Source organism: Aureobasidium namibiae (genome assembly GCF_000721765.1).
Source record: "Aureobasidium namibiae CBS 147.97 unplaced genomic scaffold scaffold_11, whole genome shotgun sequence".
Taxonomy (NCBI): Eukaryota; Fungi; Ascomycota; class Dothideomycetes; order Dothideales; family Saccotheciaceae; genus Aureobasidium; species Aureobasidium namibiae.
This window is the reverse complement of record NW_013581198.1, coordinates 1-438,550: the sequence shown is the minus strand read 5'-3', so window position 1 is coordinate 438,550 and position 438,550 is coordinate 1. Positions and strand designations below refer to the sequence as shown.

The following is a 438,550-nucleotide window of genomic DNA, read 5'->3' as shown; positions in this document are numbered from 1 at the left end:
AGGTCTGCCTCTAGCCCAGGGAAGGGTATCCGCGCAAATATTGACATACGAAACAAAAATGTAAGCCGACCATTTTGAATGCCCGACCATGTCAAAAAGAAAAAGAAACACCATGATTGTCCGTCCAATCAATGCCTAAAAACGTTGTGATGCTGATGAGGTTTTGCGCCATGAGAAACAAGATTCGCTCGAACGCCGCAGATGATAAACAAAGGATGATTGTGATGCAATCCAGCCGGAACGCCATGCATGGAAAGAGATTGTGAACATCAAAGGAAAGCGATGATGGAAGAGAGATGGTAGAAGTGCTTTAGTATGAAGCAAGACGGCGGACGAGGTTGTGGCTCAGAGGAGAGTTGTCTGGGCTGGCGTCGAAGATGCCGATAGCGCTGAGACTGCGTTGACCCATGCGGTTGCCGGAGGTAGGACTGTCCTCCATAATGCACTGCTGACCAAAGGCGAAGGTCTGGGCACGGTTGAGCTTTGCGCGCTGCTTGAGCTTACCCATGCCCTTTTCGCACTCTTGCTCGTGGTCCTTGTGGTGCATCTCGACGTAGTTTTGAGGGAAGCACTTGGTGCGGTGGCTGGCAAAGAACTTGCTGTAGCCGCCTTCGAGGATGTACATCTCAGGGAAGGTGAGCTTGGGGTATTGGAAGTCGTTGACGGCACGATCGCGGTTGCGGACGAACTTGGCCATGCGAGGGGCACGGAGTTCGGAGTATTCACAGTGAAGGATGAGGAGAGTGTTGGGAGTGACACCGCCGTGCTCGAACAGATCCTTGGTCAACTGGTCCTTGTCGTTGTAGTTGACGGCACCGTTGATGTGGCCACCGTTGTACTCGTACTCGAAGCGGCAGTCAACGATCAGGACCTTGTCGTAGTGAGAGCTGTAGTCGCCATTGAGGACATTGATGAGAGTGTCCTGCTTGACGCGGGGGAGGCTGTCGGGCTCTTCCTCATTGAAGAAGTGGGGAAGCTTTTGCTTGTAGGGCTCGTCGAGGTCCATGGAGACGGAAGGAGACGAGTTGATGTGCGAGTAGTCGTCCTGTTGGCCATTGATGACATCGTCGGGGTGCTGAAACATGCTAAGCGAACGGCGCACCTGCTTCCTAGGAGGAGGGCGGACGGCGCCTGACTTGCGCACTTGCGAACCCAGGGGAGAGCCGTTGTTGCGGCAGAGAGAGGTGCGACGCGAGGGAGGGATGAGGTATGACTTGGAAGGCGATGATTCGCAGTCGGAAGAAGGGCTCGAGGTGCAGCCGAGGCCGGCACCGCCGAACTTGAATGTGGGGAGCTTGTGTTCTTGTGTGGGGATTGCGGTGGTCGAGTATGAGTGTCCCTTTGTTCTAGTCAGGGAAGGTCTGAGGAAGGCCGACTTCTTGCGCTCGGGGAGAGGCATGGCCGAGGGCTTCTCGGGCATGGGGAGAGAAAGAGCCTCCTGGCACGAGAGCATGTCATCGTCATCGTCGTTCTCGACCTCGGGTGAAGGCGAGGGAAGAGTGACGTGAGCGACGAAGCAGGGCTGCTTGTGAGGGAGGGGCGAGATGTCCATCATGTCACCGGGCGACGACATGGGGACGGGAGGGGTGCAGAGACCGTCGTACTCGATGAGCGGTGGGGTTGCGAGCTGCTCGGAGCGGTCACGGGGTAGGAAGAGGTTTTGGTTGAACAATGAGCGTCTGGGTGTAGGAATCTGAGGGCTGTGGATTGTAAGCTTCGGTCTGGACCGATGTGGAATGTGCTCCTCATGCATACCTCTGATCAATGTGGAAGTTGGACGACAGGTCTGCTGCGAGACTAGCCGTAGGCGACGAGCCACGGGCCGGACGCAATGTGAAGTAATCGGGAGTGGACTTCTTCATGCTCAGCTCCTTGAAGTTGAAGCTGTTAGATCCAACTGTCTGAGACTGGTACATGTTTCTCGACGCAGGCAGGTCGCGGCGGTTGCCCCATGGCGGGCACGGCGGTGGGTGCATGGCAGCTAGGGGTGATGAGAATTCCATCATGGTGGACATTGTGATAGATATGAGTAGTGAGGGTGGTGGTCGGTTAAGATATCTCCAGGTGGTGGTGAGAGTCACTGCTGGCCGGATGATGGATTATGTGACGGGAGGCGAGTCTGCATAGATATGGCTGCTGGAAGGTCGAGTGATGCTGATGCTATCTGATGGTGATGGTCCGAGTAGGAGCTGATGGAATTGATCGATGGTATAGCTATATTCAATGGTGGATAGTCGACTGGATTGATTGGCGGATGGTGATTGGCCGAGAGTCGGATGGGAGTGGTTGTGAATAAGGTGAAGCGGCTTGGAGGTGTGAAGAAGAGTCTTCCTTTTGATGCTTCACGTTCAGATGCACGACAATCCTAGTACGGGTGGAATGACTACGGCTCAACTGCCTTCTCTGAGAGAGCAGAGGGAGCTTGGAGCGGGCGCGGCTTGATAAAAGAAGGCTCACGGCAAGGAAGAGCGTTGGCATGGAGATTGCACCCTCGCAGCAAGCTCAGGCAGGCCAGGCCAAGAATCCAACCAAGGCAAGGAAACGCACGACCAGCAACAGCACCGGACCAGCACCAGCGACCGCTGGACCCAGTGCCAGCATGGACAGCCCCACGAACTCTGAGCACTCGCCCTGTCACACTCGTCCACCCGGGCCCCAGTTTAGCGAGACTGAATCCATCACCCATGCCCTAGTCCATCCGAACGCCATGACAAGCGCGCTGAGCAACGGCCCTCCCGTTGGACAAATCATATGCCGCTGCCGCCGTCCACCAGCCAGCTGATCATGCATAGCATTTGCAAACTCTATGTGAATCGTGGGCATCGTCGATACTTGACATTTTGACCTCAGAGCTGTGCCTTGTCGAGCCTTGTCTGCCACGATCTCCGGTGCTGCTCGATCAAGCCCACATTTTTTGATCCTCTCTTGTCCCGTCTTCTCTGAAGAAGCCGCATGCATCACCAGAGAGGGGTAAAGTCCTCAACATGTGCACAAATATCAGAGTTGCCCTGGTTGCAGCTCTCGTACCGCCGTTCCACGCTTTCCTATCCACATACCCACCGCACTGATGCACACGCTGCGTCCAGACGGACGCCAAAAACCAACACGACACCGCGCAACGCAGATTATTGTCTCGTTGCTCGGTAGATTGTCAAAGGTTTGCTCGACGCTGACAAGGGCCGCCGCCCGCCGAAGCCGTCCGTCCCACAGACCAAGCACCATCCGTCGCAGGTCCACCCGGTCGGGAATGGATGCTGCTGCTGCTATTTTGTGTCACCATTTGCTTCACAGGGCATCTGCATCTCTGTCAATCAATCCATTGATCCTCGCATCCTGCTGGGCCACTCACCCGCAGCTCCTCCTTGCCGCAGCATACGAACATCAAACTCAAAGGAACAATCCCATCGTCGTTTCGTCTGTCCTTACTCAACGCCCTGCCATGGCCAGCTTTTTGGCCATCGTCTGCCTTGATATCTTATCGTCAAGTTGCAGATACGTCAACATCACGCCTTGGTTCCCGACATATCATTGTGTAGACCCTTTCCTTCATATAAATCATCCACCTGGCGTCATGGGCGCTTCTCCGCAAGGAACAAGACAATTACGTGCGGATGACTTCTCATTGGCTAAGTACGATCAGGCTAGACGATCCTCTGGCGTCCGCCTTTGGCCTATCCTTCTTTCTGGTTGAAACCGGTACTCGCACGGCCGCCCGCCTTTAACGGCGTTTCGTAGACAACCAAAAGTGGGTTTCGAGCTGCCATTTGCGTGCTGCTCTCGCGTGGCTTCGCAAGCTTCCTCTCGACTCCGACGTGTGCATCACTCGTCTCCAATAGCAGATTCTCCGCGAACTGTGCGATTGCTGTTCATGCATGCGACGTCACTCTTCGTGCCGTCAGATCATATCTTAACCTGCCTGCTGCATGCCTACTCCGCCCGCCTGATGTTTATGGGATTTGGTTGCCATCTTATTTGACTACCAGTAAACACAGCACGACATGTTTAGATGATGATTTTCTCACTGCAAATTCTGCTTTAATATCCTGAAGCACATTATCGCGACTAATGACACTGGTCTCCGTTGCAACGATGCGTTTGGCAAGCACCGACGAACGCCCTGAAGCACACTGACATGCGGCCTTGCCGTAGACCGTCGCTGAGCCAAAGACTTTTCTGACTAGACCCACGGATTTTCCATGTCGCGGGCGTGGTCCCCGAGCTTCAGTCCCTCGCAAAGAAAATAGCTTTGATGGCTTGTTCAGCTGCAGCTCAATCGTCGTGTCACCTCTTGACTATTTCCTTGGACTCGGGTATGGCTTGATCGCGTATCCACTCCATACGCGCGCTACAGGCTGTACACAGATTTGTGGAGGCCAGGGTTGGTCGCCGTGTGCGGGATAAACAAAGTTAGTGACAGATCCGTGAGTGCGGATGCTGGCTAATACTCGATATGCCAATGCACGTGATATGCTATTCTTACTTTATCTCTGTATAGGGCTGCTGTTTCTATCCATCCCATATACATATCGCCCGTTTGCAGCGATGATATTGAGTCGTTCTTTTTGCTCGTCCAACCTCTGCCCATATTCTTCGATTCTCGTTCATTGGCGTTTCCTAGCGAACAGCCACTGCTTTTGCTTTGTTCGCTTGCCTTTGCCTTTGCTTCCGCTGCTTACTCGACGCCGGCCCGCGTAAGTTTTTTCTTCGCTCAGCAGATGGTGATCTGTCTTCGACGACCCATGTTTGCTCCGCACCAAGACCGTCGTACCACAATCGTCTAGATTGCAGTAGTAGCCACTCGGCAGTGAACAGACCTTCCTCAATATTGGAAAAAGAAAAAGGAAGCATGTGGGTCAGATGGAGCAGAGAGTAAGTGAAACTGATGGTGCTGACCCGCAGGGTTCCCTGCGATTGATTTGGCAACGGCTTTTCTGAACTCAAAGTATGCCAGATGCATTGTAGGTCGTTGTACCGGTCATTATAATAGCACTTCCCCAGCTTAAAAGTAGCATGCAACTTGCACTCCTTTCACATCAACGTCTATCGCAGCCAAATTTCACATATCACGCATCGATGAACGGTCACGTCTCTGCACACAAAAAAATGTCACCACCATCGCGCCATTGATTGACAGGCTCAACAATTGATACGATCAACACCGCTATCGATTCCACATCACGATACCTATCTGCACTCCTGCGCCAAACCATGAAACCCTCGACTCACATCCTCTGCACCATTCGTCATGGTCGTTGAGGTTCTTCGACAGAAATACCAAGGTAGACGTTGTTCAGCACATCCATCCAGCCGGATGGCACGGCGACGACAGAGACACCAATGCATGTATTGCTTCTCCCCGGTCGTAACGAGCATCAAAGCATCATGCGCGGACGCCCGTACCCTGACTATAGTTATTTGGTTGATGGTGTGAGTGGAGAAGAAGATGCCATGGCACCCGATTTTCTAGCATCAATGTTTCACTCAAAGGCCGAAGGGGGAACAAGCAGAATTTCGCTAGTCGTCACGCTGCATGCGGAAGATCGTGACTCGCAGGGTTCCAGATATCGGGGCTCGTGGATTAGCGGTTGGGTCGAGTGCGCCGTGCGATGCGTTTACGAGGACGACGCATACAGCTGTGTGGTAGCTCTCTCGACCGTGTGTTACAAGCTCAAGCCTGGCTTGCAACTTGCATCTCACGCGTCTGATCTCCAGGGGGCAACGTTTTGCGTGATTCGCGTTGGCTTGTTTATTTGAAATACGGACTTGTCATGCAGTGTGGGCACAATCGCGCCAGAATTCTCGTGAGTCAATCTTTGTGTGCTGTACAAGTTACATAGATGGATGCGTGGGAAATGTCAAAAAATAAGCTCGCTGTGCTCCAGCTTTGCGGCTTGCATCCGACGATGTTCAGGGTCTTGTGCTAGTGCTGCCCTTACGACTTACGACGATTGATACCAACGACCTCAAGCTGTAAAGTACACAGTCTATTCAAAATTATAGATATAGTCGTTACGAGCTATTCACGCAAGCCATATCAATCGATACTGCATCTTAGTCTCCGAGTATTGTGCATTTGGATAGCTTCACTTGACAGCCCTCACACATCGAATTCTCACGTGGAAGCTTCTAAGCCTTTCCCCGCAAAAGGGGCCATTCGAAAATTTGCGCCATGTCTTTTGCGGTTGCTCTGCCATCGCATATACCGTGACACATCCTCATCAAACACACTCCACCATGGCTGGAAAGCGTCGCCGAAATTCGAACGGAGAAGATGAGACGGTCCATGATACGACCCATCCCTCTCGCAAGCGACGTGTTGAATTTGGTGTGGTCGACGCTAAATTGGCTGCTCTCTACAACGATTTATCCGAAGATGTAAAAGCAACCAGATTGAGGGCTGCCGCAGACCTGATACGCACCCTTGCCGACGCGGATCAAGAAGCCCTGGACAAGTCCCTGACTAGACTGATCAGAGGTCTTTGCAGCAGCCGTAAATCCGCGAGATCTGGATTTTCTGTGGCTTTGATAGAGATATTGAAGTTGACATCCAAATCTCCGGCCACGGGTGTTGAGGGTGTGGACTTGACTCTTCCGGCTATCATTGACAAGATTGTCTCAATCACGCAGCCCGAAGAGACGAGCAACAACAAGGTACGGCATGGTTACGTTGTTCGCGCATCACACATTGCTGACTGCTTTGGTAGGAAAGAAGAGATCATCTTACAGGTCGCTGCTTTGGTTTCAAGTCTCTCATTCAGAGTCAACTTCTCTTTGCAAAGGGTGTTTCTGTAGCTCAATGGGAAAAGGTTCTTGATCACATCTTCAAGCTTGCCACAGAGACTACCTGGTTGCGAAGAGAATGCGGCGTGACTCTCTACGAGACATTGGCTACACTAACTCAAATCAAAGACCTTGACCTTGATTATGTCAATTTGCTTGTACAGAGACTTGAGCCCTTCAAGCTCAGTAAGACCCCTGAAGGTCTTGCCATCTGGCTGACCGCGTCCACACTGTTCCCTGATGCCAAGCTACCCAAGGGAGTATGGAACCACAACGACCCTCTTTCGTCGAAAGACAGAGGCACCGTGGCGAAGATTCTTCGTGATAATGGTGCTCAAACCGAGGATGGCTCTGCAGGCAACAGCACCGGAGCCGCGCAAAGCTCGCCTTCGTTTGCCTGGTCCATCATTCTCGCTCACCTCTACAAACGCCACAAGCCTAGCAAGAAGTCAGATGAGAAGGTTTCCGACTTTGAGAAATTCTGGCTTGAAGCTGTAGACCGTAAGCTATCCACATTCGGACTCTTGTCCTATGTTCAACGACCGAGCTAACCAGTTGACAGAGGGACTGTTTGCCGCATCTGCCAGTACCGAACGCAAGTCTTTGGGTCTTCAGGTCGTCTCTATGGGAATCTCAACCGCACCCGTTCAGCTGCTCCATGCTGTTTTCAGCCCAAACGCTATGCGCTGCATTATCAACCAACGTGCCGGACAAGACCGATACCTTCACGAAGCAGCCAAGGGTCCACTTGCACAAATGGTCACTCGCTCAAAGTCTGATCAAGAGAGTATCCCAGTGATGCTGAAGTGTTTGTTATCAGGCAACGGCGCTGTGGATTTCGACCGTTTGACAAAGTCCAAAACGGCCGAAGACCTCTTCGCTCGTGCAAAGGACGAGAGCGCAGCTGACGCTCTGACCATTCTGCAACAGCTCTCAGCTAAGCCCAATGCCGAGGATCAACCGCAGGCTGATACCAGGCGCCGTCTCCTTGCTGATATGATGCTGAACATGGCTCGCAAGCAACAAGCTGAGGAAGGTAAGGATAACGAGAATATTGCTTCTCTTGTCTTGTCTATGGTGCCCTTCGGCTATGCCGACGCCACTGCTGGTGCTCTCAAAGCATCCCCTCCGTTGTCCGAAGCGAGCCAAGAGATGTTCCGCTCGCGTCTTATGTCCTGTCTTAACCACATTTTGTCCGCTCGTATGGACACAGAATTCACAATCCTCGAGAAGGTTGTCGAAGAGGTCAAGGCGACCGATGCTGCCTCCAAGACCGGTCTGCGAACCAAGGCCGACCAAGAGATTATGGAGAATCTGGAAAAGGTCCACAAGACCTTGAAAGCTTTGAAGAAGCTCGAGCAAAAGCAGAAGGACAGCAAGAAAGCACCTCTACGTGCTTTCAAGGCTTTGTATGCCCTGTCCATCTTACTTGTCTACAATGGTGAGGCCGATGTCGTCCCTGTATTGGAAGACCTGGAGCTGTGCTACCAGTCGTGGAAAAAGAGTGAAGATGCCTCTGTCATGCTTGTTGAGATCCTACTCAGCTTCATTTCAAAGCCTTCTGCTGTCTACCGCAAAATCGCCCAGCAAGTATTCGAAGCATTTTCTTCCCAGCTTGATGCTGAAGGCTTGCAATCAATGCTTGACATTCTTGACAAGTCAGAGAACCTCAGCGGTCAGCAAGAGCTATTCGAGCAAGCCGACGACGCCGAGGAAGAGGGTGAGTCAGGATCCGATGAGGATGCTTCTGACGTAGAGATGATCGATGGCGAGGACGACAGCGACGTTGAGGTTGACAGCGATGTTGAAGTCGTTGAAGATGCCGAGTCTGGCGCCTCTGATGACGAGTCGGATGATGAAGCTGATGCTGAAGATGCTGATCTCGAAGACTTTGAGAACAAACTTGCACTTGCACTGAAGACACAGAAGCCTACAGAGGACGACTCGGACTTTGACGAGTCCGATATGGACGACGAGCAAATGATGGCTCTAGAGGGTCATCTCACAACCATCTTCACAGAGCGCAAGAAGAACACGAGCAACAAGAAGAAGGACAACAAGGACGCCAAAGAGAACATTGTCAACTTCAAGAACCGTGTTCTCGACCTTCTAACTATCTTTGCTAAACAGGAACACACCAACAGACTGACTCTGGATCTGGTTCTACCGATGATTACGCTGATCAGAACGACCACCAGCAAGCAGATCTCGGATAAGGCTTTCGGCTTGTTGCAACAATTCTTCGGAGCTTGCAACAAGACAAAGGAGTTCCCCGAAGCCGACGAAGCATCCGAAGTTCTCGCCCTGCTCAAGTCGGTCCACGAAGAAATCCGAGCCAACGCTTCAAAGTTGCACAGCAACGCCTGCAGTCGTTCGAGTCTGTTCCTCGCTAAGATTTTGGTCAATCTGGACGCTAAGCATTACTCGGATGTTGCCGACTGTTACAGCAACCTCCAGAAGGAATGGTACACCGACCCGAAGTCGCAAATCCAACCCAGTGTTTTTACCGAATGGACCTCGTGGAGCATCACCACAAAGAAGCACAACAACTGATCTCGGGACGGACCGATATTAGAGAACCTCTGCACAGTCGTGACAGGAACAGACCTTTTTTCCGAAGATGGAAGGAATGCAAAGCTTGGACTTTTGGGGGTTCTGACTTCGAAAGTAGGCGTCCAAAGGCCTGAATTGCGCAAACGATTCGAACATGTCCTTGCACATGTCGTCTTCGGAATGACAGACCGCCTCGACTAAAGAGGTCCTTCATTGACGTCAACTGTTTTTGACTTTTTGTCTTCTCATACGGCGTGCCCTCGTTCCTGTCATATCTGGGTCTAGGCGCCTTTGAGATTGTGTATACTCTAATAGAAGCGCAACTACCGAAGAGGGTGCTTGTTTCCCTCTCGACGTCAGGCCCAATCTCGCTTGTATTGCATAGACTCCTTTCATATCGCAACCACAATCATAACACTACGTCGTTGATAGTGACAATGCCGTTCATATCTCCCTTTTTCATTTCGGCATACCGTTCAGGCTATCGATCCCTTAACGTGAATCCCTTCAGATCCGTATCTCAAGTAGTCAAAAGTCGTGGTAGACTGTACAAACCGTTTCGCAGACCAAAAAGGCGTTCACCTGTAGCATGAACGTAAAGCCTCAATTTGCCTTCGCGCGTTTCCCCTCCATAAGGATGTGGTTTTTAGGAGAGCTTCTGGAAGCCGTTTTGGCACCGTTTCATGCGCTCCCGCCCCTGTATACAAACCTCACCTCTTTCCCTATTGTTCAGGATGGGCGTCCAGGCGGGAGCTGCTTAATCGCTTCGACTGCCGTGAATTGTTCCTATGAAAAAGGGAGCAACTGCCATAGCCGGCGCAGAGTATTGAAACTCTAAGCTTCGCACGTGGTTCCTGGCGTTCTAGAGCCGTGTGTTTACAGGAGGATATTATCTTCCAGGAGTTTCCATCTTATTTCTCCCTTTTCACTTAACTCAAAAGACAATAGGAGTTGGTCCCGAAAATTACGACATAAACAACTGATCGTGGTGTATCTACATCTACAAACCCTGCATGCCATCGTACTGCGATGTGTATTCGTCACAACGGTATTCATGGTACAGATCGTGAATTGCTATCCATTATCTATCCACGACATCATAGATGATCCTTTGATGGTACCTTCCTTGCTGCCCAAGCAATTGCAAGCTTTTTTTCTTCTCGATATACAGCTTTACTCTGATCGATTTCCAGATCTGCGACGTCATGCCACCGATGGATTCCATCAAAAGCACCGTGCACCACCATGTTTGATGTGCTAATTTCCAAGAACAGGAACCAACTGTCAAGAGGCTCTTTCTCTGTCTCTTTGCACAGTCGGAAATCAAGGAATTGCTAAACCCTTGATTCCTTTCTGCATCGCACCCGTCTGGATCGAGCCCTCTTTCGCAAAAGTGACAGAAGAGGCGTCTGCCACCTTTGTTGCTAAAAAAAAATTATCGCATTATCTCATGAGGCGTCCCGATGGGATCTGTGGCCCTTGGAGTGACTCAGGTTCTTTTGCTGGCATGGCACTTGGTGTTTGCTTTCCCGCTGGTTTTGTGATCCATGGCAGAGTCGACGCCACGCTATGGTCTTTCTCAATGACTCTTAGAAGGGACAGGGTGTGCTTGGGCCTGCTGCGAGCATCGTGCTGCCCGAGGTGGCAGAACCACGTTTATGTGCCACATGGGTGTTCCTGAAGATCATGGAAAGCACAGAAGGTCATTGAACCATGGTACGGCACATGGCGTGGTTATTCGCACGAATCTTTCCTCTATGCGTTGGTTCTTGTAGACTGTGCTTGTACCATTCTTTAGTTACTCTTATCTGCGAGTCGTTGAATGTTCCTTTCTTTTTCTTCTTTTCCTTCTAAGGACAAATTGCAATATTATGAAGAATTTTTGAACTATCATTGTTGCTTTGCATTTGCCTTTGCCTTTGCTGGATGACAAACTTCCTTTTCTGTTCTTTGCGCTCCCGCTTTGCTCCCTTGCCAGTCAGTGTCGACGTTGAGCAGACAAGGCAGTGCAAAAAGACGGTAGAACATATCACAGATCTCATTAGGTATATGCACAAATTTCCCCAGTTTCTTTAGGAAAGAGAAAGCAAGTGTGAAGATGAGCAAAAACGTGTAGCCGTTAAGGAGCCGCACATCGTGGTGGATCGAACAAGATATGAGATTGGAGGAAAGAAGAGTCATCTAATGACGACATGAGCAATCACATCGTACTCCTTCAATTACGATTTCATCGATCGGACAATTAGGGGAAGAGGTTATGTTTGTATTGTTATAGGCATTTTTGATGTTTTGTACACAAGCACTCTGAAACACAATAAGCAAATATGATAACATGCATCTGCTGATATAAGAAAGACTCGAAACATATCAAGATTCCCCTGCTTTTCTTGCCTCTTGCGACTTAACAACTCCGGATAGCTTCTCTGCAGCAATGCTATATGTACGACTAGAGCATATCCACAAGGCTAGAGAAAGAGATCCACCAGGACTCTCTTTGCTTCCACCATAACCCGGATGCTGGAAACACAGCCTTTTTGCCAATCCAATCCAATCAATATAACCCCGCATTTCCCTCCATGCAGTCCATCGAGATCTATCTTTCTCTTGGATCTTTGCCATCACTCCCGGTATCCACACGTTTTGTCTTTTGACTCTGACTATGACTTTCGGACGGGAGACACATAACACAGCCGCCATGCGTAGTAAGCGCGTTGCGCGCGGCACAGAGAGGATCCACCTGGAATCGATCAACACTCAGCAGCTTCGTGTCTGCTACAATCACACAATTGGGGTGTTGCATGAAACAATAGACGCAGCGGGTGCGGCATGGCAAAGATCCCATGCAAAGAATACGGTAATCCGTCCCTGCAAAGACAAGAGACACGAAAAAGTCATGCTGGTCAGTTTCAAACAGGGTCCGGTTCTTTTGATGCCGCTGTCCCGCGATGAGATGGCCGCCGCACCTTCACTCCAGCTCTACAGCTTTACTCCAGGACGCCTGAAAACCCCGTCATGCAAGCCAACACTCTTTTGGAGGAACTGGTGGTTTACTCTCCCCAGCAACTCGTGAAACTGGCTCGATACGAAAAAGACACAAAAAGGTTGTGAAACATACGCCATGGCCGGGTCTCGGCAAGTCTTTGGAGCACAAGGAACGACTTCTTGGTACTTTCGTACGAGATGTTCCAGAGCCTTTGCAGCTCTCGTGTGTCAAAGAACGAGGTACACTCTGGCTTGCATGTATCTTGGCTGTACGACTTGACGACTTCCAGAAGACCAACATGCCGCTTCTTCCACGAATCAATTCACACACGCGGCTTCCAATCGCCCAGGAACTCCGATTACGAACCTGAGCATGCATCCGACGACACCAAGCATATCCACATCTCGTATGTATACCAAGACTGAGAGATCAACCTCAACAAACCTACAACGGCCAGTATGCAGAGAAACAGACAAGCAAATACGCGTTTACGGGTTTCCATCCCCATCCGGAGTATGCGGAGTTCCGTGCCTTGATGCTTGCTTGCCCTTTTTTAGCTCTGTAGATTGCAGCGACACTACTGCACGTCTATATGTATCCCTGATTCCCTGGGAACCTTGCATGCATGAGTTCAAGGAGTTTGTTGCATAGTGGTTATCACTTGCATGGTTCTCGCTTCTCTCGGATAGCTCTGCGGGTTGATCTGTGCAGCTGGAGAGGCGAAACAAGAGGTCAAGTGTACCGACTTATATCCCTGTCTTCGGATACATATCTGCTGAATGGCGGTAGAAGCGGGTTGATGATTGCTGAAAGATAGCATCAGCACTGCACTTACCCGGAGAGAGAACGAAAACAAGTGTCTCTCTTTATTCGGTTGAATTCTTTCCCATGCTGGCTTCTGGCTTCTGGATCACAGCATGCAGCCAGATATCAGCTCCCTATGCAAGCCTGCAGTTATCAGCTTCTCATGCAAGGCCTCAAGCTGCAGGTTACTGAAACACAAAAAAGAATATGCCGATAAGTGGTGAGATACACCTCTCTCAAGACATGAAACCAGTTCCTGAGTATCGTGACACACTGGTGGTCGACTTCAAAGGTTACTATAGCATGTCTTCGCCAGATGTTTCATTTACAGTAAGGTCTGCTTTTGGCTTTTTGAGGCCTTCGAGTGGTTGTTTCTTTGCTGCTTTGCACTGCCTTGCGGCAGTATTGCAAACATTCTAAATCTTCTGTCAGAAACAAGAAAACTTCGAGTCAACGATTCGTACATCCTACACATGGCGAACAGCAAAGACTGAGCGGGCCCAATTGTCCAGGACGTGGCTGTGGCCAATGTCCTAAATCCTTCCACTTTTCCACATGCATCTCGCAGTCTGCACAAAGCTCTCAACTTTGTTTACAACAAAACTCCCACAAGTCTATGGAAAACCTTTGTGACGACTCTCAGAGCAAGATCCAGCAACGGAAAGTCCTGATAACTCGGAATCTTCGATTGCAGAGTGCACGTATCCAATCTCATTGCCACCAAACACTGTCAAAGTCACACATCGCTGGAAAAGAACACCCTGGGCTCCAAACTTATCTACAAGGATCAAGTCTTGATACTCGTGCCCTTCAGAGTCCGATTTCCCAATATGCAGAAACCACCAAACCTCGATACTCTACTTTTGAAGCCTTTCCAAGCATATCTCCCGATTAATGCCAACGTCAAAACAGTCAAGGTAAAGGACTGGACTCATCAAGGGCTAAGCCATCTTGCAATTTCTCACAATTCCTCTTCCATCATTGTTGCCCTCTGTTTCTTCTCATGACAATAGAAAATGTTCTTGGGCACTGTCAAAAGCACTCGATGCGTTCACCTTGTTTCCTTAGTCCTGAATCTTGAACCATCTCTGCAAGACTGTCTGGTTGTATTACCTAGCTATCAAATTGAAAGAGATGACTGGTATACCCGTCTTTTGTTTCACAAACACTCCTACTCAAGTAGGATCCACAGATGCAGCATGTTTCTACAATCACTCACCATCTCTTCTAGTCATAGTGACATTATGGCAAGGCAGAAGAAGAAGTCACCCGGACCAGAAGCTACACAGTCTACGTCAAGTCTTTTCTTTCTCTCCCTTGGTGATGAGAGGTGAAATAGATGCAGAAAGACTGTTGTACTTCAAATCTTGGACAGCAGCTACAGAATCATCACGAATTGTCGAGGATAAACTGTCGTTGTAGCTCTCTCTAGACTACATCTAAATCAAACTGCATTTTCCGATAATACATGCACCCGTCAAAAACCAAATGATCCGGCAAGCAAAAAAAGCCAAAAAAACAAAGAAAACGGATATGTGTAGACAAGAGCCTATCGTATAAATCATACCTCTCTGCAGCATAGATAGCTGCAAAAAAAAGGCCCTGATATAAACTGCATTTCTACAAACTTGGCCATAAGAAGCAAGTCCCCCTTCGACCTACCACAACACCAGGCTTATCCCGTTTCAAACAGCGCGCAAGATGTTAGCTAGAAGAAAGATACAATCCTCGACTTTCTAATTTCCCGACTCTCTCCTTGCCTAGGCTCGACATAACCAAAGCCTCTTCCTCTGGTAGAGTCAGAATCTATTGACCTCCTTGATCAGTAGGGAGAACGCATCCAAAAAGCCTTGCAAGTATCAACACGAGACGCAGACCAGATATCAAGAAGAAAGAAACAGAGTCTGGAAACAATGGGAAATCAAAATGCTTGTTATGCTCAAAATACTCCTGTTCCTATGAACTCTTCCTTACTATCAAACAAATGCCTAGCCTACCTCCTCAGATGTCCTTTTCTCGCCCTCTACCGACCAAAATCCCCACCGGGAGCAAGGTTCTAATTACCCTCATTGGCAGTACCACTAGCACCACCAGCAGCAGCCAATCTAGCATCAACCATAGCCTTATGCTTCCTGTTTTTGATATGCAATTCGAATTTGCCAACCGTGTCTTCTCGGGCTGCGTTATACAGTCTGCCAGGACAATCATCACAGCGGATACGTGGTTGCCACATCCACTTGACTTCTTGTTTCTCTCCGGTGGCAGGATTGGTGAAGTTGGCTGGGGGTGGTGAGCCGGCAGGCAATGAGGTGTGGTCGATGGTAACGGATTTGTCGGTGAGGGCATCAATGGCAGAGAAGCGCATGAGGCCTGAGAAGCGAGATGTTGGGTAGAGGCGATGCATTTCAGCGAGTGCTTCTTCTAGCCAGGGTGGAATGTCGGGCTGAGAGGGAGACAGCGTATTAGATACTTTGTTGGTAGATGCCGCTGAGGACGGATGTATTTTCAAGAGGGGCGACTTACTGTTGCGCTATCTGGTAGGGGTGTGGTGTTAGCTTCGACTCGTCCTTGCGAATCGTACTCGACGTCCTTTGTGATTTTGGTAGGCGTTGGAGCAGGGAGCTTGGTCGTTGGTGTCGGCGCTTGCGTTTGAGCTTGACGAGCAGGAGTAACTGTAGCCACTGGGAGAGGTCGGTTCTGCATTGACGGTGTTGATGGACCAGCTGCTTGCTTGGCCGGTGTAGCAACGGGCCTAGCAGGCGGCATGGTGAAAGACGTGGGGAAGCCTGATAGAGGAGGTGCCGCACTGCGGCCGAACTTCCTTCTGTTCATCCATTGCTTGTATTTGGGAGGGCTGATACGAAGCTTGACGATCAGTGATGTTGGTTCTGCTGTGTCCTCGCGGGCTGTTGTGTCCTGAACACGCCTGGACGCTCTGGTCGATTCTGGCTGTGAGAGCATAGCAATGTCAGGGGTAGCCGATCTGCCGTAAGTCTGACGCATGGCAATTTGTGCAGCACTGGCAGCGCCTCTCATACCCCGAGTTCTCGTTGTGCCGCTTGTTGTTGGTAGCTGAGAGGGTGCGGGAGATTCGGCTCCAGAATCCTCTTCTTCCAACTCATCGGAATCGCTTCCGTCATTCATACGGGCACCAGGTCTACGGCCTCTTCCAGTTGCGGTACGGCGAATCTTATAGATACCGCTGGCTTCCATAGTTTCCGCAGCGCCCGGAATGACAGTCGACACAACCAAAGATCGTACAGTCCTTTGACGCTCCTTGAGATCAGGCAGAGCGGGGCCACCCCGTCTGTTGAGCTGACGTTTCTGAGCTCTTTGTTCACGCAACATGGACAATTCGGTCTTCTCCAGCTCGGTCTCAGTGAGTTCGTACATGTAGGGGGTCCAATCTTTCTGACTCTGTTGCTGCCTGAAGACATGGGGCACAGGTGAAGCAAGCATGTTCTCACGGATGTCAGGGTCTTCTATCGGTCGTCCATCAAACTCGTAATTCGTAACAAACAAGCTCTTGGTGTAGAGCTGGCATTGTTCGCGAATTGAGTGTGCGATTGCTGTGGTGAATTCACCAGAGAGCGACAAATCCAAAGACATTTGTCTGGCGAATTCCTCAGGTGAGTTGAGAGAGTTGTTGATGTCCCATTCGAATTGGTCTACGAGTGTGATGTGTCCAATAGTAATATTGAGCTTGACAGTGATGCGCATGTCATCGTTCTTGTGCGCATTGTACAGAGTTTCGGGCTCTGCAGGTTGGCCAGCAGGATAAACGTGGGGATAGTAATTGTTTAGCTGGTCGAGCAACTCCTTGTGGACTTCACGGATGAGCACTTGGCTTTGGTCGGCAGGCATCTTGAGGTCCTCTATGAGGTTTTGGGCGAAGAGCTCTGGAGATACCAGGCGATCATTGAGGTTCCAGGTGAAAGTGTCGCGCAGTTTCAGCTTGTCAAGCTCAAGATCCAATCGCACGGGCACGAGCTCCTCCAGGTATTCGGCTTGCTGTCCGGCATCTTTCCTGGGAATGCGCAGTTCGCGCGTTCTTCTGTTACCCGCTCTGCGGCGCGTGGCCGGATACTCCAGGCGGGTCCTGTCGTCGGTTCGGCCATTGCCATAACCAGCATATCCATATCCAAACACGGCTCCAGGGTGTTGTTGTCGCTGCTGTCTTCCCTCGTGAAGATACCATTCCTTCTCCTGCTCCTTGAGCCTCAGAAGCTTGCGCGACTTGTCGGCCTGGTCGTTCAAAGCAGCAGCATATAACGAGTCGCGTTGAACATAGCGTTCAAGAAGGACTTCATCGTGCGGAGGGTTATTCGGCGATCGGGGACGCGCGGGAATGCGCGAGCCAGAGCGCGAACGTTTCCTAGACTTGGAGACTCCATTGGATGATTGTGAGGGCGACGAGGTCACGTCGATGCCTGATGCGGCCATGATGTCTTTGGCGCGCTGCTTTCCGTCACGAATGGCATCACCAGCGTCCGAAGATGGATTCGTAGGCGGGTCGGCCGAGGGATTGGCGGGGGCAGCAGCAGTAGCGGCACTTCTACGACCTAGCGGAGGCTGAGTGAGGTTGAAGGGCTGGCCGCTGTTCGGGAAGGGTGAGGCGGCGGGATTGGTCGAGGGCGATTGCATGGTTCAACGAGGGTTTATCGCGAAGTGACTGGTTGGGGGGTTAGCAGGCGCGTGCGTGGTCGCGTCGAGCGGAGGTCAAAGGTGGACGGGGTAGCCATAGTCGAGGCCTCAGAGGGCGCGTCGAACTCGACCGGATTTGGGAAGAGATGGTGAAGTCAAAAAGAGACAGAGTCAGGAAGGGCATACCTTTGGTCGAACATGCCCCTCCAAGGGCAGTTGGTCTGGCCGAACGGGAAAGGACGGTCGTGCCTGAACCAAGCCGAGCGCGGCTCCGAGGGCAGTACAAGAGCTTTGTTTCACGCCTTGTCAGCGCCGAGGTCTTCACTGAGTATTGCGCGCCGATGATTGGTGTGCAGCAAATGGCTATTTCGTTAAATCATGCACATTCCCAATGAAGGCCAGCTCTCTCCACGCGCGTCTCTCGCTGTCGAACTCCAACTTGGTGCACGGGCCGTCTGGCAAGAGGTATCCCCATTCGCCATCAACAGCCGCGCCGTCTCCAGCCAACAAGCATTCATCGCTTTAGCCATTACTTGTTTCAATGCAGATGAACCAATGAACTGTGTGCCGGGTGTTACCACATTCATCAACATGATGCTCGTCGTTTGCATTTTCTTCAACTCCCGCTGCTCGCTGCTGCTGCTACAATAAAACGCCTCGTCAGAATGTAATCGCTTTGCTGCCCTTTGGTATCCCTTTGCTGTCCCCAATCGTGCATCCGAAAGTCCTCTAAAGTAGCGAATCCAATCTCGTAAATACGCTCAGGCAAGCCGCCACCACCTGTGTCGAGTCAGCATATCATTCTGTTGCAACGCTTCATCATCCAAACACATACCTCAAGTTGCAGTTCCTTGTCCTTTGCGTTATTGACCTCATCCATAATCACTTGTCCGAGGTTGGCTCCGATACTGCCAGGTCCTCCTGTCCTTCGAGCAAAGGGATATTGTGAGTACTCGGCCAGCAGCTCGTCCACCTGTGCGAATGCTCTCTCGCGTGCCTCGTGTTGCAGGGTTGTCAAAGCGTTCTCCAGCACGTTAGCTGCGTATGCTCCACAGACCATGGCGATGGTTCGCAGATATCTGAATTCCATGTTTTCTGGCAGATATTCCGTAGGCGGCAGCACGACAGTACGGTTTGTCAGGAGGTTGCGGACACGACGGCGAATCTCGTCCTTTGCACCGCCATCAGCCACGGGGTGAGTTGCCATGTCGAATAGTAGGAAGTTGCGCTTCTCGGTGCGTAGGATACCCTTGTCGACAAGGCCCTTTGCCAATCGCTCTCTGACTTGCTTGAGCTGGTATCCAATCTTCATGAGGTTCCATGTCTCGCCTTTGCACATGTGTTAGCTATGCGACCTGACAATCGTTCATGTTGGACCGGGAGAGATGTACCACTCATGAGGTCTATCCACGAGCTCACGCTCATCTTCTCGCTGCTTTTCATCATCTTGAGTGCCTCGTCGAGCAGAACCTCGCCCGTCAGCGAATCGTCAATGACCTCGATAACTCTGTCGGTTAGAGGGAAGCGTCTTCTGTTGGAGTCTTTCTGCATGCTGATTCGTCCACGGAAAGCCAGTTCGATAACGATACAGCCTCTGAGCGCATACGAGATGTTGTCGTTCCAGAAGGAAAGATAGCCCTGTGTAGACAGCCGTTACTAGCAGTCCGAGATGTGGTCAAGTTATAGGGCGCGTAGCTACCTGTTTGTCTTTGAGACCCATAAGTAGGATCTCCTCCATCAAGGTCAACTTGGGCTGCTTGAGTCTTTCGGCGCTTTCACTGATGTCGCGAGGATCAAAAGCAATCTTGTGTCCATTCTCTCCGCTTTCGTATGATGTCTCGAGACCTCCGGCCCTGTTCTCATCGTTGCGCTTGTTGCCAGGGACAGGAGAGCTGACACGACTTCCGTCTTCGCTCTCGAAGCCAGCGGCAGGACCAGCACCACCTCTTCTTCTCGTCAAGCCTGAGCTAGAGGCCATATTGGAGTTGCACAATGATGTCGTGTGTTTGGTGAATTGCGAGAGGCTAGGGGTGCTTCGCGGCCGTTAGACGCGGGCAGCTGTATGGAGGGAGACGCGGCGGGCGGCAGTCTGCCAGGAATAGCGAAGTCGGCGGGACGTAGCAACCCTGGGGTTCAAGTCGAGATCGAGGGTCAAATACAAGAGGGAGAATCAGGCGGCACAAGGTGAATCTAATCAGGCCAATTGTTGTCGCATGTTTGGAGGATCAACCTTCCCCACCTGCCACCTGCCACCTGGTAGCGCGCGTCCTCCCTTGAACATTGAATCTTGGCACTCTATTGCTACATATCAATTTCACTTCATTTCGCAAAGTCAGGCTTCAATTTCGCGCCGTGTCTTGACCAAAAGAAAATTTCATAGTACAGCGGCGCAGGACCTAATGGCTAAATACCTCTACATTGGCATGTGTAGCAGTCGGGATTTCTTAAAAACATTGCATTCCATGCACTTTTAGGCGGCGCATCTAGTGGGCTATGTACAAGTCAGAGGCGGGTCAACATATCATCTACACGAGGGGACTTACCATCGGGCTGGCTGAGGATGTACTCAACAGCTTGGTTCACTATCAATCAAGTCAGCAACAGTCCGGATAGCATAGGGCCTCAAGGCAGCATACCGCTGTGGATGGCATCGGCCTCCTTGTCGGGGATCTCAATGCTGAACTCCTGTAGTTGGTGTGAGTCTGTGTGCTTGGTTGTACGGTACGGCGCATGTGACGAACCTCCTCGATGGCCATGACGACCTCGACAGTGTCCAAAGAGTCAAGACCGAGGTCGTTGGTGAAGTGTGACTGGGCCGAGAGCTGTGACAAATGGTGAGCAGGACGTTCGGAAGCTGGATTTGTAGTGAATTGGTCGTACCTTGGAGGCGTCCGAGACCTGGTATAAAGGATTAGTACGTGATGCGGCGAATTGTAGGCTTCTTTTGATTGCGCACCTTGTCGAAGTTCTTCAGGAGGTCGAGGATACGGCCCTGAACCTCATCTTTTGAGAGACCAGCGTGTGCCGAGTAGCATCTGACGGCGGAAACAAAGGTCGAGGGAGCGGCGGTGGTCGAAGGCAAGAAGGATGAGGGAGCGACGCGGCGGGTGATGGGGGCCTGAACTCTAGGAGCAGCCTGAGCAAGGCATCTGGCGGATCTGGCGACGGCGAGGCGGAACATTGTGAAGGGTGGAGTGGTGATGGGCGAGTGGTATGGAATGTCTGGTGCAGCTCGGCTGGTCGATGTTGGAAATCGTCACTGACGATTCGAAGCTGCGACGGCCGGAAAGAAGCTTGGCAGCAGACAGAGCGCCGTCCAATCGCGAAAGACTGGGGTCAGCGTGACCAAAGTACTTGCGTCTGCGTTGCTTGCTTGTACCTGCTCCAGGACCGCCACTACTAGCACTTAATACTCCCTTCGCCTCTCCCCTCCTCATCCACGCACATAGCTATCATGGCAAACACAAGGACCATGGCCGCAGCCGTCCTGCGCAACTCGGCTCGCCCTCTCGTCGCCTCGCCCCGTCTCTTCACACCCGCCTCGACCGCGCTCTTCTCGACATCCGTCGCTCGCCTCGCCTCTGGCTCTGGTGCCCCCGCCGCTGGCTACCGTATGCCCGCCCCTGCACGATGGGACCAACAGAAGGAGAGCACCGCCGACAGACTCGGCAACTACTTCCTGCTTACCGAGATGATGCGCGGCATGTACGTCGTACTCGAGCAGTTCTTCAGACCTCCGTGAGTCGACCCGCCGGATTCAAATACACTAGTTCAATTGTTGACAACCATTCAAGTTACACCATCTACTACCCCTTCGAGAAGGGTCCCATCAGTCCCCGTTTCCGTGGCGAGCACGCCCTCCGCCGCTACCCTACTGGTGAAGAGCGATGCATTGCCTGCAAGCTGTGCGAGGCCATTTGCCCCGCCCAGGCCATTACCATCGAGGCTGAGGAGCGTGAGGATGGAAGCAGAAGAACTACCCGCTACGATATCGACATGACCAAGTGCATCTACTGCGGTTTCTGCCAGGAGTCCTGCCCCGTTGATGCCATTGTCGAGTCACCAAACGCCGAATACGCCACAGAGAGTACGTTTCGTCTTCAATCGACCAGGAAGAGAATCATGCTAACTGTATCACAGCCCGTGAGGAGTTGCTTTACAACAAGGAGAAGCTGTTGATGAAGTGAGTCTTGGACAATTGATCTCAGGAGTAAAAACACGTACTGACTCTCATCTAGCGGTGACAAGTGGGAGCCCGAATTGGCCGCCGTCGCCAGAGCTGACGCACCTTACCGATAAACGGTTCTACTTACGAAGATACCCTCGCGCATACACCAAGGCTGTGCTGGTTCTTGCGGCCATGACAAGCAGGTACCAAGGGCGACCGCTCAGCTGCCGATTCCAATCTGCATGTACTCAGTACGGGTCGTGACCATCGACATGGTCGCTGGCGATTACTCTTTGATAACCCCCAGCAGAGGTTAATGTATACCTGCTTGCACTGTACAGTTTACGCTTTTTACCTTTCTCTTTCTTTTCTTCAGCATCAAAATCGGAGCAGTCTTTTCCTTTGGTCTCTTTTGCCATATTATCCATGTGTCAAGACAAATCATCCTTATCCGTCCTAAGCAGGCGAGCTCAGAAGTTGCATGATTTTGCCAGGCTGAAAGTGACGCACGGTGAGAGCGAGTAGCTGGAACACTAAAAGTAAGTACATTACTGCCAACGAAGCACAATAGATGCAAGCCTTGCAATATCAAACAACTCGTATACAGCGCATCCTGCAAGCCACATTACAACTCGGCCGTAGAGGATGCAGATAAGCATCGCCGAGGCACGTGTCCGGATGACAGCATGCAAGGCAACAGCATGTAAGGCAGCAACTTGTACTCAAGTATATCGATTCGTTTGCTTGTGGTGCTTATATCAACCTCTTCCCCTCACCACAACCACAACCACATATTCACATCAAATACGTACCACAATCATGGCCGAGCAGTTGCCTGATTCATCTAAGGTCGCTGACGCCTCTTCTTCCCACGTTAAGTGCGAAGTCAAAACATGGCATCTGCTTCAAAAAGAAGATGGCACCGAGGAAAAGACCGCTGTCGAAGGCTTCGGCCATGTCGAACCTTCAACGGATCACTTCGCCTTGGTCGTGACCAGAAAGATGGACAAGAACCACAAACTTGAGTCGACCACTCTTGACATCAACTCCCATCACATACTCAAAGCCTTCCGAGATGTCATCAAATCACACCCGACCATCCCTTCGGACTTCTCGTCGTCGGTGTCCATCCCAATCCCCTCGGAAATGCTGTTTCACCACTGGGACGACTTGCAAAACCATAGTTCAGACATGAAAGACGACACTGCTCGTTCACATCTGAATCTCTTGTTAAGATTCATGGACTTTGACATGGGCGCCGCAAGGAAAAGCTACACTACGCAAGTACGCAGCGGTGTTGTCGAATTCGACAATCTCGGCATCCTCTTTCGCCCTGGCGATCGAGTGGTCACTTACGTCAAATCCCACCCCTGGCTTTTGAACGTCGTCAAAACCGCCTACGAGAAAAACGACAAGAGAGGTAGGTACTGCGAAATCCAATGTTCGTATTCCGACTACGACGGCGAGAAATACGGTGTTTCCAAACACATGTTCCGTATCTATCAAAAGGAAGACTTTGGCTCTGATCATCCCTCGAAAATTTTGGATCTCAAAGTATTTCCATGGGCTTGTGCACCCGATGATGTTGATCTTGAGAAAAGCCTCCGCGAACGAGGAGAACTGTTTTTATCCATCACTGGCGTGTTGGTACGTCAATACGATGGCGCTGCTCAATACCTCAAAACCCCTCCTTTGTCCTTCTTCCACCCCGACGAAGACGATTGGCCTCAACTCTGGATGCCGTTTACAGAAACCGGACGCATCATCATCGATCGCAAGACCTTCGAGCAAGACCACCCCAGCGGCATCATTTCCAAACGCTCTTTATCCTCTCTGGACACTGCTTTGTGTCCTCCCTTCGTGCTCGGCTTTTCCTGCGCACGCAAAGACTGGTGCCGCTACTACGTTACCAATCTCGCTCCCGTGCCCTGGAAACCCGATGCCTTTGACTCGTTGATCTTACCTGCGAGTCAATTGCGTCTGATCCGCGCTCTGGTGACTTCGCACACCTTTCCCACGTCTGCGCGCGACGAAGATCAGCAAAAGGGAAAAGGGTTGGTGTGTTTATTGCATGGTCCCCCTGGATCTGGCAAAACGCTTACGGCTGAGTGTGCGGCTGAAACGACTCAGAAAGCACTCATCCGCGCTTCCATCTCCGAACTCAATAAACACGATTCACCCTGGTTTTTCGAACACGAGTTGACCAGAGTCTTGCGGCTAGCAACTACTTGGAAAGCGATCGTGTTGCTTGACGAAGCAGATGTGTTTTTGGAAGCCAGAGGTGATGATGCACACGATGCAGCCAATAGAAACGCATTGGTCGCTGTGTTTTTGAGGCATTTGGAATATTTTTCTGGGATCTGCTTTTTGACTACTAATCGCATTCAAGTCTTCGATGCGGCGATGAAGTCACGCGTGCATTTGGCTCTGGGGTACAAAGAACCAGATAGTACTGCTCGCTTGCGCATCTGGATACAAAGCCTTGCCATCAAGAACGTGGTTTCCCTTGAAGATGACCAGGGGGAGCAACTTGCAGTGCAAGCAGCAGCAGAAAAGCTGTGCGAGGAGCAATTGAATGGAAGAGAGATAAGCAATGCTATCCACACGGCTGGTACTTTGGCCAGGTATGCAGAGGAGAAGCTGGCGATGAAGCATATCGAGGAGGTTTTGGGCGTGAGGAGGGATTTCGAGGAGACGTTGCAGAAGATGCGGGATCATGCAACGATCGTGGCAAGGGGTAATTCGGTCGTTGGATGAGAAAGAGGCATAGAAGATGGGGAGAATTTGCAAGAGTATCTGTGTTTTCGTACTTTCATCTCCTTTGCTGTTTTCCATCTCCTAAAGGGTTACGTCTTCTCCGTGTATAAAGGTTTGTCAACGCGTATAACGATGAAAATGCAATGGCTCTCAAGATCTAGATCGTGTACATCGAGATGTGGTGTTCTTCGCGCTCTCTTTGGATACGTCACTGTCCGGGGCACCGCTGTGCCTTTAGATAGTGAGTGCTACGCTTTATAACTTCGTGGGAGAAAGCAGTGTAGGAGACTGGGAGTTACGAACTCTAGCACACGGGGGAGGATTGGAAAGAAGAAAGAAGATTTGAGAAAACTCATCATGCACGAAGACATCAGCCAATAACTTTTTCCCACCATTCATTGCAATTCTACACCCTTTCTTTCTACATTTCCTCTACAGCTCATCATGACCTTTACCCTTCTCCTTCTTCTCATTTTCCTCCTTCTGCTTTTTAGCATCTTGTTCCTGCATCTCGGCCTGAATCCCCACACCACCAGCACTTCCAGCAATAGGACTTTTGCCCTCGCCAACCTTGCGTTGAGCCAAGGCCGCAATCTCATCATCGTAGATAGTCCACTCAGGAACCTGTCTTCTCGCTCTCTCTAGCTTGGGTTCTTTGGTCTGAGGGTTATTGCACAAGTCAATAGTGCGCGCGACACCGAGGGTCTCGTCACTGCACCAAGTCTCGCACCAAAGCCATTCCTGGGGTAGACTGTGGATGGGCAAGACGTGTTGCATGTGATTGGGCAGATCCTGATCGAGGTTGGAGAGGGAATTTGGGTCGGCGGAGAGTTGATGGTATTGTTGACGCAAGCGATCGCCAGCGGCCATTTGGCGGAAACGCACCAAGTCGACTACGTAAAGAGCAGAGATATGGTAGGGCAAGCCGCGGAGGAAGTTTTTCCAATATCCTTGTTTCCAGAAGCGGAAGCCTTCCATGGAGGTGCGTGAGTCGCACATGGGGGTGAAGCCATAGGGAGCGCCTTGTAAGTCATAGGTGACGAGATCGTACATGTCTGTGCGGACAATCTGGTCGGCGTCGACGAAGATGACTTTGTCGAGATCGAGGGGGAAGAGGACGTCCAGGAAGAGAATCTTGTAGCCCCAGATTTCACGCTGCTTTTCCTTCTGACCACGAAGCCAGTGTGGCCATTTGTAGGTTACCATCTCGTAGCGGAAGTTGTATTCTTCGGCCATGATGGGGAGGAAGGCTTTGAAGGAGGGAGACAGGAATTGTTCGATGAACCAGAACTTGACAGTGTGGGTGGTGTGTTTGGTGACGGAGAGCATCATGATGTTCAGCATACGCTCGTAAAGGTGACCAGAGGCGACAGAGAAAATGTTGATGTCGGCGTGAGGGAGAGTCGAGATGTCGGTGGTTGATCCAGTTGTTCCAGATAGCAGGCCAGACCCGAACTTCTGAGCTTTGGAGAGAACTTCGCTGGACTTTACACTACCAAGGCCAACCTTTGCGAGGATCTTGTCAGCTTTGTCAGTGATGTGATCAGCAGTCGTCTTTGCGCTTTCCAGTACATCTTCATCCTCCGTGCCAGCTCTGCGAGAGAGACGAGGGAAGATGGTGGCACCTTGGAAACTGGTAAGAGCAATCTCGGTCGTCTCATCGCCTGTTTGAGGACTGTAGCCCAAGGTTCCAGCACTATCAATCTTGAAAATCTCCTCGCTTCTTCCCTTTTGTAAGGTCAGGTTGTAGAAACCCGGCTTTGCCTTGAATTGGAAGTAGCCTAGATTCGCCATGATAATAGTATCGGCAAAGTGCTCTTTGTTGGTACCTAGGACAAGCTGGGCTCCTCTGGGTGCAGTGCCGAGAGTGACATCTCTGGAGTGACCTTCGATCAAGATACTTTCGAGCTCATAGGTCGCCTCGATATCTTTGCCCTGAGTCGAGCTCAACTTGATATTGTCAAGATCGTGGACACTGTCCTTTGGTGCAACGAGCCATGCAGGCGGCATGTCCATAGCCATCGTAAGAAGAGCATCTGCTGGAAGACCTTCAAAGTGAGCCAGTGTGCCCTCAAGAGAGCCTTGCTCATCAAATCTAGGCTTTGACTCCAACACATGTCGGTAGAATCGCTTTACAGGCAGTTCATCCAACCTTTCCTTAGGATTCAAGTATAGGCGAAGATGAACGCCAGAAAGCTCAGAAAGGACTCTCAGGATGGGTACCCAGCGTTGAGCGGTCTCGGATGCCGGGTCCACAGCAGCGACGATCTGTATAGCTGCAGTCTCGGCATCGCCTCGCTCGATGAGAGTGTGCGAACCGGCCCAGCCGCTGAAAACGTCTGCTCGAGCAGGAGGAACAGAATCAAACATGCCCTCAGGAACATCTGACTTAGATGACAACGCAATCAAGTTCGACAACTTGGAGAACGACAAGGCAGTATTGGCCTTGTCCGCAATGTTGACTCCTTTTATAGCTGCCGCTGCTGGCATCAAGCGCTTCATGCGTTCGTACGACAGAAGTGTCTCAAAGTCATCGCGTCCGAATTGTGCAAAAGATGGCATGGGACCAACCACCCTACCTGCCAACAAAATTCCTTGCTCGCCGCTACCAAAACCAACATCATCGAGGAACCTGTCAGCTGATGACCAGAAGGTCTGAGCTGCAACAACGTCCTCGTCAGCAATCTTGGTGTTGGAATTGTCCCTTGACAGTAATGCTTCCAGGGCCTCCAAAGAAACGACAGGGCCCAGCATCATCGTTTTGAACAATTGGACCGCAAAGCTTGAGGTTGATAGTGGCTTAGCAGAGTTGTGGACCAACAAGATCTCGACTTGATCATATTCTTCCTTACGCAAGGTGACAAGTTCAGAAAGCATTTGCTGAGAAACTCCTGAATCGAAGTCTGCAATGACGACAAGGTGGACAAGGTCATTTGAAACGGTATCCTTGTTGGCTGGCAGACTAGGAATTGACCCTATTGCGCCTTCGGCCAGATCAGAAAGCGATGCCAGATTGACTTGTCGAATACTATTCTCGTCTTCAGGGATGATCCACGGGTTGCGACGTGCGGATGCGCGAGACAAGAAAACTTCAGGTATATAGCTCTCATCATCGAGTTGTTCCTCGAATATTGCCTTCTGGACAGTACGCAAATCGGTGCTCACGCGCTGGCTCATCTCTTGGAGCCACTCATCAGACATGGGCAGAGGAATGCCGTTGACAAAGAAAGGCGGAGTGGGGCCGGATGCACCTAGACGGGCAAGATACGTGTGTGCAGATGTTACACGAGCATCGATGACGGTGTCCTTCAATAACTCTTGCAAAGGTGCCGAAACCCGGTCCTTACGGAGTTTACGACCCTTGGTAGCGGTCTCGAAGATGGACTGCACTGGACCGGCCAGTTTGCGCCCCTGACTAGACGAAAGCTGGGTTGCTTAGTTGACATTCAAGCATATTTTACAGAGTCTGTGACCAACCTTTTGGAGATACTCTAGAGCAACACCAAGACCGTAAGTGTCGAGCAAGTGGTAAACCGCCTTTGCTTGTTCGGTGGATGCAGGACCAGATACTTTGGGCACGAGACCAAATCGAATCGGGACCTTTCTCTTCACGAAGCTTTGCAAGCTTTCAACGACCAACTCCACGTCCTTGTAATTGGCAAAGTCGATTGGAAGAATAAGATTATGAATCTCTTTGCGAACTGGAGGAAGTTGTCCAGGGTATGTTCGTTGCAACAGCTTTGAACGTTAGTGACGATCGTGTAGTGATTGAGATTACGACTTACTGCTCTAACTTGGGTTGGCCACTCAGCATAACGTCTGTCATTCTCGATGTCGTTCATCCAAATGATTACTTTACCACCTTCAAGCTCGTCTCTCCAGTCGTAGCGCTGTGGCTCTTGAGCTGAGGCAGCTTCCGAAATCGAGGAGTGTGAGAGGAGTCGCACAGCTTCTTTCCCACTCAAGCCAAGCTCGCCAGCACTGTTGACTAACTTACGCTCACGGCGCAAATGCTCGAGCATAGCATAAGCATCAAAGTCACGAGCCAGAATCTGGAGACCGTTGATCCAAATGACGTTGTACCCCGATGGCAAAAACACCTCACGGTTGGCCAAGTGCTCTTTTCTAAATGCCTCAGATACTTCGTGGTTAGACATGGCTGCAGAGTGCTTTGGGAAGTCTTGAATCAGTTTCAGCAAGGTATTGAATGGATCCGCACTGTCCATGACGAAGCTGGACGCTTTCATGTCCAACCTCAGCAACTCTTTGGAGGATAGTGGCTTGAGATCGGCCACGTCCTCGTCTGTCAACTTGGCACTAGAAGCATCGTTGTTCGTATCGTCCGATTCATCGGCCTTGCGGTCATCAATGACAATGTAATCGGTCCTCTTCAGATCGAGCGCTATGCCGTAACCACTGACAGCAAGAGGAAAGCCTGGAATGCTTAAAGAGGGTCTGTATCTCACTCTGTATGATGTCTTTCCAGACTTGGCAGTCTGACGGACCGTCTTGTGGAACTGGCGGAAAGAAGGAGACATGAGGTCTGCGTAGAGGATAGCAGGTGTCTTGCTCTGCTTGTCGCCCATGATGCGATCAAAGGGAAGGTCTAGTATGCGTCTAGAGAAGGTCAGCATCCTGACAAGTATGCGAACATGGAGTTTGAGACGCACTCTTGGTCCACCGAGTTTGCTGTTGAGCTTGACAAGTCGGCATCACAGTACTGTTGGCCATTGAAGTGTAACAATGTCTCGCAGTTCAAATCCAACCGGCTCTTGAGTGTAGGTTCTATTGTAGTGTTGTAGAACTGATAGTGTGCCTCAATCCTAGGTGCAGCGGCATGTATAGACAAAGCGTATTCAAACGAAGAAATGTCTTCTGCCTTGGAGAGGTGTCCTTCTTCTTGTAGCGTCTTTTTGAATAGGTAGTACAGGTCTCGGTCTGTCGAGGCATGGTCGAAGCGTCCTTCAGCGATGTGGTCGAGCAATGGGAAGTAAGCGGTGGCATTTTCATCGGCAGCTGTCTCTCTGTTCCGAGTTAGCTATGGTCTAGCTAGCTTGCTTGCCTAGGTGACTTACAATAGTTCTACTAGATAGGGAGCCGAATTGAACGAAGTTTTTAGCCCTACGTTCACAGAAGGAGCTGCAGTGGTGCCGAACACTTGCAGTCCAAGGAATAAGGCAGTCTTGACTGCCAGGTGCTGATATCGCACCATTCTTTTTTTCTGGTTACGAAGCAATGGGTGCTAAGTGGAATGCCGTTTAGTTGGAAAGTTTAGTGTTCAAGACGTTCACTAGAGGGACGACCAATCTGACACTCTTTCACGAATCGTCTGCTTGAGAAGCACTGCGAACCAGTTACAAGCAATCAAGAAGTCTGGTCTAACGAAGACACGCTCGGCATCTGCCCGTGAGTTGTAGGGCCTCTTCGAAACAAGAGTATAGCCACATGTCATTACAAGATGGTTGTTTGCCTTGTTTGCACCTGGGGGAAGCTCCTTCCGAGTGCTGCGGCCGGCTAATCATGCCCTCCGTCTCTCGATAGGCGGCCATCACGGTGCATGAGGATGCTGGAACCAGTTGGATCTGATAGTGGGTGCTTAACAGCGTCAAATTTAGAACATCCGCCGTGATATGATGTTATGATCATGGTAATATGCAATATATTCGGAAAACGATTTGTCTGTATCATTTGGGTATCTGATGGTCGCGCCTGCCTCAATATCTGCAACTGCCTCGGTCACGGGGTTGCGCGCGTGTGCAACGCCACCCTGACACGTTCTCCAGGCACCCTGATGCTCATTCTTTTGACAAAACCCCGACCATTCCTCGACGACGGTAAGTGGCGACCAGACCAGATAACAGCCATTCATAATGTACGTTTCTCCTTTTTGATACCTTCAATTGAACCGTCCTGACAATGCTTTGCAGGATCACCGTCATTGAGAAAGAGAATGTCGCTCCGACGCCACTGCCCACCCAAAAGCGTGCTCGCATGTATGGTGGCACCCCTATCACCGCCGACCGATTGATGAAGCCTTTCAAATGCCCTGGATCAGCAACACCTACAAGAGCCTCGGAGAAACCAACTCGCAAGCGACGAAAGGTCAATTACTCTGGTGCCGATGGCGAAGCAGATGATGCCGACAAGCCCTACAGCAACGAGGACCGACTTGCCCTTGCAACTCGAGATGTGAACCGTTTTCCCGTATTCAAACCTAAAGACAAAGACCAGTCGATGCGAGCACGCTTCTCGGTGCCCTTCCTTAACAAAGATCCCGCCGCATACAATTCGTCTCGCCCGCCACCTCTCCTTGGTCTACGACAGGGTGCAGTCTTCGTTGCCAAACCACTTCACGATCCCAGCGGGGAGTTTGCCATCGTTCTCTACGATCCCACAGTCGACGACAAACCTGTAAAAGTGACAGAAGATGGGTCTGAGGCAAAACCAGAAGAGCCCAAGGAGAAGGTTGACGAACCGATCATGCACAAGAGTTTGGCGGAAATCCTAGGCTTGAAGAAAAAGGTTGTCGAAGAGCGTCCTCGCGTACCTGTTGTCATCGACCCAAGACTGGCCAAAGTGTTACGTCCTCATCAAGTTGAGGGTGTCAAGGTATGCTTTTCAATATTATGCCCTTTGGCTGGACACTAACTCTATTCACAGTTCTTATATCGTGCTACTACTGGACTCATCGACGAGAAGGCTCAAGGATGCATCATGGCTGACGAGATGGGGCTCGGCAAAACGTTACAATGTATCGCCCTCATGTGGACTCTTTTGAAGCAATCGCCAGATGCTGGCAAGCCGACAATCAACAAGGCCATTATCGTTTGTCCCTCGAGTTTGGTCCGCAACTGGGCCAACGAGTTGGTCAAATGGTTGGGCAAAGATGCCATCAACCCTTTTGCTATCGATGGCAAAGCTACCAAGGAAGAGCTAATACAGCAAATTCGTCAATGGTCGATTGCTTCAGGTCGCGCCATCATCCGTCCTGTCATCATTGTATCTTACGACACACTGCGACTCTACGTGGACGAGTTTAGAGAAACGCCCATTGGACTCTTGCTCTGTGACGAAGGCCACAAGTTGAAGAATGCCGACAGTCAGACTTTCATGGCTTTGAATGGACTCAACGTACAGAAGCGCGTCATCTTGTCCGGCACGCCCATTCAGAACGATCTCACTGAATACTTCTCGCTGCTCAACTTTGCAAATCCCAATTACCTTGGTACGAGAATGGACTTCCGAAAGAAGTTCGAACTTCCCATTTTGCGTGGTCGCGATGCAGGTGGTTCTGACGCCGACCGCAAGAAGGGTGACGAACGGTTGAGCGAGCTCTTGACGTTGGTCAACAAGTTCATCATCCGCCGTACCAACGACATCTTGTCCAAGTATCTGCCAGTCAAGTACGAGCATGTCGTCTTCTGCAATATGGCACCTTTCCAGAAGGATCTATACAACCATTTCTTGCAGTCTCCCGACATCAAGAGTCTATTGAAGGGCAAAGGCAGTCAACCTCTCAAGGCCATTGGCTTGCTCAAGAAACTGTGCAATCATCCCGATCTGCTAAATCTTCCGGAAGACTTGCCTGGTTGTGAAAACACATTCCCTGCAGACTTTGTGCCCAAGGATGCTCGTGGTCGTGACAGAGATGTTAAGTCATGGTACTCTGGTAAAATGCAAGTGCTCGATCGTATGCTTGCTCGCATCAGAACCGAGACCAACGACAAGATTGTCTTGATCTCGAACTACACTCAGACTCTCGATGTCTTCGAGAAGCTCTGTCGTGCCAGAAATTACGGCAGTCTGAGACTTGACGGTACTATGACAGTCAACAAGCGTGCAAAGCTAGTAGACAAGTTCAACGACCCTGAAGGCAACGAATTTGTCTTCCTCCTGTCTTCGAAGGCAGGTGGATGTGGTCTCAACTTGATTGGTGCCAACCGACTTGTGTTGTTCGATCCTGATTGGAACCCAGCAGCAGATCAGCAAGCACTTGCGCGTGTCTGGCGTGACGGACAGAAGAAGGACTGCTTCGTTTACCGCTTCATTGCCACTGGAACGATCGAAGAGAAGATCTTCCAGAGACAATCTCACAAGCAGTCTTTGTCATCATGTGTCGTGGATTCGGCAGAAGACGTGGAACGCCATTTCTCGCTGGACAGTCTGCGTGAGCTCTTCCAATACAGACCCGACACGACAAGTGACACACACGACACGATCAAGTGTAAGCGATGCAAGGAAGGCAGGCAGTTCATCAAGGCGCCTGCAATGCTTTACGGTGACACCAGCACATGGAATCACTTTACGAACGAAGGCGAGAACGGACCAATGGGCAAGATTCAAGATCTACTGCTCAGGCAGGAGTGTTCAGAGGATGCAGTCAGTGCTGTGTTCCAGTACATCAGCCACTAGTTGGCGGAAGCTTCTCTTTGGGGATATGGGATTATGGCTTGAAGTGTTTAACGATTATGCATGGTATGGAGCATTGAGCGTGGCTAGATAGCATTTGATGGAATGAATGAATTGTAAAGCGAGAATTATGGCTGTTGCATACAAAAATGTCTGTCCAATGTTTATAAGCAAGATAGAAGGGAAGATGATTGGTGTCGGAAATAGCAAGCGTAAGCGCGGGGATAGACTCGAGGATTGGGGCAAGTCGAAGCGAGGAGTTGGGGGAGGACAGGGTTTTCCGAGCAAACGCGACTGCCACATTTATTTCTTCCATGGGAAATACATCGTCGCAGTTAGGAACTCAACACACTGCCGTCGAACCGCAGAGTCCTTCCTCGAGCCCACCTAGAGAAGCCGACCGAGGTACTTTTGCACCGCCTTCAGTCGCTAGCCATAGCGCGCCTTGCTCAACTAACGACGCGTCACAGTGATCACAACTACCCTCAACATGGAGTCTCCCCAAGCCGATACGGCCGCCGTCCAAACACCAAGCACTACTAAGACTAAGGCTGGCAAGCTGAAGACTTACGCCAAACAACGCGCCAGCTCGGCCTCCAAGCCAATGAGGAGCAGCGCGCGCATTCGCGCAGCTTCCGAGGAGATTGGAGAGCAGCACACTCCTGCCCGACCAGACATTCCGCAAACCATTGACGAGACGACCCCTGTCCAAGCAAAGGCTGCTAGAAAGACTCGCAAGCGCAAGGCCGATCCTGCCGCATCTGCCGATGAAGAAGCCATGGCCGAGGACGCCGCCGTCGAGGAGCCTGCTGAGAAGCCCGCCAAAACCCGCAAGCGTCGCTCGAAGAAGCAGTCTATCCAGCCTGAGGAAGAACAGGGGGTCGAAGTACCCGAGACACAGGAGCCCGCACAAGAGCAAGTCGACGAGAACCTCGAGGACCCCGCAGCCGAGCCCGAGCAATTGCCTGAGGATGCCGCTGAAGACGAACCCGAGGCTGAGGCTGGAGCTTTGGACGCAGAACCCGAGGATCCTCTGGACAACACCGAAGGCGACGTCAGCCAATTCGAAGTTCCCGCGGACTCGGACAACGACGACGAGGAGCAGCCCCAATCATCTTCGGCAAAGCCCAAGACGAAACGCAAGAGACAGTCGGTCGAGAATGGCTCGCCTGCGCCAGCAGTCAAGCGCGTCAAGCGTTCTTCAATGCCACGATCATCTGTTGGCGACTACCCTGAACAGGGTCCTTTCACGCCCGTCGAATGTGACCTGATCGAATCTCACATGGTCGACTTCTGTCGTCACAATGAACTGTCGCGCGATCAACTCATTGCCATGATCCAAGCATCATCACGCGAAATGAGCAAAGTCTACGTCGACCTCGCTACCGAAGTCCTACCTCACCGCAACCGCCGCGCCGTTCAGCGTTACTGCCGCCGCCACTACAACAACTTTCAACGTGGACGCTGGACCGATGAGCAAGACGAGCTGCTGCGTACCGCATACGCCGAAACTCCCAACAAATGGGTCAAGATTGGCGAACGCGTAGGCCGCATGCCAGAGGACTGCCGCGATCGCTGGCGCAACCACGTCTCGCTCGACCAGCGCCACACTGATGTCTGGACTCAAGACGAAGAGCACCGCCTGGCTGCCGCGGTGAGCGAGTGCCTGCGCGCCGTCCAAGCAAACATGGAAACAACCTTCGACCGCGACCAAGAAGACGACTTCATCGCCTGGAATGTGGTCGTGCAAAAGATGAACGGCTCCCGCAACCGCCTCCAATGCAGCATGAAATGGCGCAAAATAAAAGCCCGCGTCCTTCGTGAAGAAGCCGCCCAACGCGAACGCGCTGCCGCCATCGAAAGGGGAGAAATCGTCCGTGATGAGGAGGATATGCACAGTGATGGCATGACCTCCCCTCACACCACCACACGCTGGAAAGCCGAAGCTCAGCGCCGCTTTGACGAAATGACTGTCGGCGACATGCTAGATGTCACCCGTGAAACCCTCTACGGTGCACAAATGGGCGCTTTCTCATCCAAAAACACCTTTTGGGCTGTGGTGACGCGCTTGCACGGTGGCTCCCCCTGGACAACCGCGGACCGCAAAGTCGTGTACAGGAGACTCAAAGACAGCGTTGGTGACCTCCAGGACTTCAAGACCAATCTCGAAGCCCAGGTCGATTGGCTCGAAAACAGTTTCTCGGCCGAAGCACTTGCCGTGCGTTCGGCGCCCAAGCACAGGCCTTCGCAAGGCGGCAGGAGAAGCACGGGTACCTTCCGTAGTGAGGAGAAGGTGCAGGAGTCTGATGACGAGGGCGAGTTGACCATGCCCTCATTGGGAGTTGAGCAGCAGATTGATGCCGAGATGGCGGAGGCTGTTGCGCATGCCGGTGCTGCTGAGCAGGAGATGGAGTTGAACAATGGTAATGGTAATGGATATACTGGAGAGCAGGAGGAAGATGAAGATGTTGAGGAGCAGGGAGAGCCTGAAGTGCCTGAGTCTGAGCACGAGGAGGCCGACTATGAGTGATGGGATCGATCAGTGTGAAAAAGACTGCGGAAGTTGCTGTTTCATTGCTAGAATGGGAGAGAAGCTGGAGGAGACGAGAAAGATGGCGTTCAGCCTATTTTGCAAAACAGGCGTAATGCAACCTCTTTTATGGCGTCCTTGAACCGAAAGGGCGTGGTCTTGATCATTTGCTTGCTTTTTGTTTTGTACGTTTTCTTGCTTTGGCTTCCAAGGCCCGTGTTTAATGATATTCTGATCTTCAGAGTCATGCAACAAGTGTAAAGACTCACAATGACCGCCGTTGTTGTTCTCTGTGTGGCTGCTCAAGTCGCCAGCAAAAGCAATGTGCAGTTTTGCAGACAATGAGGGAATGTTTATGACCATCTGCGCCTCTGGTCAACTTGCTCTTTTCAATAAGAGCCTCGAGGCCTCAGCATCTGTATCTTTTCAATACCTCTATACACCTCATCCTTCCTGTATTCCCATGTTCGATTTCTGGTTCATGGGTTTTGGGTCCAGAATCACAGCACCTCCACTTTGAACCCAACGCCGCCTTCTTTGCCACCGATCCAATTCTTCTTCTTGCCAACCTTTTCCACTTTCTCTGCTTCCTCCTCTACCACTGAGCGCAACGAAGCTCCTTTTCCATCACTCGTCTTCAACACCATCATTCTCTCTCCCTTTTTCTTTGAAAAACTCCACGTAGCGCTCAAAGTCATGCTCTCGTCTCCTCTGCCAGACGGATACACGGCACCGATCAGAGCAGCCACGCAACCGAGATAACGACACCACCATGCCGTGCTAGGACTGAGGAGAGATTGGAGGGAGGAGAAGAAGGAGGCGTCGGTGGCAGCAAGGTCTTTAGCTCCTCCCCAACGGTGACAAAGCAGCAGAGCCAAACAAGTGCGTTCGTGATGCGAGAGACCATGGCAAGAAGCCAAAAGACCGGTGGTTGTGGATCTCAGCGCAGCCGCAGCGCGGATGTCCTTAGGATGCGATGAATAATGCGGAGAAAGATTTGCGAGTGCGGTTATGAGAGGGATGGAAAGGCCTGTGCTGGGTAGAGTGGCAGGAGGGATGGCAGAAGCAAGTAGAGCAGCATGGTGGGGAGATCCGGGTGTTGCGTGAGCGGCAGTGGCTACGACTACTGGCGATTGCTTGCGTGTTTCAGAGGGGAGGCTGGAGAAGAGGAAGCCTTCTCTCACACCGCCTTGACAGAATCTGACTTCATTGATGTGAGGTAGAGCTTCCGAAAGCGCAGTGACGAGGAAAGCTACGGCGGGCACTTGAGTAGCTCTGCGTTGCGAAATGCGGAAAATGGCTGTTTCGTCTTCGGAGTCGAGGTGGGAGGTTGCTGCATTGGTGACGAGGTCGGTATCCAAGAAAGAGCGTCGAGAAGCGCAAAAGCCATTGATGAGAGAGATTGGGTAGGGAGATATGGCATGTTGGCTCATCAGCACAAAGCCCCAGCCTCTGAATCCTCCACCAGAGAGGTACAAAGCATATCCACCTTGTTGTTTAGCCAGATCCTGGAGCTCCTTGGGTATACTCAAGCTTTGGTATGCATTGGTGATGGCTTGCTTGATTTCTCCTGCCAGCGCCTTCTTCGCATCTGCCCCTCTCTTCTCAGCCTCTTCAAGGCGTCTGGATAGTGCAGCAGCGCCAAAAGGCATACTCACTGCCCCTTGCTCTGGCATCTTGACTTCACCAGTCTCAGTATCACTCACCAACCAAGTCAGCTGCGTGCTCCCACCCCCGAGATCCATGACTAAACCTTTGACTTCTCCCAAAGAGGTAGCGACACCCAAAGCACCCACTCTACCTTCATCTTCTTTTTTCAGCATTTGCACTTCCCATCCAGTCTCCTGTTTCACCCTTCCTCTGAACTCTTCAGAGTTTAGAGCAGTGCGTGTGGCTTCTGTAGCCAACACTGTGATGTTGCTTTCAGGAACATCAAAGTCGGAGCAGGTGCGTTTGAAGTGGATAAGTTTATCAATCACTTTGTTGATTGTTGAGTCAGGGATGGGTATACGAGATCCAGTGGACGAGTATTGTGCATCGTAAAGAGAAATGCCAGCACGGGAGGTATAGAGCGTAGGCAAGATCCTGGTGGTTGGTGGTGAGAGGTCGGTGATGGAGAAGCGGATGCCGTTGCTGTGATTGATGAATTGTTAGTTTGAGTGTTAGGTTGCTGGTTGTCCCTCTCGTCAAAGGCATGCGAGTGGTTCTTAAAGTTTCTCGAGTTCTTTAGATTTTGTTTTGATGGTTTGATGGTTTGATCTTTTGGTGTTTTAATGTGACAGTGAGAGGGAAAGAAAAGTAGAGATAGCATTACCTTCCCATATCCACCAAGCCGTGGAGGTGCTCGGCGTTGGGTGTATTCAACGCCATGGTGGTTGCGGAATGTTCGTGTAAACAAAATGTCGAGTGGTCGATTCAGTTCTCAGCGAGGATCCTCTGTCTTGTCCGGAGAGACAATTCGCATGTAAGAAGTTTCTCAATCAAAGTCGTAAAAATAATTGAGGCTTGCTTACCAGCCACCAAAACTGTTCACGATGACGTCGTCGCATAGATAGATTGCTGCCTTACAGTGACATTCAGACCAACAATGAACGAAATCAAGTGATAAGAAATGCTATGACAATTGTGCTTGCTATTGACTACCACCATATACTCCGAATTACAATAAAGTTCGTCCTGTTGATTCTCGTGGCTCATTTTTCCTGATTGCGTTCGAACTTTCCGTCTCATCCGAAAGCATGCCCTTTATAAGTCATCAGTGTCGCGCGTCAACGATCTAAACAGCCAACAAGCTGAAGACATCGTTTCTCCAACCCCTGACTTCGGATCCATCCTCGATTCTCTCCTCGGCATGGGCGGCCTCTTCGTTCCAAAGCTTGACGACACTTCCGGGTGCGTACTTGCCCTTGAAGACTCCCTTGCCAGGCTGAGCAACACCAACGCGAGTGTAGAGGTCTGGGTCCTCCTCGGGTTGCAGGCGTGCAGCGATAGCCTTGAAGAAGGTGACGAGGTCGTTGGGATCGGCAATACGAGTGGCACGCAGGCGCTCGCGTGCGTAGAGCAGTTCGCGGTTGGCTGTGTGCAGAGCGTCTGCGATAGCAGTAGCGATCTGCTTCTCCATGACCTTTCGCACGATAGGGCGGAGGATAGGCTTGACGAGCCACGCGAGCCAGGAGAACTTGCTCTTGCGCAAGGTGTAGTCGAGCTTGTGAACATTGACACGAACAGCCTTGAGACTGAGCATCGACTCCATTCTGTCCTTGGCAATCTCCACGTCAAGGTGAATGTCCAGACCCTTCTCGTCGAGAGCGAACGATGTGATACCCTCGTCCGCCAGTCTGAACAGACCAGAGTGGGCGCGCATCCAGAAGCCAACTTCCTCAGCGCGAGCAGAGATACCGTCAATCTTGATAGTCACAAAGTGAGAAGAGGTAGAGGTGGTACGGAATCTGGCCTTGCGGATTTCAAAGTCGTTGTAGGTCTCTACACGGAGCTTGTAAGGCAAGAAAGAGGAGTGATTGACCGTCCTACCAGGTTCGATGATAAGGTTTTCGAGCAAGAGATCAATATCGGGATTGCTGATCTCCAGACGAGGGATGGGAATGTATTGGATAGCGGCAATCATCAAAGGAATGAAGATGTTGATGGCATCATGGATGAGCTCTGGGTTCGAAGTGTTGTGCAGAGGCGACAGGATACGGAAGATTTTGAGACTGTGCTGCATGAGTTTGGCCACGTCTTCGTCGTTCAGAACCGAGACCAAGGTCTCCTGGAGCTGTCCAAGGAAGTTGTCGATATCGGTACGAAGATCAGACTCTGAGCCAACTTTGCGAGACTTTTCACGCAGCTCATCAAACTTCTCACGAGCGGTGTCGAAGAAGTTAGGGTCGGTGAGAAGAGTCTGGAGTGAATTTCCGATGTCGTTCATGAGGTTCTCGAAGTCGGGATCCTTCTCAGAGTGCGAAACGACCTTCTTGAATGTTTCCTCAAGCTTCTTCCAGGCCTCGGGGTCACCGAAAGACGAGAGCAAGGACCAGAAGTTCTTTCCGGCCTTGTCCATAGCGGCATTCTCGTGAACATCCTCTTCAAGAGCAACGACAGTCTCTTCGACCGAACGCGAGTAAGCAACAGCATAACGCTTGAGCAGAGTCGAGATAGTCGAGACGGATTCGTTATAATCAGGACGTTTTCTGAGTTGCGTGACTGCCTGCTTCAAGCGGTTCATCATGACCTGACCTTCATCACCAGAAAGCTTCTCCTCGGCGCTTTGCTCCGTGTCTTGAGCGACCTGAGCAACTCCATTGGCTACAACCTTGGTGACATCTGCAACGTCGTTTCCAAGATCCTTGCCTGAGGGTGGGGGTCCGGAGTCGGCACCCGGCTTGGTCAATTTGGCTTGTTCTTGTTGGGATGGCTCAATCTTCTTGCCTGCTTCTTCTGCGACGTTTGACAACGAGAAGGCAGCATCCTTGAAGACCTCACGGCCGACAGTGTTCAAATCTGAGAGGAAGATGCGGAAATCGGAGTTGGTAAGAAGGAGGGATCCAACGGTTTGCAAGCTTTGGTAAGCTATGCGGTGTCAGCATGACTTGTATACGCATTCACTTGTAGTGTTACTCACCAGCAGCGGTCTTGGCTTTTGATTGGGCCTTGTAGGCTCTCTGTGCGAGGTCCTCAACATCAACCTTCACTCTGGATTGCGTCAATGACCAGATGAAGTCCTGGATCTGATCTTCGCTGTTCTTGTGTACGAGCAACTCGATGAAATCCTTGAGCCACTGTTTCGAGAACTTGGCCAGACGTCTTCCCGAGTCACTGAGGTTTGGGTCGCTAGGGTTCAAAACATCTGAGGAGAGCAGAGATCGGAGGTTGATAACGAGCTGTTCGTTTGAGGGCATGTATCCATCAGCCAGAGCTCTGACCATCTGATACGAGTGCAGCTTCTGGTGAAGCTCACGCTGGAGGACCGTGTCATCGCGATACACTGGCAGCAAGGGCTCTGTATCGTCAGACTTTGACTTGCGGAACCCAAGGCAGGACGACATGGTGACTGCAGGGATGACCGGAAGGGAGTTGATTGCAAGGTATGGAGTTTGATCAATTGAGAGTGGACAGGTCAAGACTATGAGAGATTGTATTGAGTAGCAAGCGGCAGGCAGCTGCGAAGCGTGAGCGCAAACAACGTATAAAAGTCGTCATGACCTCGTCGTCATTGCGGGGAAAGCATGTGAGAACAGGCTTGCGTGAACACAGCGGCAGAGCTTAAAGGATGCCAACCTGCAACGGCTGGAATGGTTTGCTCAGCATGGCCAACTGGAACATGGCGCTTCGCGATGGCATTCTTGGTTCGCGAGCGCCGACCGAGGCAGCAAGTATAAACTTCGAAGATGGACTGGATGACGGAGATCAGGGGAAAACAGGTCACGTGAATACATGGCGAGAAGGCCGACCGAAGCGACCGAAGAACGGAGATGGATCAAATTATCGGTCAGCGCACAATGCAGTGACTGCACCGCCAGCGGAAAAAATCGGAGGCGTGGGGGTTGCTGCTACGGTTGCGCACGGCTTTGCAACTTCGGAAAACAGATAGCGGCAATTAACACGCGTAACATGTCGATTTTTGAATCGAGACAGAAGACTGATCAAAACAAAGTGTCCAAAACCATTCATAAACTTGAATAGAAGTCGCGGACGAGAATTCGAATGAGGCGGTTGCTGGGCGATTTGGGAAGGAGATCAAGCTGGGCTCTCGGTAGGGCAGTCGCGACCGGGCCGAAAGAAGTTGTGTGGGGTGCCGATGTGGGATGGTATACTTTTGGCGGAGCTTTATTGTCTAGAATGCAACTGTCCGACGTGCTGTGAGGCTCGCGTTTTCGTAGGGCCTCATATGCCGAAGCACCCCTCTTCCGACATATGGCGACCTTTTCTTCAGTTTCAGCAGAGATTATAAATTGCTGACCGCTGGCTGCTTTAGCCTGAATTCTTTCTCTATGTCTCTATCCTCGTCTCGCGTGCTCTCCTACCTACTTAAACGCCCTCTTGCCTCGACCTCTGCCCGACGAGCACCTGCCTTCTTTCACACTTCATCCACCATGTCTTCCTCAGCATCAATCGCCCCTGCTCCCGCAGCAAACATCGTTCAAAGCAACCCTCCTGCTGTCTCATCAAGGCAATCGTGAGTAGCTTCCTCTCTACCAGCCATTGAAGCGTCCCTGACTCTGATCCTTCCTCAGAAGCGCCGACTACGACACCGCATACCCCATCGAGGTCCGCAAGTACCTCCGCACATACGGCCTGACTCCTCCCGCCGTCGAGAGCTTCGAGACACAAGAAAAGAGATGCCTCCAGCTCCTCGAGAACAAGCAAAATCCCATTGACAAGTACCAATACCTCACCCACCTGAGAAACACAAACGTCAACCTCTTCTACCGTCTCTTGTCCGGCAACGTCAAGGAGATCACTCCCGTCATCTACACTCCCACCGTCGGTGAGGCCTGCCAGAGATGGTCAGAACTCTACACCCAGCCCGAAGGTACGCCCTCCTGTCTGTCCAATGCAATTGCTCCTTTCTGACTCATTCCAGGCATGTACCTCTCCTTCTCGGACAAGGGCAACCTCCACTCCATCATCCAGAACTGGCCCCACAACGTCGAGATCACCGTCGTCACTGACGGCTCTCGTATCCTTGGTCTTGGTGACCTTGGTATCAACGGCATGGGTATCCCTGTCGGCAAGCTTGCTCTCTACACTGCCTGCGCTGGTATCAGACCCGATGCTACTCTCCCCCTGACCCTCGACTTGGGCACCAGCAACGAGCAGCTCCGCAACGACCCTCTCTACATGGGCAGCAGACGCGACAAGGTCACCGCCGATGAGGAGCGTGAGTTCCTTGACGAGCTCATGGCTGCCCTCACCGAGCGCTGGCCCGGCATCGTCATCCAGTACGAGGACTTCAAGAACCCCTTCCCTTCGCTCGAGCGCTACCAGAACACCTACACCATGTTCAACGACGACATCCAGGGCACCGGTGCTGTCATCCTCGGTGGCTTCATCAACGGTGTCAAGCAGTCCAAGGTTGCCGCCGCTGACCAGCGTGCTGTCTTCTTCGGTGCTGGCTCTGCCGGTGTTGGTGTTGCCAAGCAGCTCGTCGAGTTCTTCATGAACGAGGGTCTCACCGAGGACCGAGCCAGAAAGTGCTTCTGGTTGGTCGACTCCAAGGGTCTCATCACCAACGACCGTGGCGACAAGCTTGCCGAGCACAAGCTCTACTTCTCTCGTGACGACAACGAGGGCCAGCAGTACAAGACCCTCGAGGACGTCATCGAGTACGTTAAGCCCACCATTCTTATGGGTCTCTCCACCATCGGCGGTGCTTTCACTCCTGAGATCATCAAGCGTATGGCTGAGTTGAACAAGATGCCCGTCATCTTCCCTCTGTCCAACCCCAGCAGCAAGTCTGAGTGCACCTTCGAGGACGCCATCAAGTACACTGAGGGCCGTGTCCTCTTCGCTTCTGGCTCGCCCTTCCCTGCTCTTGAGTACAACGGTCAGACTCTTGAGCCCGGCCAAGGTAACAACATGTACGTCTTCCCCGGCATTGGACTCGGTGCCATCCTGTCCAAGGCTGTCAACGTCACTCAGTCCATGATCTACGCCTCTGGTAAGGCCCTCTCGGAGTCTCTTCTCCCCGAGGAGATCGAGAAGAACTGGATGTACCCTGACATCCGCCGCATCCGCGAGGTCAGCGTTGTCGTTACCTGCGGTGTCATCCGCGCTGCCCAGAAGGCTGGCGTTGACCGCGAGCTCGGTCTCCGCAACATGGACGACAAGGCCTTGACCGAGTACGTCCAGAAGCGCATGTACGACCCCTTCGCCGAGGGCAAGAAGGTCCAGGATGAGGTCAAGGAGCTTGCTTCCCACCTTTCCAAGCTTTAAACGGCCATTGTCACACCAAAAGTCATTTGATCGTTTTGCCCTTCTAGGGCAATTGCATATACATTGGCCGGGTTAGGCCAAGGTTGTTGGACATAGATGCCACTGAACAGGATGTTCGTGGCGCGACAGCAGGACACGAGAACGTTTTGAGTTGATCACGTCCGCAAAAAAAGGGTGCCGACCCTCGGCGCTGGGGTCTGGCGAGCATTTGTTACTTTACGACCAGCGAAGGAGTTCATCGTCTTTTTTGTTTGGGCATCACCATTGAACCTAATGAATACATGTTTATCACTTTCTACTTTTTTGACCTCTCAAAGTTCTTTCGTCTAGAAGTGCGACCCCAACAGCGCTTAACGACCCCAACTTGCGACTCCAATTTTTGACTGGGGTCACTCGCATGATTGATATTAGAAGAGCTTTTCACTCTTCAAGTCAAGCAAAGCGGTACCAAAACTAACAACATTTGTTCGTGAAAATCAAAGGAAGCTTTGGTAATGGCCAGAGCGGATGTTACATGGAATCGGTGGAATTTCGGCTCCATGCCATGCCATGCCACTACTTCTAGCTAACATGCCATTCCATGTCAATTATCTAGTGGAATAATGCCAATGCCAACCCCATCGTCGTCATCATAGTGACCCTGTCCTTCTAATGTGTCACCCTGTCCTTCTTGGTCCTCCTAGTCCTCCTAGTTCTCCTTACCGTCCTCCTCTCCTTCGTTAATAGGTAGATTAACCTCCTCGAGGCAGAGGTTCTTCTGCCAGTTCTTAAGACACTTAATGTAGCTAAGATTGGCAGTAGAGAGACATGCTCGGTCCTACGACAGCGTCCTTCTACAGCCACTAAACACCCTCTCTGACTTAGCAGACATTAGATTGATTAAGAGGATATTAATAGCCATCTAAGCGAGGTTTAGGTAGTTAAGTTGCTGCGTCGGTTTAAGCCACTACTGTATAGCGTCATTAATAAGCACTAGCATGCTCTTAGTAAAGTGGACGAACTCCTCGGGTATATAAACTAAGCTTATATGCCTTAAAGAAGCCTTCCATTAAGCAAGCTTATTTGGCTCCTCCTCTTTTGATGATAACACTACTTGCATAGCCTTAGTCTTATTCTTATACTTATCATTCCATAGAGCACGTATAGTAGCGATGGCTAGTGTTCGCCATGACGAAGGCTACTACTTGTTAATGTAGGCTTCGCGATAAGTTAGATGGAGGAGGAGTATAGCGGCATAGGCAGGGGTGTAGCTATTAATAGCTTACCATTTATCGAGCGCAAATCGGCTAGTGTGTATAGCGGCGGCAAGCACTGGATTTAAAGTAGCATACTTAGTTGCAGACTTCTCGTAATGCTTACGTAAGAAGTCCATAGAAATTAGTACTTAATTAAGTGTAGCATTATCACCTTTACATAACTTCGTCACCTCCTATAGTGGTTCTATAAACTTAACGAGCTGCTTAAGAAACAGCTAGTAACGCCGCTAGAGGGTGGTTTGCTCTATATGCTCGTAAGCATGCTAAATCGTACGTATAGCTAATCGGGATTAAAGCCCTCGCTTGATCATAGATAGCTAGCTATTCCACCTTATAGTATTGTTAAGCATAGCAGATACACTAGCAGCTACCTTAAATTTACGACGACGGCGAGCTAACTTTATAATCCACTTAAAGAACTAACGGAGGTAGTCGACAGCTTCGTAATTAGCAAGGCTAGCATCTTAACTAAGCATTAAGATCGCTTCTAAGGGGTCTTAACTTTAGGCAAGCGTAGTAGTAACAGCTTCTTTTAAGCTTGCTAACATAAGTGCTTAACTAGCAAGGTTAATCTAATAGCCAAAACAACGAGTTCGATGCTATATAGGGTCCCAATTAATAGAAAGGCGCTCGCTAAATAGAGTAGTAAGGTGGCTTATTATAGTGTCGTTACAGGTAGCGTTGTTAGAAGTGATGTATCTAACTTTCTGCTTAATGCCATATTTAACAATAGTCTCGAAGAAGAGAGGGGCATACTAAGCACTAGCATAGCCAGACGGTAGCTTATAGAGAGCAAGTAGTGCCTTACTTAGCTTACTATCTGACGTAATGAATCGAGCTGTAATACTAAGTAGCTTATGGCTACTATAGTTAGCTGTCTAAGCATTATAGGTAAAGTGGATTAAGGATCGAGATGTTGTAAGAAGACCTTTAAGCTGCTCTTAATAGAAGTCATACTCCTTCTTAACGTGTTTAGCAACGGTATAATAAGTCTTAATTAGGAGCTTAGATGCGCTAAGAAGCACCTCGTCGAGTAGAGCATAAAGCTTATTATTGCCGGCGATACGGAAGGGGATATTGCTTAAGGTGATTAAGTTAATTAGACGTCTGTTTAAGCGAGCTTTGTCGATATTAGTAATAGTACGAGACTAAGAGGGTGTTGCTCTTGCTATAATCCTTAGAAGTGTACTAGTTGCCTGCCTCTAGCCATGTTTATTTATTAAGTGCGATCTAATGTTGTCGTAGTTAGTAGTAGAGTAGTTGCGAGGACAGTCTTTATTACTATAGAAGTAGTACTAGATCTTCTTCTTACGCTTACGGTCGCGCTTATAATGACGGCGAGCTCTAGTATAAGACTAGAGCTCTTTAGAGTCGCCACGGGTAGAAGTAGCCCTCCGACGAGGTTATATTAGTGTTACGTTAGACTTATTAATAACATTACTTAAGGTAAATAGTGTTAGTCGCTATCGCTTCGAAGGAGGAAGTAACGGCTAATTAACATTAGAGGCGCTAGCGTTAGACTTAACGCTACTGCCTTTAACATAGATACTATATATGCGATCCACTAAGCCTTAGACTAGAAGGAAGGCCTTCTCTTTTAGAGTGTTAAAGGCGAATTTAAAGAGAGTGCTCTATATAGAGGCGCGTAGCGGCTAGCCCTAAGGAGTTCGAGAGTTTAATTGGCTTTGCGACTGTATATTAGTAGGTAAATATATAATATGAAGGTCGAGTTAAGTATAGTGTAGTATGCTGACTAAGACAGGAAAACAGCTAGGAGCTTAGCTCTAATATGCAGCAAGAAGTGGTTAGAAGAGTAGTAGTTAGAGTGTTAAATGTATGAATTAGGAGCAATTAATACGCGTCGAAAAGGACGCGTAAGAGATCGCGTGGCTAAAGCCTAAGTCGACCAATTAAAGCGCTAGATCTAATCTCCGAGATAAGATCTAGCCAATTAGAGGCCTTAGATATGCTACTAATCGAAATACGCGTAATAGCGAGCTTTTCCATGAAATCTGCTATGCCTAAGCGCTATACGCGCCAACTTCGAGCTTGCTACCTATCTAACCATCGACATTAGCTATATTAAGAGGTGGAATAGTGGAATATTCTACTAGAATTGGCGATTCTATTCCATGCTAACTAGGTAGAATATTCTACTGAAAATCAGTGGCATATGCCAATATTCTACTTATTCCATGCCATGTAACATCCACACTGGTAATGGCTTTAAAGACTGTTGTATGTGGTATCACCCTGACCCTTTTGTACAACTAAATCCAATTGCTATCTACCACCTTTATTCTCCTTATTGTCTATTCTACCTAACCTAGTAGAATATATAGTAGAATATGCTTTCGCTTCCAAAACCCTTACCATAAAAAACTTAGCATACTTGTTCATCTACGTCAAGTCTAGTAATGCGTGATAGTGGGTGAGTTCAGCAGCGGTAGTCATTAGCTATGATTTTGCATTTGTAATGCGCTTTTACATCACCTATCGGAAATGCTAAATACTGCTCTTCTATTTTGTAATGTAGAAGGGAGATTGTAACGCTGGATAAGTTGTAGAAGGAAGCGGGTTCAGTTTACAAAGAGAAGTCAGGAGGGTTTGATTGAAAGGAGCCAGCCGCATGGAGAATGCAAAAGAGAGATAGGCGTAGAGCGCGACGACAATAAGGAAAGGATGCAATTTCTTTCGCGAGTAAGATCGTATCTTTGATTGTACGTTTTCGAGCTAATCATGTCTTTCAGACGTCATGTCTCGAGTAAAGAGAAAAGCCGTTGTAAGATACCATGTCTTCTCCATCCACCTTCAATATATCCCTAGCAATATGAAGAACCCATCAATCCATGTATAGCTATAATTTTGCAGTGGAAAGCAATCGAGAATAGCACATCCTTTTGTGTCATCGTCGTAGTCGTCATAGATCGTGGTAGCCATTCATCATCATCATTGTATCGTGTAGCTCGTATGTTGCACGCGTAAGCGTAGGCTTGTCGAGCAGTTGTGGGAGGTCAAAGGAAGGAGCTTCAACGAAGGCCCTGCTGAGTGTGTCTGTTGAAGTTGCGGAGGGCCTTAGCGCCCTCACCTTGTGCGTGATCGGCCAGGCCACCAGGGAGAATGAGCTTGATACTGTTGAATGAAGAGTCAGCAAGATGGATCTAGAAGACTAGTATGTAACACAGTGTAGAGCGAGAGTAAAGGACAAGGATGAGGTAGACAGGGCAAGGAGGAACAAAGGGCCGTCACATACGCTGTCTGTATCTCATGAGCCTGGAGGGTGGCTTTCTTGAGCTTCTTGCACAGATCACAAGCAAGCTCGGCGATACGAGTAAACAGATCTTGCATTGCATGTCAGTCATGCCCTTGAGTAAAGACATAGTTGATATCACTTACCCTTGATAAAGTCATTCATGATCTGCATGGCATTCTTCGAAATGCCATTTTCAGCGTGAATCTGTTTGAGAACTACAAGAGCAAAAGTCAGTATTTGATACACGCAGATGCCATGGTACCGATAGAAAATCAAACCTCTGAAGATGTAGATTGAGAAGTTCGAGAAGTCTGTCTTGCGACGGCGCTTCTTCTTGCCTTCACCATCCTTGGTGCCGGTAGTGGCAGCGACTTTCTTGCCGGCAGGTTTTTTTCCAGCAGGGTTGTTGTTCTCGGCCTCATCGGCAGAAGTATGAGTAGTGTCAACAGCGGAAGCAGCAGCACCATCAGCAGTGGAATCCAGAGCATCGTTGACAGTGTTGCTGTTGGCACTGCTGGAAGGAACATCGTCATCGACTTGAGTATCGGCGTCGGCTTGGATCTCTGCAGTAGGCTCGGCTTGCGTGTTTGCGATGGCCTGCTTGATCTGAGAGTTGGTACCCTTCTTTGCGATCTTAGGAGGCATGATTGAGTGCGGAAGTGGGTGCAGTGAGTCAAAACACGTAGAAAAAGAGTGTAATGGACAAGTAGAGACAACAAACACGTAGAATGAACGTGTCAGAAGGAAGGAAATGAAGGTGTGTGATGATGAGAGGAAGTTGTTGATGCGAGAGAAGTGTTTGAAGGCGAGAGCATGCCGAGTCTTTCGAGGCGGTCCACGCTTCCTAGGCACCACTTCTCAACCCAAAGAGGAAAGAACTACCCCGTAATGAGCTCTCGGCGACGAGGTGTACCTTCCTCGAAACGAGGTGCGTTGAGTATTTGATGAGTCCAGAGAACGATATGTGTGGCTGGATGAGGAGGAAGTAAGTTCACATCTGCACGGAGTCTACATCGAGTCTGTGATGAGATAGATCAATTCAAATCGTCGTTAATGCTTGCATCCAAGACCTTGCTAATGCTACATGGCCTGCCACCGCCTAGGTGAATGAAGCATGAGGTTCCTGCTAAAAGTACAGTAGAAACCATTCTTTGTCCTTGAAAAACACCAAATGCATACGTACCGTGGGTATACCCATATTTTATCATCATCTCTGCAGTTCTCTGAGTGCTCTCCTCATGCTCTCAAGCCTAGCCTTTTCTTTCACAACCATACCCTTGGCTAGGTCCTTCAACATACGCTTGCCGAAGTTGACGTGCTGTTCTTGCCAACCAGCCAACTCAGCAGCCACAGTCTGTTGTGTATAGCGGAGCTCGCTACCTAGAGAGTCAAGCTCGCCTTGAGCCTTTGTCGCTTTCTCTTCGGCTTCAGCTGCAATGGAGCGCCGTGTCTCGTCAAACAGACCTATATTTGGTGTCCAGCGAGACTGTCTGCTTAGCGAACCGATGGCTCGTTCAATGTTTCTCTTGGCTTGATTCATACTGCCGATTAGGCTTGTTGGTCGCCCAAGAGCAACAAGAACCGCTGTTGAAGAGTTTGCAATCGAGTGTAGAGAATAGTAAAAGCTTGCCAGAGGATCTGATTCTGAGGGCGTCAGAGCCTTTGTGTATATGCCGAATGCTGTAAGGTATTTCTTGGGGAGGAACTGAAGAGTTGCGACGCCGGTATTGTTGAGCATACGCGCATCATACAAGTCGGAGTTCAGCATGCGTTGAGCATTTGTACGCCTGATAAGAGACTTGACCGCATGAGAGACTCCACGGAGTTGGTCTTTAGCATGTGATACAAAGGATTCGACCTCGCGTGTATCCGTGATTGGATCGTAGTCGTCCCGAACGTTTTCGACTCGGATCTCTGCCTTGTGCTTCGCGCGCTCGGCCAGCATAGCAGGATCTATATCGGGAACGAGGAAGAACTCCCACACCATCTCATGTGTAGAGAAAGTAGAGTGTGTTAGGAGGCACTGTAAGAATGCATCAAGACGGAGTTGTATGTCACGTAACACAGCTCTCGATGGTTTTGATGGTATCAAGAACGGAGACGTCAAGTTGAAGTGTGTCGGGATCCAGGATGCGGGTTGCTCGATGGAAAGCCACTTTGCGAGATGCTCAAAGTCGGCAACAGAGCGACGACAGGTGGTAACTGTGATGGTTCCGTTTGGATTCGGTCCCCCAGATTTCAGGACTAGCCGGACAGTGGCATCCTCAACGAAGAACGACCGGACAACAGAAGTGATCCTCCCATCCGCTGCAGGCAACGTAGAGAGCAAGACCAGATCGTCAATCCGGTTTCTGACTTCATCATCCTTGGCCAGCTCAACGGCTGTCAAGCCTCGGATGTCTTTGATTTGCAGATCCACTCGAGCGTCACCGAAGAATGTTCGAACCAAGTCGAGTCTACCGTATTTGCTTGCCATCATCAGCGGTGTAAAACGCTTGTCATTCGCCGCATTCACGTCTGAGTCGCAATGACGAAGGAGCCACGCCGTTACATGAGGATCGTTGACGATATGTAGTAGAGTGTTGCCTTTGTTGTCTATGTGATCAGCAAGATGAAGTGGCTCTTTGTCTGGTTGGGTGTCTGTGGCAAGAGTCAATGCAGTTTCGACCATCCATCGATATTCCTGATGATCATAGGACCTGCATAGAGCAAATAATGGTGTTTGGCCATTCTTGTCCTTGAGCCGCCAGGGCAGCATCTCTCCAACCGTTTCCATTAGATGTGGTTGATTGAAAAGGTAGTGGGCAAACGTTCTTCCTTTGCTGTCTTGACGAACAAAATAAGATCGTAAGGTGTTATCGGAAGGCGCGTTTCGGATAATGTGATTGAGTAAGGAGTTCGTCAAGTTCTTGTCATCGCCCTGGACAGCAGCGACCAGTAAAGTTACTCCCTCATTGTTGCAATCTTCCAGAATGAATTCGATAGGAAAGAACTGGTCCAAGCTTAATAGATACTCCAGAGATGCAAGCTGCCCATTCTCAATAGCCATCATCAAGATTGAGTCCCCACCAAGTCCTTGTGATTGTGAGATTTTGTCGAGGGAGCTATCGCCTGCCGACGCAGTGCTCACTGTAGAATCGATACTTTTAGATCTGGATCGGGTTGGAGATGAATACCCAGATGATACAGAGGCACTACGGAAACTGGCCATAGTTACGCGCTTCCGCTTTGGTTGACTGACTTCCGGCGGAGGTGTCAGCGGTTTTTGGAAGGGGAAAACGTGAGCTAATGATCCACCCACGGCAGCAAAGTTACCGTCAGCCATCGATGCCTGATTTTGACGTTCAATGTTTACGTTTGTTAGCCTTGAGCTCAGACTCGATACATCCGGATCTCTGAAGCTGTCGTCGAACGATGGTGCTTCTTCTATAACCTGATTGCCTGGAATCCAAGGAGCGTCAGGTTGAAGCATGTTCCGTAGTTCCGATGTGTTTCCGTTTCTCGTTGCCTTCCACAATCGCGCATTCTTCCTCGCAGCAATTCGTAGGGCATCTGAGTCCCGTGATAAATATACCAGTACAGCTTCAAAAGTACTTAGCACGTAGCCCATCTCTCCACTGTCCACATCGTCGATGAAGACAAAATGCCTCATGTAGGACAATCTGGCGTGCATATAGCGAACAGAGCTTCTGATAACAACGATCAGGAGCATAGAGACCAGCACGTCTGCATTGATAGCCATGGCTATGTTTGGTTTCTCCGATGAACCGTCCGGCCGCGTCCCTGGCCTGTCTGTGTTGTTGGATGTGGTCGCAGTGACAGTCTTTGTTGTTTCTAGCAGGATTTCGATCATCTCTTGCGGACTACTGGCAACGCCCATCTTCTTGAAAACACCTACAGCCCTATCGATCCGGATCGCCATATCTCGCTTTCCTCTCATACCGTCCTCGATGGGTATGCCGACTTGAGCAATGTCGATGTTGGCCATTTTCCGTAGACGATGTTCGAGCTCGAGGTCTTCTGATCGCCGGATGTTGCATATTCGAGGGAAGAGGATTTGTTCATGTAGCTGCTCAGCAACGTGGCGTTCAATCATGCGCTCGACCACCGGACCTGACAGGTCGGTCGTAGCACCAAGAAGAGACAGTTGCTGCCTGTCGACTCCTTGGAAAAGATCAATAGCCGCTGTAGTCGCACTCTCCAGCGCAAAGCGCATAGAGTCCTCTTCCGGTTCAATGGTCAATGACGAAAGACGGATACTGCTATCGCTTCCAGACACCGAGGATCTGAGCGAGGCTAGTGAATTCTCCAACGATGTAGAAGAGTAATCGGATCTTTGTGAGCTGACCGAGGGCGCTCGCGACGACTTGTTGGGCACAGGACCTTCAAACTGAGCTGCAAATTCCTTGAGAGTTCTGTCTAGGCCATTCTGCAGCTGTCGAGCGATCAAGGGAAATGCGGTCAGAAGTTCTGTAAACGAAGCAATGTCTTTCTTCTTGACGTCCGAGGCCGAGGGAATGGCAGGCTTCGGTTTGTCTGCGGCGCGTTGTGCGGCGGTCCTGATAGTTGCTGGTATGATGCGAACCGAATCGTACGAACCTACCAGAGGTCTCGAAATGTAGTAGACGAGCCATTGTTGGGCTTCGGGCATGTCGGGGCAAAATAAAGCGTCGGTCAATAGTTGAGCTTGGGTCAAGCTCTTGAAGCCTTTGCTGTCGTGTCAGCGGAGTGGGCGGACAGTATGCGACAATGCGAACCTTTGTTACTGTAGACGTAGGTATCCTTGACAACTACAGTCCTGCCGTTGAGTGTGTTATACTGCTTGGCCTTGTTCTTGGATTCTCGAATGTTTCCTCCATCTTTCGAGGTGCTTCCAGGAGGCACACCCCCGGGTATGCGAATGACATGGCTGGAGAGAAATTCTTCTGACACGGCAAGGTCGGCATAGGGCGCGGTTGTCTCGCGGTCGCGGCCCTGGAAGAGCGATTCCGTCGTAGGCACAAGGAGGATGTGGTGGTTTACGGGCAGACACTGCGAGGGGAGGGTGCTTCTGAAGAAGGCCCGCAGGAAGGGGTTTAGAGGGTGCATTCAATCGGTCGTCGCTGGATCATGGCAGAGTCGGATGCGCGGGATGCGGAATGCGCCCACAAGTTTCGTCGTCGAGCTTGGTCAGATGCTGCCGCCGTGTAACGAGGTCTGATTCGGCCAACTCTCTCGCTGGTGTCGTGTGTTGTTGTCTGCTGTCAGAGCCTGTCTCGGGTGCTCGGAAACGTCGTGAACCTACAAGTCAGACTTCAGACTTGCATGCCTAGGCCTCCGCCTCGATGAGGGCTGTTTCAACATGTGACTGTCTCCGCCGCACACGTCACCGCCCGCCGGAATCTGCTTCCTTCCGCCAAGCTCTAACATCTAACCATACCGCTCGCAGGGCTGGCTGAAGGACGCGCATGCCTTTTCACATATACCTCAGGGCTTGCTGGATACTTTTCGAATACAGACGTGTGCATATGTGGCGTGCTGATGAATCCTCAGAATCCGTCATCAACTTACAAATCAGCATAGCGTGAGGCATTTTGCATTCGCCATCACATTCTTGAGATGAGGAGCTTGAAGTGTATTCATCATGTTAAAGTCATTTACTTTTCATTATCAAACATGTGCTAACGGGGCATGAGGCGAGTCTGCAACATATATCGAGCTGCCCCGTCCATATGTGCTGGCCATAAAGGCCGGGTATCAACTCTTCGCAGCAAGCTGCTTCGGCGCCGACTTGTTCAGTCAGCGTCAGATACTTTTTACTGTCGACCAGTAAAGGGGAAACAGGAAGCCTGCGAGAGTGACCATAACAGTCAAACTCGTCATCCATCCATACATACACGACGAGCATTCCAGCATCGACGCATCAACAATTCAATGCTTTAAGCCTTGGCGGCACCAGCCTTGATGAGGATGATGTCTCCGTCCTCGACAACGTAGTCCTTGCCCTTGGTCATGATCTTTCCTTGGGCCTTGACCTCGGCTTCGGTCTTCAACTCCTTAAGGAGGTTGAAGTTGTAAACAATGCACTGAATGAAGGTCTTCTCGAAGTCTCCGTGAATGACACCAGCAGCTTGAGGAGCCTTGGTACCGTTACGGACAGTCCATTGACGGACCTCGTCGGTACCAGTGGTGAAGAAGGAGCCAAGGTTAAGGGCCTTGCGCATGGTAACGATAGCCTTGGGCAGAGCAGACTTGCCGCCAATCTTTTTGCACTCCTCCTCAACCTCGGCATCGGTCTCGAAGCGAGAAAGACGCTCCTCGAGGGAGATGGAAATGGGAAGGATGGGCTCTCCAGGAGAGTTGGTCTTGATCCACTCGACAACCTTGGGCAAGTGCTTGTTCTTCTGGCGAAGGTAGTCCTTCTCGCTGAGGTTGGTCAGGTAGACGACAGGCTTGGCAGTCAGAAGGAAGAGAGGGTTGATGACCTCGACCTGTTAGAATTTTGTTAGCCATGAACTCGAGAGATCAGGTTAATAACAAAGTGTAGAAATTGGTGTGTGTTTCAGAAGGGACTTGACAGCAAAAGAGTTCTGGATCCAGCTCCCTGTTGGGTCCAATCCCAACAGGTTAAGCCTTTCTCCGATGAACCGTTATTCTGAGAGCTGGGTATAAAAGTTGGATCATCATTGCAAGGGGAGCGGTGTGTGGTGGTGGGTTCAAAAGCAGAGTAACGTACCTCCTTGGGGCTCCAGTGCTGGTGACGAATGTCCTTGCCGTCCTGAAGGAGGGCAAGAATCTTCTCGACGGTGGCTTCCTCCTCCTTGAGCTTCTTCATCTCAAGAGACTGACCACCACGGCGGGTCTGCTTCTTCAGGTTCTCGAGGGCCTTCTCGACGAACTCGATATCCTTGATGCGGAGCTCCTCGCTGATAATCTCGAGATCACGGACGGGGTCGACATCGCCCTCGACGTGAATAATCTCGGCATCATCGAAACATCTGACGACCTGGAAGATGGCATCGACGGCACGGATGTGAGACAAGAAGGCGTTACCAAGACCGGCACCAGTGGAGGCACCACGGGTCAGACCAGCAATGTCGTAAATGGTTTGGTGAGCGGGCACTCTTGACTTGGGGTTGTAGTGCTCGCACAGCCACTCGTAACGCTCATCGGGGACAATGACACGAGACTCCTCGGGGTCAATGGTGGCGTAGGGGAAGTTCTGTGGACAGTCAGTGGAAGAAGCATTGAGGTGAAAGTGGTGAGACGTACAGCAGGGTTACCAAGAGAACATTTGGTGATAGCCTGGAAGAGAGTGGATTTGCCGACGTTAGCCAGACCAACCTGCGGTTGTTATTAGCAACAGCTTTGTGGCCTCGTTGGCAGACTAATCCCTACATACGATACCACTCTTCAGGTTGTTGCCAGGACGACCCAAAATGATCTTCTCCTCCTTGACGACCTTCTTGGGAGGCATTCTTCCTCTGGCGTAGGTGCGGACTAAGGTAAAGGTGTGAGGTTTGGTGGTCACCAACGAGCAGATGCGCAAGTGAGCAGTTGCAAACGCAGGGCCTGCTGCGGATACTCGAGAAAGGAAGGAGAGAGGAGCGAGTGCGGAGGAAATGGTCGCAGTTGTGCAGGAGTGGGCTGTGACTGGCCGACCCCGAAAAATGTAGTATATGAGAGAGAGCAAGAAGATCGGAAGAGGGTGGTGGGATGTTCGACATACGCTGGCGTTTGGGCGTCTCATTTTTTCTGCTGTGAGCTGCGCGGAACAAGCCGACTAGTTACCTAATCCGGAAGGAAGCTGAAGCACCGTGCTTTGGTATACCACAGAGACTCGACATATCTACTAATTGTAATGACATGTGTTCATGGGTCAATAGCACGGAAACTGTTGCTATAGCAGACATAGGATATCATTCGGATTAGGTCGAAAGGCTATATAGAGCGAGATTTCATAGCCCTAAGCCCGATGAACTATTACCATCTGTATAGATGATGCTACTGATCTGACATGTATTGCTGCAAGCTGTACTAGCGTAGAGGAGCAGTGATAACCTTGCTGCCAAGGAAAATCTAGTGATGTGTGGTAGCAACTCCCGCAGCGTCGGCCTGGGCTGTAATCCTGCGCTTGTAATCGTTCACATCACCGTCAAAGTGCTCAACACCGCCCTGATCGCAGACCCATAGCGATGTACACGTAGCACTCAATATGGTTACGTCGTGACTGAATAAAGCGGCGGGTTAGTATACAGGAAAAGTCAGAAGGGGGTTGGTGGAAGGGAAAAACTTACGAAACCATCAAGACACCACCACCGAAGTTCTTCAGAGCATCTGCCAAGGCGTCCATGGCTTCAATATCCAAGTGGTTAGAAGGCTCATCGAGAACCAGGATGTGAGGGTTCTGCAGAGACAAAATGGCAAAGGCGACACGAGATTTTTGACCTCCGGACAAAATTTCCATCTTCTGGAGACCAGTCATACCGGTAATACCGAAGGCACCAAGGTGCCTACGGTACTCTTCATCAGTCTTACCAGGATACATCTTGGACATGAAGCCGACGGCACTCGTGTTCAGATCAAGAGCATCGACGTGATGTTGGGCGAAGTAGCCGATACGCAGACGAGGGTTCTGAGAAATGAGACCAGTAGTCGGCTGCAGCGCACCGATGAGAAGCTTGAGCACTGTTGTTTTACCAGCACCGTTGGGTCCAACGATACCAATACGTGAGTCGAGTTGAACGTCAAGATCAACATTCTTGAGCAACGGCTTGTCGGGTGTGTAACCAAAAGAAACGCCAGTCATTTGAATGATAGGAGGCGACATCTTCTCCACGTCGGGGAATGTGAACTTGACCGTGTACTCGCTCTCGGGTGCTTCCAGGATAGGCATCTTCTCCAACTTCTTGATACGCGATTGTGCTTCGGACGACTTGGCTGCATTGTAACGGAACTTGTCGATGAAGGCTTGCAGATGCGCACGTTCGCCCATTTGCTTCTCGTACTCTCTCTTAGCAGTCTTCCTTCTCTCCTCCTTGGTGTTGTAGAAGGACTGGAAATTGGCGCCCTTGTAGTAATCGAGACGTTCGGAGTGTTGGTGGATGATGTCTGTAGCGACCTCGTCGAGGAAGGCTCTGTCGTGAGAAACAACCAAGAGAGTGCTAGGGTAGGATTGCAGGTAGTTGGACAAGAAGGTAATCGATGGCACATCCAACATGTTGGAAGGTTCATCGAGCATGAGAAGATCAGGCTCGCAGAACAGAGCACGTGCAAGTGCCAATCTCATACGCCAACCACCAGAGAATGTCTTTGTGGCGAATTGTTGTCTCTCATGCGAGAAACCAAGACCGGCAAGGATACTGGCAGCACGAGACTCGGCCTTGTCAGAGTCCATCTCGGCGAGCTTAGATTGGACGTCACTGAGCGTGATGTCAAGACCCTCTCGTTGAGTATCAAGCTTAGCAGCATCTGTCGATGTGTCTGCCATCTGGGATCTGGTAGCCTCCAGCTCGGCCAGCTCCTTGATGATCTTGTCTTGCTCCTTCAGCAAATGCTTACGCCATACATCGGCGTCCAAGACGGCCTGAAGAGCAGGTGTGTCATCTCCCATAATCTAGAAAGGTCAGCCGCGGATCAAACTACATCTCGGAGGGAAGACTCACCTCTTGTTCAACGTGAAGAATGGAAATATGGGTGGGAATAGCAACTTCTCTCTTACTCAAAGCTCTGAGCAAAGTAGATTTACCAATACCGTTCTGACCGACCAGACCATATCTACGACCGAAGGCCAGAGTCAAGTTGGTATCACTCAAGATTCTCTTGCCACCAATAGTGATATCAATGCCATCAACCTTGATGTCTTTACTCTTGCCGATGTTGTCTGAGCCAAGTTGCAGAGGGTTGACCTTCATGAAGAATTCTTCGTAGGATGCAGCATCGTCGGGCTGGTCCAAAAGTCTAGAGGTTTCATACTCGACGTTCTTGAATTCCTTCCTGTCTTGCTTTGCACGGAGCTTCTTTTCGGCCTTCTCGAGCTTCTTCTTGTCAACACGAGACTCGATCTGTCTGCCAGTATGCTCCAAGTTGACGCCACCAGTCAAGCCAAGAGTGGTTGAGATGTTTCTCGCAGATCCGACTTGGATAGTCTGATCCAACTTTCTGGCAGAAGGTGCCTGCTGGCGCTTTTCACCATCAAGACCAGACTGTGCCGAAAGTTTGGAGACAAACTTCTCAACCAGGTTCTGAATTGTCAATTCATTCTGGTTAGACAGGTCACCGGAAGCGGATAGCAGCAGAGCTGTCACAGCAGCAGCGGCATCAGACAGTGGGTCGCCTTCCGCGCTGTATGCCTGCGAAGCGTGGTTGAGATATCCAACGGAATACTCGGACACGACAGGGTCGATTCCAGGGATCTGAGCTCTGATCTCGGACTCCATCTTGGTATCACAAGAAAAGATTGGCGATGTGAAGTTTTGCGTCTTTGGTTAGAGTGGCGGCTGTTGGCGACTTTCACCGCTACGTCCGTCCTGTGGATCTTCGAATCCTTCGTAGGAGAAAAACAGAATTCACGCTTCTACGGAATAGGCGTTGTTGTTCGGTGATCCGATGCCCTTGCGTAGTTTTCCAGCTCTTGTCCGTCAACCCAGTGAGGGGCGTTACGGAAGAGAAGCGGATGAGAAATCTTGGACGTGCAGCTTAGATACCGAACGTCTCTGTAGCGGCAAAGAACGGCGTTTCTAGCCCCGATCCGACCACCGCATGCCAACCTCGAAGCACATGATGGCTCTTGACAGCAGTAATACACATGTCAGAGACTACCAATGAGAATTTCCAGATTCCGGACAACCGAAAAAGGGTCTCGCAACTACAGTAGCTCATACTCCCCGATTACAGAACGCACGATGTATCTGCGATGGATCACGGAGAGGCCTACTTGGCGTACGCCATATAACATACTTGCTGTGCCTCTTACCAGATCTTCACAGACCAGCTGCACGAGATTTGAGCACTGCCAGCCGAGGGTCGATTCCTTGTCCATTCTCGCAAAAGGTCAAGCTCAACTTCCAAGCCATCACCGTACTATTCCCAAGTAGTGACCAATCAACCGCGGAGAAACGGCGTTCACTCAAATCGGACATCATTGTTCTTCAGACGGTCACGAATAGCCTGTACTACCTGAGTAAAAGGTGCGGAAAGCCAAAATATGATTGGGCGGATCAGCGAAGTGCATTTGCTGCTTAAAGTGGGATGAGTTGGATTCCGGGTTGAGCAGAGCATCAGTGCATGTTGCTGCCCGAGCAACCTCCAGTAAGGTGATCAATCATGTTGAAACCGGATCACTATTTCTGTAAGGCATATAAACTTTGAGCCAGGTGGAGGAGGAGCATGGACATGATTGCGTTCTTCTCCAGTATTCTTTGATCGACAAAACATCCTTGTACAGGTATACGCATACGCAGAATACTGAGTGACATTATTCAACCATTTTATCCCCGTCGTCTGAACGAAGCTGATGGGCTCCGCCAAGCGGTGTCAGTCTTCGTCATGTTCGGATTGGGCTTGAGCACGAGGCCAAGAGGACCGTGCCGTTTCATAAAGGTAAGCCACGCTACAAGAACAGAAGTGGAAGGTTACTGTGCAGTACCAAACACTCGGGCCTGACGAAATAGATTGGCGATCGCCTCTTCCCCCAACCTCCCTCGAGCCGTCGGCCGGCATTGCGTGAGACCAAAGGCCAGCCGTGATCTTCTTTGGGTCTGGCAGCTTTCAAGGGATGATGGTTTAGTCCCTGCTTGTAGGTCGAGGGCCATATTGTGTAACTTTGGGAATTTGACGTGTTGGAGGATGTACACCAGCCCTTCTTCTTCCCGCTGCTGCACGCGGCTGGTGACTTACGCGACATCCTGGCTGTCGTCTTTAACTCCACAGCTCAGGCGGACCGAGTCGATCCAGACGACATTTCAGCGGATGATCCGTCTGCCATGCTTGTTAGCGTTTCAGGTTGCTTGCTGAATGAATCCTGAATATGTCATGTTTTGGTGCATCGTTGCATGGCTTTTCTGGGAGTCACCTCTCGCACGCAGGCACGCGTTAGGTGCATGTAAGTCAGGCTGTGTTTCATTCTATACACGTCCGAATCGTGTGAATACATGTGTACCGTCATGCCAGATCTCAGATGGGCTCGACGCACGGCGGTTCGAAAGCGACAGAACTCCAAGATGATCCAAGCGCTTGCGTGGAACGCCTTAGGAAAAGCCGCCGCCCCTACGAGTTACAACATTGTCCGGCACCAGAGGAACCGACAAGACGACGCTAAACACCCTGCAGCTGGTACAAAGCAGCATGCAGCTGCTTTAGTGGTGGATATTTCGGTTGTTGACTTTTGGCTGGACCCACGGTTTCTGCTGGCCGAAGAACGAATTGTGGAATTCGTCGACTTTGACAATGCTTGGAGGGCTCAGCATTCTACTCTAGGGCTAAGCAGATGTTCACGTCGGGTTTCACGGCAAGTGGTCAAAAGGTTAGTCGATCGAGCAATGGCATAACACAGGTACATGGATGTGGAAACGGCATTGCAGGCCGAGGCGTATGGTATGTGCCGTAAGGATTGATTGCTATTTGCAGGGATGGTCATCAGTAGTCGGCGGCGAGTGGACGAGTCGCACAGCGTTTTGACGGTTGAGGGCGCTGTGCAAGGAGAGAGATTTGACAACAGACTGCAGAACAAGATGAAACAGAGCGAGGTGCGTGGAGCCATGTATGGCAGATAGAGGCGCTGAACGCGGAACTCGTGCAGGTCTGAGGAAGCGATGGGATTGTGAGATGGGCACAAGAAACCTCGAGGGCGGCGGCATTCCTTCTCGAATGCCTTTGTGATGTCGCGGGAGCATTGCAATGAACGTTTGGCGCGCCGTTGAAGTCTGATCTCTTGTTGCATGAACGTTCAGCGGACTCGTGGTGGCGTCCGAGCTGAGGGGTAGTGTAGGCGCTTGAAACGCAGGTCAGCGCTCTTGATAATCCCATTCATAACAAAAAACCGGGCATCCTGAAGTTTAGGCGACGCCGAGTGCTCGCCGTCCGCCGTCTTGACCAGCCTTTCGCTGCCTGCTCCGTGTCTGTGCCTTGTTTGTGGGGCTTTGCGCAGCGGCCTTGACTCTGTCTTCCTGTTCAGTAGAGCGAGTGGCCTGCTCCACTATGAAGACGACTAGCAGGGCGGGATACACGTTGAGCAGCCAGTCCAATTGCACCCTCCCTCCGCCGTCCTCGAGTTGCGTGTTCAGTTGATGGGCGCATGGCATCGGCCAAAGCATGAAAACGATCCCCACGGTAAGCTGCACCCAAAGACCCGCTTTCACTATAATGCCCCCAGCCGCTGCGCTGCGCTGCCTTCCTCCCGCCATGCTTGATATGCCATTGCCCTGCCCCTCGCTATCCTGTCTACGGCCCTGACTGCACCTGTCTGTACCTCCCCCTGTCGCCCGCTCTCTGTGAAGCCTAATCATCTTCGCAAAGCGGCTGCACTCTCCGTTATGCAGCATTGACCGTCTCTCTCTCGCGCTCCCCTTGCAGTCAAGATTGCTCAACCTCCCGACTGACCACCAAACCCTCTACAGCTCTGTGCAACGAGCACCGGCATTGGCGTGTCTGCCCTGGGCTTTGTGCTTGCTCGTCCCGACCACGACGCACGCAAACACCGTCAACATTGTCCTCCCGCCAACACCACCCGTCGCTCCGACTCGCATAGATCCTCTACCTTCCTCCACCCTCTTTCTGTCCCTTCTTCACAAGACCCGGTCTGTCCTCGACCGCGGTCCAACTCTCGAGCACCCTCGCTCGTTCCACCCACGAGTGACATGACATCGACGGCAACCTGCACGGTACAGACCGTCGACACCTACGCGACCTCGACCACCTTTTGTCCTCCCTTTGCCTTTTCGGCTCGCCAGGCCCTCCGCTCTGCGAGCACCCAACATCCCACTGCTCCCCCGACGAGGAATGCGCCGGACCATGCAAGAACGGTGCTAAGGAAAAGAGACGGCCACACAATGCCTCGCGGCGCGACCCCGTCCTTTCGACCCGGTCCAGAGGCCTCACCTCCCATATCTCCCACATTCGCTTCTCACCAGACGCCGTCATGGCTCAAGAGGTTTTCGTTTTCTTCACGCGACTCGACGCAATCGTCAAACTCTCGCCCAAATTCTTCCGTCATTTCTGTCGCTCCTTCAGCCTCGGGATCCACTACCCCGATGATCCCCAGCCACACTCCACCCATCCACACAGCCCCGAACAAACTCGTCAAACGCTCCACCTCGGTGAGCAAAGTGCCCACATCCGCCTCGTACGGCGGCTCAACTACAAAGATTCCCATTCCGACATTGAAACGCCCAGCAACCAGCCACAAACGAAGTGCCACTCTACAAGAAAGACGCACTCCCAAAATTCCCAAAGCCGAAGACGCTTTCAGAAACTCCCTTTATGGTTCTCCATCAGATTCCATGCCCGAGGACATTCAATGGCGTAACTATTTTGCTCCTAGACAGGCTGTAGGTCCTCCGGAAACGGTGCGGCGTCGCAGCTCGACCAGCATCCCCAATCCTATCAAAAGGGTGTATGCGGATAGGAAGTATCGCCCCGTCTTGGTGTCCGCTAGAGAGAACATCAACGCTGCTCCAATTGAGTTTGACAATGATATCGATGATCTTAAACCTGTATTCGATCCGAATGTGGTGTCAAATGTCCCGGCAGCCGACCGTTTTTATTCCTCATCTCATCAGCAGCCCCTTGCGTCAAATCGACTTTCGCAAGCAACTGTTGATTTTCAAACTTCTTCATTCGATTCAAGGATAGATGAGCGAAAAAGCATTGAAGACGCCTTAGACAGGCAAGATCTTGCCGAAATGTCTAGAATCGAGTCGGCCTCGAGCTCCTTCTCTGCCAGCGACATTCTTCCCGCAGATCCTCAAATCTGGAAGGAGCCACCTCCTATCAAAGCAGCACCCGTCGCCAAATACCGCCGACCGGGTGCGCGAGCTCGGTCCAATACGCCCTCAAGCATGGGCAACAGACAAAGCCTTTCTCATGATGAGCCATCCGAAACCCAAGCGAGACATCACGACTTGGATGACGTTACACAGACTACGACGCCGCCATTTCTCAGCAGCCCTATCACTGAGATAGATCTTAGACTACCATCCCAACAGACGCAATCCGCTTCAGATGTATTACTCAAGTTCGCCGACCTCCCCTCAAACCCCCAGAGCGACGACAGTGTTTATTTCGACACACTACCTTCACCGTCACGGCTTCCCCAACAAGCGTCGAAGCACGTCGACACTACATCACATCTGGCTGGTTCAGACAGCGATATCAGGTCAGAGGATGACGAGGGCCTTGACTCACAAAGCGAAACCGTCTACGACTCTGTCCGGACCAGGGCGCCAAAGTCGAGTCCGGGTCGCCGAGGACCTTCAATAGAATCCATTTTTGGCGATTCACCGCCGTTTCACATTCATGGCAGGCACACCCTGCTCAAAGATTATCTCCAAACAGGACCTGAACAGGGATATTCACTCAAGCCACGACACAGCATTATACATGAGGAAGACGCCATTTCTACTCCAGCCCGCTCTGCTCGAAACCAGTCCTTGGGCAGTTCGCCAATGCTTCACATGAAGCCTTCATCTGCTCAGGCTAGCATTTCATCATCGCCGCCTGCTAGGCCGTCTCTTTCTGAGCTTCGCCAGCACGCCGAACATTTCCCCGACCTCGCGGATGCTGATGATGACGAAGAAAGCTCTTGGTCTTTTGCCGAAGACGATGATGACGAGCCTGTCGTCACGCACAAGAATCGTTTTGCCCACCTTGGTATCACCCCGGATCTTTTGTCGCCCCACGGACATGCTTCAAGTTCTGCCAACACGACTCCGCAACGCCCAACTATCAGAAGCACGGATAGAGACACGCGCAGTAGTATTTTCGATTGGTCCGAGCAACAACCGATGGAGAAAAGCCCAAACAACCGTTCTCCCCCACGTCCCAAGACTGTGCATGGTAAGAAGGATGCCGAAACTCGTGGTAGCAGGTCGGTTGGCAGAAGAGCTCCTAGTGGGCTACACACCCGCAGCCAAAGTGTTCCAACAGCACAGGACGGCGATGGGAAACGAACAGGGACCAACAAATTCGGCACCTGGGGCATTGGCAGCAAAGGTGTCACAGAGGACTGGAATGAAGACTTCGATTTCGAGGATGAAAGCGTTCCAGCAGAAAAGAGACTCGACAGTGGCGTTTCGATGATTGTACCCAAAACCATCCGGGATCAGCAGACCAACGTGCTCGCCAATATTGGGCTTCTTCGAGATTGGGGACTCTTGATTGAGGAGCTGAAGGAACACAAAATGCGGGCTGTCTTGCTAGAAGTGCTTGATGGGGTTAATGAAAAGATGTGGAGCGAGGTTGATGCCATGATTGATCTCGCAGACCAGGAATCTGACGAACAGACACTTGCTCCTCGGTTTTCGCCTTCCTCGTCGCCATCGTTCAACTACGATGATTTCGACGAGCCACTTTCAGCAATCCCAACAGCGGAACATCTCATGCCACCACCTTTGTTTGGCCTTCCTGAGTCTCCAGCAGAAGGCGAATTCAATTTCTACGATGAGGAGGCGACCATCTCTCCGACCAGGACCGACAACGGCATCTTCGTTACACCAGCAACGCCTCGAAGACCGCGAAAGAACTCGGAAGCTGTCGCTCGCTCGGTAATAGAAGCGTTGCAAAAGAAGCGACTCTCCAACGCCGGTTTTGATCTCGAAGGGCGGGATAAGGTTCATTTCGACACGGCAACATTGAAGCGCATCATTCCCTACGTCCAAGAGCTACGAGATAGAGTCAAAAAAGTTATCAGGGACGCAGAAGATCTACTCCCCAGCCCGAAGAGTCTCAAAGGTAGTATCGGTTCGCATGGAAGTCGATCCGTACGCCGAAGGAAACGCGAGGTCCCTGAATCGCCGACCGTCCATCGCCGAAGTCGACGCTCCACAGGTGCTTTGGACCGGAACTCTTCAGACGATGGAATAACCACTCCAACCGAGGAGCTGAACTCCCGATTACGCCTCATGGCCATGACCTAAAAACATAAGCGGTCTATTATTTTCTGGTCACCCACTACACAGCTTCTTGATCAATCACATTACAGGATCATTTTCATTGTATTCAAGAGACGACGTATGCGAAGAAAGGCTGGCAATGATTTTTCCACTTTGTACCACTAATGTCTCTCTTCCTTGTCACGCACGATTGATTCATACCACACACATTTCTGCGACCACGTCTTTTCATTCCGGTTCAGCGAACGGCCTTCTTTTTACTCCTTTCTGACTTTTTTTTTTTGAGCAAAGCGGTTTTGAGCGGATGAGCGGACTTTGAATCTGTCGCATATCACCATTTTGTCTTTTTCCTCTTTCTTCCCTGTTGTATTCTATCTCTTTTGATGGTTTGTGAGGACAGGTTGCACAGGGGGTGATTGGACAACAAAAAAGACAAGAACTACTGCACTGTTCTTCGCTTTTTCTTACTGTTGCGCAAGCATTCAGAGTGAGGCACACCATTCAAAAAAAGCGTTTTTGTATCACTTCACACTTTTGTAGTTTCCTTTCTTTTTCTTTCTTCTTCGATTAGCCAGCCAGCCAGCCACACTGCATAGACATTTGTTCTCCCTACTATCCGTCATTGACATTCCACTTCCTGAGTCTCGGTTCCTGGTCTGTGATTTTCTTGTACCGTATATCATCCATTCTGTGCTTGAGCCCCTCCTCTCTGATGAATCATCTACCGCTTGTGACAAGTATTACTGCGTGCGTACCTAGTTTCTTCACACTACCATTGCTGTGCTCGGCTCCTTTGATCTCGGACGAACTCCAATTGTTGTAGTGTCGCCAGCTCGTAGCAATATTCTTCGGTTTCAACAGATGGGCTCGTCACTTTCCTTACTGAGCATCATAACGCTCTCTCCCACAAGCAAGATTGGCGTAAGCAGTTTGTCAATGCAAACATCACTGTGCACTAATCACTTGCCCCTATATTTATCGAAAAATTTCCTTTCCGCCAACCCCCTTCTGACTTTTCTTGTATACTGACCCGTCGCTTTCTTTAGTCATGACGTTACCATCTTGGAAGCTTTGTATCCTTCCCTTATGGTCTATGATCAGGGCGGTGTTGAGCACTTTAACACTGATGTGGACGATTACAAGCGTAGGATTACAGCCCAGGCCGACGCTGCTGGAGTTGCTACCATGCATCACTAGATTTCTCTCGATGCCAGACAGACATGGTCGAATGATGATCGCACTTTCGACCTCTCATCTATCTTCGTCATGTACATGTCTTTTTGTGATCCGAAATGCTACTTTCTCAACCTGTGCTTTTGATTACGAGACTCTCAAACAGAGAGAGGGTCATGGATGAACAAGAGTGTTGGGAGGAAAAGAGCGTGTCAGAAGAGAGTGTATCTTGGTCTTCTCCTACAGACAAGAGAAGCCATACATTTATTCGTCTCCCTTCGTTCTTTCTTTGTGAAGCAAGAGAATGTAAAGGCTAGCTAGCCGTCACGACCAACTGCCTCGTGTTTCCTTGTTATTTTGATCTCTCTCCCATGCCTCCTTCCATTCTAACATTCCCTCGCTCTTGGCTTCTTGTCACTCCCACCAAAATTTCACTGGTCCAATCCCTCAAACTTATCTCTGATATCCTCGGCAGCGATCCGGCGTCCAGTCATGCCGAAAAACGCAGCACTGACTCTTTGCCACATGCCTTGCATGTCTTTGCCAATCAACTCTGACAAAGCTTGCAGTTCGCCAAAGCTGAAGAGGTCGTCTTCGGTCAGGGAGGGTGTTGTGGCGAGGGTGTATGCTGTACGTGAGGAAGCGGCGGTGGAAGGAGGAGCAGGCGGGTGAGAAGGTTTAGGTCGGGATGTGAGCTTCGTGTCGCGAGTGCGTGGGGCTTCTTTGGTGCGGCGAGGATGGGTGTCGTTAGATGAGCGATGGGGTTGGGTATCTTGGTTGTGGATGTGGTGATGGACTTCGTGGCGGTGAGCATGTGCGTGCTTGACTTCACCGGCTACGAGCAGTGCAGCTGACAATGCCTTCTCGTTCTTGTGCTTGTCGATGGCAGCGGACTTGCTCTTGCGCTCCTCGACTTGCTTGTCTTGCTTCCCCATCTTTGCGACTTGTTTGTCGTTTTGGTCGTTCTTTTCGTCGGAAACTCCGGCCTTGTCGATGCCGTGTTTACCTCCCTTTTGCGGCTTCCAGTCGCTAGGTCTGATCTCGCCAAATCGTCTGGTAGTTTGCTTCTTGGTCTTGTTGATGGCGGCGGCGATTTCTGGCCAGGGTTTACCTTCGCTTTTGAGGAGAAGGAGTTTTGCGTCTTCTTCGGGGGTGAAGACAGGGGTCTGGGCGTTGGCTTGGGGTTTGTCGCCGTTGGTTTTGGGTTCTTCGGCTGTCTTGTTCGCGCCTACGGCTTTGTCGTTATTGGCCGCTTTCTCGCTGGTGGGCTTTGCGTTGGGTTTGCTGTCGTCCTTTTTGCTGCCGTGCTTGGAGCCTGATGCCGTGGCGCGATTGTTGCTGCCTTGAGCGCTGGCAGCTTTGGCTTCTTGACCGCCGCTTTCCTTTGCAAGACTGGCGCGTCTAGATGGACGTACTAGAACGAGCTCGGTCTTTCCGGGTGTCTGTAGGAAGGGCAGCTGTGTGAGTCAGCATTCTCAGATGATGGAGGGAGAGATGCGTCGTGTTTACTCCTGGTGGGCCGGTGGGTCTGCGGATGGTGCGACCAGAGCCGAGGAAGATGTCGATGAGAGAGATAGGAAGTTCTGGCGACTTTGAGCCTGCCATTGTGGTACGGAGGGACGGAAGCGCCGAGATGCTGGATGAGAGTGGAGTGTGCGTAGATGCTCAGGATGAAGTCTTTGATCGCACTTCAAGGGTAGTGATGAAGAAAAGCAGATGGAGTCATTGGCGCCATGGACGGGTGCTTGTGAAGTGTTGAAACGATGAAAGTAGATAAACAGGAGTAGTAGAAAGCGAAAGAATAAAGAAGTGCGAAAGGTGTTGGCCTCGTGGCGGATTGAACACTGGCTATGACAAGCGCGCGTATTGATGCAGGTAAACAAAGTGTTCAACTCCGTGTATCTTACGACCAGCTCTTTTTGCACAAACAACACCTTTCCCTATACCAATCCCATAGAGGCATGTTACAGTAGGAAAAAGAAGTGAAAAAGAAATACCAAGAAGCAAAAAAGGAGCGGATATGCCTTGCGGCGCGGACATGGCTTACTGTGGCCCTAACTGCCTCCCGAAGGGCAGCCCCCCAAGCATACCGCAAGGTTGCTCAGTTTAGTACGGGTTAACCACTCACACTATCCTTCCCGCCCACTGGGTGAAAGTGACCCAACTTTTTTCAATTATATAGTCTCCTCTGACTGTGACCTCCTCCACACAAACAAATCAAGCACACTGTGACTCTGCATTGCAACAGTGAACCATTACATGCTATTCATCAGAGTGGTCGCCTTACCGTTTGTAGAGACATGTCGCCCTACAATTTTCGTACCACCGACGGCGTTGCTTCGACCACACATGATGATTGCAGATCCGGGTCTACTGCTGCATAGTCATCGCTGCAACGCTATAGCATCAACAACACTGACGCAGAGACATCACTACCAGCACCATCGGAGGTTATAGCGATGCCATCATGTCGCGAGCGCAACGCGACGCGATTCCCAGATGTCGAAACACACAGGCACCATCTCCTGTGAGATAAGTAATATACCTCGTCCAGCTTGTGTGAGTCTGAGCACCAGTCGACCAGTTCCAGACGGGCTTGTTTCGCCCATCGTCATTGTCAACCAAGCATGACGGCGTCGAAAGCACTAAGGGAGCATGAAGATCCTTACGCCACTGTTCCGGCGACTGATGACCATCTGGAGACCTGGTCCAGATTTGCTGTGCCTTCCCGGATACCTTGGCAGCTGCGATGTGTTATCCTGAACCAAATCGAGGAACCCGTTTAGTATGTTTTCCAGGCTTACGAAGCAAATGGCTCGATCAAGGTGAGCTTGAACTGTCACGACCAGTTGCAATCAGCGAGACATCGCCTTTCCAATCCTGCGTTAGTATGTCCTGTCCAGTCTGATTCCCTGTGTCATCTTGACACAGAGATATGCATCAGATGTACCCTGGTATTTGCATCTTGCATTTGGTCAGTTGGATTACAATCCGACTTCGACAGTAAGTATCCTCGACGTTTCCAAGACCAGCAGCATAATTTTTCTCGTCTTCCAGAAAGCGTTGAAGCCAGTACAGATAGATATCAGGTCCAGTGGTCCATGAGTATGTAGCCGATGGGGAAGGTTACCCTGTGTCCTGGCGCTCCTTCCGGATGATCCTTACCACTGACATGATCCAAGGATGAGTTCGCACAGATAGTCAGTCAGCATACATGTGCATGATATAACATGAAAGAACGAGCAGAGGTATGGCATAGGATGAAGTTGGAAAAGCGTGCCCGGGCCACAGAACTTGGCGAGCAGCAAGCTTCAAGAATGGGAAGGTGTACCGAAGGGAACAGCCAACAAGCTGTCTTGAACATAACCGATGACAGCTAATCACGGACTCTAGAGACTGAGAATAAAGATCAGACCGACTCCTTAGATAGCTGTATAGACATATACGGGTGCATGTAATCCAAGGACTGTCTTTTGGATCAAGCCTGCAAAGTCCAAGAAACCGTTCGTGTCTGGATAGGGGGCTGCAAGAGCTCAGGGGACCGTGCACCTCCATATTCAAGGGACAGCGCAACATATCGAACAAACAATTGTTGTCGTGCATCGCTCCATAGCTTTCTTGTTTGTCACAACTCTCGACAGACAGCAAACATGCTCGTCCTCGCCTTCCTCTATGCAGCTCTCTGCGGTCTCTTCGCCGTCAGCTCGGCACACAACATCCAGCTGAAGGCACATTCGCGCGAATGCTTCCACGAGGAGTTGCACTCGGACGACAGAATGACCGTCACCTTCCAGGTTGGCGATCGCGAGTTTGGTGGCAGTGGAAACCTCGACATTGACTTCTGGGTATACCATTCTTCCCGTGTGCGATTGCGACACATGCTGACCAGATTCGCAGATCCAAAACCCAGCCAACGCATACCAAGTCCACGAGCGCTCCGTCAGCAGCGGCGACCACAGCTTCACCGCACACATGGATGGCCGCTACCTCTACTGCTTCAGCAACGAACACTGGTCGGCCAACACAAAGGAGGTCAGCTTCAACGTCCACGGCATCGTCTACGTCCCCGAGAGCGAGGCTCCCCAGGATCCTCTGGAGAAGGAAGTGCGCATTCTCGGCGAGATGCTCGCACAGGTCAAAGATGAGCAGGGTTACATTGTCGTCCGCGAACGCACCCACCGCAACACTGCCGAGAGCACCAATGCCAGAGTCAAGTGGTGGAGCATCTTCCAGCTTGGTGTCTTGATTGGCGAGGGCATCTTCCAGGTCTGGTGGCTCAAGCGTTTCTTCGAGGTACGCTCATAGCCCTGTTTTCTTGATTCATCTTCTCGACTTCAGGCGCTGATTTTGACGTCTTTTGTACAGGTCAAGCATGTTGTTTAAATGTCCTTGTTCAATCATCCTCAAAAACTTTCATATACCCAGACAGACCCTTTCTACGTTTCCAATGAGAACATGTTCTGACATCGCATTTCTTCCTCGTGGCACCATCATGTTGGTACGTTGACAGCTGTCTTCTTCGTGCTCGTATGAATTGAACACCAGAACGTTACGGATGAGTTTGAGGATCCAATGGAGAGAACTTGATGATTCAAACCACCCATCAGTCGTCAGGAGGTGTGATGATATATTTGTGGATCTGTTTAGAGAAAGGTGCACCTGTGAGGCTGGCAGGTCTGAGAGTTGCAGTACTGGCAGGGCACATTATCGTAGGTCGTCAGGATGTAGCATTGGAGCCAGAAAGCGTCCTCGTAGGATGCTCAAGACAAGATGATCATCCGAGAAGACTTACGACGGGCCTTTCCTAAGCAGGGACCTGCGAACATCTATGATGATCGACCCTTTGATGATCCATAAATTCGATGTTTGGCAGATGCAGATCTCTAAACCGCATAAGGGTCCTTCCTTGTTCTCCAACCACTTCACCCTGTTCCAGCAAGCTCGTCCCTCACACATCGTCTCGCCAACTTCTCCTATCACCTTACCGCCTTCCCATCTCACTCAATCTTCCAGCTGCTATTCCCAAGAAGGATGCCATTCTCGTAGTCAACAACTGTCATTGAACGCCAACTCGTGGATTCCTCGTGGTCTACAACACATAGCAGATCACAGCCTACCATCTAGCTGAATCTGCTCAACAACGAGAGCCATCGGATATCGCGGCTTAGAAGCACAGCATATGCTGACTGCTACGTACGCCCAGCCGACAATCTTGTTCTCAACTGACCTATGCTCCTCATAAGGGCGAATCAATATGTCGAATATTCGGTCACCATCCACAGTTCAGATATCGACCGTCAAGTTCGACTCACGCAACCTGGATGACACATATTGCTTGGGCCGGCTCTATATAAAGCGATGGTCCTCGTTGCAGAACTGAAGACGACTACGAGTACACCAATCTACTGGAAGGATGTTGCAGGAAGACAACACTCAACCTGACGCTCGAAGCATACTCGCGTACAGAATGTCACGAATGCGCAACGTGCGATATAACATGCCAACATTATAGAACAAGCCAAGATGTTGTCGCCGGTCTCATTCCGAGTTCGACAACAGCGTACGAGGTCATGGCTTTGTTGAATGCGATCGCAGACGCCTCGGCGAAGTCGTTATTCACACATTCATGTCAACTGCGCGTCTCACATGCAACAGTTGCCTTGAAAATGGCAGGCAGCAGGGCAGACGTCCCCAACCAATCCGGGGTTGGATGTCCTACGAAGGGCGCAGGACTAGCGGCTCGCGGCAAGATAAGCAGGATGCCGAGATCGGACAATTGTGCTTCTTGGACACTTTCTGAACACCACTGTATGGCAGAAGGTAGGTCGATTTGGGTGCTCTCAATGATGCTAAAGTGCGCAGAGTCGAAGGATTCATTCGAGGGAGTTTACAGGACCGAAGTTCAAGGAAAACGCATCGTTGGCGATGGGTATGTCTGAACGAGCGGGATTAAAGTTTGGTGACTCACAGCTGGTGCACCGTGCATTATTAGACCCACCCACACGGGGTCAGTCTGAGAGAGTGTCAGCGTATCAAAAGGACGACTTCCCCAAGGCCCTCTTGCACTTCATTTTCCTCCTTACAAAACACGCTTTCTCAATACACATACTCATTCCAGGTTTACGCATTCAAGATGGCTGCATAAACCCCCCCATACCGTCGCCCAGCATACCAGCATTAAGACAACTTCGTCCACTACTTCCAAAACACTCTCAAGAGCATTCGCCCTTGAGTTTCGCCAACACCTCGTCGTCGTCTTCGGACCTCCAGCAACAGAACTCACAGCCAATCACGGCCCTCACACCACAACCATGTCTTCCTCAATTGAACTCCCCCAGGCATACGCCCCGACAACTAGCCCTCAACAAGGACTTTACCCTCTCCGCAGTCCACACGAAATCTGCTCAAACTCCGTGTGTGCAAGATTCGACGCATCAGCTTACGCATAAGCCGCGTGCAAGCTCCCAGGCAGCACTTCTGAACGATTTCTCTTTATCTGCGCACTGCGAGAATTTCTTAAATTCGGCTTCCGTCTTTCCCATCTGCTTCTCTTCGCAATCCTCGAACACATACCAGAACCGAAGTTCCCACCCTCAACCACTCCAAACCAAATCTTCAAAACACACATCTTCAGAACATACTCCCAATATGTCTGCTTACAACACCAACTTCATGGGTCAGAGCAACGTTGCCTATGACGGCACAATCTCTGACCTCAGCTCGAACGTGTACAGCAGCTTCGTTCCTCAAGGATCTGACATGCAGCTGTACGGCGAGCCCGAGAAGCCTCAAAAGCGCGTGTCCTTTGCACCGCTCTCTTCTTACCAGAACAACGCCAACGGCGGAACCGTCTGTATGCAGCAGATCGAGAACACACCCTCGTCTGGAACAGAGTGGGCTCCCTTGGCCACTGACATCCCTGCCTTGAACTTCGACAGTGATTTCTCGCCCACATTCACCAACGAGACTTCCGGCTCCACTGATCCATCGCCTACGCTCAGTGTCGAGGCACTTGAGTATGAAGGAGAGTTCTCTAATCTCTTCCACGGGCTCTCAGACTTCAACTCTGCCGATCCATCGCCTGTCATTCTCGATGACTTGGCAATTGATGATCAGAACATGCCCTCTCTCTTCGAGGCCCCCAAGCAATTCTCTGTAGCTCCTCGCGCAGTCTCTCTCGCAGGCTATGAATGTTCACCCGTGTCCGCTGCACTCGCTTCACCCAAGCCTGCTGTACTCGGCGCTGTCTCCTCTGGAGTCCGTAAGAACAAGAGGGCCGCCAAGGTCTTGCCTGAGATCAACCCCGATCTCATCGAAGACCCTGTCGAGAGAAAGAGGGCCAAGAACACCGCCGCCGCTCGCAAGTCCCGCCAGAAGAAGGTCGACAACGAGGCGGAGCTCGGAGCCCAGATCAAGCAGCTTCAACTCGAGAAGCAGGAGCTCCGTATGGCGCTCGTGGCCATGCACAAGCAGCTCAACATTGCTCGTGGTTTGCCCGCTAATGCAGGCATTGCCGAAACCTACGGTACTGCCTTCCAGTCCTAGAGGGACCTCAGACTCTTCACTCTCGCAAACAGTCAAGGTAGAATTGCAAGAGTCTTTCTTTCTTGCATCAGGAGTGGTGCCCCCATTGAGAGTTGCGGAACGCCCTCTCTTTGGCACTCTTTGATGTACGATGATCACTCTTCTCATCTCTTCCTCACTGCTTTGCAAACCGCCCCATCTCCCATCCTGCCATCACGCCATCAAAAGTCTTTCCCTTCCCATACCCCACTACGCATCCAGCGTCTATTTGCTTTTTTACTTTCCTTACTCCCGGAATTTACGGCCAGTTCACGAAGTCCGAGTCGTCTAATGCTTGTTGACTCGAGGGCCTTTTTCCTCTTCTGCTTTTTTTTTTACTACAAGAAGAACACTCTCTTCTAATCAACAAAAAAAAACAAAGCTGCTTTTCAGTCGTTCTCTTTTTGAAAATTGCTTTTTTTCCCTTGGGAGAACAGGGCAGTGATGAGAGATGTTTCTTGAAGAGGTTTTTTACTGTTGAATTCTGATGTTTTTACAAGGAATACAAAAAAATTTGCTATATCAAAACTATTTGATGCCAATTGTGACTGTGATTGTGAGACTCGTAGATGTGAATTTTGATGTTTACTGTTCGATGGTATAGACCTTGCTGTCGCTGTTTGGATGGAGTCTTTTGACATACATCAGGGTGGATTTTAATTTCTCGAGTCTTTTGTGTGTGGGATATCGCTTGTCGCGTGGTTGTGGCATGGGTTTTTCGTCTATGTGTAAAGTTTACTTTCATCATGGATACAGTACTGCTTCTCAAAGCAGGGCATCCGAGTATCTCGACCGCCTTTCATATCGCTGGTTCGTCGCTGTAAAGAAGGAGGAAGGTATGATATCCAGATGTCAAGTATATAAGGCCACCCTGTCCTCACCATGGCGTCATCAACAATCTTCCTCCTCCTCTACCTAGGTACCTACCTCTTCTACATCTTCTCAACACACTAACCCGCTTCTCTTTCCTCCCTCCAAAGATACCTACCTACCTACTCTCTCCTCTACTCCCTTCTTCCCCCGCCCCATCTGCCCTCAATACCAGAGTCGTTGAATGAAAAAACTATAAACCTAGACGACTCAGTCCCCGATCTCGGCATGTCGACATTTACACCACCGAGCTTTTCCGCCCAGAAAATAACGACCCTCCCTCCATATTCAAAGAGACGGAACTTTTGTTACGGCAACAAAATTAGTCACAGAGTGAGAGCAGCGATATCAACCATTGACTATACATGCTGATGACGATTGTTGTTGCTCGGCGATGCGGTGGCTTGTCGGTGTGATGGGGTAGGCATCGAAGAAGTCTTGCCGTGGGAAGCCAGTCAGGGAATGAGAGAATCGAGGTACTGGTAGGGAGGTGAGATTTTAGTAGGTAATAAGAAATATCTGGTATGGTATGTATAGTATGACTTTGAGTAGAATTACTGTGCTTTTATCATGGTAGACACAAATGGATCTACTGTATCCGAAAAGGTTGCATCATGGACGCAACCGTCTATCTAAAAGACTTGTCTTTGTTATAGACAACGAAAACTACCTGATTAGACCATCGGTCCTTCATCAGGCATCTCAACATCACCGACTGCAGCCTCTTGCGCAGCCTCGGGCAAATCGCCACCGGCCTTGACCTTGCCTTGCTCATCATACGTGACTCGTCTCCATCCCTCCTTCTCTTCCGGGTCCTTCAAGAACTCGATGGTAGGGAAGTAATGTTCGTTCTTCTTCATAGTGGCAACCCACGGTTGGTTGTCAAAAGTCATGATCTTCAGGCGGAAGTATGTGTTATCGGGGATCTTGTTGGTCTCTTCAACAAACTTGTCGAGATCGGGCGTGGATACGCCGTTGACATGTGTGATAAAGTTTGTGGGTGCGAGGCCGTACATGTATGCTGGCGAACCTGCAATGCGCAGGGAGATGTAGACATCCGAGTGCACCTTCTTGATTTGTTGGCGCACAGCGTGGTGAGGGCGGTGCAGAACGGCACCGCAGAAGACAACGGCTCTGTCAGTCTCAAACTCGTGTGTGGGTACGGTCGAGACCTTGAGCTTGATCTCTTCCCTCTTGCGGAGGATGACAGCATCCAGGTATTCGTTCCTATACATGACATCAAAGTCTGTGACGCGAGTGACGAGGCGGTCGTTGAGAGTGAGGATAATATCACCCTCCATTAGGCCACCGAGATGGTCAGAATCAACCTTGCGAACGATGAAAAGTTGATGTCTCTCGGGATCCTCCTTCTCGACTCTGTCTATCCACTCCTGCGAAAGGCCGTGGATGCGAGCCTCACTCATCTGCATAATATGTGTTTCGAGGTTGAGGATACGCAATTGAGGTCGGTCGCCGTTCCTGATATCATCAACAACGGCGTGTAGCGCAGAGGTAGACATGCCCAGGTGGTACGACTGATCGCGTCCTTGGGGTGTGCGCTCGCCAAGGTAAGTCATCCACAGAGCTTGCACGGTACCGTCCTCAGCAACAAGCACACCGCTTCCGCAACGTTCTGACAGGCTGGTGTCTACCGTGATTGCGTCCAAGTTGACTGCACGGTATCTGGGAGTCGTTGTGCTTGCTGGAATGGCAACTGAAGTGATATCAGTGACAGTTGTCTTAGCGACTACTGGTCTCTGGTTCTGGTTAAAGCCAAAGAAAATAGTGCTCTCTCCTTGCTTCATAGGTGTGGTTGCGAGTTTAGCTGACTTGACAGGAGCTTGTACCAGGCTGGCGTCGTATTGCAAGATGGCATAGTTTTGCAGAGGGTGCATGAAGACAACCTTTCCAGTAACGATGATCGAATCAGCTACAGTGATGGTGATATCGCACATGTCGTATGGCAAGATTGCTCGTGAAACGATGACGAGACCCTTTTCAGCATCAATGACTAGACCAAAGCCAATTTTTCTGCCCTTAGGGAATCCATCCAGACGAAGCGGTAGGCTGACTGAGACTCTAACAAAGCTTCGCACGATGTCGACAGCAGCAGGATGTTGTGCGCCGGCCATCTGAATAAAGTTTGCCTTTTGTGGCTGAGGGTCGGCGGGAGGAAGTTGCTTGGCAAGAGTGGTGGTGTCCCAAAGGCCGGTCTTATCATTTCTGACGTGGAGCGACATCTTTCTGTGCCAATGTCTATCAACAGTAATAACAGAGGTGTTGAGAGTGTGCATGTCTCTAAGATGCTTGTAAGTGACGACGACACGGGCGCGATCAGGAATAGCTTTCATCACTTCAACAAAGGCATCGAGGTTAGGCGTGGGCTGGTTGTTGATGGACTGAACTAGCCAGCCAGACTCGCAACCTTCGAACCTGAAGGAACCACCAGATTCACAGCAGTACACACCGTTGTCTTTGAGGGTGACAGCATAGAAGCGGGCTTGTTGGTAGGAGAGCTCGTGGAAAAGGGCACCAGCAGCCGAGACGTAGCGATCCGGAGTGATCGCGTGCAAGTCTCCAACATCAATGGTGGCTTCGAACTCTTCGCCTCCTCTTTGTACAAGGAACTTGACTTGGCCTCCAACGCTCGAATCCAAAATGTCGTCCAAGCGGACAAATTGTGTAAGGAGCTCGTTGTTGACCTTGATCAAAACATCACCCTCTTCAATCTTGCTGTCGGCAGGACCCTTGGGCAGAACAACCTCAGCAACCAGCATACCAGTCTCCTTGGGGAATTTGGCGCGGACTTCGGCTTCACGCTCGGAAGTCAAACCAAGTCGGCGGCACTCATCAAACGGCTTGATGAGGAATTGTGTTTGAATGCTTCCTCTTGAGACGTGTTCTCCTTTTCTGACGAGTTCCAACGCTCTCAGCGGTCGGTCCAGTGGTAAAAAGTAGTCGGTCGCGGCACCATCTTGTCTTCCTCCTGCTTGCAAAGCGACAGCATAACCCTCGACGTTGACGACAGGACTGCCCGAACTTCCTCCACTGGCAGCAGCGGCAGCCTGAATGTAGTTTGTGTTGAAATCGCAGTATCCCTCAGAGTATTCGGGGGCGTTTCTGTCCAATCTTGAAATGACACCAGACAGAATACTGAGCTTCTCTCCAGCATCGTTACCAACCACTCTGATTTCAGCACCAATGCGCGCAAGGTCGGGGCGGAGTTCGATGGGTGCGAGCTTCATGTACTTGATGGCTTTGGGATCGAATTTGAGGAAACCGAAGTCGTGGACAGGATCGCGGTAGACAGGGTAGACGTCGCATTCTTCGTGATTGTCGAAGATACAGTATCCCCAGAAGGGGCCGGAACCAACAACGTGCTGTACTCTATTAGCTCGTGGGTATGTCGTGTGTTCAAGACCGACTTACTCTATTCGTCAAAATATAGCCGTTCTCAGCATCAACGACGAAACCTGTTGCTTCGCTTGAGAGGGCCGGGTCGGTATCGAATGCGCTCGTCTGGCAGAAATGGATAGAGACGACTTTTGAGACGACAGTTTCGATGGTACGCTGCCACTCGACCGAGTCTGTGGTTGCGGCATGCATCACGGGTTGAACATCGACTTCATCGTCATGTTCGAAGCCATTGGCAGGCTCATCTGCGGTAGCATCTGATCTGAGCTGTTTCAGAGGTCTGTCCTGAGAAGAGCTTGGGTGTTGTTTACGCTTGACGCGACTCTCTCCATTCTGCTGGCCGTCCATGCTGCTGAGTGTAGATGTGAGGCGCTGCGCTCGAGCTAGTAATGCGATTGGCAAAATGCGGGCGGTATGCGATTGGAAGGGTAGCAATGCCGAGGGCGACGAGTTGACCGAGGGGCGATGGGCCGGTGTGGTTGTGTGGAAGAGTCGAGGAAGGTGCGAAGAAGGAAATTCTCTCAAGAAGGAACGGAAGCCTCTTTGCATTCAGATGCGCGCAAGCAGTTCAAGCATGCGCTTTATATCAAAACAAAGAAAAGGCGATGGCCGGTAACTTTATTGGTCCTTTGGTTAAAAATTCTGGCTTCTTGTTCGTTCGATGACTTGCCATCACCTTGATCATCGTCACCCCCGAAACAGGGAGGTCTGCCGACTGTTTCACTCCTGCACTGCAGCGCTTCCTGTCTCATGCAACATCTTTCCCTTCCATCTTTCCATCTCACACGCCTGCTTGCAAACATGTCTCGGACATTGTCCACTTCGGCGGCTGTGAGTCAGTGTCTTACCAAGTCCTTTGGAAACTCCTTTGTCTCTCCAACACGCATGCAGTCGCAAGCTTCAGACTTTCATTTGAAATTATGCACGACTTGTGCAGATCTTCCCATAACACCTTGATGTGAGGATACTGGTAGGTTCATCTGCGAGGTATTGTGAACGTCGCTAGACAACAGACACTCTTCACTGTATTCCTTACCGCGATCTCACTCGGTCTCGGTCCCTGCTGGTGCCCGCCTCACTCTCACTCTTGATCAACTCTCCGTTCTTCTCCGTTTCCTTCTCTCCTTCTCTCTTGCAAATCCCTTCTTCACCCTCATCTGATCTCTCTTCCCCTTTTCTCCTGTCACTCTTCTCCATCTTTCTCCTTCTTCGTCGACCTCTCTCTCTGATATATCTCTTCCTTCTCACACCTTGTTCTGTCCTCAACATCTCATCCAATCATCGACGAGTCGACAACCTTTTGGACCACTTACACCTAGAATTCCTTCCGCCGTACACTGGACTCTAGCAGGTAGTACTTCTCTTGTCCTGACCTGTGACTTTGATTGCCTTGCTCTTCACAACCTCCGTCTATCAACTTGGATTTTCACCTTTGCACCACACTCCAAGATCTTCTCCTTGACATCACGATCTCCGCCGCATCTCATCTGCCTTCTGACCCTTACAACATCTGCACATCTATCTTGCGTATCTGACTCTAATCCCTCCACAGTATGAACGATCAGAACCGCCGCGATCCCAGATCTCAGGGCAATATGGCGCCTCATCAGCCCGGCACTTTCGATCACCACGACCCAAGATATCAACAGCGCACCACTGGTAGATCTGGTACGGTGAACGCTCAGCAGCCTCCTACCTCGCCACAGCCATACACCGCATCCTCCTGGTTTAACCCTGCATACGCTGCGCAGTATTACGGATACTCTCCCGTTGCCGAAGATCCTTACCCCAACAACACCCCATTCATGCCCGCTCATCAGAACGCGCAGTCGTTGCCTCCTATCTCTTACGGTGGTGATTCCGGTAATCCAAGCTATCAGTCGCCCTTCAATCCTGCATCGCAAATGCTCCAGAACTGGACTGTGGCTCAGTCTGATCTTGGCCCAGGCATGCAATATGCTGGGCAGCAGTACTCCATACAGCAGATGCCTCACCAGCAGACCGCTTACCAACAAAGTCCTGCTCAGCAAGTTCCAATGCAATCACAAACCCACATCAAGCAGGACCCGGAGTCCAACGATATGTACTCTGGCAACTACAATGACTCCCGCGGCGCATACTCTGGTGACTACGACATTCATACCGATCCATACGCTGGCAACTACACTGCCGATTATGCTGCTGAAGATGACCCCAGTGCGCAGCTCATGCAGGAGTTGACACAGCATGCTCGTGACACCCAGACTGTTTCTCCGGCCTCGGACGCAAGTGACAGCAAATACGAAGATACCAACCAAGGTTGGGGAGACTCCACAGTCGGTGTGACTCAGTCTTCATCGAACAACTCAATGCTCTATACTCCTCACGAGATCCAGAACGCTCATCAAACTTTCAGCCGCTTCGAACATCAGAACCCTATCAGCGCGGCAGACCAGGCAGAACACGATGAGCTCCAACACCAGGTCGACCAAGTCCTTGCAGGCTTAGATGAGGACATGCAAGACGCCATTTCAGAGGAACAGGCTCCCATTCCCCACACGTAAGTTTGATCTTGAGTCTTAGTTCTGGACATTACTGACCATCTCGGTGCAGGCCACTCGTCCACGAGCGCTACGATATTTACCTGGAGGATAGCGAGAGTGAATACTCGGGCCCTATTGACGCTACAAAACAACATGAAGATGCTACTGCTGGAAATGTCGAAATCTCCAGCGACACTGCTAACACCGATGTCGATGAAGACAGTGCCATGCAACACGAAGAGCATGCAGTTGGCGACGATCACGATGATGATGAGGTCTCTCGTCGCGATCCCGAACAGGAAGAATCTGATGAAGACACCATGGAGGACGATGTCGCCGAAGAGGTGGAGGTCAATACCTCTGACGAAGACACAATGGTGGACGATGCCGACGTTTCTGACGCTCAGGAAGCACATGACTCTGGTGTCGAGGACTTTCCTCAAGTCGAATTCGAGGGCTACATGCTCACCGAAAGCCCCCTCAAGACCATCAAGAAGACTATCTCAAAGGAAGACAAGGAACTTCACCACAAAGCTTGGAAGTTGCAGCCTCATCATCTGCCCGCTCACCGCTACTGGATGGTTATTCTCATGCACACCGTGCAGCCTTCGAAGGCCAAAGTCGAGAAGGACTTTGTCTGGCTCAAAGGTTCCAGAGTAAGTGCAACAACGATTGTCTAACCAGCATACTGACTCTCCGATAGATCAACACAGTCGAGACGATGTGGAACAAGTACCGCGAGGTCACCACCGAGGAACAACACCAGATCTTGTTCTGCGGTCGAGTCCCACAGTTCACTGATACCGTTGAGGCACTGGACACATTCGGCGACAAGCTGATCGTCTTCCGCGCTGCCAAGCAGGAGGTCATCGTCCTTGATTGAAGCAGAGATACAGGAGATCTTTGCAGCAGACAGAAGTGTCAACACTTTGGTTAGGAGGAGATTCGAGGCGTCTTGCAAGGCGCCATCACGATTTACGAACTACGACTTTCGCACGAGCGAACCCAGTTTTGACGAATGGAGGAGCCACGAGGCTCGAGCATTGAAGCAGAGGGGAGACATTTCTTTTGTCAATGAGGCGAGCGCCTTCTACACATAGCCAAGCTGCTGGCTTTTCATTCTTGAACGTAGCGGAAGGCCATAACGATGGGAGTATTTACCATCTCTGCCTGAAACAGGCCTCAAATATATATATACCACGCTGATATGCTCTCAATACACTTCTTTGGTGCAAAAACTCCTTGAACTCCAGTTCTCCCATGGTATCAGAAATGCTTGTAAACCGACGTCCGCACACCGACTACTCAAGTTTGTCCAAATGCTCCAACCTCGTCAACACGACCTGTTTACTCGTCTCTTCAATCTCTCCGGCCAGGAACACTTCATCAAGGATAGCGTAAACCTATTCCACATTCCCGCGTCAGCACTCCATTCATCCATTGACCGCTGTATGCTCTTGCTCTTGCTTTGCTTACCTTGTAAAAGTTAAACACCAAGTCCAACTCACACACGTTCCCAAAGAACTGATCCAGCACTTCGACGAAGAAATGTATGGCTTCCAGGTATGCTAATTCATTGTCGTTTGCGTCAACGCAGGCGCAAAAGAAGAGACCGGCGTAGCGGCGGTAGACGATTTTGGAGGAGCCACGGAATTCGACAAAGTTGGATTGGTGTTTCTGGTCGCGGGGGGCGACGAGGCGGTGGATCTGAGGAGAGATGGTGGTGTTAGAAGGTGTAGTTGCGAGGGAGGTTGCGAGAGGATGGGTTGACGAGACGAATGGTGGGATGATAGGCGGATGGAGTAGGTGATGCGTACCTCGCCTTTTAGCTTTACTTTCTCTTCGTCCTGAAATGCTTGTTAGTGGGCTGCGAGACGTGAGTCACAATGGAGGATGCTTACACTGTACGGCGCATACCATTTGGCCAGGCGCGTCTTTCCCCTGGAGCTTTCTTAGCTTGTGTGCTAGGATTCCAAGTCCAGAGTGACTTACTGCCGGTTCTGTATCAAGATGAAGGAGAGGACCATCGTGCCTGATTTGCTGGACTGTCAGGCCGACGAGAAGAGCACCTTGATCACTGGTCTGGTTGCTGCCATCCAACCTCCACCCCCACGCTTGTCTTGGCGTTTGCGGATGCGGAGTTGGCGGCCGGGAGTCTCTCGCTTTTGTGGAAAGAGCCCTCGATCTTCTTCACGAACATCACAATCAGGGAGCATTCAACGGTTGAAACATTGACCTAGGTCCGAAGAAAGACGCGTGATTGTGTGTCGGTCTTTCGATGCTCTAGACTCACAACCAATACCAGGTAGCTGATTCTCTTTTTCTTGACGCGTCCTCGTTCAGATCCAACATCTGAGCGTCCTTCTCACACTGCGCGAGCTGTTTCTTCGCCGCTTTGTTATCACACATTGAGGAGCACCGTCATCACTTGGAAGTTTTGACGTGTCCATCGAGAGATATTCTCCCACCCGAAATTCAAGCCTATCGTCATGGTCTGGGATAAATACAATCGCCAGAATGGCGGTGTTACCATCGACTTCTATCCCAACACACTCGACAATATCTTCTGGTCAAAAGAAGGCATCATTGCAGTTGGCGGTAGCGACCACGTCAGCCTCTTCGTGGGTCCTACCTTCCTCGATTTTGACTACTACTGACAACCTCAGGTCCCACGACTCAAAGCAATTGCATCAGATGAGAGAAAATGGGACAAGATAAACCTCAAAACAAGTTTCTTCACTCTCGACGACATTCAACTTCAACTCCCCTTGAGCTGGAAGAACTTTTCCATTGGCGAGGAAATGTCAGAGTCCTTCGTCCACGCCCTTGACTGGTCTCCTCCTGGACTCGGTAAACACAAGCGAAGTGTCCTGGCCGTCCTGACTTCCAACCACGTGCTATCGATCTGGGAGTGCGTTGGAAAGCCAGAGATTGCGACAGACTGGGTCAGAGCCTGTGTCATCAACCACGCTCTTCAAGCACACTACAAAGAAAAGGACGTTCGGAGTCCGGAAGAGAGTGAGAATGACCACTTCGAAAGACTGAGGGCAAAGCAACGTATTAGAGCTTTTGCGTGGAGTCCAGCATTACCAGACCCTTCGTTGTCAGGCGCCCCTGGAGACTGTACAACAAAACACCCGTATCTGGCTGTTTCGAACGATCGTGGACAAGTCTTGATCATTAAGATCCAAACCCCTCACGACATATTGATGCCAGAGGCAACACAATGGAGTCTGTCTGTGGCGGCTTCTTTCGGGGTCGAAGTTCCTGATACCAAGAAATCGGCTCTCAGCGCGTGTATGCCAGTGACCTTCGAATGGAGAAGCTCGTTTGTCGATCAATTAGCTTGGAGTCCTTGGGATCTGGACTCTACTAACACGTTGACGTCAGTATTGGCCTTCACTTCTCAATCGTCTTTGCAGTGCACGAGTGTAAAGGTTGACGACGAGAAACATCACGCTAATGTGAACATTGGTCCTGTTGTATCGCTGATGGACGAAATACCCGACACTCAAGCTACCGGGTGTCTCAGATGGACGTCGAAGCTGAATAGTGCAAAAGAAGCATTTCTCGTCTACCCAACACGCAGCTCTTTCTATTGTCTGCAAGCTCAACCAGGTCTTGGTCTTGACTTTAACATCTCGGCACATGACATCAACACTCCTTGGGACGAGATCGCAGGTGTGTCATAGAAGATGGTCTGTATTCTTCACCTTTCTGACTAAGCAACAGGGATGACCTTCGTTCAAGATGACAATGAGAACGTTTCTGTACAGATCGCATATCACCTCGGCTCAGGGACTGATCGTATCACAAGTTTGGCTTTACCATTCACAGCACATTCGGCCCTTGGCTCTACTAACTGGCAGCATGATTTGCTTAGAGGCCAGAGACGGTTCAGCGACGAATGGAATCTTGCAGGCAATGTCATGGCTAGAGCTTACGGGTTGTGTACATCTCCGTTCGGCGATATAGTTGCTGTGAATGTCAGCTTTCACCCGAGCGACGGAGTCGAGTACACAACAAATTCTGATGAGGTCTGCTATCTCATCACGAGCCAGTGTAACGACGACTTGCAGTTTGCTCTCGCCGGGTCTCCTTCAAATGCTTACGGTATGTCTTGCTAGGTCTCTCATTATATTCGCAATACTGACGTTTGACAGAATTGACTGCCGAAGCTTTGCTGTTTAGCTTGCAGAGTCTTGCCGCACGTGAACCCGAAGCTTTTGCTGAAGATGCCGTCGTTGTCGAGCAAGTCATGCAAGCACTCGACCTTACAGAGTTGCCGCCTTCAATCAATCCCAATCAAGGACAGATTACAGAAGACACACCTGTCGAGCTGATCGTCCGTCAAGTGAGGCAAAACATCTTGTTCAACAGTGACAGCGTCAAGAGCAGGATTTCGCAACTACTGAAATACGTCAGAGCGGACATTCCCAAGACCCCGCCGCTTGATGCCACGGTCGTGCTCAAGATTGTCACTGAAATATCCCGTCTGCCGCATTTCGTTGCAGATGCAAGCATCTTGAGTAACTCGATCATGCAGATCCACTGCTTGATACTGGCGAAGCTGCAAGCACGAACTGGCAATGCTGATGCAGACACTTCGCATTCAGAGGAAGAAGAGATTGAGAGGTGCGAGATTTGCCATAGCAATATTCCGTTCGAGAGTCTTCGATGGGCAAAGTGTGTCAATAATCATCAATACCGTAAGTCTTTGAGATTATATGGACACAATGCTGAATACTGACCGCTTATCAGCTCGCTGCACGCTTTCCTTCCTCGCTATCCAAACTCCAGGTACTTCCAAAGCATGCTCTATATGTAACGCTCAGTACATCAATGAGTTTATAATGCCCGGCTTCAAGGCACAAGACAGTAAAGATGCAGGTACAGATGGAGATGAGGTGATGCAAGGGACTTCAGATCAGGAACCTCCGCTATCTTTGGCACGCATTCTTTTCGCGGCATGCGATAGATGTGTCTGTTGCGGAGGCAAATTTACCGGCTAATTTTAGTATGTAACTACCCGCATTCCTCACCACAATGGTGTGTTTACCACTCGATTCTAGTCTTAGACGATACGGCAACACGGACTGTCTCGGCACTATTGCAGAACATCGACAAGATGTATCCAGTCTCATAGCTATCGAAAATAACCAAACCCAAGTCCTCTTGTCGCGCACGACCTTCTGAAGATGGACCCAACGCATGAGATTCGTATGTCAGCCTCGCCTGGCAGAGCATCACAAGTCATACATCAGCACGAAGTAGGCAGTCCAGTACGAAGCGTACGACCAGAGTTCCTGCTCGAGTCCATCAACAGCCAGGCAGAATTTGGACCGCGAACATTTCTAGACAATCCATCACCCGACGAAGAGATACACGTTCCGAATATACCAGACACACATACTTCCCCTCAAGCCGAAGGTGCTCAAGCCGAATCGCTATTCTCCAAACAACGGCGATCGGGTCACTACTTGGGTGGCACCACAGAGCAGTTTCAATCGAACTGTACTCCGGAGCGAAGAATGTCGATGACACCCTCGCCTCGCTCTCCTGTCGAACCTACAGACTTTGAAAGATATCAGCAGCTGACGCGTGAGGCTTGCAAGAGTGGATTCGACAGCGATGAAGATTCGTATATCGGGTCTGTTGAGGAGATGACGCCTGTCAGACCAGCGAGGAGGAGCAATATGCTTGTTGACGGTCTGTTTCACCACAACTCTCCGCGTGCCTTGGAAGAGGAGAGTCCGATCCTACCAAAAGCCCAGGATCTAGCCATGGCGCGTCAGATCAAGGAAGTGCATCACCTCACCATGCAAGCTCTGACAGGTATCTCTGGTTCTTCAAACCCACCACCCACACCTCCGCCGATACCGACGCGTGACTCGCGATACCAGGAATGGCGAAACTCTAGATATCGATCAGTCTCGGCACCAGCGAAGAAGGTCACTGTGGCGCCTCCACCTATCGACACATCTCGGATGGCTATACAACCGCCACATGTCAAAACACCATATCCTTTCCGTGCTATTCACCGCAAAGAGTTTGGCCGTCAGTTCTCAGCCTCAGAACCTACATTGCGCAGCCCTCGTGTGCACGACAGCATCCTCACCCTCAGCATTCGTCGCAGCAACCCGAATAGTCGGCTACGTCTCTCCACTCTTACCATCCCAGCCAATAGTGAATTCAGCGCAGTCAAGAATCGCCGTTCCACTTCCGGAGGGAAAGAATACACACCCCAAGATTTCGATGACGCAGAACTGTTCCGACAACTTCGACGCCACTACAAGAACCTGCTGGGTCCCTGGCGCTACTTCTCAGCCCGAAGCCTGACTATGATATGCGTAAGCGGCGATGCAAGCAAACAAGCAGACTCAGGCTACGGCTGGCTACTCACACCACGCTCCCCTCGCACCCTAGCCCACAAAGGTCTCAACGACACCTTCAGCGAAGAAAAACTGCTCCGCTTCTTCCACGATCCCAGTGCAGCGGGGAAAAGCAGGTATGCGTGGGTGAGCTGGGCGCATAGATTAGCCGATACTCCTGCCATCAGCACACCATTGCCCTTGCCTTCTGAATTGCCTTCTGCAGTGCCGGATAGTGCGCGCACGCCTATCTCTGCTGCTACTACTTCGACAGTCAATAATCGCTTTTCGATGATCAGACGTGCGGAACAGCATGAAGGGCTTGAATTTGTGGTTTCGTGGTCTGTACGGAGGATACTCTTGGCTTTGACACTGGTGCTGGTGGCAAGTTTGGCGGCGACATTGCTTTGGGTGTTTCTGGGGAAGAATTCGCATGGGGATGGTGGTTCGTCTGGGTTCATGAGTGCTGGGGATAGGGTTGTTGGTGGAGTGGTCATGGGGATTTGTGTTTTGTTGATTGGATGTTTTGGGATCGGTGGGTGGATTGGGGTTAGTTGGTTGGTTTTGTAGAGGGGAGGTGCGGTGGGATTTCCTTTTGTCTCTTTCTTTTTTCTCGTTTTTTGTTTCTTTTCAGCAGCATATTTCGTATTGTCTCAGCCCCCCTTTTTAAATCTTCTTCATACTGTTGTGTGTCATGTTAATCGTTGGTGGTTAGATCGAAGGAGAACGACCACCATCTTTAGAAACAATTCCGTTTGAGCTACGATGATTTGTTGTTCACTCACTCTGCTATCAGTTGACTGGTCTCCAGCTGAAAGAAAAGTAAAATATCTACATAGGATGTCGGACTAGAATGATAATACCTCTTGAATAAATACCACTAAATTGACCAAAAGACGCGAACACGGCGCGCCGCGACACGTCATCCCCCACATCCGAAAAAGGCATTCTTGGACCTCCACCATCAATCGAAACACCAATCTGACCACCATCATATCAATTCATCAATCTAACCATCAAAAATCGAAACCGTCGCCAAACTAAACCACCAATCTCCAAACTTCCCCTACACAATCGCCAGCAAACTCACCCAGTTGCTCAAAGAAAAAACAAATTACAGACCACAAATCCAACTAAAGAGCGACACACAAAAAAACTACACTGCGATAAACCCACTGAAAGAAACACGATGAATATCGACGACATCCTCGCTTCAGTGTCAAACAACGAACGAATCCCACAACGAGCTTCTGACCTACAAGCTTTGACGCGAGCTTGGGTGGCAGAGAGATGTGCGCCAGAACTGTTGCCGTATCCGGAAGAATTGGTTGATAGGGTTATGGAGAGGATAAAGACGCAGGTGAGCGAACTCTCTTTTCTTTATTCTTTCATCTTTTTGAACCCATGAAAAGAAAAAAAAAACAATCTTTCAAAGGAGTTTCAATCGCTCTGGGGTGTGTTTTGGAAGAGAGAGAGAGAGATGGAATGTGTAGAGGAACTGAGTCTTTTCGAGAGTCAAGAGTCAGGGGGTGCTTTTTTGAGATTTGTGAAGCCAAAGGCATCAAAGATGACTAAAGAAAGAGGGAACCTTTGAAGAAAGTCACAAGTGTGCAGCAGGAAAAAAAGAAGGCTCTACATGAAGGAAGCAAAGAACCGCTGCCCCAAACACACGGAAAAGGAGAGAAGGAGAAAAACAAAACTCGACAAAAACACACGCCCCCAAATAACAAACTACAAAATAACCAGCCACAAGCCAAGCATAACAACTAACCAACCCTGTGTTGAAAAAAATTTAGATCGAAACCGTAGAAGACATGACGGGAACCATGGACCCATCCGCAAACTTCAACCTCATCATCATACAAACAGAACTCGAACGCTTCAAATTCCTCATCAGATCCTTTTTGCGAGCGAGGATAGCAAAGGTATATTTTCTCCCCTTTCTCTCTCTCTCTATACCTTTCCCCCTATAACCTTTACCCCTTTCTACATCACCACCGCCTTTCCTCCAACCCGAGTCTTTTCCATCCGCTAAACGCATCAAACAACAAACAGCTAGACAAATACCCCCACCACCACCTCCCCTCCGCACACCTCAGCGCCACGGAATCCCAATACCTGACTCACCGCTGCACACTCCTGACCCACCACTTTTCGACTTCATTCCTCTCTTCTTTTCCCGCTCAGTTGCAAAAACTGGATGATCGTGCTGGAGGGATTTCAATGGTGGATGCGCCGGATGTGGACGCAGCGGTTTTCGTGAGGGTATTGAGGGATGCGGGTCATGTGGAGGTGCAGGGGGAGGGAGGGGTGGGTGTGGTGGAGTTGAGGAGGGGGGATGTGTGGTGTGTGAGGTGGAGTGCGGTTAGAGAGGCGTGTTTGAGGGGGGATGTGGAGATGGTGTGAGCAACCGAAGGAAAAAGAGGGCCTGCTGTGGGACAAGTCGAAGTTCGTGGGTTGCCGAGAGAGCAAAAATGCGAGAAGATCGAGGGGCTTATAGACGAGATTTGCATGTTGGGGTGCACAGTCGTAGCGTCGCGAGAATGGGAAGTTTGCCTTGCAAAAAAAGATTGTCGTCATTGGTATCATGGTTTGCTAAGTCTGCAAAGAAACGACAGGAGAACTGATAGAGGAAAAACAATGTGCGAGCCATCGGGCAGTGATGACCAATGCTTAGTGTGCCTTGAGCCATTCAAGCACAACCTCAAAGGCCTGCTTCTGGGCTTGCTTGATGGCTTCATCTTGGTACTCTCCGACGACAGCAAAGCCTGTGATTCGAACATCAGTCAATAGCCCTTGTAGTTCTGTACGAGTCAAACTCACCATGCGGCACTCCAGGATAAGTCCATTCCTGGACCTCGACACCCTTTTCCTTCAAGCTCTTGACGCCAGCCTCGCGCACCTCATCGCTGAACAGCGCATCCTCATCCACACTCAACAAAGCAATGGGGCTCTTGACACCAGTAAAGTCTTCGCGCTCAATGGTAGCACCGTGAAGAATCACAGCAGCCTTGACAGCAGGACCCCTTCTGACCATACCTTCCTCGACTTTGCCAGCGGCCTCTTCACTGACCTCCTTTTGACCTTCGAACACATCTGCTCCCAGTTCGCTGGCAAGCAACAGTGCTTGTCTACCTCCCACACTGACACCCACACAATACACACCACCACCGGCTTGCACCGCATCCGCAAACTCATCCTTGACGGCGTCCAACACCTTGATCAATCGCGGCAACACGCTGCTCGGCGTGTGTCTCGCCAACCACATGTCCAATCTAAAGCTCTTTGCCACCTCTGCAGCTCTGAGTTTCAACGACTCGAGGAAACTGGTCTTGTCGTCGCCAGCAGAGAAGACAGAGTTCGGTGCTGGGTCGTTGCTGAATTGGTCGGGCATGATGACCAAGTAGCCTTGCTCGGCGTAGGCATCGGCTTGGAGTTTGTTGGCGGGGGCATGGATACCGGTGCCTCCTGTGAGGAAGAGGAGGAGTTTGCAGGGTGCGTGAGGGTAGTCGGCGGGTTTGGTGATGTAGCAGTCTACGTCGTTGTATTTGGAGATTTGGCCGGTAGGGGTTTGGGAGGTGGAGAGTGGTTCTGTGGAGACTTGTTGGTGGGGAGTTGTGTGTGAGGCAGTGGAGTTTACTTACGTCCTGCTTGGTGGACTTGGGCTTCTTGGTTCTGTGTTGCTTTGCGGTCAGCTTTGGTTGCTTGCGACGGCTACCCATCACGCGTTGAAGCTGGCGAGACTCACTCCTAGACTGGGTCCTTGATCGACGGCCGAGTCGCCGGGAATGGCACTCTGCTCGGCCAAGTCGCTTTCAGGTGCTCTGGTTGCTAGTTCGTCGTCTGCCATGTTTGCTTGATGTGATGTCCGGAGGGGGTTTGCGTTTCGTGCTTGACTTGGAGCAATCGAGAGGGAGACTTTATCCCCACAGATTCGAGACTCGCTGACGTCGCAGGGTCTTTTCACAACTGTGCAACTGTTATGCAAGCTTGCTTCTGTCACGACCCTGGCCTGAATATTGCATTCATGTTAAGCCATCAGTCCTTCGTCTATCGCTCTTGTAGACATTGATCTTTGTATCAGATGGCATCGCTTTTGTGTCCATGATTTGGTGTGTGTCAACTTCACTCGAATTTTTGACATTTGCACTAGTGTTCAATGTTCTGGACATCTGCAAGTTTGCAGCCCTGAGTGAATCCTCTCCATTGTCTGATATCCTGACAAAAACCATGTTGTATTACAAAGATGCACGCTGCTAGTCCAGATGGATAGGCAAGGCCATCTAATCAGAATCGCTCAGCATATCCTCGCTACCATCATCACGCGCAACATGCGTCGTCAACGCTTCGATGGCAGCTGCGCAGCCGTCCTTCACCGCCTTACGCTCCTTTTTGCCAGTCGCGATCTCGGCCTTTCTGACAACCTTTTGAAGGAAGTATCGCAATCCTTGCACCATATCCGGTACTTCTTGGGCTTTGGAGAACACCTCGTTGACCGAAAGCTCCCACTTGCTACCCTTGGAGTTCTTCATCATCTTGATCAAGATCCTGGTCAACAAGACTTCGGTAAATGTGTTTGTCTTGGGTTGCAGGTAGGCAAAGTTGAGTGTCTTGAGCGCTGTGATCGGGAAACCACCTTCAGTGATGAGGTCTGCGTAGAAGCGGGCGAGGTTGACAATCTTGCGAGTGCTCATGTTCTCATCCTCGTCATCATCGAACGCGTCATCTTCATCATCCGCTGTCATTGCCTTTTCACCCATGCGCTTGAAGATGTCCCAAAGTCCGAACTGGAAGGCCTTGAGCATGCGCTTCTCACCGCAAAGCTTCTTGGCGATGAGAGTATAGTAAGGGTTGTAGGTAGCTTCAGCGCCCGCGCAGTGAACCAGCACGCGAGGGATCTCAAGCTCCTGAGCCTTCTTGAAACCAAGCTTGAGAAGACGAAGGTGTGCATCTTGGTAGTCTGAAGCTGACATGATGGTGACGAAGATGGCACGACGGATGTCCGTGTTCATGCCTTGTTGACGTGCAAGTTGTATCAGATCGACACTGCCATCGTCTGCAGAGACTGTCGTCGAATCGTTCTTCGAAGCCTTGACAACAGGCGCATCGGCATCGTTCTCATCCTTGGCCTGCTTTCCTGGGTCCAGCCAACTTGCACCAACAAGCCACCATTTACCCTTCTTTTCCGTGTCGCGGATATCTGCCAGTCCGATGCGGAGAGGCTCGCTTGCTTTGAGAGACGATCTGTTGTTGAGAGAACCCAAAGTCTTCCTCATTCTTGTTGTATGTTCCGACACGATGGCAGAAGCCACAGCACCAGTCTTGACACGGTTGTTCTTGAGGTTGTTGATAGTCTCAATCATGAACTTTGTTCTGACCGACAAGTTCGCTTCTCCAATCCGAGTGACTTCCTTCTGCACCAAGATGACAATATCCTTCAGAGCAGAAGGATCGTCTGCGCGAAGTTGAGGTCCAGAATTACGGATGATCTTCAACAAGAGTTCTGTGTTCGCTTCGTTGAGCTCTGTGAGGAACAACCGGATGTAGTCAAATACAAGGTTGCAGCCGACGAGTTGGAAGTTGTAGAGTTCGGAAACCAGGGACATCAAGTTTGAAGTCTCCTTGCCTGCTGTGGTGCCTCCAGTGTAGTGTCTGTCAAAGTCATTGACAATACGCTCGATAACCTGAGCACCGAAGTCTGTTCCGATAACCTTGTAGAGGGCGGCCATGAAACCTGCATGGAGGATAAGGAAAGTGTCTTGTAAAGTAGTACGGTCGCAAATGAGTCCAAGCAGAAGATCGATAAGGGTTGTGGTGACATATTGCCGAGGGTTGTTCTGGTAAATCTCTTCGATGGTTTGCAGGATTGACAGAAGGTTCGCTTCGGAAAGACGATTGAGCTGACCCTGGATCTGACGACGGAGACGAGCCAGAGCTTCAGTGTCTGATGAGGGAGCACCTCGCAATGAAGGTGGAATGTACTTCTGGACCGGAGCAGCGCCAGCGGGTACAGGAGCAACGTAGGGATTCTCGCGCACTCTTGGTGCAGGAGCTTCCTCTTCGCTCTCCTCGTCGTCCTCGTCAAAGTCCTCGAACTTCTCGTCGTCCATATCATTATCGCCATCTTCGTCCAGTTCGTCGTCTTCATCCTCGTCCAGATCTTCTTCATCGTCATCTTCCAGTCCATCCAGGTCGCCGTCTTCGTCGCTTTCACCCAAACCGTCCATGATATCATCAAGACCGTCGGTCTCGTCTTCGTCGCCGCTCATCTCCTCATCCTCATCCTCCTCCTCTTCGTCTGAAGGCTCCTGTTCGACAGCAGCAGCTTGACTGACCTTCCTCCTCTTTTGTCGCAACCAATCGTCGTCGTCAGAACGCTTTCTCTTGGGACCGTCTTCATCTTCCTCATCGTCCAGACCTTCCAGCAGGTCGTCCAGTCCATCATCTGCAAAAGCCTTTGATCTCTTAGTCGACTTGATTCCCAGCTTCTTCTCCAGAGCAGCAATTTCGGCATCGTCTTGAGCCAGTCTATCCTTGACGGCTCTCGAGACGTGTGCAGCCGGTGGTGGTGAACCATCCCGAGACTTTGATTTCGGAGGGTCTTGCTTCTTGGTCGTCTTCAAGATTGACTTGGGCCTGTCCTCCTTCGCAGGCTTCGAATTTGGCTTGGGGGCAGGCGGCGGTGTAGGCTCGTCATCGCTCTCGTCGAATTCGTCTCGTTGTGGCTGAGGTTGAGGACGTCTCTGAGGTTGAGGTCTCTGTGGCGGTGGGCGTGACCTTGATTGCTGGTGAGACTGTTTTTTCTGAGTTCTCTCATTCTTGCGGCGCTCCTTCCGTGTCGTGGCGTTCTTCTTGTTGTTGGTGATGTCGCCGCCGATTTGATCCAGCAGCGCTTTGGGAAGCTTCGGCTTGATAAATGAATCGTTCGGACGCATGGCGAATGTGTTTGTTGAAGACTAAAATGGCAAGAGCATAAAATAATTATCTTGCCCGAGAGCTTGGCGGCATGTGAAGTTCCCCACAATCTCGGAGGTGCAGGCAAGCCGCCGCGACTCGTTACAGAACGTACCTGCCGTCGACTGGTGGTTAAGTCAACGGCGTTGGTCAGTAGCGACTTCCTCATCCCACGTCGCTGCCCGCAACGACGCTTGACCAGGTGCTACTGCCCTGTCTTGCATACCACAACCACAATCATGTCATCACATCTCAGCAACGACGAGGTACCCATGCTCGCAATCTGACTATGAGATACCAACCCTAACTTGGAGACAGTTCTTCACCAAATTGACGTCTCTCCTCGAGACGCGCCAACAAAAAGGTCGCGGCAGCATCTTCCTGACACAGAAGCGACGTGCGCAAACATTCTTCCCGTACTCTCGCTCCAGACTGACTCGTCCAAGTGACCTTCGATGACTCTTCTGTCTCCAAACCCACCGACTCTCCTCTCGCCGATCTCGAACCTCCATCAGCACCTCTACCTATCCTCATTCGCGCAACAGATGGCAACTCTCAGACAAAGGACCGCAAAAAGTCGGAAAAGATCAAGCTGAGCACAGTCGTACAACCCGATGATCTGGAAACTTTCTATACCCGCTACGCAGAGGTCTGCAAGCAGGGCATGCAGGCATTGAAGAAGAGAGATCGCAGCAAGAGAAAGAAGCAGAAGCAAGGCAAGAAAAAGGCCCAGGACGACAAGAAATGAGTCAGCTACATCTTCTAGATGTTAACGAGTAATGACGCCTGTTGCACCCGAGAGATGGTCACGTCGGCACCAACTGCGCACCTGGGGACAACGCATCACTCAGAGTCTCTGTACAGCTACAGTGACCAGTGTTCTGTCTATGGTCGATGGTCGGGTTGCACGATACGGACCGTGAAGGATGCCTGAATCCAGACGCTGCAGCAAACGCGGATTGGCAAACCCGCCAGAATGTCTGTACTCTGCGCGTCCATAGGAAATGATTCTGAAGGACGAAATAATCTTCAAGACTACGCTTCGATACCAGCTTGTTCGCACAGCTTTTCACTTTCCACCAATATCCTCGTTCCATGTCTTCACAGCACTATTTGTGAATGTAACCGCACCAGCGAAGGCATTTTGCATTTCTCTCATCAACCACAAATTTCCATCATCACTCCCTCTTTCTGTCCCTAACTCTAAGCACGCGTAACTATCGCCACGCAAACGTTTTCACAAGACAACTCCAGTCAGTCAAACAGCCATCTACGAACAGTAAGATGCAATATCGAATTTGACTGCATCGCAGCTGACCACCACTTTACAGATATGGATCAAAAACCACCCACTCCCAAGAGAGCTACGCATCATGCACCAGCTGATCTTACTCCCTACTACACGCTCAACCCAGAATCTGTGGGAAGCAAGAGGTTGCGCACTGTCAAGACGAACGCCGAGAAATTGGCCGACGACTTGATCAAGGACAACAAGTTCGGACAGCTTATCGAGATTTTGATTGAAGCCCAGCTCGAGGGACACAAGCTCCAGCACAACTCTGCTAGTCCTGAAACACTTGCTGCTCTAAGCATCCAAAGCTAAAGCTGAACTGGAAGTCACAGCATTGATGTCAAAGACTCGTTGGTATATTTGGTGGTCTTGGAAAAGAAAAGACCGGTTGATGGAATTGATAGGTTTCATAGCTTGGCTGATGGACTTGCTGGTCCCTGGGAGAACTGGTTGATGGGCTTGAAGGTCTTCGCAAAGACTGCTTGATGGAGACGACAACTTTCGTAGAAACCGGTCGACGGACTCGATGAAGTCGCGGATCAGAGACTTGACAGCCTGTTGGAAGCGGAGGGTAGCTATCCGAGTCGTGACTTTCAAATCTTGGTTCGGCTTTTCGCTGCGCTACCTGCAACAAACACAAAAGTCGAGAAAAGATCGCGTCCATGGTGGTATAGTTGACATATGTCAAAGACGGCATCTGAGGAGACTGATAGAGATATTGGGTGAGAGACAGGCGAAGGGGTTCTAGGAATCCACTTGGAAAACAGTATAGGAGAGGTTGCGACTGGGGAGGTATAGAAGCACGATCAACGGGAACGTTTCCTGGACAATTTTGAGATACTATGGACATGCACAACAATTCTAGGGATCTCCAAAGCGCTCATGGAGATAGATGAAAGTTCTCTTTGGAAGCGGCTTTAGTCAAAAGAAGATTGTGCATTGAGTCAAATTCAAGGGAGGAACGCGCCTTCCCTGATTCTCTCGACTTCTGCACGCTGTTTTGTCCCCGGTGACAACCCACGCATTTCCCTTCCATCATCCGTTTTCCCGAACGACAGTCAAATCGCAATCATCCACCATGGCACTCGCGCACCTCGACCGCTTGAGAGATTTCTTGAAGGACTTCGAAAATTTCCCAGAGAAGCTCGCGGACCTCGAAGCCGCCACGAAGCGCCTTGACGAAGAGCACAAGAAAATGCAGCAGGACTTCGTCCCCATCGCGAAGTTCCATGCGCTCGAGAGAAAGTTGGACGAAACCCAGCGCATCTTGGCCAAGACCATTGACCAGCAACAACTCAACGACACCACAAACGAGATCGAAACAAAGTTCAATGAGGACGAAATGGACGAATGTCTGTCGGATGCCGAACTTGTCGCCGAGGACAAGGAGATGGGTGACGTGGAGGGCTGCGCGATCTGGCTTGACAACAATGGGGATTTGCAGATCGACCCTCTGATCCTGGATGACACGTTTGATAAGCTTGAAGAGACTTGGGCAGTTCAGAAGGCGAAATTGGAGGAAAGGTGGAACAAAAACAATGGCACAGAGCTCGAGTGGGTTCCAAACGATACCGATACGTCCGATGCGAAGTGCTTATGGAGCATGGTCTTTGGCAGAACACATTTCTGGACCACCGCAGAGTCTGGCAACTTTGCGTGCAGAGCATGCGCGTACAATCAAGCCATTTGTTTCGGCAATACCCAGGGCCGCTGGGAGGCACTGCCTCTGCCAAACGAACTGACGGGTGAAGCGTCTGGAATCACCACGATGTTCGTCTCACCAAAAGCTAGAGTCACCAAGTCGCGCCAAGCACGTGGACTCTGGCCTGCGGGATAAGGGATGAGGGATGAGGGATGATGAATGATGAAGGACGGATGGGGGATGAGGGTTGATGGGGGCTCGGTAGTGTGTCCGTTTGAGCTTACAAACATAGCTTCAGTGGAAGAGACTAAACAGCACTTATCAGAGGTATCAGACTCGGTAGCCTCAGCGGCAGCGGGTTCAGACTTGTTGGCTTCGGTGGCCGGAGGGCTCGGACTTGGTGTCCTTGGAGCTGGTGGGCTTCGAGTGGGTGGCCTTGGTGCTGGTGGGGGTCTGGGTGCGAATGTCTCTGATGGACAGTGTTATGAAAGAAGGAGGGACAGTTTAAAGAAAGCGGGAGGTGAAAGCAGGGACTGCAGGAGGGTTTAAGTAAACACAGTTGACCTGTACTCTAGGCAGCACCAACAATATTGAAGGATGGCTTCTATTGTCGAATTATCCGCACAGCGGCAGCGGCAGCTACAGATAGATGGAAGGTAGGAGAAGCACGGAAAAAGGGTCAAGGGGAACGATAGGAAGGGAGGTTCGTCCGGGGTCTTGATACACGCAAGGCCGATTGTGTTGCGCAAGGCAATCCAATAGATGTCTTTCTTGTGGTCATTATTCTTCTGTTTCTAAACAAAGATGAATGAGATATCAAGAAAGGACTGAATAGCACTCAGAAGTGGTTCATCGGAAATGCTCGTCTACCATACTTTCCTTCCGACTTGAGTCGAGGGTAAAGTTGATATCCACTCAAGATAATTCGTTACTATTGCCTATGAGCAGAATCATCATTAACTTGGCAGTAAAAGATGTTTGCGTAGCATGAGAGTCAAGATATGTCTCCAAAAACGTGAGATGTCGTCAAGAAAAAAGTGGCCGTGCGTCTATTCTCGCATTCAGAAGTCGTGGCAATTCGCCAACCTCAACTTCGAACTTGATGCTCTGAGCAGTTAATCACGCGTCAACTAGCACTATATACTCATCAATATACTCAATTACTTTGTTATACACATCAGGAAGACCGATCCAGAGCTGCTAAAGCGTTACTCGAAGTAGCAGTGAGCTCTGGCCCTTATACGCGTTCGCAAAGCAGAACTCGCGACTTAAGCCTCTTAGAACCACCTCTCTCGCCAGCACCACCTATGTAGTACTAAGGTCAGCCGTCGGTAGAAAAGCACGATCTAGTGCATGATGAGTAGCTCTCTCGAGATGCAGAGTCCACTGCTCCTTATACAACGGAAGTTCCATGCCGTCCCCTTGAGGCGCAAGATCCCGATGCTTTCAAAGCCATTGTTTCAAGGAATACCGAGCACGAGCAGATCTCTGAATAGCATGGCGAGCTGACGGTTGAACTGCAAGCAAATCTCGCAAAATCACATGCAGGATGATGACTCGAGCCTGCAACTCTGCGCTACATGTAAGATGTGATGGTCACGCTCTATGTCCGATAAATCACCAAGATTATTCCAAAACTGCCATAATTCTCTGATCAGCTTTGGGATGCCTGCTCTGCGCTTCTCTCTAGTCTGATTACCTCATACTACTAATGTGCTGCACATCAAGAACATTTTCGTCTCTCTCAAACCTTCCAGGGAAAGGAGCATGATGTTGAGGTGCAGCACAGACTACTTCCGTTGCTACTCTTCCAATCCTCCACCCACTTTACTGATCGTCCACCTCTCACTCTTTCTCTCTCTCCACATGACAAAACTGGCCGTCCGCTCTCTCTCCCTTGCTTTCTTCCGACCACAATACTTTTTTTTTATTCAACACATTCATCCAACATCAAGATATATCAATCAAGCCCTTCTCAGATCTTCATACACGACACACCAAGTTCTCAGACCTTAAGCATATACGCCGAAGTCCTTGAAGATCTCCTTACACAAGCTTCGTCACACTGTAACACCGATGCAAAATCCACCAAGTACTTCGATACTCAATCCCCTTGCACCGAAACGCCAGTTGGCTAACAATACTTCCCTGGTCTTAAGTAGCCAAATTGACGTCTCTGTTTCCTTAACAAAACTTGTACTCCGTCAAGCAATGTTACTAATCCAGATTTTCGTTCGCCCAGGGGACATATACGCAGCTTTCTAATGACCGGGCAGAATCCACGGAAATGATCAAGGGTGTAACAGTAAGTCAGGCGATATTGGGTGCGCGGAAACATACGAGGTTTGCTGGCTGTATCTAACTCCCCATTCCCAAGATTGTTTGCTGAACCAAGTCGATGCGTGGTCATCAAGCACTTCTATCAAGCTGTGACAACCAAGCCACAGCCGGCAAGCTTCCTTGATCAAAAGCAGGATAGTCCCCGGGAGACATACCCAGCAGCATCACACGTCTACCATCACCACAAGAACCAGCAACAAGCATCCACCATCTACACCAAGAAACAAGAAGGATCCCCAAACAATAATTTCTACGATGCGCACCTACAAAATCCAAGACTACCTCCTCATCACCCAACACAAACCCACAGAAACAAAAACCACCATCCGCAAAAACACTCACTTCACCGTCATGTCTTCAGCCCCTCGCAACCACACCTCTCCACGCTGGGAGAATCAGCAAACATTCCGCAACATCGTCACCCACGAGGAGCAAGAACGTGCCCGCAGACAAGGCCGCGAAGTCCCATTTCTGGAGAGCAGGCTTGAGATGCTGAACAGGCATCTGTTGGACACGAATCATCAGTTGAGGGCGAAGCTTGATGAGTTGCATGTGTTGCAGAGAAGGTATGAGGAGTTAAGGAGGGTGAACGGGGAGTTGATGACCACGCGTAGGAGGTTGGAGAGGAGGAATGGGGAGTTGAGTTTGGAGAATGACATGTTGAGGGGGCTAAGTAGGGGGGGAAGGCGTTGAGTGTGCTGAATCAACTTGAAGTGTGAGCGATGAGGCTTACAGTGATCGGGAGTAACGGGGTCAGCAATATGGCATCGGGATCGAGAGAGATGCAGGAGACCGATGATTCTCTGGCGGTATGGTATTGGAGTTGTGGGAGATGAGGAGATGATTGCCGTTGTCTAGTGATATGGAAGCTTGCAGATTTGTGTGAAAATCAAGAAAGATGCAGTAAGCTGTCAATTGCTGCTCACAAGGTTCTAGGAGTGGTATGCAGGAAGCCGTCCATTATCACATGATCGAAAAATATGGACCAAGAATGTGAGACATGATCCGATTGCACTGTTTGGCAGTCAGCCATGTAGTTGAGTCCCAATGATGATTGAGCTTTGCAAGAGCTCATTTTACTGGACGATATCTGAGCGGTTCTCGATCTTTCTTCGTGGCACGGGCACTATCATCAGGACTATGGACAACATGGATGCAGAAGCAGCAAAGGAAGTCCTGGATCTGGTTCAGAACCAGATCAGCTCCATCCTCATACGCAAACGCCAGAGGGAGGAGGCCGCTCTCGAGCACGAGAACGAACAGCTCAAGCTTGAACAAAGACAGTTACAAGACGAGAACGATCAACTCAAGCGAGAGAACAATCTTCTCAAGGGTGACAACCGTTCTCTCAAGGACGAGGATCAACACCTCAAACAGCGTCTGACATGCTCGATCCAAAGATGCTTCCAGGCCAACCAAAGACTGGAGAAACTCAAGCAAAGCAACAAGGAGCTGGATGAAGAGGTCTTGCGCTTAGAAAACGACAAGAAGCAGCGACATGAGGCGTGGCTCGATCTCAACTGTGCCCAGAGATCGTTGAACGAAGAGGCCAAGAGACACGCACAAACTATCAAGACACTTGAAGAACAAGTCCACAAGCTTAATCGAGAAAAGCAGAGTCTCCAACACAGACTAGAGCAAGTGGAACAGTACGAGGTTGCTTGCAAGAAAACAGTGTCCAAGTTGAAGATGAAGCTGAGTCTGGCACTCGAAGACCTCTCTGAGTTTGACAGCAATCTCGGCAACGATACGCTCCTCGTAAGTCACTTCATGGACTACATCTTCCGATTCGAAGAGAGGAGATGCTTCTCGTCTAATAGTGCAGTAGGAAGTCGTAAGATACATCAACAAAGAAGGAGACCATTCTGTGATCGAGATAGATTCAGACTGAAGTTTCTTGATACGAGGGCAGGAGATGGGGAGAAGTGAACGAGACATAGCGAGCAAGATTGTCATTGCCACGAGCCGTATGTCAGAGCGATGGATGGAGACATCTAGAAGATATGATATGTATGATATTAGGATTGCGGAGCTGTGGTCTTTGGGCCGTAAAGAAGCTTGCAGATCTGGATGCAGGTCAGGAAGACGCGTATATGTCTGCTCCTATCTCAAATCGTTCTCACTTCTCTCTTCCTACTGTATCGTTCCGGTGTCGGTATTGTTGCTATTCACTTATGCTCCAAGCAATCCGATGCGTCAGAACCCGTGCTGTCACGTGGTCAGAAATTTCGACGGCTTACATGACCTCAAGGCTCTTGATGTGATAACTTACAAGGCGGTTGAATTCGGCATCGATCGCTAGGCGCAGCTTCTCTCGTGAATTCGAGACAGCCTTCTTAGAGGCAACCTTATACTGTTGCAGCTTGTCTACTTCGTTTTGAAGCCCCTGATTCTTGACTGCGAGCAGACGATTTTCTTCTGCGTGAGCATTCATGGCTTCTGTTTGCTTTGTGGCTCCCTCCTCTGAAATCTCTTTACAGTGCTCAAGGAAGTCCACCAACAAAGTTTGCTCCGCCCGCTCATTCTTCAGTCGTTTGTTATCTGTATCAAGCTCGTCATTCCGTCGCTTGATTTCTGTCAATTCCATGTAGGCCTGGGTGCATTTTTGAGCGGAGGATGTCAAACGCTGCCTGAGCGGTCTGAGCATCTCTTTGGTTGTGCGGTAGTCGCTCTCAAGCTGCTCAATTGTGGTTCTGAGCTTCTGATCCTCGTCCTTGAGTTGTTCGTTCTCGTGCTCCAAAGTGGCCTCTCTCTTGCGTTTACGGGTTACAAGATCTTTCAGGGTGTTCTGGAGGTCTTCGACTTCTTTTGCAGTGTCTTCATCCATGGTGGCAATATGAGAAGATCGTGGTGGTGTCGAGGCCGAATGTAGAGCGTCCGGATGTGTAGTAGCTCTATGGTGAGTGTAGGTACTTGCGTCTGAGAGACAGTCTCGGCAAAGGAAGCCAAGGTGGGACAGAGCGAGAAGATCTGAATTAGGAAGGAATACCAGTAGGGAGTGAGTACAAGGATGAGTATATATTGACCGCTGTAATCCTTCAACATCGCTTATCACCGCCACGACCTCACTTGGCCTACTACTGGAGTCAGTTTCCATCTCAACCGATCAACTACTGGCTCAGTAACTCTACAAAGAACCACAACCTCACTGACGCGTAGATCTTCAGAACTACCGCCTCCAATCAGAAACCATACCTTTGCTTCTCAGACTTTACTCACAACACCACCATCAACATCACACGTACACGGCACTAACGGAATCATAATACGGCATCTCCGTCACAATGGACAAAGACACCGCAAAGGAGATCCAGAATGCTCAGGATCAGTCGACACCTCGCTCCACTCGCAAGCGTAAGAGAGAGGATGTCGATCTGGAGGACGGCATCAAGTCTCCCAAGGAATTTCTGACGCCTTCAAACAAGAAACGTCTCAAGGCAACCCCGAAAAGCGTCCAGAAATGCAAGAAGTGCTCCGCACTGTCCAAGAAGAACGACCAGCTCCAGGAAGAGCTCAAGCAGCTCGAAGTTGAGAAGAAGCAGCTGGAGGACGCAACCATGGAGCACAAAACATCACTCAGGAAGTTGTACGACGTATACGACAAGATGGAACAAGAGAACGAGGTCCTCAAGACCAAGTTGAAGAAGCTCGAGAAGTAGGAGACTGTCTCTAAAAGCGATCTTGGTCACCAAAAGAAGTCCAACCTGGCACTTGAAGTCAAACGCAGAGTCAAAACTGGCGTCGACTACAAGGCTTTCTTTTGCAGGTTGGCAGTATCGATAATATGTTGTGATCAAAACAAACACAGGATCTAACGACATCCCAGGAACAACATCAAACCATTTGTTACCACACTCAGGAAAATCTCATAGCGGAGGAATCAGATACGTCGAAGAGACAGAGTGGGTCAGCGAAGGAGACTTGGGGAAAGGTACTCAAGCCGAGGGCTATAGTGGATTCACATTCACTCTGGGAGCTCTTTTCGAATTCACCTAATGTTATAATTTCACTGAGATCACTTGGCCTTGCCCTCGCTTATTTATCTCACACTCCATATGTTATCAAGAATTGTCGCAACTTTCACCGTCCCGTACACCAACAGAGAACACAAGAAGTATACCTCAGACTATCCACCATGGTTACTCCCGCCGATCTCATCAGAGAACTCACTCTCACCAACAAACATCTCACCAAGAAGAACGAGAATCTCAGAATGGAAAATCACAACCTCAAAGTCACAAACGACATGCTCAAGAACAAAGCCGCCACCGATCAAGCCGTCATGAATGCCGCCATCGCAATCAAGAACCTCGAGACCTACAACCAAGCCCTTGAAGACGAGAACCAGCATCTGAGGCAGCAGCTTGAGCATTGCGCTGAGAGAAAGAGAATCGATGATGAGTTGAAGGTGTTCAGAATGGAAGTTGAGAGCATTGACGAGGAACTGGAGAAACGTTTCAAGGAGATGGAGATAATTGAGGAGCTGAACGAGCAGATGAAGATGTTGAGAAACGTGGATGTTCAAGAAACTTCTCAGGAAGTTAATCAGGAAGCTGCTCAAGGATGTATCAAAAAAGTCGCTCAGGAGGATGCTCAGGAAGACTTCCAGCCAGTCACCGAGCATACTCAAAAAGATCAGAACGTTGTGGAGGACAAAGAGTGATTCAGGGGTAAGTTTGTTTGCTACTCGGGTATGACAAAGGCTGACTGATTGTTCTCAGTACTGGCAACCGACTACTCTAAGCTTCTAATAGCATCTTCTAGATGTTGTAGCTACGGGATGATGTTGTAGTGCTGTGCTGTCAGTGCAAGAGTCGGCTCAATCATAGACACCTTCCATAAAGTCCCCCTCTAGACTATAGTAAACAACTAGGCTGTCCACAGTTCTCCGAGAATGATCAGAACCCTCCTGCACATGTCCGTAGATTCTTCCAGATCTCCTTTGTTATGATAGCGAGACTTCCACGGCTCCTTCCCCCTAGCACAATCGTCGAGACGACCAAAGCCGAGACAAACACCGCACGCTGCTTGTGCGAACGCATATATAAGACCAAATCTGTTCACTGTCATCATTCTTCCAACCATTCTCCCGATCTTCGCTACCCTAACAACCTGCCTTGATCGACTACTCTCTCTCTCTCTCTCTCTCTCTCTCTCTCTATCAACACCATCAGAACACGAAGGAAATAGTAGGATCCCAAAAGCATATACCGAAGTATCAACAACCTGTAAATGCAACAAGGTACGCTCAAGCTGAGATCGAAATCTATAGACAACCCTTCTGATACCAAGCAGTCACCCGCTCAAGATGACTGACGAGGAAGGAGACATGACGGCCAGAATGAATCACCTCTCCCTCGTCATGGCCGAGAACAAACTGCTCAGAACCATGAACACCGAATTGAGAAGCAAGCACACCAGAGATGTCGAGAAGATCTCGGATCTTGAGAACCAGATCGCTTCGTTTGAACCATCAGCCAAGAATGCCAGGGACGCCGACAAGATCTTCAATCTCAAGCAGGAGCTTGATGCTCTCTTCCAAGCCAAGGAAGCATCGGACAACCTGCTCGAGATCGCCAAGGCGAAGCTCAAGGAGAGCGAGAAGAAGAACAAGGAACAGGGTCAGGAGCTCAGGATGTACACCGAAATCGAGGCATCCAAGAAGAGGGTGGTGGAGATGCATCTTAAGAAAGTCGAACGAGCAAACAAGGATCAGAAGTAGGAGCACGAAGATCTTGGGGAGGTTTAGTCACTAGAAATTGGCAGTGCTGAATGCAGCTGTAAACGTACATGACTTCTATCAAAGTGCACAAAGCACACTGGTCACACTTGCATATCCGATGAAAGCCCCCTGACGAAGCAGCCTATCTGGGGCTCTCACTGGACTTCCTCTGATTCCGCAAAAGGCTGTGCATTCCTACACTGCCGTATCTGCCTATACGCTCGATATGAGACACTGAAACTCTCGTCACCAGCGGTGGATAAATTTGAACCTACAAAGATGCATAGAAAAGACTTTGTTACCGTGCATGACCATTGAGAGCCCCTCCAAGAAGTAATGTTTGAAACCCGAATCTTCCGCTCTGGCTCTATTTGGTACCTTCTGCCGATACAAACACACTCTTTCTTTATCTGCATCGCTCTTTCGCGCCCAACTACTCATCAGCTCTCGTTCAAGCACTCCACTACTTCTTCACCATGATTCCTCGCGTCAATATGCTCACACGTCTACTGAAGACTCCAACCATACAGGAACGCGCTCAGACAAGCATCACAGCTACTATCACTTCCGCTACGGTCCAGAAGTTTAAGCATACTGTAGAAGAGAACGAGAAACTCCGTGGTGAGAATAAGGGTCTCTGTACCGACATCGAAGACCTTCGCGGCGAGAACAAGGATCTTTGTGTCGAGAACGAAAATCTGCGCGTCAGAAACTACGAACTCAGCAGAGAGCTGGAAGACGCATACAGAAAGCTCTGGGACCGCAAGATCAACCACAAGTGAGGTTAGCACAAACAATCTCGGGACGTGCGTTGGCTCATCCAAATCACTTCCATTGTGTTTGAACAAAGCTGACATGTTCTGGTGGGTTCTATACAGATCGTCTCGTTACTGTGTTTACAACAAACACAACACTTCCACTTCGCCCACGCTCTTCTGTTTTCCTTTTCCGATACTTTCGTCTTTATCGACCTTCCCAATCGCACCACGAAACAAAAACACATCATCATACCATCATCATGGAAGCCGCTACCGAAACACACAACGATCTGGTCAACCTGCTCAACGAGAAGAACATCGCTATCACTGGACACAAAGCTGAAGCCGCCCAGAGCGCTGAATCTGTTAACAAGATTATTGAAGAGAACTGCCAGCTCAAGGCTGAAGTTGAGCGTCTTCAAGCTGAGATCAGGGAGCTCAGAATCAAGCTGTGGGATGCAACTGAGGAGGAACGCAAGATGAACGCTGGACGTCTGCGTGATGTGAAGGTTCTCTAATCACCTCATGATTACTGGAGGTGTTTTCAGGCAGACGAGATATGGATAGAGGCGATATGACAAGGCGAGGTTGCTGCCTGATGCGGATTCGTGAAATTCAGGGGTAAGTCGCCATGCACGAAATCATGGGCTCACAGGGACTAATACTCTACACAGACCACTCCACTTCTCCGGCACTCTGTAAATCCATCCAACACTATCATGCTCTTCCTGAGAATGTCCAATGCAACAAAGTTATTCAGATTGAATAACTTTTTCTTTTTCATTCTCTCGATAAATGCCCCTGCTTAAAGCCAGACTTCGGAAAATTGAACTTCTTTGCGTCATTCTTCAACCGTACTTCTTGCATGAACCCATCAATCTCTGTATGACTGGAGTAGTGTTCAGCGTTAACAAAACTATGAGAAGTCACACCTCGCTGAGTGCATTATCATCAAAAGACGTGATACGAGAATGGCCAATGGCCTAACAAACTTCGGCAGATAGTTCGGACACCTCAGAGAGTTGCGGAACCCACTACTCTCTTGTATCTACCTCAGTATCCTGGTAAAGATCAAATGACCGAGTAGGTTCGAGGAAAGGAGACCTTTGCAAGACCATATGGATGAAATTCCTTCACTGACTTCTTTATGCATATTTACCACTTCTTCCACCTCACATGGAAGTTACCAAAGCGATGTTCTGCTTTCCTGGAACCTGAGTCAGTTGCTACTTGAATCTTCACTGCCACCTCTGCGAGCGAAGGTATAGCTCAAACTCTCAAGCTTCCCAACACAACACGACACACCACAACCTCAGCCTCAAGATCTTCCTAAATGGCGACACCAGTGCGTAGACTATCTTTCAGCCTGATTGCGTATCCCCTCAGATCCATGGCGCTGATAGAAAATCTTCCACAGGAATACGGTCGAATGCTGAAACGGCAGAACACAATTCTCAAACAGAACCTCCAAGCCTTGGAGGAGGAGAACAAGAACCACATTGTCGCTATGGAGAAGATGAAGCAGCAAATCGAACAACAGAGAGTCACCATCGAGAGACTGGAGCCTCAGATTGAAGGGACTGGATATCGCATCGAACACCTTGAGGAGGTGGCCGAACAAGACTTCCAGACGATCTGTGAACAACAAACCAAGAATAATCAACAGCAAAACAAGATCGAGAAACTGGTAAAGAGGATTGCCCGGATGAAAGGCTCTGAAAAGATTCAAGGAGAAATTCTTGCGCTCAAGGCTAAGCATGTTGAGACGGAGCAAAGAATACAGGAGGAAATTCGTGCTCTCGAGGCTGCGCGTGCAAAAGCTAACGAGGAACTCGAAGAACGCGAGGAAGAGCTCGAAATGGCAGAACAGGAAAGTGAGGATGACCAGTGAGGAGTGAGGAAATACAAGGCCAACTTCACTACGAATTACACTCTCACTATCACACCAAGGGAGTGTTCAATATAACATCCTCCACGAGTTCAGGAGAATCCAAACACAACTTGAAACCAAAACACCATTCCCCTCTCACACACACCTCGCAATGGACTGGTCGTGGAAATACGAACAGGTTCTTCTGGTATGCAACAAGTCTCTTAGATTGACAATACACATAACGGGGCATGAGGCTAACGATTTAGGTTAGGAGGACGCTAGAAGAGCCCCAGAGGAGACCAGAGCACTCAGAAACGAAGTACAAGATCTCAAGACGAAGATCAGGGCTCTGGAACTCCAGAATGAAGAGTACAAGCGCCACGTCGACCACTGGAAGCAAACGAGTCATCAGAACCTCTAGGTTGCTCGCAACCAGAAGGTCACCATTGTGCAACTCGAGAAGAAGGATGTCGAGATCGCTCGCGAACAGAAGACCATTGTTGAGAAACTTGACAAGAAGATTGCCAAGATGAAGGGCACAGGAAGAATCAAGGAGGAGATCCGCAACTACACGACCAAGCGTGCTGATGCCGCGAAAGAGACTGAGGACGCTGTTCTTAGACTCAAAGCTGAGCAGGAGAGGGCCAGCAAGGAGTTCGAGGAGAAGATCAAGCAGTGCGAGAGAGAGCTCAAAATGGCTGCAGAGGACGACGACAAGGAATCTTAGATGGAACAGCTCTTCATCTCACAACTTTGGTCGGGCGGCCGCGACTATCGGAGGTTCATGTCTCGACACCATCAAGTGAGGCCTGCTCTCAGCTCTCACCTTCACATTATGAGCGGCAGTCACTACGATATTCTACCGTATCTTCACTTCACACTCAGGTAGCGAGAATCAATCTCTGTGCCTTCTGCTTTCTCTTCATCTTGTCTTCCTCCATCTACGTCTCCATATTCATCGCCAGGGCGACTACTGTCGTCTGCTATACCAAATCCTTGTTCACGTTGATACGTTCAAGTCCACTACCACCATTACACATCTTATATCGCAACCATGCATTTCACCGAGGATCAATTGGAAAACGACCCAGAGCTGCGTCCCAGAACCTGGAAGTCAGACAAAGCCTTCGAGCGAGAACGCCTCTTTCTCCTCAACTGCCTAGCCACCAACTTGCGCGCCGCAACCGAGAATCCATCTTCCAATCCCTCCACCACCACTATGGCCTCATCCAGCACCACATCTCTGATCTCAACAACCTCAGAAGTCAGCGCAGTCGACCCTGACCAGACTCCTTGCTCCAACTGCTCAATCTTCCCATGCAGTCTGATTCCAAGCATGCCTTCTACACCTCGCTCGATGTCGTCCTTCTTCTCCAATTCCTTTGGCTCTATCTCCCGCACCTCAATCGCCAGCTCTGATTCGGCTTTCATGCCTCACACACCCATCGTTTTCGACTCGCCTCAGAGCAGCTCTTTCAGCTTCGAGACTGCACACCCAAGTCCTTTGAAGGTTGACTCGGTCATGGGAAGTCCATTGAAACTACTCCGTAGTCCCAGTGTCTTCAAGCGCAAGAACAAGAAGACCGAGAAGAAGGACAGCGATGGCGAAGGTAGTGCTACTGATGTCATCAAGGACGAAGGAATGCTCGACTTCTTCAAGCACGCTGCAGAGGACGATCAGCCCACAGACACCGACCACCCTGACGACAGCGAGACGGTCAAGGACTTTGTCAGAACCGAGAGTGATGGTAGCTTGGACAGCCAGGGCAAGGAGTATGTCGTTGACCGTCTTGGTCTTGGTGTCGTTGTTGCGGAGCCTCAGCCTGTTGAGCACCAGTACCGCTTTGTCAAGAGGCAGATTGAGAAGGCCAAAAAGAAGGTTCTCCGTTGCAAACATGTGATGGGAGGTCTGTGAAGAGGGTGTTGCATCAAGCTGTCAGATCCTGCACTGGTGGTCAGATTGGTCAGTGAGGCAAGAGCGTTTATGTGCCAATGGAGACAATGAAATGGAGGGAAAGAAAGGAGAGAAAAGTGGTTGAGTGATGCATGGTCACATACATCTGATATATCTCTTTGCTTGTGGATTTTTCTCTGTTCGCTTGCTTTACTTACAGTAACAGTCAATATCAGAGAAATACAACCTGTTCTCGAAAGTCATTGTGTGTAGCCCCAGTCCACGTATCCCTATCGTTCCATAAACCATTCCCGGGTATTCCAATCGACCAATGCTTCGCAAGCACGAGAACTCCAGCAATGCATAACTCCAATAAGCACCCACACACCATCATCACTTCCTACCAAACCGGCCTCTGCCATTCGCCTTCGAGTTCTTGTTCTTGATGTTGAGCCTTCTGAAATTGGCGTGGGCAGTAGCGCTGATCTTCTTTGCTGCCTTCTTGACGATGCCATCGCCCTTGGAACTCTTCGAGGCATCCTCTTTGTCTACTGTAGTAGTCTTGGCAAGTTGTCGTTTACGCTTCGCTTCCGTATCGCTATACGCTGCGTCTGACTCTGCATCCGAGTCGATATCGTCAAGAGTGTCAGGAAGTTGAGTTTCGGCAACGTTGCCTTCGTTGTCAGAAGTCGGTTCAGACTGGTCAGCCTGAGCTGGAGCTTTAGACTTTGGTGCAGGTCGCACTGAGAATGGTCAGTACGGCTCACAATATGTCGGTGTTCCGGATCAGACTTACTTATGACACGCTTGGTTTGACGCTTCAAGCCCTTCTTCTTCCAGGGTTTTCTAAAGACGCCCGTATCTCTTTCTTCCTCTTCTGATTCTTCACTCTCTATGCCTTGGTCAGGACCCAGTGGCATGACAACCTGGCTGTCTTCGACTTGAACAGTAGGCTTGGCTGAAGCTTGATCGTCATCAGCGTCTTCCATCTCACGCATCATCTCCAGCTCTTCATCAAGTTTGTCATCTTCTTGCTTCCTCAAGCCCTGAATGATACTGCTCAGACTACGAACAATACCACGCTTCTTGAAGGGTGGTTGGCGCATCCTGCCCATGTTCAAACTCTTGATCTCTTGATCGTCTTGGGCTTCCTCGACCAGAGTATCCATGATGAGCATATTTGATGTCCTTCGCAAGAAGGCGGGTGTCGAAAGACCCTTTGAACTCGAGGGCGTAGCATGGGCAGGTTCTTCATCCTCGCGCTTTCTCTTCAGGGGTGTAGTCGAGACGAAGGAATCGAGAAGGAAGCGTTTACTGCTCGAAGCAGGAGTACGGTCATGTACATTCTCAGGTGGCGATTCGTTCTCGGCGAAGAGGAGTTGTGATGGTTTACTCGGAGTAAAGTTGGCATTCACTTCTATCGATGCGAGGGCAGTACGTGAAGGCTTGGAAGCAGTCGATGATAGGTCGTCAAAGAGACTCAGGATTTGGCCGTCCTTTTGTGGCGTGGGTCCGAGGTGCATTCGTACAGCAGCAGGAGTTGGTTCAAGTTCTGCTTCCTCCTCTTGTAGCGCTAGGATGTTCGGGACCAAGAATTGCGAGTTGGGCTTCTGTGGTGTTGCTGCTGGAGCGGCTTTCTTGGGTGTTGCATGATGTGGCTTTACTGAAACAATGTGTTGTGACTCGATCTTCTGTGTCGTTGGCCGTCTGAGTTTGTCGTACTCTCTGTACTTTGTAGCTGCATCGTTCATCAGTATGGAGATTGGGACTCGAGGTCTCGTGCTTGAATACCAATCTCGACATTGTTCTTGATGTCCTCACGACTCGGCCGCTTTCCACCATGTTGTGCAGAGAACTGCTTTTCCCATGATTTCAACTCTACACGAAGGGCTTGTATCCGCTCTTCTGCCATTGTCTGACACGAACGTGTTGTATCGACTTGCAACAAAAGGAGGCTCAAAGCATTCTGGAAGTCGCGACTCGGACGCGCCTGCTTCGTGATTTTGACCAATGATGACGTGCATCAATTTCGGGTTTCGTCTTTTCCTTTTGCAACATCAACAACAAACTGCAACCGCTTTTTATTACCCTTTGACATGTATCTGTTGTGACTAATGGCTAGGCTGTCGTTTCAGACAGTGCGGTGATACAAAGATATCTCTAGATTACAGAGCAATCGCGCAATTCTGCTCCGAAGCTCGCAAAGCACAAGTGCGCTTCAATTCCGATGGGTTTGTAATTCGCCCTGTCGGCCATCCCAAACGGCATATCTGTTTGTATATACATACAGGTATCCAAGACACTGCTTGTATCTTTTCCTGATCGACAGCCTGAAACTCTTGAACTGTTCGGGCTTCTCAAAGAGAGCTCACCGCTTTGCTCGCCCTTTGTTCTTTTAGCGAGTTTTCATTTACCCGACCAACATGTCAGATCCATCGATTTACACATATCCTTCTCCTTTGGAAGGATATGTGGGCCTTCCGCCTCTCTCAGAGTATGTCTCAACTGCGTTCCGTACAGTCAACCACATTTTAGACGGTTGCTCAGCGAGGATCAAGCTCTAACCCCGGCATAGTGAGAAGAACGCCGATGGCAAGTCATACGTGAACCCGCCAGCAGACAAGCCAAGTCAGTCGTACGACACTTTCGTCCACCCCATTACAAACGATGAGCGTGGCGGTTTCGATGTCCACGTCTACTTCCAGCAAAACGTTGAGTCCGAGGTCAAGTTTGCAACTGAGCTGTGGGAGCGTATTCGAAGAGAGTGTAAGTTGACTATCTTCGTTTTGAAAGAGTCACACTAATTCTAGATTCACAGTCCCTGAGCTGCGCGTATACAAAATATGGGATAAGCCCATTGGCCCACATCCTATTGCCATGTTCGAAGTCAACTTGTTTACACCTGCTCAATTTGGCGCCTTCATTCCGTGGCTGGTCATCAACCGCGGACCCCTGTCGGCATTGTTACATCCAAACACTGGCGATGATATTCGAGATCACTCGCAACGTGCTACCTGGCTTGGACAGCCATTCCCGCTTCAGATTGGTCTGCTCAGACGATTGCTGGAGAAGAGGGCTGAAGCAGCCCAGAACAACCAGTAGGCGGACTTAGGTAGACAGAATATTCTTATTCGATGGCAACAGAGACGTGGAGCCGCCTTTCTTCTCCATACGTTCCGGCTTCTTGTTCAACAGCGTATTTGGATGCCTACTTCATGCATATTCTGAATACACAGCCTGGATCGTTGCCGGCAATGAGATCTTCCGCTCCGGGTGCACGCTTTCAAACCTTGATATTTTATTGTTGCTTGTGTTCTTATTCCATCCGTACTTCGCTCCCGAAGTCTGACCGCTGTGTGAATTGTATTTTTTTTGACATCCACCTCGTATGATGCGAAGTTGCCTAAGAAGCACACTAAGCATGCCAGGAAAGCGATGTAAAAGCACAACTTTATTTGACGAGGAACTGGAATATCATAGATTTGGGAAGCAGAGCAGACGAAGCAACAATGAAGCTCTTGGACTTGATCTGGAACGAGAAACATGATTTGCGCAGATGCAGGGCACATGCCAATACTTCTTACCTTGCGAAACTTTAATGTGTGGTTCGGTTCACCTTCTGAATAGAGACATGCCGACTCACGGGTAACACATACTCATCGATTGCAGATCTGAGAGATAAAGACCGCCTGTGTGCGATCTGACGGTCTGCTCTGCAGGATTCGGCCAAGCAGGATCGCAGGAGTTGTGCTTGATACGTTTATGGTAACAGGTGACAGCACAAAAGTCCGAGTAGAGGAGGTGCAAGCGTTCAGCATGTTAGGCGCCCTATGGCGTAGATTTATGGCACGTGAGATGTCGTACAAGCAATATTCATCGCTCTTGTGCGAGTCGTATGAGCTGCGCCTTCGAAGCTGTACAACACGGTCTATTTGCCTGTCGGGCTCACAGGGCCTAGTAGACAGACGTCTTTGAAACGGGAGATGTTCCACTCAAATGATACAGCGAGCGGATGCTGCGGGTACGGTAGCCCGGCACGCCGAGACCGTTGCCGTGTCTGTGAGAAAGTCGGCTGTGCACACGCGCATCATCCTCGCACTTTTGCGAGTGAAACCAGTTCACATGCTCCCGAGTTCCGGTCCAATTCGCGAGAGATGCCCGTCTCGGTATAGATCGGGAACGGCGCTCGAGTCTTCCTCCCATGTTTGTATGCGCGCGTACCCGTTTCCAATCTAGAATGCCCCAGACGGAGAGGCCGCAAGTGATGGAGCTGGCCCGCGGCCTCTTTCCGTCTACTGGTATGGCTTGATGAGACTGGGACTCATGTGGGAGCATGCGGAGATCAAGCCGTGTGGTTCGTGAGCAGCATGGCGATCTCCTTGTTGCTGTGATGACCTCGAGAAGTTCTTCGCATCTGTCAGCGTACCCATGAGCCGCTGGACCGACGATCGGAAGGGAGTGACACGTCGGCGAATCACCAGGGCAGTCTAACGAGGGTAAGTTCGCGCCATCCCTGAAAGGCCCATAGCGCGGACGTGGAGGTTCTGCTTGGCAGGCGGTTTGTCACCGTGCAGCAGAAGAAGTTCGTGGAGTCTCCACACCGTGGGGCTGGTGGATCATGGGGGAGGAGAATTGAAGGCTGATTAACCAAAAATGAATTGGTGGCCGCTGGGTAGATTGCATACAAAGGTAAGCAGCTCCCCCACGACCTCCCGCGCGAGCGCTTTGCATATCCCCTGACCATCGACCATACATCATGTCGGACTCATCTGTCAATGGCGACCTATTGGCCCCGGCCAGACCCTCGAGCTCTCCCAACTCGAAACGGAAAGCCAGCGACGCCGGCCTGCCTACTACCGGCACCAGGATCCACAAGAGTGTCAAGAGACGTGCTTCAAAGGCCTGCCAGTCGTGCAGAGCTCGCAAAGTACGATGCAATGTCGTTGAGCAGAGTCCCTGTACCAATTGCAGGCTCGACGAGGTCGAATGCATAGTCTCTGAGAGCAAGCGCAAGAAGTCAGTGCCTGATCTGAATCGTGTCCTCGACCATTCTTGCTAACTGATTGTGTAAAGGAAGTGGACAAAAGGAGACGAAGAGGGAAACGCAGCAGGAGATTGCTCTCCACCTGCTCCTGCCTCGATACCACAGAATCTCAGCTTCCATGACTCACCGGGTCACTTGCCTCATTCATTATGTTCGTCACCTCCATTTGAAGCCTTCAAACAGCAGACTGATTCTCGTGTCTAGATCAAGACCTTAATCCTCAATCCTTCGACTCTGCTCGTCGTCAGAGCCTAGCAAGATCGATCTCCATACCCCAGGATCCGACGGACAGCATCTCTCTTTCAGGACTTGATCCCATCTCTTTGTTTGGCCTAGAAGCTCGTACTTCATCTCCCCATCAGCAACTTCCTGGCTTTATCAGAACTTTCCCTTCGACCTTCGGCCCGGATGATCTGTCGTATTTGGCAAGGAAGGGCGCCCTCACAATACCACCGCCCGCCTTGCGCGCTGCTCTATTACGATGCTTCGTAGAAAACATCCACCCATACATGCCATTGCTAGACGTCCACGAGCTCATCCATACTGTGGACACCAACGATTCCACCTCAGCCGTCAGTCTACTATTGTTCCAGGCAATCATGTTCGCAGGTGTCGCTTCGGTAGACATGGCATATCTTCAAACTGCTGGATACACGAATAGAAGGGCCGCTAGACGAGAGTTCTTCCAAAAGACTAGGGTAAGTGATAAACGCTTTGCATCACTAAACTGAAAACTTATCATCAAATGCAGCTTTTATATGACTTTGACTACGAATCCGATCGTATCTCTCTGATCCAATCGCTACTTCTCATGACATTCTGGTATGAGACACCAGATGACCAAAAAGATAGTCACCACTGGATGGGTATCGCCGTTTCTCTTTCTCATACGATCGGCCTCCACCGCAATCCGGAACGCTCCAATATGGATCCCAAACAAAGACGCCTTTGGAAACGTATCTGGTGGGCGACCTATATGCGTGACCGTATGATTGCCTTGGGAATGCGTCGTCCGACAAGGATAAAGAACGAGGATTTCGACGTACCGATGCTGACAGTAGACGACTTCGACTTCAACGTGCTGACCAGCCAGTCATCCTGCATACCACCCAGCTGCAAGATCATGCAAGATACCACCATGCAAAGGGACCTGGCCATCATGTGTATCGAAAAGGCAAAGTTGTGCATCTGTATCAGTCATGTCTTGTCGACACAATACTCGGTCTTGCACAACAATCATGGCGTACAGAGTCATGAGGGAACCACACGCACCACCATGATGCTCGTAGCGCGTAAAGACGACCCAGAAAACTGCTCTGTAAAGGCTTGTGACGAGGAGCTTAAACAATGGAAAGCCTCGATCGCACCTGAGGCCAAGTACAAGCCTTCTTCATTATTCGATCTTACAGCTGGCAAGGGAACAATTGCGCTACATCGCTCCCTTTTGCATATGGTCTATCTGGCTACGCTCTCGGCTCTACACAGACCGCAAGTTCTTCCCTCGACAGCTGCGCCATCGCGTAAGATGGCCTCCGAGGTCTTGGACACTTCGCGCAGGACCGTTCGATTCGCAGCCAACAGACTTACTGCCGTTGCTCAAAACTTGAACGAGCTTGACCTCATTCGCTGCTTACCCACCTCTGGTATCACCGTCCTATTGCCGGCAATCATCATCCATCTCCTCGATATCAAGGCACCAGATGAGACCACCCGACGCGCCAGTCTCCAAGGCTTCTGCCAGTGCATGCAAATTCTCAACAAGCTCCGCGACATCTACGCAGCCGCAGACTTCTCGACCGCTTTCCTGGAAGCAGCGATCCGCAAAGCAGAAATCACACTACCTCCTCCCAAGATGGGCCCACCACCACGACCCACACACGTGGCCAACATTTCCCACGTAATGAAGGCAGCAAGACTGGGCCACGCGAACGTGAGCCGCCTGACACCGCCTCCAGAACTTGCCGCAGCCACCACCAACGACACCAAGTCACGCCAACAGCAAACCGAGCAGATGGAACCACAAGTCTCAGAAAACGACTTGGCTCAACACCTAAATAACTTCCTCGCCTCCACACCTCCAGGATCCGAGCACACCACCGACAGTCAAATTGACGACACTACAGCAGCTGCGTTCAACATCCCTGCTCTAGATGCCGATTTCGACACCCTGATCAATCTAGATGCAGCTGGAGAGTCGTTTACCTTTGACGATGGCACTTTCCCCACCATGCCTGCTTTTGACTCGACGGATGGTGGGTTCATGGATATGGACTGGATGAGGCATATGAACTGTAATGATGATATCTCTTTTGGCATTTAAACGAGCGGGGTTTGTGTGGGATTTTCTTGATAGACACGGCATACAGCACGGCTTTGGTTTTCTTCTTTTCTGCTTTGATGTTGTATTCTTGGATATTTTTGTGCCTCTGCAAGCTTTTTCTCATACTCACTTGTTGTAACCATTGTTTTGTAGACTGTACATCAAAAGTTTGTCTTGCCCAAAACACTTTCAGGCTCATTTTCTCTATATGTTGATTCTGTGAGCGTCTCGTTGCATGTCTGTCGTCGATCTGGACTCCATCTTGTTGCTGTGCTCTGTACGTTTCTTGTCCATCATACTTTGTTTGACTTGCATCGTTCTTTCAAAGAATTCTGCATCCATATGTCTATGGTAGCTGTCCGCCGTCGTCACAGATGCTCCAGTGCTTTTGTCCTATGCGATATCAGACTATCAGTCTGTGATTGCTGTTGGCCGTAACACCCTGGTCGATAACTTGATACTCGACATCACCATTGCAAGTCGGCGTGTGCAGCAGCACCTCTGAACACTGACCCAATGGCATAAAGAGCATAGAAGATGGCATCAACATTGTGGCTCCAATCAGTCACGCGTGACATTACTGGAATTGACAAAGCATAGTAATAAAATCACACAGCACAAGGGGAGAATACATGAAAGGGTTTGGAAACGAGAATGCTTTTGATTATACCTAGTCACTACCAAACACCCATTACGTCCTGTACACCGCAGAGTCATCAATTTCATGGCCATCATTTTTCTCTTGTATGCAGTTTTGAAGCATACGTTTCAAACATCGAGTTAGCCCACGACCTTAATTGCTCAAAAGGTCTTGCACACTCATACCACGACCGGACTTGTCCTTGTAGACCCTCCTGTCCGAGTTCAACATTAGCAGAGCGGCCATGGCCTCGCGATCCAAGTCCTTTTCTCTGCGTTCACGAACATTGATATCCTCACCCATGGTATTTGGCTTGGGACGCAGGGATGAGTCCTGCGCCCTCAATGCAGGACTTGTGAGTGCGAAGGGGGCAGGCTCATGTTGACCTGCGGTTGGAGCGAAAAAGGGCGATGCTTGTTGTGAGTGGATGTAAGGAGAGAAAGATGGGGCAGAGGTAGAAGAGATACTGTAGTGTCGAGAAGAGGAAGCGTCGGAAGGTGCAATGGCAGGTGATTTGTATCCGAAATGAGACATGGAAGGCAGAGAGGCCAGAGATGGGATGGACTCGCGGGAATGTACGTGGGAGAGGAGGGGACCGTTGGGTGTTGAAGCACCGGTTGAGTGGTTTGTGTCGGACATTTCTTGGTCTTCGTCTTCTTCAGGCTCCATGGGTTGATCGACAACAGTGGCAGGTTGTGGGACAGGCGGAGCAGGGAGGACAGGCTGTGATATTGAGCCCTGTCTCACAGCTGTGTTGTCGGCTTTGAGGTCGGTGATGCAACGCTCGAGGTATCGAAGGTATTCAATGCTTGCCTTGAGGAGAGTCAGTAGGCTATTCTGTTTAGAGACTGTTCGTGGTGACTGACCTGCAGGATGGCCAACTTGTGCATTTCTTGACCCTGACAAGCTGGAATCATATCCTTGAGCACACCAAACTCCTCGTTCATCTTGGAGCGTCGTCGTCTTTCAATCAAGCTGTGTGCAGTCTTGCGAGCGACCTTACGGCTAGCAGCCGTACTGCTTGCATTGGCACCCTTCTTTCTACCACCAGTGGCCTTTGCTGGAGCTGCTTCAACCTCGGATTCTGGTTGCTTCTCACCAGCTGCAGGCTTCGGCTTCATCTGGATAATCTTACGGTTGCGAGTTGGCGGTGGAGGAAGAGCGAATGTGTCGTCTGCCTTGGCCAAGCTCGACTGAGCAGCGCTGGACTTACGTCTCGCATTGTTCAGGGACACGGGTGAATGAGGGTGGTACGATGAGTCGGAACCATGACTTGAGAGAGGTGATGAGGTAGCTCTATCACTGCCTTCTGCGTATGCCGAGGGTGGAAGATTGAAAGCAGGAGCAAGAGGCACCAGCTTCTCCTTGCCCCGGATATCCGTCGATGAGGCCGGAGTGGGAGGCAGATGTGATGAAGCCATTTGTGTGTGTGTGAGAGAGGTATGACAAAAGCCTCACCTTGATGGTATCACAGGCTACAGAGTATGAAGTATGATGTAGCAGAAAAGGGTTTTTGTACAGGCAAGGGAATGGACAGGAATGAGGAAACAAATGAGAAACCTAGGCTTGCAGAAGGCGACATATTTGTCGCAGGCGCGAATGCACGCATAGAGGCACTTTCCCTATCAAAAGGCGCACGAGGGGCACGACTGTGTCGTGTGCCTCAACTGTAGAGTTGAGAGTCGACGGCCTGCCCTCGTGCGCTCTGTTCGCGACGTTCATTGGCTGCTTCTCAACCGCCTATGGTCGTCGAGCCTACCACATCCTCCCAGAGACCTTCGACGCAGCACGTGCTCGGTCCAGTGAGAAACTGACTTTCTTCTCCTCTAGATCTGGTTGAGCCATGGTCTCCTGAATGTCTCCATGTGTTTCGGTCTCTTCAACACAGTTGGCGTCTTGCGATAGGATACGCGCGAAACGAGTCCCACTTGGACTGAGCGAATTAGTGACACAGGGCACAATTCGACGAGGGAATTAAACACAGAAACCTCTCATCGATTGTCATTTCCGAGATTCCAGCGAATTCGCGTTCCGGGCATGACCTACAGCAGAGGATTGTGGTGTAGTTGATGAAGCAGGCGAAGGGTTCAATAATTTGATCACACTGGAACCTACGAAAAGCGCAAAAGTGACTGTCATCCAGATCGAAGATAGTTCGTTCTCATCAGCGGAGATCCAACAAGAGAGATAGGTGACCAAAAATCGATGCCGCTTCTGTGGATCGAACACAGTGCCTCCAGAATACTCTTGCGATCCAAGAGGGACAGAAGTGGACTTCAGTCTGGCGCTCTCCCAGATGAGCTAAAGCGGCGAAGCATGAGTTATTGATTGCTCAGGGTCAATATATAACCCGATCTCGTACGGGCAACCTATGTGAGCATCTCGAAACAACCGAGCAGCGACCTGTGTCGATAAAATCACAAGACTGAGATTAAAACTGTATGAGCGATTACAACTCAGTATATCTCGAGATGTTCGGATCACATCAAAACCCGCTGCCTGGGAAACACGAGGCTTGAGCGAGTGATGCATGTGTTGGAGCACTTGAAGCTTGGGGTTTGAGATCCAGCTCGGTGTTTACATGTCTTCCAACACTCACATAACCCCGTCATCCTTTCTGCCATCACTACGAAAGCAACTTGAGTACATTTATTCCGCTGTCTCTCCATCTCCGTGTCAGAGAACATACAATCTCAAATTACGCCCGCAGTCATGGACGCCGTACAAGGTGAGGCACACGATCACATGCGAATACCATCACCACTAACAAACATACCACGCAGACTGGGCCAGCTACCTCTTCCGCCATGGCTACCTGACTCCTAACCTCTTCGGCCCTCTCTCAACCCTCAACAATATCTTCCACAACTACCTCCTCCCCACCTTCCAGTCCTTGCTCGAGAAGCCCGACTTGACCAAGATCGCCCTCATGCTCGTCATCCTCTACATCTCACTCAAACTCGTCAACATGCTGGTCCAAAGCGTGCTCTTCTGGGTGCGACTGGCTTTCAACATCGCCTTCTGGGGTGGCCTTGTGGTGCTTGCTTTCTGGCTGTCGCAAAGAGGTGTTGATGGCGCGGCTGAGGATGTGGGTTATTGGTATAGGATGTGGAAGGGAGAGCTGAACTATTACAAGAGCCAGGCGGAGCAGATTGCTGAACAGCACAGTCATGGATATGGCGCCAAGTCAGGCTACGGTGGTGGCTATGGTGGTGGCTACAAGCCTGTCGCTTCCAAGAAGCAGTGGCCCTTTTGAAGAGATGGATGCGACATGGCAAATCATAACAGCATTCCGGGAGTTTTACGGCTGGGAGACATGTGTTTACGAAACAGCATCAGGATAGGAAGACAGACTACCTCAGCATTGTGGCCGGCGTAGAAGATAGGCTTCACTGCACACGCGTCGAGCACAATGGAGTCCAGCATGCTTTCCATTGCTCCTTTGCCATCTACACTGCCCACATCATACGATCGACTCCTGATGAACGTTACTGGATGCTAGATCAAGTTTTGCTGCCTCAAGTCCTTCTCAGATATCAGACCCACGCGTTCTCGTGCAAACGAAACATCATAGTCACACTTGAATGGTCCAGTCCACACCTTGGACAACCACAGTTGGAACATTACCGGAACGGAAGAACCCATAATCTACCATTCGGACATCGTTCCGGTTGCAGATCAAGCTCTTCATGCTCAAAAGCAAGCGATGTAGGCATTTAGGCTCAAGAAGGAGATATTGATATGGAAACCTTCATTTCAAAAAGTCGAACCTCGGTCGGAAAAATTCATTAAATGCATCCAATCATGAATAATCGATAAAGGTAGCCCGTCATGTCCGAGAGAAAAGAAGCAGCAGTTTGCGGGGCCGGGTGGCTGTGAGAGAGCCTCAAAGCGGCAACCTACCGAATTAAGCAAATAGAAGATCAAATGGTCTTACCAATCATCAGCTCTCGGCTACCCCGATGGCTTGAAGATGTAGATAGTATCCCTATTCGACACAGGCAAAAGCGCTTCTGTTGCCTCGAAGCAACCAGCCGCCGGGTTAAAGATTCGAAGCTGCAATGACCTGTTTCGGCTCGAACGTTTATTCTTCCGTGCACTGAAAGAGGCCGAGAACGAGATGGCGATGGGAGGTGGCTCCATCGTAGAAGACGAGCCAACGCATGGTAGAGTAGTACGCGTCATGCACGCGATCTTCGCGCGTTAGGTGCAGATTTCTTGGGGTTTCATGACCAGCTCGGAGCTCAGGTGCGTGGCTGCAGGAGCGTTAACCAAGCCTCGTTTGTCGACATCAGGCTTGGTCAGCTAAGTGCTGGTCGTCGTCGATTGAAAGCGACGCGTGCACAAAGTCTTCAACAACAAGAAGACTTGTGGTCCGATCATTACTGTAAGAGGACTTTCTCTGTGACAGCAAGGCTCATGGCGTCCTGAGGAAAGCGGAGGAACACATGGCACTGCGCAACCTGGGCTTACGTCGAGCCACGCAGAGAGCGCAGCGGACACCTGCAGCAGATCTCGATGGAGACGCTGAAGACTTGAGGTAACTCAGGGTGTTGGAAGTGGAGGAGGAGGAAGTGATAGCCTTAGGACAGCGGTATAATAAGAGATCGGAAGGATTTCCTTATGAAATGACAAGAAGCGAGACGGAGATTGAGGAGATTCCTAGCTGCAAACTAGGGGATTGAAGGATCGGAGTTGGCGATGCGAATATAAAAAGACTTACGAGGCCGGTGGATACGCGCGGTTACCGGCGCTGCTCATGACATGGCAAGGAAGACAAGTCGAATTGAACAAAGCATGTCGGGGACAGAGCGAGATGGTGGAATTAGTGTTTATATGTCACTTGTCGAGCGCGTGACGGGACAAAGTAGTCGGTGGACGACTTCCGCGGACCGCATTCTCGGGAGGAAGCAAAAGGCCGATGCGGACTTTGGCTGAAAGGTGCAGGTAGAGAAGGCACATGACGTGAGGCGAGCGGCGGCGGCGGCGGCAAGAAGCTGGTTGGTCGGGCATAACTGCGATCGCCCTTGGACACGACTTTGTCGCTTCATGACGGGCGCATCTGATCCTTAAGACTCGTTTCCGATCTCTCCCCTGCGCGTCTTTGCGGTTGTTGCTTTTTGGACAAGACTCTGTGCTACGCGTTGTCCCAGTGTTTCGTCGATTGCCAGTTGAGCTGCTACCCAGGTACTGCTGCCCCGGTCGCCATCCCTTGCCTCGAGCTGACATACATTCCAAGGCGAAACGAAAAAAAGTGAGTTTAACGCTGTTTTATTGGCTGCACTGGCGAGAGTGGCGACGCGGCATTGATGAGGCAGCGTCTTGTCTCGCGTTTGTTTCCTGTGCTTTTGCCAAAGGTCCGAGTCTTTGCTGGACGCTGACTGGAACGCTTTTCTGTAGCCGACAAAAGCTCGAGCCAAGTCTTCAGACTGGGATCGAATGCGCTCGCCCAGCACGTCCGACATCCTCATCCATCACCCTACGTCTGCTAGCACCAGCACACTCAAACACGCGTCGCGCCCTTGCCTCCAACTCTCCACCCGCCGCTGCATCTTGGTCCGCAGCACCGACACGCAGGATCCGACAAGCAAGCTTATCTGGAATCCCTGCGCTCAAGCGACTCCGCCGACCCGTTTCGCGCCGCCAATGAGTCTGTAATTCTGCACATCGAGTAACACGGCCTTGTTTGCATTCACCGCTCCTGCGCCAGTCCGCAACCCCAGAGCACCCCCAGTCCAGACCTTGGGTTATGCTACCGTACCATGGACGGTCATGGCACAATCAACCCTGCTGCGCTGAACTCAAGTACGTCGCCGCGTCCGCCCAAGTTGCGCGACAGCCCTATACCATTCCCATGCTTGACCCTTCCCACTGACACCCTCGTCCAGCCCTCGACAACTCGGCATATAACAATCGAGGCCTGAAGCGCAGCCGTTCCCCGGCCGAACCCGCCGACACCGGTACGTCCGCTGTCAACGTTTCTTCCCAGCTTGCGCGTTCAAGTGCTGACGTGTTAGACGACTTCAAACCACGGAAGCGCGGTCGCCCTCCCAAGCAAAAGACTGCCGATAGTCCACAGATGGCATCCCACCCTGTCCACCTGTCGTCGCCGCTTGCCGTACAGACTCCCCAGATTAAGCAAGGCGGGAACCAGTCCTCACCTTCGCAGGCTTCACCCCAAAGACAAACGCCCGCTTCAGGTCAAAAGACAACTGTCGTCAAGGCTTTGCCTACCGTCAGAGACCACACCACAGACCAGCTCGGCGCTGAAGGCGATGAATACATCCCACGCGAGATCGACGAAGCTGGCGAGAAGAAGGTGTCGAGCAATGGCTACCCGCTCGAAGGTCGCGAATACCGCATCCGAACATTCACTGTGCCCAACAGAGGCGAGAAGCTTTTTATGCTCGCCACCGAATGCGCGCGCGCGTTAGGCTACCGTGACTCGTACCTGCTCTTCAATAAGAACCGATCGCTGTACAAGATCATCGCCAACCAACCGGAGAAGGACAATCTCATTCAACAAGAGATTCTGCCATACTCGTACCGTTCTAGGCAAATCGCCATTGTAACGGCAAGGTCCATGTTCCGCCAGTTTGGAAGTCGCGTCGTTACCAACGGAAGACGAGTTCGCGACGATTACTGGGAATCCAAAGCGAGAAGCCAGGGCTTTACCGAAGAAGATGCAGCTGGAGAAAAGCGACCTGGTGCTGCCAAGCAGAGAGAAGCAGCGGCTGCCGAAGCGAGCACCAACACGACTACCTTGACTGCCATGCCGCACACCGACATTATATATACCAACGGTCCTGGCATCGACCAACCCACCGTTCCGGCTGGCATTCACCCCGTCACGCTTGCGCCTCTCAGCATGATTAACATGCCTTCTGATGACCCTAGAGTCGCCGATTTCCGTGGCATTGCTCGCCCAAGACAGGAGCTTAATGGACCTGCCTACCAAGATCGCACTCAGCCTAGCAACCCTCAAGACGTCTTCACACAAGCAAACCAGGCCGCTGAGTTTAATAAATCTCTGACTCAACAGCGTGTTGTGCGCAGCCAATACTACGAGGACTACTGGAAGCGCCCCCATGAGCCCCCGACCCCTCCTCCGCAGCCGCTTCTGCCCGACACCACAGACTTGGGAACTGTTGCTCCTCATAGTCTACAGTCGCCTCAAAGCCGTCTGCCATCTCTTTCGCAGCCCTCAATGATGACCCATCAGCAAGCAGCCGCCCACATGATGCCCTCTCAGTTCCACCAGCCGAACCAACAGAACCCCATGCAGTCGCCCGTCCGCTCCATGCACCAGCAGCTTCCCTCGTCGCAGATGCACCAGACTTCGCCCGCTATGGCCATGGCTTCCATGCGCCAGCAAACTCCCTCGTACGGCTACCAGCAGGGTCAAATGTGGCCGCCTTCGCAACCTCAGCCTTCTCCCTTGTCACAGGCCCACAACATGGCTCAGTTCCAGCAGCCACCACAGCAGTCGCCCATGCATCCTCCCCAGATGGCCGCCATGGGTGGCTACCCTTCCATGAACCACCATATGGGTGCAGCTGGTGCCTTTGCTGGTATGAACCGCAACATGTATCAAGCTAGTCCAAGCCCACAGCAATTTGCCATGCAGCAGCAGCAACAGCAGGGTACACCTGGTCAACCTCAGCAGCAGATGCATGGATGGGCACCCCCATCTACCAACCCAGCTGCGGGCATGACACCTCAAGACTGGCAACGCTACCAATAGAATTCTCAACGCTTGCCTCCAGAGCACAGGAACTTGCTTTATGGCTCAATATCTATCGTCGACGATTCTCAGCTTTAGTCTTGTCTAAGAAATCACGTGGCTATACCTTACGACAATCCGCCTTCGGAGAGGAATCTGCTTAGGCTGAAGGTCATACAAGAGCTGCAACGTCGCCTGCTTTGGGTGACATCGGACGAAACAGCGCCTACTTCTGTTGAGAACAGTCCTGGATAGAGGAGTCCGTCATCGAAACTCGGCCGGCTTGGTGTGTTGCTCTCCTACACCCTTTTCCTTATCTGTTTCGTTGTTGTTCCCATTACTCCTGGATTCCCCCTCGATGCATCACTGCATTCGCCCTGCACCTATTACCCAGTACCCTGTTTGTTTACTCACTCCATGAACCCCACCTCAACTCATCACTTCCCCTGCACTGGCGTTTGTCTTTTTTTCAGATCACTCTTGTTCTTCACCCCGCTTTATACCTTTCCATTCTTGCTTTTTTTCCTATTATCTTTTCATCTTCTGTCCCCTCTCTCTCTCTGGTTGTTCTTGGGCTTGATTACACCAAAGACACACATCACCACTATGAGGATTGCGTTTGGTCTAAAAACATGGCTGGCCTGGTTGGGGTCTGACTACTGCTACTACTACTACTATCGGCGGCTTCTGATGAACTCTGGAACAATACCCCTTTTTGCTGTTTTTGACTCTTCCTCTGGATATCTATTTAAACCTTTTCTGTACTGTTGCGTAACTTTTTATTTCTCTTCAGACCACTTTTTTTTGAAACTCTTCTCTGTTGTTACCATTTGATCCGAATCATCACTTTGTTCGTTGCTTCCTCGATATCGATGATACGGGCGTCTCCTGTGATGTATGATCCACGTCACTACACAGGGGACGGCGATTGAAGAGAACGTCTTTGACAGAAAAGGCAGTCACACCCTGAAAGAGAGGGTTGGACGAACAACGGTTACCCGATAGACTGTTCAAGCAGACGAGTCCCGGCGATCTGGCAGCTAGCCCCCTCGCGACGAGAAGGAGAAACACTCCCTCTGGTAAACGACCCGAGCAAAATTGCTTCCAAGTGTATTGTGTACAAAGTAGCAAGCAAGGAACGAAAGAGCGCGGCCTTCACATGACATGGCAACGTTGGAGGTCTTGCCACCAACTTTGCCTCCTGTGACGACTGAAGGTACGGAAACGGGCGCTTTCAGGAAACATGAAAAAACTGGATGAGCGAGAAGAAAAAAGAATATCAAAGGAGGGTTAATCATAGCATTTGTATAGGCATTTGGACCTGCATGACTTACCATCCCAAGCGAATATGTAACCACGGCTAACCCAGGAAAACAGCACCCGACCTTTATCCAAATGCATGAACCTGTGGGTTTTCTCCCATCTCTTTGGAGCGTTTCGGAATCAATGCAAGCAGTTATGCAGGATGCTCCTTTTGGGCAGAGAGATCCGCCATTCTTTTCTATGCGATGGCAGCAGTGATGCCGCATTTCTTTAACGTCTCCCTTGCTGTCGTGACTTTGAGACCGACCCTGTGAGAACGATAGAATTAGCATCAATAGTTACCGACGGACCAAGCAATCTTTAAAGATACAACAAGGTAGGCCTGGGTGGCAGCGAGACCAGGTGCTCGGGTACCAACATCAAGAAGTGGTGACGAAGGAAAGTGATGGTGGGGTGTATGTGCAGGGGTATACCAAAAAGCAACAAAAGCCAGGTAAGGGAGGGAGAAAGGAGGAAGAGAAGCGAAAAGAAAAAAAAAACCCACCTAGCATCCAAATCATACGCCTCCCACCTCGCAGCCTTCTCCACCCACCTCGAGCAAGCGTCCAACTGCTGCTTGCTGCCTCTCTCACCGCCAGCTTCGATCCACTCGATGACAGACATTTCGTAATGCGCCACCGGCAAAGACCAGTTATCTTTATTTCCTCCCTTGAGTTCACTGCTATCGTGATTCAACACTTGCGTCTCTAGGATGTTGCGAGCAGTGTGTGTGTCGCCTAGCCAGCGTGTTACGGTTGCTCGCAGCAGAGACAGAGTAGCCAGTTCATCGACGGCATTATCGTGACATTTGTGTTGTTCGCTCCAGTCCAATCGCTGCAAAGAGTGCAACAGATGCTCTTTTCTCATCCTCTTGAAGCCAGCCCAAAAGTATATGATTTCCTCGACTGGAGCGATGCCTACGGCGTCGATGAAAGGGATACCACGAGCTTTGGCTCGTTCTTCCCATTTTGAAATCTTGCGAGTCACAAACGTGTCAAAGGGGAGTTGGCGCGCCATGAAGCGTTTTTTGCCTGCGTGGATGGGGACTTTGCGGAGGAGTTCTGTGGCGCGAGAGGCGTATTTGTCTGCTCGGCCTGAGTCCACGGATTTTGCTTCGCGGTAGAGTTCGACGTAGCAGGCGCCTGCTATGTAGTAGTATAGGCCGTGAGACCAGTTGTTGAGTTCGACACACTATTTTTGTCATGTCAGCTGGATCTTTTGCAAGTCATAATATAGGCAAAGACTTACGGTCAAGAATGAAGTAGCACATTCTTCGTATCTGTGCAGGTACATGCAATTCAGACTCTTCTCGAACCACTGCAATGCCTCGACTTGCTTGAGGGGACTCTTTTCATGGGTGCCACACATGGTAACAGCATCTTCCAGCTGTTTGTCAGCAGCCAGCATTCTTGCCTCTTCGAGTCTCCAAAGACGAGATTGGGGATAACGCTTGCGCATCTGAACCAGCAGATTCGTCAAGCGTTCCTTTGGGTAAGCATCCGAGGTGACGATGTCGCAGAAGCCAACAGTGAGGTTGTAATATCCTAATGTGATCAGGCCTGCCATGGCGCCGTTGACATTTGTGTATCGGGTAGCTCGCCATAACATCTGGATACCGAGCTCGCGGTCACCTTTGAAGCCAATGATGTAGAGGAGTTTTGAGAAGGCTGGTGGTATCAAGGATAGCATTAGTTGCAGAAGACCGAAGCAGAGGTTGGAGCCGGAATGAATGAAAAGATCAACAGGGTGATTGCTAAAATCACTAAAGTCATCTTCTTCTACGACAGGCGGCGCAGGAGTCATCGTGGATGACGAGCCAGGACGAATGGACAGATTTCCTAGTTTTGACTCCAGTTCCTTAGACTCCAAATGACCTTGGTATGTTGTGGGTGTCGCAGGAGCAGTAAAACTCTCATCGGCGTCCACAAAGTCATCGTCGTCGTCTTCATCCTGGGCGACCAGAGTCTGACCTCCTATCGAGGGAGCTGTGGAAGCTATCGAAGGAGCCGGGTTGACGGTTGACCTTGTGCTTGTACTGGCCACAGAAGTCGAGCTTCTCTTCTTCATATATCTCTTCTCAGCATCTGCTATCTCTTGCAAAGCCACATAGGCCTTCCTCATCTTGTAGAAACCCTTGATACTCTCGGAGAGACTCTCGTTCAGAACCGCGACGACAGCACTCATAAGCTGAGCTTCGGCAAGACAAAGGGCGTACTCGCTTCCAGGCGGGTATATCTTTGATTGGTAGGCGTTCTTGTCGGCATGGCGTTGATGGTCGTAGGCGGCAGTCTCGGCTTGTCCTAGTCTTTCAGAGGCTTCTCGCATGATGTCTTGCTCGAAACCGAGGGCGGCTCGCAAGAAGGATACAACACCTTGACCCAACTACTTGATATGCAGTAAGCCGTCTGCTCAGCCGGATGGGGAATCTATATATCAGGCGTACCTTGTGGAAGGGCGAGTTGCCTTTGGACAACTCTGACTCTGCCGTCTCGACATCTGGACAGTGGTGAGTTTGGATCTTGGTAGCTGATACGCAGTGGAACAGTAGTTACCATCGTTAAGTATATATGACACAGCAGCCATGGCATCCTCGACTAAGCATGTTTATCAGCCCACGTGCCTTGGATGCTACGGATCAAGTTACATACGTGCCTGAGGCTCATCAAGAGCACTCAACGAGTGAGTCGAGCTCGAGGTACTGAGCTTTGCAGCTCCCAAAAACCTCTTCATGTTTGATACGTGCAGAGTGGGTTTTTGGACAGGAATGTCAACCTGACCTAACCACCCAAACCGTGATATCATCGCTGCTCGTATAGCCATCGTATACGGAATTTGCGGAGACGAGAGCTTCGTGTTTGCTCTGTTTGGCCGCCCATGATGGCAACAGCCCAAGTGAGAGACCAACACCATCACGACTACCTGGTAGCTATCACTTACCGCCGCTCGTCAATACCATCGTCGCCTCGCAACCTCATCGCACACACGACCTTTCACATCCGCATATACGCACACACATACCGCAACCATGTCCGGCGCAGCACAAGCAGACGCTACCACCACAAAGGCCGTCGTCTCAGACCGCAAGGACGACTCGCAACCACTAGCCCCTCAGAAGCAGGCCGCACAGCTGGAGGAAGATGACGAGTTCGAAGACTTTCCTGTAGAAGGTGCGTTTGAGTTTGCCATTGCTCTACTCTCAAAGAAGGCCATGGAATTAATCATTTGCGACAAACAGACTGGCCCGCAGAGGAGGAACTCGCTTCGTCCGGCGCCGGCGCAGGAACCACACATCTCTGGGAGGAGAGCTGGGATGACGATGACACAAGCGACGAGTTCTCGGTTCAGCTCCAGTATGTGTCTACATCACAACCACACCCGCCCCAACCGCATACTAACCCCATGACCAGGAAAGAGCTCAACAAGATGGAAAAGCGCGGTTGAACCCACATCGCCTCGCGAACCAAAGCAATCAGCCCGTCAATGATATTCACCACTTCGAAGAGTGACTCAAATCGAGGGTTTGACACGGAAACGGCATGGCACGGCGTCACGGAGTACTGAATACACACCATTATCGAGAAGAGAACGGAGAAAGGCACGAACAAGCAAACCAAGCTCATTCCCACAAACCCACTCATGACAAAGGAAAAGAGAAACACGGTCATAGATGAATCATAACATAAATGCATTTCGGACGTATTCTTAGAGACTCGCTCTGCTTGCCTTGCCCGTGGTATAAATCAGATCCCGGATATCTCCCATTTGCGACTTAAGAAAACACTCTTTTCGGAAGAATTTACTTACTCGAGAGAGCAGTAACACCAGGGAGCTCCTTGCCCTCGAGCAGCTCGAGCGAAGCACCACCACCGGTCGAGACGTGGCTGAGCTTGTCCTCGACACCGTACTTGGCGGCGACGGTGGCAGTGTCACCACCACCGATGATGACAACCTTGCCAGACTGGGCAGCGGCGACAGCGTTATCCAGAGTGGCCTTGGTGCCGCGGGCGAACTTCTCGAACTCGAAGACACCGGCGGGGCCGTTCCACAGGATGGTCTTGGCCTCGTCGATGGTCTCCTTGAAGAGCTTGATCGACTCTTCGCCGCAGTCGAGACCCATCCAGCCGTCGGGGATACCCTCCTTGTCGGTGGCCTTGCCAGTGTTGGCGTCCTTGTCGAACTTGTCGGCGGTGATGAAGTCAACGGGGAGGACAATCTTGACGTTGTTCTTCTTGGCCTTCTCAACAAGGTCCTTGACAGTCTTGCTGCCAGCCTCGTCGAAGAGCGAGTCACCGATCTTCATGTCCTCGAGGGTCTTCTTGAAGGTGAAGGCCATACCACCGCAAACGATAAGGCTGTCGACCTTGCCGAGAAGGTTGTCAATGAGCTGAATCTTGTCCGAGACCTTGGCACCACCGAGGATGGCAAGGAAAGGACGCTTGGGCTCCTCGAGAGCCTGGGCGAAGTAGTCGAGCTCCTTCTTGACGAGGAAGCCGGAAGCCTTCTGGGGGAGGTCGACACCGACCATGGAGCTGTGAGCGCGGTGAGCGGTACCGAAAGCGTCGTCTAGAAGGTCTTGTCAGTATGCGTAGCTTAGTCGAGGCGCAGAGAACGTGTAACTCACTGATGTAGACGTCACCAAGAGCGGTCAGGCCCTTGCGGAACTCCTCAACCTTTGCCTTGTCGGCCTTGACCTTCTTGCCCTCAGAGTCCTTGCTGCTGCCCTCCTCCTCGGCGTGGAAACGCAGGTTCTCAAGGAGAATGATACCGCCGTCCTTGGTGTCGTTGACGGTCTTCTCGACCTCGGAGCCGACACAGTCGTTGGTGAAGGTGACCTTCTTGCCGACGAGCTTCTCGAGCTCAGCAACAACGGGCTTCAACGAGTACTTCTCGTTGACCTTGCCGTCGGGACGACCGAGGTGGGACATGAGGATAACGGCCTTGGCGCCATTGTCGACGGCGTATTTGATGGTAGGGACGGCACCGGCAATACGCTGGTTGTTGGTGATGTTCTTGTTGGAGTCGAGAGGGACGTTGAAGTCGACCTGTATATGGTCAGCAGGGGTTTGGAATGGTAGCTTGGTGCCCAATGGAAACATACACGGATCAAGACACGCTTGCCCTTGAGGTCGACGTCGGAGATGGAAAGCTTGTTGGAGAGCGACATTGTGACTGAATTGAGATGTTAGACGGTTTGGTGTGAGAGACAGCAGCAGGGAACGGCGCACAGAGTAATATATACAACGATGCTTGGTGGAGAGTTGTGGTGTGAGGGGCTTGAATCTTTCCCCAACAGCTTTCGGCCGGCACGAGGGGCAGCTCTTCAAAAGTCTGCGTCACCTCCGATGTGCTTCCGACATTCTCACTACCATGCCCTCTACATCTTGCGACCACTCCACCAGCAGATATCAACCTTCTCCATGTCAAAACCACCATCCTATCACCTGCTCACTTCACGTAGCGTCACATGTAACCCCTTCCAGACCAAGCATCTTCGTAATCGGTGTATTTTTCAAAATGTTAATGCACTAATCGACCTGTCTATCGATCGGCCCGTAGACGCGCCAGAACGCCTACCCATCCCGCTCTGTAATGCTTGAAGATAATCAACATATTCTCCCAGCCCGTTCTCTAAAGAGGACCTTCTAAGCTTCCTCTGCCGAGTTGGACAGGGAAAGGTAAGCAGTCCATGCAATACCAACAGTAGACACAAAGGGCTGCAACTCGTTAGCCATCACTCTTTGCTTCGGATGATCGACTACCACTTACAATTTGGAACTGGCGCGGCATCAGTCTGAAGTTGATCAACTGCACAGCAGGCCAGACCAAGTAGTTGGCCTTGAGCGAGGGGATGTAGATATCCTGGAACTTCTTCTGGATCTCGGTGCGACCACCTCCCTCTGCCACCGTCATGAAGGTGAAGAAGGCTCCGAGACCGACGGGTGCGAAGAGAAGTTGATCAAAGGCCGTTCTCTTTGCTGCTGCACTGGTACCAGCTCCCTTGGCCAAGGGGAAGATACGGTTGAGGAAGCCGAACCACTTGTGCTGAATGGGAGCCATGATAAAACCGTATGCCATGAATCTCGTCAATCTGTCCGCTGTATCAGCACTCTTGATCCTTTGCGTCTTGCTCTTGATTTCTTGTACCTCTCAAAGTCGAATGGTGGAGGCAGAGCCTTGGAGTCGGGGATGAGCTCCTCCTCAGAGATTCTGCGGTCCACCTCGTGGATCTCGATAGCCAATCGGTCGGACCTGGGGTCGGGGCCACCAGGTTTGCGAACGGCGCGTTCCCTGACTGCTGTGATAGACTGAGCGACAGTGTCGGCTACACCACCAAGAATCTGAAGGAGACGTCAGGGATATGTCATAGAGTCTGATCGTGGATGGGCTTACGGCGTTGGTGACCATGGTCGTGAGAACTAGAGTCAATGGTCAGCGCGTATTCGCTAGACTTGTCGCAATTGATCAATCGTACCTGGTCTCGCAGCATAGTAGCTGTTGAATTTTGACACCAGGAAGGAAACCATGATTAACTCGGTGATGAATACTAAGGTGTGTAGGAGAGGCTGTCGCGGACACAATTGGGTCAGCTTCAAAAGGCCATGTGAGTGAGGCTACCACCAAGTGAAACTCACATAGCGTCCGTAAATATATCTCGAGTTCAAATTCCACAGGACCTGCCTGCGTATGCTTTTGAAAGAAGGCATTATTCGAATGGAGGAAAATGTGAATGACGCCCGCACTCTTCTCGGGGGCTCTGACGTCGATTGGGGTCCGAGTCGATCGGAATCAGGCCCAGCTGCGGCGGGGCTCTCACGCGAATGGACGTCTTATCGTCAGAAATGTTCACAGCGCTTTGTGTCAGTACTGCGATGCTCAACAAATGCTGTTAACCAACGAGGCTGGAAATGTTATGGCTATTAACGAGACTGACCGTGTTGAAGGAGGGGTCTAGGTCTGCCTCCAGCCAGCCGTGATCAGTCGCCATCGATCAGCACCCTACGTTTCCGCGCCTCTTTTGGTCGCCGGCCGTGGCATCCGAGAGGACGAGATGCCGCGAAGCTTTTGGATCTTCGAACTGTTTGTCGGCAACCAATGGCCGCCTCGTCTTCAAGGAGTTTCATCCATGCTCTTGTACCACGAATTGTATGTCGTATCTTCAAGTGACGAACACGCATGTTGAGACTAGTAATTCTTTTCATTATTTGTATATCTCCGAGCCAATACTAAACATATGGCTTCTCCTTTTCTCAGAACTCCGTGTGGCACGCTTTCGGCGAGCGGTAATGCACAAGAAAGGCAATAGCGAATGTAGCAACATAACTCCTGTTGGCCAGCCCATGCTGAGATTTTGTCCCTTCGACCCATTGTCGATTCGTAACGCCTGTCGCAAAAAGAACAGCTTCAATAATCCAATGCTCCCCACCGATACTCATAGTACCGTTCAATGCATGTATCGTTGCAACTTCGAAAATCATGCTTCTCGACACTTAGTCGTCCACAGAATGCGTTTCATCCTTCTGTTTCGTAATCATATGTGTTGCTCAATCACGACTTTGGATACAGGTCCAGGTTTAGGTCGCCTTGTTGGCGGCTGCGATCTTTTCATACAGAGTTCGGAGCTTCTGACCTGACGTGCGTTTGTCGACGTTCTTAGCCTGCGGCCACCACGTCTCGGCAAGATAGTCCCTGTTGTTTGTTAGCATTTATAGTCGAACAAAGTGTCAGACCAGAGCGTACCATAGTTTGTCCTCGACCGTCTTCCCCTTCTCAGCCGCCTTCTGTTTAAAGAACTTGCCAGCTGTTTGCAGTGATTCTTTCAAACTGTTTGCACGCTCTTTATCGTCCGGAATGTGACTCTTTGTGGCCTTTCTAATGCGGCCCAAACAGTCACGAATAGGCTCAACAATACGCCTCATGTGGTCTTCAGATGCTGGACGATCTCCATTAGAGACAGCCAGAGGAGAACCAGCATGACGTGGCAGCTTCCTGGATTCAGAATCGCGGTGGTGTCTGTTTCTGTCGATACGCTCAGCTCCACCAGGCGATGCTCTGTGGCCAACGTTGTTAGATGACTGGCGACGGTCGGATGAGCCACGGTGGTCATTGTGAAGGCGCGAGCGGTACGAATCCTCGCGGTTCATCTTACGAGCCGCACCAGGAGCCGGACTTGCAGACACACTTCCAGCTTGACGATTGCCAGAGGCGAGAGCCTTCTTGTTGTTACGGTGGTGGTTTTCAAGCGCCCTCTTGGCTGCAAGATTGGTGCCGTTGCTTGTCTTGTCTTTGAGAACGCTGAGAAGGTAGTTTGCGCGTCTTACAAGATGCACGGCTCCCGGCGACTTTGCATTCTTCTCGTCGCCTTTGGTTCGCTCTTCCTTGATGCCCACACGATGTTCCTCCAGGTAGAACTTGTCACCCATGCCAAGATCAGGATCGTCACGAATGGCCACCCAAGCACCATAACCGTGTTTGGCGATACCAATGCACAGCATGCCATCCTCACGAGCTCCCCAGGGACAAGTGTAGTGAGCAGGCTTGGATGCTTCTGGAATGCGGAAAGTGCGCCAGTTTTCACCGAGCTGCTTCTCGACGTCCCGAAGCATACGCATCTCCAGAGGACGCTCGGTCAAGGTCTCAGCGTTCAAGCGTTTCACGCCCTTGAAATCGAACAGAACCGCCTTCTTGTCTTTCTTGGTAATGGGCTTGTTAGTCTCACGCTCGAGGGTCAAGACGCGGTCTTGCTCGTCCTGGAGGAGTTTCTTGCTGATGCCTACAACCTCCTCGAGAGTAGCCTTGAGAAGGTCGATGTTACGGCCAACAAGTCTGGCTTCCTTGATGATTTCAGTTTGGCGTTCCTCAATCGAACCATACTTCTCGTAAGCACGGATCAAGTTACGGATGTCCTTTTCGCTCATTGGACGCTCAGGATCTGCGCCAGCGTTGGAGTCATTGTCAGACTCGATGTCAGCGGCTGCTTGAGCAGCCAGATCTCGAGCTCTCTTCTTGGCCGCTCGCTGTTCCCGGGCATCGTCTTCTCTGGACTTTCGCTTTGCGTTTCTGGGCTGGTTCTCTTCGATGACGGATTCGAGGTATTGCGCTTCGTCCTTGGCTTTCTCTTCAGCCTTGATGGCCTCGAGATGCTCCTTAGGAATGATCTCATCCCATTCGAGATCAAGCTTGACGTCGGTATACTCGAAACTCTTCAAGAAGTCTGCACCTCCACTTGCTGTGATGCCACCGCCTGCCTGTTCAGTTTGATGGATTTCGGCGTTCTCGAGGACGGCATCGATATCGAGTTCCTCAAGCTTCTTCTGGTTGCCGGACTGCTCGAACATCTTTTGTCCACGACGCTTAAGGATGCGAGAGAGATCGTCATGTGCTACGGGTTCAGCAGTGGAGACGCCAGCAGAATCAAGCTTGGATCTGAGCGCCTTGGCTTCCTTCTCTGTCATTGCTTGATGGATGGTGATGTGTTCCAAGATGAGCTTGTTACGGGCGCGCTCCAAGACTTCTTCCTCAACCGTGTCTTTCGACACGAAGCGGTAGATTGTGACAGGATTCTTCTGTCCAATACGGTGAGCACGCGCCATGGCTTGAAGATCCGCTTGAGGGTTCCAATCGGAATCAAAGAGAATGACTGTGTCGGCGGTCATAAGGTTGATACCGAGACCACCAGCACGTGTAGAGAGGATGAAACAGAAGTCCTTGCTGTCAGGAGCGTTGAAGTGGTCGATGGCCTGACGTCTTGGGCCTGCTGCGATGGTACCATCAAGACGTTGATATTGGTGTCCGCGAAGATGCAGATAATCACCAACAATGTCAAGCATCTTGACCATCTGACTGAAAATAAGCACACGATGGCCATCAGCCTTCAGTCTGGTGAGAAGACGGTCGAGAAGCATCATCTTTCCACTGCTCGTTACGAGAGCCTTCAGTTGATCTTCTCTGCCGGTCTTGCCCTCAAGAATGCGATCCTCTGCGTTGGGGAACATGAAGGGGTGGTTACTGGCTTTCTTGAGTTCCATCATGATGTTGAGTAGCGACTGCTTTTGTCCTTTTGTGCCAGAGTTCAGAGCGGCGTAGTTGCGGGTGAGGATGTTCTTGTAGTACTCCAGTTGAACGTCTGACAATTCGACTCGGATGATCTTCTCAGTCTTGCCCGGCAGATCACTGGTAACATTCTCTTTCACGCGGCGAATCATGTAGGGAGAGATGGCCTTCATCAAGTCGTCGAGAGCTTGCCTGGTAGCTTCGGAGTCGTCAATCGGAATGTCGTCGTTGATATTGATCAAGCCTGGCATGAGGAAGTCCATAAGGGCAGACAGCTCCTTGAGCTCGTTCTGCAGAGGCGTACCCGTGATGAGCAGACGACTCGGGGCACCAAAGTCCATGAGCTTGACATAAAGCTGCGAATCTCGGTTCTTCAACCGATGTGCCTCGTCTACAGCCATGAACTGCCACTTCATCTGGGACAAGAAGGCAGAGTCGAGTAGGATATATTCATAAGTCGTGAGCATGACGTTGAATTTTGTCTTTCTCGGGTTGCCATCAACGAGGAGTTCATGTTCGCGAAGAATTTTGCGAGAAGCCTCGTTGCCGTTGTATACAATGTAGTTGATGTCCGGCGTCCAGTTGTTAAATGTATCGGCCCAAGCAGGCATGGTGGACAGTGGCACGACAACCAAGAAAGGACCCTCTTGACGACGGTCATGAATCAGCCAACTCATGAAAGAGACTGACTGAACCGTCTTTCCCAGACCCATCTCGTCTGCAAGAATGACATTGTTGCCCTTGCACCAATTGTGTGCGAGGAAGTTGATGCCTGCCAGTTGGAAATCTCTGAGCTGACCGAATTTGATGTAGTCGGGTTGCGTACGGAAGGGCTTGTAAGGTGAGCGGGTGGATAAACTCGATTCGCGCTTGTCAGAAGTAGGCAGGCGGGATGAGCGATCAAGGTAGCGATCAATCTCGTTCTGAGCCAACTCGCTGACAAGAGACTCTGGTTCCCACGTGCAAGAGTCGTAGGGAAGAGACTTCCACTTGACATAGTATTCTCTGCCGTCATTGCCGACTTGTTCTCCGATGACTCTTTCAACCTTCATGTAGTCGTCGAGAGCATCAAGGTACGTCTCGCGGTCGAGTGTGTATTTTTCGCGCTCTTCAGGTGCTACATCGGGATCTTGAGCCAAGAAGTGTTCGGCCTCGACGACCTTGCGGTAGTAGTTTTCAAGACGACGGAAACCGCGGACTGAACTAAGCTCGGTCCAGGGCTCCCATGTAGCGTGGTAATGTGCCTTGCCCTGCCATTTGATCTGCAACGATGTTAGCGGGGGTAAGCGATGATCAATGGAATGTACTGACAAAGAACTCGTAGTCGTTCTTCTCGGGATACTCGGTATCTACAGAGCAGGATTGTCAGCGCATAGTTGAAAAGGACCAGGGTATGGAAGAACAAACCTTTGCCTTCGCCAACTCTGTGGTTGAGGACGATATCTATGGCTGGAGAGTTGTCCTCAGCAGCAATCCAGTAGTTGGGTGTCATGTTCTCCGTGTCCTCTTCGCTAAAGTCGTCGCCATCTTCCTCGTTGTATGTCGTGACTTTGCCAGCTTGTCTTGTAGAGAAGCGAAGGTCACCTGCAAGGCCCGAGGCAGAGCGAGATGAGGCTCCTTGCAGCCTGCGGCGGTGCTTTTTTGCGAACTCTCGGCCGCGTGCACCACCATAAGTATCGCTGTCTGACACAGATTCGGAGTCGGATCGACGGACTGAGGCTACAAGCACGTCTTGGTCAGTAATTGAAGGAGATAGGTGTCAAGGATAGAGGTACCATGGCGCGAGGTGGCCGGCCGTAAGCGTTTGCGGGCGCGGCCGGGATTGACATCTGAGCCAGAGTCGTTGTTGTCTTGTTCTTCGTCACTGCTCTCGATCTACGTGTGGGAGTTAGTAACAGACGCGCTAGAAGAATGTATAGTAAGACACACGATTCGACGAGTTGGACGAGCACGACCCTAAGACTTGTCAGCGAGAAGAAGACGAGCAGTACAGCAGGCTGACTCACACTTCGACGAAGGCCATATAACTCTGGGTTTTCTTGCATGTATTGGTCATCGTCTACATCGGGCTCGGCGGCCTTGCGCTTGCGGGGCACCGACGAGGCATCCGAGGAGACGCTGCTATGGCGAGAGTCGACGCTGGCTCTGGAGGGGGGTGACGGGGCGTCATAATCGCCATCGTCAGAGCCATCGGCATCTTCATCTTCATCCGATCGAGGACTTGCGACATCGTTCATGACATGGTCGATGGACTCGGTGACAGCTTGGTCGGGTATATCATTGACATCTGAAAGTTCGCTTTCGCTACGAGATGGTTTGTGGTCCAGAGTCGCGTAAGTCGGCTCAGCAGGCGACGACAAATGGCCGTTCTCAAAAGACATGGTGGAGGGAGATAGGTGGGTAGGTAGCAGAGATGTCTGGCCGGCTGGATAGAGTGAGCAGTCAGCAAGATTGCTCGAGACAGGTGGGTCGGACGGAGCGGTGAGTTGACGAGGGTGAGCGCCTGGTCTAGGCGACCGGTTTCCCCCCAAAGACAGTGCGGCAGGTCTCGTAGATGGGTTCGAAATGGTATCGAGATGGAATCTTGATGGAATAGATCGAGGGTGGACGCGAGTCTTGGATGGTCGGTTGACGCGATGTAGGGCGGACGATGAGCAGCAAAGGTGTTACGGACGTGAAATGGCGGCGACAGAAGGCGGACAAAGCAGACCGAAGGCGATTTAGGCGATACAGCCGACGGTAGACTCGCGATATCGAATGGTATAGGCGATCGGCTCCAGAGACAAAAGAAATGCCAAGACCAGGCTCACTCGTGTAGGGCACAGGGAAAGCGACAGGAAATAGAAGACGAGCTTACCGGCCATGTGAGACCATGTCCAGACGGTGCGTAGAGTATTTTTGGTCTTGTGGGTGGTATGGTGCAGGTGAGAGAGGTGGGTGACATCTTGAGATTGAACGACGCTCCGACGGAGACGAGTTGCGGGCAGAGCCAAGCCAGCCAATAGGAAGTCACGAAATCAGCTTGGGCGCAACTCATTGTTCCGTCGTTCCTGCCCACTTCGCGTCACCCAAGTGTCTTCACTCGCCGTTTGACGACCTCGTTTGACACTCACTGTCCCGCGGTTTCTTGTCAGCTCCTGCGACGCTATACAATCGCCCAACATGTCGGACAAGTTGACTCGGTATGTACTTGCACCTGCTGCTGCCGCCGGCTGAGAGAATTTTCTGGGATTCCTTTTTCTGACCCTGCTGTCTGCAGTATTGCCATTGTCAACAGCGACAAGGTAAGTTTGCCGCTCCCTCTGCTTCACAATCTGCTTACTGACAACCTCTGCAGTGCAAGCCCAAGGTACGATCAAACGCCTCATGCGACCAGCCACAAGAACACGCTCTAACCACCCGCAAAGAAATGTCGTCAAGAGTGCAAGAAATCTTGCCCCGTCGTCCGTACTGGAAAGCTCTGTATTGAGGTCGACAACACCTCCAAGATCGCCTTCATCTCCGAGCGTCTCTGTATTGGTTGCGGTATCTGTCCCAAGAAATGTCCTTTCGATGCCATCAACATTATCAACTTGCCCACCAACCTCGAGTCGCAAGTCACCCACCGTTACTCGGCCAACAGCTTCAAGCTCCACAGACTGCCCATGCCCAGACCTGGTCAAGTCCTGGGTCTTGTTGGTGGTAACGGTACCGGAAAGAGTACTGCACTGAAGATTCTGAGCGGCAAGCTGAAGCCCAACCTCGGCCGCTACGACAACCCCCCTGACTGGGAGGAGATCCTCAAGTACTTCCGTGGTTCCGAGCTGCAAAACTACTTCACCAAGGTTCTCGAAGACAATCTCAAGGCCGTCGTCAAGCCCCAATACGTCGACCAGATCCCCAGAGCCGTCAAGGGCGACAACAGAACCGTCGGCTTCCTCGTCAAGCAGCGTGCTGAAGTCGATGAGGCTAGAGTCGACGAGATCATCAAGACACTGGGTATGTGGCAAGACAGACATGGCCAAGTTTCTGGGCTCCAGCTAACGCAATAAACAGAACTCGACGCCATTCTTGACCGTGACATCGATCTCCTCTCCGGTGGTGAGTTGCAACGTTTCGCCATCGCCATCGTCTGTGTGCAAAAAGCCGATGTCTACATGTTCGACGAGCCTTCATCCTTCTTGGATGTCAAGCAGCGTCTGGCCGCTGGTCGTCTGATCCGCAGTCTGCTCGGCCCTACTTCATACGTCATTGTCGTCGAGCACGATTTGTCCATTCTCGACTACCTGTCCGACTTCATCTGCTTGCTCTACGGTAAGCCCGCCGTCTACGGTGTCGTCACTCTGCCTTCCTCGGTCCGTGAAGGTATCAACATTTTCCTCGACGGTCACATTCCCAGCGAGAACTTGCGTTTCAGAGAGGAATCTCTGCAGTTCCGTATCGGTGAAGCTGGAGAAGAGTTCATTGTCGATCAGTCTCGCCAATACGGCTATCCTGCCATGAACAAGACACAGCCCGCCTCTGGTTTCAAGCTGAAGATTGAGCCTGGTGAGTTCACCGACTCGGAGATTCTCGTCATGATGGGCGAGAACGGTACCGGAAAGACTACCTTCTGTAGAATGCTCGCTGGTGCCGAGAAGCCCGATGGTACCAAGAGTGTTCCCCCTATGAACATCTCCATGAAGCCTCAGAAGATTACCCCCAAATTCAAGGGTACCGTCCGTCAACTCTTCTTCAAGAAGATCAAGGCCGCCTTCCTTAACCCTCAGTTCCAGACTGATGTCTACAAGCCCCTGAAGATGGATGATTTCATCGACCAGGAAGTCCAGAACTTGTCCGGTGGTGAATTGCAGCGTGTCGCCATCGTCTTGGCCCTCGGTATCCCCGCCGACATCTACCTGATCGATGAGCCTAGTGCCTACCTCGATTCCGAGCAGCGTATCATTGCTGCCCGCGTCATCAAGCGTTTCATCATGCACTCCAAGAAGACTGCCTTCATCGTCGAGCACGATTTCATCATGGCCACCTACCTTGCCGACCGTGTCATTGTCTTCGACGGTATCCCGTCCGTTGATGCTCGTGCCAACAAGCCCGAGTCTCTCCTGACTGGTTGCAACAAGTTCTTGAAGAACTTGGACGTCACCTTTAGACGTGATCCCAACTCATACCGTCCCCGTATCAACAAGCTCGACTCCCAGCTTGACCAGGAACAGAAGAACGGTGGAAACTACGTAAGTTCCTCTCTTTCCTCGACTTTAATATTTTGCAGTATACTGACAACAATCACAGTTCTTCATGGAAGAAGAGTCTTGAAGGGAGTTTTCCTAGACTCACAACACTGGCCCCCTTGGCGCCCGGCGAAAGGTTCCTCACGCGCCGCTCTGCTCCGACGCAACCGCTCCTATCGCCGCCGCATGCAGTGCTCGCGCTCTGGTGCGGATGAGGAGATAGAACACGCAGGAGCGGGTGATCAGGATGAGGACGCGGACGGCTTCTGAGCAACACATGGCGCTCTGGTTGATCGCTCCCATTCGACTATTGTCGGACAATATCTTGGGCAATTAATTCACAAGCTGTGCACATGCAGCTGAGCAACAAGCAAGGTGCGGCACAAGGGAACCATGGAGCGCCATTTATAATACATGACATTTTGATGAACCAAGCTACGGCATGAGGAGCACAAAAGAGTAGAAACAAGGAATCACAAAAGTTTGACCGTTTCACATGGGAATTTGTTTTATATTCATCTTGATACATGAGACTGTCGTTAGGAAGAGCAGCGGTGTTGCACGTAGAACGCACCTGTGGCATTGACAAAAAGGGTCTTCTGGTTGAAAATCTGCCTTGGAACTAGTAGGTCATCCTTTGAGGAAGAAGAACGTACCGCATGCAAATGCTTTTATCTTTCCAATCCACGCCGTCTGACGATTTCAGCCAAGATGGCTTCCTAGACCTCTTCAATCTCGCCCTCTTCACTGCCAGACTGCAGCGCGGGTTCGTCGTCTTTTCCTGCGGCCGAGAGAGCGGGAGTAACAGAACCACCATTGCGGGAAGAGTGCTCACCGACACGAGGGCGCTTGGCCTGCCTCTTTGCATCGCCGTCGCCATTGCTGGCCGCTGCAGATCTCTTGTTGCTGCTGCTATTGTTGCCGCCCGAAGTGCTCTCGGGCTTGGGGCTGTCTCCGCCGTCGCCGTAGTCGAGTTCGCTGGCCTTGGTGCGTGGGTCGGCACGACTAATGTACGACCTCTCGCGTTCGGCTTCGCGTTCTCTTCTCTCGCGATCGTATATGGATAGACTGACTTGTCTTTCTCTTCTCGGGTCGCCTACGTCTCTCTCGTAGCGATCGTCGCGGGCTCTTGGACGTTCACGCGGTGGTGGGGACAGCCCGCTGATGCTCGAGTGGCGGTACTGGCGCTCACGTTCGGAGGCAGCGCGGCGGCGATCGGCTTCGTAAGCATCAACCTCGCGAGAGGGAGGAGAGCGGCTACGACGGCGGTCGCGGTCCCGGCGTCTATCACGGTCTCTTTCGCGTTCTCTATCATGGCGGCGGAGACGTTCTCGCTCGGCGGCATCTTCCTTAAGCCTATTCATGAATTTGTCATAGGCGAGTTGGCGGTCCTCGTCACTGGTCACGGCCTTGTACTCTTCGCTGCGCTCAACACGCGGACGCACCTGCTCCCATGTGTCTCCGATCAAAACGGGGGGTTCTAGATGCTTGATGCGAGAACGCAATGCGTCGACTGCCTTGCGCTGTTGGCGTTTGGCATCACGCTCGATGTCTTCTTCCCTGTCGAGGGCGTTTCTGTGCAGTCTCTTGTACACCTCTTCCAAGAGATGGGGGTTCATCGCCGAAATGCGTCTGTCGTGTCTAATGGCTTGCAGGAACTCTTCCAGAGTGGTCGAAGGGACGAAACGGAAATGCTCTTCCTTGAGAGTGGCTTCAACTGCAGGGCGAATGTCGTGAACCTCCTTGTCAAAGTCATCTAGGAAGTCGAAGAAGATATCCTGAGGAGTGGAACCGTCGGTGATACGGTCCTTGTGACCTAGATTGTCCATCAACTTGATGTAGCGAGGCTCGTTCTCAATCAATGGGTAAACCTCTTTCCACATAGTACCGGGCTTGATTGTCTCTGCTTCTCTGAGTTCGGCCAGCAGAGCAGCGAAACCTTCTCTGGCCTTGCGCTGCTCGCGAGCCTTGAGCTGAGCCGCACGTTGCTTCTCGTTGTGTGCGTCGTTCCATAGTCTACGCATGTAGCGGTCGAATATCTGCAAGGGCTCAGAAGGTGACAAGATCTTGTACTTGGGGTCTTCCTGGAATGTTGGATGCGAATGCAGCTGTTCACGTGTTTCCATCCACTGCGATTTGGCATTGAGCTGGAGATTTTGCAAAATGTCTGCGACGCCCGTCATGGCTGCATCGTAGTCGTGCTGGCGCTTGTCCTCAGCAGCCTTCTTGAGATCGACGAGGTAATCGTCGAACATGCGGCGCTTCTCGTCTTCGTTGTCGGTAGCGCGGAAGATGGCCTCATTCTCCAGCATGGGACGGGCGGTCTTCCAGCGTGTGTAGTGCTTGATCTCGGGATGTGTCTGCAACATGGAGCGGAAGTCTGAGCGCAACTTCTTGATACGCTCCTTCTCGCGCTCTTGATCTTCGCGCACAACATCGTCTAGGTATTTCTCGAAGGCGGCTTTTCTCTCGCTGGGTTCCTTGATTGCGCGGTATTGAGGATCCTGGATAGTGGCACGCATGGCGCGCTCCCATGACCATCCAGGCTGGACGCCAGACTTCCTCAGCAGTTTGGTGAAAGCAGCCTCGGCTTCTTCGCGAGAACCATACTCAGGACCAGTAGCGGCAACGGCGATAGGGCCCCGGTAGTTAGATTCGTCGCGACGATCGTGGAAAGGTCTGCTCTCTCGGGGAGCTCTCTGTTCGCGAGCCGGAGGGTGGGCCTGGAAGCTAGATGACACGAATTGCGGAGCCTCTGGGGCAGGAGCGGCAGGAGTTTCCCAGCCGGGTGGAGGAGTCCAGGATGTCTTTGTCTTGTCGTCCTTGCGGAAGAAGTAGACTCTACCTCCATCGGCTGTGGTTTGCGACCATCCTGTAGCTTTCTGTACGCGATTCTGTCAGTTTCAGTGTTATTAGAAAACAAGGGCAGCATCTCTCACCTGCGCCGGAGTCAAAAGATCATCGGGCACTGTGTATGTGTTGATGTTGGCGGAGCGATTGTAATAATACGGCTTGTTTGTGTTTTTGTCGAGCAGAACCTGCCACGCTGGATGGCTAAGAAGGGCGCTCATGGTGGACGGTGGTCAATTGGGTCGATCAACTTGTCTTTGTTCTTTCTTTCTCCAACAAAGCGCGACTGGAAAGTCCAGGGCTCGGTCGGCTCTTGCCGCTTTCGGTCTCCGACTCCTATCACTGCAGCTCATGGTCCATCAACATTCACTAAATGCCTGTAATTCTGTGATTATTCGAGCATTGACTTCGCGAGTCTTTTCGGATTCAGAGGACTGGACGAATGGTACATGGAGGTTCAATGACAACGACTACCGACGCTGTAGCACAGCCAGCGCTGTCCTTTCCCGATGCTTCCTCTCTAGATCTCCTAATCCCACACTCGTCAGATTTTGATATTGAAGCACATCTGAAATCTGGCTCGCAATTTGTATCTAGGGATACTCTGCTTTTTGGTATGCAACTGTTTGTCTGTTCGGACTTTTGATCTTCTTGTTAATGTCTATCAGAGGAATTGCTGCCTGTATATCTTGTCCTTCGCAGCTCATTGCCTTCCTCTCAACATGCCTTGCAGAATCTTGACTTGTACATAACTGCATATGCCACTCAACCCTCACCGCCTCCTCGTCTGCAGCCAGGCGGTGCTCCAGCTCCTCCGCAGCAACCTGTGAAACTGGCCTTGGACTCGGTCACCATCACGCCTGAGATGAAACCACTATTGACTGGTCTTATTGATAATGGTAATTCATCATATTCTGTCTGGAAGACTACTCTTTATCTTCGCTATCCACCTCAAAAACTTCATCGACCCTCCATCCATCTTACCGCGTCAGCCGTTTCCAAGACTGTTAAAGCTTCGTTGATATCCAGGACGACCTCTGAAGACGAGTACATGACTAGTGCATTACCGACCTCTGAAAATCTGCTCCAGTCTCTACAGCACAGCTCACAGAGTGCTTCGAGTCAACCGTATCTCCCGTCCTCTCGCATCCATAAGGTGGCACCTCGAGCAGCTCCTGCCACCCAAGAGGCTCGTCCTCTCAGGACATCGTCGAAACTCTTTTCTGTCTCTCCAGCTTTGGCGCTCAAAGTACACATTACTCCCGAGCAGGTCTCGGATATACTTATTTGTCTTGATCTAGAGTCCGCACGGCATACCGGACATGGAGAGATACAAGTAGATGATATCAAGGCAGAAGGGCACAATATCAACGTGGAACCATTCTCTGCTGATTTAGCTGTCTTGGGTCTGCCAGCGACACTACAAACTGGAGACAGAAGCACTTTCCTGTACAAACTGACGCTCCCCAAAGACACGACTGAGGCTTCCTCTCACCATCCAACTAGGCCAAGCAGTGTCACATTCCAGATTCGCGCTGTCGCTCAGATCAGCGACACATGCAGTGCGCAGATCCAGGCTCGCTGGCACGGAAACGTGAACTTTCCTGCGCCTCGGCCAATCAAGATCGTACCGCTTCGACCACAAAGTGTAGCATCCAATGTGGGACCCTCAGATCTACACTCACGACCATTGAGCAAACGAATGAGCACAGCCACAACTCGGCCATTGAGTGGCATGACCCAAGCCGACTCTGCAGGCGTCACATTTGCATTCACCGCACCGGAAACCGTCAACGAAGGCGAGACATTCCATCTCGATGTATTCGTGGTAAACCGCAGTACGAGGAAAAAGAGGCTTGCAATTGTCGCTATTCCTAAACCTGCCAAATCCGCACAGTCGCAGCACGCCTTGCGCTTCCCCAATATCTCGCGACAGGACAGTCATCACACTGCTGATGCAGTATTGGATGATCGCATTGTATACAATATGCAAGATCAACGCGAGGCTCGAATGGCAGAAGTCGTGTGTCTGAACGCAGATGTGCGAGTCGGGTAGGTTTGGCCTCTTCTTCTTCTTCCAAACATCCACTGACAACATTTTCTAGTCCTCTACCACCAGGAGCTTGTCACAATGTACAGCTAGAATTCCTGACACTCTCGACAGGTTTGGTTGGCCTTGCTGCAGTACACATGGTGGATTTGGACTCGCGGGAGACCACCCAAATCACTGAATTACCCGACATCATGGTCTCCAGATAGAGAATGTCGGTTATGACAGAACAAGTAATGGTTCATTGGGCTATTCCTCTGTGAAATACAGAATAAATATTAAGAAACTCATGGCTCAAGCAAAAACTAGTGTCAGTTCCATGTATCATGCTTGACCATTTAAACTTCGAGACTTTAGGAACGTTCAAAACGACTGGCCTCCACCCAGTGACACTGACCGCACTTCCAAAAGCCTATCAATACGAAAGGGTAAGTCTTGAGATACGCCAGCTAGAGCTGAAAGATCATAGCAATCAAGATGGATGTGTAAATGTCGTTTTCAAGCAAAAAGTGGTTGTTAGGGGTACGACCCTGACATAACTACGATCTTCCCCAGCCAATGGATTAGTGATACGCACACGGCTCTTGTTCTCTAGTATCGAATCGACATCCATAACGTGACACAGCTGGCCGTTGTAATTGTCATACAGGCAATGACTTACTCCTCACGCCATCTAATGGACCAGTCTCCCTTGGCATAGGAAGGCTCGACGACAGCACCATGCATCACCGCCTCACACATCCTTCTTCCCTCCTGCTTGGCCTCTCCATCCTCATCGTCCTTGCCCTTCTTTCCCTTTTTGCCTTGTACAGCAAGTACTCTGCTGCTCTCCAGACCAAACACCACAGCTCTCCTAGCAGCGCACTTGACCATTTCCTTTTCCTCTGCTCTTCTCTGTCCCTCTCTTCGTTTCTGCAGCATTTCGGGTGTTTCGACGATTTTCTCCGCCCAGCCCTTTTCTCCGCCTACCGAGCCATTGACATCGGATTCTGATTGAGGAGGTCGCACGCGCCCCTTGATCTTGACCACATCTGCTTCTGCATCACCCTCGAGGGCTTCGGCAAGAGGCACACCTCTGTTGTCCATGACCTTGGTGCTGCGGGTATCGATGGCATCTTCGTCTGCAGAAACAGTTTCTGCAGTCCCAGCGTCGGTATCGGTATCCGAGTCCACCATGTCGATACTCTTCCACACATCGCCATCCGCAACACCACGTCTAGCTCTATTCTTCTTGCGGCCAAACGTCTTCTCTGGGTCCTCGCGGGAACCATAGATCAAAGTCTCCACCTCGCTACACGAAACCAAGATACGAGGATCGCCTTTGACTTTTTGCTGCTTCTTCTTACCGTTGCTCTTGCTGTAATCATACTTGTCGTGTGGTTTCTCACCACTGTCTTGGTTAGATACAGTTTTGGTGATTTCGGCTTCTGCTCCAGGTCCAGATGGTGGTGTATGTTCTTGCACGGCGGCGAATTTGGAAGCATCCTGGCCGTCCAAGAGGGCGGCAAAGGCGGCTTCGATGCGTTTGTCCGCCGGTCGGAGTTTGTGTCTTTTACATCTGTCTGAGCAGAACTTTACTTCTGTGGCTGCTGTTTTTGCCGAGTTTGATTTTCTGGAGCCTGGGTTGTGTTCTGTTAGTTCTTTGTTGTGATCTGACTATATGAGTTATGAGTGATTGGGTGTTTGGCGCCATAAAAGGAGCATGATCTGGGCTCGTGGTGCTTCACCAGGGCATTTGTGATATACAGCCCAACCTCTGCTACCGTTTATCGATTGTGTAGAGTCGGAGGCGTTATAGAGAGCGGCTCCAGGCAAGATAACATACCAATAACTCTGCCACAGGTATGGCAGTAGCGTACCTGATCCGAGGTCAGATATAGTGGGGGAGGTGTAGCGGCATTCTTCTTCGGCCGTGACCCTAGGTGCTGGTTAGCATCATCACTTTCTACCACATAGAGTAAGCTACGAACAAGAGTCCATCCACGACATGATAGCTTGAGAGACCGAAAACTGAGATCTGCTGATGAAAAAGTTGTGGTTCGTGTATTGAGTTGCACGAGAAGAGGTGGTCGTCGTCGTGGTCGTGGAATTGAACAACAAATGGCTAATTACGTCACCGATATGCCTCGCAAAAAGAAGCAATGCCAGCCGACCAGCAGCACAACACATGCGAGAATTGAAACACTTTCAAATGGGTATCATTATTTATCTCTACAAATGTATCTTCTCTAAGAAGTATGCAATATATCCCAAAACCCATCAAAACTCTTCTTCAATGTCATCAGGGTCTACCGTGTTCACGAATGCTCGCCTGACGAATGTGTACCATGGCTTGTTATCCTTGGGCGACTTCTTCTTCTTCTTCTTCTTGTCGCCCTTCTTCTTATGCTTCTTCTTAGTGATGTCTAGATCACCCCGATCTTCGTCATCGTCGACGAAAGTCTCATCTACTTCGACCTCGTCAAGTTCTGCATCCAATGTCTGCACATCGCTCTTCCTAGGCTTGACTCCAGCAATGCGTTGTGCTAAACGGAGGTAGCTTCTGGTTGTGAGATCTTCTAGCTGATACACCTTGTCGCTACGGGTGTCGTAAAGCACTTCGTAGGTGAGGTTCTTTGGGTTGGGTTTGTGGTCGTCGCCGTGAGGATTCTTGCCATGATGCTTGTGGTCCTTCCATCCTTGTTGTTCTGTATCGTCTTGGAAGAAATCGTTGTTGATGCGAGTCAAGTTGGCGTAGTATTGAACAAATCCCAATAGCGTCAGTGACTGGGGGGAGTATGCTGGTCCTGGAGGTGCAGACTTTGAGGGTGGGTTGGGCACGGTGAACCTGTGCTTCCTGGGCTTCTTCTTCTTTTTCTTGCGTTCAGCTTCCAGGTCTTCATCTCCGGCTGCTACATCTTGCTCTAGATTCTCCTCGTCGAACTGCTCGGAATCTTCTGCTGCGCTCATGTCATTTTGCTCAAACATATCCTCGAATGAGCGTGATAATTTCCTATCAAGTCCAGTAATGTTGTACTCGTAGACACGAATAGTAGGGAAGTAGTTGGGAACAACGCTTGGCGAGACGTGAGAGACGCTGAACCTCTCAGCATAACGGCCTCCGATCTCAGAGTCGTAATCATCTGGATCATGTGGCTTCTTGCCCTTGTGCTTCTTCCCCTTCCTGAGAGCTTCTGAATACTCGTTTGCTTGAGGCTTTGGTAGTTTCGTCCAGCTCTCTCTCAAATCCTTAAGATAGTTTGTAGCAGACTGAATGCCAAATTTTTGTTCAGCGGCTGCGACCATGCCCCGCTTGTTGACCTTGTTGAGGATTGCGTAGCCGTCAACAACGCTGTCATCTACTTCCTCAAAGTCCTGGACGATAAAGTGATCGGTGTTCATGTGGCCATAGAGTGTCGCAGCGATGACATCTCTGTACTGATGCATCCACAATGTGTATTTCTGCCAACAGGTTTCATCCCAATTACTCTTGTTGGCTGTGCGAGCAGGAGGAACGTGGCCGGTGATGATGGCTTTCATGTTGCGGTCGCGCAGGTATTGCAATTGAATACGGAGCCAGTCAAGTTGGCGATAACCAGGCTCTGCCTTGGCGGCACATCCATCGACGGCCGAGTTTGAATTGAAGAAGTAGCTGTGGTGGCTGAGTCAGCATGGAGCCTATGCGGGTAGGCAAGAGAAGACGTACAGAGAATTGAGCGAGACAACGGCGAGGTGGCCGGGAATGGCTTCGACGTAGAACCAACCGCCCTGATCGAAAGAGTGTTTCTGCACTTCGGGGATGAAATTGCGCCAGATATCGAGGTATCGACGTGTCCAGAGGTTTGGCCCTCTTTCGAAGATGTTGTGCGGCAAGATGTCGTTGTTGCCAAAGGTGGGAATGACTGGAATGACAAGGTCGTTTGTCGGGTCGTCATCAGGCTCCTGCTGGTCCTTTCCAAAGACTTCGTAGAACTTGTCCACGAGTAGTTTGTTGAGCTGGGTGACTTGTTGGACATTTCGGGGTATCTTTTCGTCATTGTCATGACGCGCGGAATCGCCAGTCCAGATGACAAAGTCGATCGAGTCCTTGAGCTCGTCGCGGATCCAGTCGAAGGTGGCATTGATGAGCGAGATTGGCGAGTCGCAGTCGGACGTCTCGGCACCATAGTAGCCCGCTGGACCATGGCCTCTATGGCACACGCCGTCTTCATCTACCGACGAGTAGACCTTGTAGAAAGGGTCCGGGTGGAAGTCTGCAGCACGACAGGAGGTCAGTCGGTGACATGCCGAGTGGAGCAGTCTGGATATTAACACGCACCCGTCACCTGCAGGAAGCGGCCGTGCAATTGCCGTCTCTTTGTTACGTCGACCAGAGGCTCTTGTGATGCTGCTCTGACAGGCTCGAGAGCGGCCAGAAGCAACGCTGACACAACCGAAGCACGCCAGCTGAACATGGTGTATACCAGTTGTCTTGCAGGCCTCACATGCAGAAGTTTGACGGACCAACTTGTCGACCTCAAAGCCTCACGTCGACGAAATTGCCGATTGCAACGGGCCTGCCGATCTTTTGTCGCGCTCTACGTCACCGCGGGAAAAATGCTGGGGTATATGGACAGGGTTGGCGAAAAACAGATGGCCTCGTGCTCGACTGCCTCTTTTCGTTGCAAATCAAATAACTTGTCCTGCTTCTAGGCAGCGGGAGGAACGGTGCTTGTATGCTGGGACAGAGCCTCTCATTTTGGTGATACGTGATCTACTTTTTACGCCCATCAAGGTACGTCGACCATATCCACCCAATCAGAGCGTGAATACCCAAGGCGTGGCCCGCTCGCTTCCACGAGACTCCTCCGCAACTAAATCACGCGCCAACCGCCCATCCTCATGACACGAACAACGCTAGGTACATTCTCAAAGATCTGCTGTCCTATCCTCGCTCTCTTTGATCCACTTGTCCAGCTGCTGCCTGTCGCGTACGCGGAGTCCGACCTTGAACGGCTTTGGTTCCATCTGTAACACCGTCAGTTGCCAGTATCAGACGCGACAAGGATTGCACTTACTGTAAGACTCGTGGGAAGAGCATTCGCACCCAACGCATCCAGAATAGGCCTATCTTTGGAATCATTCGGTGCAACGAAGTGGAATGCCGTGATGAGCCTCAAAAAGGCAGTATACAGCTCACGGTTACCCAAATGGCTGCCCACGCACATGCGGCTGCCTGCTCCATAGCCGAAATGTTCAATACCCGTCATCTCCTTGTCCAGGTATCGTTCGGGCTCGAACTTATAGGGATCCTTGAAATGCGACTCATCGTAGTTGGCTGCGTACGCATTCATATAAAATGTAGTGCCAGAAGGAATCACAGCGCCTTGCCATTCGATATCCTTGATGCTTACTCGTGGCAAGCAGATCGGTATCACTGACCAGAATCTCAGAGTCTCCTTGACGAGAGCTGTGATGTATGGAACCTTTTCCTCGCTCAGGCATTTCTCCCAAGCGTCACCGTCTGGATAGACCCTGTTGATCTCGTCCAAAGCTTTCTGCTGGATCTTCTGGCCATGCTCGGATGACAGATATGCCAAACACATGACGAGGTTACCTGGGACAGTATCCAGACCGGCCGAGACCATTGTCAGGCAGATGGACATGATCTCGGCGTCGTTCAGCTTGGCTTCAGGATCCTTCAGGATATTGCCAGTGATGCATGGTCTGTCGGTACCAGCCTTGATCTTTTCCTTGAGCATGTTCAACAGCTTGGTCATGTATGCTGTTCTGCGTTTCTTGTACTCGAGTGGCTTCACGTTGTTCGTTGGCCACAGTCGCATGAGCGGGATGTAATCCTGCCAGTTGTTCGATGTGGATCTGAAGTTACTGATCTCACGTTCTACGTGGGTGATTTCCTTGAGCATCTCGTTGTCGATGCTGCCTTCGATCTTGACACCGTAATTGAGGGTAAGACTGGTGCTCAAGGCGTATCGTTGGAAATAAGGATTTGGGTCGACGTCAATGGTCCCGTTTTTCGAGTCTGCAAGCATCTCTTTGATTGATCTTGTGGCTTCAAAGTCGATGAAGGGCATGTAGCTTTGCACCGCTGGACGATTGAGAGCTGTTGCTGCTGCCTTTCTTCGCTCTTTACACGAAGGATCCCACGGAGAGGTACCGATTGTGAATCCGCTGGATGACGAGACCACCGTGTGGAAAGTGTGCAAGGTTGGTCGAGAGATCATTGCTGACTGGTTTGTGACCCACAAGTGCTTAACGGAATCGAATGTGTTGGCGAACACAATGCGCTGATGTGAGTCTTAGTATACTCCTGGCTATACTCTCATCTTCAATGTACTTACCTTGTTTCCGAGACGAGTCTGGAACACTGGTCCATACTGCTTCGCCCATTTCTGAGCAACGGTAGCATGATCTGTACCTAATTGAAGCAGGTTGCCAAAAAGAGGAACACCAGGGATCTCCGGGAGATTCTTGATCTTGGGAGCGTCAGACGAATTAAGGTATCGAATAACGAAGAAGACGAGAAGAGCAGCTACACCGAGCACTACCGGCGATGCCATATTGAAGAACGAGAAAGATGAGGATGCTGGCAAGAAGTTGCTAGGAAACAAAACGAGACCAACTTTCCCGCACCTTCTTACCAAGTCTTATGCTGTTACTGGCTCAGCAAGGACCAAGCCTTTCACACTCCGCGCCCCTGCGGAATTGATACTTAGCTCCTATACACGGTCAAACCTGTTCTCCACCTTTGGTCCTTGGTGTAGGTTTCCCCGCCTTTAGCTTGGTATGGCAAAGGGTGTTCGGATGACGATCCGAGCGGAGTACGGAACGCGGCCCGTATCATCGCGGAATTCATCCATTAGAAAGAGTTCATGTGACGTACTGCGAATGGCATGGATGTTTTGGCCAGGTGGGTGTATGATGAGAGTAGGCACCAAGTACGAGCGTGTACGTTGTACGGGGTGGAAGCCTCATGATCGACCTCGACGACTGGCAAAGCACCAATGTTGTTGGCTCATCGTCTAGCAACAGGGTAGTACGATCAAGAGTCAAAATGACAGCAGAATTTCTTCGATGATTGAGCTGACCGCTACACTTCCTGCACGGAGTAGTTATATCTTTACAGCAGGAACGATCTTTCCTGTGCACTCTCCAAAGCCAACTCTCGATCCATCCTCTCCTATGCAGACACCGGTGATTGTGACTTCATCGCCGTCTTCTAGGAACACACGCTGCTCACCACCCTCGAGTTTGATGACGGTTTTGCTGTTTCTGTTCTGTTCCAGAAGACTGCCACGCTCGGAGGCTTCCTTCCCTGAGATCGTACCAGATCCGAGCATATCTCCTATCCGCATGGGACAGCCAGTGATAGAGTGGTGAGTCAGCATCTGGTTGAAGGAAAACAACAGGTTTTTTCCTGACGTGCGAGAAAGTGTAGTGGTAGAACCCGAGGAGGCTAGAATTGTATGTGATTAGTACGCTGACTGAATTGATGGATACGGTGTCTTACTCTTGAGTGCAACCTCCAGCTTAATGTCGTAAACATTGTTCTTGTTCTTTTCTTTGAGATAATCCAAGACCTCCACGTCACTGTCTAGACCACTAGTACGATAAGGCTCAAGCGCATCGCTCAAAACAACCCAAGGGCTGATAGAAGATGCAAAGTTCTTCGCAGTGAAAGGCCCTAGAGGTACATACTCCCAGGCCTGGATATCACGGGCGGACCAATCGTTGAGCAGAACGACACCAAAGATGTAGTCTTCAGCTTGGTCGATGGGAATTGGCTCACCCATTGCATTATTCTTGCAGATAAAAGCGCCGAGTTCGAGTTCCATGTCAAGTTTTCTGCAAGCAGATAGAGTGGGCTTCTTGACGTCGGCCGAGGGGTCCTCCAGTATCTGTCCAAGAGGTCGACGGACAGGAGTTCCAGATACGACGATACTTGAGGCTCTGCCATGATAGCCTACCGGTAGATGCTTGTAGTTGGGTTGCAGAGCATTCGCTGCTCCTCGGAAGAGCTCGCCCACAGTGAAGGCATGATTCAAGCCTGCGTAGAAGTCTGTGTAATCTCCTATTTGCATAGGCACGTGGTTCTTGACGTCCTTCAGAGGGATGAGACAAGCTTCCTGGACCGAGGCATTGGTCTTCAAGACGTCAGGGAAGGGGGTCGACTCCAAGAATACAGACTGGAGATACTTCCTGACGGCTGTGTGCAGTGGTCTTCCGAGTTCGGCAAAGGCATTCAAGGTGGTGCTTGAGAAGACATGCTGATGCGGCTGTATCAAAGACAGAGCCGAGAAACCATTGTGGGTTGCGAAGAGATCCAAGTCAAGAGCATATTCACCAATAGCCACCGCAGGCCTGGGTGTAGGTCTTTGTCGTGTGCTGATAATACCGAATGGGATGTTTGAGATTGAGAAGTGGCAGTCAGCAGCAATAGAGATCCAGCTCTTGAGAGACATGACAGCGAAAGTATCAAGTCGGCGGTGTGAAGAGTTGGATTGAAAGCTTGAGGAGTACCGATCCGGTCTTGATCAATAGCAATCTTCAGTGATAGTTGCGGAAACGCACGATCACTCGTGTGCGTGATTTGGTCAACACAGACCTGAATGCTGCCAGATGAAGATGGTGGATAGTGCGGGTGGATTCCGCGGTAGCTCGACCCACCTCCCCCTCGAAAGAGCTACCCCTCATAGCAGCGCGCCGGTTCCGTGTGGAACTGCGGCATGGTGCTCTAGCTGTCCATGCGCCGCCGACTATTACAATACATCATCGCCGAACAGTATCCATCATTTTTGTTGATCGGTATTTGACTCAACTTCCTATCGTATAGGTCCTCATATTGCCAGCTCGCAAAATGCCAGTCACACAGTTCAACGTCAAAGAAAAGTACAAATATCAGAATGGCTTTTCTAGTTACCATGAGTAAGATTTCATGCCGACATGTACAAGAGGAAGTGCTGACACTCTATAGATCACAAGCAATTGAAGGCGCATTGCCCATAGGGACAAACTCACCGCAGAAACCGCCTTTTGGACTTTACGCAGAGAAACTTAGCGGCACGAGCTTCACAGCCCCAAGACATGAGAACCAACAAACCTGGCTGTACCGCATACTGCCTGCCTCAGCCCACTCGAGCTTTGAACCTAGAGAACACGCTACCTTCAACACAAACCCAGAGAACCAGCCAGGTCAGAAGATCCATCAGATCCCCAATCAGCTCAGATGGGATCCATTCGATCTGGACGAGACGGTAGATTGGATTCATGGCCTCCATCTGGTCGCTGGAGCTGGAGACCCAAGCATGAAAACAGGTGTGGGCATTTACATATACGCAGCCGGAAAGAACATGGACGATCATGAAGCCTTCTACAGTGCAGACGGCGACTTCCTGATCGTCCCCCAGCATGGATCGTTGGATATCAGGACCGAGCTCGGCAGACTCCTCGTGCGGCCAAATGAGATCTGCGTCATCCCAAGAGGAATCAGATACCGCGTCGAACTACCAGAGGGTCCGGTTCGGGGTTACATCCTTGAATTGTATCAAGGACACTTTACCCTCCCCGAACTCGGGCCAATAGGTTCCAACTGTCTGGCTAACGCGCGAGACTTCCAAGCACCTGTAGCCGACTTTGACGAAGACACAGATTCGCAGTGGACGTTGACGACCAAATTTGCTGGCCACCTGTTCGCTGCTAAGCAGAATCACACGCCTTTCGATGTGGTGGCGTGGCATGGCTTGTATTATCCTTACAAGTATGATTTGGGTCGATTTTCCACCATTGGTTCGATCAGCTTCGATCATCCGGACCCGTCCATATTCACAGTGCTCACGGCACCGAGCGACCACCCTGGCACTGCAGCGGCGGACTTTGTCATCTTCCCTCCTCGATGGTTGGTACAAGAGGTAGGAAGAAGCCTGAAGAATTGGACCGATGTGCACAAGCTGACATTTTGCAGGACACTTTCAGACCGCCTTGGTACCACCGCAACACGATGAGTGAGTTCATGGGGTTGATCCACGGACAGTATGACGCAAAGACAGGAGGAGGATTCCAGCCAGCAGGAGCATCGCTCCACAATGTCATGGCAGCTCATGGCCCAGACGCCAGCACTCACGAGAAGGCATCAAACGCGGAGTTGAAGCCGATGAAGGTAGGAGAGGGGTCAATGGCGTTCATGTTTGAGAGCTGCTACATGGTGGGGGTAACAGAGTGGGGACTCAAGAAGTGCGCCAAAGTGCAGGAAGACTACAACGAGGAGAGCTGGACACCACTCAAACCACATTTCAAGCGACCACAGAAGGCGGTGGGAGAGATTAAGAACGGAGGTGAAAGTGGCGATGGACCGATTGAAAGCACGAAGCAGGTTCCTCACTGGACATGATGAAGCGAGAGATTTCAGATAGTGCGTGATAATGCAAAAGTCGCAAGCATACGGAGCGCAGTCAGTGAAACGTTTTCGGAAGGTGGATGAGGAATGTTTGATTCGGGGTGGCTGGCACGCGAGGAAGAAGCATGGTGACGGCGCCGAGCGAAACATGAGTGTCCAAGCTTCGAGGCTCCGCAAAGCGACTCATGCTTCTCCAACAATTGATGATAAAAGAAAGCACCTGTCCCTCGCGCAATCCACCCGTCACGTCACCGATCGCGTCTCACCACTCGACAGCTTCCTGGACATCTTTGATCCACCCTCGCCATCACCGCGCCGAAAGCACCCAACTCCAATCCTTCGCTGTCATTCGACCAAAACCAACAGAGGCCCAGCCGACCAAACGAGAAGCACCCAAGACGACGCGCCATGCCCGTGGCCTAAACCGCTCCTACACCAATGCGCATCATCACTCCCGAGAACCTGCACTATCCCATCACCGTCACGAGGCTTCTCCGGAACCCTCAAGACCAGATCGACTACAATGCTCCTCTGTTCACCTACCAGTACAAGACCAAAGTCCTCGAGGGTGATGAAGAGACGCGCGAGAACAAGCTGGTCGACCGCATCATGCCCTCGACCTTTGAGAGCTCTGCAGAAGGCACCTTGACCGAATGGCACGTCTCCCAAGGACGCGTTATCAGCAGGCCTGGGTGAGCATACCCGTCTCTATCTTGTCCTCGCCATCAACTAATCCACCATGTAGCGTGCCCATCGCCGACGTCGAAGAAGCCTGCAAACACGAGGTGCAGTTCGGAAATCTATGCGCCGACTGCGGCAAGGACATGACTACCGTCACTTACAACACCGCCACACGCGACACGGCCAGAGCTACTGTCAATGCCGTCCACGGCCACACCTCGCTACTCGTCTCGCGCGCAGAGGCTTCCAAATCAGACGAAGAAGCAAAGCGCCGCCTGCTGTCATCGCGCAAGCTCTCCCTTGTCGTCGATCTCGACCAGACCATCATCCAGGCTACCGTCGACCCTACCGTCGCCGAATGGCAGAGAGACCCCCAGAACCCAAACTACCCCGCTGTCAAGGACGTTCGCGCTTTCCAGCTCGTAGACGACGGTCCTGGTGCAAGAGCTTGCTGGTACTACATCAAGTTGCGTCCTGGTCTCGAAGAATTCTTGTCTACCATCTCAAAGTACTATGAATTGCACATTTACACGATGGGTACTCGTACTTATGCTCAGAACATTGCCAAAATCGTCGATCCTGACCGCAAGATCTTCGCCGATCGTATTCTCAGCAGAGACGAAAGCGGAAGTTTGACTGTCAAGAATCTTAAGCGTCTGTTTCCCGTCGACACCAAGATGGTTGTCATCATCGACGACAGAGGCGATGTTTGGCACTGGTGCCACAACCTCGTAAAGGTCACTCCTTACGATTTCTTTGTCGGCATTGGCGATATCAACTCCAGTTTCCTTCCCAAGAGGCCAGGCTTGGACCCGAGCCCTTCAAAATCCATCACTCCTAGTGCACCCACTTCAGCACCTGACGCGCAAACAAACCCGCTCACCGACACGACCGGAAATAAGGTCTCTGCCATTGATCAATTAGTGTCAATGGGTGGTGGCAACGATCCGACCAAGCTTAAGGAGCAGACATCTGAGCAGGGAGAAGCTATAACAGCCCAACTCACTGACCGCCCTCTGCTGCAGAAGCAGAAAATCCTAGATGCTGCAGACGACGACAGCAATGGCGCAACCGAAGCAACATCCGAAAATGATGCAGCTTCCGCACCTGAGGCACCCGTCGATACCCACAACAAATACCGTCATAATCTCCTACAAGACAACGACACTGAGCTCCGCTACCTTCAGCGCAGTCTTCAATCGGTACACTCGGCCTTCTTCGAAGAGTATGACAGGAGGACTTCTGGCCCCAAAGACGGCCGTGTTGCCGAATTGCGTACTGGTCGCGATGTCAACATCACATCAGACAAACTCGACAGTCTTCCGGACGTCACGAGCATCATGGCTGCCATGAAGTTGAAGGTCCTTAAAGGTGTACATGTAGTGTTCTCCGGAGTGATGCCGTTAGGAGTTCAGGTTCAAAAGTAAGTATATGACGGGTGACCATCTAGTAAGCTGAGCTAACATCTGTCATAGCCATGATTTTGCCATCTGGGCCAAGAGCTTCGGAGCGACGGTGTCTGAGAATATTACCAAACGTACTACACATGTGGTATCCTCGCCATTGCGCAAGACTGCCAAAGTCCGACAAGCCGCCAAAAAGGCCGACAAAATCAAGATCGTGTCTCAGGATTGGCTGTTTGCCTGTTTGACGCAATGGCGAAAGGTGGACGAAACTCCTTTCCGCCTACACGCTGATCTAGAGAACGAGCCTATTGATCCAGCCACTAACGGCCAAGGCTCGCCGTTCGACGGTCCGGACCAGAATACCCCGCTGTCTTCATCTGATGAGGAGGCCGCCGTTACCGAAGACGAAGACGCTGCTGAGACGGACGGTACTGGTAACGATACCGATGCCCAAGAGCAGGCCGAACTCGAGCGTTACATGCCCAGTTTACCACGCGAAGCAAGCTCTATGGAAACCTCTGCTGACATTGCCGACTGGGATGCCGAGCTTGCGGATTTCTTGGGCGACGAGGTCGACAGCGAAAGCGATGCAGGCACCAATCATTCGGACACTGATGACACCGATTCCGTGCCCTCTAGTGACAAGAAGAGAAAGAGAGGCGAGGAGGGCCAGTCTACAGATGACGAGAGCGACTCAAGTCAGATTGGCACTAGCAGACTCGAACGTAGAAAGCGGAAGGCACTTGCCAGAACGACGAGTCTTGCTAGCGTCTCCGCAGTCGATGATGCTCAGAGGACCAAGGCTGAGGCTCAGACCAGCGCTCCGCAGCAAGACACTCCCGCGGGCACCAAGAACGACACTGTCGACGATGAGGACGATCTGGACCTTGAAGCTCAGATGGAGGCAGAAATGCTGAGACAAGCCGAGGAAGAGGGATACGCATGATCGAAGAGGGTCTTCTTCTTTTTTGGGATTTGCTCGAAATACTACAAGGCATAGCAAGGCGTTTTTGGGCGAATATCCTGGAAATGCATAGGAAAGGGGCTTTTGGCGCATGTAAAGAATGTTTTCCTCTTCTCAGGCAGAATATTAGGTCACGCACACAACATTTGTTACATGTTCTACAATGATGGGCATGTCAGTAGATTAGCGAATCGAACCTTGTTTTGAAAATGTGGATAGAGTGTCTGACTTAGGTGTTGCCAGTGAAGAATTTGGTTGGAGCGAGCGAGTATTAACGGAGAGCAGGTTGAGACTTACCTGTACTGCTCGTGTGCGCAGCGAGAGAATCTTTGACGGGATCAACGTTATTGTGAATCGTGTTGAGAGTGCAAGTCGAGAGCCACGACGTGATGCTACGAGATGTCGCGCTTTTGACCTTGTACAAATCGAAGTGTTTTGGTTCACTTCTGAAGACGACATGTCCGTCGTCACTCTCCTCGAGCATAATCTCCCATGTCCATCAGATGAAACAATTCAAGTCGCTGTTGGCTGCACGTGTAGTCAATGCGGCCGATGCCGGGTCCAAGGAGTACACCCACCCTGGGTCCGGATCCCAAGTCCATGCGCCTTGCGCTCACCCGAGCCATTGGCCAGGTCAACAACCCTCGAGATCGCCGAGGGCAATCTCTAGACCCGTAGATGGATATCGTCATGTGTGCAGTGGCTTTAGCTATCTCTTGAAGCGTGAATCTATGTACTGTCGAATTGCACAATGATTCACAAGGCAAGACAAGATTCACAGGGAAAGGTCAAATATGCGGTGTTTCTGAGAATTCTGATTTGCGTTGGAAAACATCGTGCATCCCTATAGCTGAGCATCTTAATCTCCAGCGATAGAGATATATTTCTTGTGTCGTGAGAGAGATCCAAGCGTCACGTATCAGGAGAGAAGATCAGGTGTGTGGGCCAACCGTCGCGCTTCAGGTCAACAACAGAGTATTCCTGTCTATCCCTTTCGTGTATCTCGCATTTGTTCTGATGTTCATTCCGTTTCGCGATGATATGGGATCCGTATCGGGATTGTTGACCTCTTGACTTTGGCTCTCTTGTTGGACCCGGGTCGGAGCTATGAATGTCCTTGCACATATCGTTATGTGTGTAGTTCAAAGAACTTACATTTTTGAATGAGGGCCCTGTCGGTATTTTGATCACACTCATCGGTGGAAAAACGTGTCGCTGGCCAATAAAAGTCGAGGCAGACGATGAGGTGCGATATCTGCAGTTCAGCAGTATTCATAGATAGGGGATAAACAGTGTAGGGATCGAAACAGAACTCAGGTACGTGATCGCTCGAGATACCATGACCGTAGAATAAAACATAGAGCAAGATATTGACAAAAAAAAAGAATCAAGTTGAGCACCATGGGCTGGATTCGAACCAACGACCTCCCGACCCTCGAGAGAGAGAATTAGGATCTTAGGTAAGCGAGCGTAGGAAGCGAGCGTATTAGGATACCAGGTCGGGTGTGCTGACCACTGCACCACCACGGCTTTTTTCTTGGTGGGGGGATTCTAACATTTCTTGAATATAAGGGTTGAGAAAGTTCGCGGTGGCAGCGAAGCTCGGGAGGAAACTCGATTGCGGGAAGCAGCTGACATGTCCCCTGAGTCTGATCACTCAGTTGCGACATAGAGTATGTGTCGCGAAGAGCTTTCGATGAGGGCGAGCGTGGAAGCAATACAAGGTCTCGAGTTGTTGGGTATCTCTCGAGGTTCATGAGGACAAAGCAAAGAGGAAGATGTCGCCCCTGAATTCCGAACTTCGCCTTCCTTGGCTGAACAAGAACGCTGGCGATGTCGAGTTTGATGTGAAGATCTTTCTTGAGTCGAACGTATTTGATACTGCTTGGCTGTTGATGATATTTTTGATGGTATTGTCGGTTGCAGTGAATCAGCTGGAGTCAGGGGCTGCGAACTTCCTTCGTCGTGCTACCTGTGATACAAAATCGGGTTGATCGATCTGGCAAGAATACATAGGGTGTAAATTCGAGACGAGTCGAGATACTTGACCACAGAGCAGGCTCGTTACAGAGCACCTCGTCATGGTGAGGAGAAGGTGATAAATTAGTGATTCTGATGAGGAACCAGAAGCAGTACCACTTACCTGGGCGTCAAGCAGGCATGTCATCTCTCCTTCCAGTGCACTCACCTTCACTTGTCTCCTGTCCCTCATAGTCCAGCGAAACTCAGCATCTCTCAGCGAACGGTAAGTTGGCTCAATTGGGAACCACACTTTGCGATAAAACTCCGTAGGAGTTTCCGTGGACTGAAGTTCATCTGTTCGAGCTTCATGGCAGGCGGAAACGACTTATGCTCTGACTTGCTAAGGTAGAACACTTTCCAAGCGGGTAGGGGTTTTCCCAAGTCGCGCAACAGCGGCTTGGTTTTTTGCTTCTCTTAGTGGGAATGCTGGTATCACTCGACTCTATCGATCGTCAGTAGACCTTGACGTTGACAGGCACAAGGACAAAAGAAAGAAACAGCATCGAATGTACAAGTTTTGGTATTTTTTGCTTTATCAACTGCCTTTGACTTTGACCGTGACCCATTTCTTGGGCTTGACGATCCACTCAAGCCCGGTCAAATTGCTGGTGTCAAGTTCTCGGGCGACCTCCCAAGCGCTTCTGATGCAGTCATTGACACCGACACCTCTGACCCAGTTGCCAGCAACACGTAGGCGGCCAGAGTAACGAGACTGGAGTTCATCGTGGAATCTCTTTACTCTGTCCTCAAAGCCTACAGTGTACTGAGGAATGCAGTTGTAGTTGAGGTTGACCGAGTGTGCAGCAGGTTTTTCTGTGACGCCGAGGTGCCTTCCAATGACAGATTGTGCCATCGCCAGGCCTTCTTCTTTGGTAGGGTGAGATGACCAGCCGTCCCAGTAATGACCTCCCAGCATGACTGTGACCTTGGTGCCACGCTTTGACACAGTGTCCTGCACGGGACCCCTGAAGTTCTTGTCGTCCGGACTTGAAGCAGAGTAAGCAGTATCGAATGTGATTCCGAGAGCACGCTCGGGATTTTGATCGATTGGAATACCAAGAGGAATCAAGTAACCGAAGCCAGGCGGGTTGAGGTCTGGCGTGCGATAGTAGAGATTTACAGTCATGACTGTTGGTGTCGGGCAGACGGGCAAGGTAAGGAAATCGCGGTTCATCGACGAGGCGACCTTTGATGTCGTGTCTGGTGATAGAGTAGAGATTACGTGTGTGTGCTTGTGTTGCGAGAGTTTCTTTGTAGTCAGATGCTTAGATTCGAGCTCCACATTATGTTCGGTATTCTTGATGTCAGTGATTTCCTGATTTGTTTGGAAGACCACGTTCGATTGTTTCTTTAGGGACTCTTCCAACTTATCGACCAACTGTTGGAGACCATAACGGAAAGTGAAAACGTTGGACCTTCGGAAGTTCTTTCGGAAGTCGGAACCAAATGGATAGGGTTGTTTCATGGCGTTGATGAAGTCGATCTCATTGGCAGGGACTTTCGCTCCTTCGGCCATATTGTGTACCAGACCTGCAAGAACACTGCCATGTTCTTCTTCCAATCTCCAGATGCTAGGGAACAAACTCTTCATGCTCAGTTGGTAGATGTCACCAGCATAGATGCCGTGAACAACGGCAGACATGACTTGATCCACCAGCCTGCGACCAATACGGCGGACGAAGAAGTCACCAACAGACTCATCGGTCACGCTTGAATCTCTAGCGTGGATCGAAGGCTCGAGCAAGACGCGTGAAAGGATACCCTTGAAGGCTGGTTCGAACGCCAGAGCATAGGCAAAGGCATGCGCGTTCGCCAAGAAGCCTTTTTGAGGATCTGGTGCTGGCACACGAACAAGGTGATCCGGGTAGTAGATGTAGCGATTTGTTGCAGCAGGAGCGGTCTTCATGGTGAAAATGGTATCGTCCTCAAGACCGAGCTGATTGACTAGACGAGCGACGAGAGCACCGTTGCCAGCTGGACGGAGCGTTCTTGGGCCTTTCTCAAAAAGAATGTGTCCATCATCTATTTCGACCTTTTCTGTGTGCAACCAGCCTCCAAGCCGCGGTGAGCTTTCGTAGATGGTGACTCTGCGATTGGGGTTCGATCGTGCAAGGTAGTGTGCGGTAGCGAGACCAGTGATACCTCCTCCGAGGACAGCAACATCGTTCGGTTCGGCTGGCTGACTGTAACACCTACGCGACATAGTGAGCTCCTGCCTCCACCATGGTCGCATTGAACCGCACTTACCTTGTCGCCGCAAATCTGGAAGGAGCTATCGAGCGACACGAAGCCGCTCTGGCAATTCTGTTCAGCCCATGGCGCCTGGTCAGCATCTCTTGGTGACTCTTGCTTGTCTGGCTGTAACCAATTGGTACAGCGAGGCTGGTTGGACTGGAGTATGTCGACACCGATGTGGTCTGAGACTCACCAAGCACGAACCAATCATCGCATCGTCATCTCACCCCACGTCAACGTGAGCGACACCACTTTACCGAGTCTGCTCCTTCTTCCACAATCTCCACTGAGCGACATCATACAGCTGGGCAGGAGACCCAGAATCTCTTCAATGGCTGTCTGTTCGATTCGCCGTTCCAATGTACGTCTTTCGGTCATGTCCGACATATCCTTGGCCGAATCACAAGGGTTGGCACGGCTTCAACGCCTGGCACCTTCTGGGTATCAAGACTCAACATATTATGCTATACGGTCGTGGCTATCTGGTAGTAAATGCGGACATGTGTCACCGCCGTCTTACTAGGTAAGCAGAATGCTACGTGTGCTGGCAATGTGTTTTGTATGAGTATGTCTGATGGCTTGTGCATCTCCGCCGTTGAACTGAGACTTCGAATCGTCCAGCCAGGAGAAACCGTTGCAATCGTCCAGGTATACACGAGCTGAGCTGGAGATATAACGGTTTTGTTGCTACCCTTAATGGGTAAAAGAGAAAATCGCGGTCATGTCCATTCTACCTTTTGTCGAATGTTCTCCGTCTTCCGGTCCCACAGGACTGCTTTTTGACAAACTGACCGTGTTTGAGGAGAAACCATGAAGGTGAATAACTTCGTATGGTGGCTCTCATGGTCTAGTTTGGTGATCGCCTCGCCCTTGGAAGAGCGAGCAGCCAGCTCTTTTGTGTGCAACAATGCCCAAGTCAAGGCTTTACGATCGAGCAATGCCAACTGCTATTGCTCTTCGTATCTTCAGATTCCAGTTTCGACTGTCACAAAACTCACGACTCTAACATCAACGATACGAACGACAACCACGAAGAAACAAATCTCGACCAAGTTGGTATTGATGCCGCCAATATCGGATCCTTCTAACGCTTCACAGAACATCAACCACTAATGTCAGATCTACCGTAACGACGCAAACTGTCCTGTACAGAGCAATGCCCAGTTACGTATATGTAACAATAACTCGGACCGTAACGCCTCAAGCATCACAAGCACTATCAATGCGCAAGCGGAGACACCTAGATCATCATACAGAACTGGCCAAGAGAGCCGCTTCCTCGATTTGCGCGACGCCGACAATGTTCAAGAGCATGAACAAAGCGGCTATATCAAGTGCTTGCAAATGCTTGTCTATAGCGCCTTCCAGACTCACTACGACCAAGACCGTCACAACACGTATCACCCAGATTTCAACAAAGACTACGAGCTCTACTGCTCTCCGAGGAACGACTATCAAACAGAGTCTCACTGCATCAACGACAGTCACAGTAGTGCCTCCCAGAGTGGTCACCATAACAAGGATAGTTGAAGTGACTGCTAAGCCTACTTCGACCAGGCTCAGTAGCACTCCTACAAGCTCTTTACGAAACGAAGGTGTCTCAAAGTCTACACCAAAGTCTTCCAGTCGGTCAGCGAGCAGTCTGTCCACAACTCAATCGACAAGACGTTCAATTTCTGGCAGCCAAGTACCTAGCAGCAAGTCTTCAATCTCTACATCGAGCAATAGGCCGGCTGCATCGTCGACAGCTCAGTCTGCGAGTAGTATTTCGTCAAGCGCTCGACCCGTCAGCGCTATCAGATCGACCAGTACTTCAAGCGATAGACCAGTTAGCTTTCCGAGCAGCAGTCGGCTAGTAAGCACGTCGTCTGACCGGTCATCGAGTGTTATCACAAGCACGTCCTTGAAAACATCTTCGAGCACATTCTCAAGCCGGGCCTTAGCTATATCATCTAGCAAACTATCGAGCATTTCAACAAGCAAGCCATCGAGTATCCTCACGAGCAAATCATCTAGCACCTCAACGAGCAAGCCATCTAGCATTTATACGACCAAATCCTCCACAAATTCAATTAGCACTGGTTCAAGCAAAACTTCGAGCAAGGTCTCCACTACGTCAACGAGCAAATCATCCATGATCCCGAGCAGTAGTCAAAAAACGACGACCAAAGCTCTAGAGACAGCATCGACTAGAGCATATCCATCGCAAGGACCGCTGTACACACCAAACACAAACGCATGTGCCTCAAGAACTGTCAGGTCTTCGGTCAGTACGATTACTCGATCTAAGTCATCGACAATGTCCACCTCGAGCAAATTTGTCACTGTATCAACCTCATCGTCCACAACAAGCAAAGCATCGACATCCAGCTCGAGCAAGCTATCCACCATACCAATCTCGTCGTCAACGACGAGCAAGTTCACAACCTTGAGCTCAACTCGAAGCAGTGAGACACCCAAGTTCACGTTCCCCTCCAACAGCACAATCTCAGCGTCCATAACAACAAGCCAATCATCAAGCTCTGCTGTCCCAGCAGTCAACCAGAAACTCATCTTCGACGACCTCTCCACCAACACCACGACCAACACCAACGGCACCACAACCGACCCACCTTTCTTCGCCGCCAACTCGACATCCATGAACATCAGCACCTTTTCCCCTAATAACCCCTTCCATCTGCAGTCAATGTGTACGTCCGGTCTCGACATCAGTGGTTTGTACGCAGTCCTCATCTCCACAAGTGGTAATCCCACGTTGCAATTTACTTCCTCTGCTTCTCTTGCCTCAGCATTCTACCTCTCAACCTCTGGATATCTATATGTTTTGCCCTCTACCACAACGCCATGGGCATCATATTCAGACGAAAAGTTGATAGCGAATATCGATAAAGGGGTCTCAGAGATGGATTTGTTCTTTGGTGAAGAGGGAGAAATCGCAGACGATGGTGCGGAAAGAGCAGTATGCAATGTTGATGCAGAAGGATTGTTGCAGTGTAAGACTAGCGGCACTGAAGAGGTGTTGTATTGTGCAAGCGAGGGAACGATAAGATTGGCGAGTTGTGTTCTGGAAGGGTGCGATGCTGCTGAGTTGGGGGTTGTATATATCTAATCTGGACTTGTTCGCAAAGTGGGCAAGCACATCAATATAGAAGCTATAGAAATCGGGTATAACGTTATCAAAAAAGTCAAGACATCCAAAGGAGATCAGACAGCTTTCCACTACCTCACTGACTAACGATTCCATCCCAGGAAAGAACTCTGCATATTCTACAGCACGCTCGAAAACCTGTGGCCAGAGCAGGGAATCTTGTATCTCCTTTATACCCGAGCGGAAAATGACCTCCAAAAGCCATAATGTATAGCTATCTCATCAGACGTTTTACCAATGCTGCTGTTTCACCACAGTCTACAAAGACAATATATGCATTTAGGCCTAGAGATGGACAAACAACCAGTCTACATTCACCCGCACAAACATTTGACAAAAAAAAAACGACAAATTTTACCATTCGCATGTCTAACATAGCACTCCCTTAAACTAACCAGAACAAAGCACAGCAACATCACCTTACAAACAATGACCTACAACCATCAAGACTCTGTTGAAAAGACCTGCGTACTCTCCTCTGCTTTCGGCCCGCCGACGACGAAACAACAAGGTTAGTCCTCGTGTGCTCATCATTGCAAGATCCCGCTGCTTTGCTGGTGTCTCATGTGTACTCGCTGACGAGGAACAGGGCGGTCCAACAGATTTCTGCCACGAAGACACGCACCAAGATGATACCTCGAGTGCATCCATCAGCGTCGATCGCTGCTCCTTCTTCTTTCCTTCATGATGCAGAGAACAGGATCGGAAAGTGCGCAGAAAAGGGAAGTACAACCGTGTTCTCTATTCAATCCGTCTATTCTTTTCCAAAGGCCGATGAGCAGTACTGCAATAGTTTATGACTCTATGCAGCACATGACTTCAATCAATCTTCAACGACCCATAGATCCTATACACAAACGCCCACGTGGCAACAAAGCCAATAGTGCCAGTCAACACAAACCACAACGCGCTAATCAGCGCAGAGTACCCCAAATACAAGACTCCACTCGTCCAAGACGTAAAGCTCAGCGTCCGCACCCAATAAAGCATAGCATACAAAAACACATAGATGGCCGACGCGCCAGACGTGAAAAACGCTCTCCACTGCCAATGGTAGTTTTCCGCGCAGAGAGCAAAGTACACCATAAGGATAGTGACGGCAGCAGAAGTGACTATCATGAGGCCATAGCAGAGGAACAGGAAGCCGAACATGTAGTAGATACGGCTGAACCAGATACTGCTGATGATAAAGTACAGCTCGAGGAATATGGCGCCGAAAGGCAAAATGCCGACGAGGAACATGGACGGCAAGGGACGCAGATATCCTGTTGAAGGTGGGATCTGGCGAGGAATCTGGTTGGTGCGGACAGGAGGTGTGGACTCAGGCGCGCGGAACCCGAGCCATGAGCCACCGACGGAAAGAGGCACGGAAATGAGGAACCAGATGCTGATGAGTGCGAGCATGGTGGTGAATGGTACAGCTCCGGAAGACTGGCGCGCCCAGACGAATAGATTCATGAGGAAGAACACACCGAATACAGTGCCTGGGATGAGCAGGGGTGTGTAGGCGATATTCTGCTTCCAAGCGTCGCCGTGGAAGAACTTGTACACACGTGCAGAGACATAACCTCCCACTGCGCCGAAGAAGGTGTACAGCATGACCATGACGGTAGTCAGGGATCCGCGATTTGAAGGAGACAGAAAGCCGAGCAGCGCAAAAGCAATGGTGAAACCGGTCATCATGAAGAGCTGGGCGCCGTTACCGACCAGAATAGACAAGACCATGGGGTGTCTCGGTGGGCGGAAGACATCGCCGTGCACCAACTTCCAGCCTGAATCTTCTTGTACACTGTCGTCCAGACCGCTACCGCCAAAGTCATCAAGAGCCAGATCATCGAGGCGGTTGTAGCGGGCAATGTCCTTGCGTAGGGTTCGGAGAAGAATGGTAGATACCATGCCGACAAGAGCGACGACAATCATGGCAGAGATGGTCAGCGAGACCCAGTGGATGCGCGGATCGTAGACATGGAGATATTTGTCCCAGCGTGTAGCGAATGAAGTAGGTGAGGGTACCCAGTAAACGCTATATGTCCAGACGATGTCGGTAGCATCCTTGTCAGAAAGCACAACGGGATGAGCAATGTCACCACACTGGACCTTGCCATCGTCCAGCAGCTTGGAGTCGATGGAAGAAGCTGGCTCAACCAGAACCCCAACGACGCGGTACTGATCCTGGGCAGCCTGGTGGTATTCAACAAAGATGTTGTAGTGGTTGTTGAGGACCGGGGTCTGAGTGTTGGCCTGTACCTGGCCAAGAGAAAAGCCAGGGCTGTAGAAGATGGCATCGTTGGCATCGATCATCTTCTGAGCAGCAGGCAGGCCGTCAATGTTCCAGTTGACATTGTAGTTCTGCAAGATGCGAGCATTGACAAATTTGGCGTCGCGAGGCTGGAAGGTCTGCTTGCCGCATACAGCCTTGCAAGACTCATTCTTGCCCATGTATAGCTCTAGCGGTGAAGTCTGAATGCGGTCTCCAAACAGGATGCTTCCCAAACTCTCGCTCTTTTGCTGTGGGCCGCCTTCAGGCTCGCAGTGGTGGAAGGCATGGTGGTAGTAGTCGAAGGCAAAGACAGATCGGACTTGAGCGTCTTGTTCGGATTGCGAGGGCGTTAGGCGGTTGACGGTGAGCGGTACTCGATCTCCGGTTTGATAATTCGTAGGTGCGACTCCTGGAAGATAGAAGGATGCTACACTGGAAGGACCTGCCACCAGAATCGCACAAAGCGACAAGGTTAATTCTGAGAGACGCATTATGCCACCTATTCGAGAGCGATCATCTGCTTGCGCCGGACCTTCGGGTTATCGTCCTCGTTTCACTACAAGATTGGAATGTCGTGTGATAAAATGTCGCGCAAGACGGTCGAACAGTACAATCGCTTCTAAGAAATGCTACAGAGACAAAAGGGCAGCGGTTGAATACGGGACAAAGGAGTCGCTCTCCTGAACACTCAGCACATGTGCCATGATCTGGGTCTGGGGAGAACTCCACTGTCATTGTGCCGACGCTTGGGCCAAACATATGACGAAGCTGCGCGTATGCTCATTAAGGTAATTATCACAATCTTGTACAACTTTCTCAAACACACGCAAAGGCTAGGGAGTATAAAAAGTCATGTCCTCGTTTATTAGAGGTGTATGCTGTGCTGCTGCTTCTGCAATGCGCCGGGGAATATCGTAGGTAACCGCATGCTTGCCCCAAAGAAGGTCTAAGGAAAAGGAAGGAGAAATGCCCATCAACAACCTCTCTACACCAGTCCATCGTAGAGAGACAGCGCCGAGACGATTGTCTCATCGCGCTTGGATCCCTCCTTGAACTCAGCCATGTCCAGACTGCCGTTCTCGTCCTTGTCCATCATGCGGAAGATCTTGCGCACTCTCTTCTCTGGTGTGTCTTCGTCTTCGGGCAGCTTGACCATTGATCCGACCTGGCAGAGCGTGTTAGCATATCTCACTACTCTGAGCATTCCCTTCTTTCTTACCATCTTGTAGATAGCCTCAACGATTGACAGCATCTCGTTGTAACTGATTTGTCCGTCTCCATCAATGTCGTACAGTTGGAATGCCCAATCCAGCTTGTCCTCCATCTTGCCCCTGCTCGTTACGCTCAGAGCGCAGATGAACTCTTTGAAGTCGATTGAGCCGGACTTGTCTGCGTCAAACACGTTGAAGACATAGTCGGCGAATGATGACGGATCTCCGAATGGGAAGAACTGCTTATAGATCTTCTGGAACTCCTCCTTGGTGAGCATGCCCGAGGGACAGTCCTTGAGGAAGCCTGCGTTGCCGTCAGCGTCGCGTCCTGCACCATCTGACTTTGAGCATTGTCTTACCCTTGTACCATTGCTGTAATTCCTTCTTGTCGAAGTGAGTGGCCTTCTGGAGATCGCTAAGCTCCTGTGCCGACAACTTGCTCTGACTGTTGTGGGGATGTAGTGTCAGCGTGTGTATCCTCAGTGAAATGTGTGATATTGGGCTGTGTGTTCCAAGCTCTTGCTCCAGGTGGTGAATGGCTGTACGAAGTGCTGTGTCGCGGTTGACTGCATAGTCCAGATAGTCATCGGAAGTGTGACGCGGGATGTGCTTGGGTCGCGACCTGGCATGGTTCGAGGTAGCGAGGACGCATGTAGTGTCACCGGCTGTCGGAGAGGTAGAGGGTTTGTCGTGTTCTTGGTCGATTGGCTGCATTGTGTTGTGGAGCTGATCTGGTTGACGAGTGACGATTGGAGTCGACGGAAGCTCGCCGAGGCATTGGTCGAGCAGGAGAGGACATGGATCGAAGTGGCAACGAACGAGCCATGGCCAGAGGATGAAGCAAATACGACGAGACAAGACAAAGGAGGGAGGGGCTGTTACTCACGACTTCCCCATATTGCGCCTTCGGAATGCTGATCGTTTGTCTGTCGCTGTTTCTCCTGAAAGGATTCTGGAAGCTGCAACCCCTGGCTCACGGAATCGGTCTGCTTGTGTTTAGGACGGTGATGTTGTAGCAAAGAAGGGTTGGAAAGCGCGCACTATCAGGCCTGCTGCGTGGGGCTTAGGTGGTGGCTGTGAAGCAGCCGCCATGACCAAACAAGTCCCCGCCCCCATCCGTTTGACCACTACGCATCCACCACACTGCTGTCACTGCTTAACCGCACATGTGCTCTCGCCTGCAGAGAGCCTGTCCTTGACATCGGCCCTCGTGGCTCGTAACACAGAGCCAATCACACTATGTCCCGAATGCCGACACCGATTAAGTAACTTTCTGAAAGCAACCGTGAAATCATCGCCTCTAGGTTGAACCCGAGTCGGACACGAGCCAGAAACAAGCCCTTTCGTTGTTTGCGTATCACAGTGTATAACACAGACAGCGGTCACATGCACAATGATGCCGAGAAGCGATCCACTCTGTCTTGAGAACTATTGTGCGTCTCTACAATCGACAGTACTGATCTTCACTACAATGAGGGGATGCGCCACCGTGATGACAGGAGCCTTGGGAGTCACAGATTCCGAAGAAGGGAGTGGAAAAGTGAGGAGGTTTAGAAAGTGAAGTAATGAAGACAAAGGCTTATCTACGTGAATTCGAGTATAGACAGAAGAAAAGAAACTATTCGCTTGCAAAGGGAAACGGGAAAGAAACAGATGAAAACACATAATGCTCAATAACCCAATCATGCAGACGATACTCGCTCAATGCTGATGGCGGAAGTCAAACTGTCCCAGCTCGATCTCAGGCAACCTGGGCTCTCTTGCCGCAGGGCTGTTGCTTCGGTCTCTACCGCCCATGCTGGCTGCACCTGACATGAGGTTTTGTTGACTCTCGTCCCGCGAGAATCCTGGTCTTGCACTGTAGATTCCGTCTGATTTCTTCGACATAGGATCGTATGCGATCTTGCTCTTTGTTGTGCTGTTGAGCGAGGGTGACACAAGAGGTGCCTTCTTGTATTCCGATACTTGTGAGCCTGCGCCCTTGTATTCGGTAAGTTGTGTTGGATCCATGAGGAGAGAGTTACGAGCGTCCAGGGGAGTGAGATCATCAAGGTCGCGGTTGAGCTTTTCGGCATCCTTTCTTCTCTTGCGGTGAGGGTTGGCGCGGACACAGGTGACGATAGCATTGACGGCGATAAGGATAGCCAGAACACCGGTGAGAACGGATTGCACAACAATCAGAACAAGACCAGTGACGGTCTTGGTTGTCTGACTGATACCTAGCTCTTCAACAAAGACGAGCACACAGATGACCGAAAGAACGCGGACGACCTGAATGGTGATGTTGATGACATTGCCACTCTTCAGTGAGTAGGGTCTTGACCAGATGAGCAGGATGAGCATGACACACTCGATGGCGATTTGACCAATAGTCTGAACCAGGCCGTGTCCGTTGGCTCCAGCGATAAGGGCGTTTTTGGCGAATGCGTAGACAATTGTAGGGATGAACAACCACCAGTATCCCTTCTTGAAGTTTTCGTAGAGGAAAGAGTATCTGACCCAAGTCTCCTTGTGCTCAAACAGCATGCTTGCATCTCCATCCATCTTCTTGTATGTGTTGGCTTTGTGCCAGATCGTGAAAGCAAAGAATCCGAGAATACAGGTGAAAATAGCCCAAGTGACACCAGCGAGAACCTTGGCCGCCCATGAGTCGCCGTTGGTGAATTGGTACACACAGTAAAGAGTCCAGACACCATAAGCAAGCATGACCAGATTGGTGATGGTCTTTGCGAGACGCCACCAGTAACGCTTGCGGAAACTGTTCATGGACTTGGGAAGGTTGCCCATGAGAGCCAGGGCTTCGAGAATAACCTTAGTGAGCAGAATTCCAACAGTGATTACAGCAATAACAATTGCGAAGAAGAGCAAGATGGTCATGAAAGTGTTTCCTTGGGGAATAGAGAGCTTCTCCACGTAAGCCTGGATGCCATGAACGTAGTGCATGGGTTTGCTTTCGGTCGCTGTGCCGTTGCCAGAAGTCGTGGAGTTGTTGCTGACAACGTCAGTACCATTGACACTGGCGGTGAAGTCTCTGGCGTAGAGGAACATGGAGTCGATGCTGCGCTTGGTGAGGTTGCTGCTGTAGCTACCATCAACGATGGTGACATTTTGCAAGTAGTTCCAGCTGTCTGTCGATAGATCTCCACCTGTTTTTTCGCGGAAGCTGTCGATTGTGGTCTGCATGCTACCCCAAGGAATAAGACCAGTGCTGAAACCAAAGTTCTTGGAGAAACTGCTGTAGATGGAAGGGTATGAGACACTGAGCATGCCGGTTGTTGCGATGCTTTGGAACCAGCCAAAGGTTTCTCCAAATGTAGGACTGGGCGAAGCTCCACCAACGTGGAATCCACCAGCCACAGCACCGAGAGCGGATATACCCAGAGCAGCGCCTGCCATACCAGCGGCAACATAGGTGACTGCCTGAACATTCATCGACTTTCCGTTGCTGACTGTTGACTGGACACAGGCAAGATCTTTGGTTTCATCGTTGTCGGAGAACAATTCGAGCTTGGCGATTCCGTCCAGGTCGGGTACGTTGAAAGCGATCGCAGGGATTTGGCTGGCGTATTCGGCAGGAATCTTTTGGCTACCTTGTGCAGCGAAGCTTCCGGCCGGGACTGTAGATTGAAGGTCAGCTATGGACGAGACAGATGATCAAAGACGAGTATACATACCTGGACAAAGTTGCTCGACGTATGTGCCAGACTCGCAAGGGTTGAAGGCTTTCTGGTATACCTGTTTTCCATATGCAGTGACGACGATGTTGGCTCTGACGTTCTGTGACTCTGAACTGCTTCCTGCAACATTGAAGACTACCATGCCCGTTGTTCGGTCGTATTGAATATCCAAGGCTTCGACCTTGATTGTGGGGTCGGTCGAACACAAACTGTATCCTTGAGTAGAGAGAACATCACCACCCAACACTCTGGCCGGCAGAGCGCTGAGCAGTACAAGTGGCAAAGTCCACGAGACGCCCGAAGACCACATGGTGGGATTTTTTGGTGTAGAAGCAGGGCCTCTATATACGATATCAAATTTCCAGACTTTTAAGCTTTCAGGGGTTCGAGGCCGGGGTACGAGTCGCGATCAAGCTGGATGTGTTGTATGTGTCCAGCGATGATATCGGTAGATGTGGGTAACGAGTGTGTGTGTGAAGTCAGAGACGACACAGATGGATAATCAAGAAGTGTTTTGGGCCAGTGGCCGAGCAAAAGACGTTCGCGGTGTGAGTCGGCGGCGTAATCAGGGGGTGCGGGCAGTTGAAACGTGCTAAACGCGGGAGCAGGACGTTGTGCGTGTTTTGGAAAAAGACACGAGCAAGACGGAAAATTCAGGCGTGAAATGTGCGACAGAAGAAAGAAGACAGCAGAACGTAGGAGCGATGGACAAAACGAAATAAAAAGAGTGATAGGAAAGTGCAAGTGCGCAGATGCAGAAGAGCGAGCGAATGAGGTGAGATGAAGACAACCAATTGCTAGTCGGCACGCACCTACCTACTTGCATGCGCGCACGGGACTTTGTGGCATTCGAGGCCTGACCCATGCGATTCGGTTGTTCCTCGACATCTTGGAGTGCCTGCTGTTTTGCGTGCATCGCCGCCTACCTTTGCTCTATCGTCATGCCATCATTGGCTTGCGGTTGTCATGTTACCAGCTCGACTTCGTTGGAGGTATGTCTATGTTTACATGCACAAACGGCCTTGTTGCATCCACAACGACGCTGCGCCTTAAGCCACAACTGCCTGCCATCATCCTGCGAGCTGCAAGGTCTAAGCGCCCTGACACGAGCGAGGTCTTCTTCTGCTGCTGCTTCCGATCCATCAGGAGCCGGTCGTACTTTGATAGATTGAATGCTCCATTCGCCGCCGCGGTCTCAAACACCCGTAAGGACTCGTCACCTATCTATCGATAAACCACTGCATCATAGCAATCGTGCCTCAATCACATCTTGGCGAACAGTATTTAGACACAAAGCAATCTTGTTTGGCAGGATACGCAATCGTTATCCGCTTTGGATTGGCTGATCATTAGTTGTTTCTAAAAATTGACATGAGCAACCATCTTTATTTTTCCTCGCCCAAAGGAATGCTTGTTTACTTGTCAGAAACATTGCCTCTATCGTCCAACGTAATCTGACAGCCTGTTGAAAGTGAAATGTCGTCCTGAATCCTGGATCCTGATGGTCCTGGTCGATGAAGTTGGTCGATCACACGTGCACTGTACCTTTCATCAGCGATGGATTTAATTGCAGGATCATCGTGTCGACTGGCCTCAGACAGAACATTCCAGGCTTGAAGATCAGACCTCGATCGCAATATCTCCGTGACATGTTGATCAATCTTGTCCATCTTTCTATTTTTCTTACAGTTGAGCTGTTATGTCACTAATTAGTGCTGATGAAAGTTGCGGCTCAAGTACTTCGACAACTGAAGTTCGTTATGTGAGTTAAATTTATTCGAAATATCCGGCCTCTCTAAAGTTGAGGTCTTTCCCGAATCATACGCCCGCTCCCAGTAACCAGACATGATCGAACGCTTACAAGATGCCCCAGAAAATGGTAGCAGCGACAAGACCACTCCAGCCGGCAAACTTGGCGACAGTGCTGGCATCACCCTTGGGGATGGCGCCAGTGGAAGCCTTGTTGAGGTACCAAGCACCAATGTCGGTGAGCTTGCCCTTCTCGGTCAAGAAAGCGGCATTGGGTCCAACCTGAAGGTGAGTGTTAGCGATATATCGTGGACAACAGAGAACTCCCAAGACTTACGTTAGAGACAGACGAACGGAAAGCACCAAAGTAAGAGTATGATCCAATGTAACTGAGGCGGTCAAGGTACTCAAAGCTCTGGTTGGCAAAAGTCTGGCTGTCCTCAAGAGAGCAGCCGGCACACGCGAACTCGGTGACCCAAGTCTCACTAATGTTCTGGTATGTGCCGTTGATCTGACCCAAATGACTAGCCAAACCACCGAAGTTGCCGTACCAATGGGCAGGGATAAAGTCAACTTCGCAAGAAGTCGTGTTGGACGCACTGTCGGAGGAGCTAGCAACCAGAGCAGCACATTCAGTGAACCAGTTCTGAAGCCAGTTGAATCCAGTGGTGGCACCAGTGACTGCAGGGGCACCGAGCTTGACGCCGAAATCGCGCTTCAAGGGCTCCATCTGTTTCTTCCAGATCTGGGCTGCAGTAGCGGCACTAACACAGGAGCCACCGTAACCTTGGCCACAACCATCGGGTTCGTTGAATCCGAGAACGTGTGTAATGTTTGATCCTCCCTTGATGAGGTTGCTGACAGTGTTGTAGAAAGTCATGTCATTCGCCGGGTCCTCGGGTGCTCCCCAGAGCATAGGAACGAAGTTGAGCTTGCCCGTGTAGTCGGATGTGGGAACGGCGGCGTAGTTGTAGTACCATGTCCTGGTCTGGTCAGTTCGGGTTCTACCAAGCGTGTCGCGATGCCGAGTATCTTACAGGTCGGTGTCATTTGTCCAGATTGTGTCGTCCTGTGTTGTCGAGGTGGATACAACGCAGAGACCACGCTTGCTGGAAGCAGTGGCAGCCACAAGAGGAGCAGCCACGAGAAGTGCTGAAGTAGTGTAACGCATGGCGGTATATGTTATAAATTATAGATGGCGGTATGTATATGTAGTCCGGGGGTATCGTATGGGCGTAAAAGATCCGGGTATCGCAGATGGGTGTTCAAGGTCAACAAGCGCGTCAGAGGCGGTTTTTAATATGTTTTGAGCGAATGAATGGGAGCGACTCGAGCGAAGTTGGCAGAAGCAGGCTTCTGCAGGTGTGAATATTGCGAGGACTGAGGAAAGAACGAAAAGAGCGAAACGAGAGAAGATGCAGGAGAGAGCAAGGAGAAAAATGCCCACCCAGATCTCAGACAATACTTTCCTTCAGCTATCCAAGAACGTTGGCGAGCCCATGCTAGAGCGCTTCTGGGCTGCGTGGGAGAGTCAAAAACGGATTGACTCTCAACGTTATCAAGCCCCGTCCACTCCCGGAGCTGCAGCCTCCCGTTAAAGAACCTATTTGTGGACTAGAAGGACTTGGCTCTCTCAAATCGTTCTTCGTCGTCCTAACGGAGAAGGATATGACACCTAGCGCCAGGTTGCCGCGGACTCGTTTTTCTTGATTGTGATCGCATTCTGCAAGGTACGACTGGGTGTTCGGCGCCAATGCTTGTCTTTGTTGAGTGACGGGCTGTAGTTCAGTATGTATACCGGGTGAGCCGCAAGTTTCTCTGCAATCAGCGCCTTCGGTCGAACTTTGGTGCGGCAGTCGGCATTTCCGCTTAACTTCCGTCAATAGAAAATGGGCTTATGCAGGTCCTTCTTCTCGAACCACTGCGCAAGCCACTTCTTGGAAGGAGATTTGGAGCTGAAGGACGGAGGCGAAAGGCATACGAAAACACATGTTTTAGCTATCGAACCCCGTTGAACGCAGTGGATTGAGATATTCGAACTTTGAGGACGAAGGGCGACAGCTTTAAAGTGATATGTTAAATCCGGACATGCTTTCAGTAGCACCCTGTCAATCAGTTGATTCTTGGAAACCCGGCAATAACAATCAGAGCACGCTTCCGTACTTGTGCAATCAATATATCGCGCTTCTGGGAGCTTATAGGAGGTTTCGTATGTCTTGACACTGGCGGTAGATAAAATAAAGACGCGTTTGGTGACTCATGTCGCGTTTCTGAGTTTATATCCGGATAGCCTTTTCGCATGTCTTGCCGATGCATCCGCTTCGATCTTTCCGAGTGCTGTAATTCGTGGATCCCAGCATATCTTATCAGAAGACAGGGCGTGTGTTCGCCAGGGAAAGTCGTGAAGATTACCAAATTAGAGCCCATTCCAAAGAGAGCCCATAATCTCTTGCCTCTCCATGACACTCTCATCATTCTCGAAAGTATTGTGCATTACTACAGCTACACATGCGGTGTGCTTCTGTACGTGGGAGGGTTAACTCGGAGGGACAACGTATTCTCTGTTGCCCTCGGTGCTGAACAAGATAACCACTGCATAAGGATCTTTTTGCAACAAACCTCGCTTGTGCAGTTTCCTGAAAGCTGCCAACGGAGCTGCTCCGCACGGCCCAGCATTGACACCATGGTCTTGTAGATATTGAACACTTTGATGTGCCTCCAAATCGTCGACGATCACTGAAGCATAAACGCCTGATCGTAGGGACGGCCAGCAATTGGTGGAGACAGTCCCACAGTTCATGCCTGTATGCTCTAGTTAGCTTACGACAGCATCGACTGGCTAGCTTCTTACCATCCATGATAGTCTTGCCAGTCTCCACTGGAACAACACGTCCGACGTGAAGGCTCTCCATCAGACATGGTGCCGCTTCTGACTCGACTGTTATAACCTTTGTATCTAAGTCGGGACCTGTGTAATGAGAGACGACTGACTGTGCCCAAGAGCCAACACCGACTGAGGCGATGCATAGCGATGGTCGTTTTCCGCATGACTCCTCAAGCTGGCGATCTACTTCCGCGTGCATGGTGGCATATCCTTCGACCACCCAGTGCGGTATCCGAGAATACCCGTCCCAGCTAGTGTCCATCACGAGCATAGCTTCTGAGCTTTCGGCCTCCGCCATGGTGGCAGCGATACTGTCATCATAACTGCCATCAACCACATTGACTGTAGCGCCCTCACCACGTAGTTTATCCTGAGTTGCTTCGTCCATGGTCCTGGGAACAAATATCGTGGCCTTGATGCCTAAGTATCTCGCAGTGCGCGCGACTGCTCTACCCCAATTCCCATCGGTACACGAGACCAGCTTGATACCTGCATCGCGAGCTGCATGTCCAGCTTCCTCAAGCGATGCGGAAGAGGATAGACCTGTTTTCTCACAGATGGCTCTGAAGACTCCCCAGGATGCGCCCAAGATCTTGAACGACGGCAGGCCAAATCGAAGACTCTCGTCTTTCACATAGACATGGCCAACGCCCAATTCTTTAGCCACTTCAGGCAGCTGTATCAGAGGAGTAATCTTCGATTCTGGGAAAGATTGATGGAAAGCAATGAGATCAGGATCAATCAACGTCTCTGCAGAAAGACTCGCCGTTAGTCCTGGATTAACGAAGATGTCCGGTCTCTCGAAGACATCGTCGCATCCAAGGTGCTTGACCTTGAGAGTGTTAGTGTTTGACATGACGCCAGATTTCGCTGCTTGGATCACGAAGACCGTATGATGTTGTCGAAGGTGAAGTTGGCAGCGTATCCGTTACGACCAAGTAGAGGCAGTGCTCTTGGCCTGCATGACAATCTCTCGAGTGCGGAGAAGACTTGTTGCGATCAGCCTCAATCTATCAACACTCCAAGATTTGGAAGCGCGATATGGACACCATCAAGATGCACGGTATTGTTTGGTACAGGAAGGATGTCCAGGGAGAGCCGTTGATATGGTATCTCTCGTCGGGACCGCTCGGCTGCTTCAAAGTCACTGTGCAAAGTTATAGCTACCTTGCACCTCTGACAGAGTTTTGGGAGGAGGCTTCTCTCCACATATCTAAAGTCTGTTCAACTGCGATTTGGTCAGGTGGATGTCATCACGATTTGAGCTCGCAAAAGCGAAAGGTTCGTTCGCGCGTTTGGTCGGTGATTTCAACAGTCGCAAGGATGCGATGAACGAGACGGGATGAACGCGGCCGTAACAAAGTGCCTATTTCAGGCAGGATCTTCTCTTTCGTAAAGCCACAGCACATGCAACGGGTCATGTGTGGAGTTGAGAGCCGCAATTTGAGAAATCGAGAGCAGCATCGACTGGCTGGAGGTTGGACTCGACAGGCTTCCAGGTGCTTTCTTCTGTACAGATTCTATCGCAGATAGCAGTGTTTATTTGGCAAGAGCAAGAACGAGCAATGCTTGTCCCCTTCGAGTAGAGATCTTAGCAGGGATGCATGTGATGGAGCGTGGCTAGACTGCGGATCGGTGCAAAGTGGACCCCCTAACGATACGGGGAAGAGAGCGCGGTGCACCAGCCAGGGCCCAGGGGAAAGATGCAAAAGCAACAGACATCATACATCATCGCCATCCACTTCTTTGTTCCCTGCCATTTTGTCGTCTTGTCATCATTGTCGCCCAATCCCTGAATAAACAGACAATGCTGGTCTAATACTTTGTCACAAGTACCCTGTCATTCGGAGCTTTTCACACATCAACAAGCTTATGGTGGCTTGCCCTCCACACGTGCTCACACCTACATCTGCCATCCGACCAAATCAACACACTCCTTCTCTCACACATAGGCGCATCCGATCATGGACTCAGAAAGCTCGCAGGCGGGCTCGACGAGGCGACGAGGCTCGTCACTCGTCCAACAAATCATCAATGAAGAACGCATCGGCATCAGGAGAGCCAGTCCGAGGAGAATGCCTTCCGACATTCCCGAAGCCGCCCACGCCGAGTCACCGCACAGCTACGACGACGAGGAAACCAATCCAGTGTCATCAGGCTCGGACTGGGAGATGGATGATATTCGATCCGACGAAGGTCTCGAAGATGATGAAGAGACGGGCTTGACAAAACAGGATCGCCAGAAGAGAACGAGACGGAAGAGGCGGAATACGCTGGCCGACGAGCGAATTGTTCCTGACGGCGACATATCCAAGGAAGAGGAACGTCTGGCCTCTGCCAGCTTCATGCGCGATGCAATCATAAACTGTATACTCATAGGACTGTGGTACACCTTCTCAATATCCATCTCGGTCGTAAGTCGCACAGCCCACTCCAAGTTCTGTTGTTTTCCGCAACAGCAAACAAGTCGAAAGTATACTGACTTGCTTCTAGTACAACAAATGGATGTTCTCAAAAGGCAACCTCGACTTCCACTTCCCTCTTTTCACCACCTGCGTACACATGCTCGTACAATTTTTCCTTTCTTCGCTCGTCCTATACTTCATCCCCAACCTACGACCGAAACATAAACCCGCCGAATACGCGCCTGTTGCCCAGTCCGCAGATGGAGAAACAATCGAAGCACCTCGCAAGCCGCTCATGACTGGCTGGTTCTACTTGACCCGCATCGGTCCTTGCGGTGCAGCCACTGGCCTGGACATCGGCCTCGGAAACATGTCGCTCAAATTCATTTCTTTGACTTTCTATACCATGTGCAAATCGTCCGTGCTGGGCTTCGTGCTTGTCTTCGCCCTGGCCTTCCGCCTCGAGAAACCGTCGCTCAAGGTTGGAGCTATCATTTTGACCATGATGGCTGGAGTCGTCATGATGGTCGCCGGAGAGACGGCTTTCAGCGTTCTGGGCTTTATACTGGTTATGAGCGCAGCTTTCTTTTCTGGTTTCCGCTGGAGTTTAACCCAGATTCTACTTCTTCGCAGCCCAGCTACCAGCAACCCCTTCTCATCTATCTTCTTCCTGGCACCTGTCATGTTCGCAGCACTACTCGTCATCGCATTGCCCGTCGAGGGCCCAATCGAGCTTGCTGGTGGTTTGCGTGACCTGGCCGATTCCAGAGGTGTCGCTGGATCCGTCGGCATCATTCTTTTCCCTGGTGTACTCGCCTTCTTGATGACTGCATCAGAGTTTGCTCTTCTCAAGCGCACCAGCGCAGTGACATTGAGCGTATGCGGCATCTTCAAAGAAGTGTTGACCATTTCAGCTGCTGGAATCATATTCGGCGACAAACTCACACCGATCAATATCTCTGGACTGGTAGTAACTATCGCCAGTATCGCAGCATACAATGTCATGAAGATGCGAACCATGAGAGACGACTCAAAAAGAGAGGCGCATGAGCAGATAGTGGCAGCGGAATCGAGGCGGTCGATTGAGGAGAACAGCGGCAAGATCAGCAAGGAACACCCGCGGAAGACAAGCACAGCAGGGGCGATGATCAGAAACAGTCTTAGTCTCAACATTGCTCCATTGCTGGAACAAAACACAAAAGACAGAGCCAGCCCAGTCAAGAGACCTGAGGACCACGATTAGCCTATCTATCTGGATATAGCAGCCGCACAGGCTTATAAATATGTCTCATTTGTCCAAGTAAACATGGTGTCAGCTTGTCTTGTTTGTGAGTGAATGACTCTAACAAGTGAATAGTTCTATTGGTAGGTAGAGCCACAATGAAGACAATGAAAGGCATGACGGAGTTTGGCGCGCACGCCAAGAAAGTCGCGGTTCGGCGCCGGTTGCGTCTGCGAGCATCACTTTCCCTTTCTTTTCTTGCAGCCAACCACTGGAAGCTAGACAAGACAATTATTGTTACGCATTCGCTTGAGACAAATCACCCATCTACCCAAAATATAATCTTTTGTCGACATTCGAGAATCATCGCACGGAAAGATACAAGGTCAAACGACGCACCCGCTTGCCACGCAGAGCATCGCCATTATCACAGGAAAACACAAGACAGACATCATGTCGGTTGAAGTGCTGGCAGGAACACCACTGGCTGAAGCCCTTCAAAATGCCGTGCAACCCAAGCTCGCCGAGGTCGGATGGAGCACCGGCGCCGCAGACGACTCAGCTCTCGCCGAGTACATCATCCTCATGCTGGTCAACGGCAAGACCCAAAGTCAGATCGCCTCTGAGCTCTCGAACGACCTGCTAGGCCTCGGTCCCGATGATCCCAGCGCCAACCAGTTTGCAACATGGTTGTTCGAACAAGTCCACTCGCTTAACGGACAGCTCAATGGCGCTCAAGATGCGAACATGGAGTCGGCGCAACCTGCGGATGGCACAACTGCTCAGCCGGAACAAGACCAGACTATGGGTGATGGAGGCGACTCGCTACCTGAAGGCGCAATGTATGTTGGCCCACGCCATGCTCGCGAGACTCATATGCTAACCATACCCAGTCCTACCGGACCCAAGTCGATGCGCAACGGTAACGGCAAGCAGCAGACCGGCAGAGACCGTCGCATGCTCGGTCAAATGAACAAGGCTCTCGACCGCACAAACGATGCCGCGCTACACAGAGTCAGAGGTGGAGGAGGTGTCGGCAAAATAAACACTCACAACAACCGCGAGCCTCCGAAGGGTCCTCGCAACATGGCCAACCGCATGCAAAACATGAGCCAGATGAATTCGCCCATGACTCAGAACGCCATTATGGGAGCCAACCCTCAGCAACAGATGCAACTCTTCAAAATGCTAGAAGAGCAATCGCGCATGATGGCTCAGATCCTCGGTCCTGGCCAGCAATTCCCCAATGCTCCCGCCATCAATCCAGCATTCTTCAACGGTCAGCAGCAGCAGCAGGGCCAGCAAGGCAAGTCACTGTTCGACCGCGTCGAGAAGCCGAGGAAAAACAGCAACTTCAAGAACAACCAGCGACCCAATGCAGGAGGAGCAGATGCCATGGACACAGACAACGCTGAGAACGCCGACTCGGAGCAAAAGGAACCCTCAACCATCCCTTGCCGTTTCCAGCTCTCTTGCACGAACCCTTCATGTCACTTCGGCCATCAATCTCCTGCTGCACCACCTGGCATCGCCTTAGATCTCACCGACACATGTCCTTACGGCGCCGCCTGCACAAACAAGAAGTGTGTCGCTTCTCACCCCTCGCCAGCACAAAAACGCGCCCACCTCTCCACCCAAGTCGACTGCAAATTCTACCCCAACTGCACCAACCCGAACTGCCCCTTCAAACACCCCACCACACCGCCTTGCAGGAACGGCGCTGATTGCCCTGAACGCGACTCTGGCTGCCAGTACTCACACAGCGATATCATGTGCCGCTACACACCCTGTCTCAACCCCAACTGCCCTTACCGCCACACCGACGGACAGAAGCGAAGTGCGAACTGGACAAACCCTAACGCCAAACACGTCAGCGATCGCACTTTCGTTACAGATGCGGACGGCGATGAAGAGTTGATTATACCCGGTCAGAACGGTGGTGAGCAAGCGCAGGAAGGTCAACAGCAGCAAGAGCAGGTGCAGAAGGCCAATGCAGATGTGATTGCTTAGGGAGCAGATGTCCATTGGCCTACTCCTTCGCCTTAGCTGCGCGAAGACTCAGTTCTGGGAAAGCAACATTTGAACTTGGAGGGTGGAGGTGGTCATAGTGCAAGAGATGGGACTGGCAAACTGCTTTGCGATGCCATCAAGCGCTCGTATATCGAAGCCTGGTTGTGGTCGATCAGAGAAGGGGAGCTCAGAGATCCGTTCAGATGGTGATGATGCTCTGTAGCAGTTGCATCTTGGAACAGAAGGCAGAGAAGTGGTTAGATGGGAAGAGTCACTGGACAGTATTTAGTATTTTTTGAATCAAGACCTCAAGAAAAGAAGGTCGTTTTGGGTGGATGCGCCATTGAGCATCCATTTATCAGCTATACTTGGATCCATTCTTCTCACCTCGTGCAGTGTTGATGGTGACTCGGGAACCTGTGCAGGCGTCCAATCGTTTGGGATAATGTCATGTACTGAGGCAATATGAATGAACAGATTGAGCTTCGATTCTATCAATCTCTTCTTAGCTCAGTTGGTTTAGAGCGTCTGACTGTAATTGTTCGATTGTCATCAGAAGGTCCTTTGTTCGACTCAGAGAGAGGAGATTCTTTTGCAACTTTTTCTTTGCTGCTCACCGTCCTCTCAATCTCTCAACAGCGCTTGTCACTACTTTTGATCTCTTCTTCCCTCAACCATTCATCTTGTCTACAAGTGAGCCCCATGTTTGCGTGTGTTGAAACATACATCTATGTGTGGTAGAGATCATAAGTACTACGTTCCTCCCTCCTGCGAAGGTATTGAGCACTATACATACCATAGAAATCTACGGGTGTTTTCAGATCGAGAGTTTGACTATAGAGAGCCTAGAACATATCGTTATCTAGATGGACACTATCTTCTTCGTCGAAACTGTTGTGTGTTTCAGCGGCCATCTACACTACACGCAGAGCCATGTGAGGAAGTCAGAAGTAAGCAGCAGAGTGTGAAATATCGATTATATCATCCATTGCAAATCATACATTCTTGCGAACATTAAAGTCATAGTTGTGTTTCAAACAACAAGAACTAACACTTAGTCTAGTGAAGAAGATCAAAGAGGTGGAGGAGGAGCTGTTGACCTTTTCTACTTGAATTTGATTTCGTGATATAACAACGCTACCATGCTTCGATTGTGTGACTCTTCTCTCAGCTAAACATGGTTCCTCGACTCATCTCCTCCTAGATGAATACTTTGCTGAGTGATATGTATCGGAAATGTCTCTTTCGCATTCTTTCTTGTACCGACCTCCCAGACCCCATCACTTGTACTTTCCTGGGAAGAATAACTTCTCATATTCCTTCCAGAGGCCGTTGTCGATCTCTCTTGGGCCTATCTCCAGAGCATACGCATGGTCTTGCAGAATATCAGCCGCTTTGAGGTACCACATTGTTGACAACCCGTTCGGGAGGGGCCGCGTACGTTCCCCCAGTCTGTGGAGCCTCACTCGTCTCAAGTTGGGCAATTGGCCTCGCACACGGTTGGCGAATGATCGCCAGATCACCCTCGAGACCCAGGATTCTGGAGTGATCCTCAACTCCTGCAGTGTGTCTGATTGACGCAGCAGGAATTGGACCAAATCATTCTCATCAAGTCCCAGAAAATCCAGACTGCAGGCTCGAAGGTTATGCAGCACAGATCCGCCAAACAATGATTGGAACGAACACAAATCCTCACTGTATGTGCCAATCATGCCGATACTTTGGAGCTCTGCAGCGCGAATCGTTATAGACGCCAAAGATTTGGAAGGATCACCACAGTATCGGAGGTGCTTCAATCTGTGGAAGATCGTGGTAGTGGGCATGGTCCAGTCTTGAGGAGATGTGATGCACGGGTTAAGCAGTACCAAGGATTCCAGCATGCGGCCGGCATCATGAACTGGCTTCAACAAGTCCCATATGCAGTATTCCGTGGACGTCAAACACAATTGAAAGCAACTCGTTGGTATTTCATGTGCTTGAATGTCGTAATAGAAACGGGACGTCTTCTGAAGCAGTCCGGGGGTAGTGTTTGAACTGAGGCACTCGATGATGAGGTTGCTCAATTTGGGGCATTTCTCGAAAGCAAGCGAAATACTTTCCAGCATAGACTTTGTTGAACTACGTTGGGCCAGAACCCTTTCCTGATATTTCATCCATCTTGCTCTGGATTGGTTAGTTACTGGTTGATTCCGTGCTTGAGGCACCACTCACCGATTTCTGTCACGACGTAGGGATCTTTGTGTACGAGCATCGACTTGATTTGTCGAGGTAGATCTGTCATGTTCAAAGTAACGGGCCCAGTCTTGATACTTCGGAAGGGAACGTAGACAGGATGTGTCAACAACCAAGGTAGTGACTGAGTGTCTCAAATCAGGATGATTGGTGATATCCTGGATCTCTTGAAAGCTGTCGGGGTGGTTGAACAAGAAGATGCGCGGCAAGAGGTAGCGGTCGGTGGCGGCAACGTAGTCTCTGGAAGTCAACCTGAGCGATTTCAGATCTTTGGGCGTGAGATAGCTGCAGACGCGCTGCTTGAGCTCGAGTGGTAGATCGTCCATGTTGGTGGAGTGATGCGTGTTCGAGCAGAGATCAAACAGGCTTGCATGAGTGGTTGGTTGATGAAAAGTTCTGTGGTGAAGGGTTGTGGGGCGAAGGGTTGTGTGATGAGGTGTTGGTTGATGAGAGTAGAAGAGTGGTGAGTTAACAAGGAGTCGACTTGATTTGCAGAAAGGCACTTCGAGTCACGCCGTGCAGCGGATCTCGCAGTCTTGGTCACTAGAGGTAACGAGGCGAATTGCGTATTGTGTCGGACGCACTGGATGGAAGTGATCAAGGTAGAGGGTGAGAAGAGGAAAGTGTGAAAAGAAGTAAGATGAACCAAGGCAGCAGTAGTGGGTTCGTGCTTGATGCAGAGTCAAGTGAAAAAGAAGGCGCGGTGTTGGTCCTTCCTCGAGTGGTAAAGCCAAAGGTCAATGCTGGCAATCACTTCACTCGAAGTCTCAATCAAGAGAAACCGTGATGCGTGCGCCAGCCACATGTGGCGAAATTCTGTCACTTCCTCTTATAAACAGAGAGCGCCATCTGAATGAAGGAAATGCACAGTCATCTCGAGACCAGAGTTGCATTCCTAGAGAGACAACAGAACATTATCGCTCTCGGTGGATATGGCTCTGCTCCAAACTACTGTGCATTGCGCCAGGTCGAGTATTGAGGGTAATAAACATTTTTACTTTTTTTCCCATCATTATATCCGTAGAGCTGACGTTAGACTACATGCCTAGGTCCAAGGCACCTCAAAGTGGAAGTTTCTTGTGCTTCCACTGTCTACTGCCACCTGCTCCGTACATGGCAGCACCCTGTCCAGATCCCTTGATTCTGTACTCGTGGATGCAAAGGCCTTCCAGACCAACAGGACCTCTAGCGTGTACTTTGTTTGTACTGATACCGACCTCTGTGCCAAAGCCAAAGCGCATGCCATCTGACATTCTGGTACTGCAGTTCCAGAACTTGCATGCACTGTCGACTCCATTGCAGAAGCGATCGGCGATTTGTTCTGAGGATGTGAGGATGGCGTCTGTGTGGTGTGAGCCGTGCATGTTGATGTGTTCGACAGCCGCATCGACGGCTTCTAGCGGATCTTGGGTTCTGGGGATAGTCTTGATGGCAAGAATGAGGTCGAGGAATTCGGTGTCAAAGTCTGATTCGCCGGCGTCCTGCAGCATGGCTGCTTCATCCTTGTTCAGTGTCTCGGAAAGTGCGGCCTTTGAGGCAGGATCGCAAAGCAATGATACACCCTTGGCAAGCAGAGCTGATGCTACACCAGGCAAGATAGTCTTCAATGCATCTTCGTTGACCAGCAGAGATTCGAGGGAGTTGCAAGCTGCTGGGTAATCTGTCTTTGAGTCCACGATAACGCTTGCAGCCATCTCGGGCTCGACATCCGGGTGGATGTAATAGTGACATAGACCATCAGCGTGGCCGAGAACAGGCATATGGGCCATACGCTGGCAGTGGCGGACAAGTTCGTTGGATCCGCGGGGAATAACAAGATCGATGTACTGGCTGAGTTGAAGCAGAGGATCCACTGCATCTCTGGTTGTGACGAGCTGAATCGAGTCGTTGGGGACCTTTGTGCTCTCGAGTGCCTTGGAGATAACTGTTGCGATGGTTTTGAACGATTCTGTCGACTCCTTGCCACCTGTTCATGCTGTTAGTTTCAAGATTTCTAACGACGTCTGACCAGTACACACCCTTCAAGATAGCAGCGTTCGCAGACTTGATGGCCAGAGAAGCGATGTTGGCAATGACCTCGGGACGAGCCTCGAAGATGATCAGGAGCACACCAATTGGACACGACTGGCGTTGCAGTATAAGACCGTCATCCAACTCTGTACGCATATCGACCTTTCCAACTACAATATTAATCAGCAATCACACCCATATCGCACAATACACAATCAAAAAAAACATACCAGGATCGTCCAATCCCTTCACATCCAGAATACCCTTCAACATATCCTCAAATTTGCCAGGTCTAGAAAGATCCAATCGTTTCAAGATACTCTGACTCAACTCGCCATCAGCAGCAGACTTTGTCGCAATTTCCAGATCACGGGCATTTGCGTTCAAGATGTCAGACTTTGCTGCAGACAGTGCATCGTGGATTGATTGCAAAGCAGAGTTTCTGTCTTCAGTTGAGAGGATGGCGAGGGTGCGCGATGAGAGCTTGGCTGCTCTTGCGGCTTCTGAAGGAGAGCCGTTTGTGAGAGACATGATTTCGATATCGTGTCAATTGTGGTCAATGATAAAAGAAAAGATTCAATTGCTGTGTTTCAGTATCGAATACCGATGGTCGACATTCGAGTCACAGCGTGCCAAGCATCTCGACTTTCACTTGTGCTTTTGGTGAGGCATCTGGTCAAAAATCTTGACGGCCAGACGCAAATTATGTCCAGAGCGCCTGCAACCCCATCTTCAACACCGTCTTCAAACAAAAAAGATGGGATGGCACAAAACATACAGCAGCAGGGATTCCCACGTGGTCACCCACCGTAGTACTAATCTGCCGTTCAACTGCTTATGTATGGCAGAGCGGACGGGATGCCCAGTTTTCAGCTGACTGTGGCCGTATGTGCTTGATTAGAAATGTTTATCGTCCATATCAGGTTGGTTTGTCTACCATCACAGGCAGCAACCCTCATCTACATCATCGTCAAGTTTCACTTCCATCATCGCGCGTACAGCAGGCTTCCACGAATATCAGTTCATGACATCCAGCTCTGTAGCATCTATCCCCCTGCAAGTACAAACCGATAACAAGCTCTCTTACAATAATGCACCTTTACAGATACGAAGCAACTATATTCATCAGCTCAACTCGCCCAAGAAGATGACAACGCCCACATCAAACACCAATTCCAACAGTTGTATGAATCAAGCCGTCCAAACCGTCAGACCAACATGACGAACCTCCAACATCAAATGGAGAACCACACCACGGGAATTTCGCCAACATCTATGACAGTTTGGCGATTCGAGCTGTCATATAAAGGGAAAATCACCAGATACGCAAGCCAAGAGACTGTACGAGAAAGGAGCCCCCACACCCTCACCCAAAGCTGCAAATCAGGAGTCAACTAGCGAGTTTTGGTCAAGAGAGCCAGCGGGGAGCAAAAGTGGAGCGCCGGACATATGTCGCGGGAACCTCAGATATCCTCTACTTAGTACTCGAGTACACTGTTCCTTTCTTGCCATTCCCTCTATTCGCAACCACAAGTCCCTTACGAACAAATACTGCTCTCACCCTCTCCAAAAAATGAAATCTGGAATCGGATCAAGTGCTGTCTCTCTAACCTCGAATAGCGGGTTCATCGCTGAACATGATCGCACACTCGGCCTTCGCTGTCACGATCGACACTTCCGCGATGCTGTCGTCTACGACGAAAGTGGAACCAAAATCTTCAATCTCAATGCCAAAGACATGGGGACTTCGTGGACACTACGTCGTGGTCTTTTTGATAGCGAGGGTCGCCATGTTCTAGATCTGCGTCACACCAAAATGGGCTTGAAAACCTGGGTCCTGGAGGACCACAATGGCAACGAATTCTGCAAGATCAAAGATGTCACAAGCACATCCGGCTTTACAGCAGTTGATGTAGAAGTCCTGGCCGATGGAAGCGATACATCCTCTATCCAGATACGGTCTTTTGACAAAGCTGGAAGTCGAACCACTTTTCAGGTAGATGGAGCTACTATAGTCGAGATGACTCTAACGGATAACAACGATGCGTCGTTTCTGCACAAGCGTGGATTGGATCGAACAACTTGGAAACTCCAAGTGGTCAGAGGTGTGGATATTGCTTTGGTTGTGGCGCTGGCATTCGCTCGCGTCGAGATTATGCACGCCTGGCGTCGTTAAAAAAAAAAACCGAATGCCTGCATTGGATATCATCCAAGTCATATCAAGTGGAGAAGAGATGCTGGTAACCCATATCCAAATCGAGGACGGTTGCTTCTTGCACAGAAGGAGTTTAAGTGTCTGGTAGCCTGTTGTCCAAGTGCTACAAGTCAACACCATGCAACTTGTCGCTAGGTTTCTTGGACGCCATTCATCCTCTAAATCCAACCTTGCTGATTCATCCTTGTTGACTTTGGCAAACTTGGAGGTTTTAAACAACAATTTGTGACGGGTTTTCAGTTCTTGGAGCCATTTCACTTCGATAATCTGTTTCCAATTGCCACGTATGAGAATCAGCGAATTCGAGATGTCCTCGAGGCGCTCGGCTTCCATGAACTAGTGAACTGGCCAAAACTGCTAGGTATGTCTCATCAATCAGTCTCCAGCAATGTTCGAGTGGGATATAATTCTGGCAGTCATCAGTATCGAGTTCGTTGCAATGGCAGTCCTGAACAGTTTTAGTCTATTAGTATGTTATAGTGTAGACTTATAAAAGAAGGAATTAGCTTAAAGATTAGAGTACACTTATATATAGTTATGATTATAACATAAATTACTTTTGATAGGGTCCGTTAGACTTGCTAATTGTATCGTTTACTCTGAAAGCTACACGTATGATAATGCTCGGCAAGGACATATCGAGACACGGGTGGTATGTAATTACAGTCGTCATTACTAAAGAATTATCTAGAGTGAAAGAAAAGAGAAGTATAGGATGTGTGTTTTGCTTCAAAACCCCCGAGTTGCATCGTACCGTGCCTCAATGGATAACAATCGATGATGTCTCCCAACATGAACCTTGAGACCTCGTAGACTCGCTGTCCGCATGCTCCCACAGATCCGGCATCGGAAATCCGTCCATAATTTGTCCCGATGGTGTTCTTTCACATGGGCGAAGAGTAGCGGGGCAATCCAAAGTCTTCTGCTGGGACAGAAGGGGCAAAGTGCTGGTTCCGTGTGCGCAGGTGTTATTTGGTGGCTCAACAGTGATCCGCTGCTCGTGAAGACTCTGTGGCATAGATCGCCATCAAGACGGTTTCTGCCACACCTGTAGGTTGCGGAGGTTTGCACAGATGCAGAAGTTACATTCGTTACCTCTTCAGCTTCGCTGAACCTCGAATCAATGGGCCTGGAGCGCAACGTCCTGGGTGGCGATGCCTTGTGAAGTTTTGCAATGGTACACTCCACGTCTTGCGCACCAGAATCAGCTTCGTCGCGATGTGATGTGTTGGAAGGCTCGCAGAAAGACAGATTCTGTGTATTCTCGCCATCTAAGTGAGAATTGCCTTGCACGTCGAGATCTTGTTCATCGAGATTTGGTGTGTTGACGAGGTCTGGAACGGACAGGTTGTATGTATCCACGCCATACAAGCGGGAGTTCGTATCTTCGATGTCTAGTACAGTTGGATCCTGTCCGTCCGAAAGTGGTATCATCGCGAGCTCTGAAAGAAACAGATTGCTTGGGTCTACAGCATTCGAGTCAAAGCTTCTAACCTCGGTGTCTTGTGCATCTGAATCCGGATCTGGATGGTCGAGATGTGATGTGCTGACAGGTACCGAGACAGTCAGATGACGTGGGTCCACGCAATTCGGGTAAGAGTCGATGTTCTCGACGTCTTGTGCATTGAGAGCTGGTTCGTCGAAAGGTAGTATGCCGAAGGGCTCTGAGATGAATAATTTGCGTGGGTCCGCACCAACCACGTGAAAGTTTGTATCCTCGATATCGGGTATATATGGTGCTAGTTCGTCGAGATGTGGTGTGCTGGACAGCTCTGAGGCGGACAGATTGCGCGGATCCATGCCATTCGGATGTGGGCTCGTCTTCTAAGAGGACCCTCCCGGAGCAAGGATATCATCCAGTACACCAAATAGTGCGTCTCTATCAGCAGAAGTTGCGCCTTCCCAGCCCAGATCGTTGTCGTCAGTCATGACAGCATCACCGTCTACTTCTTTGTCCATTGAGTCGTGGTGGTCGCCGTTAGTGAGCGCCATAGGTGTGTCGACCATGTCCATTTCCACACTGTCCATGATTTCTTGGGACAGGAAAGGATCAAGACGATGCCGTGTGTCATCTAGACGCATTGACATGCGTATCTCGTCCATGCTAAGCGGCTCCCTTCGGGCAAGAGCTTCTTGCTCGATTGGCAAGTAGCCTGCAGCACTCCTGCTGAGCTGACCTCGATCGACGGCATCTTCCTCTCTACGCATCTGGGCGCGGAACTTTGCTGTTGTTGGACCCAAGTCTCCAGGAGCATTGCTGCGTGTTGTGGAGAAGAAATTTGTCAGCTTCTCCTTGATATATGTTTCAGTGGCGACCTCGACAAGCTCTGCTATGGCCTGTAGAGCGGCCGATGTCATGGGTACTGCGGATAAGCCTACGCCTTCTTCGAAACAGATGGGCTCAATGCGGGCTTGGATGTCTGCACGTGATGGGAAGTCTAGCGTCTCAGAAGCTAGCGGTACAGCATATCGCCTGCGAATCTCGAGGTCCCAGTTGGTCTTGCTAAGAGATGTGGCAGTGGTTGGTATGGCGTCAGGTATCTGGGAAGAGGTGACAGGAACAGTGAGGGCTGTTGCATATGTCGCATTCTCGCGCAAAGGACCTGATGGAGGCACAGCAGGAAGGTTGTCCTTGGCACTCTTTATCCTTCTCCTGTCGCGAGCAGATAGAGCCATGACTTCTCGTTTTAGCCTTTCTTCGGCCTTGTCACCACCACCTTGTGAAACGAGTTTGTTCGCGCTGGCCGAGGCCGGAGCATCGGTAGCTAGCACCCATGATGCAACGGGTTCCGGTGGAGGATCGCGGTATATGTTGGAGTGTATAGCACCAAAGATTTTGTTGTGTAGATGGACAGTTGAGACCAGAGCACCGCTGTACGAGACGCTCGGTGCGTACGAGAGGAGTCGATCCGTTACTTGGGACAATTCGGCCTGGTTGAGGTTTCCTATGGCAGTCAGCGCTTGCGTGGTACGAGTAGAAACAGCGAATGAAGCAGTACCTAAGAAGAAGGAGCTCAAAGTGGTCTTGTACTCTGGCCAGCTCTCGCCTATAGCGGCTTTGAGGGCAGTAAAGAGAGGTTCGACGTCGATACGTGGCACGCCCATGCGCATCGTCGACGGCGTCTGCATCTTGGACGAGTCGAGCGACTCGACGCGTCCAAGCTCCGGTCCGTCCATGGTTGCTGTGTGCCTGGGTGATGTGGTCCTCGTGTGCAGTTAGGGTGACGCGCCGGTCGCTATGGTGCGAGTTGGTGGCCGTGACTCAGTACAGGAATCCACTCATAATCAGTGTCGTTGGAATCGGGATGAGTTCGCGACAATAGAAATACTGGCAATACAATGTCGATGACCTGATGTCGTGGGTCAATAACTGCCTCCTTTTACCTCATTCTCCACGAACTGAAGTCCGGGAAAGAGCGATCGCGGCCGAGGCCTGGGGATGCTGCCTCAGGCTGCCTTGAGCCTCATCAAGTCCGTCACGCACGCATAGCTAACTGCCAATATACTGCACAACAGTCTCTGCAAATAGACCGACATCGTACAATGTAATCAATACCAAAGACATCAGAGGTCGATTGCTCAACACTGCTAGCTAACTAGGAAACTACTCGAGTACATCAAGTCCAACACATGGCTTTGAGCCAGTCCCACTTCTTGTCCCAAACACGTAACAAATCTCATCATACACCTCCATAATCCCATTTCCAAGTGTATGCTTTGCCCAAACCCTGTGAAATAACACTAAAACAGAATCCATCCCATCCATACAGAGAAAGAGTTGGAAAAGCAAAGATCCACCCTCCCATTCGCTCAAAAATGCTAATAAAGGTCTTGAAGGTCATAAATTCTTGAAGGAGCGTCGAAAACGCTTCGAAGCGTTGAGACGAGGAGCAGCTACTGCAGCTCTGTCGTGAACGCCTCGATGCTCTCCAAATCGTCAACATCTATCCATTGCCAATCCTCGCTGTGATCCACCTCTTCCAAGCGCATGCGTCCGTGACTGTCTATCGGATCCTCGGGGTGTACTATGACACTGGCGCCGATGGCTGCTGTTTCGCGTCGATTGCTCATAGGCAGTTGGTATCTGAGTACTCCACGGAGGATGAGCTCGAACGGGTACTGAAGTACTCTCTCCCAACGCTCTGATCCGCCACTTTCGGTTTTATTGCCAGGATAGCCAAGACGCAGCTCGCCCAGTGAATAGTGCGTGTGCCGTTTGATCGGGGAACCTTCGAAGCACAGCGCTTGATCGAAGTGGAGGATCCTGCCGAGAAGCATTGTCTGCGAGTCGCCTTCGATCGGATCCGTGCCTTTATCAACACCAGAACCAGCATGCCAGTGACCATGCTTGTCTTGCCATGGGGTACCGCCAGCCTCACTGCTAGCTTCCAGACGTCTTCGTTGGGCTGTTGCAAGCAGAGCGCCGTCGTCTCTGCCAATCGGGTTGACATACTTGCTCTTCGCGAATATGTTAACATCCATGTCCGTTACGGTCACACTCAGGATATTCGGGTTAACAGCTCCAACCAGAAGGTCCAGCATAATCTCCTGCTCGCTTGCCAAGACGTTCTGGATCTTATCCACGTGAAAATTGGTCAAGGGCTTGTTGAACATAACCAGCAAACCAACAGCACCCATTGTCACCATCATGACGACCAGAAGGCCAAGGATAAATCCCCCAACTCTGCTGAAGCGTGATCGTGGTTCTCTGACGCCGTAGTAATCGATCGAGCGCATGCTGTTGTCGCTGTTAAATCGTCTGCCGTAGTTTCGCTGGCTATTCCTTGGTGTTCTGACGCTACCCAGCATGGGTGTACGCTCGTCATCAGCTGCTCCTCCTTCAAAGTCGTATTGTGAGTTGTCGTTCTTTTTGCCAAACAAGCCAGAAGGTCGATGTTGGCCGCTCGCCGTGCTACGTGGTGTACCAGGGCGCGAAGGTGCTCGCTCAGAGACAGACAATGTAGTGCTGCGAAGCTTTGAAGCTTGAGTAAAAGGCGAGTCTTGGTCATAGAGAGAAGCGCGGCTGCTGCCACCGGGACGGCCAAACCTGCCGATGTGCCTAGCATGGTGAGCCCGAACGGTACCGTCACCCAGAGCTTCGGGGCTGTCCAGGACGCTGTAAGGATTGTTAGAGAACTTCATACTCCGCTTGCCTGCAATACGGTGATCGCCGTAAGGTCGCATGGCGTGGCGGAAGTCGCTCTGGCTGTGGAGGGATGCTCCACTAGGTGTACGCGAGTGATGTCGACTGGCTCTGTGCTGTTGCTCAGGCGGATTCGATTCGTACACGAACGTCTCGTCCGAGTCTGACGAGTTGGCCTCGTCGACGGCGTTTGCAACCCTGGCTTCGAATATATCGGCCTTGGAAGAGGCTGAACGAATAGATGCGTTAGTATTGTGCGATGGAACATATGTCAGAGCAGCGCGACGGAAAGCAGAAACGCGACGGGGCGAACGAGCAATAGACGAATCTGAACGCGTGTCTTCATAATCATCGGTGGAATCAATCGGGGGTTGAGCTTCACCAGAAGAAGTGGGTATGTTTCTGCGACGGGAAGAAAACGAAGCAACAGACGAACGATGGTGCAAATGCAATGGGGGGTTAAACACACCCGTTCCGTTGTTAATCGAGGGCGCCTTGCGCGTCGCCCGCTTTCTCTCCTTTCTTGGTCGTATCGTCTCAGTGCTGGGCTTCATACGTAGGGAGCCTCCTAAGTCGGGTCTGCCCAGGGTGGAGCGATCCATGGTGGCAATCTGTGATTGTGGAATTGAGCTGACGGTTTCTGTCTCGACTGTCATGTTTCGAGTTCCCTCGGAAGCGCGTGATTTGCTAGAGCCGAGACCAGGATATACCGATTTGATGGCGGCAAGGTTTTTGGGACGAATAGTCGAACTCTGACTGGCCCTGCGGCCGCGACCATCACTCATGTTAGCGTCACTCTCGCTTTCTGCGAGTTTGGAAGAGGTATCTCCATTGTTATCTTTTGGTTTACCGCGAACGGTCGGAGGCCCGTCGTCGTCAGAATGCGCCTCAATCCTGCATACCACGTCAGCTTATGTGCTACCATGCTTGTTATAACAATCTGAGGATACCCTTTCGAGTCTGTGCTACCGCTGGGCGCTATATTTTCGACAACTGTTTCGAGGACAGGTCTCGGGCCGCTAGGACCTCGAGACGTAACCTTCGGAGGTGGTGGGGGTTGCAATTGGATAGGTTCTTCTCTGAGGCCGTCGTTCAAGATAGAATGTTCTGATGGAGTTGAGGAGGGTTCGACGACGATAGCAGGAGGAGCAGGCTTTTGACTTTGTGGCTGGGTCGAGTTCCTACGAGAGCGAGCGGTTGCAGGAGGTGGAGATTTGAGTCGCGGTGACGGGGGTACAAAGGTAGGGGTGCTTTCGCCAGAGGCACTGGCAAGAGGGCGTTTCTGGGCAGTGAGTCGAGATACGGCATCCGTGACCGAGTTGGGGGATTGAGACTGTTGGGACTGCTGGAGTTGTGGGATGGTTGCTGCGGATAGAGCACGTTGGATGGCAGCGGCCGAAGGCACCGAGGTGGGCGTAGACAAGGCCGGTGTACGGTGGGGGCTGGTGTCGTGGCTGCTCTGACGGGACCTCAAGGCGCCGGCTCTGCCCTGGACGGCCGAGGCTGGAGGAGTGCCGTGTTGGCGCATGGCGGCGCGCACCGGCGAGGGGTTTCTCGAGGAGCGGGGGCTCTCCGAGGGAGCAAAGGTGGCCGAGGGCTGTTTCCGGAGGGTAGGGATCGAGGATATGGACGTGGACGAGGCGTGTCGCACCGTGACGGGGCTGCTGTCTCTGCTGGACACGCTCCGGGGCGCTTCGTGGGCGTCGGCCATGGCCATGTGGGAATTTGGACTTTGATCAAGGCTTCTTGGACGTGAGTCAGGCCGTTTGGGGCATCTGCATGTTGTGTTGTGTTTGCGACAGTCGGTGTGTAGCGTGCTAGCGACAGACACGGTCAAGTGGGGGAGCGAGAGCGACAGCAAAAGCAAAGAGGCTAGCCAGATCCAAGTGCAAGAGCTGCCAGGGGGGTGCGCGAGGCCTGAGAGCAATCAAGGCCGTCGCCATGTCATGATGCCGTCGAATCGACTGTGCCAAGCTGCAGCCAGGAAGCCACCGCCCGACTCTTCCATCCGCCCTTCGACCAATTTTCTGGAACAATTCAATCTTGCTTTAGCGCTGCTTTGCACAAAACTATATCCATTCTTCTCGTATAACCACAATATCTCTGCATTAGCGGCGCCCCGAGTCCAATCCAGCCTCATCCAACTCTTCCCCAAATCTCGCTCGACATGGCGAAACAAAGCCAGCAGCAGCCTCCAGTCGCTAAGCTTACAACAACAATCATCACCCAGTCGACACAGGCACAGTGCACAAGCCAAGTTTCATTGCCATGTCAGAAAATCCATGAATTGTCGCCATAATAGCTGCGCGCCTAATAATCGTCCCCTTGCCGAAGCCTTCCAAGAATGCTGTCTGGAAAACTACCCGACATGTGCTCCTGTGACACTAGAAACGCCTGCGCAACGTGGCCGCCAACCACGCGCTCGCTATGAAACCAAAAGAGAAAGGAAGCCCATGTATCCCATGATCAACGCCATTTGGTATTTTGCCGTCCCATGAGCCGAAATCACATAGACCAACCGCCGAGCAATGTTGAATAAAGGAATAGAAGCAACAAAAAAACATAACAAAAATGCCTGAAACTGCCATCCTCCTTGAAGCGATGTGCATCCATCGTAAACCAAATAAAGATAGAGAGCAGCAAGAAAGACAGAAGAAGAGAAAAGGAAAGAAGGCATGTGGAAGATGGAATCCTCTGGTTCCTGGGAATCAATCGTGCTGTCGTTACTGATACAAGTTTGATGTTGCGTGATAGTTTGTGCATGCCCAAGAATCGGGTTGCCGCTTGGACAGCGCCGTTGCGTGTAAATCGCTGGCCGTGGAAGTTCGTTTGAAGGTGAAACTCCTCATCGCCACGTATGTCCTGTTGGCCATGTTTGTTGTAAGGGGGTCTGTTACCCTTGGTCAAGACATCAATATTCCTTAAATGTCAACCATGTCGATGTCGTGACCAGCATTAAGAACGTCGTCTGCTGGTCCCCAGTTGCCCTCGTAGACGGTGGCACCAGCACGTCTTCGTTGTTCGACCCATTGTACTCCACCGCAGCTGAGGAGTTCATCAATCACCGGTCTTTGTTCGGGTGATGGGTGAATCATCCACTCGACTACCTTGTCTAGTGCCTCGCTGTCGTTGGGATCGATCATGAAATTGGGTGGTTGGGCCAGTTCTCTCCTTCGATGGCCAGCTGTGGGAGGCTGGTTGCCCAAATCCATGTCGTCGTCGAATCGAATAGTCTCCTCGTTGTCATCGACCATAGGCTCGCCAGACTCATACCTAGGGAGGCTGTTCTCGGAACTCCATGTGAGGCTCGGGACATCGCTGAGGTCGCCGCTACGGAGTCTTTGCCAGTGCAAGCCGTTGTCAGGGAGGACAATGTTTCCAGCAATCTCAAGCATGATCATGCCCAGGGAGAACATGTCGGCAGGCTTGTCGAACTTGCCGGAGAGCACCTCAGGACCGATGTACTCGCGGTCTCCCTCGCCCTCAATGTGTCTAGGTGCAGGCCATGTTGTGGCCATGCCAAAGTCGGCAATCTTCAACACACCTTCCCAGTCGATCAACACATTGGCTGGTTTGAGATCGAGGTGGATGAATCCAGCATCATGGATGCACTTGACGCCCTATAGCAATGAATTAATATAAATCACGGGAATAGTGGGTAATGCCTGTACATACCTGAGACATCTCGAGCAAGATCTTCCAGATGCGGAAATCATCCAAGCGGCCCTTGAATCCAGTTTGGGTGAGGAAGTCCTTGAGGTTGCCGTTTTCACAGAACTCAGTCTGGATATAGAGGTGGTTCTTCGACTCCCACGAGTCGCAGAGATCGAGGATGTGTTCGTTGCCACGGAGAGCCTGGAGAACATGGACTTCCCTCATCTTGTTATCACGATCCTTGACACCAAGATATGGCTTCTTCGACTTTTTCACAGCCCAGACATTGCCGACCTTGCGTGCAAACCCAGCTGCTGGGCTGCCAACAACAGGCTTCGAAACGCGGTAAACTTGAGAAAATTCTCCGACACCAACTGCCTGAACACTCTCAAAGCGCGATGTCAGTGCGGTGTCGACATCGTTTGCAAAGAAGCCCGAGACCGATGCTCCGAATGCACCAGGTCTGATACTTCCACCAAAGTTCATGCCCGAATCTCTCGGTCCAGTGGGAGTAGCGGGTGGGAAACTGTTTGAGCTTTGCAGACCGCTCATACCGAACAAGACTGGTCCACGATGCTCACCAGAGATAGACAGGCCGCTAGGATCTGGTGGGGTGAAGCTCTCTTGTGGAGTCTTTGGCGGCAGGTTCGAGTCTGTAAAACTCGAGCGGCTAGATGGTGTGACTGCTAATAGTTGCTTTGCTTCAGCATCTCCTGCAGATGAGGTAGAAGAAGAAGAGAAGGAAGGAAATTCCCGGCACCGAAGAGTAAGAGGAGATGGGCAAGATTTGCGATGAGTCTGCCTAAGGCTCATGGCTTGTTCAAAAGAAGGAGAAGATGGCGAGCCACATGGTGTAATAGTAAGAGATGGAGTCGAAGTTTCACTCTTCTTTGACTCCGAAGAAGGAGTAGTTGAGGAAATATACTTACAGTCATTTGCTGGCTGCTGGTCCTCAAAGTTTGGAGCTGTGAAAGTGTCGGGTGCAATTGATGATCTGCGTCCGAATAAGGAGCTTCGCAAGCTGTTTCCTTTACCCTTTGACGTTGGTCGAATAGTTGTAGATCCAGAAGAGGCGGCTTTGGTGGGGGTTGGTGGCATCTCATCACCACTGGCTTGTACATCCATGTGGCCGAGGGGTGACTTGGTCAGGTCTTCGTCGGCAATGCTCAGGAAGCTGCTGCGTCGGTTTGACTTGCCGGAAGCACAGCCAACACCGAAAATGTTCACGCCCTTTCCGAACGACTCGGGCGATGCTTGAACGGGGTGCGGGCTCCATGGGGTCGTAGGAGAGCCAAATTCGTGCAGTGGGCGAGAGAATTTGCCAAAGTTAGCTGCTGGTGCAGGAGTGCCACCACCAAGGTGAGGCAGAATGGTCTTTTTCGAAGGTGTGTCGGGCATGTTCATGCTGCTACCAAATGAAGACTGAGGGAGGTCGACATTTCGATTACGCTTAGAGATCAAGCCGGTCGACATGAAAGCCTGTGGCAATGGCTTTGCCATTTTGTAGGCTTCGGGCGTCTCGAACGAATCGCTCGAGTCACTGGAGTCGGTGTGTGGCTTTGGTCTGAGCGCCCCGATGGGCAGACTCTTGGAAAAGCCGGGGTAGGGTCCAGAGAATTGTGGCTTTTTGGGCGATAGTCGTGGCGTGTCATCACCGAGACTCGATGCCGAGGATGAGGGGCTCAGTGCCTTGGAGAGAGGGTGGGGCTTCGGTGCTGAGCGAGAAATGGTCTTTTGCTCTGGGGGTGGGAGATGAAACGAGGGCTCGAGTCCACGGAGAGGTAGCGAGCCATCAAGAGACATTCTGGCTCTTGCCTTTGAGTGACCACTGGGAGACTCGCTCAAGTCTGAATGAGGCCTGGCGCGAGGTGCACCAATCACTCGTTGCTGGAGAGTGGTTCTTCTGAGACTGAAAGGCTTGGTGCGCTGAGGAGATCGCTGACGCACCGGTGACACAGGTGTAAGTTCATCGTCGCTGAAGCCATTGTTCGCACTCTCAAAAGCCTGTTCAAAGACGTCGAAGTCGATGCCGAGAGAGGCGCTGTGCAAACTACGTCTCTTAGCTCTGGGACTACCGAGGTTGACCTGGTCAAGGTTCATAACACCATCACTGCGTTTGAGAGGGCTGGACTTTGCCGGAGTTCCACTCATGGCCACTGATAAGCTGTTGCGTCCTTTGAGGAAGTCGAACTTGATGGGCTCATCGTCGACTTCGAAGCGAGCATCGCGAGGCACTTCCAGGTGCCTCGAGGTAGGTGAAGTCAGATACGAGTTTTCCTGGTCACCGGGAGTAGGTTGTTGAGTAAGTTCCATGGTTACAGTGTTTGCTTGGCTGCTGGCGTCACTCAAGGCGCGTCTCAAAGTGTTCGGCGTTTCCTTGCGCGCATTGGCGCGAACAGGCGCGTTCCGTCGTAGTAATAGCTTGTTTTTGAGTGAAGAATCGGCGCCAGTGTTTGCACTCAATGCACGCGACAGACCAGAGCGTGGAGGAGACTTCTTGGGAGACCTTGAGACCAGATGGTAACGCGACGGCTTCGAGGGAGAACGCGACAGAGAGCGGCGAATTTGCTTGATGGAGGGAAACGCGTCGATGGAGTATTGAGGGTGTGTGGGTGAGAGCATGTGCAGAGTGCCTCCGGCTGAACGGTGGGGAGAGTACTCGAAGTCCATGGCCAGGATGAAGGTTGGTCGTCTGGAAGGACTAGGCGGCGCGAAGAGCGTTTGTCGAGGGTGCCGGGAGTATCTATGTCGAACGGAGAGCTTGTATCGCGAAGCGAGACGACTGGCAAAGCTAGGTGGCCATCAACACGCTCCACTATTGTTGGATGAAGGCGTGTGCAGGACGGATGCGACAGATGCGATGCGGCAGTCAGGTGTACTACGACAGCTAGAGGGTTGTTGGATATACGATAGAAGCGTGGAAGCTGACAGAACGGCGAGCGCAGGAATCGAGTATTGATGGAAATTAGCGACGTTGGGTGTACTGAGGTCGCGGCGATGATCGAAAATGTAAACAGAGGTATGCGACGGCGCGGCGCGTGTGGATGAGCGGGGATGAGGCTGATTGAGCGGCTTTGTTGATGTTGGAGGGTCGATCGATCTGACAGCCAGGTGTCGAGGTTGAGAGACGGGCTTGACGAGACAGGACAATCAGGCAGGCGGCGATTCGGGCGGCAGAAGAATGGCGAGAAAGTCGATAGATGGGTGAGTAAAGGAAGGCGCCAGCGGCGGCGGAGGGCAACAGCGATGGGCATTGATCGCGACAAGCGCACAGACCGCACTGGCCACATTGACCAAGCCGCAAGCCGTTCAAAGTCCAAACCTCAATCATAAACATCATGCAAAACCCACATCTGATGCCGCCCATCCATCTGCATAACGAACACGATGACGACCAAATCTCTTTTGACACCGCCCAAATTTGGTCCGTCTGCTTCACCCACGTCAACTCCACCGCCTTCTGATGTCGAGGCGTGCTCAGACTTGGATCAGCCGAGAGCTGTGTGGTCCCTGCACGGTATAAACAAACAAACCGAATAACAATCAATGCAAAAAGCATTTTTCACATATGACTACATTCTCTTGCACATCTTCTCCTTGCACAATGCTAGCAGCTAGCACTGCACCGGCTCACTATTCACTAGCCACTTTGTTCCTCTACCGTCCACTACAGCTGAGCGCTGCATTGCCGTTAGCCCCTCATTATACCTTGCCCTGTCCTCTCGAAGCTCAAGCTTGCTCTTTGACCGCTGTAAATATTCGAGGGGTCAGTAGATCGAGATGTGCGATAATTAGCGCCAGACCTCACATGATAAGGCTGCTGGAACTAGCTAAGCAGTATTCCAAGTCAACCTGTGTTTCACCGCCCTGGACAAGACCTTCCGTTGCCCGCTTGTGAGATTGGAGTTGCAAGACTCTCGCATCTTATTCAACCTTCACCATTGTCCGATTATCTATTAATACAAACGGAGCTCTCTGAAACCAGGAGCTTGCTTTTGGACAAACGGTCACGAAAGGGTGGAGGCTACTGCCGTACCGTCCGCGAGATATACGTACCTACATACAACGTTGTACCCGACACCCTGGGATGGTTCGAACCCCTTCGACTTGATTTTGACTCGACAAAGTATCTTGATTTATACAACGGGTCTAGCTATGTAGCTGCATAGTTGGCGTGCAATCGAACCCGGGCAACCAAGATTGGAAAAGGGGAGCTCTGCGGGACTCAATGCCGTGCACATTTGAATATCTCCTCAATACTCTTGACCGCTGACTCGCAATCCACATATTGCGCTTGATGACTTTCTCAACGTTTGTTCACAATCTCTACTCACGACTCGAGAAAGCCACTTGACATGTTCATCCAGCCAGCAACATGGTAGCCTACTCTTATTTCCGATTGTCCGATAGTAGTGGCCGACGACCACCCTCGTGGAAAGGAAGAGAGCCAAAAAAAAGTTCAAGGCGCGAACGCCCACTCCCGGCGCGCCTAAAGCAAGAAAAGGTCAAGTCTACGAATCCACTTCCCACCCCCAGGCCGCACCGTGCGCCTCCTGTCACTCTCTCCTTTGTCTTCACCGCCGGCCGGCTCCTCGCTGCACTGCTGCAGGTCCCAAGGGAGACCTGCAGCCGATCTCTGAAGGTCAAGCCCTCTAGGCTCTTGATACTTTGTGACCCTTGGCCTGGTCGGCCTTACTACACTGCCCGCTCTCGACCATCAAATGCTCAAGAAATGAGAGACCAAGCCACGTTTCCTTCGACCGAGATTCCAGACATCTGGATATGTAGAGACGTTGGTGGTGCGGTGTTCCTCTGCATCTCGAAAGTCTCAATGTGTTTGTTTACTTTTTACGGCGACTACTCCGCTGTTCCTCCTCCGCTTTGATCATCCTCTGACAAAAAGTCAAACCGCGCGCAGATGTATAATGTCAAAGAAACATAAACTCTATCTTGTGCTTGCTGGTCAACCGACACCAACTAGTAATACCCGAGAGCTTAGATGCTTGTGGGGGAGATGGCGTGGCAGTACTACTCGACAGCAGGTACGAGCTTTCTCACATTAGGCGTCAAGGCAAGCATGGCAACCAAATGCTCAGCGAACCCACTCAAAGGGCGGTGCAAGAAGATGAGCATTGCTGAAAGGAGAGACGATTGTCTGTTCTGTTGCCCCAGCATCCAACAACTACGGTCTCCACATAAGGGGTCAGACTTTGAAGATCGAAAATTGTTACAAAGAGGTGGAGGTTGAGTGAATGCCTTGAAACCCAGCACTGTGGATGCGTGTACCAATCGCCCACCGCCTTCTCTCCCCAGCCTATACATGTTGCTAGGAGACTAAAACCAACTATCAGCTATAGCAGTGCAAGAAGTAGACCCAATGAGGAAAGACGCCACCGAGGTCAACACTTAGAACCAAGATCTTTGTGAATCAAGCGAGCTCGTGCTTTTCTACAGCTAAACATTGACATTGACACTGCCGCACGTTTGTAGACAGATCGCGAACTCGGTCGGTATGAACTGCCATTTGGCGACTATGTGCTGACTTCTATCTCGATGGTGGAGGTCAATGCCCCCTTTGTTCAAGGCCTTAACGTATTCTCTGACCGTCAGCTGCAGATCGCATGATCCTCCAAGCCACTCCAGATCCTCTTCATTTCGATCTGAGCGGATGCACCGTCCTTTTCATGCACTCGGATTCTTCAGCTTGCGCAATCTTAAAATTGCACATGAACTCATTTCTCCATCATCTTCGTTGCCAGTGAATATGGTCGTTCGGTACGGACCGAGCATCCTCCGCCCATGTGAGCTGTTATATTTGTGACAATCAAACGCAGCCCTACATCTTCACCCGCCATGCATGTCATGGCATACCGAACCCTAAGACTGCATGGCTGCATTGGTACATACGTTTGCATCTGGAGGGCGCCTTTTCCGTCCCCCGATATTTGGATTTCCACGATACCACGAGTCCGGTCGGTACACATGACTTGAGCATACCACAGATAAGACCCAAGTACGTTCCGTGGATCCGTATACCAACGCTTCTCGGTGAATAACCTCATTCGTGCGATCGTAATCGTAATCGTAATACGCAGAGCCTCAGCTGAGCAAGGTTGAGATGCGATCAAACGTCGCTCTTCTTCTTGCCTTCTTTGCGAAGCCTAGCCTTGCGAATGCCTTCCTCAACTTTGTCCTTGCGCCAGCCGCACACTTCGGCAAACTCACACATTCGACATTTGAAAGCCTCTTCGATCTCTACGCCGTTCGGCATCCGCTCGCCGTTCCACCAAGCCATAGTCTTTTTCAGGTAGGCGTCTAGGACATCTGAATCGTAGACAAAGCTCTTCGATCCTATCACGGAACCACTACCAGATGCTCTGTATTCGGCCATGAGAATATCCCCGATGGGAGATGGCGTTGATGGTTTAGTGGAGAATGGTATTGCGAGCTGAAATTCCGAGATCATTAGCGTCCAGAGTTTCTCGAGGCTATTGTGAGCAAGCAACTCATCGATCGGGTCTTCAGCAGGCATCTCTGCTTGCTCAGCTGCTTCGGCGCCATGTTCAGATTCAATACTGCCGAGCTGAGCGAGGAACATGTCGCTGAAAGCAGCATTGCTATCAAGGGCATAACGAGCGAAGACTTGCTCAGCTGGTACCGAGTTCGAAGCGAGCAGTGAAAGCATCCGATGATACATCATCAGCTGCATCGATGTGGGGCGGAAAGACGCTTCGCCTTTGGGCATGCTTTTCGAACCACGAGTCTTCACATCCTTGATGTATATCCTGCGATTGGCATGAGGAACGCCTAGCCACGATTTCTCATGGTCTTTGGCTGTTTGAGAGCCGCTGAAGAAAGTGTCCAGGTTCGGTTGGTTCTCAGGAGCGACCTTCTGCTTCTTTGGTCTACCTCTTTTGGGCTTTGTTTCCTGTTGTTGAGCCACATCTGCCTCAAGATGCTCATCAGGACATTCGTAGCTGAGCTCGTCAATTATACCATTAACAACTTGGCCTTCGATAACCGCCCATGTTTCGAATTCGCGAGCCTGTCCGGTGGCCCTTAGAGTTCGTAGGTTCTGTATGATGTTCCAGATCTTCAAACCGAAAGCATCTTCTTTGGTCTCAACTTCTACAGAGACAGCCTTTTGTACCTGTGCGCCAGTGACTTTGTGTGCTGCCTCGCTCACGGTATTGACGGCGACAGGCTCGAGTTTGCCCTTCTCTAAGACTTGATGTACCAAGCCTCCAACAACATCCAAAGGCACAGCGGTGCGTTTCTCTTGTTCGAGGGCCTTTTGTACAACCGAGTTTACCGTCTCGACAGGCACGACGGCCTTCAATTGTTCCTGTAAGATCCTCTCGACCAGTAGGCGTATCGTGTCGATAGGTAGGGTCGTCGCGGCTTGTTCTTCCAGAACCTTGTGTACCGAAGAGCCCTGCTTCATGGCTGCGGTGCGGCGAACCCTGCCATACTTGGTCAAGCTGTACCAGTACTGAAGTTCGCACCAGGCAGGCGATACTATGTCGGTGACCGAGAGGGGCTTCTTCGGAGGCGTGCGAAATCGTTCAATTGGTGATCGCGTGTCCAAGGGATCTGGTTGTTCTGGTTCGGCGTTTGCTTCGCGTGATGTTACAGACAATCGAACGGCGTCAGGGCGAGCTGCAAAGCGCTGTTGTCAGCGGTCAGCCCAACAATCAACTGGCGGTAGCATTAGGACGTACGGGAGAAAGAGAGGCGGTTGTGCTCGTCATATTCAATCTCAATTGAGGCTTCGCCGACAGGACTATCGCGTGAGACCATCTCGAAGGTAATGCCCTCGTCGTCGACATATTTGCGCCGCGTGCCTCTGGCAAATGGCGACAACGAGGAAGTGTCCGGCAAGATTGAAGCATGGTCGCTTATCGACGTCGAAGGCTGCGAGGCAGCTGTGAGGAGGACTGAGAGCGTTGCTTCGTCGTCTGTTCCAAACTCTGATCCATAATCGCTTTCGTTGCCGTCGTCTGGTGTGACGTCTTGTCCATTCATGATGTGCTCGTCATCATTATCGGTGGCAATGGTATGCGTCTTAGTGTTGAAGACTCGGCCCTTGATAGGCTGTCGCGTAACGAGCCGTCGCCGTGTCTAATTACCTGCACCTACACGGATGTGAATCTTGGATGAGCGATCGTGTTTTGTTTCAATAATGATTGTTGCTCTTTATGACCCAAAGCTTGATATAATAGTGAACGTAGGTACTTTCTTGTACGACACAATTCTTCTCAGGAAGCAACCTCAGTATAGACAATGTAGACAAGGCCTAGAGCTGCTCGGAACAAGACGAATAAACAGCTCTTGGATCAGGTCAATCTCACTATTGTCAATCTTGCAGTTGAAGTTGATCAGGCATGCTCGGTAACTGGCAACAACGAATGAAGTCCCGATGGGGAAGCTGCATGTGTTCTCCAAGAGGTGTCGCTGCGTTCTAAAGCAAGTCTCGGCTCCATGACATCGACGCGTTTGTGCACGTCTCCCAGCTCACGTCTTTCCATCTTGCATGTTTCCTTAAACCATCTCAATTATGCCTCCCAAATCTAAGAAGCGTGCCAGCAAGGCCGATGACTACGATTCCGATGGCGGTTTCGTCGAAGACGCTCCCCAGTCCAAGCGTGCCAAAACGGCAATCTCTAAAGACAAGCAAGTTGATGATGATGGAAATCCTTATTGGGAGGTGAGGCTCTTGAAATACTTGAAATGTTCTACGCGCTGACAATCGCTTAGCTCTCTGGAAAGCGTCGTGTGACCTTGTCAGAGTACAAGAAAATCCATCTAGTGAGTCGACATCTTGGAAGCACCTCGAAGTATCTGAGTTCTTATGCAAGATTGCAGATCAACATTCGCGAGTATTACGAGAAAGATGGCAAGACACTTCCGGGAAAGAAGGTGGGTCGATGCTTATCTTCCAGATATCGTGTCACATACTGAATTGTTCAGGGCATCTCGCTTTCTCTCGAACAGTTCTCAGCTTTCCTGGGAATCCTGCCTGAGGTCGAAGAAGCTTTGAAGTCACAAGGCCAAGAACTTCCTCGTCCAAACTATACCCAAGACGAAATCGTCCAGACTTCATCAGCCAGAATTCCCAAGTCAGAGCCAGATGAATCCGAGCCTGAGCCAGCTGATTACGAACCAGAGACCGACGCCGCTGCTACTACTACGAGCAAGCTCGACAGGTTCAAGTACGAGAAAAAGAACCATGAGGCCACCAGTGACGAGGAGGATTGAATAAGGAACGTCCCCGTCAACTTCCCACCATTAACAAGGACCGGCGAGATTTATGGCTTGCCTGTTCACACTACCACATGACATGTTGAGAAACACACATGGTCTATGACATGATTACGACCTTGCTTTTTTATCCAAGATACCCCTTCTACAATTGCATTCGCTAACGCACTACTTCTTTCCATGCTGAGCCCTACATTTCGTTAGTCGGTAGTTCATGATTGCGGGCTCCATGGTCGTTGGGATTGCTCTCAAGCCAAACAGTTCAACAGGGCACCTTCCGAGGCACTCCACAAGGACCGAGTTGGAGTAAGGGTGTTAAGCATCTTCCCTACGTGCCAAACTCTGTCACTCCCATTCCGCTCTCGCGACAACATGCAGGCGGAGCCGAAGCCATCAAAATGCACAGTCCTTTCACGACGGTACCGATGACCGCAGAGAGCCGATTGAATTGCGACTCTCGATGGATACCTCCTGTCTACTAAAGAGACAATGCTTCCTATAGACCCTTGTGACATAACTTTGCGTATGAGGAAGGAAGTATGGATCCGATGCAAGTGCTGGTAACTAAACTATCGAAAGACAACGATCAGACTTGACCAAATGCATTATCGTCAAGTCCGAGCTGAGCCGAGCTGACCGATGACTAGCTACAGTCTGCATACCTACCTACAGGCATCTTCGTGCCTAGTTTTGGTACGGAGCCGGATCCTTGAACAGTCCGAGCGAGATGCGACCCCACGATATCGTACCCCACGCCGTGCGGGGTCTCCTCACGACAATCATTGCACATCATCTGGAGTGGAAATAATTCCGTCGAACCGTCTATTTTCGATACAACTTGTGAGGTACTACATCGTTTGGCCACTTGAGCCGCACACCGAGGCATCCTGCAACATATGTATGCCGGTATCAACGATTCCAGCGAATCCCTACCGTTCCCCCTCTTTCCACCTACGCGCAAGCCATGTCGCCGTTGTATCAAGCTTAGCCGGATACAGACATGTCGGCGCTCTTGACAGTCAAGCCTGATGCTTGTCATGGTCTCTTGATGAGCTTGTTTCCATAATCACCTTGTGATTCTTATACAAACTCAAACCACTCAAGAGGATTGGCGCGACACGCGACAAACCATACTCGCACATGTTGTGATTCTTTAGCCATGCTTTCCAATACACGTATATGTACCGCGGATCCGGTATCGTGTCATCCAACCCTAACGGCAGATACTTGAGTGTCGATCTGGAGACCCCGGAAAAGGACATCTCGAGCCGCGCTATTCGTTCGTGCAGGAGGTAGTTGATCCTGGCGAGGCGAACGCGGCAGGCAGGCATCCGTCAGATCCGTCTAGCATGTCTCGTTCAACTCGAGGGCGTCGAGCACTTCTTTCCGTGGTGGCTAGTCGACGATGAAGCAATTATCAGACGCCAGTAACCTCGGTAAGGGCGAGGTATATGAGGCTATGCATCCCTCCGTTGCAGATACCATCGATCCTCTGAACATCTACCAATTTTCTCTCCGCAATCATGTCTGACCCCATGCAGAGACTCCACACGAACGATCTTGAGCTGGGTGCAACAGAGGTATGTCATGTTTCTTGCTCTGATCTCGATCGCTTCTGACTTGTCCCCAAAGGCCATACAAAAGCACTACGAGCGTCATGTCGTCTCGACCAAGCCTGTCTCTCAGCGTAAACTTGATTTTGAGCGGGCAAGGCCGAGATGGCTTCGTGAGATGATGGCCGAGGCGTACGTAACCATACTCACCGCGACCCATACGAATGTCTCGGTGCTGACCTGCCATATAGCACTGGTGTATTCTTCTATGTGTATCCTGGCATTGCTGCAACAGCTTCCTTTACTCTGGGCGCAGAAAACGCTGCGTTTGGAAGTCTGCTTCAGGTCGGTCTTGCATTTGGCTTTGGTATTGCCTTTGCCATCATCACTTGTGGTTCAACATCAGGAGGGTAAGTCTGATCATAAAGGCTTCAGCATAGACCGTTGCCTAATATCCCTGCAGTCACTTTAACCCTGCCATGACAATATGCTTCGCTACTTGGCAAGGATTTCCCTGGAAGAAAGTCCCCTACTACATCTTCTCCCAAATTTTCGGTGCCTTCATGGCCGGCCTCTTCGTCTACGGCCAATACCACGTCCAAATCGCCGAGTATGCAGCGACCACCATCGCCGCCGGCAAAGGCACAGTATTCAGCGGCGGACCCGCCAGCATCTTCTGCTCCTTCCCAGGCCCTGCACAAACCAACCTCGGCTACCTCTTCTTCATCGAGTTCTTCGTCGACTCCTACATCGGTATCGTACTCTGGGCCTGCCTCGACCCCGCCAACCCATTCATCTCTCCTCAAGTAGCTCCCTGGGCAATCGGTCTGGTCTACTCAACAATGGTATGGGGCTTCGCCGACATTACAATCAGCACGAACCTAGCTCGTGACCTCGGCACCCGCATCGTAGCCGCCATCTTCTTCGGCCGCGAGGCCTTTGCCTACCACTCCTACTCCTGGATCGCCATCCTCGTCAACGTGCCCGCTACTCTGTTCGCCACCGCATACTATGAAATGCTCATGCGCGACTCGTTGCAGAAGATTGGCAAGGGAGCTGCGTTCCACGAGGATGGAGAGGAAGGATTGAATTTGCATCTTGTGAAGAGCAATATCAGCAGGCAGAGCCCCATGAGCCCGAATATGCAAAAGGTGTTTAGTCTTGGGTCGAACGGGTCGACGTTGAATGGTGGTGCGGGCAAAATGGAGACGGGATTCAGTCTGGCGGCGGAGACCGGAAATCACTGAGGATGTTGCGGAAGGGTGGTCTCGAGATCCACGATCGTCAATGAATAGAGCAAAACAGAGCACGAGTATCAGTAACGCAATGCGAATCACCTTTATCAACCATCAAATTGCAATTTGCTCGTTGGGGCTGTGTAAGTTCTTCTGGCGATACTGTAGTCGAGGAGTTGATCTTGATTTGACTCCGCGGCGAAGATAACGATATGCAAGCAGTCTTGATGCGAGAAGACAATAACTGCTATAAAGTGTGTTGCAGAAGCCATGACAGCAACAAGGACCAGAAGCAAAACCGACAAGCATTGAACTATCTGCCAACACGCATCACAAAAAAAACACGAGATGAGAAATAGTTGTGGAATAGCGTGAGGAAGAGCGCATGTCATGTTGTGCACCTTTCAATGATCATATTACTAGCTATAGTACAACCGTTTTGTTGTCCCCTTGTTCGCCTAACCATCCATGCCGCAAGAATGTGAAAAGAAGAATAAGCTGTTAGCACTGTCCTGGAAGTGAGATAGAAGTCCTGCAAGCAAGACACATCATACGAACGAGCTTGATGGCAAGAGAAAATTATCTCCAGAAGCTCCTACTAGTGTTTTGTCGCTTGCTCACAAAGGGTCGCGGCCGAGTTGCCCCTTGTCCGGAACCAACGAAGTGTTGTTCTCCATGCTCGTGAATAGACTGTCAACAATAGAACAATGGGTGTTTGCTCAGAATATGGACCGATCACTGATCTGGCAAGGTAGCAAGCTTTCGTGCGATGAGCATCTGAAGTAGCTCCAGACTCTTGCGCTGTTGTGCTACGCTTTGCTCTGTATGCTGGTCTGATGCCGGAGGCGAGGGTGGACCCGTTGTGTCAGAGGACGATTTGGCCGCCTTTTCCGCTTCAATCATCTGCTCAACCACATCGGCTGGCGCTTCGGCCTGCAGAACACAGTCAATTACACACGTCTAAAAGTAATCAAAAACAGTGGAGCTTACAATGAGAGTAGTGAGCAAGCTGCTGACTTGATCTCCGTTGAAGTCAAGGTCGGCTTGCTGATTGGCAAGACCAACCAAATCGAGTGCAGTGCGCTGCTCTGCAAAAGAGCGACGGAAGAAGCTGTCCTTTTCGTTGTGGTCTTCGACCTTGATTCTCTTGCTGGGAGGGGGGTATGTCTGGCGATCATTGTAGTACTGTTCGGCGGCTCGAGTTCTACAAGACTGTTAGAGAAAGTGTTTGACATCGGATGGACATGTGCTTACCGTCTGACTCTGTCAATGAAATCGAGCTTGATGCCCTTCTCAGGAAGACGATACACAGTACTAGCGACTTCGATCTCCTCGAACTCAGACTCGTCCTCGCTTGAGTCATTGGCTATTTCGATCACGCCATCGTTAATGAAGCCGCGGCTGAGAGCAGTTTCAACGACCTTTGCAGCACGAGGTCTGCGCATGTTCACTCTTCGCTCTCTTTGGAATTGTCTGTCAGCCAGACGAGGCACTTCCATCTGGCGAAGCACATGATCAGCGTGAAGGGGGCAGAGCCAGTCGCGAATCTTTCTGCCAGTATGGTCACGATAGGGAGCATTCGCAAGAGGCGGGTCGAGACAGTCGAGGTGCCAATGAGCGCTACACTGATCGCAAGTGATGATCTCACGCCGACCAAGAGACGAGAGCGAACAGTTGTAGCATAGGATAGCTTGCCCTTTGGCATCCTTTGTCTTGAAATGATCAGGCAGCTCTTCGTATCCGACTCCTCTTCTGTTGAGCGTGTCAGTCAGTATTCTGTGTTGCGTGGCTGATTCGTAGAGTCCACTCGAGAAGCACGTGTGGGGGTGCGGCTCTGGTGCGCATGTAAATAGACTTACCGAGTCTTTGTGGCAAGTTGCTCTACGAACTTGCCGTCTTTAGCAGTTGCGACACCATCAAAGTATTCGCGAATGTCCTGAGGGAGCATAAAGTTTGATGGATTACGCTTTTCAAGGTTGAGAAGCAATGCAGCGAAGAGACCACGGGACTGCCTCTGGGGCTGCGCGCGCTTTGCGGTACAGCCGAAACAATACCAAGCCTCGTTCAACTCAGGTGCATTTTGGCTTAGAGGAGGATCAAGACAGTGCAGATGGAACGAACTGTCGCAGCCGTCACAGCAAAGGAGAAACCCGCTGGTGTTGCAAGCTGTGCAGAAGTCGTTGTTGTCAGACTGGAATGTGGGTGTCAGTGGGAATTGTTCGCAGAGCGATTTCATGATGCATGTAAATCAGATGCAATCAGCAAAGGCATCTCTTTGCATGAGCAAAGAACGATGATTCCGAGTGCGATGGGAAGAAATGATAGCAAGGAGTTCGTACCTCTTCGTTCACATCAGGACCGCTGGGGCTGGTTCTCCGGCTTATTCCGTCCTCGTCAGGACTTTGCCCAGGCACTTGCTTTTTGACAGGCCTGTGTGCACAGCAGCAGTCAGCATTGTATATTCATATTTACTAGTGGTGGGCACTCATTTGTCTACTGCGCGCATTCTATCAGGGGTTGTCACTTACGAGTGCTTAGTTTTGGCCCTCTTTTTCATCATCTTGGCAGGCATAGAAGCTCTCTTGGGTGTATTGTCGCGAGATGCAGACGAGAGCGATGAAGACATGTCGGTTAGAGGCGATACCCCACCAGTTGGAACATCTCTGTTGTGAGCGCCATTCGCGGTGAGTCGCACGGGCGGCACAATCGGATTCTGGTGCGCGCTGGACATGGCCAGGAGATCTGGTCGTATGTGGCTCTCTTCTGTGGGAGCATCGCGATTGACTGTTTGGTCGAGTCTCTGTTTCTTTGCTTGGAACTCCTGATCCTTTTCGTCATTTCCAGCTTCCATTGAAGAGCGCTTGACGCCGTTTGTCTCTGGAGGAGCCGCAAGCATGGCTGGAGTAGCTACAGGCGCCGAGGATAGCAATGGTTCAGCAAGGGGCATTTCTTCCTCGATGCTAGTGAGTGAAGATAAAGACGAAGAGCTAGAAACACTCGAGGTGCGCGGCTTGGTTATGGGTTGGGAAAGGGATGGCGTCTCGGCTGGCTTGGTGACGCTCTGCGTTGCTTTCTTGCCTGAGTTCTTCAGTGAAATCTTGAGTTTTCGCGGAACCGCTTGAGTCTCAATAGAAGGGTGCGGAACCATTTCAGGGGCCAGTGAGGGATCTTTTTTGGCTTCACTTGTAACCTTCTTCTTTTTTACAGCAGTTTCTCGAGCCTTGATTTTCTTTTTGGCCTGGGAGATGTGTTCTCTGAAAACTGCAATCTCTTGTGGAGATGAGGTTTGGTCGAGAATGCCCTGTAGCAAATCTACCAACCACGGTTTGGAGAAACTTTCGAGATAGACCTCCTGAATAGCGAGACCGAGATACTTATTTCCAACCTCGATAGATTTTCTGACAGCAGCTTTCACAACATTAAATAGATTTAGTTGTCCAGATGTCGATGGCAGTGGAATGACCTGATCAAACAATTCGAGCTGTCTAACGATCTCAGCTTCTCGAGCCATCTGGACAGGACTCTTAGGCTTAGGGGCAGCAGTCGGTGTGGCCGAGGCGGCGGGGGTAGCAACGGAAGAAGGCACGGGAGTCTCAGAGGTTGCAATCGAAGGTGTGGTGGGTTTTGGTGATGCAGTGGCCTTGACGGTATTGGCAGCTGAGCGTGAGAGACGAGCTTTGGCGGGCTTTTTGGAGGGGCGTGGCGTGTAATCATCATCACGCTCATCGTCAACAATGACCAGAGGTTGTTCGGGCAGGGGTTCCATGGGTGCAGGGGTTGGCTCTGGCGTGGCCTGGTTGGATGCAGTGGCGGCGGGATTGGCGAGAGATTTGCCCAGAGCGCTTTTCTTAGGAGCGTCTGGCTTCACTCTGCCTCTGACCTTTGCTGTCGGTCGACTGCCCAGGGCCTGCATGTCCTCGAGGACTCCGTAGGGACCTCCTCCATGGTCTTCAAAACTCGGGATGGGAGATGCGAGCGGCGGTTCGATCCAGTCCTGAGTGGAGCCATTCAGAGCAGGAGGCTGGGTGACGGTGCGATTTTGGGTCGACGCTGGGGGCACACGGGGGCTGCGGTTTCTGCTTCTCGTCGATGGCGTCGAATCCATCTTATTGTTGATAGCTCTTTCTGGGCAACAAGTGCCTCTCGTCTGCAATATGGGTGCGTAGGGATCCGCCTGGCGGCCGTTGCGGTGTTGAGTAGGGAGGCAGGTGCGTCGAATCTTGAGCGTGGAAAGCTGAAGCCGCGACGGACGCCTATGACTTTTTTTTGGTCGTACAATAGCTCCCTTTCCAGAGGCAGTAGGTTACTCGTTCCTCTTGGGCCAGTCCTTCGCGTCGACTTGCGCTCTCTCTCTCTCAACTTCGAGGCCCCGGCAAGGTGTGTTTGACGTGTCGAGGTGTGCGGCTTCAAGGAATCTCGTCGGCGTGCCAAGGGTGGAAGGTGACCAAACACCAGCCCCTTGAACAGTCAACCATCATCATCACTTTCACTTGCAATTCATTCACTTTCCCGTTTAATCTGCCAAGTTATCTCTGACGTGATGCGTAATATTGCTTTGAGCTGAGTATGGGCACTCGTATCTGACTACCATCTGCTTTCGACTAGTGCCTGGCATGCCTTTCCTGTCTCTCCCCCTTGACTTTCTCACCGTAAGCAGTTCCGACTCGTGTCTTCTTCTGCTGTTCATGCCGTCATATGCCATCCTGATGCGTCTCCACAACTGGGCGTCTTCCAGTATGGCTGCTCAGCTTTCATCACAAGCTCTGTCCACAATCGGTCTGTGTCTGAGCGAGTACCTATGCCTCGGTGGTCTCAGCCTGCTTGGTGGCGCTCTTCTTCTTCTTGTTCTTGTTCTTCGACTCCTTGGCAAGAGGCTGCTCAAGGATCTTGAGGATCTCCTCGTCGGTGATCTTCTTGTCGGTCTTGAACTTGCTAAGGTCAGGAGTAGGGGGAGCACTGAAACGGGTGATACCGTTCTTGGTGACGGCTGTTGTCACAGTCAGGAAGTGCTGGCTTTATGAAAAATACAACGCAAACTTACCAACAGTGGTGAACAGACGGCACACAGCCTCGTTGTCCTTGTCACCGATAACCTCGTACTGGCGGAGAACACCACCACGAACACACTCGACGACACCGACCTTGCCGGCGCGCTCGTCCTCCAGCTGGCGAATAGAGAAGGGGAAAGTACCGAACTTCTTGACAACCTCGGACAGGGTAGCTCTCGAGCTGGGTCTCTTCAGGCCGTAGGTGGTGGTGGTGCGGCGGTGGAGAGTGGCACGGTTGCCGAGCGACTTGACCTTACCGGTGCCCAAACTGACACCCATCTCGACACCCCAGGCCTCGCCGACCTCGGGGAGACCGTCACCTCTGACACCCTCACCGGGAGCCAAGATGATCTTCTTCTTGCCCTCAATCTCGTTTCTCTCGAATTGCCAGCAGGTGGTGTTCTCGACAAGGTTGCAGTCGTAGCTCTTGACGAGCTTCTCAAGGAGCTGGGTGATCTTGCCCTGAGTGTAAGGCTTCTGTGCACGTGCCTTGGCAATCTCCTCCTCGGAGCCGGAGGCGAGAAGTCCGGAAGGCAGCATAGTTCTCAGAAGGAGCTCATTGGCGTAGTAAGTGGCGAGAACAAGGTCAGCCTGGCGGCCCTCGAGTTCACCGTTGGCGTTGGCCTCGGAAGAAGGAACAATGATCGAGTCGCAGACGATGGAAGCGAAACCGTCAATCTGAGCACCGAGCTGGATCTTGATGCACTCGGCAGCCTTGAGCTCGACGGCGGCCTCCTCAGCATCGGACTTGAGGGGGGTGTAGGGAGTGACGAAAGCGCTGGGCGAAACGGTGGTAGGGTGAGCGACACCCTTTGCGATCTTCTTGCCCTTGTAGACCTTGGCAATCTCCTCTTCGAGGAGCTTGTCGCCCTTCTCGCAGATCTCGACAATCTTGGCGCCCTCAGTGCACCATCCTTCAACACATGTCAGTCGTCGGTCTTTTTGCGCTTTCGTCACGCCATGTACCTGTCACAGCCTCGAGGACCTTCTGGGAGATCTGGGCGGCAGTCTTGTACTTGGTGAGGCTAATCTCGAGGTCAGTCTGGGTCGTTCAATGCGAAGTCGAGGTTTGGCCGTACGTGTCGGGGTTGTTAAGACTGTAGTCTGCTCGCGAAGGCAATTAGCTTCTGAATTTTCGTGGCTTCAGGGACACGGTAGAATTGGACATACCAATCTCGGCGGGGGGAGCGGTGGAAGCCATGTTGAAGATCTAGATTGAATTCAAGCTGATCTGGGAAGTGTATAGCGATGTGGAAAGAGTTTTGATGCGGTCGCAGAAGACTTCGGTGGGTTGCATGTCGTGCACAGCCAGCTGCCCGCACCAATTTCGGCGCCTCGATTTGTGCGGGGCATCGAGCTTTGCTTCACCGATGACGATGACCTTTCGATTGCGACCCAAGAGCCCCTCGTCTTTGGTCTTGGGCGGATTCACACTGCGAAATTCATTCACAGTGTACAGCTCGAGGGTGGACTAGGCTGAGACATTGGTCCCCTATCATGCTCATTACCATCAGGGCGACCATGTCCATCTCTTGACTGTGTTCACTGATCCCCTGTAGCTGTCGAGAGCATGACCTTGGCCAATATTGTTCACTCGAGCTTTCCTTCACAGACAAACAGCTTTCACCTTCACCATCTGCAGAATGAATGTTTACGAACGGCGAGTATCTATCAAATCTCTTTGGATGCGTGTCTACTTCGGAAACAATCGTGTATCTCTACAGGGGAGATCATGCTTTATAACTCTGTGGGAGAAGTGTACGGATTACGAACTTTAGCACACGGGGAGGTAGCAAGGCTGGGTGTGTACCCTGCAGGTTATCCTTGACCCGCGGCCACTATCCAGTGCTTTTCAAAAGGGAATAGATTGACAGGGGCACAAGCCTGATTCTTTGGGACGGAGTGATGTCCATTTAAGCTATCGAGCACAGAAAGTGTTTGAGACTTGGTCCGATGAGCCTCCAAACGGAGAGACGACCGTAGAGCTACAAGCAGACGAAACACATTTCATCGGAGCCGGAACCTGCTGGCCCTTGTGCTAGCCACTTGTAGAAGATGCAAGCATATGTTTTGATGAAGTATTTGGCTTTTGAAGTAATATAGCAAGCCTACTCGAATACGACGAAGCAAACTTGATCTCTATCAAGGCAGCCAGAGCTAGACTCAACAACTATGCTCTCCACCTGAAAATAGCCCGGTCAGAAAGTGAGAGCAGTGTTTCATTACGACAGGATGACTGCCAACTTGTTTGTTGAGCAGCCAACCAATCCGAGCGGGACAAACGTCGGTGCGCACGCCCTCTCACGCGTTGGGCTCGACGTCACATGCGCCAGGTACTTGTAGAATCTTCTAATCTGGTGTTGACAAAACCTGTTCACTTACACGATAAAATCATCAATAGTATGGGCCAATCGATGCAATTTTGACTTTGAGATATCCCGCAACTATACAGCTCCTTCGAAAACGCCGGCGCAGACGACAGAAAACAGCTTGAAGTGTGATCTCAACACCTGATAGCACCAGTGGTATGTACAGCCTCTCTCCATGCCACTCCCCTATTGGTAGCGGGGACCTGCGCCCTGGTTTCTTGAAGCCTTTACACAGCTACAACAAGCTGAATACCCCCACGATCACTCGGTGCAGCACTGTCAGAAGCAACACGCATGCTCAACATTCACCATGCGAAAGTCACGATGAGGCATGCTGACCAACTGTCCAGTCATTATCAACCTCCTGCCATCAGGAAGTAATGGCTAACCGTCCTCCAAACCCTCGACTTGGCTCGATCAACCCTGTCTTTGATCCCAAGAACACCGAGATTCCTGTCACCCCGGCTGTGGATGTTACTGGCCGCACCTCTTTCTTTCAACACCATAAGATCTCTTCGCCTGAGGTCGACACCCCTGAAGGTATTGAGAACGTGATTAGTGTCTGATTGGGACTGAACTGACTTGACTGAAGATCAGAACGATGGTGCTGGAGAAGACGTGCTTCGTCGCCTAAGTCTGAAGGGACATCAGCAAACCACTGACCAAGCTGATGCCGACCCCAAGGCCGCTCACCCGAGCTTGAACCTCAGCGGCCAAGTCATCAGCGCCTTCTTTACTGTACCTCACAAGATCGGCTATGCTTCAGGATCGGATTGGGACCTCCAGAGTCGCAGAGGCACATCTGCACTGTTCGACTCGTTTGCTCATCTGTCATCGCACGATTCTCCCTGGAACCACACCCTTGTGGGCTGGACTGGAGAAATTCAGCCAAAGACTCGCAATGGCGTTTTCATGGACGAAAACAACGTGTCCTCGATGAACGTAGCACCTCTCAACAAGGCCTCCGCGCCCATTCCTGTGGATTCGAATGTTCCTGCACCCGAACCTGGCTCAACCGAAGGTATGCGGATTAGCAAGGACGATCGCCAGAAACTGGAGAGAATCCTCGACCGTGATCCGCAAGGCAGAACCATCCCTGTATGGCTGGCCGATGAGATGGATGGCGATGTTGCTGTCATGAAGGACCAAGCCAGATGGCGCCGTTATGCGGAGCACGAGCTCTACACTCTGTTCCACTACAAGCAGAACGAGCCCACTGATGGTCGCTCCATTCGTAAAGCCTGGGCCGATTACTTCCGCTTGAACAAGGCTTTCGCTGACACCATCCTCTCGACATACAAGCCCGGAGACATTGTACTGATCCACGACTACCACTTGCTTTTGCTCCCAGGCCTTCTCCGCCAACGTATACCTAACATCTATATCGGTTTCTACCTTCACGTGCCATTCCCAAGTAGCGAGTTCTACCGCTGCTTGAGCAGAAGAAAGGATATTCTCGAGGGTGTTCTTGGAGCCAATATGGTCGGCTTCCAAGCCTTCAGCTACTCTCGTCACTTTTCTTCCTGCTGTACAAGAGTCCTTGGGTTCGATTCTTCAGCAAATGGAGTCGACGCCTACGGAGCCCACGTTGCTGTTGAAGTGCTTCCAATTGGTATCAACGCAGCCAAGACTCACGAAATGGCATTCAATGATGCTGCGGTCGACGAGAAGATTGCCGGCATTAGAGAGTTGTATGCCGGTAAGAAGATCATTGTTGGTCGTGATCGTCTGGACTCTGTTCGTGGTGTTGCTCAGAAATTGCAAGCCTACGAGATCTTCTTGGAGCGCCACCCCGAGTGGCACGATAAGGTTGTCCTGATCCAGGTGACTAGTCCCACAAGTGTCGAAGACAAGGAAGAAGGTACGGATAGGACCGCCAACAAGATCTCCGACTTGGTTGCAAGAATCAACGGCACTTACGGATCTTTGAGCTTCACCCCCGTTCAGCATTATCCTCAATACCTGTCGAGAGAAGAGTACTTTGCGCTCCTCCGCATCGCCGATGTTGGACTGATCACGAGTGTCCGTGATGGTATGAACACTACTGCTCTCGAATATGTCATCTGCCAAAAGGACAACCACGGACCCCTGATCATCTCCGAGTTCTCTGGAACCGCTGGCAGCTTGGGCAATGCCACCCACATCAACCCCTGGGATCTGGGAGGCACCGCAGACGAGATTCACCAAGCCTTGGTCATGGACCCCAGGCAAAAATACCAAATGCACAAGAAGTTGTACAGAAGCGTCACAACCAACACTGTGCAGACATGGACAAATAACTACGTCAAGCGTTTGCTTACCAACCTCACCTCGTTCAACCAAGCAATTGCCACGCCTGCCTTGGATAAGACCAAGCTCCTCACTCAGTACCGCCAGTCGGAGAAGCGCTTGTTCATGTTTGACTACGATGGTACCTTGACCCCGATTGTAAAGGATCCTCAAGCAGCTATTCCCTCCGATCGTGTCATTCGTACTCTCAAGACGCTGGCCTCCGATCCTCGCAACGCTGTCTGGATCATCAGTGGCCGTGATCAGGCTTTCCTGGACGAGTGGATGGGTCACATCTCGGAACTCGGTCTCAGTGCCGAGCACGGTAGTTTCCTACGTAAGCCCAAGAGCGAGCACTGGGAGAACTTGACCGAGAAGGAGGATATGTCTTGGCAACAAAAGGTCATCGACACCTTCCAGCACTACACCGAGCGCACTCAAGGCAGTTTCATCGAACGCAAGAAGATTGCTCTGACCTGGCATTACCGTCGTGCAGACCCAGACTGGGGCGTGCACCAGGCTAATGAATGCCGTAAGCTGTTGGAGAATACTGTCGCTAAGGAGTTTGATGTCGAGGTCATGCCAGGCAAGGCTAACTTAGAGGTCCGCCCCAAGTTCGTCAACAAGGGTGAAATCGCCAAGCGTCTGGTCGAAGCGTACGGTCACGAGAAGGGCCAGGCACCTGAGTTTGTCCTGTGTCTGGGAGATGACTTTACTGATGAAGGTATGAATAACTTACATCGTCCGGAGTATAACATGAAAGCTAACATCAACTTTTGCAGATATGTTCAGATCTCTCAGCAACTCGAGACTGCCCAAGGAGCACGTCTTCTCAGTCACGGTGGGCGCAAGCTCAAAGCAGACTCTTGCCAGCTGGCACTTGCTTGAGCCATCGGATGTCATCTCGGCCGTTGCTATGCTCAACGGCTCTGTTGATGCACCCAATGTTGGACCAGTTGCTGTAGTAGAGGGAAGTGTTCCCGAGCCTCGCGGCGCATAGAGAGTGGGAAGAAGGATTCGAAAGATTTTCCTTGATGCATTCGGCGTAGAGGTAGAAGTTCAAAGGCATGTGCGGGTTGGGCTTCCATGAGCAAGGTAATCGACAGACATTACAATCAATACATTTCTAAACATTGCAGTGTCATAAAAAAGCACTCGAATGGCAGATATGTCGGCAGTAGGCGATAACTGATAACGATGCCGGATGTTTCACGCGCCGTTGAAACGTTGGTAACAAAGTGCTCTCTCCTGGTGGCTTGCCAAGACTCTGACCGAGGTTTTGCTCAAGGATGCAGCAATTGCAGCCAGAGTAAGGTCTAAAGGATGCGAGAGAAATCTAGGGATCTAGAACTCTGCTGTTAAACGACGCAGAATGACATGTCAAACATGTCGGAACAAAAAAGAAGGACGGCAGAAGGACACATGCCCCACACGTGGCCGGGTGAAACCCCTCGTTTGAGCTGACTTCGGCTGACTCGTTGGCGAGAAGCAAAGCTCGCTCTGCGCATCAAAAGGCCCAAGCGGGTGGAGACGGACCATAGCCCTATCTGGACCAGCGACGATCAAAGGTTGAACCCTTTATGCCATGTCCTCTTTGCTCTTTCCCCTTCCTCGTGCCTTCTTTCTGTCTTTCCCAAATCTCTCTTTTCCTGCATACAGTTCGCATCTAACTCTCTTTTACGTCCGACCAATCTGAAACAGACCACTCTACGGTCCCTGGATCTTTTGCTGCATTGCCCGTCACTCGTTTCACCATTGGCCTTGTCATAGCAACCTTGCACATGTGCCCTGCTTGATCCTCTTTACGACAACATCTTGCCTTAAACAACAACTCGACATCAAAACCCCAGGCCCAAACCCAACAAGACATATTCCGTCCAAGTCAACTACATCGACCACCGCATCGACAACCCTACCAACCCACCACCAACTCTCGCTACAAACCCCACAACAAGAGAAACACACTCCCTCACACAACAGCAAACATGGGCTTCATGGATACCATCCGCGCAAAAGTCGAACTCTACCGTCTCGAACAACGCTACGCCCGCAGAGACAAACGCACAACCTTCACAACCGGCGCCCGCTACGTCGACGGCGAATACATCTTTGCTGAATCATCGCCTGGTAGCCCTACAGGCAGCACTGGGTCATGGCAACACAGTACCGTGTCGTCGTCCTCGAAGCGTGGCACTGCGGTCAAGGTCAAGGAGTTGATGAGTAGGAGTGTGCGATGAGCCGTCTCTTTTTCGCTTGTCCGACTCTTTTCTTTTGCTACAGGATGATTTTATGTTGGTGCTCTGACTTGTCCATGGTATCGCCCTTCGGGTTTTGGGTGTTTGTGCTTCCTCTCAAAAGTGCAATTGGAGTTTTTCGTCTTGCTTTTCTTTGATGCTTGCCATGCATGCGTTGCACGTTTTTCTGGACCCTTTTCTTCTTTCCATGCATCACGAGCATTGTTTCTTTTTTTCCTTTCTTGTCTCTCCTTTATTTTCTTCTTCTCACACGATTCTCGGAGCTGGCCTTTTTTTCCCCCTTCGTTTCTTCCTTCTCTCGATTGCAGGACAGCAGAACCTCTTGATCCTCGTGGCTCTCGGAGGGGCTGCTCATTGTTAAATTTTATGATCGTCATTGTACATGTGTCCTTTGGCAACCAGACCTACGACCTTTACACAAACCCAAATACTTCCAATCTGTCCATTGTTCGACGTGATAGACATGCATTCTCCACCACTCTCGAAATGTGTCTTTATTGTAAACCCGATGAATAATAGATCCCGCTCTACACAAGAATGCAAGAAGACGTCTCAGTCTGGTTGTACACACTGTACAACAAGGGAAGCAGCACGGTATACTTTGTTCACGAGAGGTATGATTCAATGTTGATTCAACACATGAGATCGTCCAAAGAAACGATTCACCTTTGGACAACGACACTGGCATTCTGCACGCAGCAAGCCCGAGCAGAAATGCTGGGTGGAAAGATGGCGTAGAGAACTACAAAGAAAAATCCAACCCAACTCGCTTCCGAAAAAAACAACATGACGCAAAACATCAACGATACAGATAACCATTCGAAAACCGGTTCCCGTAGTAATCAGCCCACACCTCATCGTCCTCAGACCTAGGATCCGTATTTTTGACCCCTCTGACAACTTTGATATTGCCATCCCAATAGCCCGGCACGTCGACTTCTTTCTCTCCCTGTTGTTGTCGTTGTTGATATGCAGACTTAGTCGCCTTTCGAAACTTGGAGAGTTCAGCTATGACATCGACTTGGGGCGCCGACGATGTTTCGTTGATGTGATTCTTGGGTGGATGGTTGGATGATGTAGATGGACCATGGCCGACATAAACCTCCATGCCAGACATGATTTTGAGTGGTACATGTGATTCGAGATATGTATCTAGACTGTTTGTCTCGCCCTCGCCGAAAAAGGAAAAGTCGGTTTGAGAGGCTGCCCACAAGGCCTCACTGTCTTGATCTTGAGTTACGGATTTTGTGCCACGGTGTCTCCATGCGCTTGCTGCTTCTGCCTTTTTCTCAGCGAGACTGCAGGGTGCGACTTCGAGGATGAGCTGCTCGAGAGCAAATGATCTGCGTACGAGCTCCTTCTGGTACGAGGAACTTGTTCTGCGGCCGGGTGGAAGCGTCCAGTCTAGTTGTGCTTGTAGTTTTGCTAGAGTTGTCTCTTCGGCGCAGGTCTGTACGAATGAGATCAGTTTGTTCGGCGTGTCTAGGGTTGGTGAGGACGGCGGGACTTCAGTCAGGACTAAGGTGGTCAGATGAGGCAGGAGACCCGGTTGGAAGCCCTTGCCCTGTATCAGGCATGACTGTAATCGACTCTTGCGTTCTTTGACAACAGACGAGTAGCTACGACCAAGACCGCGGGTAGCAAGGCTTGAGTTTGGTGTCAGAGTCCTTGACACATTGTTTTCTTCCTCAAGCAGGGTCACATGTAGACCATCTTCATTTGCTCCTTCTATTCGGGTAGGTATCGGAAGCTCTTGGCTCCTTCTTCGTGCTTGCTGTGTGTGTTTTGTGGGCTTCTCGACGTCTATAGGTACCGCCGCACCGTGAATAGCGTCACCAGAGATCTCAATCGGAAAAGAGGTGTCACCCATCATCTCACAGACTCCTGTATCGTGGTCCAGCTCAGCAACTCCAGTTGGGTAGTCAGAGGTGTCTGCAAGCTCGCAATATCCAGGTATCGGCTCTTTCGCAATTTCTTGCATCGTTGGCGACTCTCCAGTCACCAGACTGTGGTCGATCCTCAGATGTGTTAGACTGTGGCTTGCCGACTCAGCTAAGACTGGAGCCAGCTTGGCTAGACTGGGAAAGTCCATTTTGAATGAGCCATCTTGTGAAGCCATCGCAGGCAAAAGACTCCCGACATCGAGTACGTGCAACCTCCCTGATCTAATTAGTCCAGAGAGCCCTTCAACAGTAAGCTGATTGTCCGAGAGGTAGAGATGGGTGGTGCCACTCTCCGGAGCTTCCTCGATAGCCAAACGACCGACGAATTTGCCTGTAAATTCATTCCTCAGGAAGGCTTCGAAGTTGACTCCTCGATAAATGGCTAGCATCTCAGCACCTAGATAGGGCAGTAACGACGGAGACATGACTCGACCATTGTTGTCCCTTCGTGGGGGTGGAGTAAAGCACTGATCGAGTAAGACACGCACACTCCGATCAGTCAATTGATTGTCCCGAAGATCCAAGCTCCGGACTCGGGTTTTGATCGCGTTTGCCAGTATGAGCACATCGTCGTCTTTAAGCGAGATACCTCGGAGCTTTAGAACCTGTAGACCCCGAAACTGGCTAAGGCTTCGAAGGACTTCAGGACTTTTGGCAGGATAAGTCCAAGAAAGGTCGAGATAGAGTAAAGAGTCGAAGCGTCTGAGGGCTTGCTGCAGACCTGTCGCAGTCACGTTGCTACAACGAGACGCGTCCAGCAATCGTAAGCCGAACGGAGTCTGAGCAGGGCCCAGTTGGTTTCTGTTACCGGACAGTCGAGTATACCGGAGAGCGTTAAGAGCTGCATGATCGAAGAAAGGCAAACCGCGAACAATCAACGATTGCAGATTTGGAAGACCTTCAAGCACCTCCCTCAGCCAGTCTGCATGTGGGCCGTTGTAGATTTCAGCATGCGCTGGAGGAAGATGGAGCGTATGTGTCAAGGATCGAACGCTACGTCTAGCCCAAGGAAGTGTACGGATGAATCGAGTCAGAGCGACTGTATGGACACATGTCAGTCCATCAATACATGCCGAAACGATATCGCGAGTTATCTCAAACTCTCGGGTGTTTTCAAGCTACTCACCATATACCCTGTCATTTTCATCGCCAAAATGAGAGGCAGGGTTGCCCCAAAGATGGGGAGCGAATGTTGCGTGCCATTGCTGGCAGACCAGGGCGGCAGAGCAGAGGTCAGAGGAAGGGATATAATCGGCCACGAGATCCCACGCGTTCACTGTGGTGGCTTGTCCATAAGATGGAGGGTTGGCTTCCATGACCGGAGCATCGTGTCATTAGGCAAGGACGAAGGAAGAGCATTTCCTTCATATTGATCCTCGGATGGACATGGCGGCAAGGCGATGGTCATGCGCTTCGCTCGCCAAGCATCATTCGGTGGATGAAGTTTGTCACATTTCCAGGGGTGGGCAAGCGCATCGTGGTGACAAACTTTAGCATGCTTGGAGTCGAAGGATTTCGCCCGATCGAAAACTAGGCAATCTTGAAGATCACATTGATGTGGCATTTTCAGGCATCTAGTTTACAATATGTACATGGACGTAGCATCGTAGGTCCTCATGAGTAGATCTACAGCTTCTTCTTGTCCTGCTTCTTCTTCTCTTCAGACTTCTCTTGCTCTTCGTCAATGAAAAGCATCTCCTGTGCACTCCATAACTCAGAGTATACACCTCCACTATCAACAAGACGTTCGTGTGTACCTTGCTCCGCTACGACACCATCCTTCAAGACGATGATGATATCCGAATCGTAGATAGTGCGAAGTCTGTGAGCGACAAAGATACTGGTTCGTGCTTTCTCCTTAAGAATGCTGTTGATATTTCCCAGAAGTGCTTGCTCTGTATGTGTGTCGAGGGCCGAGGTTGCTTCATCGAAGAAGAGGAATGGTGGATCTTTCAAAAGCAGACGTGCAATAGCCAAACGTTGCTTCTCGCCTCCAGAGATCATCATACCACGCTCGCCAACCATCGTGGCGTACTTGTCGGGGAACTTTTGGATAATGTCGTGAACCTTTGCACGCTTGGCAGCCGCTTCGACCTTCTCGGGAGAAGCCTCAAGATCACCGTACTTGAGGTTGTGCTCAATGGTGTCGTTGAACAGGGGTGTGTCCTGAGGGACAACGCCAATGGCCTTGCGAAGACTCTCGATTTGGACGTCGCGGATATCCTGTCCGTCAATCAAGATTCTGCCGCCTTGAACATCGTAGGAGCGGAACAGTAGACGAAGGATGGTAGATTTACCACATCCACTGGGGCCGACGATGGCAATCTTCTTGCCAGCAGGAATCTCAAGGTTGAGGTTGCGCAAAATTGGTCTGTCAGGGCGGTAACCAAACGAGACGTTCTCGAATTTGATACCGCCACCTGCTAGCTGTAGAGGCTTGGCGTTTTCGGGCTCCTTGATGGCCACGTTGACCTTCTGAAGATTGAACAATGTCTCCATGTCAAGTAGACTCTGTCTGAGTTCACGATAAACGGAGCCGAGGAAGTTGAGAGGCACCGAAAGCTGGAAGACCAGCTGGTTGATCATGACAAGATCACCGACAGTCAATTGACCAGTTGCGACACCATCAGCGCCGTAGTACATCATGGCAGTCAGGGCGCTAGAGAAGATCAAGTTTTGTCCGCTGTTAAGGAAGGCCAGCGACGTGGCGACTTTGATAGACGCATCCTGGTAGTTCTTGAGAGCGGCGTCATATCGGCCCACTTCATAGCGCTCGTTGTTGAAGTACTAGAGAGGGTCAGATAGGGTCTCGAACGAGTACTAAAATGGACCAACCTTGACAGTCTCGTAGTTGATCAGGGAGTCCACTGCAACGGTGGCACCCTTGTTGTCAGCGGCGTTGGCAGCCTTGCGGAATTTGGTCCTCCATGATGTCGTGAGGATGGTGAATGCGGAGTATCCGACCATGGTCGCGGCTGTGATGAGAGCGAACTTGAAGCCATATTGCCATGTCTGAAGAATGTGAGAGGTGCACGCCAATGGAACCAGAGAACAAGCTTACAAGGATACCGCAGACCAACGAGATTTCGAGGGCTGTAGGGATGATATGGAAGACCATGGACTGCAAAAGGAAACTAATACCTTTTGTTCCTCGATCGATAGCTCTTGTCAGACCACCAGTCTGTCTCGATAGATGGAAGTTCAGATCCAGCTTTAGCAGATGGTCGAATACAGTGGCAGCGACACGGCGAATAGCCTTTTGTGCAACACTTGCGAAGACGGCGTTACGGATCTCCTGAAATACAGCAGCACCTATCCTTGTGGCACCGTCTGAGGGAGGATTAGGAGAAGAAACAACAAGGGAGGGGCACGGTCTTACATGCGAAAATAGTAGCACCGGCAACGGTGACAGCGGTGCCACCAACAGCAGCAAAATCTATGTTCATAGAATCTACAATGGACTTGAAATAGAAGGGAACTTGAACGTTCAGAACCTTGGATGCCATTAACGCGACAGCCCACGACATGAGGAAGATGATCAATTACCTTTGCGCCTACAAGGAGAGCAACAGACAGACCGACTCTAAAACGAGTACCGAAATCATCTTTGGGCCATAGATAGTGGGCCATGTCTTTGATGATGGCCCAATCGGCCTTGCGCTGTTCCTTGTTGGAAACGGTTTGTTCTGCTAGGAGGGGATCGACAGCCATCTCTTTCTTCACAGCGGGAGTCTTGGTAGGCTCTGCAGCTGCAACCTTGGTCTCTGGCGTGACAGGTTTCAGGCGAGTATCGTCCTTGCAGCGCCATGGTGAGGTAGTGAAGACGCGAACGGTGGGACGGATACTTTGTTGGCAGGTCGAGATACGGGAGAAGGCGAGAGAAGGACGGGCCAGTCTATGGCAGGAATAGAGGCCCCTCGGGGCATAGGTGGCGGACATGATGTAGGGCGATATGCGAGGATAAGTTGGGTAAGGATTCTATGCTCGAGAGCTCAAAACACCATGATGGCCAGCTTCTCGTATGGAGAAGGAGTGATGCAAGCAGGATACAGGTCGGCAAGACAAACAGGGCTGGTCGCCGAGACGAAGCAAACACAGGCAGACAGAGTGCCCTGGCGACGAACAAGAAGGACAATGGATTGCTAGAGACGAAGAAGGTGGGATGGAAGCATTTTGGCACGGAGGCTTCATGACTCTCCGAGGACGGGAAGCACGTCACTTTGCTGCTCGGCTTCGGGAACAGCGCACGCGCGCGTCGCCGGACTGGCAGCTGCGTGAGAGTGTAGAGAGCTTATAGGTAGGCAGTTCTAGTACTTTTCATCATCGCCCGTCGCGCAATGTCCTCTGCAATGCGCTACCGTGCGCAACAACTGCTCGGTCGCAGTCGCCCATACCGTGCCTTGGGCCTGCCGCCGCGACGCTTCGTCCAGATTGCGGCCACCCCGTCGTCGACCAATCCCACCGTCGCCTCTGCTGCCGCAGACAGCACTGCTCCTGGTATCCTACTCTTCGTTGCGCATACCTGCCTCTCGCTTTTCTGACACAATCATGCAGATGCCCAATTCGAGGTCTTGGGCAGCCCTTTTTCTCTTCTCTCGGCCTCCATCTCGGCTTCGCAGAACCTTTATACCCGCAAGGGCTCGCTGCTTGGCTTCCACGGCAATGCTGAGAGCGTGAGCACCCTTGCCCTACTTCAGCCTGTCCACCAATACTCATGATCAATCTTAGACCGTGTCCTCGCTCTCCGTCCTCGAACCCTTCCGCCGTGCCGCATTTGGCATTCCTTTCCTCTACCAAAAAGTCACCTCGACCGCTCCCTACACAGCCTTGATCTCGTCCAAGTCTCCTCTCACCACCTTCTCTGTTATTCACCTTGATGGTCGCCTCGACTGGATGATCGCTCAGAGGAACGCTCTTCTTGCCTGGACCGGTCACACCCTTTCCATCAAGCCTCAGATCAACACTTCCTTGAGTCTCGCCCACTGGGGAAGTTCTCGCGTTACTGGCCGTGGACTTCTATGCTTGTCGGGCAAGGGCCAGGTCTACCAGCTTGCCCTCAAGTCTGGCGAGGAGTACATTGTCCACCCCAGCAATGTCATTGCTTATAGTATCATGCAACACGCTCCTCAGCCCTACCGCTTCAAGTCTTCCAACTTGCGCCTGCAGATCCCCAACGCCTTCTCCTACCTGCCCGACACCAGGTTCTTCAAGGTCGTCCGTCAATCGACTGTCTGGCGCACCGTCGCCAACACTTTGTTCACCATTCGCACCTGGGCCCGTCGCTCAATATGGGGAGACAGAATGTTCCTTCGCTTCCAGGGACCTGCCAACATCCTTGTGCAATCCAGAGGCGCAAAGCTGTCCGATGCTTTTACTGCTCGCGATGTCAATGAGGCCGCAGACACCCCCGCAGGCGTGCTCCAGGCTGGCAAACCTGCCACACCTGCCAGCACCGACTCGTCTCCTTCAGCACCAGTTGCACCGACTAAGCTGAGCTATGCAACAGTGGAAGGCGATGGCAAGGTCACCATCACCAAGTCGTAATGATTCGCTCCTTTTCTCCGAGAGAACCCTTTGTACATTTATCTTTGGATGACCATATCTCCGCCTTTCAGCATCCGGATTCTCCGACCCCTTAAATATCGACCAAACATCACGTCGATCTGAGGTCCTTGTAAAAGAAGACCTCATCAACCAATCTCCCATCCTTGGGAGACACACCATATCTCGGGATTTCGCCGAGCCGAGTGTATCCAAGTCGAGGGTAGATGCCCTTTGCAGGACTGCCAGCCTCGGTATCGAGAGTCTTGTGCGTAGTCAGTTTTAGCTAGACCATCGAAAAGCACTCATCAGTTTCTTACTAGCAACGTAGTTCCTCTCACTCGTGCCACCTCCTCCAGCTTGGACATGAGACGTCTTGCTATGCCTCTTCTCCTGTACCGTGGACTGACCAGAAGCTTCTCCACACTGCCTCTGAACGGTCCAGTCTCAGCAGCCTGGCTCGCGAGAACGACATAACCTGCCAGTTCCTCTTGACCACTCTCGGAAACTGCCATCTGCATCAAAATGACTTTGGTGTCTTCAGCAGCTCTAGCAACATTGTTCTTCCAGTACTCGAGAACTCTTGGATCAGGGGTCTCGGGATCTTTGTGTTGAAATGGAGGTTGGAATGTTGCTAGAGTATAGTCTGTTTCAACGACTGCTTCGTGGATGAATGCAAGAGCAGGTATGAGATGGTCATGCTTGCCAGGCTCGAAAATCGTCACCGGTGGGAGTGCCATGCTGTTTTGTTGTGGAATATTCAATTCTTCGGAAGAGATGCCCGGGTTTTGGTATACGCGTTTACTTGCAGGCAGCAGTACAGTCGGGAGGATTTTCGCTTGGCACTTTGCGCGCCGCCCCCTGAGGCTCTCATCTCGATGCTGCCTAGAGCATCCTTTTCTCTGCAAGTTCTAGGCGTTCTTCTGGTGAGAAGGCGTACCTAGTTTGCGCTCTTCATGAACACGAAGGAGTGAAAGGGGTTGTATCTTTCTATAGCACGTGTCATGCAGTCTAGATCTGTCTGCAAGGTTCCTTTGTCGGTCGGAGTAATTATGTACAGTGAGTACATCATCTTGACGATGCACAAGGACGACAACGTCTTTAGATCTGTAGAAAGTAGCAAAGTAGCCGACATCCGCTCGATCCAAGTTTCAGATTCCACAATTCAAGATTCTCGATGCCAAACAGGCTGCTCCCTCCGCGGGCACGGGACGCACAGGTTTTGTTGGTGGTGATGTGCGAAATCTGCTCAACGTCATCCGGCTCGGGGCAAATCCCTGATTATCTTACGGGGCGGGCTGAGGGGGCTTGTTTATAAGGATATACAACGCCAAAACGCCAACTTCCAGCCTTTTTGGATCGTCGCTTCAGCTCCTGGCTCTTGTCGTGTGTCTGTCTGAACGGTTTTCGACTGCTTATACTTACAAACCTACTGTCGCTTCTCCTACATACAGCCTTTTCGTCGACGCGTCCGCCCTGAACACAAGCAAGGCCAAGCTTCATTAGCGTCCGCGGCAACCATGCGTTCTTCTTTGGCTTACGGAGCCCTGCTCCAAGCATCGCTATACAGCGTCGCAAGTGCTTCGCCGGCACCAACACCTCGTCGCGTCTTCCAAGCTGAGCCTCTGGCAGCTCAGGTCACCGGCTCGCCCGTCGAGAACTCCCCGTCACGCACTGAGCAGCTCCGTCGTGATCTCATTGGCGACGTCAAGTCGGACATTGGTTCGGTTCTCGGTGGACTTGGCTCAGACCTTCCTTCATGGGTCGCATCCGGCGTTCCCAACTTCTTCCAGGGCTTCCCTACTGGAGACGCTGTTGTCTCGTCACTCGGTCTCAACGACGCCCAGGTCTCTGCACTGCCCACCCAGGTCCTCAACCTTGACCCCTACGCCAACTGGACCGAGTCTGGCTGGAACGTGAGATTCCACGGAAACGTCTACAAGCAGCCCAACACCTCTACCGCCGACCTCAACCGCCTGGCCAACATCTTCCTCGTTGACACCTCGGTTGAGGATCTTCCTCAGGATCAGGCTGACAGAGCCCGTAATGTGACCGCCTCCATCTTCGTCATCCAGCAAGGAGACGTAGCCGTTGCACCTATTCACCTCGACCCTGCTGCGTCGCAAGGCTCTTCGGGCGAGCCAGGTGGTGGTGGTGCCGTCACTCCTAGCGGCGGAAACCAGACCATCACTCTTCCCTACAACACCACCGTCGAGGGCGACTTTGATGTCTTTGTCCCTATTAACGGCAATGGTCTCATGAACGGAAACGAGACCGATCAGGTCCAGCGTTTGAACACACACGTCGAGGGCGCATCTATCGGCAACTCGACTGCATACCTTGTACCTACCACAGGACTCACTGTCGTTTCGGATATTGATGACATTTTACGCGTGACAAAAATCTACGAGCCTTCTCAAGGTCTGCTCAACTCCTTCGCGAAGGAGTACGTCCCCTGGGAGAACATGCCCGACATCTACGCCAACTGGAGCAAGAGCCTGCCCAACATGCACTTCCACTACCTGACAACTACCCCCGAGCAAGTTACCAGAGCTTACATGAACTTCACCTACTCCCACTACCCCGGTGGTTCATTCGATACCCGCCCTCTTAACTTCTCCGACGTCTCTGCCACTCTTTCCATCCGCAAGTTCCTCTTGACCAAGATCTTTGAGACCTTCCCTGAGAGAAAGTTCATCCTTGTTGCCGATACCTCAAACAGCGATGTTATGAAGGATTACCCCCTGATGGCTACCACCTATCCCGATCAAGTGCAGTGCATCTTCCTGCGCAACACTACCGCTACAGACTCTGGTGACAGATTCCCTTACGACACCAGCGGTTTCAAGGATCTCAACCAGGAGAAGTACATGTTCTTCTTGAACCCCGATGATCTTAGCGGTCTCGACATTGCCAACGGACAGTGCTACAACCAGTCGATTGCCCAGAACCTGACCTTTGGGTACCAGGGACTGCCCCTGGGCCTTGGCGACAGTCCGACTGCCACCAACGCCTCTGCCACTGGCTCTGCCAACAAGACTGGCAAGAGTGGAGCATCTGCATTCAAGAGCAAGGACGTTGTTGGCGCACAGAGCTCCTTGGCTCTTGTCGCAGCACTTGGTGCCGCCATGTTCATGTTCCTTTAGAATTTCCCCCTCTCTATCACGATCCTCAAGATACTAGTAAACACTGTACGATTGTAGTAATAATGACAAAGTCTGTTCGATTTCTGAGTATTTTGGTCCTTCCCGTGTCAAAGTTCGTTGATAATTTTGAGTTGCGTCATTTCCATGGGTTTCGGCGTATTTTTTTTGCAGTTGTCAAGCCAAGATCAGCAGATATGCAGGGAAAGGGGACGGTTTTTCGAACCCGACTATGAGGAAATCACTCTGCGACCCAAGATGGGTTCGCATCAGCTGAAGCAGGCCAGGGGTCAGGTTAGAGCGAGAACGAGCGGCACAGTTATTGGCTTGGAAACAAGACGCGGAGGAGCTCATTATAAGCACGGTCTTTCAGCCAAGGCACAGTGACGATCTATGGCGGCATCACTCTAAAGCTGCCGCGCTGGCTCAAGCTCTAGAGTCTTTCATGTCTTGATGGAGGGCAGTCATAACAGCACCGGACGACTGTCTAAATAGAGGCACGGAAGAGCAGAAGAGTGTTGGTGAAATCAATATGACAGACAGCTATATAGCACCAAACAGGAATGGCTTGAGATCGGAATGCACATAAGCTTTGGATGAGTTGGCTCAAGCGGCGGCTACGTAAAGGGCGGTTTTGAACAGCCTTGTGGAGACAGATGGTCGACTTGTCGCATTGTCAAACTTGGTTGTCGGTCGTCCTGCTTGTCAAACAGAGTGCTCCTGCCAGTCACGACTTGATCTAGTCCATTGCCACTCGTAGACCTCCAATCCTTGACTCCTTCCATGCGTGCATAGACGGTTACGACGGCCACAATCAGGCCAGAGAAGACAGACCCCTTGAACATGATGGAGGCCAGAGTCAAGGCCGACCTGGACACGCAGTTTCTGGTCGCCCGCCTGTTCGAGAGACTACGAACCGAGGCTCCTGCCTATGACTGGGTTGACAATATCGCTCCTTTCCACTCTGTATGACATTGCTTTGTTGAAGAGACGCGCCAGCTTGCTGACTCGGAGTACAGTCCTATGATAACTGGCACGTTCATGGATACCGCCGTGCTTCGCAACCCATCGATCGCAAGTCGAGCAAACCCTCTAGTAGATCCACCAGCAAGGATCGCCGAAAGGACCGCGAAACGTTAGAGAAGAACAGAGATAAAGAGAGCGAACGGAGCGTGTCCGATGCACAACAGGGCTACGATGTCGTCGCGCGCATCTCCCGCCACACGACCCGTCTGGAGCGCGAGTTTGGCCTGGCAAAGAGGCTGAAAGCAGAAGATGATCCGGAATGTCTACATTTCATCGACCCTGTCGAGTTTCGCAGACTCCCAGCGCGCCAGCCTGGAGAAGTCACTCTTGTTGCTTTCATTGCGCGAGCCCCCGACAGTGGCGGCGACTACATGAAAGAGCTGGTTGAGTTTGGTCCAAATCTACGTCAACCCGAGCTGCCTACCTCGCCAATCAGTCCGCACGCACATCATGAACCTGATCATCTCCCTCTCTCCGAACCTCTGCCCGTTGGCCTCTTCCTCGACTTCGCTATTGGCGCCACTGAATGTTGTGAGATCCTGCATCACAGCAGAGAGTTGGTCCATGGAGAGCTTCGCGGCGATGCCTTCCACTTTAGCAAAGAGAGTCGAACCGTGCGCTTGATAAACTTCGGTTCTGGTGCTCGCTCTTTCGAGAACGGCCTAACATCTGCTGGTTGGAGTTCGCTAACCTCTGAAGCTGGTGTGGAGACCCGTCTCCAATTCATAGCCCCGGAGCAAACTGGTCGCATGCCTGCTGAACCCGATACAAGGACTGACATATACTCGCTCGGCATTCTGTTCTGGACCATGCTGACTGGCGTGCCCGCTTATCGTGGAGGTAATCCTCTGGAGATTATGCAGAACCTGCTATCTCGTCGGGTTCCTGCAGTCGATAGCATACGCACTGATGTGCCCCAAATCATCTCGAATGTCATACAGAGGATGACACAGAAGAAAATGGGCTCTCGCTACCAATCGAGCTCTGGATTGAAATATGATCTGCTCGAGATAAAGAGACTACTATCCGAAGGTGATGTCGACGCACTACAGTCGTTCGAACTTGGTTCTAAAGACGTTTCCTGCTTCTTCAACTTGCCCAACTCGCAGATCGGACGCGACGAGCAACGAAAACTGATCCTCGATGTCATAGAGAATTCTGCTTTACGTGTTTCCCAAGCCATCTCAACTTCTAAGAAAAGCCTACATACGTTGAGTTCGCACTCTTCGACCTCGGTCTCGACGCCTACGGGGCATGAACGTCATGAAAGCGGCCTTTTGGACGATATCATGTCCCAGAGCACAGATTCGGGTACTGGTGTTGAGCATGAACTCAAGCTCTCCGTCTCGGTAGACAGAACTGAGCATTCGAAACTGCAGCATGAACTAAGTTCGCAAGAGAGCATCGTGGCCTACAATGGTGCCGAACTGGAGCATAAGCCATCATTGGAGAGTAGACCTTCGGTGTACAACCTTGACAGCAGTCAAAGATCCACCGTGTCGAACTCTGTGGCAGGTCAATCTGATGGATCAACTCTTCGCGCCGCACAGCGACTCAAGCAGATTGGCCGCACTGAAGTTTTGTGCCTTAGCGGTGCTGCAGGTCTTGGAAAGAGCTCTCTATTGCATGACGTGCAAAACATGTCAAGGAAATATGGGTATTACGCATCAGCCAAATTCGATCAGGTCAAACGGGCACCTTTCGAGCCAGTGGTGCGCGTCATGTCCTCTCTTTTCCGTCAGATCTTTTCCGAAGGAGATGTTTCAACCCCGTTCCACGACAATATTCGCACATACATCAAGCCTTATTGGGGCTTCCTTTCTGGCTTCCTCGATCTTCCGCCTTGGCTGCTATCTCAATTCCCTACTCATCAGTCCTCATTGAGTTCAGACTCTGCTTCGCTACGACTGCCTCGTGAGAAGTGTGGCAGCAATGGAGACACAGCTTCTGATTGGCTACGTGCTGGAGGCAGCAATTCAAGCAAGTCAAATCGTTTTGTTCGCACCTTCCTTGATGTCTTGCGTCTGCTAGCACTGCAGAAATTTATTTGCTTGACACTTGATGATTTGCAGTTCGCAGACGAAGAGAGTATCGAACTTCTAACGAGTATTGTTCAGGTCAAGATACCTTTGGTGCTTGTGCTTACTTACCGCGATGAAGAAGCTCTGCCTGCCAAACTCCAACCTCTACTTGAGAAAGCTACAAAGATCAACCTCAAGCCTTTCAGTGAAGAGGAGACGTCTCAATACGTAGCCATTACCCTGCATCGTTCACCCGAGTACGTTCTACCCCTAGCCGCTGTCATTCAGCAAGCGACTCATGGCAATCCATTCTTCGTTCGAGAGATGCTTGATTCCTGCTATCGCAAGCATTGTATATACTACTCATGGCGGTCTTCACAATGGGAGTTCGACCTTGACAAGACCTTTGACGAATTTGCTTCGCCAGATGCTGATCAATTCTCGACGAACAACTACCTCGTAAAACGGCTCGAGGATCTCTCGGATGACTGCAAATCTGTGTTGTCTTGGGCTAGCTTCATTGGAAACACGTTTTCGTTTACTCTTGTGAAGCGTGTAATGAGCTGCGACTGTTCCAAGCAGTCTAAGGACGAATACTTACCGCCCAAAAAGGACCCGGTGACTGGCTTGCAAGATGCTATTAGCTCCTATATTATCGTTGCCACAGAGGATGAGGACAAGTTCAGGTTCTCACACGACAGATATATGGCTGCTGCTGAGCTACTGGCCAAGGATTGTCGCAAGGAGGAGATGCACTTTATTATTTCGGCATCACTGATGTACCATGATCCTTACGACAGCGCTACTAAACCCACCCAGCTCTTGTTCGACCAAGCCAGACACATCTGCAATGCTGTAGAGGCCATTCAAGCTCGGTCCAGCATTGGTAATGGCCCGTTCAGAGACCTGCTCTACCAAGCAGCCGAGACCACTCGAGAGCAGGGAGCAAGGTCAATCTCTCTCTACTTCTTCCAGCATTGCTTGATGTTACTTCCTGATGATCCATGGAGAGATAATTCACCCGAGGGCTCTTACCAGGAGACACTGACTCTCATGACCAAGGCGGCCGCGTCTTACTGGTATCTCGGATTTTTCGAGGAGGCCGAGATCATACTCAAGGAAATCATGTCAAATGCTAAAGCCGCTGCTGATAAGACACCAGCATTTATAATTCAAAGCCGAATGCATGCACAGAAAGGAGATACGCACATCGCTTTCCTTGGCATGAAGCGAGCTCTGGCAGATCTCGGTGCTGAGATTCACGACACAACTTACGAGGAGTGTGACAAGGAGTTCAACGAACTTATCAATCTTGTTGATGTCCCGGATCGACAGCTGTTCGAAGCAAGAGATGTGCCGATTGACCGAGATCTATTTACCACTGCGGCTGTCATGATTGAGCTTCTTAGCGCTGGATTCTGGACCGACTCCTTATTATTCTACTATCTGACCTTGAAGATGATGCGATTGTTTATCGACAAGGGCCTCTTTCCACAGGCTGCCGTGGGCTTCGTTCATCTGGCATCTATTGCCATCGGCCGCTTCGAAATGATTGAAAAGGGTGTCGAGCTTGGAAACACAGCCCTGAAGCTTTTTGATCTCTTTGATACCGACTCTTACACGATTGGGCGTGGAGTCACACTGCACAGCCTTTTCCTTGGACACTTTGTTTCGGATATCGCTGATCAAGTGCCGGCATTAGAAAGGGGCATGGAGGCAACTGTCCTCGCTGGAGATAAACTGGTTCACCTTCTGAACGTTGGCGTCATGTGTGCGTACAAGTTGTGGAGCTCTCACAATTTCGAAGAAGTGAGCGCCTACATTCAGTACCAGAACGAGGTATTCCCGGAGTGGCCCACCGACCTTCGTGGAGGTGTTTTCCTTGTTTCGGTGCGTCAGTTTATCCAAGCGCTACAGGGCAGGACCGACTGGCGCAACGCCCAACATATTTTCGATGACGATTTCCATCAATCGCAACAATACGTCGACTTCTTGCAGTCTCACTCCACTGCTGCCGTCCGACCTCTCTTCTTCTACAACAGCTACAGAATTGCAATCTTGTACAGGTTCGGGTACTGGCGCGAGGCCCTCGAACTCGGCGACTCTGTTCTAGAGTCTATCTCTAGTGTTTGGTCCATACGACATGCTTACTACTGCTACTTTTACATCTCAATGGCAATGATTGCCAAGCTGCGTGAAGAGCCAAATTGCGCGGATCGCGAAGATGTTCTCAAAAACATTTACAAGTTCAAGGCCAAGATCGAGACGGCCAGTCGTATCAATGAATCGAACTTTGCTGTTTGGTTGCACCTTCTGCGCGCGGAAATCGGTGACATCGAGAATCGATCTGATGTAGCCACATTATCTTACGAGGCCGCCATCGACCATACAATGGTCCATGGACTCCTCTCAGATGAAGCTTTGTGCTACGAGCTATACGGCGAATTCATGGTCCGAAGAGGAGCCACCCGTCCTGCACGCGCGATGATTCGGGATGCAATCGCTGGGTATCGCCGTATATCTGCTACAGCAAAGGCGGAACATTGTCGTGAGAGGCATGAGTTCTTGCTTATCGGCTCAAGAACCTTCGGAAATGCAGATGCGGGTACACAGACGGTCGAGAACGAGAACATTTCGTTCTCCATGGTCCAGAACGAAACGCCTCAAGCGTCTGGTGATAGAACGCATGAATGGTTGACTCCAAGTGCAAACACGATCCCTCATCAGCATGAAACACAACATGACCTGCAGGGTGGATTCTCTGCCGTCGGTCTCGATATGATTGACCTTGCCAGTATCCTGGAATCCTCACAATTGCTGTCCTCGGAACTCAGGGTCGACAAACTGCTTGCAAAGTTGACCAACATCATCGTAGACAGTACAGGAGCCGCTTTATGTGGTCTTGTTGTCAATGATGATGAAATCGGTTGGAATGTTGCTGCTGTGGGAGGACCGGACATCTCTTACCAAGACAACGTCGGCCAACCAATCAGCGAAATTGACGATCCACTGTCAAAGCAAATCACCTTCTACGTTCTGCGGTTCAAAGAGGAGCTTTTCCTACGCAACGTACTCGATGACGAGCGATTTGCAAACATGCCTGCATCCTGGAGACAAAAGTATCCTGAAGGTAAGGCTGTGATTGCCTTGCCCATTCTGCACGGCGACGATACTCTCCTCGGCTCAATATACATTGAAGGACCTCCCAACTCGCTGTCACAGCGCAATATCACCGTTCTGCGCCTGCTTGTCAACCAAATTTCGATTTCGATCGCAAACGCGTTGCTCTTCAAGAAAGTTCAGAAGGTCTCGGCAAGCAACTCTTCAATGCTTGAAGTGCAGAAGCAGGCTCTCGAGCAAGCACGCGAAGCTGAGCGAAAAGCCAAGGTCGCAGAAGCCAAAGCCATGGAGATGGTCAAGCTCAAAGAAGAAGCTGCGAAAGCGAAGAGCATGTTCTTGGCGAACGTCTCCCACGAGTTGCGCACTCCTCTCAACGGAGTCATTGGCATGTCCGAGCTGCTCAAGGGTAGCAATCTCAACACCGAGCAAGAAGGCTATGCCGACAGCATCCGTGTTTGTGCCGACACTTTGCTTTCTGTCATCAACGATATCCTCGATTTCAGCAAACTCGAGGCCGATAAGATGGCTGTGTATTCCGTGCAGCTGTCTTTGACTCAAACTATCTCTGAAGTTGTCAGAGCTCTTTCTTACACCAATCTGGAAAGAGGGCTGCAGACTGTCGAGAAGCTCGAGATGCCGTCGAGTCTGCTCGTCATGAGTGATCCCGTACGCTTGCACCAAATTCTTATGAACTTACTCAGCAACGCATACAAGTTTACTGCTAAGGGCACAGTCACCATCAGGGCATTCATCGAGCACGAAACTGAGGATACCGTCCAAGTAACCTGCAGCGTAACAGACACTGGTATCGGCATTACCGAAGAACAATGCAAGAAACTCTTCCAGCCATTCAGTCAAGCAGACGACAGCACAGCGCGTAGTTACGGTGGCACGGGTCTCGGTCTTTCGATCTGTAAAGCCATCATCGAAAAGGTGCTCCACGGCAGAATTTGGCTCGAATCCACAATCGGCGTAGGTACAACCGTATCCTTCTCCTTGCCCTTCCAGAAGATCAGACCTGGCGCCGAATTGGGTGCAGCTCCGCCGGCCGATCCCATGGCAGCAATGTACAAGCCCAGCGAAGCCGAGATGAAGAAAACGTCGTATACCAGTCTCGCTCACATCCCTCGCGACAAACTCCGGATTTGTATAGTAAGTCAATGCCATTCCGTCAAGTTGAACCATGCTAACTTCCCCTCCGGCTGAGGACAACCCAATCAATCAAAAGATCGCCGTCAACTTCGTAAAGAAGCTAGGATTCAAGTGCGAGGCGTACGGGGATGGCCAACAAGCCGTGGACGCCCTCGCCGCAGCCAGCAAAACAGGCGTACCCTTCCACCTTGTCCTCATGGACGTCCAAATGCCCGTTCTGGACGGTTACAACGCCACTCGCGCCATACGTGCCCACGATGACCCCGTCGTCCGCGAAGTACTCGTTATCGCCATGACTGCCTCGGCCATCCGCGGCGACAAGGAAAAGTGCCTTGAGGCCGGCATGAACAATTACTTGGCTAAACCAGTTAGGGCGCATGTGTTGAAGCAGATGTTGGAAGGGTACTTGAATCAAGTGCCAAAGACAATGATGAATTTGCAACAACAGGCGAACATGTTGAGTCAAGAGGTGCTCGATGAAGCGAGTATGTACAAGCCGCCGCCGACAATGGATGCCGGTGTTGACGGGGAGAAAGATGGGCAGCAGACTCCCACGCCTGCGACTGTCAACTCGGGCGCTGTTGCTCTTCCGACGAGGGAGAAGTAGTCGTTGCAGGGTAGGAGCATCACGCTCCGTTCTTTCTGTCTTTTCGTTTTGGGTCTCGGTTCCAGGGAAGGAAAGGGGTAGGGTATGCGGGTGTTCTTTCTTCTTTGGTTCATCGAAATGGTTTGTTTCGCAGCAGCAGCGTGTTTTTCTGGTCGCGGTGTTTTATGATGGGAAATCTCAGTAGCCCTTTCTTTGTTTGCTGTCTTCTTGTAGATTTAGAAATTCGCCAATTTCGCAATGATACCTTTTTCTGCTCTCTTGCTTGTTGCTTCCTTTTTATTCTTTTCTTTGTTTTCTTTTTCAAGTCGAAGCTGTAGGCAGTATCACCCTGTCTGTGATATCGCAGCCTTTTTATCGGTCTCAACTGTGCCTACAATGTCCAGTACCATGTACATCTGATCAATTTCTCTACTACACTGTCACCCGTCGAATCAAAGTATGGTATCTTGTTTGATTCCCCATGTTAGTGCCTCGAAAATCTCGCCAACCCTCATGTGGGCGAAATTTCGGACCAATACCACACATTGACCACATCATTCTACCGAACATCCACGATCTGCTCAACGATCAGATTTGAGCACCTACAATCCGTTCCACTCCGTCCACTGAATGATCATGTCAAAGAGTTAGTCCAAGAATGCCATCACTTTCTCAAGCATATCAAACCCCCTCCCCGACCAAAAGAGTCCAGAAAGAAAAACACAGTCCCGTGACCCTTGATTCACTATTTCCTTACACCTGAGTGTTTAATCCAGCAAAAGAGAAACAGGCAAAAGCACTTGCAGAAACGAACAATGGAACTACACATCACAACGGCATTCGATCACCATCAAGCAAAGCACAAGAACAAAGTGAAGGGAATGAACAAAAGTATTATGTTTGTGACTTGACTGAACCAAGCAAACGAAAACTAGCTAAGCAACAAAAAAGAAGACAGCAAACAGCAAATCTTCCAGCCACAGAAAAACAGGAGATCAGCCTGTATGTAGAAGAAGAGAGAAAGGGCAGGAAACAGAAAATCAGAAAAAACAGCAACGCAATTCGTGTGTCTCGTCAAAGAGCAAATTGAGGGAATGGGGGCATGTGTGTGCAAATAACATGGGCGACGACAAGGGCAAGCAAAAAATCGCAGAAAAGGAGAAACAATGGGAAAAATGTGCAAAAGGGGGTATCAACGTCTCTTCTTCGAAGCACCGTCGCCGAGGAAATCACCAGTGAGTCGTTTGAAAATGCCTCCAGCGAGACCTTTGCCACTGAGCAAGTCTTCAATCTTGTCGGCCAGTGGGTCTTCGCCTCGTTCCGGTACCTTGCGGCCTTCTTGATCAAAACGTGGTGGTAGTTCGACTGTTTCGCTGGAGCTGATGCTGTCTGGCGAGCCTGTGCGTCGTTGTGCTAAAGGGTCGCGGGATCTGCGGCGTCTACGGCGGCGATGCTGGGTATTGTTGTGACTGCCGTCACGCTCATGTTGGTCAATGTCTTCGTCGTTGTAGCGGCGGCGCCTGCGTCTTCTGCGCTTGTGCTCTGTTTCTGTAGTGCCGTCGCTGCTCAATTCGCTTCTCGTTCTGATTCTGTCGTCGTGTCCGTCGCTTTCTGAGTAGTCCATATCTTGATCTGCCTGTCGAGTGTTGCCTTTCCTTTGCGCATCTGGCGAACTCATGCCTTCGCTGGGCGGTACATTGAATTGCACACTCTTCTTGTTTACGCCATCTAGATGTGATGTTAGCGTCGATTCAAAATCAAAAGACTGGTGACTTAATCGAACCACCCACCGGAAGAGTCGTGTGGATCAGAATAAGAACCGGAAGGAGCGTTGGAACTCACATGGTCTCGACCCGGCCTGCCGCGATCATCACCGGCGTAGCGCGCGTCACCAGCAAACGTTTCGTTGGCAGGAGGATAGCCCAGATTCGGTTCGGGACTGGGATAGCGTTCATCATGTCGGCCACGAGTAGCACCGCCTGCTGCAGGAGGTGGAGGGTAATCGGCAGGATTGTAAGGCTGGTACGGATAGTCGGCCTGGTGTCCGTAGTTGTCGGTTGGCGGAGGAGGGAATGAGTTGGTGGCAGGGTAGAATTCATGGCTCTGGGGTGTCGGAGGGTACGCAGCGTTGGCACCCATTGGTGGTGGAGAGTATGGTCTGTCATGTGCGTACATTTCATCCTCTTCCTCACGGCCTGCAATAAGTTGTTAGAGAACCATCAACAGTACATGCACCAAGAAACTCACGTCTACGCTCTCGGTCTCGGTCACGGTCTGATCTCCTACGCTCATTCTGTTTACCCAGTTCGTGAGCAGCAATGGCAGCGACGCCAGCAGCAGCAGCACCCTCAGCCAAACCTCTAGTTCGGCTACGGCTTCTCGACCTTGAACGACTCGATCTGTCGTGTCTGCGTCTGTCAGGGCTCAACGAGGCAGAACTGCCTCTGCGCCTGCGACGGTATTCAGCTGGTGGTTCCTCGTAACGTCGGTTCGGGTAGATTGGATCGTCGCCATATTCTATAAGCGCGGGATCACTCGAAGCTCTACGCAAGCGAGGCTCATCATCCGGGTAAGGAACAGATCGGCTACGGGACCGGGATCTGGATCTAGGACGTCTGGGTTCGGAAGCGTCGTCTCTGACAGCTTCTTTGCGAGCCTTACTCCGCTCATACAAGCCGGCAAGAGCAGCACCGCCCAATCCAGCAGCAGCGATTGGTACACCTGTACGGGTCCTGCTCTTTGAACGGGACTTCTTGCCGCCCCGTGAACGACTACGCACACGATCCAGAATACCGGCAGCTGCAGCAGTTGCGAGACCAGCCTGAGCGATACGACGGTTGCGATGCTCGGGATCGCGATGCTTGCTTTCGCTCCTGCTTCTGTTTCGGGCGTCCAACGGAGGGGGTGCACTACCAACAGAGGAACGGCGTCTTCTAGACCTGCTGCGACGTGGTGGTGGGAGCTCGTTGTTAACGATTACCGTTTCCTTGTTACCTCTGTTTCGAAGGGCATATGCTGCGAGAGCTCCAACGGCGGCAACTGTACCGACTTTGGCTAAAGTACGCGCACGAGAGCGACTCCTACTTCGGCTCTTGCTGCGGTGACGGCGACGTCTTTCACGCCGGCTGGAACGTTTCGAGCGGTTACTGGAGCTTGATCTCGAGCGGGAGCTCCGCATATGACTCCTGGCACGGCTCAGGGCTTCGGCACCGACAGCGCCCAGTGCAGCACCGCCCAAAAGTTGACGACCACGGTGACCACCTTCCTCTCCTTGTTTTCGACGATGCTGGCGAAGGATTTCGGCGGCTCCAAGACCGGCTATGGCACCTTCAGCTAGATGACGGCGGTGGTGAGGCGAGTGGTCGCGCGAGCCGCCGTTTCGTTCTGTGCGAGTGATAATGATATCCTCGTCGCTGCTGTATCGGTCGTCGGCGTAGTTGGAAGCTGAGTCTCGCGGGTCAACACGGCGTTCATAACCACGCTCATCATAGAAGTCCTCACCACCGCCACCTCCACGACGCGGACCTCGATCGACTTCACGGGTGGTCCGTTCGTAATAGTAGTCATCGTCATCCCTCCTTCTTTGCGTATCGTCACGCTCGATGAGTTCATACTGTGGCTCCTCTCGCTGAAGGATGACGGGCTGTCGAGGGGCTTCCTTGATGATAATTGGTTGTGGTTGTTGGCGTATGACGATGGGTTGTGGTTGGTAGTACTCGGTGGAGCGAGTGTACCTCTCCAGATCCCATTGGTCGTGACGAGGTGGCTCGCGCTCTACCTCTCGTTCATAGCGAAATTCGCGGACTCGATCTGGAGGGGAAGGCGCACGCTCGACATTTCGTTCGTAGCGGATGACTTCTCTCGGAGCGTCTCGCTCGCGGGTGCGGTACTCGAGCTCGCGGTCATATCGTGGAGGCTGTTCGCGGTCGCGCTTGATGACGATCTGTTTCTCGTAGGTATCCTCTTCTTCGAATGTTGTTCGGTCTGGTACTCGGTAGCGGCGGACAGTCGTGTATGTGCGCGGTTCGTCGCGGTCCTTGTAAATGACAGACATGATGACGGCGCGGGACCAGAGACGACGGCAGTTTGGTACTGGCCGTTAGGATCCGCCGACGACAAAACGGGTGGAGCAGATGGCCGAAGTGGAGAGTTCGTGGGGAAACAAGTCGGCGAGCAACTGCAAATGAATGAAACCGCAGCGGGAGTGAGGCCAAGCAGGTCGGACGGTGAGATTGCGCAGAGCCAGGCAACAAGGCGCAGTTTAAAGACTGCCGAATGTGGTGGCTGGTCACTCGTTCCTGCTGCACGCTGCTTCCTTCCTTCACTCGAGAGAGCGGTGACGTGCGCTTCCACGTGCATTTACAAACCAGCATCGATTTTAAAAGTCCCTTCTTTGCTTCTCGCTCTGTTGCTGCCCAAACACCACAAGGTTTGACAGGAACAAGCTCGTCTCATCATCCGCTCGAACAAAGATCGTCAGGACTCTGCCTGTCAGAGCCAAAGCCTGTTTTCATGCCCCTCCATCTCAAAATCCTGCTCCTGCTCCTTCAGTCATCCGCCCAGTCAAATGCATGCTGACGTCTTTGTTTTCCTGCCGCTGTTTCCATCTCGTCGACTTGCATTCTGCACATGTGACACGCCAAGTGTGTCCACAAACATCTTTGAGAATCATTCTTCGTAGATATACATCTATGTACAGGAACCATGCTCTGGCTCAAGTTTATGGCTCAACTTCCCTATCGATCTTGAACTCTGGCAGCTGGGTAAGCTCCGAGACGCGTGTGCCTATATCCTCCAAAGCCGCCCAGATTTCTGGGTACCTTTCTTTGGCCCAGGTCTCTATGATGCCCTTCTTGACCTGCCCAGGAGCGGCGTTATACACCGATCCAATTCTGTCAACACGTTAGTCCTTGTCCTTGATATTCTATGTATTGTCAAACTTACACAAGAGTGTCCATGTCGAGTCCTTGTTCGACATGTGCTTCCTCTAGCGCGTTGATAGCGCTGTCTATGTTTCCATTACCTACGAGGGCAGCGGCGTAGCTGGCCCAGAGATCTTGGTCGAGCTCGATACCAGTGCGATTGAGCTTGGCCCATATCTTGCGCGCCTTCTCGTCCCCCCAAGGAGCGTCCTCACATGCTCTCAATGCAAGGTGAATGCTGTTGATGTTTGGGCCTTCGCGGCTTGTTGCAATATCGTCCCAGAAGCCCAGTGCTGTCCTGGGAGATTCGCAGTTTGTGTATGCTTTCATCAGGGCGTTGTAGAGGAGTGTGTTCGGCTCGACGTTGAAATCCAGCTTGAGCTGGTTGTACACAACCTCGAGACTTTCTTCGTCCTTTGTCTTGCCAATCCCGGATAGACACGCCACATATGTCTCGACAGTGGGAATGGTGTCTTGACGAGTGTGCGCTCGCATATGGTTGAAGACGTGTACTGCCATATCTGGACGTTGGCGTCCGAAAAACTCGTTCATGATCTTAACACGCTGCTCGCGAGCAGTCTCATCGAAGACCTGCTTCACAATGATGTAGGTATCCCATGCCTGAGCTGTCGTAGTCGAAGGTCTGAGACAGTAGTCGATCAGTGTGTTCCGTACTGATTCACGGCCAGCTATGTCAAAATTATGGACATGAGTATTAAGAAGATCAATCACATCGTGTACCTCGTCACGCGAAAGATGCAACACTGATAATGCTGACACGGTCTCAGGGTCGAAGCGTGCTTGTCGATCCGAGAGATCCGCAGCGACATTCATGATGCTGTCAAAATCTTGTCGTCCAGATGCGCACATCGTCTGAATGAGCTCGTTGACAACAGAAACGTCTTCGTCTCTTGAAAGGTCATGAGACTGCAAATGTTTGTAAACATTCAAAGCACCATCCACATCCTTGACGGCTAGGCGGTACTGCATCTGGTAAATGAGTGTCTGGACATCCGGTTGAATGTTTCTTGCCTTGCCGACAGCTAAGAGACGTTCGGCAAGATACGGGTCTTTGTGATCGACTGCCACCTTGACTAGTATATTCAATGTTCGTGGGTCAGGAACTCGCCATTGCTTCTCGGGAAGGGATTGGTTCGCTCGTTCCATGATCCCGATCATGCGATCGATCTCATCGGCTCCCTTGCCTGTCGCTGCAGCCCATTCCAAGATCATGTCCCACTGAAACTTTGTCGGAGTTCCTGCTGTCATGTCCCGGATGAGGAGTTGCCCAAGCTTCATGTTTGATGTGCTCATAGCGAACTTAAGTAATATCCGTTGCAAACGCTGGAAGTCTCGCATATCTACAACATCTTGCCCTTTGGCCTTGTTGTACCATTGGAATGCTTTGTCAATGTTACCTTGGAAGGCATAGAACCGTGTCATTGTGTCGTAGACCACCTGTCTAGACCCTTGAGCAGCATATTCGTCTATGTCCTTGAGAGTATGAAGAAGTTCCTGCTCGTTCATTTCTCTCAAGAAGCCCTGCATGATGACTCCCCAGATGAAGACAGAATCATAGGACGAGTCATCAGGGTGCGCCGTAGTGTATCTGATGACTTCGTCCCTGGCTATCGCTGTACCTCCTGTGGCGCACATTGCTCGGACGTAAGCACGGAGATCGAGGTACTCCAGGGGCTTGCCCTGCTGCGACTTGTTCTGAGAGAGTGCACGGTATAGAACTTCGACAATCTTTTGATGTGTGGTTAAATTCTTATGCAACTGGTGGTCGAAGATGTTAATCCATCGAGCGAGAAGACCTGGACTAAGGGTGGACAGAATGAGGTGTCGATCTAGGTAGTTTAGACAGCGAAGAAGGTGTTGGGCATGAACATCGGGAACAGCCTTGTCGCTGTTCTGAATCGGGGCGTCCCGCTTGTACTTGAGATAGTCGGTAATGGCCCTAAGAACATCGGCAGGCGGTGGCAGTCTGGCACTAAGTCTTTCCATTTTTGAATATTCCATCATCTTTTCCAGGCCAGGAGCCATCCTCGGTTCCGAAGTCGCACGCTGGGGCTTCTTGAAGATGTTCATGAAGGCACGGCGCTGAGCCCTTGGGAGAGCTGGCATATGAGACAAACATGGTGATATGGTTTGATTCAGACGAAGGCAACCGCGGTGTGCTATGGGTTCGCTGGCCAGAAGTTTGCGAAAGACGACGCGATTGAGGTGAGAGCGCATGCCGGCTCTCGAAAGCGTTGCGATCGTGCCACAGAGGGAGCAAGAAAAGAATACACAAAGAAAGAAAGTCCAGTCCCAGGAGCAGAAAAAAGAAAGTACTAGAGCGGTATCAATGGCGTAGAAGAATAGTTGGAGGCTGTCGCACGGCGTAGCTGCTGCTGCTGCTCTCCACGTCCGACTGTCACATTCAGAAAGTCTTCGGTTTTTCCCGTCGGACCTGCAATTGCGGCCAATTCGAGACCCCCGAGCCATTCAACCAGGTCGGCGACGCTGTATTCGACTGCCTATAGCACCGCACCATGTCTTTCATGCGCCCCTTCTCACGGGTAGCCGCTCGTACCGGATCCTCATGCCCATCCTGCGTGCGCACCTTTGCCTCGTCGACACCACGCGCCGATGAGCCCAAGCGATCCGATGTTTTCGGAGGTATCTAGCGCAGAATCCGACACGCCTGATATACATGTACTGATCTGCTCCAGGTCTGCTAGAATCACTCAAGGCCACGAGCGATAGAGCCCGCCCTAGAGCTGCTCCATACCAAAGAACAACCACACGCACCCTTCCATTTAACTCACAAGAATCGGGCGTCGCCAGGAACGATCCCCACAAGCTTTTGGAGCAGACGGCGAGAGATCTTAGGAGAAACAGACAGGATGAGGCCGCAATGACAGCCGCACAGGAGACTGTCGAGTACGAAAGACAGATGACACGCAGGTGGAGGGACGGTGATGTCTATGCCCCTCACGACCTGAGCGGTGTCGAGATGGCCAAGTGGAGCAAAGGTCAACCAAAGGGCAGGCCAAAGAAGGACGTCTTTGACATGTTGAAGATCAATCCTCTGAACCATTATTGGGTATGTTTTGGTCAATTCAAAAATTCTGGGTGTCCACTGACAATCTCCAGAACTTTGCCATGATGTCCGAGTTCATGACCGAGCTGGGCAAGATCAAGCACTCCAAGGACACAGGATTGAGACCGGTCAACCAAAGGAAGGTGGCCAAGGCTGTCAGAAGAGCAATTGGCCTTGGTCTGATGCCCAGTGTGCACAGGCATCCTGAGATCCTACAACCGAGAAACTCTCTGGGTCGATAGATGTTGCTTGTAGATATTTGTACAATTACTTGTAAATTCTAAGCAGAACCCTGCTAGTCGAATGATCATCCAACATGTTGCATTGTGGTAGGTACTCAAGTCTAAGAAGTGATGGATCGTAGGGTAAAACGGCGGCTTATGATTGGCCGAGATGCTGACCGATGCGCGACGCTGGAATCCGACTCTTGACGACTTCGATGACCTCGATCGCATCTGCGTCCAATTCCCATACCACAATCCTCTACCGACATAATGGCCTCCAAGCTCGCCCCTATGGCCTTCAGAAGCAGCAGCAGAGCTCTGCGCGTCCTTGCCAGACAACAACCCCGCCGCTCGTTCGCCGTCTCTTCCGTTTCTCGCAGCGACACCCTCTTCGTCGTATGTTCATTTGCCTCTCCGAACACCACCTTGCATCCTCTAATTGTCATCTTATTAGCACCGCGACACGCCAGAGAACAACCTCGACGTTCCCTTCACATTCAATGCCCAAAATGAGAAGCTCATTGAGGAAGTCCTCAGCCGATACCCTTCGCAATACAAGAAGGCCGCCGTCATGCCCCTGCTCGACCTCGGCCAGCGCCAACACGGTTTCTGCAGCATCAGCGTCATGAACGAGGTCGCCCGCAGACTGGAAATGCCCCCTATGCGTGTCTACGAGGTTGCCACCTTCTACACCATGTACAACAGAGACCCCGTAGGCCGTTACCACGTTCAATGCTGTACTACCGTACGTCCGCCTCCTCGAGACTCTTGTCGAAGTCCGGAACGCTAACATCCAGCAGACTCCCTGCCAACTTAGAGGATCGGACGGTGTCATGAAGGCTATCGAGGAGGAGCTCCAGATTCACCACGGCGAGACCACCGAGGACAAGCTTTTCACCTTCACCGAAGTTGAATGTCTGGGCGCATGCGCCAACGCCCCTATGGTCCAGATTAACGACGACTATTACGAGGATTTGACTCCCGAGACAACAAAATCGCTGCTCAAGGCTCTTAGGGAAGCTGCACAAAAGGCCGGCGCAAGTGGACAGGCTTCCGGTCTTGCTGGCGAGGCTGGAAAGGCAGAGGGTTCTGGCGGCTCCGGCACCACAATCTCTGAGCAAGGAAGAGGCTACGCTGCACAGGGTGTCAAGCTCCCCTCTCCTGGTCCTCTCAGCGGCCGCCAGTCCTGCGAGCCTGCCAAGGGCCTGACCAGCTTGAACAGTGAGATGTGGGGCAACGAGAAGCTCAGAACCGATGGTGCTCTCGACTAGATGCTCTTAGAATGTACAGTATGTTTCTACCGTTATTTTGGCTCCCAAGGCGTTGTAATACCAAGCCTGTCTTTTTTCTTCCACTGTCGAGAATACGCATCACACTTCCCCAAAAAGATAGTCAACCACTTCTGAACCTAAAAAATGTACGAGCGACCGTGTCTACGTCTGGTCTCTCTAACGTCTCTATAAGACAAATGAACAGTGTGAACAGATCATGGGTTCGCTCGCTCTTCATGCTGCACCTCCTCGACTCACATTGGTCAACTGGTGTTCAACTAGATGTTGCAGGCATCTGGAGGCACTCAAGATCTACGAGATCCACGAGCTCACATCAATATTGCCATGAGTATGCCTAATGCTGTCTGACTGCAACGATCGGCCTCTCCGTAGCATTTATCTAATGTAACGATATTGCCGAAATGCACAAACTTGTCTGCAGCAAGGTCAAACTTCTGGGAAGTGCTCAGCCAGGGAAGGCGCGACTGCGCTGCTTCACTTTCTTTCCAAACAATCACGCTGACATCGGCCACGCACAAACTTTCTCTATTTACTCTCTCTTCTCTTCCAACTACCACACTCCTTGGATCACATCAACATGAAGTTCATCACTGTCGCTATCGTCTGCCTTGTTGCTGGCCTTACTCAAGGCGCCGCCTTGAGCGAGCAGGTCCTTGGTACGCCGACTTGACCTGTATCACCTATCCTATGCTAACGATCTGTAGCCAGCGCTCACTCGCAGATCTTGGGCAACGCCTCTTCGATCCTCGGCTGGCAGGTTGCTGGCTCTCTGCAGAGTCTGGCTCCTATCACTCAGGGTTGCCAGAACATCACCTCCTACGGCCACGGTCGCTGGGCTACCCTCGGTCTCAAGCCTGCCGTCATTGAGCGTAAGCATTCCTTCCACCAGTGTTGCTCCCATTTGGTACTAATAAATGTTGATAGAGGCTTTCTGTGTTGCCACTGTCAGAGCATCCAACTCCTCTGCTCTCGCACTCAATCAGATCAAGCTTGCTGCCACCGACATGTTCATTACTCAGCTCCTCCATGTCTTTGGCGATGACCCTCAGCCCAGCTTCAAGTGGTTGTGCAACAACTTCAACTACACTGCTATCAACGATGAGCTGGCCCTTGACTCCGGTCGTATCGGCCAGGCTTTCTGTGCCAACCGTCCTTACGCCACCGCTTGGAGTGACCCTTCGCACGAAGTCCTCATCATTGCCGACCCTTCTACCTACAACATGGCCTCCAGTCTCTTCGCTCTCCTGTACAGCTTCAGCGCCTCTACTCCTACCGAGCGTTGGATAATGTGCGAGCAGTACCACTACATGTCTCAGGCTCAGCTCCAGGAGGGCATCAACTCGACCATCGTCCGCAGCCGTCTGTGTGTTGATCACGACGTGCCTCTCATGCCCGCTGGAAATTCTCAGTTGCTCATGACCTACTGGTTTGGTAGTATCTTCGCTCGCCAGCTTTCGCTCGCTGTCAATGCTGTCGACGATGAGGAGAAGAGGGCTTGGCTGTGCGAGAACATTCAGCACGGCGATCTTGGTCTGCTGGGTATGATGCCTGGCAACATGTTCTGCGCATAGACATGATGCAATTGCTGATGGTCTTTCCCGACTCGCATCCTTTGCTTCGGTTGTGTGAACACATACATGTCAAAAATTCGAGAGTCCAGAAGGGCGAAGCCAAATTCGCTGACGACGAGAATGAACACTCAACAGATGGGGATGTTGTTTCTCGGTTTGTAGCCGCTTCTCTCACTTCTTACACTAAATATGTAGAACTAGTCTATCACAGATGGATCATGCATCGAGCAGATGAACAAGTTGTTACACTGGATCATTCCATGTCTGAATCTGCTCAAAACTGGCCCATCGCCTTCACTAGAATCAACTTTTCCATAACCTTTCTCCATCCAATTCCTCCCCCTCCTTCCCCTACCCATCCTTTCCACCTCTCAAGCCTCAGCAACAACCTCCAACTCCACCAACGCCCCTTCCTTGGCCAACCCAGCAACCTGCACACACGTACTCACTGGAAACGGCTCTTCAAAATACTCTGCCCATATCCTGTCCACCTCTCTAAAATCCTTCATATCCATAATGTATATTCTTCGCCTTACCACTTTTGAAAGTGAGGATCCAGCGGCTGAGAGACAGGCGGATATGTTGGCGATTGCTTGGTGGGTTTGGGGTGTTATGCCGCCGGGGACGATGAGAGAGGTCAAGGGGTCGTCGCCCATCCAGCCGGCTGTGGGAAAGGTGTTAGAGGTGGGAGATTTGGGTGAGGCACTTGGGTAGAGGGCTTTGGGTTGAGTGAAATTGCTCGGTAGAGGATGAGAGATAGGTTGATTTAGAGGTGAAGAGATAGAGGATAGTGTGTAGGACTTACCGACGTGTAGGGTGCTGCCTTGACGGACTACATGAGAGTAATTGCCGTTGGGCTTTGGGGCCGAAGGAGCGTGGATGGCATCTCTTTGGTAAGGCATGATTTGGTGTTCAGGATATCTTTGTTAGGTTCCAAGTATGGATTACACAGAACAGGAAGTGAAGTGCTATAGGTAAGCAATGTACAGATCTGTAGAACGTCATCTGACGTCACGAAGATCTCCTTGAGAAACGAACATAAAGCAGACCTCTGTATGGATGAACTTGTAGGATAGCAGAGGTAAGAGAATTGAGGGACTGATGCGCAGTACCTTGACACTTGAGAGGGCCGAGGCCAGAGCAGAGAGCAGATGATCCAAAGCTGCCTGATTAGAACATTTCCACCAGAGGAACGTATACGAGTGCCAGTCTCTGGATCTCGTTCTGAAGTGCTTTCATTATCCTTGTGCGAAGCTGCCATGTTTTCGGCGTATGCTTGGAAGAACGAGTAAAGATGCGATCTGCCGTCAGTTGACCAAAGGTAGGAGACAGAGAGAGATGAGCATAGTGTAAATGTTTGTCATTACTATATGCTTCTTGCGTATGGTCGCGTATTTCGTGTATAGGGCATAATACATAGCATTTAACCGAGGACCTTGTCGACGACCGAGACTGCAATGAAATTAGTTGCTGTTCTCTGCTATAGAAAAGGCACACAACTCACCACTCATGCCGGTGTTGTCGGGCTCAACGTGGGCCTCCTTGACCTTGCCGTCCTCAATGACTAGGGCGTAGCGCTTGCTGCGGTGGTTGCCGAGGACGGGAGTGGCATCGAAGTCGAGGTCGAGAGCCTTGGTGAACTTGCAGTCAGGGTCGGCAAGGAAGCGGATCTAATGCATGAATATCAGTATGATCGAGTGAGCAGCAGCAAGATAAACAACTTACGCCGCTCTTCTTGTCAGCGTCAAGGTCGTGGGCCCATGCCTTCATGCTGAATTACATGTCAGTATTTCGATCCAAACCAGCTCTGCGTTGTTGCTGGCTCTTACACAAAGGCGTCGTTGACCGAGACGACAAAGACGTCGCCAGCATCCTTGAGGTTCTCGTAGTTGATGTAACCGGGAATGTGGGACTCGGAGCACGAAGGGCCTGCAAGGGGTTGGGATGTTAGCCGGACCTTCGTTTCTTGGTGTTTGCATTTCGATTCATTCTGTAAGAGACAAGAAGCAGCACGAGCCGTGCGAGCCATGAAACTCTTGGGGTGTGAATTGATACACGGCAATGCACTGGTAGTAGCTGGTGCGCAAACAATTCCTCGGAGAGAACTCCGTGAACAGCCAGCGATTGCCCAAGCACTAGACTTGTTGCCGACATCGAAGACGCATGCGCATTAGGCTCGCGGCGCAGGGGGAAACGGTGAGGCAGAGGATACTAAAAAGAGAGAGCAATCTTACTGAAGGCAGCAGGGACACCAATGATCAGACCCTTGCCCTTGAGGACCTTGGGGATGGAGACCTTGTTGCCAGGAGAGTCCTCCTGCAACTCAATGTCTGGGATGGAGTCGCCGACCTTGACCATGATTGGAGCTGTAGCGTGGAATGGACGGTTAACTAGAGGAGTGCGGGCAGAGCGGAGAGTCGAGGAAAGAGCAGTTCTTGCACGAGCGGTGAACATGATTGCGAGCTGGGGACAGATGGTGTTTTAATTGACAGTTACCGAGTGGCAGATGAGGGGTAGCTTGTGAAGATGGATGATTTGGAAGAGGCCAGAATATCGAGGCTCTGAGCTTAAGCTGGAGATAACAACCAAGCTTTTGTTCTCAACATTTGATTGGTGCTTTCTCTACCATACGACCGGTTACGCGAACGCTTCCATACAAGGACAGACGATGAAGATCGAAGTGCATTGTACGTATGTGAATAAAGCCCTGACAGGCCGCTGCTCGGAGCACGACGGCGGAAACAACTGCTCCTGACAGACGACTACCCATCCACTGTCGCCAACGCTGTAGCAAGACGTTTGCTGTGAGTCTCAATTTTCGAACTGTTTTGGAATCGTAAGCCACGATGCGTTCAGCCTTTTGACCCGAATGGCTTGAGAAAGGCTGCATTGGCGGAGCCGTTTGACGCCATTTTGACTATTAGATCCAAGCTTTAGCTAACCGCAAGAGTCGTCGGCTCTCCTGTGACCTGCAGAAGTGGACCATGGACATGCTGCGGATGTTTTGAACGGGAAACAGGGACGCTCGTGCAAAGACGGCGGCCGGCAGAAAGCATGGTATAGAGGATTGAAATGTGGTGATGACGAGGCCGCGTGCATTCCACAGCTGAGCAACGGAAAGTCTGAAGAGAGCGTGCCAGTAGTAATGGCGCCGATCTTGACTCTCTCTGCTATCCAGTGCTATCGAATCCAACCATCGACATCAGCCAAGCCGCATTTGTTTCCTTTTTCCCTTCCGACTCGAGCGATAGACAAGGAGGGCAGATCCACTTTACGCTACGCCCGGGCGTTGACCTTTTGCACTGCACAGAGCCTCGGGTCCGTTTCTAGCTCATACTTGCACCCTGCTTTTCGAGCTTTCTTCCTTCCAGTCTCGTCGAAGTCCGGACTGTTTCTTGTCGACTGTCCCTCGAAGCCCTTTTCTGTCGCATACCCTGCGCTCATCCACCACCAGAAGCTTCATCCAGCCAGCGCCGCCGCTCCCGAGCGCTCCCTCGCAACTCGCGTCGAAGCCTGTTACATCACCCGCTCCGCCATCTACCCAATCGCTCGCATTCCAACCCCGCTCCCATCGCGTCAAAGTCGCCAGCATAAAAAAGACTGCCGTCTCGACCCGTGCAAATTCTTTGCGCATCGCATGAGCTAGCCACACAGAACAGGATACGTCATTGTACCCAGCACACCCCGTCGCAGCCATGGACAGTCAGGGTAGTGGAAACACATCAAGCGACTTTGTAAGTGGAGCACGCTCTCGTCTGGAGGCGAAGGCGCAATCGCTCGGCTGCAATGGCTAACGTGTATTTTCCCGCGTTGGCAGGTTCGCAAGTTGTACAAGTAGGTCACCGTGCTGCGCGCGAGCGCGTCGAGTTCGAATGGCGTCATCTAATTGGCTCGTGATAGGATGTTGGAGAGTCCGCAGGACGAGAGTGTAGTACGATGGGGCAATGAAGGCGACAGCTTTGTTGTTCTCGAGGTGCGCATATCGATCATCTCCTCACGCCTAGGCTTCGCTAACAAGACGACCTGCAGAACGAGAAGTTCACAAAGCACATCCTACCCAAGCACTTCAAGCACAGCAACTTTGCCAGTTTCGTCCGCCAACTCAACAAATATGACTTCCACAAAGTCCGGCATAACAATGAAGAGGGCGGCGTGTCTCCCTACGGCGCAGGTGTATGTCGCTTCCTGCTTCCATTGCAATGAAGAGGATGGCAAGACTGACAGATTGATAGGCGTGGGAATTCAAGCACCCTGACTTCAAGGCCAACAACAAGGATGCCTTGGACAACATTCGGAGAAAAGCACCCGCACCGCGCAAGCCCAATGCCATGATGGACGATATGATGCCTACTCAGCAGATGGACCTCTTCAACACACAACTGGTCGCAACTCAGCAGCAGCTGCAACAGTTGCAGGAGCGTTACAACGAGCTCAGCATGCATCACTCGATGCTCCTGCAAGAACTCATCGGCGTGCAGAAGACAGTTGTCAATCACGAGCACGTCATGCAATACGTTATGAATTTCCTGCAGTCGGTTGATGGCCAACGACGAAGAGAAAGTCGTGTGGCCAATCCTTTTGCACCACCACTTGCCGATGCTGCCAACGGCAAGCAAGCACCTCCGGCACCAATCCCCGAGGATGAACCTGCATCGCCGCTGCAACATGCCGCAAAACTGCTCTCAGAGACCAACGCCGACCATATCTTGAACACGCGCAACCTCGAACACATGAACGAGATGTCTCTGAGGATGAACTCGGCCCTTACCACACCTCCTCCGGATATGTCTCTTCGTACCAACGCCAGGGCCGCGAGAGGTGGTACCCACGGTCCACACTCTGCCGCATCGTCCACCTCCATGTCATACGGAGAACTCGACAATCTTGTTTACCCCGTTGGTCAGACAAATGGTATCGATCCCATGTTCAGCGAGCACATCCACAACATTCCTTATGCAATGCCGACCAAGGCTCCCGAGCCTGCACCCGCACCTCCTGTAGCCGATGGAAGAAAGAAGAGCATGCAATACGACCCTGGCTGGATCAGACAACCTCAGGTACTGCTTGTCGAGGATGACAAGACTTGCAGAAGGATAGGCGGCAAGTTCTTGTACGCTTTCCACTGTGCAGTTGACAGCGCTGTAAGTTTGGGACAATCTCTGTCTTTTCGCTCTCTGTACTGATATGATCCTAGCTTGACGGTCTGGAAGCAGTCAACAAGATGAATGCCGGTGCAAAGTACGATCTTGTGCTGATGGATATCATCATGCCCAACCTTGATGGTGTTTCCGCTTGCCACTTGATCAGACAGTTCGACAACACACCAATTATTGCCATGACCTCGAACATTCGCAGTGATGATATTGCAATGTACTTCCAGCACGGTATGTACAATGCAAATCTTCTTCTCTATGGCTGTTGTGCTAACCTCTCGGCAGGCATGAACGATGTGCTTCCCAAGCCTTTCACGAAAGAAGGCTTGTTAAGCATGCTGGAGAAACATCTCGGTCACCTCAAGAAGTCACCCTCACAGATCGACGGAGTCCCAACGGGACCGCCACCACCTCTTGTTCAAGTCGCCGGAAAAAATGTATTGAAAGCCGAAGAGTCACCTGCCACATCACCAGCTACTATCAGCAACTGGACGTCGCCCGGAACCGGCCTAGGTATGTCGCCAGCGGCAAGCGACGCCGCTGGAAACGAATATGGTATGGGAGTTGCTGGTCACCCACCAGCGCCCTACCATATGCAGACAGGCATGCCTCCACCGGGCATGCCCTCGCAACTTAGTTATGGTGGTTCGCCTCGTGGTATGGCACCTGGTCTCGGGCCACAGCCCAGTGGTCCTCACAGACGCCAAATATCCGACATCTCGGGCGGGCCCGGTGACGTTGGAAACGATGTCAAGAGACAACAAATGTTTGGTCCCGGACCTCAACATATGCCGCCGCATATGGGACCTGGTGTGCCGATGGGACAACCGCTACAGAATCCGCTCAACCCAATGCATAGAAGACCGGGTTGAGTGCGATTTTAATATCTAGAAGCATGGTTTCATGGATCGCGAGAGATCGCACAGCACATGGTTCCTAATCAAGAGTTCTTCTTCTCTCCGGCAGACAGTCAGATTGGTTGCATCAACCTGTACATCAGTGTCTAGCATTGCGATCAATCTGGCTGTTTGGTTTACATGTTTTCATAGTACGAAGCATTTGATTGGCGTTTTTTCTTGTTGTTAGATTAATTCTTGAAGATGTTTGAATGCAAGCCCAGCAATCAGAGGTTTGTACAGAAGGAAATCAGTCCCTGCTCTCTCACGTCTCTTGTCTGTCTGTGCATAGTTTGAGCGCCGCTGGGTCATTCTATCGTCTTCAAACGGCATGCGACACGAGAAAGCAAGTCATGGAAGCTCTAGTGATATCACTGGCTGGCAGTGAGTTTCCAATACTGGTCGGGGTGCTATACTGACATGACAACAACCTTGGTGCTGTTTGGACCGCACAGTAGAGACTGAATCTGATTGAGCAAGTTGTTTCGCTGAACATTGCGGAGGGATATATTCGATCTTGAGAAAAACTTGGCACCACAAAAAGCTGAGTGGCGCAGCGGAAGGTTCGTAACATTCACCACCATCGTTTCACCACAACACCATAACTAACTCCATACAGCGCGCCGGGCTCATAACCCGGAGGACCTCGGATCGAAACCGAGCTTAGCTATCTCTTTTTGCCCGTGTCTTGCACTGTGGTAGGGGGAGTGGTGTTGGGAGCTGGGGGAAAGATTTTTGTTTACAAAGTGGGGGTTGAGCGGGTCCACAATGATTTCTCATCTGAAGAACAGGGGTGAGAGATCGAATCGCTGTGCGAGCGGTTCTTTTTGCTTGCATTGGAGTGGGAGTGGAGGTAGTTTGTGGTACACATGGTGTCTTGCTTCGCTTGTTGGACATACGTCGCTTGCGGTTTGTCCGTGGGGTGAAAGCTTGACAGAACTGTTACTCATCTTGTGAATGATTTTGTCAAACGTGGAGATCTGTGTGTTTGGTATGTCTTTCGATGTGTAAGTGGTTCTCAACCAGGTTACACACGATAGCGTCTCTTCGTTTGCGAAGACATGCCGCGTAACAACTATCATGACGCACAGTCTTCTCAGCAGATGACAAGCATCTGCCGAGAGCCCTGATCTCGCCAGCTCTCTCTAGACTTGCATATCGTCCACAAAGAACTGTGCATTTTGATGGTATCTCAAAAGCACCACGAGAGGAGGAGACAAAACCAGGGCGCTCAAACCTGTATCTCCTACTAACTTTTCCATGGTCTACACACTATCAAAATGCACAGTGACTTCCAGATCAGAGGTCCATCCAAAGAAAGCAGAGAGAAATCTGCTTCTCAATGGATACTGTCCTGTTTCTCCAAAGTACTGTGCACTTCTATAGTGGTGTATGTGACATGCTTTTGGACATGGGCGACAGATCCATGTCGATATGTGAATGTAGCAAAATACAGTGAATGGAGGAGGTGGATAGTCTGTCACGTTTTGTGTGAAAGGTTCATTTCCTATTGTTTCTGCTTTGTTCCCTCATTTTACTCTTTCCTTCACTACCATTCCTTCACCATCGCTCCTTCCTCTCACTTCTATCAAAAGGAGCAACATCCCACTTAAAGCCTCCGATCGCTCAACCTTCACTTCCACAATCCCTTGAACACACCCTTGTTGCTCATATTTCCCTCCTCAGCAACAAACCAACCCAAGCCAAATTCCTCACCTCTGACTTCTTCAGGCAGAGGCAAAGCCTCCAATCTTTCACTTTTCTTGTTGTACCTCAGGCACACTCTTTGAGTGTTGAAGCATCTCTTGCAGCAGAACTCGCCAGGTGAATCGACAGTCCACGGGGTACTCTGCTTAGCCACGACACCGCGGACGCAATTGGTGGGGTGAGTGAGGGAGGGCCATTGAGGGTTAAGGCCAGTGAGATAGGTGCGAGTGTTGGTGAAGGCGGTGAGGAGTGAGGTCCAGGATACAGTGAGGAGGTGAGCAGGGGCGTTGGTGCGCAAGGTGCCGTTCTCGTACCAGACGGCGTAGTCGGCGTCTTGGGCAGTGGTAGTCGGTGAAGGTGCGGTTTCCCGGCGAGGAGGCGCATCGATCTGCCCAGGAGACTCATCGACGACTTCCTGTCCTCCAGAATCCCCCATTGGTTCTTCAGCCCATGTGATAGATCCCTCTCTGGCCTGATGTTCTGCCGGCCAGCTGCTCCAGAAGAGCATCATCTAGTGTTTCTTCCATCATTTCATCACCTGCATCACTAGCATCCAAGTCCACTGACTCTGGAATGGTTGATCTTCTTTCGGGTGTTCTGAAAGCTTGGTTTTCTGCTTCCAAAGCACGAACGCGTTGTTCGAGGGCATGGTTTTGCTCTTCGAGGGCTTGAACTCGTGTGTGGAGGTCTAGGTTACGGAATAAACCTGCAGAATCCTCCTCTCTTGTAGGGCGAGGTGCAGCCATTGTCCTTGAGTCTGGCAGTACGTTTGTTAGAGGTATGAGGAGCAATGTTGGAGGTTCGATATGATATACTCAATGGTTTGTTCTTGTACGGTGGGCCGGTAAGAAGCGAAATGGTTTGTTGTGACAGAAGCAGGAGTAAGGGTGCGTCGCATCAACAGGTAGATAGAAGATGCGTGCGCTTTTGTTGTCATGTTAGATGGTCTCGGCATTCGTAGATCTCGAATGTGTGTGGGTGCTACGACGATACTGCTCGATGAGGATCACCTACTTGATATGGCCTACTAGACTTGACAACTACCCAAGACAGCGATCACTTTGCCGCTATAGTATTCAGAGGACGTCGTGGTAATAGAAGCAGAGGCTTATGTAACCTGATCTAGTACTTTGGCTTGAACGGAATAGTCTTCATCTGATCCACCGGATTGGCCTGAATACCAAAGAGCTTGTAGATCCACTTGAGGATAACAAAAAAACTCTCTGGCTCGCCCATGTGCTTGATGCCAGGGATAAACCTCGCCTCTTTGGGAGCTCCGTGCAGCAAACAAAGGTAATAGTCATCGATGGGGAAGATTTCATCTTCTGTGCCATTGACAAGCAGTAGCCTTGCACATTCGGGCTTATCCAAGGTACCGTCCTCAAGTAGAGAGAACTTCTTGGCTTCCTTCTTGAACTTTTCGAAATCGTCACCGTAGCCGTATTTGTAGCAGAGAGTTGTGGCAAGATCGAAGGGATATTCCAGGTTGTTCACATTGTTGAGCCATTCTTCGTCAAACATGTGATGTACGCCACCACCTAGAGCGACCACACCAGCAAGACGAGTCGGATGTGTGTGTGCAAGGCGAATGGCATAGTAACCACCAGTCGAGAAAGCCCAGACGCAGACTTTGTCCTTTGCAATGGCGGGTTGAGTCTCTATCCAATCCAACAGACTGCTCCATTGTCGGTCGGGAGATGTTGGGTCAGAGGCTAGGGCTGGAGAGTCACCGGTGCCTGGAATTTCGACGACGATGCTGCCGACGCCGTTTTGACGCCATCCTTCCATCCAGACGGCGAGTTCTGTGCGGTAGCCGTCCAGTCCGGTCATGATGAGGACGACAGGGGCGGGGTTTGATTCGCTGGCTCCTGATGGGAGGAGGTGGTAGATGGGGATGTTCTTGCCTTCTCCTTCGATGCCGTGGGTGTGTGGGACTTCGATCTCGTGGACGGGGTGTTCGCGGAGTCTGTAACATATAGTCAGCAGTGTTCTTCCGAAGGACATGGTGGGTATGCTTACCCTAAACCCTTGATACAGGCTTTCTTGCCTTCCTGCCAGGCGTATCTCTGCTTTTCTGAACGTGGAGCAGGGAACCTCGAGATACGGTAGACAGCACTTGCTCGCCTGTATTGGATCAGCATGATTCCCCATGATTCAATCATGTCTCAAACTCACAAGTAGAGCTCAGAAGCCTTGTCCTTGTCTCCCTCTTGCTCAGCTTTCTGTGCCTCAGAGACCAGCTCCTCAGCTTTGGGGAAGTAGACTTGCGCGTAGTCGTCCCAATCGTATGGCTCTTTGTAGTCACCCTGATGCCTCGTGAGTAAGGGTCGTCTCAACATTAGTATGCTCAATATACCGCCACAAGCTTCTCGACTATCGGTTCAAAGTCTTTGACTGCAGAGAACATGAAAGGATAGACGCCCATCTCGCACTAGAGTATGGTACAGTCAGTCCGATAACTCGACACCACACTTCTAGCTCTCATGCTTACAGGCTTCTTCCACTTGGTCTCCCAGAGCTGCTTGTAGCTTTCATGGTGAGGAGCTGTCTTATATAGCTTATCCTGAATGAAGAATCCTCCGTTGGGAGCAGCCATTTTGTCTTAGAATGTCTGATTGTCGTTCTTCTTGAAGCGAAAGCAAACGAACGAGAAGGGCATCAAAGAAAAAAGGCAGCAGCGATGACTTTAATACCAGCGGGCAAGAAGGTCGGCTCCTCCACAAGTGGACCCCACTTACCTGCCGGATGATCGTGTTACATCGCTGCGATTCTTACTATTTTGTGGTCTTGAGTGTTTGAAATGTCCGAATGTGTTGCGTAGACGGACATAAATAGAGGGTAGAGCATTAAGCTATAGAACAATGACAGCTTGTTTCCGGAACGCTCACTGCCATCTGTGTCGAGCGGACATGGTTAGAGCGTCACTTTGCGTTCTATAACTCAGTCCCGGACTTGGTGGGGATAGAGTTGATAATTCTCCGAAGGTACCTTACGCCATACCCATTCGGTCTGATAATAGCATATGAAGAGACATACGTCAGTAGTTTACGAGAAAGCTGATGACATTAGTTGGTCAAATCATGGTTGGGTCACTTCGAAGAACATTGTGTGATTTATTGCCATTGTTTTCCATTCGAGATATAATGATGCAGAAACTGTCCAACCTATCAAATTGGGCATGGGGGTTGCAATCAATGCCTATATAGATCATGCAAGACGACGACTGAAGAGAGGTTCCGGTATCGCTGAGTTACGCAGAGTCTGGAATGTCGTCCAATCTGCGTTCTCGTCGTTGTGATCTTCGAGCCCCTGACTCCGATAATCAACCCATTGCTTACGCTTCTGATCACCTGTACTTGGGACATCGGCGGCAACGATGAGTTTCCGAAGCTTCGGCGCCTGGTTTTTGATAGTTGAAATGCTGCAGTTCTGCGTTACATTGTTGAGCCACAATTCTGTAAGTGAGTTCCAGTGCCTCGTCAAGTGTATCGCTCGATGCCCATCTTCTGCAACGAACGGGTTTGGACCTGCAGTACCGAGCCATGACAACTCGAGTTGGACCAGTGTTTGACTGAAGCTCTGCAAGTAGTCCACGAAGATCTTCCCGAACAGCCGTTCCTGACACTCAGATAGTCGACCCTCGGTGTAAGGACTGAGAATCCCTAGCTTCAACACCTTCAACCTAGACCAAACAGGATCTCTTGAAGCACAAGCTTCTCCATATGCACCAGCTCCTGCCCAGCGAAGATGCATGATACCCATAGCATGGATCGGAGATAGACACACCGTGTGTAGATGCTCAGGATTGATACGTTCGAGGGCGATGCGCAAGATGATGAGTGCGGACTCGATATCGGTACAGCCAGGCCAGGCAGGATCACCATTACAGGTGATGTGAACAGTTTCCACATTCGGTAATAGCTTGAGAATTTCGCACCACTGTTCAAGCAAGTCTTGGTCGATCACACCTGGCTTTTTCTGCACAACAAACTTCCAAGCAACGGGCGGTTCGGCGTATGGACAGTATGCGTCGAGATTGTCAGATATTGTATCACTCCCCCTTCTAGAGCGCGGAGCAGAAGGGTTTGTGCTGCGAGATGATGTCCTTGGTGAATAGCATGCTTTGAGAGGATACGCGATCCTGACTACGAGGTGTCGGCAGCACGACCCGACCCTAATTAGTGCATCCGTGTGTTGACTCCTTCCAGACGGCACCGGCGTGTGGATGTAGATAGTCTCGAGCGCCATCTCATTGAGCTCAATGACTTCATGCAATGCACGAGAAGTCAATCTCAGATGCAACATGTCCTGGGTAGCAAGATACAGCTTGAGGAAGTGCCCAAGACTGGGTCCTTTGGATAGGGTCTGAAGACGAAGAAGCGCTCGTTCTAGCGGCGAAGATATGGTGAGAGTCAGAAGGTGTTAGTGAGGCTTGTCGGAGTTGTCTGAGAGGCTGCCATGGTTGCTCATATATACGAGGCAAAGCGTATGCCTAAGATCCTTGTGGCAGGTAAAGCACGCCATAGTGATGCGTCACCGCTGCAGCTACAATTCACCGCAAGCTTTTACGCATGATATGCACGTCGAGGTGTCACAGGTAAACTCAAGCCAGCTGCTAGCACAGCGATGGTATGATCATGCGATACGCTCATAGGCAGAGTCGCTGAGGTAGTCTTTCTGCGGTCCTTTGACCTTGTATCGCAAGCCCCATCTCTTCATGTTGTCCTCCAGTCTAAAGTCGTAGAAGGCCCAGTACATGTCCTTATCGCACAGGTGATCACCCTTGGCAATCCAGCGTTGGTCAAGAAAAGAAAATTCTAGTTCGTGGAACAGGTAGTCGACCTCTTCGTCGGTCTCAGGTGCTGGCTCCTTGACGAACCAGATTGCGATCTTCTCGTCATCAGGGCTGAAGCGGTATACGTATTTCCGGTTGGCTAGAAGCTTGTAGCCCTGCTCTGTCACAAGCTCTCCTTGTTCGTGGTAGAGCAGGGATTTGCCATCGAATGCGCTGTGAGGCTTGAAAGTGGCAGTACCGGTGAATTCTCCAGAAGGAAAGCCAGGTAGGGCGCTGGTGAGTGAGCGGCGGAGCTTCCATGTGCCAGAAAAGCTCTTGAAGATGGACTCCAGCGGCGGCATCGGTGGTTCGAGGAGAGGCATGCTGTGAACGTGGTCTATTGACTTGGCATCTCTTGCTCGTCTCTCAAGGAAGTTCAGCGTTGAGCATGCAATATGGCCCGTGCACCCAGTATACCAAACACATGTATCATCGCCAGGTGAAGAGCTACATAGATCTGGTCGCACCGTAGCAGCTCGTCCATCTCCTTGTTACTGTCTCGCGGCATTCTCTTCTTGACAGATCACATGCTCTGTTGAACGTGTAAGCGTGTTGGAAGGACTGCCACAGCATAGGACAGCTACACTGACGACGAAACAATGAATTCGGAAGGTTGGAAACAGGCTTCGCTGATTAAGTTGTTATGATACAAGAAAGGGTAAAAGTAGGATCCTCCGTCATGCTGCAGTGTAACTCGCATAAATCGTATGCATTGTGGTCGTTGATGTGTTGTACAGGTGGGCATCAGATTTACTTCTTGTCGGCCTTGTCAAGGTCGGCCTTGTCCTTTGCGAGCTGGGCCTCGCCCTTCTTGACCTTCTCTCTCAGAGCCTGGAGCTTCTCGGCCTCTTGACGCTTGACGTAGAGGTTCTCTGCAGCTTCCTCGCGCTTCGTGAAGGCATCGCCCGAGGCAGCACCGCCGGATCTGGGCGAACCGGAATCACCAGCAGCCATCATACGGGGAGCAATCGAGAAGCGGGCCACCTGGGGGTTGGCGACGAGAGGGCGGGCAACGCGAGCGATTCTGAGTGCGGAAGACATGGTGTTCTGGGAGGGGATCAGTATGAGGATAGCTTGTGGTAGTAGTAAGGTGTGACTGACTGTGTGGTTGAGGGTGGTGGATGAGATTGAAATGGGTAGTACAGAGTGATTTGTTTGTGTATGAGTTTGTGAGGGAAGTGTAAGAGAAGAAGAGGAAGGAGCTACTGGCAGAAGCTCAGGTGATGAGCCAATGGGCGTGCACCTTGTTTTGGAAAGAGGCTACGTCACAGCCATCGGTCATCGGCCCGGAGCTGAGAAGCTCAGGGCTGAAGCGGAGTGAGAGCACCACCATTACACAAAAACCTTCTCAACCAAACCTCGGGCGCCTACCACTTGTACATTCCATTGCATTGTCCTTGTAAGTTGCATCTCGTGTCGAACTCCGCCCGTTCTTCCCTACTCTCCATCTCGGCCGGCCAACGTCAGCTCATCGAGCTTCCCCCACATGTTCATGGATTGTTGAATTGAGGGGCTCTCAATGAGGGGCGCGTCACATCGCAGCAGTCGCGTTGCAACCACGCCCACGATCGTCAAAAGTTGCATCTATACTTGTTGCGTCGATATGCTGAGGATTCGATGGGCGAAGCCTCAAGGCTCATTCCGCTCTGAGCCAATCCCATGGTCATACCGCACTTCACCGCTCGAGAAACACACTTTCTGCTCATGCCTATCGTCACTGCTACCTGTTCTCGTTCTCTATCGTCACTTCGGCTCAGCAACCCACCATGTCATTGACCATTGCTGACATACGTCACTCTCAGTCTTCGTCCACCATCTCAATCCCACAAGCGTGCATCTGACGCCTGTCACTCTATAAACCACCACATAAACAACTCAACACACATCCGTCAGTATGGTCGGTCTCGGTCCTCGCAGACCCCCTTCGAGAAAGGGTCAGTCACACTTTGTAAAGAGCTAGATACAAACCCGATTTTGACAGCCCACCAGGTTCCATGGCCGATGTGCCCAAGGATCTCCTTGCCCAGATCAAGCACCTTGAAGAGATCTTCACTGTCCCCAAAGAGACACTCGACAAGATTGTCACAAAGTTCGTCAAGGAACTCGAGAAGGGTCTTGCCAAGGAGGGCTCCACAATCGTCAGTATCCACCTATCCATGCTTCACTGACGAGGTAGCTGACACTTGATAGCCCATGAACCCTACATGGTGTATGGGCTTCCCTACTGGTCACGAGACTGGTACATTCCTCGCCCTCGACATGGGCGGCACCAACCTCCGTGTCTGTGAGATCCACCTGCCCGAGGAGAAGGGAGAGTTCGACATCATCCAGTCCAAGTACCGCATGCCCGAGGAGCTCAAGACCGGTACCGCCGACGAGCTTTGGGGCTACATCGCCGATTGTTTGCAGCAATTCATCGAATACCACCACGAGGGCGAGAAGCTCGACAAGCTTCCTCTCGGGTTCACCTTCTCCTACCCTGCCACCCAGCACTACATCGACCACGGTATTCTGCAAAGATGGACCAAGGGCTTCGACATCGATGGTGTTGAGGGTGAGGACGTTGTTCCTCCCTTCGAGAAGGCTTTGGCCGAGCGCGGTGTCCCCATCAAGCTCACTGCTTTGATCAACGACACCACCGGTACTCTGATCGCCTCCGCCTACACCGACACTGAGATGAAGATCGGATGTATCTTCGGTACTGGATGTAACGCTGCCTACATGGAGAACTGCGGTTCTATCCCCAAGCTGGCTCACATGAACCTCGATCCCGAGCTCCCTATTGCCATCAACTGCGAGTACGGCGCTTTCGACAACGAGCACGAGGTTCTTCCTCTCACCAAGTACGACCACCAAATCGACGAGGAATCCCCTCGCCCTGGCCAACAGGCCTTCGAGAAGATGATTGCTGGTCTGTACCTCGGTGAGATTTTCCGTCTCGTCCTGCTCGACATGCACGAGGGAAAGCACATGTTCGAGGGCCAGAGCGTCGACAAGCTCAAGAAGCCTTACAACATTGACGCCTCTGTCCTTGCCGCTATCGAGGAAGATCCTTTCGAGAACTTGTCCGAGACCGCTGAGTTGATGCGCACTCAGTTCAACCTCCAGTGCAACAAGCCCGAGCTTGAGCTGGTTCGCCGTCTTGCCGAGCTGATCGGAACTCGTGCTGCACGTCTGTCAGCCTGTGGTGTCGCTGCCATCTGCAAGAAGAAGGGTTACAAGACTGCTCACGTTGGTGCCGACGGTTCGGTGTTTAACAAGTACCCTCACTTCAAGGCCCGTGGTGCCCAGGCCCTCCGCGAGATGCTGGACTGGCCAGAGAAGAAGAGCAAGCGTGATGCCGACCCCGTCGAGATCATGACTGCCGAGGATGGAAGTGGTGTTGGTGCCGCTTTGATCGCTGCCCTTACGCTCAAGAGAGTCAAGGAGGGCCAGCTTGCTGGTATCAAGGATGCCAAGTCCATGCTCGACTTCTAAGCGTGTTGAATATCATGATGGACAGTGGTTAATTCTTGAGCTCTTTTTTTGCTAGAGGCGCTTCCTCTCAGTAGCTGCACATTGCACAAAATGAAACGAATCTTCTTTAATGATCGTGAGTTCAATGGTATATGCTGTTCTTACATGACACCAAGGACTGAAGGACGCATACCTTCTCAACACTGTTCAACTCACGCAAATATTACTTGTCGTCTCGCGAGCTGATGAAGGACGAATGTCGAGAAAGCTATACTACGACTGCTATTACCAACATCTACATAATCGTGAAGCGACCGCAATCCACATGTTCATGAACTTCTGTTCCAGCCAAATCCCAATCGTTGCAAACAATATCGATGCTTCAACACTCGACACTCTTTTACTTTGAAGCAACAGCACAAGCTCCCATATCGAGCTTCTGAATAGCAGCCTCCGGTCTGATATCAAAGTCAAAAATATCGATAGGAAGACCCAGAGTAGTGCAAGCATTGGGGATCTGCAAAAAAAATAGTCAGCAAGCATTCTACCAAAATCAGACCGAAGAAGAAAGAGCAAAATACTCACATCAACAATACCAGCAATATGCCCTTGCACAGGCGCACAACTCAACAACAAATAAATCTGCTGATCGGAATACCCATACCTCCTCAAATACTCAATACACCTCAACACGGTCTGTCGATACGCAACCGTGGTATCCAAATAATGCTGTTTGCCCTCCGAATCCACCGAAAAGCCCTCAAAGTAGATGTGTCTGCCAGGACCAAAGTTTGGCTCCACGGCACCAGGAATGTAGATGGGGGATTTCAGACTCAAGTGGTTGACGCCATCTTTCATGACTGAAAACTTTATGGTGATGACGCCGGCCATTTCGATGGCGCCGCAAAAGGAGATTTCGCCGTCGCCCTGGGAGAAGTGCAGGTCGCCTACGCTGAACTTGGCGCCGGGGACGTGGACGGGGAGGTAGACCTTGCTGCCGCGAGAGAGGTTTTTGATGTCGCAGTTTCCGCCGTGTTCGGGCCTGCCGGGGATGGTTCTTGCTCCCTCTTCGCCGACTCTTTTTGTGAGGGTGTCATCTGCAGCACCGGCGTGGACGTTGGTGGGGTTGGGTGGTTGGGCTACGTCGCGGGCCATGTGGGAGCATTCGGAGATCAGTTGGCCTTCGCGGCGGTTCCATTCTGCGAGGATCTCGGCGGAGGGTGCGCAGCCGAGGATACCAGGGTGGATGAGGCCAGGGAAGCGGACGTGGGGGATGTGGCGGGAGGAGCAGAAGATGCCTTCGAAGTCCCAGATGGCTTTTGATCTGTCGTCTTGCTCGTCAGTCTTTCTTTTCCCTCCCTCCTACTTGGTATTTCTTCAGCTGGAGAAGCAACTCACGCATCAGGATACAACTCATCCAAAAATCCACCTCCATTCTCCTTTGCAAAAATACCCGTGAAACCCCAGGGTTGGTCTTGCAAGGGTTGCACATCCTGAATCTCCACAACCAATACATCTCCAGGCTCTGCGTTTTCGATCTCAAAAGGACCGCTGAGGTAATGGATTTTGGTCAGGTCGACATTCTTGACGTCGTCGGCTGAATCGTCGTTTTTGATCTGGCCGCCTGTCCAGTCTACGCACTCGATTTTTACCACTTCGCCGTCGGCGATTTTGCCGGCTGAGGGGACTGCAAGGAGAGGTTAGTGAGATTGGGAAGGAAGGAAAGGGGAAAGGAAGTGGTACTATCGGGGTGCCAGCGGTTCTGAGAAGTGTTAGTCGAGCTTGTAATGTGGTATTATAGAGTATGAGATATTACATGAAGCTGAGGCTGAGAGGCAGCATCCTTCTCCAAGTCGACTTTGGCAGCATATCTGATCTCTGATTTGCCCATCTTGGCGAGTTGAGGTAGAATAAATGTTTATTGATAGCAATCGAAGCTTGGAATATAGAGGAGAGAGGAAAGCTTCAAGGAGGGGTAAGAGTTCACATATTATATATTAGAGCTCGATCAGTCATGAGGAGTAGTCAACCTTCATCCCGGCCGGCCTCTGGTGGATTGGCAAGAGATAAGCAATTGACCGCAGACAGGAGCGGCAGGTGTACAGATATCGTCACGAAACAAACCAAGATGTGGGGTAGCTTGCTCCATAGAGGGGTATTTACACACAGTGCACGGATGGGCGGACCGATACCGCTGGATATAACTCGGAGCTATGTACTGATGACACGGGGTTTGTATTGCGATTGTTCTGTGTCATGTTGTTGCATTCGATCGTGAGTGCTACTTTTTGGGCTGTACTTGTAATCCGGTCATGTCTAGGTAAACTGACGGCCCTTGATCGTCGTCGTATCAGGTTTCTCACCCTCCTTGGTCGATATGATGTTCAGTGCATCTAGCTTGTCCAGGGGGAGCTTCAAAAACTCATGCTTGTTGCGCCAATGGGCTTGCGTTTCGGCAAAGTTGGTCCATTGTTCGGGTTGCGGAGGTGGATCCGTGACCTTTGTGATCAGGAAGGCAGTCGAAGCTTCAGCAATACCATAGATGAGGACACCGAGAAGAGGGATTTTCAGGAAGACGAAGAAGCCAACTCCAAATCCGAAAAGCACGCCTTCGCGGTCGTGGAACCAGATCTTCTTTTGCTGAGGGGTGAAGCGGATGCGCGAAAAGTAGGGCTCGAGCTGTGTTGTCTGTAAGGATTCAAGTCTATCGTGAAAACGGAATCGAACGTACCAATTCTCTCATCAAACTCCTGGAAGCAAAGTAGCTTTGGAGGAATTGAACCAGGTATCGCTTGGGCAGGAAGACGGAACTGCCAAAGATGAGGATGGCAGGCTGCAGACCGACTTGCTTGTTGAAGGTGTAGAAGGACGCAGCGGGGAGCACAAAACGACCGACATATGGCAGCAGTGAGAGCACGTAGACGGCTAAGGAGATGCCAGCCTTGCGACCGTAACGCATCAAGAACTTGATGGCGGCTTGCTTGGGAGCGTTCTGCGAGGGCTTGTCTCCTGCAGCAGGAGCAGGACCATGGTGGGTGTATTGGCGCATGTTGGGATAGTACATGGCACGGAGCGAGTCTGGATCCTCGCCCTTGTGCTTTTGGACGTAGGTCTCGTCGACCCATCTGAGCGATTCCATGAACCTGGTACAATCAGTACGGGCCCTCTTGAGCCGGACGATCTCGAGGGCTTACATGTTGTCCAGAGAGGGACTGATGTATCTCATGAAACTCATGAGGAAGAAGGGCAACTGTAGCACAGAATGCTCGAGGAACTCGAGGCCATCCATGATTTCCTCATCCCATCCTGAGCTTTTTAGATCGGTGAACAGTCCGAGGAAGGCAATCAGCACACGAACTCCAACAGCCTAATACGATGAGTTAGATGATTGCCTTGGTGGGTCATGGAAAAGGACGAGGTGGGAGGCGTACGGGGATGGCGACGAGGACACGAATGGCAATGCCGGCTGCAACAGCAAGAGCAGCCTGTCTGTAGTGCTCAGAGGTAAAGAGCTTGGGGTTCTGCAATGCTCGGTAGGCTTGGATGTGTCAGTCAAGCTGTACAGGCACGCGACAGTGGACTAGACTTTCTTACCACCAACTACGGTGAGCTGCGCACCACGAAGGATGGCATTTGGGTCAAAGTTCGACATGGCCCTTCTGTTATCCTGTGATTTGGATGCAGCAAGGACAAGATGGTGTCGTTCAATTCAACATTTTGCTTGGACTTGCAGGCTGCAAGCTCATCATTGACGCGTCTGCCGACGTCATGGTGGTGGAACGGCGTCCGCCAAAGGCCGATGTCCCGACTGAACCATCCAGGGGTTTGCTGTTGAGGGGACGGCCCTGACGGTTATCATGCCAGACGTTGATATTGTCATGATAAGCATACTACATTATCTATATGTTTATACAGATGCTCATGCTGTTTTCAGACGGGAGAGAAGATGTATTTGTTAGGACATGGGATCTAGCCTGACTCGGACAAGTCATAATAAGATAGCTCCTGACTCTGGACCAAATGTCTCCACCTGAAACAACTAGAGAACAGCCTCATATAGATCTAGCACAGGCTTGTTACGTAGTGATGCCTTGCATAAAATGACTCCTTAAATTGCTGGCAACCTTTTTTCCAGTGGCTCCATGCCCCGCTTGAAAAAGGCAAGGCAGTGTTGGAATGAAGGCGCTCGTCTCGCTCAGCTGGACTGTCTAGACCTCGATCACTCAATCATCCCTCTCACACATCACGCACACCCAAACCCTACCAACAACTCCCCGGGCTGGAGACTTTGGGGGATGCTATGTCTTCGCGGCCGTCGTCCAGCACATCCAAGGATATGCCGTCGGCCTCGGCTCTAGGCCCAGGTCTGCGACGATCTTTCACCCTTCCCTCGAGACTCGCCAACCCGACCAGAGACCATCAACAAGTCGAGATTGGTTCCGCCGACGGGATTGAGACGCTGTTTGTACACCCTTCGGCTAAGATCGTATCCTTCAGCACAGCATCATCTCTGAGATCGCGACCCAGCTCGAGATCGAGCATCGCCAGCTATGATGGAGAAGGTGAATCGACCTCTCTGGAATGGACCTCACCTACCGAACGGACCATGGCTTTGGGTATGATATGGGACAACTGAAGCAAGCGACAGCAGTGTAGCTGACCGGATTGTAGGACCCTTGGAGATATACCGCGTACCTGGCTCAGTCGCATTTCTGCACTCGGGCAGCTTGCTCCACGCCATCCTCCCTCGTTCGCAATGTTGGTGTGTCGACGGCGTCTCCAAGTTCGCCATGCGCGTTCTACCAAACACCTACTACCGTATCGAGTTACCTGGATCCACACAGGAAGATTTGGAACACGTCGAGGTGCTCAAGAAGACACTGGCCAAAGTCTTGTACTACGAGAGAACAGCTTGTCCCTTCCAGAGAGGCTTTGGCCACGACCTGCCAGAAATGCCCAGCAGAAACTCGCGCAGACTGTCAAGAGAGTTGATCGAACCTGCGAAGCGCTGGAAACTTAACAAGGTCTGGAGGCCCGAGGGCGCTGATCTCGAGGAACCGCAACTCTTGCAACCCAACAGAAGTGCCTCGACGTCAGACACAGAACGCTCAGAGATGGACGACAATGCAAGATCAGGGGAGGAGAGTGGAAAAGAGCAGGACACAAGGCCAGCAAGCAGAGACAAGCCAACACAGCTATCTGGACCATTCCCTTCCAAAAAGCTGGCGGCCATGCGCTCGGTTACTGCCCCTCCGCAGCTGAGTCTCGAATCGTCACCTCCATCCAAAGTCAACAAGGTCCGGAAGATGGCTGGCATCTTCGACCAGACTGCTCGGGACACTGCACCATCCCTTACACATCCTCTATCAAGCGCCCTCGTTCCACGACTACCACCTACTCCCGAATCTGACGATGACCACGATCTACCTCTCAGTTCCCCCGACTACCATATTCATGAAGATATTACGAGCGAAGAATCTGTCAATTCAGCCACAGTGCGACCAATCGCGGTCGTGGCGGATGAAGATGGCCATCCAAGGTTCTCGGAACCTTTGATTATCGTCGAAGCACATGAAGAGCCTGTACTCGATCAGTCTGACACACTATCTCAGTCTGACCCCGACGCACAAGAGGAAGCTGATGACACAATCACCGGAACACTCCCACCAGACGAACCTCTAGAACAAGCAGTCGCAGGAGCCACAGAAAAGCTGGAAGAAGAACTGGATAACAGCACACCACCCATCACCAAAGCCTCGCAACCACCCCTCTCAAACCCTACCGAGCAACCTTCAACAGCACCACCATCCACATCAACAACCGAAACCACCTCCTACGTAACCTTCACAGCTTCCTCACCAGCCCTCTCCACAACCTCCCTCTCAACAGCAGCATCCTGGTCCACCCTCCCCGTCCTCACCCCCTCTGAAGCAACCGACCTACTGCGCCAACGTCGTCGCGCACCCTCTCAATCACCCTCACCTTCTACTCGTACTTCGTCCTCTCCACCTCCCGCCTCTGTCTCTGTGTCTACACCCGCCAAACCCACCTCCTCAACCACCGCTCTCACCAAAACCTCTCCAGCCCTTCTCGTTCGCAAAACCTGCGCTTTGTTTTTGGGTCCACCGGCGAATCTCGTAGCTACTATGCTCAGGATAGCAGCGAGATTGGTTGCTAGCGGCGCGCTGAATCTGGCTGAACCAGCTTTCCACGATTTGTTTGCCGTGGCTGGAGGAGGTGGTGCGGCGAATGCTGCTGCTACTGCGGCGGCGGGGAGATTGAGAGGGCATAGACGAGTACCAGGGAGTTGGGACTTGAGTGATGATGATGAGGACTGGGGTTTCTAGGATTGAGATGAAGATTACGAGATGCGTTTTTTCCCTATGTTTTTCTTTTCTGCGGCATTGGCATTCCCACGTTACGATACCCCCTATACTCAGATTGATTTTGCATTTTTTGTTGTTTTTCTTTCCTTTTGATCGCGCATATGCTAGACAATCATGATGGCAGTCACAGTTCAACTTCTTGATATTTTCTCTGAACGTGAATTCTGATCGTGTTCTTCCATTCATCTCTAGCAATGAAATATTGTGTAGCAACCACCTGTCTAATAAAATCTCCTCTGTTCATCTCGCCGATCAGTGCTGAGTCCACTCCGCTGTCCTGCGTCTATCACTCATATAATATTTCGAGATTTCTCAATCAATAATGATGCACTCCAACCCACCCTTCCTAACTTGTTGACTCGAGGTCTTAGAAACCTCCTGAGCCGTAGATTGAGATACAGGAGTGCTGATTAAAGGCACCTCAAAGACTTCAAGATCGATTATCTCTGTAGTACTCAGACTTGTCTGCTGATCGACATGGTCGGGGTTGACGTTCTCCCCAGTGACTGCAATAACACGGGAAGACTCGATGCTGACGGATTCGAATCCCTGGTGAGAAGTGGATGTGCTCTGAGGAGAGCTTGCCTGAATCATGATCGGAAGCGAGACTGTTGGACCTCGTCTGGTGGCCATGTTCTTGCGATGAGCCTTGGCGAGCTGCACTCCAAGAGCGAATGCAACCTTGCGATCGACTCCGTTTCCAATCTGATACCATTGCTGGCTAGGCGTACCCAGAACGACCTCATTGTCAGGCAAACCTTGAACCCTACGCGCCTCCATCACCGTCATTGTGCGATGCTGGTCGTAGTGCAGTGTACGGCCGAGAAAGGAATCGTGAGGCTTGATGTCCGTGGTCAAACAACCAACTAGACGGTTTGGAAAAATTCTGGACCATGATTTACTGTTCTCTCCAGCACGGTTCTTGTTCTGCCAGGCGTACTCATCGATAGCGTTCTGAGACATCCTCCCCGATTTCACAGCCTTGATAAAACCCGATCCGTAAGGCCATCGAGGAATCATGGAGATGAGTGCTCGCTTGCGTACACTTTCGTATCTGCAAGTTCGATGATCAGGTGCTGCGATACATGTTTGAACATGGCTGTCGCCAATATCTGGGAGATCTTGAAAAGCTTCCTTCGCTGTGAGAGATACAAAGGGGCAGACATCGTACTTGCGTTTCCCAAAAGGCAAGCCGTTCGATGCATTGCCGATCGCCCTACAGTATGTCTCCAGCTCTTTACAGCTGTGCGTCTGGGGCGGAGGAATTGGTGGCTTATACCCTGGCGCTGTGGCGATGATGAAGATGCGTTGACGTGATTGACAGGACCCATAATGTCCAGGGTCCATAAGCAGCTGTTGAACCTGGTATCCCATGCTCACAAGGCAGCAAAGGACTTGCGAGAATACATTCAGGTCTTTGGCGTTTCCTGGATTTCTCGCCATGCCAATGACATTTTCAAGTACCAGGTACTTGGGCATATAGAAGTCGACATATGAACAGACCGAAGCAACCAGAGAGCAATTCCTCAGCGACCGGACACTGGTTCGATCTCGTTGCAACACGGAGAAACCGGGACAGGGCGACCCAGCTGCGAGTACATCAACGTCGCCGATAGTGGCAACTCGACTGTTTTCGGTGTCCCGGATAGCTTTGCTCAGGTAGTCGTTGACGCTACCGAGGAAAAGGCTAAGCTTTTCTGGCTCGTCAGTGTTCGCCCTGTACGAATGAAGAGCTCTTTCAGCCCAGTCGACGCCCCACTTGAAATCGAGGCCTCCACCTTCCTCTAGACCTCTGTCGAAAGACCCGCTCCCGCAGAAGATTCCCATCCCCTTGAGTTTGCTGTCTGCATCGATCTTGTGATCAACAAAGCTCCATGCAGGAGCCGAAGAGTTGACAACGTACCAATGATCACCTGCCCCATCACGATCGTAAGGCGATCTGACGTCGTCCAGACTGGCAAAGGTGGCCACCCTGCAGTGCCGAGTGACTGATTCTGGATCAACATCGAATATATCATCAGTCAATGACAATTGATTAGGAGCAGCCTGCTTGTCGCCCAGATCGCGGTGACAGCGGAGAAAGGCCTGGAGAGTAACTGTTTGGCGGTTGAAGCCACGGATGACCGCAGGCTCTAACGACTCCTTGCCATCAATGAGCTTGTACATAAGCACTGTATCACCGATTGCGAAATCTTGCTTGACTTTGTCCATCTCTGTCTTGATGTTGTTGCATCCACATTGGAAGTCCGATCGCTGTAGTTGCACAAAGTCATAGGCTCCTAAGGTTGGCTCCGTTCGAAATTTCTGCCTTACGAAGAAGCAATCTTTGGACTCCTCAGGGTTAGTAATAAACCAGTTGACGGTGACAATCGTCTGAACAAGCTCCACGTCAATTGAATCTTTGCCACAGGAGCAATTATCACTCAAAAACAGCTCGTTCTTGTATGGATAATATCCATGGCCTAGCGTAGTGTCGGACGGCTCATAGAGCCACAAGACGTCAAGTTTCTGTGCGCCGGACTTGGAAGACCGGATCGCTTGCACATAAGCATACCAGTGAGCGCCAGTTGAATGTCTCCACTGAGTTTGCGTTTCCGCGGCAATACTCACGATATCTCCTCTTCGGATGACTTTTTTCTGGAGAGAGTGTTCTGGAGCAGGTGTTTGCCGACAATTCAATGGTTTGAGGCCTAATTCGATCCTCCTGCTTTCTTGCTTTTGTAAGGTGGCAATACTGACCTCAGACAAGACCTGCATCTGGCCATGGAAAGGCATCTTGTGGAAAAGGTCGTACACGAATGGGGTCACGACCGTCTTTCCGTACGCCGTCTTCTCCATTCTGATGGCTTTGAGTTGCTTGGTATCTGTCTCGCCAAATATGGGCTCGTCGAGAAGCTGGTCATTCACACTGTAGCATTCCTTGATGATGAAACCTAGATTGGCGCAAAAGGCCTGACCAAAGTCGGTTGATTTGTGTTGCTCTAACCAGTCCTTGAGAGCGGAAGATGATCCGTGCTTCTGGTTCAAGTAGGGGTAGAAGGTCCGTCGAAACATGCTGAAGGTGACAGGTCGCTCGGAGTCTTCGAGAAAGTCTACCACGTACTTCGTAAATTGTGAAATCCAGACAAATGTGTCGTGGTAGCGCTTGTACTGGCTGGCAGGGGATCCGAGCTCATACCAGACGTTTGCTTTGGCGCCCAAGGTTGTTTGAATACAAGCAGAGACTCCATCACTCTCATTCCCGTAACCCTCAATTGCCAGACAGTCGAATGCAACACCCCGAACAGGTCGTTGTACGCCATCGATGCTTAGAATCCCATCGAAAAGAAGTTCATTCACACCATCCTCATTCTTCAGGAGGTGCAGAGGACAGAGTTCATAGGCATGTCTGTGACTGGCGCCGTTACGATATATGCTGTAGTCATTCAATTCCCAGATGTTGTACTCATGCTGAGAGCGGTTCTGGGAATTCCAGATGATGGCTAAAGCATTGATTGCTTCACGATCCGAACCAGCATGAGGACGACGATCTCCGGAGTAGTGAGAAGGAGGGAAACAGAGGGCGCCGCCCTGAACGGATACTTTCTGTCGCTTCGGATCCGGCGGTTCAGACGCAGTAGCATCGTGGAGGTCCTCCAACCTTCGCTTTGTTGATTCATCGCGTGAGCTTGGGGAATCTGTGGGCTCTGGAGTAGGATATGCGAGAGGTGGCATACTTCGAGGATGGGAGCATGTACATGTGAAAGATGTTGAAACAATGTGATGAACAATTGATGCAATGATGAAGACAAGTAGCGACTGAAAGAATCACGAGTGTGATGATCAATCAATCAATCAGCAAGTGAAGGAAGGCAGGAGCTCGCGTTCGCTCCTGCATACTGGAGGATTGATCCCTTGCAGTCAGGTTGTCTTGCATAGTGAAGAAAGGAAGCGAAGTAAGGACGCGACGTGACAAAGATGGAGCTTGAGTGGATCACCTTTCTAGAGGGATAACTGTAATAATGAAGGCCGAGATTATATGCGGCTCGATTGTGCCTTTGTCTACGAAGTGGGGATACAAGCGCGGCTGGTAGGTTGCGAACAGATGGCCATCTTGTTGGCATCGTGTGTGTCATCCCGCATGCGCTGGGTCGAATTGACCAAATTCTTGACTCAACTCGCAACTTTATTCTCTACGCGACAATATCACTATGGCACCCAAGAAGAAGGCCGCCCAGGCTGACAAAGGCCGTGTTGAGGAAGAGGTCGAGGAGCCGCTCCAGGCTGTGGTATGTAGTCTTACACCGTGCAGACTTGCGCAGATACTCATGAAGCACAGATTCTCGCGGACTCATTCGAGACTCGCTTCAGTCCATTCACCCTTGAACGCCCTCGCGTACGTACTCGACTTTGCCCTTGAGCATGAGGCAAACACCTTCTAAAAATCGCAGTGTCTGCTTCCTCTAGCCAACACTCCCTTGATCGAATACACCTTCGAGTTTCTGGCCAACGCTGGAGTCGATGAAGTCTTTGTTTACTGTGGCGCCCATACCGACCAGGTCGAGGAGTACATCCAGCAATCCAAATGGACTTCCAAGGTTTCTCCCTTCAACAACGTCGAGATTGTTCGCTCCTCGTCCAACTCGATCGGTGACGCTATGCGCGACCTCGACGCGCGCGCTGTTCTTACTGGCGACTTCCTGATCGTTTACGGTGATGTGGTCAGCAACTTGCCTATCGAAGCTGCCATTGCCGCCCACCGTCAACGTCGAACCAAGGACAAGAACGCCATCATGACCATGGTCCTTCGCGAGGCTGGCACTGCTCACCGCACCAAGATGCAGCGTGTTTCGCCTGTCTTTGTACTCGACCCCACCAAGAACCGCTGTCTGCACTACGAGCAGATGCGACCCAACCAGCCCTCACACTTGGTTACACTGGACCCGGATATCTTGAAAGAGCATGACGAACTCGAGGTCAGGGAGGATTTGATCGATTGCGGTATTGATATCTGCACTCCCGACGTTCTTGCGCTCTGGAGTGATAATTTCGACTACGAGGCCCCGAGAAAAGGATTTCTTCACAGTGTCTTGAAAGACTATGAACTGAACGGCAAGACTATTCATACTCACATCGTCGACGAGCACTATGCCGCCAGAGTTAAGAACCTGAGAGCCTACGATGCCGTTACAAAAGACATTTTGAGCAGATGGGCATATCCAATCTGCCCGGACAGCAACCTGGTGCGCGATCAGACCTACAGACTCACTAAAGGAAACGTCTATCGAGAAGAAGGAGTTGTCTTGGCTAGATCATGTCACATTGGCCCAAGGACTGTCATCGGCCGGGCAACAGCAATCGGAGATGGAAGTGAAATATCCAACAGTGTTATTGGCAGGAGGTGTATCATCGGCAGAAACGTAAAGATCAGTGGCGCGTACATCTGGGACGATGCTTCGATCGGTGATGGTACAGTGGTCAAGGACGCTATTGTCGCCAACGAAGCTTCGGTTGGCAAGAAGTGCAACATCATGCCTGGTGCTTTGCTGTCATATGGTGTCTACATCTCTGACGGCATGACAATCAAATCAAGGATCACCAAGGTGAAGCGCGAATCGGGCTACGAACAAGACGAAGTTGTACGCGGAGAGACAGACAAGGAAGTTGTTGGCCAAAAGGGAGAAGGCTTTGAGTATGAAACCTCAGAAGACGAAGAAGAAGACGACCAGGAGCACCACAGCCTACATTCCGCGAGCATCTACAACATGCAAAACCAATCGGCCGAATCAATCTCGACTCTCAACTCAGAGGCTTATAGCGACGAATACGAAGACAGAGCGGCGAAAAGCGCGAGGTCGCAGAGCTTTGGTTCTATTGGATCTGTCGACTCCGAGGACAGCAGAGCTGGGCGTGAGGCTGTCGACTTCCACCACGACGCAGCGGCCAGTATCTACGACTCACTGCAGAAGGGTGATGAAGCGGCCAACATCCAGCTCGAACTTACTGCACTACGTATGTCGGCCAACGCATCGCCACATATGGTGCGTCGCGCAGTGGTGGCAGCGTTTATGAAGCGCATGGCTAGCCTGATCGAAGAAGGCCTCACACCAGCACAAGCGGCCAAGAAGACGATATCGACCCAACAGATGCTGATTGAGCGTACCATGTTCGACCGTGGCGATGCTCACGAAGACAAGGCTGATCAAGTGGACTTCTTGCTGCTCGTACAAGCAGATGTATGCCACCGCGCAGACGGAGAGAAGATTATGCTTCACATCTGTAATGAGCTGTACATGGGCGATGCACTAGAGTTCGAGGGAGTCATGCAATGGTGGGCGGACGAGAAGAACGAGGCCAGCGACGAATTGAAGCAGATCAAGCTTGCTATGGGCCAGTTTGTGGATGCTATCAAGGCTGCGGAGGAGAGTGAGGAAGAGAGTAGCGAAGAAGAGACGGAGAGCGAGGAAGAAAGCGACGACGAGTAGATTAGACGATACCCATGAAACCACAAGTACTTGACAGTGCATCGACCAGTGCACCTGAACAGTATCTTCAACAGCAGTTGACAAAGCGGTTGTCTGTTCAAAGAAGAAAGAGTGGAACAAAGCATCGAGTCGGTGGCACCTTCTTGGCGTCGGTCAATTGCGTGGAATGTCTCAAAGCCGGGTTCAGAAAGTTGCATCTGTGGCAGCCAGTCGATCTCGGGTGAAGGAGGCAGAAGAACGCCTTTGACGCAGATTCGAATCAGTCACCTCAGTGTCTTCTGGAAAGCACAATAACACACCGTGTGGCTCCGTAATCACTTTCTCCCGTCACCTGCCAGTGCAGTTTTGTCAGCCGTCACAGTCATCTTCACCCACACGCCAATCGCTCAAGGCTGCCCCTCTCCACACTGCGACTCGCTCTCCCTCTTCCGTCATAAACGGCCCTGGCGACTGTTTCGTCGCCACATATCGCAACCACGCCTCCCATCACCCGCAAACGCAAACTGCTGTCGCCGGACACGGCCGCGAAGCAGAAACCAAAGATCCATCATCCCGCCAACTCTCCCGTCGCCTCCGACACACCCGACCCCCTCTCTGCCAAGCTGCCCGTTCACGACGCCGCTGAGGACAAGCCCGCCGCCTCGCCCGACCAACTGCCCGCTACCCCTCAGACTCTGAAGGGCTCCGTCAAAGCTATGGATTCTGATGATGAATACAACAGCGCCGCTTCGGTCAACAGCGATGACGTCGACCTCGACATGGACGATGAGAATAGCAGTGTCGCCGACTTTGGTGCCGGTACGTGCTTGGCATAGATAGCCTGATACCGGGTCTGTATACTAACAAGCCTATCTACCAGATTCCGATATCGAACTAGATGATGATGGTGACATTGGCTTTGGTTCACAAGACAAAGATCTCAAGCCACGCAAGAAGCCGTACGAGGTCGACTTCTCCGTCTACAGCCCGCAAGACATTCAGAACCAACAAGATCGCCAAATAGAAGAGGTCTCCAACATCCTCGGCCAGCCGCATGAAGCGACCGCCATCCTCATGCGCTATATGCGCTGGAACAAGGAGCGTCTGATCGAACAATACATGGATAAGCAAGAGGAGGTCCTGGAGAAAGCTGGTCTTGGTCAGGATATTGCTACCCCACCCCGCCTAGAAGTCATCGATGGCTTCATGTGCGAAATCTGCTGTGATGACACACCTGGTTTGCAGACGTTCGCCATGAAGTGTAATCATCGCTTCTGTGTTGACTGCTACCGCCAATATCTGGCACAAAAGATCAAGGACGAAGGAGAGGCCGCACGCATTCGCTGCCCTGGTGAACAGTGTAACAACATCGTCGATTCGAAGAGCCTGGAGCTGCTCGTCACAGAAGATCTCAAAGACAGGTACCATGAACTGCTTACACGCACGTACGTTGACGACAAGGACAATCTTAGGTGGTGTCCTGCCCCCAACTGCGTTTACGCTGTCGATTGTCCTGTCAAGCAAAAGGAGCTCAACAAGATCGTTCCCACTGTCAACTGCGATTGTGGTCACAGTTTTTGTTTCGGATGCCAGCTAAATGACCACCAACCTACCCCTTGCGTGCTCGTCAAGCTATGGATGAAGAAGTGTGAAGATGATTCGGAAACGGCTAACTGGATTTCCGCAAACACGAAAGAGTGTCCTAAGTGCAACTCGACCATAGAGAAGAACGGTGGTTGTAATCATATGACTTGCCGAAAGTGCAAGTACGAGTTCTGCTGGATGTGCATGGGGCTCTGGTCGGAGCACGGCACGAGCTGGTACAACTGCAACCGCTACGAAGAGAAGAGCGGCCACACTGCGCGCGATGCTCAGGCCAAGAGCCGTGCATCTCTCGAGCGTTACCTTCATTACTACAACCGCTACGCCAACCATGAGCAGTCTGCCAAGCTTGACAAGGACATCTACCTCAAGACGGAGAAGAAGATGATGCAACTTCAGTCAACGTCAGGCATGTCTTGGATCGAGGTCCAGTTCCTCGAATCTGCATCGCAAGCCCTTCAGCAATGCCGACAGACTCTTAAGTGGACCTACGCTTTTGCTTACTACCTGGAACGTAACAACTTGACGGAGATCTTCGAGGACAACCAGAAAGACTTGGAGATGGCTGTCGAGGCCCTGAGTGGCATGTTCGAGAAGCCCACTGATCAGCTTGCTGCTCTCAAGGTCGAGATGATGGACAAGACGACATATTGCAACAAGCGTCGCATCATCTTGCTTGGTGATACAGCGGAGAATCTCAAGAAGGGTAAGTGGTGACTTGTGTTGAATATCGGGACACGCGACTGACTTTGACGAATAGGCAACTGGAAGTTCAACGTCGAGGAGCTCTCTGGACAAACTTCTCTCTAGATCATTTCACGATACCGCATTCAAAGGCAGCACATGGGGGAGCTGGCGCCTTCTGCAGCCATTGCCGGAGTAATTACTGGGTTGATTTTCACCGTCGTTTCGTATGCAAATGAGTTATGGGCATTGGGGGTCACGGTCACCGGCGTTACATATATCTGAGCGTGTGCATTCTCGTTAGCAAGCAGGGATCGTTTTGACCAAAGCGTGTTCCGAGTATACTTATTAGCCTCCACAGTCATAGAAATGTCTATCTTCACTTCGTTATGAGAACATTTTGTTGCCGTGTTCGCAGTGAATGAATGCTTCTGAGTGAAGAGCTTTCCAATGCACACACCATCGTGACTTCTCCGCGTCCAAGGCCAACAGCTTCCACCATACCAACTCTCCACTGGCCAACCTCTCACAATTCTCGCCAGCCACATAACGATCACAAAATGGATATGGATGATCTCGAAATCGACCCAGCTATTGCAGAAGCAATGGGCTTCACCAGCTTTGGCAGCAAGCGTCGCAAACACGCCGCACGCGCAGACGACGCCTTCGTCGACGACAGCGGCAACCAGATCCCAGCCAGCACGGGCGCGAACGATATTCCCTTGGGTGCTAGACCAGTACCAAGCGCTGCAGCAGAAAGAGTGCAAGAGCCAGGAAACACAGAGCACAAAGCTGCATCGATGGCAAGAGTGGACGATACACAAAACGAGCAGCCAAGAGCTGTGGAAGCAAAAGCGGGAGAGGTGCAACAAGATGACTGGACTCCTGGCTTCCCGGCTCCTCAAGAACTTGCGGCACTTAGACGTGGTGTCAAGAATGCGAGAGGTGATATGGTTGTCTTCATGCCGTCTTTCATCGAGGATCCTTGGAAAGGAGTTGTTTGAACGACTGCCTTGACGATCAATCTCTGCTCCGTTTCTCAAGCAGTCACGCAATCTCATAAGCGATACCAAGTCACACATACGTCTCACATCCGAGGAAAGAATACGCGTTGATCACAACCTCAGTCACCAAAACGCCCGTTTCATATTTGGTAAACTATCTGTCGAACTTGCCTATGCCAATCACTCGAACATTTCAGCATTCGTTCGAACGACACAGCTGTCGCAGAAACACCAAATGGTCTCCTCGCCCACGTCATTCTCCAAACTTTGACTTCTAGTCAGCATTGCTTCGCTGTACGCCTCGCGATCAGTATCAAGTGGGCGACCATCATCCTGAAGCTCTCCGTCGATGTCCCATGCGCCCCAAGTCGCCTCAACCAATATACCCACGAGTAAGGCAACCATGGACGGACCGAATGGCATAGGCACATTCTCGTACCTCTTTGCAGGACAATTGAAGGGACTGGCGCCGAATGGCATGTAGCCTATATCGTATCCTTCCTCGAGGTCGATCCAGCGCTCAGGTATAAAAGCGTTTGGCTGGTCTTCCCATATGGTGGGGTCTCGCTGCATACCTTCAATATCGGCAGAGACATTGATCTTCTGGTTGTCATTGTTGCAATACTCTCGGTAGATGCGTCGGGTTGGTGGGTATAGACGTAGGGCCTCCATGGCAATGTGGACAGCAGCTACTTCTGTGCTGGGTCGAGATATAGGTACTTCGAGCTGCTCTCTTGTCGGCTTTCCGGAGAAGCGACGCAGTGCAAATCTCCAGGCGTCAGCTTGGCAATGGTTGCGAGCTTTGACTTCGATGAAGCATCGCAGAACCACCCGCCACATTGTTTCGTAGCCTGGGAGGATGAGATTGCATGGATTCTGCTCGCTGTCGGCCTCATCCCAGTCTGGGAAAACAGCTTTGACGGCGTCTTTCAAAGATGTCTGCTTTTCAAATAACCAAGGTGGATTCCCATCGGCACTGTGTTCCTTGGAGCGAAGCCACTGCACATTCACTTCATGAGCGAGCGTTGAGATCTGCTCGTTTGTGCTTTGTTTTGAATCGCGATCAGGCCAGAGCACTCTCATCATCGTTTTGAGTGTCAAGAGCTGGACCACATGGAATAGGCTTATGGTGTCGCCGTCGACATCGAGAGCCTCCTTTGTGGCTTGACGAGCAGTTGAGGCGAAGTTGACCCACTCACCCTCTTCCACGTAGAGAAGCTTCTCCACTTGGGTTCTGAAGCTCTTGCATGACTTTTCGTCCGACGAAGTGAAACAGCTCTCGATTCCAAACGCCAACTTCAGACGCTGGTTTGGACGAGCACGAGCTTCCAGTGCTGATAGAGTGTTCTTCGAAGCTCCAGGGGGCGTTCCACTTTTGATGATCTCGCGACATTCGGCAGCGTTGGCGGTCTGGAGACAGGCTTCAGATTGGTTCTTGGGAAAGTGAAGGTCTGCTGGCTGCAAGATAGGAGATTCTTGAGACACAAAAAACAGTCTGTCGAGAAAGAATCCACAACCGATAAGAGCAACGGAAGCAAGAGTGGAGGCGAGGACTGGACTTGATTCTTCGCAGATCTTGCTCGAGAGGAAGCCCATGAAGATCCAGCTGAGTACCTCCATACGTTTGTCGAAGAAGGTTGTCAGAGTATTGAGATGGCCGTGGTCATTGGGGAAGAAAGGCATTGCAGAAGTTCTGTGATAATAATGATGCCTCCTCATAGTGGTATCCTAGTTATTAAATATCCGTCTCCAAGCATACTGGAGGACAGGCATCTCTCTGCTCCGCTGGAATTGAGACATGTCAATCCGTTTCTGGATCTTCTGTCTCTCGAATTCTGCATCGTGTGTTGTTGTCTCATTTGCTGCCGTCCTTGTCTCCGCCGCTCCGAAGGCCAACGAAAGACAGTGGTGCAACAAGCCAGCATTTACCGGACACATCAGGCATCCATTGCAGGAGTTTCTGTGGAGTCAAGGCTAAGACGAAAACTTCTGGTGCATCATCACTACCTCATATCGCTAAGACTTTGTGATATGTAGAGTCTGGAAGTTATAAGACAGTTGAATCATTTTGTAAATTAGCAACGGCATCCAAGACAATAAACATGAGCCTCTGTTGTCGTACTGCAAGCATTCTCTGCAACATGGGTCTCATGATCAGACATCCGGCCCTCAGATCTGAACAAGTCGGTATCGACCATGGTCATCTCTCTCCAACCTGACTTCCATGTTCTTCGATGCCAATTCCATCGCTTCCAACGACCTCGCATGATCTCCGTCGCCACTCGTGTCTGTCCTCCACACGTCCGTAGAGCAAAACAAAAACGCCAACAACGAAGTCTTCCACAGCACAGTGTTATTCCTCTGACTCTGCAAAACCGTCATCCGCAGCAACACACCAGCTGCAACAACAAGCACAGCAGGTAAAGTCAACCATGCCCAACGCACTTGGATGAAAGTTACAGATTGCCATGCTATACCAATCGACTGCATTCCATCTTGTGTGCGTAAAGCATTTGTCATGAAGGCTGCCAGGTTACTGGACATGGCTGTTGTATCTGCGTAATCCAACGATGAGGTTGCCAAGGTGAGTTGGGTGTAAAAGTCTGCTCCTTGATATCCGGCTTTGAGGATGAGTTTTACGGCGTACTTCAAAAAGTATTCTTTGCTTTGGCTGATGGTGAATGTGTTGTTGAGGGCAGCTGGGTAGTTGCCTGTAGCGACGCAGATGCTTTGTGTGTCATCGAGATTTGAGGTTGCGTTTGTCTTGTCCCAGGTTCCTGTGAAGACTAGAGGGTACTGTTGGGGTGCTCCGAGATCGAGGGCAGTTCCGTGAGAAGAAGCGTTGGCGTAGGTCCAGGCACACCAACTCAATTCGCATGCAGTCAGTTTTGCTGTCCAGTCGGTGCTGTTTGCAACCACCAATGTTGAGAAATTGTAGAAGCTTGGTGTGACATCGTATACACCATCAATCGTCGTAGTATTGATAAGTGGCATGGGACCACCAGGTTGTGCTGTTCCTCCCAACTCTCCAAAGCCGGGCACATCGAATAAGCAGTCCAAGCTCTTTGCATCCCCCTCGCAGCTTCCCTTACTGATATCAGTGACATCCACACAGCTCGAACAGATCCCCAGAGTAGCAGAAGCAGGCCAAGTACACTCTGCAGTCTCACACTCAAACCCTGGTGTAGCTTCACCCCTGAAGATAGCAGTAAGCATCACCTTCTGCAACTCACTCATCATCGTATAATCCAGATACCATCCATCCTGTGCTGCCAGATGCTGTGTACTCGCAAACCTGGCTACTGCGCCCTCAACCTCTACTCTTCTGTTCTCAAACCTCAAAACCTGCTGTCCGAATACCTCCACGAATACTGCGGCTGCCACAATGGTACCGCCTAAGCACGCTGCCCAAGAGGTGTTTCGTAACCTGCACACAAGCTTTAAAGCACCCAAAGGTCCTTTGCTAGCCTCGTCAAAGGTCTTCAGATCATAGAGATAGCGTCTGCGCAAGGAGTGTTGGAAATGCTGCCATTTCAGTTGGCCGATGCAACAGGCGGTGGTGTATATCAGAGCTGCTTTTGTGGCAACCACCAGAGCTGAGATGACGGCGTTGAGGGAGATGGAGAGTCGCCAGGAGGAAAGGGGTTTGTTATCGAGGAGGAAGAGAATAGTGTTCGTCAGGGTGAGAGTAGAGGTTGCAAGAAGCAGGCAGAGGAGTTCAACGCTCCAGTCTTTGAGGCATCGGATCCAGGTGGATCTGTGTGGTGCTTGTGGGTTGAGCTCGTTTGGATCTGGAGTCGAGGCATAAGAGGGTCGGTCAGCAGAACTTGATGACTGATCATGCTGTAAGGGAGCTCTGCTCGAGTATGGAGCATAGCTTGTGTCAATGGTAGACCAGTGACTTCCATCCTTTAGGCTCTCATGGCTGATCTCATCTAGGGAGACGGAGTCTTGCCGTTCGTGAAAGCTTCCAGGCTGCCAGATCGGTGAGACCGGAGGGGATACTGACATGATGGTACGAAAACCTGTAAGTCACCAGTCTCGACTGTTCCTTGAAAGGAGGTGAAGTGGGAAGTGGGTAGATATGAGGTAGTCTTTCTGCCTACAACAATGGGTTTACTACCCTCCAACGAGCACGCACGACAGCACATGCTTCGATGGTTGATTTCGAGCAAGCGGGACCCGTGTGATACAAGCAGCAAATCACACATGACTTGAGACTGGTGCGAGGTTGGAAGATCAATATAATCGTTGAGGTCGGCTTGTGTCGCGCGCCTAGGGTAGCAAACTTATGCAAGCGCCCGTTCGTGCTCCCTCAATATGACCGACTTGAGGATAAACTTAGGAATCTGGATATAGATCGATTCTTCTTACTCGAGTGCAGAGCTCGAACTTCTCTTTTTGATGCCTCTTTTGTCCAGCCTCACAGAGCCATGTGCTGATGCCAAAGGACTGGCATCAAAAGGTTTCCTCCTTCTTACAATCTGGTAGCCTCGATCCAACTCCACTTCGACTGCACATCTAACTTTTAAAGCATCCACAGCTGGCCAGACCATCTTTTCTCCCTTCAGTATCCAGTACTCCACACTCTGCCGAGTCGGATTCTCGAGTAATTTCAAGAAGTCGGTGAAGTTGACTTCTGGAACCAGAGTCAAAGAAGCACCAGGGATGTTCTCATCCAGCAGAAAACGGCGGATCTGTACTGGTAGATATCCCAAGGAGTCCAACTGGTGCAGTCGATGCTGGACCTCCATGACCATGACTTTCATTAGACTAGTCGTGAGGGATGATCTTCCCTTGTAACCAGGTTTAGGACTGTGCAGGTCACTGCGAAGGAACGGCGCGATGTAAGGGCGAGCCTGGGAGACAATGAAGTGATTCACGTTAAAGAGCTCGGCGATGCGGGCGAGCGGTGAGTCGCGCTCCGAGGCATAGCCGAGAGGTGTCGTAGGGCGTAGATTCGTAGGATGGGTGGATGCCCAAGGAACGATATTACCTGATTCGTCTTTGCATTTCATAGCCACAGGAGAGTAAAGGACATCTGAAGCGTTGGAGGCCAAGGCTGCTGACCAGATGAGCTGGTGACAGGATTAGCGTTTTGTTTGCTGCTGCTAGGGGACGTTCAACCACGTACCACGTTCGGAGCCGTCAAATAGTTGAGCAGATTAGGCATGCCGTTACCCATTGGTGCCACAGTGATGTTCAACACGCGCTTGGTTCGTTGATATGCTTCCATGAAGGTCAGGTCACCGACATTGGCTCGAACGCATTCCTCCAGCACTGAGGCGTCCAAAAGATAGCCCTCGGTGACGAACCGCTTGAAACGTCTGAACCATGTTGAGAAAAAGCCGTGTTGTATCCCACTGCCATTACCGTTCTTAGCCAGCTGGGTCGAACGGGTAGCAAAGGCAGTGAGGTCAATGCCCTCCCCACTCAAGAACTTGAGCAGCTCGTCTTCATTATGTACGCCCACAAGAGCAGCCATCAGTGCACCAGTCGTTGTTCCAGATACAATTCGCGGCAGTAGACCTCGTAGATGCAACGCTTTTATGACACCAATATGACAGAGTCCGAAGATTGATCCTCCCTGGAGGACAAGCACGCTGCGTCCAAACGCCTGTCGAGTGTCGTGAAGAAGATCGAGCTTGGCTTGGTTGGTCAAACTTGTATCATCCACCGGCGACGTAGGATAAGTCGTGACATACTCAACAGCGAGTGCGACCTGAGTAATGTAGTCTTCGACCAAAAGCTTAGTGCCAGCATAAGCTCGATTGAAGAGACGCGGTGCTGTGATATTTCCTAGGTTGCGGACCAGCCCGGAACGTAAGAGATTGACTAGACCAAGAATGTCTTCATCTTCGCGAGCTTCTAGGATATACTGGAGTCTTGAATGAATGAGACGATAATCATAGTGTTTCGAAGAGGGATTCTGGCGCCTGGATGATCAATTGTTAGCTGGTGTTCCCAACAAGTATACGCGAAAAGATCGAACCAGAGGTCATTGCCGTAGAGCTCATCCAAAGCGAAAGCTGCGGCCTCCCACTCTTCGTAGTAGCGAGCAGTGTTCAGACACTCCAGTTGAATGTCTTTCTGGCTGGGACGAGTCCACCAGGTCCATAACCGCTGTATAATATCAGTTCCGAACATGACAACAAGCGGATCCGGAACCACGAACCGTGTGCCAGAAGAAGGCTACATCAAAGAAGAGTCTTATCAGTGCCTTCAGAAAAGCCGTCACGCTGCTGCTTCGAGTAGCCATGCAGCTGTCGTTGAGTCCAGCATCTCCCAACGTCAAGTCGTGTCAGATGCATGATGGAGGAGGTCCAGCGGCTTCCGCAGCGGACGGGGGCTGCATTACCGAGGCATATTTCACAGACAACCTCTCCCAAACCAACACTTTTCCTAACATCAAATCTTGACTTTTGATGATTCCATCCTCGTAAGAATTTGCTAGATGTTTGTATAGCCACTGGTCAATCATGTCTTGGTCAAGAGACACAGCTCGAGGTCGTGAGTCGAGAAACATCCACAGACGTCAGCAGTCTAATTCCTCTGTGGCCGACTCAAAGTCTCAAAAGGTGTCGAGGGTGTGATCGTGTCAAGAGGCTTGCTATTGCATTCCAGAAACACGTCCAGCTCCCAGCACATAAGTGTCAATGTGTACGAGTCCCCGCAAGAATATGCGTGCCCATTGGCCGAGTTTGAAACGCGAGGCTTGGGCAAGACACGTCCCTTTCACACATACATTCTCTCGGTGCGTGTTGGACTCAGCTGGAACTTCGACAATGAGGCTGGCGCATTCTACGCTATTCACCCTCTTCTCCAACTGTTCTCCTATTGAGCAGATCTTACAAAAGTGCTCGCGTTCCTTTCTTCTGTCTTGATTCCATTTTTCATCGCACACCCTCCTTCTGTATACCAGCAAAAATGGCTATCTCGTCAGCAGCAAAGACCTTGCTACTTACACAACTACCATTTCTGGTCAACTGTCATCTGAAACTCAACAATCCTGTCCCATACTCCAAGAGCACACTTCAACTCGATCCTCTCAGAAACGTCGCACCCGGATCAGATCAATCAGACTTCCCTTGTCAATCAAAGCGAATCGGCGGCGCTGACCCTTGGATTGTCGATCAAGAGAATGAGCTCGTCGCTGGCGAACCTCAGACCATGACCTTTGACGGATCAGCATCTCATGGTGGCGGATCTTGTCAACTCAGCGTGACATTGGACAGACAACCAACCGCCGACAGCACGTTCAAGACAATCGCCAGCTGGATTGGCGGCTGTCCCATCGACGACACTGATGGCGGTACTCACCCCTGGAACTACACCATCCCTTCTGAAGTTCCCAATGGCAAAGCTACGCTAGCATGGAGCTGGGTTTCTAAGCTCTCCGGTCAGCCAGAATTCTACATGAATTGCGCACCCATCACCGTTTCTGGTGGCGCTGAGGATACCAAAGAGTTTGATCAGCTGGAAGATATGTTCAGAGTCAATCTTCCAAGCTCAGAATGTGGTAGTCAGCTCAGCAGCAATCTCGAGATCCCCAATCCTGGCAGATATGTAACTACAATCGACACACGAGCACTCGCACCACCCACTGGAACCGGTTGTGCTGCTCTGGGTCAAGCGTCACAAAGTCAAAGCAGTACTGCTGCAGCATCAAGCCCAGATAGCACTACAGCCACTGCGGCACCCACGACTCTGACGACTCTAATCCCTGCACCATCAGCTGTCAACACCACAACCACTGCCTCTGCAGCCGCAACATCCTACTCAACCACATCTTCTGCATCCTCCTCAAGCGCCCCAAGCGCTCCCAGCACCATCCCCCCACCCTACACAAACAGCACCACCTGCCCCCAAAACGGCGCTCTGCTCTGCAACGGCCCCACCCTCTACGGCCTCTGCAACTTCAACAGCGTAATCTGGCAACCCGTAGCCCCAGGCACCTCTTGCGTCAACTCTCAAATCGTCGCTAGCACCACCAACAACATTACCTGCAGTCCTGATGGCTCGTTGGTCTGTAACGGTGCTAGTCAATTTGGCATTTGCAACTTCGGGGCTGTGGTTTGGCGGGACGTTGCTCCGGGCACGACTTGCAGTGATGGACAAATTATGAGGAAGAGGCATTTGGGAAGGCATACAAGAAGGGAATTGGGGCATGGACATGGTCATGGTCCGAGAAGATGGTGATGGGATGAGCAAAGAGGTGGGAATGGCGTTTTGAGGAAATTGCATGATAAGGGCGTTTTTTGGTGTGTACGTTTGCTGGTGAATAGACGAGAAATCGAGAGAAGTGAGTTCGAAAAACAACGTCAATTGACGAAGCGCATGTAGGATTTCTGTTCCCTTCGTTCATCGAAACGTGAATTTGAAAGAGGGATAGTTAAGTTGGATGCGAATGCACAACACACTTGCACAAAACTATTCAAGAGCCGAGCCGTGCCGAGCAGAACATGTGAAAGTACGGGGAGAAAGGCGGGGAAGCATATCGCTATCGTCATCACAGAACTCTCTCTTTTGCATTCAATATCTACCCAGTAGTCCTCGTAGCCCCTGATAGCATTGTTTGTAGCCATTCATACACCTTGTACGCTCCTCAGAATTCGGGAATCTACAAAAACCACGACCATGGGCCACGTAAGCAACCACCCCAGTCGTAACACCTTCCTCATCTGACCTTCCACAGAAATCACTAAAAGACACGGCCAAAGACAACCCCAGTCAACTTGGTGATCCCGTATCCCTTAAGGCAGAAACTAGCAACACCGAACCCACTGAAAACGATCGTCCCAACAAGTCAGGAGGAAGCGATGGCCACAAATCTCTCAAGGACCTAGCAAAGGAAAATCCTACACAGCTGGGTGACCCAGTGTCGCTGAAGGCAGAGACCAGCAATACAGAACCCACTGAGAACGACCGTGGAGCGAGCAAAGCTCATCCTGAGAAGAGTGGGAAGTCAAAGTTGTGAGAGAGAATTGAAAGGACGTGGGAATTGGTGGGATGGGGTTATTGTTATTTGATTGAAGCGTGCGAAGAGCTTAGTGCTGGGCACCGCGTCTACGTCTACCTTTTACCCTGCCTTCATCTTCCACCTCTTCTTCTTCCTTGCCTTTTTGTAGAGGCGCGCTCAAGTTCCATTCGTCCACATCGTACCAGTCTTCTCCGTCGCTCATTTCGCCCATGTGACCTTCTGTTTTGCACCAGCGCCAGACGTCTTTTCGCATGCGATCTGCTTTGAGTAGACCCTCGAGCATTTGTTCCGACTCGCGAACGACTTGTTCTTGTTTTTGGCAGTAGAGGAGTAACAGACGGCGTGTATCGTTAGCTTCACTGGCTGGGAGACCGTAGTCACGATCCGGTAGTGCGGAATCTGGGACGTGGAAGAAGGCGTGGATTGATGGTATGGATGAGGGTGCAGGTGATGACGAAGGGAAGTTGGGGTCGGGCGTTGGAGATGTGCGTGCTTGTCGCCGGGTTGTCATTGCGTGTTGGATGGCACCGTCGGGCGAGGCATCGGGTGACGGAAGAGTATTGGAGGGATTTTGTTGTTGGTCAAGAGCGTCTGTCTGAGAGTCGTTCTGCTGCAGCGGGTCTTGTTGTGAGATTGTGTTATTGGTGTCGGGTCTGTAGTGGTCTATAGCGGAGGTCTCGGGAGGCATGGTGGTTGACAAGTTGTCGTCGGTGTGGGCAGCGGTGGGATCGAGAAGCATATGATCGTGTTCGGATTCGAGCTTGCCGACAGGAATCCAATGGTCGTCGCCTCGCAACCTCAACAACAGCTGTTTGATATGCCAGAGTGTCTCTTTCTCGCGGTGCATGGCCTGGCGAGCATTCTCAGCCATTTCGCTGATGGGCCTCGAGAGAAAGGGCACCGAGAGTGAGGGGTGGTGGGCGAGTTCGGCGGCAGAGGTCAAGGGGGCAAGCAAGTCCTCGAGTTTTGTGTCGGCCCATGGATTGGCATTTTGATGGTCGCTGTCTTGGTCGTCGGGATCGTATTCGTCTTCGTCTATGAGATCGCCGTCGTCGTCGAAGCGCAGAGGGTTCTCGCTCAGGATGTAGCGGTCGTAGCCAGCATAGTCGATACGCTTCTTGTAGCTGCGGCCGTGTGTAGTGTCGAGGCGACCCTCGTGTACATGGCGAGCATTGCGTTTGAGCTTGTTGCCGCGGTTGGTGGGCTGCGTGATGGTCGTGTCTGAGTCGGAATCGTTGTCGCGGCGGCGCATGGCCAGCTTCATGCCGCGTATCGTCTCGGCGATGATGGTCTGTTGTGCCGCCATGCTGACAGTGTTTGGCCTGGTGTCTGGGCGTGTTGGCAGAGGGGATCTTGTCGAAAAGGATCAAGTTGAAGGACGGAGATTGAGCCTCGACCTGGACTTCTGCCTCTCCCCACAGTTTCAGGCGCGTCATTTGCATGGGCGGCTGTTGATAGCAACAAGTTTTGGACTGTACACATCGACTACTGTCATGGCCTGATCGCGCAGACATGGAGGCCTATCCCGAAGACTATGTCGCCCACAATCTGCCCTTCATCGCCTTAGCTGGTCTTCCAGCCGCCGACTCGTCGACCAATGCTGCGACAACAACTTCAGCCCAAGGCAGCGGCCTGAGCATCTCGGACAACTCTCCTCCACTCTCTGGTCCCCATGCCGACTCTATTCTGGACGAGTTCCTGCGGGCCGACGGAGCTTCTCTGTCCTGGAGTGACCAGGCCTTGAGCGATCGCGCTGGCTTGATAGGCTTCAAATTGTCCAGTGTCGGGAGGGTAGGTATGCCGCTGACTAGAAAATGTCCACATTGTCTGCCATACTAATCCCCGTGCTCTGCCAGTCCTTTGTCTTCCCCTCCAGAAAGGCTGCCCCTCCGCCGATAGTGCCCACGCAATCTCCTCCTACAAGTCCCAATCCCTCATCATCCACCAGCCATGACCTTCACTCGCCTCTATCGCCGCTATCTCCTTCTTCTCCCGTCTTTCCTGACGGCCTCATGACTCCTCTATGGCTAGCCAAGCATCAATCTCGCATTCCCGCCGTCTATCTCTCTTTTCAAACTCTGGACTCAGACCCTTCCAACGATGCCGCTCTCAAGAACCATATCAACGATACGGGAAACGCCATCGCCAAATCTGGCTTCAAGACGAGATACGCCGTCGTTCTCGTCTCGGATGATGCTGCTATCTCACCTCTTGACTTTGAGGAACGTCTCGCCAATATCAGAAGAGCAACCTCCCTTGATCCAAAGATTTCGTGTTTCCACTTTGATGTTTCGGACTCGCAGACGGATCTGCCCAACTTCGTTTCCAGCGTTCTGAGAGCCTTGCAGCCTGTCTGCATTGACTACTACAGAGACTTGACAAAGCATTCAAGAAGGAAACGAGGTCGCGCTGCTCCTCCACCTATAACCGCTGCAGCTAGCCGCGGCACATCTCAGGTTTTGACTATGAATGGCTGGAACGTACGTTACGACTTCAAAATGGCCGTGTTTGCCGAGTTCCGACAAGAGATGGATGTGGCTCAGAGACATTACGAGTCTGCCCTGGAAGAACTGTTTGGTCCTGAAGGCAGCCTCGAACATACACCAAGTTGGTCCGCTCGTTGGCAAGAAGCTCGCTTGCTTTGCGATATCATCGCTTTCCGTGTCCTGCGTTGTCAAATATGGAGGGGCATGACCTCCGGTGCTGCGGAATCTTGGTACAACTACAAGGAGCGCATGCGAGACCTGATCGATCGCCGTGGAAAGGGCACAGACAACAGCTACGGCTGGGAAGCATGGGAAGCTCGCTGGGCCAAAATGATGGCCCAACTTATCGAGATGGCCGATTTACCTGTCTTCAAACCAGTGGACCTCTCCGACCCTGAAGATCAGACAGCCGGTCCTACCATATACGCTCCGGCAGAGAAGATGTACGCAACCCTGGATCGTATGATGCCTTTCCACTTACTTCACCACCCGGGCTACTGGTGGAGACTGGCATGCAAGCATCTCATGGCACGCAAGAGAAATGCAGAAGCTATACCACAGGAGGATAGAACACTCCCGAGCGAGACTACCGCAGCCCAACTTGCGAGTAGAACCAGGACTTACGATACATATATGGTTCCTCAACCTCATGAAGAGGCGCCTTTGACTGATCACAGCACTTACGACTACTTGCTGGATCTGCAGAGCCAAACTGAACGAGTCGAAAGCATCATGTCTAATAGAGGCCAATTAAGAGCAGTTCAGCAAGTCAAGATCGATCTCGCGCGTGAGTTTCACAAGGCCGAACGATATGACGAAGTACTGCAGACAATACAACCAGTATGGGAGAGCATGATCTGGAGACGTGAGAAGTGGTTTGATCTAGCAATAGAAGTTCTGGAGTTAATCTACGATTCTGCTGAAAGAACAGGCAATTCTAAGCTCCAGGCCGAGAGTGCCTGGGAGCTCGCATATCAGCGCAAGTATCCCCACCCCAGTGGTTTTCAGCTTTCTGACTCGCAACAGCTCTCAGATCTCAAAAAAGCATCGACATATTGCAGTGCTTGTCAAGCGCTGGTAGTAATGACGATCCTACGCATATCCTGTTGAATACCCAGTCTAGATTCTGTCCATGTAAGTTTTGTCGCTGGAATCACGTTGGACCGAGCTAATTCCGAGCCCAAGTCTCCGTTACGTTTTCGTTCCTGTCAGGTGAGGGCTTCGTTGGAGACACTGCTGTCTGCCAAGTTGCAGTCGTCTTTAACGGATCAGCACGCGCAAGCAACCTGACCTTGCATGAGCTTCGTGTTCAGTTCAATACGAATATCAGAAGCTTGGTGCTCAACCACTCTGACAACGCCGGCCCGTCTTTGTCGACGAACTTGAAAGTGCAAGAGGAGCATGACGCAGCACATCCCATGGCAAAGGGCTTACTGACAAACGCCAATCTAACATTCAAGCCTGGTCAACTTCGGGTATTCAACTTGACGATCCCGCTTCGCGATCCAGATTCATTTGTTGCCACTGGTGCCTCGTTGGTACTCAAAGCATCTGGTGCCACGCTCGAACACGTCCTTGGTCGTCCAACCGACATAAGTTCTTCGAACTGGTGGCTACTATCAGAGGAAAAGCTTTTGAGAAAACAGATACCCCGAGCAGAGCCAAACACCATCCAGGTACTGCCGAAACCACCTAAGGTACAGCTGCGTATAACAAATCTCAGAGAGCAGTACTTTGTCAGCGAGAAAGTAGCTCTGGAGATTCAGATTCTCAACGAGGAAGCAGAGGAGGTCAATGCCTTCATACGTGCCGAAGGACAAGACAACTCAGATGTCCGTCTAGAACTTGCTTGGAAGGACAACAGAAATGAAGCCAAGGACATGGATCTGACCAACCTCCAGATTGGAAAGATCTCGGTCAATGAAGCGAAGTCCCACGTCCTCGAGTTTATGGCTCCGCTCGACCTTTCAGAATACACGTTGAGACTGGAAGTCAACTATCGTCTGGCCTCTGACTCGGAAACACCTGTCATGAAGACATTGGAGTCAGTGATACCCTTCGTTAGTCCCTTCGAGGCCAATTATGACTTCGGACCACGCCTCCATACAGGAGCATACCCAAATTACTTCAGCCTACCAGATCTTTCCGAGGATGATAAGGAGCAGTCGAAGCCAGCACGAGGCATGGCACAAAGATGGTGTTTGACCAGTCGTGTAGTGTCTTTCTCTAGCGAACCTTTGCTGGTCGAGGCAACACGACTGGTTGTCAACAAAGTCACCAGCAATGCCATATGTGACGTCGAGGAGTCTCCTAAATCACAGACGGCGTCACGCAGCATGAGCTTGAAGGACATGATGGATGTTCCTCACATCCTGGAAGTGCGTAAATTGACGCTCGAAGATCGACGTCCTTCGGCGTTGGAACTGTCTTTGGCGGTCACATGGCGTAGAGAAGGTGCTGGCGAGCACAACACGACTACTACCATGCTTGCAGTCCCTAGCATGACCATTCCATCTGCCGAGCCCCGGGTGCTATGTACGGCGAGCGTTCCTGCCAACACAGAAGATGAGGCCATCACTGTCTCATACACACTGGAGAACCCGTCGATGCACTTCTTGACGTTCAACCTGACCATGGAAGCGAACGAATCGTTTGCTTTCAGCGGATCAAAGCATCGGGCTGTAAGCTTGACTCCTATGAGTCGCCTCCAAGTCGATTACAGACTATTTGTATATGCTGTCGAGGACGATGCTTTGACCGAACGTCACGGTCAGAAGGGACATTGGGTTTGGCCAGCACTCAGAGTGGTGGATGCATACTTTCACAAGACACTCAGAGTGTTGGACGCTGGGGACGGTGTTCAGAGTGACGACAGGGGTGGCGTGGGCATTTGGATAGCCAGATAGTGGTTGTTTCGTACATAGATGAGCTTCAATCTCGGCAATTCGAGATGGTATTAATTTGGAGAACGACTCCCTTACAAGACGACTTACAGATTCTCAGCCTCTACAAGTCAAGGGAATATGTTCCCTATTTTGTGAGTCGCGTGAATGTCGCCCTCGCTGTCATGGAAGGTCGGTCTTTGTTTACAAAGGTCCGAGCCCTCCCACAAGCGCAGCTCGAACCCTTGGCAAAAGTTGGCGGGTCATTGAGCATGTATATACCTCATGCGACAGGCGACAATGTGCTCTGTTGGGTCAATGTCAGGGTGATTCGATCATTGTACGAAGCATAAAGAGATCATATCGAGCACTAGGTGGTGAGATGTACTTTGAACAGATGATCGACTGATGGTTGTTCCGGCTTGTTGTAAACGTGTTGTTTGCTCTCGTCTGCCGGCGTTGAGCTGACGCCTCCGTACCTACGAGTATTGGATTGGATTGGGAATCGCTCGTCCTTGCGCCTCCGCACGCATTGAGTCTCCTTCCTCGCATTCTATCCCGTGTCCCCCATTTCAGAACCCAGCCTTCCACTTCGTCGATTCCGTAAGAAGCCTTAAATCACAGCGCCTTTCAATTGAGTGAGCTCCCTGTTGACTCTCTCCGTCTTGCCGCTCGACTAATACGCCGTGCGGTAGCGATCTATTAACATGGAGCCCTGGCAATCGTGGGCAGTCGCCCTCATCGGTGCTGCCGCCGTCTACTACTACTACTTCCAGCACGGCAAGCCCGTCGCCAACAGGACTCGCTCCGCCTCAGTCTCGGACTTTGTCGCTCCCCAACCCAAGGCTGCCCGCCGACGAGACTCGACCAAGCCGAAGCCCAAGACTGAAGCCACCAAGGCTACCGGTGTCACTCTCCCTGAGTTGAGCGTCCAGAGCGGTGATGACAGCACCACAAAGGTCTCAGATGGCTCCAAGAAGCGCAAGGCCGGCAAGAAGCAGTCAGCTGCACCCGCTCCCTCCCTCACACCTGCTCCCGCACCCAAGCGTCAGGAGCTCGACGACGATGTTGCCCAAGAGGAGGACAACAAAGCCTGGGCCCAACAGCTCGCCAGTCTCAAGAAGGGTACTAGCCTTGCTCCTCCCACCCGTACCGACTCGCGCAACAGAACTGTAAAGCAGTCTTCCAAGACCTTCTCTTCCGCCTCGTCCAACGCTGCCGATGCTGATGACGACCTTACCCCTTCCATGTCGCCTTCTTTGGCCGCTGGTGACGTTTCAGACATGCTTGAGCCCGCCGCTGCTGGCCCGTCCGTCCTCCGCCTTACTGGCTCCAGCAAGCCTACCAAGGCCAACCAGGCCCGTCAGGCACCAGTCCAGCAGGAAGAGACAAAGAAGCAAAGACAGAACCGCAAGAAGGTTGAGGAACGCAGACTTGAAAGAGAGGCTGAGGAGAAGGAACGTCAGACTCTGCTCGAAACTCAACGCCGTACCGCCCGTGAAGCCCGTGGAGAGCCCGCAAAGAATGGCATTCCTTCTCAGGCTCCCACCAGCAGCGCCTGGGCCGCTGACATTGCCAAGCGTGTTGTCCAGGCTCCTTCCGTGGCCGTCACTGGAGAGAACGCCCCTCTGCTCGACACTTTCGACCAGAGTGCCAGCAACGAGGAAGATCAGCTGAGACTGGCCAAGCAAATCAGCCAAGACGACTCGGGTTGGAACACTGTGCCCAAGGGCAAGAAGCAGCAGAAGAAGAAGGCTCCCGTCGTCGGTTCCGAGGACTCCAACACTAGTGATGCTGGCTCTGTGGTCAACGCACCCATCGAGAAGGCCGCTCCCTTGGCCAAGGTCACTGCTCCTGCACCCAAGGCCGCAGCTAGCTCGACCAATGGGTACTCGTCCCTCTACGACTCTGGCTACGATGCAGGCAGCCACCCCGACGACTCTCAGTGGGCTGCCTAATCCACTACGCGTTGCATAATTCAGGTTGTGACGCTAATTCTTGCATCCTCACAAGGACAAATGAGTGCTTTGAAAGCTCTTTGTTCCAACACACACATGTCGGCAGACGCACGAAAGTCACAGAGTCGAGGCAGAATGGCAGTTTATTTCATGTTTTTGTTTTCCAAGCAAGGGTATTCCCACAGGGCATCTCAAGGGGTTCGTTCACAATCTTTTGCTTACAATCGACTTTTGCTCGTACAAGACCGCAAGAAGAAAAAAACACAGGAGACAAAGAGGAGCGACTAGTTTTGAGAACAGGCGTCTAGAAGGGATCTTTGTGTTCCTTTAGTTTAGTCTTGTATCTTGTTGTATTCAAAAACGAAATGCATTCTCCTAAGCCAATCTATATTTAACAGAGGTGGCTCGGTTCGATGATGGCATTGTGGAGCAGGGCCGCAAAGCTTATGGGCTTTGTGAACGGGCAGAGTGCAAGATGCGTCATGGTAGGGAGAGGGTTAGAGCGACGATGAGAGGCATTGGAAAGACGGGAGTCATATACAGTGACGACTAGAAGAGTCAGGGGGCTGGGTGTACATGTACAATGGACGAAGTATTTATTGTTGGCTCTGAACGGCAGGCCGATCAAACAAAGGACGAACCGAAAAAAAGGGAGAGCTCCAGCGGGTGAAAGGTGTTTGAAGCTTCGATTCCATGCTGACAAGTGGTCTATTCTTCCCCACGCTGTGCTGTGCTGTGCTGTGCTCTAGCCTCTTCTACTGGAGACGTTCTGAGGAGCACTCTCTCGCAACACTCCTCTCTCCTCTTCTCCCTCTCTCCCCTTACACGCATTTTTCCCCCCCACACGGCACACCATGGCTCAAATCAGAGGGACGGCAGGATACCACTTGGGCTCGCAGCCTTCGTTTGGCGGTCCCGGGCGACCAGACGCCACTAATGATCCCAGTCCGCTGGATGCCATTCGTGAACAGACCAGCAAGATTGAAGACTGGCTCGACACCTTGTCGCATCCCGTCAAGCCGTGAGTTTCTGCCCCTCTACTCTATCGCTGTGCCTCGGGTCACTGATATTGCTGTAGTTACATCCCTGCGATTGGCCGTTTCCTCATCGTCGTCACCTTCCTCGAAGATGCCCTGCGCATCATCACCCAATGGAGCGACCAGCTCACCTACCTGCACGACTACAGACACAGTACGTTTTCCCCTCCACCGAACACGGCACAATCAGTGGGGAAGGAGAGAAACATGGGCACAAGCTAACACACTACAAAAACAGTCCCCTCTGGCCTCACCCACATGTTCCTCATCGCCAACGTCATCGCCATGAGCGCCTCGTCCTTCATGATCATCGTCCGCAAGCACAGCGAATACGCCGTCATGGGTCTCTTCGGCGTCGTCATCACCCAAGCCCTCGGCTACGGCCTCATCTTCGACCTCAATTTCTTCCTGCGTAACCTGTCGGTCATGGGAGGTCTGCTCATGGTGCTGTCCGACAGCTGGGTGCGCAAGCGATTCGCTCCCGCCGGCCTCCCCACCCTCGACGAAAAGGACCGCAAGATGTATTTCCAGCTTGCGGGCCGCGTGCTGTTGATTTTCTTGTTCGTGGGCTTTGTGTTTGCTGGCGAGTGGAGCTTTGGAAGGGTCGTGGTTATTTTGCTGGGAGCGGTTGCTTGTGTGATGGTTGTGGTGGGCTTCAAGGCCAAGTGGAGTGCTGTGATGCTGGTTGTCATTCTCAGTGTTTTCAACTTGCTCGTCAACAACTTCTGGACTGTAAGTTTTTTTTTATTTCCTCTTTTTCCTTTTTCTGCATTCTGCTTTGGTTTTTTTTCGCAAATACTGATATTCCTTTCGCAGCTTCACCACAATCACCCCCACAAGGACTTTGCTAAGTACGATTTCTTCCAAATCCTGTCGATTGTCGGTGGTCTGCTCCTCTTGGTCAACATGGGCCCCGGTCAGTTCAGTGTCGACGAGAAGAAGAAGGTCTACTAGATACCACCTCTTTCCGCAAGAAGAAGGGGGAAAAAAAGTGACGGCCCCGAAAGGTCAGGAATATTCTCAGCAGCATACAAGCCAACCCAGAGTCTTGTTCTTGTTTAGTCTTGCCGCGCAACGATGGGAGAAGGGGGGAAAGGAGCCCATCAGATTGTGGAGCAAAGCTCTGCCTCTGATCGTAGAAAGCAAAGAAACACCAAAAAATGAATGTTTTATCCTTTTTCCCTCATTCCTTGTCTCATCTTTTTTCTATGAGGTTGTATAGCACTGCCCAGATGCTGTCATGATGAAAGACGATTCTGTTTTTATCGGCTAGTACTAACGACACTCTCATCGCGTAGCAGCTACTCTTATAGCTCTACAAAAAACTAGCTAAACTAAACAATACTGACGCCAAAAGCTGCCTTGACTTATCAATCAGTGAGGGAACGTGTGGTTCGGATGTAGGTAGATGGGTGGAGAAGAAGGAAAGGGACAAGCATAGAAAAGGAAAGAAAAGTATCACCTGTCTTCAACCATTCTCAAGAAGTTCGGCTAATCTTTAGAGATGACGTGATCTGTGGATGAGCATACAAGGGAAGGAAGACGCGGCGGCGGGAATGAGGTGGTCGGGTAGAAAGAGTATGCTTAGAGATAGGAGAACGTGGAGATCGGGATTGCCTTTGATTTCACTGCGTTACTACATCTACAATTTGCTTTCTCTGCTCGGTGACTGCCTTCTCTTTTCCTTTCTTTGCTTGTTCGCTCTCCTTTTCCTCCTTGCAGTCGTTACATCGATCCCATAATTACACATCGTAGTTCTCATTTCTCGTCACCATTGGTATCATCAAATCCGAGAGGGAGGTGAAGGAGTAGGCCAGAAGAGTGATCAAACGCCCTCTCTACCGCCCCAAGCCTCACTAGGACCCCTCCAAACCTTGACCCCAGGGCCCTGAGTTCTCCAACCCCAAACGCCTCTAGCGCCTTTTCCAGAAGGTACAATCCACTCGCCCAGATTATGCATGTGGGCATCCTCACCAGCCTTCTGTCTCTCCCACTGGCTAAAGTCCTCGGGGTCCTGGACACCACGTCTGAGACGCACCATCTCAGGATGACTAGCTTCCCAAGTTTGGACTGCAGCAACGGCCGCAGCGTCGGTGGGTGAGTTGCCGGATTCGGCGCGGAGGACGACGTTGGAGAGGTAACGAGGGTTGATGGAACTGATGATGTGGCGGCGCAGGGAGAGTTCCATGGGGCCTTGAATGGTGATGTAGGGCAGAGGGGGAGTGCGATTCTTGAAGATGTTGATCAAGGCTGGGATGATGGCTTTTTCGTAGATGTGAAGGTCGATGAGGTGAGAAGGGTGTTTTTTGGTTACGTAGTAGCTGGCTTTGGGAGGGGCAGCAGGAGTGTTGAGAGAGGCGGGCATGAAGTCGGCGTTGGCGGATGAGTTCATGGTTGAACGAGTGAACTTGGGCTTCTTTGCGAGGTGTTCCTCAACCTTGTCGTCAGGGACAGGGGCTGGGTAGTGAAGGCCCAACTCGTGGTCCAGACCTCTGCCATTGCCTCGGACGGGAGGAACTTCTTCCTGGACAGTGATCTCAGGCTTGACGTAATTGTTGCGAGTGAAGACATTGGGTCCCTCGATGTGGATACTCAGGTGGTTGACCTTGTGGGAGTAGTCCTCAAAGTTTGCTAGAAACATGCACCTGTAGAAAAAGTGATGGTTAGCGAGACTGATGTGCGCAGAGAAATCCTCTTTGACGTACCAGACATCGTCTTCCCAATCGCCGAAGTTTGTCGAGTTGACAACGATCTTGAGGTGAGTTGTCTCGTGGAATTTGTGTGCTCGGTCAGCTTGGGCTAGATTCATGAAATCCCACATGTCGTCCTCGGTCTGGATCTCGAGCTGCTTCACAGTCACACCGTCCTCCGACTCGGGGGTTTGGTCGTCTTTCATAGCGTAGAACTGTTGCAGGCGGTTGTGAGGTGGTGTTGAGCCTGCGCCGAAGCTGAGGGTAGAGCTGGAGCAACGCCTCTCTCTCATGTAGTTGTAGACGACCTTCCACTGTGTATCCATGCTTGGCTAGGACAGACGCGAAGTGGACGCGTCGTAAGGTGTTGATGGTCGCGTTGAGTGAGGTAAACAAGAAGGAGTCTTTCTAAAATATTGTGCCACGCCTCCGGGTGTCGTGTGGACTGACTTCCAAGCATTGCGGTCGTGTGTATGGCCTCTGGCGTATCGCGCTCAGTGCTCGCGCTCAGTGCTTCCTCTCATACGCCCTCCACCAGAGAGCCATGTTGGCTGCCACGATCAAATCCAACATCTTGACCCCTTCGTCCTCGATGATGAGCTTTCCGAGCTTTGCCTGTTTTCCCTGGAACCCACCTCCAGCACGCTCTTGTCCCAAAGAAAGATCTATGTTACCGTACTCATCCAAGAACTTTGCCATGCTTGAAGGGAGAGGGCTATTGGCAAGCTCGTCCGAGGTTGAGTGCCTGTGCAGAATCGGCCGTGAGACCACTGATGATCTCTTCGCTCCAGGATCAGTGGATGCGGTACTCTTGGTGCCGCCACCTGTTGGAAGGTTGAAGCGCAGCTCACTAACTTCCGTCGCTGCGCTTGAAGGGCTCTCAAGAACGTGCTTACACTGCAAAACATTAGTACATTGGATTGTATCAGGCTCGATGAACGCTTACGAACCTTCAATGACCTGCCAGCCGTGCCAGTTGAGAACTCGCATTTCCCTCCCCAAGGACTGCGGAATGTATAGCCTTTGCTCCTTCTATCCGCCAGAGCTTTTGGTGCAGCCTGCAAGCTTTGTCGATTCAGCTGCACAGAAGAACGCTGTGTTTGCTGCTCGCCGTTCCATGAAGGAGTCTTGCGATGTCCATAGGAGTGATCACCGAACCTTGCTCCATCCATGTAGAGCCTTCGACGAAATGTGTTGTCAGGATCGGAAGATAGGCTCGGTGAGAGTGAGGCCACATCGGCACTCTCTCGGGAGATGGGCCTGGTTTGATCGAATTGCAGGAACTTGGAGTATCCCGGATTGTAGATTTCAAGGAACAAAGGTGCTCCCGCTTTCTTGATCTTGACCGAGCCATCGCCCCCCATGATCGAGGTCACTTCATGGACTGGCGGATCACGAATTTTTGCTACATTCCACTGGAAGCCTGATGACGGATCTCGACGAATAAGAGTCAGCGAGACGCAGCGGTCATCATCTTCAGGAGCCAAAGATGCATCGAAGGAAGACCGGCTAGTGTCAACTGTAGCATAAGAGCTGCGAGGATTTATCGAGGGTCTGGCAGGTACAAGACTTGGATCCAGGAACTGATTGCTGAGTGGTCTCCTGGAGAACAATGGTCTTTCATCAGGATGTTCATACATGGAGAATTGGCCCTGCTGGCTTGGGGGACTTCTCATAGGAGGTCGTGGCGGAATATCCGGAAGATCCAGACTCTGACGAACCGGTTTGCGCTGAGGTACGCCGAGCTGTGGTTTGGTGTCGAATGCAGGACTCCTTTGTCTCGGAGATCCCTCCGCGGGAGAGATAGGAGGTGTCGGTAGTGGTTTGCGACTGATTGTCGGAAGAGTAGGAGTGTCCGGAACAGAAACCTCCTCTGGTAATTCGACAAGATGATCTTCTGGAATATCAATATGCAAGAAGTATAGGGAGCTCTGGACGTCTTCGGCACTAACGACCTTTTCCCGTGGTTTCAGAGGGGTCAGAAAGACATCTTGATTTTGATTAGTTGCGATGATTGATGCAGATCAAGATGGCTCCCACCTTTGCTACCAGGAACTCTCACGATATACAGGGTCAGCGGGGCGTGTGGAAGCTGAGTTGGGTTTCTTGGGTAGAGCGGTGGGTCCGAGGCAACAGTGGTTAACAGAGCCAGAGATCTGGCTTCGATTGCAGTTGCCATGGGTTTAACAGGAGTCTTGCAAAGTGCAAGGCACAAGACGGACAGAGTTGATATGTTGTCTCTTGGGAGTTATCAGGCAGGCACTTGGCAAAAATGGTTGCTGTCGTCAGAATGTGGCTGAGCAAGGCAGCGGGGTGATAGAGTTGTGTAGTAAGGTAGACAGGACAAACCGATCAATCAGTCTTGGGTCCAGGGGTATCATGAAATATTATACAGGACAAAAGATGGGTGGCAGGAATCACGGAGAGAGGCTGGGTTGTGTTTACTGGGAGCAGGTGCTTTGCAGCCGAAAAAGCCGAGTCGATCGCGGCTTCCATTGACACGACAACGACGACGCCAGCTCAGCTATAGTATGGCCGAGATGCTTGGTATCATCAGTGCATATCACGCGAGCATCTACTGCTTATGCCGAGTAGCGCTAGGCGTGACAGTATAGTATGCAAGAGGTATGGAGTGGCACGATTTGACGTGTAACGGTGTAAGGACTCATCGAGTGTGCAAGGTGGAAAGTGGTCCGTGCTTGCATCATCATCGAACGCCGCCTTCGACCTTCAAGCTTAGAGCAGTCAGTCCAAGATTGCCATCACCATCCAGCCCGCCTCCCCCGTCGCAACCATGTCGAACCCTCAGGATATGTGGAAGAATTTGCAGAAGAGCTTGGAGCAAGCCCAAAGATCAGGAAGACAGTACGCGATACCCTCCACCTCCGTTCCAACGTAATTCAAGGTCATCAAAAGAACAAGAGAGCTGAGACGAGGCAAATGCACAGATTCGGAGCCGGCGGCCCTACACCCAACCCCAAGGGCGCCCTCGGTGGCATCGCTGTCATCGCCCTCGGTCTGGGCGGTGTCTACCTCTTCAACAACGCCCTCTTCAACGTCGATGGTGGTTGCCGCGCCGTCAAGTACAGCCGTGTCGGCGGTGTCAAGGGCGACATCTACCCCGAAGGAACCCACTTGAAGATCCCCTGGGTTGAGACCCCCATCGTCTACGATGTCCGCGCGAAGCCTCGCAACGTCGCCTCCCTTACCGGTACCAAGGATTTGCAGATGGTCAACATTACCTGCCGTGTCCTGTCCAGACCCCGCGTCGATGCCCTGCCTCAGATCTACCGTACTCTCGGAACCGACTACGATGAGCGCGTCCTTCCCAGTATCGTGAACGAGGTCCTCAAGAGTGTCGTCGCCCAGTTCAACGCCTCCCAGTTGATTACCCAGAGAGAGAACGTTTCGAGACTCGTCCGCGATCACCTCGTCAAGCGTGCTGCCAGATTCAACATCATGCTCGACGATGTCTCATTAACAGTACGCCTGTCACTTTTCTCTCAAGACTTCATCCAGCTAACATGTTTCCCAGCACCTTGCCTTCTCGCCCGAATTCACCGCCGCAGTCGAAGCCAAGCAGGTCGCCCAACAAGAAGCCCAGCGTGCCGCCTTCGTCGTCGACAAGGCTCGCCAGGAGAAGCAAGCCATGATCGTCCGCGCCCAGGGTGAGGCCCGTTCCGCCGAGCTGATTGGTGACGCCATCAAGAAGAGCCGCAGTTACATCGAGCTGCGTGAATTCGAGAATGCCAGAAACGTCGCCTCCATCTTGGAGAAGAGCAACAACAAGGTCTACCTCGATACCCAAGGTCTTGGCCTTAACGTCAATGCCCTTGGCCACGACAGATCCCTGAACAAGTAAAACACTGTGTTCTGACTTTGGATCTTCTCTCTTCTCTTCCTGGTTTACACAAAAACACACGATATTCATTCGGCATGGTTAGCGTAAGATACTCTCGACGGCGTTTCATGGCTGGCTGCTTCCCAACTTTTGTACAAAATAAGAATACGAATTACTCTACCCCTTTCTACTTATTCATTCTACTATATGCACACTTGAGTATGTGGTTGTGGTCACTCGCGTCTGGAAGAGTGAACACGAGAGAAAGTAGGACTACTCATTGCTTCGTCATACGCCTCCTAGCTACATACCACCACTCCCCTGAGTCACACGATCAAGATTGAACGCAGCACTGATCATCGACAAGTGCGAGAAAGCCTGTGGCGTGTTACCAAGTTGTTCTCCACTCCTCGCAATCTCCTCCGATAACATATTCAAGTGATTCGAGAAACTCAACATGTTTTCGAAAATGTTGATGGCCTTGACCAGGTATTTCTTGTCATAGGCACCAGCTCGCGTCAGTGCTTCGACAAGCCAAAAGGTACACATGCTGAATGCGCCTTCGCGGCCTCCGACGCCGTCTTCAGACTTTAGGGTGTTGTAGCGGTAGACGAGGCCGGTAGAGGTCAAGCCGCCTTTCTCAGGTGCGAGGAGGATTTGCTCGAGGGTGGAGGTGAAGCGGGGATCGTTTGGTGCGATGAAGAAGACCAAGGGGGCGATCAAGACTGCAGAGTCCAAGACTTCGTTGCTCTCGTAGCTTTGGATGAAGCATTTCATATCATGATTGTACCCTTTTTCCATCACATCGTCGTAGATAGCATCGCGGGTCTCGAGCCACTTCATCCTGTTGGGGCACGGGAAACAGCGTTTGTCCGCTAGACGCAGAGCACGATCTATAGCCACCCAGAGCATAATTTTCGAATAAGTGTAGTTCATGGGTTTGGAGCGGACTTCCCAGATGGACATGTCTGTTTCTTGCCAGATGCCACAGACGTAGTCGGTGAGTTTGCGGACGGCGATCCAGAGGTCGTAGCTGACTGGTTTGCCGTACTTGTTGTACAGGTAGATGGAATCCATCATTTCTCCGTATATGTCGAGTTGCTTGTGGAAGGCTGCGCCGTTGCCGATGCGGACGGGACGGCTGTCTTGGTAGCCGGAGAGATGGGTGAGTTCGATCTCGGGGAGGTCGGTGCTGCCGCGGATGGAGAACATGATGGGTAGACCGCCATCGTCTTTGCGGGAGTCGATGAGGCGGGCGGAGAGGAAGTTCATGTAGGCTTCTGCTTCTTCGGTGAAGCCCATGCGAAGCAGAATGTAGATGGTAAAAGAAGAATCTCTGACCCAGGAGAATCTGTAGTCCCAGTTTCTGCCACCACCAAAGTCTTCAGGAAGTGAGAATGTGGGTGCTGCGACGATGGCTCCGGTGGGTTCGAACGTGAGCATCTTCAAGATCATCAGACTTCTGCTGACCTTTTCTCTCCAACGTCCCTTGTACTTTGATTTGGAGATCCAGTTGAACCAGTATGCGGAGGTGTCCTGTTGAACTTGATTGAGGAGGGCTGTGGAAATTGATTCCTTGTTGCTCTCCTCGAGATCTCTCAACACAAATGAAATCGATTGGCCTTCCTGGAGATTGATGGTCGCAGTCACGCCTTCGCCCAGGGAACACCCTTCAAACTGTTTCTTTGAGAATGAAAGATCTGGGCAGGGAGCATCGTCGCCACAATCAATGGTAGCCACAAGCTCTAAGGACAGGTTCTCAGAGCGGAAGTGTACTACTCGCTGTGCCTCGTTGTCGGCCTTGACAATCTCGGTAGTATGAGAGTCCTGAGCATAGTTGAACGCAGGGAAGACTTCGACGTTAACATCGGTGGCACCTCTTATACATTCAACTCGACGGACCAGCCACCTTTTAAGTCCGCTACGAAGATCGGCGCTGGCGCCTTGTCCAACTGTAGGACCGAGTCTCTCTGTCTTGAGCGGACGAGGGAAGAAGTCTGTAAGAGTCAAGACGCCATCATCATGCAGATATCTGGTTTGAAGGATATTGTTGCTGGGCAGATATTGTTGTTTGGTGGTAATCTTGAGACCGGGAGGAGGACCAATGTTGAAATGACCGCCCTTGTCTTTGTCCAGCATGCGACAGAAGACAGATGGTGAGTCAAAGTCAGGCCTGTTAAGTTGTCAATTGATCGGATTGGGATGCGTGCAATAGTCGATCGGGTTCCTACCAGCACATCATATCAACTCCTCCATCGATTGCCTTTATCAATCAGTCATCGGGAGTGGAGCATGGGTTCAAAAACAACGTACCACTAGAGCACTGGTATGCATGTTTCCTGGAAGATATCAGCATCTGATAGCAGACCTCTGTTGGTCGCGTGGAGCTTGTCTACCTATCAAACCATACTGCTCAATCTGTGCTGTGTCAGCAGTTACTTTACATTGAGTTTGCATGCAGCTACTCACTGGCATATATCCCGTACTGCTCCGCAGACCAGTAGGATCAGATATTTGTTCTGGCATGGCGCTTGAGGTCTGATAGCTTGAAGACGTTGACAGACGTGATAAGAAAGCTAGCTTAGAGGTTCCTTGCTTGTGGTACTTGTATGTCTGGGGTACAGAGTAAGAGACGAGTACCAGAGAAAGGAGCTTATATCGGCTGACAAAAGCAATCACAACGTCACTCGGTCATTGATGCACATGGCTCCATCCCAGTCGTTTTCCACTATTGATCTGCCGAGCTTCATCGTCATACGGATGTGTTTTAGCCGGCAAGATCTGAGGATGAGCTTTGTTATCTAACTTGTCGCAAATATTGCACATTTCAGGGAGGAAGATGGATTCTGAGCATCCGTTGACTATCTTATGAGTACTACCAGCCTCTGATGAACAGACACCCACCACATGGTGATAGCCAGAGTCGAAGCAATAGCTCGAGACATGCAGACATGACTGCTCGTGCCGGGGCCGGCATCTTCGGAGGTCGCGTCGTGACACCAAGCGTGAGAGCGGGCCGAGCCGTTTCTGGACAATCGCGAACTCCAACGGCGAACAAACCATCTCGCAGGCAAACATCAATTACTTTCGAGGCCAACTGGACGCAACGCTAGAGGGACCAGCATACAGACACGACTTCTGCGTGCACACGAGACCACCCTGTTCATGCCATGCTCAGCGCACCTACTGCGCCTGCGTGACAGCCGACACGCCCTTCACGACATCCCCCGCCATGCCGTGACATATTCCTCTCGCCAAATCCGCCATCGCTTCGATAATGCAAGGCTGGTTGCACGCGAGAGAGAAGCAGTACGGCAAAGAGCGCGGTTAGATGCTTTGGCACGCCTCGACGAACACATCAAACCCGACGACTTGTCGGCCACACTCGAAGCACATCGAGATGCAAATCGCGCTTCCGTCATTCGTAGAGTCAACACTGCAACCGATCCTGAGGTCGCACGCCCTTCTTTTCTGGAGAATCGGCCGCCACTGGTTAGACGCACAACAGAGGCCAGAAACATAGAACCTCTGGAAGACAAACCCGCTCGGACACAATTCAACAAGATTGTCACAGACATCTCCAGCACCGCAGACGATGCTACATCCTTCCAATTGAGGTCTCTCAACAGGGCCGCAGAATTTGCCAAAGCGAACAAGAATGCACCGTCGATAATGAGTCGAAGCCGAGCTCAGTACCTTCGATGGCTCGACTTTCTTAGGGAGCACGAGGAGCCTCTTGGAGAATTGCCAAAGTTCAGTACTACTACCGACGATCGTCCTACCTTTTTCGCCGTCTTGCGTAGAGTTCATGCTCTCCTTCGTCCAGACGTGGTCGCTGCCGAAGCTAAGCCCGCCTCAGACCGAATACCGAAAGACTTCACCGACTACACCGGCTTTCCCCGAGGCATCATATCTGGACTGAAGGGTTCTGGACGACAAGAGCCCTGGGCTCGTCGACCAAAACATAACGGCATCAAGTACACAATGACAGAGTGGCTCGACGCCGAACTACTGAATTTCGCCCAATGGATGGAAACGACGCCGGCAGAGAACGCCGCGAGAGCAAAGCTTTCGGAAACTCTGCTTGATTTGATCAAACAAGTAGATCCAGCTTTACAGGTTGAGACGTTTGGCTCTCAAGCCACCGGCCTCTCCATGCCCAACTCGGACATTGATATCCGCATCGTTGATCCAGCAGTCGATAACCACCCATATCAAGGCGACTCCGAAGATAAAGAAGCAAAAAGAGCCTGGGCAATAGAGACTTCGAGGTTGCGGAAATCAATCATGATCTTCCACCTCCGCGACATCCAATCCGCATTAGCTAAGCACAAAGACTTTGAAAAGATCGAAAGCAATGAATCAGCCTTCGTCCCTCTGATCAAAGCAGTTCACAAACACACAGGCCTGAAGATTCAGATTGTGGCTTCAAAGGACACGAGCGCTTCTCGAGATGCCATCAAAAAGTATCTTGCTGAGTATTCGACACTGGAACCAGTGTTCATGGTTCTCAAGACCACATTGCATCTCCGCAATCTCTCAGACCCTTGGTACGGTGGGGTTGGCTCATACACTCTATTCATGATGTGCGTAGCAGCCCTGAAGCACTCGGACGCACAACAGCAAGAAAAGCAAGAACAGGAACAAAACTCAAACAACGCCCTCTACCACTCGCTCAAACAGCGTTCTCTATCCCACGACTTCCTCCACACCCTCAACTTCTGGGGCAACATCGACACGACAAAGGTGGCCGTATCCGTGGATCCCTTCGCCGTGTTTGCAAAGAAAGTAAGACAGGATTGGAGGGACCTTATAGCCAGAAAAACCGACAAGTCCCTCTTCGCCCGCCACCACCTCGCCGTCCCTCATGCCAAAAAACCATATATCCTCCACCTCCAAGACCCCGCTGAACCATACAATAACTTGGGTCGTTCAGCTCTCGCCATCAAAGACATACAAGCCACCTTTTCAAAACTCTACGATGATTTGCTTTGGGAGATGCAGGATCCTGAGAGAAGACAGGATGGTAGTCCACTCATCAAAGCTTTCGTGGGCAAGAGTGAGAGGTATTATGATGAAATGAGGATTCCGGTGGATTTGTGGGGAGGGCAGTTCGTAGAGGAAGTGATGGAGGAAGAGGATGGGTTGGAAGACGGGATAGATGAGCCGAGGGATGTGACAGAGAAGCGTCAGCAACGTGTACTGGAGGAGGGTCCTTAGGACTATGTTACAAAGTCATGAAATCAAAAATGTGTGTATTATGGAACAACCCTTCCGATTGCATGGACATACAAAAATAAGACGAGGAAAAGATTTCATGGACACGTTTACAAGATTGGACAAGCGAAAAGAGCAATATGTTCGTTATCATGTGGGATTTCCGTATGTTACGTTTTACCAGTCTATCTGACTTTCTGAAAGTGGACCGATGCGCCATAACACTCCATCGTATGTATCTCTGGCAGTAGAAAAAGCAAGGCTGAGCCGAGTGGTGCATGCGTGCTGAAGCAGTGGGTCTTTGCGTGTTGCGTGTAGAGCAAGCGGTAACAAGCAAGCGCCCTCAGTAAAGAGAAACGGGCTGTGAGTACCGCGTCTCGACTCGACAACGAAAGAAGCCCATAATCATCCCCAGAATCCATATGTCGTGAAAATAATGCCTCCGCACGCTGAAAGGAAAATAAGATAACCTTTGATGCACTCGTCCGGCCATTGGTTGCGCCCTATGACGGGCTCCGCTGCTGGACTTTTTAGATGGCGTACTTTCTTGTCCACTCTCTGGCGGTGGCCTCGTAGCGCGAACGGTCAGTCTTGTAGACATGTGCGATCTCGGGAACGAGCGGGTCGTCAGGGTTGGGGTCGGTCAACATGGAGCAGATGGAAAGCAGGACTGCGGGGTTGTGTTAGTAACACACAAATTTGTAAACATCCTTGCCAACTGTCGCTGTCAAGCAACAAGATAGGCAGATATACTGTGGCATACCTTTTGAGATGGTCAGAGCGGGACTCCATTGGTCTCTGAGAATGTCCAGACAGATGCTGCCGTTGCTGTTGATGTTGGGGTGGTAGATGCGGGTGGTGAAGTTGACCTTGGGAGGCTTGAAGGGGTAGTCTGTGGGAAAGTGGATGGCGAGGAAGAAGACACCGCCCGAGTATGGGGAGTCACCCTGAAATACTGTTAGTCATGGTGTTGTTGTGCTTGTTGTGGAAGTGGCGACGCTGGCGTTGCTTCACCGCCAACAGCGGCCAACCAGGAATTCGAAGACTTACGGGACCCATGATGGTGGCTTGCCAGTGGAACTGAAGGCAAAAATGGTCAGAACGTGTTCTGTTTCGAGAGATTCGAGTGGCCACGAGGCAGGCGCCCAATTTTGAGGCGAAGTTTTTCAGCGACGTACCAGGTCATCTCCGATGGGACCAGCAGAGCAGGATGAGGGAGGGTCACTACATGTCTGTCAGTATATGTTCTTGCGACATGACCATCTGCTCGGGCGGTCGATGGACCATCATCAAGGTGGGGGAGGGGAAGGGCAGAGGGGCGCTGTCACGTACCGGCCGAGATCGGTCAACTCCTTGTTAATTCTCTTGAGCGCCATGGTGTGCGGTGGTTGTGTGTATGAAGAGGATTCAAAAGTCAAACGCGGCCTCCGAGGTGGTTGCGTTGGTGTTTGGTGTGTGGTATGCGGAGCGAGGATGCAAGATGTCGGTCGTGGACGAAAAGGATGAGATTGGCCCTTAGCAGTGCACGTCACTTCGAACTCGGCTTGGCTTGCCGACGCCGCCGCTGCAACACAACAAAGAGTGCCTGTTTCTGTTTCACTGCGAGAGTCTTTCTCTCACTTTCACTGTTGCTGTTCTCGTTTCAAAGGGATGTTCTCAGACAGAAGATGCATCGATAAGTGAGTCGTTCGTGGACTTCTGTCGACTTTGTGCAAAGGCTTCACTTCAGAGAAGGAAGGCGCCTATCCATCACGCGCTCGGCTTGCGGCCCAATGCACCGACTGACTTCTTCTTCCATCCAAAGAAGACTCGCTCTCACATTTGACACGACGAGCACCAATCAACGTCCACGCACTGCACAATGATCACGCGTTCACTTCTACATGTCATCTCCAGGCAGGCGCCCGTCTCCTGAATAGGCTGTGTACACTGTTTGTTGTGGGTGCTCTAGTTTGGCTATCTTACACAGCATGAAAGCATCAGTCAGCCCCTTGACCGGATTCAGCGCCTGACTCCTCGCTAAGTACCTATTCCTAACAGAAAGCTTGAAGACCGGTGATTGCGCGTCCCAGAATAAGAGCTGGCTATGTGTCAGTACAACGTAGCCGAACAAACCGTCTTGCCCAAACTTACCATGAATATCACTCTGTCCCTCGTATGTCTGAGTGACAAACAGATTCGCTACATGTCTTCCAATGTGGTACTCATCACTAACAGCGTTTCCTCCGAAGACTTCCTGCAATCTGTGCATGAATCAGCAGCCATTCTCAGCAGGTGTGTTTGGATGATATCACTTACACTCGTGCATTCACCAAGGCTCGGTCGCAGTTTTGTCTCTTGATCATTGAGATCATCTCAGGGGCAGCCTTGCCCTCGTCCTTCAGGCGGCCAACTTGCAGTGCCGCAAGAATACCGTACGCCGCGTCTGTGGTTGCATCAGAGAGCTTCTTCTGCACCAACTGGTACTTGGCGATCGGGTTGTTCTTGAACTGCTTTCTCTCCAGAGCGTACTGTCTCGTCCTTGCAATACAATCTTCGAGAGCGCCCATTGTGCCCCAAGCAATACCATAACGAGCACCGTTGAGACAGCTGAAAGGTCCCCTGAGACCCTCGATGTGAGGGAACATGTTTGCTTCTGGTACTGGGCAATCATCCAACTGAATCATACCAGTGAGAGAGGCCCTCAGACCGTTCTTGTTCTTCAATGGGGGTGTCTCCAAGGTTCCTGGAGGGCATTCAGATCTCTCAATCAAGAACCCACGAATCTTGCCGGTCTCCTGTAGCTTTGCCCACACGAGCATGACATCTGCGATTGGCGAGTTGGTGATCCAGGTCTTTGCTCCGCTCAGGCTAAAGTAGCCCTTCTTGGTAGGGTGAGGCTTGGCCACGGTCTCCATGCTGCCAGGATCACTTCCGTGGTTGGGCTCTGTCAAGCCGAAGCAACCAAGCATTTTACCACTGGCCAGTTGAGGCAGGAACTTGTCTTTTTGCTCCTGAGAGCCGAACTCGTCGATACCGCCCATGGCCAGTGAGGATTGGACAGACATGCCTGAACGGTAACCAGAGTCGACTCTCTCAACAGCGCGGGTGATGAGGCCCGATGCGACCGAGGAGACACCAGCACATCCATAGCCTTGAATTGTAGCACCCAACAAGCCCAGTTCTCCCATCTCTTCAAGAATCTTTCTGTCGTATTCTTCGTTTCTGTATGCATCTGCTTGAGTCAGCAATTGAAGTAGAGCAAGGTCATACATTGAAAGATACCTAGCACACGAGGAAGCATGCGCTCTTGACAGTAAGACTCGGCTGTCTCTGCAATGGCCAATTCTTCCTCGGTAAACATGTTGGCTGCACCCAGCGGGTCCTTCCAATCGAAGGCTGAAGGGGTGTGAGCATGGCGACGAGCGACTGAAGCAGCAGCGCTTCGTGAGCCCAGTCGTCTTGCTGTCTGGCGAGCGACTGATTTGAACATGACGCAGGGAGGGGAATGAGAGGAAATGTGTGGAGTAGAGCAATCAAGAGAGCAAAGGATTGGCTATATAGCTACACAAAATATGCAAGAGAACGGCGGCAAAGGAGATGCGTGTTGGATCGGAAAGGCGGCTTAGGTACTCCCCGCAGTATCCGCTGTATGTAGGTTTGACAAGCCGAGGCTGGAAGTCGACGGCCGACATCGAGTGTTTATCAATTCGGTGGCTTCCATCTTGTAGATATTCACACAAAACATTCGGTAGGTGACTCGCGATGGCATTACTGTGTCTTTTGAGAGTTCGATCTTCCTCGGTTCCGCGAAAATATGTCATGGTCAAAAGGTGGTTGTCCCAAAAGGGAAGTAATTGATTAATACGTCACTGCCGAGTTGGACTTTCCAAAACGCGACCGAGTGCGCGTCAGGCAGCTTCGCGAACACATGCACTTTCTGCTTGTAGAGTGTTTCCCATACTTCTGATCATCGCCCTAAATCTTGCCAACTTCTCATCATACCACATCCTCACATTGTAACAAGTGATTTGCCGAGATGGGTATCAAACGTAAGCACGCCAATCTGGCTCAAATCCATCGTAGAGCTGACATCTTGATTTCATGCAGACCTCTTCCAAGTCATCGACGAACACTGTCCAGATGCTGTCAAGACTGGCGAGATCAAAAATCAGTTCGGTCGCAAGGTCGCCATCGATGCCTCCATGTCGCTGTACTCGTTCCTCATCGCCGTCCGCTCCGAAGGTCAACAATTGATGAACGAATCTGGAGAAACAACCTCGCATCTCATGGGAATGTTCTACCGCACTCTCCGCATGGCCGACAACGGTATCAAGCCTCTCTACGTCTTCGATGGTGCTCCACCGAAGCTCAAGTCTGGAGAACTCGCCAAACGCTTCCAGCGCAAGACCGAAGCTGAAGAAGCCCACGAGGAGGCCAAAGAGACGGGTACTGCTGAGGATATGGAAAAGTTCAGTCGTCGTACTGTTCGTGTCACAAGGGAGCACAACGCCGAAGCCCAGCGACTTCTTAAGCTGATGGGCATCCCCTTCATCATTGCACCAACCGAGGCTGAAGCTCAGTGTGCTGCCCTGGCTCGTGCCGGCAAAGTCTATGCTGCTGCCAGCGAGGATATGGATACACTGACCTTCGCTGCTCCTGTACTCCTCCGCAAGCTCACCTTCAGCGAGCAGCGCAAGGAACCCATCCAAGAAATCCACTTGGACAAGGTCTTGGAAGGTCTGGACATGACCATGGATCAGGTATGATACTATCAATCTTGTTTAGAAAATCGCGCTAACCAACATCGATAGTTCATCGACATGTGCATTCTGCTCGGCTGCGATTATGTTGACCCCGTTAAGGGCATTGGCCCGAAGGTCGCCTACACCATGATCAAGGAACACAAAAGTCTCGAGGCTGTTGTCGGTATGCTCGAGAACAACAAGAAGTACACGATTCCAGACGACTGGCCTTGGGCTGAAGCAAAGCTGCTCTTCAAAGAGCCTGATGTTCGTCCCGCTGACGACCCCGAGTGCAACTTCGAGTGGAAAGCACCTGATGTTGAAGGCCTCGTAAAGTTCCTTGTCGAGGAAAAGGGATTCAGCGAGGACAGAGTCAAGAACGGTGCAGCTCGTCTCGCAAAGAGTCTCAAGAGTGCACAGCAAAGCAGACTCGAGGGTTTCTTCAAGCCGGTCGCTAAGACTGCTGAAGAGCAGGCGAGCTTGAAGCGCAAGAACGAAGCCAAGCAAGAAGAGAAGAAGAAAAAGCAGAAGCAGGCAGCTAAGGAGAAGAAGGAGGCTAAGGCCAAGCCCAGAGGTACTGCCTAAGGACGAGGTCAAGCTGTGCTATCGTTGGAATCCGGGACAGGAGTTTTGATGGCGTTTGCTCATATGGGAATACCCGCCAGGAGGATCAAGCATATGATTTGATGGACAGGCGTTACGAGGACGAATTGCTCGAATGACAGCAGACACGACACGAGAAAGGCATATCTAATGGTTGCATAAACATTACAATGGCTGCATGCTTAACTTCTTCGCTGTTCCATTTGGATCCTTTTATCATCCTTCGAATAGTAACACACACGCGACACAATTCTCTTCTGGCCGGGAGGAGACTCTGTACAGTCACAAAAAACCAAAGCGGAAGGTGGAAACCCAGGATTCCTCGACTCTAGACGCCTGACTTTGTGAATCCTTCTCAGCCACACGGTGAGACAGTGTCACACGCCATGTTTCTGCATCTGTGGTTCGCCAGCTATTTTCGAGTGCAATCTCTGTACGTTTCTTGAAGCTTTGCTCGAATGGTACAAGGGGCTATTCTCGCAACCTCGAAGTATTGGCTGGGACAAGCTTGTTCTTGTTTAGCATGCAAGATGAGCAATTCGATGTGCTTTTCTGGCTTTTGGCGATGCGGCAATATTTGCTGCTGCTGCTGCTGCTGCTTGTGGGTACCTATGCAGTGAGTGGTTCGTAGGTGCTGGATGTGTGGATGGCGCTCGTGTAGGTACTTAATGAGGTTTTCGCCCCTCGAAGGTTTTGAAGGCTCCACCTTGAGTTGGATCTGTTGTGGTATGCTCTCCGTGATATTGCAGATGAAAGTATGTGATTGCTGACAACCCACACAGCTGCATCCGAAAGCTTTACTGTGACCACCACAGCCCAATCAACTACCATGTACTCCAATGGCGGATCCAAGCACAACGGGCTCTCCTCAAGCGCACGAGCCGGTGTCATAGCAGCGGTAGTCATCGTCATCGGCATCGTCTTTCTTGGTATCGGATGGTTCTTGTATCGCAACCGCAAGCTCAAGTATACCAAAGAACTAGCAGAGGCACAAGAAGGAGTTCCAGCATGGCCTACAAAGTGGCCTTCGCGAGCAAGACCTACCACTACTTCGCAACCGAGGAATAGGCATGGAGAAGCTGTTGAATTGGCACCGCCGGCTTATGATATTGCGCAACCATTGCCGACGTATGAGCCGCAGAGATCGCATCAGGATAGACTAGAGTCTTATGAGTTGGCGAATATGTCGCAGGGACAGAGGGGTATACGTCAGGATGTGTAGAGTTGTGGTCTCGGATGGAGTGTCTATTGAACAAGATGCCTCGGATGCCTAGGCTGATTTTGGGCTACTTGCATCTGGATCTGACCAAGTCCGACGCTTCTCTGGTGACCCTGACAGAATAATATCAACACCTCTATATGAGTAACGAAGAACGAAGAAAGACATCCGACAGTTCGTAACAAGTTTTCAGCATGATTGAGGATCGGATGTATACTTCTGCGCAGAGATACCTGAATAGTAGCGCCGTCATCAAGTAAAATTGCAAACTCAAGACTTCAGCATATTTATGATCATAGAACCATGATTCTTGATTGTGATTTCTATGTCAGCTTTCAACAACGACCTATATCTTGAAAATTTGTGTCTGACTGGAAGCCTCGGAAATACGGTGATAGGTGAGGTGATAATATTGGTTCAGTTGTGATATCCAAGATGAGGTCTATCTATGCTTGCCGCCCTTCCTCTGCCTGAGTTCATGTTCGTTTTTGGGATTCTTTTTCTCAATGACCCAAGTCTCGACGACTTGTTTTGTTTCAACCTTCTTTCCTTCGACTTGTTTTGCATCCTTGATGCGTCTCAGATAGCCCATGTAGATTGCAACTTCGGCAAAAGCAACGGTACCACTTCCAAACATGCTCAAGGCCATTCGTTGAGGGACGCTCCAGTGACGGGCAGCGATCCAGATGGCGACACTACAGGCGATGATGGAGACGAGGACATTGATGATGAGTGCTAGTTGACGGTTGACATCTGTGTAGGTCACTTCATCCTCTTCGTCTTCTACTCGGATACGTGATGGCTCGGGAATGGACGAAGTCGGGTTGATTAAGCGTTGGTATGCAATGTTCTCCTCTTCTCTGCGAAGACGAGCCATCAGGGCAGTGTACTCAGCAGTCTGTCGATTCATGTCAGCAAGGGGCGGTTGTGAGGGAGGCAAGATTGGGTATGTGCATACTGGTTGAGGCTTCGGTTTCGGAGGAGGCACATAGATGTTTGCCCCCTTCAGCAGAGTATCGAGTCGGAAGTCGTTCTTGTTCTCAAGCTGACTCTCGCGCAAGAAGCGCGCGACTTGGATCAATTGTGCATGTGATACAGGAGCGCCGACGGCGGGCTCGCTCAGGGAGGGGCCATTCGACGATTCATGTTGGTTCTGATGCGACAATTGATTGTACAGCTCGACAGCGGATTTGGCAGCAGGAGTTAGTGTCAACAGGACCATCAGGGCGTCTGAAAGAAGGTGGTCATGACGATTCTTGTCGCTCATGTATGGAGTGAGCTCGGACCACAGCGTCTCCAGAGTGGCAGCGAAAATGCCATCCGCATCATGCGTTGAATGGAGTTTGGTGCCTCCAAGAAGACGCTCCAATTGGCCACGACCGCTCTTTCCCTGAACTGCGCAATCCCTCTTTCCTGTTGCAATTGGAGTTCTAGCGGGTGTCGTTTTGTTCGCGCATTCTTTGTCCCCGAAATGAGTGCTCCTAGAGCTCGAGCATCGACGCTCGCCATCACCTCGCTGTCGCCGTCATACCGAGCCTCATGTTCCAGATATGCACACCTCCCGCCGCCGCGCCCACGATCAATACCCTCATGTCTGCCCTCGCAACGGCGGCACCAGTCGTCCGTCGCCGCCGCCATCCAGACGGCCAAACACATGTTCGCCAATGCCGCTCCCTCACCCATCGGCATTGATCCTCTACAAAGTGTCGCCAAAGAACTCAAATTCTTGACTGGAAACATTCAACAGCTGCTCGGCTCTGGCCACCCCATGCTGGACACTGTCGCAAAGTACTACACCCAATCAGAGGGCAAATATGTCCGCCCCATGCTGGTCTTGCTCATGTCGCAAGCCACGGCCTTGACCCTCAAGCACGACCGATCAACTCCCCAAGCTCTTGATGTCGACTCATCCATGTCGCCCTCTACAGTCCTCGCAGACTCCAACCCCTCTCCTCTGACCTCTCCTCCCGTCGTCGAGGACACCGCCGACACCTCTGTCCTCCCCTCGCAACGTCGCCTCGCCGAAATCACCGAACTCATCCATACTGCCTCCCTCCTCCACGACGATGTCATTGACAACTCAATCTCTCGCCGCTCCGCTCCCTCGGCTAACATCCAGTTCGGCAACAAGATGGCTGTCCTTGCCGGCGATTTCATGCTCGGTCGCGCCTCTGTTGCCCTTGCCCGCCTGAGGGACCCTGAGGTCACCGAGTTGCTGGCTACTGTCATCGCCAACTTGATCGAAGGCGAATTCATGCAGCTCAAGAACACTGCCTCGGACGAAAAGCACCCCACCTACAGTCAAGAGACAATGGAATACTACCTGCAAAAGACATACTTGAAGTCCGCTTCGCTCATCAGCAAATCCACAAGAGCTGCCGCTATCCTTGGAAACTGCTCCCCGGATGTAGTAGAGGCTGCATACAGCTACGGAAAGAACCTGGGTCTTGCCTTCCAGCTGGTTGACGATATGCTGGACTACACCGTCAGTGGAGCCGAGCTCGGCAAGCCTGCTGGTGCTGATCTGGAGCTGGGTCTGGCTACCGCTCCTCTGCTTTTCGCCTGGAAAGACAACAAGGAGCTTGGTACTCTTGTTGGCAGGCGATTCGCCGAGCAAGGTGACGTGAAAAGAGCAAGTTTCAATCTCCAGCTTCCGATGCAAAGTATGCTAATAATCGATAGGCACACGACCTTGTTATCCAGAGCAATGGTATCGAACAGACTCGCGCCATGGCAGAAGATTACATCAACAAGGCTCGCGAAGCTATCGCTTTCTTCCCAGAGAGTCAGGCCAAGGCCGGCCTCTTGGATATGTGTACAAAAGTTCTGCAGAGGAGGAAGTAAGCGTATATGTATAGAAATCTCCTCTTTGTATGTTATGTGGTACGAAGAAAATGTACTTTCACCCATCTCTCAGTTTTCCCATCTTTCGGGAGACGTTCATGAAAGTGACTGACGGTATAAATGGGACGAGGCCTGTCAGGTTTTTGATATCGATTTCATATGTAAGAGCTTTTCTGCTTATAAGAAGATGAACGAACTTGCAACAAAAGAAAAACAAAAGAGAAAGAGACGCTAACTTGCATCGCCCAACTATCCTCACGGAGCTCGAGGTCCATGAGGTTCAGATTCAGGTTCCTACTCCAGCTGCGACCAAATTTTGTACCATCAGCTCCCATAACGCCACGACAAAGGAAACAGTCTCGCTCATCACTATCGCCAATCAAGAAGGAAACACATTCTCAAGGCTAGGGAATGTAAACTCAAAGTCCACCTCTGGAACCAACAGCTGCGACAGCTTTCTCTGAGGGTACGATAGACCTGCAAAAAACCCAGCATCAGTAAACCGAACCTCTCATCTCAATAGAGTAATTTGTAGAATTGAACCAACCTGACAAGAAAGTCTTGAACACTCTTTGTGACGTGGTGGAGATTGAAGATGAGACTGAGGATGAGATTGAAATTGCATCAATGTCTTGGATGTCTTCGATGTCCATGAAGTATTCTTCGAGGATTGAGCGGGGGGATGGCGGGTAGTCTGACTCTGGAGTCGAAGGTCGCGAGAATGGTGATATGGCCATTGTGAACATTTTGTAGGGTGGAGCAGTTGGCGGTAGTTCTTGAGATGCTTGGTGCAGGAGAAGATATACGATCAGAATGTAGATTGATAGATGGAAGACTTGATGATGTGATTGTTGTTGGACGGGAAGTGGTATTCATTGTCTGCTACCGACCTGATTATATACTTGACACCTCATCCTCTTGTCGTCGCCATTGTCAGCTCAATTGACCAGATTCAGATATTGATCATAGTCCATCCATCGGTATGGCCGACACACATCATCCTCTGGTTGCTCAGTGGACTCGCCGATGTGAGTAAAGCAATACGAAGCTAGGAGAAGTCCGAAATGTTCTACTGGAAACACGTTCCATCGGAAAAACAAAGGATGAAGAGCTGAGGATGGACGAGCAGCTGCAACGACGAATGTGGAAATAGGTGAGAGCAGTCGAGCTTCTGAAGGTGTTCCATTGCACGCCCATGTGGTAGGAGCGTGGACCGATCTTCGATGCCAATGTCAGTCAAGCTTTTTGGTGTCGTGAAAACCTACCCATCATTTGTATACCACATTCAATAATCGATTCTATCATTGGTCGATCTTGCGATCGAAATAAGTTTGGACATGCACAGTAGCCTGATTGGGAGAATGAAGAAAGCTACACCACCACGCGTGGTCGTTGAAACCCGGTCTCTGATCTCTCAGCTGGGAGGTGCGCAAGCCTCAGGAAACCCGTTGCGTACCCCAAGCAGCCAAAACTTTCCTTCCGAGGGAGAGCACACTGACTCGCAACCTCATTTACTGGCAACAAGCTGTTTTCTCATCTGAGATTTGCTTTGTAAGTACCCTCTTGTCTCATCTTTGCGATTCAGCTGAGCACAACGTCAGCCTTGATAGTAGCCGTAATGTTATTCAACCAACGTCTTTGCAAACGTTGGCAGCTCCTCCCGCAAAAACGGAGTTACCTGTCCATGCACAACAAGTTGACCATTGTCTGAGAACGTGTACGGCGACTCCGTAACATGTGCAGGATGCTTCGGCGACTGCGAGAAAAGATTTCCTGTGCTTGTGACAGCAGCAGCTGTGTCCCGTGGCAGGTTTTATATAAATCCATCAAGGACGACCTGGAGATGGTGGTATCAATATCTTGCAACAATTCGACTGCATCATGTCTTCCAATTCATCTTTGTCTGACGTCGAGAAAGAAGTCACTCTCTTCTCGACAGTCGAATTGAATTCTGAATCTTCTCAATCATGCAATATGTCTGATCTTGAGCAAGCAGACCACACCATGGATGATATCCCCAACGGTGGACTGGTCGCTTGGCTGCAAGTTTTGGGTGCGTTCTTCCTCTGGTTCAACACTTGGTAAGTGTCGAAGACTCTGCCCGATAATCTTTACTTACCGGTCTTAGGGGACTCGTCAATGCCTTTGGATCTTTCGGTACTTACTACGCACTTGGTCCTCTGCACGAGTATTCACCATCGACCATTGCATGGATCGGCTCTATTCAGGCTTACTTGATGTTGCTCGCCGGTGCCTTGACCGGACCTCTATTTGATGCAGGTTACTTCCGTATGCTCCTCATCACGGGCTCATCACTTATCGTGCTTGGTATGGCAATGACGAGTGTGTCCACCAAGCTATGGCAAATCATGCTTTCGCAAGCCTTTGCCGTTGGTTTGGGCCAAGGATGTCTTTTCTCTCCTTCGCTTGCCATTCTCTCGACATACTTCTCAGAGAAGAAGTTCTTCATTGCCATGGGGTTGGCTGCTGCTGGTAGCGGTCTTGGTAAGTCAGAATCCAGAGTTTACCTGTAAGGATACACACTGACTGTTCCAGGCGGCACCATTTACCCTATCGTTTTTCATACTCTCCAGCCAAAGATTGGATTCGCTGCCGCCACTCGTGTGATTGCGTACATAGCATTGGGCACCCTTTTGGTCTCGAATGCTGTACTCCGTGTTCGATCACTGCCATCCCAACGCCGTAAGATCTTTGACATGGATGCATGGAAGGAGCCCGCATTCACTGTCTATGTGATCGGATCCATGATCGCCTTCCTCGGAACCTGGACGCCGTTCGTGTACATTGAAGTGTATGCCATCGAGTACGGCATCACATCCAAGGAACTCGCCTTTTACCTCCTTCCGATCATCACTGCAGGCTCCATCTTCGGTAGAGTTGGACCCAATCTCGTCGCCGCCAGGATCGGTCTGTTCAATGTCGTCATTCCTTGCGTACTTACCACCGGCGCTCTGGCCTTTTGCTTCATTCCTGCAAAGACTCAATCATCACTGATTGCTGTGTCTTGTCTGTACGGTTTCTTTTCTGGCTCCATTGTGTCCATTATCCCTGCACTCGGTGTCTCGATATCACCGAGCAGGGCGGTCATTGGAACACGCATTGGCATGGCTTGTGCGACTATTGGCCTGGGTATGCTTGCTGGCACTCCGATCTCTGGCGAGATTTTGAAGAGACATGGCTTTGCTGCCACTTGGGCATTCTCGGGCTCGGCTGCGATTGTGGGGGCATGCTTTTTGGTTGTCTCGAGGTTGCTTCATGGTGGACTGGTGCTTGGGAAGAAGATCTGAGTTGGATAGGTAGTAGTCCAGGAATGTCGTGTTTTGTCAAACATTTGGACACTCTCGTCCTTTCCTACAAGTGTGTAATTTTCGGACTCACAAGATGTGTGCGAGTAGTCCCTCGGACACGGAGAGAAGACCGTCCAGAATTGTCGCTGCCGAAGGAGCCGTTCAAGAGCATCGAGGGAGGATGCGCACCTCGTCTCGATGTACATGCTTCGGGTCGAGCACGCGGAGCCGGCTAGTCCGCGCGATGCCAGAAAGCTGAATACCGGTATCAGAAACCAACAAGATTCAGAGGGAGTTGCGACCTCAAGAAGCACACTTGAGCGCTCGGAGGCTCGTCGCAGCTGTCTGCTTAAGCTTTGTCAAGCCTTCGCCCACACTGCCAAGTTAGCTCGAGGCATTGCTTGGCGTTCATGACACCGCACAAAAATCTGATGAGGTGTACCCTGGTCCTCTTCCTCTGTTGAAAGTTTGTTACGTGAGAGCCTTTATTGCTGGAGATGCAATGGTCTCTGTGCGTGATTATCGCTGACCACCTGTAAGCGCTTGTAGATGCCGAGTCCATACCCGGATATCGGCTCATGATACCCCACCGTGTGACCCCGTGGCTGATCTGCTCCCACGGCATCTCCGCCTCCATATGGATGCCGCATTGCGGAGAGCGGGTCTGCTCCACTAAATATGACCGACCGGCCTTGTTGGCTACATGCACAAAATGGATCGGCAATGCGGCGTGAACATCCTTTTGACGTAGCAACGGTGAGTGACTCAGGTTGGTTATAAGAAGACAAGAGGCCCTGTTTCGCGGGTTTTCCTTTTCTGTTCATTGTGCGTTTGGAGCTGCATCTTCACACCAGAATTGTCGACATTTTACGTTCTGCCATTACGCATCTACCAGCGTTGCCCGCCCCGCGTTCATCTCTGCTATGGGTCTCTTCAAGAAGACCGAGGGCATCGATCCTCAACAACCACAAACCGACACGACACACGAGAAAGATGTGGAGAAGAACTACGAAGACGTCAAGTTAGAAGCGCGTCAAGCTTCAGTCGACAATGGCGGTTCGGCACCATATATCGATCCCGTCGTTGAGAAGCGCGTCGTTCGCAAGATAGATTGGCATTTGGTACCGCTGCTCATGGCTCTATATTTGCTTGCCTTCCTCGATCGTTCCAATATCGGCAATGCTAAGACCGCTGGTATGGCTAAGGCTCTGGACCTTACCGCCGATCGGTACTCATGGCTTTTGACCATCTTTTACATCTCGTATATCCTTTTCCAATGGCAAGTGCTTTGCTGGAAGGCGGTAAAACCTCATATTTGGGCCTCTTGGGCTATCTTTGGCTGGTACGTCTGGTACAACCTCTTGATATCTGAAGTGGCTAACATATCGAAGGGGTGTTATTTCAAGTTGTCAAGCAGCAGTCACCTCCTGGGAAGGAGAGATGGTACTTCGGTAAGTCGGGCCTACAAGTTCCCAGTAACATCTACTGACATCTCATGAAGCTTCTTGTTGGGCGTGTTCGAAGCTGCCTACGGTCCTGGTGTTCCCTACCTCCTTTCCTTCTTCTACCTGCGTCACGAAGTCGGTTTCCGCAGTGGTATCTTCCTTGCTGGTACGTTCGGGAATCCCTCAAAAGCGACTCGAAGCTAACAACTACATAGCCGCACCTCTCGCAACATGTTTCGCCGGGGCTCTTGCCTATGGTATCACTTCCGGACACGCATCCATTGCCAGCTGGAGGCTTCTCTTCCTTGTAGAAGGCCTCCCGACTCTGGCAATGGTACCAGTTGCCTATTTTTTCCTTCCCGACAATCCGCAGTCCGCCAGATTCTTGAACGAGGACGAGAAGCGCGTGGCAGTAGCAAGAGGTGTCCGTCAGACAGGCACGACCGAACGTGTCGGCCGCATCAAGTTCAAGGATGTTGGTCTCACATTCATCGACCCCAAAGCGATCACCACGGCATTGATGTACTTTTCATGCAACGTATCGTTTTCCTCGTTGCCCGTATTCCTGCCCACAATCCTGGAAGAGATGGGCTTTGAGTCCATCACTGCACAAGGTCTTTCCGCGCCCCCATACTTTCTGAGTTTCCTCGTTACCATCGGCTCTGCTTGGATAGCCGACAGAACTCAGCAACGTGGACTGACTATTATCATCCTGTCTATCGTCGGAGGCGTCGGATACATCATGCTGGCCGTCGCGAAGAGCACTGGAGCCCGTTACACTGGTGTTTTCCTCGCCGCATCTGGAGTGTTCCCATGCATCGCGAACATCCTCCCATGGGTCACCAACAACCAAGGCAACGACGATCGCCGTGGCGCAGCCTTCGTTCTGCTCAACGTAATTGGGCAATGTGGCCCTTTGCTAGGAACTAACATCTACAAGAATCCACCTTTCTATGTCAAGGGACAGAGTATCTGTGCAGCCTTTATGTTCTTCAATGGCTTGCTAGCACTATTCTTGCGTACGCTACTTGCTTATGAGAACCGCAAGCTGGATAAGCAGTACGGCACTATTGAGGAGCAGAAGAACAGGATTGCAACGACCGAGGGAACGAAAGAGGCAGCTGTTGAAGCCAACACTGGTGTTGAGAATTTTGGTCCCATGTACCGTTACGTCTTATAAACGGCGTTTAACGCGTTTTCATTTCTTGTCCATAACGAAGCCATGATAAGCTATATCAGAAACGATTCTTTCACTGTAACCTCCCGCTAGACTCAACCCTATATCTGTGACTACAAGAGTGCATAATAATCAGTAGCAATAGTGTGACATCTGTAGAGAGATGCCAACAGAAAGGCTCTCTGTAGACACATCCTAAAGTCGAAAGTGATCATGCATCTTAATAGTTCGCAGTATCGCTATACGCGGTCATGAGATGTATTGGCTGTGTCTCAGTTCAGCCGTACATCAGGATATACCTGGTTTTTCTTTTTGATCTGATCCGTGGTACATTCACAGATAACTACACCACATGAAATAGCTATACAAAGCTTGAACACTATATCGCTCTGGAGTCGACACTTAAAGCCCGAGGGCATGCATGAACGAAGGCGAATGCGAGCAAGCCGAATGGGCTTACATCCGTATGTCTCGGCATGTAAATCAGTACTTTAGGCCCCGATCTAGCATGACTCGATCGTCTTCTTTCTCGCACCACTTCCAACAACTTCTCGACCCTTGTGCATCTACTCATAACAAAGAGTTCCAACCAAATTACAATCATGAGGTCGACGATGTCTTCTTTTTGGCGACGCCTGCTTTGCTGCGGCTCGCAGCAGGATGAAGAGGAGGCTGCCGAGCTGGTCATCGTGAGTAGTCATCCCCGAATGGACGGGTGCTCTGCTGCGTGAGGCTGACAGATGCTACAGGGTCAACCTTTTGACTTCCAGAAGAAGGTCGTCGTGGTTGAGGACGGGGTCCTCAAGGTCATACCAGGTCCGGTCTGAGGCTCAACGGTCTGTGCGCGATTGCACCACTTCAACGTACGCTCTCTCCTCTGGCGCGCACAACCAGAACTCCACTTGCTGACTTGACACAAGGCCAACAACAACTCAGTACAAGCTGAAAGGAAACGGCATGCATCTGTAAGCTGAGGTCCACACCAACGACTGCTTCAGGCACACCAAAGGCAGAGGTCGACGATTGATCTCCTTCCACGACTCACGACCCTGTCGATCATCTTGACATCATCCAAGATCTCGGCGAGATGACAAAATCAAGCATCTCTGGCGTTCAACACTCTTGCTACATCCACATCAAGGCAACGCACACGACTCAAAACACGCACTGCTCCACTTCGGACGTCGAATGTCGTGTTGCATGGCTTTCTGCACGAGTGAATCAAGCTAGACGTTCGTAGAAAAGAGACAATCGATCTCTGCTCACATGCAGGCCAAGTGCAAATCACAACTCTTTTTTCTCTGTCCTCTGATATCTGATCTTCTTAGCTCTGAAACAATTCTCTCAACATGAATCTTGTGGAAAGAACTTCGTATCTATCCTTTTAGGTCAATGCATGGAGGCTCAGCGGTTTGTATCTATTCGCGTCATGTCTGTTTGCCATGAGGTAGTACATATGCCAAACCATACCCAAGCACAAGTACTCTCTAGCGATTTCCTATTTTCCTAACACTCCATGTCACAACCAAGCTACACAATGTCATCCTCATTCAAGATAATCGAGCACCACACACCTTGTCAAACCATCAGAGAATATCCACAAGCCACCTCGACATACCAAGAAGAAAAGCTCTACCTCAGTGCAAAACAATACATTCCACTCAACCGCACACCACAAAAGGGTGATGTAACAATTCTAGCCGCTCACGCATCAGCCTTTCCAAAAGAGCTATATGAGCCGTTGTGGGAGGACCTACTCAAGCGGAGCGAGAAAGCAGGATACGGTATCCGCAGTATCTGGATGGCAGATGTAGCAAACCAAGGAGCTTCCTACGTACTCAATGAAAACAAGATAGGCAATGATCGTAAGTCATTTGCTCCTTCCTCTTCTCAAACCTCGGCACAAAGTATTGATTGGACCTTGACGTATAGCAAACTACGCCGACCACGCACGCGATCTTCTCTCCTTGATCAACACCCACCGTGAAGACTTCACTCGTCCAATCATCGGCATAGGACACAGTATGGGCTCAATATGCTTGACATTGCTAGCTCAAATGCATCCCCGACTCTTGACCTCCATCGTCATGCTAGACGCCATAATCATCCACAAAGAAATGCCCGCATGGATCACAATGACCCGCCTGCCTTCCTTCCGCAAAGACCTCTGGCCCTCTCGTCAAGCAGCCGAAGCCGCATTTCGCAAAAACGCACTACTCAAACCCTTTGACGAAAGAGTGGTGCAAAAGATTCTGGAATACAGTATCAGAGCTACGCCTACTTTGCTCTATCCTGAAGCAGAGCAGAGTTTTACTCTTACCACGCCGAAACATCAAGAAGCACTTTCTGTCGCACGCCCAAATTATGAAGATAGGAATTGGGAAGCAACTCCTGATCTTGTCACAAGAGCCACTGTCCCAGACCTTTGGCCTTGTGCTCCTTACGTATCTCCGTTCTACAAATCCGAGGGCAGAACTTGTTGGATATTTTTGCCATATCTACGACCTTCTGTGCTCTGGCTATACGGCAACAAATCCTACACCATGGACCCAGACGAGCGACGTGAAAAGATGAAGCGCACAGGTACAGGCTGGAATGGCTCTGGCGGCGCAGCAATGGGAAGAGTAAAAGAAGAGTTTGTAGAAAACACAGGACATTTCTTGTGTTTTGAGAAGATTTCGGAGACGGCTGAAAAGGTGTCGGAGTGGTTGGAGGCAGAGGTGAGGATTTGGAAAGACTTGGAGAAAGTTGTGTTGGATGAGGAGTGGTTGAAGCAGGATGTTGTGGGTAGGCAAAGTATGGATGGGAGATGGTTGGAAGGAGTCAAAAAGTGGAAGGGACTGCAGAAGGCTGTTCCTCTGAGCAAGCTTTAGATATGTAAGGATCGTATGGTTGTCGTTATAGACGGGAATGTTTGCGAAAATGGAATAGTCCAGTAGAATAGCAGCTGGTTGATCTGCGCGATAGTCATCAACGACCAAGTAGTCGAATAGAAGCAGCAAGACTGATTTTACTCGTATTTGGTCAGGTGCAACAGACTTTTTTTACTTCCGAATCATCCACAGTTCCCTCTTCAAGCGGACCTTCTTGTTAATACCATCTCTGAAATCCCCTTCCCATGAGCATACTTCTAATCACGGTATCATGAAACAATTCGTTTCCGATACCACGTTTTGAAAGTTCTTTTGACTGCGGATCTTTGTTCTACTGGAGATTATGTTGTTTACTCGCTTTGCTGGTGATTGGCCCTTGGAAAGCAGCCGGTAGATAAAGCTGTCGGTGATGTGACGGTGTCGCCTTCGGTGATATGGTAATAGAGCGATCCATCTTATCTGTTGCGGAGTATTTGCTTTAGAGGAGTTCTGGTCTGTATTTTGCACAACTGATTCAGGTCATCTGGATGAGGCTGCGCATATGAGAGTGGATCAATGTCGTTCCCGTTCTGAGGCGTCTCGTTGGCCGTATGGGATGGCGAGTCTGTCTCCAGGTGTCCATGTTCCCCAGCGGCGATATCAGAAGAGTTGGGGTTGTATACTTCGATGTCTGGCTAGGCTGCTACCCATTCAGACACGACAGGATCGACGACGTGCATGTAGCTGTTGAGCCTACAAGCATTGTTACGCTTCAGAGGATTGCACCTGTCGAGGAAGCATATATGGCCCATATCGCAATTCTGACGACGACAGGCTCCTCTACGGCTGCAGGGGTAGCTATGCACCATATGTTTAAGGACAAGTTTGACGTTATCTGGAATAGGGCTGTGGTCCAAGATACAATTGGCTCCACCTTTGGTGCAGTATCCTTTTAGTTGATACTCGTTGCACAGTCTTCCTTGCTGAGCGATCCGAACGCTGTAGGCACTCCGATCTTCGCCAGAAGGTGGTGGTAGTAGAACGTCTAATCTGTGTCCGGCGCTGTTGATCGGAACGAGATCACCATTCTTTTGCTTAGGCAGAACAAAGTGAGGATGCATAGCAGGTGGCGATGATGGAGGTAAAGTCTGTCCAGCGCGGTCATTTTGTGGTATGACAAAACTAGACCTAGGAGAACCACCGTCCGCATTGCTTGGAGTGGGAGTGTTAGAACCTGAAGACTGGGGGAACGAAGTCGATGGCATGGAGGATCTGTACGCAACTTCCCGTCCAGGTCACGGCCATCCGACATGCATGACTATGGTCTACCTGATCTTTCAGATCCTTACAAACTTCCTAAGCAAGTTTGCTCGAGCGTCCATCAAACTGTCAGCCTGTGGGTGAACAACGAGCACGATACAAATTTGGGGAAAGCCGTCGACTTGACCGAGCTTTGAGTACTACGTAGAGCCGTAGAACTACTACCCGAGTGAAATTATCAGACAAGCAAACCATAAACCTGCCTCTTTGAATTCAGTGACAGAAGCTAGTCTGGGCACGGTACAATCGAGCGGTGAGCAAGAATGAGCAAGAACTGGGTGTTCATCATGAGGACAATGTTCAGAGCTCAAGTGCTTCATATTCACAAGTCAACGACAATACCTTGATGAGCAATAGAGAACAGGAAACACAAGTGGTATTTTGGCAAAGAAAAAAGAAGTTTTTGGATCACATTGCCCTCATTGCATAAAACCGATGTACATGCAAAACTGATGCTTGCACTGATCCGTTCGGTCCCCGGTATGTTTCGCACGCCAGAACGTAAGCCCACGAAGAGAGAACACCAATCGAACCGAGAGTACCGCCGTAACGGACTTGTGCCTTTTTCAGATATCATCAAGCCACGCCGTGACATTATCTCGTTTATGCCTTCTTCTCCTCGTCGTCGGCAGCGAAAGCGGCTCTCTTCTGCTCGATACGCTCCTGTCTGCGCTCGCGGGCGGCCTTGGTCTTGGCACGCTTGGCGTCCATCTCCTCCTTGAGCTTGGCCTCACGAGCCTTCTCGGCCTTGGCCTTGTGGATCTGTGAAGTGTGTTAGAAGAGTGTGAGTAAGCAAAGGTGAGTCGGGCGGGACGTACGTGCTCAACGAGAGCGCGCTTGTGCTTGAAGGTGTTACCCTTGCTCAGGTGGTAGAGCTCGTGGTAAAGGTGCTTGTCGATCTTGCCGGAGGCGCGGTACTTGACCAACAGGCGACGGAGAACGCGCTGGCGGCGCATCCAGACGACTTGGCTGTGAACAGACTATCAGTGTCTGCTCTGGTGGCGATGGTCGAAGATAGAGCAGCCATACCTGGGCATACGGGCGTCCTTGGTACCCTTTCTCTTACCGAAACCACGGTGGCGACCGAGGCGGCGAGCGGCGTTCAGCTCACGGGCGCGGGAGCGCGAGTGCATGGTGACGGGCTTGCGGATGATGAGGCCATCGGAGACGAGCTTGCGGATGGTCTGGCGGGAGTTGGCGTTGGAGATCTCGCTGACCTCGTTGGGGTCAAGCCAGATCTTTCTCTTGCCGCAGCCAACAACGGAGGCGGCCAGGCGCTTCTGGGTGCGAAGGTTGACCCTGTAGCAGACGCATGTCAGTGCCTGTTATGCTGGATCACGGTTTGTGATGATTTTGCCGCCCGGAGGAGCGCTGGTGGGAGAAGAGGCGAAAGGTGTGTGTGGATGGCGCAAGACGACGAGGTTTTTTCAGAATTGGGGTGTCGACAGGCTCTCCGGACGGCGGTTTGCTGATACTGACATTTTGACGGGTATGGAGGGTTGCTGTCGTTAGTGATGGGTGGCCGTCGCTCTCGCTCAGAAAGAAAAGCTCGCACGACGTTCAAGTTCAAAGCGGAGGTGTCACATGACGACGCCCACGCTAATTTTGCGATTTTTTTGCGTGTGAGTGTCGGCGTTTGTCCGGCTTTCCGCTTGCCGGCTGTCCTTCGCTCCTGCCTTGCGAGTCGCACCTTCCTTGCCTTGTCGCAACGATGAATGCTTTCCCTGGCCTGTTAACATTCCATTGCCTTCACTGGTATCTACGAGGCATTATTCTACCTTATGCATCCATTCAGTGATAACACAGTCTCTCTTTCCATGGAGTCCAAGAGGATCATCCTCGGACCATCATGAATCATCAAACCTAACCGCTACGGATAAAGCAAACATACCGTCTTGGAGTACCCCTCGTCATCTCCTATCATCATATGAGTCACTTGACTTCTTATCACGATTCGGACCCGGCCGACCGTAACTTGTAATCCAACCCAGATCAGATGATGTGATAGCGGACAGTATACTGAGGTTGCCTGCTCTCTTCTCGTCTGGAACATGCTGGCACACCCACTGAAAATCAGTTCTGGCAAACTCTCTAGTAGCACACTCTTAGCGATAATTTTGATCCTGCGCTTTCATTCCGAGAGCGTAGCTGTAAGAGACAGTTACAATACAGGCTAGGTCAAATGTCACGCAGATAAGCTGCAATACAGCTGCTGCTGGCAGTCACGTTGACATCTTTGAGTCTTTCTCTGCCTCCTTGATGCTATCTGTAGTGCAGATGTTGTAAGTCATTGTAATTCTCATTCTCCATTACCTGTCAATCTACTAGAAAGATCAAATATCGTACATGTTCAGAAACAAGTCCTACCCTTCATGTCCCCGTACCCTTTGGGCGATTTTTTCCAAGTAAATCGTCGTCGGTGAATCTGCAAGTGACGATAGGCTAGCTTCAAGTGAAGCGCCGACTTACGACTTCGTTTATCGCACGGAGATGGATTTAACGCAGTCTCGACGCGCACGACGCCGCGACCTCGACATCAACATCGAGTCGCCACAACGACCTCGTCGGCGTAGAGATGTCTTCCAACGCAAACCATCTACTCGCACATGATCGAGCTCGGCGCGCTGCACGCCTGCAGGCTCAACAAGCTCGGCGCAATGCCCGTCAACAGCAAATGCTAGCCCAGCAGCAAGCCCAGCAGCAAGCCCAGCAACGAGCACAGCAGCTTGCCCTCGCTGCTCATTATCCTGGCATCCACCCTGGACTTATGTTCCAAAACTTTGGCGGCATGCAATGGAACCCTCCTTACCATGGCAACCTGCATCCTTTCATCCAGCCTCCAGCTTTGCATCACGCCCACCCAATTCACGCTATTCCGGGTGCAGCCATTCACAATCATGCTTTGCCAAATGTCCCTGCCATCCAGAATGCCGCCGTGGTCAATCCTATCGTCCATCATCAGGTAAATACAGCTCTGAGTCAAACGATCTTACTGTTGTTAACCTTGTTGTAAGCAGAACATCAAGCCTAAGCGCAAGCCGTACGTCAATAAGCCTAAGCCTAAGCCTCAGCTGCGCAGAGATGGAACCTTTCCTTTCATGGAGCTCCCAACTGAGATCCGCTTCATGATCTACAAGCTCCTCCTCGAGGAGAATGCCAACCCCCTCACTCTCCTCACCCAGGGTAACGCAGGTCATGAGGTAGTTCGACGTGGTTTCCTGAACAAACAAGACAAGCCCACCAGCGGAAGACAAATGCTCTTGAAAACCGTCCACAAGGCCAATGACAAGAACATCACACACCTCACTCCCGCCATCCTGCGCGTCTGTAAGCCCGTCTATCGAGAGGCCGCCCCTATCCTTTACGGCCAGCCCCTGGAATTCGAGCACCCCATTGCTCTCCAGAAGTTCCTCTTCAGTATCGGTCCCGACAACCGTCTCCTCCTGCAGCGCATCGTTCTGCGCGGTTGGCAGATGAATGTATTTCCCGTGTGGCTACACGCTCTGTCGTCCGCATTCGAAAGACTCTTGTCCGCTCGCAACCTCAAGGAAATTCTAATGGAGCGCCACACGGCCTCCGGTAGCGACCGTGACAGCGTTCACCTTGACCCCCAAGGCTGGAAGTTCCAAGCTGAAAACCTCAGTGAGCACATCGAGTTCTGGGCCCAATGCCTCGACATCGCCAAGGGCAAGGGCACTGCCAGATCCCTCCTGTTGTTCAGCGATCGCGTCTTCGCCTCGGAGGACAGCATCGACCAGGGCAACGAAATCTTTCTTGAGCGCAAGAAGGTCTTCTTGAAGGAACTGAGATTCAGTTTCAAGTGAATGGACCATGCTCTTCTCATCACAAACACAACACTCCGAGCATGAACACGTGCTTTCCTCATCTCTTTTTCTTTCCTGTTTCCTTTGTCATCCAGCGTTCAAAAGTACACATCCAAGGACACGCAGCTAATACTTTCTCACACTCTGCACCCTCGAGGACCAGCACTTACTTGCTAGGTCTCTTTCCTTTGTCATTCACATTCAACAGCACAAAGAACACAGTTGTGCAAGCAGCTTATCTGCACCAGCACCCAAAAAAAGGGCTGGCCAAACACAAAGTCACTTGCTTCCTAAGATACCCATGCGAGACAGAATCGAATGAAATTGCTTTTTCTTATATTTTGACTCTCTCCGGATACATCTCTCACTGTGAACTCGCTGTACATTTCTATAGCTCACGTGTTGCTACACATCGATGTAGGAGAAGAGCGGGAGCGGTTGTCCTTCATCTCGACGGCTCTCTTCGGATACATCTCTGGTTGCGACATCGCTGTGCATTTCTATGGCGTACATGTTGTTCCACATTGAGGTGAAAGGGGCTCTGACTCTCCTCAGGACACATCCCTGGCTGTGACATCGCTGTGCATTTCTATAGCTGACGTATTGCTCCGTGTCACGATGAGAGAACGATTTGACTCTCCCTGGATACATATCTAGCTGTGACCTCGCTGTGCATCTCTATATCTTACATGCTGCTCCGCAAAGCCGTAGGAGGGAGATTAAAGATGCATCATCATGGCTAGTAGTCATACAAATGTGGACGGGCAGGTAGGGAACTATGTACGTGCATCGAATGCATGTTCATTGAACAGTCAGGGGAGAATGCAGTTCTTCAAGTCGGTGTGGGAAAATCCAACGGCTTTACCCCTTGGAGTGGATTGCTGACTCGCGGCGAGCGACAGGAGGATTCTTTTGCAATTTCATGCTGGATTTATGGGTTTTCATGATTTACTTACGACCAGGGGTAGCGGAGAGGGACATGAATCGTCGAATGAAGTAGTACGAGAAAGTGGTGTGTTGACGAACAGGGTGTTGGTCACAGCCAAGCTCGGTGGTAAACACGGCAGAAAATAGCCAGATCTGGAAAGACCATGAGTATTTGAGATGTTTTGTCATCCGGATGAGAGCCTTGGCAATGCCGTTCGAGGAGTGAAAGGTACCACAATAGGTAGAGTCCATCTTTAGAGGATGATCATTCCGATCGTGAAGCGGGAACTGAAAATAGACTTGGCTACGTTTGACCAAGGTGTTTCAAGTTCTTATAGAAGGTTGTAGTAGGACGGCAAGACATGTAGATAGCAAGGATGATGTCTTCGTTATATGAAGACTCGATTCAGGCCTGTCAGTGGGCTTGCATTAGTTGACGGCGAACAAGAATAGACAGACATCGGCGTGAGTTCATGGGAACGGATATATCGGCCACGACAAGTCAAACACATGTCCGACAGCAACAGACAAGGCAGCCGACGTGTGTGGCTGAGCGATGGGTCCAGTGGAGCAGAACGTGCGGAATCGATTATACAGCGGGAAGGGATTGCGTGAACGAGAGTTCTCCTTTCACAAGAACGATATGAACTCCTATTTCATAGGGGATACGTGGAGCATATCGTATATGCATAGTGGCGAGCTGATATGCATGGAGAACAAAGAGCGCTCACGAAATGAGAGACGTTGTGATTGCAACGTTTGAGTCGTTCGACTGGGCGTACGGGTTGTTATGACATTACGCCAGGACGATCCATAGTTGACTGACGGTGACCAGGGGACGGAAGTGTGGCAGCTTGGATCAAACCTTGAACCCGAGGCGAAAGATCTACTCTCGGCGCGGCTGATTGACAGTCGAAGAAGATCAGGGTGGTGGGCGAGTTGTATGAGAAGCTTGGGAAGACAGGGGACGTAGTCGTCTCATAAGTGTCGCGAAATGGTCGGGAGATTGCATCTGGTCCAAGCGCGCCAATCGGAGCCCGGCCTGATGGTTTTGGCGTGAGGCTAGCGCGGTTTCTCCAGATTCTCAGAGGTCGTCGCAGCGTCGCATCATGTTGCGAGGGCGCCGTCGCCAGAGTCCATGGGCATGGTCAAGTCACGGAGCGTAGACGGTTGGACGACGGTTGTGTAATTGCTGCTCTTTTCCTTTTCTTCTTCACCTTAATCTGAATTGCATTCGCAAGTCGTTGCAACGTTGTCCCTCTTTTATCGACGTCCGCCGAGTCCGCCTGGTGCTAACCTGCTTTCTTTCATTTTAATTGCTGTTTATCACGCGCCGCTCAGTCTGGTCACTGGTCGCCCACCTCTCATATACCAAACATTCCTCGCCGCGCACGCCTCCGTTTCTTGCTTGTTGTCGTTTCCTTCGCAGGCGGCCATTCACCCACACACTCATTCAATTGCTATTGTCGACTACTCGACCTTCCACTCATTAACATCAACCATCGACTACTACTAACCACCAGCTTATAATCAACATCAACCAATTCTTTTCGCCATGCATTTCAAACCTCACCGCCACATGCCCCAGAGGCTGCCAGCTTCTCAATCCAGTCTTGTAATGCTCGACGAACGCGCCCCAGTGGTGGTCAAGGAGGCCGATGATGTCGCAACAGTCTTCTCTGTCGTCTATGTAACGGCCTCTGCTACTTTCTCAGGACCGACAGCTGGTTTCGTTACTCTCGGAGCCAATCCCACCACCAAAGCTTCCTCTGCCGCGAACAAATCCACCAACACCGACAATAATGATGACAACGACAACACAACCACGGCAAAGGCCAAATCAACATCAACAACTGCCAAAGCAAGCACAAGCGCCACATCCACAACCTCATCCAAAATCACGAGTACCTTGTCACCTACCGCAAAGTCGACTGCCGCTGCTCTCTCTTCATCGTCCTCGTCATCACTTGCCTCATCAACTCTAGCCGTCCTCACATCATCTGCTGCCGCGTCTTCGACGATTGCTTCCTCATCCATCTCATCTGCTGCAAAAGCTCAAGCCACAGCTTCAAGTTCAGCCTCATCATCAGCGGTGGCAGATGCAACTTCTGATGGTCTAAGCACAGGCGCAAAGGCCGGCATCGCTCTGGTGGTTATTTGTGCTATCGGTGTTCTTGCAGGTCTTGCCTACTTCCTCATTCGCAAGAAGAAGGCTCAACAGAAGCAGGCTATTGGTATGGAGAGACTTGATGATGAGAAGAAGGGCTTCATGAGCCAAAGCCCAAGCACTATGACCGTTCCTCAGCCCCCTGCTTCGACACGCACCACTGCCACGGCACCGCGCATCAGCTACCGCCCTACTTCCCAATTCTCGACTAGCGTCCTTGGAGATGCCGAGAAGGCTGCAGCTGGGGCAGCCGCGGGTGTCATGAGCGGCAGAAACAGCGACCCGTCTAACCCCTTCGGAATCCATGCACAAACTGTCGAGCCCCACTCGAGGGATGTCATCTCACCTATTCCTGAAGAGCGATCCCTCAGTCCTCCAGTCGAGCTCCAAGGCAGCCCCGTGCCCAGCCCTACTGCAGCCAGTTTCAACCTCAGCTCTCCTGCAACTCCCGGTACCCAGGCCAAGGCTGAGGTCGGTATGGCTTCTGTCGTCCCCGTGGCCGCTCTCGCAGGTGCTGCTCCTGGAGGCGATCGTCCAGGCAATGCTGTCCACAGTGTTCAACTCGAGTTTAAGCCCTCTATGGATGACGAGCTCGAGTTGAAGGTTGGCCAGATTGTGAGAGTCCTGCACGAGTATGACGATGGTTGGGTAAGTCGATGTTCCCTTGGTATTTGCAGTCAACATGCTAACAACTCTAGGCTCTCTGTACCCGTATGGACCGCTCTCAACAAGGTGTTGCTCCTAGAACCTGTCTCTCGAAACAGCCTTTGAAGCCGAGACAAGGTCCCCCTCCAGGTGCTAGAGCTGGCCCTCCTCGTTCTGGTCCTGGATCCATGGGACCTCCTCCTAGACCTGTTCCTGGTGCCAAAGTCCGTCAAGGTTCATCGTCGTCACAAGGTTCTGCTGCGTCACAAGCCCGCCGTCCTTCGATGGCTCCTTCTAAGCAGTCATCGCCCACTCTAGCCGAGCAAGCTCAATCGCGCCAAAGAAGCATGTCTGTTGCTGCATCTCCAACCAAGGCCTCCAAACAATCCCAGCAGCGTGCAGACATGTCCGCTGATGCTCACAGCCGAAGTGCATCGATGGGTACAGTATCGAGTGCTGGCAAGTCCACGGTTCCTTCCCTTCCAGGCACGCCTCTTGGTGTGCCCGCTAGGAAGCCAGTGCCCGGCCAGGCCCTCTGATTTAACGAACATTGCTTTGTGTACCATTAGCGACATGTCTTTGCAAAATGCAACTCGATACGGAAGCAACGACCACTGCAGTCAAACAGCACAAGGAGAACACGAACGCGTATCCACACTTCATCATAATGCTTCCCGTTTTGTCGACTCTACTTGTTCTTCTTCTCTCGATGTTGGAGACAGCCTTGACGGGAGGGCGTCGTTTTCGGTCCCCTTGTCCTTTTCTACCTGTTGTTTTCAACTGCCATTCGCTGTATCTTTTCATTTTTATCCTTCATCCATGAGAACATTACGAAGGCCTAGAGCCAGTAATGTGTTATTGTACGTAGACAAATACCTTAACGTAACAAAAACGTGCCGATTTTCAACTTCATCATATACTCCCGTGCTTTCAACGTGACAGAATGTCTTAATTCAAGACGCCGCATCGATTGCAAGCTTTCCAAAACTCCACGCATAAATGTATCTGCTCCTTGACATCGCTATCTATACCTATTTTCCTTGCTGCATTGTTACATGGCGCACAGACCACCAACATCTCCAGAGCCGCATGCCACTTTCGAATCTCGAACAACCACAAGCCTCACACAACACGCGCCAACTACACACTCTCCCTTCAGATCATCTGTAACATCATGGCAACACCAACACTAGACCAATTCCTCACCGAAATAAACCGCATAACACTCTCCAAAGATTCGGCACAACTATCCCAGTACCTGGTCATCGAACCACCCTACGCACCCTCCTACACCACCATAATCAACGAATTACGAGCCACATACCCCAAAGGCGGCGATTCAGATGCAGCATTAGAGAAGAAGATTGTCAAAGCTGTCAAAGTTATTGATGGGGGTGATGATGTGGAGGTTGCTAGTTGGAGTGCGTTTAGCAGGTTTATGGTGTTGTACTTTGGGTTCTTGAGGGATGTGGATGTAGGGAATTTGTTGGAGACTTTTGGGTTGTTGAGTGAGGTTTTGCAGTAAGTTCTTTTTTTCTTTTCTTTTCGATGTTTTGTCTTCTTGATCGAGGTTCGATTGGTGTTCTTTTTGTTGGTTCTGTTGATTGTTGTACATTGATGATATTCGACGTACTTGTCATTTCACAACAAGAAGAAAGGCTCAAGCGAAAGAAAAAAAGAGTTCATGTCAAAGACTTTCGAAGGGAATTATTTCACACTTTCTAACAACTCATCCACACAGAAAAGCAAACTCAGCCCTCCAAAACCAAACTCACGGCACAACCATCCTCGACACGGTGATCTCCTACTCACGCATGTTCGCTCGCCTCGCCATGGGCCTCGACAAGAAACCCGAACTCATCGCGCACCTCGCCACTACAACCTCTTCCTCCTCGGACGACTCTGGCCCACGCGAAACCCTACCCGAACGAGCAGCAAACATCATCCGCTACGCTTTCGTAGCCTGTCTAAACGACCGCTCTGGATCTTCCCCCACTGGCATCGGACCAAACGGCACTCCCCAGGGAAAGCGAAAAGGCACCTACGTGCTCGCGAACCTGTGTTTGAAGATTTTGTTCGCGTGCCGCAAGACCAGAGGTGCAGCTCAGATCTTCGAAAACATCTTTGTGCTGAGTCCGCCGTTGAGTGCTTATCCAAAGGCGCAGAGGTGTGCGTATCTGTATTACTTGGGCAGATTTCTATGGGCGAACGGGCACGCGTGGAGAGCGCAAAAGGCGCTGCAGCAAGCATGGTTGGAATGCCATCCTCAGTGTTTGCAGCAAAGACGTTTGATTCTCATTTTCTTGATTTCGGCAAACATGGTTTGTGGGCGTTTTCCCTCGGAGCAGATGTTTGCGAGACCAGAGGCCCATGGTTTGAGAGAAAGGTTCCAGCCTTTATGCAGGTATATTGCCAAAGGCGATCTTGTGGGCTTCAGAAGGCATTTGGATATTGGATCTGAGCACTATGCGTGGTTCTCGGGCTACAGGCTGGACTTGCAGTTGCGGAACAGATGTGAAGTGTTTGTTTGGAGGTCCATCTGTCGAAAGACGTTTGTTCTATACGGAGATCCTGGAAACCCCGAGGCTCGCAAGGCGCCGACTTTCGACTTGAAAGATGTGCTGGCCATCTTCCGTTGGCAGGAAACCATCTACGCTACATCGCCTGGAGCCTCTCAACCTGACAACTATATCGACCCGGACTTTGTTGGCGTGGTCGATGAGCCAATCGGCGAAGACGCTCTCGATCTGCCTGACATGAACAACATTCATTCTAAAATGACGGCACTCATCCATCAAGGTCTGCTTGGTGGCTACATCTCCTTTTCGAGAGAGAAATTCGCGATCCAAGGAGCAAAGCTCAAGGGAGCATTGGCAGCTGGCTTCCCCAATGCCTGGAAGACTGTAGAAGCACGTGCCGACGACGAGGTACCTGGCTGGAAGCTGGAAACCACCGGACCTGCATTTGGCGGTGGAGTGGTGAGATTGAGCGGAGCGCGACCTGTGGGGCTCTCTTAGGACGAGAACACCCTAGATTGGATTGCATCCCCTGTCGACGAGAAGTTTACCGTGCCGGGAAAAGCAAAATCGAGTTCTGCATAGCGTGTGTAGTGGAGCATCGGAAAACCCTCATGATCGGAGTTTTTGGGGGCGTATAGCATTCGATACCCTTGAAATTAGTTGGTCGCATTCACCGCCTCATAAAGTCCCTTACATCCCAGACCAAGACTTTTTCGTCCCAAGCACAGGTGGCGCACCATCCCTCTGCGCCAAAGAGACACCAATCAACGCCCATGGCAAACTCGGTGTGACGGTCCATACGGCCCATCTCGCGGGCTCCCTGTCCTGCGGGCATACCCATCTTTGCATGGTCCACACCCATAGCACTGCCGTCAGTCCAGACGCGACACGACATGTCATAACTAGCACTGAGCAGTACGTCGCTTAGGTGTGGGCTCCAACTGATCTTTCTAACGGCGTATTCGTGACCTGGCAAGACGGCCACAGGACCGCTAGGTTGTCTGATGTCGAAGGTACGTATCATGCCGTCAACGCCAGCTGTAGCGAGGACTGTATCTCTGTATTTGTTCCAGTCGTGTGTCAGGCATTCAGTGGGACCAACGCTGGCGGGGGTGAAGTTCATAGGAGTCATCTTAGGAGGAGCGTGTATGGGTATAGCGAGGGTCAAGTGGTTCGAGGCACTAGCGGGCGTTCGTAGATCCCAGACGCGTAGGTGCGAGTCTCTGGCGACGGCGGTGACAATGTCGGGACTGTGAGGAGAGAATTGGGCCGAGTAGACGCATGAGTGTACGGGTAATGTAAGAAGAGATGTCTTTGATTCGGGATTCCAGATCTTGACTGTGCCATCCCAACTGCTACTCAAGAAGGTCGTCTTGTGACCGAGATTCCAGTGGACCGAGAAGACCTCGCGACCGTGTTCAGACCAGCTGGCAATGGGGAACTCGCTAAGGTTGATGTCGAAGAGCTTGACACTGCCATCTCCACCGGCGGTGAGAAGCTGGTTCTCGTGTGCTTCTGACCAGGCTGTGTCGAACAGACAGTCTTGAGTCTCAAAGAACTTCTCGCAGACGATGCCTCGGTCCGTCAGGTTGAGGATGAAGAGGCGGCCGTTGCCCACCAGACCAAAGTTGGCACCAGCGCTCACACATAGCCTGCTGTCGAAAAAGGGCGAGTACTTGACGGCGTACGGGTTGAAGCCCGCGGTTCGAAATTCGAGCATTGCTAATGGCTTCCTGACGGGTTCGCGATGGTCGGCGGTATGGAGGCGTGGATGGAGCACTCGGATACTTGTATAGAGGGTGCTATGGCGAGTGCATGTCTTATGCGCAGAGCAAACGGCTCGAGAGAAGGAGGGTGGGATTGGGTGTCAAGGACAAGGTGGTATTATTGCTGTTCACACCCCACCTTCGCTGCTCCACATGCATTCGCGCTCGCTCTTGCCCTGTTGCGTGACGCACCTGCCGCTGCAAGCAATTCACAGCCCGACAGCCGAAACACCGAGCAGCCGGACTCGCTGCGCTGGGGACCGCGCCTTCTTCCAACCCGCTCTCTCGGTTCTCGGTCCTTCTTCGACACGTCCGCCGCGTCCACCAAAACGCACCGTGTGCTGTTCGTGCATCTCTCGGAACCAGATCACGAAGATGCTGCGGCTTGCACAGTATCTGAGCCATGGATGCCTTCATTTCGAGGAAACGCAAAAACTTGTCTATCGATGCAGATGCATCTGGACCAGCTGCTCCAGCCGCTCAAGAGGACGATCATGAGGACAGCACCGAATTCAAGCTTGCTTTGCTTGCATCTATGCATCCCGATGTTGCCCAAGATATTTTGCTTGAGGCCTTGTTGTCTTCCGACGGCTTAGTTGATACCGCCTCCGCTCTTCTGGCCAAAGACAGAACCACGTCCTTGGGTCAATCAAAGAGAGCCAAAACCGTGGGTCATCAATCTACGCTGGCCAATCTGATTCATTCCGCGGGTGGTGAACCTCCTCTGACCAAGCACCTCACAAAGAAAGGCAAGACTCTTTTCTTGTATAGCCCGCAGGATATCGAAACACATACGCCATGTTCCATCATCCACAACTTTCTCCCTGCCGACGAAGCCAATGCATTGCTTACAGAGCTCTTGGATGAGTCAAAGACATTCGAAAAAGAAGTCTTTCAGCTCTTCGACCGTACTGTCGAGAGTCCACATACTATGTCCTTCTATGTCGACAGCTTCAAGGAAGCTGAAGAACAGAAGACAACATACGTCTACAATGGCAGCACCATCAAAGACATTCGACAAACACCCCCGAAGATGTTATTTGCATCTGCTAAGGTGCGTCAAGCTGTCAACAATGAGATTCAACGTCGAATTGCTCAGTTCTACCCCAACGGTGAGAAGCTCAAGTATCAGGATCCCAAAGAATGGAAGCCAAACACTGCTTTTGTAAATTGCTATGATGGGCCTCAACAAAGTGTTGGGTATCATTCTGACCAGCTGACCTATCTCGGTCCTCGCGCTGTCATCGGAAGTCTTTCATTGGGCGTAGCTCGCGAATTCAGGGTCCGCAAAATCGTACCCAAGGACACCAGTAACGACTCTGGGAACTCAAGCGCTGGAGACTCACAAGGTCAGATCTCGATTCACCTGCCTCACAACTCTTTGCTCGTCATGCATGCCGAAATGCAAGAACACTGGAAGCACAGCATTGTCCCGACTACTGCCATTGATCCACATCCCATAGCTGGAAACAAGCGAATCAACATTACCTACAGATACTACAAACCTAGCTTCCACCCAAAGTTTACACCCAAATGCCACTGTAAGATACCAGTTGTACTCAGATGCGTACAAAGAAAGTCTGAGAACCTGGGTCGCTACATGTGGATGTGTCACGCCGGTTACACACCAGGCCAAAAAGGCTGTTCTTTCTTCCAATGGGCAGAATTTGATGATGATGGCGAACCACCTTGGAAAGACAAAGTCGAGCGATCTGAGACTGGCTGACGAAAGCATGGCCAGCATGTTGCACTGGTCGCGAATAAGTTGCCGAATGGTCTCAAACGATTGTCGAGAGCCTCGCTCCTTCTACTGTCAATAGCCTGCGCTCTCCAAAGTCATTCCACGAAATCCATTTCTCCAAGCATTAATTCCAGCGCGCAACGCTCTTTACAAGGTTGGCTTGCATCCAACTCATGATGAAATCCCTACGGCCAGACGAACTTCCGCCCTGCTTCGTGGATCCAAACGGCGATACCATCATCTCCGTACCATATATGGTATGTGCGTTCGACTTTGGAACGTTGGAAATGAGAATATCGAGCGACAAACTCATCGCAGTCTCATCATACTTCGCGGCGACACTGAAGCCCGAGTGGCTTCACAACAAAGTCACAGGAACAGAGAACTGCAGTGACGGTATCGCCCGAGTCATGAAGCGTTATGAACTCGAATTGGACCAGGATGGAAAAGACATTCTCGTGGGCAAGGTAACAGCAGCCTCGGGCCCGATGTACCACAATTCTCGACTGATGCCTCTTTGCAGACAGCTGCAACTGATCCAAAACTTCGAATCGTCTCAGCTGTGACTACCATCCAGACTTCGAATCCAGTGTCGCAGTTGTCCCTGCGCGAGAGAAACGACCGCCTCAACACCATGTCGACTGTCAATCTACTTGGCTTCTCTATGCTCTGTGACTTTCCTGACCAGAGTGACCACCTTCTTATGGATCGCCTCCGCCAGTGCGTGCGAGTAGTGCCTCTGAGTGGTATCGTGCAGTGTCTGCTTGGCTGGATCGACTATTATGGCACCTTCACGGAAATGAGAGAAAGATTACTCCAATTCATTACCTCAGAGATCCCGGGAGACGAGATCCGTAGATCAACCCTCTTTTATCTCCGAGTCGCATGTGTCCTGCGTGACAAATCCTTCTTCAGTTGGATTCTTGACAAGAATCCGTTCTTCTCGAATGAGGTCTGGTTCGGCAGAAGTTCGTTGGATACCCGCCTAGGGCTTGGCCTCTGGACTTCCGAATTCGAGCGTGACTTGAACTTCTTCGGCTTTGTACTCAGGCACTTGCAAGATCAACCGGGACGGGTTCAGCCTCCTGGTCGAGGTACGGCTCCAGCTGATGAAAGGGATATCGTATCGACGTCGCTCTTCAGTCACGCAGCCTCCGCTCAAGTGCAGTATGAGTACATCAACCCGTCCATCTTGGCTCTGCATTCGATCGCTGTCTCGCAAGATGTTGAAATAACCTACAGTCACCATGTCACTACCTTGACACTGACTAATGTAACTCGATGGCTTCGAAACGCCCTCATCACAGCGAAACAAGAGATTGCTCAGCACATCACAGTCGACCACAGCGAGCCTTTCGGCTTCCGCATCAACGATCATAATTCCTTTCCATGGGATTATCGTTTGGGCGAAGATACAGACCAAACGCTGTTCAACTTGATCGCGACAAGCAACCCTTTTGAGGTGGGCGAGGATTTGGAGTTCAATTGACAGGTACTTGTCACGACTCTCTTGCTATGACACACCCGGTTGCCAGACGGCAAAGGTAGATAGAGCAGGTACTTGACCACAGCGAATGATTTTCCTTCTGGTTTCCATAAGTGTGATAAGCACTTTCAGCAACATCACTGCGATGCCATCTTATCAGTCTGTTGTTTCTTTAGTGCAGAAACCCAGGATACAAATCATTGGCTCTCCCTGCACTTGGCTCTGGGTTGAAGATATTTGTGCGTTCTGTAGTTTGATCATCGTGCTGAGCCATCACAAAAAGAGGCTTGAGAAAGAACCAACCTCTCGTGCCAAGACCGCTGTTCTGACTAGCTCTCCTCCCACAAAGCCATAGGCATATGTGGAACGTAGACACCACAAGATCTTTCTGGAGCAAAGCAATGTCCATTAACAATCATCTTATTGCGCGAGGATACACCACGGTATTGGCCTCGGAGGTTCCGTGATGACCCGCTTGCCCTCCAACACCCCTTTTCTCAAGTACTGATATCCGTTACACCCCATCGCTTCCATCATGAGGCAGAGCGTTGGAACTTGCGAGCGATGCAATAAGACATTTTCACTGATCGGCAGCCGGTATCGAGCGAGATCAAAGGAACCCCTGGTGTGCACACGCGGATATATCGCCGTGCACCTCGGGTTCGGTAGACACGAGCGCCACAAACGTGTCGTTTAGGTATCTCTTCGTGTGTCAGCATCGTTGGATCACGGTGTCGACAGGCAAGTCCATCGTGGAGAAGTAGTGGAGCTGAGAGCTGAAGCCGGGCCTATTTCTGGGAGTGGTAACGGCGCCACTAGCTTCAGGCCCCCTCGCTTACATGATATAGAACAGTTCTGCGCATCACGATGATCGCATCGTTGACTCGATGCCAGGAAATATACACAGCAACGAAATGGCGGCGAGAAATACAACAGGACCAGTCGTTGTGTCTTTCGTTTCTGGCCTTTGATCTTGCTCATGCTCTCCTATGCAAAAGCACGGCCGGTGGGCGCTCGTACCGTATCTCGATATAAATCCTTAGCTCGCTGCTTGGCCGGTCAGACTAGCCCTGCAGAAAAATATCTCGATAGCTGGGTATCAGGGCATGGTGTCTTGGGGATCCTCCTTCCCAACCTGCCAAACGAATAAAGCTTATCACCCTTCATCTCTATATACCGAGAAACATATTGCAGCTGAATCATTTACCGGCGCAGCGATGGTGGCCCAGGATCCACCACATGATTGGTTACCTGTCCAGAAATGATGGCAGGATGCACCCCTAAGATAGCCGCTGGCGAGGATCGGGTTGAGGTGATCATAAAACGCTCGTACGCGCTGAGGTAAACATGTTCGTGCTAATCTCGAATTTCCGCTGTGAAGTTGTGGAAGGGGGGATTCTTATATAGGATAGGTAGCCACTTCTCGGTAAGGCCTCTTGTGGATCCACTTTTCTCTTTCATTTGCTGTCTCTACCCTTGACTCTTCTGTTCATCTTTGCTGCCTTTTCTTGTGTGGATTAGGGCAGGAACATCACTGTTCCTACTTTACAGCCATGGCCATCTATAAACTCCGCTTCTTTGTCATCGCAGCAGCGGTAGCTACGAGTATCCTCCTACTCTTCGGCGCCTATTCTTCAGGCGTAACAACCAATGATGTGTCACATTTTGCCGACAAGATCGCCTCACACGTTCCCGGTACTACAACCGACAAGCGGAAACTGGCCTACATGACTCTTCTCACAAACACCATGAACGCGCCAGAAAATCCTTCCGATGATCACTACTTTATGGCCACAAGGATACTGGGATACCAATTGATGCATCAACCCACCACAAAGACGCAACGCGATATTCCGTTTGTGGTGTTGGTGACTGCAGATGTCAAGCAAGACAGACGCAATCTACTGACCAAAGACGGTGCCGTGGTACTTCAGGTCGAAAATGTAGAAGTCGATACTAGCTGGATACACGGAGAAATGCCCCAATGGAAAGACCTAATGACAAAACTTCGAGCCTGGGAGTTGACCTCTTACGATCTCGTCGCTTTCCTCGATGGTGATTTCATTCTCAACCGCTGTATGGATGGCATCTTCGACGACGCCTCTGCTACAACACCAGCAGCTCTGGTAACATCAAACACCACACCAAACGACGAAGCAACACTACCATCAACCTACATCCTCGCCACAGTCGCAGAAGCAAATCCTTTCCACCACTATCCACCCTCGGCGGAAAACAACGACTACAAAGATCCCAATTACTTCAACGCAGGCTTCTTCCTCTTCCGCCCTGACTTGACTCTATTCGAGCATTTCAAAGCTATCCTCAGCATTCCCAATCGCTTTGATCCTAAATACATGGAGCAAAACCTCTTGAACTATGCGTTCAGAAGGGAGGGGCAAATGCCGTGGACGAATATGAATGATCAGAGTTGGCATATCAGGTTCCCGAATGTCAGGGATAAGGAAGCGGGTGTGGCTAGTATGCATGATAAATGGTGGAGTGCGCACATGGATAAGCAATTGCAGCCGTTTTATGACTCGGTGAGGTGGAGGATGGAAGGGTTTTATGAAGTCTAGAAGCATAGTTTTTAATTCTCAAGTTCTGTAATTCTCTTTTGCCTGTCTTTCCTTTTTTTTTTTTTTTTTGGCATGCTTTCACCCACTGAAGCCGAGACCTCTGCATTCTTCGTCTTCTCGGAGAGCACCTCTGATTTCTTCTTCGCCGACACCCAATCTTACTCGACCGACTCTCTCGCCTCTTCTGACTTCCAAGCCTACGATTCCGGCTTCTGCCAGCTCCTCTGCCGCCACATTCATTCCTCTCAACCTCGCCACTTTGCTCTCTTTCTTGCCAGCCACTCTGCCTCGTTTGCCAGGTGTAGAAGCCCCTGTCAGTGAAGGAATAGGTTGGAAAGTATCCGATGCGAGTAGAATATCATGGAGAGGGACTAAAGATGATAACGCTGCCATACGTGCCGCTTCGTCAATGATGTCGCCGAGTGTACTCTCCGTCAATCCGGTTCTTCGAATACGGCCGAGCAGAGCAGCAAGGAAGAGTTTCGAAGCCAGGGGAAGGGAACGCAGGTATGAGGCTAAAGGTGTGGAGGTAGCTTCGTTGATTGCGCGTTTGATGGTTGAGATTGTGACGACGCCTTTCTTCATCGCTGCCGCTTTCGCTGGTGCTATCGTGGCTGATGCTTCGTCATTGGTTTCTGCAGCCGGTGTTTCTTCCAGTGAAGCTTTGTCAGCAGCTGCCTTGTCTGCCTCAGCAATCTCAACTGCGCGACGGCAGATATCCAGAGCGCGACGTGCGTCTCCAGATACAGCGGCTACTTTTCTACTCGCGAATTGTACGGCGTCGGGTTCGACCACCACTTGTCCTATGCCTTCGAGTCTGCTCTCTATGATTTTGATGAGTTGTTGATGGGTATAGCCAGGGAATGTGATGCGTGTGAGTCCCAAACGCGAACTGATCTTGTTGCTGAGTGTGCGTTCAGGCAAGTCCATGGTATTCGCCACAGCCAACACGATAAGTCTCGAATGTCGTAATTGAGGCCAGTTGAAAAAGTTATACATGACACCTTGAGATTTTGTGACGAGTTGATCGAGTTCATCCATCAGCACTACACACGGTACTCTTCTCGGACTTGGAGTGCTGAATTCGCGTTCGAGCAGTTCTAGAGCGTGTGTGGCGCTCACGCGTTGGCCTTTGAGAGCTTCCCAGAGTAGAGAGTATGATTGGTGAGGATCGGTGACTTTCATACCGTTGATTTCGACGAACACAAAGTCGTCCAGTTCGTCGGTGGAGACGGCTACGTTGAGCGCGGCCACTACTTCTCGTACCGTGGCAGTTTTGCCTGTGCCTGGTGTGCCGGAGATGTAGATGCAAGATCCTGTGCCGGCCGAGATGGCAGTCTCTAGATGAGCGTAGACTTCGCCAAACTCATCTTCACGGCAAGGAAGTGCATTTGGTACAGCTGATACGTGCAGTGTGCTTCGGGCGAGCTGATGGGGTGAGGCGGTTGTGTGAGAAGGCGAGATCATACGAGTACCCAGAGGTGTAAATTCGAGAGGCCTCTTGGCGATAATGCGGCGATGTGTAGGAGTGGTGAGCTTGCGAGGCGCAGGGTGTTTGCTCCTTGAAGTTGGTGTGGCAGAGGTCAATTTCCTGCGTTTCCGCTGAGTGGCCGTCTCGCCATCTTCGTCGTCAGGTACCACGAACTCATCCAAATCACCGGGTATCGTTGCCCTGACAGCTGACTTGCGTTTGCGTGTTCTTACAGTCTGACTGTCGATCAAGTCCCGTAGAGACTGCATATCCTCAGCTCCACGGTATACGTCCTCCCAGACGAACTCATCGGTGTAGGTGGTTGTGCGAGTATTGCAGCCTCGTTTGCAGACAAAGACTTTGCCATGATCTTTCGAGCCTTTTGGAATCTTGCCATTCGGATACCTCAAGTTGAAGCTCTCTTCAGAAAGGACAGTAGCCTTGCCATTGATAGTCTTTAATGAGTTTTCGTCCAGACCAGTAGTGATGTACAATTCGTTCTCCAGAAAGTCTTGCCTCTTCTTGGCCTTGTTGACGATTTCCTTTTCGGATGAGAACCATAGAAAGGAGGCTTTCATATCATTGATCATTTGTCCATCATCGTCTTCGATCTCGCCCTCTGCAAAGTCTTGGATGATGGCTACCCAAGCTTCGTTTCCAGCGGCTTTGAGCAAGACGGTGTCTCCGATGTGGCATTGGAAATCGCCAATCTGAGCACCGACGATGGTCTTGTTGGGTCCATAGATCCATTCCCAGGGGAGGTCCTCAGTACCGAGTTCATCGTCCGAGTCCTCTCGCAAAACACCACCGCTTTGTAGGAATTGTCGTGCCTGTTCGGCTCTGGAGCGCTTTTGTTTCTGAGCCATGTTTTGGATGTGATTATTGTCAATCAAATATATCCACCCTCGTTGTCGTTGTTGCACGCGTTCGGACGCCCAGTCGCGTGGGTTCGTGGTGCGAGCAATCAAGTCCAAAAGGGGACTTGTATGGGCCAGGGTGGGGGCGCAACTTTGAGTTGATCGATTCGAACCGCGCGCGAAACGTCACAGCTAGAAATATCACAACCCGTCCAGAAACATGTCGCAATCAGCAGATCAGCAAGGTGGTCAACAGAGTACGTGGAAGAATGATCCAAAGACTCATTGTCACAACAAAAGAAAGACTGACAAGAGCACGCAACAGTCGACCTTGGAGCCCTCTCAGTACAACAACTCGGCCAGATCAAGAAACAGCTCGATGAAGAAACACAATCCCTGACAAACTCATACGCCCAACTGCGCGCCGCCCAGCAAAAGTTCCGCGACTGCATTGGCTCAATCGTCGCTGGTGTCGCAAACTCAGTCGCCGACAAGCCGCTGCTGGTTCCCTTGACATCCTCCCTCTACGTCCCTGGCACACTAGCAAGCACCGAGACCGTCTTGGTCGACGTTGGAACCGGTTTCTACGTCGAAAAGACCACCGAGCAGGCAAAGAAGTTCTACGAGGCCAAGGTGGAAGAGCTGGGAAAGAATGTCAAGGATCTCGAGAGTATTGTCCAAGGCAAGAACCAGAACTTGAGGTTGATTGAAGAAGGTATGGGAAGAGAGCAGCTTGTCTGTAACGAAACGCCCCCTAACACGTAGTCCAGTCATGCGTCAAAAGGTTCTCGCCAGCAACCAGGCTCCAGGAAGCGCCTCCGCCTCGTCATAAACCAGCTGCCCCGGCATCGACAGAGACCAACATCCCTCCATATCCTCGGTACCGAGCCGAACGCCTCTCGAGCGCTGAAAGTTTGGTCTACGCTCCATTATACTGTGCTAGCAGCTAGACACGGCAGGGGCAAGATCAAGGCTAGAAATGGCTTGAGAAAGAGCATGGACATCGCACACTGAGACCACGACATCACGCTCCAGACACATTGAAGTTGTGAGATATCTGGAAACTACTGCCATGTAATTGTGATAGCTAGTAACACAGCAGGTGCTATAGGGACCGTCGAGACCACGTCAACTTTCCTCGTACTGTGTCAGTGCCCATAGCCTACAGAGCAATCGAAAGAAAGAAAGAATTACAAAGCCGTGATGTTTCCACCGCTTCCTTCACCTCAAAGGTCCTTGCCCGTGACAATGTCCTGTACACGCTGCAGCGCATGCAGAAGCTCAACATGGCCCTTGAGCTTCTCGTTTGTGTCATTCGACTCCACCGGGAACCAGCTTTGAATGTCTGCCTTCCATTCCGCACCCATGCCGGCACGCAGTTCGTGGTTCTCGGACAGTAAACTCGACCACTGACGATGCTTGACATCCACTGTCCAACGCTCCTCGAACGTGGTTTCGTGTTCCCTGCCTCCAATCTCATCTGGCGTGTACACCTTGTTGAAGACCTTGGCTAGCTCCACCTCGTACCCAGCATACGGCGCCCTCATCTCAAACTTCCAGACGATTTTTTCCCTGCTGGCTCTTTTGTGGGCCAAAGGCCTTCGCACGTGTTCGCAACTCTCAAAGTCACAGAATGATTCTCTGGCTTGCGCCTTCCGAGGAATCAAGTTGATGTAGTACTCGCTGTGCTCCCGCATTCCATCCGGAAGGTGAGAGGTTTGTGGAACTCCCAGTGCCGAGAGATCAAGAAGCCAGGTGAGATTGCTGAGCGTGTCCGACATGTACACCTCAAGAAATCTAGTGCGACCGGTATTCTTGATCACTCTCTTGAATTCGGGATCAGAGGCAGAGAATGAGCCGTTCTCCTGATGCCATCTCTTCGAGATGAGAAGATTACCTCCACCGTCCTTGAGATCAACCTCAATAGAAGCCGTATACTCAGGCTCAGTATCGGCAAGGTGATGAGTGAAGCGGTCGTATGGACTGAGCGAGTCTGTAGCGCTCAAGAACCGCTGGAGCAGAGTGTCCTCGAGAACCTTGTCGCCAAGTCTTGGCCATGGTCAGCAACAACTTTAGCAAATTCGACATTTTGGCTTACTCACTCTTCAGTCACTTTAGCACGGAAGTTGTATGAATCCTGAATCATCTCCTTGAAATCAAGCAGACTCTTGCTGTTGTTCTCGAAGGGTTCGTAGCTTTCCATGATGAGTGTGCCAAGGTGGACTCTCATATCAATATGGCCTTGATGCCAATGCACTTTGCTCAGTGTTTGGACGACAAGACCCTTCATGCGCTTCGCATTCAGGGCAACATCTTCCGCTCTTATTCCAGCCCCGACGCTCTTCACGGTCTTCTCCATGCGTTGTGTGATTGGCGTGGCTGCGCGGTAGACTGCCTTTAAGGGGTGATCCGTAAGAACGAACTTCTGGCATTCGTTCTGGACCAGATAGAGTCTCATGATAGGACTGCTCTGAACAACAGCCTTGCAAAGGAGACCTCTGATGCGCAGAAGAGCTTCTTTGACATCATCGACACCGCCTTTCACGATGAAGCACGATCTTGACTCATCGTAGTGAATAACACAATTGTTCTCCCTGCGGATTGAGTTTAGACTCTCGATGTGCTGCTGTCCCGTGGTTGGCGCTGGGTAGTCTTCAGAGGGCCACAAGAAAGACCCCTGCATTCGATCAGCAAAGTGGAAATGTTCAATTGTAAGGCACTTACCATTGCTTCGAATTCGACATCGCGAGGAGGTCCGACAGCTGTCTTCTGATGCTGAAAGGTCGGGTTGTCTTGCCGGATGTTGGTCTGGAGGTCAACCTTAGCGCGTTCCACCTGATGAAAAGTCAGCAATGTCTTGTGACAGGTAGACGACGAGCATCATACGTTCTCAATGGCTCCCCAGAAGCGGAACTCGAATCTGTTATCGTAGGTAATATAAGTGTTGGTGGCTCTGCCAATGGTCTGAATTGTACGAGAAGGGTCCTTGATCGTCATGTTCTTTGCGAACTTCCAGCTACCAGCGGCATCTTCACCTCTCTGCTTAGCAGCGACGCCAGCATTGACATGTACAGGTGCGTTGGATCTGTTGTTCTTAGGCTGATAGGATGGTTTGTCGTGTCTAGGCGGCATTGTAGACACGTAGTGGTGATGTGAAGTGAGTGATTGGAAGAGCGACTTTTGTTAGACCTGATGATGAGAGCGATAGGCCTTTTGATTCGGTGGAAATCTGTCCGACCAAAACAAGTTGAAGGAGTGAAGTGAAAGAAGTTGAGCAAGCGCAAGGGAAGCTGCATTTGAAGCTGCATGTAGCCCCACGGGTGGACCAACACAGCGCAAGCGAAGACAACATGCGTCCCTCCCTGATCAGAATGAGCATCCACAATTAACGCGAAAACAACATGTACATTGGCAAACAAAACAAGAATCTGACCAGATAGTCATGGGTATCAATCATCGTTATCTCCGCGTTCTACTTGATCTTCCAAAGTTGTCTAGAACTTTTGTCTTCCTAGCGTGGGCTTCCACTCGAGTGGATGTGTCTCAGGTGTGGCATTCTCATCCTCGCGCCAGATCTTGATGGTCTTGTCTGCTTCTCCAGTTACTGTGGAATGGTTAGCAATCTTCTCTTTAGGCAAGCTCGTGGCATGTGCATCGTTCAACTTACTAAGGCGGAGTCCAGTCTTGTCGAATGTTGAGCTCATGATGCCAGCTTCGGCGTCAAGACTACCTGGCTGGGCAATAGAGTCGAGCGATTGATATTTGTAGCCGGTCTTCCAGTCGAAGAAAGCAGCTGATCCATTGTCGCCACCAGAGAATAGCACGTTGTCCTCGTTGACTGACAGAGTGTTGATGATGGCATTATGCCCATCAAAATTCTGCATGAAAGCACCTTCTGGGCATTTCCACTGCTTGACCTGACCAGTCGAGGCAGAGGCGAATGTGAACTCGTGGGGCGCTGTACAGAGTGCTCTCACACCCTTTTTGTGATGTGTCAAGACGCCCATGGTCTTTCCAGCTGCAAGATCGTACATACGGACAGTACTATCCAGTGAAGACGAAATGATTTGTGGATCGGCCTCCTGGGTGACGATATCGGATACAGTCTGTTTGTGGCCACTGAGCACATGGATATTCGATCTTGTTCGCATGTCCCACACACGGACGACACCATCTCTACCTCCGGTGCAGAGCACATCGAGCGTAGGGTGTAGACTCAGTGTGTAAACACCGCTCAGGTGGCCATGGTAGTCACGAATGACCTTGTTGGTCTCCAGATCCCAGCATTTTACTTTCTTGTCTTCAGCGCATGAGAACAGGTATGGATGTCTTGGACTGAAAGCAAGACCTCGTACGGTAGAGATATGGCCAGTCAATGTGAGTTTCAACGTGCCGGAAGCGAGGTCCCAGATCTTGATAGTCCTGTCACCACTTCCCGTCGCGAAATATTGGTTTCCGGGTTCCACTGCAAGTGCTCTAACCCAACCCAAGTGACCAGAGATCACACGCATAAGTTTCCAAGGTGCTTTCCATTCGGGCTTTGGCTGACGCACGACGTCTCTGCGCACCAGACTCGAGGAGCCGGGCAGGTTTCTCTGTGGTGTAGGGCCATTTGCATTGGGTGGTAGCTTTCCAGCGCCGTTCGCGCGCAAGGCAAGAGCGTTTGATGTTCCAGCGGCGCTAGAGGGTGTTTGTGCAGAGACTCCTTCAATCATCTTGGCCATTTTTGGGTTTGATGCTTGCTCCTCGGTCTTTGGCTTCTTTCGTAGACTTGAACGCGAGGCAGCAACAGCATTCGCCTGCTTGGTCGCAAGCACCGGAGGTAACTCTTTCACATCGATATATTCTTTGGCGATTCGCGCGCGTAAGGCGAGCTTCTGAGCACGTTCTGCAGGCGACGCGATTGGGGGAGCGATGGCGGGTCGAGAAGAGTTGTCGAGCGCTGTGGGTGCGCCAAAGTCGGCGGCGAAGATTTCCCTAGTACGTTTTGCCGATTTGTGTACCAGATCGGATGGCGTTGGATCTATTGAAGTCGTCATGGTTGGTTGTGGATTATCGACGAGTTGTCGCGAGTCGAAGTGCAACTTTCTTGTCGAATCGAACTTCGGAGCTTCTTCCCCACATTTCATCATTGAACCATCCCGAGAGAGGCTTTTGACCATGATCACCTCATTAATCTGTCTTCACTATGGTTTTAACTGACAGATTCGTTCTCGTTGGGCAATGAGAGGTGATGGGATGCTTATCTTCTAGTGGTCTGACACTTCTTGGACAAATGCATGGTTTGAGGAACAGTAGGTTCAATTAGCAATGTCGTCTATCTGATCCATTCCACGGTTCTCGTGGTGACCAACCTCTACACTCATAACGTCAAACGCTTAGTAGTCCGCAGCATCTCTGGGTATATCACAACTGCATCTTTAGCTGAGTTCTGAGGCGCGTTCTTGGGGAGCTCCACCAACACCGTTCTCAACGCCGCCAGACCTGCCTGTCCGTAGAACTTCAGGAACTTTTCGATATGCGTGTCGACCAGTGCCTTGAGAACGATCCAGTGCGTCGGTTGTAGATGTGCCGGCGGTGTATTGGCAAAATAACTCAGCGCCCGCCAGTAATTCGGTGGCGGGAAAGGGTTGTTCATGGCCGACTTGCTAAAGTCACGCAAGGATATACAGCCATATCCTGTGGCAAGGCCCAGCATGCGGTTCTTGTGGACTTCGGAATCAATAAAGTCATCGCCGTCCCTCCACCAACCTATCCTTTCTCTTCCCGCGGCGGTCTTCTCATCGCCATGTATACCGAACAAGACTGGGCAGACCACATGATACTTAGCCAAGAGGATGTCAATGAGCGAAGTGGTGCCGTTGAACAGGAACTCTTTCTTCGAGAACACGGTGACCAGCACAATCGCAAGAGCATCCACTGTTGCTATGTTGTCGTTGCAGAACTGACTGATGACCGTTTTGGCGATCGTGTTGAGTAAATACACCAGAGCTAACGGCATGCGGCGTTCCAAGTTATCTTGAGGAATGGCGAGCAAGGGAGTTATGTTGATGGTTGGTTCAGAATATCTCAGGACCTCGTTGAGAATCTCGAGTACCCTCTTGAGCTATGCAGAAGTCAGTCACTCGCTCAATGTTAAGCCTTTGTCACCACGCAGCTCGATACTTACCGCCGATCTGTTCTTGACCTTGTCCGGGGTGAATTGGCCCATCACTGTATTGATTTTTCTACGGTAATCGCCGATGTCGATACCAGACTGTTTAAGTTGCTTCCTGGCCGTGTTCCTCATCTCCTTCAACGCCTTGTGGATGGCGAGATATTGTTTGTGCACTGCTTCTAGTTGCTCTGGCGTGGACTTTAGTTGTGAGGGTCCAGAGGATATTGTAGAGGACGCAACTGGCTGAGTAGCGACCTTGGGTGCGGATGGAGCTGCAGGTACATTACCAGACTGCACAACTGGGGTAGATACAGGTTGCGGTTGAGATTGTGGGACTGTTTGCACTGGAGCAGCAGTGGCAGCAGATTTCGTGGCAGCGGCCGCGGCGGCCGCGGCAGCAGCAGCATCGGCTTCCTCTTTCGCTTTGCGCTTCGAAGCCTGCTGTTCTTGTTGCCTTCGCAAAGCATCTGCTTCGTTCTGTCTCTTCTGCTCTTTGAGTCTGGCTTCCTTCTCGTGTATCTCTCTTTCCTCGGCCGCCCGTTTTTGTTGCTCCTGCTCTTGTCGCTCAAGCTCCTGTTTCTTCCGTTGTCTCTCAGCAGCCTCTCTTGCGGCCTTTGCTGAGCGCTCAGCTTCAAGTGCGCGATGCTCCTCCTCTTCCTTCTGCATCCGCTCGCGTTCCTGCTTTAGTGCTTCGGTTTCGGCAGTCTCGATAGCATTGCGCAAGATGCGTTCGTGTTCGGCGGCTGCTTGCGCAAGAGCCTGCTGATGGCGGCGTTCCTGTTCTGCATCCCTTTCGTCTTGTCTCTGCCTCCAGGCACGTTCTTCGCGGAGGTGAAGCGCACCAATTTCCTCAACTAATATTTCAGAGCGGCGAGGACTGTGGCGGTATGGAGAGTTATGACTTTTTCTGGCGGGATGATCGGCTCGAGGTGTACGCGCTGCAGGACTTGCTGTGCCAGCCCTCTCTCTGTGAGGAGATGCCATTGGGATATGCGGATCCGGAAAAGCTGCGAAACGAGCGTGGAGACCGGATGACAGTGGTTGTGTATAGAGCGGGAAGCTGAAGCGCAGGGCGAGAAAGACAAACTACGTTCCAGCAGGTGGCATGCTCAACGAAGAGTACCTGAATCCAGCGCGAGAACAGACTACAGACTCAGCATCAAAAGTTCACAAGAAGTTAGAGTGACGGCTTGCTCCAGCTTTGTCGATCGAGTCATGAAACAAAGGCCCGCTAGTAGCCCGAGCTCCGGAGAGTGGGATGAACCAAAGAATTGAAGGGCTTCCTCTCCATATGCCAAAGTCTGTAACTGCTACGCTGCTTCGACGAGGATCTCAAGCGACGACCTCACTATACAAAAGCTCAATGATTCCTCGACTAGAGAGGTGTACATGTACACAGAGAGCTCAGGGTAAGTTGTGTCTCGAATTCAAGCTGTTCCTCAAGAGCCATTGTGCAGTTCCATAGCTGTACACGTTACATAGTTTTGCGCTTGAGAAGGTCGCAGCTGCCTCTGCCAACTCGTGGTCAACTTGAGCCATGCTTGCAAAGATACAGAGGGATGGCACCGAAAACTGCATCAGAGCATGAGACGATAGACAATATACGGGCAATACGACCGATCCACCTAGCTATTATTGTCCATCGGCAGTCCAACAGGTTTAACAAAGGTTTTGTCGCGTAATCCTGCTTTGCAAACGGCCTTGTATCCGGTCGAGCTTGGCGGGATAGCTCTACATGCTGCAGATGAACGGCGAGGAATTGGATGCTTGCTATCAGCGGGAGAAGGTCATGTCGATTGATTGAGAGATTGACATGAAGCCCGAGCAGATGGAATGACCAACGAGTCTAGTGCTTTAAGTGTTGTAGATAGATGGAAAGCCCGCAACTGGGCACGTCTTTGTCCAGCTGTCCACTGAATTGCATGACGCAGTTGGTAGCCCTCTCCACGTCCAACACCACCTCCCGCCTTCCTCCTTGTGCTTTTTCTGGATCCATATCTACCTCTCTCTCTGCCCTCCTTCCTCCCACCCTTCCTTCCTTTTCCGTAACACACTGCTCCTGCCTTCGCCCGTCTCTTCAATCATTCCGAGACGTGCACGTGGAAAAGAGTCCTTGATCCATCCCGCCCAACGCTTCTTGCTTTTGGGGAAAGCACGACCTTCTGCTCGTCAGCCGAAGCACTCCCAGGCTTCACCAGTCTTTTCGTCCAACACTCACAACACAAACTTACACTCTATACCATCATCTTGCTTGTGGCCCCTCGCCCTCCTTTAGAAGCAGCTCATCATCTGGCATCTCAACTCTTCCTGATTCTATTGCCACCTACACCGACAGAGTCTCGCTCTTACTTGTGCCGTCGTCGTCGTTGTCATAGCTTTTGCGCTAGCTTCGAGGTCCACATCACCAAGTTTAGCTGTCCAGCACTCTAAACTACCATTCCCTCTCGTGTGTCAGGTACTTTACTTTTGTCCGCATCACATCCGTCGCGTCCGCACTCTTCTCTGACGCTTGCCCTGCAGATAGCTTAGCATCATCAAGCTTCTGTCGCCCACCCCCACCACTGTCGTCTGACATCCTTCCGCCATCTTTCCACGCCGCCTAGTCACATCCTCTATCCAGCCACGATGGATCAACACGGACAGAATGGCCCCTCCGGCCCTGGCGGTCGCCGCTTCCACATCGCACACAGACGTAGCCCTTCTGAGCTCACCCCCCTGATGAGTATGTTATCCTCCGATCTCGAGCCCGACCATGCCGCCGCGCTCGTCCATCGCAATGGCTTTACTGACAGTCTTGTAGTGGAGCAACTCGCTCTCGCTCAGCAGATTGAACTTCTTCAACAGCAACAGCAGCAGATTGCCGCAACTCATCAACAGTATGTCAACCTGGGCATGATTCAACCCCAGCAACAACTCCCCAACCAAGCCTTTGCCCAAATGCAAGGCCAACTTCCCAACAACAACGCATTCCAGTTCCCTCAACAACAGCAGCAACAGCAGCAGCAGCAGCAGCACCTACAGCTGCCTGGATCTATGGGCCCACCCGCAGGCCACCGTCGCAACCAGTCCGCCATGCCCAACATGACGATGGGTCCCCCACCCGCTCCATCCGCCGGCTCTTCCGGTACATTTGGCGAGTTCAGTTTCCCCGGTGCAAAGTCTGAGAACGTCAACCCCAGACCCCGTAACAGTGGTTCGATCAGTGGCGGTAGTGGTCATAGCAGAAGACATTCGCTCGCTCTGCCCGAGGCAAAGAAGGCTGCCGAGATTGCTGAGCAGAAACGCAAGCAGTCAGGCTTCCAATTCCCTGTTCCCGGTGCTGCCGGCGCCACACCCGACCGCTCTGTGAGCCCTGGTAATGCCAACAACGACATGCCACCTCCTGCTAACAACTTCTCTGCACGTAGTTCTGGTCGCGGTGGACATGGCCGTAGTCAGAGTCTTGCTGTTGGCAACCAAAGAACCCAGCGTGGCGGTCCCGCCTTCCAGTTCCCCCCTCCCGGTGAGATTAACAATGTTCCTGAACGTCGTGGCAGCCAGGGACATGGAAGAACCCAATCACGCAACTTTGATGGCAATTGGCGTCAACAGCAACCCACCATCCAGGAGCAGCATACTACCAACATGGGTAACTTCCAGATGAACCAGCATGCTGGAGCCCAGCCCTTCCAGCCTGGTCACCGTCAGCGCGGCTCTGTTAACAGCCAGTCGATCAGTTCGATCAGCAACTTCCAGTTCCCTCAGCAGCCCCAGCTCGTCCAGCTTCCTCAGGGTCAGGTTCTCATGCAGCCAAACATGTTCGCTACCCAGGGCTTGAACGCTCTGCAGCTCGCTCAGATCCAGGCCTATCAGGCCGCTGGTCTTCAGGCCCCAATTGCAGGCCTCCAAGGACAGCAGGGTGGCCAGCAAATGACCATGCAACAGCAACAGCAGCAGCGCAAGACTCTCTTCACTCCCTACCTGCCTCAGGCCACTCTCCCTGCCCTGCTTGGCGACGGCCAACTCGTCGCAGGCATCCTCCGTGTCAACAAGAAGAACAGAAGCGATGCCTATGTCACCACTAACGACCTCGACGCTGACATCTTCATTTGTGGTAGCAAGGACCGTAACCGTGCCCTGGAGGGTGATCTCGTTGCTGTCGAACTCCTCGATGTCGATGAAGTCTGGGGTCAAAAGCGCGAAAAGGAAGAGAAGAAGAAGCGCAAGGACATGACCGATAGCCGCGGTACGTCCATGACCGCTGTCAACGATGCCACTACTCAGCCAGAATCCTCCGCTGCTGAGGGAGGCATCCGCAGACGTGGCAGCTTGAAGCAACGTCCCACTCAGAAGAAGAACGATGATGTCGAGGTTGAAGGTCAGAGTTTGCTCCTTATGGAGGAGGACGAAATCAACGACGAGCAGAAGCCTCTCTACGCCGGTCATATCGTAGCCGTTGTTGAGCGCGTTGCCGGTCAGATGTTCTCTGGTACTCTCGGTCTTCTTCGCCCCAGCAGTCAAGCCACCAAGGAAAGACAGGAGGCTGAGCGTCAAGGTCGCGATGGTGGAAACCAGCGCAACCAGCCCGACAGACAGCAAGACAGGCCCAAGATTGTCTGGTTCAAGCCTACTGACAAGCGTGTGCCTCTGATCGCCATTCCTACAGAGCAGGCACCCAAGGACTTCGTCGAGAAGCACCAGGACTACGCCAACAAGATTTTCGTCGCATGCATCAAGCGTTGGCCCATCACCTCTCTGCACCCCTTCGGTACACTCGTCGAGCAGCTTGGTGATGCCGGTGATCTTAAGGTGGAAACCGACGCCCTCTTGCGTGACAACAACTTCGGTCCCGATGACTTCTCCGATGCTGTCCTCAAGAACGTCGGCTATGAAGACTGGTCTGTAGCCAAGGATGGCGAGGCTGCGCTGGAATCTCGCCGTGACTTCCGCAACGAGCAGACCTTCACCATCGACCCCAACGGAAGTGAGGAACTCGATGACGCAATTCACTTCAAGACCCTTAGTGATGGTCACGTTGAGATTGGTGTTCACGTTGCTGACATATCCCACTTCGTCAAGCCTTCGTCTATGGTTGATCGTGAGGCCAAGAAGCGCGGCAGCGGTGTCTATCTGATGAACCGTACCGTCAAGATGCTTCCTCCCAAGATCAGCTCTGAGATCTGCTCTTTGAGCCCTGGTGAGGAGAGATACACTGTCAGTGTGGTGTTCAAGATCAACCCTGATACTGGACGCGTCCTTGATGAGGACACCTGGATTGGCAAGGCGATCATCAAGAGCACTGGCATGGTCTCCTACGATCAAGTTGACAGCATCGTCAACGGCCAGGGTAACTCCGGTCTTAGTGACGAGCGTGCAAGCCAGATCGAACAGCTTCACAGCATTTCTCAGAAGCTTCGTCAAGCCAGATTTGGTGATGGCACCACCAACAACCAACCTCTTCGCTTGATCTACCAACTTGATGACGAGAACGTGCCCGTTGAGCACAACATCTTCGACTCCTCGCCTGCTCACGAGCTCATCGAAGAGCTGAGCCACAAGACCAACTCGTTTGTCGCCCAGAAGATCTTCGCTGGTCTGCCTGAGAAGGCTCTGCTGCGCAAGCAAGCCCCCCCTAACCCTCGTCGTTTGGTCACCTTGAGTGAGCGCATGGCCAACATTGGTGTCGAAGTGGATACCTCCAGCAGTGGCGCTCTGCAAAACAGCCTCTTCCAGATCGAAGATGCCGATGTCCGCAAGGGTGTCGAGACCCTCCTGATCAAGGCTATGCGTCGCGCAAAGTACTTCATTCCTTCCAAGGCGCCCGTCGACCAATACTCGCACTACGCACTCAACCTGCCCTTGTACACCCACTTCACGAACCCTTCGCGTCGTTACGCAGACATTGTTGTTCACCGTCAGCTCGAACACGTTCTTACCAACGGTGCCGTCGAGTTCACCGAGGACGTTGAGGCTCTGGCAAAGACTGCCGAGACTGCAAACACGAAGAAAGATTCGGCTCATGCTGCACAAGAACAGAGCGTGCACATTGAGTCTTGCCGTGCGCTCGACAGAAAGAGCCAAGAGCTCGGAGGCGATTTAATCAGCGAGGGCATTGTCCTTTGCGTGTACGAGTCAGCCTTCGATGTTCTGATCCCTGAGTACGGTTTCGAGAAGCGTGTCCACTGCGACCAGCTTCCTCTCAAGAAGGCCGAGTTCGACAAGAACAAGCGTCTGCTCGAGCTCTACTGGGAGAAGGGTGTCCCATCTTCTGCCTTCGTCCCTGAAGATGAAAAGCCAAAGGCTAGCCGAGCTAACAACTGGTCTGCAGCCGCCGCTGCCCGTGACTCTGCCGCAACTCGTGCCAAGCAGGAAGATGCTCAGCGCAAGCAGATGGAGACCGCGACCATCTCTACTGACGATGCTGATGCTCTCTTCGACGACGATGACGATGCTGTTTCTGAGATCACCGAGCAGACTGCAGGTGTGTCTCTCAACGCAGACCGCAACACCCAGAGCATGCCCCCATCGCCCACTCGCAACGGCATCTCTTCTCAGCAAGGCCCTCAGCGCACCAAGTCAGACCCCAAGGTCCTCCACACCACACCCGAGGCCAAGCTGAGCAACAAGGATAAGTACCTGAAGCTCTTCAGCCTTCGTGAGTCGGATGGCAACTACATCCAAGATGTCAGAGAAATGTCGAGAGTGCCGGTCATCCTTAAGACGGACATGACCAAGAGCCCACCGTAAGTTTCACACAATACCAAAGATCATCACAAGATACTAACTCGAGTTCCAGTTGCTTGACCATCAGATCGCTCAACCCCTATGCCCTGTAGCTTGTCGACTGATGAAAGTTTGTATGGCTTGGTACGAGCAGTTCGACGACATCCGACGCTTAGATATCGTTCCCCCATGTCAGATGCAATTGACCTCGGCACTTGCACATGTATCAACAATGTTTCCGTGGAAGCCCGAAAGACGGGCTAGAAAAAAGTTGAAGGAGATGCGCATACACAAAAGAATGGAGGCAGCTGTCGAAGCAAATTTGTAGAAGGAGCAAGGATTTTGGACGATCCGGAGCGGTTTCATTGTTCTTGTTATGGTTAATTTCTTCATTGATTAGAGTGCTCTTTCGCAGCCTGCTTCCACCGAGCATTTTGTATTAGTCGCTAGCGAAAAGGATATACATTAATCGACGAAAACTGTCTATCAATCATCGAATCTTGACTTTGACCAAGGCCATTCCCATCGAATATAAGGCAGGGCTCTTGTGGCGATGGGTTCCCATTGATCAATGGGCTTGCTCGTGTCGACCAAGACAATGCTACCTCCATTGGCGACGGTACCATCATCGTGAGCTTCGACACTACGACCAGCCTTCCGACAGTCTTCCTGTATGTCAGAGACGAGTTTTTCCACCTCGGGCTTGGGCAGGTCGGCGCTGAGGGTTCTCAGCAACTTTGTCAGACAATCAGAGGAACAGTTGGAAAACTCACTACATCAGAGAGAGGTGAGGCAAGTAATCATCATGAGCCCATCTCTCAGCCCTCCCGTTGTCACCTCCCTCGACAGCCACCCCACGGCAAGCAGAAGCCAGCTGCAGCAATTGAGCAGTCTTTCCGGCTCTCAAAGTCAGCTTCTTGACAAAAGCATCACCAGCTTCTAGCACGTCGAGTGTTACAAAGACAGGGTCATGCTGGTCTCCAGAAGGTAGATGCAAGTCACTCAGCCAAGCTTGTGGATCAGAGCCGTAGAGTGATTTATCGATGTTTGAAGTTATTGTGACATGGGGGACAAAGTCGTGGGTCCGTGTTTGTGGAAAATGAGGAGGTATGGTCTTGGAGATGAGGGTCTGGAGAGCTTGAGAGAAGGAGCTGTCCTTGGGCGGGATGATCCAGAGAGATGCACCTGGCATGTTGAGTAGTAGCTAGAGTGTGTTATTTGAACAGAGTATAGAAAGCTAAGAGAAGATTGAGCTGATTCTCGGAGGAGAATTGATGTTGGAGAAAGTGATGATGATGATGATTATATGACTAGGTATGGTATGGAGAAGGTTGTACGACACGTGATGATGGAGCCGAAGTTGGCGAAGCCGCGTCGGCGGAGGCTTGGAGACAGATCCCTTGAAGCTGTTGGACTTTATTGTTCGCGTCTCAAAAGCACACCCCGAGTGAATACAAAGTGAATTGAACTGGATGAATACGGTCGCGAACTTATCTGGATGAAGCGAGCGCGTCTTTGAGTGAATCCGACGCCCAGCGCATGCCTTGAGACGCGACACGACAGAACGCACCACGACCGGCTTGTTACTCCTCCCCACACCCAACACGGCACTATACCGTCGACACCATGTCGGCCTTCTCCCTGTCGAGGACTGAGAGCCCACAAGCTTTTGTCTCGAGTTTCGCCCCGCGCGTCCGCACATACCAGAACTCGCTGCTCACACCCGCCATCCAACCACAAAATGCCATCGCTCCTCTGCGCACAACCAAGCGCGGTACCACCGCTATCAACTACTCCGAGGACCTCGAGAACGACAGTTTGGTCGAAGATAGCGATGCGCCCCGCAGACCCACCGGCCTGCGCAGTCTGCGCCTGAACGAGTCCCAGACGGCCGTCACCACCGGTTCCATCCAATCAACAGAACTCAGCAGTTCCGTCGACGTTCAGGGTATCTGGCGCGAATGGATGGGCAAGCCCAAGAAGGCCATGACAGAAAGACAGGCCATGCTGCAAGCACAACTCCCGCTCAACCTCGTTCCCATCCGCATCGACTTGAGCGTCAACCCTTACCAACCAGAGGCTCCTCTCCCCAAGCCCAACAATGCGCGCGAGCTCGGTGTTGATGAGAACTCGCCTGCCTACAAGGCTCCCGACATGACTCCAGAGTTCCGCATCAAGGACAGCTTCCTTTGGAACCTGCACGAGTCTCTCATGACACCCGATCAGTTCGCAAAGGTCTTCGTCGACGAGTTGGACTTCCCCTTGGAACGCCGTCCTGCTCTGGCGCTGCAGGTCTCTCAGCAGATCCGTACACAACTCGAAGAACATGCTGCTGTAGTCATGCACCCACTGTTCAACCCTACCTCGACCAACGAGCCCCGCAACATCTCTACACGCCTTCCCATCTCACGCGAAGTCTCGTCCACACCGTTCGCACACACACCATCTGCGCATCAACCGCAGACGAATGGTGTCAACACTCCCAATCCCGCCCAAACGCCCTTGCCCAACGACGCTAATGTCTCCGCCGTTGCTCAACCTCTACCACCCTCGTCCGTACACAACCCTGACGACGCCTACCGCTGCATCATCTCGCTCTCGATCAACCTCATGAATAGACTTTATACCGACAAGTTCGAGTGGTCGCTCATGCATCCCGCTGGCTTCCCAGAAATCTTCGCCAAGCAGACATGCGCCGACCTGGGTTTGTCAGGAGAATGGGTCCCGGCACTCGCCCACGCCATATACGAAGCTGTTCTCAAGCTGAAGAAAGACTACTGCGAGAACAACGGCTCTCTGCTCGGTGTCGTTGGCAGTGGCGTCGATGCCTGGGGTCAAATCGACAACGAAGCTGCAGAAGTGCACGGTGATGGCGCACTGGCGATAGGAGAAGCCGCTGGCTGGCGTTTCGACAACGACGACCTGGGAGCTGAGTGGCAACCACACGTCGAATTCCTCAGCAAGGATGAGATTGAGAAGCGTGAAGGTGACCGCGAACGCCAGATGCGCAGACAGAGACGTGACATGGCTGCACGTGCTACAGCTGGCTTCGCACCACCACCTGCTTTGGCAAACGATTACTTTGGCGCACAGGCTGCTGGTGGCGATGAAGAGAGGATGGGCAGAGGCGAGAGAAGCAAGAAGAAGAGGCGTTTCCGTAGTCTCAGTCCCACCGGCCGCGAGACACCTGACTTTACCGCTGCCTTTGGTGGAGAGCAGGGCAAGTTGACAGAGTCGGAGCGTCCTGTCTGGCAGTGCACTCACTGTCGTATCGGCGGAAGCGCTGTCTGGGCTATTCGCGACGGACCCAACGGACCTAGAGTAAGTGATCGCAACTCCCGAGTGCATGTCACAAAATTGCTAACTAGCTTTCCCAGTCACTCTGCAACAACTGCGGTCTTCTCTACGAACGTGACAAGCGTCTACCACCATGGGCCAAGGATCTCTACCTGATCGAACAACCCAAGCCCAGCAGGCAAGTCTCCATCATTCGACTTCCCTTCAAAGCACCTCGCTAACTTCGACCCTCTCAGACCTGAACCACCTTCACACTCCCACCACCACGCACCTCTCCCCCACACCCCTTCAGGCTTCATCCCCAACCCCCACCGCTCACTCAGCATGCAAGCCTCTTCAAACGCACTCAACGGCAGCCCACACATGCGCCACCAACTCTCAGACCTGCCCGACGCCTACGCAGCCACCGTGCGCGGAGGCGGCCCCAGCATGTTCGAAGACTATGCTGTTGAAGGCGAAGACTTGGATTGGACCAAAGTCACCGATCCACGCGAGAGAAAGCGCTTGCAGAATATCATCAACGGAAGAAAGTATCGCGAGAGGAGGTTGGCTGCTGAGGCTGCTGCCGCTGCTCATTCGGGTGCTAGTCCTGCGCCTATGAGGTAGATGTTCTTCGATTGGGATGGTAGAGCATGAGTTTGCAGTTTCGAAAGACATGGTTACAATTGGCAAAGCTGATTGTTCGCTTTGGCGATTCGAAGAAGGGCACAAGGGAAAAGAGGGTTTGAGGAAGGACGCCTTTTTACGGCTTCATTGATGAAGCCTTTTTTTACGAGAGGAAGAGGCTAGAGGTTTTCGCCAATCATGGCCGGCAAAACGAGGAAATACACCTCGATGAGATGACTTCTTAGAGTTTTTATGTTCTCATGGTCGAAGCATTACAATTCCATTGTCTGACCCTCTCTTGGCGGGTATTCGAAACTCCTGGCGCGAAATGCTACTTTATGATTCCCTATACCGGTGCGCCGTTTTCTGTTCCCTCGTTCCATCGTTTGAAGTCATGATAGATAGTCCTCGCTGCGGCATGAGCTCCTCCCGACCCCTCTCCACGCGCTTTTCATGCTCCGGCCAGGTGGTGCTGCATGTCTGGCCGTGATGCCATGTTCTATGCGCTGCAACCAGACTCGCAAATGTAGGGAGCATGTCCTAGCCCGTTCATATATCTGTGACCTGAGGGCTTTCTGTTGATGTTTGTACTGTAACAGAGCAAACACCGTCATCTCTTAGGCATCGGTGCTCTTTCGCTAGCAGGCATCTCCCTTCCACTCGTGTCCTTGACATTCACGAGTCGTGGCGGAGGTGTCTTGTCTCTGGAAGTAATGCGCTGGTTGCTAACCTTGTCACGTTTCCTCCTCTTGTCACGAGGCAGCATGGCTGCTGTTTCGTCGTCACCATGGTCCTCCTCTTCCTCATCAACCAATTCTCCATCGGCAGTCTCGTGGTCGGGTGGGGTGATCCATTCTTTGGGCACCACACACGGCAATGCAAGACCAACACTAGCAGCTCGGTTCAACCACGTTGGCCCCGGTCTACCAGTCAATCTCTCGCAGAGATACGAAGAAAAGTGATTGCAATTGTTGCTGAGGAGATTGTACCGCGTGCCTTGAAACACTCTGGAAGCGTCATTGATTACATGCGTAATTTCTTCTTGGGATAGCACGGTGAAGCCATGGATAATTTCGCAGCGAAAGGTGCCGCCAGGAGGCTCGAGTTTCGGTTTCGTCCAGTAGACTCCGCTAACGCCTTTGCGGTCGTGACCGCCGTAGGCGTATTCTCGTTCGTTGATCACTACGCCGGTATGCAGGAGGGAACCGCCGATGGTCCAGAGTATGTTGGAGAGACGACCGGGCTAGATTGTGTTAGTCCTGCTGCAAAGCGAAGTAGTGTGGGCGAGGTAGTCTGACTGGTAATAAGTCGTAGACATGGATCTTGACTTCGGTTTTTTGAGCAGCGAGAGAAGAGCGATAGACTGATGACGATTGTCGCTTGTGCTTTGAAGACGACGGCGTCATTGCGATTGAGCGCTGATTGAGAGTTTCCCGACGTTTGTGATTGCGAAAAACGATAACAGGTGACGAAGGGTAATTGTTGAATATTCTCGGCGCGAGTCGTCAAGTGAAGGCGGTAAGATGACTTGAGATTGAACAGGCAGTCGCGCCCAAAGGGTTCCTTGGAAGTTGGTCCCCTTCACTTCATGGTTGCTGCCCCGCACTCCACAAGTCAGCCGCGACGGCAAGGGCCTGGCCGCCATTCATCCTTCTGCCATGTCATGGACAGCGTCCAGCATTTTTTTGCAACAAGACAGTCGATCGTGCATCAGAAGTGTCGTCTCGAGATGCACGCCATGCAGGTCATCACGTGTGTCTCGAGGAGACGGACAAGAGCTCTAACGCATGAATGGACGCCCAATGTGCGCACAGACGAAGACAACAATAGGAAAACAAAGCTGTTTGACAATAGCAAATCTCATTCACTACACTCGGCACTGTTGCACGACTATCGGCAACCTTTCGGCCCGAGTATCAATAGGAGCCGACAATAGGAACTTCGTTCGCTGTTGGGGAGGCTGACAATACGAAAGACGCGCCGACCAGATCGCGTCATGTGTCCCCTCCTATTGATGCACCAGAATGATCAGACTTACAGTAGGTACATCAGGCAACTGTCTCGTATCATCTTCTATTGTCCTCCCACTCCGTTTGTTGTTCTAGTATATGTGCATATCTCTATCTGTTATAAAGAAAGGCTTCAAGAAACCGATCCCCTTCCAATACCTTGCGAGCCATCCTGCTTTCTACGACTCTTCTCGTCCAGAAGCTTCTCTCATTCTCCATAGCAACAGTGTGTTGCACCTTCTCATACTCTCTCCAACACACCTTCGCTCCCCTTCAGAACTCCACCCGCTCTCTTTTGCTTCCAGGAATCTCCATCCACAGCCGTCATGGATTCTCTCATGCACTCCTGCCACAAGATCATGCTCGAGCGAGCCTCTGCACAAGATAGCGAGCACCACCCACAACCACTCTCAGACAACCCACCACCAGCCTACACTGCCGAAGACAACTTGATCGACTCGGAAGATGACTACGACGACGAAGACCCATCCCCAGTCACTCTGGTCCTCAACGCCGACACAAAAGTTCATGGAACTGGCAACATGATTGCAACATCACCACTCTCCGATGCCACACGCCTATCAGCACTTCTTCTCGCTGCAGTACAAGGTCTCAATGCTGCAAAGACCAGTGCTACTGAATCTGGCTCGGCCACCCCTATGTTGCAGGTCAACCTTACGATCAACTGCGGTGTCACTGTCATTGGTGACAAGAATGTTATTGGCTACAAGACTCAAGGCACCCTTCCGACTACCATGAAGAGAAAGATTACTGAGGAGGTATGTGCTTTGTCCGTCAACATTTTGCTTTGATCCTCCTAACGTATCGCGATAGGATCCTGGAGATGTCCCTGAAGCCAAGAAGACCAAGGCTCAGTGAGCGATCTGGCTGTATGAACAATGCGACAAAGAGACACGATGCCCTCCTTTGACATGTCCCTTGAGCTGCAATGAATGAACAAGATGATATCCTTTGACCGTTAGTGTTGTTTCCTTTGTCCTCGAACACCGTGAACCCCCTTTCCATGCATCATGCTGGTGACCAGACAGCTCTAAGGTCGTTGTATAAGTAGCCCTTGGTGGTTCTCAACCTGTTCTCACCTTACAGTCCCACAAACCCAACAAAAGAAGTAATCAACCAACACTCTGACAGCACGAAAACATGTCCGCAACAACCACGACTTCAGGTAAGTCTACTTTCGGAGTGGAATTGGAGTTCCTCGCTGTCGTCGACGACAATTGGCACTGCGCACCTCACCAAGCCATCCATGAGGTCCTTCGAGAACCGGTCTCGGTCCCATGCCCTTTCAACTGCGAGGAGGGTGAACACATCCTTCGACTGCCCATCGATGATCGACCACCCTCATTCTGGGAGTTCAATCAGAACAAGAATCCTTATAACACTTGGGTGGTAGGTCGTGATTGTTCCGTCAAACTCAATGCTGACGAGAGACAGTTGCTGCCAGATAGCCATCTGATTAGTGATATCGAAATACCCTCTCGCATCCTCGACTTCAAAAACCCTAGTCCTTGTCCACACGGTCAAGCCTACCCTTGCAATGGCGCACCCGTTATGTGGGCATGGCAAAATGAGATCTCGAGCATCATCGACACTCTCAAACAAAAATGCAACAGACCTGGTTGGAGAGTCTTTGTCAACGGAACTTGTGGTCTGCACGTCCATATCGGTCGTGAAAAGTTTGGATTCAACCTCGATACCACCAAAAACGTCATGGCCATGTTTACTGCTTTTGAGCGTTGCTTCGATGCCATACTCCCCGTCGATCGCATTTGTGGCTATGAAAATGACCACGCTCCTCTTCCTTCTCTGCAGCTGACTCCTTCTGCCAGATCCTCAACTGTCCCCTGGACCGAGTCTCCTGGGATCAAATATTCACTGCCTCACTCGGCCCGCCAATACGAGCATCTCGGTCACGATCTGATGAATACTTATGAATCAGCCGACTTTCTCACCTGGAACACTTTGGTCAGGAACCCCAATATCCCCTACTGGCTGCACCTGCTCTACAACACTGAATCGATCATGGCGCTCGGTGAGTACAGTACTTCTCACATCTCATGGGTCAATCTCCAGCATATGGTCTACCGAGACAGCAAACCAACCATCGAAATCCGCTTGCACCCAGGAAGTCTGGAAGCCGATGAGATAATTTCTTGGATAGATTTCCTCTGCAATCTCTTCTTCTATGCTGAATCCACCCCTACAGACTCTGTTTCCGCGACTCTGAATGCAAACTATGCTAATCCCGACTACACCATCCTCGATATCTGCAGACTGGTCAACGCATCTCCAGCTACTATCGCTCACTACACTTCCTTCCTCTCAGGAACCTACCACACCACCTTCGCCTCCAACACTCTCTCTTCCCAACCCCCCGACGTCGTAACCCCCCTCCACACCTCTGTCCTCAGCACCTGCAGCAACCAACATTCTCTTCCCGCCATCTCTTCTCGTATCCTCTCAAAACTAATCTCAGGCCGCTACGGCCAATTCCCTACTTCCTTCCTCAACAGTGTTTTGCCCGCTAATGTGACCGCTGGTGCGAATGCAGATGCATGGTGGTTGAATGATATAATGGACGCACAGGGTCAGGAAAGCTGGGATCAAGAGTGTCATAGAGCGGTGTCTAGGGCTGTCGCTAGAAAGAATGGTGTACCTGGACATGAGTTGGACAATATCTTTTGATCAAGATTGAGATGGGTCGTTTTCTCTTTATGTCTTTTTTTTCTTTCTATATCACTACAATATAATTCTTTTTTGTATTGCTTATGCTAGGTTTCTTACTTTTTGTGTTCTGGCTTCGTGGAATTGTAGTCTCTATGCTTTGAATATCATTCGTACATCTCACTCATGGTCTGTAGTCCTGGCTTTTTGCGAACTGAAGGATGGCACGCTATGGTTATGTAGATGCCAAAACACTCTCCAGAGAGGAAGTCATCATCAAGGAGACATGTCACTCTGCTTCCGACATGCGACCATGCATCTCAAGGCCTACATTGTATCACTAAATGTCATCGTGAAGAGTTGGCAGTGAGATTCATAGTCGAGAGCACGGGGAGATGTCATGTTCTGTTCTTTTTTTGTTTCATTTTGTTCAGAAATCTTTATATCATAGCACTGAATGCTTTGAATGAGGATGATCATTACCAACCGCCATTCATCGTTCTACGCTCTCCTTGCTGTTTTTCTCTTGTTTGACGTTGTTTTTGGTTCCGTTGTTCAAGAAGAGAAAGTCAATTCCTCCTTGTGACAATCATGTGTCAATAGAAACCTTTTCGTTCGTGGTTGTTCCTTTCCTCCCGTAAAAAGCCAGTAATCCCCCCTTTGTGATTAGTCGACGCCTGCTAAAAACACACCCCATCCAGCACGAAGCATCCATTTTGGTAATAACGCCGGTGAAAAGCAAGAACAGAGAGCAAAAAAGCAAAACCAAAGGTGTGGGGTATGCACGGGAAATTTGTTGGTACAACAAAGTGGACCGCGGTGGAGGTAAGGAAAGGGCGGAGGACTAAAACCGTTCGCCGTGTGGTATCAAAGGGGATCCGTATGCGAATGGGAAAGTGAGAGGGATTGATGTGCAAGGTCAGATCATGAGCTTTTGACACCGACGCCGAGCATCCCGTTGTTGAAGGCTGGAGAGCCCCCAGAAGTTTCGAAGTTGGTGGGATAGTCCTTTGCGGTGGTCAGCAAGAGCCGGGCAGGCTTGTAGGAGAAAGGGCAGTTCATACTTTTCGGCGCTTCTTGGCGGCAGAGTTTCGCTTGTCATCCAAGCCACCTGTTGAGTAGCCATCATCTTCTTGGTAGCTCTCATTGTAGCCAGAGTAGCTGCTCTCGTCGTAGCGGCGCTTCTTGTTGGAGCGATCGGGACGAATGCCGTTGGGGTTTGAGGAGCGTGGCGAGGCAGGAGCAGACGCGCGCATGGATGAGGCTTGCGCCTTGAGCATCTGCGGATGAGCTGCTATCTTGTTTGCGGGCTGAGAGGGAGTCTTGTTGCCATCGTCGAGACCGAGAATGGCTTTCCACTTGTTGTGCTCATCAGCAGGGAGAGTGCCAGGGTTCATGGTCAAGGCACGACCCAGGTTAGCCATGAGAGACGATGATTGGGCGTTCTCGAGTTCTCTGCCGTGTATACGCTGGTCATACCATGAACCCTCGTCCCATTGCATGAAGCCGGCCAACTCGCCAGGGACATCAGTGGGCTTGTTCTTTCCGCTAAGGCCGAAATTCTTGACCTTTCCCTCGTAAGACTTGCGCAGCTTGTTGATCTTCTCGCCGGTGATGGGATCAGTGCGGCGAACCGAGTTGGCGATGCTTTGCAGGCCGTATAGGTTGATGAGATTTTCATTTGGGTGAGGTCGCGAGATAGGGTGAGCTATCCGTGGACTTTATGTTAACCAAATAAAGCACATTAACAAAACAACAAGGGGTCAAGCCTTACGGGATTGACAGAGCAGCGGCAGTACTGGCCGCGATGGCAATGACGGCGGCTGAGCCTGCGCATCAGGCATGTCGGTGTCCATGTCCGAGTTGGCGTGGGGAGGAGTCGACTTGTGCGAGTTCAGGTCGCGGTTAGAGAGCGAGTTCGTCGGGACGTAGGACGACGGCGGCGTGGGAAAGGATTGGTCTTTGCCATTATGCGCCGACGAAGACATGCGCACCGACGCAGGCGAGGGCGGAGTGTGTGGTGTGACTGAGACAGGCGCAGGCTTTTGATTCACGGGCTGGTTCTGGTAGTAATAGGGCGGCGAGACGGGCGACGCCGGCATACGGGCTACGGGCGAGTCGGCGGTGGGAGAGTCGAAGAGGAGACGATGAGATGCGGATGGTAGTGATGATGATGATGATGTGGGCGCGGGTGGGTCAAAGGAGGGTAATTGCCGACGCCTTTGTTTGCTCGTGTACGTCGATGGGCGTGAGGGAGATGGAGAGCTAGTGAAAGCCTGCTTTGTTCGACGACGCCGTACGTTTCAAGCGCTGTACCGACCGGCGGATCCGTGAGTTCGAGCGTGCGGATGGCGTGAAGGGGGGACGGATGTGTTGGTCGTTGGCTGCTCTCGAGGCTTTCCTGTCTGTCGCTCGGCCGCCCTCAGTGTCTCGTCGGGAAGGCACTAGACTACTTTTGCCGAGCCCAACTCGGCAAGAGCCACCGACGCCCACGCGCTCCAGCCGGCAAAGCAGCCTCGTCATAGTCGCCGCCGATCACTGCAGCTCCAGCGCGCGCGCGTGCTAAAGTGCTTTCGCTGCACATACTTTGGCCTGTTTGCTTCTACACATATCGACACCACCATGCCCGACGAGTACGGCGACGAGACCGATCTCTTCGAAATCGTTGATCGCACTACTGCGCCCGACTCCAATCCACCTCGACCAGCTCCTGCCTCCGACAATGCTCGCAAGGTCGTCCAGCCCACACCCCAAGCTCTACCTGCTCGCAAATCCGCATCATCTATCCTGGTCTCGCCGCGCCAGAAAGGCAATCCCATCCTGAACAGCATCAAGTCTTTGCCTTGGGAGTACTCGGACATCCCTGCCGACTTTGTTCTTGGTCAGACAACCTGTGCTCTGTTTCTGTCGCTCAAATACCACCGCCTGCATCCTGAATACATCTACTCGCGCATCCGTCAATTGGGTCAAAAGTACCTCCTTCGCGTCGTTCTAGTCATGGTCGACATAGAGAACCATCAAGACCCTCTGAAAGAGCTGTCCAAGACCTCCCTTATCAACAATGTCACCCTGATCCTCACCTGGAGCGCAAACGAGGCTGGACGTTACTTGGAGCTCTTCAAGTCATGCGAAAATGCTGCCCCAACCGGTATCAAGGCCCAAAAGGCTGCCACCTTCGCCGACAATCTCGTCGAGTTCATCACTGTTCCTCGCAGCATCAACAAGACTGACGCCGTAGGCATCGTCTCCAACTTTGGAAGTGTGCGCACCTCCGTCAATGCCCGTCCCGAAGACCTATCTCACGTCGCTGGCTGGGGAGATAAGAAGGTCAAGGCTTGGTGCCAGTCTGTTCGCGAGCCTTTCCGTGTGACCAAAACCAAACGTCGCCTTGGTCGCGAAGACTCAAGACCTACGCAGTCTAATGTCGAGCAAGACAGTCGCGTGGCTGCCAGACTTGGCATCGGCGCTTCCCTCTCTTCTGTCGACATACCTGCTGGACCAAACACCTCCGTAGGCACTTCTGACGCTGACAGACGGTCCGATGTCAGACTCGCCGATGATTATGAGCCCGGCGCCGATGAGGAAGAGGCCATGGCAGAAGCCTTTGCACGTCCGTCCAAACCGCCCGCAGCACCACAGCCAGCTCCTCCCCCTGTCAACAAAGCGCAAGCCGAGGAGAACCTTAGTGAGGGTATGATGGCGGCGTTGGCTAGGTTGAGACAGACATGAACTCTGCCGTGTTTGCCAAAACATCGTTATCATTACAGACTTCCACCAGAAGCCCCCCCGCCTTTAGCTGCGAGACCGGGTCTAGACAACTCTGTTCATCTCAGCTGAAGTCGAACAGATCCACAAGCTTCTTGGCTTCGCGAGCCAGCATCAAACACATAGGGCTGTTGTTGTGGTCGTGCATATCGTGTCTTCTTCGCTCTGGATCAGGGCAATCCGCAGTTGGCTCCATCGTATGCCAGTGAGCCTGCCTCTGTTCTAAACTTGACACGACCGACATAAAACTGGCACGACTCGCATCGCAGGTCCCATAGATCTCGGCTTTGACCACCTTATTCGCTAGCTTCTTCCATTCCAAAGGCGGCAGCTCAAGCACGAGGGGCTCATTCGAATCCATGCCACCAACAATCTCGTGTCTCGGTTTGGTCAGATCAAAACTACCGATCTGCAGAGTCATCATTTGCCCCGTCTGTTCGGCTGCAGTCATTTCCGAGGCAATCGCCTTGACAATCCTGTTGTATCGTTCGGAAATGGAGAGTAGTAGGGTCCCAAGTAGCTGCGAATTCTGTGTCGCTGTCAGATATTGTGCTGGGCAGACTTGACAATCAATACATGATTTGCTTGTGTGCAGCGCATCGCGAAGACAGTGTAGGCTAGAAGGAAAGCTGACATGATCCATGCCGCGCAAGTTCTCCAGCGTGAGGTATATGGACGACAGGCAGGCACATGACTGGGCCGGAAGGACGCCCATAGCAGGTGTGGTAAGCAGATTGGCCTCGTTGATGCTGTCTAGAACGGTAGGCAAATTCACGCCAGGGAAGTTGATCTCATCAGCAAGGGTATTGAATTGGATTGCACTGTCAAAGCGGTTGGATTCGGCGGAAGCTGTATTTTGCCGTGTAAAACGGGAAGATTCACCAGCTGGTTGATCGGTACCCTGTAGCTTGCGCTTCCTAGGCCTTCCCATGGATTTTTGAGTAGAGTAGACGCAAGCGATGTTATCGTTTGCACATCGCGAACACTCGGGTTGTTCTCCGGAGCACTTTAGTTTGCGAGTTCCTGGACGGTTAGCTTCGAGAAGATCTAGTAGTATATACGCTGAGTCGTACTGCATTCGTCACAAGCCACTCTTCTACGCTCCATGGCATCTGTGATATAGCTGTATCCAAGGTTGATGGTGAGGTTCACGGCATGGTTCGGCAAAGCGGAGTTTGGAAAGGAGCAAGCATCCAGCCAAGAAGCGCAGATCAGATAAGATAATCTCGGTCTGAATCTGGGCAGCAGCGGCAGGAACTTTTTCTCCAAAGTCCGAGCGGCCTTGATCAATTTGGCAGCCACTTTTTTTCTGTCGCAAACAATCAACATGGTTACTCAAGGCCGTAAACGCAAGGCTGCCGTCCGTGACGAGCCTGCACTGCCTCCGCGCGAGGAGCTTGCAAATGGCAACCTCGAAGGCATCCTGTCCGAAGGCGACGACTCGGACGACAGTGAAGAGGTCGAATTCGACGGAGAAGACGAGGATGAGGAGGATGATGATGAAGATGAAGAGGAGGAGCTAGACAGCGACGAGATTCCTTCCGAAGACGACGAGCAAGACATCCGCGACCAACTCCGCAACCTCAAAACCACAGACTCGAAACGTTCCACCATTGCTGGCGCCGACCAAGACGACGAAGACCTCAAGCCCAACTACACCGTCACCACCGATGCAAACGGTAACGAGCGATATGTCTACCGCGAGATTGACCCTGTCTACGACTCGGACGATTCGGATGCTGGTGACGCCAAAAACACAATTGGAGACATTCCTCTCTCCTTCTACGACTCATACCCTCACATTGGCTACGACATTAACGGCAAGAAGATTATGCGCCCTGCCAAGGGTGAGGCTTTGGATGCCCTTCTCGACAGCATTGAGCTTCCTGAAGGCTGGACTGGTTTGACCGATCCCCAGACTGGCAAGCCTCTGGAGCTTAGCAGAGATGAGCTGGAAGTCCTGAGGAAGTTGACAAGAAACGAAGCCCCTGGCGATGGCTACGACCCATACCCCGACATGGTTGAGTGGTTCACAAGCAAGACCGAGATCATGCCTCTGAGTGCCGCTCCTGAGCCCAAGAGAAGATTCGTCCCTAGTAAACATGAGGCCAAGCGTGTCATGAAGATCGTCAGAGCCATCAGAGAAGGAAGAATCAAGCCTTGGAAGGAACCCAGCGAGGAGGAACAAAAGGACGACGACGTGCAGACCTACGATGTTTGGGCAGACGAGACACCCAGAGCTGACCACGCCATGAACATGCCTGCTCCTAAACTGCCGCCACCAGGATATGCCGAGTCCTACCATCCCCCACCGGAGTACCTGCCCGACGCCCAGGAGAGAAAGGCCTGGGAGCAGGCTGATGAGGAGGACCGCGAAAGAGAATACCTGCCTACCGATCATTCTGCTCTCCGCAGAGTGCCTGGTTACGAAAAGTTCATCAAGGAGAGATTCGAGCGCTGTCTGGATCTGTACCTCGCCCCCCGTGTTCGCCGGAGCAAGCTTAACATTGATCCCGAATCGCTTCTCCCCAAGCTTCCATCACCAGACGACCTCAGACCTTTCCCTACCGTTTGCGCGACTCTTTACAGAGGTCACCAAGGCCGTGTTCGCTGCGTCTCGGTCAGCCCCACTGGTACATTGATTGCCAGTGGTGGTGATGACGGAACTGTCAGAGTTTGGGAACTGCTTTCTGGTCGTCAACTTTACAGCGTCAAGCTTTCTTCGGAGGAGGCCGTCAACGCTGTCAAGTGGAGACCCACTCGTGACACACTCATCATTGCCGCAGCTTGCGGTGAAACTGTCTACTTCATCACACCCATGTCTCTTTGCTCGCCTGAGATCGAGCAAGCCAGCAAGGATGTTATTGACGCTGGATTCGGATACGCCGCCAAACCCGCTACGACTAACGCTGGTGCCGAGAGAAAGATTCCCTCATCTGTCTGGGCCAGACCAGAGTCACAGAAGCTGCAAGACCAGGGCGTTCTCCTTGCCTGCACCATGCGTACCACTATCAAGGTTATCAACTGGCACCGCCGCGGTGACTACCTCAGCACAGTTTCGCCAGCAGCCACTTCTACTGCTGTAGCCATTCACACCCTCACCAAGCACCTCACACAACATCCTTTCCGCCGCTTGAAGGGCATCGCTCAGACTTGTGCCTTCCATCCTACCAAGCCTTTCTTCTTTGTTGCCACAAGACAGTCCATTCGTCTTTACGATCTTCAACAGCAGAAGCTCGACAAAGAGTTGAAGCCTGGTGCTCGATGGATCAGTTCCATCGATGTACACCCTGGAGGTGACAACTTGTTGGTCGGTTCCTACGACAGAAGACTGTTGTGGCACGATATGGATCTCGCCGCTACACCATACAAGACCCTGAGATACCACCAGAAGGCTATTAGAAGCGTGCGCTACCACCCCAACTCTGGACAATACCCATTGTTTGCAGATGCTAGTGACGACGGTAGCTTGCAAGTGTTCCACGGCAAGGTTGTGGGTGACAGCTTGGAGAATGCACTGATTGTGCCTCTGAAGGTGCTGAAGGGCCACAAAGTCACGGGTGAACTTGGAGTGTTGGATGTGGAATGGCACCCTCGCGAGCCATGGCTGGTCAGTGCAGGTGCCGATGGAACCATCAGGCTATGGTGTTAGTTGGAGCGTTTAGTCAACATGTGTCATTCGGTCATTGGGAGGAGTATGGCGTATCTAGAAAAGTGCAAATTGAACCAACCGCTTCCCCAGCCAGGCACTTCCCTAACAAGTACTAGTTGGAAAAACCAGACGAGGCGATCCAGTGTTGGTGCAATATAGAGATATGGTCTTCGATATGAAAGAGTGAAACAAGTGTGGACAAGCTCCTTGGTATTTTATGGACAGGGTGCTCCCTTGGAGTCGGCATCGACGCACAGACCACATGATCTTTCGTGTTTCGATCTTTGAGCTTCAAGGTCAACTGGCACGTCTTGAAAGCTATCTACACCAAACAAAACATCCATCAACTACACTCGCTCATCTCTGGACGTTGGAAAATCTGCTTGCGCCTCATCGCATACGAAGACCTGATCTCTGTCTCTGCGCACATTCATCTCAGAAAGAAAGAACTGTAGCCAGGCGCAGACGCGCTTCGGCAACCTGCCACCACCATGTCGCTTAACCAGTACATGAACAGTGAGTACCTGATCTCTCTGGCATAATCACAGCAAGTAACTGACAACATTGGCCAGAAAAAATCTGCATCATCACCGTTGATGGACGCACGTTAGTAGGCACGCTCGTGTCTTGCGACCAAGTCACCAACCTCGTCCTCAAGGACACCGTCGAACGCGTGATACGACCCCAAGACGATCCGGAAGAGAGCTCGGAAACACCGCATGGACTATACATGATTCGAGGAGACAATGTCGTGGTCTGCGGTTTAGTGGATGAAGCCATGGATTCGAGCATTGACTGGACAAAGGTCCGAGGAGAGGTCATTGGATCCACCAAACACGTGTGATGGAATCACTCCTGTTGGCAAGAGATGACGACGAACAAGTCAACAAAAAGAGGCCACAAGAGGAATGAGGTTGCTATGGCCAACCTCCAAGATCGGATCGGAACCATTTGGGCACATGGGAACCGTCACATCAGAGGACACGGTCAAGGCCAAGGCGCAGGTTCCGGACGAGGCCGACCGACGCCATCCAAACGAAGTGGTAGAAAGATACCCAAGGAAGCTTCTTTTGCATCCACCGCTGGCGTCGGGAGGGAATGATGATGAAGGAACCAGTCGCGTATGTTACTCTTTGTATCTTACACACAGACAGGCGTCCTAACAAGAATTTCAAGTAAGCTCGTTAGCAGCAGCTCCAAGCTCACTCCCGCTCGCGGCGAACACAATCACATGGACATTAGTATATACCGCTACGAGCTCATCACGACTCGGAATCCAGCAGAGCGTTTGCTTCCAGAAGAGATGCAGTAGACGCCTGCCGAGATAAACAAACATTGACAGGATCTGGCCAGATTCAGCCATGTCCGCCATGTCCGATCTTTTGCTTGGTGGTGTCATGTCAACAGCCAAACAAGCGCAGGTTCTCAATAGTCATGCAAATTCTAGGCTGCCCGCCCGTTGATGAGCATAAACCCCGCAAACTCAGGTGCCCATCAATAATGGATCATCATCTATGAAGGATCAAGAGCCAATGACAGCAAGGGGGGCGGGCGGTGTCGTGAAGAACATGTTGATTGTATCACTAAAGTTTAAAGGGAGAGCATCATTAGCCAGCCTTTTTTTGCTCGGAATCATGTTGTTCCACGGTCAATCTTTGGTTCTTCAGAGGACAATCCTAACAAAGTTCACCGAACTCACCCGCATGTCGCGGCCGAAGTTCCGCATGCCGTATGAGGCGGTTCCACGAGTCATATATGCATAGATGAAAGGGGAATGCCGGTTCACACGTTTTTGTCTAGCGCCGCTGCCGTAAAAAGTGTCGGCAGAGGATGTAACCGTGCATTTGGCCTGGAGAAAGAGGCGTTATTAATCATCCATATGAATGTTTGCCAGAGTCCTTGGGCCATGTTAACTGACTTTTGTTGCCTGCTCCGATCGTCGACCCAGTGGCACAGCGCGCACCTCGACTTGATCCTACGCTTCCAAACTTAGCTGAGGGGAACCTGACTTCTGCTTTTAAGCTCTGTCCGAAGCCGTGACCTGCGTGATTCAAGAGCCATCGAATGGCCACCTTGTTATCGCTAAGGCCTTCTGTCCTCTAACATTAAACCACATTTGCATGCTCCAACGTCACTGCCTAAGAAACAATCAAAACTCTTGCCACGGATACGAGGATTACTGGGAGGAACCCTCCAGCTTTTTACACACAAACTAGCGAACCAACATGACGTCTCACTACGGATCTAAAGACGGCCTCGACGTATCAAGAAACCGATCAACCGTTTCGAGGAGCAGCGAGGCCCCGACCCAGCAGGACGACACTGAGATGAAGAAGGCCAGGAAAAGGGAACAAGACCGACTTTGCCAGCGACGGAAGAGAGAAAAGGACCGCGAGAACCTGCGACGACTCGAAGCTCGATTAAATGGACTGCAGAACCCTGATGAACCCAAAGTCGTCCTTGACCTGATTCTACGCCACGAACAAGACCAGGAAAGATTGAACCGCCAAGCCGAACGACTGCGCCAGATTGAATCTCTCATCCAGTCTTCCCTGAGTGACATTGGCACCCAGCTCGCGGCTTCATCGACCCCGAATGACAGCGTTGTGGATGCAAAGCTCGATGCCAAAGAGGTGCCTAGTCTACCACCTCCACCTATTCATACAAGTGAGGTACCCATGTATACGGCGGTGCAAAGTGCACCAATGGCGACAGCTACAACGACTTCAATGGTCATGCCTCTCGACAACCCTGCCATTCTGGCAGCTCAATACCCCATGACGGTCCCTCACAACATGTCCCAACAGCCACGCCAACCACAATATCCACAAGCGGCCATGCCATCTTCGCCACCCCAGAATCACGAAATCAGCACAATCACAGATGCCATGTCTGCGGTCCCGGGCACAGCAGCAGCCTATACTGACGAAGCGTTCGATCAGCACATCATCGTCATGGTCTTGATCCACGGATGGGATGCTGTCGTGGCATACATGCAGCTCGATCCGCTTTGGGCTCTGTTACGACAAATTGACGGAGGGGCCTGCTCACAGTGGAGGAAGGTGGATCGTATGGTAGGCATGCTATGCTTCCGTCGTATGATGAAGGGATTTGCTACGGGGCCGCAAGTGATGGCTGCCACTATAGAGCCAAAGTGGATGCGACCACGCCCTTCCCAGTTACATGTTCCTCACATTCCAAACGGCGATTACTTCCCCTGGTAAGACAAACACAAACTGCCGAGCTGCAATAGACACTGACTATCATGTGCACTCAGGCCTGGTGTACGCGAACGCTTTGTCTTCGAAGGCCCCAACTACGACAACGACACGTTCCTCAAACTCTTCAACTCCAGCACACGCTTCATGTGGAACTCGGACTTTTCCACCACCTTCGTCCAGAACGACAGGCAGCTCTTCCAGTTCTCGGACGACTTGATCAAGCGTTTCCACAACCTGAACTGCTGGCGCATCGATTCTGCCTTTATTGCCGCCTATCCAGAGTTCGCTGGCGATATACCCACATACAACTCTGTACCCAAGAAGATCGACGACAAGCCCTATGAGGAAGACTACATCTTTGGTGACGATATGGACTACAGTGCTTTGCACAACGGCGCGGCGGTTGCTGGAGCTGCTGTCACCGCTGGAGGACAGTGGATATACGACAATGGGAGATGGTACATTGCCGGAGCAGTGAGATGATCTGGACCCGTCCTTTTGCAAGCTCCGTGTCTCTGCGTATATACCAAACAACACCCCCCTCTGCCTAGACTGCATGACTAGAGGCTTCACGACCGGCCATCTCTTGGGGCTGCAAAGTCAATGCTACAGCGAGACCCTTTCGAACAGTACTGGAATCGAGAACATCAACATTCGGGCGTTACATCGGATCAGCGACGCAGCACTCCACTGGTCCTCAACACTCATCCAAGTCAGCCTGTCCAGCCCAACGCCATGAAGCAGCCTGCTTGTTGCCTGAAATGCAATCTATCCTGGAATCAACGCCACCAAACAAGGTGTGCATGTCGAACACCGTCAGGACCACAAAAGCTAATCGCCCGAGATGCAAATCACCGGATGGTATCATGGGCAATTGGCGGTACTTGACGGGTTTATCAGCGGCGTCTCCAAAAACGCCTTTTCTTTTGACCCTCCAAGCCCTCACACGCCCTACAAGATTGGAAGTCAGGTTTTTAAGTTTCTCAACGACATGTACAAAACAGTTACAAAGCAACAAGTTGAATCATCAGTGGCACTTTTGTTTCATTTTTTCTCCATGAGCAGAAGAAAGTTTTTGGGGTCATCTTAGTTGGTTTTCCCTTGCTTTTGGGGTCGGTGGTTTTTAGAGCACGCCATTTCGGCGGCCGACGGCGCCCTCGGCGGGAGTCCGATTGTTCGGTGAGTTTGTCGGCAGTTCGGAACGTTTTGTATCCACCGCGAGTCCAATCACTTCGGAAGAGGGAAAAATGCGATAGTTGCAGCGAAGGATATAAAGAATTTATCAAGCTACGAGATGAACACAAGCAGAAGAAGTTCTGGCAAGAGAGGAAGACAAGCGCAAAAATGTTCGAGGATACGATTCCTCAACTTTTGGACCACTTTGTCCAGGTATATCTTCATCATACAGAAATTGTAAATTTTAATACCACTCGACTTGACAAACAGTGACATTCCCGGGACCCAACCTTTCCCCAGCTCGTGTTTTGACTCATGAACAAGAACACTAGCTAGATGAATAGCTTGAAACACGCAATCTATAAACACGTGGCTTTGCTTGATTTTCTCGTACGAGTCATGAAATAGCAATCGAGAAAGTATTGATAGAGTTTCTCAAGCGCCTGAGGTAAACCTCAACAACATCGACAGCCAGCTTTGCAGCCTTTTCGTTCACTGACTCGAGAGACAAACCTATGTACGTCAACCGGGGGGGTCGTAGGCTATGGTAGCAATGTACGGTAGCAATTACTGTTTGCAGAGTACTCTTCGGTCCGAGGCGACGATCAAAGTTGCTAGTGTTCAGCAAAGAAAGATAGATAAGATTGATAAGGAACTGGGCAGGAAAAAAAAACTATGGCGGTGATATCTTTGATTCAAAGGAGTGCAAAACTTGGGATGATTGTAAACCTTTGCATTCGATGATGGGAAAAAAGAATTGATTCGGACTTTTCTCAAAAAGCGTCGTGCTCAGATCTGTGATATCACTTTTTCAGTCTACTCTGACGATCAAACCACCCGGTGGAATTGAAGCGCATCGAAATGTACCAATTGTTCCCTAGATGGCAGCTTGAGTGCGTGGGGAGAGAGACCTGCTCTGGAGACTCTTGGCAAGAGCTAACTGTTTACTGTAGAGGTTATGCCGTTTACTGTAGCCGGTGGTATGTCACGAAGTTCGAATCCCAGAGAGAACGACTGATATCATTGACCCTCAGTGGAGGCTTTCTTGGTGAATGTTCATCCAGCTAATTTCATGACATTTTTCATGTACGGGATCGTTCTCACGACCTATCACAGGCTGAGCTCTTAGCCATTGAAATGTATAAATAGGAAGCAACCATAGAGAGGCACCAGAGTCAGGGGTTTCTCTGGCCATTCCATGACTACTAATGGAATCAGCCGTTTCTATAGTCGTATGTATAAAATGCCTGCGAGTAGCGAGTTTGTCTTATTGGTATCTACAACCCGACACCAGAGTCTTGTCGTTTCCTCGTCACAAGTTCTTCTCCTTTGATAACCCTCACAACATCTACTTCGTCTAAAGTACCGATTCTTTCCAAGACTATCCACATGTCTGTTCTGTTGTCCTCAGTATCAGTGCCCAGTGTACTCGCTAACGCACACCTGCACTCTGCTATCAGTGTCTTTTGGCTCGGCTTTCCATCTGAAGGCAGTTGTCTAGCTTCAATGTTCCTGACTTCGGTCTCTAGAAGCTTGATGGCGTGAGGGCAGTGGCATAGCAAAGCATCCAGAAAGCTTGGCCCATGTTGGAGTATAAGTTCCTGACAGCAGAGCTCGACTTCGAAGCGTAGCATTCCGTGCAGAAGTGGTGATGTTGGGACGAGAAGATTGGGGCCGTCGGCACGGAGTTGGTGGATGCAGAGGTGAAGGGTGAGTAAGAGGATAGCGAGCGAGGTGGGAGGTAATGATCGAATAATGAGGGCCTTGTCTTCGCGGTCGCCTGTCAAAGCGTGAGTTGATATTCTGACTGATGTGGTCTGCAGATGACTTACCGGCATCGTAAAGACGGTAAATTAGATGCATCCCTATTTGCTGCAGGTCTATCCACTCAGGCCTCATCCATGCTGCCTCTTTACCTTCCCTTCTTCGGATGCTGTGGCAGTTTCGTTCTATCCGGAACAATGTATGCAACCGTATGTACAGCTCATCCAACGTCTTGAACCCGATTCTGGTGTCTGAATCATATAAACCGGGATGTTTGGCTAGAATCCCAGGCGGAAACTGCAGACGTATGACCTGGACTGCCAGACTATGTTCGAATTGTCGTAACAGTTTGTCAAAATCGCGGCACACAGGGCGAAGAGCATGCAGACATCCCGGTGCGTAATCGATGCGGCTGAGCGAGTCGAGGATCAATTCCAGAGGTAGATGACATATCATGGAAGAACTTCGTTCTGGTTGTGTGTTCATATTGTGATTGTACTCGCCGGTGTCTCAAGCGACTCAGTCAGAGCTATGAGACTGTAGAGGGTAGACGGTATGATTCTAGAAAATGAATTCGGACTGGGGTAGACGAATGGACGGGTTGACTGAATGATTATGTGGACGGTTCGTTCAAATAAACAATAAGTAGCACGGCAGTCCTCAGGAGATAGCGATGAGTAGTAGTTTTGACGGTACCTTGATGGAATAATGATGATGATGATGATGGTGCGATCGAATCACCTTGATGGGCATGCCAATGGTGCAATCTGGATGATTGGTCTTTGACGGACGCTCTTGCCTTGATCGCATCGTAACACAACATCTCCGTGTAGTAGCGAGCCACGCAGATACCTGTGAGATGGCACATTATTCTCGAGAAACAAAACAGGATCTATTGAGAGGTAGTCGAATCTCAGCTCTTTCCGGATCTATCGCTGATCTAGAAATCATCGTGCCTTTTCAGGGCGTCGGTCTTAGCAAGCAAGTCAGAGAAAGACTGAGGTGACATCGTCAGTGCCATAAATAATCAAACAATAGTCTATCTACCCCTTGAGATTTCGATCAGTAACAAATAGTCTCCGAAATTGATCTCAGACTCCAGAGTGTGGGAGTTCAGAGTGCGGTTCAGGTGATTCGGTCATACCACCTTGATGGTCACGAAACCTCAATATCGAGTCTGCCAAGGCACCACAGAACAATCATTCAAATTGTACTCAAACGACATTGCTGCGAAATTTGAAAAACGTACCTCACGTTGTCTAAACTGCAGAAGTAACAGACTTGTGCGCGAATGCTGATTCGAGAAGAAAGGGCCAAATTGACTCAGAATAATCGGCAGGTGAATTAAGATACAAAATTACAAAGTGTTGCGGTCATCGGCAAGTCGTGAAGATCCATCCTTTGTCGGTGTACTGGACTAGAAAATGATTCCAGGAGCCGAGAATCCGTTCCAGCCCATCTGCTGCTGCTGCCCCTGAACAAAGTTTGGATCAAAGTGTCCATATGCCGGCTCTCCAGAGACTTCGTCTAAGCTCTCGTAGCTATCCATCATATTGCCATTGTTGTTTGTCGCAAAGTCGCCAACTGCATGCAAGTCTAACCAGGAGAAGGTGAAAGCATTGGTGTAGGCTCCTTGCGGTGGCTGATCGATGTTCATGTGATTTTGCTGCTCGGTCTGAGCAGTGACATGGGCATTCTGTGATGTCGGTTGGTACGTCGGCTCGTGACCGTTCGGATGTGAAGTTCCTGGCTGCGGCCCCTGCTGTGGAGGAGGTTTTCGCCATAGCAGTCGCAACATCCTGCTGTATCGATCTCCGACATCGTTCTGGCAAGAGCTCGCCTTCTGTAATCGTTCGACAGCTTCTCCTACAGTTCTCTTCACGTCTCCACCATCCGCACCAAGAACTCCGGTTGATCTTGCCTTGTACAAAAATACAGCGGAGTAAATGACATAGAGATAGTACCTCAAGGGCATGTATCTGAACTCTGTCGTAGGATCAAGCAGAGTGTTGGAGATGGTGAGTAGCTTCTTAGCAGAATCAATCGAATCGTAGATGAATCGTGCGTCTGGCGTTGCAGCAATATAATCCGTGAATGCTACTCGTCCGTTCGAGCGTTGAGGACCCCGTGATGATGGCTGGTCGCTGTAGTCTTGTGCCATACGAGTCAGAGTTGCTTGGTAGGCAAAGGCGTTGACGTAGAGTCGAAGGTATTCGAAAGATATGATAAGCGCTGCTTTGATGACCGAAGTGCCTGACTCATTGTTTAGTCATGATCTACTTGCTTCACTGCTGAGGTTTCTTACATTGTAACTTTCCCCATCGGTCGTACCAAGCGCTCATGGCTTCTCGAAAGTCATCCTGGAGTAAGATTAGTCTTGCATGCTTTGATGAAGGTGTAATAAATACTCACAATGTACTTGACGTATTCTCCACCAAAGTTCAATTGAGCACTCCTGTTTTTGGAGGAGTACAGCACGTCGTGAGCGTTGCTGAAGAGTTGTGTGAGCTCCAGATGCGCTTCACAGAGAGCTGCGAAGTTGTCCATAGGGTTGCTCGGGTACTTGATGTCCTGAAAATCTCGAGATGAAAACTTGATCATAGCAGGACCTCTGCTCCAGAAGGCTTTACCGACGCGGACAGATATATGGCGATCGCTCATGTAGCATCCGACCCAAGCAAGACGTTTGCGAATGTAGTCCGGCGCTTCAAGATCAGATTCATTAGCAAACCCTGTGCGATCGATACCCAGGAGATAGCCCATTCGAATGGCCATGCCTGAAAGCATCCATGCGGTCTGCTCTTCTTCTCCTCGGCCAACTGCTGTCATTGATTGTGGCGGCCGCGGGACCCATTCTGCCAGCACTAAGAGTGCCTCTACAGCTCCTAGGGTGGCGATACCACCATACATGAGTTCAGCAATAAGCTGTTGCATGTGGGTCGAGCAGGCTTCATGGGTATCCCACCAGGATCGCTCATCCTTGGAAGCAATGGTGCATACGGCAGCTAGTAGATAGGGTTCGTGTACTGAACTAGCGGCAAGGTTATCGGCCTCCAACAGGAAAGGCGGCACAACCGAGTAGAATTGGTGGTACTTCATTTTGTATCTAACAAGTTCTGTAAGCTTCAGTTTGATGGTGTCTAGTGGGTGGAACCGTACCTGTCTATAAGTGCGTGCATCATGCCTAACGATACAAGACCCTTTTGGTATGGCGGAAATTGGATCTGCATGACTGAAGGTGAAGGATGATTGGACGAGGGTGTCCGATCTTGTATGTGCTGGTCTGCACCGCTCTGATGCGGAGAGACTGCGTACATGGAGCCGTGTACAGAAGGAGTTTGAGCTGCTCCTTCATTACGTCCAGCCACATTGGCCAGGAATTCCAGGGCGTCAGAGGGATTCTGAAGATTGGTCGAAACAATACTTTCGTCGACACTCATCTTGGTGCTAGGGTGAGAGGTTGGCGCTTCTGGAGCTGAGGCCGGTGTACTCCTCGGACCCGGCGTGTATTGTTGCCAAGATGGTAAGCGTCTATGGTAGTTTTCGTTGCTTTGCTCATGAATACTGTCTTGTTGTACAGGTGGGACGGAAGATTGTCCGATGTCTTCACTCGAGGAAGCAACACGAGATACATCAGTCTCTGGTTGTTCCGATTCTGTAGCATTGCGTTTGATTCTTCTGCCACCACGATGAGATGGTCCGAGAATACATTCATGGTTCTCTCGAATGCATCGCTCACAAGGTGGTTTTCCTGGTTCGCCACTGCCATAACTATACTCACGTTAGAAGATCGAATTCTGACCAGACTTCTTGACAATGATATCCGTGGACAAGGCAGCTTTGTGGCTTGAACCTTGATACGCTTTCGGATAGTCCCATGACAACACGCCTGAGGTTGGGAGGAAGGAGAAGTGATGGCACATACAGGTCGCAGCGACTTTTTCGTTGTCGGCAGTGCAGGCAGGCCCTATATGTTCGTTTGTCCCGCTCTGGCATCCTAGCGCGTCGAATGGGCGGTAGCATAAATGCCTGATCGCCTTGGAAGGGCAGTCCGGGGATCTCGCGCGAGTCGCGCGGCTCATGCGCCGCCATGGTGAACAGAGGCGACGAGCAGGGAACCGATCAGATTATTCTGGTATGATGTGAGAAGGAACAAAGCGCGACATTTCCAGCGGTTCAGGTTTGGATCCGACGTCAGCAACAATGATGAGTTCGACAGGGTCGAAGATGTAGAATGGAACGCGACTTTAGGCCCACGTACCTGGAACCCTAAGAGCTGGTCACCGTTGAGAACTGGGCGGCCGCTTTCATTGGTCATCTTTAGCATATACGGGCTTTAGACTAGCCATTAGAAGAGCCCTTAGCTGGCGGGCTCCTTTTTACTGCATATATCAAGGTCTGACTCCACGATCTGGCATGGACAAACGTAATTATTCATTCGTGCAAGATGCCTCCATGCCATCAGCCCTCTGACGGAGCTTCATCCATACTTCGAGTCGGTCCGAGGTGTATCAAGTAGGTAATACATATGCCTTTGTCTGATTTCACACGACGATCGCGGTTATTGCATCGTGTATACGCTCTTGTAGCAAATGTGTCAGCTTTGTCTCGGAGCAGTCTGATATAATTCACAGAATAGAAGATGAAGAGTGATGTGACTGGCATGAATGGTCCTCGGCGCCTGGCCCAGGTGGTCCGAGCGTCTATAAAGTCCGTTACGATCATGGCTTGCCATCAACTTTCTCTCCCGCGCGACCCAGACCATTCACCAACAACTGTCCAGACATGTCCGGTCGCAAGGACTTTCTGAGCCAACCGGCGCCCGAGAACTATGTGGCCGGCTTGGGTAGAGGTGCGACAGGATTCACAACCCGCTCAGATCTTGGTATGTACTCACCATCTAGACACCATCTATCGACCTCCCTAACGTACTCCAAAGGTCCTGCGCGCGAAGGTCCAAGTGAGGAGCAAATCAAGGAAGCTCTTGCCAAACGTGCCGCACAGCTCGGCAACGCCCCGCCGACTGCTTACGGAGTTCCTGGAAAGAAAGACGACGACGATGATGACGACGAACGCTTCCAGGATCCCGACAACGAGACTGGCCTATTCGCCAGCGGAAACTATGATCGCGAAGATGACGAGGCCGACAAGATCTACGCCGAGGTCGATGCAAAGATGGACAAGAGACGGAGAGCCAGACGCGAAGAACGCGAACGAAAAGAAAGAGAAGAATACGAGCGCAACAACCCCAAGATTCAACAGCAGTTTGCAGATCTGAAGAGAGAGCTCGGAGGCCTCACCGACGAAGACTGGCAGAACATCCCCGAGGTTGGCGACTTGACAGGAAAGAACCGCAGAGCAAAGGCGAACTTGCGCGAGCGATTCTACGCTGTCCCAGACAGTGTCTTGGCTGGCGCAAGGGATTCGACACAATTCGATACTACTGTCAACGACGATGTCGCTCAACCAAGTGCTGCTGCCGATAATCTGGAGGGCGCCATGACCAACTTCGCCCATATCGGAGCTGCAAGAGACAAGGTATTGCAGGTCCGTCTGGATCAAGCCGCTCAGGGTGATGTCGCTGCTGGAACTGCCACAAGTATCGATCCCAAAGGTTACCTGACCTCCTTGAACACGTCCGAAAAGAAGGCCAGCGAGATCCCCGTCGCGGATGTCGCAAGAGCGCGTGAGCTACTCAGGTCCGTCATCAATACCAACAAGAAACATGGACCGGGATGGATCGCTGCAGCGCGTCTGGAAGAATTTGCTGGAAAGATTGTTGCGGCACGAAACCTGCTAGCCCAGGCAGTAGAGTTCTGTCCAAAGTCCGAAGATGTGTGGCTCGAATCTATGCGCCTGAACGAAAATCACAACGCCAAAATTATCGCCAAGGAAGCTCTCAAGTACAATGACCGTTCAGTGCGTCTCTGGGTAGAAGCAATGAAGCTGGAGGCTATGATGCAGAACAAAAAGCGAGTTCTGAGGCAAGCTCTGGATCACGTCCCACAATCTGTCGCAATTTGGAAAGAGGCCGTCAACCTCGAGGAGGATCCAGCGGATGCCCGACTTCTCCTCGCGAAAGCGACCGAACTGATTCCATTGTCTGTAGACTTGTGGTTGGCTCTTGCTCGGTTGGAGACTCCCGAGAACGCACAGCTCGTTTTGAACAAAGCAAGAAAAGCCATTCCGACCTCCTGGGAGATTTGGGTAGCTGCCGCTCGACTACAAGAACAGATTGGCGCCGAGCAGATGGTCGGGAAGATCATGGATCGTGCTGTCAAGTCTTTGGCACGTGAGTCAGCCATGCTGGAGCGTGAGCGATGGATTGAAGTGGCCGAGAACTGTGAAGAAGAAGGCGCGAACCTTACTTGCAAAGCTATCGTTGAACATACTCTTGGATGGGGCCTGGATGAGGACGATGACCGCAGAAAGATCTGGATGGACGACGCAAAATCATCTATGGCCAGGGGCCGCTACCAAACAGCCCGCTCTATCTACGCCTATGCAATCCGTGTCTTCCCCAACAGCAGCATCATATGGCTGGCTGCGGGAGACATGGAACGTAACCACGGCTCAAGAGATTCACTTGTTTCATTGTTGGAGAAAGCTGTAGAAGCTGTACCTACCAATGAAGTGCTATGGATGCAGCTCGCCAGAGAAAGATGGAACGCCGGAGATATTGATGAGGCTCGTAGAGTCCTGGGCAAAGCCTTCCAACAACAACCCGGAAACGAGGATATTTGGCTGGCAGCCGTCAAGCTCGAAGCCGACAACGGACAAGTCGATCAGGCGCGCGAACTCCTCAGGACAGCACGTCAAGAGGCAGGTACTGACAGAGTCTGGATCAAGAGTGTGGCTTTCGAGAGGCAGCAAGGCGATAGAGAGGCAGCTCTCGACCTCGTCAACCAAGGTCTGCAGCTCTACCCCAAAGCTGCCAAGCTCTGGATGCAAAAGGGTCAGATCTATGACAGTAAAGGTATGCTCCCGCAAGCACGCGAGGCTTTCAACACAGGAACTCGATCGTGTCCACAAATCGTACCGTTGTGGCTACTTGCAGCTCGTACGGACGAAAAGGCAGGTATCATTGTCAAAGCACGTAGTATTCTTGACCGAGCACGTCTTGCAGTACCGAAGAGCCCTGAACTTTGGGCCGAGTCAGTGCGACTTGAGAGACGTGCAGGAAACAATGCCGCAGCTAATCAGAAGATGGCGCAAGCTTTGCAAGAGTGTCCCACGAGTGGATTGCTGTGGAGTGAGAGAATCTGGCATCTCGAGGCCCGTACTCAGCGCAAGCCTCGAACACTGGAGGCCATCAAGAAGAACGATAGCGATCCCATCTTGTATGTCACGGCAGCACGTGTCTTCTGGGGTGAGCGCAGACTAGACAAGGCGGTGACGTGGTTCGAGAAAGCCATCGTCCTGGACCCAGACATCGGTGACTCGTGGGCATGGTACCTGAAGTTCCTGAGACAGCACGGTACAGAGGACAAGCAGGAGGAAATTATCAATAAGTGCGTGCTCAGCGAGCCCAAGCATGGAGAAGTTTGGCAAAGCATAGCAAAGGCTCCAGAGAATGCCAAGTTGGGCATCGAGGAGATTCTCAAGCTCGTTGCGACCAGGTTAGACTAGAGACAGTGCTTCAAGTCTGTTCAAACACCACGCAAGTAGGTCGGGATCACGAATATAATAATGAACAAAGCAAGGCTTTAAGAAAGCCGACGACAAGCGCAGCAAGACAACTGTTTGGTGAACCCCTGGAGATCGATCGCAGCCGAAAGCTGAGCTCGCCATGCCGATGCACGACATGTGGGGAATGTGATGTCATGATGGACACTGGCGCATCATTGTTTTCGACCTTAATAGGTGTCTCTTTCTCTTTCTTCTTTTCCATCCTTCATCTGTTGATACTTTTGGTAAGTCACTCTCTCGATTCACTCCTGTCACACCTTGTTCCTCGACAACACCTCCTAAACCATGTCCTTGATCGCCCCTCTCCGCCGCCAGCTACCCCGCCTCGTCCGAAGAGCACCTTTGCTCACCTCTGTCCGTTCTAGCAGAACACTCCAATCTCACTACCAACCCTTCTCAACCACCACCACAAACATGTCTTTCAGCAACGCAGACACCGGCAGCAAGACCGCCGACCCCTATGTCGCCAAGAACAAGGAGCAGCCTGAGCTCAGCGAGAAGGTCAACGACCTCATCAACTTCGTCGACAAGTCCAAGTACTGCATGATGACCACTCGCATTGCCAGCAGTGGACTTCTTGTCTCGCGCTGCATGGCCCTCGCCGCCAAGGAGGGTAACGGTGTCGACCTCATCTTCCACGCCAACAGCGAGTCCGGCAAGACCGACGACCTCGAGTCAGACAACGACATCAACCTGGCCTTCCTCCAGCCCTCTGGCGAGTGGGCTTCCATCTCTGGCATCGCCTCCCTCGAGACCGATCGCGAGAAGGTCCGCAAGTACTACTCTCCCGGCCTCAAGGCCTGGTTGGGTGACCTCGGTGACGGCAAGCACGATGGTGGTCCCGAGGACCCCAGAATCATCCTCATCAAGGTCAAGGCCAAGACTGCTCAGTACGCCATCACCAGATCGGCCACTGGTGCTCTCGGCAACGCGATTGAGTTCGCCAAGGGTGTTGTTACTGGCGAGACTGCTCAGGTCAACAAGCTCAGATACTTGGACGAGTCAGAGCTCCAGCAGTGTAAGTCAACCTCGTGCATCTCACAAACGTACAACCATACTGACGACTTTGCAGGGCGCTCAAGCAGCCAATAAGCTAGCAACTTGTGTACAATAAGCCTGAGGAAAGGCCAGAAAGAGCCAAATTCAGCTACGATATAATAGCATGACCATACAGTAATGAAACAAGCATGTTCAAACTTCTCCATCATTGATATTCATAAATTGAGTGCAGCATGACCAGCACTTGTGCAAGGAGTGAGCTCTGACTGGCACAGTTATCGTATGTCATCGTCAGCTCAGTTCGGCTTACAGGCACAGAGCTGTTTTGTTATGTTGTGACTCACTCATGTGCCTCCTTTCTACGTCCCAAAGACTGTCATAATGAACTTGCACGTCTTGTAATCTCATTCTATAGGAATCAGGGCATGAATGCTGATGTTGAGGACTGTGATAGTCTGGAGCAGGCAGTAAACCCTTGCCAAGGCTTTCTCACACATGGCCTATGTTCTTGTCGATCCAGTCGAGGCTCAGTCTGGCTTGAGAACCATGGTCAGTGCGAGAGTGCTGAGACATGGAAGATCGTAAAGGTCATCTGGTAAGAATAGACTCGTATTCCTCGTATTTGGTCGTTGTATGTAAGACCCTGCCTCGATCGACAACGACGACCCATGCACGACACTCTCACTGAACCCTTATGAGACTCATTCTGTCGATCGAATGAACGTTTCAGGTGAAGTACCAATGGTTGGTATGAGCAATCCCATATGGATGAGGGCAGTGGTGAAATATGAGAGATCATCGCATGAATCGTCAGACACGCGACCACGAATACCAAGTGAACAGCAATCCCAAGACACTTGGTACTCGAAGGATGATTCAACTCTTCCGAATACCGCAAATGATATGCCAACCAAGACCTGCAGTAAGTCACCCAGTATCCAAATCCTTCAACAATCTAGAGTGAGACCGGCCTGTCGAGTAGCATGTCGAGTCGTGGTCGTTGCTTATTCACATGCAAAATGTCAAGTGCCCCGCGCCGGAGACGCCCATGGGGCGTCCAAGGCGTTTCAGTGATCGCCACAAAAGCTTGCGGAGACGCCGAACGAAGGCAACGACCACGACACCTTTTGCTCTGTCCCGAGTCCGAAAAGGTTCACAGACGGCCCGACTCAGGGGAAATGCGAGCCGGAAAACAGCTTTATCAATCCGTGGGCCAAACGTCCGAGGAGACGAACGCGTCGGTGTATACGAATGTGTCCGAGCCGCTGAACAATCATCGAGACATACCGGCCAATGTTGCCGCAAGCGCGGTTCGGAACAACCTAAACAAGGGAGGCGTGAGCCTGGCGTTTTACCTGCATCCACTTTCTCTCCCGAATATAGCGCCACGGCATCATCCACACATATCTCCGCACCCGCGGGCGCCGCTTGGAATGCTAGCTTAGGATGCGCTGTCTGTATCTTCTGGTTGTCAATATCTTCGCAAACACGCAGGTCCTCCAGGCGCATGAGGTGGTCTTCAATGGCCGCAGGTGTTGTTCAAGCAAGATGCCATGCTCTTAGTGAACTCCACTCTGAGCAGCTTATTCCCTCAAAGCAACTCTGGGCGATGGTTCTTGCGTGTGCTTGAGTCTTGAGTCCTGTTGACAGCCACCCTTGGCCCCTGGTCGCCAAGGCAGAATCCACATCGACTGCAGAATGCAACCACAGAATGGTAGGCGGCCCAGATCCACATTGTAACAGACCGCGTGACTCTTCGACTTGTGAGATTGGGCGGATACCCTTGCTAGTAGGTTAGTAACCCCTAAAAGCGGTAAAAAGATCATCGCCAACCCGTGTGGGATAATCGGAATCCTTCCAACGCCTGTGAGTTTTTTTGTGGTGCTACGAGTATTTATTGGTGCAGGTCCCTCCTCTCCCCAACCTCTCCACTCTTTCTCCAGACGCTTCCCCAATCCCCAGATACCGCTCCCCAGGCCTGTCAGATCTTTACCCTACTCGTAGGATAACCAGTCAAGATGCCTGAGAAGACCACATTCAGCGAGGTCGACTACGCTGGGCACAAGGACGACTTTGCTTCCCATAAGGAACAGACGATCCACGATGAAGCTCCTGCTCGCCAGGCTTCCGTCGCCCTCAACGTTGTTGACAACCCTCTGAGAGTACGGAGTTGATGCATTCCTCAATATTTTCTTCGCAAAAAGCTGACAACACCCAAAGCGTACCAACAAAGAAACCACCGTCCACGATGCTATGACCTTTGCCGAATCGAACGGCATGGCCGACGACGCAGCTCTCTTCGGTAGAGCAGCTCTGGTTGCGCGTGACCCCGAGCGATTCGAGTCGATCCCTGACCTTACAGAGGAGGAACGTGCAGCACTCATCTACGAGAGAGACCACAAATGGCATGGACCCAAGATGCTTTGGTTCTCGATCGGTCTTTGTGCCATTGGTGCCGCCACACAGGGTTGGGATCAGACTGGTTCCAACGGAGCCAACTTGTCTTTCCCTCAAGATTTCGGTCTCTACGAGAGCGGTCCCATCTGCGAAGCTGCTGGTACTTGCTCATACAACCAGTGGATCGTTGGTCTCATCAACTCCATCATCTTCCTGACTGCTGGTCTCATGTAAGTGCACCACCTACCCAGCTTTCTATAGCATTACTGACAAGTCGCAGTGGTGCCTTTATCGTCGATCCTCTCAACAAGTACCTCGGTCGTAGAGGTGAGATCTTCCTCACTGCCGCCTGTCTTACTGCCACCCCTATCGGTTCCGGTTTCGCACAATCATGGCAAGGTCTCTTCGCTGCCCGTTTCATCATGGGCATTGGTATCGGTGCAAAAAACGCCACGGTCCCCATCTACTCGGCTGAGATGGCACCTGCTCGCGTTCGTGGTGCTCTTGTCATGTTCTGGCAGCTTTGGGTCGTCATTGGTAAGACTCGGCAATGCGCGTAATGTCTTGAAAGTCTGCCAACTAACTGCTACAGGCATTTTCCTCGGATTCTGCGCAAACGTTATTGTCAAAGATGTCCCCCGTATCGCATGGCGTCTTCAGCTCGGATCAGCCTTCATCCCGTCTCTTATCCTTATGCTCGGTATCTACTTCTGTCCCGAGTCACCTCGTTGGTTGATGAAGCACGGCAAAATTGCCAAAGGCTACCAGTCCATGGCCAAATTGCGCGCACACCCCATCATTGGTGCGAGAGACTACTACTACTCCTACGTCATCTATCAGGAGGAGCTCAAGGTCGCCAGTGGTTCGACATACTTCACTCGTCTGAGAGATTGTTTCACCGTACCTCGTATTCGCAGAGCCAACTACGGTGCTTCAACTGTCATGCTTGCCCAGCAGATGTGTGGTATCAACAGTAAGCCAATTCTCTTTTCTCGTCTGTTATAAGCCAATCTGACTCTTTGCAGTTATCTCTTTCTACAGTTCCACCATCTTCACCAACGCTGGCTACAACTCCGATCAGGCTCTGTACGCATCTCTCGGCTACGGTGCGGTTCAAGTCGTTTTCACAATCCCCACGTTGTTCTTGATCGATACCAAGGGTCGCAGAACTTTGTGTCTGATTGTAAGTTTTTCGTCATCTTGCAATCAGAGCAACCCACTGACTTTACAAAGACGTTCCCTCTTATGTGTATCTTCCTGCTAGCTGCAGGTCTGTCGCTGTTGCAACCCGATTCCGCCAGTTCAGCTGCCAAAGTTGGACCCGTTGTCCTATTCGTGTACCTTTTCACCATCATGTACTCGCTGGGTGAGGGCCCTGTTGCATTCCAGTATTCGGCCGAGGTTTTCCCCACCATCCAGCGTGAGCAAGGAATGGCCTGGGCAGTCTGCATCAACAACACTTTCGGTAAGTCATGATGATAGTCTGCTGATGAGCAATCATCTTTACTAACATTTGACCAGCTGGTATCCTTGGTCTGACTTTCCCTCGTATGCAACACGTCATGACAGCAACCGGTGCTTTCGGCTTCTACGCTGCACTCAACTTGATCGCCTGGGGCATGATCTTCTGTTTTGTCCGCGAGACCAAGCAGCTCACTCTGGAGGAAATCGACCAGGTCTTCTCGGTGCCCACGAGAGAGTTCCTCGCCTACGAGACCGGTACCTGGCTGCCTTACTTCTTCAAGCGCCACGTTCTCTTCAAGAAGAACACCCCCAAGCCCCCACCAATCATCGAGAAGTCTTCCTGGGCCGACAAAGTCGAGCCTGTGACCGCTTGAATGGCTTGTCGGCAGCTCGATGATACGACTGGAGAGAGACGCAAGAGTTGGATGTATGTTGTTTATGAATTTTTGGAGAGCAGAGATACCCTTTAGAGGACGCAGATGCGAATTGATGATTCGCTGTAGTGGTAGCGTCGTAATACTGTCGGTGGAGTTCAGATACTATAATTGTGTTTTGCAACAACTTCACTTCTTCCCTATATCACTTTGTGAAGATTGTGACAATCGTGCAATGCGTTCGTCGTCTCCCGGCCTATGCTATCGGCATGAGTAGTGAGAGTTGGTTGTCTGAACAATATGTACTAGCTCTACAAGCACAACTTCCAAGATCCTGAATCTGGCCAACCGGATTCAACCCTTACAAGCTAAGGTGATGTGGTGTAGTGGTAGCATGTGTCGTTGTGGAGGTTAAAGTCCAGCAACGCCGACCCGACGGCGGTTCGATTCCGCCCATTGCCAGGATCGTTCTTTTTGCTCTTCTTTTGCTGTGTCAACAGACCGGAATCATTCTTGTGTGGATTTGGAAAAGTTGGCAGAATTTTTCCTGATGCTGGACTCGATGGTGGACTGTGCGTGACACGGATGTGGGGCTTGAATCTGCGAGGAGCCGTGTGGGCTCTTTTTGTGCAAGGGAGGGAAAAGAAATATTCGAGCGACAACGTCAGTTCCTTGCTTTGTGATCTGGAGACTTCTGACCCATCACATACACTAGAAGGAACGTCATCTCATCTTCGATATTGGTTCCATCTTCTCTGACAATCGAGAGACGTCTACCATGACTCAATATTCGACACGTGTCGATGCGAATAACTTGCTCTTTAGCGAACACTTCACATCCTGTAGATTGGTGATGAACTGTTATCGCAGAACAAGGAGCCATTCACTGACTACTGTATGGTCATTGTACGACTAGATATCCGTAAGTCTTGGATCATTTGTGGTGACTGCCTAACATTTGCCTGTACCGTACCATCACTGCCATCATCGCCAATGTTCAAGATGACTCCTGAGCCACGCGAATGTGCAATATCAATATGCACGCATACTAACGCAGTAGTTCTTTTTTTCGAGTCATCTCTGACGAGCGATGATATATGAGAACAGATGACTGCTGCGTAAGAAGGATGAAAAGTACAACTTTCCCTCTCCCCGAAAACATAACTTGAACATCAGAGAAAAGATCTAGTACCGAATACGATCTTACAATGGCCGACATAACTAATCCCATCCAGACACCTGCTGAAATGCAGAATCCTGCTGTCGAAGCATCAAATCAGGCAGATACCATATCCGAGAATGGACTGGCAAGAGACTCCGTCATCGAGGCTGATACTACACGATGCTTCTACTGTGATCGTCCCCACAATCTCTGCGGAACTCTCGAGTGCGAGTTGTTGCGCAAGACCGCACTGCTCGAGAGATACGAAGGAGTCATGGTTGAGAAAAATGAAGTCATCGAGACTCTACGATCTTTTGCACAACATCTGGACCACCAACTGTCACAGTCGGAGCGTCAAACAAGAGATATATATGCGAGATATGAGTAACAGCGTGCTCATTCGATCTACCTGTCTCGTTGTTTGTTCAGAGAACATGAGGCGAAACTGTCTCTGCGCGACCAGATGACAGAGGCTGAGCAGTCTACGGCCGCACTCACAGAGGAGCTTCACAGGAAGACAGAGGAGCTTGACAGCAAGACAGTCATCATCCAGAAACTCAAGGAACAGATGCGCAATGCCAGAGCTATCCTACACGAGATTACGTCTAGCATGCGTGACGCAAGATTCGAAGCTCTATCCCAAAGCCAAGACAATTGTGTAGGAGAAGGGCCTTCTCAGCATCCAAACGATTACGAGGAACCTTCAGCACACTCATCTCAAGCGACTCCACCCCCGCATGACATTCCAAGTGTAGCCGCAGAACAACCTATTCAGTGTACCCCCAAATCGTCCGCTTCAAACGACACAGCAAACAACCCAGCAAACGACTCAGCACTCCCGACACTGATCCTCTCAATAATAACCTGGGTCTGGTCTTTTCTAACCACCACCACCACTCGCGATACCGACATCCACAAAGAGCAACACCATCCCAAGCCTTCAAGTCCAGAGAGCAAAGTAAGAGGCGAAAGACGGACAACCTACCAAGGAAAAGCTGTTACCAAAGCTCAACTAAAATCCCGCATGTTGGCCGCTGCAGCTGAGCAGAGTATTAAGAGTGCGGAATTCTTGGCTTTGAGAAAGAAACAGGAGCAAGAGGAACAGCAGTGGTTTGGGAAAGAGGTGCAGCTGATGACTAGAGCGAGTGCGGATGAGGAAGCAAGTACTCATGAGAATACTGAGGCTTGTTTGTAAGCTCGGGTGTACAGGACTGAAGAAAATAACACTTTCATATCAAGAGTCCACACATGGTGTTCCTTCTACTCTTGAAGATTATACACAATATATACATCTAAACCTCAATTGACAGGAATGATTTGTCAAAAAAAAAAAACACCATTTTGATCCCGAATGTCTGGTAATACCACTTCTCCTATCTGAACTTCGCCATGGAAACTCCTCTTCCTCTACCTCTTCATCTATCCTTTTACATCTTCCCGCCATAGTCTTGAAAAACTTTTGCTCTTTGGCCGCAAAGTCTTTTGCAAGCTGTGAGAATTGCCATGCTTGTTTTGTGTCTGCCTCGTCACAGTCACCATCCCCGTAATCATCAGATGCACCAGCACCAGAACAACCACCACAACCACCAAATCTCACACACTGACGTTTGGCAAAAACCCTCTGTTCTTGGTATGCTTGTTGTTTTGCGAGCTGCGTGCCATACCACTCTGGTGTTGTTTGGATATTTTGGTCCGGAGTTGGGAAGTAGATATCGATGTGTGGTGGGTCTTTGTTGGCGAGATCCTTCTGGCACGGAAGAGGTTTGTGATGCAGAGTTATTTTTGATGTTCTTGGTGGTATCAAAGAAGGTCTTGCAATAGTTGGTGCCCGTGGGGTCTCAAGAAAGGCTTTGGAACGGTGGGTGGTGAAGAAGTTTTTGGGTACTCGAGAACCTGCACTGGTGCTGGAGCTTGAGGTGTCCATCTTGGTCAAGATGCACCTGGGTTCTTCTTGAAGAGGTGCATGCTTTGACCTCGAGTCGATGCGAATACTTGATAGCGTCGAGGGGTGATGTTGCGAGAGCCTTGTCGTTAATCAGAGTTGATGTTACAATGGAGATGAGATGGTGTAGAAGGTGAACAGATGAGGCGTCAAAAGGCTCAGCATGACTGTACTGGTGACTGGTAGGTATTCGTGCTCTCCAGAGGTCTATGACTTTGGGCGGTGGTATGAGTTACTTTTCGTCTGTACGAATTCCCATTCCCTCTGTACATAAGACAGTCATCAGTACGTGAGGAGATTGCTATACGTGACATGGTGGAAAAAGTGGTTGTTAACAATACCAAAACTAAAGAAGGTATCAAGCAATTTTTGTAAGACAGAACCCTTTCTGCCATGATAGATCCCCCAAAACCAAACCAAGAAAAAAAAGCCCCCCTTTTTCGCAAAAAAAGAAACAAAAACCATGATTCCGCTAATGTTAGTAGAAGAAAAACGAGACGGGACATTACAATAGGATCAAGCCTTGAATCCTTTGCCTTCGAAGCCAGGTCTTGCCTTCTTTTTGGCGCCGCCGCTGGCACCCTTCTTGCCCTTCTTACCACCCTTCTCAGCGGCGCGCTTGGCCAGGTTCTCGGTTCTCTTCTTGTCTTTCATCTCCTTGCCCTTCTTGACGTTGTCGAGGCGCTCGTTCCATTGCGTTGCGCTCTTTGTCTTTTGGTCTGTCTTGCGCTTCAGGGTCTTCTTGAGTAGAGATTGGTCATCCTTGACGCGCTCGCCGTGTGCGCGCTTCTTTGCGTTGAGCCACATGTCCTTCTCTTCGATCTCCTTGCGCTTGTCCTCGTCCATGCCTGCGAGTCGTTGGGCTTTCCTTTCGGCAGCGGCCAGAGCGGTCTTGATGTCTGAAGGACCCTTCTTCTTCTTGTGTCCGGCAATGGAGCCGAGTGTGGGATCGGCCTCCTCATCGTCGAATGCGACACGGCCGAAGGAGAAGTTGTTCTCGTCTACCGGACGCGGTGAGAAGATGTCGGGAGTAGCCAGAGGGCTACCACTGCCACGCAGACGCTCGTTGTTAAGACGCTCCTCCTCTTCCTTTGCCTTCAGGCGCAACTCCTTCTTGTGCTGCTTACGAGCCTCCTCTTTCTTGCGACGCGATTCAAGAAGTTCCTGTCTGTTGCGAGGGCCACCAGTTGGGCCATCAGCCTTACGCTGAGCACGTAACGCCTCGATACGGGCCTTCAAACGGGCTTGCAATTCTTCAGCGTTGACTTCTGGCAGCTTGAGAGCAAGTGCTTTCTTGGGTTTTGTAGTGGCGGGAGCGTCTCCCTCTGTAGGATTTGAGGCAGGGACTATTGATGATGAGGAAGATGTGGCAGACTGGTTCGTAGAGTTGTCGAAGATCTCGGGTTGGTCGGGGCTTGCTGGTGTTGAGGTTTCGTCGTTGTCAACCAGACCGGAGAAGTCCATGGCGTCGTCAGCAGCCTCATCGGCAGATACGTCCTCGGCGTCTTGCATGTCCTCATCGGCAGACTCTTCGGCGCCAGCGGCAGACTGGGGTTCCTGCTTGCGAGCGGCCTTCTTAGCGTCCAGCTTTGCTTTTTGCTTGTCGGCCTTTTCCTTCTTCAGGCGGCGCTTCTCCTTTCTCTTCTCTGCTTGTGACTTCTTGCTGCTTGTGGTAGCGTCGGCATCGTCGTCGCTGTCGTCGTCATCGTCCTCTTCGTCGACCTTTTGCTTCTTAGCGGGTTGCTTCTTCTCGACGGGCAAATCGATTTGTGCAGATGAATCGTCGATGTCGTCTTGGATTCCCAGCTCTCGCTTTCTCTTGCGCTCATTCTCGTCCATGACGTCCTTTGCAGATTTTTGGTTTGCAGGGTCGAGTTTTGCGCGCTTTGCTTGGCGCTTCTGCTCTTTGGTCTGCTTCTTGCGCTGCCATTGGTCCTGCAGAGAGCAGTGTGAGCAGGGTGTGCTAGAGACAGAAGTGTGATGGCGGACATACGCTATTGTCCTTTGAATAGTATTCGTTGGCGGGGATGAGAGAAAGAAGACCCTCAAACGCCTGAGCGTGACTTTCAAGACGTGCCTGCGGGAGATGAGTATTGAGGCGGGAGAAAACAGGGGGCGGACTTGTGCACCTCTAGATCGTCGGCCATGATGAGATTATATCAGAGAAAGAAAGTACGAGTGGCAAGATGGGCGATGCGAATGGGTCGTCTGCGTGTTTGCTGAAGCCGAACTTTTCGTCTGCGGGTTGGCCTTGGCGCGGAATCGTCTCTGGAAGTTTTGAAACGGGCAATGACGATCAGTCTGGGGTAGATGGGAAGGAAGCTTCCTTGTTCGCGCCAACTGGCCAGCGCGACCAAGTTGCAACCATGGAAAACTTCGCCCTCGACGCAACTCACAAAGGCGGCCTGACCATCTCCCACTACCTCGACTGCTCGCCCAACGTCGTCACCATCTTCAAGGAGGTCAACAAGCTGGTTCTTGTCGTCACCGTTGGCCTGGTCTCTGTCTCGCTGCTCCGCACCTTCCGTCCCTCAGCCTCGCGTGCCGAGTAGATCATGGCTCGTCTATCACATGCTTCGCTGGCATGGCTGCTTTTCACTGCCTCAGCACAAGCGTCTTATGTTATCGAAGGTCTCTCCTTCGGCCACAAGGGCGCCATCTCACCGAATGGACGCGCCGTCCCCGGCTGGCACCTTTCTGGCGAGAACCACACTCCCCAACTACTATCCGACCGCATCATCCTCACTCCTCCCGCTCCCGGCGGCACAAGGGGCGCCATCTTCGCCGATAACCCCATCACCCAACCTGAATGGATTGTCGAGACCGAGTTCCGTGCCTCGGGCCAAGAGCGTGGCAGTGGTAACCTGAACTTCTGGTTCGTCGACACTGGCCGTTCTGCTGTCGGCCAAAGCAGTATATACACCGTTGGCAAGTTCGACGGTCTTGCCCTGGTCGTTGATCAATACGGTCCGCGTGGAGGATCTATCCGCGGTTTCCTCAACGACGGCACGGCCAACTTCAAGGACCACCACAATGTTGACAGTCTGGCCTTTGGTCACTGTGACTATGCCTACCGCAACTTGGGTCGTCCCAGCAAGCTGCGCATCGAGAACGGTGCTCATGGTCTCCGTGTCGATATCGACGGTACACCCTGCTTCCACAGCGAGAAGGTCAACCTCCCTCCTGGCTACTTCTTCGGTGTCTCCGCCGCTGCTTCTGAGAACCCCGATTCGTTCGAGCTCTACAAGTTTGCCGCATCCACCACAAATTCCATCACCCGTGAGGAACCCAACGTCGAGGCCAAGCGCCAGCATCTTGAAAAACTAGACAAGTTCCCTGGTGCTCCTGAAGCTCTTCCCGATGCCGACGCCAGCACTATCCTGGACCAGGTACATCAGTTTGCCGATCTTCACAACCGCATGCAAGCAATGAATCACCAGATTGCAACCCTGTTTGGCGAGTTTGAGCGTCTGTCCCGTCAATTGAACGAACGCCATGCTGAGTTGATGGCCAAGGTCACCGGTCCCAATGCTGGTGATTCTAGCGACAAGACGCATCAACAGACTACCGGCGAGGCCCTTCTTCCTTTGAGTCGTCGTGTTGAAAACATTGAGCGTATTGTGCTCGCCATTCAGCGCGATGTTGAGGGCAAGGACTACCGCGAGCACTTGACTAACCTACAGCAGTCTATCGAGGGCGTTCGTGGAGGTTTGACCGAGCATCTCCCCGAGACAATTTCTCACAGTAAGTCACTTCTATGTCATAGCCAGCTCTAGAATCAGATCGCTAACATTGCTTCTTAGTGATCTCCACTGCGGCTCCCAAGATGGGTATGTTCATCTTCGTCGTTATTGCCTTCCAGGTCATGCTCGCCGGCGCCTACATCATCTACAAGAAGCGCAGAGCAAGTGCTCCTAAGAAGTATTTGTGATCTCATCAGATTCGTGTATATCTTTTTCTTCAGTATATTCATGTTTATGTTGATGCGTCAAGATTAGCGTTTGTCCATGAACGCTTGTAGAAATTAGCGATTCTTACATATCTTTGTTGTATAGAGACAGACCTTTCGAAATAGTGATGTTCATCGCTCGGCGGAACGCCTTTGGCCAGGGACAAGAGGCGTATGGTGCGGCGTTTCAGGTGCGTGTCTGACAGCGAATGCAGATTTACGCGCTTTGATCTCTGCTACATTCGACCACTCTTTTTGTGTACCTCCCAGCGCTCCCACTTTTCTCCCTGCTCCTCATCTCTCAAGACGATTTCATCACCGTTTTCAAAAATGACGCTGCTACCAGTTCTGCCAAATGAGCTGATGCTCTTACTATACAAACACCAGACCACAATCTCGGACCGTCTAGCGCTGTCTTCAATCAGCCGCAACATGCGGTCACTTCTCATAGACAATGCCTACACTATACTCACTGCGGTCTGCAAGAATGCAGATCCGCTCTCTGCCGCCAAAATCCTGGTCAGCATCATCTCCAGGACCGCAAAAGTTCAGCCCCAAGCTTGTGCGTGTGATCCTGCTCAGTGTGATCCTCCTGGAGGGCACCACTTCCACAAGAACGTAGCAAATCAGCGTTACAAAGCGGACGGCCTGGCTCCATTTCCAATCGAACTGCGCGACTTACGGACTATCTCACGGACTTTTAACGTCGCTATGCTGGTCGCGAACAAGGCGACGGAATTCTGGGCTGCCAGAGCGGCGACATGCCAAGTCGATCACAAGCCGCCAACAGTCGACAGTGAGAAGTTCGCGCAAGCATACATCCTTCTATGGGTTTGTGCCGAGTCTCACTGGCTGCCTGAATTTGAAAATCGTGTCAGAAAGCTGGGGTCCCAGTTACTCCACCACGAGATAATGTTATTGAGAGAGATCTTCGAGTTCTCGTCGTTCGACTTGGATCGACGAACAAAACTCAGTATAGGGAGCGGGGATCCAGATCATGATGAGGAAGACATCGAGACAGAGAGGTCTTGGTTCGAGCTTGACGTGAGAGGTGGTAGAGAGGACAACACTTTGGGTTACGAGACCAATTGTGCCGAATGGTGGTTCTGGCAACATTAGTTTAGTCATACGTGGCGTGGTGTGTATGTGCCTTACCAGATCATTACGGAATGGGAGGGCGAGAAACCCAATGGATGCCACTGTCCCAAGTCGACGTGGGCCAAATGGGACTTGGTACAGTTTGACTGGTGGCACACGTGGAACCGCCTAGCATAGAGGGCTTCGAACAAGACCCGCTTTGCTTCTTCTTCCATCATGAGCGGTCTCGATACCAGACCTTGGAAGCAGGAGACGCTCAATGCCCAACTTGAACCTCACATCATCATGAACCGAGACTATGGAGCACACCGTCCTCAGCACTCACCCTCCTTTGTCCCGGGCTCCTCACCACAAACTATCATAGAGCAGGCGATCCCTATCAATGGTTTCCACAACGCCACAACCCTCTACATACTTCTCGCGGCTCTTAGGCTGAATCAAGAATATGAAACTCAACACAAAACGCTCTCGTCTATCACTTTACCAGAACGACCTTGAACATAGCCATTTGACCGATTTTTAAATCATGCGCAAATGGAAACCAAGTGTTTCGCAGAGACAGATCAAAAGTCATCCAGTGCTTGTATTGCCAAAACCTTGTCACGTCTGAACTTCCACCACGTCTCGTATTGCTCTTAGCTCTGGTTAACTCTATGGAATGTCCGATCCGAAGAATTGTCTCATATCGATAGAGCTCACCATAGTATGCAGCTTTGTAGTTGCATCCACGCCGTCAGTCGTCCAAGCTCAACGCTAGGCGCACACTGGCTCAGGAAGGCAATCAAGATCCCCAAATCAATAAGACAAGGTCACGATTATGGTTCGTCTAGACCACCCCTTTGGGGATACCAGACTCTTTCTTCAACGCCAAATCTCATTCTCTCCCGTCTACACCACTATGTTCATAAGCAGGCAATCCATGCTCATCTTCAACTACCTCTCCACCCGGTCCTCCCCTCTCAGACACCCACCTCTCCGACTCCCTCAACTCCCATTCCCTCCTACTGCCGCCTGTAGTATTCCAACTAGTTTCCTTACCCTCCTGCCGCTGACTAGGCATATCCCTTTGCATCACCGTAATAATCTTCACAGCCTCATTCATCTTCCTTGACCTTTCTTCTGCACTCTCATCCGGATGCGCTTCCTCCAACTGCTGAGCATAGTTTGCCTTTTTGGCCTCGAAACCATCCCATCTCATCATCTCCTCCTCCCACCAGAAAAGCAAATTCACGAGCAATGAAAGCTTGTGCCGTGTTATCAGGACGATGTTCTTGGCCATGGAGGTGCCATTGATGGCAGCGGCATTGAGGTGATTATCTGATTTGATGAGGATGTTTAGGTCCGCGAGTTGACGGTGGATTTTCGTTGATGTTCTGTCTTCGTCGCAGACGTTGCCGATGACCAGTGTGTGCGGTGTGATTGCTTTGATGTCTTGATGGGAGAGTTGGTAGAGGAATACTTTGTCTTTTGTTGCTTGTGTGAAACTGTCGTCGTGGAAGGACCAACTGGCTATGCTGCTGTGGAGTGCTTTGGAGAACATTGCGAGATGGGAAATGGAGAGGTGTAGATATGAAACATGGTTTGATACTTGTCAGTTGTTCTTATGTGGTGCCTGTAGCGGAGGATCGTCAGTGTGATTAGGCTGGTCAGCGTTGATGGCGTGGGAGATGTGGTATAGCATGTGCTTGATGCCGACCGGTTGATTGGTCAGCCTGGGTTCAGCAACTTTGGTTTTCGTTACTACTAGACCACTCACCGGTGTGCTTCAATAAGCAAGACAGCGATATTCGTAAATAAGTATAGGAGAATGCCTTACGTCTGAGGTGTTGGTGCATGATTTGCCAATCGGAAGCTTGAAGCTACGGCAGGAAGGCAGCTGCGCTTTGATCGTCTTCTTGCGACGCCGCTGCCAGTTCGTCCTGTGAAATCCAATATTGTTTGCTGTTTGGCATAACAGTCTCGAGCAAAGCAGTTCCACCTTACTTACAACGATTTCCAGAAGGGTATACAGGCGGATACTCTGGAGAATGCGCCGTTTGTGAAGGGTGTTTCAAAAGTCATTTCGCGCCCTATCTGTGATCACTTCTTCAGAGGAAGGTGTAGGTTTGGTAACTCCTGCTTCAAGTCTCATGATACTCTAGAATGATGATGCAGTGGAAGGAAAGAGAATCTAGCTTCAAGGGAAATGAAGCTCGGGACATTCGAGCGGGAAAGCGTTGTACACAAAGGATAAATGGAAAATGGACACGTGCGGACATGCTACTTCCTCGTCGGCTCAGGCGCTTGCTCATCGGCTCTCTCCTCTTCTCCAGGCAACATGATCTCATGCCCATTTCCATTCCTGACTTTGAAACTCGCTGCAGCCCCCAAAGCCGAGATGGCAGCAACGTACCACCATGCCATGCCCACTACACCTCTTTCAAGCCACATACCATACCAAGACGCCGACAATATAGGTCCAATGGTTCTGAACGCCGCACTATCCGCTTGCCCCAAACCGTGGATGGTAGCCAACACAGAAGGATGGGGAGAACTATTGTTAAGCAACAAGATAGAGGCAGGAAGTGCAAAAGTGCGAGCAGCGACTTGAAGGAACACAACGCCGCCGATGCCGAGCCAGATCCAGAACCCTGATGCTGGGGCTGGCGAAGCAGAGTCAGAGGGCATGAGTGCGATGTAAGGTGCTAAAAAGTACGCTAGAGGAAACAGGAAAAGTGAAGAGCGGAAACAGCGCATGAGGCCGAATCTCGCATTCGCGCGTGGGTAGAGCACGAATTGGAGGATGATGCCGATGAAGCCGATGATGGCCATAGCGAGTCCGATCGTAGGAGGTGGGAAAGCGAGACCGCCTCCGAACTTGAAAACACCTCTTTCTTGCTTTTGCGGTTTGCCGTCTGTGCTGTTCCCAGGCACGAACTCGCGGGATGTAGATAGGAACAAAATCCACAGAGTTGAGAAGGCTCCCATATGGAAATCGAATATGGCGATCGACAAAAGAGTCCAGCATACGTTGGGTGTCCACACACGACGGAAAGGTAGACGCTGCATTGGTCGTGAAGCGTGCGAGTCCTGTCTCTCACGGATTTCGTTTGCGTCGGCGATGCGGTCGAGTTCGATGCTTCCCTCCTCACGACCCGACAAAAGTCCTCTGCGGGCCATGGCTGTCTCGCCGACCAATTTGTAGCCTTTGTTCTTGACCTCGTACAGACGGTTCCAGATGCCCTTAGCAACTGTTAGCGGGTTGAAAGCGCCCACGTCGACTTCGGTGAAGCCCTTGAGGGTTTCGTCAAGGAAGAAGGTACAGAGTAGTGCTTCAATTATGAGTAGAAGACTGCAGAGGAGATTGGGTGCGGCGTAGGGGTGGTTCTTCATCCAGGCAATGCCTTCTGCGCCGCCGAAGGTCGAGTTGGGACCGAACAGATGAGGATAAGCCGCTACCGGGTCAGCGAGAAGACCGCTAAGGACTATCTCACGAATTAGCATATGCGAGGCAGGTAGATGGCGAAGGTTTAGCTTACTCGGACCCAAGACATTGGCAACATTGAAAGCAGCAGGAAGGAGCAAGAAAGCGCGAGGATGCCAGCGCTTGTCCGTACGTTCTGCGACCATGGTCCTAGCCGCTCCTACCGTGCCGTTGATGGCTCCACTCAAGACTCTCCAAGCGACTGCCTGCTGATAACTTGTACTGAAGCCGACACCGATACACCCAATCGCTGTACCGACCATTCCAATGTTGAGGACCAATTTTCTGCCTACTCCTGGTTGATCCGCAGCACGGCCCCAGAGGATACTCGTGACGATTTGGGCAGCAGTAAAGCTGCCCTGGAGCACACCTGCCTGATGGGATATGAGCGAGTCGGGCTGGCTGCGATCGAAGCTCTTGAGCTGGTGTACCATGTATGTTTGCAGGGCGGCCATCTGGAAGAAATCGACGAAGCGACTCGCAGCAAGCAGGGCGAGCTGGCCCTTGTTGGGCATGTTGGTCCATGTGGCAGGTTCGGGGGGATATGTCACCAGGCCTGGTGCAGGCAGATGGGCCAGTGGGGTCGTCGCTCCGGATGGCAATTGCGGCGTGCGGTCGACATGTGTATTGAGCTGGTATGGCTTCAGCGACGAGGATCGCGGCGGCATTGCTGGCTTGGACGGGGTGCCGGGACCATGGTCGGTGTCAGGAAGAGGCGTGGTTCCAGTGCCGGCTTCGAGAGCGTGCGGCGTCGTTGGTCCGCTTCTTGGTCCATCTTGGTATGCGGGCAGTTGGCGCTCGAAGTAGCTCTCCTCCTCTTCTTCCCTTATGTACGGTGATCCAAATGGCGAGCCCGTACCATCGCGCTCTGTACGTGTAGAGTCGCCAATTGGGTGGTTCAATGATCGTTGGCGGAGGTGACCAGATTTATACTGTTGTCGGTGCATTCTAGAGTGCGTACGCAATGCTCCAGTCCGAGTCCCAAGAATTCCCACTCGAAAAACGCCGCTGATGACGTCCAGAAAACACGAGCTTCCCAAGACCTCGTATTTACACTCTTTTGCAGGTAGATATAGGAAATGAGAATGGAAACCCGGAGTTAACAGACACACAAAAGACGAGTCAACCCTACCACGGACAAGATCGACCTTTGTTCTCATTCTGGTCCTGTTGGTCTTTCTGTTCCCACCCTGCCAAGCCGGATGGCCATGTGCACACGACTGCTGTCCGCCGTGTCAAGCTCGCGCATATCAGAAAGTGGGTCTGCCTGACAACTCCGCCACGCTGCCTCCTTGCCAGCCCTCGCACGGCATGTACATTTGATCAATCGATTCCGATAACGCTGGTCGTACCCGTCTTGCCAATCTGTTGCTCCAATGCGCTCTGCCGACGACGCTTGCACCCACGCCCAAACATGCGACAAGCCACCATATCTGTCCTTGGCCATTGTCGACGTCGTGCATGATTTGTAGGCGAACAAAATTATCCTTCGTGGTTTCAGATTCCACCAGGGTTGTCAGGTTTCACGATTTTCTGGCCTTGATGAACCAGGACATGGTTTGTATGTAGATCGCCGTCTTCTTTTTCATATTGTGACTCGATTCTTGCTACTCCCTGCAGAGTCATTGTTGGTATCATATGAACAGAATCTCAGAACTCGCTGAGTGCATTGCCAGCTATGCGGTCCCACTAATTGTTCGACCATTTCCAAACACAGATAAAACTCCGACCCAAATGCTCGCTTTGGATATAGTGATGATGATGATGATGCAAAATCAAAGAGGAAAACAAAAAGACATAAGAAAATGGTCGGAAGTGAGAGATCAATCAAGATTGATCGAGGAACTTTTCTTCTTCGTCGACCTGGGCGTACTTCTTGCCTAGCAGTTTGACACTGATGGCATCTTTGACATCAGACACCCTCCTGATAAAGGAGCTAGGCATGGCGCCTGGTAGTTGCTTGCGAGCAAGAATCAAAGCAAAGACGAGGAAGCCGACTCCAGCAGTTCCTCCAAGAACACAGATCAGCAATCGTAGCTTGACGTCTCGCTGATGTTGCGCTTTCTCCACTGCTGCTTGTTGCTCGGTTGCGCTCACTGGAAGCTCGGCATAATATGCGCTTGTGTCGTAGCCACGGTTGTTACTGAGAAATTCGGCCTTGACCTGGCTGTAAGGATCGTAGTGGGCGTCCTCGTCACGGATCGGCTCTGCCTTTCCACAAGCCCACTCGTCGCAGTGATCGCGAAGTGTGACGCTGGGCACAAAGGTTTTCTGAATAACGCTCCTCTCGAGAGCGTTGCCATCCTTGTCCAAAGCTTCGGCAAAGGCCCAAGTCGAGACGTTGTTGTAGCGCATCACCGTCTCGAAACCAGTCTTTTTCGTGTTCCCAACCAAATCGAAAGGTCCGGTTCTGTTTGCGCTAGCGTAAAAGTTCCACGATGCAACCTCGGTCGCTCCGTTCCAGGAGACGTAGAAGGCCATGCCTGATTTCTCGTCGTTCGTTTTTGAGTATGTCCATAGAGCAGGTTTGGTCAACGGTTGACCAACCCAAGGGAATTTGTGCGAGCGGTATATCATAACGTTACTGGCGCGATATGCGACTTTTGCGTACATAACAGCTGAACCGTCGGCTGTGTGCTCGCTGAAGTAAGGGTGTTCGCCCCAGCCAAGATGGATGTTGCCATTGGGCAGGACCTGCATACTGCCCTGAGAGCCTGAGAGTACACCTCCTGATGCCTCGGGCGCGCCATACTCTTTGATCATAGTTGCAGTGTTTGCGATGTGGTCGACAGAAACGACGTAACCGTGTGAGAACTTGTCGGTGCGGTTGAATCCGTTGCTAGCATTGTCGTAGAAGGTCATTACCGTGTGAGTCTCGTTCTCGCTGACCCAACGAGCGTGATGCTGAGAAGAGAAGTTGAAGTTTGTCTGGTGGAAAGTCGGGTTTGCGCCACCCATCTCCCACATGATGGATCCATCTACACCAGAAAGCTTGTAGATTGCAGCCATGTGTCTGGCTGAGATCAGGTAATCGCCATCCTGATTCTTGTCGATGGAGTTGATGTGGAAATAGTCCCAAGGAGTGTTTTCGCTCAATCCGTTTCCTGATGTGTCTGTTCGTCCTGGGAACGTGTAGGTCAAACTAGGGTCGAGGTGATCTGTACTTCTCCACTCAAACACCACTCTGCCAGTCTCGATTTCGATCTCTTGGAAAACGCCCTCGACAATCCAGCCCATGCCGTCCTTGATCTGGAATTTGGGGTTGGTTGTCAAATCGTACATGCGCGGCTGATAGACGGTCATGAGTGCAGTGGTGCCATTCGAGTATGGTGTCATTCTGAACTCGTGCATGTCGCTTGACGCTCCGGCTCCAGAGCTCTCGACTGTCTTGACGATACGATAGTTTTTATCCATAATGACTCCATGGCCTCGGGCGAAGCCTTGATGTTGTTGTCCTTGGAAATAACATAGATGTTCTTCTCCTTTGTAAGTGCAGGGATGCGGCGCATGGGCAGTCTTGGGTCCGCTCGAACCAGCGCCGGACCAGACTAGTTGTCCCCAATTGTCGTAGATGTAAGGTCCAGGATCCAGATTGCGGTATGGTGCGAGCATGATATATCCTGGTGCAACTAATTCGGGTCTCAGAAGAGTCATCTCAAGCATCGGCGCATGTAGATCTGGCCGCTATTCGCAAAAGCTGGTTAGTAGCTGTTGTTTGGACGGCATGCGACAAAGTTGTCTGCCTCCGGTATATCTTGCGGATCTTACTTACCGAGCGGAAGATATGTGTAGGACTCGTCTCATTATTAGGACCTGCTAATGCTGACCCTGCCAGCAAGAGTATTGAAGATATAGTTCGCAAAGAAAACATGATTGTGAGGGTATAAATGATCAAACGATTTTGGCAGCGGCCACAGGCCGTTTGGTGAACTGTTGAAGGAGTGAAAAGCAGTTGGATGATGATATGCTGCAGAAGCAGAAGGGGTCTCTTGACAATTATTGTAGCAGAGGTAGGCGCGGAAAGCCGTTAAGCAAAAGGGATAGGGAGTCGACGTTAAGCAACGGCGTGCCGGTCTGGGGCAGTCATGGTCTTTCTACATACGAGACTGGAATAATTATTGCCAAGGGACCCGCAGGAAAGAAAGATACACACACACGGTCCAAGCTAGGAGCAGAGCATGGTTGCATGACGGCGGAAGGCAGAGATCGTGGGTCCCAGCATCGCAGTGGTGCGGCAGTCGGTCCAGCGATGATTCGAGGCGAAGAACATTTGGACCTCTGAGCAGTTCGTCAAGCGCTCGTTTGCCGCGCAAACCAGACGCCACTGGGATGCCTTCATGCGAGACCGGTGACTCGTCTGAACACCTCTTGCATCTCACGATTTCGAATAGAGAGGCGAATGGTGATCCGACGACGAGAGTGGTAGTTGTCTTAGGGCTCCACAGTGCAGCTCTCCAACCCCTCCACGCGGCAAACACTCAAACAGTCTTGGCAATGTACATCAAGGGCCTTTATGATCGATTTTTCGCCCACTGGAGTTTCAGCATTCATCAGCGACATGCACCTACGAGTCGCTACACCGTTACACGGGAACAAGATGTGGAACTCGTGGACCTGTTGGAATGCGATTGCAACTGCCTTCGACCGTTATACGGGTCGGCATTGTCCAAACTAGCAAATAGACCATCAACCTGCGAAGCACGATCAGCAAACCTGATTCATGGAGCCTCCTGTCAAGAGAGCACCGACTTCGGCAAACATGCTGGACACCCGAGTGGAACCCAAACAAGCCCCTTCTCTCGGGACTCATTCTTGCTCCCCCCTGGCCTCGGCGTCACTTCATGCTTTTCGCTAAGCCCTACCGCAAGTTTCGTCTCGAGAGCAGGAAGCCACCCGCTGTGTCAAGTCTGCTCTGCGAACCGGACGACATCAAATTTATGCTTGATCGATTGCGAGAAGCGCCGCTGATGGCAGGGTTGAGAGTCGGGATGTAACACGCTCGTGGTAGCAAGCTCAATCACTCCAGCACGATCGATTAGATTATCAATTAGTTACTGCATTCATTCATGCATGCAAACTTGCTTGCGAAGAAGCACGGCTTGGATAAACACAGCGGACCTGAACTCCTCTCCTCGGTTTCGCATGCATGTCACTTTGTCATCGAGAAGCTGTCATCTATGATCAGTCTTGTAGAGCGATCGGCAGCTTGTTCATGCCGCGTGTTAGGTGAATGTATAAAAGGCCGAAAACAAGGATGTCCTCCAACTCGGACGCGGAGTGATGTCTTGACTCGTGGCACAGTTGCAGATGACGGAGATGGCGGGAAAAGAAAGATTGCGCATCTCGGAGCAACTGTTTCATGAGTGGTTGGGCGCAATGAATCGACCTTCGAACAAGCCACCGGAATAATTTGCAAGTTCTGATAGTTGTTGATGTTGGGATGAGAGAAGGGCGGAATTATTGTTTGAATGTTTTTGGTTTGATCAAAGGAAGTTGTACACCTAATGTCTGCTACGTAGCCGATGAAGCTAACAATGCGACCCCCAAACAATACAGCGCTTTTGCAGCGATCCCATATGCTCAAATGCACTTTCCAAAAAGTGCCGTCCATCCAGAACTTTACTCCAGTGACAATGACCAGAACCTCAGGCCGTGTCCGCCGCGAACGCCGTTTTTGAATGATGCTCCCACAACGCTAACCTCAAGATTGAACGCCAGATACAAATGAAAACAGAGAAAATGTGCCTAGTTCAAGAGAGAGCCTCTTGAACCGACGAAGCGACGAATCGTCATGGCGGCGCTGAATGCTGTGGCAGCGACACTGCCGCCAACAACAAGAGCGCGGAAAGCGACATTCATCATCTGGGCGCGGTTGCGGGCACGGCAGCGATCGACAAAACCATCCGTGTCATTGGTGTGGGGGAACTTCTTGCCCTCGGGTACAGGTACCTCGAGGAAGTCGCAAAGAGGCTCCCAACCATCGCCCATCTTGTATTCGAGTAGGTTTCCCTCTGGAACCATAGCCCTGACCTCGTCGTAGTAGTCGATGTATTTTTGCTTTCCATTCTTCTCAAAGTCGCCGCCAAAGAAGACGTCCCAGAATTTGCGCAACATGGGTTGGTAGAGGCCGGATCCCCAGTCGAATCTCGAGACCATCTTGAGCTCCGGGTCGTTTGCGCGCCAGTCAACAGTCTTCATGGTAGAGGCGTGCCATGTATCGACGTTGCGAGTGGTGACGAGAACCTTGGCCTCGGGGTAGGCCTCGATAAGTTCCTTGGCGAAGGCGACGGCAGGCCAATCGCAGACGGCTTGGCAATGTCCAAGGAGTTTGTCCCACTCGTCGCGACCAAATTTGCCAACACCATCGTATTTGGCGGCAAAGGCGTCCTGCCACATGAGGCAGTCTGGGGGATTCTCAACGGATGCAGACATCATGTGGTAGCAGTCGTCGAAGCCGAGCTCCTTGAGAGCGGTGCGGAGAGCTGCATTGGCGGGTTAGGAGCTGTTTGAGCGGAACCAAGTGTCAATTGACTTACAGGCAGTTCCAGTACGACCGAGACCGAGAGCAAGAACACGCATGGGCACAACACGCTGGCACTTTCTGCGGTCGATGTCGGTGTCGGCCGTGAAAATGTCCGTGATGGGCTTGGGCGTGTAGGGCAAGTTTGCGTATGCCATCGTGATAGTTGTGTGGATATCAAGTTATGGGCAATTGGAAGAGGAGACGGGCAGACAAGCGTAGTATGTCGGTATGCGTGAGAGGAGGAGGAAAAGGATGGGAAAGATGCAACAGGGCAGGCGCAATGTTTTGAGAAAAAGGCGGCCGGCTAAGCGTAGTGTTTGATGAACGGCAGAGACAAGACAGATTGGCAAGCAAGAAGTGGCTTGTCGAGACGAAGCTGCAATGGCGTAGATATTGACTTGGCCGACCTTGGTTGCGAGGGCAGTGCAAGTGCTCTCTTGATCAAGGGTTGCACTCCGACCCGTTCGATCTTCCCGCAAGCCCCTAACATGGCCGTCAGGAGAAGCCCACCATCCCCACTCCTGCGCGCCCTCTTACGACGTTGGAGTCCATGTCGTTGTTTGAGCTTCCAAAAGCCGTGGCCGTGCTGCTAATCACTGCGAAACCGTTTCAGAACTGTGACGTGGAGTCGTTGCGTGGTCGGCACAAGAAGATGGCTTCTTGGCAAGAGGCGAGTGTGTGCATCCATGCCAATCTTTTTCATATTCAACACTTTTTACCGCGCGAGGGACTTGTCAAAGGTTCCTCTGCTCGGTCAAGTTTGCTACCAATGTCTGTAGACAACCGCTTGTTGATCGCATGTTCGGGACTTGCACGACGATAGCGTAGAGCCGGAATATCTTTGCTCTCTCCTCGCTGCTTTGTTGTTTTGCCATGAAGAGAGGTTGGCAGTCTCGGGTCCGACACTACATAAACTTCAAGCCCGACTCACCATGCGGGACAGCCACGATCCCCACAACAAAAAAAACCAGTCCGTCTTTCATGCAGGAGGATCCTCGACATGGCTTCGCAGAAAGAGCCATCAAAGCATGCGGCATGCCTCTTCCGTAAGCCGTTGACGTTGCAATCTCAGCGTGTCCACCTGGACCAAAAATCGATTTTGACTCGCGCGGCCTCCTGACCACCTCGTGGTTGACTCGTTCTAAATCCCCTGAAACATTGCTTCATAACGATCAGCGCGTGTCACCATATCGCTCTCTATCTGTTGTACATACAGTATCGATTTGAGCCTCGCGTCTGAAGCCCGTGAGCATTCGGGATTCGTATGCATGCACACCACGACGACGACAAAGGCCTAGGGGTGATCACAATTGATTCCGTGTTGTTCTGGACGAGATTATCAGTACTCAGGTGCTCCCTCTCGCACTGGAAACAATTCCAATTCACCTCCTGAGGCTCAATGCCGTATAACGGTATAACTTTCCAGTCCAATACGCTATCCGATACGGATCCGAGGCAGTATAAGCTTAATGTTTGGGCCACGCCTCGTATTCCCGACTCGAAGCCTCCCACGGCTGTGGAAGTGGTACGAACGGCTGTCATCCGAAGGCGCTTTGCTTTGCGCGGTCTCCTCGGTCCTGCAGACACCCGCTGTTTACGGCAACTCCAGCAAACAATGCTTCATCGCCGTGTGCCAAAATTTGTACCGCGCGCAGCTATAGAAATGCACAGTAGTTTTGATGAGTAGGAAGGATCCATGGAGAGTGGTAAAATCAATAGCTCTCTGTGGACTCATCCTACCATCTAGAGATCACTGTGCATTTCTATAGTACCGCCCACGCTCTAGACCTGCGTTAGAGGACTATGAGGAAATTTGGGAGTTACAAACTTTAGCACACGTAGAGGAAGCATCGCATGGAGCCCGTCAAACACAATGCGGGTACAATGCCGTACATGTGCAGTGATGCGAAACACCTTCTGTTGTGTCGCGTTACAGCTCTGGCTCGATTGCCTGACTTGGAGAACTACGGTCTTGATCATCACCAGCATATCCGAGCCGAAGTCGTCTCACATCCACATTTGGGTTTGCATCAGTTTAAGTATGACTTGCATCAATTCATTACTTCTCGCGCTACTGTCTGACCGCAAAGAAAGGGCCACTCATGCCAGGACACCCATAGGATCCCAGAGGTCCAACACCTTCGGGTCCTGTTTGAGTATATCCCTGACCTCTTGGCTGACACAGCTAGGGTCGACAACCACTTGGTAACAGAACTACAGGGTGAGAGTGTTTGATCAGCATACACCACTCAACAATTGATTATGGGAGAGCAAACTTACCTCATCCATCCATTTGTCTGACATGACAAAGTATCCATCAGTTCCAGCGTCCTCGCTCCAGGAATTCTCGACACGCCAGCGGATCGGTTCCCCGGAGGGTGACAGGTGCACCGCAGTCAGTACCATCGCATGGGTCATTGCACTCTCACCGGACATGAGTCTTTCGGCTTTGGACATGCCCAGCTTGACATTGAAGCCGAGTTCATAGTCGACAAGATCTGTGTCCATGATGCCTAGGCTCGAATCGCTAAATTTGCCAACATCTGAGCCGAAGAAGACTGGCCAGCCTTTCTTGAGCATTTCAATAGCTCCCTTTTTCCAGATTGACTTATCCACGTTCACGTAGGTGACGTACTTTCCGCCAGAGACGTTGGTGAGGAAGTCGACAGTCAGGAGCCTGTTGAACTCATTGCGAGGGTCGTTGACCAGACTGAAAAGGTGCATCACGTTTGTTCCACCCAGGGCCCGCAGTCCATGAGTGTCGTTCAGACCACCGGCAAACTCCTTTGGTGACATCTTGACTGTCTTCAGCTTACCGGCTTTGTCGTAAAACTCCCAGTTGAACTTGGTATACGACGAAGGTGGACGACCCAGGGTGAGTGTCAAGATTCTGACGATATCTTGCATCATTTGCTCTTTGGCTGCTGCTACGGATGTTTCTGCAGTACTGGAGCCAGAGTTCCTGAGTGCTCTCAGACGCAAGGCATCCTCTCTCAGCTTAGTCGTCAGGAGGCGATCCATGACAGCCGAATTCTTAGCATTGAAGGAGTCCGGGTACAGAGCCTGCGGCACTAATCCATATTTTGAGACAAGGTTCTGGATCATAGCCCACTGACCACCGTCACTGACGGGTTGGTCCATCAAGGTTGCGACAAGACGGTCATCGACAGGCAGGTCAGCGGTCTCGAGGATAGTCTCCAAGAAAAAATTGCTTTTCTCTACCTTGTCCTGATGGTAAGCGTACAGTTAGCATGATTCTTAGGTAAAGGTAGTAAAGGTACAGACGAAAGTCAAAAAGCCATATGATGGCTTTTGACCTGTACTATCTGTACCCTTGCCTTACGTACCCAGAAGAACAAGTATGCCTGACTGAGCTCAAATTTCTCAATGTTGTACTTCTTCATGATGGCAACGCGGAAGACGTTTGTGGCAGCGAAGATCCAACATCTGCCTGAGCTGCGCTGGTTGGTGACAGGAGAGCCCTCGAAAGGGATGGCGACATTGAAGGTCTGTGTGTCCTTGAGGATGGCGGAAGGCTTCTCGAGCACTTTCGAGGGGTTTGCTGTCGAGAGCGCTGATAGAGCTAGACGGTTCTTTGGGTCTTGGAGGATCGTGTGGATCAAGGCTTCGGTTTTGGCGCCGGAGACGTGGGTTTGGCGTGTTGTATGACTCTGGTCTATTCTCCCGTCAGTGATTACTCCTGATGGCATTGTGGCATGCTTGTTGGTGCGAGCGATAGCAGTTGCTGGTGGCTGGGAGCTGACCGTACCTCTGCTCTCGTATCTAGCACTTCGCTCAACGATCATACTGTCGGTCTCGCGATCTTCGGTGATGCGGAAGCTATCGTACTTCTCCTGCAAGGCTTCGAGATCCAGTCTCGAAGACTTCTGCGGCTGCCTGTCTCTAGGCACAGACTCTGCACTGCCCATCCTTGCCTGTTCACTGTGATCTAAAAGCTGAGAAGCTGTTTGGAGAGCGTGCAATCACTGAAGCAATGGCAAAGGTTTGAGGATAGAATGGAAGAGAGATGAAGGACAGTCTAGAGCTCGATGATAAGGCAAGAGGCATTTAACTGTCTGCCTTGTGGAACGAGCGGCAGGATAAGCTTGCCGTGTTCGAGTGTGGACTGCAGCTGCCTATCTCGGCTTGTGGTGCCCATCATGGTGCTTCCTGTCTACCCCGCTTTGTCCGGACCTTCGTTTCATCAGCAGCGCAAGGCAGCGCAAGTTATCTCTGATCTGCCCTTTTAGACGATTGAAACTTTGCCATATCGGGACCAGAGGCTAGAGTGCTAGATAGAGTGTTGTGTTCGTGGTATACTGCACGATTGCAATTTGTACGGAGAGAGAACACTGCGAGAGTGCAAGTGAAGGGTTTCGACGAAGCTGTTAAGTAGATGGAGAACTATAACTCGCTTCTTCGACAATCACTTCAAATGACTCGCTGGTATCCTGTGAATTGCGATAGTGCAAGAACAGGTGGAACATGTTTGTATGATCAAATTGGACCAGACGTTGTATAGGTCTCGATGATTTGGACGAGGAGTATCGATATCGCCAGGATGATACCGTCAGCAATTGGGTCACCCTGGCATATCTTACGTAGCTACACGAACGAACGAACCTCGCCTCTAGATCCACATGTGTCACAGCACGTCGAACTCCAATGCTGCATCCTCCCCATGTGCCAAAGTCTGCGACGCGTGTAGCTATAGAGATGCACAGTACTCTTGAGGACTACAATAGTACCCAATGAGATGCGATAAGTTGAAGGCTCTCTCTGGGTATGTCTTGGATTCTGATACCCTTGTGCATTCTTATAGCGAGAACTTCATCATACCTCCGTGGAGGAGTGGGGAAATTAGAGTTCTAGCACACAGGGAGGATGTAAAGTGAAGAGCACAGACACGAGGAAAAGCAACGAGAACTCCGTCAATGCAACCGGAAAAGATGAACAGAGAAAAGAAAGCCATTGAGCACCAGGCTCACAATGTACGCACGCCCCTCGGTTATCAACGGACACGGACTAATCCCAGGCACTCTCCTGAGAGTCTCTGACGCACTTTCTGACCTTCTTCTTGAAAGCTGGCGGGTCCTCGCGCCATTGTTTGCCGGCTTCGATGTTTGCGGGTGACTCGTCGTTGGGTGATGAGAGCATGCTGATGACGGAGAGCAAGATGGTCTCGGGAGTCTGGACGGGGGACCAGCGCTCGGCGGCGGATTCGTAACCGTACTTGTCTTCTTCCGGGGGATGCAGGATGGAGATGCAGACTTCGCCGCTCTCGTAGACTAGCACAAGATAGTCAGTACAAGACGAGACAAGGTAGATGAGGAGGGACGACTCACTGTTCGGATGCCAGATGGGTGTGACGAACTTCATCTTGGGAGGCATGTGGGGGTACTCTGAGGGGAAGTGCAGCAAGCTCCTGAAACAGCCACCGCCGTAGAGACCGCCGCTCTCGTCGGGCAGCATGAGCATGACCTCCCACTCGAAGACGTTGTTGTTAACCAGACCGCAGCTGATGCCAGGAATATCTTTGTCGCTCTGCATTTGCTTGAACTGGCGGCCCAGGAGGAGCGCCGAGCTAGACGATCCGCCGGGCGAACCGAAGCGCGGTACTGGTGATGAGGTCGCCATGATGTGTGTTGGTTGATTGAGGAGGGGTACTTTGCACGCGAGACGGTGGCGTGTGTGCCCGTGTGGATGCAGGCGATGAGTGAACGTGTGAGTCGGAGGTAGACGTCCAGGGGAGAAACCAAGTGGCGGTTCTAAAATTGTAAAATTGTTTGATAGCGGCTGGTCAGCCTAGGTTGCGTGCAAGGAACAAGGACAAGAACAAAGTCTCGAGGCTTCTCCGTCCGACCAAAACCCCCATGACGACCCACTTGCAGGGTCCGAGCCGACTGCCGACCGCCGATTCAGCCCTACCTATCGCCTCGCCCGATAAGAGCCTCCGAGCCAGTGAGCCTCCTTCGTTTCTTCACAACAACGGCACAAGCGTGAGACAGAAACACATATTCCAAATACTACGGCCAACTTGGATACAAAGACATAAACTTCGACTTCATCATAAAACATTGCATTTCGACCATCCCTACGCTGACTTTTTGTATCTAAGCAAAGCTGGTTCCAACCACAAAGCTGACATCGTTGTTGAAGCCAGTAGCAGAGTCAAAGTCGTGAACACCTCCGTTGCTAGCAATGTATCCGACGTTGTTGTAGTGACGAATGAATTTGGCAGGGTAGCTCCACGATCTGATCGTGTTGCCAGTCACGAGTCCGGTCTGCGAGCAGAAAGTTGCGTCCTCCTTGAAGGCCTTGGTGTTGTCGTTGCTGTTCAGCTGGAGCTGGAAGTTGTAGTGTCTGATGAAGCTGCCGGGTGTGTCGACCGACTCAAAAGAGTAGCAGTCGCTGTTACCCAGGCCAGTGCGGACAGTCCAGCTGGACTGTTGCTTCAGGGCAGTGGCGCTGGATGAGGTGACAACCTGTGTGTTGACAGTGGCTCCGCTGTGAGCCAAGTAGCGTGTGTCGTAACCAGGAGTCGTCACCTTGATCGAGACCTTGTTGCCCACGGTGAGGGGTGCTGTGTTCAACGATGTTGTGGCATACTTGGCAGCAACGATGTTGGCCTGGACCGATGCTTCAACCGAGTCGGATGGGTAGCCTGAGGTCATGACTCCCTCGTAGAAAGTACCCTGAGCACCGTTGCTGTTGTCACCACCAATACCAAGGATGATGGCGCCTTCAAGGCTCATGGGGTTGTAGCCACCAACTGTGGGACGAGCGCCACTGTAGTATGTTGACAAAGAACCAGATGCAGCGTTGCCACCGCGAAGAGCCCATTGGTTTGGCTCACCCTTTACCATGCCGGTGAAGAATCTGTTGTAGATAGAAGGATCGGCGGGGTTTTGCTTCGTACCCTGTCCAGAGAACAGACCGTTCTCAAGGTCGGCCATGAGCCAAGGGCCGCTGCCAGAACCGCTGCCCCAGACTGTGTTGTTGCCGTAGTAAACGGCCTCCATGTGTCCATTGCCAGTGTCTGTGTTGCTGACTTCGGCGTTTCCGTAGTCGAAACAGCAAGCGTCGTTGTAATGGGTACCATCCAGGACAGCGTACATGCCTTCAGGCTGGTTGCCAGTTGCTGTGCCGCTGACTTCGTCATTTCTGTAACCAGTGCCAGGCGAGACGAAGACGCCGTACGCTTTCTTGCCATTGAGCGTTACTGGAGCTCCAATAGCACTAGCCAAGTTGTCTTGTCCATTGACATCAGGTCCACTGAAAGCACCTTTAGGAGCCTGGTAGAGGTGGTTTGCACGGCCAGACTGATCGTAGATGATGCTAATCAGGCAGGTAGTGCCTTTGCAGAAAGAATCTTGAGCAGCGGCGTTGGCGACACCACCAGCAGACAAGGGAGTGATATCGGTGGTTGTACCGTCAGAACCTCTCTTGACTTGGTAGAGAGGGCCAGTGTAGGCATCGTACAACGCACGAGTTGTGCCATGAGCTGCTACGCAAGGAGTGCCGCCATTCTTGTAAAGATCGCAAGGAGCAGCAGCAACCAAAGATCCGGTGGCAGCCAAGCCCAGAGCGAAGTTCGACCTTGAACGCATGTTTGAGCGATGAGTGAGCTGTCTGGAAGGGTGTGATGTGAGAGTATGAGAAGAGTTGATGGTCGATGAGAAGGCTGCGTTGCCCTTTTTATTTATATTCAGGCCATGGTAATAAAAGCATGCAAATATAAATGCATACGAAACTTACTCTGATTTCTACCGTGATCCGGCGGGATCAACAGGATGATTGTGCTTACCGTTGTATACCCCAATGGATGCTTTGACTAGTCCCATGACCACATCAAGCTTGGACTTGTAGTAGTGCTAAACATTCCGCCGTAATTGCTGTAGTGTTGACCGCGAATAGTTGTAAGCCCCCCGCCCTTGCTCATCATATAGACCATCTAATTGTTCCGGTGGGAGTACGGGGTAACCTGTAGCAGTCGAGACCAGTCTCTTAGGCGACATGCACCACGCTGCTTCCATGCAGACGGATGATTTGCTCAAATGTGTCAGGAACAGGAAATTGGGAATCGCCTTCCCCACACGACACCACGCTTCTCCACGAACCTCGGGCCGCAGTCAAGCCTTGTGATTCTCTTGGTCCGGCTTGGACGCCATCTCGTTAATACAAGTTTTATAGTGGTCGAGAAGACAGGCGTGTGACCATAGTTGGCTGTGATGAGGTCGTCTCTCCAAGGTTGTAGGCAGTCGTTCACAGACAGTATCGCTTGTGTTGTGCACGTAGTTGCATCGCTTTCGGCATAAACCTCTCAGACTTTCATCGCTGCTCGTCACGGGATCGAGCTACGAGAGCTTCGCTAGTGATCGTCCCCGCTCGTTGACCATAAACGTATATTAGAATGCATATCACTAGCAATGTCAGCAATGTGACATTCATTTAGCTCGTCTCAATTACCCGTCGCCTTGTGAGATGCCTCTACACTCGGCGCATTCACACGGGTGAATGATTTGATCTCGCTTGCTGATCATTGCACAGAGTAGAAAGTCGACAATTCGTCCGCGAAGGTTTGAAATATAAGACCGAGCTTTGCATGACCGCTACAGTCGGGCATGGGGCGTACCCGAGGTAGTTCGGGTTCGGTTGCAATATGTGGTGGAGAGCATTGCTTGCAGTCATCCTGATCCTGGATAAGTGGTGAATGGTGGTTAACGGTGGCGAAATGTTTGGTTCGAAGTAGGCATGAATTGGGCGTGAAGGGGCCAAGGTTCGGCATCGATCTGAGGCTTCTGAGCTGCCGTAAAAAGCGGGAGGAATGGGGCAGAACGAGGGGAAGTTTCGCGAAGCTTTTTCGAGAAGCCTCATCCTCTCACAGCTCCGACGAGCCATGATATTCAATAATCACCGAGTTGTGCGAGCTGCGTCAGGATGTGACTTCGAGGACTCTTGAGAAACCAGCAGCTGGCATGTTTCGGAGAGTCTAGATATGCACATCTCTTAAACAGCATACATATTCTTTCCGTGACACACTTTCTGATCAGACTACTCCGTCTTCCATGTCCTCATAATGTCTCGACAGTCTGTTCCTCTCACAGCATATGTATGTGACCGCTTGAACTTGGGCAGCGTCAGGTTAGATGTACCAAATGAGCGTTCATAGGTCTTTCTGCAAGATGCCAAGTAAACGAGCCAGGGTCGCGGCGTGCGATTGCTCTTTCGAGCCGCACCCCACCACACATCATCTGGTCGATCAACCTCGTCATCCGGACAACATCATCAAGACGATACCTGACATCTTCTTGCATGTATACAAATCTTGTAACTCCAGAAAGAAAACAAAAGTCGTAGTCTTACACCATGGCTGATCCTTCTTCTGAGAAACAACCATCATCACCACCAACCAAAATGGTCGCGGCTAATCTCACCGTGGTCTTCAACACTCTCATCACTGGGCTACATATCCTCCATTACAATGGCGTCCTAGATGCATATGGCCATGTGTCTGTTCGCAACCCAAATAATGGCTCGAACTTCTTCATGTCTCGCAATCTTGCTCCTGCCTTGGTCGCCAATAGCAGCGACTTGGTCGAATATTATGTCGACGACGCCGCTCCAATCGATCCGAATGCTCCTGGTGGATTTATTGAAAGATACATTCACAGCGAGCTGTACAAACGCTTCCCCGGGATCAACAGTGTTGTCCACAGCCACTCGCCGCAGGTCGTTCCATACACCTTCAGCGGTGTCCCATTGCGCCCATCGATACACATGGCTGGCTTTTTAGGTATGCACACAAGTCCTTCCGAGAGTGCTCTGCTCATGCCTCGTGTTTAGGCGACGTCATTCCGAATTTTGACATTACCCAACACTACGAGACAGGCGACAAGCAGGACCTTCTCATCCGTTCACAACGTCTTGGAGCCGCGCTTGCAGCCGAATTTTCAACGAACCATACCTTGCCAAATGCGACACAAACTGAAGCCGATTACGCCGTGGTCTTGATGCAAAACCATGGATTCACGACCGTAGCATCGAGCATCAAACTCGCAGTCATGCAAGCGATGTACACGCAAACTAATGCAGGAATCCAGACGACAGCCCTGACCATCCAGAACGCGTATCCCAACAACAACCAACAAGAATTATCGTTCCTGACGACGCAACAGACGGTCGATTCGTGGACAACAATGGCTGGCACCTCAGACCGACCTTGGGGCCTCTGGAGTCACCAAGTGCGCTCCTCCAACCTGTACCAGAATCTGTTGGATCCAAACCAGACGCAGCCTGCTTCACCTCTGCTCTAGAGCTGTTTGTAGTGTCAGCTGAATACGCGGATGAGGGCTCATTCGACTTGAGAAGGGGTGTATCAAGGAGGTGAAGGTATTGACTGGAAGCTTTGTGCTGTACTGCAGAAGCTTTTACTTGTAGCTCTTTGATATACGATCCGGATCTGATGACTGATTGGACCAGTTGGTGCAGCTTATTTTATATGATTCAAACAACGTGATGTTGCCTACCTGTGTTCATGCTGTGAAAACAGAATATGTTGCCAACAATCGAGTGTTACTAACAAAACGCGACGATTGCTCCGAGGATGTAATCTTGACGAGATGGCACTCATACTCGCCTTCGTGCTATTGGATCGTCATTCTTAGTGCCAATGTGCCAAAAATCTGAACCTCTCATCAAGTCATCGCAAAACTTGTCCGGAGCTCGAGGGCAAAGTTTCGGTCGAATATGCTCACGGTAACTCAAAGGCCGCGGTATATGGCATACCCATGGAAGTTGTCCGACGGACCACGACCGAGCACGACCGACTGGGGCGGCTAAATTAACGCACTCATATAGAGCCTGGACTGTCCCTCGGGTTGCTCGTCGAGTTTTGTTTTCTATCAATCAACAAGCACAGTCGAGTCAAGGCAAGCACACAAGCTGGTCCATTTGCTGCATACGTGCATCGGCTTTTGTTGTAACGTAACCGCTGGCTACACGCGACACAGATTCCGCAGTCGGAGACACAAATCCGCCCAGCAAAAACAAATCCGCGCTGGAGAAGGCTTCTCGGATCTCACCCTCAGCTTAGTCACTCTAGACGGAATCATTTGGCAACACCCGTCAGACGCCGCACTTGCACCAAATGTGTGTTTCAAACTGGACACGACTCGGACAGCTTGATCTCGTCAACCACCCGCTCCGAGATAATCGCAAAGTTCGATGCGCTCTGGGCGCTGCGTCATATGTGTAGTGAAAACCAGCCGGCTCACGGACTCGGATCAACTTGAATCTCTGCCACGCCGGATCTTCTCGCTCAGATTCGTACTATGAACCAGCCAGGCTCTTCATCACAAGGTTGTGAGACACCAAGACAGCGCACTGCTGGACTCGGGTGGTTCTCTCAGCATAGGCAGCATGATCGACCTGACCTTGTGCTGTCGCTGTGGCTTGTCGAGTATCGACATGTGTGCTCGCGCTTGACTTGAGATGACCCTTACTCGTTGTCGTTATAAGCACGTTGATGATTCAACATCCGTCAACTAAACGGCTTTGGGTGACGCGCCTGCGACCCCTGATGTCAGACAAACTTGAGGCAACGCTCCAGTGCAACCTAACTCCGGACACAACGTGGCGAGAGGTTCGTGTCGAGGTCAATTTAATGGGACTAGGGCTTTGTGGCTTGATCGACTTACAGCTTCCGAGATCTAGGGCACGCCCTAGACGATGTGCAGTTGCAGGCCCCTGTGCCTCTTCAAGCACGAACCATTCGGGCCAAAGTCGTCCCTTCGGAGCAAAGTTGCAGACTCTATCGTCCGTTTTCTTCCTCGATCATCTCAGGTTGGCAAAAGCATGGGCGCACAATTGGTAAGTGACTCGATGACAGACGGATATATCGAGACGAGTCCCGAACAATACCCAGCTCTAAGGACAAGGGTAGCGAGGTACGTATCTCATACGGCGGGCCATCATATTAGAAGCACATCTTAATTAAGGTTCACCATGATCAGTTTACCGTTGAAGGATAGCTGCCGACCACGGCGTCTTGAGATCGATTCAGAGGCTCGAGGACACCTCATGCTTGCTCGGCCAAAAACATGAGTTGGTGTGCTTGTAAGTCGTCAGTATCATGCGACAAGATTCCGCATCGGAATGTAGTTGCGTTTAGCCGCTCTGGTTGGTGGAAGAACTTGGCCGTTTGGAGAAATTCATCTTCCGAAGGTTGATACCCCGAGTCTCCAGAATCTAGCGTCAATCTCCAATTCGACGGGTCTAAGCCTTGTCTATTTCTGAGTTTGGAAATTTCGCGCGTACGCTGCTCACAGGACTACCACAGTACCGAAGCCTGGCCATGAATATAGGGCATGTGGAGCCGTCGTTTGAGAATCTCTCCTGCCAAAACGACGTGACTTGTGTTGACTGCTGATTATTCTTCTCAGCAGACAACCTTTGTCTCGTTCATGAACCCTCTGCTTTGGTCATCGACATCGGAACCGCAGACAAGAAGAGACTGAAGGCCCAAGCAGCACCCACACACAACGAATGCCAGCACGCACAGTTCTGCTCATCCAGAACCCACAACGATGTCGTCCTCCAATCTCTTCCGGCCGCTCAAGCTCGGCAATATCGAGCTCAAGCATCGTGTTGTGATGGCTCCTCTCACTAGACTCTTCACAGACGAGAGTGACGTCCGAGCGCCGCTAGCAGTTGAACACTATGCCCAGCGCGCTTCTGAAGGTGGCCTCGTGATTGCTGAAGCAACTGTCGTGTCTTTGGAACTTGGAGGCGGCAAACACACGCCTGGAATTTGGACGCGGACCCACATTGCCCAATGGAAGGAGATCACAGACGCCGTACACGCCAACGGAGCTCACATGTTCCTTTCGATAGACTCCCTCGAGCCGCTGGCAGACGCCGCACTTTCGACCGACAAAAGACATCGACAGGCTAGCGAATCAAGCGAGTTCTCATCCCTCTCGAGATGTGATTCACCTTCAGAATCCATCTCTCACACCATAAACGAAGAAGAGGTCAAGTCGACAACTAGAGCTTTTGTCCAAGCTGCAAAGAATGCCATGGCTGCCGGCTTTGATGGAGTCGAGGTTGGTGCCAACGGCTACTTCATCTACCCATCATTACACAGACACACAAACAAGTTTCGAGGGCATGCCGAAAACCGTATCCGCTTCGCGCTCGAAGTGACCGTCGCGATCGCAGATGCTATTGGTGCTGAACGTGTTGGCTTCCGCATGAGCCCCTCTAGCGCCTTCCGCATGTCCAGTCTCGCACCCGAGTTCACTTCACTGACCCAGCAGCTCAAAGAACTGAACTTGGCCTATATCCACATCATCAAATCGCACGCGATCACAAACATCGAATGCGACACATACAAGGGCATCAAACCGTTCCTTACCATCTGGGGCCAGTCTTCGCCCGTGCTTATTGCTGGAGAGTTCACACCCGAGTCTGCCAGAAGCGCCCTCGACACCGAGTATCCCGACAGCGATGTTGCTCTTGTCTTCGGGCAACAGTTCCTTGCATTGCAGGAGGCAAAATTCCCGGTTGACGATCCGCTCGGGTTTGAGATTTCAGAGCTCAGAAGCCTGAATGCCAGTTTCTACACTGGGTTCGTATGAGGAGGAGTATAACACCACACAATCAGAGAAACATCCATTCAGGAGCCGCCTCAACTCTCGACTTATGTCCTAGCGGCTAGCACAGGTGTGCCATGGACTGGACACCAGGATCAGAGTGGACTCGCTGCATGTCAACGCCGGCGTTGATCTTTGCACAAGGCAGCTCCTCGTCTAGTCTGGAGAAGGAGGAACACTCTGCACGAATGTTCGGATGCGCCAGTCAAGCATGGCAAAGACTTCGCCGGACCCATGATCTCAACATCAACTGGAGGCTTGGGCACTCGGTTGGATCGTTTGCAAAAAGGATACACACCACTTACGACGAACCAGGCTGAATCGAAGAAAAGCCAACACACCACAAACATCACTCGCCTGTGACTTTGCGTCCCACGCCGTCAATGGACAGCTTAGCCCCGAATTCATCCTAGACTCGGAAGTGTACAGAATGATTCAACAGTAGACTTGGTACATCCAATGTCTAAACAAAAGGCACAGATCGATGCAGGATCAGCTGGCGGCGAGCATCCCAACACGCACTTCGCCAACTTCAAACAAACAAATCTGGTTGCATCAATCGTTTACGTACCATCAAGCGTGACTGAAAGGCACTAGAAGCGGCGGAGTAATGTCAACGGTCACAGCACCACGGCTTCTGGGAGATCCGAGACATCTGAGTATTTGGATTTGGCCTGGTTCCGCCCTTCGCCAAAAGTCTTGGCCATCTGAGTAACACCTCCCGAGCCGCCCAATTCCCATCTTTGTGAGCAGCGAGCACGCCATTGTGCTTCTACGGCAGGTTGGTATTTTGTAGATTCGATCGTTTTCAGTTGGCATTCTGTTGTCGTCACTCTGGGGCATCATCAGCTTTTTGGAGCCCAACCACGAATTATTTAACATTTAAGGGATACGAAAAAACATGCTTATACTTTGACGAGATTACAAGAAATACTCGAACCCATTCCAAGTCCCTTTTCAGAATCGCATCCATGTCTCCTTCTTGCGTTTGCTTCACAGCACCATCTTTCTAGTTCGTGCCTCAATAGCCTTTTCTGAAATCTAGGAGCGAATCGAAATATCGCTTGAGGCAACAAACAGGCAACAACCGCACTCATCCAGAATTTCGCTGTCCAAGCATCGAACATCAGGAAGGTCCGAGTATGTACTTTCGTTGTTGAGGAACAAAAGCGTCAAAACATACAGCAGCAGGGATTCCCACGTGGTCACCCACCGTAGTACTAATCTGCCGTTCAACTGCTTATGTATGGCAGAGCGGACGGGATGCCCAGTTTTCAGCTGACTGTGGCCGTATGTATTATATCTGATATGTTGTTGCATTACAATATTTCAAATCTTAGCGTTGCGAGCTCTTGCGTACCGTGTGCGTGCCGTTCCCAACCAATCCTCTCGACTGTTCGCACCAAACGTTCAGCTATTCAGCACATCACCAAGAAGCGGAAGAAGAATTATGGTGCTGCACCAGGCATCAAGCGGAACTGAATGGTCTCTGAATTTGCTTCGTATGTTTCGTCTCCAGCTTAATTTTACCGGACGAGCTCTTCTCCACGACATCCCAAGTCATAAGTGTTGGCCGGGTCGATTGACTGGTCCTGAGGCGAAGCACGACAGGATCTCACTCCTCGACCATGAAAACCACCTTGGCTTCTTGGTAACTTAGTCCAAGATGCGCTTCTACTCAATTCTTTTCTCAATCCGGCTTTCGGTAGTCAAGAGAACTCTTCGAGATACCTCATGTACCAGAGCAGGGCTAGAGCGAACATGAGAAAGATGTCGGCTTCATCAACAGGAAGTACGAGTACAGCCTCCCAGAATTCAGCCAGATCAAACCATGGCGTCAACTCTTGTTTGATGAGACAATTGGAGCTTCTTTTCTCCTTTACTTGGCAGTACAAGATCAAACAAGCGACAGAGTGAGAGATAAACCATCCAACCGAGAACGTGCAAAACTTCAGAAGCCGGCACGTCCACGAGCGACACAGAAGCCGAGGGTTTCGACGATCAAACATGCCCTGATATACGGAGTATACACTGCCCTAACATGGAGAGCTATTATATGCAAGCATGACTTTGGTAAAATCTTCTATAAATGCCCTACCCAGACACTGAACTTCCAATCGACCACACACACACACTATTCTTCCCATCTTTACAACAAGTCCCGGTGACGCCGATTCATTCATTCCATTCTCTAATCTACATCCCATCCAATAAACCAAAACAAAATGCCTTCTTCTCGCCAGATCCTCACTGCCCTTACCGCCGTGGCCTTCGTCTCCGTCGAGGCCGCCATGGGCCCTGCTTTCAGCACCGGACCCGTCGCCGACAACTCCTTCATCCGTGAAGTCCAGTCCACTCTTGTCCTGCCCAAGGCCGGCAAGGCCAACAACAACGGCCTGCTTTCGCTCTGGGTCGGCATGGGTACTTCCAACGGCGATTTGATCCAGTCTATTGCCGACAACATTCAATCCGAGAAGTGGAGCGTTTACGGCTACACTCTTCTGTCGACTGGCCGTTAGTGTTCTCTCCATCGCTGTGATGTTAGCGATATCTCTTGCTTACCATTGTGAGAAATAGCCACTTCGCAGATGCCCGTTCAGACTGAAGGCACTGATGCCACTGTTGGAGACCACGTCACCATGCACTGTAAGGATAACTTCCCACAAAATCTCCAAACCCACAAACGTGCACAAAGTCTGACAAAACGACAAGACAAGTACAACGACTCGACTGGCAACTACACCCAAACCGTCCTCGTGAACAACAAGCAAGTCGCCAAACTCTCCACCAAGGACGGCCACGCCCAAGGCTGGGGCAGCGCCGTCGAGTGCGCCGACACCAGCTGCGGCAGCGTTGGAGCTCACAGTAAGTTTCCATTTCCCCCCCTTTTCCAGTTTGCAAAGGACACAAAAGAAACACGAGCCTGACTCCAACAGCCTGGATCAACACCAAAATTATCCTCGATGTTGCAGACCCCAACTACATCAACACTCTCGGCAAGGGTCAGGGCGTCACTGGTGATCTCGTCACCAGCGACAACGGCAAGACTTGGACTGTAAAGACCATCTCCGTCCCTGCTTACTCGTTTTAAAGTTGCATATCTTGCAGATGTTAGTATCCTTAGGCAAATGATTGGCAATTTCTGCTCCGTGTGCGCATCTCAATTCGTCTACTCAGATTTTCAAAAGCCCCTGGGTCTGGTCGAGAAAACCAGCTTTTGGGATTGCTGTGCTTTTGTTAGATCATTATCGAAGTGAGATGATGCGTTTCAAGCAAACAAGGGCATGCTGTAGATGACACCAAGTGCTTGATACCAAGTACTTTGGCGTGCCATCGAATGGCCGGATGGCCCAAAAATGAGACTGTTGATGCCTTTTGCTCCGTGTAGAATGTGTCAGCCGAGATGTTGTCCAACTGGCAAGCCAACAAAGAGCAGTATTGACTGGACGATCCTACAAAAAATCCGCCTTCGTTTTGGTCTTTTGGTTACAAGGTATGTAGTAGCCTCCTCCCCATGTGCTAAATTTTGTCACTACCACCTGCTCTTTTATTCTAACGACAAGGCGGAATCAAAAGCCATCATAACGCATAATAGTTTCTAGACGATGGCGACAGCCACTGAGAGCCCCTGATATTATTATTTCCTCATGAGCTCTCTGTGGATGCTTCCTTTTCACTAGGAGGACTGTATATCTCTATGGTGGTCGACGTGGCATAATTCTGCACACGGGGAGTGGAAGGGCAACAACAGAGAACGAATGACCAAGATTATCAGTAGACCCATCAAGTTGAGCCCAGAAACAACCATGAATAAAGTTGAGGTTTCTATTCGAACGTATCACAACAGATCCTATGACACGCCGATATGATGTGATGAGTCTTGCCTCCGATCAAGATGAATATGTAAGAGAAAAGATGAATGAATTTCTGCGGCAGCTTAGTATCTCTGCCGCACACCACCTCTCGATCCCTCGTTCCAAAGACAGCATACACTGTGCTCTTCACACCATTTCCTGTACCATTCAGGTCTGAAGCTCTTCCTGGCCTAATTCAACCGTGTCCTGGGTAGTGCTTGCTTTCTTCTTTCCTTTGATTTGATGTCGCGCGACTTCTATCCGCAAGCCCTGCGCATTCAACCATGCATCCGGATCTTCTAATACAATGGGATCGTATAGGAGTGTCTTTTCATGTCACGTAGGGGTCTTGTGGTCAGAAGTGGGG

The 438,550-nt window shown here is 51.1% G+C and overlaps 181 protein-coding genes across 181 annotated transcripts; 94 read left to right on the top strand and 87 right to left on the bottom strand.

Annotated features, from left to right (window-relative positions):
• Nucleotides 1–310: 310 nt before the first annotated feature.
• M436DRAFT_49425 (Rhodanese-like protein) lies at nucleotides 311–2,003 on the bottom strand (the record flags this gene model as incomplete). The annotated part of the gene is made up of 2 exons (XM_013570737.1): nucleotides 311–1,700; nucleotides 1,756–2,003. The coding sequence occupies 2 exons, from the start codon at nucleotides 2,001–2,003 to the stop codon at nucleotides 311–313; spliced, it is 1,638 nt and encodes a 545-aa protein (XP_013426191.1).
• A 4,231-nt stretch (nucleotides 2,004–6,234) lies between these two features.
• M436DRAFT_49617 (uncharacterized protein) lies at nucleotides 6,235–9,333 on the top strand (the record flags this gene model as incomplete). The annotated part of the gene is made up of 3 exons (XM_013570774.1): nucleotides 6,235–6,651; nucleotides 6,705–7,281; nucleotides 7,343–9,333. 3 exons carry the CDS (start codon nucleotides 6,235–6,237, stop codon nucleotides 9,331–9,333), a joined length of 2,985 nt encoding a protein of 994 aa, XP_013426228.1.
• A 5,843-nt stretch (nucleotides 9,334–15,176) lies between these two features.
• M436DRAFT_49154 (SNF5-domain-containing protein) lies at nucleotides 15,177–17,563 on the bottom strand (the record flags this gene model as incomplete). Its single annotated transcript, XM_013570683.1, has 2 exons — nucleotides 15,177–15,650; nucleotides 15,869–17,563. The coding sequence occupies 2 exons, from the start codon at nucleotides 17,561–17,563 to the stop codon at nucleotides 15,177–15,179; spliced, it is 2,169 nt and encodes a 722-aa protein (XP_013426137.1).
• A 930-nt stretch (nucleotides 17,564–18,493) lies between these two features.
• On the bottom strand, nucleotides 18,494–19,742 carry M436DRAFT_49281 (GPP34-domain-containing protein; the record flags this gene model as incomplete). The annotated part of the gene is made up of 4 exons (XM_013570713.1): nucleotides 18,494–18,544; nucleotides 18,600–19,093; nucleotides 19,156–19,402; nucleotides 19,464–19,742. 4 exons carry the CDS (start codon nucleotides 19,740–19,742, stop codon nucleotides 18,494–18,496), a joined length of 1,071 nt encoding a protein of 356 aa, XP_013426167.1.
• A 505-nt stretch (nucleotides 19,743–20,247) lies between these two features.
• On the bottom strand, nucleotides 20,248–20,945 carry M436DRAFT_64862 (acyl carrier protein; the record flags this gene model as incomplete). The annotated part of the gene is made up of 6 exons (XM_013570879.1): nucleotides 20,248–20,255; nucleotides 20,308–20,346; nucleotides 20,401–20,449; nucleotides 20,506–20,586; nucleotides 20,645–20,662; nucleotides 20,721–20,945. 6 exons carry the CDS (start codon nucleotides 20,943–20,945, stop codon nucleotides 20,248–20,250), a joined length of 420 nt encoding a protein of 139 aa, XP_013426333.1.
• Nucleotides 20,946–21,218: 273 nt separating this feature from the next.
• M436DRAFT_49570 (NADH-ubiquinone oxidoreductase subunit) lies at nucleotides 21,219–22,063 on the top strand (the record flags this gene model as incomplete). Its single annotated transcript, XM_013570767.1, has 4 exons — nucleotides 21,219–21,502; nucleotides 21,559–21,851; nucleotides 21,905–21,947; nucleotides 22,003–22,063. The coding sequence occupies 4 exons, from the start codon at nucleotides 21,219–21,221 to the stop codon at nucleotides 22,061–22,063; spliced, it is 681 nt and encodes a 226-aa protein (XP_013426221.1).
• A 688-nt stretch (nucleotides 22,064–22,751) lies between these two features.
• On the top strand, nucleotides 22,752–24,689 carry M436DRAFT_49180 (P-loop containing nucleoside triphosphate hydrolase protein; the record flags this gene model as incomplete). Its single annotated transcript, XM_013570690.1, has 1 exon — nucleotides 22,752–24,689. One exon carries the CDS (start codon nucleotides 22,752–22,754, stop codon nucleotides 24,687–24,689), a length of 1,938 nt encoding a protein of 645 aa, XP_013426144.1.
• Nucleotides 24,690–25,121: 432 nt separating this feature from the next.
• M436DRAFT_49561 (UDP-glucose:glyco protein glucosyltransferase precursor) lies at nucleotides 25,122–29,901 on the bottom strand (the record flags this gene model as incomplete). Its single annotated transcript, XM_013570766.1, has 5 exons — nucleotides 25,122–28,115; nucleotides 28,167–28,427; nucleotides 28,475–29,306; nucleotides 29,360–29,713; nucleotides 29,765–29,901. The coding sequence occupies 5 exons, from the start codon at nucleotides 29,899–29,901 to the stop codon at nucleotides 25,122–25,124; spliced, it is 4,578 nt and encodes a 1,525-aa protein (XP_013426220.1).
• A 704-nt stretch (nucleotides 29,902–30,605) lies between these two features.
• On the top strand, nucleotides 30,606–33,101 carry M436DRAFT_64858 (DNA repair protein, SNF2 family; the record flags this gene model as incomplete). The annotated part of the gene is made up of 2 exons (XM_013570878.1): nucleotides 30,606–31,298; nucleotides 31,350–33,101. The coding sequence occupies 2 exons, from the start codon at nucleotides 30,606–30,608 to the stop codon at nucleotides 33,099–33,101; spliced, it is 2,445 nt and encodes an 814-aa protein (XP_013426332.1).
• A 487-nt stretch (nucleotides 33,102–33,588) lies between these two features.
• Nucleotides 33,589–35,628, top strand: M436DRAFT_82969 (uncharacterized protein; the record flags this gene model as incomplete). The annotated part of the gene is made up of 1 exon (XM_013570959.1): nucleotides 33,589–35,628. The coding sequence occupies one exon, from the start codon at nucleotides 33,589–33,591 to the stop codon at nucleotides 35,626–35,628; it is 2,040 nt and encodes a 679-aa protein (XP_013426413.1).
• A 500-nt stretch (nucleotides 35,629–36,128) lies between these two features.
• Nucleotides 36,129–37,998, bottom strand: M436DRAFT_64856 (Ppx-GppA-domain-containing protein; the record flags this gene model as incomplete). The annotated part of the gene is made up of 2 exons (XM_013570877.1): nucleotides 36,129–37,761; nucleotides 37,943–37,998. The coding sequence occupies 2 exons, from the start codon at nucleotides 37,996–37,998 to the stop codon at nucleotides 36,129–36,131; spliced, it is 1,689 nt and encodes a 562-aa protein (XP_013426331.1).
• Nucleotides 37,999–38,404: 406 nt separating this feature from the next.
• M436DRAFT_49098 (uncharacterized protein) lies at nucleotides 38,405–40,673 on the bottom strand (the record flags this gene model as incomplete). Its single annotated transcript, XM_013570670.1, has 2 exons — nucleotides 38,405–40,197; nucleotides 40,250–40,673. The coding sequence occupies 2 exons, from the start codon at nucleotides 40,671–40,673 to the stop codon at nucleotides 38,405–38,407; spliced, it is 2,217 nt and encodes a 738-aa protein (XP_013426124.1).
• Nucleotides 40,674–41,720: 1,047 nt separating this feature from the next.
• On the top strand, nucleotides 41,721–43,563 carry M436DRAFT_64854 (uncharacterized protein; the record flags this gene model as incomplete). The annotated part of the gene is made up of 3 exons (XM_013570876.1): nucleotides 41,721–41,803; nucleotides 41,862–42,160; nucleotides 42,212–43,563. 3 exons carry the CDS (start codon nucleotides 41,721–41,723, stop codon nucleotides 43,561–43,563), a joined length of 1,734 nt encoding a protein of 577 aa, XP_013426330.1.
• Nucleotides 43,564–47,848: 4,285 nt separating this feature from the next.
• On the bottom strand, nucleotides 47,849–48,717 carry M436DRAFT_82965 (histone-fold-containing protein; the record flags this gene model as incomplete). The annotated part of the gene is made up of 4 exons (XM_013570958.1): nucleotides 47,849–47,951; nucleotides 48,073–48,160; nucleotides 48,216–48,287; nucleotides 48,351–48,717. 4 exons carry the CDS (start codon nucleotides 48,715–48,717, stop codon nucleotides 47,849–47,851), a joined length of 630 nt encoding a protein of 209 aa, XP_013426412.1.
• Nucleotides 48,718–49,279: 562 nt separating this feature from the next.
• Nucleotides 49,280–53,160, bottom strand: M436DRAFT_49037 (uncharacterized protein; the record flags this gene model as incomplete). Its single annotated transcript, XM_013570654.1, has 2 exons — nucleotides 49,280–52,779; nucleotides 52,830–53,160. The coding sequence occupies 2 exons, from the start codon at nucleotides 53,158–53,160 to the stop codon at nucleotides 49,280–49,282; spliced, it is 3,831 nt and encodes a 1,276-aa protein (XP_013426108.1).
• Nucleotides 53,161–53,990: 830 nt separating this feature from the next.
• M436DRAFT_73780 (GTP-binding family protein) lies at nucleotides 53,991–55,528 on the bottom strand (the record flags this gene model as incomplete). The annotated part of the gene is made up of 4 exons (XM_013570957.1): nucleotides 53,991–54,542; nucleotides 54,788–55,273; nucleotides 55,324–55,395; nucleotides 55,454–55,528. The coding sequence occupies 4 exons, from the start codon at nucleotides 55,526–55,528 to the stop codon at nucleotides 53,991–53,993; spliced, it is 1,185 nt and encodes a 394-aa protein (XP_013426411.1).
• A 602-nt stretch (nucleotides 55,529–56,130) lies between these two features.
• Nucleotides 56,131–58,490, bottom strand: M436DRAFT_73779 (ABC transporter domain-containing protein; the record flags this gene model as incomplete). Its single annotated transcript, XM_013570956.1, has 3 exons — nucleotides 56,131–56,281; nucleotides 56,349–57,667; nucleotides 57,717–58,490. The coding sequence occupies 3 exons, from the start codon at nucleotides 58,488–58,490 to the stop codon at nucleotides 56,131–56,133; spliced, it is 2,244 nt and encodes a 747-aa protein (XP_013426410.1).
• Nucleotides 58,491–60,203: 1,713 nt separating this feature from the next.
• M436DRAFT_64849 (uncharacterized protein) lies at nucleotides 60,204–60,856 on the top strand (the record flags this gene model as incomplete). Its single annotated transcript, XM_013570875.1, has 4 exons — nucleotides 60,204–60,574; nucleotides 60,605–60,645; nucleotides 60,679–60,797; nucleotides 60,851–60,856. The coding sequence occupies 4 exons, from the start codon at nucleotides 60,204–60,206 to the stop codon at nucleotides 60,854–60,856; spliced, it is 537 nt and encodes a 178-aa protein (XP_013426329.1).
• A 506-nt stretch (nucleotides 60,857–61,362) lies between these two features.
• M436DRAFT_49096 (uncharacterized protein) lies at nucleotides 61,363–65,183 on the top strand (the record flags this gene model as incomplete). Its single annotated transcript, XM_013570669.1, has 3 exons — nucleotides 61,363–61,380; nucleotides 61,668–62,392; nucleotides 62,450–65,183. 3 exons carry the CDS (start codon nucleotides 61,363–61,365, stop codon nucleotides 65,181–65,183), a joined length of 3,477 nt encoding a protein of 1,158 aa, XP_013426123.1.
• A 1,580-nt stretch (nucleotides 65,184–66,763) lies between these two features.
• M436DRAFT_49817 (uncharacterized protein) lies at nucleotides 66,764–67,937 on the bottom strand (the record flags this gene model as incomplete). The annotated part of the gene is made up of 2 exons (XM_013570813.1): nucleotides 66,764–67,789; nucleotides 67,842–67,937. 2 exons carry the CDS (start codon nucleotides 67,935–67,937, stop codon nucleotides 66,764–66,766), a joined length of 1,122 nt encoding a protein of 373 aa, XP_013426267.1.
• A 2,045-nt stretch (nucleotides 67,938–69,982) lies between these two features.
• On the top strand, nucleotides 69,983–70,715 carry M436DRAFT_64846 (uncharacterized protein; the record flags this gene model as incomplete). Its single annotated transcript, XM_013570874.1, has 3 exons — nucleotides 69,983–70,177; nucleotides 70,230–70,625; nucleotides 70,698–70,715. The coding sequence occupies 3 exons, from the start codon at nucleotides 69,983–69,985 to the stop codon at nucleotides 70,713–70,715; spliced, it is 609 nt and encodes a 202-aa protein (XP_013426328.1).
• A 1,140-nt stretch (nucleotides 70,716–71,855) lies between these two features.
• M436DRAFT_64845 (uncharacterized protein) lies at nucleotides 71,856–73,877 on the top strand (the record flags this gene model as incomplete). The annotated part of the gene is made up of 5 exons (XM_013570873.1): nucleotides 71,856–71,892; nucleotides 71,988–72,152; nucleotides 72,195–72,261; nucleotides 72,451–72,745; nucleotides 72,909–73,877. The coding sequence occupies 5 exons, from the start codon at nucleotides 71,856–71,858 to the stop codon at nucleotides 73,875–73,877; spliced, it is 1,533 nt and encodes a 510-aa protein (XP_013426327.1).
• Nucleotides 73,878–75,439: 1,562 nt separating this feature from the next.
• On the bottom strand, nucleotides 75,440–78,527 carry M436DRAFT_49181 (putative nuclear serine protease HtrA2/Nma111; the record flags this gene model as incomplete). The annotated part of the gene is made up of 2 exons (XM_013570691.1): nucleotides 75,440–78,145; nucleotides 78,195–78,527. The coding sequence occupies 2 exons, from the start codon at nucleotides 78,525–78,527 to the stop codon at nucleotides 75,440–75,442; spliced, it is 3,039 nt and encodes a 1,012-aa protein (XP_013426145.1).
• Nucleotides 78,528–79,732: 1,205 nt separating this feature from the next.
• M436DRAFT_49493 (uncharacterized protein) lies at nucleotides 79,733–81,584 on the top strand (the record flags this gene model as incomplete). The annotated part of the gene is made up of 3 exons (XM_013570750.1): nucleotides 79,733–80,718; nucleotides 80,892–81,357; nucleotides 81,405–81,584. 3 exons carry the CDS (start codon nucleotides 79,733–79,735, stop codon nucleotides 81,582–81,584), a joined length of 1,632 nt encoding a protein of 543 aa, XP_013426204.1.
• Nucleotides 81,585–82,002: 418 nt separating this feature from the next.
• On the bottom strand, nucleotides 82,003–82,728 carry M436DRAFT_49701 (putative AP-2 adaptor complex subunit sigma; the record flags this gene model as incomplete). The annotated part of the gene is made up of 5 exons (XM_013570794.1): nucleotides 82,003–82,104; nucleotides 82,178–82,408; nucleotides 82,519–82,548; nucleotides 82,603–82,642; nucleotides 82,694–82,728. The coding sequence occupies 5 exons, from the start codon at nucleotides 82,726–82,728 to the stop codon at nucleotides 82,003–82,005; spliced, it is 438 nt and encodes a 145-aa protein (XP_013426248.1).
• A 462-nt stretch (nucleotides 82,729–83,190) lies between these two features.
• Nucleotides 83,191–85,713, top strand: M436DRAFT_82954 (uncharacterized protein; the record flags this gene model as incomplete). The annotated part of the gene is made up of 6 exons (XM_013570955.1): nucleotides 83,191–83,310; nucleotides 83,368–83,998; nucleotides 84,092–84,382; nucleotides 84,434–84,814; nucleotides 84,865–85,410; nucleotides 85,463–85,713. The coding sequence occupies 6 exons, from the start codon at nucleotides 83,191–83,193 to the stop codon at nucleotides 85,711–85,713; spliced, it is 2,220 nt and encodes a 739-aa protein (XP_013426409.1).
• A 186-nt stretch (nucleotides 85,714–85,899) lies between these two features.
• Nucleotides 85,900–87,898, top strand: M436DRAFT_82953 (uncharacterized protein; the record flags this gene model as incomplete). The annotated part of the gene is made up of 2 exons (XM_013570954.1): nucleotides 85,900–87,219; nucleotides 87,869–87,898. The coding sequence occupies 2 exons, from the start codon at nucleotides 85,900–85,902 to the stop codon at nucleotides 87,896–87,898; spliced, it is 1,350 nt and encodes a 449-aa protein (XP_013426408.1).
• A 363-nt stretch (nucleotides 87,899–88,261) lies between these two features.
• Nucleotides 88,262–89,478, top strand: M436DRAFT_49484 (DNA replication complex GINS protein SLD5; the record flags this gene model as incomplete). Its single annotated transcript, XM_013570748.1, has 3 exons — nucleotides 88,262–88,432; nucleotides 88,869–88,997; nucleotides 89,128–89,478. The coding sequence occupies 3 exons, from the start codon at nucleotides 88,262–88,264 to the stop codon at nucleotides 89,476–89,478; spliced, it is 651 nt and encodes a 216-aa protein (XP_013426202.1).
• A 267-nt stretch (nucleotides 89,479–89,745) lies between these two features.
• On the bottom strand, nucleotides 89,746–90,922 carry M436DRAFT_49639 (alpha/beta-hydrolase; the record flags this gene model as incomplete). Its single annotated transcript, XM_013570779.1, has 3 exons — nucleotides 89,746–89,840; nucleotides 89,896–90,663; nucleotides 90,829–90,922. 3 exons carry the CDS (start codon nucleotides 90,920–90,922, stop codon nucleotides 89,746–89,748), a joined length of 957 nt encoding a protein of 318 aa, XP_013426233.1.
• Nucleotides 90,923–91,355: 433 nt separating this feature from the next.
• M436DRAFT_73769 (uncharacterized protein) lies at nucleotides 91,356–94,300 on the bottom strand (the record flags this gene model as incomplete). Its single annotated transcript, XM_013570953.1, has 2 exons — nucleotides 91,356–93,725; nucleotides 94,253–94,300. The coding sequence occupies 2 exons, from the start codon at nucleotides 94,298–94,300 to the stop codon at nucleotides 91,356–91,358; spliced, it is 2,418 nt and encodes an 805-aa protein (XP_013426407.1).
• Nucleotides 94,301–94,341: 41 nt separating this feature from the next.
• On the top strand, nucleotides 94,342–94,774 carry M436DRAFT_49900 (signal recognition particle, SRP9/SRP14 subunit; the record flags this gene model as incomplete). Its single annotated transcript, XM_013570831.1, has 2 exons — nucleotides 94,342–94,423; nucleotides 94,473–94,774. Coding segments are annotated over 2 exons (384 nt in total), but the record flags the coding sequence as incomplete, so codon positions are not given.
• A 31-nt stretch (nucleotides 94,775–94,805) lies between these two features.
• M436DRAFT_82949 (uncharacterized protein) lies at nucleotides 94,806–95,629 on the top strand (the record flags this gene model as incomplete). Its single annotated transcript, XM_013570952.1, has 2 exons — nucleotides 94,806–94,884; nucleotides 95,358–95,629. 2 exons carry the CDS (start codon nucleotides 94,806–94,808, stop codon nucleotides 95,627–95,629), a joined length of 351 nt encoding a protein of 116 aa, XP_013426406.1.
• Nucleotides 95,630–96,395: 766 nt separating this feature from the next.
• Nucleotides 96,396–97,154, top strand: M436DRAFT_82948 (uncharacterized protein; the record flags this gene model as incomplete). The annotated part of the gene is made up of 1 exon (XM_013570951.1): nucleotides 96,396–97,154. The coding sequence occupies one exon, from the start codon at nucleotides 96,396–96,398 to the stop codon at nucleotides 97,152–97,154; it is 759 nt and encodes a 252-aa protein (XP_013426405.1).
• Nucleotides 97,155–99,554: 2,400 nt separating this feature from the next.
• Nucleotides 99,555–99,992, top strand: M436DRAFT_73767 (uncharacterized protein; the record flags this gene model as incomplete). The annotated part of the gene is made up of 1 exon (XM_013570950.1): nucleotides 99,555–99,992. The coding sequence occupies one exon, from the start codon at nucleotides 99,555–99,557 to the stop codon at nucleotides 99,990–99,992; it is 438 nt and encodes a 145-aa protein (XP_013426404.1).
• A 456-nt stretch (nucleotides 99,993–100,448) lies between these two features.
• Nucleotides 100,449–101,190, top strand: M436DRAFT_82947 (uncharacterized protein; the record flags this gene model as incomplete). Its single annotated transcript, XM_013570949.1, has 2 exons — nucleotides 100,449–101,057; nucleotides 101,128–101,190. 2 exons carry the CDS (start codon nucleotides 100,449–100,451, stop codon nucleotides 101,188–101,190), a joined length of 672 nt encoding a protein of 223 aa, XP_013426403.1.
• Nucleotides 101,191–101,535: 345 nt separating this feature from the next.
• On the bottom strand, nucleotides 101,536–102,126 carry M436DRAFT_82946 (uncharacterized protein; the record flags this gene model as incomplete). Its single annotated transcript, XM_013570948.1, has 1 exon — nucleotides 101,536–102,126. The coding sequence occupies one exon, from the start codon at nucleotides 102,124–102,126 to the stop codon at nucleotides 101,536–101,538; it is 591 nt and encodes a 196-aa protein (XP_013426402.1).
• A 457-nt stretch (nucleotides 102,127–102,583) lies between these two features.
• Nucleotides 102,584–102,958, top strand: M436DRAFT_82945 (uncharacterized protein; the record flags this gene model as incomplete). The annotated part of the gene is made up of 1 exon (XM_013570947.1): nucleotides 102,584–102,958. The coding sequence occupies one exon, from the start codon at nucleotides 102,584–102,586 to the stop codon at nucleotides 102,956–102,958; it is 375 nt and encodes a 124-aa protein (XP_013426401.1).
• Nucleotides 102,959–103,434: 476 nt separating this feature from the next.
• M436DRAFT_82944 (uncharacterized protein) lies at nucleotides 103,435–103,962 on the top strand (the record flags this gene model as incomplete). Its single annotated transcript, XM_013570946.1, has 1 exon — nucleotides 103,435–103,962. The coding sequence occupies one exon, from the start codon at nucleotides 103,435–103,437 to the stop codon at nucleotides 103,960–103,962; it is 528 nt and encodes a 175-aa protein (XP_013426400.1).
• A 645-nt stretch (nucleotides 103,963–104,607) lies between these two features.
• On the top strand, nucleotides 104,608–105,021 carry M436DRAFT_82943 (uncharacterized protein; the record flags this gene model as incomplete). The annotated part of the gene is made up of 1 exon (XM_013570945.1): nucleotides 104,608–105,021. The coding sequence occupies one exon, from the start codon at nucleotides 104,608–104,610 to the stop codon at nucleotides 105,019–105,021; it is 414 nt and encodes a 137-aa protein (XP_013426399.1).
• Nucleotides 105,022–105,497: 476 nt separating this feature from the next.
• Nucleotides 105,498–105,803, top strand: M436DRAFT_82942 (uncharacterized protein; the record flags this gene model as incomplete). The annotated part of the gene is made up of 1 exon (XM_013570944.1): nucleotides 105,498–105,803. One exon carries the CDS (start codon nucleotides 105,498–105,500, stop codon nucleotides 105,801–105,803), a length of 306 nt encoding a protein of 101 aa, XP_013426398.1.
• Nucleotides 105,804–106,039: 236 nt separating this feature from the next.
• Nucleotides 106,040–106,285, top strand: M436DRAFT_25350 (uncharacterized protein; the record flags this gene model as incomplete). The annotated part of the gene is made up of 1 exon (XM_013570634.1): nucleotides 106,040–106,285. A coding segment is annotated over one exon (246 nt), but the record flags the coding sequence as incomplete, so codon positions are not given.
• An 827-nt stretch (nucleotides 106,286–107,112) lies between these two features.
• Nucleotides 107,113–107,670, top strand: M436DRAFT_64830 (uncharacterized protein; the record flags this gene model as incomplete). The annotated part of the gene is made up of 2 exons (XM_013570872.1): nucleotides 107,113–107,124; nucleotides 107,197–107,670. 2 exons carry the CDS (start codon nucleotides 107,113–107,115, stop codon nucleotides 107,668–107,670), a joined length of 486 nt encoding a protein of 161 aa, XP_013426326.1.
• Nucleotides 107,671–107,821: 151 nt separating this feature from the next.
• On the top strand, nucleotides 107,822–108,379 carry M436DRAFT_64829 (uncharacterized protein; the record flags this gene model as incomplete). Its single annotated transcript, XM_013570871.1, has 2 exons — nucleotides 107,822–107,857; nucleotides 108,074–108,379. The coding sequence occupies 2 exons, from the start codon at nucleotides 107,822–107,824 to the stop codon at nucleotides 108,377–108,379; spliced, it is 342 nt and encodes a 113-aa protein (XP_013426325.1).
• A 327-nt stretch (nucleotides 108,380–108,706) lies between these two features.
• On the top strand, nucleotides 108,707–109,567 carry M436DRAFT_82940 (uncharacterized protein; the record flags this gene model as incomplete). Its single annotated transcript, XM_013570943.1, has 1 exon — nucleotides 108,707–109,567. The coding sequence occupies one exon, from the start codon at nucleotides 108,707–108,709 to the stop codon at nucleotides 109,565–109,567; it is 861 nt and encodes a 286-aa protein (XP_013426397.1).
• A 372-nt stretch (nucleotides 109,568–109,939) lies between these two features.
• Nucleotides 109,940–111,458, bottom strand: M436DRAFT_49780 (uncharacterized protein; the record flags this gene model as incomplete). The annotated part of the gene is made up of 3 exons (XM_013570806.1): nucleotides 109,940–110,289; nucleotides 110,343–111,284; nucleotides 111,338–111,458. 3 exons carry the CDS (start codon nucleotides 111,456–111,458, stop codon nucleotides 109,940–109,942), a joined length of 1,413 nt encoding a protein of 470 aa, XP_013426260.1.
• A 511-nt stretch (nucleotides 111,459–111,969) lies between these two features.
• Nucleotides 111,970–112,648, top strand: M436DRAFT_49379 (uncharacterized protein; the record flags this gene model as incomplete). Its single annotated transcript, XM_013570726.1, has 3 exons — nucleotides 111,970–112,040; nucleotides 112,122–112,312; nucleotides 112,365–112,648. The coding sequence occupies 3 exons, from the start codon at nucleotides 111,970–111,972 to the stop codon at nucleotides 112,646–112,648; spliced, it is 546 nt and encodes a 181-aa protein (XP_013426180.1).
• A 1,654-nt stretch (nucleotides 112,649–114,302) lies between these two features.
• Nucleotides 114,303–116,910, top strand: M436DRAFT_82937 (uncharacterized protein; the record flags this gene model as incomplete). Its single annotated transcript, XM_013570942.1, has 4 exons — nucleotides 114,303–114,562; nucleotides 114,620–114,741; nucleotides 114,795–115,288; nucleotides 115,342–116,910. The coding sequence occupies 4 exons, from the start codon at nucleotides 114,303–114,305 to the stop codon at nucleotides 116,908–116,910; spliced, it is 2,445 nt and encodes an 814-aa protein (XP_013426396.1).
• A 793-nt stretch (nucleotides 116,911–117,703) lies between these two features.
• M436DRAFT_73763 (uncharacterized protein) lies at nucleotides 117,704–118,971 on the bottom strand (the record flags this gene model as incomplete). Its single annotated transcript, XM_013570941.1, has 2 exons — nucleotides 117,704–118,363; nucleotides 118,417–118,971. 2 exons carry the CDS (start codon nucleotides 118,969–118,971, stop codon nucleotides 117,704–117,706), a joined length of 1,215 nt encoding a protein of 404 aa, XP_013426395.1.
• Nucleotides 118,972–120,262: 1,291 nt separating this feature from the next.
• Nucleotides 120,263–120,806, top strand: M436DRAFT_64823 (uncharacterized protein; the record flags this gene model as incomplete). The annotated part of the gene is made up of 2 exons (XM_013570870.1): nucleotides 120,263–120,278; nucleotides 120,334–120,806. The coding sequence occupies 2 exons, from the start codon at nucleotides 120,263–120,265 to the stop codon at nucleotides 120,804–120,806; spliced, it is 489 nt and encodes a 162-aa protein (XP_013426324.1).
• Nucleotides 120,807–123,267: 2,461 nt separating this feature from the next.
• On the top strand, nucleotides 123,268–125,294 carry M436DRAFT_49252 (uncharacterized protein; the record flags this gene model as incomplete). Its single annotated transcript, XM_013570705.1, has 2 exons — nucleotides 123,268–123,367; nucleotides 123,439–125,294. Coding segments are annotated over 2 exons (1,956 nt in total), but the record flags the coding sequence as incomplete, so codon positions are not given.
• Nucleotides 125,295–126,774: 1,480 nt separating this feature from the next.
• On the bottom strand, nucleotides 126,775–129,305 carry M436DRAFT_49576 (uncharacterized protein; the record flags this gene model as incomplete). The annotated part of the gene is made up of 6 exons (XM_013570768.1): nucleotides 126,775–126,844; nucleotides 127,081–127,766; nucleotides 127,824–128,957; nucleotides 129,019–129,071; nucleotides 129,128–129,169; nucleotides 129,224–129,305. 6 exons carry the CDS (start codon nucleotides 129,303–129,305, stop codon nucleotides 126,775–126,777), a joined length of 2,067 nt encoding a protein of 688 aa, XP_013426222.1.
• A 295-nt stretch (nucleotides 129,306–129,600) lies between these two features.
• M436DRAFT_82932 (uncharacterized protein) lies at nucleotides 129,601–130,016 on the top strand (the record flags this gene model as incomplete). Its single annotated transcript, XM_013570940.1, has 3 exons — nucleotides 129,601–129,742; nucleotides 129,811–129,925; nucleotides 129,983–130,016. The coding sequence occupies 3 exons, from the start codon at nucleotides 129,601–129,603 to the stop codon at nucleotides 130,014–130,016; spliced, it is 291 nt and encodes a 96-aa protein (XP_013426394.1).
• A 355-nt stretch (nucleotides 130,017–130,371) lies between these two features.
• M436DRAFT_73759 (phosphoglycerate kinase) lies at nucleotides 130,372–131,739 on the bottom strand (the record flags this gene model as incomplete). Its single annotated transcript, XM_013570939.1, has 3 exons — nucleotides 130,372–131,138; nucleotides 131,197–131,617; nucleotides 131,674–131,739. 3 exons carry the CDS (start codon nucleotides 131,737–131,739, stop codon nucleotides 130,372–130,374), a joined length of 1,254 nt encoding a protein of 417 aa, XP_013426393.1.
• Nucleotides 131,740–132,217: 478 nt separating this feature from the next.
• M436DRAFT_49062 (uncharacterized protein) lies at nucleotides 132,218–133,279 on the bottom strand (the record flags this gene model as incomplete). Its single annotated transcript, XM_013570657.1, has 6 exons — nucleotides 132,218–132,289; nucleotides 132,342–132,663; nucleotides 132,720–132,913; nucleotides 132,966–132,991; nucleotides 133,048–133,138; nucleotides 133,208–133,279. The coding sequence occupies 6 exons, from the start codon at nucleotides 133,277–133,279 to the stop codon at nucleotides 132,218–132,220; spliced, it is 777 nt and encodes a 258-aa protein (XP_013426111.1).
• Nucleotides 133,280–134,146: 867 nt separating this feature from the next.
• On the bottom strand, nucleotides 134,147–138,862 carry M436DRAFT_64818 (SNF2 family DNA-dependent chromodomain-containing ATPase; the record flags this gene model as incomplete). Its single annotated transcript, XM_013570869.1, has 7 exons — nucleotides 134,147–134,261; nucleotides 134,313–137,887; nucleotides 137,937–137,974; nucleotides 138,033–138,344; nucleotides 138,401–138,500; nucleotides 138,555–138,581; nucleotides 138,632–138,862. The coding sequence occupies 7 exons, from the start codon at nucleotides 138,860–138,862 to the stop codon at nucleotides 134,147–134,149; spliced, it is 4,398 nt and encodes a 1,465-aa protein (XP_013426323.1).
• Nucleotides 138,863–141,093: 2,231 nt separating this feature from the next.
• On the bottom strand, nucleotides 141,094–141,279 carry M436DRAFT_49945 (uncharacterized protein; the record flags this gene model as incomplete). Its single annotated transcript, XM_013570843.1, has 1 exon — nucleotides 141,094–141,279. One exon carries the CDS (start codon nucleotides 141,277–141,279, stop codon nucleotides 141,094–141,096), a length of 186 nt encoding a protein of 61 aa, XP_013426297.1.
• Nucleotides 141,280–142,551: 1,272 nt separating this feature from the next.
• M436DRAFT_64816 (uncharacterized protein) lies at nucleotides 142,552–144,903 on the bottom strand (the record flags this gene model as incomplete). The annotated part of the gene is made up of 2 exons (XM_013570868.1): nucleotides 142,552–144,714; nucleotides 144,772–144,903. The coding sequence occupies 2 exons, from the start codon at nucleotides 144,901–144,903 to the stop codon at nucleotides 142,552–142,554; spliced, it is 2,295 nt and encodes a 764-aa protein (XP_013426322.1).
• Nucleotides 144,904–145,142: 239 nt separating this feature from the next.
• M436DRAFT_64815 (uncharacterized protein) lies at nucleotides 145,143–146,941 on the top strand (the record flags this gene model as incomplete). Its single annotated transcript, XM_013570867.1, has 3 exons — nucleotides 145,143–145,296; nucleotides 145,351–146,734; nucleotides 146,788–146,941. The coding sequence occupies 3 exons, from the start codon at nucleotides 145,143–145,145 to the stop codon at nucleotides 146,939–146,941; spliced, it is 1,692 nt and encodes a 563-aa protein (XP_013426321.1).
• Nucleotides 146,942–147,389: 448 nt separating this feature from the next.
• On the bottom strand, nucleotides 147,390–148,721 carry M436DRAFT_49095 (uncharacterized protein; the record flags this gene model as incomplete). The annotated part of the gene is made up of 6 exons (XM_013570668.1): nucleotides 147,390–147,488; nucleotides 147,552–147,746; nucleotides 147,804–148,070; nucleotides 148,197–148,351; nucleotides 148,558–148,650; nucleotides 148,703–148,721. 6 exons carry the CDS (start codon nucleotides 148,719–148,721, stop codon nucleotides 147,390–147,392), a joined length of 828 nt encoding a protein of 275 aa, XP_013426122.1.
• A 270-nt stretch (nucleotides 148,722–148,991) lies between these two features.
• M436DRAFT_13581 (Endopolyphosphatase) lies at nucleotides 148,992–151,063 on the bottom strand (the record flags this gene model as incomplete). The annotated part of the gene is made up of 3 exons (XM_013570626.2): nucleotides 148,992–150,363; nucleotides 150,418–150,964; nucleotides 151,030–151,063. Coding segments are annotated over 3 exons (1,953 nt in total), but the record flags the coding sequence as incomplete, so codon positions are not given.
• A 556-nt stretch (nucleotides 151,064–151,619) lies between these two features.
• Nucleotides 151,620–153,271, bottom strand: M436DRAFT_49390 (cytochrome P450 phenylacetate 2-hydroxylase; the record flags this gene model as incomplete). Its single annotated transcript, XM_013570728.1, has 3 exons — nucleotides 151,620–151,718; nucleotides 151,769–152,998; nucleotides 153,053–153,271. The coding sequence occupies 3 exons, from the start codon at nucleotides 153,269–153,271 to the stop codon at nucleotides 151,620–151,622; spliced, it is 1,548 nt and encodes a 515-aa protein (XP_013426182.1).
• A 552-nt stretch (nucleotides 153,272–153,823) lies between these two features.
• M436DRAFT_49620 (Fumarylacetoacetase) lies at nucleotides 153,824–155,173 on the bottom strand (the record flags this gene model as incomplete). Its single annotated transcript, XM_013570775.1, has 2 exons — nucleotides 153,824–154,167; nucleotides 154,222–155,173. The coding sequence occupies 2 exons, from the start codon at nucleotides 155,171–155,173 to the stop codon at nucleotides 153,824–153,826; spliced, it is 1,296 nt and encodes a 431-aa protein (XP_013426229.1).
• Nucleotides 155,174–155,568: 395 nt separating this feature from the next.
• M436DRAFT_73748 (homogentisate 1,2-dioxygenase) lies at nucleotides 155,569–157,098 on the top strand (the record flags this gene model as incomplete). Its single annotated transcript, XM_013570938.1, has 3 exons — nucleotides 155,569–155,636; nucleotides 155,686–156,619; nucleotides 156,673–157,098. 3 exons carry the CDS (start codon nucleotides 155,569–155,571, stop codon nucleotides 157,096–157,098), a joined length of 1,428 nt encoding a protein of 475 aa, XP_013426392.1.
• A 444-nt stretch (nucleotides 157,099–157,542) lies between these two features.
• Nucleotides 157,543–160,137, top strand: M436DRAFT_49443 (uncharacterized protein; the record flags this gene model as incomplete). Its single annotated transcript, XM_013570740.1, has 3 exons — nucleotides 157,543–157,796; nucleotides 157,850–159,208; nucleotides 159,261–160,137. 3 exons carry the CDS (start codon nucleotides 157,543–157,545, stop codon nucleotides 160,135–160,137), a joined length of 2,490 nt encoding a protein of 829 aa, XP_013426194.1.
• Nucleotides 160,138–162,712: 2,575 nt separating this feature from the next.
• On the bottom strand, nucleotides 162,713–164,380 carry M436DRAFT_82919 (Protoporphyrinogen oxidase; the record flags this gene model as incomplete). Its single annotated transcript, XM_013570937.1, has 1 exon — nucleotides 162,713–164,380. The coding sequence occupies one exon, from the start codon at nucleotides 164,378–164,380 to the stop codon at nucleotides 162,713–162,715; it is 1,668 nt and encodes a 555-aa protein (XP_013426391.1).
• An 842-nt stretch (nucleotides 164,381–165,222) lies between these two features.
• M436DRAFT_64808 (uncharacterized protein) lies at nucleotides 165,223–167,521 on the top strand (the record flags this gene model as incomplete). The annotated part of the gene is made up of 4 exons (XM_013570866.1): nucleotides 165,223–165,468; nucleotides 165,565–165,901; nucleotides 165,970–166,267; nucleotides 166,369–167,521. The coding sequence occupies 4 exons, from the start codon at nucleotides 165,223–165,225 to the stop codon at nucleotides 167,519–167,521; spliced, it is 2,034 nt and encodes a 677-aa protein (XP_013426320.1).
• An 858-nt stretch (nucleotides 167,522–168,379) lies between these two features.
• M436DRAFT_64807 (putative endosomal integral membrane protein) lies at nucleotides 168,380–170,311 on the bottom strand (the record flags this gene model as incomplete). Its single annotated transcript, XM_013570865.1, has 1 exon — nucleotides 168,380–170,311. The coding sequence occupies one exon, from the start codon at nucleotides 170,309–170,311 to the stop codon at nucleotides 168,380–168,382; it is 1,932 nt and encodes a 643-aa protein (XP_013426319.1).
• A 494-nt stretch (nucleotides 170,312–170,805) lies between these two features.
• Nucleotides 170,806–171,745, bottom strand: M436DRAFT_49547 (EF-hand; the record flags this gene model as incomplete). Its single annotated transcript, XM_013570761.1, has 3 exons — nucleotides 170,806–170,985; nucleotides 171,040–171,335; nucleotides 171,391–171,745. The coding sequence occupies 3 exons, from the start codon at nucleotides 171,743–171,745 to the stop codon at nucleotides 170,806–170,808; spliced, it is 831 nt and encodes a 276-aa protein (XP_013426215.1).
• A 987-nt stretch (nucleotides 171,746–172,732) lies between these two features.
• Nucleotides 172,733–175,018, bottom strand: M436DRAFT_49177 (DUF907 domain protein; the record flags this gene model as incomplete). The annotated part of the gene is made up of 2 exons (XM_013570688.1): nucleotides 172,733–174,648; nucleotides 174,706–175,018. 2 exons carry the CDS (start codon nucleotides 175,016–175,018, stop codon nucleotides 172,733–172,735), a joined length of 2,229 nt encoding a protein of 742 aa, XP_013426142.1.
• Nucleotides 175,019–176,565: 1,547 nt separating this feature from the next.
• Nucleotides 176,566–177,454, bottom strand: M436DRAFT_49407 (uncharacterized protein; the record flags this gene model as incomplete). Its single annotated transcript, XM_013570731.1, has 2 exons — nucleotides 176,566–176,739; nucleotides 176,795–177,454. Coding segments are annotated over 2 exons (834 nt in total), but the record flags the coding sequence as incomplete, so codon positions are not given.
• Nucleotides 177,455–178,993: 1,539 nt separating this feature from the next.
• M436DRAFT_82913 (tryptophan synthase beta subunit-like PLP-dependent enzyme) lies at nucleotides 178,994–180,197 on the bottom strand (the record flags this gene model as incomplete). Its single annotated transcript, XM_013570936.1, has 2 exons — nucleotides 178,994–179,259; nucleotides 179,309–180,197. The coding sequence occupies 2 exons, from the start codon at nucleotides 180,195–180,197 to the stop codon at nucleotides 178,994–178,996; spliced, it is 1,155 nt and encodes a 384-aa protein (XP_013426390.1).
• Nucleotides 180,198–181,305: 1,108 nt separating this feature from the next.
• On the top strand, nucleotides 181,306–182,989 carry M436DRAFT_49884 (TPT-domain-containing protein; the record flags this gene model as incomplete). Its single annotated transcript, XM_013570825.1, has 2 exons — nucleotides 181,306–181,755; nucleotides 181,835–182,989. 2 exons carry the CDS (start codon nucleotides 181,306–181,308, stop codon nucleotides 182,987–182,989), a joined length of 1,605 nt encoding a protein of 534 aa, XP_013426279.1.
• Nucleotides 182,990–183,421: 432 nt separating this feature from the next.
• M436DRAFT_73738 (uncharacterized protein) lies at nucleotides 183,422–184,978 on the top strand (the record flags this gene model as incomplete). The annotated part of the gene is made up of 2 exons (XM_013570935.1): nucleotides 183,422–183,810; nucleotides 183,862–184,978. 2 exons carry the CDS (start codon nucleotides 183,422–183,424, stop codon nucleotides 184,976–184,978), a joined length of 1,506 nt encoding a protein of 501 aa, XP_013426389.1.
• A 1,280-nt stretch (nucleotides 184,979–186,258) lies between these two features.
• M436DRAFT_73737 (uncharacterized protein) lies at nucleotides 186,259–187,536 on the bottom strand (the record flags this gene model as incomplete). Its single annotated transcript, XM_013570934.1, has 2 exons — nucleotides 186,259–187,141; nucleotides 187,190–187,536. The coding sequence occupies 2 exons, from the start codon at nucleotides 187,534–187,536 to the stop codon at nucleotides 186,259–186,261; spliced, it is 1,230 nt and encodes a 409-aa protein (XP_013426388.1).
• A 735-nt stretch (nucleotides 187,537–188,271) lies between these two features.
• Nucleotides 188,272–189,751, bottom strand: M436DRAFT_82909 (gamma-glutamyl phosphate reductase; the record flags this gene model as incomplete). The annotated part of the gene is made up of 3 exons (XM_013570933.1): nucleotides 188,272–189,176; nucleotides 189,229–189,390; nucleotides 189,451–189,751. The coding sequence occupies 3 exons, from the start codon at nucleotides 189,749–189,751 to the stop codon at nucleotides 188,272–188,274; spliced, it is 1,368 nt and encodes a 455-aa protein (XP_013426387.1).
• Nucleotides 189,752–189,990: 239 nt separating this feature from the next.
• M436DRAFT_49103 (uncharacterized protein) lies at nucleotides 189,991–190,248 on the top strand (the record flags this gene model as incomplete). Its single annotated transcript, XM_013570671.1, has 1 exon — nucleotides 189,991–190,248. A coding segment is annotated over one exon (258 nt), but the record flags the coding sequence as incomplete, so codon positions are not given.
• Nucleotides 190,249–190,793: 545 nt separating this feature from the next.
• Nucleotides 190,794–191,396, top strand: M436DRAFT_49219 (uncharacterized protein; the record flags this gene model as incomplete). Its single annotated transcript, XM_013570700.1, has 1 exon — nucleotides 190,794–191,396. One exon carries the CDS (start codon nucleotides 190,794–190,796, stop codon nucleotides 191,394–191,396), a length of 603 nt encoding a protein of 200 aa, XP_013426154.1.
• Nucleotides 191,397–193,259: 1,863 nt separating this feature from the next.
• On the bottom strand, nucleotides 193,260–194,540 carry M436DRAFT_49531 (uncharacterized protein; the record flags this gene model as incomplete). Its single annotated transcript, XM_013570757.1, has 2 exons — nucleotides 193,260–194,380; nucleotides 194,435–194,540. 2 exons carry the CDS (start codon nucleotides 194,538–194,540, stop codon nucleotides 193,260–193,262), a joined length of 1,227 nt encoding a protein of 408 aa, XP_013426211.1.
• Nucleotides 194,541–195,329: 789 nt separating this feature from the next.
• On the bottom strand, nucleotides 195,330–197,234 carry M436DRAFT_49007 (uncharacterized protein; the record flags this gene model as incomplete). The annotated part of the gene is made up of 2 exons (XM_013570647.1): nucleotides 195,330–196,807; nucleotides 197,048–197,234. 2 exons carry the CDS (start codon nucleotides 197,232–197,234, stop codon nucleotides 195,330–195,332), a joined length of 1,665 nt encoding a protein of 554 aa, XP_013426101.1.
• A 2,265-nt stretch (nucleotides 197,235–199,499) lies between these two features.
• M436DRAFT_64795 (kinase-like protein) lies at nucleotides 199,500–202,902 on the bottom strand (the record flags this gene model as incomplete). Its single annotated transcript, XM_013570864.1, has 3 exons — nucleotides 199,500–200,198; nucleotides 200,254–200,885; nucleotides 201,162–202,902. 3 exons carry the CDS (start codon nucleotides 202,900–202,902, stop codon nucleotides 199,500–199,502), a joined length of 3,072 nt encoding a protein of 1,023 aa, XP_013426318.1.
• Nucleotides 202,903–206,356: 3,454 nt separating this feature from the next.
• Nucleotides 206,357–207,829, bottom strand: M436DRAFT_49064 (uncharacterized protein; the record flags this gene model as incomplete). The annotated part of the gene is made up of 2 exons (XM_013570659.1): nucleotides 206,357–207,409; nucleotides 207,659–207,829. Coding segments are annotated over 2 exons (1,224 nt in total), but the record flags the coding sequence as incomplete, so codon positions are not given.
• Nucleotides 207,830–208,789: 960 nt separating this feature from the next.
• Nucleotides 208,790–209,490, top strand: M436DRAFT_49729 (PC4-domain-containing protein; the record flags this gene model as incomplete). Its single annotated transcript, XM_013570797.1, has 5 exons — nucleotides 208,790–208,939; nucleotides 208,990–209,040; nucleotides 209,098–209,151; nucleotides 209,203–209,322; nucleotides 209,380–209,490. 5 exons carry the CDS (start codon nucleotides 208,790–208,792, stop codon nucleotides 209,488–209,490), a joined length of 486 nt encoding a protein of 161 aa, XP_013426251.1.
• Nucleotides 209,491–211,028: 1,538 nt separating this feature from the next.
• M436DRAFT_49845 (aquaporin-like protein) lies at nucleotides 211,029–212,293 on the top strand (the record flags this gene model as incomplete). Its single annotated transcript, XM_013570818.1, has 4 exons — nucleotides 211,029–211,073; nucleotides 211,126–211,238; nucleotides 211,298–211,456; nucleotides 211,510–212,293. 4 exons carry the CDS (start codon nucleotides 211,029–211,031, stop codon nucleotides 212,291–212,293), a joined length of 1,101 nt encoding a protein of 366 aa, XP_013426272.1.
• Nucleotides 212,294–213,016: 723 nt separating this feature from the next.
• M436DRAFT_49925 (uncharacterized protein) lies at nucleotides 213,017–216,386 on the bottom strand (the record flags this gene model as incomplete). Its single annotated transcript, XM_013570836.1, has 6 exons — nucleotides 213,017–213,214; nucleotides 213,272–213,485; nucleotides 213,536–214,033; nucleotides 214,141–214,472; nucleotides 214,621–214,711; nucleotides 214,810–216,386. The coding sequence occupies 6 exons, from the start codon at nucleotides 216,384–216,386 to the stop codon at nucleotides 213,017–213,019; spliced, it is 2,910 nt and encodes a 969-aa protein (XP_013426290.1).
• Nucleotides 216,387–217,077: 691 nt separating this feature from the next.
• On the bottom strand, nucleotides 217,078–218,530 carry M436DRAFT_64790 (curved DNA-binding protein-like protein; the record flags this gene model as incomplete). The annotated part of the gene is made up of 5 exons (XM_013570863.1): nucleotides 217,078–217,268; nucleotides 217,323–218,243; nucleotides 218,296–218,354; nucleotides 218,409–218,433; nucleotides 218,500–218,530. 5 exons carry the CDS (start codon nucleotides 218,528–218,530, stop codon nucleotides 217,078–217,080), a joined length of 1,227 nt encoding a protein of 408 aa, XP_013426317.1.
• Nucleotides 218,531–220,078: 1,548 nt separating this feature from the next.
• M436DRAFT_64789 (uncharacterized protein) lies at nucleotides 220,079–222,966 on the top strand (the record flags this gene model as incomplete). Its single annotated transcript, XM_013570862.1, has 3 exons — nucleotides 220,079–220,238; nucleotides 220,291–222,690; nucleotides 222,749–222,966. 3 exons carry the CDS (start codon nucleotides 220,079–220,081, stop codon nucleotides 222,964–222,966), a joined length of 2,778 nt encoding a protein of 925 aa, XP_013426316.1.
• A 985-nt stretch (nucleotides 222,967–223,951) lies between these two features.
• Nucleotides 223,952–224,203, top strand: M436DRAFT_49955 (uncharacterized protein; the record flags this gene model as incomplete). Its single annotated transcript, XM_013570845.1, has 1 exon — nucleotides 223,952–224,203. The coding sequence occupies one exon, from the start codon at nucleotides 223,952–223,954 to the stop codon at nucleotides 224,201–224,203; it is 252 nt and encodes an 83-aa protein (XP_013426299.1).
• An 817-nt stretch (nucleotides 224,204–225,020) lies between these two features.
• M436DRAFT_64788 (uncharacterized protein) lies at nucleotides 225,021–227,480 on the bottom strand (the record flags this gene model as incomplete). Its single annotated transcript, XM_013570861.1, has 2 exons — nucleotides 225,021–227,203; nucleotides 227,291–227,480. The coding sequence occupies 2 exons, from the start codon at nucleotides 227,478–227,480 to the stop codon at nucleotides 225,021–225,023; spliced, it is 2,373 nt and encodes a 790-aa protein (XP_013426315.1).
• A 310-nt stretch (nucleotides 227,481–227,790) lies between these two features.
• M436DRAFT_49785 (P-loop containing nucleoside triphosphate hydrolase protein) lies at nucleotides 227,791–230,103 on the bottom strand (the record flags this gene model as incomplete). Its single annotated transcript, XM_013570807.1, has 5 exons — nucleotides 227,791–228,951; nucleotides 229,000–229,176; nucleotides 229,226–229,494; nucleotides 229,544–229,658; nucleotides 229,711–230,103. The coding sequence occupies 5 exons, from the start codon at nucleotides 230,101–230,103 to the stop codon at nucleotides 227,791–227,793; spliced, it is 2,115 nt and encodes a 704-aa protein (XP_013426261.1).
• A 410-nt stretch (nucleotides 230,104–230,513) lies between these two features.
• On the top strand, nucleotides 230,514–231,708 carry M436DRAFT_49397 (uncharacterized protein; the record flags this gene model as incomplete). The annotated part of the gene is made up of 3 exons (XM_013570729.1): nucleotides 230,514–230,661; nucleotides 230,719–230,837; nucleotides 230,893–231,708. The coding sequence occupies 3 exons, from the start codon at nucleotides 230,514–230,516 to the stop codon at nucleotides 231,706–231,708; spliced, it is 1,083 nt and encodes a 360-aa protein (XP_013426183.1).
• Nucleotides 231,709–231,817: 109 nt separating this feature from the next.
• Nucleotides 231,818–232,445, bottom strand: M436DRAFT_73721 (acyl-CoA N-acyltransferase; the record flags this gene model as incomplete). Its single annotated transcript, XM_013570932.1, has 2 exons — nucleotides 231,818–231,970; nucleotides 232,026–232,445. 2 exons carry the CDS (start codon nucleotides 232,443–232,445, stop codon nucleotides 231,818–231,820), a joined length of 573 nt encoding a protein of 190 aa, XP_013426386.1.
• A 780-nt stretch (nucleotides 232,446–233,225) lies between these two features.
• On the top strand, nucleotides 233,226–234,851 carry M436DRAFT_73720 (uncharacterized protein; the record flags this gene model as incomplete). Its single annotated transcript, XM_013570931.1, has 1 exon — nucleotides 233,226–234,851. The coding sequence occupies one exon, from the start codon at nucleotides 233,226–233,228 to the stop codon at nucleotides 234,849–234,851; it is 1,626 nt and encodes a 541-aa protein (XP_013426385.1).
• Nucleotides 234,852–235,691: 840 nt separating this feature from the next.
• On the top strand, nucleotides 235,692–242,774 carry M436DRAFT_49807 (uncharacterized protein; the record flags this gene model as incomplete). Its single annotated transcript, XM_013570810.1, has 3 exons — nucleotides 235,692–235,814; nucleotides 235,868–242,185; nucleotides 242,223–242,774. The coding sequence occupies 3 exons, from the start codon at nucleotides 235,692–235,694 to the stop codon at nucleotides 242,772–242,774; spliced, it is 6,993 nt and encodes a 2,330-aa protein (XP_013426264.1).
• Nucleotides 242,775–243,945: 1,171 nt separating this feature from the next.
• On the bottom strand, nucleotides 243,946–246,807 carry M436DRAFT_82892 (uncharacterized protein; the record flags this gene model as incomplete). Its single annotated transcript, XM_013570930.1, has 3 exons — nucleotides 243,946–244,481; nucleotides 244,544–244,948; nucleotides 245,001–246,807. 3 exons carry the CDS (start codon nucleotides 246,805–246,807, stop codon nucleotides 243,946–243,948), a joined length of 2,748 nt encoding a protein of 915 aa, XP_013426384.1.
• Nucleotides 246,808–247,473: 666 nt separating this feature from the next.
• M436DRAFT_73717 (uncharacterized protein) lies at nucleotides 247,474–249,913 on the bottom strand (the record flags this gene model as incomplete). Its single annotated transcript, XM_013570929.1, has 2 exons — nucleotides 247,474–247,645; nucleotides 247,698–249,913. The coding sequence occupies 2 exons, from the start codon at nucleotides 249,911–249,913 to the stop codon at nucleotides 247,474–247,476; spliced, it is 2,388 nt and encodes a 795-aa protein (XP_013426383.1).
• A 664-nt stretch (nucleotides 249,914–250,577) lies between these two features.
• M436DRAFT_49130 (ribosomal protein S18) lies at nucleotides 250,578–251,005 on the top strand (the record flags this gene model as incomplete). The annotated part of the gene is made up of 2 exons (XM_013570678.1): nucleotides 250,578–250,766; nucleotides 250,817–251,005. The coding sequence occupies 2 exons, from the start codon at nucleotides 250,578–250,580 to the stop codon at nucleotides 251,003–251,005; spliced, it is 378 nt and encodes a 125-aa protein (XP_013426132.1).
• Nucleotides 251,006–251,257: 252 nt separating this feature from the next.
• Nucleotides 251,258–252,258, top strand: M436DRAFT_49209 (respiratory-chain NADH dehydrogenase 24 kDa subunit; the record flags this gene model as incomplete). The annotated part of the gene is made up of 3 exons (XM_013570696.1): nucleotides 251,258–251,383; nucleotides 251,442–251,732; nucleotides 251,788–252,258. The coding sequence occupies 3 exons, from the start codon at nucleotides 251,258–251,260 to the stop codon at nucleotides 252,256–252,258; spliced, it is 888 nt and encodes a 295-aa protein (XP_013426150.1).
• A 598-nt stretch (nucleotides 252,259–252,856) lies between these two features.
• M436DRAFT_64778 (uncharacterized protein) lies at nucleotides 252,857–253,850 on the top strand (the record flags this gene model as incomplete). The annotated part of the gene is made up of 3 exons (XM_013570860.1): nucleotides 252,857–252,935; nucleotides 252,984–253,148; nucleotides 253,204–253,850. 3 exons carry the CDS (start codon nucleotides 252,857–252,859, stop codon nucleotides 253,848–253,850), a joined length of 891 nt encoding a protein of 296 aa, XP_013426314.1.
• Nucleotides 253,851–254,221: 371 nt separating this feature from the next.
• M436DRAFT_73713 (Endoribonuclease L-PSP) lies at nucleotides 254,222–254,752 on the bottom strand (the record flags this gene model as incomplete). Its single annotated transcript, XM_013570928.1, has 2 exons — nucleotides 254,222–254,514; nucleotides 254,656–254,752. The coding sequence occupies 2 exons, from the start codon at nucleotides 254,750–254,752 to the stop codon at nucleotides 254,222–254,224; spliced, it is 390 nt and encodes a 129-aa protein (XP_013426382.1).
• A 521-nt stretch (nucleotides 254,753–255,273) lies between these two features.
• On the bottom strand, nucleotides 255,274–256,304 carry M436DRAFT_49692 (peroxiredoxin; the record flags this gene model as incomplete). Its single annotated transcript, XM_013570791.1, has 5 exons — nucleotides 255,274–255,302; nucleotides 255,355–255,520; nucleotides 255,576–255,621; nucleotides 255,680–255,779; nucleotides 256,085–256,304. The coding sequence occupies 5 exons, from the start codon at nucleotides 256,302–256,304 to the stop codon at nucleotides 255,274–255,276; spliced, it is 561 nt and encodes a 186-aa protein (XP_013426245.1).
• A 1,241-nt stretch (nucleotides 256,305–257,545) lies between these two features.
• M436DRAFT_73711 (response regulator) lies at nucleotides 257,546–259,875 on the top strand (the record flags this gene model as incomplete). Its single annotated transcript, XM_013570927.1, has 7 exons — nucleotides 257,546–257,584; nucleotides 257,668–257,684; nucleotides 257,751–257,823; nucleotides 257,880–258,023; nucleotides 258,083–258,991; nucleotides 259,045–259,234; nucleotides 259,289–259,875. 7 exons carry the CDS (start codon nucleotides 257,546–257,548, stop codon nucleotides 259,873–259,875), a joined length of 1,959 nt encoding a protein of 652 aa, XP_013426381.1.
• A 1,657-nt stretch (nucleotides 259,876–261,532) lies between these two features.
• On the bottom strand, nucleotides 261,533–262,042 carry M436DRAFT_82884 (uncharacterized protein; the record flags this gene model as incomplete). The annotated part of the gene is made up of 1 exon (XM_013570926.1): nucleotides 261,533–262,042. One exon carries the CDS (start codon nucleotides 262,040–262,042, stop codon nucleotides 261,533–261,535), a length of 510 nt encoding a protein of 169 aa, XP_013426380.1.
• A 686-nt stretch (nucleotides 262,043–262,728) lies between these two features.
• Nucleotides 262,729–264,202, bottom strand: M436DRAFT_49932 (alpha/beta-hydrolase; the record flags this gene model as incomplete). The annotated part of the gene is made up of 5 exons (XM_013570837.1): nucleotides 262,729–263,572; nucleotides 263,626–263,730; nucleotides 263,782–263,912; nucleotides 263,963–264,037; nucleotides 264,098–264,202. 5 exons carry the CDS (start codon nucleotides 264,200–264,202, stop codon nucleotides 262,729–262,731), a joined length of 1,260 nt encoding a protein of 419 aa, XP_013426291.1.
• A 611-nt stretch (nucleotides 264,203–264,813) lies between these two features.
• M436DRAFT_49242 (uncharacterized protein) lies at nucleotides 264,814–266,010 on the bottom strand (the record flags this gene model as incomplete). The annotated part of the gene is made up of 1 exon (XM_013570703.1): nucleotides 264,814–266,010. A coding segment is annotated over one exon (1,197 nt), but the record flags the coding sequence as incomplete, so codon positions are not given.
• Nucleotides 266,011–266,241: 231 nt separating this feature from the next.
• Nucleotides 266,242–266,742, bottom strand: M436DRAFT_49063 (uncharacterized protein; the record flags this gene model as incomplete). Its single annotated transcript, XM_013570658.1, has 1 exon — nucleotides 266,242–266,742. One exon carries the CDS (start codon nucleotides 266,740–266,742, stop codon nucleotides 266,242–266,244), a length of 501 nt encoding a protein of 166 aa, XP_013426112.1.
• Nucleotides 266,743–268,334: 1,592 nt separating this feature from the next.
• Nucleotides 268,335–269,917, top strand: M436DRAFT_49418 (hexokinase; the record flags this gene model as incomplete). The annotated part of the gene is made up of 3 exons (XM_013570736.1): nucleotides 268,335–268,374; nucleotides 268,430–268,578; nucleotides 268,631–269,917. The coding sequence occupies 3 exons, from the start codon at nucleotides 268,335–268,337 to the stop codon at nucleotides 269,915–269,917; spliced, it is 1,476 nt and encodes a 491-aa protein (XP_013426190.1).
• Nucleotides 269,918–270,296: 379 nt separating this feature from the next.
• On the bottom strand, nucleotides 270,297–271,787 carry M436DRAFT_49721 (Acetamidase/Formamidase; the record flags this gene model as incomplete). Its single annotated transcript, XM_013570796.1, has 5 exons — nucleotides 270,297–270,413; nucleotides 270,482–271,220; nucleotides 271,295–271,583; nucleotides 271,640–271,658; nucleotides 271,713–271,787. The coding sequence occupies 5 exons, from the start codon at nucleotides 271,785–271,787 to the stop codon at nucleotides 270,297–270,299; spliced, it is 1,239 nt and encodes a 412-aa protein (XP_013426250.1).
• A 425-nt stretch (nucleotides 271,788–272,212) lies between these two features.
• Nucleotides 272,213–273,548, bottom strand: M436DRAFT_49875 (uncharacterized protein; the record flags this gene model as incomplete). Its single annotated transcript, XM_013570821.1, has 5 exons — nucleotides 272,213–272,575; nucleotides 272,628–273,039; nucleotides 273,091–273,263; nucleotides 273,328–273,434; nucleotides 273,491–273,548. 5 exons carry the CDS (start codon nucleotides 273,546–273,548, stop codon nucleotides 272,213–272,215), a joined length of 1,113 nt encoding a protein of 370 aa, XP_013426275.1.
• Nucleotides 273,549–274,196: 648 nt separating this feature from the next.
• M436DRAFT_73705 (uncharacterized protein) lies at nucleotides 274,197–276,243 on the top strand (the record flags this gene model as incomplete). Its single annotated transcript, XM_013570925.1, has 5 exons — nucleotides 274,197–274,512; nucleotides 274,568–274,692; nucleotides 274,723–274,988; nucleotides 275,028–275,457; nucleotides 275,491–276,243. 5 exons carry the CDS (start codon nucleotides 274,197–274,199, stop codon nucleotides 276,241–276,243), a joined length of 1,890 nt encoding a protein of 629 aa, XP_013426379.1.
• A 672-nt stretch (nucleotides 276,244–276,915) lies between these two features.
• Nucleotides 276,916–279,996, bottom strand: M436DRAFT_20500 (S-adenosyl-L-methionine-dependent methyltransferase; the record flags this gene model as incomplete). The annotated part of the gene is made up of 1 exon (XM_013570631.1): nucleotides 276,916–279,996. A coding segment is annotated over one exon (3,081 nt), but the record flags the coding sequence as incomplete, so codon positions are not given.
• Nucleotides 279,997–280,472: 476 nt separating this feature from the next.
• On the top strand, nucleotides 280,473–282,746 carry M436DRAFT_49888 (translation initiation factor-like protein eif-2b epsilon subunit; the record flags this gene model as incomplete). The annotated part of the gene is made up of 3 exons (XM_013570827.1): nucleotides 280,473–280,550; nucleotides 280,601–280,657; nucleotides 280,713–282,746. The coding sequence occupies 3 exons, from the start codon at nucleotides 280,473–280,475 to the stop codon at nucleotides 282,744–282,746; spliced, it is 2,169 nt and encodes a 722-aa protein (XP_013426281.1).
• A 695-nt stretch (nucleotides 282,747–283,441) lies between these two features.
• On the top strand, nucleotides 283,442–285,044 carry M436DRAFT_49357 (uncharacterized protein; the record flags this gene model as incomplete). The annotated part of the gene is made up of 2 exons (XM_013570721.1): nucleotides 283,442–283,523; nucleotides 283,594–285,044. 2 exons carry the CDS (start codon nucleotides 283,442–283,444, stop codon nucleotides 285,042–285,044), a joined length of 1,533 nt encoding a protein of 510 aa, XP_013426175.1.
• Nucleotides 285,045–285,577: 533 nt separating this feature from the next.
• On the top strand, nucleotides 285,578–286,015 carry M436DRAFT_49081 (uncharacterized protein; the record flags this gene model as incomplete). Its single annotated transcript, XM_013570665.1, has 1 exon — nucleotides 285,578–286,015. The coding sequence occupies one exon, from the start codon at nucleotides 285,578–285,580 to the stop codon at nucleotides 286,013–286,015; it is 438 nt and encodes a 145-aa protein (XP_013426119.1).
• A 180-nt stretch (nucleotides 286,016–286,195) lies between these two features.
• On the bottom strand, nucleotides 286,196–287,611 carry M436DRAFT_49039 (uncharacterized protein; the record flags this gene model as incomplete). The annotated part of the gene is made up of 1 exon (XM_013570655.1): nucleotides 286,196–287,611. The coding sequence occupies one exon, from the start codon at nucleotides 287,609–287,611 to the stop codon at nucleotides 286,196–286,198; it is 1,416 nt and encodes a 471-aa protein (XP_013426109.1).
• Nucleotides 287,612–288,184: 573 nt separating this feature from the next.
• On the bottom strand, nucleotides 288,185–290,026 carry M436DRAFT_73700 (uncharacterized protein; the record flags this gene model as incomplete). The annotated part of the gene is made up of 1 exon (XM_013570924.1): nucleotides 288,185–290,026. The coding sequence occupies one exon, from the start codon at nucleotides 290,024–290,026 to the stop codon at nucleotides 288,185–288,187; it is 1,842 nt and encodes a 613-aa protein (XP_013426378.1).
• A 359-nt stretch (nucleotides 290,027–290,385) lies between these two features.
• Nucleotides 290,386–292,274, bottom strand: M436DRAFT_73699 (patatin-domain-containing protein; the record flags this gene model as incomplete). Its single annotated transcript, XM_013570923.1, has 4 exons — nucleotides 290,386–291,093; nucleotides 291,150–291,951; nucleotides 292,008–292,138; nucleotides 292,191–292,274. The coding sequence occupies 4 exons, from the start codon at nucleotides 292,272–292,274 to the stop codon at nucleotides 290,386–290,388; spliced, it is 1,725 nt and encodes a 574-aa protein (XP_013426377.1).
• Nucleotides 292,275–292,942: 668 nt separating this feature from the next.
• Nucleotides 292,943–294,214, top strand: M436DRAFT_49674 (uncharacterized protein; the record flags this gene model as incomplete). Its single annotated transcript, XM_013570786.1, has 3 exons — nucleotides 292,943–293,657; nucleotides 293,824–293,941; nucleotides 294,001–294,214. 3 exons carry the CDS (start codon nucleotides 292,943–292,945, stop codon nucleotides 294,212–294,214), a joined length of 1,047 nt encoding a protein of 348 aa, XP_013426240.1.
• Nucleotides 294,215–294,710: 496 nt separating this feature from the next.
• On the top strand, nucleotides 294,711–294,992 carry M436DRAFT_49256 (uncharacterized protein; the record flags this gene model as incomplete). Its single annotated transcript, XM_013570706.1, has 1 exon — nucleotides 294,711–294,992. A coding segment is annotated over one exon (282 nt), but the record flags the coding sequence as incomplete, so codon positions are not given.
• Nucleotides 294,993–295,062: 70 nt separating this feature from the next.
• M436DRAFT_49698 (uncharacterized protein) lies at nucleotides 295,063–296,301 on the bottom strand (the record flags this gene model as incomplete). Its single annotated transcript, XM_013570793.1, has 1 exon — nucleotides 295,063–296,301. The coding sequence occupies one exon, from the start codon at nucleotides 296,299–296,301 to the stop codon at nucleotides 295,063–295,065; it is 1,239 nt and encodes a 412-aa protein (XP_013426247.1).
• Nucleotides 296,302–296,507: 206 nt separating this feature from the next.
• M436DRAFT_49036 (uncharacterized protein) lies at nucleotides 296,508–300,387 on the top strand (the record flags this gene model as incomplete). Its single annotated transcript, XM_013570653.1, has 4 exons — nucleotides 296,508–296,786; nucleotides 296,852–298,478; nucleotides 298,508–298,609; nucleotides 298,661–300,387. The coding sequence occupies 4 exons, from the start codon at nucleotides 296,508–296,510 to the stop codon at nucleotides 300,385–300,387; spliced, it is 3,735 nt and encodes a 1,244-aa protein (XP_013426107.1).
• A 683-nt stretch (nucleotides 300,388–301,070) lies between these two features.
• Nucleotides 301,071–302,321, top strand: M436DRAFT_82867 (uncharacterized protein; the record flags this gene model as incomplete). Its single annotated transcript, XM_013570922.1, has 1 exon — nucleotides 301,071–302,321. The coding sequence occupies one exon, from the start codon at nucleotides 301,071–301,073 to the stop codon at nucleotides 302,319–302,321; it is 1,251 nt and encodes a 416-aa protein (XP_013426376.1).
• Nucleotides 302,322–303,175: 854 nt separating this feature from the next.
• On the top strand, nucleotides 303,176–304,312 carry M436DRAFT_82866 (COPII-coated vesicle protein SurF4/Erv29; the record flags this gene model as incomplete). Its single annotated transcript, XM_013570921.1, has 4 exons — nucleotides 303,176–303,342; nucleotides 303,400–303,512; nucleotides 303,597–304,090; nucleotides 304,175–304,312. 4 exons carry the CDS (start codon nucleotides 303,176–303,178, stop codon nucleotides 304,310–304,312), a joined length of 912 nt encoding a protein of 303 aa, XP_013426375.1.
• An 871-nt stretch (nucleotides 304,313–305,183) lies between these two features.
• Nucleotides 305,184–306,374, bottom strand: M436DRAFT_64757 (uncharacterized protein; the record flags this gene model as incomplete). The annotated part of the gene is made up of 2 exons (XM_013570859.1): nucleotides 305,184–306,003; nucleotides 306,064–306,374. 2 exons carry the CDS (start codon nucleotides 306,372–306,374, stop codon nucleotides 305,184–305,186), a joined length of 1,131 nt encoding a protein of 376 aa, XP_013426313.1.
• A 181-nt stretch (nucleotides 306,375–306,555) lies between these two features.
• On the bottom strand, nucleotides 306,556–308,227 carry M436DRAFT_49824 (uncharacterized protein; the record flags this gene model as incomplete). The annotated part of the gene is made up of 3 exons (XM_013570816.1): nucleotides 306,556–306,945; nucleotides 306,999–308,038; nucleotides 308,089–308,227. 3 exons carry the CDS (start codon nucleotides 308,225–308,227, stop codon nucleotides 306,556–306,558), a joined length of 1,569 nt encoding a protein of 522 aa, XP_013426270.1.
• Nucleotides 308,228–308,842: 615 nt separating this feature from the next.
• On the top strand, nucleotides 308,843–309,910 carry M436DRAFT_82863 (uncharacterized protein; the record flags this gene model as incomplete). Its single annotated transcript, XM_013570920.1, has 3 exons — nucleotides 308,843–308,943; nucleotides 308,997–309,531; nucleotides 309,584–309,910. The coding sequence occupies 3 exons, from the start codon at nucleotides 308,843–308,845 to the stop codon at nucleotides 309,908–309,910; spliced, it is 963 nt and encodes a 320-aa protein (XP_013426374.1).
• Nucleotides 309,911–310,192: 282 nt separating this feature from the next.
• Nucleotides 310,193–312,415, bottom strand: M436DRAFT_49414 (glucan 1,4-alpha-glucosidase-like protein; the record flags this gene model as incomplete). The annotated part of the gene is made up of 5 exons (XM_013570734.1): nucleotides 310,193–312,062; nucleotides 312,121–312,152; nucleotides 312,203–312,228; nucleotides 312,286–312,307; nucleotides 312,359–312,415. The coding sequence occupies 5 exons, from the start codon at nucleotides 312,413–312,415 to the stop codon at nucleotides 310,193–310,195; spliced, it is 2,007 nt and encodes a 668-aa protein (XP_013426188.1).
• A 639-nt stretch (nucleotides 312,416–313,054) lies between these two features.
• M436DRAFT_49763 (uncharacterized protein) lies at nucleotides 313,055–315,109 on the top strand (the record flags this gene model as incomplete). Its single annotated transcript, XM_013570804.1, has 1 exon — nucleotides 313,055–315,109. One exon carries the CDS (start codon nucleotides 313,055–313,057, stop codon nucleotides 315,107–315,109), a length of 2,055 nt encoding a protein of 684 aa, XP_013426258.1.
• Nucleotides 315,110–315,636: 527 nt separating this feature from the next.
• On the bottom strand, nucleotides 315,637–316,482 carry M436DRAFT_49341 (ubiquitin-conjugating enzyme; the record flags this gene model as incomplete). The annotated part of the gene is made up of 5 exons (XM_013570717.1): nucleotides 315,637–315,776; nucleotides 315,870–316,053; nucleotides 316,157–316,186; nucleotides 316,285–316,330; nucleotides 316,439–316,482. 5 exons carry the CDS (start codon nucleotides 316,480–316,482, stop codon nucleotides 315,637–315,639), a joined length of 444 nt encoding a protein of 147 aa, XP_013426171.1.
• A 657-nt stretch (nucleotides 316,483–317,139) lies between these two features.
• Nucleotides 317,140–318,578, bottom strand: M436DRAFT_49077 (glutaryl-CoA dehydrogenase-like protein; the record flags this gene model as incomplete). The annotated part of the gene is made up of 4 exons (XM_013570664.1): nucleotides 317,140–317,186; nucleotides 317,240–317,349; nucleotides 317,405–318,323; nucleotides 318,371–318,578. The coding sequence occupies 4 exons, from the start codon at nucleotides 318,576–318,578 to the stop codon at nucleotides 317,140–317,142; spliced, it is 1,284 nt and encodes a 427-aa protein (XP_013426118.1).
• Nucleotides 318,579–319,124: 546 nt separating this feature from the next.
• Nucleotides 319,125–320,415, top strand: M436DRAFT_73688 (PIN domain-like protein; the record flags this gene model as incomplete). The annotated part of the gene is made up of 3 exons (XM_013570919.1): nucleotides 319,125–319,137; nucleotides 319,196–319,848; nucleotides 319,900–320,415. The coding sequence occupies 3 exons, from the start codon at nucleotides 319,125–319,127 to the stop codon at nucleotides 320,413–320,415; spliced, it is 1,182 nt and encodes a 393-aa protein (XP_013426373.1).
• Nucleotides 320,416–320,819: 404 nt separating this feature from the next.
• On the top strand, nucleotides 320,820–321,655 carry M436DRAFT_64750 (uncharacterized protein; the record flags this gene model as incomplete). The annotated part of the gene is made up of 3 exons (XM_013570858.1): nucleotides 320,820–320,866; nucleotides 320,956–321,056; nucleotides 321,216–321,655. 3 exons carry the CDS (start codon nucleotides 320,820–320,822, stop codon nucleotides 321,653–321,655), a joined length of 588 nt encoding a protein of 195 aa, XP_013426312.1.
• A 439-nt stretch (nucleotides 321,656–322,094) lies between these two features.
• Nucleotides 322,095–322,874, bottom strand: M436DRAFT_64749 (uncharacterized protein; the record flags this gene model as incomplete). Its single annotated transcript, XM_013570857.1, has 1 exon — nucleotides 322,095–322,874. The coding sequence occupies one exon, from the start codon at nucleotides 322,872–322,874 to the stop codon at nucleotides 322,095–322,097; it is 780 nt and encodes a 259-aa protein (XP_013426311.1).
• A 249-nt stretch (nucleotides 322,875–323,123) lies between these two features.
• M436DRAFT_82856 (decaprenyl-diphosphate synthase subunit 1) lies at nucleotides 323,124–324,496 on the top strand (the record flags this gene model as incomplete). The annotated part of the gene is made up of 2 exons (XM_013570918.1): nucleotides 323,124–324,275; nucleotides 324,335–324,496. The coding sequence occupies 2 exons, from the start codon at nucleotides 323,124–323,126 to the stop codon at nucleotides 324,494–324,496; spliced, it is 1,314 nt and encodes a 437-aa protein (XP_013426372.1).
• Nucleotides 324,497–326,500: 2,004 nt separating this feature from the next.
• On the top strand, nucleotides 326,501–327,804 carry M436DRAFT_49376 (MFS general substrate transporter; the record flags this gene model as incomplete). The annotated part of the gene is made up of 3 exons (XM_013570725.1): nucleotides 326,501–326,577; nucleotides 326,625–327,001; nucleotides 327,053–327,804. 3 exons carry the CDS (start codon nucleotides 326,501–326,503, stop codon nucleotides 327,802–327,804), a joined length of 1,206 nt encoding a protein of 401 aa, XP_013426179.1.
• A 923-nt stretch (nucleotides 327,805–328,727) lies between these two features.
• On the top strand, nucleotides 328,728–330,429 carry M436DRAFT_49110 (MFS general substrate transporter; the record flags this gene model as incomplete). The annotated part of the gene is made up of 4 exons (XM_013570673.1): nucleotides 328,728–329,146; nucleotides 329,196–329,255; nucleotides 329,306–329,415; nucleotides 329,465–330,429. 4 exons carry the CDS (start codon nucleotides 328,728–328,730, stop codon nucleotides 330,427–330,429), a joined length of 1,554 nt encoding a protein of 517 aa, XP_013426127.1.
• Nucleotides 330,430–331,040: 611 nt separating this feature from the next.
• Nucleotides 331,041–331,253, top strand: M436DRAFT_82853 (uncharacterized protein; the record flags this gene model as incomplete). Its single annotated transcript, XM_013570917.1, has 2 exons — nucleotides 331,041–331,115; nucleotides 331,176–331,253. The coding sequence occupies 2 exons, from the start codon at nucleotides 331,041–331,043 to the stop codon at nucleotides 331,251–331,253; spliced, it is 153 nt and encodes a 50-aa protein (XP_013426371.1).
• Nucleotides 331,254–331,963: 710 nt separating this feature from the next.
• On the top strand, nucleotides 331,964–333,299 carry M436DRAFT_49559 (putative toxin biosynthesis protein; the record flags this gene model as incomplete). The annotated part of the gene is made up of 2 exons (XM_013570765.1): nucleotides 331,964–332,291; nucleotides 332,359–333,299. The coding sequence occupies 2 exons, from the start codon at nucleotides 331,964–331,966 to the stop codon at nucleotides 333,297–333,299; spliced, it is 1,269 nt and encodes a 422-aa protein (XP_013426219.1).
• A 1,914-nt stretch (nucleotides 333,300–335,213) lies between these two features.
• On the bottom strand, nucleotides 335,214–335,896 carry M436DRAFT_11846 (60S ribosomal protein L19; the record flags this gene model as incomplete). The annotated part of the gene is made up of 3 exons (XM_013570625.1): nucleotides 335,214–335,360; nucleotides 335,417–335,567; nucleotides 335,628–335,896. Coding segments are annotated over 3 exons (567 nt in total), but the record flags the coding sequence as incomplete, so codon positions are not given.
• A 1,277-nt stretch (nucleotides 335,897–337,173) lies between these two features.
• On the top strand, nucleotides 337,174–338,422 carry M436DRAFT_64743 (uncharacterized protein; the record flags this gene model as incomplete). The annotated part of the gene is made up of 2 exons (XM_013570856.1): nucleotides 337,174–337,560; nucleotides 337,616–338,422. The coding sequence occupies 2 exons, from the start codon at nucleotides 337,174–337,176 to the stop codon at nucleotides 338,420–338,422; spliced, it is 1,194 nt and encodes a 397-aa protein (XP_013426310.1).
• A 2,482-nt stretch (nucleotides 338,423–340,904) lies between these two features.
• On the top strand, nucleotides 340,905–342,700 carry M436DRAFT_82849 (uncharacterized protein; the record flags this gene model as incomplete). Its single annotated transcript, XM_013570916.1, has 2 exons — nucleotides 340,905–342,164; nucleotides 342,215–342,700. 2 exons carry the CDS (start codon nucleotides 340,905–340,907, stop codon nucleotides 342,698–342,700), a joined length of 1,746 nt encoding a protein of 581 aa, XP_013426370.1.
• A 635-nt stretch (nucleotides 342,701–343,335) lies between these two features.
• On the top strand, nucleotides 343,336–345,178 carry M436DRAFT_73679 (uncharacterized protein; the record flags this gene model as incomplete). Its single annotated transcript, XM_013570915.1, has 2 exons — nucleotides 343,336–343,682; nucleotides 343,903–345,178. The coding sequence occupies 2 exons, from the start codon at nucleotides 343,336–343,338 to the stop codon at nucleotides 345,176–345,178; spliced, it is 1,623 nt and encodes a 540-aa protein (XP_013426369.1).
• A 172-nt stretch (nucleotides 345,179–345,350) lies between these two features.
• M436DRAFT_49164 (WD40 repeat-like protein) lies at nucleotides 345,351–346,400 on the bottom strand (the record flags this gene model as incomplete). Its single annotated transcript, XM_013570686.1, has 1 exon — nucleotides 345,351–346,400. One exon carries the CDS (start codon nucleotides 346,398–346,400, stop codon nucleotides 345,351–345,353), a length of 1,050 nt encoding a protein of 349 aa, XP_013426140.1.
• Nucleotides 346,401–346,849: 449 nt separating this feature from the next.
• M436DRAFT_73677 (GRF zinc finger domain-containing protein) lies at nucleotides 346,850–348,172 on the top strand (the record flags this gene model as incomplete). Its single annotated transcript, XM_013570914.1, has 1 exon — nucleotides 346,850–348,172. One exon carries the CDS (start codon nucleotides 346,850–346,852, stop codon nucleotides 348,170–348,172), a length of 1,323 nt encoding a protein of 440 aa, XP_013426368.1.
• A 191-nt stretch (nucleotides 348,173–348,363) lies between these two features.
• M436DRAFT_64738 (uncharacterized protein) lies at nucleotides 348,364–349,676 on the top strand (the record flags this gene model as incomplete). Its single annotated transcript, XM_013570855.1, has 2 exons — nucleotides 348,364–348,654; nucleotides 348,711–349,676. 2 exons carry the CDS (start codon nucleotides 348,364–348,366, stop codon nucleotides 349,674–349,676), a joined length of 1,257 nt encoding a protein of 418 aa, XP_013426309.1.
• A 1,550-nt stretch (nucleotides 349,677–351,226) lies between these two features.
• Nucleotides 351,227–352,252, top strand: M436DRAFT_82844 (nucleotide-diphospho-sugar transferase; the record flags this gene model as incomplete). Its single annotated transcript, XM_013570913.1, has 1 exon — nucleotides 351,227–352,252. The coding sequence occupies one exon, from the start codon at nucleotides 351,227–351,229 to the stop codon at nucleotides 352,250–352,252; it is 1,026 nt and encodes a 341-aa protein (XP_013426367.1).
• Nucleotides 352,253–352,330: 78 nt separating this feature from the next.
• M436DRAFT_49029 (P-loop containing nucleoside triphosphate hydrolase protein) lies at nucleotides 352,331–354,589 on the bottom strand (the record flags this gene model as incomplete). Its single annotated transcript, XM_013570652.1, has 1 exon — nucleotides 352,331–354,589. The coding sequence occupies one exon, from the start codon at nucleotides 354,587–354,589 to the stop codon at nucleotides 352,331–352,333; it is 2,259 nt and encodes a 752-aa protein (XP_013426106.1).
• Nucleotides 354,590–354,904: 315 nt separating this feature from the next.
• M436DRAFT_49710 (Prefoldin alpha subunit) lies at nucleotides 354,905–355,412 on the top strand (the record flags this gene model as incomplete). Its single annotated transcript, XM_013570795.1, has 2 exons — nucleotides 354,905–355,295; nucleotides 355,351–355,412. Coding segments are annotated over 2 exons (453 nt in total), but the record flags the coding sequence as incomplete, so codon positions are not given.
• Nucleotides 355,413–355,806: 394 nt separating this feature from the next.
• On the bottom strand, nucleotides 355,807–357,712 carry M436DRAFT_64734 (uncharacterized protein; the record flags this gene model as incomplete). Its single annotated transcript, XM_013570854.1, has 4 exons — nucleotides 355,807–356,629; nucleotides 356,683–357,257; nucleotides 357,305–357,415; nucleotides 357,467–357,712. The coding sequence occupies 4 exons, from the start codon at nucleotides 357,710–357,712 to the stop codon at nucleotides 355,807–355,809; spliced, it is 1,755 nt and encodes a 584-aa protein (XP_013426308.1).
• A 362-nt stretch (nucleotides 357,713–358,074) lies between these two features.
• M436DRAFT_49551 (WD40 repeat-like protein) lies at nucleotides 358,075–359,619 on the bottom strand (the record flags this gene model as incomplete). Its single annotated transcript, XM_013570762.1, has 2 exons — nucleotides 358,075–358,184; nucleotides 358,248–359,619. 2 exons carry the CDS (start codon nucleotides 359,617–359,619, stop codon nucleotides 358,075–358,077), a joined length of 1,482 nt encoding a protein of 493 aa, XP_013426216.1.
• Nucleotides 359,620–359,942: 323 nt separating this feature from the next.
• M436DRAFT_49741 (GLE1-domain-containing protein) lies at nucleotides 359,943–361,721 on the bottom strand (the record flags this gene model as incomplete). The annotated part of the gene is made up of 2 exons (XM_013570799.1): nucleotides 359,943–360,686; nucleotides 360,750–361,721. 2 exons carry the CDS (start codon nucleotides 361,719–361,721, stop codon nucleotides 359,943–359,945), a joined length of 1,716 nt encoding a protein of 571 aa, XP_013426253.1.
• A 1,641-nt stretch (nucleotides 361,722–363,362) lies between these two features.
• M436DRAFT_49923 (RNB-domain-containing protein) lies at nucleotides 363,363–367,552 on the top strand (the record flags this gene model as incomplete). The annotated part of the gene is made up of 3 exons (XM_013570835.1): nucleotides 363,363–363,459; nucleotides 363,538–367,459; nucleotides 367,513–367,552. 3 exons carry the CDS (start codon nucleotides 363,363–363,365, stop codon nucleotides 367,550–367,552), a joined length of 4,059 nt encoding a protein of 1,352 aa, XP_013426289.1.
• Nucleotides 367,553–367,925: 373 nt separating this feature from the next.
• M436DRAFT_82837 (2',3'-cyclic-nucleotide 3'-phosphodiesterase-like protein) lies at nucleotides 367,926–368,631 on the bottom strand (the record flags this gene model as incomplete). The annotated part of the gene is made up of 2 exons (XM_013570912.1): nucleotides 367,926–368,157; nucleotides 368,213–368,631. 2 exons carry the CDS (start codon nucleotides 368,629–368,631, stop codon nucleotides 367,926–367,928), a joined length of 651 nt encoding a protein of 216 aa, XP_013426366.1.
• A 434-nt stretch (nucleotides 368,632–369,065) lies between these two features.
• On the top strand, nucleotides 369,066–370,957 carry M436DRAFT_49624 (SNF5-domain-containing protein; the record flags this gene model as incomplete). Its single annotated transcript, XM_013570776.1, has 2 exons — nucleotides 369,066–370,760; nucleotides 370,817–370,957. The coding sequence occupies 2 exons, from the start codon at nucleotides 369,066–369,068 to the stop codon at nucleotides 370,955–370,957; spliced, it is 1,836 nt and encodes a 611-aa protein (XP_013426230.1).
• Nucleotides 370,958–371,958: 1,001 nt separating this feature from the next.
• On the bottom strand, nucleotides 371,959–372,727 carry M436DRAFT_30650 (DUF862-domain-containing protein; the record flags this gene model as incomplete). Its single annotated transcript, XM_013570640.1, has 2 exons — nucleotides 371,959–372,585; nucleotides 372,641–372,727. Coding segments are annotated over 2 exons (714 nt in total), but the record flags the coding sequence as incomplete, so codon positions are not given.
• Nucleotides 372,728–373,677: 950 nt separating this feature from the next.
• Nucleotides 373,678–374,230, top strand: M436DRAFT_64728 (uncharacterized protein; the record flags this gene model as incomplete). Its single annotated transcript, XM_013570853.1, has 2 exons — nucleotides 373,678–374,130; nucleotides 374,186–374,230. 2 exons carry the CDS (start codon nucleotides 373,678–373,680, stop codon nucleotides 374,228–374,230), a joined length of 498 nt encoding a protein of 165 aa, XP_013426307.1.
• A 282-nt stretch (nucleotides 374,231–374,512) lies between these two features.
• On the top strand, nucleotides 374,513–376,057 carry M436DRAFT_49513 (uncharacterized protein; the record flags this gene model as incomplete). The annotated part of the gene is made up of 1 exon (XM_013570755.1): nucleotides 374,513–376,057. One exon carries the CDS (start codon nucleotides 374,513–374,515, stop codon nucleotides 376,055–376,057), a length of 1,545 nt encoding a protein of 514 aa, XP_013426209.1.
• Nucleotides 376,058–376,960: 903 nt separating this feature from the next.
• M436DRAFT_49832 (Rox3-domain-containing protein) lies at nucleotides 376,961–378,024 on the bottom strand (the record flags this gene model as incomplete). The annotated part of the gene is made up of 3 exons (XM_013570817.1): nucleotides 376,961–377,044; nucleotides 377,101–377,744; nucleotides 377,811–378,024. The coding sequence occupies 3 exons, from the start codon at nucleotides 378,022–378,024 to the stop codon at nucleotides 376,961–376,963; spliced, it is 942 nt and encodes a 313-aa protein (XP_013426271.1).
• A 634-nt stretch (nucleotides 378,025–378,658) lies between these two features.
• Nucleotides 378,659–379,765, top strand: M436DRAFT_73663 (mating-type switching protein swi10; the record flags this gene model as incomplete). Its single annotated transcript, XM_013570911.1, has 1 exon — nucleotides 378,659–379,765. The coding sequence occupies one exon, from the start codon at nucleotides 378,659–378,661 to the stop codon at nucleotides 379,763–379,765; it is 1,107 nt and encodes a 368-aa protein (XP_013426365.1).
• Nucleotides 379,766–379,865: 100 nt separating this feature from the next.
• M436DRAFT_64724 (uncharacterized protein) lies at nucleotides 379,866–380,879 on the bottom strand (the record flags this gene model as incomplete). The annotated part of the gene is made up of 1 exon (XM_013570852.1): nucleotides 379,866–380,879. One exon carries the CDS (start codon nucleotides 380,877–380,879, stop codon nucleotides 379,866–379,868), a length of 1,014 nt encoding a protein of 337 aa, XP_013426306.1.
• A 249-nt stretch (nucleotides 380,880–381,128) lies between these two features.
• M436DRAFT_49075 (putative ribosome biogenesis protein Erb1) lies at nucleotides 381,129–383,453 on the top strand (the record flags this gene model as incomplete). Its single annotated transcript, XM_013570663.1, has 1 exon — nucleotides 381,129–383,453. The coding sequence occupies one exon, from the start codon at nucleotides 381,129–381,131 to the stop codon at nucleotides 383,451–383,453; it is 2,325 nt and encodes a 774-aa protein (XP_013426117.1).
• A 491-nt stretch (nucleotides 383,454–383,944) lies between these two features.
• M436DRAFT_49126 (Sm-like ribonucleoprotein) lies at nucleotides 383,945–384,297 on the top strand (the record flags this gene model as incomplete). The annotated part of the gene is made up of 2 exons (XM_013570677.1): nucleotides 383,945–383,969; nucleotides 384,026–384,297. 2 exons carry the CDS (start codon nucleotides 383,945–383,947, stop codon nucleotides 384,295–384,297), a joined length of 297 nt encoding a protein of 98 aa, XP_013426131.1.
• Nucleotides 384,298–385,678: 1,381 nt separating this feature from the next.
• Nucleotides 385,679–387,157, top strand: M436DRAFT_49543 (uncharacterized protein; the record flags this gene model as incomplete). The annotated part of the gene is made up of 2 exons (XM_013570760.1): nucleotides 385,679–386,673; nucleotides 386,731–387,157. 2 exons carry the CDS (start codon nucleotides 385,679–385,681, stop codon nucleotides 387,155–387,157), a joined length of 1,422 nt encoding a protein of 473 aa, XP_013426214.1.
• Nucleotides 387,158–389,127: 1,970 nt separating this feature from the next.
• M436DRAFT_73658 (uncharacterized protein) lies at nucleotides 389,128–390,070 on the bottom strand (the record flags this gene model as incomplete). Its single annotated transcript, XM_013570910.1, has 2 exons — nucleotides 389,128–389,630; nucleotides 389,683–390,070. The coding sequence occupies 2 exons, from the start codon at nucleotides 390,068–390,070 to the stop codon at nucleotides 389,128–389,130; spliced, it is 891 nt and encodes a 296-aa protein (XP_013426364.1).
• Nucleotides 390,071–391,382: 1,312 nt separating this feature from the next.
• Nucleotides 391,383–393,595, bottom strand: M436DRAFT_11055 (uncharacterized protein; the record flags this gene model as incomplete). The annotated part of the gene is made up of 5 exons (XM_013570623.1): nucleotides 391,383–391,867; nucleotides 391,920–391,974; nucleotides 392,027–392,730; nucleotides 392,769–393,390; nucleotides 393,536–393,595. Coding segments are annotated over 5 exons (1,926 nt in total), but the record flags the coding sequence as incomplete, so codon positions are not given.
• Nucleotides 393,596–394,399: 804 nt separating this feature from the next.
• On the top strand, nucleotides 394,400–397,243 carry M436DRAFT_49503 (uncharacterized protein; the record flags this gene model as incomplete). Its single annotated transcript, XM_013570752.1, has 2 exons — nucleotides 394,400–394,499; nucleotides 394,554–397,243. 2 exons carry the CDS (start codon nucleotides 394,400–394,402, stop codon nucleotides 397,241–397,243), a joined length of 2,790 nt encoding a protein of 929 aa, XP_013426206.1.
• Nucleotides 397,244–397,717: 474 nt separating this feature from the next.
• M436DRAFT_49786 (protein bli-3) lies at nucleotides 397,718–398,395 on the top strand (the record flags this gene model as incomplete). Its single annotated transcript, XM_013570808.1, has 1 exon — nucleotides 397,718–398,395. One exon carries the CDS (start codon nucleotides 397,718–397,720, stop codon nucleotides 398,393–398,395), a length of 678 nt encoding a protein of 225 aa, XP_013426262.1.
• Nucleotides 398,396–400,320: 1,925 nt separating this feature from the next.
• Nucleotides 400,321–402,537, top strand: M436DRAFT_49554 (uncharacterized protein; the record flags this gene model as incomplete). Its single annotated transcript, XM_013570763.1, has 7 exons — nucleotides 400,321–400,464; nucleotides 400,523–400,929; nucleotides 400,980–401,236; nucleotides 401,292–401,672; nucleotides 401,725–401,882; nucleotides 401,933–402,164; nucleotides 402,221–402,537. 7 exons carry the CDS (start codon nucleotides 400,321–400,323, stop codon nucleotides 402,535–402,537), a joined length of 1,896 nt encoding a protein of 631 aa, XP_013426217.1.
• A 1,208-nt stretch (nucleotides 402,538–403,745) lies between these two features.
• On the top strand, nucleotides 403,746–404,894 carry M436DRAFT_82822 (uncharacterized protein; the record flags this gene model as incomplete). The annotated part of the gene is made up of 2 exons (XM_013570909.1): nucleotides 403,746–404,044; nucleotides 404,129–404,894. The coding sequence occupies 2 exons, from the start codon at nucleotides 403,746–403,748 to the stop codon at nucleotides 404,892–404,894; spliced, it is 1,065 nt and encodes a 354-aa protein (XP_013426363.1).
• Nucleotides 404,895–406,157: 1,263 nt separating this feature from the next.
• On the bottom strand, nucleotides 406,158–407,788 carry M436DRAFT_64714 (SURF6-domain-containing protein; the record flags this gene model as incomplete). Its single annotated transcript, XM_013570851.1, has 3 exons — nucleotides 406,158–407,576; nucleotides 407,635–407,718; nucleotides 407,771–407,788. 3 exons carry the CDS (start codon nucleotides 407,786–407,788, stop codon nucleotides 406,158–406,160), a joined length of 1,521 nt encoding a protein of 506 aa, XP_013426305.1.
• Nucleotides 407,789–408,196: 408 nt separating this feature from the next.
• On the top strand, nucleotides 408,197–409,572 carry M436DRAFT_73652 (putative lectin family integral membrane protein; the record flags this gene model as incomplete). The annotated part of the gene is made up of 2 exons (XM_013570908.1): nucleotides 408,197–409,385; nucleotides 409,445–409,572. 2 exons carry the CDS (start codon nucleotides 408,197–408,199, stop codon nucleotides 409,570–409,572), a joined length of 1,317 nt encoding a protein of 438 aa, XP_013426362.1.
• A 348-nt stretch (nucleotides 409,573–409,920) lies between these two features.
• Nucleotides 409,921–410,133, top strand: M436DRAFT_28101 (uncharacterized protein; the record flags this gene model as incomplete). The annotated part of the gene is made up of 1 exon (XM_013570638.1): nucleotides 409,921–410,133. A coding segment is annotated over one exon (213 nt), but the record flags the coding sequence as incomplete, so codon positions are not given.
• Nucleotides 410,134–411,562: 1,429 nt separating this feature from the next.
• M436DRAFT_64712 (uncharacterized protein) lies at nucleotides 411,563–412,228 on the bottom strand (the record flags this gene model as incomplete). Its single annotated transcript, XM_013570850.1, has 1 exon — nucleotides 411,563–412,228. The coding sequence occupies one exon, from the start codon at nucleotides 412,226–412,228 to the stop codon at nucleotides 411,563–411,565; it is 666 nt and encodes a 221-aa protein (XP_013426304.1).
• A 719-nt stretch (nucleotides 412,229–412,947) lies between these two features.
• M436DRAFT_49070 (MFS general substrate transporter) lies at nucleotides 412,948–414,819 on the bottom strand (the record flags this gene model as incomplete). Its single annotated transcript, XM_013570661.1, has 2 exons — nucleotides 412,948–414,152; nucleotides 414,207–414,819. 2 exons carry the CDS (start codon nucleotides 414,817–414,819, stop codon nucleotides 412,948–412,950), a joined length of 1,818 nt encoding a protein of 605 aa, XP_013426115.1.
• Nucleotides 414,820–415,978: 1,159 nt separating this feature from the next.
• Nucleotides 415,979–418,022, bottom strand: M436DRAFT_64710 (uncharacterized protein; the record flags this gene model as incomplete). The annotated part of the gene is made up of 2 exons (XM_013570849.1): nucleotides 415,979–417,835; nucleotides 417,924–418,022. The coding sequence occupies 2 exons, from the start codon at nucleotides 418,020–418,022 to the stop codon at nucleotides 415,979–415,981; spliced, it is 1,956 nt and encodes a 651-aa protein (XP_013426303.1).
• Nucleotides 418,023–419,896: 1,874 nt separating this feature from the next.
• M436DRAFT_49505 (uncharacterized protein) lies at nucleotides 419,897–420,829 on the bottom strand (the record flags this gene model as incomplete). Its single annotated transcript, XM_013570753.1, has 2 exons — nucleotides 419,897–420,633; nucleotides 420,688–420,829. The coding sequence occupies 2 exons, from the start codon at nucleotides 420,827–420,829 to the stop codon at nucleotides 419,897–419,899; spliced, it is 879 nt and encodes a 292-aa protein (XP_013426207.1).
• Nucleotides 420,830–422,774: 1,945 nt separating this feature from the next.
• On the bottom strand, nucleotides 422,775–424,603 carry M436DRAFT_82815 (aminopeptidase; the record flags this gene model as incomplete). The annotated part of the gene is made up of 3 exons (XM_013570907.1): nucleotides 422,775–422,888; nucleotides 422,955–423,902; nucleotides 424,022–424,603. The coding sequence occupies 3 exons, from the start codon at nucleotides 424,601–424,603 to the stop codon at nucleotides 422,775–422,777; spliced, it is 1,644 nt and encodes a 547-aa protein (XP_013426361.1).
• A 1,096-nt stretch (nucleotides 424,604–425,699) lies between these two features.
• On the bottom strand, nucleotides 425,700–426,311 carry M436DRAFT_49241 (ubiquitin-conjugating enzyme; the record flags this gene model as incomplete). Its single annotated transcript, XM_013570702.1, has 2 exons — nucleotides 425,700–425,962; nucleotides 426,020–426,311. The coding sequence occupies 2 exons, from the start codon at nucleotides 426,309–426,311 to the stop codon at nucleotides 425,700–425,702; spliced, it is 555 nt and encodes a 184-aa protein (XP_013426156.1).
• Nucleotides 426,312–426,787: 476 nt separating this feature from the next.
• On the bottom strand, nucleotides 426,788–428,284 carry M436DRAFT_64706 (alpha arabinofuranosidase; the record flags this gene model as incomplete). Its single annotated transcript, XM_013570848.1, has 1 exon — nucleotides 426,788–428,284. The coding sequence occupies one exon, from the start codon at nucleotides 428,282–428,284 to the stop codon at nucleotides 426,788–426,790; it is 1,497 nt and encodes a 498-aa protein (XP_013426302.1).
• A 1,759-nt stretch (nucleotides 428,285–430,043) lies between these two features.
• M436DRAFT_49963 (arad-like aldolase/epimerase) lies at nucleotides 430,044–430,990 on the top strand (the record flags this gene model as incomplete). The annotated part of the gene is made up of 2 exons (XM_013570846.1): nucleotides 430,044–430,470; nucleotides 430,521–430,990. The coding sequence occupies 2 exons, from the start codon at nucleotides 430,044–430,046 to the stop codon at nucleotides 430,988–430,990; spliced, it is 897 nt and encodes a 298-aa protein (XP_013426300.1).
• Nucleotides 430,991–433,261: 2,271 nt separating this feature from the next.
• On the top strand, nucleotides 433,262–434,314 carry M436DRAFT_73644 (FMN-linked oxidoreductase; the record flags this gene model as incomplete). Its single annotated transcript, XM_013570906.1, has 1 exon — nucleotides 433,262–434,314. The coding sequence occupies one exon, from the start codon at nucleotides 433,262–433,264 to the stop codon at nucleotides 434,312–434,314; it is 1,053 nt and encodes a 350-aa protein (XP_013426360.1).
• A 2,240-nt stretch (nucleotides 434,315–436,554) lies between these two features.
• On the top strand, nucleotides 436,555–437,420 carry M436DRAFT_49004 (uncharacterized protein; the record flags this gene model as incomplete). Its single annotated transcript, XM_013570646.1, has 4 exons — nucleotides 436,555–436,843; nucleotides 436,907–436,975; nucleotides 437,042–437,194; nucleotides 437,266–437,420. 4 exons carry the CDS (start codon nucleotides 436,555–436,557, stop codon nucleotides 437,418–437,420), a joined length of 666 nt encoding a protein of 221 aa, XP_013426100.1.
• Nucleotides 437,421–438,550: the final 1,130 nt, after the last annotated feature.